Below are 407,680 nucleotides of genomic sequence, written 5' to 3' on the forward strand. Positions count from 1 at the left end.
CAGGTAAATGCAATTTGATTGCATTCATTGCGTCTAGGTAGGGAAAAGAAAAGCAGCTACATGTGTTGGGTGAGATCCAACAGTGCACATTTTTCAGAGAACAGAAACCGTTGGGGGAACAGGTACTCCCTGGAGGGTTTTAGGGGACCCTTCAGAAAAGATTTGAGGTTCACAGGGGGCTGGAGAGAGGAGGAAAGGAAAAAGAAGCGTGCTCATGTAACAGTGGATAGTGCCCAGGTAGTCTGAGGATGCGTTCAGTGGCTGAGCTGATAGCTATTTGTAATGTCTAGCCCTGTAACTGCAATCTTAGGCAGCAATCCTTTGCGTACTTCCCTGGGAATAAGTCTCACTATACACACAAAAAACTTATTTCTGAATAAATATGCACAGGAGCAAACTGTTTAGAATTTAACTGTGTTGGAAGTACTATTGCATTAACTTACTAGGCAATCCTATACATGCCTACTTAAAAATACATCCTATGTAGAGCTTACTCTCAGGAAACTGGGTATAGGGTCACAGCCTTCTAAACATTCCTTCATCCCTAAGATGAAACAGCTTCCATCAAAGAAACAGAGCCTAACTCACGGACTATTCAGTGAGATTAATTAATAGAATTTCACATTTCTATATACTCAGCAGCACTATCTTAATGATCCTTCGGTATGAACTGTATGAGTGAAAACATGTTGGTTCATTCCTGAGTTAAGCCACAGTTCAAACTGAGTTCCATCTATATACCTTCTTAGTTATTTCATACTGAAATATTTTCATTTATTTAAAATATTAAGCAAATTATAGACATAAAAGCAGTCATTTCAGGAAGCCATTTGGCAGTGCTCATTTAGTTATAATAAGCAGTACTAGAAAACAATTCCCTGGGTTTTGTGTATAGAATTTCCCCCATCAATGACTTAGCTGAGCACTATATTCAGAGTTTTCTGAAATTCCTGAGCCATCAAGCTGCTGACTGACTGGAATTATGATCTCAAACAAAACCACTTCTGTAATTTTAGTGATATGAGTTCTGTATTTAGTTATCTTTCACTAAACATTCAACCTTCAGTGCTTTATATTTTTTCTCTGTGATGCTTAATGAAATCTTTTTTAAAAAAACAACAACAACCCCAAACTATGTGTTACATGAACTGAATCACTTTCAGGAGTGTCTTTGCATTTTCTTTGCAACAAAATGATCAAATGTATCTGAGCAAACTAACAATCATGGGTGTAGCCAAGTGCGGCAGCTGCCCCTCCCCCCAATCATGTAAATCAATAAAAATACTTAACTAACTGAAGTTCTTGGGGCCCTCAACATAAAGTCTGCCTCCCTAACATAAATCCTGGCTATGCCCATGGTAACAGTAGCAATGTATGCATACATAGCATATAAACCTTGCAACCAATAATATTCTAGACCCAGGAGGCACTAAATTAGAACCATTGTAGTCCTGTCAAAAATAATTAAATTAAACAGAACTCTGATTCATAGCCATGTAAAGTCTAACATAAAGTTCAACAGATTAGCAGCTTCTATATTTCCACCCCCCCCCTACTCCTATCTTTGCTGTTTAAAAAAAACAAAACAAAATGTCCTTAAGACAATTAAGTTAGAAGTATCATTTGTAAATGCATAAATTCTCAACTTACACTGAGGAGGCCACGGTTTTGGTTTCCATTCTGCTACAGTTCTTTGCTGCATATCACTGATACGTTCGTTGTACCTGGATTTGTCAGACGTAACCGTTCTGTAGGCCTAAAAATAATAATTGCACTTATCTCCATATGCCAAGACTGTGTTCTTTGCTTTTCCTATTAATGTTTATAGTTTGCAAAAATAATACATATCATCAAGGGGGGGAAATGAACCAAATCCCACATAATCTGTAGCTCCACCCACTTCCATTTAGGGAATGCTTGCAATGTCAGAACATGGGACAGAAAAAAACAAACCAATAATCTATACAAAACTGTTCACATAAAGTTCAGGTTGGGGGGGGGGGAAACAATTGTGACATTATTGACCAAGGGACAGGTGGGGGAAATGACTACATAGCATTCCAGATTATAATGTGGAGGTGGACTTCTACCACTTTCTTTGTACTTATAAACATAATCAAGTTGCACCAATCAATGAAGATTGTGTCTTTCTTATATTCCATGTAAGACTCTCAGCTTTTACTAACTCTTCCATAAATGCAATAAATGCAAAACAAAAACACTGTGCTACAAATAATCCAGCATGTCAACTTTTAGATCTTTCTAGTGCTTACTCCAAGGCTAGTTTCTAAAGGGCCTCTTAAGCACATGGAAACACTGTTGTGCGTATATTTAGTTTTGGCATGAATGGGCAGTCTCCAAATAACTCATACTCTGATTTGCTCCTCTCTACTAGATAAAGTGTCCTTTCTTTTTTTTTACTAGTTGGCTTCTTGCACTGCGTTAAAGTCACTTTCCAAGGTCTCCCAAATTCCAGGATTTGCTTTTCAGCCAACATGATATTGGAGGGTTTTTTTGAGTAAAATGTGTAAAGATCGCAGTGAGTATTTTTATATATAGGCTAGCCTTTTTAATGAATAAGGTCAGATTAAACATTAACGATCAAACGTAATTGCTTATAGCCAAAAGCCACTGCAAACCAGGAATAAAATAAGAACAAACACAGATCATAAATAAAGATTAATAAAACATATAAACTCTGTCACCAAAATACAGTATATGAATATATGTATACAAACACAGGAATGTTAATAAATTTCCTTTAATAGGTTAAAATGAGAGATAAAAATATATAAATTAAACTGTAACACCCTATTCTAGCTTTATAAAAATTATATCAAAGTATTTAAGGTTTGATTAAAGCCCTCTTCAGAATACTAAAATCAGATGAAATGCTCTATTAATTAGAGTCAGATTCAAAGTTCTATTAAGAGCGACAACACATTGACCTGGCTTGCATATCACGCTCAGCCAAGCCATGGCTTAGCAAAAATGTATAAGCTCTCAGGCAGCAGCTGCTTGTTTTGCTGCTGCACTCAGCTAAGCGATGGTTTCATATGTTATATGAACCTGGGGCCTCTTGGGCACCTGGGGCAGTGCGCCCAGGAGCGAGGCGAACTACCCATAAGGGTGGGACAGGGGGCGCAGTGCCCATAGGGACGGGATGGGCGGCACCCATAGAGACAGGACGGGACACATGGCGCCCATAGGGATGGGGAGAGTGCCACAGGGCCTCAGCCACCCTACAGCTGGGGGGGGGGGAGGCAGTTGGCAGACAGTGTGGAGTCTGCGGGCGCCAGAGACACGTGGCTTGGGCAAGCTGCAGGCCCCACGGTGAATGCCGCCTGCCATTTTGTCACCCCCCCCCAGTGGTGACACCCGAGGTGCACCTACCGCACCCCCTGGCTATGCCCCTGAACCTGGGCTCATGAGTTAGCTCTGTGGACAAACCATGAACTAGTGGACAATCCTTGCTTTCAGTTCACGGTTAGTCTAGAGAGAGCTAACCCATGGGCCTGAGCTCGTGGCATACTAAACTGAGTCTAACTCCTCTTGTTTCTGAGTTTTATTGGTGTAACTCAGAAGATAAGCCATTTTTGGCTTACAACAAGTGCAGCACAACAGCAGAATGATGGGCGAGGATTGCCTCTCTGAAAGCTTGCACATTTTCACTAAGCCATGGTTACTACATTAAAGGTAAGGTTAAGGCAATGTAAGACTGTTGTTTGTATTTTATTTTCTGTTTGCTTAAACAGGTAGAAATGTTATAGTATAACCTTACAAAAAGTTTTATGGCATATCTTCTACTATTTATTTAGCCAATGTTTGCGATAACATTTTGACGACTAGTGTTATTTTTGTAATAAAACTTATGATAGCAATAAACAATAGTTAAACAAGCACTGCTATTCAAACATATATTACTTAGAATTAAGCTCCATTGATATCATTTCCAAGTTCTGAAAATCAAAGCCAAAATGTGTAGCAACTAATGAAGAGTAGACAAAGACAACTGAATGCTTGATTCAGCTGGTTAATCTCCTAGGTACTAGTTAGAAGAGATGAATAACATATTTACTCTGTGTGTGTGTGTGTGTGTGTGTGTGTGTGTGTGTGTTTAAATATTAAAATATTGCATTCCTGAGTGGTGGGAAGTAGTACAAAGCTCATTTCCTTTGGTTGGAAGAATGTTTTGGTGTCCATTTACTACATTTACATATTGAGAAGGTAGAACAGGTAGGATCAGACAGTAGAAGAAGAAGAGTTTGGATTTGATATCCCGTCTTTCACTCCCTTTAAGGAGTCTCAAAGCGGCTAACATTCTCCTTTCCCTTCCTCCCCCACAACAAACACTCTGTGAGGTGAGTGGGGCTGAGAGACTTCAAAGAAGTGTGACTGGCCCAAGGTCACCCAGCAGCTGCATGTGGAGGAGCGGAGACGCGAACCCAGTTCCCCAGATTACGAGTCTACCGCTCTTAACCACTACACCACACTGGCTCTCAACAGTAGGAACAATTAGTGTAAGCATCAAACTATACATGACAACGAGTTCATGCAGCCTTTTCCCCATGATTTTTTATGTTGGTTTGTTTTGTTACACAATCCATAGCTATGGATGATGCAATCTTAAGTTAAATAGCTGCATGGGACTGGGGAGCATAACTGTTCCCAGCACCAACACACATACTGGTCCCCTGCTTGAGATGCAGGCTCTTTGAATTCATCGTATTGATTGAACAAACTTTACAATTATTATTTCTAATGGCCATCTTTGACACGAAGACTATACTAGAACTGCCACTGACATTTGCTTCCAATTTCCAAGAAAACTTTTCTTGGAAAACTATCCTAAAACCCATCTATTGCTGTGTACAATCACCTTGACATTTAGGATATGTCTAATATTAACTTTAAGTTGTCATCATTGAAATAAGAAGGATTTACTTCTAGTAAATGTGCATAGCCTTGGCCTGTAGTTCTAGTATTTTCTTTCTGGGTAAATCTAGTTTCGCAGTCTGCTTTGACAGGGAAATGTGCATTAATATTACTGCATTATAGCAATAAGCAGAAACAAGTCACCCAACCCCAGTAAAGACTCCAGCTTTATCATCAAAAAGTTTATCATCAAGAAGTTATTTTGGAATGGAGCACTCTCACAATCATTACTTATTTTCCCCCTTAAAATTTAGACATAAATTTAGTCCATAAAATAAGAGGTGAGCGACTTGTTGCCTCTCCCCATTTGTTGTTGAACTCCAGTTCCCATCAATTCCAGCCATCATGGTCAATGATCAGGAATGATAGGAGTTATAGTTCAGCAATATCTGGAAGGCTGTAAATTCCCACCTCTGCCGTAAAATGTTGGATTAAACACTTGACTTTTGCAACACAACCCAATGTACGTCTACCCAAATCCCATTAGTTCAATGAGGATTATTTCTAGGTAAGCAGGTATGTATAGGATTTTGGTCTCAAAGTCAGCAGCTTGCTACCAGAAAACATTGTAAGTGAAGTTCCAACTTAAATTTTGGTTTGACTACATTATCATTTCTCTGTCCTGTTGAGAAGACTGGGAGTTTTTGGACAATGTAAACAGATGTGTAAAGAAAGCACTCACTAAAAAACCTCCTGCTGCAGCAGCACCAGCAACGAGCAGATAATAAATAAAGTTCTCCCCAGAAGATCCAGGAACGCTTCCAGATGACATCTGGCGGAAAGGTGCTTCAAAAACGAAAGGTATAATATTAGTGATAATACTAAAAATACAAAACAAAACAGTAAGCTCAACATGCTGTAATTGAGATAATCTAGAGATCTTTTTAAAGAAATGTATCAGCTACAAATCTCATAATGTAAGATAAAGACAGGATCAATAGTTCTTTCGATCATACAAAGCCACTGTTGCACTTAGCATTTTCATAAGTTATTGGTAATAGATCAAACCGACCTATTAACAGGAGAAGCAGTTGTTAACACTGTCCAGAGCCTTCCCTAGCCCTACCTGGAGACACTCAGATCTTCAGCATGCAAAACATGTACTCTACCACTGAGCTAGTCTTTCCCCATAACATGATGTCCTTTCACATGAGAAGGTGAATCCCAGGAAAAGATTCTGCACCTGATGAATGGCACAGAGTAACCAGGTAATACAAAGTGGAAATATAATTTTGAGACATGCTTAATGTGGACTTGAATATGCTGACCAGAATGAAGTTTAAGCCAGGTGTTCATTTGTTTTTTGAATTGGGCATGATAAATCAGTTGGTTACAGCACGGTGCTGAGAACACCAAGGTTTCAGGTTTGATCCCCGTATGGGATGGCTGCATATTCCTGTGTCGCAGGGGGCTGAACTAGATGATCCTCAGGTTCTCTTCCAATTCTATGATTCTATGATAACACAAATGTTTTAAAAAGGATGGACATGGATTTTTCTCCCTTGCTCCAAAGAGTTTCTCTAATCTAACCATCTTGTCTTGGAATTAATAATGTAAGATACCTGAGTGCCTCATGACACAGTCCCTACCGCAATGCCCCATATAAGCACTCCTGTTTTTTCAATCAATAAATGGTGCAGATGTAAACTACATTGTTTTGGGAGAAATGTGGCATCTTCTTTCAAGACAGAACTTCTACTACTGCATTCCTACATTACACAAGTCACACTATTATATAACTAGGAAAAATGCACAGTCATGTGGAATATGGCCATACACTCCTATTTGATGTCAGTAATGGGGCTACAACCTTCCCCTATCCCACTGCCCAGGCCATTTCTTAACATGTGTATAGCATTTTAAGTATATGCTTGTCAAACCTAATAACAAACAAACAATGGAAGCACCAATCTGACTCTTGCCAATTCACAAAACTTTCAGGGAAGAAATCCTGCTTGGACAAAATATCCTCAAACAGTCATCTGTCCCACTGACACCCTCAGTATTAAAGAGCAGTGTGGCTATCTCACCTGCAGCACCGCTAATCCAAATCCATCCCCTGAGGGCAAAACAGACTACTAGACATAGATATGGGCTAGTATAACCAGTGTACAGTCCTTAACTAGCAGGATCCATCTTTCTAACCTAGAAAGGCCCAGATCGCTCCTCGCGGATAAGAACCTGCACTGTGCAGATAGAGGACGGATTATTTTAGGAGCAGAATCAGCAAGTTCTCGCCAGTTTGTGCTACCTCAGCCACATTCACATGCCCAGTAAGAAGGGAAATCACCAACCCTTTATTAATTTTCCCCGGACTCTCCCTCTCCAACACCCTGCGCCGTTTTCTCTCCCTTTAGCCTGAATTTCTGTCAGCTGCTTACACACTGGCCCGGGGTGATTCTGGTGGTCATCTGGTTGTCATCTTTTCCCCTCCGGTAAACAGTCCCACCCTGTTCTCCACTAGTCAAAATAACTTCGGAGGGGAAACAGAAAAACACAAGAGGCTCTGGTGGCTTTCTTCTCCTCCCACCCCGGGCTTAAAATGCATCTGCTGGTGCTGCTGCTCCGCCGCCAGGAAGAGCCTCCTGGGTCTCGCCGATGCCGAGGGGCTGGGCGAACGCGAAGCGGCTCTCCTGAGTGCCAGGAGCCGCGTCCTCTCGGCTCCCCTCCATTGCCTCAGCGCCGTGACCTTCGCGTCTCCTTTCCCAGGCAGCCAACGCAAACACCGGCGCCCTCAACCTCTGCGCGCCCTCCTCGCCCAGCAGAGCCACGCGGCTCGTCACCAGCCCCAAGCTCCTCGCCTCGGCGTGCTTCTGGGGGGCTTTTTCGACGGCGCAGCCACGCGCGCGACCCCTCCACCCCCCCCCCCAAACTCACCGTGTCCGCGGACGAAGGGGGCAGCCCCTTGCGTGAGGCGGCGGACCAGAGGGCGCCACGCGAAGCTGCAGAGGTGCATGGTGGCGGCGGCGGCAGCAGCAGCGCAGAGTGGGCTGCCGCGCAAGGGTTCGCCTCGTCGCCTGGAGAGCTTCTCCTGTTCGGACAAGAGTGACAGGCGGAGACGCGGGAGAGACGGGGAAGAGCGAGGCGGCGACGAAAGGCGAGACTTCGGCCAATCCAAGCGCCGCGGCTCCGCCCTGCGTGCCTGCGTGCGTGCGCTCAGCTTGCCCTGCGGCTCTCTTCAAAGCGGTAGCCTTTCCGTGCTGGCCTGGCCCCCAGGGCGGTGGGGACCTGCGAGGGGGCGGGAGCCTTCCCCGCTGCCCCCTCACCTTCAGCGGAACAGCCTCGACTAGGACAACGAGAAGGGCCTGCAGAACTGGGGAAGTGGGAGGTGCTGGAATGTGTCTGCAGCAGGAGGCTTTTGCCCGACGGAACGCACACACCACATGCATGCAAACTGCGCGCCCTCCTCGCCCAGCAGAGCCCAGGACGCCAGTGGCGTTACAGTATTTGCAGAATTGGAGCTTAGCTGTGTTTTGTATGTAACCTGGGGGGCATTTAAGACGGATGGGTAAGTGCGGTTTCCCACGCCCACCCCCAAACTGGCTGGAAAAGGGAGCTCTTCCTGCCTGAACAAAGGTGCAGCCCCAGAATTTCTTCCCCTTATTACAAGGAAGTAGCTGCAGGCGCTCACACACCAATATTGGTACCTCAATAAACTGGCAAGACAGGCCAGTGCTGTTTAGCTAGGATCGTGGTAATATAGGTTAATTTGAGGTAGGACCGAGCTCTAACCCATTTGCAAAGCTGAGTGTTGTAATGTAAAGGATTAATAAACAGTAGTGTCTCCAAGCACCATGTTTTCATCACCCCCAATGAGCAATTTGAGCTGCTCCCCCATCTTGGCATTACAAGGGTGGGCGAGGCTAATATAGCACTTTTCCTGTCACTAAAAATAGGGGGAAGCTTGCAACCTTGCTGCAAAGTCCTCTGTGTGACCAGAGTACCTCTGTTCTGTTTTAAAATGCCAATGGCTTATAACAGAATTTCATAGTAAATGAGATTCTTTGTCTCAGGGTCATGGATTCAAGCCCTGGGGTTGGGCAAAATATCCCTGCATTGCAGTGGGTTGGATTAGATGATACTATGAAATGCCACTTATGTGCATGGCCTTAAATTCCAAGCCAACTTTCCCAGGTACACGTGTCTGCCTGCAGCAGCTTTCCTGGACCCCTTCCCCCACTGAAATTGGGCTTGAATGTGTTCTGTTGTTGCCAGTCAGTAGAATGGTGAGTGTAGAACCCACAACCATTTATCCAGTTTCCAGATGAGCTATAAAAGAAACACATTTCACATAATGACATTTTTCATTTAGTTGGCTTTCGTTCCCTCCACTTCTTCAGAGGCTAGTTGTTTTATCTATGTTTTCAGTGGTTCTTATTTTTATCTAAGTGGCCTCAAGTCCCATCAGGGGAAAAATGTGGAGTATAAATAAATTATTTATTTATTATTATTTATAATAATTCTCTTACTTTAATATATGAAAGCATCTCTTATTTATGATTTTTTTCACACTCAAAAATATAGAATTTGAACAGTCATACTACAAGAAGTAGGAAATGGGAAGAGAACAAAAAACATTGCAAAAAATTCTGCTAAATGCCTGTAAAATAACATGTGCCTATAAACCTTCTAGGAAACCTTCAAATGAATCAAAATAGATTCTTAAAAGTATTGAGTTGCCATCCTATGTATGGTAATCTGGGCCTCAATTAACTGAGGATTTAATTTTGCATAAACATGCATAAGATTGTTTTGCATAGCTTCTACAGGATGGCATGACATGTACAAGAAGCCACACACAATGCTGCAGATTAATGAATATAAATGAAGTTACGACTGAATAATGTGACTAAGGCTGCAATCTTATGGTCTCTGGGGAGGTTCTGGTGGACACAGAATGCTGTGGATCCCCGTCTGCTAGAAATGACATGCCTTCAGAACAGAGGGAGTGGGAAAGTATTCCTACCCTAGAGCTGGAATACTTATTTTCTCTCCCCTTGGGATCAATGGGAAGCAAAATATTTTTAAAAATAACCTAACAAAGGACAAATAAAGAAAAGGAAGCATCACATTAGGAAGGGCTGTTAAATAAATTTGGAAATACCAAAGTGAAATCTAGCCAATTTCTTTTAAATCACAATGCCAGTTTGCCTTGCAGTCTTTGAAAATATAGTAGTGTGACACAGCCAATTATCTTCAGCTTGAAAAGAAGAGGTGCAGAAATGTGCTGTAGGTGAATCAACCTTGAAATATAACTTAATTCAAGAATCCACTCTAATTCTAGAAACAACTCTTGAGAATATGAAAGAGTAGTGTGGATGATCCATAAGGGAAATGAATCATCCACTTGCTGTGAAAGTATTACATGTTGAGGAATTATTTAGGAATACCCTCATAAGATTCTTATACATTTTTTAAAGAGGAACAGAGGAGTCCCACTGCGGTTGACAAGAAATGAACAGGGAAACTGTTAAATAATGCAAAGCTGAAGAGTTGAACCAAATTCCAATATATCCCATATATTCTCCTTATGCTCTTTATTACTGCACTGTTACTCCAAGTAAACAATGTAAACACAGCAGCAGCATCTTCTCATATGATCTGCAATTAAGCCATAGCTACAGTGGCAGTAGCCTCAAAGTTTTGATAGTAAATATACAGTGGTACCTCGCAAGATGAATGCCTCGGAAGACGAAAAACTCGCCAGACGAAAGAGTTTTTCGTTTTCTGAGTTGCTTCGCAAGACGGATTTCCCTATGGGCTTGCTTCGCAAGACGAAACGTCTTGCACCTTTTTTTTTTTTAAACCGCCAATGCATTCCTATGGGAAACTGTCAATACACATTGGTGCTTCGCAAGACGAAAAAACTCGTAGAACGAAAAAACTCGCAGAACGAATTAATTTCGTCTTGCGAGGCACCACTGTAATTAGGGTTGCTGTTAATGAACAAAAAATGCTGAGAAGGAATACAAATGCTAATATGCACAAGTGAAGTCAGTAAATCATGTTGCAATCCTACACACCTGTGAGACAAAGTCCTACGGAGTTCAACATACAAGATTGCACTGTCATACGTTATTTTTCTATACAAAATAGGGTCAGAAACTTTTTTTCTGATGGAATATATTTTATTCATAGCCTTTAGAAGCAACCATGTGAAGCATAGAGATTTCAACCACCTTCCATGCTTTCTTTGCTTTATTTCAGGAAAATTAGAATTAGTTTGGAGTTAATCCAACAACCAATGGGTTATCTACTAACACAAAAATATCCTTGTAGACTATGCATTGGCTGTAACAGTTTCTATGGAGACGATCTTCAACCTAGAAAAGAGAGGAGGTAATTAAGTCATACTATAAGACTGTACAAGTGCAGTCTTTACATGGCCCACAGGGTAGTTTCAAAGTCAGGAAACATGACAGTCTTACGGATTTTGATGCAAAATTAGCAATGGGGAAAGTGATTGCCTAACCCTGCCTGAGTACTCTTTGTACTCTTGGTCTGTCTCTTTTGTCACAGAAAACTAATAACTAAGTGCCTAATGTGACTAAGTGACTGATGATAGTTAATCAGATAAACAGTATTTTAATCAATATTTAGTCTGTTAAATAATCACAAGCTGCTAAAGTAGAATGTGATTACTCCAGTTTAAAAGCCAGGAACATACTAATAGGGAAACAATGGACAAAATACCAGGATTAATGAGTTTGCTATAGAAACAGTGCAATGCTGAACTGAGCAGCATGCTATGCCTCCATCCATTCCATGCTGTCAGCAGAGTACAGCACAGGGACAGTGCTATGTGAATGTCCACTGGGCAATCTTTAATGAAAATAGCAGTGTGTTTGAGAATTTGCAGAATGCAAACCGTATCACAAAATCAATCATTTGCATCTCCCAAAGGTGCAGCAATCATCATAGCTGTCCTGCTTTCTGCTCTTTAGTGGGAGATGACAGAAGACAAGGCCAAGAATACATATTTACACATCTATAATTAGCAGCTGCATGGCTGCTAATAATACAATGAAGAAGAGACTCACTTTCTGTTTCTACTGTCCTGTTATTTAAAACAATGGGGAACAGGAGCTCTGAGCAACAATTGAGAATATAATGTAGCCTACATTTGGATATAATGATACACAATTACTTTTTATTGTAAGAATGAGCGCAGGTGAGCCTCAGGCTCATGTGTTCTCCCACAGGCACAGTTGGCAAAATCTAGCTTCGACTTATAGACTAATCATAGGTTAGAAAATCCTGAAACATGGTTAATCTTAACTCTGGTTAATTGAATCAGGCCAGGTTCATACCCCGTGGTTTAAAACTGGTCTGCTTCAACTAACTACAATTTGCCATGGTTTAGACATATCGCTAAGCTGTGATTAACCAAAATCAGAAGTGAAAGCTTCCAAACTCCTCCATCTCACATGACAAAGAAGGGTGAAAGGAAGAGTAGAGGAGCCTGAGGCTTTCCTAGGCTCATTTTCATAATTATAAACCATTAGCATGGTTTACCATTATGTTGGAATGCAGTCATTATAATTTACTGTAAGGACAAAGTCTTGGATGTGGAACTGAAGAGTGTAGGGCAGATGGGGAAGTCAGCCATTAGTTGGCACCATAAGAAGTAACTTGGACAGATCACTTAACTTAAAAACAGCAACACAATAAGCAGACCAAGGCACTTATTTTGAAATATAGCAGAAATGTAATGCTTTTAAAGAAACGAGTCAATTAGGACATTAAAAAACTGAAGAAAACAGCAATAGAGTATTAATGACAAAACTGCAACATTTGTGATCTCTGCTGTTCATTACAGGCAACAATCTTACAAGTTGGATTATTATATAAACAAGAGCAACCATTTCCAGAAAAAAGTGAGGTTTATAGCTTTATTCAGATCTCACCATAATTTTAGCACCTCCATTATGAACCTCTCTCTGCTTTTCGCCTTTCATATTCTGCTTGATGTTCATTATGCTGCTTTAGGAGCTAAAAAATAAATACACATGGTTTAAGAGCATGAGACACGCAGAGTCAAAATGATTATTTTAGTGTGGACAGGCATTAAGTGATCAGTGTTAAGGGCTGATCTGAAACCATTTGATTAATTATACATTCAAAATTAAATTATTATTGCAGGGGTAGGCAACCTTTTTCAGCTGGAAGAATACATTCCTTTGTGGGGAACCTTCTGGAGGCTGAGTGGGAACAGAGTGGGTGTAAATTTTAGTTCCCAATTTTTAAAGCTGTAGCAAGAACAGTTTACTCATTCTTATACTTTAAAATGCTGCTAAATAATGCATTTCCACTCATATAAACACTTACAGTGGTCTAATTTGCACATCATAAAGCTAAACCACACTTTATTAAACTATGGCTTATGATTACTGTGCAAACCTTGCCCAGGTTTAACTATAGTTTGCCAAGAAAACAAGATCTGAAGACATGATTTATTGGTTTATAACACTCATCTTGTTTTAATTATGGCTTGAGATTTCAGCACTATGATTTGCCTGGCCACTCACCAAACAAGAATAGCGGGAAAACAAACCAAACTTTAGAAGAAAAAAGTAATGGTTTGACTGATCATTCATGGAACAACTTGTGGTTAACTTGTGATTTGTTAAACAAACAATGACTTGGTATATGTGCAAACCAAGCCAATCAACAATGTGCCTTGAATGTGGAACTGTAATTTTTCAAATGACTAGTAATTAGTGGACCCAAACTAAGCATAACATATTATCACATTTCCTTTATTGACAAAAGTAACTGACTAAGGAACAGTTACTTTGAAAACACTGCTAATCACATCCACAGTGTAATTCTTACCAGCACCCATATTGCTACTGAGGCACCAAAAGTCAGGCCAACTTTAACCCAGTTCGGTTTGCTTATATCATCAGGCTGTGCCCTGAATGCAGAACGAGATGGTTCTGAAATAAAAGAGTTTAGAAACATGTTAGTTCTGAGACAAAATTTTAGAGGAGAGAGCGAGCAGTTTACTTATGAAAAGGGGTTTCACTGCATTCTGTTGGAATAATTTTTCAGTCAGTCACTGATCACCTTGACTTATAAGAACAGTGGCAGAAACTGTACAAATTGGAAATGTTTATTCCGTATGATGAATTGACATAGCAGTTACTGTATGAATTAGTATTTGTAAAGAATCGCACAGCAATGTGGTAACATTTTGTGTTAAAGGAAAGAATACATAACAGGGTTTTTAGAATGGATTTTGTCTAATGGGGATGGAAGAGATAATAGGAAAGAGTTCTTTTAGCAATATCAGGGCAACGAAAGAGACAGTATTAAGCGTTGATATTTTAATATTCAGTATTTCAGGAGACAACTCTATTTGTTCCCTAACCAGGATCTCTGGCATACATCTTTCTCAGTCCTACTCTTCGAAGGAGACTCTCGGGAGTCGGGAAAAAAGAAAAGAGTAAAATGAAACAACGCGTGCATTGAACCAGCTACTAAAGAAATAACACACTGTACAAGCTTCTTAGAAGGAACTTGTAAGAAACTGAAAATTGGGCAGGGTGTGAAAGTTTACGGAAGGAAAAGGGTAACTGATGTCCATTCAGCTCATCCACAGCAACCCTTCTCCTTCCCGCACAGCGATATCGCCGATGCTGCAAGGCGACGCTCTAGCCCGCTGCTATGGGGCGCCACTAGCAGTTTGGGCACGAAAGGCCCAGGCCATCCAAACTCACAGCAGAGAACGGAGAGTGGGAAACAGATGGGGCAGGAAAAACCAGCAGACCCTGAAGGTTACACGTAGGAGACTCGGATGAAGCGCTCCCACGTTCGTTCAACGAGGGTGGCATTGAGAAAGGGCAGGTGGGGAAATAGTTCATTCCTCTGTCCTGCCCAGGTTAGGAAACGAGCGGGAGGTCCCCTGGGGCCCCGGTGACTCACCTCGGATCGGGTTCCCAGATAACCGCAAAAACCTCCGCGCAACCTGCAAGGGCGCCGCCATGTTGTTTTGCTTCCTCCTCCTCCACGCAGGTTCCCTGAGCAACAGTGCGAACACGCCAATCAAACAGCGCTAGGGGCGGGGCTTCTTAACTGATCCCGGAAGGAGAGAACTCAGGCAGGGAGGGCGCCCCCTCCTGGTCACATGGTCGTAGGTAGTGGCTGCTTCGGAACGCTCTCCCCTATAAACATACAGTATTAAGCCAGACGCTGGCTCAGCAGCTACGAAACTGCCTTTACATCAATCGGTCATGAGAGTTGTGAGGAGATAGTAGAACATAAAAAAACTCCGTGGTTTTGTGTTTCCGTGACTTTAGAACACACACTGCAGAAGCAGCATCCTAACGTTAGAATTTTCATAAATAAAAGTAGATATTATTCTGCCTTTATCATAGCATTCCTTATGTAGGATACATATTGTAATTAACAGCAGGAAGGCTGTGCCAATCGGCCACTTGTGAGAATTTCGACAGAAGCAAAATTGTACAATAGGTTATGAACTTTAATAGGTGATTGTTTCAGAACAAGTGCTGTAGACTATGCAGACAAGTAGTCCATATCTCAAATATACAATACTTCCACTGAAACCCGCTAAAGATGAATGTTTCTGTCAGAAGTTTTGGAAAGTACTGCAACTGACATGAGGGTACTCAACAGCCCACTTTCAGTATTACTGTCTTAGATCTTACTGTTGTGCTTCATACCTTAAGAGTGTAATCCATACAGGTCTACTTAGAAGTGTTATGTTCCATTGAGTTCAATGGGACTTACTATCAGGTAAGCACGTACAGGATTGCAGTCTGAGACAGTCCAACTGCCTGGAGTGCTATTGCTATTTATGCTGTATTATGCACACTTGCCTGACAATAAGCCCCCATTGAACTCGGTGGGAACTCTGACTGAACATGCACAGGGTTGCGCTGCAAGGCTACATGCAATTATATGCACATTTATCCTTGGAAAAAGCCCCACAATAGGACTTACATTGAATAACATTGGCCACACTTAATTTCTAATTAAACAGCAAAGACAGAAAAGCCATTTGTCAGCGTTACATGCAAAGTTTCATGTCTATGAAAAGGCGGTTCCTTACAATCTGAAAATTGTCTGTCATCCTCAGACCAATTTACTGTTTCTTAATAATTGCAATAATGTGCCAAAGGCTAATGAGGCATTGCCATTGTTGCAGGAAGGCAGTATCACAAACTGGTTCTTCCAGTGCGTTGAGTTTAACATTGCAAGAGGTCCATCAAGAAGCGTGTGTAGGTGTGGAAGCAGAACTTGGCTCTTGCAGGGATGACAAAAGAGGAAGTAAGCAGACAGAGGTGAGGAAGAAAAGAAGTGTACAGCAACACATAATTAAGTTATGGAATTCACTGCCACAGGATGTGAAGATGGCTTCAAAAGGGGATTAAACATCAAACGGCTTTTAACATCGACAGCTACACAAAATCTTCAAGTCTTTATACCTCTAAAGGTATACAACTATGGACCTTCCTTGTATTTAGCTACTTGGGGCAACTTTTCTCCAGGATGCAGAACTCATTACTATATTTTCAGAAAATATAAGAGGAGGAGGAATCTGAGGACCTCCAGATGTTGCTGAACTACAATACCCATTACCTCTGACCACTGAACATACTAGTGGGCAGAGTTGGAGTCCGGTAACATCTGAAGGGCCACTTATTCCCCATCCTTGATTATAATGTTTTAAATAATATTCTAGAAGTGTTTACAGTAGAAGTACAGGTCCTTGTGTTTGCTTTTGATGTACCATATGTTTTCAGGACTTCCCAGAAGCATCTGGGCTGGCTACTGGTGGAAACAGGGCAGTGGGCTCTATGGGACTTTGTTCTCCTTGTGTTAAGCATAATTTAATCCTAACATTAAGCTTGCCATTGTGGTTTTCATTTGTGTAGCATATCCTGGATGAACATGAAAATTGGCACTTAGTGCAGAAACAAATATACAGAGTATAGATCATGAATGATATTTATTTCATAGAATCATAGAACCATAGAGTTGTAGAAATGGAAGGGATCCCAAGGGTCATCTAGTCCAACTCAGGAATCTCAATCATAGTGCGATGATGTCAACAACATTACAACACTTGTGACTATTTTGATTTTAATGGGCTGATACACAAAGCCAAGTTACAAGGCACAGCTTTTTGGATACAATATTTCCAAACCACTTCCAAATGTACTTAAAGCCAACACAAACAAAATAAATGAACAGTATACTTGTTTATAAGAATAAATGTAGAGTATTTTTGTTTATAAAGAAACCCTCTTGGGTTACAACCACCACCATGTAACCACCAAAGTAAAACAAATGATAAAAGTTTAAATGACTATACAATTACTGCCACTGTGGATTTTTGGACTAATACTATGCCAGCAGGTATTCGGATTTCTGTAGTGGTGCCCAGAAATCTGCCTCGCGCCACTCTAGAGACCATTCCCTTCGCCCCTCCTGAACAATTCACAGCACTACCCATGTCTATGGAGAAGCTCATGGGGGAGGTACTCTTACAGTAAGTCCCGCCGAGTTCTCAGCTAAGTGGCTGCAGGACACCAGCCCGGGCTGCTGCGCTCCTGCGCTCACCTACCTGCTGAGCTGCACGCGACTGGCAAGCTTAGTAAGCATCCCGCTCACGCGCCCGCCCCCCGCCCCCCAGCCCGCGCAGGCGCACTCCTCCAACAGTTCCCAGCGGGAGGGTGTTCTCATTTCCCAACTTACCTTGTAGCGGCTATTAAGCCTACATAGAGAAAAGAGGGCGAAGACGTGAGGCAGAGGAGGAGGAGGTGGTGGCGGCGGCGGCCGGGGTCGTGGCGCATGCGCGTTGGGCTCGGTGACCCGGCTGGGGAAGCCCTCGGCGGCGGCCATTTTGGCGGCGCCTCCTCTCTCCGGCCTGTTCAGTTAACCACGTGAACCGCCCGCCGCCTCGGGCTCGCTGCGGGGCCAGGGGTAAAGTGGGCGCGGGCACGGCGGCTGCGGAGGCCGCTTGGGAAGGAAGCGCCAGGAGGAGGAGGAGGAGCAGCAGCAACAGGCGACGGCGGTGCTGCTGCTTCTGATAGCCGCGGCGGCCTGGCGGGCAGTCCCTCCCGGGAGGTGGCGGCGGCGGCGGAAGCAGCGGCAGCGATCAAGCCTCGGCAGGAGGAGGGAGCTGGTTCACCGGCCCGGTAGCAGCAAGAAGGGCGGCGGCGGTGGTGGCGGCAGCAGCGGCGGAGACGATGCCGTCCGTGAGCCTCCCGCCGAAGGAGAACGCGCTGTTCAAGCGCATCTTGGTGAGTCGGGGTGGGGGGGACAGGCGGAGAAAGGCCGCCCGGCTCCTTCCCTCACGGGCTTGGGAGGCGGCGGCGGCGGCGCGCTCGCTGCCCCTCGGAAGCGGGCCCCGGCGGCGTTGCCCCAGGCCGCCTGCCTGCCCGCCTCTGGCTTGGCCCCTTGCAAGAGGCCAGGCCCCGGGTGCCCCCCGCGCCGGGCGCCGCTGACAGGTGCCCTCTGGAGCTCGAGGGATTCCTCGTTCCAGAGCCGCCTGTGGAACGCGCCGGGCATCCCCCGCTCCAGGCGCGGCCGGGAAGAGATTGTAGCCTGGCGGGGGCTGGGGGGCGGCGGGGGCGGGGGTCTCGTGCGCAAGCAGGGTGTCCTAAAAATAGCATTTGCGACCGTAGTGGGTGGGGGAGCAAAGGCGCGCGGCTGGGAAGGGGCCTTTATCCAGCGGATTTGCGGGGAAGCTGGAAAGGCAGCGTTGATCATTTAAGTTGGGGAGAGTTTCTCCAACTTGGGACGCGCGCTAAGGTTTTGTTCTGCCCTTGCCCTCCTGAGCGCGCGGTGCTTCTGAAAAGTGATCCGCGCAGCGTCTCTCGGCGATCGACTTCAGATTCCCGGGGAACTGCACGCTCCTTTAAGAGGGTTGAGAATAGACCGGTGACGAACAGGGAGGGAGCAGCAGCTCGTGCGCGCTCTGCTAGTTCATGCCTCCTAATGTAGAATAGGCTTAGGGGACTCAGTTGTGCCACACGCCACTGAAAATAATCCTGTGTGTTTGTGTACTTTAAAAAGTGCAGAGTTAGAATGTGCATGCAACGAAGTAGTGGTAGGCAGAAACAATCCTACTAAGGGCTACTTTGAAGGAAGTCTCATTGCATTCATTTAAGGATACCTCGGATGCTAAGCCAAGTTGTCATAATAATGTAGTCCATACTACAATTCCAAAATAAAATAAAGCTGATTTGTATAGTTCTTTTAGTCTGTTTAATCCTTTTATTAAATCAATAAGTAAGGGGGGGAATACCTCCACCAAGCTTTTTAGATCAGTTACTTTACAACGCAACACTAATGTCTGTTCAGATATAAATTCTATTAAATTCATTGGGGCTTACTCCCAGGCAAGTGAGATTAGGATTATACTCTTAATTGAAACAACTGGTGAAGTGGGCAACTGAAAACATTGTTTATTAAGAAACTGTAGTTAAGGGTGCCCTACATTTTATCTATTAAAACTTAAAAGCAAATGGATTTCTTTCTTGAGAATGTTAATCAACGTGTTGGTTGGTTATCTGGTATGCTTTGCATTCCTAAATTATTTGATTGTCCTCTGTTAATAATACCCTCTGTGGAACAATCTGTGCTCAAGAAACAATTTAGGAAAAAGAAATATTGAATTGTTCCCAAGTAGTTATAAGGCCTTGATATTAAAATGATAATTGTAAATAATACAGGGTGCAATCTAGCCATTGATTAAAGTGTTTTAAGTCCCATTGACTAGGGCAGAATACAGTTGAACACGTGCTAGATTGTGTCCAGAGTATTGTAGCGTTCAAATTGTGTGGTTGCTGAGCCTGCGGATTTGCATGAGTAGCACACTATAGCCTCACTGAAAGTAATTGGGGTACAATTATATTATGGACAACATGAAAACTGATAAGGAAAAGGATTGTGTTATCTATGTGATCTCATAAGTTATGCAGGTGAAAACTTTTATGGAATACCTCTGGTTGCGAATGGGATCCGTTCCGGAGCCCCGCTCGCAACATGAGCAGAACGCAATGCGCGTCTGCGTGGGTCGTGATTCGCCGCTTCTGCACCTGCGTGTGACGTCATTTTGAGCGTCTACCCATGTGTGAGCGGCGAAACCCAGAAGTAACCCTTTCTGGTACTTCTGGGTCACTGCAGGACGCAACCTGAAAAGACGTATCCTGAACCAAACGTAACAAGAGGTATCACAGTACTTAATATGTTTTACGTATACAAAGTAGCATTATTTGTTTTTATCCTACTCTTTGAATTGTTTAGAGTGGCTTAGTTTGAGTGCTTCCAGTGGTTTCTTTTCAGGCACCGATCCAGATCCGCACCTGCTTAATTTCAGTAATGAGGTCAAGTACTCCTGAAGTGTAGAACCTAGACATTACCATGACTAACATGGGGCTTTGAGCCATAGTAAAGCATGGAGTGATTATTGCTTCATTGTTGCAATTGGACGCATGCTTTTGGAACAACCAGTTCAGCATAAGATGAGGAATTTAATTCAATGTTCCTTGCTTGCCCCAGCTTGCTTGTGTACATTTTAACACTGTTATGCAAATGAACAGGTCTGTAAAATGCTTTTATCAAGCACATTTAAGGGACTCACCCAGATTAGTTGTTATCCTCAGAAAGTGCTAAACTTGTCTAGTTTCTTATGCTGAGGTTTTCAGATGCATGGCAAATCAAATAAATGCAGCTATGCAGCTACATCTTTAGAACAGTTGCCACCATTCCAGTTTACAGCCAGCTAATGCCAGTTGCTTTTTCCCATCTAAATTACTGAACCTGTAGCTTTGCTTTCTAGGACTTTCTTTTATCAGTGCAATGTGTAGTTAACAACTGGGATGAAAATGCCTGTGTGCTCAGCTTCAAGAAACTGATGTTAGCCAATCCAAGTGGTCTTCTAGAAAGTGGAGCATGCTGTGCGTGTGGGATGTGTGGCATAGTATGCTTACCCCACCTCCAAACCTTTGGCATACCTAAATATGATCAGCACACACCTCATAGCATGTATGCTTGGTATGTGTAATCTTTACCACTTCATATTTTCATAAGGTAAGCGCTGCATATTTCACATGCATGCGTGTTGAGATGCACTTGCTATTTCCACGAGTAGGCATTAAAGCAAAGGTAAAGTGGTCTAGCGGGGCCCACCGCAGATTACTAACGATTACTAATGGGTTTTGAAAAGTATGCAGGCTATTTACAAAATAAAAAGGGCCATGTTAGCTTTGGAAATTTTATACATGTCCCCATTTGAATGTCACAGTAAGCCATAGTTAGAAATAAACTATGACTTACTGTAAATGTGCAGTGTGTTTAAACATGTTTCTTAAATTGCACCTGCCCAACTCTGCCTTTTGCCAGTTTGGGGGGGGGGGAGGAAGGCATAGCACTACTTTAGTTTCTGTTTCTCAAAACACTCCATGAGAAGAAGCCATGGTTTGGTCTTGGCTTCCTTTTGTAGATTATTTGATGAGAAATAAATCACAAGCTCTTGTTTGCACATAAACCTAAAACAGAGCTGTGGTTTATTGACTTTCAGCTCAGCAAAGGGAGGAGTGAGGCATATGCCAATGGCTCATTCACAGTAAACCAAAGTTTGTTTCAGACTGTGGCTTACCATGATGTGTGAACCAGGCCAATGGTAGAAACATAAGGCAGGTGGGTGACCTTTAATAGGAAAGGCAAATATCCCCCTAGTGTCCTCATAATTTTCTTTTGGTAGGCATATTTTCAATTTTTTAAATCTTAAATGAAAACTCTTGTATTTGGGGTCTCTCTAAACTTACCTGCTTGAATGGTGATCAGTTAATTAGATACTAACTATTCATTTCCCATAGATAAGTAAGGATTATATAGGAATTTCACCTTTGGGTCATCTGTAGTTTAAGAAGCCTTATTGCTTTTAGAGCTCTGTATCATACCATTTATGTATCATTTATTAAACCAAGGCTCAAATCTCAGTTATAATTCCTTGCCATCAGATATCACTTCTAAAGTAATATATCACCAGTTAGCATCCTCTGGAGAATTTCCAGTGTAAGAAGAGACTGTGTGGGCATTGGTAGGGTTGCCTTACACATTCAGAAGCTGAAGAGGCTGTTCTGCAGCTTACAAACTGATTAATAATCTTTAGCAACTTCCGTCTGCCTCCCTAGAGGAGATGGAAGATTCCTGCTTTCTTTCTGCTCTGTTTCCACAAACCATAGTTGAGATTAGCTTTGGTTAAGAGATAAACTAAACTGTGGTTAGTCTAAAGCAGAAGCTTCTAATATCCTTGAAGCTGTTCTGAAGAAAGGGTGGTGGATATGATTTTAAGGCTTCATTGTTAAACTGAACTGTGATTTAGCATTACATGTGAACCTGGCCAATGAAAACTTATTGTGATTGGAAAACTTTGGAAAGAATGATTGAGACACTTGGCCTTCAGAATACAGTATCTCTCTTTTCAGTTTTTCTCTAAAAACTTTGTCATCAAGATACAAAACTACACAAATAAACTCCTGCATAGCTTTCCACTGATTTTGCATAAATCCTTTATCGGTGTCACTGTGGATGCATGATTATATGCCTACTGCAAGAAACATATTGTGTGTCACTATAGATCATGAATTTGCCAATAGGTTCATGGTTAGCATTCTCTACAACTGATCATCTGCATTAACATTTCATTTTTATTGCAAGAAATTATATCTGTACTCTATTACTTGCTTATCCCTGTACCCCTTACGCCAGTAGTCTTCGGTTTTTCAGACCCAACATTCAACATAGGTTCTGCTTCTCATTTTTCTGATAGATGTCCATCTTTCTCTTGGATTTTCTCCTTCTCCCCACTTGTTCTCCCCACTTCTCCATGCTCCCTGTTCTCTCCTTTCTCCTTCTGAGATAATAGCATGCAAAACAAAAAAGGTAGTAGTGCTGCAACTGGTACAACCCACTTCAACTTGGATGTAACCAAATCCTCAAGCCACCAGTTGGTAGATTAATGCTTTAAATAAGTTTAGATTAGCTAGAATCAAACTGGTAAGCAACCAGTATAGTGAGCCTATGCACTGTGGAAATTTGCACTAATTACTAAGTAAACTTCGAATGTCTTGTTTTCAAATATTGCCTGTAGCATCCTTCCTTTCATAATAGCTCTGATAACTAAAACAATTTAGCACAAATAAGCTACAGTCACTTGGTCACTGCATGAAAAAATGTAGAATTTAAAATATGCTTCCCAGTGCATATATGTAAAAGGGAGTGTGGCACAGTGGTGTGTGATGTAGTGGTTAGAGTGTAAAACCATGACACTACCTTGAGCTCCTTGGAGGAAAGGTGAAATACGGTAAAAATGCAATAATTAAATAAATTAAAATGTTTACTCGCATTCAGAGGTAACAATAACCATAGGGAGAATCAGCACTTTTTGTATATTTAGTAGTTTGTTTATTTGCAGAATGGTTTTGAACCCTGGAGTTAGGAGTAAAATGCCCTACATACTATATATATATATATATATATATATATATATATATATGAGCTAGCCATAGACTATGCTGCATAAACCTGGTTGTGCAACATTGTGCTAGTACATTAAATGCCTGGTGGTCTGAATGACTTTTGGAGTTAATTATTGAATTGAAGGGCTATTTATATATATATGGAGAGCAAATTAAGTTGATGACCACAGTTCTCACTAGCCCAAATAAAGGTGACTGTTCCCTTCTCAGTGTTCATATTGCTCCTTGGTATATCTGAAGTGAGTTAAGAAGACAGTAGTCTCAATGTGGTTGTTATCTTGTGTAGACATTTGGAAACATGGGGCTGTTTTTCCAGCTCAGCATGACACTTTAGGACACACCCTGGAGAGTCACTGATAGAATCTGTAGGACAGCTCCCTACTCAACAGAGTAATGAAGCATCTTAACTAGATTCAAGTTATTGCTGTTTTGGCAAAGCAAGATCAGTCATAGGCAAGACATTAAATGTTTATGGATATAATTATTATATAGGTCAAACTTCAATAGGAGTGAAAGTACATGGAATTCAGCCACAGAGTATCTGTATATGCAACCTAAACTGCAGGTTTGGCTTCAGCTGCAGCAACAGTTCACTATTCCATTGATAATAGCCCAGATGACTTGCGCTGCTACAGCCAGAAGTTCTTAATAAGGATGCAGAGAGGTGGTTCAAAGGGTACTCTCTTGGGAAAGTGACCTTCTGAATTCTGATTGTGTAAACAAGTTTATAGCTAAGCTACAGGAGCAGCTAATGGGCTGTTCTTAATTTAGCAATGTGAAGAATAAATGACTTCCCCCAGCAATAAATTCCTTATTAATGACAGCTTATTAGAGAGATGATACTCCATGGGGTGTTATTTTTTTTTTTTTCTGCCCTTATATCTAAAAAGACAAAATTGAGTATGGGAGAAAAATCACAACACACCATTTCCCAAATTTCAAAGGCAGCTTGTGATGGAAGAAACCTACTGTGCCAAACTGTTGAGCATTGAGCACTGTAGATCTTTTATACATTAATTCTAATTAAGTTTTATAATACATAGACAATAATGTTCCTTTTGGGCTGAAGAGCTGTTGATAGTGCCACAGGTGGACTTCAATTGATTCAGAAAATCTGGAGCTTTAGAATGATTTTGAAATAACTTGTGGGTTTCTTAATGAATCTAGTCAGAAATGAATGTTAATGAACATATTTTCCCAAGCATGAGTATGTAGAATAACCTAAGTTCTTGAGTAGCATCCTCCCCAAGAGTAAATTAGTTTTGAGGGTTGTTGTTGTTTTAAAAAAAGAAAGTTGGTTCTTAAGATAAGTTAGTTAACATTCAATATGGCTGCACACTACTTAGCATGCAGCCTTTATGGCTGTTTTATCACTCTTATGTGGACAGTTTTATTTTTACTGTGAAACCTATACAATTGGGATGAGCCATAACTTGGGGCATGTGCTTTGCCATATATAAGTCCCAGTTTTACCCATGCTATCTCCAGAGACTGGCTGAGTTCACACTTTAAACCATAATTTGATGTGATGTGAATTTCAGGCTCACTTGCTTCTACCCTACCCTCCTGTTATATAGCTGAGAGGATAAGCTCAGAAGCTTCATTTCTGCAGAAATGCTGTTTGTCATTCCACCTGAACTGACAAACTGTTGTTAATAGTAACAATGCTTTGTCTGAAACACACTAACTTCAAACTCTGATTTTCTGTGATGTACAAATGTGGCCAAAGAATCTTGAGTACCTGACACTTTGGACTGACATGGGCTCTTCAATTAGATGTTTCTGTGCTGGATGCACTGACCAGTGGTCTTGCTTAAAATGAGATGGCTTCTTATCTGTAAATCAACAGATAGAAATTATAAATGAGAAAATACATGATTTCTTTGCATAATTTGCATTTCAAGAGCAATAGGGAATTTATTTCAACAAGAAATGATTTTTCACTTAACTATATTGTGAACAATGAACAAAAAATTGTACGGAAGGGGTTAAAACTTGCAAAAAGTTGGGGGCCAGGAGGGCAATTAACAACATGAAGTTAGGATTCTGGCGGTGACTCATCCCCCCCCCCCCCCCAATTCCCAGGTTTCTGATTTGGACTTTGAATGGTGAACACTAATTCTCTAGAATATACTTTGCTTATTTTGATTCTCCTTAGTTTTCAGAAAGATGAAATCTTCAATCACATTCTGCAATGAAAGCAAAACTTGTGATGTAACTGTTAAGAACTTTATGATATACCACCTGTGTAATAAATCATTGGGCTTTTAACAGTGAATTGCAATGGGGCAAGTCATTTTCAGGAATAGACTAGGAATAACTTTCTTCTTACTAATATCTATTTATCATTTTGCTGAAGAGTTTGGAAGAATCATGTTCTTTACTCCTGAAATTTGTTTCTCCCAACCTTTAATTGTATACAGAACACTTGTGCTAGGAATTGTTAACACATGCGACGAATGGGATCCCTCATGTTTAAACTTGCCACCCACATATCCCTTCAAAACTAAGTTATATCCAACAAAATATTTCCATGAGTGAACAAGTTTAGCTCACACAAAGCCACTTCCCTCCCTCTCCTGTCCCTGTGAACAACCCCAAATCTGGTTTTCTCAGCCCACTCCCCAAGAGCAAGTTGGCTGGATGTCGAGGTGCACAGGGGATGGAGGGGAAGTTCTGCCGCATGAGCAAAAATTGCTCTGCTCATGCAATGACTTGGTTGGATTCATTCTTGCTTGATAAGGTTAGGGGTTTATGAGTGTAGCTTATTTCTATCACATTTGTTACAGTTGCTTTGGATTTTTTTTTGTCTTTACAGAGGTGTTATGAACATAAACAGTACAGAAATGGTTTGAAATTTTGCAAACAAATTCTTTCCAATCCAAAGTTTGCAGAACATGGAGGTGAGTCTTCAGACTTCTATATAAACAAGTACTGGTTCTGAACGTGTTAAGTTTTAAAATTGGCTTATATTTATAGTTTGCCTCATCCTTATGGTTTGGATTGGATAGCAATATATGTCTACAATTCAATTTGAATTATGAAATTGAATTTTTAAAAAACTTCAGCCTCATGCCAGTCATGAAAACAAAGCCCAAATCAAAAGGCCTTTTGAAAAATGGCCAAAATGATTTTGGCAAGTATACAAAGGTCTGTAATTGAAGGGCAATTATTCTCCTGTGTATCCACATTCACGATATGTTGGAACATTTCTTAGACTTGTAAACTGCTAATAAAAACTTAAAGTGGTAGTAGATGTGATGGTGACAGAACTGCCTTGAAACAGTATTCGGCACTGAAATACAGAAAGTGGAGTGGGTGATTGCATATGGAGAAGAGACAGGCCCTAAACCCTTTTTCAGTCTTGCCTACATCCCCACAATCCCTTCTCCCTGGCTGCTATTCTAAATGAACTCATTTCTGTTTTCAAGGCTTGTGGGGTTGGGGAGGGTGACTTCGGGAAGAGGCGGTATGCTAAGGTAGAACACCCCACTTTCTTAGCTTAGGAACATAGGAAGCTGCCTTATACTGAGTCAGAGACCATTGGTCCATTATGCTCAGTATTGGCAACACTGACTGGTAGTGGCTGTCCAGTTGTATGGGCAGGGGTCTCTTCTGGCCCTAACTGAAGATTCCAGGGATTGAACCTGAGGCCTTCTGCATGCAACAGATCGTGGTTGTACCACTGTGCTTAAAGTCCTTCTGGCTTGAGATTGCCCCACACAATCTTTGTGTGTGTTTGAACACACACAAAGCCAGGAGGGAGGCAGAAGGAACAAAAAGAATGCAGAAATTCTCAGTGCCAGCTTTGAATGTTTATTGTAGCACAACAAGGTTTGGAGTAAGTTCGTTCTTCAGGAGTTATCTTAAACTTATTGAATCAGCTTATACAGATGCTGTTGCCTATCTGGCACTACCTTGTCCTCTCCCCCACTCCCCACACCTATTGTCAGTTCCATGATACAAATTGACCCTTTGCCCCAAGTTGTTATTAGCTGCAGAGAAGAAAATGGGCACTAACTAATTAAGCACAGCAGGTTTAGGGATGGAGGGAATTGTATTGGGAATCTGTGCCAAGGAGCACTAACTTTATTTATTAACTGAATTTACCATCTCATGAAGTAAGTTCTCTTGGTGGCTCACAAAACAGATACAACAATTAAAATGTAATATAGAACAATAAAATTAATTAAAAATTAAAAGCACAATTAAAATACAGATTTAAAAACCTGTGGGTGATATCCAGAGTCACACAAAGAGACTCTGATCAGGCATAGGATTTCTCCTTCCTCTATTATCCACTGTTTCCCAATATCTCCTCTAGATAGTCTCCCAACCTTTCAAAGCTGACTTTGGGGTGTGTGGTTCTGCCTGCGGATGGACACTTTGTTGTTTTCATCCTAAAAAGATTGGACCATAAATAATCTTATCCCGTTCTTCTCTTCCACACAAAACATGCCCCATCCCATATCCCACTGCTTTTAAAAAAAGAAAGGTATGGCATGCCATCCAGTCACAGATCTCTTACGGAGAGATAAATTGGTCCTGAGATCCTGTACATTTGAAACAATTAAGATCCACTGAAACCTGCCAGTCATAGTACATACAGTTACCCTTCTGGGAATCTACTACAAATAAATGTTCAGTCAGTAAGGAATTATTTGTTTGAACAAAAATTAAGGGCATCTTCCAAAGAGAAAAGGGATTTGCTCTTAAAGATGCAGAAGCACTTTCTGTGTAATAGGCTTTCAGATTTATAGAAATGCTGCTTGGAATTTAAAACAAAATCTACTGATAGAAAACTCTGCTACCAGTTTCTCTTTTCATAAAACTTCAAAATACGTATTACTATTACTGTGGCTTGGCACAGCTGGTAATGTTTTTCTTTTCTTTTTCTTTTTAGAAACCCTGGCTATGAAAGGACTAACGCTAAACTGCCTAGGTAAAAAAGAAGAGGCATATGAATTGGTGCGAAGGGGCCTACGAAATGACTTGAAGAGTCATGTCTGTATCCTTTTCAACGTGCACATTAGATTAGCAAACAAAGAAAATGATAAGCCGTAAACAATAAATAGAAAACATTATATATAAACTAGAACATAAAATGTAACCTCTCCCTTCGTATTATGTACCTTCTAAAAGGCATTTATTGAAACTTTTTGAACAGTTATATTACAGCCTTTGGAGCAACCATCCTAGCTTTTGGTCCATAATGTACCTTACTAATTCTATTTACAGACCAGATTCAAGTGAGTGCTTGAACAGCAGAGTCTTAGAAATATTTGGGCCGCATAATTAACTGTATTTAAGTGCTGACTTCTAATACTCTTGAGGAGCCTTACACATATTTCATTGTAAGTATTATGCTAGTTTGTGTTGGTATACTAGTTACAGGTTTCTCTAGCTGAGGGAGAAAAAGCATTTACAGACTTGGAAATAGTTGAATGAGTTGTTTCTCATTTTCAATTGTTGCAAAACGGATGACCTTAACTGAGGTTTTCAGGTTGGCATGTCTATGGCCTCCTCCAACGATCAGACAAGAAATATGATGAAGCCATCAAATGTTATAGAAATGCACTGAAATGGGATAAGGACAATCTCCAAATTTTGAGGGACCTTTCTCTGCTACAAATTCAAATGAGGGATCTTGAAGGCTACAGGGTAAGTCAAAAACAAGCTTCAGGAAGGTTTTACAAGCGCAGTAACTCTAAATAGTTCTTAAACTATGAAAAGTATGAGCGAGCAAAACCTTTTTGCCTTGCTTTCTACCATAATAATTTGGTAGGGATTTTGTTGTTGTTTAGTTGTTTAGTCGTGTCTGACTCTTCGTGACCCCATGGACCAGAGCATGTGGTAGGGATTTAGTTGAGTACAAAATGATTTCACATATAATGCTTTCTTAAGTGATTAGAATAATGCTTGCTGACTTGTAGAAGAACTAGGTTCAGATTATCAAAGACAGAGTCATAAAATTGTAGAGTTGGAAGGGATACTGAGGGTCATTCCATGCAATGCAGGAATGTCAGCTACAGCATCCATGACATATGGCAATCTAACTTCTGCTTAAAAAAACATCCAAAGTAGGAGAGTCTACCACCTCTTGTGGAAGTCTGTTCCACTGTCAGAAAGTTCTTCCTGATGTTTAGTCGGAATCTCCTTTCTTGTAACTTGAAGCCATTGTTTCATGTCCTGTCCTCCTGAGCAGGAGAAAACAAGCTTGCTCCATCTTCATGTGGCAGCCCTTTAGATATTTGAATATGGCTGTCACATTTCCCCTCAATCTTCTCTGATCCAGGCTAAACATATCCAACTTTCTCAACCATTCCTCATAAGGCTTGGTTTCTAGACCCTTGATCATCTTCGTTGCCCTCCTCTGCACACATTCCAGTTTCTCAATATCCTTCTGAAATTGTGTCAGCCAGAACTGGCCAGCTGTGGTCTGGCCAAGGCAGAATAGAGTAATACTATTGCGTCTCTTGATCTGGAAGATCAAGATAGTTACACTGGTTCTGCAGAAAGAATTGTCAACCTTTTCCCTTTATAATGTAATCCTAAAATAGTGATGGCCTTATTTTGTCTGGATTGTTTGATTTCTAAAATGGTTTCTGAGTTACATTTCTGTGTTGTAGTTCAACAGCTGTTCTTCCTAGTGTCTTTCTTCCTAGAAGCCTGAGATGTTAGTGAAGTTGTCAAGTATTAGTATTTTGTTCAAGTTGCAATTAACTCATCTCATTGCTGAGTTCCACACAGATTTAGTCATTATCATCCTTAGCTGTGTTGATGCCATAGTTGATAGTGCTCAGGATTTACTACAAAAAATATACTAGTTCTATATCAGCACCATTCAGGTTTCTTTAAAAACACAGTCTGGAATAGTCACATTGATCAAACTGTTTTTCAGAGATTCTGTACGAAATGTATATGAAGGTTTTTATATGTTGAAACCTTAAATTTTGAACTCTTGTCATTGATTTCTTGATCATTACTGTTGATTTAGTTTTGAATCCAGAAGACTGGAATGTGAAAGCTACCATTTTATTACATTTATGCAGGAAACTAGGTATCAGTTACTTCAACTTAGACCTGCACAGCGAGCATCATGGATTGGCTATGCGATTGCTTATCATCTTCTGGAAGACTATGAAATGGCAGCAAAGATTTTGGAGGAATTTAGGAAGACTCAACAGGTATCATGAAAAAAAACAAAACCAAGTTTGTATATGACTAAAATAATCAGAATCGTAATGGAAGAATAAAATATAATATTTTGTGTGTCTAAGGGGCTAAGTAAAAACATTTACCTATCAGACTCTCCCTATGGAGCTGATGGTTGATGTCATCTATCATCCAAAAGTAGAAAACATGCATGGATTGAGTATTCCCATCTTTCCATAAGTGATCATTTCTTTCAGAACTACCAATGCCAACCATGTGTTTGGCTAGTACATGTGCTATCTTGATTCATCAAAGGGCAATGTTTGGGAGATTGAAGAGCCACATACAGGTGGCATTACCAGTTCAAAATCTCCCTCTTTTTTCTATACACACATGGGTCACACCTGACAATCCAGATGGTCAGCCCTTTTCTCTCATACAGGTCACCCTGATCAGTTTATGTGGGGTTTTGGTTGCAGTGTTAACATTAAAAGGATGAGTACTGAAGTGTTTTCTTACCTATGCAGACATCTCCTGATAAAGTAGACTACGAGTATAGTGAGCTACTCTTGTATCAAAATCAAGTCCTCCGGGAAGCAGGACTATATAAGGAAGCTTTGGACCATCTTAGTACCTATGAAAAGCAAATCTGTGACAAATTAGCAGTTGAAGAAACTAAAGGTAAATGAGCCAATAGGATTCTCTTGTTCCTAAGCCTGTTCTCAACGAGAAATATTAAGTGAATAAGAAATAAGTTGCCTTACAATTACTACATAATTGGCAAGTTCAAAGTGTACTATATATTAATTTGGTAGTGCTATATATTTTTCTACATGTTAAATTAATAATAGAGTTGGTTCTTTTAAAGGCTGTCAACAATCTGGTAAGTGGGTGTGACTTTGTATTGTAACCCGGAAGCAAGAGAAATTGGAGGCAAGCTGGCCTTAAGTCTTGAACTTAATTGAATATATTATACAGTGGTACCTTGGGTTAAGTAGTGGGAGGGACAGGGGTGAAGAGAGAACAGAAATGCTTGCACTGCTGGAATGATTTGCTAGCTCTATATTGAATATCTTCCGTAGAATTCTTGATGAAAGAGCCGAGTCCCAACAACAAAGGGCAGGTGTTCTCATACAAGTGCACTTCTTCTCACAGATAACATACACAAACAATAGCTATATTTTGCAGCAGAGGCCATCCTGCAGATAACCATCTCATCAGGAGGTCCATTCCACATGCTACAGGCATTGAGACTTTCAGTGTGGCAGTGCCTGCTTTTTGGAACTCTCCTATTTGCATATCAGACAGGCGTCTTGTCTGTTTATTTTTTGGTGCCTGCTAAAGACATTGCTCTTTCAACAAGCTTTCTAAAATCTTTATCCCAGCTGGTACCTGTCCTGAATGTGAATTGATTTTCCATATGTGGTGGTGATTTAAACTTTCTATATTTTTTAATGTTTTGCTGTTAACTGGTTTTATATATGTAATGTGTCATTTTATTGTAATTTGCTTTGAGATGCCCCAATGGAAATGACTCATAAATGAAATTTAATAATAATTGGCTTAAACCTTAGCAGGACTATATTATATATTGTTGCTGTTACTTTCATCTCCTCCAGTCCTCAAAAGTACAGAATTCAGCATCTTCATATTCCTTGGTTGTATTTTTATTTCTTTTTAAAGCGTATTTCAGGCCTTTCTTGCTTTGAATAAAAATTTGGAACATATTGGTAGTCTGTGTGCCCTTCACACAAAAGGCTACATTGGTGCAAAATGTGATAGCAAATCTTGGAGGCATGCAGGGGGTGAGGGGGAAAAGGTCTGTTCTGTTTGGACACTCAGAAGTCTGTTAGATATTACCCAGCAACTTTGTGAAGACTCTCTTTTTTTTGTTAGTGACAACTGTTGTATCTTAACAACGCATATGATCTGTAGTAGCTTCAGACAAGTAAATCCCTTGCCTGTGGCAGTATATAGGCTTTGCTTGATAGAAAAGGGCTCTACACAAGTAGGAAATGTTGAAGGTTAGCTCCATGATACTTAGAAAAACATTGTTTCATTGGCACAATATATATAAATATGTATATATTAAATACCCTCTCACGATTGATTTATAACTCTGCATTTTTAACAGGCGAACTTCTGTTACAACTCTGCAGGCTGGAAGAAGCCACTGAGATATATAGAGGATTGCAAGAAAGAAATCCTGAAAACTGGGCTTATTACAAAGGTTTAGAAAAGGCACTCAAACCAGGTAACGATATAGCTTGCACCAAGTTTGGTGCGAACCTGTAAATAACAAAGCCCTTATTTGATTTTTGTATGTGATAGGAGCATATATTTTGTCATAATCCTCAGTTACTTTTCACAGCAAGCTGAATTGCGGTGAATTTACTTTCCTTTTTGAAGAAAACCTGTGTATGATGGCTGAGAAGTGCTCTGTGTGTAAGTGTACACACAAATTAGTGATGGGAGACGAATTCATTTTATGTAGGCTATGCTTCAAGAATTGCAGTGTATTTTGAATTTCAGTAAAAGTGAGTTAATGTACATTTCTTTCTTTATCCATTTATGTCTCACTTTTCTAAGAAGTTCATAGTAGTATAAAACTGAGGTCAACACAACTTTTTCAACATTGCATATTTGAGTTCTTCAGGTGTGATCAGGTTGGTTCTTGTGTATGTTGATGATGAGGGGAACACTTGGAACAATTCAGTCTATGCACAATGTGATGATTGTATTCATAGAATTGTAGAGTTGGAAGGGACTATGAGGGTCATCCAGTCCAACCCCCTGCAATGCAGGAATCTCTTGCCCAGCGTGGGGCTAGAACCCATGACCTTGAGATTAAGAGTCTCATGTTTTACCAACTGAGCTATCCCAGACTCAAAATCCACCACTGCTTTTTAAGCTCATAGATTTGTCATTCTTTGGAAGGGGGTATTCATATGCTGGTGTGTTATGAATTTAAGATCTTTTTCTAAAATTTGCAGTAGCTAGTAGATAGTGGAGGGCAGAGTGACTGGAGCGGATGGTGAACAAGACAGTTCTGCACTTGCTCTCCATCTTGCCCACCCTCCAATCTTGGTAATCAGGAAGGTTTACCTGCTTTACCCTCAAGCATGCCATTGCTGAATGCCAACTCAGTCAAGACGAGGAGTCAGTTGTTACTGGCCCCCTTGTGCAAGAATAGATCAATCACGCTTGTGCCACTGAAACCTGGTTGGATGAAGTAGTGGGGTGTAAATTACTTTTCCCAGATATATTCTCTAGGTTTCAAGACACCAGTGTACGCTTGAGGGACAGCAAGGTTGTTTGATCCTTAATGATTTGCTCCCCTGCTCAGGTACCCTATTGAGCAGGTAGCCAGGATAAAGTTTCTGCAGCTGGTGTTGGGAACTCGAAACATGGCCACTACCAAACACTCTTCCTGCTTCAGCTCTGAGTGTAGTATAAAGGACCCCAAGGCTGATTATTTTCAGAGACTTTAGCATTCACACTGAAGATACATCATTAGGAGGTAGCTCAGGATTTGATGGCCTCCATGACAACTTTGGGCCTCTTTCAATTGTATTTGGACCAGCACACATGGCAAGACACATAGTGGACTGGTTTTCTTTATTGGACTGGGAAAGGGTGATCTGTGGGGTACGGCTTTTGTCTGGATCCCTGCCCATCCTGGCTGTTGAACTCTTGACAGAATGGACCTGTCCATGTGGGCCTTGGAGGTTGTGAATGCCTCCTTGAGGGATGCAATTGTCTCTGCTGCCCTTAAAGCGGGACTTGTTGAGAAGCCTAATTTAGATCTTTTGGCCTGAGAGATCATTGTATTCTTTGGCAAGGCGGCAGAGCAAGTGGTGATGGAATAACTCCAGTCAGAGTTCAACGGTCAGGATGGAAGATCCTATTCAGATCATTTCCAGTCAAACTTCAGGCTTGGTTTTGGAACAGAAGCAGTCTTTTCCCATTGGAAATGTAGGGAGCAAGTGTGATCCTATCAGTTCTTTTGGAACTCCTAAGCACCTTTCAATACCATGCATGTGGATGGACGCTGTTTGTGTCAAGGGACATTATTCCTCAGAATAAGGTTGCACTGTTAATGTACTGTTGATGTACCATTTGTGTCAGAGGAATAACTTGAAGGCAGCACAACCCACAATCCCTGCATGATGGCATGCAAGCCAAAAATTATTTTGGTTTCTTCTTTTCAGTATGCCATCTGTCACTTGTACAATATGTAGTAATGGCTGCCAACTTGGACTGCTTTGAAGGGGGGTTAAGACAAATTCATGTGAGAATGCCCCCCCCCCCCCATACTCTCATGCAGTGTAGGAACCTGTTTTTTAAATATTGCAAGAGTGGTTTACAATTCGGCATGTGAAACCTGTGTAAAGGGGAAAAAATGCTACTACTCAAACACCAGGCGTATGAAAAGGGACGCTCTGGATTTTGTCCATGGAAGTTACCCAAGTGAATGTAGTTTCAGTTACGTTTGGAATCATGAAAATCATTGGCCACCTTAAATCCCAAATGACATGTTTTTGTTCTTTTAGCCAACATGTTAGAACGGTTCAAGATCTACGAAGAAGCCTGGACTAAGTACCCAAGGGGACTAGTTCCAAGAAGACTACCATTGAACTTTTTGTCCGGTGAGTTGCGTTTTGGCAATTAGGAGAATGAGTTGCAAGATTAGAGTGCTTATTTTTCTTGCTGCATCACCTTGTTATTAGCCACCTAGAAATTGCATCAAATTTTTGCTTTCTTTTAGCCAGCTTTAAACATTAGAAAGCATAGTTCCTAATTCCTGGTTACTTGAGCCAGAGCCTGAGCCAGCACTGCCATAAGTCAGGGTGATTTGATTATTTAATTTCTCCACCACTTAATATATTAAAAATATCTCTAAGCGGTGTACAAAAAAATGAAGCAACAACATATAACCCAAAGAAAATATTACAAAAATACGCGGTTACAAAATGTTTACATATAAAAATGTTACATTAATACAGAGTTACCAATATATAGAAATCAATGCCAGCTCATTTTCCTTCTTACACACCGTCCTTCTCGGCCTCTGGGTTCTCACCCAGGGCCTAGCATGATGGGAGTTGTAGTCCAAAACTTCTGGAGCATACCAGGTTGGAGAAGACTGATCTGTTGTTAGAGTCACAGGTGCTTCAATTGGGGCATTGTTGAAGTGATTGGCAGAGTTGTGTTCTGGTTCTCCACCCCATAAAAACGTAGAGGCAAAGAGGGAAGTCCATGCACTGCAGGAGATATTAAACTTCACCCTAATTTAGCCTAAAAGAGAGTGATTAATGTAGCACTTCATTTGACTTAAACTTTTTTTATTTGCCAGCATACAAAGTAACATTTGTGACATTTTTCTTGTAGGTGAAAAATTTACGGAATGTTTGGATAAATTTCTGAGGATGAATTTCAGCAAAGGCTGCCCACCGGTCTTCAATACTTTGAGATCACTATACAAAGATAAAGAAAAGGTCATTATAACATCTGTGTGCTTTGCTTTTTAATGTTCTTTTAGAAAAGTCCATCAGACACTAAGCATGTATCATTATGTTTTCTTATGCTGAACAGGCCTATCTGGAACCTTAAAAACTTCTGTAGAGATTCACAATAATGTCCTTTATGGATGTTAATTTTCATAGAACCAGGTTAAGGATGTAAATTTGTTGGGGATGGAAAAACTCTGGGTGAAGCAAGAACAGATACAACAATTTCGTTCCAGGATCCCTACAATATTCATGGGCTAAAATCTCTTTACTGCCAGTGTGTTTGCAGCTTCCCCAGAGGTCCCCGAATGCATTCCCAGTCTGAGATGTAATCAAGCAGTATATATGTGCATCTGAAATATGAGTACTTGTGAACTGACTGAGCCGCTATGTATAGGGAAGTAGAGTATGAGCTATAAAACAGACCTCTTACATGCTGAAACTTAAATGATGATTATGATGGGCTAGTTTCGCAAAGCTATATGTGTTTTGTAGGACTAGGTAATTTATTCTTGGATTACAAATTAGGCTTCTGTTGAGGGTCTGTGGTAAACTATTGATTAATGTCATACCTTGAAAAGTGCAGTGTAATGTTATATAAAGTAACTGCTGTTAACCTATTGGCTGCAGTTAAACCATTAAGTATTTTCTAGAATTAGGTTCAGGATCTGGAAGCTCCTTTGTCAAATATGGGGCCCTAGTTGTTAGCCTAGTGGCAAGAGAACGATTTAGAAGGATCTAGTCCACTTTGTGGGATGTTTGGCTGCAGCCTAGCCCATCACTTCTTGAGTAGGAAGTAAATCAACCCTCCTGTAAAAGTAGTTACTGACCAGACTCTTATGTGGACAGAACACTTCATTCTTCCAATTCTGATTTATACTTCTACAGTCATACCTCGGGTTGAAGTAGCTTTGAGATAAGTATTTTCGGGTTGCACGCTGCGGTGACCTGGAAGTAACGGAGCGCGTTACTTCCGGGTTTCACCGCTCGTGCATGCGCAGATGGTCAAAATGACGTCACGCGCATGCACAGAAGCGGCGGCACATGCAGACGTGCAGACATGGGTTGCGTTCGCTTCTGGAACGGGGCTGCGGAACAGATCCCGTTTGCATCCAGAGGTACCACTGTATTTATGAAGTAGGACTTCATGGAGATGGGTTTGACTCTGAATTTGCAGTCTGCTGAATTAAACTACTAATAGGTACTTCATTTATTTGTTGTCTTGTGTCTATAGGTGGCAATCATAGAAGAGCTAGTGGTAGGTTATGAAACCTCTCTGAAAAGTTGCAGATTATTTAACCCAAATGGTGAGTGCCACATGTTATATTATTATTCTGTAGCTAGGAATATGCTCCTCAAGAAAACGGTTGGGGTGGAGAATAGGCATCAAACAATCCATGTAGACTGGTTTTCACCTGTACCTCCCATACCTGTTCCTGCCCATAGTTTCCTCTATCACAGGCTTATCTAGTCTTAGGATCAATTGAACTCAGGGTGTGCCATAGCCGACAGCCTTGCATCATACGGGTATAGCCATATTTGGGCAGCCAAGCTCATTCTTCTCCATGCTTAGACGGCAGTGGCTTAAATGAAGGGTTGTATCACTCACATATACTCACATTCAGCACCCTTTCTCCATGCTGCCGTGGTGCAGCTGAGCCGTGGAGCTGCACCTGGTGACTTGGGCCTGCCCTTCATTCCTTTGTTAGAGCTGAAGCTTCAACACAGAGTCCTCAGCCCAGCTCACATTAAGATGTGAAGTGTACTTTGTAGAATACCTGGGTACTTTGTAGAACATCTCTAGTTAAGTTATATAACCTGATATGCGATACTCTTAAAGGGAAAAATGAGAGCATGAGCATGAAATGGAACAGTTTAAACCATCTGTATCTTAATAAGCTTCACAGACCAGTCCACCCCCTTTCTATATAATAGCTTCTCAACAGTCAGTAGCAAATAGCATGCCATTGGGTTTTTCCTTGTGCAGCTTACTATAAAATGGAAAGGGAAAAAAACCCTGTGAAATTTCCTCCAAATAGATGACGGTAAAGAAGAACCTCCAACGACTTTACTCTGGGTCCAGTACTACTTGGCACAACACTATGACAAAATTGGGCAGCCATCCATAGCTCTGGAATATATAAATGCTGCAATAGAAAGCACACCCACCTTGATAGAACTCTTCCTTGTGAAAGCTAAAATCTATAAGGTAATTCTTTTTATTATTGCAGCAGGCTTTTGCCACTTAGCACTACCCTTCTTGATTCTTTTTCATCCTTGTATTTGGAGAATGAACAGATGATTTGGCTGTTGGTCAGGGCTCATAAGAGCATAAAGAACCCTGCTGGATCAGCCCCAAAGCCTCTCTAGTCCAGTTCTAGTCCAACCTGATGCCTCTGGGAAGCCCACAAGCTGGACAATTGGGCAAAATTCCTCTCCTGATTCTGTTTCTCAGCACTTGAAAATCAGGGGCATGTTACCTCTGCTTCTGGAGGTAGTATATAATCATCATAGCAGTGTCTGGCACAGAACTTCAGTATCAGGATATCTGGGTTGTTCCCCCCCCCTTTTTTTTTTTTAAAAAATCCAGTCTCTGCTACCATCCGTACAGCTGCTGCTAGCACCAGTTGTTCTACTCATCATGGTTGTACAGAAGAACTTGGAAATGTGCCTGACAGGGATTGCAAGTCAGAAGAGAACTTGGCTGCTCTTTGTTATAGAGTGGGACTTCAGTGTATCATACAGCATGCTATCTTTCTATTACTCTTTTGCTCTATTGGCCAATGATACCCAGTCTCCTGGTACTTAAGCCATGCATTCAGATACCAGTTTTAGAGGATCTGGATGCATTTCTCAAAAAAAAAAAAAGGGGGGGGGGAGAGAAGGATAACTGGTTATTAAAAAAGAAAGGATGGCTTAGATGATCTAGACCAGGGTTTCCCAAACTTGGGTCTCCAGTTGTTGTTGGACTACAGTTCCCATCATCCCTGACCACTGGTCCTGCTAGCTAGGGATGGTGGGAGTTGTAGTCCAAAAATAGCTGGAGACCAAAGTTTGGGAAGCCCTGATCTCAACCAAGGGTAGCCTGTGTGGTGCCCTCCAGATGTTTTAGAATACAACTGCTGCCGCCTTCAGCCAGCATGGCTGGTTGTGCATGATAATGGTTGAAGTCCAGAGCATCTGGAGGACGCCATGTTGGCTAACCCTGATTTAACCCTGATTGAATTGAACCTGGCAAACTACAGTTTACTGCATTATCCAGCTTACTTTTGTCTTGTCTTCTCAAGCATGCTGGAAACATAAAAGAAGCTGCAAGATGGATGGATGAGGCTCAAGCTCTGGACACAGCGGACAGGTTTATTAACTCCAAATGTGCAAAGTACATGTTGAAAGCCAATTTGATAAAAGAAGCAGAAGAAATGTGTTCCAAATTTACAAGGGTTTGTTTGACTTACTCTACTTTTTAGCTTACTGTGCTCTTCGTAGGCCATTGCTTTGAACAGTACTGCATATTCAGTTATTAAAAAGAGTTTTAGGGGTTACGTGGATGCCAAAGCATAGAATAAAAGTATGTAAGTAAATCAGTGTCTGAATTGGGGGTAACTAGCCCCGTCCAGGTGGTTTAGACTGCAACTCCTGTCAGCCCAAGCTATCATGGCCAACAGTCAAGGCTGATGGGAGTTGTAGTTCACAGCATCCCGAGGTCACCACAGTTGACTACTCCTGGTCTGAAGGAAGCTGTTATTGTCATTGAAGTAAAGCATTTCAGTTTCTAGATGAGGTTTTCCCTTTTATGCACGTTGGCTTTCCTACCTGTCCCCCAGTCACAGCAACAAAGCAGTCAGCATGTATTAGAATGCCCCTTTTGACTTTTTTGCACATTCAAATTTTTGAAACTCACATTTGGACATAGTATTGATGTGCTGTTTCTTGTCTGTTGCACTTGTCTGCAATGTTGGCCTTACTATGTAAGCATGTTTTTCTTGCTGTAAGAAAAACAAAAGTTTTTTAGAAATAACTTTCAGAGTCAAAATATTGCATATCCTTCTTAGTTAACTGTATATGTATAAGCTGAATATTTGTAGCAGCTTGCCTTGTATTTATTTATTTTTTTCATTTTTCCTTTCTAGGAAGGGACTTCAGCAGTGGAAAACTTGAATGAAATGCAGTGCATGTGGTTCCAGACAGAATGTGCCCAAGCTTATAAAGCAATGAATAAATTTGGAGAAGCACTTAAAAAATGCCATGAAATTGAGAGAGTATGTACCTGATGACCAATTTAATATTTCTTAGTGGTCCGTTCTCAGGAATAAAGTCTGACGAATCTCTTAAGTGTATTGTTCTGAACCTCAAGAGTATCTAAACGTGGGCTGTGCTTTATCTCTCATTATACTGCTTAAGGCCATAATTTATAATGTGTTCAATTCAGACATAACACCAAAACATAGTTTGATGATGGAGAAGAATCTGTGGGACCGTACATTCCATTTCCCTATTCCCCTGTCACATTCAGGTTTCCTTCCCCATTTTTTTGGTTTCGCTAACCCTAGCTTACCATGGCATTTGAATTAGCAAAGTACGGTTACCACAGTTTGCAGACCCACTTCAAACCTTGTTTGGAATCAAAGACATCATTTAGATAGCATGGAAAACTACAGAAAAGAAGAGGAGAGCATGTGAGCCTATAGAGAATGTTCCTCATTTGCCAAACTGTTATTCGGAATTGCCTCTGATTTGACACTAGTTTTTGAAATATGTTCCAATGTAAGACTGCTGTATGCAGTGCTTGCATAATGCCATATCTAATTTGGCCTTCAGAGTTGCAAAGGTTCAGTCCTGGCTTGCTACGAGAAAGCCTTTTGAACTAAAGATACCAAGGACTGAATCATGACTTTCTGTCTGGTTGTTGTGCATGATTTATCACTGAATTATGGCCTCTTTATGCTAAATTTTGGGTTCTGCTCAATTGTGTTATCAGCGCTTCTGTTTATGGTTCTGAAGTTTAGTTTTGGAACTTTTCTCGTTGTACTTCCCATGCTTACTAAATAACATGATATTTTGTTAGCATTTTGTAGAAATCACAGATGACCAATTTGACTTCCACACATACTGTATGAGGAAAATCACGCTTCGATCATACGTGGACTTGTTGAAGCTAGAAGATGTACTTCGACAGCACCCATTTTATTTTAAGGCAGCAAGAATTGCCATAGAAATATACTTGAAGCTTCATGATAACCCTCTGACAGATGAGAACAAAGAGCATGAGGCTGACACAGGTAGAAGTTGCTTCTAGTATTTTATGGCTCATTTCTCACGCAATGTTAAACCACACTTTAAAATAAACTATGGTTTAACACACTCAAGCTCCTTGCTCCTTCCCTGCTCCTCACTGTGCCATGTGGGAAAGGAAACAAGCCAGAATCTGGCCGGTCATAATGCTTGTGGTTTGTTTGGAGGAACAAAGATTGGCCTTTGCACATGGTTTGTTGGAGAGAAACAAACCATGAGACCAAGTTTGCACATCGCAAAGCAGTCTTGTTTCCCAGCTTGTTTCCTTCACAGAGCAGTATAGCCAGGAGCAAATGAGGAGTAAAGGGCTTTTGCAAGTTGAATCATAGTTTATTCTAAACTATGCTTTTTGTATATACTGAGCCATATTGTCCTTTTGTGTCATTTCCATTGCCGTGAGACACAAAATTGGTGGGGGGAGTTGTGATGCTGTAAAAGGTGAATGCTGTGCTATGCTTGCTTGTTTTTTGTATTTTTTTAAATAAAATAAACCAGGTCAAAAATTTAAATATATAGTTTACAGTTTAAGGAGTTGCAGTGTTATATATTGGCCATCCAATAACTTTTTAAAAACATCCTAACTATACATTCACATGGACTTCATATTCTGAAAATGTACAAATTAAGGGTTCTGCTTATTTTCTTGATCTTCTGGGATAAGTTACAAAATGTATATTGTGGCAATCCAAGTAGTTCTGGGTGAGGCTGCATTATAGATAAGCCACTATGCCTTTTCTAATGGAAGTCATCCATGTTTGGGCCATGATTTGGAATTTGAGAAGACTTGTTTAGGAAATGGTATTAATAACCTGAGCTGCAAGAATCTAGGGTTTGTTATTTTTAAGGAATCGTTCTATTCATAATCAACAAAGTATTTTTTCTGTATAGCAAATATGTCAGATAAGGAGCTAAAGAAGCTACGTAATAAGCAGAGGAGGGCTCAGAAAAAGGCTCAGTTGGAGGAGGAGAAAAAGAACGCTGAAAAAGAGAAGCAGCAACGAAACCAGAAAAAGAAGAAAGATGACGACGATGAAGAAATTGGAGGACCAAAGGAAGAGCTTATTCCTGAAAAACTAGCAAAGGTATTGAAACTTGGGAATGTAAATTGTGTTTGAGCAACCATTTACACAGAACTATTTAAAAGGACTCCCACACAAAAGCATATCACTCTAAAAGTGACTCTTGCATGCTGACTCAATCACAAGTAGCAGCTTCTGTCAGGGCATTTTCACAGTTGTTGTTCTGTTGCACTGAAGAATGAAACCAGAAACAACTGAATCATTTGTGCTTCTTCAAGTGCTTTGAATATGAACCGCTTCTTGGGGCAGGGTGAGACTCGCTTTGACAAAACCCAAATCACTTTATTCAGCCCCTTCAACTGCGTTAGGGAGTTCCCAAAGGGAGCTGATGTTGGGCTGTGCATGGTGCGCTCCAAGCAGCAGGACTTCAAAGCTCCTTTCAAAGGGTATTGCAGGCAGCAGCTGTCAGCTGATTGGTGTTGTCTGTAAACTCCTTTTTGGCTCAGCTTTGACTTTACCTGCCTCATATATAGCATCATGTAAGTGGGCATGCCTCTGTGAAGATGAGTTTGAGGGCCAAATGTTGTGCTTTATCAGCATTTGAATTGGGTCCATATAAGGACACATACACCTGTTTTATCTGGGATGTATGAATGAAGGCCTTATATATTGCAAGGAACCCAGTATAGAGATAAAGCACATTTGCTCCACCTGTGTAGCCCAGACCTTAGTGACAGGGATATCTAGTACCAGGAGGCCAGATTTTGCTTAAAACCACAAGATTTGTATGCAATGCTTTACTTTTGCCTGTAGAAATGAATAGCAGCCACTTATAAGGGATATGGACTGTATTTGTTGCCAGGAATAAATCTGCTCCTTGCCTCTACTGACATTGGGCACTAAGAATGAAAGAGTTCTAGTTTCTTCATTGGTGTTTGTCAGAAAAAGCAGTGTTTCTGTCTGACAGTTGTTCTTCTGAAAAGTCCTCATGCAACTTTTTCCTGTTTTGTCACCCCAAAAAATGTATGTTTAGGTTGAAGCTCCTTTGGAGGAAGCTATTAAGTTTTTAACTCCGTTGAAGAACTTGGTGAAGAACAAAATAGAAACCCATCTTTTTGCCTTTGAAATTTACTTCAGGAAAGGTAAGTGGAAGGTAGAATGAAGTGGAAATACACCAGTGTACAAAATCAAGACTCATGCAGATGGAGTCTTCCTGTTTTCTTCCATACCAGACTTGGCCTTGAGATGGAGTGTTCAGACACCTTCCCCACTTGGGTATCAATTGTAATGAGTTGCCATTATTTTCTTAGGAGTTCTTTTTATAAACAAATAATCCTCTTGTAAATAAGTTGAGAACCCTGCACAAAAGGAAACCATGTTTCAGAAGATTACAAATTTTTTCTCTTGCAGAATTGTTTTATGCATTGTTTGTGATTGCCAAGAGCTTGAGGACTCCATTGGCCCTAAGGTGGTCTAGATCAACAAATTTTGATTGTCAGAACTGACAGTCTGGAAGAAATGTTGACGTCCGGTATTTAGATTACATTTTAACTCTCTCACTGCTTGGCATTTGGTATGCAAGCTAAAAGGCATTGCTACCTCTTGTAGTATGTCAGGTTTATGAGAAAAAAATAGTAATCTTTGTAAAACCAATAACCTTCCAGTATTAGCCATATAAATAAAAAAAAGAATAGCATAGTTAAAATATTTCACAAAGCTAAGTCTTGATCCAAAGGCCCTGTACACATGGGGACACCCAGCCAGATGGGTAGGGTATAAATAAATAATAATAATAATAATGGAACATCCCCCCCCCCACATAGCTTTCCAGTCCAGCAGCTTCTCACAGTCGCTAAACAAATGCCTTTGGGAAGCCTCCAAGCAGGAGGCTTGGAGCAACAGCAGTATTTGCATTATCAGACCCTGCTTATAATGGTCCCCCAACTTCTAGGAGAAGCCTTTAGAAGGCAGGAGTGCTGTGCTAGAAAAGCTTCAGCTCACTAGCAGAAATGTTTTCCATTTGCACGAGAGGCTCTTTAGGTCCAAGTCAGCTTATTTTGTTTCGTAGTTCCCAGAACTCACTGCATTTAAGTTGAATAAAACTTGTTATATTGGTATATAGGTTGCATGACCATGGCATACCCCTCTGCTGAAAATGTAGAACATATAAACATAATGACCTTCATCTCATTTATTCTAATCATTATAATTTCAAATGTAATTATCTTGATCATAACATCTAAAGTATAATGAGGCTTTCTGTTGTATTTATTTGCTGAGTCTAATTCCCTAGTACATTAGAACATCTTGTAATGTGGTGCCAATTTATTTTGTCTCCTGCAGAAAAATTCCTCCTTATGCTGCAGTCTGTGAAGAGAGCATTTGCTATTGACCCTAGTCATCCATGGCTCCATGAGTGTATGATTCACCTCTTCAGCAGTGGTATGAACCTAGCAATCGTAATTCCAGACACTATTATAGTCAGTCATACCTTACACCTGATAAGGACTATGAGCAGTTTACTCAAATACAAACAGCAAAATTCATTGTATTTTCTTACTTGTTTTGATATTTCTTTAAAAGGAGTGCATGGATCTGTCCAGTTTTTCTCTCTCCTCCCTCGGTTTAATCTTTCAGTTACTGCATAATACTTGCAAGTTTAAAATGCCTGGTTCAGTATGCTCCCTTTTATCATTATGGGCCTCTTCAGAGAAGGGGGGAAATTGCACAATACTAGGGTGTTGTTGTATTTTTAGAATCAATATGTTGACAAAGTACATGAACAGTAAAGAAAAGAATTGCTGGGATTGGGGTGGGGCAGTGTTCTTGGAGATAGACAAACTGCAGGAAAGCTCTGCCCACAGCTCTTTTTGGTTTCTCATTGTAAAGCAGGGTTTATGTACTTCCAAATGATTATCAAATTTCACCCTGGAGAACCAAAACTTGTCAGAATAAACAGCACTGAACTAGACAGACCAGTTCTGTCACTCAGTATAAAGTACAGTGGTACTTTGGTTTCAGAACAACTTAGTTTATGAGCAACTTGGGTTAAGAACGCTGCAAACCTGGAAGTAGGTGTTTTGGTTTGTGAACTTTGCCTTGGAAGCAGAACATGTGTCGCTTCCTGTTGAGTGTGTTCCATTTGTAAATTGAGTCCCCCGCTGCTATGGGAAAGCATGCCTTGGTTTAAGAACGGACTTCCGGAACGGATTAAGTACGTAAACCAAGGTACCACTGTAGTTCATGAGTTTAAATGATTGATTTTTTAAAATAAAGCAAGCATATTGAAGTAAGTGTCTCCCATTCTGCTATAAATTCAGAACTACTATTCATTTAACTCTGACAGGCCATCTTGGGGCTTTAATAGAAGAAGCAACTACAAGTTTTAATAAGTGTATTAAAGCGTAACATATTCTGCAGCAGTTAACTGTGTTTTCTAACATTACAGTTTCTGAAAGCAAAGATCTACCAGAAACAGTCAGAACAGTGTTGAATCAAGAAATGAATCGGCTTTTTGGTGCAACTAATCCAAAGAACTTCAATGAAACTTTCCTTAAACAGAACTATGATTCACTACCACACAGATTATCTGGTATGTAATTTGCTGCATATTCCAAGTTTATCTTGGCAGTTTTTAATTTTGCTGCCTAGTAATGCACCACTCTTGGTCCTACACGTGAGATCTTGTCTACCATACCAATTGCATTCATGCCAGTTTATGGCAAGACGGCTTTCATCAATCCAAAAACATTAGAATGTATTTCTTTCAAAAGTCAGGATACTAGAGACAAAGTACATGTTCAGTTTTATGTGAGGGATCAAATGTTTGAATTCTCTCTCATTTTAAAAATAAACATCCCTGTGCATTTTTTTTCTTTTTAATCAAGTTTAGTCATTTGAAACCCAGTATTACACTGCTGCTTATTTCCATCTTAGAGCTGGGATGTCTTGACTGTTCCATTGCATAATAGATATACAGACTCATAATATTATAATTCTAGTGTTTCAGATTTTTTGAACTAATTCTTCGTAATGAGGTAGCTGAGCAAAGGAGGTGGCATAAACAAATGATTTTCACAGTTGCTGTCACAGGCTCAGCAAAAGTAGCACAAAGATGAGCTAGATGTTAAAGTAATGCTATTAAAATCCTACCTTTAGCAGTTAAACATAACTAGTTAATGAGAGGAGTGTTTTGTAGTAGGCAGTTATCAAAGTAATGGGATATTGGTATTATGATACTAGTTTTACTAAGATAAGTTATATAGTCTTACCCAGTAGCAGGTTGATGATTCTTTCATAACATATGTAAAGGAGGCTTTGAAAGCATTGTACATGGTGGATTCTTAGGCTGTGTAATGGTAACAGTTTACCATTTTTTTAAAAGGCTGCCTGAACCTTTTCTATTACTTGACATTAAGCCCTGGGTAGCAATCTGTGTTTGATGTTATTGCAGTTAGTCCCATTTATAAATTTTCCAAACAACAAGGCAAAATTAGCAACTTTGCTTTTGTTTCTTTGATGGATTAGGTTATCTCTTACTGTCAAGTAAGAAATTGCAGTTAAAATGTAACCTTTCTAGGTTGTGATCTCTCAATTGCTGCATGCACATTTCCATATTTACAAATAGAGGCTTGGATCCTGAATTTCTCTAAACGGACAAATCCAGTTGACAGAAGTGCACCCCATCCATGGAGTCCCTTGTGCTACGAAGACTTAGTGCAAAGTTAGGATGTAGGAAACTGTCATATACTATTGGTCCATCTAAGTGGTTGCTCTGCCATTGAGTTAAAACCCTTCACCTTTGGGATCCTCCAGAACTTCTGCCACTTCAGTCAGTGGGAGTGTCTGCCCAATTGAAAGCCATTTCATTCATAGAACACTTCAGATACAAGTCAGGGTTTATAGAGCAAAGTGAGAGGGAGAGTTAGTAAGCACTTCATTTCCCATTCCATACACCAGACCAGGGTATAAGATTCCTATCTTGATCCTAAGTTCATTGGCCTTGCTGCAATTACCCACATACTCAGGGCTTATTCTACCCATGGGCACATCTAGTTTACAAAATGGAAATGCCCACTTGCAAAAAACAGATTGGCCACATCTGAAAGTAACTTTAAGAGATCGCAGCCTTTTTGTTTCAGTTTTATGATTAACTGAATGACTTCCCCTCTCTCCAAGCTGCCAAAATGGTGTATTATTTGGATTCTACTAGCCAGAAAAGAGCTGTGGAGCTGGCAACTTGCCTTGATGAATCCCTCACAAACAGAAATCTTCAGGTAAATATGTCTGATATACAGAATGATTTGTTATCTTAGCATCAGGTGTACATTTTCCAAATGATACAACAAACCCTTGGTTAAAAGAGCACCGCAGTTAGTGGAACTTGTAATATTTAATAAATCTCTAGGGAGCAGAAAAAGCATCTTTTTCATAGTATTCTAATGTAAGGTAAGAAACATGTAAATATTAAACATTCAAGCAAGAAAATAATCTTTTAAAATAATGCAAACAGAACTAGCAGTAATGTTAATTGATACACAGGATCTTTTAAAATGATTAACACTGTGTTTTCACATTTTAGACTTGTATCGAGGTATTGGAAGCATTGAATGATGGTAGCCTTGGAGACTGTAAAGAAGCAGCTGAAATGTACAGAGCAAATTGTCATAAGCTTTTCCCTTATGCTTTGGCTTTTATGCCCCCTGGATATGAAGAGGATATGAAGATCACAATTAATGGAGATATATCTGCAGAAACTGAAGAACTGGCCAATGAAATATGAACTTTTTTAAAGGAGTGGAATGATTTTGGACCGTATCTGGTGTATAATATTTTTGTCACGCACCTGCTGAATTGTTCTAACCTACACAGAATGGAAGGAGTAAAAATGGTTGCCTTCAAAGTTTTACTTTTTTTATCCTGCTGACGAGTATATAATATAAAGTAACGTATTACTGGATATAGGTGGCTCAGTTAAAAGAAAAACTAAGCACTGCTAAAATTGAAAAGTATCCTTTATCTACATACCCCATTTTAAACTAATTTATATGGAATCTGAAGGCTTAACACCCATTGGAGCAGGTGTGTGGCAGAAATATTACTTTAAATTTGTCTTGTTGAGATGACTATCTCAGACAGCAAAAATGCTGTTTTAGCACTGGATCCTTTTCACTGAGCACAAAGAGTTGTTGGGGCTTTAACATCTGACTGATTTTGATACAGAGACGATTCTACCCTTTGGAAGTATGCAATGTGAATCACTATTTGCAGACAAACCTGCAATACATATATAATGCTGTTGTAGAGACTGGGATTTAAAATATGAAGCAAAATAACGAAACATAAGGTGTTCAATTAGCTTGTTGTGTCTCCGAAATTCACTGCACGTGATCAGTTTGGTGTTCTTGCACCACAGTTTTTAAATGAAGGAACCAGTTAGAACATACTTTGTTTTTATTAAAATTTGAAATGAAATCAACACTGCTGTTCAGGAGATGAGCATGATGACAGCATCATTTGGCTGTACATGTTAAAACTGTAATGCAAGAACCAAATGAAATTATGCACTGTGATGTGGCACCAACTCATTAAAAAGACAGCATGTATTTTTCACGTACAGTGAAAATATAAATGAACATAACTATGGCTTGAAAATTCAAAGAGTGGAACTCCTGACTTCCAATTTGTGACTGATCGAGAGACTAATTGTTTAAAACCTCAGCAGGCCTTGTTCATGTTATGCAGAAAAAAGTGCTGCAGTTTAGATACCTCTGGAACTTTTCCACAGTGTCACAGGTTTGTAATACTTGAAGCCCTACATTTCTAAGAATATATTTCTTGCTCAGTTGTTTCAGGCAAGCCCATGACTTTGTAACTTTTAACGGGCCCGAGATTTTTTTTCAATAACAGACAAGCTTCTTATTCCTGCAGTTACAGATGTAATTTCCTTTGTCAAACATAAGGTACCAAATATAATGCAATAAAATGTTTTGAAAAAGAGCTGTGTGGCTATAGAATTTGCAAACTGCTGTCGGAAGAGATGTAGTGCAAGACCAGTGTAACATGAATTACTTATAATAGCTTTTTGTTAGTGTTGGTGAAATCCCACAATGCATAATGCAGCAGTTCTTGGAGACACTATTTCCCCCTCCTGCCCCTCTTCTCCAATAAAGCTAACCCACAATGGCTGCTGTTGTGAACAGTAATTTGCAACTTGGCAGTAATGGTTCCGCTCCTGGAGTTAATAGTAAATATCTCTGCAAAATACAACATCTTTATGAAGACTACAAATTTAAATGAGAACTTTTATAAGCTATGAAGTTTGGGATAAGAAATCTAAGGCACAGTGTAGAAAATGGTAAAAATAATTTGCAGTATGAGAAACTTGACAGTTGACACTTCATGGTTTTCACTGCTGTACATCTCTTTAGAGAGATCATTACTCTTTCTGTGATAAGAAAAAAATGTTAAAGGAAAGTATTGACTTGTCATTCATCCAGAGCCTTGCCCTTTTGGCATATATACATCTCTGAACAAAAGAAGTTTGTCATAACTTTGTGTTAACTGTACTACAATATTTTCATGGACTAATATTTCCAAGCAAATAATTTTGCTGTCTGCTACTGAGACACTCTGCTACATTACATTCAAACCAAAAGCTGAATATCACGCCTAGTCTGCAAATATTCAGTGTTACCTATCTGGAAACCTTAGTATCCTACGTGCTTGTTTTTCTTCCCCTTAACTTAGCCACTTTATTATCCTGCAACCCTTCAGGAAATACTTGTTTTAGTCATGATGTTCCTTGGAAACTACTCTAGAATTAGCCCTATTGTCTTTCAGGATGCCACATTATTTCTAGAGAACTCTGCTAAGAGGAGATGGGTTTGGGTTAATAATTTACACCTTTCTTTTTCCTCTTCCAGCGATAGTTGGTCAACTAAAACTCTCTTAAGTGCTGAGATCCTACAACACAGATCACTCATTTGTGGCTTTTGTTTTTAGCAAGGATAGCATGTTTCATTATAGTTACAACTGTGTGATCTTGCAGTGACATAAATTTTGGAGGTAGGTATGTAGTGGGCATCATACACACATAAAAACTCACACAGTAATCTGGTCATTACCATTTAAGCAGCACGCATGCATACCTTTTGTAGTGGGTCATTAAAAAATGATCAGTGTAACCTATAGGAAGGCAAAACCAAGGCAGCCCAGAGGCATAATAATCATATGCTGGTGTACTTGGAAACGCATTTCACTGATTTTGGTGGTACTTGCTCCCTTGTAAGCAAGTATAGGGTTGTGTTAGGATTTAAAAAATATATTGTCCACTTAAGCAGGCAGAGGAGCTGAGCAAGGAGTGGTGCTCCATTGCACTTTGCACCCCCTGAGAAGCAAAATTAATTATGCAAAACAAGTGAAGATGGACAAAGTTGCTGGGTTTTTAGAAAAAGGAATATGAGGAGTCTGGAGGAGGGTTTCTGCTGAAAAGCACTGGCTCCAGCAGGAAAGTAGAGAACAATATGTAAATAGAAGCTAATGCTGAAAGGCTCATGTATTGTTCAGGATAGGTGATCTCTGCCATGAGCTGGAACTGCAGGTAAAAAATAGGACACTGTTCCTGCATCTTTGCTAACTCTGTAGAAGGGCGTTTCAGCAGGTTGACCTGAAGTTTCCTTTTTGGCAGCTGCCTACCAATACCGAAATTCACTCTTCTATCTACCCAGCTGTTTAAAGGCGCAAGAGCGCGGTCTACTTTTTCACCCTTTTCCATCTGTTGTGGGAGCAACAGATCTTGACTAGGAAGAGCCCTGTTGGTCCAGTGCCCAACCAGAAGCTGATGTTCATGGCCTTCCCCACAGCTACTGCCAGAAGCGCTGCAAGTTTTAAGGCTTGGTCGGGGGGGGGGTTGCCTTTTCTGGGAACTTCCTGCCCATCAGTCTCGCCGGGTGACTCCCGCTTGTCGTATATTTGTATGGGGACGAGAGAGAGAGCGAGACAGGGGTATGAGACGCTCCTGTACTGAGGAGACTAGCACGAGCTCAGCGCTGGCGAACAATGACAGCCAGATGGCCGCTGCCGCCCCAACCCGCCATTTAAAGACGCGTCCATAACATCCCACTTCTCGCGAGCTTTCGTGTTCCCGTCGTCCCTGTTTCCCTCCGCTGAGGCGAGCGGAAACGCCCCCTGCCATGGCCTCGCCTTCTTCGCCTATCAGGCCCGGCCTATGCCGCGAAAGGGGCGGAGCTGTTCTTCCTACGTGGCTTAACACGCGTGAAGCGACAGCCGCCGCCCTCAGGTGCGGAAGCGAAGCGGCTTGTGAGGGAGGGGGGAAATGAGCGCGCGCGAGCGAGCGACGGGGGCGCGCGGGCCTTTTTCGCCTCCCTGCCTCGACACGAATCCCTCCGCCAGGTTGGGCCTGAGCGACTAAGCCGCGAGTGACTCGACGCAGCGGAAGGCGCCTTCGCGGGCCCGGAGGCGATGGCGGCGGCCGAGGTGGAGTCGTCGCTGGAGCTGAGCCGGTCGAGCAGCTACGCGGGGCTGGGGACGTTGCCCCCCGCGCGCTCCCGCATCTTCAAGATCATCGTCATCGGGGACTCGAACGTGGGGAAAACGTGCCTCACTTTCCGCTTTTGCGCGGGCCGCTTCCCGGAGCGCACCGAGGCCACCATCGGGGTGGATTTCCGAGAACGCGCCGTCGACATCGACGGGGAGCGCATCAAGGTGCGGAAAGCCGAGGTCGCCTCCTCGGGCTGCTTTTCCCCTGCCAGGCTCAGGGGCTGTTCTTCCGGCTGCCTTGCAGCTGGCGCGTAGTAGATGCAAAGTGGCAGGGAGTCCAGGGCTGCTGCTGCTGCACCTTTAACAGGTGTGTGCAGAAAAGGCAGGTGCTTTGCTTCGGCAAGCGACGTCTGCTGAGATTTCCTCTGCTGCAATACTGTTATAGGTGCAGGTGGCGAAAGATTCCTGCATTGCCGCGGGTTGGACTAGATGACCCTCGTGGTCCCTTCCAACTCTATGATCTATGACCTCTTTTACACCAGGCCACCTGGCAGGACAGGAGTGGGCAACTCCAGTCCTGTTGCTCATCCATACTGTGTGGAGTGACACACAGCCAAAAATATGGAGGTCATTTGTTATACAGTGGTATCTCGGGTTAAGTACTTAATTCGTTCCGGAGGTCCATTCTTAACCTGAAACTGTTCTTAACCTGAAGCACCACTTTAGCTAATGGGGCCTCCTGCTGCCGCCGCACCACCGGAGCACAATTTCTGTTCTTATCCTGAAGCAAATTTCTTAACCTGAAGCACTATTTCTGGGCTAGCAGAGTCTGTAACCTGAAGTGTATGTAACCCGAGGTACCACTGTACTTGTATCTCAGCTGCTTCCCCTGAATCAAGATTTGTGTTTGCAACAATCAGAGTGCAGTAACTTGAGGAAGTCCCCCGGTGAGCTTCATCGCTGAGCACGAGGCTTGATGTTATAGTTGCACCTGTAAACATGCTGTTAGTTGCACCTTCTGAGCCCCTTGGTCTAACTAACTGTTGTTCATGTGCTGAGTGCTGAACATGTATTAACATCACACAGTTTTGAAAATGTGCTCATATTTAGTCATCTCATATTTATCCCAGTGTTTAAATAAGCTCACCAAAGTTTGCAAACACATAACACTAGTTTGCTAGTTCCTTTCAGTTCTTCATCCCACCGCTAGCAACATGTGGTTTCTATGCTGGGTGCAGAGAAGTAGAGCTTCCATGCACCCAGCTGCATGGAATTCCTGGTTACCTTTGGGTACCAGCTAGTGCTTAAATGCAAAGTTGTGTCATCCTTATACATATACAGTTATGTTAAGCAATGACACCTGTGCTTTTTAAATGAAATGTAAGCATACTGATTTTAAAATCACGTAGATCCTAATTAAACTTAATACTCATGTTGCAGTGTGAATTTCTTGGCAAGCTCTTAATTCCTGCAATACCTTCATCTACAGTGAAAGACACACAATTACTAATATTTAGTATGTTTTTGAAAAGCTGATGTATAAAAAGGTGTTTGCAGGAAGCTTCACAGCAAAAGTTTTCATTTATGTTTTGTTGCTGTTGCTGAGATATAAAACCACTGAACTCAAAGACCCTCATGAACAGAAATCATAGCAGTATAAAAGTACTGTTGAGTTAAAAGTTGAAATTATGCCTTTCCACCAGCATGAGTGAAATCATTTTTTTTCTTGTTTCTCTCCCTTCTCTCCCCTTCTCGGTACATCTAGATTCAGCTCTGGGATACAGCAGGGCAGGAGCGATTCAGGAAGAGCATGGTACAGCACTATTACAGGAATGTACATGCAGTCGTTTTTGTATATGATATGACAAATATTGCCAGTTTCCATAGTTTGCCACTGTGGATCGAGGAATGCAAACAACACTTGCTCACCAATGATATACCCCGGATTTTGGTTGGAAATAAATGCGATCTGAGAAGTGCAATTCAGGTCCCTACGGACATGGCTCAGAAATTTGCTGACACTCATAGCATGCCACTGTTTGAAACGTCTGCTAAGAACCCTAATGACAATGATCATGTGGAAGCCATATTTATGACCCTGGCTCATAAGCTCAAGAGTCACAAGCCGCTCATGCTTAGTCAGTTACCCGATAACACAATTCACCTAGAACCTGCAGTAAAACCTGCCATGCCATGTTGGTGTTAGCTCACAGTATTTTTGCAGTAATCACTTTGGTCTGTTTGCCAGTGCTTTGAGAGTATGGTGTTGGTAATGTTCCAGTTTAGTAGAAATTACATTGAATCTGCTGGGCACTTTATTGTATGTCCTCACATCTGGATGTGTGCCACTCTTATCTCTGCACTTTGTTAACTGTGTCATCTAAATTACTGAAGATTTATGGAAGTTAGATTTGTGAAGCTTGACTCTGGTCCCATTGAAGTAGCTTAGTTCTGAGATATTGTCTCCACTAAAATAGAAGTGTGTAGGTTAGGTCAAATCACTGATGCCTTTAGCGTTCAATTTGAGCAGATCACGGTTCTATAGAAACCCAAAGAGTAGTATGACATGATAATTTTAAGTGAATCACTTTTAGATAATTTGTTAAATTGATTTGTGAATTGTACTTCTATCACATGTCTTAATCATGCAATGGAATGAAGGCTCGACTTGAGCACAAGTGTTAAGTCACCTCTTGCCTTCATCTCATTACTTTATCTAAACTCTAGGTTAGTTAATTATGAAAGTAAGTGTAGAGCTACGGAGTTTACTTTCTGTGTAAAGTTATGTTTGATGGCCCTCATAGTTTTGTATTCTTCTTTATATGTGAGACAGAAATGACATTGGAAAAATATCCAGGGTTATCTTTTGCACAATAAAATGAAATCATGTGAATCTCATGGAACATTGGAAATTGCATTGAAAACTGAAGCTGTAGTGGATTGTTTATTTCTGATGTAACCACAGGAGATCAGAAAGTATCCACTAATTGTGGTATTGCTCTGGAGGCGAAACCATCAATAGGAACGCCAGATCTTGTAGTTCAGATTCTCCCTAAATATTGTAACACTTTTTAAAAGGCTCTAACGCAATTCTAAAAATGTATCATTTATATTCATAACATTATGATATAACTTAAGGTGTATTGTTTGACTTTCATTATTAGCAGTGGTTATAACCTACACAACATACAAAATGCCAAAACGTGAGACTTGATTGGGGTACTTTTAGTACCCCAATGGAATACTATGAAGCAAATGGCCAAGGTAAAAGTCTTAGGAATGCATGGTTTCTCTTACTAAAAACAAACAGTGAATTAAAATGTAGACTGCAAATAATATAGGGGAAATCATATGCTATTCTGTGTGGTTTGCTCACTATGTTTTGCTTTTGAAATAGCATAAGGTAGGAGCAACTGAACTTCAGAATCTACAATTTGTAAAAAAAAAACAAAAAACTACTTGTGTGCCTTAGCTATGAACACATGGAAGGGGCAGTCTATATCATCCCATTTTATCAAAAATAAATACATAAAATATGAATGAAAGTGGCTGTTTTCCATAAGTAATATTAGCAGCTTCTTTTTAGTAAGTTAAGAGGTCTCTTCAAATCTATTTGCAGCACACAGTGTCTATCTATAAAGTGTTTAGAGCTGAACTTACAAGATTTCTTGCTTGATGGTTTTGTGTAGACATTTCTGCTATAATAACTGCCCTCCACCTCTGGGCAGCTCAAGCTAAAGGGTAAGGGATAGGTGGGCTTTCCTGTGTTCATTGTGTAACGTGCACTACTGGCACAAGCGCCCGATTCAGCCTTCCAGTACTGAGTAATTGGCAAGTGGAGAAATCCTGGTGCCTATCTTCATCTCCTTGCACAAATATAGCTCCAGCCTTGTATATCTATTGTTGCTAATTAGGACCATCACCCATTAAAGAAAGAAATTTGAGCTTTTATTGACTAATAAAATATTAAAGCGACAAATATTGAGGAAGGGATAAAACAGTTCTGTAGAAAATGGCATAATTTGTGTGAATGACAGATAATGGGGATTGATTTTAATTATGTTTAATCTTTGTATTCTTGCTCTTCCCTCCACTTGGAAAGCTCAAGCTGCTAACAGTAACGTGTTGTTAGAATCCTGTTAGCAGTGGCTGCCACCTGGTGTTTCTTAAGTATTAAAAACAAATATTTTACAAATCAATGTTAATCAACTAGGACAGCAGGAGACAACATGGTGCCCTCTAGATGTTGTGGACTACAACTGCCCTCAGTCCTAGTCAGCTTGGCCAGTGAACAGGGATGATGGTACTTGTAGTCCAAAACATCTGGAGGCTACCGCCTTGGCTGTTTCGGAAGTAAGCATTACAAACCTTAGTATAAGTGAACCTTGTGTAGGAGTTGATCTTAACTCTCTTGTTCAGTACCATATTGTAACCTTTTATTTACATGTGTCCTACATTTCACATTTCGTGTTAGCTTGCATATAACTTTTGGTTACATAAAAAGGGAAAGCAATGAAATTCAAGATACCGTTACATATTATTCTAAGAGAATGGAGTATCAGTTAACACTTAAAGAACAATTTACTTAATATTCCAAATCCAATATGCTTATATCTACTGTGTGCTGCTTATTAAATGTCTTACTAAGTTTTAACCTTTACTGTAATGTTATTGAAGGCAGACATATTAGTACAATTACTGTATTTGTAATTGCCAAATACTAGGTGCTATTCTGTTGTACATTAGCATAGTGAAGTATAAAACACTAGCTTTTATGTTTAGGAAAATCTATTGATTGCACCTTAATCAGTAAAATGCAAGGAACACAATCCACTTGCATTGTGGGCCAAATGTGTGAGAGGATTGTGTCAAAGTTTATATAGAATTATTATTATTTTGCTTATAACCAGAAGTGACAGGGTTTTTCTTGTTTAGTTTTTCTACAACACTTGAAAAAGGGAAGTTCTTTTTACTCTGTTTTGTGTCTTTACTTTTGGTTTACGCACTTTCTAGAAACCATTTATTTAATACGAAGACTCTTCAGTGATTTTTACTGAAAAAATGTTCATAAATGTATATTTCTAAAATATTTCTCAAATATAGTTTACACTCCTCTTTAGAGAACTCACCTGTTTACTTCATTTTCTTAATCTATTTAAGTAAAAGATAGCTTTTAATGCAAATGTAATAATAATGTGTGCATTAAATAATATCCTAAAGAAAGTAAAAATAAAACCAGGGTTCTATAATCATAAGGAAGAGGGTGTTGAAGAATAAATCATGTGGCCACAACATATAGGACAACATCCCTGTATTGCTCCCAGGATAGGTCTGATAACTAATGTTGTATTTCACCCATAAATACTGATGAAATGGTTATTTTGAAACTGTTTAAACTGCTATAGTATAGTATAGAATTGTTCTATCTTATTATTGCAAAATAACATTGAGCATTGTCATCTTATCAGCACCAGTTACGTTGACAGTATCTTAAACAGAGTGTTGTTAATTCAAAATGCTTCCCCATTTAATAATGCTTTACCTACAAAATGTCAATTGTTCTTTCTAAAAGCAAAAGGAAAGATTTATTTAAATTACCACAAGTACGTGTCACTGTCTTAAACTAATAAATGCTAGCAAGTAAAATTCTGCTTTTGTCTCATTTTTCCCTTACTGTAATTGCCTGTCAGTTAGAAACATTCACATTGTTATGAGTGTTGTGAAGCTTCCATCTCCTGAAAGATTCTTGCTTGCCTCAGGCAGCTATACCTATGGCTATTTAAAAAGTGTTTTATTTCTGGAGTTATATGTGCATTTGTCTTTAAAAATGAATCTGTGGAAGAGGGCAAGATTGGATATGTTCAATTTGATTTCTTTAGTTTAGGCCAGATGGAGCATATGATATGAAAGCTGATGCCTCTTTAATGAAATACTAATTCCATACAAAACGCAATCCATAAATTCTAACATGGGGCATTGGTGAAATCATTGGAGTAGAGTGCATTGGCTAATATTCACAGTATTTATCGGCCCACTCTTTGCTTTCTGTGCTAGCAGTGAAATCAGTTATCACACGGAATCTTATGATTTCTGCACACCATTCCCATTTGAACAAGCAAATTTGCATTTTGGAAGACTCAGTTGCCCATGACAATTTTTCTGGTTCAAAGGATGCTTCTTATTATTGAAGATTCTTTACACAGCAGGAGTCAAATAAACACCATGGGGCTAAATTAAAATTTATGAAAATAGAATTAAGTTTATTAACTGTACAGAAAATAGGTCACCAGTCTTGAAATTCTGAGGATCTCTTCAGAGTGGTCAGTCATTTCTTAACTTTTAAGAATTGTACAAACGTCTCATCAACATTCTTAAGTTATAAAGAGCTTTAAAAAAACTTATTCTCATAGAATTTATATTTAAGTCATCCTGATATACGGAGGTGGTTTGGGCATATCATCATCAGCTTCCATATCTAAATCTGAAAGTTTTACAGGAGAATTAAAAATTGTATCCACTTGACCTAGAATAGAAAACACACAGAGTGAGCATAAGTAGCTGCAGAAAGCAAACTTTGCCTTGATTACATGTGCTGGTTACATGCAGACTAGACTGTTGTAATACACTGGTTATACATGGGGCTGCCTTTGAAAATGGTCTAGAAACTTCCACTGGTGCAGAAGGTAGCTGCCCAGATTCTTGCAGGGATCGGCATTGGGAATACATAATACTCATATTTTACCAAATGCATTATCTGCCAATTATTCTAGGCCTTCCTCAAGGAACCCCAGCAGCTCTCTTGAGGGTGGAGGTTGGATTACCCTCTGTGTCTGCCAGGGCCCACTTAAGATTCCTACGATTTTACATCAAACTTGCAAATACCACAAACACCTTATTGGCCAAACAAGCCTTTGTATCTCTTCAAAAGAATACCACTTGGCGTCAAAACCTATCTGAGATCCTGGTTAGATACACCCTACCGGAGTTTAACACCCTCAAACTGTGGAGCCCAGACAAAGTTCGGGAATGGATCCTGGAGAGAGACGCTCTGTTGGATATCACAAAAATTCAGAACCCAGGGTCCTCCCACTGGCTTCCCCGACTGAAAACAGTCAAAACCTGTGCCAATTATTTGGCGAATATCACCAATCCCACCCTTCGGAGAGCCTTCACCATGGCCCGTTTTCAAACCATTCCTACGGCCTACCTGACAGGCAGATATGCAAAAATCCCAGCAGAGCAACGTATATGTCTTTGTCATATGAGAACCCAAGAGGATCTCACACATTACATGTTGTATTGTCCCATCTATTCGGCCTTCAGGGATGCGATGTTACAAACTATTCCCAAATCAATAGTCAACTCTGAGGACCAAGTAAAGTTTTTACTGGTGGACGCTGATCCACGGATTTCTCACGTGGTAGCGGTCTTTGTGGTGAAGGCTATGAAAACTAGGGTACGGTTCCTGGACGAAACGGTGAGGTCCCTCCCATTGTTTTCCTAACCTGTTGCTGTATCTTCTTTCCTGAATGGTGGGGGTTTTTGGGTAGTCTCCTTGCTGGGATAGCATGGCATGAATTTTAGCTTACTTTTATAATCTTATTGTTATCTTTTAACAATGTTTTATGGTATTTTGTGTAAAGGCATGGACCTCACAAATTTAATAATAAACAAACAAACAGTACCAGATTATCTGCCAATTCATTTCTGGGCCCCATTTAAAGGACTGGTTTTGACACTTAACCTAGCCCTAGACAATGTAGGGCTTTATTTGAAGGACAGCCTACGCTCTCAGAAATCTGCCCAGGCTTCAGAGGCCTGGCCTTGGTCCACCATCAATATCTATTATTGTGGGCACCAATGACACAGATTTTTCTGTCTTCCTCCCTAGAAATATTACCAGGGTTTCTTTATTGTCTTTTAATTTTTTCTGTTCTAACCCACTATTGATTAAAAGAGCTACGTTGGGTTTTACAGTTCAATATTAATAAGAACAAATTAAACTAAAACCAGCAGTAAAGTAATGTGCTGGATTTTATTTTTAACCACTCCTGCCTAGTTTTTGTAATTGTAGTTAGATTGCTTTTATGGAAATGGCTTTTGATTATTATGATTTTAAATAATATTTATATAGCCCAAATGTCTTCCTTACATATTCATTATTTGACTTACATATTTAGTAAATCTGAAATTAATTTTCAAGTAAAACAGAACACCTACATACCAGATGGAATGCAAACTAATTCTGCAATTTGTAGCTGGTCTTCATTAGATTCTAGCCTTTCCTAAGAATGAGAGCATGAGATTGTTAAATAGGTTCACCTGAGAATAGCACTGATCTTAGAATGTACAGTCTTCGAGACAAACACGATTTCATTTTGTAATTTGGTTAATCAAAAGTAATTGCAATGGTATAATAATGAATAAGACTAAAAATAAAAAGTTCTGCAGTTCAAGAAAAAGAAGCTATTCTTCATATAATGCCCACCACAGTTTACCGTATTCTCCTTTACAAAAGTATTTCTTAATTTTTTTGCAGCTACCATTATCATAATTAAGATATTTATTTCAAACCATTCGCATCTAATAAACCTGATAAGAAGCTGAACAAACATCTCTAAGAGATGCATAAGTATGGCAGTTATCAAACAATGAGAGGTCATCCTTAGAAGTGGTAAATGCTACATAATTGGCAAACCTTAAACACAAGGGGTGGTATTCACTCAGGGCACACTGACTGAAATTAATGGAACTTATTTAGTCATGTTCATTAATTTCAAAGGAACTACTCTGAATTAAACTAAGCTGAATACCACCCATAGAACTGTGAACCTAGTAAAAAACATTTTATGCACACACCTGTCAAGAAAAACATGCAGAAGGGGCAGTTATATACAATTTATACCCCACTCCTTAGGAAGTGCACAGAAGCTTATATAAGGATGGCAGTTATTTACCATCAAAGCACTGATGAGGTTCATAGCTGTTTAGTGTATACAGTGCTATAATAAGAGGCGTCCACAAATCATTTGTTTCCAAATGACAATTCAAAAAATTAATTGTGTGTGCATTTTGGGCTTAACTAGTTGAAGGGGAGGGGGGTGTTAAGGAAATATGGCAACTTCATATCAAACTGTCCAAAAATGTTTTTACAGAATCCGAAAAGGCTTTCCTTCCCAGTACAAAACAAGTAAACCCACCATATTTAATGGCAATGTTGCTACTTACAAGTCCAGTGACACTGTCATAGCATGAACAACATGGAAGACTTCGGCAACTCAAATAAGCAATAATCAGCACAATAAAAGAACTGAAAAGCGATGCAATCAGTAGTGTGATGTTGGCTCCTTCTACAAGTTTACCAAGCACAAATGCCTGCAACACAGAAAATGAGCACACACACACTCTTTATCCAAAAAATGCAATTCAACCTTAGGAGTGGTGTGGGTATTGTTTTTAAAACAGCTGGAAATTCTCTTTTTTATATTTTAATTATTTTACATGAAAAGGAATAACAAGTGAAAAACAACAATAAATAGTAACTGATAAATAGTTGAGCAACCACATATAGGATCTATACATGTATACAAACGGATGGTGTCAACTAATATCCTCAAATTGGGTGGATAAAATGAAAGTAACATATAAAAGGCAGACCAAACCCTGATCTGCCCCCAGTGCCTGTGCCAGTAGGAGGCATCCTTTACTATGGAACTCCAAACAATACCTGCCATAAAAGGCATTTCAGGACCAAGAAGGGGGTGGTTGAGCCATCTAATGATTTTGCCTCTGCTGTGCTGGCCTGGACCTTGTTCAGTAAAGAAACACACAGATTTTCTTGCACCATCTTCTGCCCCAAACTGACGTGAGTGACAGGCCTTTGGGTGTGCTAGTTACTCTGTCACTCCTAAACTGTGTGCAATGTATTCAAAAGGGCAGAAACTGGATAGTTTGATACTTACAACGGCTGGGTGATGATAAGAGGACACATCGTCAAACTCTTCATATTTTTCACCATACTCTAATGTTATAGACGTATAGATGATTACAAGTAGAGTGACGAAGCAGGAAAATACAGAAGCAATTATCATTGCATTCACCTGTACAAAAGGTATGGGGATAGAAAAGACCAGAGTTAAATTTGGGCTTCAAGTCAAAGGATGAAAAATAGCTCCACATATGCCTCTTATGCAATCTTTGTACACTACAGTAATTTATTTTCCAGAGTGTCTTTGGGGGAAACATGCATTCACAATACAATTTCTGAAATGTGGGTATGAATCAGTGAAAATCAAACCTTTCCTAATTAAATACTGCAAATGGAAATCAACATACTTAACTGTATTATATTTCATCCTGTGTTTTTAGGGAGTGTGTGCAGGTGTTTGATGTTTTAATCCTATTCCCACACATGCCTTCTTGGAAGCAAGATCCATTTAAATGTATGGGGCTTTCTTTGAAGCAATAAAGCTGCCAGAAAGAATACATTTGAACAAAAAGTACTGAGCAAAGATATCTGTGGATTTGGGCAATCAACAGAAGGGATGTTACCAAGGCAGCCAAGAAACCAGATAGGTAGAAACCATTCAGATTTTCTAGGGAAACAGCATAGTGGATCAAAATAAGTTAAGTGGGGAATGTTGTGCTGCATTCATTAGAAAGAGATTGGCTAACCCAGCTGCTGGTCTGGTCTGTTCCGCTTCTGAGTGAGCAAAGGACCCCTCCAGGAATCACACAAAATCACACAATTTGACATTAGCATCTAGTCTAGATTTTAGAAGGTGATGGTGATCAGTTGCAGCAGAAAAATGATGGTCAGCTGCCGTGTTTTCCCAGCAGGTTTTAGGCTTAACTAAGACCCATTTCTACTTCAGCCATTACACTCATCACCCAAGGTCAGTTGATGCTCAAAGTATGGATGATGTGCATGGATCTTTTAATCCATGTCTGGGAACTCCCATTATAGGTGTTTAAAAACATACTCAAAAACAACCATTGTGCTTGCTATGTAAAGGGTATTGAAGGCCAAAGCTGGAAAAGGTGGTTAGGAATTTTATTCCCTCCCCTTTAACATAAATAATAATTTTACATATGTATAGATAAAATTTGTGCCGTGTTTTCTAAAACATGTATATTCTTACCTTTCAACTGTAATGTGTTACTGCAATCCAGCCATTTGGAGCAACACAGAGAGAATGACTGATGAATTTAGAGACAGACTGAAGAAATTTTGAACTGCTGTTGAAGTGGTCTTCCTTGAGACCTTTAATCTGTTGTGGATTTTAAACTCTAAACCCCAAAATCATACATGTATGATCACTTTAATTGTAGCCTATGGTGTATATCTCCAAACACTTCCGGGCAGAAGTTAAAGTTTGTTGTTGCTTTTTGCTGGCATCCATCTGTCTCAAGGGACAATGGAGTGTGCCTTCGGGGGGTGAAGTCAAACCATTGTGCAGCACCAAAGTGACCTCCCAGGAGTGCAAGCCTGGGCAGTGTGTATGGGGGTCCTGGGCTACCCATATGATAAGAACCTCCATCTCGGCCTTGTTGATGTGGTCCCAAAGGAAAGTAGAGCCATATGTTTGGCACCAGCTTGGCTGCAGGAGTTGCTGGAAGGAGGCACACAGGGTGCCATCCAACCATCTTAGGGATTCCACTCCAGATTTTTGTAGGGTTTACTCTTTAGCCTTTTCTTTTCCCAAATATACCCTGCAAGGCAGCAGACATTTAGGATCAGAGTTTTCCTTCTCCTAGATGGGCTACCTTCCCACGTTGATGAGCCCCATCTGCCCCTCAGACATGAAGTAAAAGTTATGTAAATAAAAGGTGTATGCATTTATTACTTATAGAAAGTTGGCTGTATGATTTGTCCCCATCCACTTTAAACAAAATACAATAGAAACATACCAAAACAGGATTCTTTCTCAGTGAAGAAAACAAAGCCATAATTCCAGGAATAGCCATAAACTACAAAACAAAAGGTAAAGGGGATTAAGTGGGGGGGGGGGAATGCCCAACTTTAGCATATAAAAAGAAGTGAAAAAACATTAACTTCAGGAAAATGAAAACAAACTTCAGGTTTTATTTTATAGTTTTAACTGATTTTTATTTTTTTGTTACATCCTTGTAAACCACTTAGATATGATTGTAGTTAAGCAGTCTATAAATATAAATACACTGCTTGGCAAGTGGTTTCTAAGACACCAGCTCCTGATCAACAACCAGCAGATCTATAAAGCACAAAGGCTGACAGGGTTTATTCCATAATAAGTAAACATCTTTCCTTTAGGCCCAATTTCAGAGAAGGCCATTTTGACACCAGAGAGGGAACGTAATTGTTCAACTGGCTGTTAAACGTGGGCTCAAGATTCTTGGTCAATTTCACCAGATGCTTTTTCTTATACAGGTGAAAATGTGATTGACACATGAGGATAGTAAAGTAATTGACGGCTGTCAGATCACTAGCCCGCCATGCCACAAGGGCAAGGAGTTGGGTATGTGAAACACACAAAGGAGGCATATTAGATGTGCACCTTTCAAAGTGTAAATCATACTTTCACCCATTGCATTTCTAACATTAGCTTGGGACCCAAGAAAAGAAAAAGTAAAAAAATTCTTACAGCAAAGTGATTGTACCATAGTAAAATGCTGCCACTAAATAATTCGAAATCACTACTAACAGTCCCAGCTGCTTCTTGCTTGTAGCATCACCACCACAGCTCCCATGTACCACCCCAAAATAGTGTTTGTAATTACTACAATCAGCTCGTAGAATCAGAACAGTTCAGCTTCTGCAGTGCAATTTTCTCCCAGAAATCATTCACTTTTCTCAGTCCTGTCCTCCTCTCCTGAGGTAAAGTAGAGATCCTACAAGTATCATTCACTCTCCCAATTAGCCCCACCCACGCAAAAACACCAGCTACACATATGGATTCCCCCTCCTTTCAGCTTCACTGGCTGAATGAAATCTCCATGTTCAAAAGCAATATATTTCTGAATATCAAATGTGGAAAACAAACATGTCCCCCTCGTAAGTTCCTGCAGGCAACAATGTAAGACAGGGCCATCTTGTTATCAGCCCCACAATTATGGAATTTCTTCTAACTCACAATTTGAGTTTTCAGCCCCAGGTGAAGAATCACTTATTTGCCCAGACTTTTGGAGGCATCTACTACATGCTGGCCACATGACCCGGAAGCTGTTTGCTGGCTCCCTCCGCCAATAAAGTGAGATGAGTGTTGCAACCCCAGAGTCGGCCACGACTGGACCTAATGGTCAGGGGTCACTTTACCTTTACTACACTGTTGATTTGGATTTCTGTTGGTTTTAATGTAACCTTGGCATTGAAGAACAGGTGGGAAATAGTTTAAATATATAAACAGAAAAAAACTTCCCATTGGCATTTGACTGGCCGCAGCTGGAAATGGAGCGCTGGAGAAGATGGAGATAAGCAACTAGCCTAAGACCACAAGCCATATGAAGTGCAAACACCATAAATCGATTCCCCCTTCCAGTTAATTTACCTCCAAAAAACATTAAATTCTCCTATGCTTCCCAGGAGAAAGAAAAGTCCTCATTCCTCTCTCACTCAGACCACTCCAGAGCATTCCTTCTGTGAGCCTGATCCTCAGCTCCCCCACTTCCAAATTAAGGAGATGCAAGTCAGATATCAAAGGCAGCTGCAGTCACACTTGCCCTCTAGGCCAGGCTTCCTCAACCTCAGCCCTCCAGATGTTTTTTGGCCTACAACTCCCATGATCCCTAGCCAGTGGTCGGGGATGATGGGAATTGTAGTCTCAAAACATCTGGAGGGCCGAGGTTGAGGAAGACTGCTCTAGGCTCTTACCACAAAACAACTAGGCCAGCACTCAGGGACTGCCCAAGGTGTTTCAGCACCTGAGACGAAATGCCCTGCTGTCACCCCTGCAATGGGGGTGGGACTCTTTAAGGGCTTCTTCTCAGCAACAGGGGTCTCCCAGCAGCTGGGCAAAGCCCCCCCCCCCCACTGTCTAGCAGAGTGGGGAGATCTGCTGGCTTGTGGAATATAGAACCACAAGTTCTCTAGAACAGTGAACAAATTCCCTGTATTATACCAAATTGTACAACCCTCCTTGCTGTACTTCCGACATCTACAGAATACTTTTTTTTATTGCAGCAGGCATTTCAATTGAAGTATGATTTTATAGCTTTATATAGTTTATACATTGTTAATAAAAAGGGTGTGTGTGAGGGGGGTAGAATCTATATAGCTTACCACTCCAGCCCAGATGGGTATCCTAGATTTGCTCAGTGCCGAGTCCCTTCTGAAAGCACCATCGATTAATCCACCGATGATACAAACTGTAGCACAAGCTATCTGGAGGAGCCCCAACAGAACCATACTTTTCTGATTGAAGATGAAATATCTGTAGCGATCCATTTCAGCTAATCCACCAAGTGCCACGTCTGTTCAAACTGGGAAGAAGCACGGAGGTTGTTCCAGAGAAGGCTGCCCTTGTGGCTTTTCCTGAACAGAAGATGCAAGAAAACTCATAAGCACTTCAACAAGCATCATCTGACAAATTGTTCACATGCCATTCCATTAATAGTATGGACAATCTTCCAATATCCAGACGCATTAAGCTTTGGATTCTCTGCATATGGAGAGAGCTGGATATCTTTATCCAGTAAATATGTAATTAGAAAACATATACAAAAACTTAAATGGGCTGGGATGGTGGCATTTTTAAAAAAACAAAGACATCTTTATATCTTTAGGAGATCCCTATATTTGACATCAATATAGAAAACATGGAACTTTCAGGTTTAAAATATACTGATGCAAAATTCAAATAGTTCATTTGTACCCTGTTTCCAAATAACAAAAGACACAAGCAAACAAAATTCCAAATAATACAGATTTCTTCCTTATCTTCACACTTCCATTACATGCAATAGATATCACCAGGAAAATACGTACATTAGACTTTTCAAAAATGAGAGAATCTGCAGACACAAGACTGTCAAGAAGGAAAAGTTCTGTGCTTGCTGTGTGTTTGAGCCTTCCACCACAGTTTTGCTCTAGAGAATGGCTGGAAACAGATTTGCAGCTGAAAGGTCAGAGAGCACTGTGAGTTGGCTGAAGAATCTTGAAGTACAGTCTCTCATGGGAGATTTGATGTAAGATAATGGATAATGCTATGAGAGAGCACCTGTTTGCCTTCATTTCTGCTTTGCGTTTAGCTTTGTAAATAAGCTAAATATTATGAGGGCACCCTCCAGAACTCTCCTGTCCCAACAAACCCAGGCACTGTAGCCGTATCCTTGATACTTTTTTGTGGGATAACCAATCTCATATAACCGGCATGCTTAAGTCTAATTAATGCATGGAGGGCTTAGCTCACCTTGGAAGCGACTAGGTAATCAAACTTTTGTTTCCCTGTAGTATACTTAAGAAGCACACCATGTGAAGAGCTTGCGCTGGTCCCGATCAACCACATGGCTCTTACAAGACACTTATATTCACACATCAATAATTTAGGAACTTTCACCACTGCAACTAACCCAAGTTTTACTGCCTGTGCAACCTTTTCTGAATGCTGTACGGAAAAGCACATGAATCTGACCTTTGGAGAGTTTGTAAGTAAACCATTTTAACTTACCAAACATGTGGTCGTTTTCTATGCTAGGAGAAGAGGGGCATTTTAGAACTCCCAAACTCCTATTTTAAAGGTTTAACAGCCTATATTTCCACGTTTTACTTAGCAGCATATTTTGTTATTTTAAATCTGCTGGGGTTCTCTTACCAAAGAGTATTTGCCCTAAACTTTATCTTGGCATCCAGGAATTCTCCATTCACATACCTATTTTTTCCTTGCACCAACCACTTCTCACCACGCAGCAGTGGTGCAGTTAGATAAAGTCTTGTCCTAAGGGCACCATTGCCACTCTGGGAAGTGGGGTGCCATTATCAATTTTGAGGAATAGTCCTTGATCTAAGGAAAGCAAAGCAGCTGTACTTCTCTTCCTGCTCCCGCCCCATACAAGTGAGCTACTGGCAATGGAAATATCTGTTAGTCTGTTGCAGGAAACACAAGAGCCTTCTGGCACCTTAAGTATTACTTGACGGGACGCGGGTGGCGCTGTGGGTAAAACCTCAGTGCCTAGGACTTGCCGATCTTATGGTCGGCGGTTCGAATCCCTGTGGCGGGGTGAGCTCCCGTCTTTCGGTCCCAGCTCCTGCCCGCCTAGCAGTTCGAAAGCACTCTTAAGTGCAAGTAGATAAATAGGTACCGCTTTATAGCGGGAAGGTAAACAGCGTTTCCGTGTGCTGCGCTGGTGCTGGCTCGCCAGAGCAGCTTCGTCACGCTGGCCACGTGACCCGGAAGTGTCTCCGGACAGCGCTGGCCCCCGGCCTCTTAAGTGAGATGGGCGCACAACCCTAGAGTCGGAGACGACTGGCCCGTACGGGCAGGGGTACCTTTACCTTTTTTAATTGACGAAGAAGACCAATTTCCCCACATGTGGCTTGAATTGAAATAATGGGCTTTTATTCTCCTTCAAGTGTCAATTAAAGCAAACATTATGGCACAACTAACTTGTCATAAGGACTGCTTTGTATCTAACCATTTTATGTATGTTTCCAGCATTAATCTTGTCATAGTGTGTATTTTTTGCCATTTCATTTCCCATTTTAACCTGTCTTACAGTTTTCCCTCCTCCGCCAAGCAAGTATATAAAAATTATACCTATTCCTGCCAATTTAGGAGAACATGCATCTGATGAAGTGGACTCAGGTCTGCAAAAGCTTGGACCATAATATATCCATCCAAGTTGCCACAAGACTTGTTTTGGCACTGGGATGTGAAACTTGCCACAAGAAAGGGCAGCTCCACACTCAAAGGACTGTGTGTTGCATAATGGGAAACACTGTTATTGCTGATCTCTCTTACAGAAAGTTCCCACCACCACCATCAAAAGCTAAGTTTGTGAACAATCCTCCTGTTTTTTGTTTTTAAAGTGTTTAGATATTTCAGAGTCTACAGCTGCAGAGTTATTTGTTATGGAACGTGGGAAGTGGAATAATCTAAGAAAGTTCTGTGTGTGATTGCAAAAGGAGGGGGAAAGTCAGTGGACTTTAAACACTTCATGCAGGAGAAGCAGATGAGAAGAGGGAAGGAGCACTTCAATTTCTGGTGCACAGGAAGGGCAATTTATCAAAGCGGAATTCAACTCGTTTGCTCTCTTTGGAAAGTACCTGGCTGCCTAACCTCAGCGCCCTCCCTCCCTCCCTCAGGCAATGAAGAGGAAGTTGGAGAAAGAGGTGACTTGAGCAGTTTGCACCTCAGGGCAACCACAGAGGAAGGAAAGCAAAACATACGCAATCCCAGAGTAGAAGAGAAAGGCACTTACTTACCTCAGCCAGCTTTACCTCTTCCTTTTTATGAGAGACCCCTAGACAGGTGCGCTGGGGCGGGGATGAGTCACCCAGGGGCTGGCTCTGTCTTGAAAGCCCCATGCAGTTCTCACTGCAGCCTGCCCCACCCCTCTGTTGTCTCAACCAGCCCAACCCTCTGCAGGTGACAACCTTCCTTGTTGCCTCCCCGCTGCATGTTTTAACTCCTCATGTGCTGCCCTGTGGAAGTACTGGCTCCTCAAACAACCTAGGTTGATGGAGGGCACTTGGGAAGTTCCCCAAAGATTGCTTTTAACCTCTCTCTCTCTCTCTCTGTGTTGTTAAGCACACTACCTTGCTGGATAGTAAATTCTTATAATCTTACAATTTTGTGTCAGTTTATATAGACCTGGGTTACCATAGCCACACCCCTTTGCTTCATATTTCAGCCTCATCTCTATCTATAGAAGATAAATGAAAGTGAGATGGGATGGATAATAATAATAATAATAATTTATTATTTATACCCCACTCATCTGGCTGGGTTTCCCCAGCCACTCTGGGTGGCTTCCAACAAAATATTAAAATACTGTATTGCATCAAACATTAAAAGCTTCCCTAAACAGGGCTGCCTTCCAATGTCTTCTAAAAGTCTGGTAGTTGTTGTCCTCTTTGACATCTGGTGGGAGGGTGTTCTACAGGGAGGGCGCCACTACCGAGAAGGCCCTCTGCCTAGTTCCCTGTAACTTGACTTCTCGCAGTGAAGGAACCGCCAGAAGGCCCTCGGCACTGGACCTCAGTGTCCGGGTAGAATGATGGGGGTAGAGATGCTCCTTCAGATATACTGGATGGGCCATATAAATATAATTGGTAAAGAGAGAAGAGCCTGTTCATCTCTGTTACCTGAGAGATTTCTTCAGTAAACAGTTACGTTACTCATGTGCATGCCTTATGGGTCAAGATGAACCAGGAGAGAGGTTTGCTTAACTGTTTCTGTCTCAGTCAATTTGTCTGTTCAAAATCAACCAGAAATAGCCAAGTGCTATTTTGCATGGATTTAAATGAAAGGGTGGGCTGGGGGGAGGGGAGGAGAGAGATTATAATGGCCGCTCACCCTTCTCAGGTGGGTGGCGGTTGCAGACGTGAGTCAAAAAGGAGCAGCTGCTTGAACCATACCAAATCTGCCTTATTTGCAACTAAGTGACTTCACATCAATGGCAATGTTTGTTCTGGTGCATTGAATAAGGATGCTAGTTCAGTATTTAAATATTAAAGACCACTTTTAAAGGAGAAAAGATGGTTCAGAGGCAAATAGCTTCATTCATGTAATGCTTTATTTTCATAACGCAGTTTAAAGCAAGTACATTTTTTGCACCAGAAACATTATCCCTACTTCCTTGTACATGCATTCATCATATTCATAAAAAACCTCATTCATAACACAGAAAGTGCAACTTTCATTCATGTAAACTTTTCTTTACAGTTATCCATAGTTTTAGAAGTCATTTGTAAAATCTATGGATGTCAATAAGGCTCATCGTTCTAGTAACTTATTTTATGTCATCAAGTACTCAGTACGGCATACATGTTAAAATAGTACGGAATTGCCTGTCAATTGTATGCAGGTCTCTTACCACACCACAAAATGTGGTCTCATCTGAGGAGTAAAGAGCTACCACACCAGGCCACACAGAAACATCTGGATCCATAGTTTCAAATAAACCAGGAGCGTTTCTTTTTGCAAGAAGCTTAAAGTGAGTAGCAGCTATTTTGAAAACAACATTTAGTTATAATACAATACAAAAATTTCACACATCATACAGGAATATAGAGAGAATAATTTTTGAAACACATTTCATAAAGCAAAACAGATCCTAATTGAAAACTGTGAGAAGGCAGTCCTCTTTTGCAGGACTGTACAAATTAATGTTCTATTGCAGGTGTGGATCCAATTTGAAAATGCATATTTCAATATGACAGCTAGGCCAAAATGGCAGCTCTCTCATTTCTGTATATAAATATCTATATATCATATATGGGAATTTCTGTAGCTGAGGTCAATATATTAGTATGGAAACGTTAAATGCACAACAATAAACAGAAGTGAATCTACATATTGTACTGTAATGAGTACTATTTCAATATAAACAAGCTACACACTAGCAGAGTTTATATGCACCACTAAGCTGTAATTTGTTTAGCTTAATTGTACTTTGTACCTCTAAACACACTCCAGTCAATAAACCTGAATATGAAATCATGGTTTAGCAAATCTCATCTTGTGCTGACTGATTTTACATGACATCAAAACCCACTATCCTGGTTTAATTATGGTTTGTTTTGGCACATCACCCCACACACTTGCCTTGCCACAAAAGCACAAGACAAGGTCAGCACCAGCAGCCAACTTTTCATCAGCAAGACACAGCCTGATCTGTTGAACAAACCATGGTTAAAATAGACAATGGCTTCACATTATGCGCAAGAACAACCTAAGTTGCTGTTGGCTTCAGTTTACTAAAATGGAAATTTAAAAATTGACAGAGGACAGAGTAATCCAAACCCCCAATCTGTCCTTGCACCTAGCCCTGCCCTACCAGTGGGGGACATTTGCCATAGACAGTAAGGAGTGCTCTGGTGTGCCTGTCCAAGTGGTTGGCAGGCAGTAACTACCTTGAGTGTTATTGCTGTTGACAGTAGACAGAACTCCCCCAAATGGGATGTCTCTGGCAGGGCTGGGCCAGCATAGGATCTGCTGGCTCTGGTGTGGGACCCTGCTGCCTTCATATGATGGTGACAGGCCCAGTCCAGGTATCTTCAGTGCAACAACATGGGAGCAAAAGGGCATTTTCCCCTCTCCTCCCTCCCCACCATATCTTTTGTTTCAGCCAGTTCAAGTGCTGTTAAAGGCGGCATTGGCTGCACTGCTGTATCAAACCCTGTCATTGCTGACTAGCGGGGCAGGATCGCACCCTAAATCATTTAAAGCTGTAACTGGTTGGCGGGTGGGTGTGGTTTTTGAAAATGGCCTCACAGGACAAACCTGGCCTGTTGGCATGAACTTTCCTACCCCTGCTGTAAAAGAACTAGGCAAGCAAAGGCACTGAAGCACTTAAAATTTCAATTCTAGTTACGACATACTGTAAAGAAATACGGCAGGTGCTCTTTTAATATATACATTGAAGAGTTCAAGAATTCTACATTCTGAAATGTTCGCCACGTGTTAGGCTTGTGTTTACCAAGAGAGAAAACAGTATCAAATTCAGTCATTTCCTTTGCAGTTTTCATATTTCAGTCTGGATTGCTTGCAATAGGTTTTCGTTGTGCGTTTTTTCCCCTGGCAAGCACAGTTCAACAGCTTGAGACATGTGTCTAGTTTCTAAAAATTGTGACTTCAGCCCAATAATAGGTTCCAAAAATCACCCCTATTCACTAGCAGAGGGAACATGCAGACTGCAGCTATGTCCTTGCCTCCAGATAAGGCCATCTCAGTAGCAGGTCAGCATGCAGCAATTAAAACATCCTCCCAAATGGAAGAATTTGGGAGTAAACATCTGGATAAATAGTGCTGCCTCATCCACAAAATGACTTGCAGATTATAAAACAAACTGTACTGCAGACTGAAACCTTGTTGGTACTAAAGTTATGTGAATGCCTTATCAATGTCCATACTTTTTACATAAGAATTTTCTTTCTACTGACAACTGTAACACCAATCACATCTTACGAGTGCATGGGATCTTCTTAGAGCATCACACGTATCCCTTCTGATGACTTCAATAATAGTGTGTTACAGCTATAGGACAGCTGCATTGGCATTCACTGTACATATTGCAAAATGTTGAAACCATATGCTACTAATGTCCCTCAGCTAAAGAACTGTTGCTGCTGAATTTGCCTGCTCCTTCATCACCTATGCAAGTTGCTCCACAAGCGAAGGCTGTGCATTCTTGCTACCTGAACACCATCGTCCACAGTAGTTATTACCTGAACATGTACAACGCAATCTACATTCCAAGTAGCTGAAATAACTCCTCTTTGTGGAAGTCCTCAAATTCTGCAAGTTCTTTGGCACTACAAACTGGAAGGACCAACATGCTAAACTATTGTGGATTTTTTTAGGTGAGTGTGGCGTTGACTCTCATGAGAGTTTGCCAAAATTGAATGCTGCTTATTAACTTGCTTTTGTGTCCAAGTTCCTTTAACTTGTTCCTTCCAGCTTACCGTTTTACTTCAATGCATATTTGTGCTCCAGACTTCTTTGAAAAATTTCCCCCACTCCACCATGATTTTTGCAAGTTTTGCCAATAAATGTCTCAAGATGGCACATCAGTATTTTCAAATTCTGAGCTATAATATAACCCACATTATAAGATGTATTATTAGCATTATTTGTAAGGAAGCACAAACTGCCATCATTTGGATCCTGACATAGGATATACAATCATAATATATGGGAATCTACTACTGAAGAGTTAGCAAAAATATCTAAATCACCCCATAACTTTGACATTAAAAACTCACTTTTATGGGAAGAATGAACATACATTTTAACAACAAGAATCTATAGTCTGGTGTCTGCACAGCATTTGAATACCCATAAAACACTGGGAAACTGTCACAAAACTGTCATTCAACATTTAGCCCTATGGCAGCTAACATTGCTAATATTCCAGAGAAATCTCCTGTTCATATACAGGAAGTACAAAGTCGAAAATCCCTTTAAAACTAAGTTCTGAAACTTACATACTCATGTTTCCTGCAGAAAGATTGCATTGAATTTGTACAGAAAAATCTCAAATTCCAAGCCATATGACTGACTTCCAGCAAGGCATATCTCAAGAGAACAAACTAAAATCATGTAATACCACCAAGGAAATATACAGTGGCCTATTACAAGCTTCCCCAAATGTTTTCCACTATAATGGCTGTGCTGGCTGAGGCAGATTAATTTTTTTAACAAAATTTATACACCACTTACCCAAATAAAATTTCTAAGCGATTTATGAAGAGCAATTAAAAAGTAACTATTAGAAAGAAACATTAGAAAGAAATTGAAATTAATGGAAGTTTTATTCCAAAACAACTAAAAGGCACCAAGCTGAGAAGGCTGGCTTATTAAAATGAGCAATTACCTTTTTAATAGTCATAATCATACAAATTACAAACACTGGAAAAGTTAAAGATTTTATCTAAGTTACTGTGTATAATAGTGATTATCCCTACCCACATATTCTATACTTGATCCCAGTTTTCCAAATAGCTTTCAAAAGAAATAGGAATCATTTTAGGGTTCTCATAATTATTCAGTAATGACTTTTCATTAGTTCCTGTCTCTAAGGCATAGTAAATCCTCACCTTCTTACTCCTAATGTGGTCTATCTAGAAGACTTAGATCACACTTGAGTCCCCAGATATTTTGGTCTACAGCTTCCACATCACTGACCATTGGCTAAGCTGCCTGGGTATGATGGGAGCTGTTGCCCAATAGCATCCAAGGACTTACAGTTGAAGAACTCTGGTCTGTATAAGTTGTTCCTTGTGACAATTTCCAGAATAAACTAATTTGGCGTCTTTTGCATTATTTTCCTTGGAAGATTATGCAATCAACAAGTATATTAAACACCAGTAATAAAATATGTTAAAATTGCTCACAAATGAACCTCATGAACCTCAAAATCAAAAGCCAATATGCCTTCTCATACGCAATACTAAAACTTTTGGATCAAAACTGAAGAAAAGACTAGGAGGTTTGCAAGTCTGCCATCTTAGAATCCATGCATTTTCCAAAATGGCTGCATACCTGAAGCCGGCTGTAACACTGTCTACAATCCTGCAGAAGTTGACCTTTTCATTTGCCTTCTCTTTGCCTTCTGGCGCCCCAACAAATATTGTTTCACTTACTGTTGACAATGGATGTTAAATAATAAGAAGGAGAGTTTATAGGAGTCAGGGGTGTCCATATACTTTATTAATATTTGATGATAAAAATGCAAAAGCTTTATTATCACCTTGATGCCTCCTTTATCGTAAAATAAATTCTGCTTAAATTTAAATGTATTTTAAAATGTTCCATCGGCTTGTTTAAACTTCTACACTGTGCTTTTTAAAAAATAAAGTTACTAGTGTAAGTCTTCACTGCCATAAAAATAATGTGCATGCAGCTATGATATATATACCTGTACAGTTAAAAAATAACACAAAAACACAAAAAACAAACCCAACTTCCTGCACATGATTTTATGGCTTGGATATTTCATTGCTTTTAAACTGATAATATCACAGCCCACCCACACCTCCGCATAGCAGTTTTTAAAATTCTGTATGCTCATTTTGGTTTTTGATTAAAAATTATAATGCTGCAGAAATTCTAATGTTCAAAATCTTTAATTTATGCAAGCATGCTCTTCAGACAGTAAGTTAGCTTTTCCAAACAACAGTACTATTGCTTTTAACATAGCTAGGGCAATTTACCATGGATATAAAGATTAAAATATTATTGCACAATTCTACCTTCCTTGTGATAATGACACCCAGTTTTCAATGCTCTATTGCAAGTGGCTTGAGCACATTTTAGTTTTTGGGAGGAGGGGGAGAAAGTTTGCAAAGAAGCATGTAATACTATAATCAGTAGAAGGAGAAAACCTAGTTATTAACCCATTACCAAAGACTGATTTCACCAGATCAGTGACAGGCAATGAAGAATGCACAGACTAAGTTTAGCTTGCCTGGGTATTTCCATTAAAGACTACTTTCCCATCTTATTCAGAATAATCAACACTTTGTACAGTTGCCATATGGTACTAGCTTGGGACCAGGTGACCAGTGAGGAAGTTGGCAAAACATGGACTTTGTACCTAGCTATATACGTACAATAAAAATATAAGAATGTTGTCGTACTGCAGTTTGATTGGTTACAGCCAGGGGCCACTGCAAACCACAGCACGATAGCCATTGCAGCTGCATCAGAGGGTGAGAGGGAGGGAAGCAGAGGTGGAAGCAGGCCGGCTAGCGGGTGGCAAGGCTAGGGGGGCAGCATACAGGCTTCTTTCTCATGTTTATAACCATGGTTATTGGGAAGCAAAGATGATGTTTCCATCTTGTACGTTAATAATATGTTTGGAACAGACAACAGCAGCCGTTAAAAAAATGATTATTGGTGCTTGCTAAAGGACTTTTTATGGGTATAACAAAATATTCTGTACTCTAAGATCCTAAAATAGACGCACACACTATTCCATTAGGAGCAGTAGGAACTATCTAGGCAAAATCTTCTGAATGCAGTAGATGGTGTGCATAGAAATTTCTTGGTAGAAGTCACAGGAGATACCAAGTCACAGTCTGTAAAGCAAAGGGTAGAGTTCACTCAAGTGCTCTCTTCCCCCAATCAATATGTGAAAAATAATAAAAAAATATATAGCAGTGCTACCCTCAAGCACACACAAGGACATAAGTTATCAAGTGACTGTGAGAAAAATGACCATGTTTAACTTTGTTCATGTGAAGCATCACAACATTTAGATTAATTCTATGCCCCCTCACTTTGAACTGACTTTCCTCAAAATGCAGGTAGCTCCTTGTACATATTACACACACAATTTCTGATCACTTGCAGAAGAAAAGTCTGCAGGCAAGAAGAAGATGACTGTGTTCTATATGGAAACCCAGTAAATTGCCTTGGACTTGGTTTTCCAAACCTAGTTCTAGCATATTTTCTCAGTTTCGCTTCTGTGGGCTAACTTCCCACCCCCTAATTCATAAGGTTGATAGAATACGATGCACTTACAAGACAATAGTTGGTATTTCTCTCCCTCTCTTTTAAAAAAGTGAAGAACATGATTCATTGCAGGGGTCTAACAGATGCCCCTCCCAACCCTGGACGTTCAGTGCTACCTTTTTGCAATTTGGTGCATTCGCAAAAACAGTCCACCCAGAAACAAACACACACGCACACACTTTGCTGGCTACATTTTTCTCCTGTGCAGCAGCAGCAGCCTCACCATTGTGATTCGCAAAGGCACAAGGCAGGATTCTTTGAGGGCAGGAGGTCTGGAAAAATGATAAACTAGCCATCTCCCCCCCTGCTCCTTTCTCCATTTACTGCAAAACACAAACAATGAAGATAAAAATGGCTGCTACCATTTTCTTCAACAGTTATTGTAAGTACAAGTCAGTATATGTGCAAGAATCTATTTTTTGTGATTGGATATTGACAAATACCATCAAACTTTACACCTCCAACAAACACAACTATAGTCAAGTTTGGCCACTGTTAAGAGAACACAATGCTGGATGACAGCAAAGCAATTCTTATTAGAAAGTCACCACAACTACAGGAAGACCAGCAAAACAAACAACTTCAGTGTGTCCTGTTTTGGAAAAGTATTGTGCCGATTCCAATACAACAGAGTGAGAATCCAACCCGCATGAAGCGCCAGAGAGTAAACACTTGTCTTGCTCTTCAGATTTAAAAAGGCAAGCATTAATTCAAATAATTATTTTTGTCCTTTCTTTTGTCCTTTCTCTAAGTGCTATTATTGCCAATATTGTCAAACCATGTGTTTTGTGGGGTGGGTTTTCTCTAGAAGTAACATTAATAATTTCGTCATTTTTCTGAATGCAAAGTCAGACTGCGCACAAACCACAGAAAGGGCAAGACCTCTCTGAATAGGATTCTCATATGTATGCATCAATGTATGACTAAGCCTTGCATTTAGACAAAAGGTTAAAGCTAGCGAAGAAGGAAGCTCAACAACAGTTGTCAAGTATCCAAAAGGCTGCCATAAAGCAGAAAAATAACAATTTCACACAAAAATACGTGGGGTTCAACTTGCCGCAGAGCAGGTTCAGCTTGACTTATCAGCCAATATTTCCTATTTCTCAAAACAGGCAGTGGAGCTGGCAAGACAGCTGCAGAATTTACTTCCCTATATGGGTTTTTAAATGCAATGATGAGTATTAGTCAAATGTGGTTTATGTCTACAGAGTCACATTGTTTCAACAAGTATCAGCAGAGTTTTCCAAGGTACTCTAACTCTTTTCACAACTTTGTTGCTGCTTTTTAAAATGAAATGTGAACCAAATGGAGCTTTCCAGAATTATCCCCATCCCTCAGCTTAAGAGACCATGCAGATTCTTTAGCAGAGCTTTCAACAAACTGGTAACCTCAGATGTTGTTGGACCACAACTCCCTTCAGCCCCAGCCAGTCTGGCTAATGGTCAGAAATGATGGGAGTTGCAATCAAAACTATCTGAAGAGCACAGGGCTGGGGAAGGCGGTTCTAGCTCAATATTCACATCTCCTAGAACGGAACTCTTCTCTTTACCAGTAAGAAAGGGCTCGGCTTAAGTGTTAGCACTTTGCGTGAACAGCAAACTGCTTCTGAAGAAGAATTAAAATAAAAATCACAAGCAATATCAAAACTCATGAAGTGAAAATGAGGAAAGATTATTAGCCGGAACACATCCCTATCTTAATAGACCACAGAGTGCATTGTAGTCATGCAGAGTTCAGGAGCACATAACAGAAAACATTTCTTCACTACTAGAATAGTAAATCAGTAGGAATATCCAGGAGGAATCTTTCTAGCATTTCTGCATCTTAACAGACAGCATATGCACTGTGCTCCTAAGCATGTTTATTCAGAAGCAAGTGAGCTCAATGGGGCTCTCTCAAAGTAGTATTTCAAAAGAAACTCCATGCAGGCAAACTCAGGAAGGATATTACAAGTAGACCACGCCTCCTCTCAGATGCAGTAATTTCACTGAAACAAATAGTGGTCTATCAACTTGAATAGTATTTCTCTACTAACAGCAATTGGTGTTGTGCTTAAGTGCTTGTGCATTTGCAAAACAGACTTTTCTTTTTCTGTTTGCACCAATTTGTAGAAGCAGCATTATAACATTTCAGCCTTTTTTCAGTTCACTTCTATAAGTGAGGATCAGTTCAGCCTCAAAAAGCCCAGCTGAGTCAATCAACCCTCATCTGTGTTAGCTATTTGCTATAATTGAGGGAGCTAAAAAATACATTCTATAGAGCAAAAAGTTGGGAGTGCCACCAAAGCTTCCATTCACTGCTCTTTTGCTATGAAATCACATAAACTGCTTTTGATTTACTCATTTAGAAAACAAATCTAAAAAACAGTCAAACTTAGTAAATTGCCCAAAACATTTTGGAGGAAACCATCTTGTTTAGTTTGGTAAGGAAAAACTTACTAGACCCTCTGAGAAAGGTTTCTACCAATGTGCAATTTACTATTCTATTTTATACATTTCATTGCAATTTTGAGGCTTGCCTTTTCTTCTCTTGTATTTGGTGCTTCCCGTTCTTTTTCCCTTTGTTCAGTGTGCAGTAACAAACACACACAAGGAAATTTTCCCATAGGAGAAACTAAAAGTGTAATCCAAAGTATGTCTACTCAAAAGTAAGTTGCACTGAGTACAAGGCTTACTCCCAGATAAATAGTCACAAGACTGCACCCTGACAGCCATTTCCCCCCAAAGGAGTATGTGCACATTTTTCTAGTACAAGCATTTTTAAGCAAGTGATCCATTAACACTGCAGATACTGATAAATCTGTTTTAAAAGGTAAGTGTCAGTATTGCAGCTGACCTGCAGAGCCTTGAAGCACTTTTCTTTAATTATAATATTGTTTCACCGATCACAGTTAAATGCTAGTTAAGAATTGTAAAATGTATTTATTTTCTAATTTCCAAAAAGCTATTTGACATGACATGTTCTACAGCAGAAATTGGGGTTTTTGCTATTAACCTTTAAATTACTCATTTTCTTCCAGTTCTTTGCTTACCTATGTATCAAAATAAATCTACCCTGATGGATTCCCACCTAACCATTTAGAGACAGGAAGGGGGGTGAAAAGGAAAAGGAAAAAAGTTTAGCAAGCAAAAAAACCTCATGGTACAACCTTGATTCACTTATTTTCATGCTGATTATAATCATCAGCATATCTTTATAAATTACTCTTTCACATTTCAAATTTATATTTAAAAAGTCATCTAGAAATTACCCAGGTGCGAACATCATAATTAAAATCATACTAGCTCTGGTTTTCATAGGCACATTTCTTAAAACAGTTTGTCCGCAGAGCCATAAAAACCTACATTGCTGTTTAAACCTCTGTGCAGTCTCCTAAAAGTGTTTGTCTTTTAGCGAAATGACAGTGTTAAGAGAGAGGGAATCTACAAAGGACAGCCTTCTGTGCACCAAAGATAGAAATTGTTCTAAAGCAATATTCTCAAAGGTTTTTTGAGAGCAAAAATTATGCTCCTTTTCTAGAATATTAAAAACAGCACAGTTCTAATACCATCACAAAATGGCATGTGTACAAAATGCAGCTGCACAATAACTACTAGGTATTTTTTTGGGGGGGGGAGGGAGGACTCCAAACACCCTATTCCCCCCCCTTCCTAGAATTTGGCAACTTTGCATATGATACAGAATGGTTGCCAAATAATCACACTGCTTTGTATGGCATATTGAATAGTTCTTTTACAACACTAGCTAAGTTTTTAAAAATTGCTTGAACTTAAAGGTTACAACTTGTTATTAGGGAAAATAAACCCTCTCTGGCACGGAGTGAAGGGTTGCAGGACAGCCATAGACAAATCCCTGGCTGTCCTAGTTTTCAGTATCAGTATCAAGGGTAGTGCATAGATCCATTGTGAGGAGGGAAACTGTACGTTTGTCACTTCTTCTGAGTAGCCTGGAAGGCTTTCAGTTCCACCTGATACCAGCCTGGAGCTTCCGGCCCATTTTGTCCAATGGGATTGTGGTCGTATCCATAAGCCACTGTTAATTCTTCATCCTTCTCAACAGCCCTAATAGTGCGGATACATTTAATCAACCCAAAACGAGGATGAACAAACCTAGAAAGGAAGGAAGCATACACAGTCAGAAAAAGGAAACTCAGCAAGCCCAAACAATGTATTTGTTTTCTTGAAAGCTTTACATATATCCTGTGCGTCTTTTAGATATAGGTGACGCAGCACTGCCATAGAACACTATAGGAGTGTCGCTGACCACTTTTTTCTCTGCAGCAAAATATTCATATCGTAAAACCTTTATTGGCATCACATACAACATCCAAAACAAATCAATACAGAATTGCCACTTCCCCAGTGGCACAAAACATTTGCTAAAAGAAAGGAGGCAGAACAGTCTATCATCACATCTCTTGGTCTCCAGGGAGATCAGACGTCTGCAGTGTATTTTGACGACAAAAAACCAAATAGAGATATTTAGCCAGCAGCAAAATATTGTTAAATAGCAACAACAAAAGTTTTGGAAAAAGTTACAGTTAAGCAGTCCATCCACTGTGAATAACACAGGAGAGTGGATGGGACTAAGAACAGAGGGCAACAGAAACAGCTCTCTTGACTCATAGTAGGGCCACCGCTGAACGCAGAGGCAAAACTATGAAGATACACCTCAGCATCTTCTTCAGTGAAAGATCCTGCCACCCACCTCCCAGCAAAATGTTTGTGGCTGGTGCAGGATTTTCCACTTAGATAAGGGATGCCTAACCTTTTCTGGACAGAGGGTTGTATTCACCTATTATCAACCCTCGAGAGTCACACGTTAATGTGGGCACGAACAAAGCACACAACTGGGCGCAGCTAATGAGTCTGCCTTCCAAAAGGGTCTCCCAACAGCAATCCTACACCATTTAAAATAATTTATTTTCATTCATTAAATTTGGTTAAAAACCATTTAATTTTTTTTAAAAAATGACAAATTTGGTAGGGTTTTTAGGAGGAGGGCCCCCCAAAATCTTCAGGAGTGGGTGGTCAGGGCTAACCACCCCTGACTCAGAGCATGATGGATAAGTGCCATTTTCCAGGAATGCTTCCCTTGCTTTCAACTGTATTTTTCATCAGTTTTTCGCACCCACTTGATTTAGTGCTGTGGTTGCAGTGATCCTTTGATATCATCTGCTATCGCATTGGCAGACACAGTTCTGACACCTGAAAAGCAGCACCTTCGTCAAGCAGAAGTTTAATACTTACGAGTCATAGACACTATTTGGTGTGAAAGAATGATTTGCCTTGTGCCCCAATGAGGCGCAGTATTTGGCTGCGTGGTTGTAGGGTTCCGGTACATCTATGACTGTTTCATCATCAAGGGATATTGTGTTTCCATTCAGAGCCCAGTCCCTGCCATCCACCTAAAACAGACATTGTTGCAGTGTCAACTTTGTGTTTTTGTCAGATACAATGCAGATTTTTCTTGCGTTATATGCTTTAAAGGAGAGAGACCAGTGGTTTTCAATCAGGCTTGCAAGTACAGTCTTGCAAGTACGCTTCGGGTTAAATCTTTTCAGGTTGTGTCCTGCAGCGACCCGGAAGTACCAGAAAGGGTTACTTCCAGGTTTCCCCGCTTGCGCAGACGTGCAAAATGACGTAACGCGCATGCGCAGAAGCTGTGAATTGCGACCCACGCGTGCGCAGACGCAGGTTGTGTTCCTTTCAGGTTGCGAATGGGCCTCTGGAACGGATCCCGTTCCCAACCAGACGTACCATTGTACTCTTATTAGGAAACAAATTTAAGAGAAGGAAAACATGCCACTGCAATAGTCCTGACATAGTAAGTTGCCTTAACTTCTTGCCCTTTCTGCTTCATTCCCTCTACACAATAAAAATCAGTTGTACAGCAGACTTGTGGCACACCTACTGAAATCTCTAATCGAGTGAACAAAATCACCCTTAATTTTCTAAGGCTTGCTGGACTGATATTAAGGAAACTGAGAAGCAAGATACACTTTTAACAAGACAATTCTCTGTGTAGAGAACCTTTGGATGTTCAAATACCTGTGAGATCCCATAATGACTACAGGATCCTTGACCATGCATTATATGAAATCAACACCCTTTTTTTACCCAGTCCTGGTGAATATTGAAGCATTTTTGAAATAACAGGGTGAACAAGCAACAAAAATGTTTCCAAAAAGGCAGTGTTTCAGAAGTAGCAATGAAAAGTTCTCACTTCACTTTACCTCCTGGTGTGTAATTCGTACGCCATTGTAAAAGGACATAACTGTGCCAGCCTCAGCAGATACTTTAGTAAATAACCCTTCTCCTGCGCTGGAAATGAGAGATGCATCTACATATACCCTGATGAAAGGAAAGAGTAAAAAGAAAGTACAGTGTCATTATTACTACTCTGTAATACACTAATATTTTTAGGAAACTATTTTATTAGTTTGTGTAAATTTGAGATCATTAATTTTGCGCCATGGGAAGAAATACTAGCACAGGTGTCAAATGTGACAAAGCCTCTGTGTTTAGAAAAAAGGAAAAGTTTATCAGCGCTTTCTCCAACAAAATGCAGAGTCCCATCAAGTTTCTGTCCCTGCCAAATCCTGATTATATATATTGAAGATCATCTTCTGAACAGCCAAATAAAAGTATTGCAATGTTTTTTTGGGCAGGGGGTGGGTGGAGAAACAGTTATTTGTAGCCACTGAGAGATATATTAAACAAAGAAATACTTTAGTACAGTACCACAGTTTTTCACTACTGTACTTAAAAAATCATTTAAAAATCACTTTTAGAAGAAATATATAAGTTTCCTCCTAATAGTTACAGATTTTTCATACCAATTCATGTTTTTAGGAAAACATTTCAATTCAATTAAGCTCATGCAAATTAATGAGCTAATATGATGTCATTTGCACACAAGTAGTTCTGTTTGCAATTCAAAGGAATAAAATGTTGCTGAATGCTTAAAATGCAAAGCAGAACAACTAAATTGTTTCTTTGCAAATATTTAAGAAAGGGGGCAAAATGATACACATAAATTATTCTACCTCTCCGATTCATAAGGATCAGGAAGAAGTGCATTTGTAGAAATGCAAGATGAAGTAGATTTATCAAAACTGTATACTGGGCCTAAAAACAAAGCAAAACAAAACAAAAAGGTACACAAATTAACGGACAATCAAGATGAAGATGCAGGTCTTTCTCTTATTAAAGTGTTATGCATTCAACACACCATAAGGAAATTAAGTTTTTAAAACAAGACAGCAAAAATATTGTATTTAGGTCTGTCTACTATATAATAAAACAGTGCTTTGCATAATTTTTTTCACCATTTTCATTTCTCTTCGGAACTGCAAGCAGTATTCAGTCACCTTTGTAACAAATATGAGTTCAGGTTTATACATGCTAGAAATAATGTTTCCCAACAGTGCTTTAACATTATATTTTCCCCCTGAATATGTACAACCATGTTAAAAATACATGCACCCTAGGTCAACTATGTGCGGTTAGTGCAAATTGTCACCAACACTTTTCCTCAACAAAATCAAAAGCAGCAGCAATTGATATAGACCTGGGACCCAATTTCATTACCTTTTACCAAAGGAAGTGGAAAGTAAAATGTGTCTCAACTTATATATGGTATTTATACTTTGCATAAAAAGGTAAAGGTACCCCTGCCCGTACGGGCCAGTCTTGACAGACTCTAGGGTTGTGCACTCATCTCACTCTAGAGGCGGGGAGCCAGCGCTGTCCGCAGACACTTCCGGATCATGTGGCCAGTGTGACAAGCTGCATCTGGCGAGCCAGCGCAACATACGGAACGCCGTTTACCTTCCCGCTAGTAAGCGGTCCCTATTTATCTACTTGTACCCGGGGGTGCTTTCGAACTGCTAGGTTGGCAGGTGCTGGGACCGAACAACGGGAGCGCACCCCGCCGCGGGGATTCGAACCGCCGACCTTTCAATCGGCAAGTCCTAGGCGCTGAGGCTTTTACCCACAGCGCCACCCGGGTCCCAATACTTTGCATACCAGGTCCAAATTCAAAATGTAATGTGAAGAGACCCTAAACTACCATTTCTTATATTTCTTCTGGCTCGGAGTGTACAACCAGCTCCAATCCATTTTGTCAACACACCATGGCAGCTCTAATTTTAGTAATTCTATCTTGCAGAGAGGAGGGCATTGGCACAGGAACAAAATTGGAGCAATGTGAAAATAGAAAATTTGAAAGCATTGTTTGCTTGAAGTTATCTCCAAAAAGGTGTGTGGAAGCCATGCTACACAACACCATTTTGCACACCAAGGAGCACTTACTGCCTGGCAGCACTTCAAATTGTGGCTTCCCCTCTTCTACGGATACAAGGGTTGCCAGCTTTGCTTCCAACATTTCACCATCTATGAAGTGTCCATAATAGGCCATCTTCCCATCAGGGTACACATAGGCTATCTTCTCGCCGGTCATCTCTCCCTCTTCATTAACTTCTCCAACCAGGTGTCCACCATCCTGAATGAGAAGCATTAATATTGGTACATTAAATGCTGCACCTTTTTGAGAGGGAAATGTTTGTGCATGCACACATGTTTTTGAAACCTTTCAATAGCAACACAGATATTGCACTGCATCCAACTAACTTTTTCTCAGAGAAGACCCACTGAAATTAATGGACCTAAGCTAATCATGTCAATGAGTGTACTCTGGGTATAATTTAGAAGGATACCACCCAAAAGTAACAACTGTGCTAATCAGAATACATCTATAATATTTTTGTTTCATAGATACCAGCTGCAGCTTGGGTTCTTTAAACCTCACTTCCTGCTACCTCTGATCTTTTGCTACCCTGTACAGATCTCAGTGACTTGCGTTTATTCCAGCAATCCAGTTCTGCTATAACAAAGCCCTGTATAAATCCAGGGTATTTCTACAAAAAAAGGGGGTGGGGGTGGGACTCTTACAAACAAATTGCAGCCAAATTAACCATAAACCAAGTAAAATAACTGAACAGTATTCTTTCGCTCTTCAATCCATAAACAGATAGATGGATAAATAAATAAATAACTTGCAGAGGAAATGTTTTTTTGGGGGTTTTGTGAAGCAAAGATAAAAATCCTAAGAGCCTTGTTAGAGATCCATTAGAGCTTCATCTCTAAGCTTGTGACAGCCTGTTCACTATTTTATTGAGAAGCATAGAACGGACACTTCTCTGAACAGGTTCTTTGCATCTCTAGTCATGCCTAGTAAGATAGATATATATATTTAACTTCCCAAGATTATCCAGTTAAATGCTGATATTTATAAACACACTTTTTACACAGAAGTCACCTTGACCTCCCTCCTTTGGGAGGACAGCAAAAGTATAGATGTTTAAAAGCACACTGAATCTTTTTTTCTGGCTTCCCAGTTCAGAACATTTTGTTACAGCAGACTGATGTCTAAAGCATGTACATAGTTACTATTCAGTATTTATTTAGGCAAAGTGTCACTAGCTTGAGTGGCCTGAATAGAGCTATTCATTTGTGAAAGCCAGAAGCAACCCTGCTATAATGGTTCTAAATTAAAGACAGTAGAGAACTATGTTCAGCAAAGTATTTATGAAGAAAAGCACCTCTCTTAGAATGAAAAGTAAAACCCACAAAGCTCCCCACAGGTTTGACTTAATTCTTTAAAAAGATGCACATGGCTGAGAAAGGCACATGGTGCGTTTTACTCTCATGGACACAGTTTGCACACAGCAGCAACTTGTGGAAGGCAAATGTATCCTACCATGCTGCATAATCTGCATCCAAATTATGAGAAGCCACAACCACCACAAGTGTGAAAAGGATTGCTAGGATTCTGGTAGGCTGCCAAATCACAACCCTTTGCTCTCCTTTGAAGGTGGAAGTTATGCAGCCCAGCTGCCTCTCTCAACAACGCAACAGGATTTGTCTTCCCCATGTGTCAGATATCACTTCATCCCCTACTTGGCTGCCACACCTCCCCATTTAGGTTTATAACTCATTTCCCACCTTGCGTATTTAAAAAAGTCCAACGTACTTACAGGGTAGTATATCCAACAAATCCCACATCGAATATTATCTTTGTATTGCCCTTTGAATATCAGTCGCCCGTCAGCATCATATTCCTGGGCTGGCCCGTTTAGTTCTCCATCTACGTAAGTGCCATGAAGAGCTCCTCCATCTTCATATGTATATACACCCTGGCCTTGCAGAGCATCATCCACATAATAGCCTTCTAATGTGCTGGTAACGAGAAAAGGGTAGGGCACAGGGATCAAGAGTATCTAGGTTATTTTGTGAAATGTTCTCAAAGTAAAAATGTTTCATTACCTTAAGGACACTCTCCCCACAATGCAGAACTGCTTGGGCTTCAACATCAGCCTCAGCCACTTTGCCTTCTGTACCATCATCTCAGGTAAGTGAGCAACAGGACCTTCTTGGTAGTGGCCCAGTGACTCTAGCATTCTGTACCTGCAGAGGTCTGTCAGGCTCCCTCTCTGGTTCATTTTCATCACAAGTTGAAAACATTTCTTTTCTGGGCAGCCTTTAACATCTCGAGTTTTACTGTCACTGGCTTTATATACTTGCAGATCACTGCTCATAATCTCTTTATGGAAGTGTTTAAAATGTGTGTTGCTTTTTAATTTGATTTTTAAAAAATGTTTTACTGGAGGCTAAACCCCTGCTTGCTCTGCTTACCAACCCACCTGCCATTCCCCCCACATTAACACTTTAGCGCTTCTCCCTTCCCACCCCATGCAACTATTAAGCTTGATTTTCCCTCTCCCCAACCCCCTTTCTGGTACCACTTCTCTTTTCTATAGTGCAATCCCACTTTGTCCCCCTGTTTTCACCTTCACCTCCATGCGTATGCCTCCCCCACCTTTTGTGCAACCTCCCTTGCCCACAACCCCCCCCCGATAACCTCATATTATACATCTCCCATACATTGTATTGCTAAGTGCCCTTTTTAGCTTCTGCCCAATTATGAAGTCACTATCCCCTGCATTCTTCAGACTCTTTCATGTCAGTTTTCATATTCAACCCCATTCCGATGCCACCTGCTTCCTCCTTTCTTGCACCCCCATTTTCACCATCACTCCTTTTCTACCTCCATTGCCTCCTTACTTTTCTGAACTGTCCCTTGCACACGGATTACCCCCATTTCCAGACTTCATCCTCTCTCCTGTTTACAGTCTCCCTTGTGTGCACACCCCATGCTATTACTGTATGTTTAAGGTGACTAGAACAAGCCTGTCAGTTATCTTGCTCAGTTAGAGAAGGTTACATCCGTTGATGGATGCTGTACATATAATTACTATACTGGACATGGAGCTTTGTGTTGAAGACAACACATGGTACCAGGAGTGAAATACATTGCGGGAAGGTACTATGGAATGTTTCAGGGCTCTAATGAGGCAGCTGAGGAATGGAAGAGGGAGAAGTTTAGAACAGCCTTTTTTCCTCCCTTTCAGTGTCTCTCCCTTCTTGCTCTACTCAAACAGCATTAGCAGAGAGAACTGCAAGGGTAAGGTATGGTAGGAGACGTATTAACTTTGTCTTATTTTCACAATCATAGTCTAGCGGGGGTGGAAACAAAGTTATAAAAATATTTGACGTATTAAGCAAACAAAAAAAAGCTATACCCAAAGGAATGCCTACCTTCCATCAAAGAAGAAGAACTTTCCACGGCCATTCTTCTCTCCATGCACAAAGTTTCCCTCAAATCTGTCTGTGGAGGAGTATGTGACCGTACAGAACCCGTGCGGCATCCCATCATCATCGAGTGCACCTAATAAAAATTGAAAAGAGGCCAGTGAGACCAAGATAATGATACTGCAAGAGTTCATTCAGATGTACCTTCATGTGGATTGGAGGTGGGGTTTTCTGCTTTAGCACAAGCTCCGACTCCTAACTCAGCATCTGTTCCTCTACTGCTGCACAATCCTGGCTCAGACATCAGCATGGATTACTGCCCTTACCCTCCATGCTTTGGCCAAACTACTCACTTTTAAGAAACCTTGTTTTCAGATAGCCAGCATATTTATTAACTTAATTGTTTCTTTGCCCTTCCCCTTCTTAACTTAAAACACTATTCTGGATGTGGGGGCTGAAGAACAGTTGTGCAATTGCCCTAAGAACTAGCCAGCCAGAGTTCTGCGTAGCTGGGAAGCTTCAAGAACTTATTCACACACTGACACACCAAGTACAGTACAATAGAACCATGTCAAATTCACAAAACAAAATACATGAAGAATGTACATATACAGAAACATAATGCAGTATAAAAATAAATAAGATCAGAGTGCTACAAAGTAGTATAATGCAAAATTCCAAACACCACAATGCATATACAATCATTTGTCCAAGTCCACTCACCTCCATTTCACACAAAATTCACTACCTCAAACATTACCATGTATACAAAAACCACTCATACCCAACAATATCACAACTCACATACAAAGGGTCACTGCCAAGCATATATATAAAATATACTCCTAATGTCTGAAGCACTCATGAACTCATGCCCCACTCCCATGGGACAATCTAATTCTCTTTTCCCATCTCTCACCTGAGAAGGGTCCAGATCTATACCAGAGCAGGTTTTCACCCTGAAGGGTATAGAATCATAACACATGTCTTCTGTTTTGATTTTATATTTGTTGTATCATTGAAAACAAACAAATAAATATTTAAAGAATAACGTGTGGTACTGCACAACCTCAACATCTGATAAAGAACCATCAGCACTGGTAGCATCACCCTCACACTCAAGGTGCCCCTTAACGTCACCATCACCTCATAGAACCATAGAATTCTAGAGCTGGAAGGGACCCTGAGGATAATCTAGTCCAACGCTCTGCAATGCAACTGTCCCATATGGGGATCGAACCTGCAATGTTGGCATTATCAGCACCATGCTCTAACCCACTGAGCTAAGCCACTAGTCCCCAAATTGTTGCAGCCAGCCAGATGCTAGGCTCTCTCCCTCTGCACCAGCAACTTGGCCTGGTTGTATGTGATGAGTCAACTCCCATCATTATTTAGCGTCAGCTACAACTCAAAGTCATGCCTGACATAGTTTCCTTGACTACAGGAAATTCCATAGCCTGTATGGGCCATGCCATCAGTCTGCAGCAGAAGGAAGGGATGTAGGGCTACTATGTCACCCTGGTGAGGGGCCAAATCCATCGCATCTCCCTTCTCTCATCTGGCAACAGCTGCTTCATGAAGCTGCAGCAGGAGACCCATCAGTTCTGCTTAGAGACCAGCTGCCATCCTTTGCACTAGCAAATGCACTACAATGAAGAGTACTACAGCTAGTTTTGCTAAGGAGCTGCTGCAGTGTTTATTAGTTGTCCTTCCCCAGTGCACAGCCTGGTCATACAAAACCAGAAACCCCAACCCCAACCTGCAGCACCACAAAACTTGGGATACATGTGAGGAATGTGCTTTGATCCACATGTATCCTATATGCTTCTCATACTTGAGACAACTGTTCGCTCACGAAATGGTTAACGTTCTTGAGGAGAAGAAATAAGAACCAATCAAGCTTCGAGCATTTTTACATGCGTTCAAATATCTGTCTTCACAGTTTGTGACAGACAGCAAAAGCACAGGCTGTTTTAGAAGACTCTTACAGGGACTCCAGTACTGGTACTTGGCTGATCTGTAGGAATGGGTCACACAAGCCATCCAAGAAAGCATAAATTGTGTAACTGTCAGTCCTCAGGCAAAGCTCACTTGTAACTTTATATCAGTCTGCAGTGGCTGAACCAAACTTGACATTTGTTCCACACAGTCTCGTTCAGACCACTGAATTATTTTTCCATTTTGCTTTTTAGCAGGCTTGGAGTCAGCCTCTTAGGCTGTGTACACATTATCGTTTACTCTGGAACCACTGTGATCTCACCACTGGTGTCTGAACCCATGTGCAGATGGCCACAATCAGTCTCCATCCTATAGTTTATTGAGAAACACTGCTGTATGCTTTATTAATGCTGCAGCTAAGCTGGTGTGTACATCTGAGAAGGAAGATTGCACAGCAAAAGTGGCCATGGCATGGGAGCAAGAAGGGAGAGAGATTGAGAGGGAGGAAAGGAGTGATTCAAAACTTTTAAGTTAATGTGTATATAGCCTTAGTTAAGGAGCAAATTCGAAACCTTGATCAGATTTTGCTTAAAGCCTCTGGAACTCAAGATCATAACAAATACAAGCTGGGTGGGTGAGAACAAAGGGGCCTGCAGGCAATCAAATGACACTTCCATGTCAATGTGTAGAGATTGACGCAAGCTGCACTGATAAACTAGGGATGAGTGAGCCCAAACAGCCATGACTGTCATTCTGCTGTTTTAATCTCATCTCTGCAAATAATGATACTCACTGTTGAACTATACACACACCAGAATGTATTTCCTACCCGAGAAGGAAATAACTGAATTCTGTGTTTGCAGCAAGAGGAAAGTGTGGTGAATTGAACATTCAGAAACATTATTATTTTTCTTCTTATTACAGCCAATGAAAGTCAGTTAATTATGTTTGTTCTCAAAACACACACACACTCCTAAAGTCTTCTGCAGTAGCAGAAGAATCAGAGTACTTAGGACACACTTTGTCATTAATTACACTAGTGTAATGTCCTAAAACCTGTTGCACACCAGCACTACTGCAATGCCATACCACCACCATAGGCAGATATACTGCTGTTCATGTTTAAGGCTGGGGCTCTACAATAGCTCAAAATGGTTTTGAATCATTAGCAATTAAGACGCTCACTTACACACATAAATACATATATAAATTCTCACAAATGGAAGCTTCCCTTTCCCAGCTTAAAACTGCAGCTGCAAAAAAAGAGTGTTTTGAGAGGTGAAATGATGGGGTAGGGTGGGTGGAATGGCAATCTTTAAGAGCTGGATAGGGTCACAGAAAAACCAATTTCTGATATGGGCAACTTAGGGCCACTTGATTTCTGAACTAAAAAGACACAACTGATTTTAAGAGTCTTGGTGATCATAGAATCATAGAGTTGGAAGAGACCACAAGGGCCATCGAGTCTAACCCCCTGCCAAGCAGGAAACACCATCAGAGCACTCCTGACATATGGTTGTCAAGCCTTGTGATGTGACAAAGGCATCATTTCCCATGACTTGCGTAATTATTTTATTTTGGCCTACTATTTAGATTTTTAAAAAATGAACAGAGATTGCATAAGTGTCTATTATACCACTTTTTTGGGGGTGGGATGGGGGGAGCCTGAATCCAGCTTGAATAAGCCAACACTGCATTGACTTGCAGACATAGATATTGTGTGTTTGGGGTAGGGGGATGCACAGGCATGCACACATTTGAAATAATTTATTCTTCTGCCCCACCTGTTGTAAGGCCAGTATCAGGCTTCTCACCAGGACATTTTCAATACACCCAACTGCCCATAAACCCTTCCATATTTCCAACTCTGCTGTCACTTCTGCAGTTTTGTTGCACTTCTGAATCAAACCCTGTTGACTAATAAAGCTCTCCTGGCAAGAATAGGAGACAAAGGGGAGTTGCCAGGGTCCAAACCAAATGGAAATGTTAAGGATTCCCAATTTAGTCAATGACCCCAAGGTTCAGATCTACACTACAGAAAGAATGCTCAAAATATATATATATTATGACATATTTTATATGTAAGTTGTTGAAGCAAGCACCTGATAAGCTACATATTACTATAATACTTGAAATTACAAAATTCCTGTTAGGGAGAAATCATTAAAAAGCCAACTGAAATGTCATCATACTAATAAAAGTATTGTCCTAATAGGGCTTTAGGGATTTTTCTAATGGGCCAATATGGTTACGGTACCTTTACTTTCTGTATTCATGTGTAAGTGCTTGAAACACACATAATTAAATATTTACAAAAGACAACATCTTTCCACAGCTCCAATCACTATGTTTTTAGATTACCAGCACTCAATACAATATCTCACAATTTCTATCCTAAAGTTTGCCACAAGGATCTGGAGTGGAAAAATAATTTCAAATTGCTAAATATTATAAATCAAAATGGAGTTTCAGCTTCAGTGCTGCTCATTTTGCTTTCTGGCCCCTATTTCTTCTACCAAATCCCTCCTATAGGCAGAACCTCTGCCTTAGCTTGCACAGTTGACTGTAACCCAAGTACAATTGTTCAAGCAGCTCTGTTCTGCTTTTATTTGTTAGAGAACAATAGAGCTCATTTTTACAGCGTTTATTTTTTTCATAGGAAAAAAAATGCTTCAAAATACAGCTGCAGTCCCACCCACAAACCGTGCAAAGGCAACCCCCGCATAGGTTTCAATGGAATTTGCACATAACTAGGGGCAGAATTCAATAATGAATTGAGTTACTCCTTGGAATTTAAGTGATCATTTAAATGTAGTCAACACAGGAATTAAGTCAGCGGCAGCCAAGCATACTTCACGCTGGACTAAAGAGAAAATCTCTGGCCGCCAACACCATTATAATTTCCAAATTTAATAGTGCCAGGTTTACAACATAGCTGCTCATTTGCACGCCACGAATGAAGCAGCCCATACAATACACTGCATTGATTCTACATGCCTCACTAGAACTACGTGGATCCTTTCAGGACCAAAATCTATGGACGCAACACAATACTATTTCCAGGAGTAGGATTCAAAGACGAATATCCAAAGTTGAAAAACTATGCCACTGTCCAGAAAGATTAAAGGGGAAAAAACCCCGAACATCTATCTACCCTTTCTAACAATTTCCAAGTGATACACATTTTAATATTTTCCATAGATGTGGATCTATAATATTATTGAATGGCCAAAAAGCAGGAAATTAAGAAACCAGGGCACTGAAGCTAGTCAAGCTTTGCCATTTTAGCCATGCATCTTTTCGCATTTCATAAAGCCCCAGATCAATAAATCAAGCAATGATAGCATCATGAAAAGGCTCCACTTTCATTAAGCCTTTGTGGTTGCTGAAAACATTTTTGACAATGCAAATTGTAATTACATTGCTAGAATGCATTATAGGTGGGCCTGACTTTGAAAGACAGTTTCAGCTGGTGCAGAAAATGCTGCTAGATTATTAATAGGAACCAAACATATATAACGTTGGTTCTGGCATGACTGCACTGGCTTCTGGGCTGAATTCAAGGCTCAGGACCTTGCAGAACATCTCTACCCATATGAGTCTGTCTAGAGGCCTTTCTGCAAGTGTCCCCTTGCAGGAATACAGAAACTGTTAGAGGGTCTTCTCAGTAGTGACTCCCCTGTTTATGCAATGCTCTCCCTAGGAAGGCCCACTTGGAACTAAAATGGTCATATTATCAGAGACAGGCAAAAACTATTACTTACTCCCAGGCATTTTATTGTTGATGTTTTCTCATCTCCTGCAGGGGTGGGGTTGTTTTTCACCCAGTTTGTTGTTTTTAATATTATAGTGGTACAAGTGGCTGAATATCTTAACTTTTTAGATACTTATGTGTCTTTAGAGTAGGCTTGGATTTTATTGCATGTACTTTTCTGTATCCTTTTGTTGCATGGATGCAAGTGGCCTTAAGACCCTTGTGGTGAAACACAATTAATGAATGGTTTAATTATTATCCTTAGAACAGAGAAAGATTGTGCAAGCATTCACATATTTTCAACACTCGGTCAAATTGTGGAAAGACCCCCACTGGCCCCTCAATCACACATTTACCTTGGAGTGGGGAACCTGTAGCCTTCCAAATCTTGAACTACAACTCCCATCATTCCTGTGGGCTGCTGCTTAGGGGAGCTGTTGTCCCACAACATCTGGAAGACTACAGGTCTCCTCCCCATCTCAGAATAAAGAGTCCCAGTGATTCTAATAAAACTTGTAACAACATGAAGACCTGACATGCTCTCTCTGCACCTATCACGCATCTCCTGGAGGAAGAGGAAGAGCACAAGCGCTTGCAGACCGGGATGGGGCAGCTATTTCTGTCTGAGCTTATTTGGGAGGGCAGCTCGCTCCGCGCTTCTTCGCGCGATTGGCTTCCCCCAAAGCTGCAGTCGAGGCCGAGCCACGCGCCTCCGGCCAACTTCCAAGCTCCGGGCTCGCGGCAGCCTGCCTCGCGCGCTTGGTCTCCTCCTCCTCCCCCCGAGGTCTCCCCGCTCCCTCGTGTCCCACGAAGGAGACCAGGAACCAGCCCGCCAAACCAGCGCAACCAAAGCGGGAGAAAGAAGGCGGCGAGAAAGGCACCATATTTGCCCCCACGAAAGGCGGCGGCGGCGGCGGCGGAAAGGGCTCCTCGGAAGCGTCACGACGCGGAGATGCGCGAAGCCCCGGCGCAAAAAGGCGCCTCGGAGCCCCCCGTCCCTGCTCTCCCTTACCCCCGCCCCAAGACGCTGTGCCCGACTCCCCTCAGGCCCAAGGGACGCAGTTACCCTCGACGGTCTCTTCCAGCGTCTCCTCGTCACTGTCCATGGCTCGGCGCGGAGAGACAACTTCCTTGGCTCGGCTGGCCCTGCTCGGGAGCGCGCCCGCCGCGCTCTTGTCGGCGTCCCGGCGCTCGGTCGGAGAGGGCGGCTGGCTGCCGCTGTGTCCCCCCGAGAGCCCACGAAGGCGAGCCAGGGGCCGCCACCCCGCAGCAGAGTGCCTGCGTCGCCGCCCGCTTGCTCGTCTCCCCACGCTCGGCGCTCGGCGCTTTGTTATAGAGCAGCTGATCCGCTGACATCACCCTGGGCTGGGGCTGCTCCCTGACTGACAGCTCCCCGCGCAGCCCCAAAAGCAGGGCCCGCCGCCGCCGCCGGCGCAGCAGCAGCAGGGGGAACAGGCGAGGCGGGCGCACAACGCAGCCGGCCCTCCGCGGCAGCGCGCGCAACCAAACGCTCGCGGAGCACGAGGGTTCGGCCTCGTCGCCACCGCTTAGAGTCTCCCTGGTATCCACGCGCGGGAAGGAAGCTCGGGGCGGGAAAGAAGAGCTGCACTAAGGACTAGGTTGCGCCACGCAGCGCAGCGGGAGGGCGGCGGGCGCGGAAAGGCGTGCGCACACTCCAGCTGCCGCGGCCCGCGAGGAGAAGCGAGCAGAAACACGCCGGAGAGCAGCCAGAAGGAAGCGCCTCATGGGCCCAGGCGCCCATTATTAGAGCCGCTTTCCTGGGACTAAGCCCCACTGGGTAAGCACTCAGTGGTGCTGACTTCTGAGGATTTTATTTTATCAAATTGGCATACCGCCTTTCATCCGCAGGTCTCAGGGCGGTTCACAACATAAAAACGCCACATGATAAAATACATGATAAAAAAAAAGACACACACACACACGCACACACACGCAACATGTCTAGGATTGCACGGTAACTGGCAAGGCAAACGATCGAATTTGGAGGTATATAAATCAATAGCCCCGTAGATTCAACCTCGAAGTGAGAAAGAAGTAATAAACTGGAGCCCGGTTTTCACAGGGTGCTTCTGAATGGAGCCTTGTATAGCAAGCATAAAGGTCAGATTTGCACATTCATTATACTATACCGGATAAGGCTGTTCGTTATATTGTATAAACTGATGGAAGTACCTTTATAATGTATCTAGTGCCAGTGTCACTATGTCTCTCTCTCTCTCTCTGTGTGTGTGCGTGCGTGTATAAACACACACACACATATATAAACACAAGCTAGGATATAGACCTACCAAGAAACAAAACAATATTGAATGAGATTTGAAGGGTGCTTGCATGTCTTCTTGGAGGTCTTCAAGCACAGGCCAGACTAGGTGTCTTAAAAAACAACCAACCAACTACATGAGAAGCTTCTGGCTTTTCACATTGTTTCTGGCTGGGAGTAAAAGGTCTTTAAAGATGTCTTTCTAGGTCATTCCAGCTCTCCTCCTAGCACAGTACTTTGTCTCTTATTGTGGCAAACATTTGATGTTACAGAGGAAATGTATAGCCATTGGATCAATATATGCAGCAAAATCAGTTCATATCTACTTAGAATAAATCCAACTGTGCTCTAGTTAAGTATGTATATGATCATAATCTCAAAGGTTACCTTTCCATTCTCCAGCACTTTGAACCTGAGGTTTTGCACGCTTGAACCCAATGCTCTAGCCTAGTCATTGCCCATTGGGTAAGGAGAAGCTATTTGATAGGAAACTGAGGTTTTGGCAAAAGTCATCAACCAAACAAAAGGATGCTTATCTGGGTTTTAAACAATGCACAACAAAGTATGTTCATGAACCACCACCACCCTATTCCCCTTCTATACTGTTGCATATAGTTTCTATTTTTTTAACTGAAGTATACTCATTAATCTGTGTTTAGTTACACTTTATCCAGAAGCCAATATATGACACATGCTTTAAGGAGAATCCCTCTCCTGTGCCAGTTAGAAATATTACTTCACTTTCCCTTTAGTGGTGCTTTTCCTGGTAGACCTAGTTCCCATCAAAAATAAAACTGAGCAGCAAAGTTGAAGAAGAGCTTAAGCTTCCTAGCTTTATCTGTCCCTGTACAATGCAGCATTGTACCATTGTTGTCAACTAACACAGGATAGGAAGGGCACTTCAGTTCCTAAAAGCAGATATATTCATTACCTACCTCGTTTCTGGGAATTAACATGAGCCACATAAAGGCTGCTGAGAAACACCTCTGTGGCTTACAGCATGTTTATACATCTTCCTGATAATCATCCATTCCCACACTTTTCAGTGCTTTTCCTCTTCACTTTCCAAATTGCAAAAAGTCTTATTCTTTTTTAAAGCTACTTTGTTGCACTCAGACTGGGGTGGGGAACCTCCAACCCACAGGCCGGTTTGGGCCTTAAATGGGTCCCAGTTTGTCTCACAAGTCCATTTCCTTCAAACTACATATACTTTTTCCATACCTAAAGTCATTTATGATGTATGGTGTGGACACAACTGGCATGCAATCAACCCCAGCAGAAAGCAGAGCAGAAGTCACTGCCTGTCAGCTAATGAGCAGTGACTTTGCGACTGCTGGATCAGCTGAACAACCAAGTTCCCCATGGGAAACTCAATTGCACAGCTGATCCTTGCAGGAAAACAGCTTTGCCTGCCCTTGGTTCAGCACTTCCCAAGCTGCTGTTCCCAAGTGTCCAAAAGCCAGTTGGGCCTTTGACAGGTGGGTGGGACAACCCACTTGCCAGTCATCAGCTGGGTTATCCACCCACCTGTCAAAGGTGCCTTGGGGCGTGGGGTGAGGACAGGTGAGGCCGAAAGGTGCCCCACGTCTGCTCTAGGGCAACAGGCCATTTTAATTCACTTTAGTTATGCAAACCTACATTTATGGTATGTGCTTGAATCCCTCCCATAAAGTAGTGACAGTCGGGAGACTGTGTGGCAGTGGCTCAATGCAGAGATTTGTTATGTCAATTGGTCCTACTGTGTGCAGAGAGTTTGCTTGCCAACTTTGTGCAGAACTGCACAGTAGACTTTCCACATGGGGAATTTCCCAATTTGGATGATTTATCAGTACCCTAATCATTGCTTTTCTGCTTTAGGCTAGAAGTGAAAAAGGAGCTCTAATTGCAGATTTCTAAGCCCCTGTAGCCAAATGGGCAGTTGCATTCCTCCCAGCTTCAGAGAAGGGGGGTGATTTGCAGTGAGACCATTGTGTGTGGGGAAAGCTTTAAATACCCCCTCACTGTACTGCGGATAATGATTGCCCAAGCTGCAGGGAGGGGGGCGAGGAGGGAGAAAAACAGATATTACGGCAATACATTTTGGGAAGGGAAGGGTAGAAATAATAGAGTTTACTAGTCCTAGAAAGGAGAGATTACAGAGAAGGAAATGGCTAGAGCACAATAGTGGTTGAGCAATTTATACAGATGATCTACACCTGGGAAAATTACACAGCTGTTCCATTAAGTTTTTCAAAAAAAGCTATGGAGAAGATTGGAAGCAGGATGGGGAAGAAGAGGGAGACATTTTGTTTATTAACTCTCTTCATGTAAGCATAACTACTTCCTCTACAGATATTATACTCATGGATTAGAGGGCTTTCTCTGCTGATTGCAACTTTGCCAACCCCTGGCTAGGATCCTAAATCTCTGGGCCAGATAGTCTTCATTTCCAGCACACTCTGGAGCAGCTGCCTCTCTGGGATGGGAAAGACCCAAGTAAGTGATTCTTTTATAGGTGGAGGCCGTGGAAAGTAGGTTAGAGCATGGTGCTGATAATGCCAAGGTTGCAGGTTTGATCCCCATTTGGGACAGCTACATATTCCTGCTTTGCAGGGGGATGGACTAGATGACCCTGAGGGCCCCTTCCAACTCTACAATTACATAATTCTATGAAAGGGAGAACAAATCTTATTTTGGCTTCTCTTCCAGGCATATTCCTCCCTCTAGGTCTAAGCTCCAGTCCAGAGGTTTCAAGAGCAGCACAGAGATGTTTGCAAAAGAGCTTTCAAACAGGCTTACACTAAGCTTTGTCTGTGTGCACACCTGTTACCCTCAGGAGAAATAGTGCATACAGCCAGTGCTGAATAAAAGCCTGCCCCTGCCTATCGGCTAACATCACCCCCCCCCCCCGACATCAGCTGAGTGGCATGTGGGTGGGTGGTTTTTTTTTAAGGCATTACAGACCAAATGTGACAACCTGTCCAGCCAAGATTGTTTCACAGACTGGTGGTGTAGTACAGAATACATCTGCTGTGAAGATTATATGGGTGAAATGGGAAAAGGCAAGAGATTTAGAAATTAGGTGAAGTGTAGGGCATAGAGGAGAGGAGAGTCAGAAGGCAAAAGAGAGATGGGCAAACTTCTCCCACCATAACAATGAGTTGGCAGGTGCTAATTCTTCATAATACTATGGAGAAATGGTACCTGCCAATGCAATGAATTTGGAGAAAAAAGGAACATGGGAGATAACCGGTACAGATGAATAGAGAGTGATGGCAAACTCACAGTATGACGAAAGCACAGTTTAAGTTCCCACCCTGGCAGCAGACTGTGAGACTTCCCAGGAATTCACCAGAGCCCATTAATTAGGCCTCTTTTGTTCTCATGCCATATGCCTGGAGAGAAAGTCATAACAGAAAAGCATCCCTATAAACAATGGCAGAAATGGGCTAGGAGCTTTATATACGCCTCTTCGCCTCTTCTCCTCTTCCCTTACTTTTCATACTTTGCCAATGCTAAGTTACCTTAAACCTTTAAATAGTTTTAAAAGAGAATGTGTAGCCACTCTGGAAAAGTGGTGATGGCACAGACATTGTCCTAGGCCACCTTTCCCAGAATGAGAATGAGGAGGCAGAGAGGGAGGTGGAGGTTTGCTGCCATTGTGTTAGCAGTAGCATAGCATTGAAACTAAAGGGTGGGGACAGCTGGGGTGTAAGGAAACCAAGTAGAGTCCAGGAAATGCTAAATTGCTGCCCTACTTTAGAGAAACTATTGCATCAGTTTCTCTACCAGGTGGGCTAGTGTTGCCTACATTGAAATAGTTAGTACCTGTTGTTTGTGCTCCTGTATCCACAACCTGAGCCTTCTGTTGCAGTTTCCTTCTTTAAAGAATGTGGCCATTATCTCAGTTCCTCGCAAGCACTTTTAAAAGCCAAACCAATTAATTTTGAAGTCCTGGCATAAAGTCCCAGTTGCTGGGACCCCATTCCTTTTGAAATTAATTAAACTCCTCTTTTAGCAGCTGTGGATCATTTCTAATTCTGCTTCTTCTTTTTGATCAGCCCCTGTTTGTAATAATCCAGTCTATCTCGCAGTCTTTTGTCTAAATAACCTCACACTTGAGAGAAAAATCTAGATCCCAATCTGGGCTTTGAGCAGCTATGCTCAGCTGCTCAACGGGGGGCATCTGGCAAATTGATGAGTGTGGCTCAGCTACTTCAGTGTGTCATTCATCAAACATTCCTGGAAAAACTGTGACCAGCTACAATGGCTGTTTATGGGCAGAGAGTCACTTCTGAGAGATGAACTCTCATTGCTGCTTGGGGAGTTAATAAGCCTCCAACATTCCCATCACACTGATTAACTGCTCACTTTGGGGAGTGGACAGGTCCTTCCATAATGGAAGTTTAGGGGGAAGGTAAGGAAGGTGGTAAGATTTGAGATGGGCTTATCTCCGTTCCTCTTAGTGCTCAGGAAGATTCAGAACCTTCAGTTGCATTTCAGGGTAAAGAGAACCACAAAAACCCTCTAAGAGATTCAGGTTGCAATCCTGTACCCTCTTACTGGGAAAAAGCCCCACTGAACCCCACTGAGTAGACATGTCCATGATTGCACTGTCAGTTACATTTGACTCTTGGTGCAACACTCACCCTGCTGTGGCCAGATGTAACAAAGGACTGGATTATCCAACCATTAATTCCTATGGTAACTTTGCCAACTCTTTAGTATTGCAGAAGCCTTTCTTTCCTGCCTGCTTGCTCCCCATAGGCATCAGACGGGGCATTGTGAGGACAGGATACTGGACTGGATGAGTCTGGTCTGATTCAGCAGGGCTCTTCTTATGTTCAGATCTGGCAGGCTAAGCTTGTCCTGCAGACATGACTTTTTAGACATAGAATCATCATCATCATTATTATTATTATTACAATTGGATTCATTGATTCGGAGTGTCTTTCTCAAAATCCCATTGAGTATAACCCTAGTCTCATGACAATATATTTTATATAAGTTAGTTTCAGAGGTGCCTTTTGGTCCAAAGTTAGCCAGTGTGCTTCTTGGCCAAACGGGTTGTCCATGTCTGTACAGTCCCTTCAGTGCATTGCTTGACCTGCTATGCTAATTGGAACTATGATAGACCCACAGTGAAGTTAAATATTGCATGTTCCTTCAAGAGGACTCATAAAATCCAGTGAATTTAATAAAATCTTTAAAAAGGAAATTATAAAATAAAAAAGCATTTGATTTAACAGAATAGTTAAACCATTTGCAGGTTAACACAAATGGAAGAAGCATGGGAATTCCAAGTTAAGGCATGTTTGCACCATACAAACAGTAAACACTACACTATATATTTTTTTGCATATTGTGCTACTCTACAACTCGTCTGTATGTTGCTATTTATTGTATTGATTATTATATTTCATTGATACTGCCCTGGTTTGTATGTCACAGTGAACCAAAGATCTTTAATACGAGAATCATAGAATTGTAGAGCAGTAAGGGACTCCAACACCCTGAAATGCAGGAATCTCAATTAAAGCATCCAAACATAGATCTATAAAGAGAAAATATATTTGACATGTGAGCATAACATTTGATAGCATATTGCCTGAAAATAATTCTTTCGGTGGAACAACATGCTTGGGCATATTGAGGGGGACGCTACTTTGATGTGAAAGCTGTTTGACTTCAGGTTGTTGGGGGGCAAAGTTCACAAACGGTTTTTGTGTATTTAGAAAGAAATTAGCATGGGAGCATCATGCTTGAAAGTATCCTACAGAAAGGAAGGTTGGCACTGAGCACAGTACTAGGAGTGCCAGGACAGTCTTCTCTTGTTAGGGTTATAGGACTTATTTCAGGGTGCAAAACCCACGAAACATTGGAGGCAGTTTTCAGAAATGTTTTGAGTCTCCATGAATCCAAAGAATAACCACTGCCAACTGTGTGTGATAACTAGATGCTTAACACATGCTGATCCAAGGCATGTGGCATAGAATGAGGAGAAAGGAAGTATTAGTTCTGAGGAGGCTGATTTGATTGTAGATCTCATGATTTGCTAGGCTTGTGACTAAAATGGAAGGAATTATAAACAACTACAGTGGTACCTCGGTTTAAGAACAGTCTTAAAGAACAATAAGCAGCTAGGCTGCTTCTTAAAAAGAGGCAAACGGCATTCAGACAAACTGAAGCACAGTCAGATATAATGGTAAGATTACGTTTGTGCCCTGGACAATGTTGTAAACAATGCATTAATTCCTTATTACAGGCAACAACCACAGTTTTGAGCAGTCATTTTGTGATGATCCTCCATTAAACCCTAGTATACCATAGCAGGAAATATAAACAAAACTTTGTATTTTACAAGGACCATAATCATTCTGGGCAAATCCTAGTCACCACAGTTATAATGGGGTGGGGTGGGTGGTGACTCAGCAACTTCTCAGTTATACTTTCTGGGGAGAGGGCATATTGGTGTCTAACTATGGGGACAGAAAATATTCTTGTCCCTAAAGAATTATAGGGAGGGGGGCAGATTCCCCTTAGTTCTTCTGCCTTTTTCTTTATGAATTTCCCCAACTTCAACTTTCTATTGCTATTTTTCTTTCCCTCTCTCCTTTCCTGTTCTCTTCTGGTTGCAAAAAGGTTCGGGGGTGCAGAGGAGGTAGTTTCCACATGCACAGGTAGCTTCCACAGTGGAGGGGGGGGAGAGCTGAGAATACACCTGGTTCTGGGGAACACCTGCAGAGAATGGAATTCTTAGAGCAGCAGCTCTTTTGAATAATAAAAGTTGCACGTTCACTAAAGTGTGTTCCACACTTTGGTCTCTTGTGACGCTTTTTAAAGTTTTCAGCTGTAAACACTATGATTTCCTTTCCCCAGTCCTTAAACAATGATGTATAATGGCTCCACCTAGAGGCAGCAACTACAGAGTAGCTTCCCATATCACTTGAGCCATTCTTGCCATTATGATGCTCTTAACTGCTCTTTAAGCAGTCTCATTTAAGGGATGCTTCACATTGCACAATTTACTTTATATAAATCAGCCTCCATTTAGAATAAAAACCCAGCTCACTCAAAATAATTCAGGCGTGATCAAATGTTTTGTGGCTTGGTTTGGTTTTTTACCAGGAGGACACTGATAAACAGCTGAGATAAATTTATGTACTAACTTTAAATTTATATCCCACCTACCTTCCATCACAGAACCCACATAAAGTGATTGGAAGAATGTTGAAAGGTAGAGGAATGTGATGGAATTTTGGATGGAGTTAGAGTGACTGTGGAGAATCATAGTTGAAGAGTGGCCACAGAATGAGAATGAGATGTGAGGTTGTTGGCATCTGTCGCAAGACAATGGAGTGCACCTCTAGGGGTGAAAAATGGCTGCATTTCCAGCACTGAAGTGACCTCCCCAGGGTGCAGTCCTAGGCAGTGTGTCGGGGGGTCCTGAGCTGCCCTGACAACAAGATCCCCTTCTTAGCCCCGCTGATGTGGTAGGAAGGAAATCAGAGCAATATGTTTGGCACCAGCTTGGCTGTAGGGGTTGCTGGAAAGAGGCATACAGGGTGCCATCTAACCATTCCGTATTTCTGTACAGTTTACACCTTAGTCTTCTCTCGAAGTTCCCCCGCAAGGCAGTGGAAGTTTAGGATCAGAGTGTTCCTTCTCTTAGGTAGGCTTCCATCCCAAACTGACATGCCCCATCTGCCCCTCACTTCCCTCTACAGCATGTGCAGGAACCCACCGTTGGTTTGTCAGTTCAATCCGCCATAGCATGTGTTCGCTCACCAAGGTTACCCTCACTTGGTTTAGCTGGCAAGTTGAAGTCTTTTCCTGGGGTGTGGCCGCTGTTGCATGCTGACATCTTCTAGGAGCCACAGGTGAGAGCTGAGTGCAGGAGAGGGAATGAAAACATAGTGGCTAGGGGGCATATCTGGAATTTTGAGGAACACCTGTGGGTTCCAGTCACAAAACAGCTGCTGTCAGCGTGTGGAATTACATAATATGGGTGCTGTGGAGAGCATGGGATAATGGCTGCCACAGTTGAAAGAGCAGAACAAGAGACAGGACCACAAAATAGTGGGGGTATTCCCCCCCCCCCCCGCATCAGCTGCCCATCAGTGGGAGAAAGGCACCTACATTAGTCACTGCCACACTCACTGAGAAAAGATCTTCGTACCCCTGCTCTGTTCAGAATAGATGGGAGGCTGGGTGTCCAATTGTGGCATGAAGTGAACAGTGGGCAGGTTTAAGGGTATGTGATTAAGAGGCTGAGCTGAACCAGTGCAAACAGGAACTGAGCAGGAAGGGTTAAAAGTCTCCTGTCCATTGAAATTTTAGGGGATGTTTACTGAGACCTTTAGCAGGTGTCACAGGAGTGCGGGAGGGCACACTGAGGCCCACACATGTCACATTAGTGAACTCTGCATTAGGATAGTAGAACTCTTTATTTTAGTAATCTGTATAAATTGATTACTTGTTCTGAGTGTTGCATTCCCTAAATAAATGTATGTTTATGTTTTAACTGTGTTCTGGTATGGGTAGCTTCTAGGGCCAGTATATCTCACCTCCCATGTCTCGTGTGGGTGTACTCACGCAAGCATGTAGAGGGAGAATCCTACTGCTCTCTGGAGCTCAGTAGGTGGCGGCAGCAATACATTGAGAAGTTTTTTCCTTAGTGGCGCGGTTTCTGTCTCTTTGCCAGATCTGAAAGGCCTTCCTTTTCTTGTCAACAATGCATTCAGTCTCACTGTCATTCTCATCGAACCAGTCCTGGTGTTTCTTTTAGGGGTGAGCAGAGTGGATCCTAAATAGGACTGCTCAGTCATGGATACAGCTGCTTTGCTGCTCAACTGCCTCATTCCTTGAGTCAGAACGACTGACTCTGTATCCACCGCCCATGTGCTGGTTAATGACTAGGGGCTTCCAGATTTCATGGTCCTGCCCCCATTACCATTTGCCGATCGCCATGGGACTTTTTGGGGTTTGGGATGGGTTTTTGGAAGACGCCTATGTGTGAATTTGTTTTATGTGTGTAGATCAGTACACGCTGACCAACACACAGTCTTCGCAGAAAGGCTCTCTTCCGATGGCATGAGTATCCCAACAACAGGTAGATCTGCTGCAGCCTTCATCTGCCTTCACAGCTGTTGTAACATGCCACTTGTTATCTTCCGCCTGTTCTGCCATTGAGGACTTCTTAGATCATTCCTTGTCTAGCTCCTCCCCTTTGACCTTACCGCCTTGGGTGACCCTGCTGGGAGTCCGAGACTCCCAATGGCTTTGCTCACAAGGGTCATAGGAACGTACAAGCCTACTCACAATGATGAGGTGATGGTCCAGTGAGTGAGATCCTGATAACAAGGAGTGCCTGGCACAATACTATTGAAATAGTCTCAATGCTGTAGCATGTGCCACTTTTGAGGGTTAGAAAAATGAAAACAAGAGCACGAGCTGAATAGTACTGGGCTAACCTGATTTTTTTAAATCAGGAGAGTTGAATGGGAGGCAGTGGAAATACATTTTACAGGCCACAGCTAACATGGATAGCAGGGAACAGCTCAGGAACTTCCTGTCAGAGGTTGATAATCTCACCTTAACTATTTACAGAGCTCCACATGAGGTAGATGAAACACTGCTAATGACAGAAAAAGTTTCACGTGCCAAAAAATAAATGCCCCACGAGGGTGTTACTTGCTTCCTTCTTGTCTTTGAATCCGCATGAACAAAACACACAGAGAAACTTTTGGAATGGGGCTACAGGGAAGTATTTCTGAAGTCTGAATATCTTTTCCCTTTCATGCTCTGACAATTATATCCCTCCAGAAACTCGTTCTTCACACATCAGGGAAAGAAATGAATTTAGTTCACAAGGGGGCACAGCCAATTAAGGTAGAACATCTAGGGTAGGTTCGCTGTGATTAATTATAATGTGTAAAGACATAAAATTATGCAAGTCCTGCACTCTTGATTTTTATGCTGTGCCATGCTACAATGAAAGACTGGCTAAGATGCTTGAAAATTAATACAGAGCAGAATGAAGCAGTAATGGTGTATCAAAGTGACTTTAAGGGCATATATCACTGATAGTGTATAATATCCACCCTCTGTGTGCTCCTCAGCTGTGGGTTGTACCATTGGGCTACAGAAGTAGCTTATTTATCTTCAATTTGCGGACAGGTTCCAACTTTTGTCTCTTCTTTGGGCCTGGCAGCCGTCTGTCATATTTAGAAGTCATTTCCCAATACAGCTTTTGCTTTCCTTATGCTCATATTATAGTAGAGAGAGAAAAAAAATCTATATTCCATCATATAATATATGTTCCTCTGCAAAGCCCAGAGTAGAGGCATTCTGGTTGTATTTCAAACAAACCTCTTCGTTCTCAGAACTTGCTAATGGGAGGAAAAGCCCTACCCACCAGCTATGACCAGCTATGCCTAAAAAAATATGATAGCATGTGGATCATTTCAAAGGCTGTGTTGCTGAACTCTAGGAGAAGTGTATATGTCAAATAAACATTTGGGAGAATTCAAAATGCATATAATGCTTGTTGATAACTAAACTTCTAAGCAGTTTACAAGAAATATTGCAATTATCTATCAATAAAAAACGGGTAAAAACAAATAATTAAAAACATTTCAAAACAATCAAAATCAGCAGTAAACTAAAAGGAGATTAAAACACATAAACATGTACATGTCTGGATAGACTTATCTAAGAAAAAAGAAAGGGAAAAAAGTGAAAGTGCCTGCCTGGTGTCAATAGGAAAGAAGTTCCAAACTGTAATTCATGCCACACCAAAATAAAGATTTCTTGCAAATGTGGGGTGATTATTGTGTGGTACCTAAACAAGTGCCAGTTCCACAGAGTGAAGCAGCTGAGTGAGCACATATGAGGTAAGGTGATCTTGCAAGTAAACTGGTCCCAAACTGTTAAACGCTTTATATACTGATAGTTACACCTTGAACTTGGCCTGGTAACAAATTGGCAACTGGTGCAGATCTCTGAGCGGACATATAATATGCTGACAGTGCCTCACTTCAGGCAGTAACCTTGCTGCAGTATTCTCCACTAGTTACAGTTCCCATATAGAGTGCATTCCATTAATTCGGTCTTGAAGTCGCCAATGCCTGAACCACTGCGTTCAAGGTCTCCCAGTCCGGGGTTGGTCATAGCTGTTGTACCAGGTACAGCTAGTAAAATACACTTTTAGCCACGGAGGCCTCCAGTGACTAGGTCCACAAGCACTGCCAGATCATGTACCTGCTCCTTCAAGAGAAGCACAACCCCATTCAGGGCAGGCAGTTGTCTAAGTTCTCAGACATGGGAATCACTTGCCCACAGTGGATTCATCCCACCCGAATTTCAGCTCAGCTTATTTTCCTCATGCATCCCACTATTGCCTCCAGTTACTGGTCCAGTCCTGCACAGCCTCTCCTGAAGAGCTCAGTGTCATCAGCTTCTCAGCCTTTTGGCTAAGAGCAAACATGGCAAATTTGGTCTTACCTCCTGCTGCTGCTTACCACTTGGCAGCCTTCATTCTAGAATTGGCCTTTACAGAAATAATGGTGCGAAATTATATCTGGAAAGATATGTGCAGATTTCATGGTTGGTATTTGGGCACATTTGGAAGCAAAACTAAAGTTCTGGTTAAGCCAAAATCTGGTTTTTAAAATTTATTTAGAAAGCCTACAATTTGATCCTATGCATTTTGCTCTGAAGTAACTTCCGCTGAGTTCAGTAGGACTGAGTTCAAGCAGATCTCCATCTCTATAGAGGGAGCAGAAGATCTGTCCATACAGTGGTACCTTGATTTGCAACCATAATCCGTTCCAGAGGTCCGGTTGTAAACCAAAACAGGTTGTAACCCAAGGCGCGCTTTTGCCAATGGGACTTCCCCCCCCCCAAAAGGGTTGTAATCCAAAAAAAGGGACACACACTTCTGGGTTTGACATGGTTGTAATCCAAAACGGTTGCAAACTAAGGTATCACTGTAATGCCTTCTGGTAGATGTAGATCACTCGTGTGCGGTAATTAATAAAAGAATTCGCTGGATCTCCAGATCCAAAGCATAGGCCTAGACATGCTCTCCAGCAAGAAAGAGACCCCAGCAGAATTTAAAATCACAGAATCAGGCAGCACAATGAAGCGTGGGAATAATAGGCTGTTAAACCTTTTAAATATCCTGTTATTCCACTTACAGCGCTTCCCCCTCTCTGCTCCTGTTTCAGTGAACAGACCACACTGTTAGTAAGTTTATATGCTTTACTTACAAAACTCCGAAGTTTACATTCATGTGTTATTCCATGCAGCAACAAGAAGAACACAGGTAGAAAGTATTGGGTTTATAAAATATGGTGAAATAGCTCTAAGCACGCGGTCAGAGCTTATAGAGAGCAAGCTGAGGCATGTCCTATCTCACTGAATTCACATGGTGAAAGAGAATGAACAAAGAAGGAAACTTAACTTCCTTCCTTCCAGGTGAGGGGCATGAGCTAGCTAGGAATACAATTCTATGATCTTAACCCTTAAGGCATTTAACTAGCCATATGCTTGTTAGTTATATTTGCCTGCAATTTACCACAAATTAGAATATTGGGGAAAATGTGGGAAGGATAGTGCATGCATGTTTCTTAAAACTAGTGCTCTTTTTCTAGAAAAAGAGGTTCCAGTGCTCATGACGAATGCCTCCCTTGTTCTCTTATAATGGCAATGGTGCCCACCTGAGAGTTGCTGGAACTGAGTTCTGGCGAGTTCCAGCTTTGGGGGGGGGGAGTCCTGCTTAAAACAATTTTAAAATTTGCACTAGAATGCCTTTTCCATTAAGTGTTTTGTGAATATTTCAGTATTTCCTATCATCAGCCAAAAGGCATAATAATAAAATAGTGGTGCCAGGAAATGTAACAGTGAAGGTTCACTGGAAGAAGCACAGAGAAAACATAGGAGGGCCACTAGCTGATGACAACATCACGTAGATGCCCCATAGGAAATGAATGAACAAAGTGTGCCTTCACATAGAGTAAGAACACATAGGATTTCAACTAAAGGCCATAAACCAAAGACATTTAGTGTGGGTAAGCCCTGCTGAACTAAACTGGTCTTGCTTAAAAGGAAATGGTTGGTGGAGAAGGACAGAGGAAAACAGCCTGCAAATTCCACTAGAGGGCCTAGCAGATACATGTACTTCTAAATTGCCTTTTGCTTCGCCACTGTTTGCTCTTAAATAGCATGGGAGTAGGAAGCAAAGGGAAATAGCTTATTGTAATTCAATATTATTGCTGACCTTTCATATGTTATTGTACATACTTGTGTTTTTTAAAAAAATCTTTAGGAAAAAAGGAAAAAAGAACCCAAATGAATGAAATAAAATTATATATTGAAGCCAATAATGTTTTGCCAGACAAACAGAGCGGCAGGAAGACAAAATAACAATCACAGTCAGAACTGACCCTCTCATCAGGCAGAGACAACCATTTCAGGCATCAGGTGTTGGGGGGCAGAGGTGGCAGCCCCCATCCCCAACCACCTTCTATAGCTTCTCAGCCATTTCCTTCTGCAGGGGGACAGGGCTCTTTGTCCCACAAGGCCTGCCCTGTGCCCACCTGAACTAGCTTGCTGCCCTCGGAAGTAATGGGGAATGCCACCTTGTTGTTGTGCTGAAGTGAAATTCAGCTGTCAGTTATGTCAACTCCTGTACATGGAATTTGGAGGGCACCATCTTGTCCTTCACCCCAGGCAAGGAAATGCATCCGTTGGCTTTGGCCACTGTATAATTAAAATAATAATTTTAAAGAGAAAGGAACGAAAGTAGCATTAATGAACATTCTTTCTAAGAAAAAATAACTCTGGAGAGGGTAGTAGGACAGTTATTTATTGTGAAAGATGTGTAGTTTGAGGGAACTGAATGGAGAGAAGCTCTGTTTCTGAAGCTGAGTTGGTACTGGAAATGGGATGGACTAGATTCTTTAATTTTGTTGTCAATATATAATTGAACATTCAGTGTAGCTGCAATAATACAGAAGAAATAAACATTGGGAAACGTGACCAGTTCCAGTATAGTTGGTATGTAAAACATATCTATGACCATAGCTAATATAAAGGAAATAAATTGAATAAACTATATAAAAAAAAGATTTCCCATGTATCAAGGTTTAGACTGTAAGCTCCTCGGAATAGGGACCTTGTCTTCTTGCACTCTATAAAGCACCATGCATGCAGGTAGTAGAGAAAAGGGATTTATTTCTTACTAAAAGTGTCCAAGCTCTGGGAATAGCTTCTGGAACACTGGTAGAACAAACAAGGTTGGACAGAAGGAAGTTGGACTTATTCCACTGTGAAATGGTGTGAACAAGGCAGAAGCACACACTTTGGCCAATGATTGGGGTGGGGGGAAATGTCACGTCACATACGCGATGCCATGTGCATCACATTTCTGTGATGTCATATGTGTGTGACATCACACACGTGATGCATGTCATGCGTGCATCATTGGGAGGAGACTGAGCTCCTAGCCCAGCACCTTGCAGCACCAATAGCCGTGGCTCCTCCTCTCTCGTGCTCAGGAGGAGCCTGCCACTGATGCTGCACCACATCTGGCTTGGTGTTTGGCTGAGCCCCCTGCTAAACAATGTTGAGGGGGTGGAAGAAACCTCAGCCCATAGGAGTTGGTGCGTATGCAACAAGGGGAGATTTGAAGGTGGGGAGGAGACTGGTAGGCAGGAAGAAGAAGGCTTAACCTTTTTTCTGCCCAGCACTTTACCTCTGAAACTGGGTTCCAGATGTTTGCATTATAAAGCAGCTGAGAGGGGGAAGCAAAACCAGTAGCCCAGAAATAGTTTTTGCTTGTTCGTTTGTTATATGTAGGTATTTCTATACTGCCCTTCAGTTCCCAGGATGGCTTACAATTCACGGGTGGGAGCTTGTGGCCCTTGAGATGTTGTTGGACTCCCAATTCCCATCATTCACAGCCACCATAACCAAAGGTCAGAGATGATGGGAGTTGAAATCCTGCAACATTGGATGGCAGAAGGCCCCTACCCCCACCCTTGCTTTAGCTAAATGGATGGCCAAGGACATCCTGACCGGCCATTATATTCCAGGCAAAGTTGACTAAAGATCTTGATTAGAATTTTAAGGAATGAGAACTAATGTTGAGAGCTGGGAAGTCAATAGCTTAAATTGTGCCTGATCCCCACAAGTGGGGAGAGTGCTGTTCAGATCATGCCCTGCTTTCCTCCCTGAGCCAGTGTGGTTAAGAGCGGTAGACTCGTAATCTGGTGAACCGGGTTCGCGTCTCCGCTCCTCCACATGCAGCTGCTGGGTGACCTTGGGCCAGTCACACTTCTCTGAAGTCTCTCAGCCCCACTCACCTCACAGAGTGTTTGTTGTGGGGGAGGAAGGGAAAGGAGAATGTTAGCCGCTTTGAGACTCCTTAAAGGGAGTGAAAGGCGGGATATCAAATCCAAACTCTTCTTCTTCTTCTGATTGCAGGTTTCCCATAGGCAACTTGCTTGGCCAGTGTGAAAAAAGGATGCTGGACCTTTGGTTTGACTTAGCAGGGCTCTTTTTATATACTCAGTTTCAGCTTTTCTATGAAACATAGGGGTAATAACACTACAGGCCTGTTGTAAAGATTATTGAGATAACGTACCTGAAGCAATTAATGCACTAGGTATAAATTATAGGCGTTTTTATTCCTGAGCATACTCCTTTTGCAATGCAATATTGTGCATTTTTACTCAGAAATACTCCCCCCCCCCCATATCCCAAGGTGAGAGGGAACATAGGATTGCAACCTCGGAGATCTTTCTTGATTATCCAGTACATTTCACATTAAATGCATAGTTGCATGGAATCCGAACATTTATCATTGCCGAAGTAGTTCTCTTTTAGAGGTAGTGCCTTTTTCTAGCATCAAAACTGCAATTAATCCTCTGTCATTTGGAAAATGAGATTCATTGCTGCTACATGTGCTGTGAATATGGCTGCAGGAGCATTGCAGACATCTAACGGATGGTGCCTGGGAGATCACCTGCAGTGAGCGACACAACTCATCTATGCCAATGACATCTTGTGAATTTTAAAAAACGCACATCCCAGCTGTGATACTACAGCACATTGGGCTATACAGCCTGTGCCTATTTTTAAACAGCTATGATTCCAGCTATTATGTCCTAGGAGTTGCCTCACCACTTCAGGGAACTATGTGAGGTAAGACACAGAGATAACAGCAAGAACTTTTATTGAACTACATAACTGGGAAATGGGCAAAGCAAATCCTTATATACGTTCCTGAAAGCCTGAGCCACTCCCACTCCCATAACCCTGAGCCAATTGGTCTTTTCCTCCAATGCTTTTGCTGTCTGTTTGCTCTCTCCCATGCAGAGACACCACTTGGACTCTCATCCAACCTCACTTATAAATATAAAAGATTTGCAAAAGGCAGCATGATTCTCTCCTGGAGCAAAGCTGTTTCCTCACTCCAAAGAGTGATATATTATACAACTTAATGATGGTTCACATTTCTCAGGTTTAACAACATGTATATGATGATGTGTTTTAAAGATTTTATTAATTTTAAAAATGGTTCTATACAATAGTAAAACAACACCAACAGGAAGAGTGGGTTTTTCCATGGTTGTACCCTGATTATCAGGCAGCATTAGTTGAGTATTTGTCATTTTTCCAGTGCTGCTCAAGACCTCAACAAACAAGTTGGTTTGTTGTGCAAGAGCACCAAATCAGTTTTAATTGCGTGATCTCAAATTGCCAGTATGCATTGAATTCCACCCACAAAATAGTGACAGTCCAAAAGTGCCCAACATCTGTGCTTTTTTCTGATCATCTGGGAAAGAACTTACAGAAAAGTGATATGTAAAGGCACGACTGTCTTAAGCATATGCAACGCCGGGGTGCAAAGATCCACCGGGACCCCCCCCAATTGCCCAGTCCCAGGCACGCAGGAAGGCAGAGCCAGCCGGCCGCCTCACCATCTTGCTGGCTCGGTCACCCCCAAACTCACAGTGCAGTAGCAGAAGAGCCCGCCGTGGCGCTCCGACTGACGGGTGGGCTCTTCCCCGGACTCAACTCTCAGGCCCCGGACTCTCGGCCTGGTGCCCCTGAGAGCCTGCCGCCTGGGTGCCCCACACTCCTATTGCCTATGGGTAAGAAGGCCCTGTGGAGGAAGCCTGTGGAGTTATTTTTTAAAAAGAGAAGAAAACAGGGGAAAGAGTTTGCAGGAGTGGCACTCATTGAAAAACTGGCTTCTTCTTCTTCTTCTTCTTCTTCTTCTTCTTCTTCTTCTTCTTCTTCTTCTTTCAACTTATATACCGCCCTATACCCGAAGGTTCCAGGGCAGTTCACAACAAGACCACAACATATAAAATCAAACCAAAAGCAGTAACCCAATAACCCCCACCCACAAAAACCACATTCTAAAAGCAGAATACTTAACATCCTTTCTGATTTTTTAAATTATTGTTAGCATGCATATTGCTTTCTCTCAGTTGTGGAGAGGCAGGCAGGCTTGTTGGCTGCATCTTTGAAATGAAACAAGTTCAGACCTTGTTTCTCACCTCAGAAGACAAAGCATCCATTTGCTTAGCTTTGGAGTGTGAAAACACAGGTCAAAATGTCTCATTGTTTAACTGCAAAGTGGTGCACATGTCAGTCTTCAGAAGGCGAAAGGCCTAGAAGATCTGCTTCTTTGAAACAGGAAAGGTAGCAGCAACGTGGTGGACAAACCTTTTATAGGACTAATAATATGCACACACCAAGAGGAGCAATTGCCATTGCGATATTGTTTTCCTTGCTTGTGCTTACATCAGCAAGGCATTGCAATAAGCAAATGACTCATCAGAGAAGTGAGAAATAGGTTGCTAGGCAACCCAGCAGCCTGGATGGGAGGCTGGCTCCTATGTCATGAAACTGACATGTCATGAAACTGACATGCTTGATGGTTCTCTAGATTTTAAAAATACAATAATTTTATGAGGCAGCAGAGGCTGGAAGGGTGAGCATCCCTCACAGAGATGGAAGACGTCTGAGGACAGTGGGAGATACCGTACAAAGGAAGATTTGTGTAGAAGGGATGTATACTGATTAGAGAACAGAGTGGTTAACTAGAGAAGAAATATGACAGGACAGAAAAAGGGAAGCACTGCACAATGGAAAGATGTAAATGAAATTAAAAGATTGGTGAAAATCCTAGGATTAATAGTTTAAAATTGGTAATAAGAAGGCTGTGCATTGTGCTGAGGAACATTCTACTCTGAGTTCACAGGCTGGAAAGAAAATATAAACAGAAAACATTAACAAGTACTATTCAAACTATAGGAAGTCACTCACTCGTTAGTTTTTAAGTACCTTTGAATATAGAAGATGTGTTTCTGTGACTGTCCTTCATGATCCCTTCCAACTCTCTTCTTCTTTGGCTATCGCTTGTAGCCGAATAAGATTATCTTCTATGAACACAGTCTTAACGGTGAGTCTGTAACTGACTGTGGAGGCCAATTCTGGATCCACACGTCCTTCCACAGTGGGGACATCGGTTTCCAGATGGGAATTGATTATGGTGAGAGTTTCCTCTTAGCTCGTTTCTCCCTTTTGTCCTGAGTTCAAGCGTCTTCTTAGTCCATGACACCTTTGATAAAGACTGTTCTCCAATTGGAGCATTCATAGGCCAGTGTTTCCCAGTTGTCTGTGTTTATTCCACATTTTTTCCAACTCTATCATTCTATGAACAACATACTTCTATATAATACATATTTACTGACACTCATTATGAGAGCTGAACAATCACCCAAATGTATCATTATATCAGCATGGTTTTCATCATGATTCTGTAACGCTGGAGGTCTTGGCAGCGATGTTTGGTCTTCTCTTGTGCCAGTCAGTTGTACTGACCAGTCTGATTTTATTAGGCAGCTTCCTATGTTCCTAGTTGTTCACCATGGAGAAGCAGAACCCATTGACTAGTGTATCTTGGCAGAGACAAGCAGGAACCTGAGTGTGTCATAACATCGTCCTTAAAATATTTGCATATTTAAATAGAGGAGATAAGTAGACTAGCTGACCCAGAAGTCGATGTTAAGCATCTCCCTCAGCAAAATATTTCTAAAACATGTTAGTACATTGACCATACAAAGAGTAACCTTAAAAATGAAGGCACGCCACTCTTTCCTCCATCAGTTTTCTCCTTTCCCTTTGGACGTTTTCTTTATTTGATCCAGCTGCTGCAACAAACTTACACAGATAACTCTTTCTGGAAGTTGTCCTACATTTGAGGGTCTTTGGAAGTAAGGTTCTTACTGCAGACTACAGAAATTACCTTATCCAAAGCTCCACACTTCTTTTTTATGTTATAGAGGCAAACCCTTCCAGCTTTGTCAGAATAACACCCTCAAAAGCGATTACTTGATTCAACAGAGTTTATATTTAAACCTCTTTTGGCTGTACTTGCCCAGCCCAGCCATCTGCTCTCTTGTTGCAAGAGTTTAGCACCCTGCTGAGATTTGCCTCCTCAACGAGGTCAGCAAAGAGTTACTATAGCTTGGCTGGGATGGAGGAGAAAGAAAGCATCCCAGTGGGCAGAGCCAAAAAACAATGAATGGTAGAGTTGGTGAATGCTATGAAATTCCTGATTTTAGTATATCCCTGAGCAAATTATTGTTGGCACCGAAAGGTGGCATCAGTAATACAGTAGAACCTCTACTTACAACCATAATCTGTTCCGGAGGTCCGGTCATAACTAGAAACGTACATAAGTAGAGGCGCACTTTCCATAGAAAGTAATGGAAAAGTGAATTGATCCATTCTAGACGATGAAAAACACCCCCTAAAACAGCAATTTAACATGGATTTTATTGTCTAACGAGACCATAGATCCATAAAATGAAGGCAATAATCAATGTACAGTATTGTAGATGAAAAAAATAAGCATTTATTTTTTTTCTTACGTGCACTGAGGGTGGGTGGGCTTACCTGGCTACAAGCTGCGGATGGGGTAAGGGTCAGGAAAGAGCTGATTCACTTTGGCCAGGGTCATTTTTTCCCCCTTGCCAGCCAGGTTCTTCTCTGGACTTCGTCAGGTTACCGTATTTTTTGCCCTATAGGACGCACTTTTCCCCCTCCAAAAATGAAGGGGAAATCTGTGTGCGTCCTATGGGGCGAATGCAGGCTTTCGCTGAAGCTTGGAGAGCAAGAGGGGTCGGTGCGCACCGACCCCTCTCGCTCTCCAGGCTTCAGGAAGCTATCAGCAAGCCTGGGGAGCCCGCAGGAGTTCCCGCAGGGCTCCCTAGGCTGCGGATAGCAGCCTGCTTCCCGGAGCGCGGGGCGCGCTGAAAGCAGAGCGCCTGGCATTTCGGGAAGACATCCTCAGCCTGGGGAGCCCTGCAGGAGTTCCCACAAGGCTCCCTAGGCTGCGGATAGCAGCCTGCTGCACGGAGCGCGGGAAGCGCTGAAGAAGAGCGCCCCACACTTCGGGCAGTCATCGGGCAGCCCCACAAGCTCGGGGGACAGTGGGGAGGCGCAGCGCCGCTGCTGGCAAGGCCTCTGTTCGTATCTAGAGGAAAGTTCATAAGTCGAAGCACCTACTGAAGGTCATAACTGGAATCATACGTAAGTAGAGCCGTATGTAAGTAGAGGTTCCACTGTACTCCATTCTTCTGAGAGGTGCAAGCATCTTTCCTTACAGTAGCATAGTTGTTTATTGCGTGGGACACAGGTGGGCAGCTGAGACTCCAGTCCTCTCTCTCTGGCCATTGGGACTCTTCTCCAGGCTATGTTTCTTCCAGAAGCCACACCTCCTTTCCATAGGCCAAGCCCTTCACTGTCTGTGCTCCACTCCCTTCTCAAACACTTTCAACTGGCTTGAATGTGTCCTTAAATTGTGATAACACCTCTTGCTTGCCTGGATGGGAGACAGCAGGGCGTGTGAGAGTGTAAATGTGACTGTAGAAACATCTGATTTTTGCATGGTTGGAGTGCAACCTACTGGGTGAAAGGAAAAAGTTACCCCACCTGCTTTTAGTCTCTGGGCATGCTCACCCCCTTGCATGCAGATCCTGGAAATCTACCCATGAGGGAATGTGGACCTCAAGCTGAAAAAGGTTCCACAGCCCTTGTGCAAGTTCTAGCTGTCTTCCATCAAGACAGTGCTTTTGTTTTTGGGATATTGCATGTTCCTGCTACTAACTGCACATTTGTTGCTGGGAAAATGCCATTCCTATACCCACATGTGTTTTTTGTTATCATGTTTTTATTTTTATTTTTAAGGAGAACAACTATGCAATGGGCTTGAGTTGCTGCTGGGGGAAATTCCACAGAACAAGAAACAATCTCTTTCAGTTTTTTTTTTTAAAGTAGCATGATTAGCTTTCTCTTTACTCAAAATGACATCTGTGCAAAGAGGACAGCTTCCCTTTTAGTAGGAGAGCTAATTACTCTAATTATGCACATTTAAAGCACATGACTTCCCCAAAGAATCCTGGGAACTGTAGCATGTTAATGATGGTGGGAATTGTATCTCAGTGAGGGGAAGACTACAGTTCCCAGTGTTCTTTGAGGGGGCAGTCACGTGCCTTAAATGTGCCTTGAATGTGCTTGAAATGGAGGGTATGGATCTCCCCCGTGTTGCAGAGCCTAGGAGCTGATATATTGTCGCAGAAAGTCTTACCTAGAGACAGCTTTGCCTATTAGGGCTCATATATATTTCATTGCATAGCTCTCATATTAGGTTTTGGGAGCACTTTAAGAATGGCTGATCATTTGTATAACTTTTTCCTTAGGCACATTGTTAGGTTGGGAAGAAAACGTTTGTGTACAGATGTAATATTTATTAGTTCAAAAACCAAAAGAGTGCTGGGAGAAAAATCAAAAGGGTGATGGGAGAAGAGATAATAACATGAAAATCTGCCTCCTTGGAATGCATTGGCACTATTTAACAAAGGGGAGACTTTCCAAGAGCAGTTATAACTTCTCCGTCCAGTGTGCAAAAAGAATGTGGCTTATACATCTGGATGAGGTGACTTTGTTTTTCAATAGTGGGACACTTTGATTGTGTTACTGGAAGTAGGCAGGTTGCTTTTATTGCTTAGTTTATGGAGGAGATCACAGCACATTCCCAAAACTGTGTGTTAAGATAGGTCTTATCGCAAGCATGCTTACTAGGGAGTAAACCGGATGGAGGTTTTCTCAGTACAACTGCTTACTTGAATGTCTAACCTGACCAAAGCTCACTAAACAAACGAGAAGAATCGTACCTGCACATTTTGCCCCATATTTCAGGTTATACAAAGGCTAGAAATGTACATCCAGGATAGCCTGGACGATTTTCATTTATTTTTGGATTAATAAGTGCTCTATGCAGAAAAGGTCACTAAAAGAAGTTTCAACATCTTAGGGGGGGGGGAAATAACTTGTTACACTTGATGGGTACTTGTGATAACTCTTAAGGTTTCCTTGCAACTGCTGTTTAGCAGGTATACCGTAGCGGCTGGTATATGAGCTGTGAACTGGGTAGTTCCTATTTTGATTCTTGCCTTACTCCTCAATTCAGTTGGCAAGCCACTTTCCAATCCACAATATGATTGTACTGACCAACCATAAAGGGAGGCTGTTAGCATTACTTGAAGTACGTCAAAGACTCTACAGTGCAGTATAAATGCTAAGCGTCGCCACTATCGGCATCTAGTTACCTTGGGTTAATGGTCTGAGGAGAAATTTGATTCATTTAAAGGTGATTCTATCAAATTCTCACTTTACAAAGCAATATGCAAACTGAAGCACAGCTGTCATTTGAAATTTGCACCCATCTGAGTTTTGCGATGCAGTTTTCCAGCCAAACAATGTTTACAAAAATGCATATGTTAAGGGCAAAGTGTGCATAAAAATGAAGATGTTAGTGCAGATAACATTCAAAAATGCTCTTTAGTAGCTTAAATTGCATAGCAAAAATGTATATGTTAGTTTAAACTATGTACAAAATTTGCATACTAGGAGAAATTTACTTTGCTGTAGAATTTTCATGATGATTTCATATATCACAGAGTGCTGCAATATGTGGAGGACTGAATTTAAGATTGAAAAATGAGAAATTGAGAGAACCGAAATTGACAGATCCTTCCATCCTTTTCTTGGGTCTGCTGCTGGCCCTGGCCCTGTCTGTGACCCACCTGCCATTCTGATTACCCACAATACCTGTGGCATGATGTCACTTTGGGGCATGTGGAAAATTAAAATCGCAACTCTTACTCCTGGGTCCTAAGGGACCGCCTCTCCTGGTATGCCCCGTGGAGGACCTTAAGGTCCATAAATAACAACACTTTGGAGGTCCCAAGCCTCAAGGAGATTGGATTGGTTTCAACTAGGACCAGGGTCTTTTCAGCACTGGCCCCGACATGGTTAAACACTCTTGTCACAAGAGTCTAGGGCCCTGCAGGATTTGACATCTTTCTGCAGGGCCTGCAAGATGGAGCTGTTCTGCCTGGCCTTCGGCTTAGACTTATGCACACGAAAGCTCATACCAGTAACAAACTTAGTTGGTCTCTATATGGGATTTGGTATATAATTTTTCCCTTGGCTTTTTTGCTGGCCCATGTAGGACCAGCATGGATAGCTTTCTCAGGTGAATATCTGATGTTTCCTCCCTTTATGGTCTTGATTTATGGGCTACTACTAAAACGAGGCTGCATTTTAAGCAAACTGTTTGTTTGTTGTTGTTTGGTTTCCTCCCCCCCCCCCCCCGTTTTATTGTAATTCATATTTGATGTTAGCTGTGCTGAACCCGGCCCTGGCTGGGGAGGGTGGGGCATATTTATTTATTTATTTATTTATTTATTTGCCAACAGTGTTGTGAATGACACTATGTTGGGCGTAATTTAAATGGCAGACTTGCAGCTGCCTATTCCAGATTGGATATCTGTCACTGCTTGCCGCCACTACTACTAGCAGGTAATTTGCTAGACATCCACTTCCAGGGTGCATGGGAGACTCAGAGTTGGTTCTGATTCTAAGTACTTTTAACATACTACCAGCTGCCTGGAAATGTCCAAAACTTTCCAAGCACTATTCAGAAAATAGCTCTGTCGTTAGAGTATGAGACTCTTGATCTCAGGGTCGTGGGTTCGGGCCCTACCTTGGGCAAAAAGATTCCTGAATTGCAGGACTACATGGCCCTTGAGCTCCGTTCCAACTCTACAATCCTATGATTCCATTTTGTGCTTCATTCTTGAAGATATCATGCATACTGATGGGGCTGGCTATCATTTATCTAATAGTAAAGAAAACGCTTCATGTTCAACTTGATTTCATTAACTTAGCTGTTGGTCTGGTCTCTGTCAATTTTAAGCAAACTTTGTTCAAGCAATTTAAATGAAATAATTGAAAATCAATTTCACATAGAGATGTGCCATTGTGTGAATTTGGATTCCTCTGGTTGTTTCGCCATGTTTGTTTTAATAATACAACATCTTTTGGGCAAACACCTTAAATAATTGTGTGGGGGTTTTCTTTAGGCAAATCAGGAAAACCCTGTCTTCCTCTAACTTTCAGCACTATACTAAACTTGTCAGAACAGTATTCGAAGCCTCCATCGCTGGTTCCGCTGGTTCCAATGAGTTTATCGTGGCACATTCAGTTGGAGGAGCATAGGCTTTTAAATTTGTTTGAGGCTACTCATGGCCCATGATCAGCTTATTCGGCTGCTCCCACAAGACACATAGCTACAAAGCACCTATAATATCCTTCCCCACTCAGCATATGTGCTGGGAATGAGCAGTTGGGCAATGTGACCTCTGGAACACCTAGCAATAGACACTATAGTAGGAAGGTGCAGCAAGACAAGCTGCTAGCCTACCAGAACCATCTGCGTGCATTACAAGAAGGGATTAAACCAAGCAGAAAACGCTGGGAGAAGAAAGAAACGAATCACAGCAGTAGGTGGATTTTCAGCAAGTGAGCTCAGCTAAGGAAATGGGCTTTTAAAAATACATTCTGAACAAAAGCCCCAGCGGAGCTGGAAGGGCCAGTGAATGACCATGTAACATTTCTTCCCCACCCCGCAGAGGCCATGACCATTGATGGCTGTCATCAGGTAGAAACTGTTGGTTTGCAGCAGTGAGCAGGCATTTAATATGTCTCCTGATTTCTGGTGTTTCCCCTCCTAAAAGCGTCCATTTACAAGGGTGTAGAGTCATTGCCCCATCTGTTTTCTTCTCTTGCATGTTAACACCTTACCATGTGGCGACAGCTGCCATGTGGAGCAATGAGAAGTGGCATTTGCATCGGAGCTGTAATATTTCCACCAGCCCAAAGAATTATTATTAGCCCATTCATTCAGTTCAGACTTGTCAGGCAGTAGAGGCGGGACTGTACATTTTGGGTTTTGCCACATGGAACTGAGGAGATGCTGTGATAGCTCAACTGAATAATAGTAGCTTGCCTATAATAGTAGCTTGCCACCCGGGTGGCGCTGTGGGTAAAAGCCTCAGCGCCTAGGACTTGCTGATCGAAAGGTCGGCGGTTTGAATCCCTGCGGCGGGGTGCGCTCCCGTCGCTCGGCCCCAGGGCCTGCCAACCTAGCAGTTCGAAAGCACCCCCGGGTGCAAGTAGATAAATAGGGACCACTTACTAGCGGGAAGGTAAACGGCGTTCCGTGTGCTGCGCTGGCTCGCCAGATGCAGCTTGTCATGCTGGCCACGTGACCCGGAAGTGTCTTCGGACAGCGCTGGCCCCCGGCCTCTTAAGTGAGATGGGCGTACAACCCTAGAGTCTGTCAAGACTGGCCCGTACGGGCAGGGGTACCTTTACCTTTAGCTTGCCTATAGAAGGCGGCTGGGAACCTAAAGAGCTGCTCTCAGATTAATGGCAGCGGGTAGATGGACCAATGCTTGACTCTATATAAGGCAACTTCCTGCAGCCAGGGGCGAATTCCTTTTGTGTATTGGTTCATAGCTGTCATCAAACCTTTCCTCATGTGAAGGCCTATTGAGGGAGAAAGTCCCCACCTGCTTGTTTGTAACTAATTATCAGTATCCAGAACCAGTACACCAAACTTTGGGACCTTTCAAAGTCCACTGCTTTTCTCGGTGCAGAACATTTAATTTTCTTTTAGCACAGAGGACATGTGAATCTGGTCTTCCCCTGGCCTTCACTTTATTTATAGCTCCCTTTGCCTTACTCACAGGAAGGCTAAGAATGAAGTACATGACCAGGCCACCAACTGTCTGTGGGTCTCCAGAATGTCCACTAAGGTCATTAATATGCGAAACGTAACTCAGGCTGCTTCTCTGTAACTTCCATGCTTGCAACTAAGGCTATTATTATAGCCAGAAGTCGTTCAGTCGCTTTTTACAGGGCATCTGCACAATGTCATGAGTAATACATCTTTACCCATTCTCCCATTTCTGCTTGTTTTTCAGAGCTCAGGTTTTACAACAAAACACAGTGGAACAACAGCACAATCTTTCCATGTGTGAATGACCCATCACAAAGCTGTGAGCCTGACCATAGGAAGAAGTCATCTTCTGGAGGTGCTCTCACTTTCAAAGGTTAGTCTGATGCAAATGGTGAGAGGGCATTTTTGGTTGTGCCCCCCTCTCTATAGAACACCCTCCCCAGAAAAGTTCAGCTGGTGCCCATGGCTGTGTATTTGAAGAGCCAGGCAAAAAGACTTTATTTGCTCAGTCCTATCCAATATCTCTGGAATTAGTTTGTAATGTTCTGTTGTGTTCTGCTGTTTTAATCATATTTACTCAATGGTTGCAGTGGTTTTAGCGTTTTCTTTTGGTTGCCTTCATTATTGTGAACAGCCCTGGTAAAAGTGAAGGAAGGGCAGATTATAAATTTCTGAAAGAATAAAAATGTGCCCAGCTTGCTTTCCTTAATACTTCTCCTGTAGACAAAACTAATCAGCATTTTACCTTGACTTCCAAATGACTTTGTGCATAGCTGGGTTTTTTCAACCAAAGTAGCCATAACATTATTTTTTTTTTAATCTTCTTTTAAATAGCTGTCCCTGTATTTTTTTATTTAAATAGCCATGGAGAACAATTTTAATTTTGTTCAGTATATATTCCCTGGCTACTTTCTGTTATACGTTTTAACCTGAACTGTTTTAAAGATTGTTTTTGGATTGCTGTAAAGATAAGTTCTTATTGTTTGTTGCTGTAAGTTGTCTCCTGGGTGGGTGAAAACAACTGAATGAAAATAATGAATTGATTTGTTTAAGGTAAATGACAAAGAACACACACAACTAAGTTTAAATAAATAGATTGCGGATGACTTCCTTTTTCTCTTTTTCTTTTAATGGCTTTACTTATTCTTTCCCCTCATCTAAACTCTTTTTTCAGAAATAACTGCAAATCTGGGTCTCCTGTATATGTTTTGATGTCATAAATACCTCCCTGAATATCCAGAATCCATGAAGGAAAGGTAAAGAAGAACACAAGTTCATATTGAAGACTCCAGACTAATGTTTGAAAGATTTGCATTGAATGGGCTGATCCAGTGCGTTTTTTCTGGGGGAACACAGGGGTACACGTACCCCTAAACATTTTGTGAATCTATGTTTGACTTCATTGAGGGGCAGTATTTCAAGATGAGTAGGAAAGTGAGAGTATCCCTAAACATTCTTTTAGCAAAAAAGGACTTGGCTGATCATGAAAAGTGTTGAGATCAAGAGATGTGAAGGGATATTATAATGCCTTTTGGAAACTATTAACTTTTTCAATAGAAGCCTAATGAGAGAGATGAACTAAGGTAGGTAGCCGTGTCGGTCTGACTCAGTCGAAATAAATTAAAAATTAAAAATTAAAAATTGTCCAGTAGCACCTTAGAGACCAACTAAGTTTGTTCTGGGTATAAGCTTTTGTGTGCATGCACACTGCTTCAGATACACTGAAACAGAAGTCACCAGACCTTTATACAGTGGTACCTCGGGTTAAGTACTTAATTCGTTCCGGAGGTCCGTTCTTAACCTGAAACTGTTCTTAACCTGAAGCACCACTTTAGCTAATGGGGCTTCCTGCTGCCGCCACTCCACCGGAGCACAATTTCTGTTCTCAGCCTGAAGCAAATTTCTTAACCAGAGGTACTATTTCTGGGTTAGCGGAGTCTGTAACCTGAAGCGTATGTAACCTGAGGTACCACTGTATATAGTGGGAGGGTGGGGTGGGGTTTTTCTCAGAAGGGTAGTAGGAGATGGGTGATTGACTCAATGGGTATGGTAAACCTGTTGAAGACTGTTAACGACTGCAATTAGTCCTACAGGAAAAATCAAGCGATAGTATACAGGTGACCAAAATGGCAACAGCTGTTCAGCAGTAGAGAAGACTGCCTTGGCAGGTGGGTGGTAGACAGCCATCTACCAGTCAGGGATGATATAGCTGCATTGTGCATTGTACAGGGGGTTGGACTATATAACTTATAAGATCCCTCACAATTCATGGTTTCAGTATTATTGCCTCTGAATCTTTCCCTCTAGTGCAGGCATAGGCAAACTTGGCCCTCCAGGTGTTTTGGGACTACAACTCCCATCATCTCTAGCTAACAGGACCAGTGGCCAGGGATGATGGGACTTGTGGTCCCAAAACATCTGGAGGGCCGAGTTTGCCTGTGCCTGCTCTAGTGTGTTGTACTCAGTTGGGTGAGGCCTTCTGCTTCTCCTGGTGGCCTCCTAGGCTGAGTGCCAAACTATCTGGTTAAAGCTCTAGAACTGGCATTTGCTGGAAGGCAGAACTGGCAACCTAAGGTTAGACTGGTATTTCGGTGGACTCATTACAAAATAGCTTTGTACATCATTGATGAGCAACCTGTACTCCAGAGAACTCTGAAGTTCCTCAGGAGCTGATCAGGAGTCCCTCAGCAAGATATTAATTAATGGGAGGCAATCTCTCTCTGAAAGTCAGCTTGCCAACATATGCAAGAAGGGAAATCTAACACTATCAGATGAAAGGAAAACTATTTATGAAACACAATTCTCAAGTGACTTTTTTCTGTAGCTGCCATATTTATTTTGCCTGCTTGTGGGACATGCAATCCTTTTCTCCTCCTTTCATGACTAACTTTTAGGTCAATTGTTTTTTTATTTGAATTGGATCATTTTTATATTCTTGAAAGGTGCTGCTTGGATTGCAAATTGTTGGTTAGTCGAAACAAACTTTGTAAACTGATCTAAAGATTATTCCTATGTGTAAATAAATTATGTGTGTCTCTTGGGCATCAGATGAATAAGCTATGTGGATCAAATTACAAGCAGGCAAATTTCTTCACTAGCTTTCCCTTGCAATGCAAAATGTACAACATTCCTGAGGTTTTTTGTTTTGTTTCTTAAAAAAACTTTCATCCATGCAGCAAGAGGCTATTTGAAATGCATGTATGTTTTAAGATAGCATAAATACATTTCACTGGCTTCTGAAATGTATATGGTACAGAATAATAATTAAAATAAGTAAGTAAGTAAGAAAGAAAATAATCAATCCAGAAACCAAGGAGACAAAATATAGAATATTTTGATTACTTTATGCTACATGTACAATGCATTTGCTTTGTCTAATATCTTCCAATTTGGCTAATATTTCTGGATTAGTGATCGTTCTTTTGAATGTTCAGTGGCGTTTAAAGCACTGGATTCCTGGGTTATTTGAAATCTCAGGAAGAAAATTGAGGGAGTAAGGCAGTGACCATACTTTTCTTGACAGTGAGTCATAGAATTGTAGTGTTGGAAGGAACCTCTAGGGGCCATCTAGTCCAACCCCCTGCAATGCAGGAATCACAGATAAAGAATCACACACAGCCAGCCAGCCATACGGCAACTTCTTGGTTATTGTGTGAAAAATTTCATAAATGTACCTCTTCAAAAGTTTCTCCAAATGTCAATTAGTTTATAATTAGCTGAAAATGTCAAAATGCTTTATGTAATAATGGGCAATTCTCATTGCTTTGAACTGAGCAGACACTAGATATTCCACCCAAGTTTTTTGGGCTACATTTATGAAACTCCCCCATTTAAATGTCATTTTCCTTCAACGTTAAGCTGATTATCAGCTGGTGAAACAGCACCAGCCATGTAGTTGCTCGGAATGAGAGAACTAATATCTTTGTTAGAAAAAAAAATGAGAAGGAGAACAAAAGCAGGCCTGTGCAGTTAATCACATGCCAATAAATGTTCAATACAAAAATCAAGGCCTGATTTTGTGAACTATTGAGCAGTCTGAACTCCCACTGAACTTGCAGACTGTAAAATTCCATCAAGCTAGATGAATAAAATGAAACTATCTATACCACACACCGTTGGCTAATTTTGCTGTTGCACTGCTGACTGCTTTAAGATTTGTGGTTTTTAAATATATATATAGCAAGTTCTGCAAATATTTTTGTGTCTCAGTCAGATCAGCCTTTCCTAGAGATTTTTGTGTGAAATAAAACTGTGTAAGGAAGAAGCAGAAATAGTGATGACACAGTACTTCTGCCCTTTCGAGTAAAAGTATGGAGCACTTCAGCTGTAGTTGGACTACAAATCCCATAATCCCTTACCATTGGCCATGCTGTCTGGGGCTCATGGGAATTGTAGTGCAACAACAGCTGGAGGGCACCATGCTGGCTATCTCTGACGGAAGACTTGATTTATTATAGGAAGACACTTGTTATGAACTCCTTATGTTGCGAAGTAACTGTCACTGCTGTTAATATTTGAGCAAGCTTACTTACGTTATTAGGGACGCGGGTGGCGCTGTGGGTTAAACCACAGAGCCTAGGACTTGCCGATCAGAAGGTTGGCGGTTCGAATCCCTGCGACGGGGTGAGCTCCCGTTGTTTGGTCCCTGCTCCTGCCAACCTACCAGTTCGAAAGCATGTCAAAGTGCAAGTAGATAAATAGGTACCGCTCCGGCGGGAAGGTAAACGGCGTTTCCGTGTGCTGCTCTGGTTTGCCAGAAGCGGCTTAGTCATGCTGGCTCCCCTGGCCAATAAAGTGAGATGAGCGCTGCAACCCCAGAGTCGGTCACGACTGGACCTAATGGTCAGGGGGTCCCTTTACCTTTACCTTACGTTATTGACTTCTTACCACATCAGGTTAAATGCTTCAAAAATGGAAGCCAAGCTGTGAGTTTGTATGAGGCTATGATCAAAAGTGTTTCTATGGAACATATTCAAATGCATTCCCATCTAGGGACTGTATTTTCTTAGCCGGCGTGGGATGAAGTCTTGTTTGAAAGCTCCACCACATCTTTCTCTCTCTAAATGGGAAGCAGCCCTCTACGGAGTCAGACCATTGGTTCAGCTAGAAGTTCTCCAGGGCTTCAGACAGCACTCTCTTCCAGTTCTACCTGGAGATGCTGGGGATTGAAACTATGACCTTCTGCATACAAACCACAACCTCTGCCAATCAGGCCCTTCCCTAAGGTGTAAAGCTTATGCAAGGAAGAAGCTCTGGGAAAAGAACAGGGACAAACCAGTTGCAATAAAAAGCAATGCTGATGCTGCATGGCATCAGCCTGATCGGTCACCCCATATAAATTGGGGGTGCCTATAAACAAGAAATTACCTGTGTGTGTTTTGAGAGGGTACAGGCTCACTGGAGGATAGTACCATGGGCCTTCTCTTTAAGTCTGAATTGGGTCTTACAGAGTGTGTGTTTTGCAAGCAAAAGATCCTAGCTTCATTCCCTGGTTTCACCAGGCAGGAAAGACTCATGCAACTGTCAGTATAAACAACAGCAGGCTAGATGGACAGATGATCTGCATTGGTATAAAGCCGTTTCTTGTTTATTCTACGGTTTTTTTACAGGAGCAACGTCACCACCTTTTTGTGTCCCTCAAACAGAGTCAGCCAAATCAGGTAAGAGAGAAACTCCTAAAAATTAAACTGATTCAGATAACAATCTTTTATTATTATTTTCTTTAAAATTGGTATGTTATTAGTTCCTTTCTACATTTTTTTCCAGAGCTCTGTACAGTTCTTAAAAGGAAATAAGCAATGTTCAATGTACAAAGTAAAAAACAGTAAACTAGAAAAATCTGGATAAAATGGAGCAAGTTGCTGGCAAGGATACAGTACAAATTAGTAATTAGACATCTGAAGTGCAATACCACTGCAGTGAGGATGAGTTAAAGAATGAAATAAAAATACTCTATTTTAAACAAACATTATATATATATTTATATTTATATAATATTTATTTATATGTATATATTTTACAGATTAGACCCAGTGATATCTGCAGGATTGTAAAAACATATTTACAAATAATTCTTTTTTTAACATTTCATATACATCAGCACCATAGTAAAAAAACAAAACAAAACCCAAGATATTAAAGTTTGACTTTTTATTACTTGGTCCCAGTTCAAAATATTTGGAGGAAGCTTTTCAAAGATAATGGATTTTGAGGCCTCATCAAACACTAGTTCCTGTACTTTTCTGATAAAGCTGAATGTTAAATTTCATTACTCATTAGATTTTGTGCGGTTCAAAACTCCAACTTCTTAGTCTTCTTGTTGTCACCCTTTCCAGCAAAGAGTGACACTGCCCCAGAGGAGTGATGAAGACAGATACTTGGTTCCTATCTTACGCTTTTGCATGCTATTCAGGTTTAAAAGGAGGTGGCGGTATCTCTCACCTCTTCAGCTGATTTCTGTAACCCACAGAACCTTTTTCTTGGTCTTCCAGTCCTCAGCACTAGCTGATATAATGATACCTAATTATGCTCAGAGTATTTGTGGACTAAATCTTCTTGGGATTCTCAGGCCACAATTCTCCACTGGTGCTAAGATGAGTCCTGACTTGGCACATTGTGCACTGAGAACATGGCAAACCACTTCTCTGTTAGCAAGCTTTGCCACATGCCAAGTCCACTGATGTGCAAGCTCATTAGTCAACCTTCATGTTAGCACAAGCAGGAAGTTGCATGAAGTGGTTCTTTTAGCTCACGACATCCAACTTTCAAAGGTGTCAACAATATGTCTCCCACTAATTCCAGTGAGTTAGATGATGAGACAGTATGTGGGAGTTTCAAAATCATGTCACAAACCAGATAAAATAAATGAGGGCCTAAGTACACCTTATATGTAAATATGTGTAACTGAATCGTAATTCTCCCTCTTCCCCATTTTCCAGGAAAGTTAGCTTCTGGAGTTTGTGGTTTTAAGTGAAGTGTGGGTTGTGATTGAACCCTTCTCTGGTTGCTTCTTCTCCACTTTAAAACCATCCCTCCGAGCTGCTTCTATCCTACGGAGTTCCAAATGTGTGATTGCTCTCGCTCCTACTCATCACCCCATCCCCACCCTCTGCTTTAAATAATAATAATAATTTATTACTTATACCCTGCCCGTCTGGCCGGGCCTCCCCAGCCACTCCGTGTGGCTCCCAACAGAATATTAAAAACACAATAAAACATTGAAAACTTCCCTAAACAGGGCTGCCTTCAGATGTCTTCTAAAAGTCAGAGAGTTGTTTATTTCCTTGACATCTGATGGGAGGCCATTCCATAGGGCGGGTGTCACTACCAAAACTGGAGTGTGCTAAAGAACATGGGGGAAACGGTGGCTGGGGAAAGGGACAAGTATTCCATCTCTCTGCTGTTTCTCCACTAAAAAAAATGCTGCCTCTGAATTTGGATTTCCCAGGGATAGGGGAAATACAGAATGCACCACTGGAGTTTGGTTACATATTTGCATGTAATGTATAATCAGGTCCGAAAAAGTGACATGTGTTTAATACCAAGCCTGTATCTAAAACACAGGCAAATGGTATCATATTCAACTCTCACCAACATAAATGACTCCATTGTTTGCAGGTCAGGTCCAGCCACACAAAACTGTGGCTTAGACAGTTCCATTTGAAGATTGATCTTTGGAATGTCACAACTTTATGTACAACTACTTCCAGCAATTACCTGAATGGAAGACCCTTCCTTTCTTATTCTGTTTGTCACCAACTAGTTTAGGCATCATAAAGAGCTTGGTGTTATCATGTTCATAGTAGGAAGGTTGACAAAGAGGACCAGCCAATAGAGAATGTTAAGCATAAACTTGCTTCCAACCTGTCAAAAGACATGTTGACACTGCTCCTAAATAATTTCTATGTAAGACCACCAAGAGAATTACTAGCCCCTCTCCCTTAACTCCCAAAGACATCTGCCTGTCCAACCCAACCCCTCACAGGTAACACCTATTCATCTTGAATTTTCAGGAAAAGAACAAGCTGGACACCACTGTTTGCAAGTTCTTAATACATATAACCTCTCCCTTTTTAATGCCTGCTTTCTTTTGCATCTGTGTCTTTGGTAGCTGCTATCTCAGTGAGCAATATAAGTACTGCAGCCTCAGTGTGTCCTAGAACTCTGTATTTCCCCCCATCCTTAAAAAGTGACTCAAGAGTCACTTGGTTATAGAGGAAACCGGAAACACAGGAATGGCAAACTATGTAGATGGGGACTTTCTCTGCACCCAAAGGAGACTTGATAGCACATTGAATGGACCCTTTCATCTGCGGCCATGTCTAGTCATAACCATAACCAAGCAGCCTCTGCTTGACTCCTGATCAAATCAGACACATAACTACATGGAGAAACTTGTCATTTGCTTAAACCCAGAGTTTAGCACCTGTACTGATCCCGGCCTCTCTTTCTCTTTCGGGTGCCCCTTCTTTTGTCTCGGCACCTGTCTCTGCAATGTCCTGACACTACAGCAGTTCCAGCAGAACTGTGGTGGAAAGTTTATTGTTATGGGGCAGCCAGTGCTTGCCATGTGGAGACTACCAATCTTCTTCCATAGCCCATGGGCAGCAAGTAGCAATTTTTGGAGCCCCCTACCTCTCTCTTTGTCTTATTCCCACCTGCAGCAGGCGGAGTATGGGGTGGAGACTGCTGTGAGGACACCAGCAAGGCCTTCTGTTCAATGCTTTACATTCAATCCATGCCTTCCACAATCAGCCACAGATCAGCTTGCTTTGCACAGCTTTAAAAACAAAACAAAGAAACAAGGATGGACAACATCCTGCTTTCCTTTTTTCTGACCCCACAAAGGTTTGTAACTATACATATCCCCATGTGCTACGGATTTCCAAACAGCTCATCAAGTTCTTGCATCCACTCATCTCCTGGCCCACCTTTAATGATGGAATCTACGAGGTCTGTGCTGTCTGCTATACTTGGAAAGGAACCGCCAGCTCCTTCGTTGCTGTAACTATAAGATATGTCCTGAGTGGGATTCCTCTCATAGATCTGACCTTGGCTGCTCTGAGCAAAGCTACCCCCTGCTATCTGTTGTGCAGGGGACTGGTTAAAACCAGCCATAGTGGGAACTGCTTGGCTTATTGTAGGCATAACCATTGGTCTAGCTTGGTTGTTGGTTCCTTGTTGTCCAGGGAGTGGTTGCAACATTTGCCTTCCCATTGCTGGATTCAGGGTCCGTACTGTTCCACTTGTGTCCATGACAGACTGACTAATGCCTTGTGGGAAGTGTTGCTTAGGCAACCTTGGCTGAGCAGATTGCATTGGGTAAGCTGCACCATTATTGAAAGGTCCAATTTCGCCGCTAGTCCTTCCAGGGATACCTTGCAAGCCTCGTGCCTGCCAGTTCTGTGCTCCTTGCGGGACAGGCCCCATCATGTTTTGAAGTCTGGGAGCTTGTGGTCTGGGTAGAACCTGGCCCACAGGTCCTTTCATCTGCTGGTGTTGTTGAGATATGGCAGAGTTCACCAACATGTTTGGACCAAAGCTACTGACCATGCCAACCCCTTGTGTCGAGGTGGGCTGCCTCGGCCCCTGACTTGGGTTGTGTGCCAGGCTCATGCTACTTTGGTTTGGGTGCTGCAACATTTGGCTCATTCCTGTGTTCATATTGTACATTCCTGGCTGGCCGGCCGCTGGGCTGCTGTAGGGAGCCATCCCCATCTCAGATTGGCCAGCTGCGGCAGACATTGCGCCAGTGTTTTGTGAGGCTCCCATGGTCATCATGCTGGTGTTCTGGGACATCATTCGGGAAGTCCTCATGCTCTGAAGAGCTGCCTGGTTTCTCACTGCTGCTATATCCTGCGGGGAACCTGAAGCAGAAGAAGGAAAAATATTAAAAAGTGAGCTTTGGCATAATAATGTATTGGACGTGTGGACGCAAAGGGATCTTGGCCCCTAGGAGGTACCGTATTTTTCGCACCAAAGGACGCACCGGACAATAGGACTTATTTTAGAGGGGGGAGAACACAAAAAAAATTCTCCCCCTCTCTGCCCAGTGCCCCTTCAGCGAAGCGGCAGGAGGCGCTGCGCAGAGAGAGGGAGAATTTTCCCCCTCTTGTTTTCCTGCTCTAAAACAAGGTGCCGTTTAAGGTGCGTTCAGGCGGCTACCTTGGAAGCCTGGAGAGCGAGAGGGGTCGGTGCACACCGACCCCTCTTGCTCTCCAGGCTTAAGGTTCCTTTCAACCTGCTCTATGGGGCTGGCGGGGGGAAGCCCACCACCAGCCCCAAAGAGCAGGTCAGAGAGCAGTGGAAAGGCGCAGCGGAGAGGCTGCTGCCATAGTCGCACGTCAGTTCTCCAGCTGGGAGAGGGTCGTGGGCTATGGCTTCTTTAGCCCCGCACACGCTCTCCCAGCTGAAGAGGTGACGGGCGGCTATAGAGATTCCTGCTATAGCCGCCCGTCACCTCTCCAGCCGGGAGAGGGTCGTGGGGGGATGCTTTAGCCCCGCGCGCGCTCTTCCGGGTGGAGAGGTGACAGGCGGCTATAGAGGTTCCTGCGCGTCACCTCTCCAGCCGGGAGAGGGTCGCGGGGGGATGCTTTAGCCCCGCACGCGCTCTCCCGGCTGGAGAGGTGACGGGCGGCTATAGAGGTTCCTGCGCGTCACCTCTCCAGCCGGGAGAGGGTCGCGGGGGGATGCTTTAGCCCCGCACGTGCTCTCCCGGCTGGAGAGGTGACGGGCGGCTATAGAGGTTCCTGCGCGTCACCTCTCCAGCCGGGAGAGGATCACGGGGGGATGCTTTAGCCCCGCGCGCGCTCTCCCGGCTGGAGAGGTGACAGGCGGCTATAGAGGTTCCTGCGTGTCACCTCTCCAGCCGGGAGAGGGTCACAGGGGGATGCTTTAGCCCCGTGCGTGCTCTCCCGGCTGGAGAGGTGACAGGCGGCTATAGAGGCTCCTTCCATAGCCGCGCATCACCTCTCCAGCCGGGAGAGGGTTGCGGGGCTATGGCGTCTTCGCTCCATAGGACGCACACACATTTCCCCTTCATTTTTGAAGGGGAAAAAGTGCGTCCTATGGTGCGAAAAATACGGTAGCTCCTATGCTAGGCACTGGGGAACAAAGCAGGAGATGGCTATTGTGCTCATACGCTTCCTGTGAGCTTCCCATAAGCCTTTGGTTGACTGCTGTGGATATCAGGATGCTGGACTAGGAAGGCCTTTTGGTCTGATTCAGGAAGGCTCTTCTTGAGTTGTCTTGCAAAGCTAGTATTATCTCCAGATAGGGGTCTGATTGCAGTTAGCACCCAGCCTGGCAGTGAAACTTCAATGCCGTACACAGTTACCAAGGAGTAATTCCCATTGAAGCCAATGGGAAGTACGTCTGAGTAGACATGTAAAGGATTGTGCTGTCAATGGTAGTGCAAAGAGGTGTCAGTGAGGTCCATAATAATGCAAGCATTAGTTAGAAATCTATTTAGCCATTTAGAATTGAAAACAAACAAACAAACAATGGCCTGACCATTAGTTATCTGAGGCACTCTTTCAAATATTTCCATTATCTTTCAGAACTAAACCCATGAAAATAGAAATGTCAGGCGCAGAGAGGCTAATCAATTTTTTTATAGCTTAGGAGGCATAAGTGAATGGATTTTCTATAGTGTTGTTACTGATTATGTCTATGGAAAGAAGAAAAATTTAGAACAGAGACGGTGTATTAACAAATCAATACTGTAAGCACATTTTGCTCCACCTTTGGACCAATGACGGGAAGCCAGAAAATCCTTTGCCTGTTAAATTCTACACCCTGGCAGATACACCCAAACTAGGTGTCTTCCTGTTGAGGAGGGATGTAGAGGGAGGAGTGGATGGAAAGGATTATTGATTTCTGGAAAGCAAATATGCTCTGGTGTTTATCATCTTTATTTAAAAATAATTAGAGGAATTTTGATTATGCCAAGAGTTCATTGTGGCACCAGCTCAATACAATGCTGAGTACACACTGCTGACAAGAGCATAGCTCTCACCTCAGTAAAAAGATACATGAAACCACTGAGAAAGAATAATATTTCTGTGAAGCGTTACCTGACTGTTAAAAAAAAACCAGGAACCAACTATATCTCAGTGTCTTCCTTTGTTTCATTGACAATATGAAGCACATCCTCCAGCTTAATATAATACAAAATAACAAATCACCATTTTAACCACCAGGAGAGTGTTTTGTTTTACAGACCATGTATTTACCGTATTTTTACCGTATTTACCCTATAGGACGCACTTTTCCCCCTCCAAAAATGAAGGGGAAATGTGTGTGCGTCCTATGGGGCGAATGCAGGCTTTTGCGGAAGCCTGGAGAGCAAGAGGCGTCGGTGCGCACTGACACCTCTTGCTCTCCAGGCTCCAGGAAGCTACCCGCAAGCCTTGCACACCCGGGGGGAGTTCCCCTGGGAGCACAAGGCTTGCGGGCGGCAGCCTGCAGCGCGGAGCACGGGGCGCCCTTCGGAGGACGTCCCGTGCTTCGCGCAGGTGTCCGCAAGCCTTGCGCACCGGAGGGGGGGAACTCCCCCCCGGGAGCGCAAGGCTTGTGGGCGGCAGCCTGCAGCGCGGAGCACGGGGCGCCCTTCGGAGGACGCCCTGTGCTTCGCGCAGGTGTCGGCAAGCCTTGCGCACCTGGGGGAACTCCCCCCAGGAGCGCAAGGCTTGCGGGCGGCAGCCTGCAGCGCGGAGCATGGGCGCCCTTTGGAGGACGCCCCGTGCTTCGCGCAGGTGTCCACAGCCTGCCGCCCGGCGCGTGGAGCGCCCTGAAGCAGAGCGCCCCTCGCGCCGGGCAGACATCGGCCAGCCCCACAAGCTTGGGGGACAGCGGGGAGGTGCAGCGCCGCCATCCCACTGTTCCCGGACCTGGTTTTGGGGGGGGAAATAAAGGAAAAATTTTTTTCCTTTATTTCCCCCCCCAAAAAGTAAGTGCGTCCTATGGAACGAAAAATACGGTAGATTTCTCTCTTAAGGCTGCACCAAGAAAAAAAAGTAAATAAAATGTACCAAGGAAACTGACAAAATATGAAAAAAGTCCTCCTCTCCATCTCTCTCCCCCCCCCCAACACAATATTTATGTGTTTTGAGCAGACAGGGCTCTTCATTGGACAACATTCTAAGATTAAATTTAAAATATGAAAACAATGTGGATTCAACTGTTTGTAGCTCCTTAATATTATCTTTATCCACAGGATGAAAACCCCATGGAAATGAATGGGATGCTCAACACATGGAGGTCTGAGAGGGAAGCATAAGGCCACAAGAAAAGCCAACTGGATCAGGCCAATGACCCATGTAGTCCAGCACAGCGCCCAACCAGATGCCTGTGGAAACCCACAAGCAGGATCAAAGCACCAGAGCACTCTCCTTGCCTGTGGCTTCCAGCAATACTTATTGTATTCAGAAGCATTACTGCCTACAACCATGGGGCAGAACATAGCCATTGTCACTAGTAGCCATTAATAGCTTCTTCCTCCATGAATTTGCCTAAATTCTCTTTTAAAGTCATCTAAGTTGGTGGCTACCAATGCATCACAGCTTTACATATGAACGGGACAGACTCTGACAAATAGAGGATGTGCTGCCCTTACGTAGAGTTTCTGACAATCTCCTCTTGGGTTGCCTGCTCTGGCCTGCCACGTTAATAACTCTGCGTCAATTAGCAGTACAGTAAATAGAATGCATAGCTCATATCTAGCTATGCATTAGCAGGCAGCTTGTGCTCCCCAAATGCCTGCTGGGCTCTCACCTTGGAACTGATTGACCTGCTGCACAGGGTAGGGGTTCCTCTGCTGTTGCTGGAGGTGCTGCCGAGGCAGATGCGACTGCTGTTGCTGCTGTTGCTGCTGCTGCAAATGCTAGAGAGAGGAGCAAGAAGAAGAAAAAGAGGTTGGTGAGCTTGCTGCCCAGCTGATTGTTGTGACTGCAGTCGGCAAGGCAAGCGGCGGAACTGGCGCTTTTCCAGCAAGGTGTTCTTGAACGACAAGTGCTGCGTCGAAGTGGCAGGCAAAGTGAGCAGCGGCCCCGTACAGATCAAGAGCCCTCCGCACACAGCGTTGCTCAGACTCCAGGCATCGGCTGCCTCTCCACAGCAGCTCTCTGCTCTTCACTTGCTGAGAACTTTTCGTACTTCTGCAAGACTCGGGAAAGGAGAGGAGAGGAGGGAACGCTCCCAGCTGAGAATCATGAACCAAACTCTGGGACCATCTAGTATTTCTGGATCTAAGTTAGTTAAGCCTACGGGGCTGGTTCTTATGAGCTGGGGCAGCCCAGTTGCTGCTGCCCTGCAAGTTCCAGCAATGGAGGAACAGAAGAGCCATGTAGGGGAGAGATCTGGGATGGTGTGGGGAGAAGAATGCAACTATCAAAACAACCATGAGTATGGTTTACGCTTTCTCCTTTGGCTTTTCATGGAGCTTCAGTAAGTTAGGAATGGGAGGACTAGGTGAGGTAAATCCATTCATCCTCTAGTCCTGGGGTGGGGAACCTCTGACCCTCCAGATGATGCTGGCCTTCAACCCCCATCAGCCCTGACCACTGGTGAAGCTGGCAGAGGCTCATGGGAGCTGGACTGCAACAACTTCCAGAAGGACACATGTTCCCCACCCAGATGGGATATGTGGCTCTGTCCATTTCACCTCAACCAGTTTTTCCATTCCTAGCTTACTGAACCATCGTGAGAAGAAGCCGTGGGGGAAAGCGGAAGCCATACCAATCCCATTACAACCTCTCCTCCTCTGTGAATATGTTCCATTAGACTTCTCTCAATAAGATGGGCAGGTTCAAGCACTGTCACATCCTTATTTAATGAATAAGAATGATTACATGGTGGGGGCAGGGGAGGTAGGAAGGATGCTGCCCTGAGTGCTGGAAGGAAGACCTGCTCTCTGCTGCAAGGCCCATTTCCACCTGGCCTAGGGGTTGGGGCCGAGACTCCCCTTTAACCACTAGAAGAGGCTCCTGGGACATTGCTGGAGCAACTCTTGGGTGGGGGCCACTGACTAAAACGTTTTAAATGGTTCTAATTTTGGTTCCTCTGTTTCGTTTTTGTCAGGTTGGCGTTGGTTAAATGTTTAGTTGGTGGTTATTTAAATTTGGGTGTAACTGTAAACTGTTTATTATTATTGGTGTTGTTATTATTGGTTTCTATTGATTTACTGGTTTGTTTGTTGCTTGTATAGGATATTTTGTTTTTTAATGTTTGATGTTTTGTTGTGTTTTTATAAATGTTGTAAGCTGCCCAGAGTGGCTGGGGAAACCCAGTCAGACGGGTGGGATATAAATTAAAAAAATAATAATTTATTATTATCTTGCAAGAAACAAACATGCTGGATTCAAGACTCAATCCCTGCAGACCATTGACTAAAAGTCAGAACTACTGCAATGATCCAAATCCTGGCCCAAGCAGCAGCGAAGGCTGACAGAACTGCTGCTGCAGCCACAGCTCATATCTCCCAGGGCAAGCAAATCACCGTGCAAGTCTGCAGCTGATGCCATAAAGTAGCGGCGCTGAAGGTGGCTCAGGTTCAAGTGGATCCTGGGCCATCCCCACAACACCTCATTTTGGGGCTTTCTCTGGGCTTCTGCCAGTGGAGATTCTGCCTGTCCTTCAGTGGCCAAAACAGAGAGTTGAACAGCAGTGGAGCGATGCAGACATCACTCCACGGCCAGAAACCTGGGAGGAAAGACAAAAGCAGGGAGGGGGGTGGATTGCAGCCTAAGTGCCAGCAGTTGAATGTATGGATTTATTCATTCATTTCTCACTTCCTTAATAGGTTGTGCACTCTCCTGCTGTACAACATCGGCTTAGGAGTACAGATAGAAGCAGATTTTGTTGCTGTTGCTTGATTACAAAAAAATGCAGGCAGTGCAGCAGTGTGACTAGCTCTCAAATCCTTGCTGTGAGGCTGTTCTCCATCTATTACTGCGAATGAGGTATCAGGCTACTGAAAAATCATTCACAGTGCCTAAAGAGATACACTTGTGGCACACTTCAGGGATTTGTGTGGAAACCAGGCCCTGATGCGCACTTGATAATACGCCTGAGCTCAGCAGGTGTATAGAGTGGCTTCTTCACAAATGCTGCCTTACTTGTGCAGGGAGTTACACCAGTCACCACTGCACCCGGCATATGAAACATCACTTTGCAGTTCTGTGGGATTTTACTAACTAGCCATATGGCAATTTGATCAGTTAATTAATTAAACGTAGCGCAGAAGATCCCCCAGAACTGCAAGACCAGCGTTTGATGTATTAGCACGCAGTAAACAGAAACAGATGAAAAGCAAATGCTTTCCCACAGGCTTCTTTTTCACTAAGATGCTTTCACTTAATGCAAACTTGGAGTGGAAAAAGGATCCCGTTCCCCCCAAAAGCACTTGTTGACTCTGGGAGGCTTTTTTCACCTTCACCTAGCCAATAGCACAGTTTGCTTACATCTGTGATCAGGATTTGTTTTTATTTAAGTTTAGGTTCTTACATTAGGAGAGTGGCCCGGTTGCTGTTGTTTCTTAATTTCTCTGTGACTGATGCTTAGGGTGTTCTAACAATGGGAGAATGGAGAAGCACAGGACACATTTTGGTGCTTGAAGCGGAACAGCAAGTGCCTCCCTCAGCCAAGATGCAGAATACTCAAGGCTGGCTAAGTAATTTTGGCACCCAAGGCAGAAAAATCCCCCCAAGCACCTCTCCCTGAGAGTAAAGGTGCAATAATTATAAATCAGCAACTAACCATTTGTGTTCTTTTATGACATCCCAAATCAGCTGCCAGAGGCAGCTGCTTCACTCTCCCTAATGGTAGGGCTGGCACAGGGGAATTGACACACCAGCATTAAAATATCAATTGGGAGAACACAGGAATGATATAGGCTATAGAAAGAATACTGGTGTGCTTCTTCCTTTCTCTTAGATCCAATGAGATCCTAACTTTTACTTTGTGGGGACATGTCATAGATGAAGTGACAACCATGCTATTCCCATAAGCTAAGAATGATCTCCCGTAATTGAATCAAACATCTTATAGAAACAGCAGAAAATTATTTTCTAGCTAGCCATAAAATAAGGAAGGGGAATGGAGATTCCTTAGAGGCATACATTCAGTTTTTCTCTGCAACATGCCATTAAAGGACCAAAGCAATTGCCTTCTGTCCCAATTACACCAGTAATTAGCATTATCGTTTATATTGCACCTTAAAGTGTTTAGCAATCCTTATCTTGTTTATCCTCACAATAGCCTTGTGATGGAGATGGAGAGAAAATGGAGAGAGCAAACTAAAAATCAAATGACTCTTCCAGAGCTGCCAGAGAGAGAACGAATCAGTGGTCCACAGAGGGAAGTGAGTTCTCTAGATCTGCCTCCCTAAGCCTGTTACCCTGCAGATGTTTTGGACTAGAAGGGCTGTAGCTGATGGGAGCTGTAGTTCAAAACATCTGGATGGCACCATGTAAGAAGAGGCTGGAGCTCAGAGCAATACGCAAGTTATTGGACTATTGTGGCAGTCAGTCCCTTGCTTCATAATTGATACATGCATGACAAATGAAAGCCTAGATTATGGAAGCTGCAGGGTGCTTGTATGAACCTTATGGATTGCACTGTTTGGTTACAATTGTTGTTGGAAAGACCCAGTTGTGTCTCTGTTCCAGGGCTGGGAATGGCCACTTAAGGCAGGCATAGGCAAACTTGGCCCTCCAGATGTTTTGGGACTACAATTTCCATCATCCCTGACCACTGGTCCTGTTAGCTAGGGATCATGGGAGTTGTAGCCCCAAAAGTTTGGAGGGCCAAGTTTGCCTATGGCTGACTTAAGGTATGGAGTGAAAGGGTGCAGTACCTGTTCTGCCAAGATCTGCTGCTGTTGCCGCTGCTCTCGTAGAAACTGCTGCTTCTGCTGTTCCATCATGTGGAGCTGGGCCCTTTGCTCAATCAGCATCTGCTTCATAAGGGCAGCCTGAGGCTGTCCACCCAAGAAACTGGCATTGACCGAACTTGTGCCCACATTACTGGATCCTGGTGGCACCGAGGACTGCATGGGACCTGTGGACCGAGACAGTCCTACTGCGTGCTGGTCCTGGACAAGGAAACAAACAAAAGCCACGTGAGGAATCATTGGGTATGTGATTAGACTTATCTTCATTTATTCTCAGTATTTATATCCCACCGCTCCATCACATGCCATGGAACATCAAGGTGTCTTACAAACATCGCAATTTAGAAACAAAGCAAAATTTTAAAGGGGGGACTGGTCATTACCAATCAGACGCACCAGAATGAATTAAAATTTCCACGTAGCATCTAAAGGCTACCAGGGAGGGAACCAACTGAGTTTCTAGAGATGAGGGCTTCCAGAGTCTGGGTACCACTACAGAGTAGGCCTTCTCCCACAAATGCCAGCATGGAACAAGGCCTTCTTCAGTGAGCTGAAGAAAAGTCCAGCAGGATCATTGGGGGAAGGCATCCCAGTCCCAAACCATTCATGGTTTTAAAGGTAATAACCTGAATTTTGAACCTGAGTCAGAAACGGGCCAGGAACCAGTCAGTGAAGCTACTAGAAGAACTGAATCGCACAACCCAACAAATCAGCCCCAGTGGAAGCGTTTTGCACCAGCTAAAGTTTCTCAGCACAGTATGTGGGGTGCTGCAAATTGCAGAAGGAGGACTCCGCGCCTGTCTAGATGTTACACTTGCTGCAGGGATCGGCATCCCTATGGTGAGTTTTCCACCACCTGCTGTATTGTTTAGAACAAGTCGCCACATGAGTATTGTGAGTTTTTCTGCTTTTGAACTATATCAGTGGTGTTTCCTGGCAGGAGGGAGAGACTTGTGGTATGATGTCCAACCCACATAGTAAGCTGTTTTCAGTGAGGGTTTGGGAAAACAGTCAAGAGGTTGACATTTGCTATGGCAGGAATGGGGTGAATCTGTCAATTTTTACTTTCTCTTACTTTCTCTTTTTTCTAGAGTTCAGGCCTGCACATTTCTGCATCAGTTTATTTATTGATTTATTTTAAATTCACCAGCATTTTAGTACAAATTTATTCTCATATATACACTTCTGCAAGCCATTTCCCCAAATACAATGCATTTTTGGATGGCATTTCATGAATATCTGCATTTTCATGTACCTCCCCCAATACACAAATTCTTTTACATATTATTTGGTTAGAGAGCAGCACCAGAGAATTCAGGCAAGTGTGAATTCTGAAAGATAGCTGCATTTCATTCCGTGTATTGTTGCAGGAAGTGCGAATTAGGGAATTTCACATTAAAAGCACCAATCGACCTTCATTTCTCCTCCATTCCTCAGTGACTGTAAATACGTATACAGCAGTTTTCAGTTTACAAAGAAATGAAGTTCAAGGAGAGGCATCTTCCAAAAGTACAGGAGGTGGGAGAGGAGGAGGGAAGTGGATGATCAAGGAATTGTTCAGTGCAGAAGCCTAAATCCAGTTTTGTTCTCTCTCTCTTTTTTGCAAGCATTGGGTGCACAGAATGCCACTTTATTGCATTCCTTCTGACACTGTGTGGTATGCAATCAGATCAAGTCTAACAGTAACCCTGGCAGGTTATTAACTCATATCTGAGGAAGTATATAAGAGGTAAAAGATATACGAGGAATGGTACAGAGAGCTGGGGACAAAAACCAGGACCCCTCAAGCCAAGCTCAGTCATTCAAAGCAACGTGAGTTACGGATTCAGCAAAAAGCAAGGAACAAAAGTAGTAATTAGGGCTTACATTTTCTTGCTGGTGAAGCAACTGAACAGGGTCAGGTGGCCCCAGTTCCTCTGCTAACCCATGTAACCTCATTATAACTTCCAGGCAAAGTGAGGTGGATGAAAAGAGATTCAGCACCTGGAGTCCAATGCCAGGGAGTTGGGCTTGAGTGCAGGGCACCACCATGATACTTTTCAGGTTAAAGAGGAGTTAGTAACATCCTTTCATTGCTGCTCGTTGCCCATTAACATGCTTTTATACCCCCCTGCGCCCGCACGATCAGGATGATCAAGAGGAGACCAGTTGAAAGTGGGCTATTTTAAAACTTTAATCTGAGTAGGACTGAATGTAGGAGGAGAGCAAGGCGGTGCAAATTATACTGCAAATTAAAGGACATGTTCTTGTGAATACCGCCCCCCCCCCCCTGCACACCACGTTCCTGCCTGTTTGCCTGCGACGCTGCTGGTCCCTTTGCAGGGCTTGGCCAGAGGACTTAAGAGAGGAGGCCCGGAAAGGATCTCATTAGCAGTTCCGTCAACACAGCGCTGATCGCCTTTCTCTTCCCAGTGTAACCAATGGCGATTGTTATGCAGGAGAGATGCACCAGTAACACCCCAGGGAGGTTAGAACTTAATTATGAGCAGCCCTGGAGAGGGAAATTTAGACAGATGGATATGCATCTTTTTTTTTGGGGGGGGGGGGGGAAGGACCAACCACTTTCTGTTCCTTCCCATCCTCTCCGTTTTTGCCCTGCTAGATCCAAGTGAAAACTTGAGAACCAACTGTTGCAGCTATTAAGGCCCCGAGCAGCCGTGAAATCTACCAAAGCTTAGATTGGACATCTTACATGCTGCACGGGATGTCAGGCTACATCTAACCTCTCCTCCTAAATCCATCCACGTCCTAACACCCCAGGCAGCCTTGGGGTGAGGCGGCAGGTGTGTGAGAATCACTTAGCTGCAGTTCCTCCCGAACACCAGCAGGTGGCGTCCCAAGCCTGGTCCTCCACAGCTCTGTCAACCTGGGTTGGTGACTGATTGCTGCCCTGGGCTCTTGCTCTCCTCTCCCTCTCCCTCTTTCTCCCTCCTCCTTCCCCACCCTCCCCCATGCTTGCAGATGGCTTAATCATGACTACTGTTCCCTCCTCCTCCTCCTCTCCCCATCCCCCTCAGTACTTCTGCGATAATGCTGCTAACGCAGAGCTAGGCAGTCAAGTGTTACAGCACAGAGCAGGTAGCCTGGCAACTGAGAGTATAATACCGAACAGATGGTGTTCGTACACATGATGGACATCACACACGACAGCCTGAGACAATCCAGGAATTCCCTGGTGGTTTGAGGCCCTCTTTATGGAAAGAGCGGGGGGGGGGGGCACACAAAACAAAACACAAGCCTGTTGGCTGCTTTGGGGATATTTCCTACCCTCTCCCACCCAACCTGACACTGAACCACTAAACTGATTTCTTGTTACTCCTGTTTTGCTAACAGCACTAAAGGGACAGCAGTCTGGTAGTGTGCGAGGGGGACGGACGGAGGGTTAAGCTTCGCGTAGCCTGAATTAATCAGGCATTACGCTGGGCCTGAGCGAGGACAGGGTTGCTTGACAAAGGAGCCACCCTTGCTTCTGCTCACAGCCTGCGGTGAAGAGACTGTCTGGGTCAGGGACGTCCCTGCGGCTGGAAGCTATGCAGGAGGTACAACAGGTAGACTCCTGTGAAACACACAAAGGGGCATTTGTAGGCTGTGCCCAGGTGGGAGCCCTGGTTATGCATTTACAGTGCTCTGGGTATGAAGAAAGAGCAGCCACACGGGATCACCTGGGAGATGGGAAGAAAAGGAGCGCCAGCCTCAAATCCTGCCCCTCGTCCTCTTTTTCCAAAACAAAGAAACAAACATCTCTCTCCCTCTCCCACTGGTGAGAGCTGCAGGCACACACTGCAGTGCACTGCTCAGCCTCCAAATTCAATGCAATGCTGAGGGGGCTCCTGACACTTCTTCCAGGGAGCATGCTGCTCTTTACTAATGAGCTCAGGAAGCGGAGACATACCCAGGCTGTCAAATTTCCAAACACTGAACAATGCATAATCTGTGTCTGTGACGGGGCTGGGGAGAGAGAGAGCGCGGCAGAAGCTCCAGGAAAAGAGAGGGCGTTTTTTCTTTCTTTCTTCCTCCGAGGAGCAAGGTGGAAGGAAAGGAAGGGCTGCAAAATGCCATCACAATAGGTTTCTCAGAGAAAGCAAAGCCACCCATACAAACGTGTCCTCGAGAAAGGTGAGCCAGAGTCTGACTGAATAAACAGTGGAATTATTTAACCTTTCAGAGTGCTCTGTTGTCGTCGTCTCGCCGTTCCCCCTTTCCCCCAGCGCTATTCCCCAGACCTGCCCCTCCACTGCAGACAATGATTTATCGGTGAGGAAATAGGATTTCCAGTGCTAAGGTCAGAGCTGGCCGTCAGACGTTACCTTGCTCTCACTGCAAGAAAAACCTTGGGCAAGCTTCCAGAGTTCCTGCAAAGCCAGCCTAGGGATCAGCCAGAGTGATACGTGGCAGCACTGTACACCTCAACCTATCTCAAAGAATACCTTGTCCTGCAGGGGACTCTCAGATTTCATTGCCTTTAATAACCTGCTTGTAGCTGCTATACTTCTGCAGAAGAATGGCAGGGCCTTTCCAGACTGGCGTGTGTTTGTTTTTGCAGCTGTATTCTGATCATATATAACCACCCAGGTAACTTCATGAACACAAATCATAATGAATGCTCAGTAAAAAGGATGTCCCTAAACCACATAGGTACACTTCTAAATCAGGAGTCATCAGGGGACCCCAGCAGTCTCCTGATCAAGAGTTCTCCACTGTCTTAGGTGTCAAATGAAGTGGTGGATGTCTGAGGTCTGAGTTCAAATCCAAGATTTGCTGTGCTCATGCACATGTGCAAATGCCTACATTGCAGATTCATGTAATCTGCGCACAAAGAAACAACAAGCCAACTATCAGACCAAACACAGAATCGCATGGCTTTTGCAGTTACCTTTTGTGCCCTGTTGAACGGTGAAGAGTGGAAGACAAGTAGGGAGAGGGAGGAGGGGGAAGCAAGGGACAGTATCAGAACAGATCAGACTGGGCTGCGCACAGCAACAGCCACGGCAGCTCATTTCTGTGCTCACACATAATTTTTATCATAATAAATTTTAGTTGGAACATTTGCTCCTCTTCAGAGCAGTACAGGCTGAGCTGTGCAAATCGCCATCTCATGTGACGCTTGCAAAGATGTTTCCAGTGCAGAAGCTGTGCTGTGTGCTGCGGGCTAAGCCAAATTCAGCTCAGCGTTGACCTGTGTGTAAACTCAAGAGTATAGACAAGCCCCCCATTGCATTGCATCGCGGATTTACTCTGCAGAATCCAGTAAAGGGAAGGCACACTCCTGCACAGAGGCCTTTACAATCTCCAGATGGGAGCCACATTGCACAAAGTTCTGGGTGGAAGTAGGTGGCAGCTTTCAAGAGAGGAATGCTTAGGGCTCAACTTACAGTTTGACAGCCAAGCAATGCCCAGCTGCCTAGGAAAGGGCAAACCATAAAGCACACAGTTATAAAACAGACACCTGGCTTACTAAGGCTCCTGGAAGCATCCTTGCACATTGCCTTGTAGTGGTTGCATGAAGGTTGGCATGGAAATAGTTTCAGTAAATAGAAATAAAATCAGATTCTGAGTCGCTCTGACCTTGGTCACGATAACAGTCACAAAGGTCCTACAAATATTTCTTGGACTGCTTTCTCCCACATTGGTCTCCCTGCAACTATAGAGATGGCCTTCCCACCACAGAAAGGCCTGCCTGGTCTTCATGTTCCTATTATGTTTATTTAAGGCATTCATCTACCACTTAACCGTCAGCATTTCCAAGAAGTGTACATAAAATAAACTACACAGAATCAAACAATAAAAATAATCACAAAACCAAACAGAAGCCCCTTACACTTGACCTGAAAATGCCTGCTGGAATAAGGAAGTCTTTGTCTTATTTCAGCTGGGAGGAAGTTCCACAGGTTTGGGCCCACAGAACTGAATGACTGACTTCTGGCAGTTGCAAGCCTTGCCTCTGAGCCATTGGGGGACCACCAACACAGGCTCCCCTAAGGATCTGGGTGATCAGGCAGAGATATAAGAGATCCCTTGGTTTCTAATATATCCTTCAGCTAGATGACAGACAAAAACATTCTGGTTTCCCCAGACTTGGAAACTGTTAATGTTCGCATTCAAAACAATACTGACTTCACTGTCTGTTGCAATGGAGTGCTGCTATTTTGTTGTGTTGGTTTGCATGCTTCAGTTTATCATTTTCTACATTTTAATTTCACTTTTATTGTTTCTCACTATTTTGTTTTCTCCACTCTGGGAACATAAACGTATGCTGAAGGTGTAGAATGAAAATTATGCAAATAAACACCCACCCACCCCCTCCTCATGTTGCATCTGGTAGAAATCACACAGCCCAGTAGGATGTGATGCTCAGAAGATGCTTGGAAGTACACCTCACAGTTTAACGAGCAAATGAAGAAAAAGTGCTCTGAAAGGGAACCCAAATCTATGTTCCCCAGTCTTAAGTAATTCTAGTTGTTGCCCAGGAATAATAGTGACAGTTAGGGAGTAATATGGATACCTAGAAAAGCACAGCTGCTAGAGACACTCAAACTGTCAGAGCATGCAAAGAATATTAAGGGAGGAAGCCCACCAAAGATCAAAGAGAGGTCTTGAAAAAGCAGAAACCTGCCTTGTAAGCTCTTTGCTGTCATGAACGGGGAGAGTTCGCATCACCCATGCTGGCATCTTTACAAAAGGTTATAAACTGAGACTATTTAAACGCTAGAGGGAACACGCTCAGAGTCTCCTTTTGAAACCAGCTCAGGTGTCAGGGATGGAGCTGTCTCGTGACAGGTTGCTTTGCCTTGTCTTGAAAATTAATTTCTGCTCTTAGCTGTGGCATCTCCAGCATTGCACTCCCCTGAGCTCCTTTTCACCTTCTCCTCAGTTTCAAAGGGGGGGAGAATTTAATCTTTTTCAACGTAGCGTCTGAGCATCCCCACACTGCAGAATTCATGTGTGTGCCTTATAAATCTCAGCAGCACCCTGAGATGGAGAGCAAATGTATGTGAAGCAGAAGGAAGGGATGTGGAAGGGGGGGGGGGAGAGAGAGTGAAGAATCAGGGAAGAGGAGAAGAAATGGCAGCTGACTTACAACCTTTCTGCACAGCCAGATAAAGCTGCACCTGGTTTTGTGGGTGGGAGACTTTCTGCTGGCTCAGAGAGGAGACAGATAGCAGTAGCAGGGCTGTTGCTGGAGGGCGGGGGGGCGGAGGGGGGGGCGGAGAGGTATCAGCCTCCCATGCCTCCTTCTGCTACAGCTGGAAAACAGCAGCCTGTTGGAGGAGCCAGGAGATTTGGCTGGTCATCCCTGCACATGAAGAGCAAGAACTTCCCCACATCTTTAGCTGCTGCTGGTGGTTGCTTTTGCAGGTCCGGGGCGGGAAGAGCCTATTTATGTGAAGGCCACTGTTGTTGATGGGCCAGCCCAGTGGAGGAGTGTGGTGAGGGCACCCTCTCTGGGCGATTAGTTGCGGGCAAGTTGGTGGGGGGAGAGATATGAGAGTTAACCCGGCTTCCCAGGGGGAGCACTAAGGGGCTGCGTTTGCGGTGAGGGGATGAATGCAGCACATGAATGCATATTCAGTGTGACTGGCAGGTCCTTCCTGATTTTTGCTATTGTTTTGTTTGATTTGTTGCTCCGTTGTATCCTTTGTTTGTGTTGATATGCATAACCATGTCTACTCAGAAGTAAGTCATAGAACTGAAGTGTGGTAAGGGACCTTCAAGGGCCATCTAGCTCAACCCCCTTGCAATGCAGGAATCACAGCTAAGGATTCCCACACAGACAGCCATCCTTACTCTGCTTAAAAGCCTTCAATGAAGTCCAGGCACTGTAAACTGAGCCTGAGTGTTTAAGCTAGCTTTCCTCAACCTGGTGCACATCTGTTGCCGTCCTAAATGGCTGTAAAGTTCCAAACTGAGAAAGGCTGCATTGGTGGACAAGTGCTGCTGTCCACTCACAGTGGCTCCAGGTTCTGTCCTCTCACGGGCATTTGGGTTTTACTTCACGCCTCCTTCCTCCCATTGCCAAACAAGGGGAAACTAAGAAGAGGGATGACTCCTATGGAATGCAGTGGGCTTGCTCCCAGGTAAGGAGAGTTAGAATTGCAAACAGACTGATTACTACATTTATACTTTGCCTTTTCATCCGAGGGGCTCAAGGGGGCATATGTGGTTCGATTACCCCCTACTTTATCCTCACAACAAAGGAGGTGGAAAGGAAAACTTGCAAATTCATGCCTTTCCCCTGCTTTTAAAAGAAATGGTTTTGCTCAGAGTAGACCCATTGAAATTAATGAACCTTTCTAAGTTAGATCCATTATTTTCTGTAGGTCTGCTCCACGTAAGGCTCAGTTAAATACCACCTATTGGTATTTAGCATAGAAGCTAAGAGACCACACTCTGAACAAGAAACTCATTTTGCTGCTTGCAGCGTAAAAAGAAGAATAGGGGATATCGTAAACAACTGACTTATGCTGTGAATTCACTAGGTGGTCTTAAGCAAGCCCCTCTCAGCCTCGTGCCTGTCTCCCATCTGCCACACGAGAAAAAAAATCCTATTGATGTACCATATAGTGTTGTTGTAACAAAGATAATGTATGTGACGCGCAGTGAACTTTGAAACATACCATATAAATGGTACATCCTTGCTTTGTGCAGATAATCCTTGGAGCTCTCCTTGCTGCTGCAGAGATCAATGACACTTCAGAGTAGGTTTTAATCTGAACTTTGTATTTTTAAATGTGCCCTCCCCTTCCCTGGTGCTTCCGTTTCCTTCTTGCGCCGGGGTTTTAAAACAACTGACTGGCTGCCCTCAAAAGAGCAGGGGAACTGTGAGGGATGTGTCACCTGCACAGTGGAGCAAAGCAGCTGTTCCAGATTCCAGGCGGCCTGATTTGGTCAAACACAACCTGCTAATGATCTCTTAGCTGCTTTATGAATTGAGCCCTTATACCCACGCGCCTGCTCTCTCCCTTTCTCTGTGCTGCCTTCTCTTTCCTTGCTTCAGGGAGAAGTGGGGGGGGGGGGGAGGGAAGCATCAGCTGTCTCTGGCAGAGCTTGCCTGCAAAGGCTTTCTCCTGCCACCCCAAATTCCCCACCTACTCCCCTCTTGCTGGCCCAATGAAGCCATCAAGCTAAAGATTGCATAACTGATGAACAGGCCTATCTTGTGTTATACTGGGAGATGGGCCAACTGCCTCCATTTATAGACAAAAGTGCCATCAGTCAGCCAAATGAAGCCCTTTGCGGCAGCCACTACGAAGGAGGAAGAAAAAGAGATGGGGGAGCCAGATCGGGGGACGTGCTGTGTTGTGACGTCACCAGGAGCTTCCTTCCACCACTCCCACCAGTCTCCCCAGTGCACAAATGCCTTCCACAGAAGAAACCTGAAACCAGACTAAACATAGTTCACAAAGCCACTCTTCTCGAACGACTTCTTCTTCTGCCTGCCCCTCAATTCCCCCCTCCCCCTCCCTGTGCCTTGAACTTCACTTAAGTCACACAGTCCTCTATCATATTATATCATCAATCAAGCTAATGCTAATCAGATCAATAAGAATATATTCTGTCCAGTACTTTCCTTTCCTTGCTCGTAGAACTCTAAAGATTTAAAATAAATCAATCCGGCCAATGCTAGACCAAGAAAAAGTAATGCTTAAAACACCCACCCACACCCTGCAGCAAGCTTCAATACCAGCACAATGCACACTTCGTACAGGGTTCACTTATGGCTGATTCACACCTGCATGTTCATCAACTATTGTGTCATCATCGGCTGACAAGTCAGATTGGAAGAGGTGAGCTCCTGTTTAAAATGATTCGTATTCCCCAGTACATATGAACATACATGTCTACTGTAGCATTATTAAACATGGTGAGCATGTATATACGAACTTGCCCAAAGTCATGTCCAGATATAGGAATGTGTTTTTATTTTTTAAACAAACCTTAGAAGAAGACAATCGTGTTGTGGACTGGGTGAACTCCCATAAAAGGATCTGGTATTTACATAACATTTCCAATAGGCAGTTGGACTGAGGTCTGGCAAGCAGTTAGTACTGGATGGGCAAAGAGGAACGCTGGCAACTATACCAGGAACAGCCTGGTTGTTAAAAAGCAAGTGGGCAAGATGGGCATTTGCTGCTTTTACTGATGCTCACCCTAGTTTCTGGCCTGTGGAACCATTAGCATTCCTGCCTGGCTTTGCAAACCCCGCTCAGAGTTAAAACTAATCCTAAGCATAGCATTACCAACTGCTCGACTATTGCAAGATGCTGCCTTTAGCTGTGTACAGGCAATGGCTATTCTGAGACCAGGAGAAAGCACTGTGGAGCTGCCACTGCCTGCACTGCACACAATCACTTTCTGCAAGTTTTGGTAGTGCTTCAAAATGAACTTTGCAATATGCTATACTCTGGGTCTCAGAAATGTGACAACAATTGCTGTCTTGGACAATACGCATGTATGTATTGGGAAAGCTTCATACCATGCTCTTTCACCCAAAGACTCTTACCGTAACTAAAAGGACAATTAAAAAAACCAATTCAAACAACAAGTTAAAACAGTGACACATCAGGCTTATAATCCATGAAATCAATGCAATATACCAGGGCTGTGCAAATAAAAATGCATTACCTGGTGCTGAGAAAACATTAAAGTTGGTTCCAGGCGAGCTGCTCTGGGGACATTCCAGAAATTGGGCACCATCACAGAAAAAGCCTTATGTACCTTTCGGTCTGAGTGTTGAAGGCAGCAATTGCATAGTGGCCATGGAAAATCTCCATTTTCAAGTTGGGAGCAGTTTCGAAGGTGTTTTGTTTGTTAAAATATATATTTTAGTACCTGAAAGGACATGTGCTTATCCACATCAAGGCACACACACACACACACACACACACACACACACAATTTAAAACCCCTTAGAAACTTGATTACTTCAGAAATCAAGTCAAGTAAATGCCGCCATTCCATTCACCTGCATGAAGCTAGGAAATGTAGCTCTGTGGAGAAATGAGGAATGAGGAGTAAACAGGCATCTCCATCCCATCCCTCTGAAGCAAAGCTTCTCCTTTCCTCCAGTTCGTTTGGGTAGTGGTCAAGTTACAAATGCTGGATCAGGACTGGGCCGCCCTGGTGGGAGGAAGGAGACTCCCATTGCTCCATAGAAATAATTATCTATACTCCACCCAAGGACTGAGACAGCTACTGGAGCACAGGAACCAAGGATTATCATGTGCTAAGAGGCTGCTGATTCCAAATGACTGGAGTTTTCGAAAACAAGGTGTTTAGTGCTGATCTGTTCTTGATGACCAAAATGATGGTGAGGTACAGAAATGTATAACTTCTCCACTGCTTAAGACAGGAAAAAAGAATATAGTGATGGGTGCCCAGTGAGAGGCCGCCAGTTTATGCACCCAACAGAATTAAGTGGTAAAGTTCTTTTTCACTTGTATCACTTCAAATTGAAGGTATAGAATCATAGAACTGTAGAGTTGGAAGAGACCCTGAGAATCATCTAGTCCAAGCCCCTGCAATGCTGCCCCATACAGGGATCGAACCTGCAACCTTGGTGATATCAGCACCACGCTCTAGCCAAATGAGCTATCCAGGCCTGTCGGGGACTATTTCACCATCCTGTGATAAAATCTTCCATGATATTTGCCTCTTCATTATTCATACTTGCCAATTGGCTTGTTTCATTAAACAGGATCTTGCCCTGCCACTACATACTTTTTAAGAAGCCATGGACCATCAACCCGATACTGCAGTAAGGGAGATATTGGAATAAGAATGACCCGCTCTAGCCCTGTATACTATATGCAGCTACAAATGAGCACAGATCTGTTATGATGTTATTACTATAACAGAAGGAATAGTTTCTAATGTATGTGTTTAAGCAAAATATTCCTAATATTTCCACATTCTGCACTACTAAAAAACCATCTGCTCCAACTGTGCCTCTGCTTTCTCCCGAAAACATCCCTACTAATTGGTTTCTAATGTTGGCACCCATTTCTTGCTGCAGGGACCCATAAAACAGGCTCCTCTCTGGTTGTTGTTCCATTCACTCAGCGTAGTGAATTATAATTCCTTTCTTGCCTTCTTTAATAAAAAGGGGAGACCAAATTCAGGGACAGTGGATTCACTACTTTGCAGTGCTGAGAGCACTGCTCAGTGTCAGTCGCTTCATCTATTTGCTCTGTCCTTCAGTGCAAGGGAAGAGCTTTAAATCTGCCATGCTCTCATTCTCTGGGCCCCTGGTTACCATGGTCTTGCCATGCAGCATCTCAGGGAACACAATTCTTCTGCCATTTGACATGGGACCACTGCATGCAGCCCATTTGTTTGCTTTAACCTCCCTTTCCCTATGGATACTTTTATATTCATCTTGTGCTCGAATCCTGTGGGCCATTGGCCTGATCTAGTGGGGTCCTCTTTAAGTTCTTACGTTCTGTTCAGAACTGCTGCTGCACATATTGGATATGTACCAACAGTTACATAAGTGCAAAATAGTATAAGCATCTGTTTATATTGGCAGCACATCCCACCAACTTCAGATGCCAGCACAAATGGTTAGGGTCTTACGAGCTCAGTCTCAACAAGTGCAGTCTCTACAGCAGGGGTCAGCAACCTTTTCCAGTCATGAGCCGGTCCACCATCCCTCAGACCATGTGGTGGGCCGGACTATATCTTTTTTGGGGGGAATGAACGAATTCCTATGCCCCACAAATAACCCAGAGATGCATTTTAAATAAAAGCACACACTCTGCTCATGTAAAAACACCAGGCAGTCCCCACAAATAACCCAGAGACGCATTTTAAATAAAAGGACACATTCTACTCATGTAAAACACGCTGATTCCCAGACCGTCCGTGGGACAGATTGAGAAGGTGATTGGGCCACATCCGGCCCATGGGCCTTAGGTTGCCTACCCCTTCTCTACAGGGTAAAACTGACCAGAGTCAGGCTGAGATTACACATACATGCTCATCCCATGACAACTTCCTTAAAAAGCAAGGTTTGGTAGCGCCCCCCCCCTCCAGTGGGCTCTGTCTAACAGCAATGGGTATCTCCAGCAGGTTTACCTGGTGATGGTGGTTGTCGTGGTGGGAAGCCATTTTAATTTCACACAATGCCCCGGAGTAATGCTGCATCTGAGGCATATGTGTGTAATTAAAATGGCAGGTCATTGCAGACCCAGTGACCCACAAATGGGACTTAGGCCCAGCATGTGGTAGGTACTGCCAGGGTGCTGGTGTGCTTGTAGCTTGGTGCTGATGCCATTCCTGAATTCACTGGCACATGTACGGGTGAAAGAGCCACCGCAGATCAAAACTCCGCACAGAGCTTTTATGTCAGCTGATGCCATATTAAAAAAACACACTTTTCAATGGAAGGCTGCTGGCATATCTGGCTGTGAGTCATTAAGTGAGAAGTCACTAAGAGCATGATCCAGCCAAGATAAGTATATTAAGGTTTCATTGATTTCAGTGGGAGAGATTTAGGCACATGCTTAAGTTTCCCATTGAAAATCAATGTGGGGCTTAAAACCTTGGCTGGGTTGCACCCCCCAGGGACAAGAGATCCAGTTATCTACATGCATGTGTGAATCAGCCCTTAGACAGCACTTTCTCCCTGTAATGAACTAATGCAAGAGGGGAAACCCACAGGTTCCAACTAGCATCTCTGAGCCTGTTTACACAGATTAACTTTATGGTGGATTGATTTAAATCACCAAGAAAAAGGGCTGATTTAAGTTTCCAGCTCTGTAGTAACTATTTGCAATTAAATACTTTTCTTTAGTGCCCAGCAGCATAATCCAAATCTTGGACCTGCAGTTCACATGCCTTTGGCAGTACAGGATTTCTACCTGTTTGGGGTATCAACTGAAAACTTAATTATTTCTATTTTGCTTTATTTCATATTTCAACTAAGTTCTACTAAGAGTATGGACCCACTGAAATTAGTGGACATGGCTAAGTTTCGGTCCATTTCAATGGACCTACTCTGAGTAAAACTTAGTGCAATGCTATTCAGAATCTATTCAGGCCTGGGGGCACACTGGGAAATGTAAGAAACTGTTATGGACACCTCAAAATACCCATTTTACAGAATAAAATCTGTAAAAATATCTACCCCCCAAAAAAAACTTAGAGAAGAAAAGCAGCAAAAAAGCAAACAACAACAAAAACCCTCAGTCTTTTATTATTAAATATTGGGACGGGTGCTGTGCTATGGGCTGGATCCAGAGAACACTGTAAACCGAACTCCGCTCATGCAACACAGATTTCACTTCTCACTGCTGCCTCTTGCCCTTCCCTGAAAAGCAGCTCCTAAGTGTCAGAGGACCCCTCCATAATGTTGTAGAGGCTGCACCAAGAAAGGCATCTATTTCTCTCCTTCTCTATATAAAATCTCCCTCAATTTCCTCCCTCACCATCCTCAGATTATCTTGCCCCAAACAAACCATGAGCTGTAAACAAGATTTGCCCTTGGCTTACCACCTGTGATTTGTTTGAGGGAGACAAACCATGAGCCTTGGTTTGCATGGAACGCCAAGGCTAACCATGGTTAGCTCCAGGAAGCATGGCAGCAGCAGGAATGGAGGGTGGGCAGCAAAGTGGCTGCAATTTTCATTCTATGTACCTGCAGGCTAGCTTGCTCATGCATTGCTAGGGTTTGGTTTTTCTGCTCCTCTCCCTGGAGATACTAGGGATTCGACCTGGGACCTTCTGCATGCAAAGCATGTGGTCTACCAAAGCGGCAGGGAGCTTTTATTGCACACACATGCGGTGGAAAAGCCCTGGACTTTACAGCAGAGCAGCAGAATGAAAAACCCAGCAACGCCTACTTAAAAACAACAACCCCAGAACATTGTGAAGAGCAGAGATCGCCAGCCCTGGAGAGTTGACAAATAAAAGAGGAGGATGGGAATAAACTGAAGGCAGTCAAAAGGTTTTAAAAACAAACTCATTAGGAAACAGACAGTAGGAGGGCAAAGGTACAATTAGGAAAAAAATAAAGCTCTGGAAACAGAAGTTCACAGTATTTTCAGCAAGTAGCACACAAGTCTGAACTAGGGCAAAGTTCAAGTAAGACATGACTGAGCTTCTTGGTTGGAGATTTGTATTAGTGATGCTCCTGCCACAGCTAACAAGACTTTTGCTTTCTATGGGACCTGACCCAGGGAAACGATCATCACCCACCATCCCATGGAATTCACTGGGCGTTTGACAGCATTCAGTAGTTTGCATTAACATGACATTTGTTCCAGAGCATGGATGAAATATTTAAGGGCTTGCCATAGTCCAGTTGTACGAATATTGCCATGAACACTCATTTATTGTTCACTGATGACACAAAAGCTCATACCAGTAACAAACTTAGCTGGTCTCTAAGGCTCTACTGGAAGGATTTTTTTTATTTTGTTTTGACAACCAGAGTGTTTTAGATACTTAAATATACATCTCTGATTTATGGATTTCAACCCTGGGGAACTGTTACCTTAATCTAGTTTGTCCTAAAAAGTTCACTCTTGGTGTTAAATTACAAGACACAAACAGTTTCCTAGTCTTTCATAAACTAGGCTGAAAGGGGCCACATATATATGGATTCTGCGGTGATGACATCACAGAATGTAAAATACTGCATCTGATGTGGAAAACATTTTAGCTCCCTCTCTTTCAAGAGACATCTAATCACCATGGATGCGGAGAAAAAGGGGCATTTTTCTTTCTGTTGTAACAAACAGAGCAAATCTGAATAACGATAGCTTCCAGGGTGGGGGCCTGATTATGGGGCTGCCTACCACTTATCTGATTCCCCAGCCCACCTGACTGCTCTTGTGCCAGTGCTGATGTGGAAAGTATCAGGAACCCCTTGGAACAAACTATGAATTAAACATGCAGAAGCTTACTATAATAAAATCCTGCCTGGATCATGCTACACTGAACTGCAGTAGCAGAGAGGTCGTCTCAAGTGTGAATACTTCCCCTATGCCAGAAAACCTGCACATGAACATCTATCATATGACAGAGATGGGCTTTAGCTTAGCATCATTTCTGATGTGCTTCCTTGCCATTCACAGGTAGTTTTGTCCTGGCTCCCACTCGTGAACATGGCACTCAGCTCAGTTATTGCCAAAGGCTTTAGTCCAAAAGTCACTACAATGCTCAACCATAGATCAGGCTACAGAAAACACAGTTCAGAAGTTTGTAGCAGAGTTCTAAGGTACATGGCTAAGCATAAGCTAAGATGCTGTCCCAGCATGTGACACGCCCCCTGAGCTCCCCTTCCAAAAGCAGGTGGTGGTGGGGGGCATTTGCACAGTTGTCATCCCTAGCCATGTAACTGGGCAAGCAAGGCACTCCTGCAAGTAGGCTGGGTCTGCTCACACTGGCACAGTCATCGCCATGTCCTTGCCAGTGGAGGTGGAGACGACATGGCTGGTGAAGTGCATGATCCCCGGGATGGAGAGAGCTTCACTGATGGGAAGCGGCGCTGGAGTAATTTCAGGTGGCTCCGCCACTGCATTGGGGGCATCCAGTGACACTGAGGCAGGACTGTATCCAGACAACCCTGGGCTCAGCATCCAGATCAGTGCCCACTAGACCCCAGGTTCCAACTCCATCCTCTCATCCCAATCGTCCTCCTCCCTCAGACCAGCCCTGCCCGGAAGTCTCCATGGGGGACTCCATGACAATATTTTAATGTGAAGGCATTCGAGCATGCCATGTCTCAGGGGTCTGAGGTGGTACAGTCTGAGAAAAGCTGTACCAGATTTTTAGGGAAGAGCAGAAGCTCCATGGTACAACATCTGCTTTGGATGCAAGAAGGTACTGTGTTCAAACTCCAGGTAGGACTGGCTGGGAGAAAATCCTGTCTGAATGTTGGAGAGCCACTGCCAGCCAGTGCAGACAGTACTGAGCTAGATGGAACAATGGTTTGACTCAGTACTGCATAAAGAGGTTCCCACGATCCTATTTCTACAAGTTCTTATTTGATGAGGCTGTCTAGATAGATGTCTGCAAGAGCTCCTTACCCCACTAGCCACCTTTCCCATGTCACTGTCTCTTCCTTGCCGTAATGCAAATCTCATACTGCAGATACCAGCCTCACCATGGATTTTTGTCAAGAGGCTGAGTGATACTCAGAATGCATTGATGCATAAGGCAATATATACCTGTTATTCACAGATGAAACTCCAGTGAGTGGTTATATTATGTACCTTTTGAAATATGGCATTTCAAGGCAAAAGTCCTTTTTAAAATAAAATAAAAATCTACATGTACCACTCTAAACATCATTGTATCTAAGCTCTGTGTTCCTTTGCAGAAAATGTCAACAACAATAACAAGAGAGGAGGCTTTAAGTCAATATGAAGGGGGATATGTAGCTGAGAAGAAGTATCTTTGAATGTGCAAGCATGGATCCTTGCTATTCATAGAGTTGTTTACCATGGTTTAATTTCAAATATTAAAGCTGGTCACACACAGAAATCAGAATTGTGTAGCATAACAAGTAACTAGTCCTCCTTGCAGATCATCTTCAGAGAAACACTATTAATGATAGCAAGAAATATTTTATTCCAGGTAGCTGTCAAGGAAAGAGAGAATCTGCCCATCTGAGAAATCTGGGCAGCCATCGTCATGTCAGTGGAAGAGAAAAGACTTGACAAAGAGGGCACATTTTTGTGGAGCAATTTGCATGAACAAAATTCGCCATTTTACATGCAGTTCACAAACCAGCAGCAGCAGCGTTAATTGGCAGAGTTGCCACTCACTTGTGGCACTTACTTTGAGCTCTCACTAACATGAATGACTAATATTGAAGAGGCTTCAGATGTTCTGGAATTATTTTAAAAGGGCTTGGGTTCCCCCCACCTCCTTCCATATCATTTCATTATCTTTACACCTTAAATGGCCTTCCATGAAAAATGGAAAGCCTCAGAAGAGTTCAGGTTAACACTATTAGTAGAATAGAAAGCAGGAATGCTTTCGTTAATACAGGGAGAAAATGGATAGCTCTGCAATGACAGCCAATATGATTGTGCCCTGCAGTGCCAATTGGGTGCCAAAACCTACTTTGATAATATAACAATGAATTGCATGCAGACAAGTACACTTTTACAATCCCTGTTACCAATATGACGTTGGTCTTTGCGTGTATCTCAGTTGCTGACACATTTGATCGACTCTGGCTGTCTCCTTCCTGGAATGTATTAGAAGCCCTTTAACTTAACATAGGAAAGATTCCATATCCATCATTCTTCACCCGCAGAGAAAATCACACGTCTTCCATATTACTTCTCCTTAAAACACTCAGGCTACAGCTGTTGTTCTTTCTCTGGAGGGCCATTTGGCTAATCTTTTGGAAATGCCACGGGTTCTCCTCACGTCAAGCTTTGGAATGGGAATACAGTTGAAGTAATTTAACTAGATCTTTGTTTCTGCATTTGTGCAAGAGCTACAACTCACCCCATCCTGGATTCACTTATTGCTAGCTATTTTTGTTACCTTTTTACTTTCCCTTCCTCCAAAGAGCTCCAGGTAGTATATATGGTTCTTCCCAGTGCTCCCCCCCACAAAAAAAACATGTTTGGGGTACTCTCATTTTCCTACTCATGTTGAAATGCTGCCCCTCAGTGAGGTCAAACTTAGATTCACAAAATGTTTAGGGGTATGAGTCCCCCCCCAGAAGAAAAGCACTGGTTCTCCCCACTGCCACATTTCATCCTCGCAACAAACCCGTTTTTGCGGGTTAGGCTGAGAGACAGAGACTGGTTCAAGGCCGCTCACCAGGCTTCATGGCTGAGGGGATTGAAAACTGGGTCTCCCCAGTCTTAGTCAGACATTTGAATACCCATAATTAAAGGAGTATGCATGAGAGAAAGACAATTTCTATATCCATGGGGCCTCCTTTATCGTTATTATTTTTTTTACTGTCATTGTCACCATCATTGTCACCAAACAGCAGTTGTTGCGAGTAGTCAGCTTTATTAAGTCGGTGTAATCTAAGAGTAAATTTCTGAGATATAGAGCAAATACGCTCAGGCATACTGTTACATATAAATATCTACATTTATATATTGCATGCAAAATCTGTAAAAGTCATAGGGTTTAAAATGAGATATCTCTATTTCTTAAAATGGGTTGCTTTTTTGAAAGGCCGCTAGGGACTAGATAAAATTGTACTTGGGGCCACACCCACCCAGTGGGCCTCCGGTTGCCCATGTACAATAATATTCAGTTGCTTGTATGCCAAATTTCTAAATAAGCCGTCTCCAGAGGCAACTTATTGAAAGCACATTGCACAGCTTGCAGAATGCACATTGATGGCATATTGGGAGCCACACCTAACCAAAGCATGAGCAATATTAAAACTATATTTGCATTACAGTTGTACCATAGCTTTAACATATATCAGTATTTAAAAGGCGGGTAGGTGGGGGGACTTTTTAAAAACCAACCACCCTTTGGAGTGGTGCTTTTCAAAAAGCTGCTGGTCCATGTCAAATGGCAAACCACTTTTGAAACTGTGGTGACTTGCCTATGGATGTACATACAGTGGACCAGCCACGTATGTGAGGGTTTGGTTCTGGGGGTCCGGGCAGCAAAAGTAAAATGGCCCCAAAGTCAGGAACCCCTGGAACTGCTCCCTGCTGCAAGGCAGAGAGCTGCTTAACAGGGGCTTCCCAGAGCTCAGTAAGTGAGGCACTGGGCTTGGGGAAGGAGACATGAGGGCTCTGGCAGTGTCCTAGAGCCTTGACAGCTCCTTCCTAAAGCAAGAAAAAACCACTAGGTGTCAGAGAGAGAGAGAGAGAGAGAGAGAGGAAGAAATAAATAAATGGAGAGCAGAGAATGGTGGATTCCCCCTGCTCTCCATTAATTTATTTATTTCCCATCCACTCACGCCAAGGTTGTGATCATATAAGGAAAGCAAGTGCAAGTTGCAGGCCTACAGTACAGTTTGACCAATATTTGATTTCCTTCCATTACATATGAGGACATGATCCCAGGGACACCCTGATCCCCAAAATGTGGGCTGTTACCAGGATCATCACCCTCTGAACCGACACTAGGAATCAAAATAATGTTGGATGTTAAGAGTTCAGCTGTAGTGAAGAGAGATTACTTTCTCTGTCAAAATAAACAAAATTTCCTGATGAATACCACTTTTATTTTAAAAAAGGGAAAGCTTGATTTGCACTGTAAAAAAACGAACAAAAAGAAGTCATGTTGATGCTGTCCTTGTTTACTTGTACTGTTACACTAAGAGGGTATATTTAGCTACAGTGCGCTTTGCAGGCCTACATCTTGCAGCTCAACAGGAAATCTCTGGAGTCAAAGCTAAAGATATCACGGCATGCTCTGAAATTTATGACCGGCTGTAAAGAGTGGGGCTGTAGTGGTCAGAATGCTGGAGCAGGCTCTCTTTCAAAGGAGAGAGGAGGCCAGGCTGAACTCTCCACTGTTCTGAGCTTGTGGCAGGCAAGGGGCACTTGACCAATCAAAAAATAGTAATTGTGGAAGAGCTGCTCTGTTGCTAAAAGGCCTTGAAGTGAGATGCAGACAACCACAAACACCAACCCCCCCCCCCCAAGGGATGAAGTTCAAGGACTGAAGACAAGGCTCTATTCTGCAAGGTCTCTGACGTGTTTGAGGACAGGTTTCCTTGACTTGGTGCAGTCTGGCTGCTTTGGACTACAATTTCCACCAACCTTAGCCAGTAGGGTAAATGGTCAGGCATGTTAGGGGTATCCAAAAATATCTGGAGAACACTAAGTTAGCAAAAGCTGTCATAGGGTAAGGCAAGAGTGGGACATGGGTAAGCATTGCCAGCTGAGCTGTCTTCGTTTAGCCTTAGGAGTCATTCCTTCCGTTGTGTCATTTATTTTCCCCATTTTCCCAATTCCGACATGAGGCAGCCCTCTTCAGAACACATTATCACACACATTGGCACACCCTTAAACACTCTGAAGCCAAAATCTGGGATGCCACCTTCCCAGATGCCATCTTACTGGCAGTGGTGTTGCAATGGTGGGGTGCCATGTCTGTGTGGGGGGGTGACAAGAAGGCACCCCATGGGGGCTCATTGCGCCACCACAGTCGCATGTGGAGGATCCTCCGTTTGCTGCTGCAGATGTGAGCAGAGGATCCTGACACTGTACATACGGTGCTGGAGCGGCAGCACCAGCAAACCGCTATGTACAGCGCATGTGCGGCATCGCTATGTACGGCACATGCGTCATACGTAGCAACACCCTGTCCCGGGTGTCACAACATCTTCGTTCACCTCTGCTTCCTGGTTGTTGTTTTGCGAGAGCATGGCTGCTAGTTTGGTTGATGTGATTTTACACCATGGTCTCCCACCCCCAAGCACTTTTTCTGGGCACTGTGCCCAAAAACACATGTTTTGAAGCACTGTGTGAGATCGTGGCTCTGAAAAAGCACTTTTTGGGGGAGGGGGGGAATCAGACCATGAAATTGCGCGAAATCACGGCAACCAAGATGTCCACCATTCTCTCATGATAAAAAATGGGATGTCCCAGTTTTTCCAGGACACTTGCGGGGTATGCTTTGGGGCATGGGTCACATGCCTCATAAGCAACCAAGAAGAAGCAAAAGTAGGCAAAAACATTAATCAGGAGCTGCGGCAGCTGCTCAGTGCAGGAAAGGAGGAATGAAGGAAGCTTTCCCTCTCTTTCAGGTGAAGTTGGAACTCCAATTTTCTCCTCTTTAAAAAATTGATAAGGCTATGGGAGGCTTCTACAAATACAGGAAGGGACATGTTGCGCCACAGACCTCTCTGACTTACTGCAATGACAGGGGAGAGATATTTTGAATTTCTGCAATATCACTGTGGTGGTTGGAGCTGCACCAGGATAATGAAAACAGAGCAAAATGAATAGCTATTAGATTTGGTCAGTAGGCTTGTGTCTTAATCCTGCTGCAAAAACTGCTTCAAACATTACATTTTTTTTAACGAATAGATGCCAAACATTTCACATAAACCTGTGACGTGCGCATGCATCTAATACATGCCTCCATTGTACAGGTTTCTTGAAGGAAACACCCTGCTGGAAGACGTGTTTGCTGTGCTGCATAATGTGCGAAGTGATTCCTATGGTGCATGGCCATCTGTTTAAGGATCAATACCCAAGAGCAGACCACAACTTATTAATAGAAACATTACCTAAGATTACTAATAATAAAACCACATAAAATGTAATGTCCATTGATTTGCTTGGTGTGCTACAGCAGGGGCCCAAACTTAGGTTCAACTTACTTACATGATCACAGCCTTGTGCACTTTGTCAGAAAATAAATAAATAAATAACGAGAAAGGGGGTAGGAGAGGTTTTTTTTAAGGGGAGGAGCGTAAATCACCAGAAGGCCTCCCAGAGCCCTCCCCACAACCCTTCCAGAGTCTGTAAAGCAAGGTATGTAGCTTTAAGAGCTCTTTCTGTTCTGTGTTTTCCTGCCACAGAAAGTTTTTAAGTCCGCTGCCTTGCTTACTGGGTTCTGGAAGGCCTTGCGAAGCTCTCGAGATCTCGCTCACTCAGAATGCTGGTGTTAGACAAGTAGGGATGGTCACACAAAGTGGGGAGAAGGGGGTGCTTCTAGGGGTCTTCCTGACTTTGCCTTTGCGCACAGACCCCCAGAATGTTAGCCTCTGCCTATAGTACTGAAAGTTTATAAAAAACACACATTTGAGCAAACCCTACCTCAGCAACACTTTACATTGCAGGATTTCCAGGTTTCAAAATATTCAGAACAGGCTTCTTCAGAATGGGACTCTCCTAAGTCTTTATCCATGTCCAGTTCAGCAATCTAAACATTTATTATTATCACACCTCAAGTCTTCTATTAAATAAACCAAAAACGCAGCCACTACCCATAGGCTTATAATCTAAAAGGCACAATAAAAAGGGGGAAAGTGAGGTATGGGGTGAAATATGGGGTGAAGGGAGGTAAATCCAAACACTAATAAGTGCATGTTTGCCTCAGGAGTCTTAATATTTTCAATAGGAATCACTTCTAGGAAAGCATGCCTAGAATTGCAACCTAAGTAGCAATGCCCATTGAACTTAAAGGGATTACTGCCAAGTAAAATGCATAAGATTCCTCAACAATTATTCATAAAATGGGGTTTTAATAACCTCTTTGTTTATAGGAACCTGCACAATCATTTACAGAAGCTGCCCTGGAAAGCCTAAGCAATATGACCAACTGTAGCACAGAGCAATGTAGTTTCAAGACTGCCCATCAGTAACAGACGCTAGCCCTCGATGTCTTTTTCAGACTTCACACTACACTAACTTTTTTCACTGAGACCATGCAAGTACAGTATGTTCAGAATTCTGATTTGCTGTTATTAGCTTCCTACCACCAGAGATTATAACTGTATATCCTACAATGACCTGCAGGTTTGCCCTTGCAAGCCAAGCTTCTCTTCTGCTCGTTTTGGCAGCATCGAAGGTCACAGAATGTCCCTTATTTTGTGGTTCACTAAGGGCAGACTTGAGGGTTTAGAGATATTTTATGCTTTGTTTTGCTTCTTAATAAAATAAACTTCAAATATTTATTCTCCCTTCTTCAAAGAGAGTACAGGATGTTCAGTTAATAGCGGCTTAAGGCATGCGAAGGCTTTCTGGTTGCACATTACCAAGGAAATCTAAACTGAAATTCTGTTAGAATAGAGATTCCAAATCTCCATGATTTTACTTGGTGAAACCTTGTACAGAGATCTATAAAGGTGTGTGTCTAAAGCTGAGACTTCTCACTGTGACAGTTGTAGAGCTGGGTGGTATCAGAAGAAACTAACAGGAAACAAAGTCAACAATGCCTAATAATAAAATCATCTTCAACCTAGATAGATAACTTGGAGAAGATAACTTGGAAAAGAATAGCAACAATATTTAGCATGCATACAACTCTTTTGAGTTCTTAAAGTACACAATGACAGAAATCCTTGGCAGTTTCCCCAACCTGATGCCCTCCAGATGTTTTGACACCAATGCCAATCAGGCCCTGGACAACACGTCCTATGATTATGAATGATGGGAATTGTAGTGCAGGGAGGGGAATCTCAGGTCTTTGATCTGGCCATCCAGACCTCTCTGTCCAGACCTCTTGAGACTCTGCCCAGAGCACACCCAGTCCCCAACCACACACACCAGAGCTTGCTTTGTACCCTCCTTGAGTGCTTTTTGCCTGGGTGGAATATGTCCTTGCACTATGAAAATGATTCTTGCTTGCCTGGATGGAAAAGATGGATGTGTCAGTATGTGTAGAAACAAGCCTATGGTACAAGGGTAAAATAAACATTCATTGCTCTACTTGCTTTTGCTTCTGGCCCTGCCCACCACTGGCATGTGCCCCTGAAAAGCTGCCTAAAAGAGAATGAAGCCCTGAGCCTGAAGATCATTACACACCTAACACCATCTGGAGGGTGCCATGTTGGGAATATCTGGCGCAGTATCAGCATTCCAAGGCCAGTGTTATTCTCCCCATAATGCAGATGGTCAGGTGGAGAGACTTGATTTTTCTGAGGCAGTGCAATAAGTCAATTACTGATGAGATTTGAATTTCTGGCTTTGTTCTGCACAATGTAACAGTACCATGACATACAGCCTAAAAAGAGCCTTGGTCAGGCATAGCACTGCAGCAAACGGAAGTGCAAGATATTCAGCAAAAAAAATGTGTTTCTATCCCACCTGAAAGACGTATATGGGGAAGAGCTGTAGGTCAGTGGTGGAGAATCTTCTCTGCATGCAGAAGGTTGCAGGTTCAATCCTCGACATCTCCAGGTAGGGCCAGTGGCAAAGGAACCATCTCTGGCACCTGGGGCAGGATGCCTTGGGTGGGGCAAACCACCCGGTGGTGCACACATGGCAGCCCATACGGTCATCGTGCGAGCGGCAGCCCGTACGAACACCACGCAATCAGCGCTCATACTAACTGTGTGCACACCCTTGGCCGCTCTAGAGCTTGGGGGGCAGCGGGCCATCTTGCCACCCCCCCTCCGTACGCCCCTGGGTAGGGCTAGGAGAGATCTTTCCCTGAAAACCTGGAGAGCTGCTGCCAGTCAGTGTAAGCAATATTGAGTCAGATGGGCCAGGGATCTGATTCAGTATTAGGCAGTTTCCTATACTCACCCACAAAAGAGAAAACCAGATCATTTTCCTAGGAAGCTTGGAAATGTGGTATTCTGGCCTCACAATGGCCAGAAAATCTGCATATTTTTGATTCTGAGGCAGCCTTTGTTTACTTTCAGAGTTCATGCATGGCAAAGCAACTGAGCAGCAGAAAGGGATCTTGCATGGCTGTTGGGAGCTGACAGCTGTATGTTTGCTCTCTGACAATCTGTTTCTCTTTCATCAGGTGTAATTTGAGTGCTACACACCAACGGGCACATTCAGCTCCTTTCAGTACAGATGGCTTTGCGGTGCCACACTGTAGTTCATTCACTGCCACAAGATTGAAGAAGCACAATTCACCCTCTGCTGCCTGAACACAGATGACTGTATCCTCTTTCAAACTGAGCTGTGAACTCTGGGTGATGTTACAGACTTCCATCTGGCTGCAATTGGACTCTGGGGCTCTTATGGCACCCCCCCCCCAAATTCCCAGCATGTATTTTATGTTTACAACTGAGAAATTTTCAGAAATCTTGGACAGCACCCTCTCCTAAGCCCTGGAAAGTCACATGGATAATTCACCGGGTACGGGAAGCTTTGTGAAGGCATTTCATTCTTAATCATACCCTTCCCATTTCTCTGGCTACTTGGAAGTCATCGCTTATAGGTACAAACAAAGAAGGATTTCATCAATGCATCTCTTCTTTCCCCCACTCATCACCAGGTTTTTAATCAAGTTAAGATGCAATTGATCCATTCTTCCACCATCCATCCCCTCAGAAAATGTTCTCTCCTCCCCACCAAAATTATTAAAATAATCAATTCCCACACAGAACTGGTCATTAAAATTCAGCTTTGAAACAGTGCCAGGTCCTTCACTCAGCCTTCTCCAGCACCAAGGATTCAGGCAGGACGAAGGTGGTTTGCCACCCAATCCAGGGGCCTAAACTGACAGCAGCAGCAGCAGCTGTAGCCATTGCCTCCAGTGGCTTCATAAGCTGCATGTACTGACTGTTGCAGGAGAGATGTTGAGGCTGGGAATGTGAAATAGGGGAATGGGTGCTACAGTTTGGAAATGGGAAGCTGTGCTTAGCGCAGCCCAATCAGCTTGTGAACAAATTAATAAACAGCCTATAGATTTCATAACTAGGTTGCCAACCCACCTGGGAGAAGCCACCATGGGGGGGGGGATCCTTTTACCTGCTCATTTGACCAGAAAACGCCTGGTCAAAGCTGATCCTGTTACATGGAAAGGAGCAGTTACTGAATGTGTGAGCCAGTTTGGTCCTCATGTAATTTTTTTTGTACACATAGGAACTAAGTAAAATGTGTGAGAGCAAAAGGGTAACAAGCTGCTTTTTCCATCTCTCTCCTTTCCCCATGCCCAGAGCCTTCCTTTTGGGACAGGATTCCATCTTCTTTTATGTCTGTCAGGTCCAGCCCTTCCATTAGGAAGATAGAGACAGCTGCCTCGGGCAGCCAGTGCTTGGGGTCAGGGAGCAGCAGCAAGGTATTGAAAGCAAAGCTTGCATCCTGCTCTGCACCCCGGCTGGTTAAAGTACCCCAGCTAATGGTCACACCTTGCAGGCATGATTCTTTTGGAATTCACAGAGGCCAGCCGTGCAGTACTGAGCAAGCTGATGAAACAGTTTAGCATTTGGTGTTAATGAAAAAAGAGAACAAACTGAACTTAGTATTTACAAAGCTGGGAGCATCTCTGACCTGGACATTATGAAATCGAAGGCCCACTCATTTCATTAGCCATGTTTGTTCTCACCCTTAACCGTTGGTTATAATGTTCTAGTACTTTAAATAAATATGAGTGTGTCAGATGGCAAATCCTTCAGTTCTGTCAGGCCAAGGATATTGAAGAGCTCCACAGACAAAACGATGGCACACAAAAAAAGTAACAGCATTTATTTACAGAGAAAAACGCATGCTGTTTTGATTGCATCCTTGCTTGTAGGGGGACCTGCTCCCTTTCTTCCCCCGTGAATGGGTAGAAGATGCGTTATTTTAGGAAATCGATTTAAAGAGAATTGGATGAATGGCCTTGATAACAGCATTAACTGGTAGCAAGCAACAACCAATAACTGTATCAGTTGTACGGAATTAAAATTTGTCATAAAATTAACCCTACCATTAAAAAAATAAATCTCCATATTTATTCTCCCCCACCCCAAATTTCCTACCCAGTGCTATTTTTGGCCTTCTCACGCCTTTCTCATCGCTATGGCTGTTCCTACAAGCAGGATGGTGGGAGGTGAGTGTTCAGGGTGACAGGGCATGCAGTTCTTCCATCTGTTTTGGACACCAGTTGTTACTAGAGCCTATTTATAGTTTCCTTTGCCTCCTCCGGCTGCTTATAATTTGGGTAGGCAGAAGCAGGCAGTGTCCATCCTGTTCTCATTCGATCATTTGACCTATTCAGATCCCCCCTACAGATCTTTATCTGCACTGCTGCGATTCTTCTTCTACCCATTTCTATCTAGATAAATTGGGTTGGAGATCAAAACCCAAAAACTGCCAAAATATTGAGGCATTCCTGTCTCTCTCTGTCTGACTCCTCCTCCTCCTCTGCAGAGCATCAAATTTGTGTTCCGGAACAGGTCATCTGCTGACAAGTGACTTTTCTTGGGCTACTTTTCAATAAGCTGGAAAGGTTACCTTCAGATTCAGTCAGAGCAACCCATGCTTCACATCATGATAGAACATAATGACGACTCATTGAATCATTAAATAAGCACCCACCCAAACCCCTATTTTATACATACATATAAATCAGTTTCCCAAAAGCAGAATTATCTGGATACGGGGGTATCAGATGACATTTAAATAAGCAACAGCATAAATAATCAACAGCATGGAATGATACACTGAAAAATAATTGGCTCCTTGTTTACAGTGTCCCAAATCTGGCTTTATAAAAGAATTTCAAATGGACAACTTTGAGATCAAGATTTGGAAGAAAAATAATTGAGCTTAGCAGCCACTGGAAAAGGTGCTTATATTTCAAGCAGCAATGTTGAGGGAGTTTACCAAAAATGTCAAAAGTGTTCTCGCCCCCCCCCCCCCTTTTGAAAGGCACATTTTGTGAATGTGGTTTGAAGTGGAGAGGCACATTCCATCTATGATTTTGCCTCCTTTTAAAAATGGCTGCGGAGAGGCTTATATATGCTGGGCACTCAATTCTTAAAAGGAAAAGACTCATTAACTTATATTAAAAGGCCTCTTTAGTTAATAAAGAAACAGCAAATAAGTGGCTGTCCTTATTCTCTGTATTCCCAGCGCAAAGATGTTTAATCTTTTTCAGTAATTGTTGTGGGGAGGGAGACTTCTCAGCTGGACCCCATCTTCCCTATGCACCCTGTTCAAATCTCAGGTACTTGAAGCTACCGGAGGTCACTGTTTTCATTATTTTTCATTTAGAAATGTATGTCCTACCTTTCTTTGTATAGATAAAAGGTGGCTATCAATAAAATCAAACATGAGAAACATTGTAAGCCATAAATGACACTGCGACAGCCCAAATAAAGAGTAATACAAAGTAGGGTAACCACAATCAGGTGTCCTGAAACATCTGGCTAAAATAAAAATGCCTTATGCACCTTGCTACAGGCTGGTTTTAACCAATGCATTTTTATCGCTTGATGACTACAACATCTCACCATCACTTGCATGCAGTAATACATCACATGTGCACTTCCATATCATCTCAAACATAATGCTTTCTCAGTGGGGATGGTTCACACATTCAGCTGTTGGGTGCTGAACAACTGAATGGTGCATGTGTGAACCAACAAAAGAAGAGTGTAGGTAGACTCAACAGTAAGTATATTTTCAAACCTTACTGCTAGCTATTGCAGCAAAAAAACACCTTTCTTACATATTGTATTCACCTGCCTCATAGAATGAAACTTTCTTAGGATTCCCCTTCAGTCTTTCTTGACATGCATGTCTTTGACACTAGACATATAGAAAATCTGCTAGGACTACATTCAGCTGTGCCAGAATGTAGGCCTGGAACTAGATGTGTTCTCCCACCAAGGATTCCCAAGCTCATTTACTAGTGGTGTAACTAGAGTAGTTCTCTCCAACGTGGAGCACTCCAGACAGTGCTTGAAACGCCCATTGTTCTAGGCGCATTTTGTGACAGTTTCTGAGCTCTGGGCACAGTACTGTACCTAAGATTTCAGATTAAAACTGCAGAGTGGAAGGAAAGAAGGATCTTTTTCTGCCTCCCCACTTCCAGCCAAGACTGGAGAAGAGACCCTCTTAAGAATAATATTCTTAAGGGGTGGGCAGGGGACTATGTAAAAAATGAACATAATATTCTAGCTGCAGTTCATTCATTTTCAGCTTTGTTATTAAAAAATTGTGCCTGTTAGATTGTGGGTGAACATATCAGACGACACAGCGATTCTTCAAACAGCTCTTTTTTATTCACATGCCAGAACAGAACTGAAGGGTTCAGCCAGCCTGCTTATATAGAGCTCCAGTACAACGTAACTGTAACAACTTTCTGTAACTATCCAATCACTGAACGTCACTTTTGATCCCTTATTTGCATATGTGGACCTGAACTATCTACAGTATCCCCCTGCTGGCCCAGGGTGAGAATTTCAGTACATAACAGTGCCTAGACATTCCGTTGTTGCGCCCATAACCTAGGTTTAAGGTGCTAAATATTTAGCTCCTAGCTTTAATATTTCAGTTTCTAACGCTGACTCCAGATACTCTGAACCACAACTCTCATCAGCCCCAGCCAGCAGGGCCAATGGTCAAGGATGATGGGAGCCATAGTCCAAAACATCTGAAAGGAGCAGACTGGGGAAGTTTGAGCTAGAGGATGGGAAAACTGGAGCAGCTTGTCAAGTGCAGCATGTTCAGAAGACCAGGCTCCTAGTTTGTTAAAAAATCCAATCTGCCCAAATCCAGAAACGTCATACCGCTTGCTAATTATAGGGGATGGATTTGCACAAGCCTGTACCATGCTGTGTTTAAAGAAGACTTTGAGGTCCAAGCACACACAGACCAAAGTAACCCACTAAGCTAAATCCCAAGAGGTTCCCAATTAAAATCTCAAAGTCCCTGACAGATATATGGCAGCCAGCATGGGGACCCCAGTGGATACTGGCAGCAGCAGAGCAGGAGGGGCAGGGCAATGGCAGAGAGTGGGAAGAAAGAGAAAGAAGCAGAAGTTGTGTAGGCCACCCATGACAAAACTGTGCTTAAAATATAATATGAGGGAGGTCTCCAAGCCTTAACCTTAGCGTTGTGTGGGTCCATGGCGTAAGGCAAACTAAAATACACACTGCCCTTTGCTGACGTGCAAATGCTTTCCTTGAGAATATGGTTATTGCCAGACAGATGCTGAGCTTCTTTGGTCTCATCCTATTGCTCAGTTCTCTAAATTAGTATGACTCCTGCCTATGGAGTCAAGCCTTAATTGTTGCCAAACATTCAGAGACAAGAAAGGTGCCTATGGTTCATCATTCATACAAATATTGTTGCTGAGTTGTGAATTGTGAGGCCCATCATCAAACTCCACAAAAGACACGTGGCAGTTTCTTCCAGTGCAGGCTGTTTGTTTAAACTTTCAATTTCCATACTCAAAGCTCAAGGGTGAGAGAGCATAATTTAAAATATAGTCACAATTAGAGTTGGAGATAATAGATTTCCCATTGCGATTCCCTTCATTGTGCTTCAGCTTGAACTGGCTTTGCAAAAGTTGTGCTAACAGCAACAACAACAACAACAACAACAACAAACAACAGCAGCTTTCATTGAAATTTATCCCCTACTCTCATTTTACTTCCTTCCATAATTACTATATTTCAGAAGGAAAACAGCAACCCAAGACAGAGAATCCTTAATTTGTTTCATTCACATATGAAAACCTGCCACCTGCAAGTTTCCTGGCTAATGAATAGATACAGAGTCCTTTCAGGCAGCAATGAGGTGGACCCTGTGGACTTCAGCTCCCATCAGCCCCAGCCAGTCTGACCAGTGGTGGGAGTTTGATGGGAACTGTAGTCCAGCAACTTCTGTAGGACTACATGTTCACCACCCCAACTTAAAAGACATTAAATAGACTAGGAAGGGGGGGGGAGCACCAAAAAAGAATAACCTTCCACACTGCAAAGATAATAAAGGTTATAGGTGGAATTCAATGCAGCACTAAGTAGGTTGGGCACGTGGGCAGCTAGGTCTGCTCATGAAACAAGATTTTATCCAACTCTCTTCCCACTGTGCTTCCCCAAACCTGCTCTGGGTTTCCTCCCAACCTTCTAGAGAAGATTTAGGGGATGCATGTGAAGCGTGAGAAGAGGGGAGGAGTCCCATTGCATGAGTGGACCTTGTTTTGTGTACGCAACAAAGTAGCTGAATTCTACTCAAGAAATAATGAAATGCTCAAGTACTGTATTTAAGTATTTATATACTTTTTAATTAATTTGCTGCTATTAATTGTAAAACCTGAACGGCTCAGTCTTATGGACTGCCGCACCAAAAACAAGAAGGCCACCCAGCTATTAGTGTCACAACAACTTATCCGCAACCATTGACACTGGCAAGAAATCTGAACAGGTTACTGCTACCCAGATGGCAACTGGCATATCACCAGACGTAGAACAAGAAGGTTGTGCAAAGCACAATAATGTTGAGAGGAGCATGGTGAGGGGTGGGGAAGAAATAGAAATGGCTCATGCCTTATTCTAAAGTAATTCCATCCTGTAAAGCAGTACCAGCCAATATTTTTGATATATAGTAGCAGATTGTGAAGGAATCGCAAGTGATGGGCAGCACAGTAGGACAGGTCTGGACCACATACCCCACAGAGGACACTGCTGAAGCCACATCAGCACAAACCAGCTCCCCCCAATAGTCCAGATATTTTGGACTATAACCAGTGGCGGAGGAAGGGGGGGGTGCGGCCCACCCCAGGTGTCATCACTGGGGGTATGTGTGACAAAATGAGTTGTGTTTGTTTTGTTTTTTTATAAAAAAGTGGGCTTACAAAACCTTTCAAGAGTGACGTGGTGGCTTAGGTGCCTGCAGGTTCCGCGCTGCCTGAAATGGCAGCGTGGGACTTGTGTCTGCCTCCTGCCTCTCCCTCAGCTACCCTACAGCTGAGGTGGAGGCGGTAGAGAGGCTCCAAGCATCGGAGAGGCTTGTCTCACTCTCATGGGTGGCTCGCCCCACCCCCACAGGGATGGATCGCTCTGCCCCCGGCTGCAGGACATGCCCCTGCACCAGGCACCCAAGCGGATAGCTACACCGCTGACTTCAATGAGTCCCCATCAGCATCGCCAGTGGTTAGGGAGAATGGGAGGTGGGGGGCACCAAGTTGGTGTAGTCTATCAGTCAGTCTTAGAGCTACTACAGTTGCACATTTCTTCAAGATTGAGGTGCTATCGCTATAGGCCTTGGACACCCAAAGTCAGAGCCGCAATCAACAGAGCATTGTGAAATCAACTATTTGTGGCTTAAAAAAACCAAAACCCTTGGAAACTTGCAACTATTCCCTTGCAAGTGACAAAGAAAGTGTCTTAACTTGTACTCAATTAAAATGTAAGAGGAGAAAAATACATGTTTTGTTTTGTATGCTGCATTATTTAAGGTTTAATAAGATAAAAGGGGAAGTAAGACTTCAACATGGGAACTCCTTAAGATATACTTGCATCCATTCCATATTCTTCCCCTCCTCTCTGTCCTGTTCGGCAGTGAAGTTGTTTTCCCCATGGTTTTGAACAGCCACTGTGAAACTGACAAAGACCTTCACAATGGTATTAACAAAAAATGGCAAGAAGATGAATAAGTCTTGAGTGGAAAATGTCAGAGGATATGACACATGGATAAGTGAAACCTCTACCTCTCTGCCCCCCCCCCATCATTGTGTTTCTTGGAAATGCTCTTTAACTTTTTGCACTGCACTTTACCTTTTTAAAATTAATTCACTGTTTTGTGTTTTTAACAGTTTGGAAGAGGAGAGGGGAACTATATTAAAGGCACTTATTTTGACAATCAGATTGCTTGCCTTTTGTAACGTAATGTCAATAGCAAATGAATTTTCACATATGTCAGAAATTAATTGATGTATTACATCCTGTACCTCAGGTTACAGACGCTTCAGGTTACAGACACTTCAGGTTACAGACTCCGCTAACCAAGAAATAGTACCTCGGGTAAAGAACTTTGCTTCAGGATGAGAACAGAAATCATGCTCCGGCGGTGCAGCGGCAGCATGAGGCCCCATTAGCTAAACTGGTACCTCAGGTTAAGAACAGTTTCAGGTTAAGAACGGACCTCCAGAATGAATTAAGTTCTTAACCCGAGGTACCACTGTAATAGGGAAAGGACAATGAAAAACGGAAGCAAAATAAGATTTAGAATTTTAAACCAGGCTATTTTGTCTCTCGAAGTGTTCTCGAAGCTACAAACATGAGCCTGACCAAACTGCAGGAGGCGGTGGAAGACAGGAGTGCCTGGCGTGCTCTGGTCCAAGAGTTGGACACGACTAAACGACTAAACAACAACATTTTGTCTCTGCTAAGATGAGAAGGAATACTGATAAATTCACTAGAGATTATAAAAAAAAATACTATTTTAGTAAAGGAAGAAAGTACGGTATTTTATATTTCACAATTCAGCTTGAAGACACACATTGTCATCTGTAGGTCAAAAAGGAGCATACAGGTAACTAAGATATTTGCAGGTTACCTTGATCTGATGAGTATTTTTTTCCAGTAAACTGTGAATTTATACTAAACCCTGCAAAACTATTGCTAAGTGGAATACATGATCCAGGATAATCAAAATATGATTACACCCACCATAAACAGAAATAGGAAACAATTTTTTTGGCACCTCTACTAACAGGGATTGGCATCTTCTGCAGACAGGGGTTTGGTATGCAGTGGGCTGAGGTACCAATCTGGTAATATTTTTAAGAAGATTCTCCCATGTTCAAACATTGAAATGGATAATTTCCCCAAATGGTAGAGTGTTGCTGTGAACTCAGCTGGACTCACAAACCTTTCTCCCATGCAAATATGGAACTTTAAATTGCTTTTTAAAAAGTTCTCAAGATCACTGTACATGTCAAAAAGTACATGCCAGTAATTCCTGGAACTGAGTCAACCCACTGACCTGTTTAAGCAAGGAAAAGATGTGATAGGTATCAAGGCAAGAGCAAAATGTTATCTCTGTATGGAATCTGGGATGTGTGCGATGGGTCTCATTCCTTCTGAATGTTAAGGGCACAAACTGGTTTCAGAAGTGCAATGTACCCTAACAGTTAGGAACATAGGAGTAGAGGAAGCTGCCGTATGCAGAGTCAGACCAATGGTCTAATTCAGTATTGGCTACACTGACTGGCAGTGGATATTGAGGCAACATATTTTAATTTTTATTACTTTAAAAACTGCAGTTGGCAAGTACCATCTTAAAAGTGGCATCGGTCCAGTCTCTCTCCTACAAAGGGAATGCCTCTTATCTTCTAAGGCAACCATATAAAAGAGAGAGCCTGCTTTTTTGCTTCAAGACAAGCATTTTAACTCAATGTATTTTGGCCTGCAATATGTACTCATGAGCACATTTTCCTCATACGTAAATATAACCAATTAGTAAATCAACCGGCTAAAAACCCACAAGATTAATCGATTAAGATTTCTTTAATGGGGTTGCAGTTCAAATTATTATTCTTATTATTGGGTGGAACCCAACTGATACCCTTGAACGAACAGGGAGGCTTTTGAACCCAGCTTCTGCTAAAGGAAGAAGGGAGAACATATTCACTGGTTCATCCTCCCCTGCAGCTCAACAACACTTTTCTGAAGGATCCTCAACTCTGGAACCTGTTTTTTGGTGTGCCCTGGGGTGGGGTGGGGGAGGGCAAATGAGCAAAGATCACTGTCCCTCCTCTTCCGTTAGCAGAAGCATCCCCGCTGGATCAAAAGCCCTTTTGTGAGTTCAAAGGCACTAAATTGGATCCCACCCATTATTATGGTTAGCAACAACGTTATGCAACAACACTAAAGGCATTTTATAGGGTAACACAAACAACAGAATAACACTGTAGCAACAATGCCCAGGGATCTTAAATTTATCAGATGCGCATTTTGGGGTGGGTGTAACAGGAGGGAAAGGAAGGTCACAGAGAGGAAGAGTAAAACAAGAAGGAGAAAGGAGGGGATAACAAGGAGCTAGTGTCAGCTTCTGTATGTGCACTTTTAAGTTGGTGATAAAAACTAAGGGGTTATGGAAGTGGTGGAGAACCTACAGCTCTCCACAGCCAACTCCCATTAGCCCCACCCAGAATGGCCAATGGTCAGGACTGAGTCTAATAACATATGGAGGGCCACAAGTTCCCAATAATTGACTTATGCAGGGCAAATTATCCCTCCCCCAACCCCAAAAGTGTTTTAAATATTTTGTTCGGAACCTCCCAGAGTGGAGGGGGCAACCCAGTCAGGTGTCATAACAACCACCACCACAATTCTGTAACTTTCACACTCTCTACTGGTATAACCAGTAAATTGCCATCTACCCCAAAATAGTAACAATCAGGCTGATGACAGGTAACTCCTGGCCCCCTGACCAGATGTCTATAGGTATGCTTTCCTATTTCATCCTAACATGCAGAGTGACTCCTTAGGAGGCTTTGCATTATTTATACAGTAGGTTGTTTTCAGTCTAAACAGCATATCAGGGGGACTAGCGACTGTATTCCTTCTTTTCCGCTTGGGTAGAGGAAACTACATCATCTCTTCCTCGTGGGAATTAATTTGCATTAATTCCCACATGTAAACCTTCCTAGTAGCTGGAAATGGAAAGACACAATATATGATTTCTGCAAAGCCCCAATAAGGAAATATGCAGTTGCTATGCAGAGGGAACAGAAAATGCTTTGCCAGAAACAGCCGCTATCCATCTGCATACCTAACCTTAAAAATGGGCTGCCTCTCTTTCTTCCCCAGAATCAGGCTTGTAATCTTTCCCTAGATGCATATATGTTCTGAACCACCACTGTGCACACTATCCCCCCCTTCCTCTGCTTTCCCTGATCACGCAAACGTATGCCTGTCCCCTAAAATATGCAGTTTGGAAAGGTGCTGGGTGAGATTCCTCTGTTAGAAATCCCAAGCCACCACCCTCAGAGAATTCCCATTCCCAGGGTTTTCTGCAAAGAGGGAATGCTTGTTAAACCAGTTGAAATCAGTAGTGTGAATATATCCCGCCCCCCCCCTTTGAAAATTTCTGGCAGATTGTTTTTAGCAGTGCTTTTCCAGTTTCCACTGTCTAAAGCTGTCCAATAAAAGACGCTGCAAGATTTGCTGGCAGCATTCCAAGCCATCCTGACAGGTCACAAGACACACAGAGTGAGAATTAGGATTGGGCCCTTCAGACCTCTCAGAGGCAGCTGCCCACAGCATTCAGCATTAGCCAGGAGGTTGAGCAGAGGCTCTTACTACCTCCTTCTCTGCCAGCGCAATTTACTTCCACTTACTAAGAATACTTCATCCCTTGACCTTTAACAAATTCCATTGGTGAGCTAGGCTCGTGACTTCCTTTGAATGAAATCATGCTCAAGTCTGAGTCCAAAGCAGTGACAGAAGGAAGTCAAGCTGAGGGTGTTAGTGAAGACGAATCAATATTCCTATCCTTGTTCTCTTGTTCGCCCACCTACCCATGATAATTTAGAAACAATCAGCAACTGGCATCTTCAAATTGCTGCCTTGGTGTGTTCTTATATATTGATCCATGTGTTTTAGGCCAAAATGTATTCATCTCTATTCTTCTTATCTTAATTACCTATAACTCTCTGCCTACAGTGCTTTCAGAGCTTGACAGTTCTTTCATGAAGCACACATGACTTTCAGTGTTCACTCTGTGACAGCAGAACAACTTCGTTCTCTCATTGACTAATACAGATTTCAGTTCACTGTTGAATTCACTGTCCTCTCTTCCCACAGACTTTAGCTGCCCTCTTTTGTGATTACAATGCCTTAGTTTTGCTGGTGGCTGGTCTCTACCACAAAGCAATAGAAAGAGCAAAACTCTCCTTGCTATGAGCAGCACACAGTGTGATTCAGAGCACTGGAAACAAATGCAGAATAATGCAAGATTAATAGAGAAGCTGCAAACTTCTCAACTTGCTCTGGATTAATGAGGCATATCAGTGTGGTCACCTCTAACTGTTTATTGAGCATTTGCCCTGATTTGTTTGTGCAAAGTTCACGGGGAGGTTAGACAACACCAGTAGGTATTTACGGAGCATTCATTTTGATTTGTTTGCAGGGAAGTTGTAAGACGTGTCAAGTAAGTGCTTATCCCATACTTTCCAGTACTTTCCCACATCCCTATCCCTAACACAAAATGTCCAGTTTTGGTGGGGGGAAGTGGGTTTGTTGTGCAAGAGCACCAAATAAACTTTAGCCACACTACCTGAATCTGTTGGTATGAAATTTCAGTGAATTTCACTAAAAATAGTGACACAGATGCCCTTTGCAAAATGTTCTCAAGCTTGACCATAGTCCTTTTCAGAGCTGAATACCCCATGGAAGTTGAAAAAACAAAACAAAAAACAAAGTCTCAACACATCTAAGTATTAATTCTGTTGAATTCTAGTGGTAGAATCTGACAAAGTCATATCCAGTGGTAGACCTACTGAAATCAATAAGCACAACTTAGTTGGATACTGCCCTAACAGTTAACAAGCAGTGCAGTGGCAACATTTAGTGCCCAGCGTTATCAGTAAAGGCAGCAGAATGATGGGTCTGGAGAGTCCTCCCACAGGTTGTCTTGAAAAGGTCATTCAGTCTATTCCATTGGATTAAGGCAGGCCTGATTAAATCAAGACCATCCTTGATAGATGCCTGCCCAAATTATTTTGGAAAGCTCCATTCACTTTCCCTCTACTTTGTTTTCTGGTTCACAATCCCAAGAAGAAGATGCTGTAGGGGCAGAATATTGGGTGCCTTGCAGCTCTACCCTCAAAGTGCATTTTAGCAAACTGCTTTGCAAGCTGTGGTTTTCCCAGAGTTGCAAGTACTGTACTTCATCTAGGCTTGGCAGAATAGGGCAGTTGGCAAAAATGCTGCCAGTATCCACAAAATTCCATGTGTTTGCGCTGAATGAGCATGCCACAGGGTTCAACAACCTCTTACTCCCCTCCCAGATCACAATGCAAGAACATCAACATGAAATTTGTCTTTAGCGGATAGAGGAGGAGCATGGTGGAATGTGACTTACACCCAGGACCGAAGCTGCATTAGGCACTTTTCCAGTTTTCCTCTGACCTAAACTATATGGAATCAGTCCAAGGAGCAACAGCAATCTCAATATATGTTCTTATCATGTTCATTCACACACTTGTGATAATGACCTTTTTCAGCCACCAAGGAACACCCATAGTATACTACTTGTTCATCATTATTGCTTTGGCATCTCAAGGGCCAAATCTGGCCTTTGAGTTATTAGGATCTGCTGGCTTTAGAATGAACAGATGCAAAGGAAGGCAGGGGTTCTGTCCTTTTACAACAGCTGCACAGAAGAGGGAATTTCAGCAAGTAGATTATCTTCCCCAGTATAACAGGTGGTACCTACTGAAATCTGCTCTTTCCCACAACTATTAAAGGTAGAGGCATGGCCTAGGGTTGCTCAACCATGTGCCTGCTTAGCATTATCTGATTTTGCTTGTCTCTCCTTCACCCATGACACCTTCTGCAGCAGAGTGAAGGAGGGAATGGAGACGGAATGTGGGGCATGGCATCTCCACAGCATCTGCCTAATCCGAGACAACAGAAGGAAGAACAGAGTTATTGCTAAGCATCCTAAGTTTTTCATTCCATAATAGTGCATAATGAGTGCAGATGAATTGCCCTGTGGTACCTCTAAAGATCATACCAGGCCAGATCCATAAAGGAAGAAATGGGGGGAGAGAACTGGTCTGCCACGTATAACTGGTTCAATATTCCCAGATTTAAAATATGCAAGATGATCCACACCTTGCGCCACATGAACTGCAATATTTCTGATCTTTAATTTCGTTGAATGACAAGCGAATCTTAAAACATTTGGAATCAGCCAGCACACACATAACAATGGCGATGCTTCTGCCAACACAGCACCCGCAGAAGCCCACCCAGTACATCTACCTTTCAGCGCCTGTGAACATAAGGGAGAAATGACAGCTTGAAGCAAGGAGATGTTGTGAAGAACCTACATGACCCTTCAAATAAATCTCTGGATTCCTGTTTGATCCAATCAATTCTGCTCTCCCAGTGTCAGCTAGTAACGGACATATCTGTCAATACCACAAGTACTGCAGTCACAGGGGCATGCTGCCTTCACAGCTGGAAACTGCGCTCAACGACTGCTTAGAGTTAAGTAAAGGATAACCCTGGATTATGCATTTCACATGGTTAGGGTTAAACTAGGGTCAAGAGCTGGATTAATACCACTATGGTTTTCCAGAAGAGGCTCAGAGCTCAGTCATGTTGCCATTACTGATCTTTGTCAGCACCATTTACTAAAGCATTTCCCCTCAACCTGCTATAAAAAAGAGGCACATCTTAGTTAACAATTTTAATTGGCTCCATTTTGTCAGAGGCTTGTTGCAAACTCATCTGAGTATTATTCCTGCTCGCATTTGAAAGCGTGATAAAGTGGCATTTGAGTAATATGCTTGTTACAGGAGAACGGCCATCATGCTGGATGACATCCATTGGTGCCCTTTGCACTGCTGGAGAATGGTGTCGGAACAGAAACTAGACAATGAACCAGTTGGGTAATCAAAAAAGTCTTTCTCTTTCAGCTGATACTTAGAAGGTTTCGCTTTACTACTTCACTTTCCTTGCAAAATCTGCTAGAGTAATTACCGTATTTTTCGTCCCATAGGACGTGCCGTCCCATAGGATGCACCTAGTTTTTTTTTGGGGGGGGGGGAATAAAGGAAAAACCAAACCAGGTCAGGGAACAGCGGGATGGCGGCGCTGCGCCTCCCTGCTGTCCCCCGAGCTTGTGGGGCTGGCCGATGTCTGCCCGAAGCGTGTGGCGCTCTGCTTCAGCGCGCCCCGCGCTCCGTGCAGCAGGCTGCTATCCGCAGCCTAGGGAGCCCTGCGGGAACTCCTGCGGGCTCCCCAGGCTTGCTGATAGCTTCCTGAAGCCTGGAGAGCAAGAGGGGTCAGTGTGCACCGACCCCTCTCGCTCTCCAAGCTTCAGCGAAAGCCTGTATTCACCCCATAGGACGCACACAGATTTCCCCTTCATTTTTGGAGGGGGAAAAGTGCATCCTATAGGGCGAAAAATATGGTAATGCTCAGATGGGACTATGGATGCCCTGGGTTAAAATAAAATAAAAAATATTGTGCCAACGAAAGCTGAATTCTGTGACATTTATAAATTATGCAAAGTAAGAAAATTTGCATATATCTGTTTGATTTGCATCATTTAATCTGACCTGCCACTCATTTGAATGAACAAAGGGTTATTCACGTCACCAGAACTACCTCCTGACCACCTTGGCTAGGGAATCTCACCTTGGCTAGGTCCTGAGATTTTATTATAGGCATTGCAAATTTAAATCTAGCTCTGCAGCCAGGAGCTTGCATCCTCCACAATGAATGGGTTACTTTGAAAATTGCGGTTATACTCCAAAATCTTAACTGAATTGGTTAGGAATAAAGCATTTCCCATCCTCTCATACAATGGAATGAGTCTTATGGTTGCATTCCTAATTTGGAGGGTTCATGCAAACCACCACAAATTATATCTTAATCAAACCAGGTTGTAAGTCATTAAATCAAGCACTCACTGGGTGGGGGATAGTCAAAGCACAAAGTTTGGAGAATCAGAAAAATCATGCCTGAACAATCTGTTAGGACACTCCCAGACTGCCATTATTTTGGGGGCAGGGTGGGGAGGGGCATGGCAGGGTGTCAACCACATACCGACAAATTCAGATTGGGAGATTAAAGTTCATTTGGAGTTCTTGGGCAACAAACCCATTCTGTGCCCCAAATTGCACTTTTTGCCATAAAGCAAGTGAAGGGGGAATGCCCTGGGAGGTGTGGAGTAAAATTTACTTGACACAACAACACTTAACCCCCCCTTACAAATAAATCAGAATGAATGTTTAATAAATAGCTGATATCTTCAACTCTCCCTGCAAACCAAACAGGATGAATGTTCAGAAGACAGGTTGCCTACAAGCAAGCAAGCTTAGTTTTAAAAGTGTTTAGAAAAGTTTATTAACTTTAAAAAAAATACTCAGAAGTATGCAGAATAATCTACAACTGGATTTTTGCAGAGACATCTTTTGAATAATAATAATAATAATAAATAGCACAAATGAACACCAGTAACAATCCTAAGAAAACCCAAAATGTAACACCAGATATCTTCAATCTCTTTTCTCTGCTCCCTAATGCACTGCTCCATCACCTCTTCTATATTCTTATAAAGAAGTCTGCCGCTTACTGGTTTGCTGCTATTCTCCACCCAAGTTGCTGAGGGATTGTACCAACAAGGGGGACAAGGTATCAACCAGAGCTCTCCATGGTGTCAATCTCTGCTCAAAACAAAGGATCTCTCTTGCTACCTCCCTGAGCAAGCATTAGAGTGTGAAGGACACTCCACTGGTTCCACCTGGGAATTGCAAACTTCGCCTCAGTTGTTCTGCTAGTATCTGGAACTCCTTACACAGAGTTGGAAGCATAAAGTTTGATTCTTTTCTAAAAATAAAGAAATCTCACAATTATATTTCAAAAGCAAACTTCTTATCATCCCTGGAGATGAGAAGTAAACAAGTGGCAAAAAAAACCCCTTGGGGTCAGATTGGATCACTCTATAAACATGCTGACCCAGTGCGCTGCAGCTTCAAACAAGGCAAATTCCATGTTAGGGATCATTAGAAAGGAACTGACAAAGAACTGCCAGCATCACAATGTCTTAAAAAAAATATGTGGTGCGATCATGCTTGAACCCTGTGCACATTTCTGGTTGTCTCAACTCTAAAAGACCATGGTATGGGGAAAGACAATATGGAGAACTTTTTATTCCCCTCTCATAATATTATAACTTGGGGATGTCTAATAAAACTGAACAGTGAGAGATTCAGGAGGGCAAGGGGGGAACTATCTGCTTTCTCCATGCATAATTTTATAACCCACCCCTGATTTATATCCTGGGGTCAACAGAACTTAGCCAGCCTGGGAAGCCAGCCAAAACATGTGCTCAACTCCTGCCCACTCCTGCAGAGGGAAGGGGCAGGGTCCTCTGGCATTATGCTGAGCTCAAGGCCCAATGTTATTGGGGTGGGCATGGCAGAGGGTAAACCCCTGACCACTTCCACAGGAAAGCAGAGGCATGGGAGCCCATCCCCATTGCACGAAGCCTCAACCATTCAGAAATCATCAAGAAGTTTCTTAAGTTTCCAATGCTGCATTCAGACATGGGTGTATATTTGAAGGGGAAAATGGTGCAAGCAGATTTGCACACTATCTGAGACGGAGGGAGAGGAGCTTGTGCAAAGAATTAATGCAGCTGCAATTGCATTGCTTTTTTTCTGTGGGACGCTGGGGTATGCATACCCCTAAACATTTTGTGAATCTAAGTTTGGCCTCATTGGGGGGCGGTATTTCAATATGAGTAGGAAAATGAGAGCACTCCTAAACATTTCTGAAGAAAAAAATGTATGTATGTATGCATGCATGTATGTAAAAAAGCAAATGCTTCCACCTCATTAAAATGTATGAACTTCTCTGTGCTGAATTCCTGCACTGTTCCAGTAAAACCTCGTTTGTTGCGTTAAAAAGGAAGGAAGCAATACAAGCATGCGCACAGACACAGGCCTTAAATATAAATAGGTTTCAATATGTTGAACAGTCACAATGGATTTAGAATCACTATGGTAGGCAGATGGGTCAGTTTTCTACTTTCTGCCCACTCTCTCAGTACAGGGTGAATTCATTGCTGGTTTGGACCTTGATGTACAGGCCGGAGATGCTAAACACATGGGCTTCATTCACCATTTTCTACCCACTTGAAGTCTTTTTGAAAATGTTCCCATGGGTACAAACAAATAGGGACATTTTATCTGAATGAATCTTCTTGCCCAAAGCAAGATGGATCGCCACCAAATAAAGACAGGCAGGGGCTATTTCATGAGAAGAAGGGTGTGAAAAGAGGTCGTACTGAACTTTTACAATTCCTATCCCAGCTCTTTCTCCTCAAGCGTTTCCCCTCAGATTGCTTTTTTACCAAAATGGGATCTGCTGGGGTGTGTGTGTGTGTGGAAAGGCTCAGGGGAAGGTTGGGGGTGAGATACTAGTACAGGCATTAAGGTAAAGGGTAAAGGTAAGGGACCCCTGGATGGTTAAGTCCAGTCAAAGGCAACTATGGGGTTGAAGCACTCACCTCGCTTTCAGGTTGAGGGAGCCGGCGTTTGCTCGCAGACAGCTTTCCAGGTCATGTGGCCAGCATGACTAAACTGCTTCTGGCACAATGGGACACCGTGACAGAAACCAGAGCGGAAGGAAACAGTTTACCTTCCCATCGTGGTGGTACCTATTTATTGCATCCCTAGTACAGGAAGTATTGCCCTTCTTGTCCACCACTTCCCCCCTTTAAAGCACCCCTGGCACATATTCCCTTAACACCAGTTCTGCATGACCTATGTTCTAACATGGGTTATGGTTGAAACTCTTATACACTGATACATTGCAGAGATGTGAAGTCTTTGGCTTGGACCCTCAGTTGATCCTTCACTCACTCACTCACTCACTCACTCAAAGATGGGTCCGTTTTTTACTTTCTGCCCTCTGTCTCCTACAACTGCCCACCACTTGCTATTTCCCATACCATTCCCAAGGGCCACCCAGTTTCCAGAGCAGATTTTGGGATAGGGTGGGGTAACATGAGTCCGCAAAGGGAGGAGGCAGCAGCAGGAAAGGCATCTCCCATGAAAGTGTCCCACTCACTGAAATAAAGGCTGGATCCAAGCCATTGTTTTTAATGCAAGAACTTGTGCAGTCCTGCACAGAAGTGAATTCCAGGCCATCCTAGCTTTCACCGAAGCATTACCTTAAACTATTCATGTTTTGCACAACTGTTCAGAAGTGCTAGAGTAATGCCAATGTGTTCCCCGAAAGTCTAGAAGCAGCCATTCTGAGAAAGTGTGTGTGTGTGTGTGTGTGTGTGTGTGTGTTTGTGTGTAAAAATATCACCCACCGCCTTCACTGGCCACTGCAAAAGGAAAGTAAAGAGGAGTTTTGCTCTTACTGGCTGGTGACTCATAGCCTGATGCTGCTTTGGTTGGAATCCTGTTATTTTATTATCACCATATTTACAACTACCCAGGGAAAGCGCTATCACAGCTTTGTGGCTTTCACAAGCAGCTGTCCTACTGTGCCCCTGCAGCCAGCAAGCCAACGCCAACCCTAAGTGCTAGGCTTTTTACAGCAATTCCACATCTAACCTGAGAGATATGGAGCATGTTGAGTCATGCATTGAGCTAAAGAGATATTAGCTAATTGAAACGGTACCACCTGAGCTCTGAGTGGTAGCCATTATAATTGCTCTCGGCTCTCCCCTCTCCCTTTCTCCCTCATCTGTCTGTTCCATCTTCGGCTCTTTTTTTGTTGTTGCTCTCGGCTCCTCCCAAATCCATATATTTTGCCTCTTTTCACGCCAAAAAAGCACTGTCTGGTTTCTAACAGCTCCTGAACGATTAAAGCCGAACCAACAACAAAGCAAAGGTGTCATGAAGACCTATTATTTGTGCCATGCGTGGTGCTCTTTCCTTCGGTTCACAGCCCCACCTCTATGCAGGTATCTCCCCCTCTCCTTCCTCACAGTGGAATAAGGGGGCTAATGACCTCCACCAGCTGAGCTACCTGAAGTGGTGCACAGCCAGAAAGGGTTATTTCTCTGTCTCTCTCTCTCTCTCTCTTTCTCTCTCTCTCTCCCCTCCCCACCCTCTGCCTAAGAAGCAGTTTTCTCTCACAGAGCAATTACCACGAATGATTTATGTGACCAGTCAAGAAGGCCTGGCAAGGTTCTTATTTCATCTATGAAAGAAAGAAAGGAAGGAAGAAGAAGGGAGGAAAAAGGAACTCTGCTGGAATTTTATCAGGGAGCTCAGATTAAATTGACAGCTGCCTTTGGTTTTGTTCTTGGAAGCCCTTCTCTTTTGGAGGTATGCAGTCTGTTTGGAAATGGGAAAAGAACAAGGAGTTTACTTCTTTTAAAATGAAAACACCCCTTTCCAAAAGAGAGAGAGAAATCTATCCTTCTTCCTTGACTTTTTTCCCCACACGCATTTTAAGGGGAGCTGTTTTTTAAAAAGCCGACAACTGAGAACGATCCTGGAGCCCATCAGCCCGAAAGAACATTTTCTTTCACTCGACTGGAGCCACCAAGGCAACAGCTTTGACTCTCTGGTACCAGTAGTGTCGGTTAAGGGCCGGGGGAAGGAGAATGATGCAGCCTCTGTCTGGGCGAGAGAACAATCCCTGAATTCAGTTTGAAAACGCAACTTCAGACCACCACACAAGGAGAGAGGCAGACAGACTCCGCCACAGAGACAAACAGGAGCAGGAACGCAGAGAGACAGATAGGCTGAACACACACAGCCTCGCTTTGAGGCACTCAAAACCCTGCCTACAGAGATACACAAAGGCAGAAACGGCTAGGCAGAAATCCAAACACAGAGAGGGATAGAGAGAAGTCAGCGTTGTTGTACTAGCCCGAAATGTGCCAACAGGCTTCTCACACACACACAGCCAAAACCTACTTCCAACCTTCCTTACACACACACACACACACACACACACACGGAAAAGGAATCCAAAGCACCATTTATACAGCCAGACACTACAGGTGCTATGCCACCTTTGAGACTTCTTCTGCACTGGGGGCAGGTTTATGCCCTCTAATTTTGATTTTCTTTGGCAACATATGGGGGGTTACAGAATTTCCCAGATTGATCCTACTAGAAATTTATAAATCACTACTGAAGAAAAATATAATGCCACTGCTATTTGCACACCATTAGTGGTCTTTAATTATGCAGCAGTGGCGTAAGGAAGTACCCATTTTTAAAGGATTTGTCTTTTTACTCAGAACTAGGTGTGTGTGTGTGTAAGGGGGTGTCATTCAGTTTGCATTTTCATATGAACCTACTTAATTTGCACTTCCTCAACCGATAGGGCAAATGAAACACAAATTACCCTTCAATACACAAACTTCTCCAAAGTTTTCCAACCAAGAAGTGTGCTTAAAAAACTAAGCACATATTAGTGAAAACAATATACAAAGCTACAATATACAAAGGTACCTCAGGTTAAGTACTTAATTCATTCCGGAGGTCCGTTCTTAACCTGAAAATGTTCTTCACCTGAAGCACCACTTTAGCTAATGGGGCCTCCCGCTGCTACTGCCGCGCGATTTCTGTTCTCATCCTGAAGCAAAGTTCTTAACCCGAGGTAATATTTCTAGGTTCATAATCACTTAAAATAGAAACTGTATTATTGCAATAAGCTATGTGAGTAGGTGATGATCTCCAGCCGCCCCCACAAAAAAAGGTTACAGATAGGGAATGGTAGCTATGGGATAATGCCTTGTCGAAGGTCTATACAGTATAGCTAAGAAAGGTTCATATTCACAACTAATTCAGTAGATCACACTGACTGCCATCAAAGCAGAATTATGATCTCTCTCTCATAATGTCAAAAGATCAGGGTAATCAAATCACGAACCTCCCAGGACCACAGGTACTAAACCTTAACGGGAAGGTTAATTCGTTCCACAATCAACAGCATGTATGACAACAAAATGCTCTATACAGTCATAGCTTCTTGCTGTTGGTCTTCAAGGCTTGGAAAGTATAAATTCCTTAATGCTGGTATCCATATTTAGCAGCTAGCACTGTGTTTTAAGGCAATAGCTGGGGAAAGAAAACCCAACAGGTCAGACATTTGCAATATTTTCAATACTGGAAATATTAGTAATCATTTATGAATCATACTTTTCCTATTCATTGTTCTTATGAAAAGGTTCAAGTATTCTTGTTTTATTGGTAAGGAATTGAAGTTGACAGTGGCAGCCACCTACTAAGTCCATGGTTCAACAGCCAAATAAAACAGGACCCTAACCCAGATTTTAGGAAAACAGGTAACAGCAACGAGCTAAATGTTAGAAACAGATTGTTATTAAATGGATGGTTAGAACAACTCTCATCCTTTGGGAGGGGGCTGTGTTACATTTGTGATCCCCTTCCCCCCTTTCTAATCCTTAAAAAGGAGCGAAGATGTAAGGCCCAGAAAGTGTGAGTCATACAGCAGGAAAATCAGTTGGGGGAGGAGGAGGAGATCTAGATAAAAATAGAGAGACATGTTGATTGCATTGTTACTGCTTCAATTAAACTCAGACGCACCAGCTTGATGAGTCATCAGCAATGACAAGGGGGCACTGAAAACAAGGGACTGAAACATATAACCAGTTGCCAACCCCATTAAATCCAGAGACAGAGGGGGAAGCCAGCAGTAAACTCCCAAGTCAGTAGGCTACAGTCAGATGAGAAAAAGTCAGAGATCCGATGTGATCCCAGAGCCCATGTTTTCAAACAAGGGAAAACAAAGGGGGTGGGGAGAGCAAAGGGTAAGGATGGCACTGAAAGACCTACTGCCTTTCTTTAAGAACAAACATTTTGAGAACCATTGATAAATCACCGATAATGCTTAACACACCAAATGGAATTCAAGGGAATCTAATCATAACCTGTTAAAGAGGTGAAAAGGACAATTAATGAAATCAATGGAGGTTGTGAGTGCACAGCTGGCTTCAGTGTAATGCACCTCTAAGGCCTGAAGGAGAAAGTCCAAGCACAAAGAACAGTTTGCAAGAAATTGGGGTATGAACTACAAATCTGTATTTGGAATTATATACAGTGCAAAGGCCCATGGATTTTTATATTCTTAAAAAGGGCAAAAAGTAGCAAGCGAGGAAGTGCAGTTTAAACATCCATGCAAATATTCCAAAGAATACATTTTGCTGGCACATAACTAAGCATGAAAAACGGAGGCTCAGGTAAGTCTTACCCACAGCAAAATTTGCTAGGTCTCCAAATTCACCAGAGAGTAAAGAAAACCCTGAGGAAGGCAGCATAATCTGCAACCAGAATAACAGATTGAGGCTGCACTGCAGTCCACAAGATTGGTTCTCTTGATATATGGTAGCAGCTTTGTAACAAGATTTAACATAAATAAAAACCTATTTTGTAGGGTACCCCATCTTGAGTCTCAAAGCCCTCCAGCCAGCCCACAAAAACAAACAGCAGAAACCAAAGGATGCTCAGGGTTTAGACCAGCAGAAGAGTAAATAGGTTATTGGACACAATGACTCATAAACAACAACAAACGCGAGTGGTGTAGAATTCGGGAGAAAATTATCTTACAAGCAGACGATGGAGTCTGCTCATTCCATCAAAACCATTGTACAATGCCTGCCAGATGGAGAAACACTGACTGGAATAATGTATGTTTCAAGCCCCCTACAGATATACTAACAGCACAGAGACTTCTACAATTGCAGCAGCATATATTTCAGCTCAGGAATAATTTCTGAATAGGTGTGGCTGGACCTATTAATCATTTCCTGGGGACAGTTGGAGACATTACATAGAGGAGGGGCTGTAGCTTAATGGCAGAGCCCACCCTTGATGTGAAAGAAGGTCACAGGATCAAACCTTGGCATTTTCTGAGGGGAAGTACCACTTTCCGTCGAAAGATTTTGGAAAGCTGCCAGCTAATACTGAGATGGACCAATAGTGACCCGCTTATAAGGCGACTTCCTGTGAAGCAAGGCTCTGGTTGTGAGTGTATACTAGTGAGTACAAATGTACATAATATGAGTTGTGAAGCTGCACTCACCACATCTGGTTCAAAAGCACATTTTTTCTTTCCAGGGCTGAGCTTGGAGGAAAACAGTTCTGCAAGTTTGCAGCAGAAGTGGGCTGTGCACAGTATTGTTTGGATGCAACCAGTGTAGTCACAGGAAACACCTCCTCTCCTCTCTAGAGAAGGTTTTCAACCATGTTAAGATTGTGTTCTGGTTGGTTTTTTATATGAAGGGCTAATACACAGCACTGCCCCAGAGGAGGAAAGCAAGAAAAGACTGCTTCTCTTCCTCCTTGTTCTTGTCACCACTGCTCACTTGTTTGGAGACAGCAGCAACATAAAGGGGAAACAGTAGGGCTAGGGGGCTCTCAGTAAGGGGCCCCTGCGCAGGACAATGCCTGACACCAGAATTAGCAGCAATGCAGTTTAAGTGTTTCATATAAATATAAAGCAAGAAGAACAATTTATGAGATGTATGAATGCTTAAAGGTAAAGGGACCCCTGACCATTAGGTCCAGTTGTGGCTGACTCTGGGGTTGCGGCGCTCATCTCGCTTTATTGGCCGAGGGGGCCGGCGTACAGCTTCCAGGTCATGTGGCTAGCATGACTAAGCCGCTTCTGGCGAACCAGAGCAGCGCACGGAAACGCCGTTTATCTTCCCGCTGGAGTGGTACCTATTTATCTACTTGCACTTTGACGTGTTTTCGAACTGCTAGGTTGGCAGGAGCAGGGACCGAGCAATGGGAGCTCACCCCGTTGTGGGGATTCGAACCGCCGACCTTCTGATCGGCAAGTCCTAGGCTCTGTGGTTTAACCCAGAGAAGCAACCTAAAAGGATGTTTAGCCAGGAATTATAAAGGTCATGCCTTGCCATTTAAACCAGTGATGGGGAACTTGTGGCCCTCTGGGTGTTGTTGAACTACAACTCCCAGCATCCCTGGACTGTTGGCTATCAGGTTAGAATTGATGGGGCCTGGATACTGACAACATCTGCAGGGCCACAGTTTTCCCCCTCTTGATTTTAACTTTGCTTGCAGGCGTACCAAGATAGCACTCCTTTAGTGGGTGAAATTCTGTACAACCCTTGGGACACAGTAATCATTACCTTAGATTTGAAGTTGTTAGGAAAGGAAAAAGACTTGGCAAAGGATGAGAGCAAATGAACTTTGAAAGTCCTCAGACTCACTGTTTGCACATACACGGTTCTGTATCCAAGGTTCACAGTCTTTCTGGTAGCTATTCAACAAAACATTTACTCTGCCAATTGGGACTGCATTCATTAAACCTATGTTTAGTTTGTAAGTATCAGAGCAGGCTGTTCAAATAAATAACCTACCAAATTGTTTCCCTTCCCCCTTTTAATGCTATCTTTTGCTATTTATGATGATGTGAGACTCATTCACACTGAAGGGTGGGAAGATGCTGTGCCACCTGTCAGGAAGAATATTTGGGAAGAGGTCCATATCCTTTGGCCCACTGCATGAGGATCATGCCATATATGGTATAGCGAGGTAATTTAAGTTATTTTGCAGCATTTGCTATGATTCCCAGCCACAATACATTTAAAGCAGTATAGTGTGGCACATCCTCTTACCTGTGGTGGGAACATAGATCCAGGCACTCATTAAAGAGCCTGTTTCCTTAGAGCAGGGAGGACTAGCAATTTGCCAGTGTACAACAGTACAAAGATCTGTACAGCAGCAAGTTTGCAGCAACAATGACCTATCTCCTAAAAACCCAAGCCAAACAGTGAATACAAAACTGATTCATAGTATGTAAGTATCTTAGCAACAAGCCAGGTAAAATGCCTTTGGACCCAACTCTCTGTAAGAAGGTGTGATTTCCCTGCTCATTCTGTGTGACTTTAGGACAAATGGTTTCGAGTGCAAGCCCACCCAACATTAATTAAGATATTGGGTCCATCATGTTCAAGAGTAAAGAGCTGTCCACTCTGCTTAGCAAAAAACCCCCACAGTTTATGATGCCACAATCTAGGGCAAGGAGTGAGAGAGAAATAACCTATCGTAGCAAATGAAAGTTGCAGGACATCCCTACACAGATATATGTGTTTTACCTAAACGTCAAGTACAGTATAGTTTCTCATGGTATGCTCAGCTTGCTTATGGATCCTGAATAACAGGGCCTACTTGCCACTAGTACCTCTTTGGGACATTATACTCTACAAATCCAGGTTCAGACATAATGGATTATGATTATAAATGAGCTTCAGAGCTCTCTCCATGCTCCATGGGCTAATTTGCTCCCTCGGATCATGGTTTCCATAAACCTTTGCTTCCATCCAGAACTGAACCATGGTTTCCAATTTAAAATTTGGAGACATGCTATATTTTCCTACTTTGGATATCAGGGCAGATTATGGCCTGCTCAGATGAGAAAAGGAAGTTGGAATTGCGGTGCATGAGGGCAAGAGAGGAGCGGGAAGCTTGCATGCCCAAACCTCATTCATGACAAAGTATTGGCTATCGTCTTTGTAGTGTGTGCCATTTCAGTCCCAAGTATGACATTCACTTCTCTCTTTTGATGTAACCACAAATTATGTAAACATGCTGGAAGCCACAACCAATCTGACAACTTTGCTAAGGGCGTATGCCATTGTATTCCATGTAAAGTATGAAAATGACAGCACATTGGAAAGGAGATTTTGGGTGAACATATGAATGTGCTAATTCATGTTTCTTCAGGTACAATGAGATATAAATTTAGACTTCATATTTAATATCACAGAAATTTCCTTGGTGAGTTATGTATGACTTACTACCATGTCACATTATGAATTCCTTGCCTTCTTAACAAGCCAGTTCACACATCACCTTTCTGGGCTGTTTATCTGCTCTCTACTAGGCAACAGACCATGGCTACAGATCATGGTTTGTTGGGAGTAAAACAAATAATGACCCCTGGTTTGGATGTCATGCTAATTCAGGGATTATGGCTTGTTCCTTCCGCATGCTAGCTGGGAGGTGCAGTATAGTATAGTAATGGAGGAAACCATTAACTATGGTTTACCGTGACATGAATGGGGCTACTGTAAAACAAGCAGAATAACTGGAGGGTATGAGAATACTGAAGGATGTATGAATGAAGTGAGACACCCCCATTCCAGTCCTCAGTCAGCCCTGTAGGGGTCATCTAATCAAGAACACCCCAATTAGTGAAAGGTGGCCAAGAAGGCATCCCAGAGAAGCCTCTATCCCCAACAGGTACTTCAACATCATTAGCAGTTCACTTTCTTAAACCTTCCGGCAGGCCCCTAGGCTTATCCCCTCATGCAAAGCATCTCAGCCCTCCCCCTTTGTGTCTGCTCATCAAATTAATGAAGCACATCTAGAGTGAAAGGTCTTGGAGTAGAAGAGAGCAGCTTAACAGTGATTCGACACAATCCCCTTTCCTGGCTCTGCCTCCTCCTTCTCTTTGTTATAATATAAAGAAAGCACAACTTCCTCTCTCAAATGAGGTGGGGGAAGGGTAATAAGAGGAAGCCTAGTTATTCCCTGCAGAAGGAGATGTCTGTTTACGTTCTCTGACAGATTATTTGCATATTAAAAATGCCTGGCTCCTTTGCGGCCAAGGTTTTACCAGTGCCACATTTCCAACAGAGCACAGACTATCAACTCTCAACTTCAGGTAGCTTTGACCTTCCTCTTTCAATGCTCCTTTCAGGTCAATGGAGCATGCTTGGAACCCAACCACATGACCCCCCCCCATACCCACACATGCAGAGAGATTCTCAAAGGTCTTTGGTGGGGGTGAGTGCAATCTGTGCTGAAAGGGACGGGTGCCTCTTGTACAGACTGCTTTGACAAAATATAGAAATGGCAACGAAGCCCCATTAGGGATTTTCCATTCACTGATATCTGGAGAGGCAATTTCGACTTTTCAGAAGAAACACATAAACATCTCTTATCACATCACTGACCTAAATATAGACAATTACTTCAAGCCAAGGAGAGACTGGAGGAAAAGTCATACTCCTCAATCTCCAAATGCGGTAGAGCTGCTCAAGCAGAGTGTGGCAAAGAGAGGCAATAGATAACCAGTCATGTGAATGGAGAAAGAGAAATTCACGTTCTAGAATGATTGTTTCTCATGGGCCATTACTCTCCTCCCAAAAAAATAAAATAAATCTATTCTCATTTGCACTAGGAGTCTTGTTCCTAGGTGAAATTAAAATGTTAAATCTGACAAAGTGTATCCTTAGTTCGTATCTGCCACTCCTGGTACAGATTTAGTGCAGGAGTCATATGGAAAAAATGGGGTTGAAATCCACCCCACTGCATAATTTGCTCAGAGGTTGGCCTGCAATTTTGTCCTCATTTATTGTTGCAGAAACTGTATTAAATAATGTCTCAAAAATTCAGCAACTTTCTATGAATAAAAAGCACATGGGACAAAAAAAATCCCAAATAAACCAACTGAATTTGATGTGCTTCTTTTTAACCCCAGGGAATGTTAACTTGGGGGGGGGGGATCTCCTATGTGGTTCTTCAGTAATAAAGTGCTCTCCTTCAGGCAATGCTCATGGCTTTGTTTGGGACAAGTGGGGTCCAGATGCTATGCTAGCTTCCAAGCAGGCAAGTCACTGCTTACTGAGTTGGAAAGAGGGAGGTGGTGGGATGAGGTGATTTGCCCAAGTGATTTGCCCAAGAGCACCCAATGCTTTTCATAGCAGAGCAGACATCTACACCTTGGTTTTCTGCATCCAATCCCAAAATGCACACCATTGCACCACTCTGCCTCTTCTAACAGTAGTGCTGAAGGGAGCATTTTGGCAGATTTAGCTAGTCATGTCACAGTAAATCACCTGCATAATTTCCCTCTTCCTGAGAATTATTCAAAACTATCAACATTGTACCTGATGTTGCTCAGGAATGCTAAGAAACTGTTTCTGAAAGTTCTTTTATTCTAAGCTGTCCACTTCATTGAAGGCTCCACTCCCAGGACATCTTTCGGGAAAATATGGGGAAGGGCTGTAGGTCAGTGGTTGAACACCTGCTTTGCACACAGAAATCTCCAGGTAGTGCTGGGAAAAGACTCCTGGCCTGAGACCATGGACAGTCACTGCCAGTACAGAGCTAGGTGAACCCGTTGTCTGACTTGGTGTCATGTTCCAATGAGATGTGAGCTCACACATTCCTTCCTCCTTCCTATTGCTGCTGAGAGACTTGAAGAATCAAACATGCAATTATTTGAACATGGGGGTCTCCCTAGCCTCAGGAAAATGATATCCGAAGAGGCTCCAAGAATGAGCATCTTTAGCTATTTGTCCTGTTTGGGGAATTCAAAATCTTGCTACTTTTCTTTCAGTGTTGTAAATTAGCGCACAGAAGTCTGTAGAATTTGGGGGAGGAAAGAGTTGCTATTAAGGCCGTCCAACAAAGGGTTGAATCAATGTTTGAAGGAGAGAGGTGAAAGCACACTAGGAAACACGATCCCAAGAATAGTGGCCAATCGTGGCTCCTGGGTGACTGTTTCTCATTTTCTTGCATACCTGTCTATCTCCTTCAAATAATTGCAGAAAAGACACAATTTGCAGACCTGGTGGCAGAGAAAAGGTCTGTCGTTTCTGAAACATGTGAAGTGGCCCATGCTGCATATTTCCAGAACACAATGGACAGAAACTTCTTTTCTTGAAATAAGTTGTCTAGATATACTTGGCCCATCATAAAAATTGTCCATTGTACTGTCTTCCACAATGTCATGTAATTGCTTGCTGTTAAGGGAACAACAAACCACTGCTGAATTAATGTGCCAGAGAACGCTTACTAAAATACAAATTCCCTTGTGTTTCCTAACACAAGGACCAATCCAGGGGTTTTCTTCACAACAATGTTTTCTTGGTTGCTCTGACAAAAGGAGGCAACTTGTATCAAACAGAGGTGAATTGTTTCATTAGCACCTGTTTGCGAATTCTAGGATTTTGGCAAGACAGTTGTTCCTTCGAAAAAGCAGGGAATGCAATATTGCAGGCAGCCTGCATAATAACATTTAACTGAGGTGCTAAAAATGAAGAGCATTAAAATATGTTTGTTTTTAAGGAGACAACAGAAAACAACCACATAAATTACTTTCAAATCTCAGCTGCGCGTTAATCTGAAATTGTCCCAAGGAACTGACTTGTCATGTTTATATTCTGCCTCTCTCTATATAGATTGGACCCAAGTGTGCTACCATCTCGTATAAAAATTCGTAACTTTAAACAAAGAACAGTAAAATTGTACATGATATGAACTTGTACTAACACCCTTTGTTACTCAGAATAAAAGTTTTTGTAAACCTCCTAAAACTGCTCAAAGATCAAGGCTAGTGGGTGGAGCTGCCTCCTGAGGACGTTCCTCCCTCCTGAGGGAGGAGGCTCCACAGCAGAGGTGCTACTACAACAAAGACCCTGCTCTCTGCTAACATACAAGGTCTCACTAGACTATCTGTGGGACAGGACACATTCTGGCTTTGCACATTCATGGCCCAAACTGTTAATGTTTTAAAGCAGGGATAGGTTTAGATGTGGCTCTTCAGGCCTCTCTCGTTGGCCCTTGAAACTTCCCCTCCACCAGCACTTCTCCATGCCCACCTCCTTGCATTTTTGCCTGGCTGGAATGTGTCCTTGAACTGTGACGTGCCTCTTGCTTGCCTGGATACAGAATGGCGAGCTGTTTGTGAAGAAGAAGAAGAGTTTGGATTTGATATCCCGCCTTTCACTCCCTTTAAGGAGTCTCAAAGCGGCTAACATTCTCCTTTCCCTTCCTCCCCCACAACAAACACTCTGTGAGGTGAGTGGGGCTGAGAGACTTCAGAGAAGTGTGACTAGCCCAAGGTCACCCAGCAGCTGCGTGTGGAGGAGCGGAGATGCGAACCCGGTTCCCCAGATTACGTGACTACCGCTCTTAACCACTACACCATACTGTGGTGTATATGTTGCCTCTAACTTTTGTATGGTGGGTATGTAATCTATTGTACAAAGCTAGGATTCAAATACATTGCTCTGTCCACTTTTACCTCTGGTCCCTATCCACCACTGGCACGTGGCCCCTGAAAGCTTGGCTATAAGGCAACGTGGTCCTCAGGTAGAAAAAGGTTCCCCATCTTTGCTTTAAAATAAGCATCTTAAGGTGGGCCTGAAAATCATTTGTAACTAGTGAAGACCTTTCAAAACTAGAGTGATATGATCTGTGTGACCAGCCCCTGAACGTATTGAGCCAGTTGACATTTAAGGCTTAGCCCCATTTGGACAGCATTGCAGTAGAAACTGGCACCTGTGCAAACCTTATGGGTAAAGGGGGAGAACTGGGCTGAGAAGTGAATTGTTTTGAATTCAATCTTCTTAGCAACCACTTAAACTTAAGGGAGTGCCTGAGCACTGGGTTACATTCTGTCGTACACACAACAATTGGTTCCTAATTAATAACTGTTGTACAGTGGTACCTCGGGTTACATACGCTTCAGGTTACAGACTCCGCTAACCCAGAAATAGTGCTTCAGGTTAAGAACTTTGCTTCAGGATAAGAACAGAAATCGTGCTCCGGCGGAGCGGCGGTGGCAAGAGGTCCCATTAGCTAAAGTGGTGCTTCAGGTTAAGAACAGTTTCAGGTTAAGTACAGACCTCCGGAACGAATTAAGTACTTAACCCGAGGTACCACTGTACATAACTCTAATCTACTTATAATCCTTGTCACTTCTTTTCTCCCACTTTCCTCTTTTCCCTTCTTCACATTTTTCTTTTCTTTTGGCCAAAGTAATTGTCCTGTTAGCCATAGGTTTTGCAAAGTTCCATGTTACAGTTATAAAATGGGCAGCGGGGGGGGGGGGGGGGCTTCTTTTCTAATGGACAGTTCTCTCACTGCTTAAAGGATGCTTAAGAGATATGGAGGAAAAATATATGGATTTGGAACTATCACCTGCCTGTACCCCATTGCTAAAAAAACCCAGTGTATACCATCTTGAGAATGACTGGACTAGAACACAAACAGGAATGGAAAACATTACTAGATACCGTAGCTGAACACTGCATTTAGCTCCTTGGAGAAAGGAATACAAATGCAGGAAATAAATAATGATGCTGGGTTCAAGGATCTACAGATCTGCTACCCTCTGCTGTCAAGGAACTCTGGCAGAACACAGCAGCGCCCAGATCTCCACCTGGTCTAGCTCCATTTGGGTACTAGAAGTGTCCACATACAGTCACTCCACTTTAGGTTTTTTTTTTAAATGTTTAATTTGCAAATTTAACAAAAAGAAATAAAAGAAAAATATTTAAAAGGAAAAACAGAATATAATAAAAAAGGAAATAAGAATATTTCCCACTTCCATAGGGAAGTGATTACAAAAAAAGAGAAAGAACCGAGGCAACAAAACTCCAGAAGTAAAATATCACCCTGAATATGCCCTTAGAGTGAACCCAGCAAGGCTTTTCCTGATGAAACGCTGCTTGTAGACTTCACGGGCTCCATAACGACCCTCCCATACAATGAAACTTTCTAGTGAATCAGATGGATAGCAAATTTATAAAGGATGCAAGATGGGGCTGCCATGCCATGTTCAAAACGTATACTCACCACCTTCCCCCCTCCCCTGGTTTGGTGGTTTCTATTTTCTTTAGACAGAAATAAACTGGAACCCAAAATAATAGGAAGCAGACAAAAACAATGGAGTGTAGGAATGTGCACACTGCAAAATGCCCAGGCCCCTGGAGACATTTTGAACAGCTCCAGACCATTCCACAAGGGGAAATGAAGCAAACAATAGGTGGTTCTCATATTGGACCCCCTCACAAGTGATTCTAAAAATCAGCATTTGAATTTCCTATATGGACCAGGGTGGTGATGAAGCTTCCAGCATGAAAAACTTGTAAGGCTAAGCCTTCTCTTGACATGACATGTGAAAATTGTACGAGTAAATCAAGACTGGCCTGTACGGGCAGGGGTACCTTTACCTTTTAAATGTGTAGTGAAGCACCTTGAACCTTTTTAATATACATAGGATGATCTGGCAGAATTTCAAAATATGTTTTGCCCTTGACCAGCATTTCAAGACACACACTGGGACGTAGGACAGTTTCATCCCATTTCTTTTCATTCTATCATTGGGGTTCCCTTTTTGTTTCTGGTTTGTTTCAATTAGTTTTATTTATTTGTTCACCTTTTCCCATACATGCCCTGCTCTTCAACCAGGCTAATGATCGGAAATCATTTAAATCACTTTAAAATGCAGCAGAACATTCACAACAGTGGCAACTGTTAAAACCACTCAAAACCTATGACACTAGGGCTGTGTACACACTTATACATTTAAAACACTCCTCCTCCTGCAAGAATCCTGGAAATCATAGCTTGTAAATGGTGCTGGGAACTGTAGCTCTGTGTGGGGTAAACTACAATCCCATTATGTATGGTGTGTGTACAGCCGCCAATAAAAGGGATATATCTGAACTTATAAAAGGCTTTGGCACCTGGTACCAAAAAGATTACAAAGTTGGCACCAGGCGAGCTTCTCTTGGGAGGGCCTTCCAAACAAGAGAGTGTAATCAAAAGAGGCCTATCTAAGGCCACCCCTTGCTTTACTAGGGTGCAGGGACTTGAAGTGGGGCCTCTGAAGATCGTCTCAGAGTCTAAACAGATTCATATGGTAACAAACAATCTTTGCTATGCATGAGTTTTGGGTTATGTACCAGCTCTAAAAGTTAAGACAAGGACTCTGAACTGTGCCCACCCAGAAATGGGCTAAAAAGCTGTTTCAAGACTAGCAGAGACAGAAATATGTTTGAATTCACCTTAGGAAAGAGATGAATGGAGGACTCTATACTTGATTTCCTTGCCCCTCTCAAAACTACAAAATGTTTTCTCTGTACAAAACAAACACAAAGTTCACTTTAATGACAGGTTACTGAAAATGCAATTATTAATAGTTAAAGGGATTGCTTCTGCTTTCTTTATTCAAGAATGACACTCATATGTAAAACATCAGTAATCGTATACAAACACACACACACACACACACACACACACACACACACACACACACACACACTTGTGCTCTTCTACTTTCTATATTGCAGAAGTATAGAAAGCAGACAGTAGTGACAGAGTAGAAGTCAAACAAGATATGACAGGACCATCATTCATGTATCTGCCCCATCTACATGTAAAATGGGACTGGGCTCAATACCAGTCCATGTGAGGCAGAAATAGAGAAATGTACTAGGAGCAACGGACTGAGGGGAGGGGAAGGAAGAAGATCCGGTGGCTTCTCCTATGTGTTTCTATTGCTATGAAATGAAGATCTCCACCACCTCTTTAGATGCCGGACTTCTGAAAAGAAGCATGTGATTGTCCTGGTCCCTCTAGTTTTCCCCTCAAAGGAATCCCTAGGTAAGTCCCTCCCAGTAACAATCAAAGTGCCCAGAATGTGATTTGTTGCACATGAGATAAAGCCAGATGTTTGGTCTCAGAGAAAGAAAAGGGAGAAATAGGATACCTTTAACTCACTCAATTCATGTTAGCGGAAGTGTATTGAGTATTTGATTTTTAATACAACATTCACTGGGCAGAAAGGGGGGGGAATACCTATCTCTAAGATAAAAATTATTTATTGATACAAAGATTGGGTGCCATCACAACGATCTACCAATAAACTGTAAAATGTGACAGGTTTCAAGCGCAAAGTTGTGAAGAACCTCTGGGTTGTATCCTGCTTTATGCCCAGGATTCTGCCCAGGACTTACCCCAGTATCTGAACTTCACTCCTCCCTCAGAAAACTGTATCTGTATGAACCTATCTCCTAATAAATCTCTCCAGAGGATTCAGGGGATTGCCATGCCCCTTGGACCTTATCATCATTTTGCGCAAACACATAACAGGGCAAGTAAGCTTTGAGGGACGTTTATCTGCCATTACATTCGTACATTGGTTTTCAAACAGCTTAGTTCTCAAACGTTTTGACTCCCGAACGCAGCAAACCCAAAAGTGACTGTTGCGGTTTGCAAACTATTTTTTGAAGCCGAACATCAAATGGGGCTTCCACGGCTTCCAATTGGCTGCAGGAGCTTCTTGCAGCCAATTAGAAGCTGCGCTTTGGTTTCTGAACATTTTTAAAGCTGAAAGGACTTCCAGAATGGATTCCATTCGACTTCCAAGGTACGACTGTACTATACTTGCTCTCCTAATTTCTTTCTGAGGGACCCCAAGTTGGCGTTAATTTCTTGTAAGCAAGTCACATCATAGCGCTGGAATCTCATACAGTCCTATTTACCAGGGATAGCCTCAGTTTTCTGGCCTATGGCCCTAGTAAATGACTCATTTTTTTTAATCCTTTGTGAAGCCTTTAAAACATTTTTCTTTTTACATGTGATGTCCATTGGCCATGATGGCTGAGGCTGATGGGAGTTGTAGGCCAAAATATCTGAAGAGCACCTGCCAGGGGATGGCTGAGGTGCAGCTCTTAGCACCAGAGCTTTGGGAATTATATCTTTAAAGTTGGAGAGTTTATGTATTTGCTCTGCGTGTAAATGTGCATGCATTGACATTAAAGTGCAATGTAGTGTGCAGCCAGCCATTCCTCACACCGGTGACTAAAGACCATTGTGTGTCTCTAGCATATTTAGAATTTAAAAAAGCAACCCAAACCTTCATCTTTAAAACAATTCAGGCCAGGATAATGCAGAGTAAATGGTTATAGGAGGCAGAGTAGAGCCCCCAGCAATGCACAGTGTGCATGTGACCTTGGGCAATGACACTAGGCACGAGAACAGCACTGTTACAGGCATGTTCATATTTTGATCTGTGAGATCCTGAACAATGCGTCGTAAACAGTAACAAAAATGTTCCTCTTGCAACATGCCAAAGAATAACTTCTCTTAATCTTAGGACAATTAAGAGACACTGCTATCCCCACCTGAAACTTAACCACACACACACACACACACACACACACACACACATATTCACAGAAAGGCCTAAGGATATATTGGTACAACAGGTGGCATTTGAGTTTGGATAATGAAGCAATCTTCACGCTCTAGCTTCTGGAGAGAGCTGGGCCCTCAGCCACAAGTCTGCTCTGTATTGATAGAAGGCATTTTCCCGGTGAAAATCTTCAGAGCTGTCACAGTTTTGCCCCCTGTATTGTTTGGTGACATTGAGAAGTCCCTCTTCTGGCTTATACACAGATATTTCAGGAATTAAGGACTTGGAAGTGAGGAGGAAGAACTAAAGAACCAAACAGAGAGGAAGAAAGACTGCTCTGGCCAGGAGAATCCCACCACTTATGTCAAATCACTAGAAATAGGCAATATGTGTAGAGACATATACATAAGAATACATAAGAATAAAATCCTGCTGGATCAGGCCAATGGCCCATCAAGTCTAGCATCCTGTTGTCATAGTGGCCAGCCAGATTCTTGTGGCATTCTCCCTTCCTGTGGTTTCCAGCAACTGGCATTAAAAAGCACTGCTGTCTCTGATCATAGAGGAAGACTAGCCATCACGACTAGTAGCCATCAATAGCTCTCACCTCCATGAATTTGCCTAACCCTCTTTGAAAGCCATCTAGGTTGGTGGCCATCACTGCCTTGCTGTGGGAGCAAGTTTTGTATTTTAACTATTAACACTCCCTCTAGTTTCTCTGATTTCCAATTGTTCTAAGCTACAATGCTCTCAAAACTATAAGCATCGGACTCGATATATATGAACCATCCCACAAATAGGTTTATCCTGGATCATACCTATTTGTCTGCATGTTGTTCGACAGAGTTCCAGTTCAAGTGTAAATACTAATTTGGCAGCAGAACAGGAATATAGCTGTTTTATTTTTCAGTTTCAAAATATTTGTCCAGACATCGTAACAGTCATTTATGATTTTACTCTCATATTAAGCAAGCACCAAGTGCTACTTGAAACTGCAAATTATCTTATAAAGGGTAGGTGTTGTCTTTTTCATGCTTTGAATGACTCCACCGGGTAAATGCTGGCTAGTGCTCTCCTATCATCAGTAGCCTTGCAGCGGAGAGGGGACAGAGAAAAGAGGGGAAAACATAACAGCAGCCACTTCATGTGAGAGTTAAGCCCTTGGCTGTGAAACAGAGAGAAGGGAGAGGCAAAGAGAGGGGGCTGGGAGGAATAGCTTCAAGCAGTCGGCAGGTCACACACACAGAGTGTGCAACAGCAAACTCAGTTTACAAAGAGACATCTGTTCCATTACTTCGATGCATTGTGGCTAATTACATCCTGGCCCGTCTGTGAAATGACAGCCACTTATTCTCCAGTGAACCGTAAAATCTGTACATGTTCAATTTGGGGAGTGGGGAGCCAGAAGAGCATAGGGTAGCAGGGGAACTGGGGGGGAAGAGAAAGGGAAGGGGAAAAGCAAAGAGAGGGGCTCCAAGAAAACATCTGATGCTTCTCCTACCAGTTCAGTGCCAAAGAATCAGCAGCTGGTAAAAGAAAGAGAGCCACCTCTATGCAGAAAAGCCCTGACAAAGGACTGCCATTTTGAAGCAGGTCTCCAGTGTCAGCTTTAGCCTGAGACTTTTTGTTCTGTGCATCTTGAAATAGACACCAGCAGAACCTATGCCAAACATGCATTGATCTGCCGTAAGAGTCCTGCTGCTGTTTTCGTTTTGGCTTTAACCCCGCTCATTTTCAGTTGATTTAAGAGCAGTTAGCTTGCCTCCATGGACCTCTTTAGTGGGAGGAAAACACAGATAAGGAAGTTCACATGCACAGATTTTCCTCTCCCAAATTCTATTTTGTATTCCTTGTTTGAATCACAATTTACAGAGTTGGGTGCTCAATAATTCATACGAACCAGGAGTATACCTACTCTGCATATTTTTGCCCAGCCTGATTCACAACATCTGATCAGTGCACACAAGTCTTGGGGTTACTCTGTTAACTTACCCACTGATACCCAGCACTATTTACAAAAGACATGGGGAACACTGGGGGAGGATGTGTGCCACAATACAGAGCGTTTTCCAAAGCCCTGTGAAACACGATGCCTCATTTCTTTGTTGGTATGCTTTCCTGCATTTCCAATACAGCAGAAAAGTGCTGAAGCAGCACTCTGGTGAGATGATGTTTATTTTTGAACCACTTAAAATGTACTAAGTGCTGCATGGTGGTCAAAAATAACTATCCCTTTCAAAGGGCTCAAAAGTCGAAGATCAGAAAGGAAAGAGGAAAAGGGAAATCTGAATAATATGGAGCCATCTTCCCACTCTCCAGATGGACTACAATGCCCATCATCCAAGATGACACAGCCAATCATCAGGGATAAAGGGAGCTGCAGTCCAGCAGCATCTGCAGGGCAATAGGTTGAGGAAGGCTGGGCTGGGCGATACTGGTTTGGTAAGACGCTTCCTAGGAGCACTATAGAACAACAAAACAAAAAGCTCTTGATTTGGGGATTTTTGACAACAATAACACAATGCAATTGTCGTCAGGTCTCTTAAGCAATGTCTGCAATAAAGGACATGTGCAGACATTGTTTTCTGTTCTACTTCTGTGGCCACACTGTGTGGCAAGCAACTAATCAGTGCACTATGGGAAATCTTTCTTAGTTCTCCCCTGAATTATGGTCTTCAAGACGCTGAGATGCTTGAGAACCCAAAATTATATTATGTGTTTTCATGTTGCTTTGTTGCTGGTAAAACAGAATATACCAGCAATGAGCTCAATAGCTACTTAGGATTTGAATCTTTGGATGGTTCCACACTAGATGTTCAGTGTGGAATTGCCATGCTTTGCTCACTCACTTTTAGCGAGGCATCCACATGACACCATCATCCAGTTGCCACTGCGCATTTTCCATGTGGTTCCTTGCCTTTTCTCAGATTGCTGTAAATCCAACCCTTTTGAAAAACGAGCACAATCTCCACTGATGTAGATGCTTTTAGCATTACCCCTCCACCTATTTAAAAGCAGGGGGTGGAGGCGATTGGGCATGGGCAGTGATGCTGCCAGTGATGGGCAGCACACATTTGCTTAACTTTGGCAGTGAGTGCTAGTTCATTACACAATTTATTTTTTAATTGACTCTTTAATCAGTAGTATTTTTGTAATATAGGTATACTACCATAATGTTAATTATTATTATTTTAAATCCTTTTCAGTCACTACCATTAGCCATGCTGTCTAAACTACAGTGGTTTTTAAAGATTTTTTTAATTAAAACAAAAAAGCATTCGAGTAGTTGCTGTTCTATTCTTTAAGAAGAAAAAAGTCAAATTTTGTGAACTCCCAAGAACAACAATTTGGTACCATCACAGGAAGTTGCCTTATACTTGTCTATCTTGCTCAGTATTCTCTGACTGACTGGCAGCAGGCCTCCCAGGGCTTCAAGGAGGAAGTCTTTCCCATCAGATAGCACTATCAGATCCTTTTAAATGGAAGACACTGGTGCCTGAAGCTGGGGCTTTCTACAGGCAAAACATGTGCTCTATCACTACACTACAGACCCTCATTTTGATGGCCCCATAAAAAGTAAGCAAATTTTTAAAAGTGACAATTTCAGAGCACACACCATCGTGGACATTACAGCTTAAAGGCTATTATGTAACCACAGGTCTTAATTGCTAGGAGGGGTGGGGAAAATGCCAGAAGATTTGCTGTCAGCTACTGGCACACATATTTCATAACAGCAGCATTGGCAAAGGTTTGCATAGCCTCTGTGTCCTCAAATGCCACCCAAAACAGCCTTAGTGGCTTCTTGGAAGCAGGGAGCTTGCCAACAAGTCTTACAGCATTCTTGAAAACAAGACTCGAGGGTACACGGCTGTGCTCTGCTGGTTGCATATGCTAGCTACAAGCTGAAACCATAACTAGCAACATGCTTTTTCGGGGGGAGGAAGGGGGACAGAAAGGGGTGAAGAGGAATTTTGGAGCCAGTTGCAGCAAAGTCACTGGGCAAGGCAGTACTGCTAACACTACCAAACGGTGCTCCAGCCCAAGCAAGTATCCTATTTCCTTACAATTACAGTTCCTGATAATAATAAAAAGTCAGAACCTCAGCACACAGAGTGCAATTCAGTGGAACATCAGTACCACAAAAGCTCCAAAGTCTCACTAGTCAGCTGACCCTTGCAGCCTTGCTCACTCCATGATTTGCTGCTACCAACAATTTAAGTAAATGGGTCGATGAGAAGCACATAAATGATGACTGGGAGATTTCAAAGTGGATAATATCAAATATCTGATGGAGCAATTGGGTGAACTCTTAACACAGCTCATAGTCCTATTAACAGTCCTCTAAGCCCAATATTTTACTTGCAATCTTTACATTGCACAGACCACTGTTAAAGCAAGCAGCTTTCAGTTCTTCCATCCCCACCTCTTAAAGAGGTCTGATGTCATCCACTTGCCTGATAACACCATTTTCTCATCATCCTTTTTGACTCTAGGAGTGCTTCCAGACAGTAGCTTAATACTCCAAAGGCGTGTTGAGATATCAAAATATCAATAAAACTTAACAAAATGAATTTCAACTGGGACAAATGTTGGGTGCTATACATAGGCAGGAAGAACCAGCTGCAGAAATATAAGATGGGGGACATCTAGCTTGCTAGTAGTACATGTGAAAAGAATCTAGGGGCAGTGGTGGAGAAACAGGGGTGTGGGGGGAGCGCACCGCCCCCGGAGGCACGATCCCAGTGGGGTGCCATCATGGTTGCCCCCCCTGCGCTGGGTGCAACACTCCCGCAGGTGGCGCGCCACGCCCCCCAGGACGCGCGCCAGCCCTGCCCCACCTGCTCTCTGCCCCACTGCCGGAGCTTGAAGCTCCGCCACTGTCTAGAGGGCTTAGTAAACCACAAGCTTAACATGAGTCAACAGTGTGATGCAGCAGCAGCAAAGGGCTAATGCTATTCTACGCTGCATCAACAGAAGTCTTGTGTCCTGATCAAGGGAAGTAAAAGCCCCGCTTTGTTCTGTCTTGGCCAGGCCACACCTAGAGCACTGTGTCACTACAATTTTAAAAGGCTATTGACAAGCTGGAGACAACCAATATGATCAAGGGTCTGGAAACCAAGCCATGGGAGAAACGGCTGAGGGAATTGGGAATGTTTAGCCTGGCAAAGAGGAGACTGAGATGTCCATTTTCAAATACCTAAAGGGCTGTCCCATGGAGGATGGCGCACTAGGGCGTGCCATTTTAGGGGTGATTGCTTACATCATGTTTTTAGTTTGCAATTCAGTGCTGGCCTGTTTCTTAAGTTGCTTTTTTCTATATAGGGATTCATCTGTGCGTACGTAGTTTGGCCGGCTCCAGTTAGTGTGCCAATAATGGAAACATCACTCACATTATCCCTGATATAATATAATACACATGCTCATTCGTCCACAAAAAATATTTCCCAGAGTGAAATGCAACGTGGCCCACTCTCAGTTCAGTTGCTGAAATGGTTCTGTGAAGGAGGCTGCTCACACATTACATCAAGCTATCATTCCTTAGAAGCCAAGGATATTAGCAGCTCCTTTTTCTAGAAACCACTGGGCTGAATTTACTGAGGCCTTCAGTAAGCACCCTGGTCCCTTAATATCAGCCCTCCCAACTGGCTGCAATTAGCAGAGCTTGCTCTGGAAAAGCCAAATTAATTAGCTGGCATAGAGAGCTAATCGCCTGTCCACCCATACAAAAGAGATGATCCTTACAGGAGGAAGGGTCGGTGGCAGAAATCACTCTGGAGACAGTCTCTGTGTGCTCTAAGTGCCAGCCTATGAATAAATCTGTCATCAAATCCCTGCCTTGCAACATTAGGAAACACAAATACTCAAATATGCATGTATACTCAAATATATAAACTTTCTCCTTGCCAAATACCAGGTTTGAAATAGATCATTCTCTGCCATTGTTCCCGTTAACTCCTCCATGGCCAAAAACTAACCTTGCTCTGCTGGAGAGTGCATTTTGTTGTTCCCACAGTACATTATTTGTTGAAATAAATATGGAAATAAGGCTGAGCAAGACAGCCAGACTGAAATAAATTCATCACTCACAGGCTCTCAAGGGAAGAAAACTGTGCATTTCCCCCCCTAAATGATTATTTCTAAAGCACTGAAGGAATGGCTATATCACTAATGAGGCCAGGGCTCCATGACTGCTGATTATAAATGACCTAAAAAGAGACAGAGAGGGATGGGGGGAGGGGGGAGGTGTATGGATAACAAGGGGAAGGAGAAGAACCAATTGTTCACCCTCATGATCTAGTAAGATCTTGCCTGATTCCTTAGCAGGATGAGGGTGATTGTGGTTCATCGCAAACGCTGAGCAGTACCAAAGGATGGAGTGCAAGCACTGCCTTAGAAAGGGATGAAAACAAACCATTACACACAAACATTTGTAGTACAGGCAACTCCCCATTTGTGCACATTTGAGGCACGCACAGCCACAGACTCGCATGCAGTTTTTGATACCAGAAGGGGGTGGGATAAGGCAGGGTGGGCTTACACACATCCTGCTGATGCATGTGGTGCCTTGGAATGCAACCCCCCCACAGAAATGGGGAGTTGCCTGTACTCATCTCCAAAATATACAGTGGTACCTCGGGTTACATACGCTTCAGGCTACAGACTCCGCTAACCCAGAAATAGTACCTCGGGTTAAGAACTTTGCTTCAGGATGAGAACAGAAATTGTTCTCTAGCGGCATGGTGGCAGCGGGAGGCCCCATTAGCTAAAGTGGTGCTTCAGGTTAAGAACGGACCTCCAGAACAAATTAAGTACTTAACCCGAGGTACCACTGTTTCCACTTTAGGAATTGCCTTGCAATACATATAGGAAGATTGGGACGCGGGTGGCGCTGTGGGTAAAAGCCTCAGCGCCTAGGGCTTGCCGATCGAAAGGTCGGCGGTTCAAATCTCCGCGGCGGGGTGCACTCCCGTTGCTCGGTCCCAGCGCCTGCCAACCTAGCAGTTCGAAAGCACCCCGGGTGCAAGTAGATAAATAGGGACCACTTACTGGCGGGAAGGTAAACGGCGTTTCCGTGTGCTGCGCTGGCTCACCAGATGCGGCTTTGTCACACTGGCCACGTGACCCGGAAGTGTCTCCGGACAGCGCTGCCCCCCAGCCTCTTGAGTGAGATGGGCACACAACCCTAGAGTCTGTCAAGACTGGCCCGTACGGGCAGGGGTACCTTTACCTTTACCTTTACCTTTACATATAGGAAGATCCATTCTATGGGATGGGCATTGGAAGCTGTTTAAGATGCCACTGAAATCAACTGGAGTGGGGGAGGAAAAAGGGTTGGAGGCGAAGCGGAGGTCACCTCACTTATTCATAAGAACCTTCATGTAGCTTCCTTCACTCACAAATTCCCATGGAAACAGAAATCCGCTGCAAATTACTAAACCCTGCTTGTAAAAATAATTCACCACATTCTCTGTTTACTCCAAGCTGCACTGCACAGATCTGTTTACTTGCAAAGCAGAATTTCTACCTGAACAGGACAGGAAAAGATGGGAAAAAGCAAGCAACAGGGAGCCGTGAGTGTGATAGCAGACTAGCAAACAGCGGTTAAGAGAACAAACAGAAACTTTGTCAAACAGCCGACAAGGCAGCATTTTCACATGCTGCTGTTAAGACAGCTTCACTTGTGAGCAGGGCATCTACCACCAATGCAGGATTCTCAGCATCAATGCAAACTGATTTAAGCATCACTTGTGAACAGTGGCCTTTGTTCCCCCAAGGAGCTTCCCGTCACAATTAACTAAGGCTGGAGCTGCACCCAACATTAAAAGTGTGTTTGCTGCCAAGAGTGGCAACTCTGCATGTAATTATAATCTCTGTAACATTTGGAACAAATTAGTCTTGCTCTGATGTCAAAGCATTGGATATTTCCCTACTCTACACTCATCTTATCAATAGTCACCAACGGGTGGGGATTGGGTAGGGCAGGCTGGCAACTGAAACAGACAATACATTGCATCACATATTAAGCTTCCCTGTGCATTATATAGGTGCAGGGGTGTTAAAAAGGGTTGCTCTTTTCAGTGGCAGCCTCAAGGAATCTGCTAGGTACCCAAATCACCACACCCTACAGAAGGTTTGACATTAAAAAGCAATGCAACAAGAACAAAAAGCTTCAGTGTTGAGATAGTGGCATTATAATTCACAGTCTTGCAGTACAAGTGGGGAACTTCAACAAACACAGTGTGGAGTGGTGCTGCCTGTGGCTGGAGCCCTGCCCTCTTCTAGGATACTCCATTCACCCTTGTTTTCTGCCTCCACTTTCAGCAGTTAATCAGAATTCTGTGGCGGCTGGGTATGCTCACTTCCCACTGGGATGTTTTCAGGCAGGCTCTCCCCTGATACTTTTCCTCCCTTAAGACTTCTGTTTTGTACAAAGTTTCCCCAAGCCGACTGACACTTCCTTTTTGTGCATGAACGGTGCTGTTCTGAGTAGAAAAGGACCAACACTTGGAACATCATGATTGCTATTAGTATACAGAAGTGGGATCTGCAAAACAATATTGCTCTGGCTCTGTATTTCAACCAGCCAGCCATGTCTTTCTTCAAAATATTCCATTCCATTCCGTTCACCAACCCATGTGGTATTCTGTTCCTCCTCCTCCAGTCTGCATTCTGTAGCACTGAACATGCTCATTGGTCTGCTTTCTGGAATGTTTGCCTATTTGCATTCCCCCTCTAAATACTTTGTCCTAATTCTGTAAATTTTGGGGCTTGCCCATGCCTGCTAATACCTTGCTTTTGTGCATGGATGGTGCTGTTTCGGCTACATAACCAATGGCACTCACCACCAAACATCAGAAATGGAGTGAACAATAGCAATGTGCTTGTAACAGCAAGAGGTTTGGTGAAGGTGGGGGTCTCCATTGGACAAAAAACACAAGGCCGTTCAATTATGATGAAGATGTAGTCATGAAATTTTTATTATTTTGTGTTTTATTTATTTATTTATTTATAAGAATGTTTATACGCCTCTGTCAGGGAACTGCCATCAGTGCCAGAGGGAGAGAGCAAAATCCAGAGGGATTCCGGAGAGCGTCCCGGGATTGGGAGAGGCAGCCCATCTTCTGGGGAAGAGAATCAGCGTAGCACCAGTGGAGAAGGGGGGCAGATGGGGGAAGCAGTGAGGCGGTCCCATGACTCCTTGCCAGGGACCAGTGGGGAGAGTAGAGGTCCTCCGCTGCCTACGCCCTCCTTGCGCAGAAGGCTTTCACGCAGAGAGAGTAGGAGAAGACTAGGCGTCAAAGAGCTTCTTTGCTGGAAGAAGTTTAAGAAACGCCCACTGACGGATTCTGCAAGCGATTGAGACAGCCACGGGTGAGTGGCTGTCCAGACAGAAAAGGTTCACTCGGGCAACCCAGCCAGGTGTTTGCACCGGCTTACGCACGAGCAACCCCTAGAACCATTACAGCCTCCATTCTGGTTCTAAAATTAAAACTACCCTATGCATCTAACAGTGTAAAACAAAAATGAAATAAATCTAAATTAAAGTTTAAAACACATAACAGCAGATATGCAACCAAACACTTTTTTTAAAAAAAGGGAATCAGAACAATGGCCTGATGAAATTAAAAACAAAACAAAACAAAACATTTCCAAAAGCCAAATAGCCAAGCAAATCTTCTGGGCCGGAGAGTTCTAAAATTTGGATGCTGCAATTGAGAAGCAGCCCCACCAGTCATGCCTCAGATGGGGTGGAACAGGAGTTGTCAACCTGGTCCCTACCACCCACTAGTGGGCGTTTCGGGGTTCTAGGTGGGCGGTAGAGGGTTCTACAGCACAAGCTGAATCCCATTGAGCACTGGTGGGCTTGATTTTACCATCAAGAAAGATGCATTAGTGGGCGGTAGGTATAAAAAGGTTGACTATGCCTGGGATGGAACATGCAAGAGGACCTCGTCTGCTGACTTTAGTGGATGGATGCAATTATATGAGAGGAGACATCCTTTCAAGTGTCTTGGTCCCAAGCCATTTATGGCTTTAAAGGTAATAGTCAGTTTAAATGATATAAAAAAGGAATCACATACTCCCTAACCTGGCACTGGTCAAAATCCTTGTTGCAGTGTTTTGCATTAGATTTTCAATTAAATATGGATTTTCAATTTGAACCTCTCAATTTCATGTGCTTTAAAGGGGGTGGGGTATGAGCGTAGGCTTGCACAGAAACAGACAAAGGCTCTGTGACATATTTTAGATGGATTACAGTCATGCATCAGCGCAAGTGGTTCCCTAATGCTCATTGAAGACTGTCCCCTCTCTCTGCCCTATTGAATCTAGCCATATCCTCTCTAAACAACCTCGTGGGATTCCAAAAAGGCAGTTTCTTGTCTGTCAAACCTGCTCCACTTGTCATCTGATTTATGGTTACAGAATGGTAAACAAAAAGACCTAAGGCTCAGTGACAGGGTTCTTAATTCAGAGCATGTTGCATTTCAGTTTATTGTATGCTCAATTTCAGTTAATCAGATCAGCTGCTAACAAAAATGGTAACTGTAATCTCAGTTATGTGTTCTGGATTATATCTGCCAAATCATTAGAGAGGTGATTGCTGGTGAGTTTGTATCCTTCACAATCTCCTACCAGGACCAGTTAAACAGTGGTAGTGATATCCACAGATATTCATGGGGAACACTGAATTAATTAAATGAGTATTTTTTTAAAAAAACAGACAAAATGGGAGACAGGATCTCTTGCTTTAATAAAAATATTAATATATTTCTAGGAAAGATTGCATAGAGTTAAAAGAGTGGTAAATTTTTGATAGAGACAAATTACCCACAATGAAGACATAATTTATTATCCATCATTACATGACAGTTTTAAAAATCAACCGCAAAAAATCTATTTGTAGTACTGCGTTTCAAAATAATTGCTAGAGGAGAATGGAAATTTCTCCTTCACTCTATTTGAAAGTGGGGGGGGGGGAGCACTTTCATTTTTTAAGAAAATGTCCAAATAGCTGAATTTTTTTATCTACTATACTAGAAATATACTCCTGATTTAGTTAAGCCTCGCCAAAAGATGCAGTTTTGTTATTTTATTTTTAATACTCCGACCAATTGATGGTCTTTGGAGCAAGTTATATTCAGCCAACATTTCTGACAGTGATGTAATTTGGACACAATCCTGCCAAATCAAACTGGTGTGTTTTTTTAAAAAATAATAATTTATGATTGTTAAACCCAGGAAAACATTGTGCCATGTCCTATAGCCACCACCACACCTTTAGGACTATTCATGCTTCTCTGTAATTATGCTATATAAATGGTACCTCTGAACAATATCGAATTTGGTGTTGAAAGTTATTATCTCAGCCCTGATTGTTTTGGGAAGCAACTGGTGCCCCAATTCAGCAAGCATTACCAAGACATGGAAGCAGGCACATGATCAGATATGGATGCACACCTGAATTTGTAATGATAATGTGCAACTGGACATGAAGTATCCAATGCACCCAGCTTGCTCTGCGGCATCAGGATGTGCATTCACATCCGCCTCGCAATACAGATAGGAATGTGCATTGCCATTGTCACTCCTTTGGGCTAAGAATCATGTGTGAATGATTCTGACTGGATCAGGGCTTGGAAATCTACTTCCAAAACAGCCAAGGCAGAAAAGGAAGGTATAAGAATGTGCTGTTATTGCCACACTGCTGACACACACACACACAAACATATCAGAGAAGGAAAACAGAAGGGAAAATGAGATTATTATTATTTTTAAATCAGCCAATATATCTGAGTTGGATTTTCTTTTTCCTTTAGCAATTGCCATTCTCGGGCGCTATGGTGAAATGGAAATGTTACAGCAAGCTAACTAGGTATCAAAAGCACCTCGGTGACTCATTCTGACACCCTGGTCTGTCTCAATAGCTTTTCAGGGGGACAGAGATATAAAAGACGTGTGGCCGGGGTAGAGGCAGGGTGGGGGATGTGAGGGAACGAGAGGTTGAAATTGGTGCACTCAGCTATGTCAATTCCCCTCCTCCTAGCTTAGAGCAGTGAGCATAAAGACCAGATGCTCTATCGGTATCATTTCTGAAGTACTCTAATGAATCTGACCCCAGGCTGCAGCTTTAAAAGAGTGCAGTGGCGTGTCAATGTAAACAGCTAAAACTAGTGTCGTGTCAAGTGGTAACAAGGCCACTGCCATTTTTACAAGCACTGTGCACTTAGCAGATAAAAGAGAGCAACCTATCACTGCTCTTCCACAAGCCTCCACTTATCAACAACAAGAAACAATGCCTTGCAAGATCACTGTTACTTGGTCCCCGTAATAGAAAGTCCTATTTCTTACATGCTGCCTTCATAATATTCATAACCACCAACGTATGGGATTTCATAGCCCTAAAAAAGAACAGGTATTATTATTCTGTAGAAACTGCTAATAACTTTCTGCATTAAAAATAAAATGAATGGTATTTGTGCAGTGTTAAATGGGAGAGCTAACAGTGAGCAAAGTCTTTTTTTGAGGGGGGACACCCTCAATAAGTAGGCTTTATTTGTCCAATGCCAAGCAGATGCTTGCCATCTCTGTCAGGCATCTCAATGGCACTGCAAACATGCAAGCAGAGAAAGGTATCAAACTGCATTGTTTAAGGCACCTGTTCAAAAAAACAAAACAGAAAGGGCAAATTGTCCATTTCCTTAGAGAATTCTGCATGCACACACCAATGTACATTCAACCCCTCCCCCCATCCTGAGAACTGTAGTTTACCGCTCACAGAACTGTGACTCCCAATACCCTTAACAAACTACAGCCCCAAGGATACTTGGTGGTGTGTGCTTTCAATTTATGGTGTGTACACAGTCCCTGCGTCCTGTGACATGTAAAACTGGATATGCTTAGCTGTCTTGGATGCTTAGCTGCCCCTGCTGCTGCTGCTTCTTTTTTGGTAGGGTAATTGCTTAATAGGGACGCGGGTGGCGCTGTGGGTAAAAGCCTCAGCGCCTAGGGCTTGCCGATCGAAAGGTCGGTGGTTCGAATCCCCGCGACGGGGTGCGCTCCCACTGTTCGGTCCCAGCGCCTGCCAACCTAGCAGTTCGAAAGCACTCCCAGGTGCAATTAGATAAATAGGGACCGCTTACCAGCGGGAAGGTAAACGGCGTTTCCGTGTGCAGCTCTGGCTCGCCAGAGCAGCGATGTCACGCTGGCCATGTGACCCGGAAGTGTCTCTGGACAGCGCTGGCCCCCAGCCTCTTGAGTGCGATGGGCGCACAACCCTAGAATCTGTCAAGACTGGCCCGTACGGGCAGGGGTACCTTTACCTTTACCTTTAATTGCTTAATTATTGATTAATTTCACCACCGCTTCATCTCATAGGGGACCCTTAAAAAAAAATAACAGCCCACCTTCCACATACTAAATTAGCACTCAGAATGGCAAACACAATTCAAAATATAATAAAACAAATGTATAACGTCAAAACGTAAGAACAAGAACTGAGACTGAGAGTAGTAGGTTAGCATTGGGGATGCAGGAGAAGAGAACACTCCAGAGGGGTGGCCTTGGCAGGTCCTCCAGAAAGCCAAGGTTAATCTGTCAAAAGTCCTCTTAAGGCCACTTTGGGATCAAAGTAGTAATCTATAAGCATGTCCTTATCAGGATACAATAGAACAGGCGAGGAATCCCCCTGTAGCTGCTACTTCTGCAGCTCTCTGCACTCTTGGGTGGTTATCGAAGCACAAAACTGGAAAGTCTTGACTTGGCCTGGAAAACACTGGCAATGTCCCCCCAAGATGACAATGGGAAACTAGCCGGGTTCTCTGCACGGTCTGCATCAAACCTTAGTTGCTGCTGTCAGCTGTGTAAATGGTTGGGGGCCTGGAAGAGTCATGCTTTTGGTACTTGGGTCTTGAAACAGCACATCCTGTCCCTTACAAATGATGTGGACTCAGGATCTGCACACAAGTGATTTGAAAATCCTCATCTTACTCATAATTCTGTATAGTTAAAAGGAATCGCATTGGCAGAAACAATTAAGAAACAACAGGAAAATCCATTTTTAAACAAATTTAGGCATCGAAATTCAGAACCCGGTATCATAATAGAAAATTCAGATAAACCTGACATTTAGAAGACATCTGAAGGCAGCCCTGTTTAGGGAAGTTTTTAATGTGTAACATTTTAATGTATTTTTAATCTTTGTTGGAAGCCACCCAGAGTGGTTGGGAAAACCCAGCCAGATGGGCAGGGTACAAATAATAAATTATTATTATTATTACCTATTCTTTCAATGTATAAATGCACTAAAATGCAAGAAAATTTGGAAGTTCATGAAAAGAAATACCTTTCTGGACCCCTTAGGTTTCAATGGCTGAGGACTTGTGTTTGGTGCAACTTTGGATGTTCAGATAAGTGGGGAAAATATGTAATGCAAGTGAGCTCACACTTCCTGTTTTTGTGATTCTGTATAGGGCTTTGGACATGGCTGGGAGCTGCATATGTTTTTTCAGCATCTGGATTTCACTCATTTCCCTATGGACAAGATGCTCCAGTCTGCACTTTGGGTGTTACACAGAAACATCAAAACAGGAAGTGCAAGCTCATTCATGCTTCCTGTTTCACCTGTTTGTCAAACATCCAAAGCCATTTATGAGGTTCCATCACTGTCATCACAGCCGCAGAGAGTCAAAGCACAGTGTTATACAGATGTATAATTAATACAGTAAGCCTCTCCTTTATTAAAAACACACCAGTTTCCAATATTTCTAAGGCAGCTACACAATGGAGGAATAAACCCTCCCCCTCCCCCAGTCTGCTTAGTATGGACACTCTGGGGCATGTTCACCTCATCAAGTAACTCCCATTAGCTTTAATAACAATTACATGCATGCATAAAGAGCTGCATATACTCCTTGTTAAGCATCTCTGAGTGACACTTCCACTGATACAAAAGAGCAGGTTAGCCTATTTGGAGCCATTATTGCCCTATTTGGTTAAAAATTCATGTGCAAAAGGTGTGTCCAATTAGACACACAGATGACACCTTCTGTTATCAAAACAGCAACCATCCAGAAGTGGCTCTACACACAAAAAGAAATAACTAATAATTAATAGTTCATATTGTAAAATAATCCTAAATGTGATGTGGTAATTTCACACTGCACTTTGAAACATTTGTTAGTCTTTTATAACACTACGCGCTGCATAAGCTACCAACCCACCTATCTTTTAATCTGTTGAACCCCATCTGTTACTTGCTCTTACCATAACTTTTAGCCTCAGCTGATAACTACTTTTCCAAGGTGGCAATGATGACAAGTCCCACCAAAACAGTCACTGCTTTCTCTCCTTCCAGAAAGGCCCACTATTTGTTTATTATTGACCTCTAAGATTTGCCTTCAGCTTCTCAGCAGGGAGTTTTTGCTTCCTCGATTGAAATGTTCACATCTATCAGTATCCATTCCACCAGGCTATGGAAGAGATGGGGCTTCAAGGCTGGAGAATGACAACTTTTGTCACCTCCACTCCTTGAACACATCCCAGGTAATACTTACAAGAACCCTGTAACTAAGTAGCAGTACTCCCCCCCAACACCTCTCTTTAATCCTGTTTTTCAGATTGTAAACCGAAAGGAAGAAATTGTCTTATTTTGGATATTTGTAAACCACCCCCAGGGAGCCTTTTTTGCAGCCAAAGAGCAAAATATATATGCTTGAAATAAGTAAAACATAAATATAGAACGAGCTTTGTTGGATCAGACTGAGGCTTCAAATTCTCCAGCATTCTGTTCCTAGAAGAGGCTAGCCAGCTGCCTCTGAGAAGCTCAAAAGCAGGAGAAGATGGCAACAGCCACCCTCATTTGTCCTCTGCAACCAATATTCAGAGGTTCCTGCAGCACTATTCATGTGTTCAAAGGAATGTGTGAGTGCAGACCTAAACCGGGGAGGGAGAGTGAACACCTACACACCAGCCTTGGCTCCGAATGCTCCAGCCCATGCTCCACCACCAACCTCCACACATTGAATGAGGATGTCTGAAGGGGGCTCAGCTGTACATGCTTACAAGCGTCCTCGTAACGAAACCTTGATAATGCAGTGTAATGGTTCTAGGGGTTGCTCGTGCGTAAGTTGCCGCCACTCCTGGCTAGGTTACCTGGTTGAACCCTTTCTGTCTGGGCAGCCTCAAGTTTCGTGGCTGCCTCAGTCACTGGCAGAATCCATCAGTGGGTGTTTCTTGAACCTCTTCCAGCATAAAAGCTGTTTGACGCCCAGTCTTCTCCTAGTCTCCCTGCACGGAAGTCTTCTGCGCAGAGAGGGTGTGGGCAGCGGAGTACTCGTACTCTCTCCGCTGGTGTCCGGTGAGGAGTCCTGGAGCCACCTCTCCGATTCCCCCATCTGCCCCCCTTCTCCCCAGGCGTTACGCTGATTTCCTTCCCCAGCGGATGGGCTGCCTCTCTCCCTACTGGGACCCTCTCTGGCATCCCTCTGGAGCCTTCTCTCCGCCTCCAGCTCCGGTGGCAGTTCCCTGACATGCAGGCTTCCCAATTGTAGGGTCCACCCATGAGGCAAGGTGAGAAGACTGCTTTGGGCAGCAGCACCCACAGAAGCAGTAGATCCAGCTTCCAAGGAATGCATTGCTGCTGCTGCTGCTGCTGCTGCTGCAGACACTGGCCTGCTCCTTGGAAGCTGGCTCTGTCGCTTCCTTGGCAGGCCCCCTGACAAGGCCACCTCTACAGTGGCCACTTAAATAATAGGAAGTACTGCTGGTTTCTTCCCACCCCTACAAAATAAATGGTGGTAGCTGCCCTCAGAGGTCTCTTGGACTCTATACCCACCTAGGGTGATTCAGACCAGGGCCCTTTTGCCTCTGAGATTGCCTTTGATTTCCACTGCAACCATCAGGTAAGGTTTAATTGATTCCCCCCTTGTTCCTGATAGAGATCTTTACCCACCCCTTCTTCCCTAGCAGGGAGATGCCATTTTGTTGTTTGCCTCAGGTGTCAAAGTGTCCTGTGCGGACCCTGAAACAGACACATTTTAAAGCACCCACCAGACTGTCCCACTCAGTGCAGTGAGCCTGAGGGCAGTCTGGGTGCATATCTGGTCCTCACATGTTCTTCTGAACACATGAACAGAGCTTGTCTCTGAACATCATTACATACCAAATTCTCAAGAACTACATTTGGTTTTTAAATAACAATTAAGTGGAGTACTGGGATCTAGCATTTTAATTTTGTGCATATAATGGGAATTCTGCTTTTAAAACCATTCTCCAATGTCACGACATAGTTTGAAGGCATCCAGATTTGAGGTTTCAGAACAGGTCTGTCCTTCAATGAAATATACCAGGAAAGATGGAAATCACAGGAAGAGTCATGACATCTAATCTTATTTCCTCTTCAGCCATTAATCATGCACAATTTCCAACAGCCATTTAGGAAGGTGAAATGCTGAAATGATCTCTGCAGAGACAGAGGAATATGATTCTTTGTTCCTGGTGCTATGGCAATCGTTGGAAAAATGCTGAAATTATAAGCTTTCCGATGCTTGCATCAGGAGCGAAATAAATTCCTTAGTAGGTATTACTGTATTATGTTTTAAATGCTTTTCTCTGCATAGGTATTAATATCCATGCTGGATAAAATAATACACAAAGTACTCTTAAGGAAGGGGCATGTTTACGAACTAGGCAAGTCCAGGGTGAAACACTAGGTGCTCATAGCAATACAAAGAGATAATCGTGCCTCCTTTTCAAAGTGACAAAATTATTTGTGTGGAAGAAGAGAAGGAGTTTGGATTTGATATCCCGCTTTATCACTACCCGAAGGAGTCTCAAAGTGCCTAACATTTTCCTTTCCCTTCCTCCCCCACAACAAACACTCTGTGAAGTGAGTGGGGCTGAGTATGACTAGCCCAAGGTCACCCAGCAGCTGCATGTGGAGGAGCCCTCTAGACTTCCTTTTAATTGTGTGATCATGATGGTTTGTGCTAACAATGGTATCAGGGTGGTTATAAGCAATTCCACTTTTAATGCTGTTTGTGCCTGCAAATATTTTGAAGCAGACTTTGTTTACAATCAGTGTAGGTCTCATTGCTTCCTGTTGAAAACCTGTAACTTTTCACATGACAAATGTTCAAGGATGTGTGTCCCATTTTTGTTGTTTACAGTGCAGGAGTGTCCCTCCAGATAGCAACAATGTGGTGATACTGGGGAAGCATTGTAGAGCATCTAATAGAGGAATTATGTGTGGACAGTCCGGTATAAATCCACCACTGACAAACTATTATACAGGGTGAGTCCTTTAAAAGAGGCCTCGTAGGATACAGAGTACACATGTTCCACGGGGCCTCTTTTAAAAGACTCACCCTGTAGCATCCATGACAAGTTGCAGAATACAACTTTAGGTACCTTCAAACAGGACAGGATGCTTTTTGCATTCCCACATGCAGAACATAAATTTGACTGCAAAATCACTCTGTAGAAGACAGCATGGGTTCTAGCTCCATCAAACTCTTCCGAGGACTCTAACAGAAGTAATACCCAGAGAGCAGTTAAGTTTCTTCCCTTATTCAAATCAACTTGCATAGACCCCTTGTCTTCCTCCTCACTTTAGACTCATTTATCAGAGCACTATAAATCCAAGAGGAATGGGTGCCTTGGATCAACTCCTTTGCAGAGTTACTGACTTCGTGATAGGGCAGGAACAGCCTTCTCTGCTCAACACTTGAACACTTGAGAAGACCTGAACATCAGTTTTCTCTGGAAGTACCAGTCATTCAACTTCTCTTTATTCTCTACACCACTCTTTTGCAACAGTGGGTTATTGGAAGTTTTGGACCACTACTACCATTTCCCCAGACCACTGCACTAAGCTGGCTGGGGATGATGGAAGTTGTAGTCCCACAGTATATATGGGGACTCAAGGTTCAGGAATTCTGCTCCACACTGAATCTTTACAATCCTTCAAGAACTGGAGATGTCACAAAATAGGGTGAATTGCACTTTTGCTGTAGAGATAAGAGCCTATATTGAACCAGGTTTGTTATGTGGTTGTGTGGGGTTCTGTTAAGTTTCCCCAGTGTTCTAGCCCTCTTATTCCTATCTAGGTAGCGCATCCACTGAAATATTCAGATGGGCACACACAAACGGCTTTAAGTATCGTATGTTAAATTGCTCTAATGTTTCAGCTCTAGAGAGAAGGATGCAGATTGAAAATTCTGAGTGAGAAGTCCTTTGAGTAGGATAGAACTCTCCCATCTCTTTCTCCTTGGCCAGCCACATTCCTCACCCTCATTCTTTTAAAAGGTGGACACATTCTTGAAAAGGTCAGGAGGACAAATTTGTTTGCTCTTTCCATGCAAAGCGTGTGTTCTGCCACAGATACGAGGGGCAGCCATAGATCAGTAGCAGAGCACATTCTTTGCACATAGAAGGTGCCAGATTCAATTCCCAGTATCTTCCTTTAAAGCCTGTGGCTCCCTCCAGATGTTGTTGAACTACAACTCCATGATCCTTGTTGCCCATGTTGGCTGGGTATGATGAGAGTTGGGAGTCCACCAAGATCTGGAGGGCCACAAGCTCCCCATCCCTGGTTTAAAGGAAATTGAATAACAGGCCTGTGAAAGACCTCTGTGTGGAGAAGACAATACTGGACAGGGTGGATCATTGGCCTGTTTCAGTGTAAGGCTCCTCCATATGCTTTTCATTTCTTTCATGGGTGCTTCAAGTCCCAAGTCATGTTACAACAATATCCTGCCCATTGTTGGGCAGTCCTTTAAGAAAAATCACAGTTGATTATACTCAAGAGACCCCCTTGACAACTCTCTATAAATTTTCTCTTAAAATCTGTCCAGATATATTTGGTTAGAGAAAATGACAGTGGAAAGGGTGTGCCTCTGCCTCTTCCAGTTAGTTCTTCAAACAGGGAACTTAAAAAAAAACACCTAAGAAATGAGCAAAAGCCAGCTTTCATACTGCCAAGTTCTGAACAGTTAACTTGCTATTTAAAAATTCACTTCTTGAAAGCCTGGTGATGCGTATTAATGGGCTGGCATAGATGGAAAAGTGACAGATATTAATTCATGCAGGCATTCCAACAGCTGCTGAAGCTGCAGTTCAGTTTTTTGAAAACTGAACTGCAAAAAGGGAGTAGCTATTTGCGAGATCTTATTATGGGTGGATCGATCTGCTCAGTCTCGCACCATCAAAGTGGTTTCACGGACTTGGTTAAAGCTGTTCCTAGTTTAGATAAACTGGGACATTTTTTTTAATGTGAATCCTGTTAGCTTGTATTGGCTTCTCCTCCTCATTTTCTGGGGTTTGCATTTCTGCACAGGTTAGTATAAACATGATAGAAGCAGTTAGCATCTATTGACCTTGCAAACTCACTGTTAATAACCATATTTGATTACTGGATGATATTTGTGGAATGATGGCTATGGTACAGGTCAAAGGAACCATAACTCTCTATTGAAGGATGTGAAAGGATTTGCCAGCAGATTTTACTAGGTGGGCTGGAAACCTTTACTGGACTTTGTGCAGGACCATTCTGTGTGATTTAGAGCAGTATTCTGCAGCCTTTTAACTTTCATGAGGAACCTTTTTACATGAACAACTTGAAAAGTGGGAACTAGTCCTTCAAGTGGGGGCAGAACCACCATAACATCATGCCTCCCAGCCCATAGATGTGATCCAGCAAGATACCATGGCTGAAGATATCAAAAGCTGCTGAGAAATCAAGAAGGATCAGCAAGAATACAACCCCTCTATCCTTTTCTCGACAGAAGTCATCCGTCAATGAAACCAATACCATTTCAGTGCCCAAACCAGACCTGAACCTGGACTGAAATGGTTCCAGATGTTGTAGGACTACAACTCCCATCAGTCTGAGCCAGCAGGTGCAATGGTCAGGGATGATGGGAATTGTAGTCCAGTAACATGGGGGGGGATCAAATTGGCTATCCCTTGTCCAGATAAATTGCTTCCCCCAAGCACTCCTGGAGCTGCCCAGCCACAAGTCTAGGAGAAGACAGAAAGCCATTCCTGTTGCAAGAGAGAGGAATTTAATTCTGACCGTTAACGTATCTGGGCAATATTGCTTAGGGGAACAAACACACATCAGAGTTTAAGAGGCAGGATAAGCACATGGCACTGGTGGATTGCAAACATGGTTAAGGAATCCTGCCTAGACAGGAAATAGAGCATTTTCAAAATTGATGCCAAAGAACCATATTTGAATTTCCCAAGTTTGTAAATCAAATCAAAGAGACACATTGATTGGAGCACACATCTAGTTTAAAAATGACCCACTTTTTTATACCACATTGACAATATTTAGAAGAGATATATTGCAGACTGAAAGACATTTTGACCTTCACTTATGAAAATGCCCTTAAAGCACTTTCCTGCAATATGATTCTATAATTCTATTCTCTGCCTTACAAAGGTTTGTAAAAGTAATTTAAAACTGGAAGCAGAAAAATGCCTTAGTCTAAAGTGAATTTACTAGTAAGATTCTAAACCATGTGTTGACTTTGCAGCCTGATCCTGTACGTGGATTTTATCTGCTACCATGCAAATTGCAGGTTTTGACATGACACCATGCTGTATTTTGTAAGTGAGGAAGCGATCTCTCTTTCTAGCACACTGGACATATAACACCACTCACTGCAAAGAATAGAATAATAGAACTGTAGGTTGGAAGGGGTGCCGAGGGTCATCTAGTCCAACCCCATGCAGTGCAGGAAGAAAAGCACGTGGGGTTGTGACGCTGCTTCTGACACCTGGACCTATAAATGACTGACTGGGCCAATAAATGACCACAAGCGACAAGGAATTCCATGCAGGTTGGTAAGTATTTTTTGATGGCAAACTTCTGTGGGCTACTGGAGTCCATTGTTATTCAGTAAACCGATCTGCAGAAAAGGATAAACACTTTATGCAGTAGCCCTAATTGCGATGTCTGTACGAATTCCAGGGTTGTAGCCTAGGAAAAACTCTTGCTCTTGCTCCTGCTCCTACAAGCCACTGCCTCGTGCTTCTCTCTGTCTCATAGGATTGCATGTTCAAGCCCCACTTGATCTAAGAGAACATTCCTTCTATCCATTATCTCTATGATTATAACACATTTGTGAATGCTGCAAGGACACCGTGACCTTTTCCAAATCTCACAGAATACAAATACAAGGGGAGACAATCAGCCACATCAATGGGTGATTAGATGTCCAACTCCCATATGGTTAGAATGGAAATTCAGAGTCTTTTGTCTATTTCTTTTGTAAACATTCAGGCCTGGAAAATGTATACAGACACAGTGCATCAGCAGGTGGCCTGGGTCGGAGGAGTCCAGCTCAGATTTACTGTACTGTCTTTGCCCAAGATATAATGGAGACAAATATATGGAAGGACTCAAAAGAGATTGCTGATAAAAGAATGGCGCTGAAAAAGGGGGGAAAGAATAAGATTCCAGTCACACAAAAATGTAAGCGGCTATTCATCACTGTTGTAAATGAATTGTACACCAAACTGGAATATATTTCATAAAGCAAAAAAAAGCGATGCTTTGGTAGAACAGCCTTCTCTGAATGTTTTGTTCATTTGCTTACTTTGAAAGAGGCTGCAGACGGCTCAGATCTTAGCTGTTTGATCCGTTTTTCTCCAAGCATGTGTGCTTAGTAAATTACATATTGTAAGCAACCCCAGGGTGCACAGTCCCATCCTAGTTAATACGTTTTTTTGCATTTTGACAGGGAGCTCAACAGCATGAAATAATCCAAAAGAAGCCCCCAATTGCTAAGTTTTTAAGCCATTAGTTGCTGATGATTTTCAACAAATACAGCACTTCTGTCCTGCTTAATGATTGAATTTTAAATATTAATGATAGATGGATGGCTTTGTGTGCAGAGATGACAACATCTACTTCTGCTTCTCGCTAAGGCACTGCTAAAAATGCGAGAGGAATTGGGAAAATGGGGCCATTTACTGGTTTAAAGCATGTTAATCAACTTTGAAATGATCATGGCCTTTCATGTATCTAGAATACCATAAAGCATCTCAGATCATAGAAAAAGGCAAGTGAGCGTGGTGGGGATTTGTCCATAATGCACAAAGCAATTATTTTAGATCAAACCCACTGTTTCGCTTGCAGAATGCAAGCATTACAAATAAATGAGAACAGCCCACATTAAAATAAGCCACATTTTGTGCAAAACTACCAGGAAACTCTGCGTGAGGCCTCCTGAAATGGACAAGCTAAGCAAGAGGCCTGGTATGATATAGCAGCCAAGATCCTGAGGACCAAAATACAGTACATGTTACAGGTTTATTTTTTAAAAAAAGAGCTTTCTCCTTCTTCTAGGTTCTCATATCTAAGCAGCCGGCCCTTGGGAATGGTGCCAGTCTACTCCTCTATGCAAAAGAGCTCCCAGAACAGCCACCCTCCCCACCACCCTCATATTTGAGGTTCCTCAAAAGGGGCTCTATGCACACATGATGTACAACCATAGAGGTCCTCCACTTAAGAGGGAGTCCACACTGGAAGGTAAGGGAGAAACAGATATTCAAAAGTGTCACCAGTTTCTCCTCTTCCCTCCTGTCCCATGCAGTGTCTTCTCTCTGTTCTCTTTGTAGAACCATGATTGAGTGTGCTGGTTGTGGAAAGGTGCACCCAGCAACAAGCACATCAGTGGCAGGATTATTGGTGGCCCCATGACTCCTCTCACCTGTCCTTTCAATGTGTGGGTGTGACTGTACCCCCTACGCCAAGGGAAGCCAATGTTCTTACTTCCAAATTTGTCAACTACAACTCCCACTGGCTGGGGCTGATGAGCGCTGTAGTCCATAACATGTGGAGGACACACACCAGGTTGGCTGTTGCTGCCCTAAACATATCTTCCACTAATTAATAAGCAACCAGCAAGCTTTATTTTGGGCATCTTGGTGTATCCTGAGGAAACTTTGCACAGGCATATTTTGTTTTGTGTGTTGCAGGAAACAGGTAAGGGGGTCAGTGTCTCTGCTTTTAAGTACCACGTCCATATACTAAACCAGTGAAAAGTATGAGCTTTTTGTTAGTGCTGTAAATGGGGTGTGTGTGTGTGTGTGTGTGTGTGTGTGTGTGTCCCCACCTCCAAGAAAGTAAATAAGTCCAAAATAGGCATGCAAAGACTAACCGTGGCCTAAGTGCCCAAGTCTTTATGGCAATGAACAAGATAATAAAACCATCTCTATGCGAAACATGCTATAAAGCTATTAATGATTATGCTCCCACATATCGTGCCAAGGGACTTATTGACAGCAGCACTCACTGCTTTGAAAAAGGTGAATATAATGATCTAGCTGGAGCCAAGATGACACTGGTGCTTCCTGAGAAACGGGTGGGTAGATTAGGGCTATCTTCACATTAGAAAGACAGGCTGACCCTCGTTTGAGGATGTGCGAGGGCTTTGTCGAGTGTGTGGCAGAGGCAGGGGGCAGAGGATTGTCCCAGGAGAAGGGGCCAGCACCACTGTCTCCAAGAACCAGAAGAGGCCTGAAGAGCAGTGGTGGCTTCCGTGTAGGAGAAGCCTCAGGTTGCATGCATGCACTCCATCAGATGCAGGCACATAAGCTGGGGTGTGGGTGTGTGGGTGTCATGGTCCCACTGTTGCTGTAACTTCTCTGTGGGCATGGACTTGGGAACAGCTGCCTAGAAGCGTGTGTGCATGTGTATCTGGGGCATTGTAGGAGTTTTTGTGAGTGTGTGCTTTTGACAATAAAGAATTGCTATCAGACATGCACCTTCTTTGGCTGGGGGATGCTCAGGACAGGATGACTGACATAACTCTGTGTTTAAAGCTAAGGAGGTCCAGGGCTGCCTAATACCTAGACAAGAAACCATCTTGGATCTCCTGGTAGGAAAAGTGGGATATTAATGTAACTAACATATTTATAAAATAAAATAAAAAATTCTGTGAATAAAAACAACCTTACCTAGCATCGGGAGAAAATTCCAATTTTGAGCTGCCAGTTCCCAGCAACTGCCCACTGAAGGTATGTGTGGCTGGAAGCTTGCCACTGAATTCATTGTTCAAAGCAACCATATAAATGCTGGAGCAAAGAAATGAGTGATTTCCTAAATGCACGGAATGCATGAAAGTTTGATGTGCTGATGTGCTTTAGAGGCTGCTATAAAGACTGGATTCAATGCAACCGTGTACATATTGCTTTCTGGTGTCTGTTAAAAATGGAAATGAAAAACTTTATGGAACTCTACAGTGTCTGATATGCAATGAAGGCAGTAAGGAATACCAGAATACAGAGCAGTGTCTGGTTTTTGAGGCAGTATTTTGCATGTGGTCTCACTCAGTCTTAAAGGGCCTTCGAGACATGACACTGATCTCCTATGCCATGGTAATTAAAAGTACCATTGCCACTATATCCCTACATGAACTTAACACACTTTGATGCCTGTATTGTTCTCACTGAGACAGACACTTTAAGAGGCAAACACATTCATGGTTACAGCAAGTCCAAAACAGCTCTTATAGGAGAGGTGCTGTCAGAATTCAGCCCTGCCCATACCTCAAATCTGACTTTTCCTCAAGAGAGGAGCAAGGGCTGCTGCCAGAGACATTGAAGAGCTGTTGGACCTGGATATGCCTGACCCAGGTCAGCATCCCTGGGTTCCTGGCTTGCTTGTCGATCCCGCTTCAACTCCTGCAGGGTCACAGGAGCAGAAGAGATGGCTGAGCCTGGCAGGAGCTGCTGTGGAAGTGCTGTGTGAGCTACATGTGAAGCTACTTGAGTGGAGGGGGACCTGTCCACATCAGGGCATGGCTAAGAGTCAGGAAGGAAGCCTCCATCTTCCATATAAGCTCCCAGTCCAAGTTGCTTCAATGCTGATGCAGCAGCCCTCTTCCAATTGCCAAGTTCCAGCCTTCCTGACCCAGAGAAATGGACAGATGCACAGCTACAAGAATGATATGGGGATGTTGGGGATGCATTGCCAGGATTGTTATTGTAAATTAAAAGCAAAGCACAGGGCAAAGCAGAGACAAAACCATGACATCACAGAAACTGGGTTGGATTCAGACTTCCATTCAGCAGAGTGTGAGTAGGAAGCAGGAGAGGAGGTAATTTCCCCATATTATTAACCCTGCGACCTCTGAAAAGCTGCTGTGGTGGGTTGGGGAGCTCTCTGGAGCAGTGTGGGATGTGGTGCTGGGGCTTGTAGGCGAAAGGGAAATCAGCCAAAACCTCCTGCTTGTCCCCTTCCTCCAGTGGGGAGCATCTGCTAGGTCCCAGTTCCCTCCAGAAACAGAAGGAGCCCTTGCAGAGGAGCAAGTCTGGATCCAATCCACTGCAAATGACACAGCAAAAGAAGCCAAAGCAAACAGGTAATGCAAATACCTGTGACATTAAACACCCAAGCAACCACTATGGAGATCTGCCGGGCTGTCAATTGGGAAGAAGCAGAGGTTTAAACAATATGCTAACACCATATTTTTGAATAATCAAAAATAAGAACCCCGTGCAGAGGTTTCATCTGTATATAGGTGGGAGAGGGAGACAGAAGACAGATGGTCACACCTGCTTGCCCCTGTCCATTTGAGATTCTATCTGCACATGTGCTTGTCCATATGTCCATAGGCTCTGACACTGAAATAAGCACCCTGCAAAAATGCAGAGTACAGATCACCTGCACTGCTGGGATTTCAAATGTGCATAAGCTGGTGCAATCCTCCCCTACATATGTGTATGCAAAATAAATGTTTGCACAGAAATACTGTCTGCTGTGGTCCAGTGGGATTTGATTGGACTTCTGTCACCCAGATGTATAGGGAAATATTCTGGTTGCAGCAGCATACAGACACCCGGGGGGGGGGGGAGACTAGCAGAGCTTTTGTTTCCGGAGAACAAGAGCAGAGAGCCCTTCCTCTCTTTTCATAGGCTGTGTTCTTTTAGCAGTATATCTTGACAATCTAGCCCTGGGTGACTGTGTTCCTCCTTGTCTCCCTCTCTGCAGTCACCACTGGGGCTGTGTTGTGGCTCTTCTTGAGCCTTTTCATGGCTTCATTAGCATCAAAATCATACGCTGACAATGCATCTGCCAGGCAGACCCTTTCTAGCCAAAACAACCTCTCTCAAGCTGTGACTGCGTCTGCAGGTGACACCTGTGTCCCTTTTGAAAGCAACCTTGGGGGGAATAAATCCAACCCTTTATGTAATCATAGCAATCTTTTTTTAAAAGGTGAAGGATTTAGTGTTTATCTAAATACCAGGAAATGTAATCCCTATACTCTCCGGAGTTAGTAGTTGAGATCGCACAATGGACACCCTTGAAGTGCCGCAACAGGATGCCAGCCAAAAGAAGGGCTTCTCTAAAATAAAATAAAGCGAGAGCTCACAGCCACTTTGCTCCTCCATGATCCTTTTTGCTCCTGAGCTAAGCCAGGGTTCAGTTTAGCACCCCCCCCTATCCAGGACTCGTGGTTCTTGGCAGCAGCTCTTGGTTAGTAAGCTGAGCCATGAGTTCCAGTTCAGGAAAACACTAAGCCAGGGTTTCCCCAACTTTGGTCTCTAGATGTTTTGGACTACAATTCCCATCATCCCAGACCTCTGGCCCTACTAGCTAGGGATGATGGGAGTTGTAGTCCAAAAACAGCTGGAGATCGAAGTTTGGGAAGCCCAGCACTAAGCCAAGCCTTGGCTTAGCTTTGTGAAGTGTGACAGCAAAAAGGAATGGAAAGGAGCAGAGTGGTGCAAAGTCCTCTCTGACAGTCTGCATGTTTGCACCGTCTCTTTAAGCCAGGGGTGGGGAATCAGTGGCCCCCTAGATATTGCTGAGCTCCAACTACTATCAGTCCCAGCCAACATGGTCAGTAGTCAGGGATGGCACAGGTTATAGCATCTGTAAGGGCAGAGGCTCCCCATCCACTGAGCTATAGCCCTTCCCCCTTTGAGGCTCACAATAGCCCGGCTGGATGAGGCGCACAGGCAGAGAGTGGCCAATGAGCTTCACAGTTGAGAAGAGATCTGACCAGCATTTCCCCCATCCAGTCACTGCTGCCTCTCAGATAAAAGCACCACACTGTGCAGGAGAAGGGATTGGCGGATTGTGAGAAGCAAGCGCAGGCATGGCTTTCCTGTCTGCGAAAGCTTGATGGACACATTCTAATTCAATCCCCAGAAGAGTTACAAAATGAAATGGGACACATAGACCATTAAAAGTATTTTGAGGCATTTGAAAGCTTTTCTTTACTTTTCTGCCTGAAGGGTTAGATAGTGTAGAGTAGGAAATACTCTGAGTTTTAGCTTGAAATCCAAGCACACTCTTTAGAAGTTTTTTTTTTAAAAGCAGTGGAACTTACTTACAAAAAAGTATGTTTAGAGTCAAAACTATGGAGTATATGTAGGAGAGAGTGTTTTTAGACTGAGTATCAGTTGCTGGAAAGTGCAGAAGGGGAGAGAGCTCTTGTGCTCAGATTCTCTTGCAGGTTTCCCACAGCCAGATACGGTTGACCATTGTGAGAACAGGATGCTCTACTAGATGGGCCACTGGCCTGATCCAGCAGGCTCTTTTTATGTTTTTATGGCTGCCATCATGCATACAAAACAGCAACATGCATAAGAAGTAGGGGTGGCTTGCAAGAGTACAACCTATCTTGACAGAGAGGAAGAGAAATCTATGGAGGCAAAGAAGTCCCATAAGAATGGCACGGAATATCGATAAACTGAGATGGCAAAAATCTGACAAACAGGTGGTAGGAGAAATAAAATGGTATACCTGAAAAGAGAGGAGTGAGAAGGAGAAGACATAATCTTATTGTTTGGGTAGGTCATTTCCTGGGTCTCACTGTGAAGGTATTTTAAAATGTCCCCAGGGGTGAAAGAGACTGTTGCCCATAAAAAACAATGAAGCTATCCAAGATTTAAATGTAGCAGAATTGGCCACCTGGATGCATGCACACACGCAGGGGCAACGGCGGAGAAAAGAGGTCCTGTTCTTCCTAACTCATTTCTTATTTTAGTGCTAACGCAAACCCCAAATAAGAGTCCATTCTTCCTAGATTTATAGTGGACCCTAGAGTTACATTACCTTCGGGTAACGTAACATTCGGGTTGCGAATGCGGCATACCCAGAAGTGTATACTTCCGGGTTTTGCCATGCTTTGCACATGCGCAGAAGCGCTCTATCATGCCACGCACGTGAGCAGAAGCGGTGCCTCATTTGCAGACTTTTTGGGGTACGTAAGGACCCTCCAGAACAAATTAAGTTCGTATCCAGTGGGTCCACTGCATTCAGAAAAGTATACAGTGGTATCTCGGGTTACAAACTTAATTCATTTTGGAGGTCCGTTCTTAACCCGAAACTGTTCTTAACCTGAGGCGCGCTTTTGCTAATGGGCCCTCCCGCTAATGGGCCACCACCACATGCTTTCTGTTCTCATCCTGGGGCAAAGTTTGCAACCCGAGGTACTACTTCCGGGTTAGCAGAGTTTGTAACCGGAAGTGTTTGTAACCCAAAGCGTTTGTGACCTGAGGTACCACTGCATACCGCCCTGTCACAAAGCATCAGGGTGGTGTATGGCAACATAAAAACATTTAAAAGCAATACAAAATTGCATGTTGTAGGGCTGTGCTGAAAGAACATAAAGTTGTAGCAGCCCTGCAATGTAGTCCATTATTAATAATGCAGGTTGTAGGTGGGACTGAGAGTGGTTTGGAGTCCTTCCCCATATCTTTTAGGTTACAGAAATCTACTTAAATTGCCTCCTCGGTGCAAACAGCCAAGACACAGAAGCCTCGTGTCATATTGACTTGCATGCAAACTGGTTGCAATTTTTAAAAGTTCCAAATTTTTTAAAAATGTTTTTTTAAATGCATATGATGAATAACCCAAGATAGAATAGGGACTCCTTCTTTTGAGCATTACTTTTGTTTTTTCAACCCTCTTAGCTACAGACATAGGTAACCCATTAGGGATATACAGTAGCATTTCATTGCAGAACTTGCTACATTTCAGAAATGCATGCTTAAAGTAGTCTTAAGGCAGTGCTTGAATAGGCTGCAGAATGCTCCTGCACTAAGAGGTCTAGTATTGAGTCTTATTTATTTTATCCACTCAGAAATTCATAGCTAAACCCTCCTTTTGTCATAGTAGAGCATCCTTGTGTTATTTCATTGAACGCTACCAAAGGAAGCAATCCACAAGGGGATATGTGATAGCTTCATTGTATCTGCTTCAGAGAGAAAAGTATGATCAACCAGAACTAACATCTTACCGAAAGAATAATAATACAAAAGCCAGCTAAGAGGCATGTATGTGGTGCCGATCAGTGTGTGTCTCCTCGGTCCTGCTGAATTCAATGGGGTTTGCTCCCAGGTTAGTGGGGTGAGAATTGCAGCTTTAAGAGTCCTCAGCACAGTTAACATACATTATCATTGCAATCCTTGGAGAAATCCTGTAAGGTACGGTAGGTCACAGAAGTTAACTGGCCAGAATGGAAGTTCACACAGGAAAGTGTATTTTGGGGAGGAAGCCATTATGCATTGAATTTCCTTTTTCTGCACAACATTTAAAACAAGGAATGCTTCTAATCCAGAAGGGAATGCTCAAGAAAGAGTTTTAGGAAATAGCTGTTACATTGGGTAGTCCTCCAAACCATCGCCAATACATTCAGCAGACCATGGGCTTGCGAGGCCTACTTCATATTTTTTTTGCTGGAACCCTGAGGTCCATCAATCAGAGCAAACTAGTGGCTCAGATGGGTGAGCATACAGTAAGAATTAAGGAACTGGGCGAGGGGCCCCTCTGAGCACAAGCTGAGAATTAAGGGATGGATGTTTGTGGCTATGTCTCCAAGCATGGGAACAGATTGATAATGGGGTAGGAAAGCTAAAAATAATGCTAATATATTTCACATCTGGCAACCAATGTGCCCCTTTGGTTTCAGACAGTACATGGGTAGAAGAGCCCAAAAAGCCCGGGACACAAATTATCATGGCCCTCTAGTGACTATAGTGGCTCATTAATCAGAAGTAATGTATTTAGCATTAACTCTGGAAGTGTTACTTGATTTTGACCAAACTAAGTCTCCTAGGAGGTTTTTGCTCTGCAAAGAAACAAACAAACACAGAGACATCACATTTGTGAGGGAAGACATGCATGTAGAAAACCAAAGAATAATATAAAGAAATAATGGAGCAGGAGAAGAATGGGGAAAAATAGGGAATAAGAAAGGGAGAAGCAAGGGTACAATAAATTAAATACTGACTTACGGTTGTTACAGCAGTAAAAAGTTGCCGCTTGAGGAAAAATAGTTAATTTGACAGAACATATAGCTATAATTCTCAGAAGAATATCCAACAGTCTCAGGAACTAAAAAACCCCAACTCCAGGCAAAGCTAAATATAAAAAATTAATTATGAAGGCAAATTCCTTCAAGGAAGTTTTTCTTTATGCCCGTAGGCAATATAATGTCACCCAAAAAAGGAAGTTTGACTTTTTGGTTTCTTGTCTTTTAAAATAAAACCAAATTCCTTCCAATCTTTCCAAAATGGAACAAGAAAAAATAAAATCAATTCACATTCCTTAAAACTAAAAAAAAGAAGAAGTGTGGATGAGCCCTTACCTAGCAAGCAAGTAAACATAAGTGAATACCTTGAGACTTAGCTCTGAGTAAACCTGCACCTCATCTCTAATTTCAATCTGGACTGAACAAAGCTCATCAAGAAGCTACATAGACTGACCACAGAAGAGATCACACAGCCAGGGAATCATGACATGGAGCAAGGTTTCCAGTTGCTAACACTGAATGACTTGCTAGCTGACAACAAAGAGTGTAAATTCTTCAGCACACTGAAGGAGTTTTCCAGGTTTTAGCTGGATTTCCAAAAATACAGGAGACTTGAAAGTCTGGGAAACACAGTTCCTCAAGAATTGTGGGGCTGGATGCATTCCATCACAGACTATGCCTCATGCTAAACAGGATTCCTCCCTTACACACTGATCATGCATGCTGATGGCTTAATATTCAGGGCCAGCACATCTCACAAACATTACTAGACATTACTGTGGGGCTAGGACTGCTGTCAGCTGCAGATGGAAACAAGTCCAAGTGTTAATTTCAATTAAATGAAATCACTGTCTTTTTGAAGAACTGATTATGAATGGGGATGCTGCACTTAGCACAACAAAGCACAAAGCTATAACAGGAATATGGCAAAACCGCAAGACACATTGGATTTTGTCAGGGTTTGCATATCCAGCTCTGAAACTTGGGCAACTCATCTAAGAAAACCCCTCCATAATTATAGAAAATAGATACAGATGCCAGTGCCTGAAATGAGAGTTGACAGGGTTAAACTTGTGTTTGTGTTTGTGCTGGTACTGCTGTTCTTGGTCCACAGATGCTTCAAATGGAACGTGGAAGGTGAGACTTAGGGTGGCAGCACAGATACATTTGGAAATAAAGTATGCTTGTATTCAATGCATCTTGCATGTAACATAAACACAAATGGCAAAGAGTTTCCAAGTTTCATGCATCAGAATCTAATACCACTTGATGGCTTTATCTGTGGAATTATGTGGTAACTCTCCCCATATGAACCAACCCGTAGCCTGAACTCAGGCCCTTCTTCATGGCAACACAAGAGCGGACCTTTCCTGAAGTGGCTCTCCATTTGTGGAACGCTCTCCTCAGGGAGGCTCACCTAGCACCTTCATTATATATCTTTAGGCGCAAAGTAAAAACTTTTCTCTATAACCAGGCCTTCGGCCTTTTAGCTATCTGTTGACTTTTTAAAGTGGGTGGCTTGTTTTTAATGTTTCTCTTTCATTTTAATGCATCTACATTATTGCCTGTCTGTCCATCTGCTTGTTTGTTTGTAAGTTGCTTTAGGTTGCCCTGTGCAGGATAAAGTGACTAACAAATTCTAACAACAGTGATGTCCCTAAGACAGTTGGGTGGTACCTTGTCTGCCTACTTCTGGCAACTCCTGCAGCCAAGCTGATGCCAAACAAATTGCTCTGCTTTCCACGTAAGTGAGGCTGAGACAGGGGTCTCATCTGGGCAGCCCAGGACCTGCATACAGACTGCCCAGGCCTGTACCCCGGGGAGGTCCCTTTGGTGCTGCTAATGCATGGTTGGCCTTCACCCCCCGAGGCCAACTCCACTGTCTCTCAAGACAGATGGATGCCAACAATAGTTTCAACTTATACCTGTGTCCAGTGTTGTCATATATATGTTGTTGTTTTCTTTTATTGCTCACCAGGGTTGTAGGAAATGTATCTAAAACTGGGCAAGACTGATGGTCAAACTACATGTTACACTGCAACCATGTATAATGTTTGTTCAAAGGTCCTTGTACCACTGCAACCCACCATTAGGAAATTAGGGAGGAGAGAGCACCTTGAGGTTGAAAAGGGGGAGGGTGAAGTGGGTGTGTAACTTTTCCTCTCCAATTGCTCTCCCCCTGAACACCTCTCCACAACTGCTTTCACCCAGTGCCATTTTTCTAGAAAAAGAGGTGCTAGAACTCACCATGAACTTCTCCCTTGTTCTCTTATAATGGCAATGGGGACCACCCAAGAGGTGTCAGAACTCAGTTCCCGTGAGTTCCTGCTGAAAAGAAGCCCCCCTGCTTTTACCTCCACCGGTATTCTAGATCTAGATCTGACCTCTCAAACACATCTGGAACAACACAGGAAGGAGAGGATTTTATTGGAAATGCACCTGGCAAGAGAAGGCTAAGCATGTTCTCATCAGAAAACACCAGCAAACTATTTTTGCAGCTTTCCCAGCGGAAATATGGCAAATGATTTCCTTAGTGTCTTCAGCAGAAGGCAGCAGTGAGCAACTCAGTGATTTATTTGCCTTTGTCTTTCAGGACCAGTTCACAAACTCACCCAACTGGAGTTCCTGTCAATGAGGTGGAGAAGTGTGCTAACAGCCCTAGCACTGCATATAGAAGGTACTATTTCCTTAATCCTTCCGGCATTTAGCAAAGGTGGTACTTTTACAGCAGGCCTTTGGGGGGCCTTATGACTGTTCTCAGTAACTATTTTATGGCTGTTGAAACTTGATTGCTGCTAGTTCGCTGTGGATTTTATCTTGCTGTTACTTTATTTTTGTTTAAAATTTATATTGGAGTTTAATGGACCAGTGCTTGCTGCTTTGTGGATTTTCAGGTGGAAAGCAAGTTAAAAGCAAGTTAAAATAACATGTGATGCAGAGATCTAGTCCTGATTCACACAAGAAAATTTAGACAAGAATGGGAGTTCATACATATTGAGACTAAGTGCCTAATGCCCACATCACAACTACTTTAAATGCCCAGTGACAGAAAGGATTCTTTCTTCCACTCCATAGGAATAATTTCCAGCTGCGTAGTGAACCAACCCTTTCCTCTTTTACTTCCCAACTAGTAAAAAAAAGAAGGTAGGCAATTCAAACACCAGCTAGCATTTAAGGGCATTTTATCTTAGTGCATGCATTTCTAAGTGCTTTTGTCCTAAAATGTGTTTTCTCTCTTTTTTGTGTGCATTTTGGTATGTTTCCAGCTGAGATTCTTTTGCAAAGTTTGGAGAAGTGTGAACTTGGAAGAATAATTTTCTTTCTGATCTTTGTATTAGCTCAGGTACAAATTGGGTCAATTTGCTTAAAAATATGGACCAAATTAAACTGGCTTTCCTCTCTAGGTCCAACAACATCTGGAGGGCCACAAATCCCCCAGCCCTGCTGCAAGGACTGTTCTTCAGTCACCACCCTTCGCTCACTGCGGGGAGGTGATGGCGTTCCTCCCCCCCCCACACACATCCTCTTCACATCCTCTTAACCCCTTTTTACCAATGCCTACCACCAATGCTGAAGAGTTGTGACGAGTTGCTACGAGGTAGGCGAAAAACCAAATGGCTAAAAATTGCCAATTGGGAAAAATTCCTACTATGCCCCTTGCGGCGACAGACCGAAGTCCATAGCAAAGTCAGAGACCTACCTAAAGCCTACCTAAAGGGAGGGAGGGAGGGAAAACGTGGAGGCTAGCCGGCGAAAAGAAGGCGAGCCCCCTCTGCGCCGGCCCTAAATAGGGCAGGCCACGTCCCCCTAGCCAGCCGATTGGCTGGCTGGGGGGGGGCAGACACGGCCATGAGTGTGCCTCTTTTGGAGGCTTCCTCCATGTTTCTCCAAAGTTGGCTATCCACGTTTACCATGGAAGCTCTGGTCCCCAGTCACAGTCAGACAAGCCTAAGAAGCTTGCAAATGGGAAAGGAATCCACAGAATCTTGCAATCAACAAGAAACCCTTGAAATTTGGCAGGCTGGCAGTAGAGAGGAACTTGGAACTATACACAAGGATGTCTTGTTATGCACTTCTGTTTATTTATTTGCTTATATGCATTTATAGCCAGCCATTCCTTCATGCTGTCCAAACCCAGGACTGTGGTCTCCTCCTTAACCATCATCTGCAGCCAAGAACAAACCTTGGTTACAGACAGTGATTAAGGATGAAAGAGCTTAACCACAATCCTGGGTTCAGAAGACATGCTAAGCTGCTGCGCTGCACTGAGCTAAAAGGACCAGGGAGGCTACAGTGTCCTCCCTAGGCATTAGCACATTTGTTACATGAGAATACGACCAATAGGTAAGGAGCACAGAGGTGCAGCATCATTGGCACCTGACAGATCAGTTCCAAAGTCATCACCAAAAAGAGCAACAAATAACAACCTAGTTCCATAAGCTCACTGAAATAGGCCATGTCAACATGAATGTCAGATTCATTACAAGAGCAGTTTGAGGACCAACAGAAAGAAGGATGCACTGACAACCGCCATGCAGAAAACTGAAGCTAACAATAAGACATCTCAAAAGGCAGTGTATGTACAAGAAGGCTGATGTGAGTAACGTGAGGCATTTCATGCGTGTGAAAACATCACTAGGCATAAAAGCAGCCTAGTGGTCACCTTGCAGATCAAGTTCATCTGGAGGCATATATATACACTTATTTCTCTGCCTGCCAAAAAGTTATGGGAAGTTGGGTGTTCTTCTGTGAATTATACTAGAAAATCTTGATGACGGGGAAAGAATCTGGTTGTAGATCAAACATAGGAGTCACAGTGGGCGATAACTAATACAGCCTACACACATAACGTCTAGTATACATGAACTCAGATTGCATTGTCAATGATCAAATTTTCTCTAGGTTATTGACTCTGCATGCAGCTAACATTCAAACATTATAGCTTCAAAATGACATCCAAGAATGTCAGAGATGGGACTGGCATGCTGCGTGGGCAGGGAGGGTCCGTGACCCCATGCTGCCCCCTTTTTAAAAAAATTGTGACACAACGAAACAATTGCTCGTGATACTAGATCTCAAGGTCATCCAAAGGAATTGTTTAGCAACATGTTAAGGATAGAGAAAAGGAAATATGTATTCACACAATGCCTAATTAATTGATGGAATTCACTGCAACAGGATATGATTAAGTTGGACGACTTTTAAAAAGTCTGGAATCATAGTAAACCAACTGAAATTTTAATAACTATATATTTGAGGTAGTGTTTTCAGAACGGTAAAGAAAAGAATTTCTCTCTCAGTCCTGGGAATAAAATTAATGCACTTGTCAGTTGGAAATAAGAGAAAATATCTGTGTGTAAGTCCCCATTTCGTGTCCAAATATGCAGAACAAAGACACTAAATCAGCTACAAATATTTGAGATGTAGAACAAAAACACTATAAAAACAGAATCTCAAGGGGATTCTTGTTATTTCTCCTACTCTCTCACATACCTCTAATTTCAAACAAGGCAGCTGCATTTTCTGTAGTCTTTATAGTGGCAGCATCCTCATAGCCACATGGGGGTAGATTCATGGTTTTATTATATTTCTCTTCACCCATAGAGAATTCTATTTTGCTCCTGCCTCTCTTCTTCTCATACTCACCGACTCCTGACAGCATTCTCTATTCCAAATGTTTGATTTTCTCTTAGGCACACAAGATCTCTTCCACTGCACCCATTTTTCTTCCACAGTTACACGTTTATATTGAAGAAATCAAACATTTTACCATTTTCTCTCTCTCTCAAAAAGAGACACGCTTAATGACTTCTAAGCAGACATCTTTCTTGTAGTTATTTTAGGATTAAAAAAGAACCTAACATATGGTGTCACAGAAAACCCATCGGTATTTATCGCCAGCAACTTTGCCACTCACAAATCAGGCTGCCCAGAAATGTAAATACTCTGCCTGTGTGAACAAGGTTTCTCTTATACAAATCTCTTACAACAGCTTCACTTTTTCAGCTGTGTCCTATGTCTCAAGGTCATCCAGAGCCCCACTAACACAGCAGTCATAACGTGTGACACTACTTTGGATTTGTGGGCTTGGGCACCAGAAGAAACTGAGTACAGTGGTATCTCGGGTTACAAACACCCTGAGTTACAAACACTTTGGGTTACAGACTCCGCTAACCCGGAAGTAGTACCTCGGGTTGCGAACTTTGCTTCAGGATGAGAACAGAAATCGTGGTGTGGTGGTGCCGCGGCAGCGGGAGGCCCCATTAGCTAAAGTGGTGCTTCAGGTTAAGAACAGTTTCAGGTTAAGAACAGACCTCCGGAACGCATTAAGTTCTTAACCAGAGGTACCACTGTACCATGCACCTTCTACACCCCTGCCCCAAAGTATGCATATCCACCAGTGGTCCTGATTTTATAAGTGTGTTCAGAAACCAGCAGTTCTCTCCCCCTGCTGTGTCAGAAGCCGCTTGCACAATTGCACTGAATTGTCACCTAATGCCCTTGCTTAGTAGTCCAGCTCTGAATTTTCTATGCAAAAAGATACAAACCAACTAGGACTGAATTCTCACATTGTTCCCACTAGCTGGCCTGGTCCATCTCTTTTATTGTTAAGCTTCATTTTACCATTAGGCCCCAGATTTGCTTTACTGCACCCATCCACCATATTGCTATCCTTCTGCTTCTTCAGATGAAACTAAAACTCACAATCCTGGAACCCTGTGACTTCTCAGTGGTGTCTGTAAGCTCTCCTTCTCCCCTCCCCAATTTTTTTTTGACACATCACAACAAATCCAATGGGTTGCTTATCACTACAGTAATGCAACTGCACGTACTAGTAGGGGGAAGGGGGGAGCAAAAAACTCTGACCTCACAGTTCCAGAGGAGGGATGTCTGTACATGTTTGCTGCTAAAATACTGTGGGCCAAGTCTCAATTGAAACAAAATGGGACTTGGTTGTTTTTGGGAACATACCCCCCTAAGCCGGGTATGTCCAAAGTCCATTCTGGGTGCCTAATGTGGCCTGCCAGTTGGTTTAATCCGGCCCCTGTGGCAGTTTATTTCCTTAACAACTTCAATCCTAAAAATTAGTTCTTCTACAACTTCAATCCTAAAAAAAAGTGACCAACTTTGGTTGGCCCTTCGGTCGGCCCTCACGGCCCTTCACTTCATCAAATCTGGCCCTCTTTGAAAAAAGTTTGGACACCACTGCCCTAAGCCAAAGGGAGCAGAGAAAATGGAGAAAGAGACTGTGCACGCTGTATGTCCAGCACGTAAGAGGAAAAGGGAGATCTTGATGGATATACACTCCACTTCCACACCCTTTTGCAGCTCAGGTGTAAGACAGCAGGAAATCTCCATCACTTTACTGAAGAAGATGCACACCTATGATCCAAAACTGTTAATTATACAGAGGTATATAGTCACAGGGGATGCAGGTGGCGCTGTGGGTTAAAGCCTCAGCACCTAGGACTTGCCGATCGCATGGTCGGCGGTTCGAATCCCCGCGGCAGGGTGCGCTCCCGCTGTTCGGTCCCAGCGCCTGCCAACCTAGCAGTTCAAAAGCACTCCCGGGTGCAAGTAGATAAATAGGGACCGCTTACCAGCAGGAAGGTAAACGGCGTTCCGTGTGCGGCTCTGGCTCGCCAGAGCAGCGATGTCACGCTGGCCACGTGACCCGGAAGTGTCTCCAGACAGCGCTGGCCCCCGGCCTATAGAGTGAGATGGGCGCACAACCCTAGAGTCTGGCAAGACTGGCCTGAACGGGCAGGGGTACCTTTACCTTTATATAGTCACAGAAGTTAATGCCTATGGTGTGGCTGCAGTGCAATACTAATAGTAAAGACCTTGTTAACAGACCATTCATAACACAAGGAGGGCATAGACACAGCAGCATTGCTTGGTCACATGCATGAGTCAATATACACAGAGCTCTTTAAGAGCGTTGACTGTCTTGTGTACACCAAGCAGGACTTGCTTTCAATGGTGCCCCCTGATACCCAGCACCTCTGCTGAAAAAAAACACAGGCACAGGACCTGTCTAGTGTTCATTATAACACAACTGGGATTAGCATAAAACACTGCACTTGAAGCATTAGAGTCTGTATTTTCTATGGATTATGTTCTTTACAGCACTGGTGGCAGAGGTTTGGCAATGCAAATAATACTTATTGCAGGCTTTCAGCTGAGAAATGAGTCATGACCACTGCACTCCAGAGAAACAATATTCAGTAGGAGATTAGACAACTTCTACCACCTTTTGTGCATGAAGGAATAATGCACCCTTTTTCTTTTTTTTTAGTTTCTCTCACTAGACCACCAATTTAACACCCTGCCAACTGTCCAATTACTCCTATTCACGGTGAGTTAAATGGGTTTCTCTCCAGCCATACACACCTTTCTTTTCTTTTAGTATAATTAATGAAGCTCATCAAAGCCGAGAAAACAAGCCAGAGCACCAGCTACTCACTGACATGTTAACATGAAGGTTGTGTGCTACTGATCTCTCTGCAGGGTGTTCATGTTGCTAACATGGCATACAAAACAGTGCCAAGTGCCATATGCATAAGTGCCATAAGGTGTTCTGATAAGCTATCAACATAGATGGGACTGGAACTCTAGCATGTCCCATATAAGATTGCTACTATCTGACCAGTATATAATCACAGCATTGTTTCTGGGGCTTTACTTCATTCTGGCTCCATTCATTTTTAAAAAATCCCATTACTCTGACAATAGTCATAGTGGCATTGGCGTGTGTCCCTTTAGGCATGCCCACTAAGGATTCTCATTCTCTCTCTCTCTCTCTCTCTCTCTCTCCCTCCCTCCCTCCCTACTTTAGTATCATAGATGTGCAGGGCACAACAAAGAATCAGAGAATGAAGGTTTCAATAATGCACACAGTGTGGGGTCTTGCACATTTCTTTGTGGACTGTGTGCCCTGCACAATACCACAGAAGCAGCGCAGGCTGTGTTGTTGGTAGGAACAATTATGCAATTTTCAATCAGCCAAATGAAGAGCAACAGGTTTTTGACACATAAAGAGAGGCTCCCTTCCTTCCCCGCAAACAACTGCACAGCTAAGCAACTATTGATTCTAGATCAGGCATAGTGGTAAAGAATGAACTCTCTTGCATTGCTCTGTAGCAGCCTTCTCCAATCCTCCAAATGTTTTGGGCTACAACTCCTGGCTGTGCTGGCTGGGGCTAATGGGGGCTGCTGCCCCCCAAAAAATCTGGAGGGCACCAGTTTGGGGAAGGCTTCTCTGTAGGAATAATGGCCTCTATGTAGCTTTTAATCTGGCAGCTCTAAAATACATACAGCACTAGTTTATTGTGAGAGTACAGGTTAGAAGAAATGTACAGTAAAGCACAATAAAATATATTAACCATGCAGTGATATGCCCCCATTTTGGAGACAGTTTCAAAAAGAAGAAAGGAGGGTATTTTTTCCTCTTTTCCTATTATTGTTTCTATAAAGGACAGAATAAAAGTAAGGTAAGAGATTCTAGCCATCCTTGATTCTCTTTGTTTCCTGATGTAGGGAGAAGAGGACAGAAAGTGCTTTGTGACTTTAGCTCTATGTTATCAGCAGATCTTTTCCCATCATTGTGAGGAACAATTATTCCTGACTGCATAGGGAGGTCAATCAACAAAAAAATTTCAGGAAAACAGTAAGAGAAAGAAGGGGAAATACATTCCAGATGGAAGACTACTGTTTTACCTTTCCCACCTAAGCCAATCTTTTCTCTTGTGTGCCTCTAAATTGGCCCACTGGGACTGGAAAGATCTTTCAATATGGAAACATTAGGGTTCTATTTCTGCTCAGGTCATTTGAAGGTGAGCTAAATGAGATATTGGGGCAGAGGGTTATGAGGTACAAGTATGGTTTCTTTCTTGAGCTTGTATCAACATTTTACCTTGAAATCAAGGGTTGTTTTTTAAATACCATCTTTTAACTTGTCAGGAACACGAAGCTTGCCCTGTTTGGCCATACTCAGAAAAATAAAAAAGGTTTTAAGTCAGGGTGGGGAATATCAGTCCCAGGGACCTAATGTGCCCCCCTCCAAGCTCTTTATCTGCCTCTCAGCACTCTCCTTCCTTCCTTGGCCACGTCCTTCACCAGGCCTGCTCTGAGCACTCCCCAAGTGCTTTTGCCTGGCTGGAATGTGTCCTTGATCTGTGTTCGTGCTCCTTGCTTGCTTGGCTGGAGAGAGGAGTGTAGTGGGTATACACACTTCTGTGTGGTTGGAATGTGGCCTAGTGTACACAGGTAGAAGTCACATCCATTGCTCTGCCCACTTTCTTCTCCAGCCCTGCCCACTGCCGGCATACAGGCCTTGTAACATTGCTATCAGGCTGAAAAAAAGAGGTTCTCTACCCACAGAGATGATTGGAAGATTTGGGGGCAGACAAATGAAAATGCTCCAAATCTTCGGCACAGAGTTCAACTATGGAATTTTCTTCCACAATATGCATTAATGGCCACCAATTTGGATGACTTTAAAAGAGGATTTGGCAAAAAACCATGGGGGATAAGGCTATCAGCTATGGCTATGGCTATGCTCTATGTCCACTACCAGAAACACCAATGTGCATCTGAATGCTAGCTGCTGAGAATCACAAGCGAGAAGAGTGCTGTTGCCCTTAGGTGCCGCTTGTGGGCTTCCCGTAGTCACTGGGCTGGACACTTTGAGAACTGGATGCTGATGTTGGCGGGCCATTGGTCTGATCAAACTGCACCCCTCTTATGTTCTTATTTCACAGATGAGACTACAGTATTCTACAATGGAGCAAATAACTACAATGTGGGGGTAGGTGCTTCTTCACTTTCACAGCTGTGGTCTCTAAGGTGATGGACTGCACAATGAACAATGACGTGGAGGAGGACTTGTACATGGATGAGGACAGGAGCACCAATAGCCTCACAATCCACCTTGTACAGACAGCAACTAGTGGCTTTTCTTTTGGAATCTGCCATGAGCAGAGGATGGCGGTTGTCCTTTATGGGCAAATAAGGTGGACAGGTAAAGGAGATGACAAGAGCTCCTGCTTTTAATAGTTGTGGAGAGAGGAAATTTCAGCAGGTGTAGCTTGTAGCTCAAGCTAAATATTAATCCAAATATTAAAGGTGCAGGAGCCCTTCGCCCTTTTTCATTTGGCCACACTACTGGCACCTAGTAAACACATGACATTGCACATCATTGCCCCATGGACACATGAATTGCCAGCCTTTGCCTCACAGCTAGCTCAGGAAAATTATTTACTGTTCTGATATTGTAAAAGTGGTTTGTGCTAGCATTAACAAGAGGCCATCCATTAGCAAGTCCATAGCAACTTTCCACTCCTGAGAGATCGCTCATATCCTTAGAACCCTCTTTCCCTCCAAAGCAAAGGCAAACAAGTCAAACATGACTCACCCCACAACTACAAGGAAATGCCACACTGATCGACCAACTAATGATCAGTGTGGCATTTTCCTGCTCTTTAAGATGTAGCAGCCATTTTGTTCTTTACCACAGCCCATGACGCCCATTTTGTCTTTTACCGTTTCACCTCAGCAGCCATTTTGTGTCACGCTATACATCCACGGCAGCCATGTTTGTGGCTGGCACCCACAGCACACTCTCAAATTCCAAAAGTACCTAGTGACCCTTGACTTAAGCACACATACTCCCTCTTGGATTTTGCAACAAAATAATGAATTAAGTCATTAAAAGAGCGTTATCTGCTCACACTTACCTGACCGAGGGAGGGAAGTGTTCCATAAGCCATCGTCTGGTTCATCATTCCTTTCTGCTTCATGATAAGCATGCGCTTCTGCTCCTCACTCAAGTGCGTCATTTGAGCCTGCATCTGTGGTTGTTGGGGCTGCTGCTGCTGCTGCTGCATGTATGGCATCATGGGATTCTTGCTGGGATTGGCCATCGGTGGAGTCATTCTTTGACTCAAGTCAGCATTGAAATGAGTCAGAGGTTTAGTGTTGCCATACGAAAGCATATTGGTTTGTTTGCTCAAGGAGTTTGTACCCAGATTATTTGGCTGCTGACTGATCATATTCATGTGGTTTTGAGGGAGGTAGTTATTCATCGTAGTCTTTTGTGGGTTGCTTGCCGTAGGAGGCACTACAGGATTTTGGTTGTTAAAGGCTTGGGGATATATCATTGGGCTATTTGGTTTGTCTGTACTGAAGGGTCCTCCATAAGGACTAGATGGAGGCCCCACTGGAGACCAACTAGATGCTTGATTTGGATGTTGCTGCTGCTGCTGCTGCTGTTGCTTTTGCTGCATGAGCTTAGCTCGTTGCTGCTGCTGTGCTGCCATCTGTTTAAGCTGTTCAGCTGGAGATAAGTCAGTGCTGGACACAGCCACTTGGCCAGGCCCCGGGGCAGCTGTTGCCACTGTTGTTGGATTAATGAGATAACCATTACCCGGCCTTGACTGAGTTTGGCTTGGGGTATGTGCTTGGTTAGGAGTCTGGGGTGACTGAACCACACAATTTGCTGGTGAGCTGTCAGAGAGTGGAGCTGGGGGCGCACTAGAGACAGAAGGTATGCTAGATGCTGTAGGGACATTTGAAAATGGAGGACCTGAAGAAGAAGGCCTTACCTGGGGAGACCCAAGAGGAACATGGGCAAATGGAGAGTGCGATGGGTCACTTTTAACACTCGCACTCTCTTGAATCTCAGTGGCTGGTCTGGGAAATTCAGGCTCCTTTTTCTCTTCGAAGTCTTCATTGAACAAATCTTGTATGTCATCCTCTGGAACAGTGTTAGCCAGCTCATCTATTAACTCCTGCCACTCTTGATCATTCAGGTTAATGTCTGAAAAAAGTTTATTCTGATTTGAAAGTGATGTGTCAGAATTGTCCATGCAGCTAGGATCATCCAAGGGCTCTTGTTTTAGCTCCTTGCTGTTGTTGCTGTTGTTGTGCAGGATGTTAAAACTATCCTCAAGCTCTGTGCATCCATTGATTGGGAGTTTTATCTCTGGAAGTCCACCGTTTTTACCCAGGTCATCCAGACCACCAGCATGAGTTCCACTGTTCTGCAGGGGCAGTGATGGCTTTATGTCAAGCTGGTGAAGAGGGGAAATAGAAGGCAAAGGCAAATTATTGGGCAAGCTGTTGATTCCCTCAATCCCAGGTACATCCTTCCGTATCCGCTTGCTGGTTGGGGAGAAGCTACTGTCACAGGCTCCATTCTGCTGTTCGCCATTGAGGGGTGAGCGTGCTCCTTCCAACTTTCTCTTCACCGTCTCTTGAAGCTTGAAGAAACAGAACAAAATCATTAATTAGACTCTTGCACACACTTCTGCCCTTCATAAACAAAAAAAAACACTCTATGCAATAAACTATACTCACAGAAAATTTATTATAATTCATAACCTGTATACTTTCTCTCTGTGCCTCATTGGCACACAACACTCGCCCATCAAGTGCTGAGTGATATAGCCATTGTTCACCATGGGGTACACAATTCATATTTTTCCTGTTTCTGGCCAAAGAGCCATTTTCAATGTTCATACTGTTCCAAAAGGAGGGGAAAATCTGTATCACTAGAGATGTTAATGGGGCAAAAGAAATGTAGCGTATGCAATGGAAAACAAAAACAGCTCTTTCATACATCTTGCTTCAGTCATCAGTACTGGAGATGTTTGTTTCATGGTGCTCACAGAGTCCTCCCTGTTCTACAGACCTACTTCAATACTTAAGCTACAGGTGGAGCCTGCAAGGTTTCAGCATTATAGCATTCTCAGCATTTGCACCTGCGTAGCATGCTGGATAGATGTTCTGCCGGTGATAAGGAGCCATGTGGGAGAAAGAAGGGAGCAAACAGGGCAAAAAGGGTATAGCAGTTGGGGGTAGGGGGCATAGAAAGTGTGTTTCTACACCCTCCTTGAGTGATTTTGCTTGACTGGAATTGTGTCCCTGAACTGCAGTAGCCTTTCCTACTTTCATTGATGGAGAAAGGTGTGTATAGAAACCTCTGAATTGTGCATGGCTTGAATGCAGCCTGTTACATAAAGCTAAGAGTTGCATTTGTTTCTCCCCCCAATTTTTACATTTGGCCACGCCCATCACTGGTAAGCGGCTCAGGAACCTTTTCCATGAGAGAATATTGGCCCCTTCAGCTGCAAAGGTTCCACATCCTGGACTCTATAATCAGTGATGCTAACATAAATTCTCAGTTTTGATAACTGACATGTGTATGGACTGCTACTGCCTTCCAGTGGATTCTTATATTTATAATCTAGCGGTTGTATTGAACATTGCAGCTTTGCTGGTACAACAGACTTCCATGCATGCAATGGACCTCCCCTGTCCCTTTCAGCCTCCAAAGGTTTTTTTTCATTCAAAGTTTTTGATATTTCTACTATAAAATAATTCCCCTCCCCATTTCCCAGTTACAGAGTTACAGAAGGAAGGGGGGAAGGGGATTTTTAAAAATAATTTAAAAAACCAAACACAGTGTAGATGGGTGGGCGGCACAAAAGAAAGGGATCTGCTTTCTGCACAAAGTTCTAAGAAATTCTGCCAGATGTTGTGAAATGCACCATCCTTTCCTCTTTTTATGTAAAGCATTTGTCATGAGCTAGGCTTGCCATGCATCAGGAAAATTGCTGAAACGTCCTGGTTTTGGGGTGTAAAAATGGCGTCAGAGGGATTTTTGCCGCAGGTGGCTAACATAATATTTAAATAATAAAAATTAATAATATACCATGAATTTGGCTCAGCTTTCCTTTACCCACCTTGTTTTCTATAGCAACATATACCAGCCTTTATATACTTGGTGGCAAAGCAAAGGCAGGCCTCATCTCAATCACCCTCTTGGAAGTGGCACCCAATAAATGTCCTGTATTTGCAGAACCCAATCGGTTCTGCAAATCCCGCTTCTCAGCTTGCAGCCATTTTGAAATAAGGACCTACATTTTGCCGTCCTTCTCTTGCCTGGGGTAGATAAGGAAGTTTATTGCCACTGTTGCCTTAATTGTGAGATACCACTATCTCAACTCACTGGTTTTCCTGCACTGTTTAGTGTCATTCTACTGAGAGTTACATTCACAAGACAAGGCTCAGGCACCACTTCAATCCCACTTAAGCCCTTTTACTACCACTAAAGTGATGGCACTGGGATGAAAAACAACTCTTCTAATGTGGGAGGAAGATGCTTCAAAAAGCCTGTCACTTCAGTCTGTCTTCTTAACTCTCTTTAAACACATTGGACAACGTTTTAAGACAAAGCTGGAGAAATGACTTGTAGTTGCAGTCTCTTCCAAATAAGTTTCATGCCTCAGATACTGCTGGCTACTTGTTCTACAAAGCATGTTCATACACTCCAGTAATAAAATTCTTCTGTTTCTCTGTGAGGAAAAGTGGATTCTATCTGATCTGCTTCCCTTTTCTCCTGCTCTTTTGATGTGCTGAGCTTGGCTACTGCCCTTCCCTTTCCTGTTTCTTTAGTTTTGTGCCTGTTGCTTTTCCTTACAAGGGTGTATTATAATCCTTTAGCAACGAGATATGTTAAAGGCGATAGTCAGTTTGGTGCTTTTCTACACATTACCAAGAATGAGGTGGTAGAGTGACATGGCAGAATGATGGACGGTACCACTTCAGACTGCAGGTAAAAAACTTTTTTTAAAAATGTGCTTAAACAAACACTTGCCTCTAGTAAAAAAATAAAAAATAAAATTAACCTACGCAGCTCCCTGCTGTACTGATCTGATAGCTCTTTTTCTTTCCTTTTACATGGGGGAACATTCAAAAATATGACTCTCCCACTTGCAGTCTGAAGCGGCACAGCTCCAAATTCTGTTGCTCCACTTTGCTACCTCAAACTACTCTTGGATCTGGCAATGTCAAATTGCCTTTTATATTTAGTTTTGCAATTTATGTAATAGGTTGCTATGCAAAATCAATAAACAAAATTAAGCAAACATTCCTTAGCCTGAGGTATTTGGCCCTGTATGCCTACACTGCTTCCATAGGCAAATAACTGTCATTCCCTCCTTCCCTGGTGTTTTTCTCAAATCAGCAACTTCTTCCTGTGGACAAAGTATGCATTCCTAACACCAGAAACCCTTTTTATTACATACATACTTTACATCAGTTAGGTTATGTACAAATAGTGGAGCATCGTCAAAGGTAATTCAGCAAGCAATTGAGACAGTTGCTTGCTGCCTCCTTACAGGTAAAGTAAGTATAGTCAGCCTCCTTACAGGTAAAGAGGTGCAGCCGACAACCCCAGTTCAAATCTAGCCTGGGACAGTTGCGTGAAATGAAATGCAGGTGGAATGAGGTTGACGGAGTTGCTGCTTTCTTCCCAAGGGAGTGACGCATCCTTCGGGCATGGGTTACATTTATTGTTTCTTCCCCTGTCAAATGGATGGTGCATAATGAAGTCTGATGCTATTGTGTGCTTCCCACACCCCTCTGTAGACCCTTGACTCAGTAACCTAGCAGGTTGCCTGCCACTTAAAACCTAAATATCCCCTGAGCACTTCAGCATTGAAAATGAATTGGGGGATATGATCACTTCTCATCTGAACAAGTGGGTGTGAAGTCAAGGATTAAACTGTGGTCAATTACATTACCACACTTTAAGGAAATAAGATGGCCAGGCTGCTGATCTCAAAGGTCTCCAATAAATTCCCCCAAAATCCCACTACAGCTTCACTGCATGTCCCTTTACCACATGCCCAGAGGCCATATGTGACCCATCAGGTCTTCCTAACTGGTCCTTCTTCAAGCTGGTCCTGCTCCATGCCCTCCTTGGGTGCTTTTGCCTGGCTGGAATGTGCCCTAGCACTCTGATAATGCTGCTTGCTTTCCTCAGCAGAGGTAGGGGTGTGTGTGTGGCTTTGGCATGGCTGGATTATAACCTACTGTATAAAGGTAAGAATCCATCTCTTTTTTACAAGTGCCTTTGGCCGCTAGCCTGCAGCCCCTGCCCCCTAAAGCAAGGGTCAGCAAGGTTTACCTCGCCTGGGCTGGTTCACTCTAGTGGAGATCCCTCCATGGGCCGGACAATTTCCGGCGCTGCAGAAACGAGTCCCTGTGCCATGCTGCGTCAATTTAGCACAGCACACAAGGACCCGCCGAGTGGGCAGCTCGGTTCGTGGCTCGTGGGCCAGTTAAACGACCCCCATGGGCCACTTGTGGCCCATGGACCTTAGGTTGCCAACCCCTGTCCCAAAGACTATCCATCACAGAATCTGGCCAATGGGCTGGAAAATGTTCCCCAACCTTTCTGAAAACAGCTACTACTCCAAATGCACTTCACGCTGCAGAATCTGTAGTTGTTGAGCTTTTTTCAGGGGGAGGACCTTCTCTTCTACGCCCACTTACCCCACTGCTGCAAGGAAATATCAGCTGCCGCCTTACGCAACCAACCTCTGCCCAATTGCCGGGCCACCCACTGCCTCTGTCATGCAGCCCCAAGCAGCATGCTAGGGAATGGCACCACAACACTAAAAAGGTGCCAGAACACACCAAAGAGGTGCCGGAACTCAGTTCCGGTGAGTTCTGACTAGAGAAAGCCCTACCACACTCCCACCAAACTGTTGAAAATAAATGTGTGTGAGGTGGGTGGGTGTATTTTCCCCTCCCTGAAATGAACCAGTGGCTCCATTTGTGTGTCACGGTAAACCACAGCTAATGGTTTACCATAAAAACACAGTTTGGCTTTCACTTTGCTCCTTAGTGCAAGCAGGAACAACACACAATCCCTAGCTTTGTGCTACATCTAAACCAGGGATCTGAAGCCAAGGTTGTTTCTTTGCCTCCCCACTGTGATTTCTTTGGAGTGAAACAAAGCACGTCCCTCAATCTGGACATAACACTAAGCCAATGTTGTGACTTGTTGCTCCCATTCACGCTAGGGGAGGAGTGAAACAGGTACAATCTCCAGGTTCACAGTAAACTATTCAAACTATGGTTTACCATGACATATAAACATAGACAAATTCTTGCTTGTGCATGTCATCCGATGCTGCACAAATCAAGTTACTTAAAACTGGTATAAAGGATGAGCATGGCGGTAAGACTTTAGCTTTGTTCACAGGCAACGGATAGAGTTGCAGGAATTGCAAAATCTCATGGGAATTGGGGTGCCTTAATTTAATGAACATCCATTAGTTTCTATGGATATATTACATGTGGAAATAACTGACATCCATTGTTCCCTGGAATAGCATTACAAAAATAAAATAAAATAGGGGCAAAGTATATTTACTCCCAAAGCAGTAGACTTTGGTGGACATGAGTGAGTATTGGGTTATTTATAAGCCATTTATAAGAGGAGGAACCTGGTTCTGGGCTAGGAGACCACTAAACTTTATGGAGCTATTTATTAATAGTTTAAAAAGTATATCTACATATTACAACACACATACACACCCACACGTGGTCTAGCTCATCTTGGAATTTTCAGCAGGACTATAGTGGCCACACCATGGAGTATGCACTACATAAACAAGGGAGCACTTAAGGCTGTCGACAGAGCTTTCATCTGCTGCAAAAAGCTGCTCCACTTCATCCCACTAGCAGCAAGTCATTTTTCAGAAGAAATTAGACCAAGGTGCTGTTGTTATAGCAACAGTCAGAGCCACTTACACAGCTCCCTCCCCACCCCCCCACCCCCGATCTCATTCTGACTTCAGTGGGCAGCTATTTCAATTATGTATAGGGAGTGACCAGGGCTGCTGCTGTTTAGCGCTTTTATTGCTCCTTCAAAACAAGCTCAGAGGCTGAATTCTCTTTCGGCTTCACATCTGACCATAAAAGTCAAACAGACTTCATAGCATTTTGTGCCATTTCCGCCCACTCTAAGCTCAGTGGTCAGCAAGACCATAGACAGGGAGGCTCCAATTGTTATCACAGAGACTTTAATCTACTGGGCATATAATGGGCATGCTTCCACCAACTTTGCTGTCTTTAAACCACTTCAGGTTCTTCCAGCTGAAAAAAAATCGCAAACAAGTGCTGACAGGGGACCAATAACACAACAGAACATCCATTACTTCACAGTACCAAGGAGCCCATGAATCTGCAGAACTGGAGCTCCCAGGAATCTTCTATAATGGGATTTTTGGTTTGACAACCTGGACAAGGACAGAAATAATCGAGTGCACCGAGATTATGGCATTGTATGTGGTGGTGTTAAAAGGTGCATAGGATTGATCACCGGTGTGCCTGTATCTTATATGTGAATAAATAAACACGTCCATAAATGCTTCCACTAAGACACAGGTTTGAAGAAAGAACAAAGGGTGCTACATTCTTCATCATCCCTTGATTCAAATCTCTATTAAAATTGATGTTTCTTATTCTCTGTGTCATTTCAGTTGAGCTACGCTGTCATTTGTGCTCAAATGAACTTACATTCCTGCAGCGATGATTGAGTATTAGGATCACAGAATTGTGAGTCTGGAATGTGTATTGAGGTCAAATACTTCAACCTCTTCACAGGGGAAATATCCTCCATCTAACACACTCCAAAGAGATTAGCAGGCAGCGTCCAGATTATACTTCTCCACAATCAGAAATAAGGAGCAAGGAAGGTGTCTGGACTTTGGGTTGTCTTAACTAACTCCACATTTCACGTAGTCAATGAAACGCGATTTGTCCTTAACAAAGGATGAGAAATGCACTGCCGAATGTCAGATTACTGGGCCAGCTTTTGACTTTTCTCAGTCATAATCACATGAATGTGTGATAAAGGGGAAGGGGATGAACTACCCAATTCATATGCTAAACATTTCTTATGTCATATTTTAAAAATGCTTCAGCAAAGCAGAAATTGGCTGCATAAACCTACCTCTAAAATAACCACAATGTTCCTTAGACTCCATGCCTACAATTGGAAGCAAAAAGCAAGTGACCACAAGGGTAGTAAATTATTTCAGATATTCATGTGCCACCTTTTAGGACAAAGCCCTCTCTAGAGTTTACCTAAATAAGATTTACAACCACAATAAGTCACAATGAACGAAGTGTGACAAACACATCAATGAAATCCCTTTAAAGTCAGAATAAAATCATTCAGAAATGGCTTCACAAAGTCTTCAAGGTTTGCATGAAGATTTCCCAAGAGGGAGATGGGTAGAGTTTTCACAAAAGAGGGTTCCAAAGATATGGGGTCACCCATGAAAAGTCCTTCTCCATGGTATCTCCCCATCTTATTTCTGTTTGTAGTGGGCCAGAGAGTAAGCCCCCTGAAGTCAATAGAAGGTCTTGGGTGGGTTCATTTTGGTGAACGCAGTCCTTCAAATAATTTGGTCCCAGACCATTTAGGGTTTTAAAAGTAAACACCAGCACTTTGAACTGAGCCTGGAAATGAACTGATAACCAAAGAGGCTGATGAAATTTGTGCTATATTTGACGACCCTCTGGCCCTATTAGTAGATGCATTTTTACCAGCTGTAGCTTTCAAAGGATCTTTAAAATGTAGCCCCATGTATATTGTAGCATAAAGTCAAAAGTACCAAACATACTTAGCATTACATTAGCATCCATACAAGTGGGAGCTCCACATAATGTTGCACTATGGATGCTCCCTGCCCTCTTCCAGAACGCTCCATTTTACCCCTCTGTTCCTCAAGTGCTTTTATATGGCTGGAACTTCCTTGAACTGCAATAATGCCTCTTGCTTGCCTGGATGAAGGCATGTAGTGCTTGGGGTGCAGAAACCTATCACTTTTGCATGGTTGAAATGTTGCAGCTGAGACTTATTATGATATGGGTGTGAATTCTGTGGACAATATTTGACTATATATACGTCAGCATCCCATAACAGTCCTGGTGTTTTCCATCAGTAGTATTTTCATTTCTTCATTTTTGGTCTACTTAACATGCGGGAAAGCAGCAAACATTAATGTAAACACACAAAATAATAGGTTCTGAAGCAGAGACCAAGAATACAGAGTCCCTTGGGAATGTTTGCAGCAATTACAGGCACAGGTCTAATTAATTTTTTCAATACTAAATTATCTGCAAACTCAACTGGACCCCAGTGTAATGATTATGTCAGGGAAGAAATTTTGTCATTGGTCTCAGAGAGCTCTGCCCACTTCCTGTCTTTGACTTCAGACTGAAATGCTGCCTTGCTCTTTATTTACACTCAGTTTCCATAGTCACGTCACTTAAAGAAGCAATTTCCCTGCTCATCCTATTAAAATATACTTCTGTTCACAGAGGTGTCTTTATTATGGATGCCCAAAGTTTATATCTAGAATATTTAGATAGTGATTATTTCACAAAAATAGAGGGGACTTGGCGGTTTATGATCCTCTCTACAATTCCTTGGCAGTAAATTCCATTTACAATAACAATACTTACTTTTAACTAAATGGGTTTCAAGATTACAAGGTAAACTTTGCATACTTTGAACAGCTGCTGGATTTATATATATGCCGCATAATTAAGTGGCTCTTTATTATGTGAGAGCTCAAGTTGTACATGGACTTCACTTTGCCCCAGTGAAGAGTTGCCCCTGTAGTTCATATGAACGTATGAGACTCCCAAGAGACCCCTAGAAGCAGGGTACAGAGTCTCCTATCACTGCCCAGGGCAGCCCACCCATGCTATGCCATTGCCTAGAAGATATTTAGGGGTTGCAGGGGAAGGTTAGGGGGAGAACATTCCATTGTGCAGGCAGAAATCCTTGCGCTGACAAAACGTTCACATAGCGCTACATTGGATTCTCCCTGAGTATCTCCCTGAGTATCATATTTTTCACACCTAAAAAATGTTACGCAGCAACCTTGAGGGAACACATGCAGATCGTACACCAAAAAGCAGCAAAAAGGGGCAGGAGGGTCTGCTTATTGACTGGGAAATTAACCATAGAGGCCCTTAGAAAGAGGCTAACAGCTAACATGCTGGCCACTGTGGAAGTGAACAGCAGCAGTTGGTAGGGTGAGGTCAGTGTGGTGCATAACACAGGCAGTGCCAATCCAGTGCTCTTGCTGGTGCAATTGCACCATGCAGACCTTACTACCTCCTCACTGCTCCCCCTCTCCATCCTGGCTTGCAGGAGTGACACAAGTGACCAGAGGTCAGGTGAATGCCACTGCCTACCTGACCATTTGCTACAGGAAGGGAAATAATTTCTAATTCTTTTGAACAATAAAAAAGAACCAGTGTTAACAAAAGAAAGTCTGAATCAACAGCAATGGAAAATGTTTTGTTGTTTAAACAAACCCCCAAAACTGGATTGGCTGAAGGGAACCTAAAACCCTCCATGTTGTTGGATTACAACTACCATCAACTCTGAATGTTGGCCATGCTCTTTGGAGCTGATGGGAGTTGGAATCCAACAACATCTGAAGATTAACCACTGCTGCCCTGAACTCTCGTGCATTTGAAGCTTCAAGGTATCTCCTTATAATTAATGAATCTAAGAATATCCCTGCTTACCTACAGCATGCATGTCTCCAAATTATACCAGTGACTAATACACATCTAGCTTGTCTGCACGTCATATAGAAACTACTGCATCTGATATTTACTTTGAGAAGAAAGTATTTTAAAACTGAAGCAAATGGATAAAAACGGACATAAAAGAGCCTTTAGGTTTATTACTAGTTGCTATCATAAATGACACCCTCTTTTTATTTCTTTTATTGGTTACAGGTGATCCCAGTGCAGGGTGCAAAATTTAAAGCAAAACAATTGAATAAAGCACAGTTAAGAATACACATCAACCCATTTGAACCACCTGGAGAATTTGCACAATAATATCCCTCGTTTATAGAAGCTAGTTCTATATCCAGTACTCTGTACATATTCAAGAGGCTAATGAAGTTTTACATCCCATCCCATAACAGCTTTGTGCTTTTTGACAATCTTAAGTGTGTTTTCTATTTTTTTGTTTTTATTTTGCTTAAAAAGAGCAAAACAATAACGACACCACAATGGTGTTTTCTATAGCTAGATCTTCACTGGGTAAACAAGATCCAAGGCAAAGTCACTGTGAGAGTTCAGCAGCTTACCACTAAAAGCTCCTAAAAGTACAGAGCTTTGTATGTTGTTTTCAGGTGTGTTGCGGAAATGTACCACAGCACATCCACAAAGTGGGCTCCTGTTAATCCTTACTCTCATTAATGGACTTTCATTGGTATCTTTCCATCCTGTTGTGGTAAAAAAAAAAAAAAATGCATACTGCTCGGAATAGGTTTTGTCTGTCCAGAGACAAAAGATTTTAGGATTATATTTATGTTGGCAATTAGGTCTTTTTCACTCAAAAACTCTTGCTGCATGCAACAGCCACGTTACTCCCCTCTCCCACATCACATCTTGACCACTATCTAAATTAGCTTCTTCAGCGGTTTGGAAGCACCTCAAAACACCTGTGTAAACTGAAAATCTACCTACAGAAGTACACCCACATTCCCAAGGTAGAAGCCCTACATTAGCTTTCCGTATTCTCTCATGTCATAAAGGAGAGCAGCAGTGAGTCTCATCCCTTTCCCAGGTCACAGTTCCCATTGCCCTTCATGATTTGGAGCACAAATTGTAGTCCAACTGGAAGGTGCCAAGTTGGTGATGGTTGCTGTAACTCATGGAGGGCAATGGGGACTGCAACACAGAGGCAGAGCTGGTGAGGCCTTTGGAATGCCTAAACCAGGCATAGGCAAACGCTGGCCCTCCAGATGTTTGGGACTACAATTCCCATCATCCCTAGCTAACAGGACCAGTGGTCAGGGATGATGGGAATTGTAGTCCCAAACATCTGGAGGGCCAGAGTTTGCCTATGCCTGGCCTAAACAGAGCTAGAATTCTATACAACTGCCACGAGCACCTATTGGCTCGGACCTGTAACATCACTTTTTTGGCCCAAACACATACTGCTTTGGAAAAGCTTTGAAATCATTTTTTGAAGATATGTACTTTAGTATGTGTGGTACACAGAAGTACACCGCTTGTTCGCAAGTTAGTTTCTCTCTTTCCTCTTTACCTTTGAGGGAGGGAAACACGCTTCGTCATCACAAACCAGAGTTATCTTTGTCTACTGCTGTAAGGGACAGTGATTAATAGAAGATCAGTCTGTTCAAAGTAGCAAAGACATGTGCGCTTTTCAACAGCTTCCTTTCTTACAGAGATGGCCAGTCATATGGAGACAAACACTGCAATTCCCTGTGCACAGGTGGCAATTCCATGCATTTAAGAGCCCCCTTCCATGAGTGGTCTTCAGATCATGGCTTGAGTAATGTTTTGATTGAATAACTGCAAAGGAGCTGCATCTCTGCAGAACTAAGTAATGCCTGAGCAGGGTTTAAGACTGTAATTATGACCACAGCATCTGCCATTCCGGAAATCTTTCTTATTTTCTTTCAGGGCTAAAGAAGAAAAGAATGAATGGTGTAATACCCAAGCTTTGGTCGGTGGTTTTAGGGGCAAAGTATGTTTTTATCATTGATTTTCCATTGCTATTGTGAACGCCTTCATGTTTCTGCCTTCTGTGCAGTGTGCAGCTTAGTTTACTTGCTTGAATAATCTGTAACAATTTGCTCTACAGAGAGGTCTTACCAGTGAGCACCTGCTCTCTGCTTCTGGAAACTCTCTATAGCATAAGTGGATCTGTGGATAATTCTGCCGGCGACTGAGGACTGGACTTGACGGTCTGCTAATTTCATGTATTCTATAGGAGGTGGGGGAAATACTTTGTCCTTAGAACCATTTTTAAAACCAGGGGTTAGCTCCCCTCATGGAAAAGGCACTTTACATACACCCAAAAGAAGCTCTGCCATTAGTGCCAGATTTTGTTGGAAAAAAGATACCAATTCTAGTCTCTTTCATTCAAGACAGCCACAGGTGTCACTTGGTTGCCAAATGCCCAGTGGAGTAGCGTGGGTTGTCAGCACCCGGGGCAAGGCAAGTAATTTGCGCCCCCTAACCCGTGGATTTGCGCCCCCTAACCCTAACCCCCAGATGTTGCGCCCAGTGCGGCTGGCCCCCCTGCACCCCCCACGCTACGCCACTGCAAATGCCTGCCTGAGGCTCTTCTGACTTTTGCTTCGTTAAGACGAAAAAATGGTCAAAGGCCTGGAAACGATGCCTTATGAGGAACGGCTAAGGGAGCTGGGCATGTTTAGCCTGGAGAAGAGGAGGTTAAGGGGGGGATATGATAGCCATGTTCAAATATATAAAAGGATGTCACATAGAGGAGGGAGAAAGGTTGTTTTCTGCTGCTCCAGAGAAGCGGACACGGAGCAATGGATCCAAACTACAAGAAAGAAGATTCCACCTAAACATTAGGAAGAACTTCCTGACAGTAAGAGCTGTTCGACAGTGGAATTTGCTGCCAAGGAGTGTGGTGGAGTCTCCTTCTTTGGAGGTCTTTAAGCAGAGGCTTGACAACCATATGTCAGGAGTGCTCTGATGGTGTTTCCTGCTTGGCAGGGGGTTGGACTCGATGGCCCTTGTGGTCTCTTCCAACTCTATGATTCTATGATTCTATGATTCTAAGACATGGGCAGCAGGCTTCATAGAGCTTTTGCAGCACATATATTAGGTTTGGTTCCCTCCTCCCCAACTTCTTGTATTGTTTTTAAGTTTTAAGGTTATCATATCATTACTGAGGGCTCATCCACATTTACATTTCTCCCACTGCTTCCCCCAGGGGAAACCTGCTCCTTACCTTGAAATTGGAGGAAATGTCAATTGGGTTTTTCACAGATTGACATTTGTTTCAATACAGCTGTAAAGAGTGGATTTTCCTGAGGAAGTGAAACAGAAAACCACTCGAACCTGTTTCTAGAAAGCACAGGACAAGTGGAAAACCAGTCGGATCCATGCTTTTTCTATTCACAAGACAAGTGAAGTGGGGACAAGCCTTGAATTTGCTGCTGTTGCTCTGAGGATGATTTCAATGTTTTGTAAATATGCTTTTAAAAAAATTATGTAAGCCATTTTGTGGAAAGTCTTACACCCTTGCACTTTAGCAGAATCCAGAGACGGCTTTCAAAAATTCCACAGTATTTGATTTATGAGATTCCTCCAATGGAGGCCTGAAAACACTCCAAAGTGCTAATTTGTTTCAGCAGTAGCTTGCATTCATGGAAAGGGAATCAAGCCCATAAGACTACTACTGAAATTAGGACAATGAGAGCAGCATCTGCAGTTGCTAACATCGAAACTATTGTGACTGTTGAATGCAAACAACTTATTTTGTGCTACAAAGGCCACTGGCTGCTTGGTCTTCCAAGTGCCGTTTTAGAGCAAGCCCCAGTGAAGCAAATAAGCTGACAAAGCATGTCGAGGATCACAGCCGACAGGCTTTGAAAGAGATGGGGATGCCAAGAGGAAGGGCTTATGTTTGACATTTTTTCCTGAGGGTATAACAGAAGCTGTGTGCTCCGAGGAGGATAGCTTCAAGAACATGGACCAGAAGGTCAAACTACACCACAGGGGGGGAAAGGCATAAACACAGGAGTGGAAGAGACAAGCATATGGAACATCTCATCTGGTATACTGCCACACCACATAACAATAGATCTGGGTCTAAGTATTCCATATGTACTGGAGGGAAAGGACAGCATGACTGCACCATCATCAAATATATACCGTAATAGCTTAAATCTCAAGATCATAGAATCGGTTCCTTTAAGGTGGAAGGTTATGAGCCACAGTTCTAAATTTCTTACAGTGCCTCCCTTTATCCCTCATTTTATCATCACAACAACACTGTGAAGTTGGTTAGACTCAGACATAACAAGTTGGCCAAGGTCGTAACTTTTTATTATGGGAGAGGTCTCCCTGCAACTCTGGAAAAGTGGCCTGTCTTGCCTTTAGAGCAGCAATTTTAAGGAGGAAAGTTTGTGGGGATGAGAAGTTACATTATTTGGGAGAGCAAAATCTTATCTGACTGCCTGGTTTAGATAATTACTTGAACTGTGTAACATTTTATGCATTTTAGTTTGTTTTGTAATAGCTTTAGCTGCACAAATAAATAATATTTGTATTTGTGTGGCACAGCAGGTCACTACACCTCATTCTTTTCACACATGCATGCTTCTATTCCCCCATGAAAACAGCAGGGCTGGTATACCACCCCAAATTTCAGCATTTTATGCCCACAGTTAAGGTTAAGGGGTCCGCAAAGGCATTTTTTTTTTCTGGAATCAAAAATCGCAGAAAGGAGCACTAAGCATGCACTATATTCCATCAGTTTTCTAAAGTGGTTTCTACATTGTATAGAAGCTCAAACATAATGTGGAAATTAACAGTTAGGGAAACATGTGAATGTAGCCCCAGATAGCACTATTGCACACCACCACAGAACATTGCATTTACTGGTTTGCAGAAGGAGCGAAGCAGAATGTCGTCCCTTTCTTATTCAGTATTGTACTGGCTTTGCAGTATATTCAGAGAATCCAAATTATACAATTGATGTGGCACCACAAGTTGACAAACTTCTAACGCAGGAACCTGGAGCCCTGAATACGGAGCCAAGTTAGCATTGCTAATGTAAATTTTAATTTTTCTCATTCAAACATTTGACCTCTTTCCACTAGCATCAAGGATGCACACCTCTTATCAACTATTGCGAAGTCTAATATCCTTACTTTTCTTTAGAACAAAAGCTAAAAACACATTTTGCTGACAAAGGGAAATGCAAAAGAAATGTTAATAAAAACACTACCCTAGCAGAATTTCCATAACCTAGAAAAATGAGTTTGCCCACTGGAGGGCTCTAATATTGTTTCAACTACCATAGAAACACATCAAAATGTTGAAACGGAAATTATTTCAATGTATGGGAGTAGAGCATTCAAATATGTACAATATACCAAACTCCATGGATATGCATACATTTAATGGAGGTCAGAAGTAATCTAACTGTGTTTTGCACTTCTAATACAAAAGAATGGTTTCTCTCTTTCTTCCAGTTCTTATGAATAACTTAATTAAGCATCCACCTGTTAACTTTTCTTTTGCACATTATCATAGAATGTTCACACCAGTGTAACAGAAACTAAAATAAATTATTTGTAATATTTATGCAGCAGTACACAATTTTAACTTTGGGCTTAGGTCTGCTGTTTCATTTTTCAGAGGTGCCAGGTGTTCATGAACCTGGTGGCCCATCTCGGTTTATATGGCTGACAGAGTTGCTCAAGACTGGCTTGTGAACCACATGGCTAGACTTCCCCCTGCAATGAGCACATGCAGGAAAATATCTGCCTTTCCCCAGGACACTTTCCTAAACCCCTAAAGCACCCTTTCTCAACCTGTGGGTCCCCAGATGTTGTTGAACTACAATTCCCATCACCCCTAGCTAGCAAGGCCAGAGTTCAGGGATGATGGGAGTTGTAGTCCAACAACATCTGGGGACCCACAGGTTGAGAACCACTGCAAGAATACAATACACTCACAAATAAAACCAGCACTACCTTTAGATCACAAAATGGGCTCCTCAATCAAACTTGCATGTGAATAATCATAATCACAGCATTCCATTCCAGGTACATGAAACCAGTTGAAAGGCCTAAATTCAGGAATATAGGAAGCTGCCTTATACCAAGTGCGGTCCATTTATCCATTCAGCTCAATATTGTCTACTTCAGTGTTTCCCAAACTTGGACTGTTTTTGGACTACAGTTCCCATCATCACTGACCACTGGTCTTGCTAGCTAGGGATGATAGGAGCTATAAACCAAAAACAGCTGGAGACCCAAGTTTGGGAAACACTGGTCTACACTGGCCGTGGCTCTCCAGGGTTTCAGACAGGGATCTGTGTGGAGATGCTGCCAGGGAACTTTTGCATGCAAAGCAAATGCTCAACCACAGAGCTAAGGCCCTTTCCCCTGTTCATGCAACTTCTTCCTTAACAGCCACCTTAAGAAGCAAGGGTGGACTAAGCGAGTAAACACTCCAACCCTCACCCCTTGACATGGTCTGTCCACAAGTTTTGTTGTTGTTCCAGCATTTTCTGAGGGAGACAGAGGTACAGCTCCCAGAGGCTTCCAGGGTGGCCCCCGGCTTATTCCAAACAGCATATAGCATCAGGATACAATTATTCAAATAATTCCTGTGCCTTAAGGCTTGACAGGAAACGCTTTCCTCTCCCAGTACCATGCAATTGCTGTCCCCAAATCTTGCCACTGGTGTCTCAATAACAGCATGAAATGTAACCTAGGGCAAAGTAATACCTTCTCTGGCAGAAAAGGCCTGTTTCATCCTCCATTTGCTAGGACAGGGAGTGGACTCGGGTGAAACGAGTGGGATACAAGTTCACAAATTTGTGAAAGAAGGATCTTAACATGTCAGGACTTTGCTGCAGGAAAGTGCCCTTGCCTGTTCGTTTTTCAGAGTGTCACATGAGCGTTCATGCAGTTCAGTGGATAAGTGTCGATTCCTTTACAATACAGAGTGTGCTGATTATTTTCAATAGAACCATTTAAAAGTATTTTAAACAGTTCCAGAAACTGCACCAGGCATGATGCAGCAGAGTGAAATTCACACTTCTCTGAACTTTGCAATACAGTTCCTCAGTGGATCCTAAAGGGTATTCTGCAGCTTCGGATGGTGCCTCCCATTGGCTCAACGGGCAGGGTCTAAACCAGGGGTCAGCAAACTTTTTCAGCAGGGGGCCGGTCCACTGTCCCTCAGACCTTGGGGGGGGGGCGGACTATATTTTTTTGGGGGGAGATGACCGAATTCCTATGCCCCACAAATAACCCAAAGATGCATTTTAAATAAAAGAACACACTCTACTCATGTAAAAACATGCTGATTCCTGGACCATCTGTGGTCCGGATTTAGAAGGCGACTGGGCCAGATCTGGCCCCCAGGCCTTAGTTTGCCTACCCCTGGTCTAAACCTTCTGACCACCTCCCCCAGGGCAAAGGTCCATCCTGTCTGTCCAGATCAACCTTGCCTCTTGTTACCTTTCAAGCCTCACCTTTCCCCACTTTTCTTCCAAAAGGCAGTCAAGGAGGGACAATCTGGAAGGAACAGGATGGCTCTTGCTCCTGGGTGAGATGGTCTGAATGTTTAGAACTTGCCTGTTGAGCAAGTGGGAGGTGCCATCCCCAGCTGCAATATGGCCTCCAGCAAGCGCTAAGAATAGGAATTCATGGTAAGTGTTTCCACTTATTCTATAACCAAAAAATGCATATTTTAGTGAAAAAGGCATTTTATTAGGGAAAATTGCTTGCAAAAACATGAACATTAGTCAAAACTGCATACAAAAATAGAGAACTAAAACGCTAATGAATTTTCATGAGGATTTAAAAAAATAAGAATTTGCAAGTTGCTGCAGAAATCATAAAAGCATAGAATTGTAAGTTGGATAAATAAGGAAGTGGGAGAACCATCCATAATTTCAACAGTTCTGAAGTTATCATTGGCCATATATACCCTTTACTAAATGCAATGCAGCTTACTTTAAGAATATACAAAATGTGAAATCTCCCTTACATTCAGTATCTGGCATTCTCATACATTAAAATAAATTTCACTTGTGTATATGGCCTTAAACTGCCTTCCTATTTTTTTCAGGACTGGGGGAAGGGGAGAGGAAGAGAAATTTCACAACAAACCAAATTTTATAACCTTCCTGAAAGATTAAAGGAAATTTATTAGAAAGTTGGACGTGCTAGTTGGTGCTGCTTTGAGAAACACAACATGACATTCTTCAGGGTTTTCCTTTTAATTTAAAGTTCTATATCAGGCTGATATAGGAAACATTATGGCCTTTTGGCTTCTTGCCTGAGCAAATAATTATTTCTGCTGCTTAGGAAAAACACCTCCTCTCGCTCCACTTGGTAGCAAAGGGAGATATCAAGGATCTCACTTAAAAACATCCAGGCTGCTCTTTTGGAGCCCTTCATCCAGTACATGCTAACGCCGTTCTGCTGGGAGATTGCTATTCTAACATAATGAGATATTAATGAGCTTTGCACATGTTCCAACCCGCAACAGCCTCCCCCCCCCTCTTTCCCACAAAACTAGAGATTCTTGTCCTGTTTTTTCTGACACTGCAGTTGTGCTTCTCTCCCCTTTCTCTCCCCATCCCCGTTCTCCGCCCTCCCTGCCTCCCAGCACTGCTGCACAGTTTGCCTTAAGCTGCCAGCACTAAACAGCACCAAATGGGCTGGCACCGTCTTGTTTCCTGGCCTAATGGATGCTTGTTTAAACACTGGGGCTGTTTGCATTGCTGCAGCTCACTGCATGTTAAACACAGTCCTCTGAAACCCTACGCCAATCCAATAAAGGTATCAGCAGTACAGCGTGGGGAGGCAATTACTATAAGGTCCCAAGCGAGCCTTCTAAGCTCTAGGAAGGAAAATTTGATCGAACAACTAAAAGGAAAATCTGATTCGGCTCAGCATCACGTGGAAGACGCAAGGCTTAACTGCAGCCAGGTCTGTGGAGGGCAGAGAGAAATCAATGGAAGAGCTAGTGAGAGCAAATGCACATTGTTAAGAGGGGCTTTAAGCATTTGCCTGTTAGAAATGCCATCTGCTGCATATACCAAGAGATCGGCTCCCTTCTCTCTCTTCCCTTTGAAATCCTAAAAGATGCGGAGGCTTTTATTTTTTTAAATTTTATACCGTGCAGCTTCCCCTGCAGGCCTCTCATCAATCTTTAAAACAATTCTCTTCTGATAAAGGTCCCTTTTCCAGTGCAATATCATTGTAATATCAAAGGGGTGAGGTAAAGAGATGAAAACCAGAATGACAAAGGGCTCGTTATAGATATAGATATATATATATCTATATCTCCACCGGCCTATTTTTCAAAGACTTTCACCCTAATGATAGTCAATATTTGAAGGAATCAGCTCTCCACCTTTGCAGGGCCAGAAATCCAGAAAGGGGGAGAAAAAGCTGCATATCAATTCGTTTTAGCTGAGAAACAAAGACATTTCCAATGCGGGAGGGGGGACCCCACTTCCTCTGTTTGAAATAGATAATGGAAAAGTGCGGAAACTGTTGCTTCTTAGTTCCGACTTACTTTAACAGCTTCTAAACCAGGGCTTGCTCCAAAGGGCACCTTTGCTGATGAGATGGAAAGTTTCCCCAAGTGCCTGTCATGGATACATTCATTATGAAGGATTTAGGAGCATAAGACATGCCACACAGAACCAAACCAACAGTCCATCTAATTTGATTTCCTGCCTCCAGCAATAGATCCCTCCACCAATACTGGCAAGGAAAAGGCAAAATCCCCTCGCCTGCTTCAAATGCAGCCAGCTGGTTTTTACTGTCTTGGTTGATTTCTGCTTTCAAACTGCAGTAGTGATTAGTGGATGTGCCTCATCTGGCAATGGCAGTTCATTTTTGCCCTGGGAAATTGGCAGACCTTTGTGCTGACCAGCAACACCCTGGCTAGCGGGTTCAAACTTTGACTTAAACCAAGTGAAGTACCTCTCACAGCATCGTAAATCCAGTGTGATCCAGAGCAGAGGATGGTGCCAAGTTAACTATTGAACTCAAGCATGGGGCAGCTTTCTGGAATGCAGGAAGCAGCCCTTTCTGAAAATATTGCTAAGAAGTGCATATATTTTGAGGAGTCTGAATCCCTGGTAAAGTAACAGGAAAAAGCCTGCCTGAAAGTCATACCTAACTTCATATCTTAGGCTCACTCAACTTCTAAAGTTTAGCACTTAAAAAAGAGGATTAAAATAATATACAATGGAACATGATGTTCTTGGCTTGCTACTGCTGCAAAGTAGATGGAGAAGCGGCTGAGATGTATTGGAGAGAGAAAATCTATCTGTGTCCCACAAGCAAAGTATACAGCAGATGGGACAGAACAAACTTCTGCTTAAGTACTAACAAGAGGAGAAAGACAAGAAAACAAAATGAAATATCAATGTCAGATCAAAGCAAAGGCCTGGAACACAGAGGCCCAACTCTGCAAGGGGTTAGATTTTCCAACACAGATTTGCTTGTCCATCCATGCTGGTGAAAGTGTGCTGAATTTCCCCACACACATCATGCATTTTAATATAAAGGCTGGGGAAATAGGGGACTTGTTAAGCATTAACACATTAACCACTCAATGCATTGGTGATCTGTAGCAGTAATCCTTGGCAGGCAACTCTGATTAGGGAAGGTGCTCCCTTGAGCTACAGTCTCATGGCCAGAGTGATTTCTTAAGGAATAGCTCATCTTCCCTGCTTTCCCTTCATGATTCTCACTGTGTACATGGGAAATAAACATTTTCCTATTTTACAACATGTATACATCATGAAATATGCACATGAACAGGTGTAATTTCCAAGGAATAAAAGTATCATATGGATGTTTGAAGTCAAGTAAGGCGGATGATATTTTCCCAGCTATTTAATTTTGCTGATTTGGTACTTTTTGAGCAAAAAGTAATACAGTAAATTAGCTTTACTCCTTTGCCTGTGAAAAGGTATGGATAATGAAAGGAAATCATGAGATGTTCCTGATAGCTATTAGCTTTCTGATCTGCATTCACTGCATGTGTTCGTGTGTGTTTAACGTCTGTTTGCCAAGTTGGGTTATGCAAAAGTCATGCCAAAGGCATTTAAAAGAAGATGGGAAACATTGCTTGTCTTGCCACTTTTACAGGTGTGTATAACACACCAGCATGTGGGTGAGACAAGCACATACATTGTTAAAAGAGTCTGAGACATTTGGAAACACATAAATGGCCTGACTTCCACTGAAACTGCCCTTGGCAGACCCACCTCTGTTGATGCAGGTCTGTTCTAATCATGTATAAGATATGTGTGGCAGGGCAGAAGGAGAGTATCCAAGTTGAAAGTGCAAAGTGGGTGTGCTCATGGTGATTCTTGAATCTTCCTCCCTTTCACAGCTTAATGCCTTTGAAGTCTGTCGTGCAAGTTAAAAAAAATATTCAGACCCAGCCAGGTTACAAGAGAGACGAGCCCAGCTGGGAGAACATCACCTTGAGGACTACACTGAACAGAGAAATGCCCCTCTCACTTTTTAAAATTGCCCCCCGTCCAACCTCACACTTAATATGTGATTGGGCAGACTTCTGTTTGAAGAAATGTGTCTGCTGCCATCATACCTGGTTTGGCTCTAAATAGTTTCTCATTTGCTACTATGTTGAAGACCTGATTTGTGGTTGTATGTGTTTATGTCTACATGAAGCACTATGAAGGCTTTAACAGGGTTCCTGCGCCATTAATTAAAATTTCCTGTTGAAAGGGCTTGCCCATTTTACTGCTTCCATTGGAAGAAGCACATCTACATCTAACCATGTCACTTCTGTCAGAACCTGTCCAGAAAGAGTACAAACACTAGGAGGAAAACTTTGTCCTATCAATGCTCTAATCAGAAGTTAGGAAAAACGTAGACTCAAAAAGATGAGGAACAGAGTTAAAGAAGAGGAGGTGCTAGGAGAAAACACCCTCTTGTCTCCTGGGCTGCCTCTTTATGACACAGTGGGACAGCTAATCAGCAAACGCTCAAGGCCAAGGAAGAAAAAATGTGGACACTCCTTTAATTTAAGCAAGAGACTAGAGTATCATTAGCTAAGACACCAAACCAGAGCCCTAAAGACTCAGCATCTGGACTCCAGCAACTTCTATTCTTCATTTCAGGTTTCCTCCAATTTTGCAGATGCTTTGAATTCAGTGGGTTCTCTCTCTCTCTCTCCCTCCCTCCCTCCCTCCCACGCAATATGAGACATATGCACAAATACATGAGTCTCCTGCGAGACTGGGGCTGTGCCAAGTAAGGAAGGTCCCAGGAGCAGCAACGTGTGGGCTTTTTGCCAAGCTATTCTGATGGTTGAGACTGTCATGATCCCATCAGGACAGCCCATGCCTGCTAAATATTTGCCTAATCCAACATGGCCACTGATACTTTGGGTCTTATAATAATAAATATTATTATAACAGGCAGCTCTTGACACTCAGTGCTATTCAGCTTCCTGAGGTCAGCCTCAGATTTTGTTTGAAAACAAGGAGTTCAGGCATGTGTGTTGTCGGGTGCTCAGAGAAAGAGAGAGAGAGAAAGAGAGAAATGGATCACCCGAGTCCCTTTCCCCACAGAGGCTTACAATTCCTGTCCCTGCTGGAAATACTTTTGCAAGAAAACAAACAAACATTGGGTTCCCACAGCTCCTTCTCACAGAAAGACAGCACATCACTCACAGATCCTTCTGCTCCCTGTTCTTCCTCCAGAGATTCATATGTTCCTCAAGTAGTAGTGGACACTTCAGTAATATCTTTTCCCCCCCTTGTCATCCAAACACTGCTATAACATTACACAGCCAAATAGCAAATAAAGTAAAAATGGACTAGGCAGAGAGAGAATAACCCTTCAGACCAAACTTTATAAGAATCAGAGAAATCAGAGAACCGAATGATGTGTTGTAGTCTACTCCCAACCACTATACTCAACCGAAGAGTGGAAAGTTCATTTCATAAAAAAAGGAAATAGTTGTCAGTTGAAGTTCAACACGTCAAAAAAGGAACTAAGTCCACTTCACATTCGCCCCTTCACAGAACAAACCAGTTCAGTCCATGGTTCAATTCAAGTTCATTCAAATGTTCCCCAACAATTCCCCCCCTCCCAGCATTTGGAACATTATTATTATTCATATATTTGATTTATTAACCACCTTCAAAACCACCATCTCAAAGCAACTTCTATATAAGATCATTAAAAACACAAAAATGACAAATACATTTAAAACAAGACAAAAAAACCTAACCAATAGACATTCATGGTAAAGACTCATTTATCCAGCTGGGAAAGCCTGTCAGAACAAAAAGGTCTTCAGGTGTTTCCAGAATATTCAGGCCATAGCTGTCAACCTTCCCATTTTTTGTGGGAAATTCCCTTATTCCAGCGCCAGTTCCCGCTGCTTCCCACTGCTATCCTGGATTGTAGACTGTCCCCGGGACAGGTGAGGCTGCTGATACCTTATTTTCAACAGCTATTGACAGCTATGATTCAGACAGAAGGCACCTGTCTTATCTTGATAGGAGTAGCTGCACTAAAAGGGGGTGTCTTCACACACTACAAAATGTCACATGTCATGGCTGTATTCCATGTGCGCCTAAAAGGTGCAACACTCTCAGATGCTGGTGGTGGTTGCTCGTGAGTAACCAGCAGGACTCCAACCTGTCTTTTACAGGTTTTATTGTGCAAACTATTTACAGTGCAGATCCACAAAGTTCATGTCCGTCTTAGTCACTTGCAGAATCCGGGAGTGGCCCCTTCCGGCTTCTCCCCCAACATAGGAACTTTGGCACCCCAAGCCTCCTCCTCCCCTCCTTGCATTTCACCCATCTGCGCAAGCTGGGTGATGGAAGTGGCGTGCGTCCCTCCTGGCCGGCCTGGCGAGGTGAGGAGCTGGGGCTCTCAGCAGCACCCTCAAGCCCTTTCCTCGCTTGGCTGGCCCCTTCCCTCTCTTCTCCACTGGAGGTGTGGCTTTTCCCACCGCTGGAAGAGGAGCTGCTCCTCAGGAGTTTCAGAGGCTCTCTGTATCCCAACGGTCCCCCTGCCTCCTTGCCCTGTTCCGATGGCAGTCCCCTGACAAACACTTTCCCCCCTCTTTTTAAATGTAACATATATGCTACTATAAGGTCTCCACAACACATGTATAAACAGTGTACGTTTTGGAGGCAGGTATTGTGACGTGTGAAGCAGCTCTGATTTTCAAACTTCTGAGAATTTCTCTCCAGACACACTTTTCAGCATCAACCATCTGATGTATAAGAGAGCTACCATTATGCAACTTAACCAATGCTTAGAGAAGCATCTCTTGGCTTTGCTAAGTACTTAAGGCCCAAGGCTGTACATTAATGTGAACATCTGTTTGATTTTCATTATTAATCATGCGTTTTCACTTATGTCCATTCTCCTCAACAAGCCATTGCCCTTCCCTACACAGCACATCACTATTCACAGCCATATGAACCAAAGCAAGTCAAGCCCTTTTCTCCAAACAAAGCCCTATGAATACTCAGGAGTTTATTAGCAATGACTCCAAGCAAGGGGATGCTTTAACAAAGCAAATGCACAGAAGGAAGCAACCGTACAACGTTCACTGGAAGAAAAATGTTTTGCCCCTTATTAACGCCATCTTGCTTTATTTGCACCAATAGGAGGGAAACTTTTCCAGCCCAGGGGCCAGATTCCCCCAGGGGCAACCTCCCAAGGGCCACATACCACAGCAATGGACAGAGCCAGAGGCAAAAGTGGGTGAAATGATGGATAGGACTCTTATCTCTGTAGGTCATATTCCAAGTCACACACAACCAAAGGTTTCTAAATCCAGTCAAGCAAGCAGCAGCATCACATCCCAATGTCTTATTTTTGCCAGCAAACACAGAGAATTGGTGAAGGGAGAGCTCCAAGGGCCAGAGGGCTGCATTTTTCTCTGGGCCTGAGGTTCCAGACTCCTGACTTACCCCAAGGAAGGCCTTCTGTATTCCTGGGCAGGGTGGGGGACCACTCTATCTTTGTGAGATAGGCCAAAGGTTTATTTTACCACTCAAACCACATTCAGAGCATTTGAACTCAGGTCTAGCTGGGGTGACAAGACTGTGTGTAATACCAGGCGGGTGCAGGATATGTGCATGTTATTATGTTAAAAGGGCAGCATGTGGAACATGTGCCAGAGATACCTGGACTCAACCATGACCTACAGTAAACCGTAAGTACAGACACAGCCTTTAGATAGTGGGCCAAATGGCATGACTGATTCAGAATGATAAAGCTTGCACGTGAAGACATGCTTTTACTCAAGAACTAGTTTTCTAAGCTTGTCCAAAGCAAATGTGCTTTTGACAACATGTCAATGCTTTAGCATAAAGTAAAATCCAATTATTTAACACAGGTGAATAGCTTCATGTTAAGCTCACATACTCTTCATTGTACAGTAGAGGGTGGATCAAATGGTTTTGAGCCACATTTGTTAGCTACATCTTATCAAAGGTATATTAATTCCAAGATGCATGTACATGTATATATCTATATCTATATCTATATCTATATCTATATATCTATATCATCTATATCCTACTACCTTTAAAATCATTTTTCATGTCCGGGTGGCTTAGAATCTGCACTTCTTTTTTGTCACCTATTCCCAAGCTCCATGCAAGCAAAATACGTACAGCTGAAACATAAATTCTGTTTCAAAATATGGTCCGTACCCAGAAAACAGAAAACAAATATTTTAAATAGGAGCAGTCCAATAATACTCTACTAAAACAATGTTCACACCCCCCAGCAAGCTAAGATGGCCACTTTATTATTAGTATTATTGCATTACAGATTTTAGCCGTTCTTAATAGCCCATGTGTCAGGCCATGGCCTCCTCTGCATTTAAAACACATTATAAATTATTGTTTGCAGCTCAAATTTTATTCTGCAGGGACTGTGGCAAATGCCACTTATGCAGCTCTTCTGCCCATAAGGTAAACAGACTGGATAAGATCGCTGCACCATGCTAATGGGAGTAATCTTCCAATCCCATAGGGCCAGTTTAAATGGTTTACCTTAGACATGTGAATTTATGTTGTTCTATTATGAGAACTTTGGGGGGGAAGAGGGGAGTTTTCACCAGGTGACAGACTGCCTTACCACATAATATATCATTAAAAAGGAAAACATCTGGCTGCTTTTTTATGCCAATAACCAGGAAAATTAGTGAGAGAATAAGTTTAAAATCTATACTGTGGGAAGTATTATTGCTCCTATTTTGACATCCTACCTAATTTTCTATTGTCCTTGACTAACATAAGCTCACGCTGAATTTTGTCATTCATGTGTGTGTGTGTGTGTGTGGTTTAAAAAAAAATAAAATAGATATAATTTTGATTTAGTTGGATTGCTCTTTAAGGCATTGACTCTCCTATGGATATCACAATAATAAGCTGCAGCGAGCCCCCAGGCTTGCATGTCCACAGTTTCTCCTGCATAGCCAAGAGGGAAACTTCAGAAGCTTATACTTTTGCTTTTATTTCCAGGTGGTTAGCATCATGAAGCTGCTCATGAAACCTGCCTATGTAAGCTAACCATGTTTAGTGCAAACTGTGGGCAGCCCTGTTGAGTGCGCAAGCAGACCGGGGCTTCTTCATGGCTCTGTCTCAGTTCTGGAACTGCCTCCCTCTAAATGCAAGGAGGGTCTTGACCTGGATGGGCTTCTGACACATGGTGAACGCTTCCTTACTCTCCCAAGCTTGCGGAGGCCACATTTAGTTCAACTTAACTTTCTTCTACTTTCTAGCCCTCCTGTTAGACTGTTATGATTCCATTGCTCATTTAATTGTACTTTAATCAGTTTCCATAATTCACATTGGAATGTATGGTTTTGACACAAACCACTCTTTGATATAAACTATCTTTTTTTAAAAAAAATGAAAAACAGTATGCAATAATACAAAATAAATGAATAAACAAATCATGCACACCCCTCGGTTTGGACAAAAGGGAAAGCTATTGTTTATTGCTTCGGACAAAGCAGAAAACCACGGTTTATGTAACTGAAAGTAACTTTTCTGCCATGCTCTTTGAGACTGTGTGTGGGGAGGAGACGGGGGGGGGGAGAGAAATGCATGCAAACCTGAGGCTTACAGTAGTTCGTGTGCATCACAATAAACATGTCTGTTTCTCAGTAAAGGTTAAAAAAAGGGGGGGTAAAGGACCCCTGGACGGTTAAGTCCAGTCAAAGGTGACTATGTGGTTGCGGCACTCATCTCACTTTTATCAGTAACACCCTCCCACCTTTCATGTGTCCCTTAAAAGGAAAACATTTGCTAAAGATACACGCATGCACACATTCAACAACAATATAGCATTTATACAGAGAAACAAATACAGGCTGCCATTGGTAAAGAGAACATGAATCACTCCCTAAATGTGACTAGATTCCCTGTTCTTGATGATGCCCATATTAACATAAAGCAGGGGTCAGCAACCTTTTTCAGCCATGGGCCAGTCCACCGTCCCTCAGACCATGTGGTGGGTCGGACTATATTTTGGAAAAAGAAATGAATGAATTGCTATGCCCCACAAATAACCCAGAGATGCATTTTAAATAAAAGCACACATTCTACTCATGTAAAAACACACTGATTCCAGGACCGTCCGCGGGCCAGATTGAGAAGGCGATTGGGCCGGATCTGGCCCCTGGGCCTTAGTTTGCCTACCCCTCCCTGCCCTAGTGCCTCAGTCCAGAAAAGCCTGTATGATATAAAAGGATAGTTGTGGCCAAACCACAGGGGGAGCCAAAGCAGAGCAGACTTGCAGCTAGCTAATCTTCCTCACATTCAAGGAGGCTTCCTCCGAAAGGCTTGTGACTAAAATTCAGGGTAGATAACAGAAGTTATCAGAGCACTACAGCCAGAGAACTAAATTTCAAACTAGCACTTTAAACCAACATTACCAGTTTACACACACAATGTTTATTTCAGTGAGCGGAAGGCTGGGAGAAGACTGTAAAACCACAAGGCTGCTATCATTGGCCCTTGAAGGAATCCTTTTTCAAATTGCACAAAATCCATGTGTGTCGGAGCTTTGCTGCTGTTACAAAACCATTGCAAAAATAGCAGCCAAATTCTGCTAAACAAAGTGAGAGAGAGAGAGAGAGAGAGAGAGAGAGAACCTTTACAAAAGCAAAGTTTATAGCATGCTATAATTAAGCTCACATCCTGATAGAGGGAGCATGAAGTTTTATTCTAAATATAGCAGAAGTCCTCTTTATTGCACAAGTCTCCCCTCCTCCCTCTTTTAAAGTGAAATGTAAAAAATGAGTCACTGATATTGTCAGTGGCCTCCTTACCATTTAGATTTACAAAACAAATCAAGAAAAACACTAACTAAAACAGAAGGCTTTTGTTTCCTCTCTTTTCTTTTTAGCAAAGTGTTACTTTGAGTTTTTTAAAGGGATAGGCAGATAAGAGATTATGCAGCAGCAGTGCTCAGTGGATCAAACCCCATATATAAATAGCTGAGAATAAATAAATACTATTAATAAATAATAATAAATGTTATCCAATGCACACAACTAATATTGTGCTATAATACTGACACTTTTAGCAACTGCTTTGTTTGCTGTAATATACTATCTATGTGGATGCTCAGATGTTCACCATTAATACAGGAAAAATCTTCCATGTGGATTTCCTAAGACTGAAACTTGTCAAAAGGATGAGCTGCTCTGTGATGATCTGGAAACGTTTTCTAGAAAGGTGGCTATTGCTAATGCACTAGTGGGCTCAAAGCACAGAAAATGGAAGTGACAAAAGAGAGCAGCCTGTTATTGCTGCAAAAGTGCAAGGTTCTTGTGAACCACAAGGGTGGGCCCTGCAAGAAGACGCTTGCTGCACTGAGAAAGGCATGGAGCGATGCCTAGCTGGTTGCTAGACGATGTACAGAGCATTCAACTCACTGCTGACAGTAGCAACACTCGCAAAATGTACAAAGGCACGAAGACAACCTTTGGACCAACAGTCAGGAAAAACTGCACTGCTGTAATCTTTGACGGGAGAGATAATCACAGACCGCAGCAAGCAGATGGCGTGATGGGGCAGGACAGAATCCCAACAGAAGTGCTAAAAGCCAGCTTCAATTCCCCTCTCATGACACACCTCCACGGCTTTCTCTTGCCGTTTTGAAAAAAAGGATCTGTGCCACAAGACATGCGTCTCCCCAGCATTGTGACCCTCAAAGAACAAAGACGACTGCCATGATTGTAACAACTGCCCATGAAGGTCTCAACAGATTACAGTCACTCACTGACAGGGTCTATCCCGCGCCTGAGCTTCAGAACTCAAGAGGTCAACAGTCAACATGATTTTCTCACTGCACCAGCTACAGAAGAAATGTCAACAGCCTAGACACCCCTTGTACATTGTCTTCATAAACCGGATGAAGACCTTTGACCTTCTCGGCCAAAAAGGACTCTTTACACTGCTCAACCAGATAGAGTGCCCACCTAAGCTCCACAAGATGATTGTGTCCTTCCATGAGAACATGCACTGTACTGTCCATTCTTGGATGCCTTCCCTAGAAAGAGTGGTGTGAAACAGGGCTGAGTTCTCGCCCCAACTCTCTTTGGCATATTTGTCTCCATGTCACTCTCCTAAGCCTTTAGCTCGACTGTTTTATTATTATTATTATTATTATTATTATTATTATTATTATTATTATATACTGCCCATCTGAGTGGATTACCCCAGCCACTCTGGGTGGCTTCCAGCAAAACGTTCAAGCATGAAAGACCATGTGCACTTCCATTTAAGGAACAGCAGGGGTCTGTTCAAGCTGGCCTATCTTCACACACAATAGTGCAGTGGGTTCTTATCAATTCCAAAATATAAGGTTCCAGTCAAATGAGAGATCACATTGCGCCAGGTATTCTAGAACAATCTCGTTTCTGTGGAGAAAGGCAGAGTAATTCGTGAAGTGAGGCTACTGTGCAACCTGAACAAAAGGCAAGTCTCAACTGGCATAAGTATTGTGTCATCTTCACTAGATTCTAGTTTGTGCCTGAGTTAAGTTCAAAGTGTTGGTGTTGGGCTTTAAAGCCACAAATGGCCTAGGATTAGGGCAGGGGTCGGCAAAGTTTTTGTGGCTTGGGCAGGTTCACAGTCCTGCAGACACCGCAGTGGGCCAGTGTGTGTGTGCAGGCAGGCATGAACGCTATTTTTGGTGCTCCTTCCAGTGCGGAGGAGGCATGTACAGCTTCCCATTGACTGCAGGAGCTTCCTGCAGCCAGTGGGAAGCCAGCCAGCGTCGCAGAAGGCGGTCCCCACTCTGCTCCATGCTGGTTTAACGCGGCACACGGGAGCTGACTGAGCAGCGGCGGGGGTCCATGGACCTTAGGTTGCCGACCCCTGAATTAGGGTCATAGCAACCCCATATATTTAAAGCACTCTTATAGCACTTTAACAGTCATAGCTTACCCCCAAAGAATCCTGGGAACTGTAGCTTGTTAAGGATGCTGAGAGTTGATAGGAGACCCCTCACAACACCCTTAAACTATCAGACCACTGCACTATTCTGGGTCAAAATCAAAGTATCCCAGATTTTGCATAGCTTCACCCAAATTTATTTGCCAACAAGGAGTGGCAAAATCAGCAGAAAGCAATAAATGCTAATCATTCGTTTTTTCTCCAGTCCCCGCCCTTTGGAAACAGTAACCCAGTCAGGAAAGCAGCAGCCATATTTCAGAAGGCATCTCAAAATTGTCAATTTCATCTCTGCGATAGTGGCATGCATAGCATAAGGTCCAAGGCATGGCATAAAACAATTCACAAACCACTTTTATGAAGGTTGCTGGTTCTTGTACTGCTGAGAATGCCAGATTCCATTAAAGTAGGCTTCCAAGCCTCATGACTGCTGTGAAATACTTTTCTTTTTCTTTCTGAAACATCAATAGCAAAATACTGGATCATAGAATTCTTGAGTTGGGCGGGACCTTAAGGATCCTCAGTTTAATCCAACCCCCCACAGTGATGCAATATGCAGCTGTCCCATACAGGGATGGAACCTGCAACCTTGGTGTTATCAGCACCAGGTTCTAACCAACTAAGCTAACCAGGCTCTAGTGTAATAAGAATAAAATAAATAAAGCAACCCATCATTTTTAGTGCATTCATCAACATACCTAGCAAATCAAATTCTTCATGTTTGAAGGTTATAGTTTTAGTGTATGAATGCTGCATGCCCTGCCCAATGCCTGCAGTGTGACTATATTAGCCACATCTTACTAATGTATTCATACTATCTGTAGCCTTCTTGTTCGTAACATATGTTCCGATTTGGCTGTCAATCACAACAGAAATATAAAGAAGAAAGATATATGTGCGGGTAATTCAAGAGGCTCAAAATGTATCTTGCTTAATGCTGCTCCTCTGCCCTCCAGTTTCTTAGATTCCAATTAACACTTCTAGTAAAGAAAAGCAAACTACAAACTTCTGTATTATACTGTCAACGCCACTCCCCCCCCGCCCCCCGCATCTAGTATTTTCCAGAAGTCTTCACAAAAAAGCCGGGATAGCATGAATATGTCACAATGAGAAAGTTTACCATTTCTCTCCCCGCCCCCACCCGCAGGCAATATTCTTTGTGGTTTCTCCAGTACTGTGAATGCATACCTCTGGTGTTTACCATCAGCAATTTTCAACATGCTGACATGGCTAAAAGTGACCACAGAGCCGACGCAAGCAAGCTAGAAGGAGAAACACAAGCGGAAACACTATGATCTTTCGACTCAAACTTTGCACTTTTTCGACAGGAACTTAACAAGGTGGCCTGGTTATCATGGGAGAGGATTCGATTAGTGCAACTTGGAGTAGGCTCTCTCTCTCTCTCTCTCTCTCTCTCTCCTCGCCTTCTTTTTCATTAACCGACAGAGCTTTGTTCCTGATGTTGCTATTTTTGTGGCTGACGCATGCAAAGCTGTTGGAGGAGGGAGCCATTCCCACTACAAAGGTTAAATTTCTTTCCCTGCTGTTGGGGCTCGCAGAAGGGATTTCTTCTCCTTTCCCAACAGTCTACCTTCTCATGCTTTAGATCAGGTGGTTCATCCTGGCACTGTCCTGTTCCTCCCCCAAATTGTTTAAAAACAGTATCTTAAAGTCACCTGAAAACTGCTTGTAAACAGAAAGAGCAATTAAGGCTGCAATCCTATACCCACTTACTCCCCAGCAAGCCCTTCCGAAATCAGCGAGACTTTGTTTTAAATAGACATATATAGGATTGCTTTGAATATTTCAGAAATATTGATCAGAAATCATTATTTTCTGATTTGTAGTTTAAATGTATAGAGCTGGGTGATGTTTATAAAACCTATTCCTTCAACAAAAGTCCCCCCCTCTAAATGTAACTAGTAATTTAAGTATTAAAAGTTTGTGCAAGGCATATGAGAAAGAAATCCATAACCAACTCATTTTGGTTTCTGTTTTTCAAAGACTCAAAAGTTTCAAACACTCAAAAGGCAGTCATTATCATTTACTAAGGCATACAGTACAAGAGAATGTCCATTTTACAAAATGGAAAGTGTTACCCTTTTGCCTTGTTTTCATTATCAGTTTACATACATGAGGGATTTCATGTATGGTTGCGAGTGGTTGAGGACCCATTACTGTACTATTTCTGCAGGAGGGGCCCAACAGGGGCCCTGTCTCCAGTATCCCAGAGCCCCACAATCAGCATGGAAAGAGAGTTCCTTAGCCACTGAGAGGAAGTATTCTCACCCTTTGCTCTAAAAGAAACCAATCAGAATGAAAGGAGGGGAGTCAGCCACTGAGGATCGGCTCCTAGGGTCACTCTGGAAAAGCAGGAATACCACCCAGGAGAAGTTGCTCTGTATGTTCCAAAGCTAAACATTTAGGAAGCACAAGTCACTTCAGTTTCAAGAGAATGGTGTACAAGTTCTGCTACGTACAATAGAACAAGGAAAGCACAACTTAAGCAACACTGGAAAAGATACTGGAGCACTCCAAATCATTTGCCCATGTGTATGCACAGAAAATAGTAAATCTAGCTGAAAGGCAAAACATGAACATCTGCAGTGATGGATGCATTACATATATTATTATTATTATTATTATTATTATTATTATTATTATTATTATTATTATGCTATTGTATAGTCTCATAAAAGTGTGTCTTCTTAGAAGCGTGTGTGGCTGTGGGCATCATAAAGGGACCCTGCAACTTCTGGATTTGCCACTACATTACTGCCTGTGACGTTCCAGATGCTGCAGACTATGATACCCATCATCCTTGACCACTGGCTCATGCTGGATGGGGCTGGTGGGAGTTGGAGCCCAACAACATATGAGGGTGACATGTTCCCCATCCCTCATTTATGTCCCCCCCCCACAAATATGGCCATGCGTTTTTCATCTTCTACCAGGAGCCACAAGAGACAGTAGCCCTTTCCTCTGAGGGGCTCTGCTATCCTGATTGTCAGATTTCTTGTATGTAAAATTTACTGCAAGCTATCCCAAGAGCTCAGTTCAAAGGTGGGGCATAAACGTCTCCAAATGAATAAATGTGCTGCTTTATTCTGAGAACAGATCCTATTATGTTAAGGGCATATGACTAGGGTTACCAGATGTCCCCGTTTCCCAGGGACAGTCCCCAGATTTACAATTAAGTCCCCGGACAAATTCCATCCCTGGAATGTCTCTGGATTCCATCTAATGTCCCTGGGAAATGCAGCAGTGGCAGTCTCAGCAGCCCGGAGCAGTTGGCTCTGGCTGGCTTCAGGAGCTGCTCGGAAGCCCCCATATGATGGTGGGGCAGGGGCTCTAAGATGCAGCTTCCGGGCTGCCTCCACCTTCCTTGACCCCAGCAACTAAGTTGTGAAGGGAGGCTTCATGCTGCCTATCGGAGCAGCTTCCCAACTCCTACTTGCGTGCAAGCAGGAGTGGGGTGGGGATCTCTCAGCTGTGAATAGAGGCTTCACGCTGTCTATCAGAGCTTGTGTGCAAGCAGGAGGGGGCAGGGATCTCTCAGTTAGGTAACAGTTAGGCAATCCCAGCTGAGGGATTCCTGCCCCCTCCTGCTTGCACGCAAGTAGGAGTTGGGATGGGGCTGCTCCTCAACGTGTAGCATTTACTTACTTACTTACTTACTTACTGTCCCCCAAGAATCCTAAGAACTGCAGTTTTTAAGGGCACTTTGACTTGCAGTTCTGTAATGTGAAACTACCATTCTGAGGACTCTTTGGGGGAAGTCATGCATTGGGTGCGCTTTAAATGTATGGTGTGGATCTGCCCTTAAGCTCTCTGTGCAAAGAAGAAGCAAAAACAACAGAGACCCTTGGGACCTTCAAGGCTGATGCATTTATTGAGGCATCTGTAGGCAACAGTCCCCAAATACATCATAAGATACCCAACTCCTTTCTAGAACCAGATTCACCTGTGTTAATATGGCATGCTTTGCTGCATGATCCTACAGAAGTAATTCACACCAATTTAGATGGGATTTATGCCCAAGTAAGTGGTAATAGCAATGCAACCATATTTTTTACTATAGTTGCCAGGGTTTAGGAGCACAAAGCAGATTGCCAACAAAATAACCCCAATATGCTTCCGAACAGATAAAAACAGTTACTGGCAATATCCAAATATCACCAGCCAAATTTAAAAACAAGCATGAATGGCAGGATTATACGTCCTGATAGACTTGCTATAAGAGAAACATGTTTTGCAGGCTACTGGAATTATACAACAAGGCTGCCTAATATTAATAGGCAGGTGCTGTCACACTGAAACTCTGACTCCTCTCAAATGTTTGTTTTACAGTTTAACAATCACTGCTTTACAATGCATGCTTCAGGGTATGATTGTATGTTGGCTGCATGCTGCACTTAAAATGATCACCCATGTTATCTTTGCAGGAAGGTGAACTTCATATGGCTCCTAATGATGCTTCAGTTGGGGCTGGGCTATTTGGCTCTCACATTATGGTGATGATATTTATTAGCATAGAAATGAGGATCTGGCTAACTCCCTACTCTGGAAACTATGTTAATAGGCCATCCCAAGACGTTTTACTACTAAAGCAGAATACTGCCCCATTCCACCCCACCCCCACAGTCCCTTGCTTTTCTCTGCATGGTACAGACCTCTTTATCAGATCTCCACAATAAACACTGGTGTGTGTGTGTATACTTTCTCACTATGGTGTGGGGCATCTAACTTGCAATAGTGATTGTGAATACGGCTGATGGTTGGATATGCAGTATTGGTGGATAGAAACCACTGCATAATTGGCAGTAGATTTTTATGTGGTGAAGCGTCCTGAAATCTACAGGTATAGGGTGGTATACAAATTTAATAAACAATATATTATTTATTTACTTAGATTTAGATGGACAGCTTACGAATATTTAAAGCTCCATAAACTCCATAAAAGCAGCATCCAATAAACAGATCAGCAAAGGTTAAAATGACCGGGAGTGACTCTCTAGGGTCTTAGGCAAAGAATCTTTCCCTGCTATCTCACCCTTTTACTGTAGATGCCCATGATTGAACCTGAGACCTTCTGCACACAAAGCATGCCTACTGCTACTGCAGTTGTAATATTGGCGAAATGGTGGAAATGAACCGATAGTAGGCACAACAAACATCTTTCCCTTCGTCCGGGAGAAATCTTGCAGGGAAACAAGCTAACATTCAGCCAAGCGTTGTTCTTATCCAGAGACCATTTAGCACTTCTACCCAGGCCCTTATTAGCTTTGGCCAAGGGATCACCTCCATCCTTATTTTGCACCACAACTTCTGAAATCAGTCCAGGACACTCTCTTAATAAAACCTTCGGAGGGCCAAACTGGAATATCTTGCTGCCAGGCGCTAGAATAGCTCCAGAGCTCTCGCTCCTGAACCAATGCTGCACCTCCCAGCATACTCCATGCTTGATAGTTTGTGAGAGGCTGAAAATAGTAACCTCTTCTCAGAGACAATGATAATCCAGTGCTTATTAGAGGAGCTTCTAGTAGTCATACAACTTCACAAATTTCAAAGGTACACAATCTCTGATGTTTCATCAAGTAGGTAAGGTGTGTTGTTGCTTTTAAACATCCTTTCTTTCACAACTACAATTTAAATTCCCCCCAAATTTAAGACAAATAAGGGCAATGCAATAATGATAGAGTCACGAAAGATAATGATTTGCATCTCTGTGAGTGGCACAGAAAATCATTAATTAGGCATTCAGAGTGTAAGTATATATGTATAAATTAGCATCTATTCATCATTGAAACTGCAATAGATTTTTCATAACGGAATATTAACTATGTGAAGAGATTACCAAGGTTTCTGGATGAAGGCATCAGGCAACTGCAACACAAAAGTAATGGGAAATTTAAAAATGTAAATACTGAAATGTCATACCTAAGTGGCTGTCATAACACCATAGTTTAATACCATTTGCTACAGCCTTGCTTGTTGGAAGAGGTTGCTCCTTTTCTCTCTCTTTTGTATCTCCTGATAAGCATAAGAAATATCAGACATTCATGCCTGCTCATTAAGGAGCAGAACAAATCACAATTAGTATTTTAACTTGATAGAGAATACTCAGTCTCTCAGGCCTTTACGTACTTGTCTGAAAGCAAGGCAGATCTGGAAAGTGGGGAATTCAAAGAGACCGCTGGGCTGCAAACCAGAATGAGTACCGTGCGGCATGTTTTATTTATTTATTTAGCCCTAGAAATCCAATCTTGATAATTCAACTGTCACATTGCAACGGCATCAGGTACACAGAGGACAGAACAATCTATCAATTGCAGGAGGAGACAGAATGGGACAGATCAATGTTGTGTTGAAAAGCAACTCATAGAGTGGCCAATTTCAAGAACGTAAAAAAGATCTTCACAAGAAAATAAGGCAAGCTGGAGACTAATCAAATCCTAGTTACTTCTTCAGTAATCATAAGTTTCAAGAATAACTGAGAACTATACTTGACTCTTGGTCCTTCCTAATTAATAACATATAGGCACATTCGGTAACCTAATCTATTCACAATGGAGACAACGGGGATGTGGATTTATTCTGCTTTCACTCACACGCTGTCACCAATATCAAGGAACAGAGGAAATACCTGGGCTACTTTTTCTCTAGGATGCTCTAGTTAGGAACATCTGGACAGAATCTCACACTTTGCCTAAAACCAAACCAGGGACACATGGGATCCCTCATCATAAGATCCCACAGTGCACAAGTAATAAAATAATCCCACGAGGATTGGCAGAGTCAGTCAGCTTCCACACATGCTAAGTGCATGGAGAAATGAGCTGTAGAGAAAATGTAGTGCAAACAGTCGAACTGTCCTTATGGACTGCCTGCCTGTGCATTAGGAGATACTAAGGTGTGGCTAATCTAACCATAAATATCCCAGGTACTACCTCAGAGCATTGTTAGCCATCAATCAACCTTCTAATGCCACTGTATGGTTTATCAATCTGGTCCAAAAAGTATTTAACCCCAATTTTATACATATATGTATGTATGTACAGTCATACCTCAGGTTGAAGTAGCTTTGGGATAAGTATTTTTGGGTTGTGTGCTGCAGCAACCCAGAAGTAACGGAGCGCGTTATTTCCGGGTTTCACCGCTCGCGCATGCGCAGACGGTCAAAATGACGTCACGCACATGTGCAGAAGCGGCAAATCGGGACACGCGCAGACGCGGGTTGTTTTCGCTTCTGGATGCAAACGGGGCTCCGGAACGGATACCGTTCACATCCAAAGGTACCACTGTAATAACATGTAACCCTGTGTGGCTATTTCTCCCCAAAAATTCCTGTGCTGAAGAGCAAAATGATTAACATTTTGTGCAAGCTATTGTCTTTCTTTAAAGTTGGATAATTTAATGGCCTCTGTGTTCTGACATTTTTTCATATTTCATAAGCATTCAGTAGTAGCAGAACTTTTTGTTCTTCAGCTGGCCAATTTTATATTATATGTTTAACTGCAAGAGTTGCTGGACTTTTTTGTTGCATACATTTGGGCATTTGAGGTTTTAAAAAGAAGTCTCTGTGAATTGGGCATTTACCGTATGAACAACCCACACCTAACACCAGCATAGAAAATGGCTTGCCCTGGGTACATTCTGATGCAAACTTGCCTTTCCTGAGAAAATATAATAAGGAATAGAAACAGTTATGTTTAAAATAAGGGCAACTTAACCTTGTGTACAGAATGAGCAGGGCTCTTCAAAGACTGTGCCACTGAAGGCTAAGAAAAAAATAAAGATTTATGGAAATGTACAAAACATGTGAAGAATAATAGCTCCCTTGTTGGGACAGAAATCAGCAACAGGAATGTTGAAATAATGTGATCAACAAAACAGAGCTGGCAATTTCAGCGATTGTTAGCATATATCAGCTTTACATAGAAAAATACCAATATTTATTCCAGAAACAGGAACAGAATCTAGCTGCTGCTAACGCTTAGGGAGCAAACAACCACACTTGTCCAGCAGTTGTGGTAACAGTAGGGTCTGTTCATGCACCAAAAGTGGTTGCATGGGTGTGCAGCATGAACCTGAAGGTATAATTACTCTAAAATGCAGCATTTTAGTGATGAATCCTGAAAAGGCACCTGCTGGCTGCATAGCTGATGGCCCAGAAACTCCTGTCTGGTTTGTCACTTTTTCTACTCCTGTGGATCTGTGCAAATGGGAGGGAAGGTAGCTTGAGAGGCAGCTAGGAACCCAGGTAACCAATGTGGAGACATCCAGTCCTGGGTCAGGCATCTCTGGATATGATAGTGCTGTGGTGGTGGTCTTCTCCCTGTGTTCCTCTTCCTCCTCTGAGATAGCAGGCCACAGGTCTGAGTAGATCTGGACACAGAGATGTATCTGAAGTATTTTCCACCACCTGCCCTCTGCTCTTTTTAACTAGAGATGTCAAGGATTGAACCTGGTGCCTTCCACATGCAACGCAAAAGCTGAGCTATGGTCCCTCCTGTGATCTTATGATGGTCAGGAACTACAGTGAAGGAGGAGTGGATCCTCTTGCCATTTAGGGCTCATCCCCTTTAAAGTGCCATATCCAAGTACTTCCCCCGCCCCCGGCGCTTTCACCATGAAAACCTGCTCTTTAGTGCTTTATATGAACAAACGGCAATTCAGGTTTTCCATGGATCGCTTGGACAAGCACAGAAATGTGCTAGAGATGTGGCACAAAAGGGAGTCTGGATGAGCCCTTAGCAAAAGGAGGAAAATTTCCCCCACAGATCTCACTCAGCATGCTTATGCCATGGCAGTTAGAGCTGTGGATGTGATTTTGCTGCAAGTCTCATGGATTTCAGTGGAGCTCACTTCCAAAAAACATGTGCTTGGATGAACCTGCGATATAATAAAGTGTAAGAAGGCACCATTCTGTAGTATCATTGTCGAGATTTAATGAGCAAGGTTAATTGGGAACTGATACGCCCCAACAGGAGAAAAGCTTTGTGAAAGTTCTTCAAGGGTATTTTTTTTTTTTATTTGAGGAAAGGTAATTATAATATAAAAGAATTGCACAAAGAGGATGTTCTTTAAATTCCTATGGTGGTGGTGGGGGGTGCATCTGAATGAGCTGCTGCATCTATCCTGAGTGGATGGGAGAGAAAGAGAACAGGAGGCCAAGGATGATTGTGTCACAAGAATATGCTCTATGTCTTCTGTAGCTGGTAATGGCTTGATCAAATAGCCATTAAACCCCTGAGGAAAAAAATGCCTTCAAAGATGAAATGGGGTTCTTTGATAGAAGCTTTGATCAGGATGGAGAGAGTTTAGATATTCAAGGACAAATCCTGCTTTTCAGCAGTGGTGTAAGGAACATAATGTCAAGTCTGCCTGGAGAAAAGAAATAGTGGTTTGGTGGGGTGCAGTTGTTTCTCAAAGGCATTTGAATCTGGACACAAGTGCAACCCAGTGCCCCCCATATTATTATTGTATTTGAAGGTGGTGTGCACACACTCCTCCGTGCTATTTACTACCCTGTGAGGTAGTTTAGGCTGAGAGATAGTGACTAGCCCAAAGTCACCCAGTGAGCTTCATGGCCCAATGGGGATCTGAACCCTGCTCTCCCAGGCCTGGTCCAACACTCTTACCACTACACCAAACAAATATTTTGCATTGGGGTTACCTAATGGAAACAAGGTTGCCCCACAAGATTGTCGTTGGGCTTTCTGACAACCATCCTCCCCTTTAGAGCCACATTTAATTTTCAGTAATTCTGGTGAGACAGCCAACATTTTTTGTTCCAAGTTGTAATTATGCCTAAACCTCTTCCATTTTGTTTCATGGGGGACTAATGGGAGTTGAAATTGTGCAATGAAATATGTAACATCAAGTGGAAGACACAAATCTCACCCTTGTGATTAGTAGGGGTGGGCAATGCTAACAGGACTAAGGGTCCTGGCGTCAAGATTTGCCGATCTTAAAAATATCCCTGAATATTGCTTGGCCTAGAGGATGTTGCTTTGATGAGAAAACCTTCAAGGCCCAGCCGGCTATCACAAGTCCTCCTTTGTGAGCTTCAGAACTTCTTCTGAACTGTTCCAACCACAGAAAAAGGAGTTACACAACCTGGTCTTAATTGAAATATTTGGTGCCTGCTGATATGTTCAAACACATCCACCAGATCTTGATTATTCACTGGCAATTAAAGCTATTAAGTCAGCAGACAGACAGCAGGTTATTTCATTGTGATTTGACAAAGCCAGCCGTCTTGCTCTCCCCTTCTATATGACAGCACTATAATTAGTGGTAATCAAATATGATTTGGACTAGGTGTTGCACGTCTGCTTTCTTAGCCAGAAAGGTATCCTGCCGGTTGCATAATCTGGAAACGCACAATTCTCTGGACTGAAAAGTAGCACAATGAAAACATGAAGACTCAGGGGGAGGGGGAGGCTGACGTTTTTTCCCTTCCTCGCTGTGAGTTTACCAGGCAGGTTGCATCTTGCATGTTAGACGATTCAGAATTAACCATAAGTTTAATTTCGGTAAGTTATATTTAAGGAAAAACAATTAAGTTAAATTACAAAAGTCTGATCAAATAATATTGTGAAATGTGCTAATAAGTATAATTATTCTCCACACAGATATTCTCCGCTTGAGAAGCGCCTGTAACCTCCATTAACATTAATGGGAGCTCTGCTCGTGCATCAGGCACAGACTAGAACCTAATAGGGCATTACAGCTTCAAAGTGCTGTACAAACATTAACTAATTACTTCTCATAACCATATTGGATGGTAGGTGAGGAAGGATTAATAAAACTTGATTCCAGGTGGTATTGGAAACGTACTCTTCAAGAAAACCAAGGATTCACTGTGCTACCACTGCAGCCAGAGCGAGATGTACTTTACAGGGTGAAAGTGAAAAACATCAAGGCACGTTGAATGAAAATAATGGTGTTCCTGCCCTGGCTAAGTGGGACCTTTCATGTCCCAAAGCAGAGCCTTCTGTCATTCTGAATGTTTAAGGCTAAATCCAGCATAGCTTAGTGGTAGACTATCTGCTTTGCATGCAGGACGTCTCAGTTTCAAATCCCAGCATCTCCAGGTATATGGTGGTGGTGGTGTTTTTTGGGGGGTTGTTAGTGGTTAGGTTTTTGGGGTTGTTAGTGGTTAAGATCAAACCTATCCATTCTTAAGGAAATCAGCCCTGAGTGCTCACTGGAAGGACAGATCCTGAAGCTGAGGCTCCAATACTTTGGCCACCTCATGAGAAGAGAAGACTCCCTGGAAAAGACCCTGGTGTTGGGAAAGATTGAGGGCACAAGAAGAAGGGGACGACAGAGGACAAGATGGTTGGACAGTGTTCTCGAAGCTACCAGCATGAGTCTGACCAAACTGCGGGAGGCAGTGGAAGACAGGAGTGCCTGGCGTGCTCTGGTCCATGGGGTCATGAAGAGTCGGACATGACTAAACGACTAAACAACAACAGCAAGTGGTTAAGTTACTCAAAGGTCTCTGATCAACTTGGATTAAAAACAACACAGATTCATAATACCTGTTTTTTTGTTGTTAAAAGGGCAGGGTTGGAAAATGCTCCAGTCTGAAATCCTGGACAGTTGCTACCAGTCAGTGTAGACAATACTAAGCTAAACGGACCAGGGACCAGACTCAGTGTAAGACAGCATCATGTTTCAGCAGAAAACACACAGTCCAACTCAAACCCAATGTATTCTGATAAATTAGCTCAAGATTTCTGCCTCTCTCTCTCTCTCTCTCTGTGTGTGTGTGTGTGTGTGTGTGTGTGTGTTTTGACCAGAACAGTATTCAAAAGTTAGAGCACAACATTTTCAAAACTAGACATCAACTGTAGCAAGTAGTATTAGGAAATAGTAGATTCATAACCTTCTGATGCTAGTGACAAAATAATTCATTGGCTTCCAGTCTGTTTCTATATGCAATTTGAAATGCAATTATCACCTTTAAAATCGTAAATGACTTGGGTAGAATACACTTGTGTATTTGGATGATTATAGCATTGCTATTGTTCATAACAATGTTTACTTGGAAGTAATCATCAATGTTTTTAAGATCCCCGTGACATGTGAGTGCAATTTTTATTCCCTATTATTATGCATGTATGTTAATGCCCAAAAACCTGTGTGTTAAATGTAATTTATACATAGTGGTGTTAACTTAATGCTATTTGTCTGAAATATTCAGGATATATTATGTCTTCCTCCTGGCAAAGATTTCTTCAAGTTCAAGATGTCTTAACACATTAAAGAGTATTAGAAAAGCATTTCAATTAGTTGGCAACCTGATCTTTTTAGAGACGTACCTTATTGTCTCATGCCCTGATTTTTTTCTCTCCCCCCCCCCCATCATCCTAATACTTTAGTCTTAGAGCAGGCAGATAACACATTTGTGAAAACAAAACAGCCTGAACTCAAATCAAGAGTGAAATTAAATGCTGGCAGCCTTAACTGCCAAGGTCTACTAAGGTGGCAACCTCAGGGAAGGATTGAAAATGTCATCTTTTATGATGTTCAAGTAGCCAACATACTCCATTCTAAGCACTTGTTTACCACAGCAAGTTTCATGATCAAATTACCTATTATAGCAGGCTCTGATCCCTTGGTGTGAGGGATGAATTCAGACAACAGTTTTCCCCCCACCAAGAAGCATTGATTTTGGCAGTAGTGAAAATGAAGGTGGCACTAGATTGCCTACAGGGGTCCAGTGAATGGAGGGCTTTGTAGCAATCAAGCATGAAGGGAGGAAAGCTGCACTAATTCACCTTGTCAAAAAGTAGGCAGCCTTTGCAAAAGTTGACCAAGTTTGTCCTAGATCTCCTTTTCTAATCGCTTTTACAGAAATCCAACAGAACTACTTACATACCATTCAGAACAATAATCAAAACATAAGCTGTTAAATGGACAAGCATACAGCAGGGTGAACTGTGGGCCATGTGATCTGTTTAAAACAAAACCCTGATGAGAAACACACAAAACGCATCTGAAGGAAAATGTGTAGCTTTCAAGCTGGTACTTGCCCATTCTGCTTTTTGTAAATATTATGTCATAATGTGACAAGCAAAGACTTCAAATCTGGGAGCAAGGGTCTTTTGATTGTGCTGCACTAATACCGTGGTATTTCAGTTGACCTGTACGACATAACAATCAACTTAAAACAGTCCACTGGTAGTAGTAAAAATTCCTGTTCGTTTTCTAATGGAAATAATTCCTGTCCTTTTTCTAGTGACGATGGGAATTTGTCTGTTTCAGGTTAGGATGTTTTGGAGGAGAGACAGCTAAAACTAAAACAGTGGTTCTTTTAACGTTCACAAACCAAAGCTAATTTGATTCATGGAAGACTTCTGCAACGTTGCAAAGGGTTTGTCTGAAGAGTTTCCTGCAGACTGAGAAGGCTACTATTGTGTTTTTTTGTCACCATAAAGGCTAAGCAGTAATTAGCACAAACATGCTTAAGTGATTCATCCCATCACTATTTCTGCATCCAGCCTAGTTGTGCATAATTTAATACAAAACTACTCTTATTTCACCCTAAATGAATGGAAGATCACTAAGAGTCAGCATTTCCATGCCTGCATGCTTCCCTGAACAAAATCACCTAACTTCCACCCATCCTCACAATATTGCATCAAGGAATTAGAACTGCTGGAAGCATTTGAACTGTAGAAGCTCATCACAGCTAGTACTGTATCTAGAGTCTTCTCCATCTTCCAGCACAAGGCCTTTCAAAATTAGCCTGAATGAGACTTCCAGTCCCCAACAAACAGAGCCCCCCTAAGAAAGTTGAATTGGCTGCCATCACTCAATTGTGGCAAAGGGCCAGCTACAAGAACACACACATATTGGCACATGCCTTCTTTTCAGATGCCCAATGGAATGCCACCTGGGAAGGGGGGAAAAGACACTCTTGCAACAGTAGGAAATATGTCTACCCACTACTCTTACTTAATCCAAATAGGGGGGGTTGCCTCTATTATACTGTCTGTTTGGTCCAGGCATTATGAAAAAAGTGAGCTGAGAGCATAGGAGCCAACTCCTAGGGGCTGAGGGGTCTTCAGCCCCCCCAATAAAATATTTGAGGGGGCTGCCCCCAAAGCTGATAAGCATTGCCATTCCAATGGTGTGCATGCATCGCATCATATGATCAATTATAAGTTGTGCAGCTTAACACACACACACACCATATTTTATTCAAGTTGGCACCCCTGGCTGAGAGGAAATAGAGACTAACAACTACTCTTGGCTCTAGCCATGTCTGCTCATGCACCTTCAAAATCTTGTCCCTGGCACATTTCTCTGAATAGTGCTAAATGAATGCAATATGCAACTTTTATCACCCCCTCATTCCTATTCTTTCCAAGGATGCTATGGAGATGAATTGAGAAAAGTACAAGGCAACAAAAAGCAAAAATGTATTCGTGTGCAATTCTTAGCACACGGGTCCATCAGGAAAATGCCTAGGTGTTAGTAACGGAGAACTGAAATTGGGAGATCTAAGGCTGCATTAAAGAAGAGGGTGAATCTAAAATATTGTTTATAGTTTGCAATATTTACAAATGATCAGGTTTTAAAATAATAAATTGAGCCCAGTACTGCCTAGCTCATATCAAAAAATATACTTCTGAATGAAAAACCAGGGCTATTTCCTCTATCAGAGATTATGCTATGAAGTCATAAAATTGCATAGAAATTGTATCAGGGTATTTTTATTTGTGTGTGTTTTTTAATTAATGAAACTCTTAAACTACATACAAACAGAAAAAGCTCTGAGAGAACACAATACTGACTCCGGAGTACTACAAAAGCAAATATACCGGTACCCTTTTTCCAGGATCTGAAGTAGGGTATTGTGGGAGCGTGCATGCACACGCACGTGCACACACACACACACACACAGATTTTCATAGCCATAGCCATAGTGTTGCAAACACACTGCTCCACAAGCAACTTTGCAGCTTATTTTAACAACTGGAGACGCATGCAGAGCAGTGCTTTAAAAAATGAAACTCCTGCAACTGTTGAACAAAGCTGTTCAGAATAGAACTGTTCTTCAGTTAAAGAGTTGAATCTGAGTTGATTTATAGAACAAAACTAGTTTTAAAAGTTTAATTGACCCTCAGGATTTTTCAAGGAAAAGAAGTTTGAGAACTGCTGCCACAGAGCAACATGTCATCCTATCTGTGATTTGGCTTGTTCCATTTTGACCACTGGCACTGTTATGATTCAGACTTCTTATTTTAAGTTTTGAGGGAGTAAAGTATCAGGTTCTCAGGTGTTTTCTAGCAATCAGGATCAATCTGTTGGAATACATCTGTACCAAGCTTCCACTTTCTATCTACTGTGGAAGTACCTTAACAGTTTTGATATCAGTGTGTCAACTGGGAACTAAGCAGAGATAAAACTGAGATACAAATACAAATATTAACATCAAATTCCTTGGTGATTATGAAGGAGACGGAAGTAAACCAGTAATGCTAAAATGCTGCTATAGAAACAAAAGTATTCAAATTCCAAGAGAAAATTCATAGAACACCCTGGAGATGTGAAAGATGGATACTGCCGAAAGATGTTTTGTTCTTCCTTGAAATGAGAGAATATTGCAAAGAAACTAGCAAGAAAACATGGGGCTTGGTTCCAGTATATTATTTAACTGTAACACAAATTCCCAGGGCCAGCCCAAGGTATTTTGGCATCTGAGGTGAACCACAAAATGGTGTGTGTGTCCCTACACTCCCCACCAGGGAAGATAGATGGGGTGAGTGAAGAGCCAAATCAACCTTACTTGGCAGCTGAAGTGGGAGTCAAAGGCTGCTGGGGGGGGGGGAGGACCCTGTTCTAAATCATGCTGGGCAGGTGCAGAACCCAGGACACCTGAGGGGGCAGCACCTGCCATTTCCTACCTGATGGCCGGAGAGTAGCATTATACCTTCTATTCACCAAGAGGCCATTATAGATGTAGCATGGCGGAGGGAGGGGGGCTGTTGAGGAGATGGCAGATGCAGCCGCCAAAGATGCGCCTGACAATGTTGGAAATATTGTCCATTTGAATCCTGCTGCCTGAGGCAGTCACCTTGCCTTGCCTCGTGGGAGGGCCGGCCCCATGAAAATTAGAGGTAAATTTTGCTCTGAAAATGTGCTTAGGAAATGGGGAGGTAAGAAAAGAGAAGAGAAGGGAAAGTGTCATAAGAAACAGGATTTCTATTCTGAGGAAATCATGCACTTACAAACAGCTTTCCTTCCCCCACCACCTTAGTTAACTTAGCCAGCGTAGTGCCATTAAGGCCAGTTAGCAGATCTTTAGCAGTCACCACACCTGCTTATTACAGTACACTGAATGTGAGTCAGAGCTGGAAAACTTACAGCTGAAAGGGTAGGAGGTGGAGCAGTGTGTAAAATATGTCTGGCAAAGTAATGTGATCAGCCTGAGCAATGCCGCCTGCATCTAGACATTGCTAGTATCTTTTTGTCACTAATATCAGCTAAAACAATAAACCAAAGGATAAACAATGGCTTCTCCACCTCCCCATGTCCTCTTCCACAAATTATAGTAATTGATTTAGTCAAAGCAGGGATAGAAAGTTGGGATAGATTACTTTCAATACAGCTTGGCAAAATTGTACTCACCCACTCAATAAGTATATTCCACCACTAGCACAACTGCCACCCATGGATGATCAGAGCTGTATCTCACCCACCCCCAGAACAATGATTCGGATGCTTTTGTTAAAATAAACAGGGCAATATGAGAACATAGGAAGGTGCCTTATAATGAGTCAGGCAATTGATCCATCTAGCTCAATGCCATCTGCACTGAATAACACTATCTCTTCAGGGTTTCCCAGCCCTACCTGGAGATGTCAGAATTGAACCCAAGACCTTCTCTGTGCAAAGCATGTTCTCAACCAAGTGCATGATATGACACATTTGGCTACAAATCACTTGTCCCTCAGACAAGTCACTTCCCAACTCTACAAACAAAAGTATTAATTTATGCAACAACTTTGCAAAACATGGAAGAATACAAAATGCAACAATCCTCTGGTCACTTCTGAAAGAACACAAGTGAAGGAAGCCAAGCTTTTATGCCTATTTTCCACAACATGAATTAACATCACCATCTTTAGGCAAAGGAAGCCTCAAAGTAACTAGAAATGTGTCTGGGAGGACACACCTTCTTGATATATTGCATTAGCCTAGCAACAAGAGCACAAGAACAAAATAATTCTGGGTGTCCATCAAGCTGTGTTGGTAAATATGTGTGTTACTAAGGCAAAGCTGCTCCATCACTTTTGCCTTCGGTTGTGACCTACAAAACAAATGAAAGAAGGCAAGAAGAAGGCCTGACCATTTTCCTCTATACTATAGGCAAGAATTTCAGACAACACTCAACTGCAAGCAACACCATATTCACTGCTGAATCTGTGGCAGAGTGGAGGGTGGTCTGCATATAGGATGGAGCTGCATTTCCTTGATAGGCCTACTGTAGGAGGACTGCTGAAGAGGGAATGCCGTTTGTTTGGTTGACTTTCAGTTGTCCTTGAAACAAGCATTTAGGTGCTGATTAAGTACTTTCCTACCTGCCTGCTATATCTTACCCCATCTTACTATTTTGTTTGCATAATAATCTTATCATGGGAGGGTTCTTGTATGCATGTTTTGTGGTTTGGAACACTGTGTTAGGCAATAAAGATATGTCAGCCTACCATCAATTAAATGGCTTTTCCCAGAAGTAGTTATCCAAACTTGGATCTTACAGTCCAGGAATTCTCCAGAGAGGGCCTTTTTGGAGATAGTGGCCTAATTATGGAACGCCATTCCCAAGGAAGGTCACCTGGCACCCACATTTTAAAACTTTCAGTACCAATAGAATACATTTTTATTCACGTTGGGGGTTTTTTTTGCCCTTGAAATGGATTATTTCTGCTGGGTTTTAACTGCTGCTATGCTGGTTGTAGTGGTTTTAAACCAGTCAAATGGTTTTTAACACTTTGATTCTTTTAAATTAATGGTTTAATTGTTTGTTGACCTCTACAGGAACTGTCCAGAGAACTGTGGTGATTGGGTGGTCAGCAAATGTTCTACATTTAAAAAACAGTTTGGGTTGTGATTGTTGTTTTTGGTCTTTCCCAAATATGGTTATAGTCCAACCAACTTGTGTCTGCCTTGTGCCCTCTCTTCAGCTGCCTTTTCCTACACAAACGTCTTTTTTGTTTTTACAGGGGCCAATCAGCTTTAACTGACCAGCACCTGGATCGTAAAATGTCTCTGAAGGAGTGGGGGGGGACGACTGAGGAGAAAAGGCAAAACAAGATGAAGTCAGAAAGCAACCCAAAACCAGAGGGACTTTTTGTTGGGAGACTGGTGGGGGAAGGGAGGAGACCATTCAAAACAGTGGTGTCTCCATGGCAATATCCTCAGGAGCTAAAGAATGCACACTAGGCCAAAGCCTCTCTTTGGCGCAGAATCCACAAAGTGCATCTCCCAATAAACAGTACAAAGAAGAGGAGGGGAGAAGGCGAGCCCAGAGAGCTGCTGAAAAGAGGCTGAGCTGGAGACCCGGGAGCTGAGTCAGCCGCAGACAGCAGGCTCTGAGCTCTTTAGCTGAGTAAATGAGAGGCTGCGGGAGGGTTCTCCCTGGGCCCTGGCGTGATTGATTCCGCTAATGACAGGGCTTTGTGACTTTTCACTAGCTAGTAATAGCTGCCTGAATGGGCAGAGGAAGGAGCTTGCTGCGCGAATAAATGAGTAATGATCTGCAAAGCCCTCTCCCCTCCCCCTGCTTGATGCAGGACAATGCCAGCTCTGGTCTTCCTCTGCTCAGGACTCTTTTTACACATCCATGCCATCATGATGAGTGGGAAGAAGAAGAAGAAGAAGAAAAAGCTGTGTGTTTAAAGACAGCCCTTTCCTGCAGGAATCAACCTGCTCCCTCTGGTATCCATTAACGTGCTCAGTGCAAAAGAAGCACAACAGATAGAGGCCCCAGTTGGCTTTCGGTGACCCTTTCCAGGCATGGAGAATTTTGCCAAGCTTGGCAACCAATAAGTTGTCAAAAGTCTTTAGGTTTCTTGACTTTTTCTGCAGTCCAGAGTTGGACGGATTGTTTTCATGGTCCTTCTAACTGTGTGGCTCCCACTTTTTATTTTATGCATATGCTTTGTGTCCTTAAAAGATTTGTGTGCTTTCCTGTTTACAAAGCACACAATATGCTCTTCCATAAACGAATAACAATAAGCAAACAAACAAACCTCTATATTTTTTGCTAGATGTACTTTTGGAAGTTGATCTGTAATAGTAAAGTTCTCCACATATACCGTTAGTGGCTGCAACTAAATGCCAGCTTCCCTAAACAGTGGATCTTATACCAGCACCTGTTAGCATAAACAGAAAATAAATGGCACTGCTGCCATGTGCTGCTGATGTGCTAAAGCTGCATATGATTGGATCACCACATAGGGAGAGTTCAAATGCAATTCTCTTTGTCACTAGATCATCACCAGCACTGGTAATGGCTTTTTGGTGGCAACCAAAGATTGGTGTATATTTAAGGTCATTCAGTCCCACAGCTACTCTCTGAAAGAAGCCTCCATGGTTCCTATTTTAAAGGTGGGGACTGAGGCCAAGGGGGAAACTGACTTGCCATCAGTTACTCAGTGTATTTAAATTATTTGAATTTAATCAGAAAACCCTGTTAGTCCACAAATCTCTTGGGAATATATCAAACTCTCACATTGCAAGGGTACACAGGTTATCAAATTCTGATGGGTATGAATTCAATTCTTTTCAGAGCAAAGCTTTGAAAATATTCTCTACAAAAGATAAGCATTGGTTGATAAAGATAGTAGGCCTCTGGAGCAGAAGTGTGGGATCTGCAGCTCTCCAGACACTGCTGACCACCAACTTCCATCGTTCTTGACCATTTGAAGGACCACAACTTGCTCATTCCTGCTCTAGAAATTAGACTGATGATTGTTAAATACTAAATTTCTAAGATGTTATATGAAACTGAGAAAAACTATTTTAAATAATAATGATGATGAGAAAACATTTTTATACCATCCTTTCTCGAAATTGTTTTCAGGGTAGGTTATAGTGTTTAGAAAGCATACAAATACACCAAACTACAAAACTCAGAACCTGTAATGAAGCTAGTTTAACAACTTTTTCTTCCATCTGTTTCCAATGGCAAGAGCTAGAGAGAAATAATACCAAAAAACAACCTTACAAATTTGTAAATTAGAAAGGGTCAATCCACCATGGCCAACTGATTTCTATAAAGAGCCACCCCTAATAAAAACACTGAGTAATGACTACCACTTGGTTCTTCTTGTTTACAAATATAGATAAATAAGGATTAGAACAGAAAAAGAAATTATGGCAAATACTAATATCTTGGTGCTAGCTATTTGTGTTAATCACTCAAAAATTCTTTGTAGACTAGTGCTGCAGGTCTTTGTAGCAAAATGGGGGAGAGTAACTGAGGTTTCCCCCCTTAAGTTATTCAAATTAAATATAGATTCCCAAGTGCCTGCAACGTTTGTTTATTGGATAAACTTTATCCCAAGGGAATTAAAAGGGAAACTGCAATGTCTGCTAAATATAGGCTAGTAAACTGATGTTAATTACCTCAGATTTGGAGTAATTGGCCTTATAGCCAGATATTGATCCCAAACTGTCAAGCTTGTTCATGAGCAGTATAGTATAGCAGAAAGAAAATTCTCATGACATACAAGACCAAGATCCATGTGAATACCAAGCATGTGCCCAGTGTCAATACTATAAAAATCCTTAATAACAAGGTTGCTCCCAAGGGAAATGGTTGAAGTGAGACAGGAGATGAGAAGTCTTATCTTGTGATCTTATAGAGATCATACAGGCAAGGCAGCAAATTAGAAACTATAGTAGGAGTTGTGCAGCTTGCTGCGACAAAAAAATTAGGTCCAAATCCTATACACACACACACTTTTATGGTCCACCATTCTATGCAGTCAAAGGCTTTTTCTAGAGCTACCAAACCTATAGTTGATGTTTCAAGACCTTGACCATGTGGATTAGATTACAGTGTCTGTTAGTCATCACCCAGGCATAAAACTGGAGTTACTGACAATATAACTGCAAATTGTAACACTCTGTTGCTAGGCTAATATGGAGAAGACTCTGGGAGGTAGAAGAAATCAGTGTGCCTTTTTAGAGGGCAAACACCTGATTGGGTGTGGAAATCCCAAATTAAAAATGAATACTGGTGGGAAGTTGTCCCCACACCCCTTCAGTCTCAGGTCACTTTCAGTTAAAAAGAAATTATATCACTGAAATGACATTTATACTGAACCAAAAAGTATATGGAAAGAACTGAGTGCACTCTCACATTTAACTCTCCTTCTTCCTGCATTGCTATGCGGGCTTCAAAGCCAAAACTCTACAGATTTTTTCCAACTTAGATCTTATTCAATTCTCCAAGCTTGAATAACCTTAACATACCTAAGATTTTGCAGGTGCCTAGCATCTTGATCATAATAAAGCTGCATGGGATACCGCAATGGTTCTGGAATCCTCCATAGGATATGTGATGCATGAGCCATGACACTGGGACACTGGCAAGTACATATGACTGAGAACAGCTTCACAATTTATGGGACAGGCAGAACATATCCACATCTTTAAAGCATCCATGTATGCATTAAGGTACCTGGTCTAATCAATAAAGCCCCGTTTAGTTTACTGTGGTTTTCCTCTCACAGATTTAAAATTCCCAGCACTCTTAAACTACAGTTCCCAGGATTATTTGGGGGAAGTCATGTGCTTCCCCCAAAATGTGATCCACCTGGAGTAGGAACCAGCAAGCCACTCCAGCATCCCTGCCAAGAAAATTCCATGGACAAAGACAACAGGCATATAAAAGTTATGACACTGGAAGATGAGCCCCTCAGGTCAGAAGGCGTCCAACATGCTACTGGGGAAGAGCGGAGGACAAGTACAAGTCAGAGCCAGAGCTGATGAAGCAGCTGGGCCAAAGCCGAAAGCTTGCTCAGTTGTGGATATGCCTGGAAGCAAAAGGAATGTCCAATGCTGTAAAGAAAAATATTACATAGGAACCTGGAATGTAGAAGCTAGATATGGTCAAAAATGAGATGGCAAGAATAAATATTGACATCCTGGGCATCAGTGAACTAAAATGGACGGGAATGGGCGAATTCAGTTCGGATGACCATCACATCTACTACTGTGGGCAAGAATCCCGTAAAAGAAATGGAGTGGCCCTCATAGTCAACAAAAGAGTGGCAAAAGCTGTACTGGGATGCAATCTCAAAAATGACAGAATGATCTCGATACGAATCCAAGGCAGACCTTTTAACATCACAGTAATCCAAGCTTATGCACCAACTACTGGTGCTGAAGAAACTGAAATTCGCAATTCTATGAAGACTTACAACACCTTCTAGAAATGACACCAAAGAAGGATGTTCTTCTCATTATAGGGGATTGGAATGCTAAAGTAGGGAGTCAAGAGATAAAAGTTTGGCCTTGGAGTTCAAAATGAAGCAGGGCAAAAAGGCTCATAGAGTTCTGCCAAGAGAACAAGCAGGTCATCACAAACACTCTTTTCCAACAACACAAGAGGCGACTCTACACATGGACATCACCAGATGGGCAGCATCGAAATCAGATTGATTATATTCTCTGCAGCCAAAGATGGAGAAGCTCTATACAGTCAGCAAAAACAAGACCTGGAGCTGACTGTGGCTCAGATCATCAGCTTCTTATAGCAAAATTCAAGCTTAAACTGAAGAAAGTAGGAAAAACCACTGGGACAGTAAGATACAATCTGAATCACATCCCTTATGAATACACAGTGGAAGTGAGGAACAGGTTTAAGGATTTAGATTTGGTGGACAGAGTGCCTGAAGAACTATGGATGGAGGCTCGCAACATTATACAGGAGGCAGCAACGAAAACCACCCCAATGAAAAGGAAATGCAAGAAAGCAAAGCGGCTGTCCAACGAGGCCTTATAAATAGTGGGAGAGAGAAGACAAGCAAAATGCGAGGGAGATAGTGAAAGATACAGGAGATTGAATGTAGATTTAGTCTACATCCCAATCCCAAAGAAGGGCAGTGCCAAAGAATGCTCCAACTACCGCACAATTGCACTCATTTCGCACGCTAGCAAGGTTATGCTTAAAATTCTACAAGGCAGGCTTAAGCAGTATGTGGACTGAGAACTCCCAAAAGTGCAAGCTGGATTTCAAAGGGGCAGAGGAACCAGAGGCCAAATTGCTAACATGTGCTGGATTAAACACAAAGTGGCCATTTGCGATCTGCCTAGTGAGATTAAATACCAACTAGCTGAAAGATAAAGAGAGCAATAATATGCAACCTTGCTAAACTGTGTGCCACTTTCTGTAAGCTCACCCTAACTACTTTGCTATGCACAATAATCAATGGCTAGTAATGATACTGACCAAATGCACTTAACATTTCTGCCAGAGATTTGCAGCATGTATCGGAAGGATGATGGGCCTTCCCAGCTTGCTTTACGGTGGCTTGTGGAGGTTGATCCAGCAGCTAAGGAATAAACTTGATCTCTGACTCATCCTCTTTAGTGACTAACTTTTATTTCGGAAAAGGTTGCAGCTGCTAAATCAGAGGAGGCCAGGATAGTTAGCTTCTTCTGCAATAAGCCACAACACCACTCTCTCTGTGTGTAAATGCTCAGTGCCAAATTGGAAAAAGTGCTGGATCCCAGTAGTATGCTGGAAAATAATGTGGGGTCTTTTTAAATAACTTGACCTCCCCAAGCTTCAGAGTATAGTACAATGACCCCATGCTGCCAGTGAATATTGGCAGCATAGTCATGAGTCCTCATTCTCCTTACATAAAATTCAGAGTTAGGAAGAGGGAAGCTAGTGTCTACAGCACCAAGGACACTAAACAGGGCCCTCACTTCCACAAAAGACATTGGGAGTGTAAGTAAAACAAAGAAATCCAATCCAATCAGATGATAAACAATGCTATTTCACAGAAGCTGTACATCAGGTTTGGGGAACATTTAGCCCTCCAGATGTTGTTGAACTCAACTCATATTAGCCCTAGCAAGCATGGCCAATGAATGGCCTTACTAAATAGTCTCCACAGAGACATAATAATTTGGGCAGTGGAATTACTGACCTTGTTTCACCATTGTGTGGAAGTCTAAACTTACTGATACAGAATCAAGGCATGATTATAATGTCTAGAGTTGAGCATGATCTCCAGTTGGCACTTTGATCTCTTAAGTAAGTGCAAACTTTTAAAATTATGTTTTTAAAAAATCAAGGAAAGCAATTAGCCTACACTTGAAGACTGAAAACAGAACACTGGAAGCTACTTTTCCTACAAAATTAAGTGATAGCATATGCACTGAGCAACTTGCTGTGCTTCCCAAGGGAGCTCTTCCCCATATGTTAGCTGGTTCTTTAGAGAACATGCTCAAAACACTGCTTGCTTCCAGAGAAACTTGTCACTGCTGCTACCTTACAATTTGCTCTTGTTTTTCTTAGCTGCTCAAATTCTTGGGCTGTTTTGAGGCAAAGAATGATAACTATAGTGATTTATCTTTTTTAGTTGCGAAACTCTTAAATAAAGTGCAACGTGGCTGCTATTTTCATCACCCGCCTTTCCTTTTCTCCTGCCTACTCCATATTGCCCATCCACCAAACAACAGGCAAGTCCAGAAATCTGATTAGCTGCTATAAACAGACATTCAAGCTCAGAGCTGCAGATTTGGTTATAGAAACAATAGAAGTGTTAACTCACAGTGGCATGCAACTGATTAACAAAGCCTTAGCTAAAGTTTTCAGCTAGATATGGAGACAGAATTTACGGTTGCAAAAATATGTCGCTAGTTATTTCATGCTTATTAGCCATTTGTTTACATGGAATCTTTTCAAAATTTTGACTCACTGATTAGGATAAAATGTTCACCTACTGGAGATGTAAAGCTGCCAATTTAGAAAAGCCAAAGGACATAGTCCCTGGAATCCATCAAATGTAATTCGTAATAGTCTGAAAGCTTTTGAAATTGCATTAATTCATTTACCATAATATTTTAAACCTCGTCCGGTCCAGCCTTACCTTGTCTTTGTAAATTCCTGGTATTCCATGGAGAATAATTGTGGCCAAGAGTAAATTTTGACAAAGGAAATGCTTTAGGCTTTTGCTTTTTGAGTTCTGTAAAAGTTTGTGGAATTGTATCTTTAGCTGTGAGCCCAGATAACAATGGTGTTTAAAGCCCCTTGTATATGATAATGTATTTTCCTTGAATGCTCTTACGGGTGGATAATGCAAAAACAGTCAAGATGTTTGTAACAGTTCTTGTTATTGTACATTGCAAAATGAAATAGAAACATTTTTAAAAGACCCCTGCATATTTATTTATATTATGATCCTGACATTCATGCTTGTTTCTTAGTTACAACTTAAACCACAACCACTGTGGTTTTGGACCCCAAAGAAACTCAACTCCAGTTTGTTTTTAAAAGCACAATTCTAATAATATGTTCAAATAGCAATAAGTTTTTAGCTTCACTTATTTTCAAGCTATTTTATTCAGTGCTTTAGTCATAACTACCATTTAAAATTATTATAATTGAAAGAGATTAGGTAGCAATTTGTTTCACTCACTTTACTCTTTTGTTAGCGTGTATCTCTGAAAGAACAATGATAAGAAAATAAAAATTGAAGGACTACAAATTGCCTTTTAAAGGTTTATCTAGATATCACACTGAATATGAACACAACCATTAGAAGCATCTCTTGCACAAGTTGCCAGGCTTAATATTAAAAGAAGAGCTCCCAGCCCTTAAATGTGCTTCTATAAAGTCATCTTCTGAGCATGCAAAGTGTTAAGAAAATGCCTTCAAGCTTGCACAGAAGCTTCCCATTGCCAATAAGTAACCGCAAATCACCCATCTGCCTGTAGGGGGAATATCTATGTACCGGGACACAACTGACATCTTTGTAGCACACATCACTGAAATCAATGGGAGTTTTGCAAAAGCCGTTACCATTTTAAGCAGGAAAACTCCAAGAAATCAGTGTAAGTTGCTGCCAGTTGGCCAAAGGTACCCTAGCAACTAGTTAATTACAGCAAGAAATTTCAGAGGCAACAACCTACTTCCTCTTTTCTTGATTGTTAATCCACTATGGCAGGGATGTGTAACAGGTCAATTGGGATCGACCAGGAGGTTTAGGTAGATTGCGGTAGATGGCTGGCTCCTCCATCCGGCCCCGCCCCCTCATCCCACCTTCCAAATCACTATCATTAGCAATCTCTTGGTGAGCTCATTTTTCTATTTATTTGATCTTAACCCCTTAATTGCTATTTCCTCTCTTAAAAAAGCTCAAGCACTTTGACCTGAACCCTCCCAAAAAATGGGTAGAACACGATTTTAATTGAGCGAGTAGATTGCAGTCTATTGGAAGTTGGACGTCCCTGCACTATGGGAACTGAAGCTCTGGAAAGGGAATAGGGGCATCCTCACAACTCTCAACACCCTTGTCAGACCACAGTTCCCAGGACCGTTGAAGTGGTATTAAAGTGCTTTATAAGTAAGGTGCAGATGTGGCTATGATATATTACGCACTTGCTCTCTCTTTCCTAACGCCACAACTTTCCTGAACCGTAAGGCCCAATGGAGGGCTCATGGGAGTGGTTGGATGCAGGGATACCAAAGAAGAACATCAAAAACCTTAGAACAGCCAGCTCTAGTGCTTTATTAAGAAGGTGTAGACTTACAGCACAGCAGCCTGCCAGGTCTCCTTGCCTTTGCAGACATGGGACGGACATCGCAGCAAGGAGATGGCTTGTCTGCCTCCAAGCAAACGTGCATATATTGTTTATACGCAAAGTAGCATACTACATTTCACCTGACTAGATGAGGGCACAGGTGGCAAATACCCAAACTTTACAAATAGCTCCCTTTTCTGGGCTCAGAGCCCAGCACCCCAAGCCTACAGATAAGAACAACATCAAAGCAAACCAATTAGCTTATATCAAAGCAAGTGAATATAAACATATAGAAGATCATTGCTACAACATTACCAATTAATTGCGGGGCTATCTTGACTACCAAGATGGTGTTAGCAAAGCTTCCAGAATAGTTCACCTTGGGTTCAACACTTGGGTCTTTCTTTCTTTCTCCCCCACTTCCCACCCTCCTCATCCTCTTTCAATGGGCATACAAAAGTAAAAGAATACCGTATATCAGATATCTCTGGGGGCAACATGAAATCAGGCCATGGGCAGCATGTGGCCCCCAAGGCCACAGACGGTTCCACACCTGCTTGACCATTTTCCGATTCCCCTCACCCAAACCATATTCCTTCTGCAGCCTCTGTGAGGCATTGTGAACTTTTGTGGCAGGGGATGTCAATGTCCTTTGTTAATACCGTATTTTTCGCCCTATAGGACGCACCGTCCCATAAGGCGCACCTAGTTTTTTGGGGGGGAAATAAAGGAAAAAAATTATTTCCCCCCCAGGTGCGGGGTTGGGGAAGCCCGAGCTTCCCCCGACCCCAGCCCCCAAACAGGCAGCTCTCTGCAAGCCGTGGGAGCCCAGTGCTGGCTCCCGCTGCTAGCGGAGAGGTCCGCGAAGCCTGGGCGCGCTGAGCTCAGCGCGCGCAGGCTTCGGCATGCAGGCACCTCTCCGCCAGCAGCGGGAGCGCTCCTGCTGTTTGCGGAGAGGTCCGCGAAGCCTGCATTCGCCCCATAGGACGCACCCAGATTTCCCCTTCATTTTTGGAGGGGAAAAAGTGCGTCCTATAGGGCGAAAAATACGGTAATTTCTCTGGAAAGGAGGTCCTTGGCAAACCCAGTTCTGAATATATCTTGCGAGTGCCCAGTTCAAACTTAAGTAACATAGAGCTGACTGTTTTGAAATGCTTGAGAATGGATTGGAAACAAATGAGTTTTGAAAGTTTGGGGGACTCTGCATGGTATCCCAAATCTAAAAATAGTACCTCGACACCAAGTCAAAGAAAGGCAAAGGAAATATTAATTAGTAGTGCATCTACAATCCTCTTCAGGCATTCAGTTTGACCATATGAAGGAACAAACATAAATGCTGCATGTGTGGGGCACACTCCTCTGCCAGCGCATGATCCATGTTCATATGAAGGCCTTACTGCAGTCCCCTTCAGAATGATGTTGATCATGCATTAACTAAGAAGTGTGCTTGGCCTGTGCAATATCACAAGGTGGAGGAACCTGCCCCACGCATTTGCCCCTTTGTGCATTCAAACTGAATGCCTAAATGCAGCTAATGACTTGCTACAAATGCAACACAATTTTACCCATGGAAGTAAATTCCACTCATTTCAACTGCACTTATTCCAAGTACGCATGCGTAGGACTGCAGCCTTAGCCACACAGTAATAATTGGCATACTCAAGATATCGATATTTCAGTCCCTCTAGCATGCCATAAAAATGTAGTGTTCTTCTTCTTCTTCACTATTTAATGTTCAGGATTCTGCATTCAGGCAACCAGCTCTCACTACACTTTGCCTTTGGAAATAGAATGGGAGCACAGAGGCAGACAATCTGTCCCAAACAGGAAATGCCTCAATGTTCTCTAGGCAAAAGGCATGTGGCAGGAGAAATGGCAAGCTCTAAGAATATCCATCACTTCCTTTGCGTGGGCAGAGACAGAAGTCAGCACAGGAAGTTGGTTGGCTATAGGACAAATAACAAGATGAAGCAGGTGAAGCATTTCTCTGCCTAAATTTCAAAACTGAGTTAAGTGCATCCCTTCTGATATCTTACATTGAAATAGACAGAACTTTGACTCCCAACAGTCACCAGTGCATATGAATATTTTTGAACTCTTTGCAAGTGTTGGATTTTCCATTATCAGAACTGTTATCAGAGAATGCAAGCAAGTAAGCAGCAGGGACAGTGGCTATTCCTCCTCCTCAATTATGGCAGCTCCATGGTGAACCCTCCTGAAAAGCAGCTGGCCCAAAATATTGGTTCTCTAACCAGAGGGGTCCTAAAATTGTGGCTTGCTGTAAAACAAAACAATTTACAGTCACATATTGTGAATGTTTTTGTCCACAGAGTTTTGTCCAGTGAGAGCTGGACCATAAAGAAGGCTGATCGCCGAAGAATTGATGCTTTTGAATTATGGTGCTGGAGGAGACTCTTGAGAGTCCCATGGACTGCAAGAAGATCAAACCTATCCATTCTGAAGGAAATCAGCCCTGAGTGCTCACTGGAAGGACAGATCCTGAAGCTGAGAATCCAATACTTTGGCCGCCTCATGAGAAGAGAAGACTCCCTGGAAAAGACCCTGATGTTGGGAAGGATTGAGGGCACAAGGAGAAGGGGACGGCAGAGGACGAGATGGTGGGCAGCTACGAACATGAGTTTGACCAAGCTGCAGGAGGCAGTGGAAGACAGGAGTGCCTGGCTTGCTCTGGTCCATGGGGTCATGAAGAGTTGGACACGACTAAACAACTAAACAACAACAACAACATTGTGAATGTATACCTAAGGTTTCTTGAACTAGTGAACCAGACTATATACTCCACTCCCTCCCAGACACCCAACAGTTTCCCAGGTTCCCATAGAATGTCTGAGGTAACACCAGAAGAAAAGCAGTGTTTGCTTAAATAAGCATGCAAAGCAGCAAGAGAGATTCCTGTACCAACCTGCTTGTGGGCTTTGGTGCAATCCAGCCAATCAGGAATTGCTAGTTAATTGACAGAACTCACAGAATGGGGAGGAGGAGGGGCCAATTCTAAAACCAAAGGCCAATTCTAATAACAAGTAACGTGCTTCCTTCTGTGAAACCTCTTAAGTTCTACAGTACCTTTTCAATTTACATGGCAAACCCTTAAGATGATGTGCATATTTTGGTATCTCCACATCTTAGGGCAGGAGGTTGTTTAACTGGCCCACAAGCCGTCCCCTAACCGAGCCGCTCGCTTTCGCAGCGCCAGAAATTGCGTCTGCGCAGACACAGGTGCCAGAAATCATGGGTGGGTGCGCTCATGCACACACCCGATCCGGCCCACGGAGGGATCTCCACTGGAGTAAACTGGCCCAGGAAAGGTAAATCTTGCCGACCCCTGTCTTAGGGGGTGCTTCCACCCATGGGAGCTTCCCGATCTTCAAGAAGTAGTTGGTGAGCCTCTACTTAAATTGCAGTTTCTGAGACCTGTACATCTGGAGAGTACCATATTTCTTCTTAGCAAGGTAGTTGCCCCAAAGCTACAGATGACCTTTCAAAAATAAGGCTGTTTATACTCTGGGGTGAAAGTATTTAGCATGGCAGACTTAAACAATCTTGCCGTGATTTTACAGTTCTGTCACTGTGTTTTAGATATGCAGATGTAGTTACAATAATTGTTTTATAGCTGATTCTGTTATTTATTTATTTATTTATTTGCATTTTATACTTGAAATGTTTTGTTGTTGGTTACTTGAAATGGTACAAGCTTGAAAAAGTATGTTATTATAATTATACTTTGAAAACCCAGATTGTTGGCTTCAGAGATGGGTCAGTCCTGATTTATAGGAGCACCACTGTTGGGTGTATATCTTTCAGTAAACTAAAGGGAATGGTTCTTCCTTCAAAATTATATGAAACGGATGCAGGAAAAAGATTTTGCATTCTCAATAGGCAGGGCTGGCACAGTCAGCAGAAGAAGCTTTAGGAAGTAAGGGGTTTTTACTTCCACCCCTGGCCTTGGTAGCTTGCTGAATATCTTGCAACTATGAACATACATTCCAGCAAGTTTGAGTTTTACTACATAGAAATGTTGTCTTTTGATCTTATGGCAGAAGTTGATTCAGCCACTGAAATTACCTTTTTAATTGAATCCCATTCATTCCAGAAATAGTTTTAACAGGACACAGTTGTTTCTTATCCAGCTCTACATACATTTCCTACTCTGTCAATTCTTTGATTGTTCAGTTCTTGTTTCACTTAGAAATGGGGAGTAAGGTTTGTCACAGATGGCCACAGCATAACAAACACCTGAGGGCAAAATCTCAAACCTATGTGGTCAGAGAGTGCAGCAGATTCAACATCTTTCTTGTTAAAATCCATCTTTCGCAAACAATGTGAACTATGTGGTATTTTTGAAATATCTACTGCTTCCAGACAGATGCTGAGACATTCGGGCTTGGCCTGCAAACCCCTGCAGGAGGGCTGAAGAATTTCTGATGGGAAGCCAGGCCTAATAGACCTTGCCATAGCTACAATTCTGCCTGTGGTCCCGACTTAACATTATAGGGAGACATGTGGCAAGTACCAACCCCATCTCCCTAGTACATCTCTGTGTCATGACGGCATTCCTTCACCCCCTGATCTGCTTCATTGGCTGTCACTTGTGAGAAGTGTGGAATGTTAAGGAGCAAACTATCACTTCAGACATATGGCCCATCTACTCAGAACAGCAATGACTGTCCAGAGTCCCAGGATACAGGTTTGTAACATCACTGGCTACCTGTTTGTTTTAACTGGAATGCCCGTGATCCAATCCTGAGTCTTCTGTGTGCAAAACATAAGCTCTAGTAGTGAGCTGCAGTGGCATGCAGTCTGTGGACTAGGGGGACTAGGCTAGGAAGCTTCTGCCCGGTATAGGGAGGGAAGTGTGATGCTCCGACAGGTCCAAGAGCCCTCCCACTACCTTCCCCATGCCCACCTGGCTTTGGGAAGGAGGCAAGAGGGCTCCAGAGTCCTGTCAGAGGCCTGGCGCCCAAAGTCCAGGAAGCTTCTGCCCAGCTTGGGGAGGAAGGCACAATGCTCACAAGTGTGACATCCCCATCGCCCTCGCAAACTAGGTCTGGCCCTAACTGTTCCGCTACAAAAAATTCACTGCACACCACTGGTAAGTTTTGGCCCTCACCACACAATGCCATTGCAATATTTATGGTCTTCAGCTCCATAAAGAGATATGGAGAAAAACACAGGCCAGCAGCATCCATAGGTCTGCCTGTAATACAGTGTTTGGGTCTCAGACTTCCATCCTGATCCTAAACGTATTTACTAAGCAGTCTCATGACTTCAACAGGACTCAGTTCTCCATATGCCTGCTTAGGTCTGCAGCATTGTACCTTCGCTCAGGCTCTTGTGGGCTGCACAGTATTTAAAATAATTTCACAATTGTTCCAATGTTTCTGAAGATATATTTACATACAAGATTTCTGTAGATAAAATTTTGCACCCTGCAGTGTAGTTTCTCATAGCTCAGTGTTGAGCAAATGACAAAAAACAAGTCACTTCAGTGGCATCTGTTGTCTGGCATCTGTTGTCATTTAACGAATTTTGGAAACCTTAACTTTCTGCCTACCACCTACGACACACACACACTCTTGTGCATTTAGATACCACAAACCTGTGTGTTTCACAGTATGCCATACAAATTTAGCTTCCATATGTTCAGAGTTCCCAAGCACACTATAATCTACCAAGAGTTATACCAGTAGCAGCAAAGCCAGCATTCTACCAACCAAAATCAGAAGTATTCAGGTATGAATTTTAGATAAACATCAATAAGGAGCACACACTGTAAGATAACAGTTATGTTGTATGTTAGATCAGGATGGCTGGAGTGCTGCAAGACTACTTCAACACAGAACTCATGGGCAGCACACTGCCTTGTTGTGGGGGTGGGGGCAAGGGGAAGGCACTGGTTTTGGGGAAGGAGGTAGGAAGGCTTTAGCAAGGTCCTAAAGCCCTCCCACCTCCTTCCCAAAGCCCAGTCCCTCACTTACCCAGCTCTGGGAAGGCAGTGCAAAGGAAGGGCATCAAATGTTTTTGAGGACCACCATAAAAGGCCTTGAGGGCTGCACCTCGGGCCATGCATTGGACTACGCTGTGTAAGATCACAAGAGCATGTAACCTCTCTCAACAGTCGTTGGGTCCATCAGCAGAGCCCTACACTGATTTTTGCTCACTATGGTAATCAAAGCAAGCTCGGTTTCATTTAGGTCTATGCTCCAAGATGAAAATAAGAAATGACTCAAAGACACTCTAGATATGAAATGGGTTCCTGTTTGAATACTTACAAATAGACTGAATAAGATTCATTGGCGAAAAGCGTGTAGAGTCCCAGTTCTGGTATTTCTTTTACCTAATCCCCTGGTGATTGTATACATAAATAGCATGCTACTAAACCCAGGTCACTTTAAAAAGATGAAGAAAGCCCCCCAGCCAAAAGAAGAAGAACTCTTTATTGCACTGGCTGGTTGTTCCTGGAGTTCCTCTAGATAAGACCACCTGCCTGTCCTTCCAGCAGTCCTCTACGCTGCTTTCATCTGTGTTGAAAGGAAACTAGCAAGACACACCTGTTCTGTGCCTGGGGGGAAGCACCCAAACAGCTTTGCATTTTGATAGAGCACCCTATATCAATTCTCTCTACCTTTGCAAGAGAAGAATCCTGCCGCATCTTGAGAAGCCTGTGACACCACACCAATTTTAGAGTAACTTTTCTACTGGCTTTGAAGTTCCATATAATTATGCAGACATGTGACAGTCATGTAACAGTCACATCACACTTCTGAATTTATCATAGGTCCCCATTTGTTATGATGTCTACATCCCATATGGCAAATTCACTCCAAATATGGTGGTTGCCAGCTTCACTAGTCAACAAAGACCTCACCAACAAGAAAAGAGATTTCACCAACCAGAAAAGCTGAAAGACTAACAGTACAAGCCTAACTATGTCTACTCAGGAGCAAGTTTTGTTAAATTCTGTGGGGCTTGCTCCTAACTAAGTAGGATTAGATTTGCATAATTACAGGTGTATGATTATGTGTGGGTCTAGCCCCACCTACTACTAGAATGCAGCCCCCTGCATCTTTCTTAATTTAGGGTGGAATCTTGTTGTTGTTGTTTAGTCGTTTAGTCGTGTCCGACTCTTCGTGACCCCAAAATGCTGTGAAAATGCTTTTTTAAATAAACATTTTGAAAAATACAGTATATTGAATTTGCCACCTAGTGTAACATTTGTAAATTGCACTTTACAACACATTTAAAACATTTTATTTGCAGCTGCATAGATGAGTCGCAGCCAGATGGGTGGGGTATAAATAATAATTTTATATATTTATTATTTATTATTATTATTATTAGCTCCCAGCCCCAGCCCAAAAATATTATTCACTATTGATTTATAAAATTTGCAGATGGCTTATCTATTTCTATAACATCTTACAACAACAACAAATCCAAAAATTTAAAAAAAACACAAGTCATCTCAATTAAAATCACAGTAACAAAATTTGTTAAAATTAACTAAAATACAAAGAACATTGGTGAAGACATAAAACCAGCAGCTTCATTGCCCTGAAGGAAGTGCAAGGTTTTCATCTGGTGTCAGAATGCCAATAATGTGGGTGCCAAATTTCAGGGAAATGGGAGTTTCAGTGCTCCCTCACAGAAAAAGCCCACCTACACATTCTCTTGAAACAAACTGTCCTCATCAGAGGAACATACAGGAGAGCCTCTCTGAACAATCTCAGCTCAGGGGCGGGGAGACGCCTCTTTGGAGACAGACCCTTTTGCAATACTTGTGCATATTATCTAAAAAGGAGGAGAAGGAAGGGGTATATTTGTTTTCCTTTAGCACAACTGGTGGTTTTTCAATATGCAAATGAGTGCAATCTAATCAATTGCTTAATCAGTTCATTGACAAGAGCATGTGATTCACAAGCTAAAGTTTCTTTAATCAGATTCCTTTTAATCAGGTGACAATGATGGGGAAAGGGTTGCTTCATAATGTTCTCTAGGTAGTCAGGTACATGTTAAAAGGCAAAGGGGAAAGACCAGTTAAAAAGAAGATGGTGACCTTCATGAAACCTCTAAGAAAACATGGTTAGGATGTAAACAGAGGTACAATGCAAAGGGTTTTACTTCCAACTAAAGTTGCCACCTTTTTTCTTTTTACATGTTAAAAATGCACAAGAGACATACATTCTCTGCATTGGGCACTTGGCCACCAACACATACGCTTGTTTGCTGAAATTCAGTCGTGAGCTATTCTCCCCACCTGGGCATTTGAACCTGGGAGCCCATGCACCCAATTTGAAAATCATACCCCAGACTGCAATCCAGGTGCCATGATTACAAGAGGTGCCAGGTTCAAAGCCCCAGACTAGTTCTGTCTAGGTGGAGAGAACTAGCCATACCATTTGTGGGCCGGGGGGGCGGGGGGAAAACAGCTCAATGGAAGAAGGCATGCTTTGCAACCAGAACGTTCCAGGTTCAGTCCCTGTCATCTCCAGGAAGAAGGATCAAAGGGCAAGAGATACAACTGATCTATCTCTACCAAGAGTCTAGGGAGCCCTTTATAGCCACAGCAGACAATAGCAGTCTAGCCTAGACAGAAAAATAGCCTGGGCCGTCACATGGTAGCTTCTTATGGCTTATGCACAGGTGCAAAGACGTAGCTTATGGCCCGTGTGTATACTCACTGCCTTGATATTTTACAGGAGTTGGCAATATATGAATACTTTTATAAATAAATAAAAATAAATCATGAGCTTTCTTTTCATCTCTCATCTAACCTGTATCAGTTCAACAGGAAAGTAAAAGCAAGCCTTTCCGTTTTCAGTTATAGCTTCGTTTATCCATCATTTCCCCCCTAATTTCTTCCCATATTGCTGGGTAATTTCAAGACACTTAACCCAGTTCCACACACCCCAGCCCTCCACACACACACCCTCAAGACTTTGCTTACAGCAGGCAGAATGTGCATTTGCCTGGCAGAATGACATAAATATCCAACCAACCAGCAAATAAACACTGGCACACTCCTAGCTACAATTTCCCCATGCATAGCTTTTGAACAAACAAAGCAAGAGCTGGCCACAAGACAAAGGAAGAATTTGTTCTATTCAGTGAATTTTCTGCTCTGTAATATGGAAGCTGATAGGAAGCAACCGGCTTTTCACTTCAGCGTCTTGTTCTTCCCCCCGCCCCCATTATGATTATCATTATTGTTTTACTGGATCCTTGTCCAGCAAAATGTAATGCCTGCTCCCAGGTGCTTCTTTGCTGACGGTGATTAATGAGCGCAACCCCACAGCCAGCAAAAAATAAAAATAAAAACATTAAAAAGCAGTACACTCTTCTTAGCAGAAAACAGAAACAAAGCAAAACTTATTCAACTGGGCAAAGGCAGCTTGTAACATTGTCATCACAGGAGTTCTCAGGAGGTTCCAAGATCCACCAAAGCTACTGGACACCTGGCACCATATGCAGAGCAAACCTGGGTTTGCCAAGCATACGCTCAACAGGAAACTGTGGTCAGAGGTGCAAGTCTAGCTACAAAGCTCTCCCTGGGAGAAAAGCAGACATCAGCACCAACTTCCCAGCACTGATGGAAGTGTGTAGCAAAACCACCCACAATTTTAGATTTCCCAGGGTGCCCTGATATAGCACTGTGGGAAATTCAATATGGCAGTGCCTCACAGATGCCCAATGCAAAGGGGGAAAGCAGAACCAGGGGAACGGGCAGGTGGGCAAATTGACTCTTAATCCAGCATACGCCCCAACACCCGTGGGCTCAAAAGATGCTGGATGCCAACACTGAACCTACAGCCTGGGCTCCAGTGAGCCTACCTCATCTGCATGGCACGTTTTCATTGCAGTCACTTGTTGCATTTGTACTTTAATATGCTACGTGCAAACCGGCCACTACTCAAAATTGGAAGCATCTCCACTTAGCACTTCAATTCCCCACAAATATACTGGCTTAGTAATGTTGAGAGTTGTTCCCTTCAAATGCAACAATCAGACATGGAATTGCACACCCTAAAAATTCCAATTGGGGGTAGTTGTTCTATATCTGGGGTTATCCCGCGCTGTTCAGGGGACTTGACATCTTTCCGCAGGGCCTGTAAGACAGAGCTGTTCCACCAGGCCTTTGGTCAGGGCGCAGCCTGACCCCCTCCTCTGGCAATCTGCACAGGGTCCTGCTTGCTGGTTGCCATTAATTTGTTTCTGATTGATTTTATGGTGAAAAGTTTTTAGAATGTCGGATTGTTTTTATTGTTGTTAGCCGCCCTGAGCCCGGCTTTGGCTGGGGAGGGCGGGGTATAAATAAAATTTATTATTATTATTATTATTATTCAGATTGGCTCCTGACAAGTACATGATGTCTGTGACAAAAATGTCTCTCACCAAATGTAAACAAACTGTGAAAAAGACTATGAATTGAAAGTGGAGACAATAGATGTACCGTTCCCTGTTTATCAGGCTTGAAAATGAAGGTGGTCTGTGTGCCCTCCAAATACTATGGAGATACATCCTGGGATAATGTCCAAGGTCTGATTTCTGCAGCCCTACTTAAGAATGTTTCAAGAACTCCAATCAATACAACAAACAGTGTCAGAGTTATTTAGCTGGCATGTGAAACTTCTACACGAACACACCCTTTAATTAAAAAGTTTAAATAATGTTGAAAATCACAGACCTCATGTGTGCTCTTACATTCCCCTTAGGGCAAGGAAGATTTTTTAAAAGGAAGCAAGGCAAATAGAGCACATTATTTTGTTGCTAGGTTATAGAACATCTCACATAAAACATCCAAATGATGCAGCAAGATAAAATCTGGCATGCAACAAACTTGCTCATCTTAACATCTATATCTTGGCTTCTTCAACAATAGGGATGATTGATGTCTGCTTTTTACCGATAGTGTAACTAACTTCTTGTCATTTGTGCATGGGGTCTGAATATGACTGGGGGAAAGGAGATGTGAACCCATTGCCTCCTTTAACTCTTATCTCATGGGCCTGAACTGTCTCCAGCTGTCTCCTGCCTGCCAAGTGCGCTGAACACCCAAGGCATGGAGCAATTTGAAAGGGAGAGGAAGGTGATAGATTGCATTTCTTTGTGCTTCTTCCCCACCCTAAAAAGGTCCATAATTGGGATAGGAGCACCATCAGCGTTTATTGTTCTTGAACCCTCAATGAACTGAAAAGGATTAACTGATAAGAATTGCAATGAGAATGGCACCCAGTCTCAGCCAAAAGGAGTCCCCCTTATTAGACCACACCAACCCAATATGGCCAGCATTTGAGCATCCCAATGTATGTACTCATTTAATAAGAGTCTACAGCCACAAAGTAGCCAACTAGGCCAAATGACAAACCAGCACTTTTGACTCCAACAATGTTATACTTTGTGCACGTTCAACTGTATTGTGCATCAAAGTTCAACCAATGGTATATTAAAACAGGGCCTATTTCAAAGCCCAACCCTCGCCTAACTTAAGAAATGTTAAGCTCCATCCTGGGAATTGATGCACATGTCTGTCATGATTTTTAACTAGGCTGTCATGACTTTTCAGTGTCAGAGCTGAAATTCCATAGAAAAGCTGTGGCAGAATCTTTCCATAGCTGTAGTATGACTGCTGGCTGTATTGACCTATATAGCATCTGATACGGATGCAGGAAGGGGAGAGGGTGCTGGGCCATTTGAACCAAAAATGTGGAATTATTTATAGCTTGTTTTCATTATTATGTTCCAAGGCGGTGCAAAATGCATTAGAAATACATCACTTGCTGTTATTCTTTCCACCAAAATTAAACAAACGGCTTTCCTGCACTCATTGACCTCTATGAAGGGGGTAAGGATATTACCCTGTCATTATCAATATTTACATTTTAATATTTGTAATTGCAAGGATTCAACCATTTGGTATGGCAGCACCTACTCTTTGGAACTCCCTGCCCATTTTTAGTAGGCAGGCACCTTAATGTTTTTGGCTCTTGCTCAATTTTCTTTCAAGCAAGCCTACCCAGACATGCAATGTGTAACATGCATTTTTATTGCATATACTTGTTTTAAAACTGCTGGCATTATTTATATTTTGATGCGAATGTGTTTTTCATATTTGCTTTTTTTAATGTATATTTTAGATTTTTCTGTGTAAACCCCTTGGGGTTGTTGTCATCAATTAAGCAGTATACAAAATGTGTGCAATAAATTGTAAAGTTCAAAATCTGTACATCTCATTACTCCAAAAAATCACTTCTGTCTTTGGCAGGGCTGCATTTTGGAATTGTCAGTAGATTCCAACAGGCATCACTACATCGATTTATCTTTTTAAAAACAGGAAGAGTAAAATGCATGAGAAATTGATTTTTAAAATAAATAAAAAAAATTGATACACAAATCAGCATCCATGGTGGTAGAGTGGAAGTGAGCTTAAATCTCTTTCACCATTGTAAGTTGTTAATTTATATCCACCCAAATAATCTGTTTAATTTAATGCCATAACATCTGGAAAGGCTGCTCATCACTTCGGTCAAAATGAGCACCAGCTTTGCATGGCAGGAGTTCTTATGTTGAAACCACCAGTTCATCTCCAGGTAAAAAGATCTCTGGTTTCAAGGCTCAGAACAAATCTTTGGCTGAGATTTCAGTGGGCCACTTGCAGCTGCACCAGACCCTAATAGGCTGAGTGGAGCAATGGCCTAAGTCAGCTAGCTTCCCCCAACCAGGTGCCCTCCAAATGTTTTGGACCACCAGCTCCCCTTATCCCTGACCACTGGTCACGCTGGCTTGCCTGAGGCTGATAGGACTTGAATTCCAAAGCCTCTGGAGGGCATTGGGTAGTCTAAGCCAAATTATATGTACTACAGTAAAAATCCCAAGGCAAGATTAATTTTATGGTGGTACCCTGACTAAATGCTGATGTTGTGGCTTCTAAGTTTGTCCACAACTGTTCTCTGCCATCAACCTTTGAATATGAGGCCTCCAGTTAACGATGCATTTCCAAACCTAAAATTCTAGTTACTCCTGCCTGTTTGTTTGTTTGTTTGTTTCAAACCCTGCCCCCCCCCCCCCACCAGAGCACTTGCAAATTGCTGGCAGTCTCAGTTGACCACTTAATAAAAAAACCTATTCTACAAATCAAAGCTTATTAAAATAGAAGGCTTTCTTTAGCACCAGCAGCATTCTGAAAATCAGTGCCACATTATGAAAATCACAGGCTGTTGGATAGGCTTTAAAGGAAGGTGCTTTTAACTGATCCTTTTTTTGGGTGGGGGGAGGATTAGTAGACTGCTCCTGTGCCATATTATGAAATCACAGGCCTTTGACCAGGGTCTTGGTAGCCTCCTTAGCAATCTGGTCCTGGACAAAACAGCTTTGATCTCCATCGTGAGGTGGGGAAATACAACCGTGGATATTTTTGACTGTTTTGCAACTTTGGTGGGAACCATTTGAATGGAGCTAGCAAACCACCAGTGGTCTAAGGACCAGAACCTCTGGTTTAAGAAGTTTCCATGTAGGAGAGGTTTTTCATTTGCTTGTTCGTTAACTTCAGCACATCAGTGCATTTGGGTGTAGGTAAGAACAAGGACTGCCTTGTTTATTCAGTGTTAAGTATTAACAGGGCCCACACCATTTCATCCACAACAGGATTTTATCTTGCAAGAAGTGTGTACACGAGTGGTCTTATGCTAACAAAGGCTCTGCATTTGAGAAAAGAAACTCACTGAAGTTTGGTTATCTTTAAAAAAACATGTGTTCCAGGTTGTTGTTTTTAAAAGGCCACATTTTGAAACAAAGTATTACTGTCTATGCACAGAAAATTCAGCCATTGCAAGATGTCTATGTAAAATATAGGTGAAAGTATTTTCTTTTACACAGATGACTACCAGATTTGTCATAAATAAAGCCTTTTGATAAGCAAATGAAACCATCCTCTCTTTGAGATCCATTCTTTGGTGTGCATTTTTCCTCCAGTTTCTTATATAGCATAGAAATGTAAATTTTGTTATCTCTAGATGTAGAGAGAGAAAGCTGCCGAAAGTTTATTAGAGTGCATTGCCCGGATTTTAAGCAAACCATATCTTATACACACAGTAATGAGTTTTGTTTTAACTGCTTTTGGCAATTCAATTTCAGTGTCCAGTAAAGCAATTACCAGCTATTCCAACAGAATGAGAAAGCATAACATGACACAGTAAGCATCTTTGTCATTATGTTTTAGAAAGGCTTGCTCTTAAAACCAGGTGATTGAAAACAAGTGTGGCTGCATATTTGAGGATACAACTGAATATCCTGACTGCTACATATCTGAGGATAGGACTGAGGGCAGGAACAGCTATAATGTTTTGCATTTAAGAAGCTACACTCATCTCACTCAGCAGTTTATAAATTTGCCCCAAACTGAAATCTCATGTGTGTTAACACCAAAACACTTCATTAATAAATCAGTTTAATTGCTTCAAAATGCAACAGACAAAAGGTGCCCCCAATTAATCAGTAACATATTTAAATAATACTTATTTAAAAATAAGTACTTACACTAACAAGTGAAAATCACAAGTGCTATATTAGCATTTCCTCTTGTGTGAGAGTGAAAGGGAAATGCCTCTTCTTAGATAAAGCCCATAAGGACGCATGCATGCATCATCTTAAAAATACAGAGAACCTGTTTCTCACTTCAAAACAGTTGTTTTCAGCAATATGCTAATTTATGCAAATATATTTATTAACACACTGGTTGACTGATCAGGTAAAACTTGTATGAGTAATTGACTGTGATTTCTTTAATCATATGGCAGTCCCCTGTCTCTCTCCCCCCCCCCCCCCCCCCGTTCAGGGAAGTTTTTAATGTGTGACATTTTTGTGTATTTTTGGTCTTTGTTGGAAGCCGCCCACAGTGGGCGGGGTACAAATAATAAATTTATTATTATTATTATTATCATCATCATCATCATCATCATCATCATCATTATTCTTATTAAAGCTACATTTTATGCAACTTTTCATAGTTGGGATTGTTGGACTTTTATGGGGGGGATGTTTTTAGCTCTCATGGTTGCAGAGAAGGGTTTGACAATACCTTGGCATTAGGTGTCAAAAGCTCAGAAAATGGGGGGAAAGAAAGGGGAAAAGCATCGGCTGCCATCACTGCTCTAAAGAAGTCCATGCATTCTGCTGCCTTGCCATACAAGACGGTGGCAGAAAGAGTGTGCAGAGGGAGGAATGACTGTATGTGGCACACGGAAAGAGCTGCAAAAGCTTGAGGGCAATGTGCCCAGCTGCAAAGGACTCCATGGCACTGACCTGAGTCATCAGGTCACCTTAGTCACTGCAATTACTGTAGGTAGGATGCCACTTTAGCAAATGGGGGAAAAGGCCCTTCTTATGGTCACAACACCTGAAACTAAATAATACTGCTAGCTCAGTATTCCTGCTACTTGTTCTTGACAGCACTTGCAAGGCTTACAGTGCCCATGCCAGAACAGCAGACATAAATCAGAAATATAGGAGAGCCACACAGTATCTCAGCAGATAGTTACAGATACGGTGGTGTTTGGGCAAAGGGGTCGGACAGTAAAACTAAAACGTGTACCAAAAGGAACTGTAAATTGAAAGAGGAAGAGCACCCATTATTAGATTAGTTATCCTAAACCATTTACAAACAGTGCATCTATCTATCACTTCAATTATGTTTGTAAACAAGACTGGAAGCAAGATGCCCATAATTATGACCAAAATGTTTTGGGTTTTGGGTATTTTTATTTTTTTAACATTAGCCAAGCAATTGTGTGCATTTAGCTTTGTGAAATGCAATAAGCAACCTGGCAATTTATTATTTTCTGTAAATTGAAGACAGATTAATCAATCTAGCTACTTTCTTTTGTCACCGATTGCATTTTTAACCCAGAATCTCTGTTTATTTTGATAACACAAAATGATACAAGGCCCTGAATTAATTTCTGTCTGCTCACTTGTAATATCCAATCTTCTACAATAGTCAGGTTAAGGGAAGAAAAGCACAGTTAAATCTTAAAAAATGCATCTGACTCCTGATTGTTAGTTTATTTTTATATATTTATACACTGGTTTTCTATTCACTTCCATTCATATTTATTTTCTATTTCTGTTCAAAGTGGTCAATCGCTACATCAGAAAAGTATATGAATCCTTTATCAAACCAGTAAGAATCATAATTTTAAAATGTAGAAAACTAGCACAACAACACATTCGTAAGTAACACCAATATATCGGCTAAAAGATCCAGTTAGTCATCAGAAGTCAAAAGGCCAATTGAAACAGATGGGTCTTAAACACCTGCTAAATAGCAGAAGACCCTGGTGGCTACTCCCAGGAAGAGTGTACAAAAACACAGATATTATTACAGAAGGTGCCCTTTCTCCTTTGCAAACAATAAAATAAAATGCTAGAATCATAATAGTTAGTATCGCAGGAAAGGCAACAGTCCTGAACCAGATGTACTTAGAAACAAATCTTAAAATCAATGCTTTACCTCTGAGTAAACATCGCTAAGGCCAGGTTGCAAACAGACTCTTGTCTGAAGACAGTGTCAACACTTTTAAATATTCTGACACAGTGTATGAAACTGCAGCGATCACTCTGCTTCCTGTGCCCTTCAGTACCAGTTCCCCTAATCTACACCGTCCCATCCCACACAGTTTTTAATACACTCAGCATTTCTCAAAACAGGGGTGGGTAATCAATTACTATCCAGTTGTTGCTGGACTACAATTCCCATCGTCCCTAACAAATAGCATGCTGGCTGGGCTGATGGGAGTTGTAGTTCAATTGGCATCAGAAGGATAAGTTCCACACCCTTGCTTTACACCCGTATCTGCATATCTGCCAACTGCATATGATGAAGTAGGTGATAGTCTACAGAAACCAATGCCGCAAGATACAACAACACCATTCCCCCTGGTACTTGTAGACTTCTGATTTCGCCCCACTGCATTTGGGCTAAAGGAGCTGCCCGGTGAGAGGCACATTGGCTTCTGCTAAGCTCAATCATATTTGCATTAGGAACGTGAAAGCCCTTTAGAACTTGAATGGAGAACCTCAGGCCTGGAGCCTGAATGCAGCCCTCCAGGCCACGCTGTCTGGTCCTTTGGATGCTTTTCAGATCATAGAATTGTAGAGCTGAAAGGTACCCGGAGGATCTAGCCCAGGGGTGCCCAAACTTTTTCCAAAGAGGGCCAGATTTGAAGTGAACATACGTGAGGGCCAACCAAAGTTGTTGAGCTTTTTTAAGGATTAGACCCCAGGACATATACTGCCGGATTAAATCTTAAATCGACCGGCAGGCCTGATTAGGCCCCAAGAATGCACTTCAGACATGCCTGATCTACTCCAACCCCTTGCAGGAATATGCAGCTTTTCCTATGTGGGGATTGAACCTGCAACCTGGGCGTTATCAGCACCACACTCTAACTAACTGAGCTATCCAGGCTCTCTTCCCTTTCCCTGGCTCTGCTCCACACCCTTCCTCAAGTGGAAAATGTCCTTGAACAATGAAACTGTTGTTTGCTTGCCTGATGGAGGATGGAGAGGCTTTGAGCCCTCTGACTTTTGAAGAGCCACGTCCACTACTCCACTCACTTTTGCCTCTGGCCCTGCCCAACCTTTGCAACCACTGGAAGGTTGTGCAGAAGTGTATGGAGCCCTCTGATTGAAAAAGTTTCCCTGTACCTGTTTTGGAAGAAGCTAGAGAGACAACAATGCTGGGCGAGGCAATTAAGTTAACTAGATGGGGATTTTTTTTTTGTAAATTCATAATTATTACAAGTTAACATCCATACGGTGTAGCAAAATATGTCGAGTATCTTGAATAATTTTTTGGGGGGGTGCGTGTGTGAAAAAATTAATAAAATAGTTACAGGATAGAATTTTAGCATTGTACCCACAGTTTCCATCCCAGCAAAATTATGATACTGCAGATAATATCTTTTAATAAAATGGCCTCTGCAAAAGACAGGCCATGACTGGGGAATGCAAGGGAAATGTTTTCATTAAAATGATAATGGAACTGTGAAGTTTAGCACCACACATTTTCCCACCGAAGTAGAAAGGCAAAAGCCTTGGTGCAGCTCCTTTCACAACCTCTGAGAAACAGGGCAATTATCGGAAAATGAACTGAACTGAACTTAGAAGCACAAAACAAAGCCCAATTGTGCAAAGAGATGAGACCTGCTACTTTTCTTTGTACCAATGTAATGCTATGACAATTTGGTGCTCTTGGTACCACAAGCTTTATACACTACTGTGGTCTGCTTTGAACTCTGGGAAAACAACAAAGCCCTAAAACTTAGGCTCCATCTGCACTATAGATTTAAAGCAGTATCATGTCACTTTAAACAGTCATGGCTTCTGCCAAAGAATCCTGGGAACTGTAGTTTCTTAAGGGTGCTGAGAGTTCCTGGGAGACCCCATCCCCCTTACAGAGATACAATTCCCAGAGTGGTTTAACAACCAATCCCTCATCACAAGGAATTGTAGCTCTTTGAGGAGAATAAGGGGGTAAATGATATTTGAGAGAGGAGGAAGAGAAAATGCTCTTGTCGTTTTCCCACAGGTTTCCCTTCTAGTGAGTATACTTGTGTTTAGAGCAGGTGTTGTGAGCCTTTGGCCTGCCAGATGTTGCTGAACTACAGCTTCCATCATCCACAGCCATTGGCCATTCTTGCTGGGACTGATGGGAGTTGCAGTTCGGAAACTTCCAGAGGGCCAGAAGTGTCCCCACATCTATTTTAGGCAGGGCCGGATTTAGGTTTGATAAGGCCCTAAACTACTGACAGTAATGGGGCCCTTTATATGTCCAGCTGTCCTTTGTCAACAACAAATTATCACGGTTTTTTGTGTTGAATATATGCTAGATGGTAATTTATGGACCTAATAGGTATCTAAAGCCATTTGCAACTGTTGCTGTATGTAGGTTTTATTTTGTTTTTTATCTTATATTTTGGAAATGTACATCCACTTGTTTTCTTCCTTTAAATTTTTTTGGGGCCCCCAAGAGAGTGGGGCCCTAAGCTATAGCTTGTTTAGCTTGTACGTAAATCCAGCACTAAGTTTAGGGGAAATGTAATGTGGCAGGCAGCCATTGGGACGGGGGCAGATGTCAGGTGCTAGACCCTGGCTTCAGGTTTTGGGAGACCTTTGGGCAAGATGCTTTAGGTGCCCCCACCCACAGTGGGTCCTCCTAATCCCACCTGGTATCACCACCCATTCATTTACTCTCTCCACTAGGGCCCCCTTTCACACCATTGTCCCCAAGGACAGAACATAAGACAAGGCTCCTTCTCCTTACTGCTGTTCCTGAATGTCTGCTCAGAGAGGGCAGATGAACAAGCAGCAACAGGAAGGACAAGATGCCTCCTTACTTCCTCAGCGGCATCAACAAGGGCTATAGAAGTCAGGGACTTGTGTGATGCTACTTCTTCCTATCAGTATTCATAGCAAGGTCACAACTCAGACACTGGGAATCCCTGAGCCTTGTCCATTTATAGGCCTATTATCACCACCAATAAGACATTCAGAACTGTCGGTTTCAACCCCCTGCCGATATCTAAGCTTGCCTAGGGCTGCATGCAGATAGGCAGAATTGGAAAGTCTTCCATTTATTTTACTTACAGTTTTATGAATGCACACTAACTAAAAAAGCTTGCAGCTGACTGATTTTGCAATATACAAGTGTTGTGACAAGCGTACCACACCCAGACAAGCCAGCCAGGCAAGAAAGCTGGGATTAAGATAATTTGTGCCATACGGGTTGTGCTGCCCACTCTCTGGCACAATTCAACAGTTTACTGGGAGAGCCACAGTTGAAGTTGGAAGGTATGAACCATTCAAAATACTGTCTCTACTTGGGGGCGGGGGGGGCGGGCGATTCACAATCATTATTCCGGATGTACTTGACATGATTGCATCTGTATTTGTCTTTATGGGACATTTCAGGTTTTCTTCCTAAATCTGGTCTCTAATTTTAAAACACCCATCTCGACTACAACTTCCATCATCCCTGACCAATTTGTGACTGGGCTGATGGAAGTTGCAGTCCAAAACATCTATAGGGCACCAGGTTGCGGGGAGCGGATACAATAGCTACAAACAAACCCTCACAGAGTAATGTATAAAACATTGTTAAAAAATTACCACATATAGAATCTTAATAGTGCCGTCCACTACAATCTGGGTAGCAGTGTTCTTTAGGGAGACCGGAATATTTAGGATCTGCTCCACCTAGTGAGATTCAGGCGATGCCAGGCTATGTTTTTCAGACAATTCTCTCACAGCTTAGCAAAATCTCAGCTGGCACTGTCACTGGATATAATTTGATAAGGATCCTTTGTCTCTGCCTGCAGTCTCCGGGTATATAGCACACTTTGCTGTGATAATTGGTTTGGCTGTCCATTCCACCCATCAGGTGATAGAAAACTATCAATCAGGCTAAATGCAATGTGAGAGAAGTCTCTTTAGCCAATTAGCTGGTAATGAGAACATTAGCCACAATATCTTCAGCAGAGGGCACCTTAGCAATTGTTCTATCTAGGTGATTAATAGTGATCATATGATACTACAGGAATTTTATGCTGTTATATTAAAAAAAAATCCAAAAAGAATTATCCACTTCACACTCTTAAATATTTTAAAAGCCACTGATGATCTTATGTTCGTCCCTGCTTATTTCTGTGTCTTGGAGATTAGTACTCTTTGTACCAAAACAGCATTCCAATTATATTAGAATTTTCCTAGATGAGAGGAGTTACATAATATCAACTCATGTCCCATAATTTTTAGGAATTATGTGATTTTTCTAAGAAAAGCAATGGTAGTAGAGGCCAAATCAGTAACACAAAAACAGAGGCAACATTGCTATTTGAATGCAACCACACAGAGGTAGCTTCATGTGCCAAGCTATTTATGTAAAGTGGCTCCGTGCATAATTTTTCACCCAGCAAATAATGCAGTGCTTGGAATGAAATAGTTTGGTTTACCAAAGTTCACTGAATTAGTACAACAATCTCTGAATTACACCTGAAAGTAAGTCCCCATAGTTGCCGAGTGAGCTGAATGTGCATTAAGTTCATTTTGGGGTTGCGTTGTTGTTGTTGTTTTTACTCTTTGGACACTTCAGGCCTTTAGGCTTAAAGATCATAATTGTTGGGGAAATCGTAGACTCACAGAACCGTAGAGCTGAAAGGGACCCAAAAGGCCATATACTCCCATACCCTGCATTACAGGAATGTCAGCTTCAGCTGCCTAAAGCCTGCAGGGTCCAGGCAGCTGGCATGAACAGCACTGGGCAATTCATATTCCACCATGTGTGTGTGCTTTGATGTTTTCTTACTCTTAAGTACCGGTATATTCTGTACTTGTAATGTTCTGAATGCTGAAAACAAAATTCTGAGGATCATTTGGGTGAACTGGAATTAACTGCGAACTTCAACGTGAACCAAACTAGTTCTGCAAATGAATGAATGTGAAGTGGAATTAGTTTATTTTTGGAAATGTTGAACTTGAACTAAATGAGCTTTCTGAGCTGTAACATTATCCCAAGAGAAAACAAAAAAATGAGTGCATAAGTGTGTCAATGTGAGGAAAAATCAACAGAAACATGAAAGGAATCATTTCCCCACAATGAAACACTTTTCACTTGAACCTGCCTCCATGCCAGCCAGCCAGCCTTATACGTATTTAACAACTCACCTGGTAACTATTGGTGACCAGGAATTCTGTGCAGGTTAGTGAACAGGCTGGTAGAAGAGAGACAGATTGCTCCTCTCTCCTCTACCAGCCTCTTTGACTTCTATCTAGTTCACAAGGAAGTTAAGTCTCCTCTTCCACAACCATCACAGAAACACAGTGGGCTTGTGTTGTGGAAACAGATTGCTCCTTCCTTTTCCACCAGCCCACTTCTTAGCTAGCTATTTATTTATTTATTTATTTATTTCTAAGCTCTTAACAGGCCTGCATTTTCAGGCTCTTAACAGGCCTGCAAAGGAGGTGGCAAGTATGGGAATGAAGGCCAGTGGACTTTTGTGTGTGTTGGAGCTGGGGCTTTTCACAGCAGAAAATGCCTCTTGCCTTGCAAGCAGGCACCACTGATTTAGTCCCAGGTAATTTCTGCTGTATTCATGGGGACTCATACCTGAGTAAATATGCTTTGAATTGGGTTGTGAAGTGCCTTGCTTCTACCCAAAGTCAATGTCATATTCCTGAGTGCAATTTTAGCCTCTGAAAACTGAACCCTAAATGCTATGAAGCGTGACAGCTTGGAGCTTCTTCCTGTCCTGTGCTTGGTTACATTTTGCCTCCCACAACAGGTCTGTGTGGGTGTTATGTGCATGTGTATAAGCAACATGCAGGATTTAGCAGTACAGATCACAGAAGCACACTTTCGGAACAGGAAATGCAAAGTAGATAATTGCCAGAGTGATTGATACAAAGATACATATTTTACTGCCTTAACTTTACCATTTTTGTACTTTTAGGGTAACATGTATCGTGCACACACACACAAAATTTCAGGTGCTATCAGGAGCTTTCAGTTGATGATTGGAATGTGTCAGGGATTCTGCTGGCATACCTGCCACCCTACTACCCATCCGTCTCCCTGCCTGACCTGGTCTCAGGTGTGGTATTAGTGAATGCTTAGGCAATGAAGCAACAGGCCCTGCCAGCAATTCATTTTTCTGTGTGGCAAAGATCTTCTCTGGCTGCAAGAGCGAAGCTCTCAACAGCTCTCAACTGCAAGCATGTGGAGAGGGGTGAGGGTCAGGTAACCACTTCAAGTGCAATCTGGCCATCTCTGCCTATAGGGAATGTGAAGAAGGGGGAGTTTCTTTCCTTCTTGGGATTCCAGACAGAGGGAGGCCAGCACTGATGCACTCTGTATGTCCCCACTCACCACTAATTACAGAGGTGTAATTAGTAATAATATAGTAACTCCAAGTGTTCATGACAAAACTGATTCTGCCATGGGTCAGCATGCCCTGTCTACTGCTGAATGGACCTTAGAGAGGAAGGCAGAGAACTGTGGCGGGCTCAGCTTTCTTCACCTGCAAGTCCCTTCTGCAGTAAACAAATCGGACCATCCCGTCGTATACTGTGACCAGATGAATAAACAAACATGGCTTCCACAATTACGGAGTTGCACAAGGCCTCATCTGAACCAGGAATGTCTCTTAGGAGATATCCAAGCTTCCTGAATCATCTTATGGTCCCTGAAATAGGGAGCTTTACCTGAAATTCAGATGAGCACCATTTTAGCCCTAGTTTGGAATTCCTATCATTTCCCTGTAACACCTTAAGATACCTTAATTGAATTACATACGGTCCAATTTTCTTAATACAGAGACAGGCTCTGAGTGATCTGTGCTAGAGGAGAGAGGTGAGGCAAAAGAGATTAGTGAGTGGAGTGATGATTGGAAGTGGCAGGGTAATCAATAGGCCCTGGTTCAGAGGGTGAACTGACAAAATTCAGCTGCACTCTGAATGCTATACATTCACTGGCATAAACTCTCCAAGTGAGATTGGGATGTAGGAGGAATGCTACCAAGTCAGATGATTAAAACCCATTTTTCTTCTCTAACTGTCCTTTAAAAATATTATTCCATTTCTCCACCCCACCTCTTATTCAGCCCCTCTTATATTTGAAACATGCAATGAATTTCAGATGAAATGTATTAAAAAGCGCTTAGATGCCATGGTGATAGGCACATTATAAATACCATAGAATAGAGGAGATGAGATAGACAGATTTAAGCACACAGTGAATTCCACATGAAAGATATTAAAATAAAGCTAAAAGGTAAAAAAAATAAATCCATTTATAGGAATATTTTGCAATATCCTCAGCCATTCAGTTAAAGGCATTGGTTCCAGAGAGATCAGTGCAAGCTCCTGCCAGTGGCTTCAACTTAACATCTCTGGACAGCTTCTGCAGTCACTCCCCATACAACATTTCTAGTGCATTTGCTGGAGTCTAGCAAAGAAAAGCAGTGGCTCAAAGATCCGAATGTTAACGGGGAAGTTTCATATTATTTAATGCAAAGGGGAAAGCTCATAGTCTTCCAAAGCAAACAGGAAATTTTCTCTCTCTCTCATATCTCTCACCCACTGATATTAATATAAGAGGCAGACAAGCCACTATCGTCATGGTAGCAAATGTGGAGAGTGACATCAGGTTGGGAAAGTTTCATCGGGGGCAGGGGGCAGAAATGGGTGGGTATGACATATACTGGTAGACATATACTAGATTTAAATAGACAATTGATTCCTCTAGTAATAATTGGTGGAAAGGAGCTAGTCGAGGACCTGCGTAGTACTAAGTATTTGACATACAGCTCAGAAATCCTTTGTTTAGTTATGTGCTCACTGGAAAGGTTCAGCAAGTCAGTTTCTTTCTGTCTGCTTGGGCCTTGTTCCTCATTTGTAACAATGACACCCACCAAACTGCAGGAGCTAAGTACAGTGGTGCCTCGCAAGACGAAAAGAATCCGTTCCGCGAGTCTTTTTGTCTTGCAGTTTTTTCGTCTTGCGAAGCAAGCCCATTAGCGGAGTAGCGCTATTAGCAGTTTAAGGGCTAAAAACGGCTTTTTAAGGCTTAAGGGATTAGCGGTTTTGCTGCTAAAATGCTTTTAGCAGCTTAGCGCTTCAGAAAAAGGGGTTTTGGAGTGGAAAACCCCCCCGAAAATTTTCGTCAATTTTCGTCTTGCGAAGCAACCCCATAGGGAAATTCGTCTTGCGAAGCGCCTCTGCAAACGGAAAACCCTTTTGTCTTGCGGGTTTTCCGTCTTGCGAGGCATTCGTCTTGCGGTGCACCACTGTATATGGCACTGACTCTCTGGCAAGTGTGTTTAGGACTGCAGGTGGGCAAAACAATCCTAGCAAGAGGGTGCAGAAGGTGAAGAGTACATCACTTATGTTGTGACGTGTGGTCTGTTGCTTGGCTTGCTTTCTTGCAATATATGCACTGTACTAGGTGGTGTCCTGCTTTTTGACTGTGACATAGCTGGATCTGGGTTGTATTGGGTCAGTGATGGCCTGGCATCATGGGTGCATAGTATTGCTTGGTGGCAGGCGGCTTGCAAACACATGCAACAGGGGAACACATCAGTTTGGTAGTGTTTTCTGTGGTCTCCTGTGCGCTCTAGATGCACCAGGATCTACCACTTGGTCTGCCAGGTTCCACTGGCACAAACAGCTTGCCTTGGGGGATGGGCAGACCCTGCTTTCTTGGAAGCATAAGATGGCTAACAGGTGTAGTGTTGCAACAATATTACTAAAAATGTTACAGATCTCTACTCAGTTCTTTTATTTTTACAACAGGAGAAAACACAATGGTGGCATTGTGCTGCGCTAAGCACATTTTTTTGTTTACCAACAGAAGACCCGTTTGCTTGAAAAGGATAGTGTTGTGTCCCTGGCACAGCAGCAGCTGTGAAACATCTAAACATAACTACATGAAAGAGTCTATGTTGTCCAAACTGCAGATTGAATCTGTTGAGGTCCAGAGAATCACTTATTAAGTGATCATGTATGACCTTTCATGAAGTCATCATGTCATGTTGACCATCAGCTCAAATTTCAGAGTTCAGTGCTGACGTCCACCCCTCCTTTTGTTTTTGTAATACAGTGGTACCTTGGGATGCGAACAGGATCCGTTGTGGAGCCCCGTTCGCATCCTGAATAGAATGTAAGTCGCAACTGCGTGTCTGCACATGAGCGGGTCGCGTTTCGCCGCTTCCGCGCATGTGCATGACATCATTTTGACCATCTGCGCATGCTCGAGCGGCAAAACCCAGAAGTAATGCACTCCGTTACTTCCAGGTTGCCATGGAGCACAACCCAAAAATACTTATCCTGAAGTATATTTATCCCAAGGTATGACTGTACTAGAAAGTTGTGTGGTTGTTGTTTTTCTCCCACAGTAGCACAAATGAACACTGTGGCAAGTGAGTGAGGAAACGCAGGTGAAGACTTGACACACTGGTCTCCTGACTCTTTTTTCCTGTTTCTTATGTGCAAGTAGGGTGTTGCTGCTGGACTGACCTAAACAGAAATAGATTCAAAACAGTATCACTATATGGATTTTAAATCAAAGGATTGTGCCATATAGTACATTTTTTCATATATGAAATCAACACTGCACACCCATGTGTGGTGCATGATATATCTTGCTTGAGCTCTTAAATGTTATAGCTATTATTAACTATAGTGTAGCCATGTTATCTTTATATATTTGAGTGCAAAGCTGAAGAAGTTGCAGATTGAGCTTGGGAGACCTGATTATCTTTTGTTTTCTAAACGTGAGCTGTTTAGTTTCTAAATCCTGTCTGTATGTATTGGTGTGTGACTATTGTTTGTACTTTACATTTAATATGGAGAAGAGAAAGTGGAAATATTACAATTCTTTTACTAGAAGGGGCATGGATCTAGTGTGAATTCCAGAAGTATGAACTCAAGTGATAGCATTTAACTTATGGTGATTCCACAAAACTATACCAATCACATAAGGTGGTATTTTAAGATTTCAGAGGTTTATATACTACTTTGTGTGACATATACATAAGGCCCCTGGATAGAAATTCAACTTTTGCAGCTAAGACATCAAGGGGAACATCTGATTGTAAGAAGTGGACAGAACTGTCCGCTTTGTTTTGCTGGTGTGGAGACTGTCAAGGGAGCATGACAAGGTGCTATGTTTTGGAAGGTAAGATTTATTTTTGTTCATAGAAAGGCTGAAGTTTAAAGGCCTTCGTTGCCTTATTTTATCTCTGTTTCTATTTATTAATCTCTACGTGGTGTTAAAAAGAACTTTTATAGGAGTATGAAGCTTGGAACACCTGCCAAAGAGTTCTAATATAGCCCACACATGAGCAGCTTTTTACTGTATGTTAGTGCCACACTTTATAAAGCAGCATTTGATTTTTACATTACACACTGTAATGAAAAGTTTACCAAACCTTATTTTTAACTACCTCATAACCCCGGCTGTTTCTAGACATGTTGCAGTAAGATAGCTAATTCTTACGCCCTGAAAAAAAGCAAATTCCGTACATATTTTTGTAATTCATGAATTGTGGTGCTGACATTTACCCTTCACAATGAAAGGTGTGTGGGGAGGGGATATGAATAATCAAGAACATACACATGCACTAAATATATATGCTGGGGGTGGGTAGTTGCTTGGAAATGCAGGGAACACATCAAGTGCTTATCTCAAGTGCTTATCTGGTCAAGAAGGGTCCCTAAACCCAGCTTATAACAATGGCAAAGCAAAGAAACAATATGACAGCCTTAATCAGAACATTGAATTTAGAGCACATGGGAGAAGTAATGTACTCCTCTCTCTATTCTGTACATGCAAAGCAGCAGTATATCCACCCCTCTTCACATGGGAAAATGCTGTCTATTTCCAAAGAATCAATGGCTATTAGGAGTTCCCGCACCCATCTTCTCTCTCCTGCCTAACCAGCCTCCCTCAAAAAGGATGGGGGGGGAGAGAACAGACAGCTCCTCTTTCTTCAGCTTTTAACAGCTTTGGGAGGTCAGGATGCTATTGGTTCAGCTTTGTGTGCGATATGGAGCTGTTCACTTAGCAACAGCAAGCAGAAGAAGCAGACAGCCACACCACCTGGTTCAGTGAGCGTCTGAGTGGTTTAAAAGATTTGCTCTTCTACCGCACAGAAACAACTCGGCTCCGAGAAGCATTCAGCATCTCCTGGGGCATCAGGGAGGGATGTGGTGTCCAGCACCTTGAGTTAGAGAGAGAAAGGAGCCTTGACACAGCACAATTCACTGTTAATAACAGGAGGCCTTAAAGCTGACGGAAAGAAACTTGGTAGAGCACATTTTAACATAGGATGCAAAAGCACAATCTCTTGGCCCAAAAAGAGAAAATCAAGAGGAACAGATGTATTAAGAGAAAAAGATGTGGACAAAATTATTACTAACGGTTTTCATAAACCACTAGCAGTTTGTTTCAATGTTCCTTGTCCAAAGCAGCTTTTCTCCAGGAAACTACATGGAAAGTTCATCAGACTTCAAATTCTACATTCCAAGCCATCTCTCTTATCACATTATATATTAGTCCCTTATTTTCTGGATTGTTTTGTTTTATCAGAGAAAGGCGAACTCTGAAATGCACTAGGAAAAATAACCCGATCACAAAGAGATTCCCTCATCTAAATCTAACTTTCAAAATGACACCACCATCCTCATCTACACATCAGTTCTCATAAACGAATAATCTCTTTACCTAACAGTTAACCCCACACAGTCCAATACATGGGGTGACTTAGAATCTGTTTGCACCTGCTGTTCTTCAACATGCTTCAGCTCATCATGATCCTCTCCCCTGTGAAAAAAGGCACTAACTTTTCCACAATATTCCTTCAGATGTCTATTCAGGTGTAGCAGAAATGTACACCCTCATCCTTTATGGTAAATCTATTTTTTTTAAAGAAAAAAGTGACAGGAGGCGGCACTTTAGGAAAAGAGATTATATATGGACAGCAAAACAAAACAAGAAAGAAGTTGAACAAGGACACAGTGGTAGTCTGGTCCAGAGCTACCCACAGCCAGATCTACACTAGTCTTTGTCAGCGACTGCCAGAAGCCACCATATCATGAGCAGTCCCAGTGACTGGCTCCCTAAGGGATGCCTTTTATAAACCATGTTAACATGGATACTTGAAGGGTCCCTTCTAGTATCCAGCTCCTAACCTGCCAAGGGCTTTAAATTAGGGACAGTGACACTCCAGATGTTGTTAGAGGAAGGGTAGTAGCTCATCAGCAGAGAACCTGCTTTTTATGCAGAAGGGTCCCGGTTCAAACCCCAGCATCTCCAGGTATGGCTGAAAGAGGGCCCCGCCTGAAATTATTGAGAGTCGCTGCAAGTCAACGTAGATAACATTGTGCTAGATGGACCAACGGTCTGACTCAGTATAAGGAAGCTTTCTGTCACCCTATGCTAGATTCCCATCAGCCTCAACCAGCATGGTCAATGGGCAGGGATGATGGGACTTGTGATCCAGGAACATCTGAAGGACCACAAGTTCCCCATCCTTGCCTTAAAGGCTAAACAAACCAGTAGCCCAGACTATTTCTGGTTCAGCTTATACAGTGGTACTTCAGGTTACATACACTTCAGGCTACAGACTCCGCTAACCCAGAAATAGTGCTTCAGGTTAAGAACTTTGCTTCAGGATGAGAAAAGAAATTGTGCTCCGGCAGTGCGGTGGCAGCAGGAGGCCCCATTAGCTGAAGTGGTGCTTCAGGTTAAGAACAGTTTCAGGTTAAGAACAGACCTTCAGAACGAATTAAGTACTTAACCCGAGGTACCACTGTACTATACATGTAAGCAATTGCTCATGTAAGCAATAAGTCCTCTTTATTAATTCTGATTTGACCACAATTAAATATATTGATGATATCATGCTACAGATGTTTCTACCATTTTCAGTATGTTTGCTAAACCAAGAAGACTCTGCTTGGCTATTAGTAACCTGGAAGTCCTCCTCCACCCACTCCAAGTAAGAATCCACCAACGGTGTGTTATTTTATCCTTTTAACCCTCCTTGAGAAAGTATTTTGTTAGATTTTCCTCACATTCAAAAATACAATAGACATACTATGAAGGAGAGGAAACAGTACTTCCTCAGATAAATCATATGCAATTATATATTCAGTAGGAAAAGTAAACCCTGTAATTTTCTAAAGACAGAGAGATGTGGTGCTTGCTGAAACTCTTTTATTGAGGCTCAGCAATGCCTTCCACAACAGGCACAGTGTTTGAATTATAAGAAAGCTGTAAAGACTTCCTCCAAGGGTTAACCCACTTAGGAGGCCACACTTACATGGAGCCAAAGCCATGTGGTCTGTAGTATGTGGGAGCTCAAGAAGTAAGTGTGTGGTTTGTGGTAGCTCAGAAAATGTGGACACAAGTATGCAATAACCACTTGGCCTGAACAAGAGGTCTCCACCTGCACCCATTCTTGCTTTCCAGAGAGGACCTTGCCCCACCTCTCACTAGACAGGATCCAAGGCGTGTGAGACAACAGCATCTTATAGCAAATACCATAAAGGACAATGTGTGTGATGCATGTATGACAAGCATCTGCCTGGTCCCTGGCTCAATCCCTGGCATCTCCAGGTAAGGCTGGAGATGTAGAAATACTTCTGCCAAAACCTTGGAGAACCACTGCCAGTCAGTGTAAACAACGCTGAGCTAGATGGGCCAATGGTCTGATTTGGAATGAAGCAGCTCTCTATGTTCCTATGAACACTGTGGCCAGCTGGCTAGTTTTAGCATCATCTAGACTAGTTGGAGTCTTGCCTTCATTTAGAAGCCTGCAGTCATTGCTACCCAATGGGGAAACGTTAAATTTGGATAAGCAGTTCCAGCCCATCTCTCTGCAAAAGAAGAGCTGGCAAGTAAAGATAAAGTAATGACTCAGGAAAACTGAGAGTTCTCTTCTTCTTTTATCTTTAAGTCAAGGGAAGACAACATTGTATTCTGTTCACCAAGGTCTTTTCCCAGAAAGAAAAGCTTCTTTTAAAAAGCCAGCCTGCAAATGAGCTGCCTTGTGGAAGCAGCCTGGCCAGGCATCCATGACGCTTCTGGCCAAGCTGCAAAATGCTTCCAGTGCTCTGGCAAGCAAGAAACCTGGCAGCACACAGACTGCTGCTCTGCAAAACCCCCATTCCCACATTTTTCAAGTAGGTAAGAAATAGCAGGAATTCTTTTGAAGCAGCAAAAGACCCCCACTGTTTCTTCTCTGTATCTTGCACAAATGAGGTATGACCCTGAGTCTCTCCCAAGCCTCCTGTGCATAACAGAGGACGCAAGTGAGCAAGCTGGTGATGACCACAGATGATGGCTGACTAGGAACATACAGTAAGCCAGCATTCGTGGATCCTGCAGCATGGTGATGTTGTGGATGATCACAGGCTGCATGCCTTGCACCCGCTATGCCTGCATAAGTCTTGGATATATGAGGGTGCCAAAATAGCATTTTTTTAAAAAAGGAAAAGGTGAATTCCTGTAACCAAATAATGCCTTTTGCCCTTCGACGTGACACCTAGCTCACAGGTTTTAAAAAACAAAGCGTCGCAAAGTGTTGAATTGGAAATTATCCTGGGACATTTTCTTGCATTATCTGAAACACTGTACACTACATTCATGAGAAACAAAAATGTAACCTTTTTATTGGTGGCACAATTTGGCAGGCACAGACGCAGTTGTTTCCCAAGTGGGACGAGATTGCGTTAAGCTATCAAGAAGAAAAGTAGAAGGTAACGTTGCCAGCTTTAAAAGAGAGAGAAGACATATATATTTCACCTTGGTTCTCTCCCACCCCTGAAGCTATGTATCTTTGGTTTTTTACTTCAACAACAACCGGGCAACACATCTAGCAGCAGGATGTTGTACTAAAAACAAGATAAGTCTCTGCTTTTTTCCCTGCCGTTCTTTACAGATGACAGCTCAGTACATGCCCCTGCAATGTTAGTAATATGACACTCCCATCTGCATGAGCTCAACAAGCCAACCAGCCCCAGGCTACATCTTTTTCTGCAGCAGCACAATTTCACACCCTTGCTCAGAAGCTCCAAAGAAAAGGAGTTAAGTGGATCCTCCCATCATAAATAATCAGAGTTCTAAGCAACTGCTGCTCCTTCTCAGTACATACAGCTAGGATTTAAAAAAACAAAAAATCATGGTAAAAAAGCAGCCACGTGTTTTTTCCTTACCTTTAAAATGGGGTTCTTTTTGGCACCAATCCACAAAGCAATCATCTGCTATCAGGCATATATTTGTAAACAAAGCACCATAATGCAACTTTGTCATTTTACAATTTGTCAGAAATAAAATAGCTTGCTATGCACTCCTATTTGGAAAAAGAAACAACTGATGAGTAACTATTTGGGAAAACTGAAACAGTGTTTTTGCTTAGTACTAAAAGAGCTGCAAAGTAAAAAGTTACAAGGTTGATTCAGAACCTTCCTATTGAAAAGTGCCCCACCCATTAATCCACCAGCAGATCTTTGAAAATATATTATTTTAAATACAAATACTGCAAATGGCAAGCTGGATTTTAAAGGGGCAGTTCCAGCCTTTGAGTGAGAGAAGAGGAACTGGATATCATTGCTAACAACACTGGACTGAAGGTAGTGCAAAAGTATCACTTAGAAGAACATGTATTCTTAGCATATGGTGCGGGGGGGGGAGCATGGGGATGTAATTATATGGACACTTACCTGGAAGCAAGCCCCCACTGAACACAGTGGGATTTACTTCAGAGTAAGCATGCATAGGCATGTGTTGTAAGAATCACTATTGCAATCTATTAAAAGCTGCTAGAAAGCATTTGGTGTAATAGCTGTTTCATGTCACACCAGTGGTAACAGAACAGAAGCTGAGAAAGCGTGACTGCTAGTGTCAAGCGGGCGGGAAACACAGAGAACCCAAATGCTTCAGTTTCTTTTTTAAAGCTTCAACAGCATGATCGTGCTTATCACCTTGGCAATAGAATCCCACAAGGTAGAAGAAGAATGGCAAAAGGCTCCAGGAGTGGCAGAGTGAATCCAGTCCTGCAGATAGGCCCATTAAGACACACCAGTTGGAAGTTATCAAATCAGATCAACACAATTGTGGAATGCCATTCAAGGCTTTATAAATCAGCATGAAGAGATTACAGCTGATGCCCTCCTAAACAAATAATATTGAGGCTTCACCTGTTCCACATAGATTCTTACAGCTTTATGTTTTCTTGAGTTAGCTCATGCACAACAAACGGAAAGGAATTAATAATAATAAAAAGCCAGCATAGCACCCAAGAACAATGACTCAAGATCTGTTGCGTATTGTTTGGAGAACTGTTTAATGGAAAAGCTGAAGGCCAACGAAGTAGCTGCCTCTTAAGTGTCCAGGCTTTTGCTCTCCCTTAGTGGACTTTGCAGGTTACAGACCGCTACGTGGCCTTCCTTTCTCACAGTTACATTGAACTGTTTGGCTCTGGACCTAGGACAGGAACAAGCACTGCCAGCTGGGCCATCTGTCTCGTATTGCTTAGCTGCACCTTCAGGACTCAAACAATATTTCCAGGCAGCTCATGATGACAAAGGCTAGGAACTCCTGTGAGTGAGTTCTGATAGCATCTGCCATAATGCTCTCCTTCTCTATAAACAAAGTTCTGTTAGCACGTAACTTTATAGCAGCACATGTATCTGTGTGTGAACTCTAGTGCACAAACAAAACAATCACAATGGTGTGTTGGCTACAACTGGAGGTTTTAATGTGGAAGGAACAGAGGTAAGGTACTTTTACAAACCACTATTCCCAACCTAAATTACTTTACAGAGGTGTTGTAAGGCTGTCCTAGACACTGTGCTGAGCTTTATGGAACACAAAGAAAATAAGTAACTGGAAGATAAATGCATACTCACATACTATATATCTGCATGCCTCCATGTCTTTTAATTAAGATAAGGGTAAGGCAAAACAGCCCTTCCAATGATTTCACAGCCCTCTTTGTTGAGCACAAAAAGGAAATTCCACTTTTGGTTACTTGAAGGTTTTGCAAACAGTGGCTAATGCGTCTAGAAATGGGGTGGTAGAGGGAGAAGTACAGAACTATGGAACTACCTACATCAACTGAGCAGCTGCAATAGCAGATGCAGTTCATTTTGTCCCTCAGTATGCATTCAAGCACGGAATGCGCACACCATTGGCCACTCTACAGCTGGAGGGAGGCAGGGGCCATCTTGTCACCACCCCCCCAGAGTGGCACCTGGGACGCCCCCCACCTCCGCCCCCCACTTTGTACGCCCCTGCCTAGGAGTTGCAGTTCATGGCCAAAGTCCAATATGTTCTAGAGTGCAGTGACTGACCACTTAAAACTCTAAGCCCCCCCCCCCGAGCATTATGGAACAGGCAGATGCACAAGCTACAGACCTCAAATAAGCTGCCACTGTTAATGTTCCAGGCAAAAGCAGCCATTAAATAGCCTCCAATCTCAGGATGATTCAAATTATTTTCCTGCAGCCATATCTGATAGTCTATTTTTGCCTTATGCCATTTATCTAATGATAATGTGGAGAAAAGCAATTCTTATGTTAATGCATGATTCGGGGAGTCTGAATCCTCTTAACAAGATGCAGCAACCAAGCCAGACATGTCCCAAGGAATGTCTTTGCTTGGTCCTTTACACTTCACTTGAAATCAGGATACGGCACTGAGACTTGGCAAGATGTAGAAAGAATAAGCTTCCAGTGTGATTGCTGCATGGAAGAGCCCAGAAGCATTGTAGCTTGACGTTATTTATCCAACCTGACTTGCTATGAAAATGCAGCTGAATCAAGCAGTTGACATAAAGGACACTGTTATTTATAATAACCTGTGTAGAAGAAAGTTAGTAAGAAAATCATGCAAGACTTAAGGGGAGAATATAATGTCGTGTGAGCAAAAGCAGGGCCACCGAATGATAAAGCTTTAAAGGGTGACGTATGAAACCTGCCCCATGTAACAGATCCCTTCAGCAGCATGTAAGTGAATCATTAGAGATACCCATCTGAATGCACTAATCACTGAGGGTCAAGAAACAAAGACAGCTTAACCACAAATCTGAGATGAAGGAAAAGAAGTGAGAACCAGGAAGAAAATTTGAACCAAGAGCAAGAGGGCAATAAATGACCAAAATTAAAAGAAGATTGATGGCGTCACAAGAAACCGTAATGTGTTCTCGAGAATTATGGCGAACTATGTGCCAAATGGAACAATTTAAGGAACAGAGAGACATAACTGAAGTGCTACTGTCGTGCCTCGAAAGTCAAAATTTATGGGCAGCCCAAACATCAGGGAAAGATGCTCTGGCTATTATAAATCACTGCCTCTGGGCCAGCAAAGAATTGTGGATTTCAGTGAACTAAGACATGCTTAGGGTTACACCCTGAGCAAGAGCGAGCCAGTGCGATTCCACTGATGAAGCTTTACTGACTTTTTATGGTATCTTTATACTTGAGCTTTAGTATTGACACACAAAATACGTTTTGCATCACTTAGTAAAGACACATGCTTCTGTGATCTCAAAGAAAATGGGAGCCACAAGCACTCCACAGAAGGACTTAATAAACTTGTTGTATTCAAGGCAGGTTGAACAGAACAAACATAATCCAAAATAATGAATGAGTCCTAGTAAAATGTATTTTTTGTAGGATAGGCCACTGATACCTCTATGCACATAAAGAAGGTGTTGACATCTCAATACGTATGTAACAAAAGTCTGTAAACCAGGCTCAACCAGGTCTTGATGCAAGTTTCTATTAGCAACTTGGTCACTGAAAAAAATATTCACACCTGTTTGAGAACTTTGTGCTTTCTAACCCAAAAAGGCTGAACACTTGAGAGCTGAATATTTCACATATTTTGCAGAGGCAAACCCAGTTTAGACACTAACAGCACAATCCTGCGCATGCCTACTCAGTAGTAAATCCCACTGGGTAATGAAGCCTACTCTCAGGTAAATAGTATTGAAAGGCTTACCTGGCAGAAAGTCCCATTGAACAAAGTGTGGCTTACTCCTAAGTAGACATGCCCAGGATTGTCTACTATAATCAGGAAGATACAGACCATCAGGGCTCGCTGATCATACCCATATGATAAACTTTTTCACAAAATCATGTTTGATGTATTAATATTTTACATTTTTAAGTACACACTGTGATTAAAGCATCCCAGGTGGACATCTAAAAATGTAGTTCAAAGAGAATGGGGCAGAGTGCAGACACTATCTGTAGAGCAGGAGAGATGATGTCATCTGTACTTGTTGCTTGCAGGGTGAGGGGCTTTTAAGTTTATTGTGATTACCTGCTCAAATTCAAAAAGTGTGGAGACAGAGGAAGAAAAAGTCAAGCCGGAAACTCAGCATAGGACAATGCATGTCTGGTTATCTTATCTATACAAATCGGAGAGAACAAGCAGAGATTCCAGCTTAACAACAAGGCTTGGGGAAAATGAGAGTAGAGCTCTTTCAGTCTGGAGCCATTTTTGCAGATACAATTATAACATTTAACAGCACGTACAAAACGAGACATAGAAATAAAATAATCTCTAGAGGGAAACAAGAAAGTGAGGAAAACAAACAAATAAACAAATCCCACATTTGCTTTTCCAGACCCTACCAGCAGAGTTTTCAGAAACTCAGCTTGGGAAAAACTGCATCTGAGAAGTATGACACTTCCACAAAGCAGTTTACTCTGGACTCTCTGCAAAACTTCCATGAATGAATAGTACTGTTCATGCATGGAAGTTTTGCAGAGAGAGTCCACCTGCTGTCCTTTTCACAATGCCATCCCCTATTACTCTCTCATTTAATATGGAGTTACTGTTTTCACAGAAAGTCTGTTAAATAGAAAATAAGCCCAGGCACCCACCCATACAACCCACAGAGTCTGCGTACAAGCATAACCTTAAAGCACATTCGAATCACATCCCCCTACCCAAGAATTCTGGGCACTGTAGTTTTCTAAGGGTTGCTAGGAATTGTAACTCTGAGGGGAAAACTACAATGCCCAGAATTCCTTGAGGGTAAGAATGTGCTTCAAATAGGTGCAGTGTGTACACAGCTCCACCCCACACACTCATGCACAGACAGATGCATACACACAATTACACACACCAGAGAAAGAAAAGAATATGACATCACTGTAACTACTACCTTTGCAGTTCAGATTTGACTATCTTTACATGAAAGGTAGGTCCCAAATAAACACATTTAGGCCACCAGCTTTGCGGGGGGTGGGGCGGTTGGAAGGGAAGAATGTATTTATGGGGATGATGACTGTGGGGGCATCAGGCCCCTGCAGAGCTTGTTGGAGGCAGCTGGTCCCTGGTGGGGCCCCACAACCAGCTTAACCCTTCAAGGCCTGCGGCAAGTGTACCTGTCTGACCTCTCCACTCTGCACAAGCTGGGGGGTGGCTAGCTGTTTTAAGTGGGGTTTTTTAGAAGTAATAAAATAAAATGTTGGTACTCATATATTGATGAAAGTGCCATGAGTGAATTTACACAATGACTGCCATTGGCAGGAAAGAAAGAGGAAGGAAGGAAGGAAGGAAGGAAGGAAGGAAGGAAGGAAAGGAGTCCCTTCTGGTGAGTCCTGCTCGCCATCATGAGATACTCCCACACTTCAAAATTTACCCCGGCGCCAATGAAAGAAGTAATGTGAGCATTGCCCCCCCCCCCCAACGTCCTGTAGGAATCTAGTTCAACCGTGTCAGGCTATCACTTCAAAATAGTTTTCAGTATCATGTTTATCTTTTGAATTATGTAAGCATTCATTCTGCACTGTGCTTGTTTCTGGGCAATACCTCTCTCGACCTGCTCTGACTGTAATACTTCTATAGAGTATATAGGGTTTGGTACTGAATATTATTGATACTGGATGATATAGTTTGATTGTACTGTTTAATTAAAAAACTGATTCCCTTTCTAGAATGTGATTTCCCCCCCACCTCTTGTTCACAAAGGTAAGCTTTCAATAACTCACCTTTGAACTGAAGAATGAGGGCAGGCCACTTAGGAGTCGCTAGCACAATTAAAAGCAAAGATTGCTGATGGAAATGCATTGTGTTCTAAGTAAGATGCTGTTCAGCACAAGGCTCAAGGTCTTCCATTTACAGTAAGGTAAAGGTAAAGGTACCCCTGCCCGTACGGGCCAGTCATGTCCGACTCTAGGGTTGTGCGGCCATCTCACTTAAGAGGCCGGGGCTAGCGCTGTCCGGAGACACTTCCGGGTCACGTGGCCAGCATGACGAAGCTGCTCTGGCGAGCCAGCACCAGCGCAGCACACGGAAACGCCGTTTACCTTCCCGCTATAAAGTGGTACCTATTTATCTACTTGCACTTAGGGGTGCTTTCGAACTGCTAGGTGGGCAGGAGCTGGGACCGAAAGACGGGAGCTCACCCCGCCGCGGGGATTCGAACCACCGACCATGTGATCGGCAAGTCCTAGGCACTGAGGTTTTACCCACAGCGCCACCCGCGTCCCAGTCCATTTACAGTAGCAAGTGTTTATTTAGAAGGTGATATTTTATTTATTTATTTTATTTTATTATTTGCTTCACACTTCTGGAACTTAATATCTGGACAATTTCCCATCACTGTCATTCTCTAACCATTTGTTTATCCTTGATCCATCACATGGAGATTACAGAATTTAGGCCTTAGGTCCCTCTTGTGTATTAAAATGTGCGGTCTACAAATGCTGTTTTTTAAATAAAAATATATATTTATATTTGTTATTTATTTGATTTATATATTGCCTTTCATCTAAAGATCCCAGGGCAGCTTGCAAGAGATAAATTACTTTTTAAAGGATCTTAAATCCAGCACAAAAACTGGAATTCCAATGTTATTCACCAATCAAAATCTTTATCAAAACAATTATTTCACTGGCCATTCTCTGTTTCACTAAACCATTTTCTGTTTAACAAAACATATTTGGGTGATGGTCTGCCTCAATAATACGTTCCTTAGTTCTGTTTAAAAAAAAAAGTGGTATCAAGTGTTGTTGAATTATCATTTTTATTTATTTATGTTTTAGCTTGCAGTTTTTAAGTTCTGGATTTTGTACTATTTTTGATGTGTTTGTTTTGATTGTATAGGGATAAATCAGGAAGAAAAGAGGTAGATGCAAGGAAGGGGAGCAAATGACAGATGTGATTAAATGAAGTTCTGCACATGACAGAACCCTCACTTCAGCTGAGGGTCAAGAGGACTAAAGGTTTAAAATGTGTGTTTAGAATCACAGAGTTGGAAGGGACCCCAAGGGTCATCCAGTCCAACCCCCTGCAATGCAGGAATCTTTTGCCCAATGTGGGGCTTGAACCCACAACCCAGAGATTAAGAGACTCATGCTCTACTGACCGAGGTATCCCAAAAGGATAAGAAAGGAAGGAAGGAAGGAAGGAAGGAAGGAAGGAAGGAAGGTGGATCTATCATCATAAAATGTGTTCTGCAGTCGCATTCTATCCACAAGGAGCAGCAAGAGAGAATGGTTTGATTCACTGAAGGCTAAACTTTGCTAAACTTTTCCAGTCCAATTTAACTCTTACTCAAAACACGCATTTTTGAAAATGCTAACAAATAAATGGATGCCATGATATATACTTCTAGCAGATGCAAAGTTATGCATAACTTTTTATTTTATTTTTTGCATTCTGCACTGCAGACGGGAGTCGAAAACTGTAATGACTTCTATAGCAAAGTTACACCAACATAAAACTGGGAACAGCACGCGGGTCTTGAATATGTACATCCACAGATAGATTTATAGTTAAGCATTTATAAGTACCTTGCCAGTTGACAATTATATACAAACATGCCTTCATATGCATACATTTATAAAGAAGATTTATCTGTTTATATAGCCACCGAACTGGGGATGCAATCAGAGAACTGTAAATAGTCTTTGCCAAGCCGGAGATGATCAACACACACAGGAACTGTTAACTCCTCTGAATGTGATGATTGTGAACTTTAAGCCCCCTGGCATCCGAGATGCCTTTTGTCTGAATTACCAGCACAGCTCTGTCTTACCTAGCCATGCTGCAGTCTCAACCACACTTCAGGAGTTTTGTTTGGGTTAATAACATCTGGAGCATTGCTCTATCAGAACACCTCACATACCATCGGTGACTAATCAAAGCCTACAATCAGACCCATATAAATCTCAGAGAACAAGGTTCCTACTTCAACAAATTCTTCACCCTTTTGCATACAGTCCACTTACATATCCCTCTGGTTATGTAAACTTTGGAATACGTAAGCGACAAACCTGGAAGTGAAGTATATTTCCAGGATTTTGCCGCATGCACAGAAGCGGTCTCTCCGGTTGCGAAAATGTCGGGATCCGGCCAGACCTCCAGAACGGATCCTGTCCACAACCGGAGGTACCACTGTATTTTGTGTTACAATAGATTGAAAAGCTACAAAACTAAGGCAAAGGGTTTAACAAAGGGGCTTGGTGCAAGCAAACCTTGGAGCATTTGTGCTAGCATAAGAGGTCCAGTTCTCTTATGTTTTCTTATTGCAAGGGAGCCTGTGCAGGAGAGATCCAATTGAACGCTGAAATTTTAATAAAGGAAAGGAAAGCAACACCCCCTCTTGTTAAACAGCATCAAGTGACACAACCTGGTTCCCTTTGCATAACTTAGAGCACAATATTTAGCTCTGGAAAATTCAATCACTGGAATGACTGGTGACACTTAGAGGACCTAAAAAATAACCAGGGGACCTTGGGGAAAAGATCAGAAATGTTTGCAAAATGCAAACAGAAACACCATCTCTGTTTTCTCTCCCTGGTTTGAGCCAAGGAAAGGGAGAAAACACAGATATGAAGATCTTGGGCTAGGCTGGGAATGCGAGGTAGACCTTGAGAAGCTGGAAGGGAGCCATGTGACTCCTGCAGCAAAATACTGCTGTGAAAGTGATAGGAAAGTGTGGGTTCCCCCACAACAGGAGTGCTTATCTTGAGTCTGCACAATAGCACAGTTGTCAAAACGGTGCAGATGTTGCAGAGAAACACTGTGCATCAAGGCTTTTTCAAAGACTTTCCAATATAGCTTCCAGTTAAAAACCATCGCAGTATGGCACTGCAAAAGCATTATGGACAAGAGGCATATGTCTCTCCCCCTCCAACATCCCCTGTACTGTTTTGTCTGAGGGCAAAAAGCACACAAGCAAGGCCCCTCTGCAGTCATAAGCACAGGACTTGGCTTACACTGGCTGGATACCTGCACAATTGAGAGCGAGAGACTCGTGCGCCTCTTCCACAACACTGTCTATCTATGTAAGATTTATTACATGTCCTTCACTACAAGGTTCCAGGGCAGGTTATACCAATATAATAAGATACATGCAGGTCCCATTTTCAAAATGCTTGTTGTGCGAAAATTCACTTATCTTAACACTAGTACCCAAACCTCAATATACACACTGCAGATTCTGAACAACTTGCATTTGCCCACTTCCTTACTTCTTTATGGTTTGCTGGTTGGTGGTGGCCATTGGGGGGCAGAAACCATGCAGGGAGAGAGATCAGACAAATCAGGTTGTTGTTTTTTTTGCTGGTTGGCTGCAGCCAGTTCAGGAAGAAAGTATGGAGGAAGTGGAAGGAGATTGGACAAATCACAGGACAAATCACAGATTAGAAACATTCTCATAGGAAATAATTGAAATTGTCAGCTTCTTATGCGATCACTTGCCTAATGAACGAATTCTAGGGAATGCATCATGTTCAAAAAGCGGAGCAATTATAAAAACAAGTAAAATTGTTCCAAACGAAACAGAACAGTACAGAGTGAAACAAAAGAAGTTGGGCCCCACAAAATACCTTAGCTGTTAAGTCATGGTAAAGAGTTGCATCTTCAGCGTGCAGTGGAAGCTATACAACCAAGATACTAGATACACCTGTGTTGGAAGGAAGTTCCACAACTTAGGGGCCACCACAGAGAAAGCCCTTTTCTGGGCCACCATACCCTGCACAGCCAAGGATAGTGGAATTACCAAGAGGCTCACTCTGCCCACATGAGAGGGTTGGAGTGTCACCTCAACTAAGCACATGAACAAGTTAGGTGGTGGAGTCGCTTATGCAAGTCACCCTTCACACATGACATAATGGGAACAACAGAGGGCTGTTGTTTGGAGGACAAAGACTGTAAATCTATACAGCAGCATGTACAAAGTGCTAAATAACAATGCTACAGGTTTATGTGGCACAACAGTAATCAAGTCATTAAAGACAATTGTATATTGGCCTGTCATCCAGAGTAAAAAGCTTTTGGCATGTAGTTCTTGAATTCTCCCCCCCCCCCTTGTGTCCTCTCATTGGAGAAATGTCACTCTCAGATCTCGGTTACAAGAATGCATCTGTTTCCTTTAAAAGAAGGAAATGGAAAGAAACAAGAAAAAACAAAAACAGAATAGATCTCAATTCCCCAAATAGCTAGAAAGCCCACAATTGCACCTGCAATTCCATTAAAAAATTTAACTGTAAAAATCGCACTGTTTCCCCCCCTTAAAAACCCCGGCTATAGTATTTAAAAACAACTACAGCAAAGCAGCTCTCATGTGCCAATCCCTTGCATTCAAAATGTCTTCTCTAAGTGATTATGTGCAGCAAAGCCATCCATATTTCTGCTAGAACAAAAAAAAAATCTGCATGACCTGCCAGTTAGGCCAATTGGTGACAAGGTGTCTGGTTTTTAAATCCAAAGCTATTTTGACACTGTCAGAGCTTCCAAGACAACAGAGAAAGTCCCACAGTTCAGTGAGTTAACCTGATCAAAGGCACACACCCCACCAAGCACTGCTAAAGTCAGCGCAACCTCTTTTCATTTCAGTAGGGCCCATGTCAGTACTCTGCACAGCCCAAATTGGAAGGTATGGGTGTTGCACAACTATGATACTTCATGGAGTGTACCCTCCAGGCGCTATTTCAAGCACAAGCCAAATTAGATGTTTTAGTTAGCACAGAAGTCATGATTGTGCAGAAAGATTACCCTGCTTTGGCATGCCCTGCTTGGCCGGCAAAGTATTTTTCACCAAGAGCAAGCTAACACGTGGGCAACTTAATGCTAACCAGGGCTTCAGCTATTGCAATACAAGCCTCTGCTCTGAAACATACTAGAGAAGCATGCTATGGAAGGCAAAGGAGACAACTCTGCATACGTACATGCCTGTGTGTGCGTTCGCCCACCCACTTGCCTTCTTGAGACCCTTAAACTCACTTCTACAGCTTGCTCCCACTTAATCCCATCTTCACCCGACAAAGCCTCTAATACAGTGCTCTTATGCCACCATAGGACCATTTCTCCAATGAAGCAGCACCAACGGCAGCTTCCTTTAAATAGGTAGGGAAGAGATGAAATGAGGCAGCTACCATCCAGCACTGTAATAATAGAACTAAGTGCATTCTTTTCCCCAGGAAGTCTGCACTCAAGCCTACACTCTGTTACCAATGCAGGGCCAAAATGAAGACCTAGCTCTTAGGGACAGTGCTGACAGCACTTGCTACCTAAAATATCTAGGCTAGTCCAAGGGGAAATTACACATTTAAAGTGGTACAACATCTTTAGTTCGCATTTTTATATGCTAACTTTTCAGTGCATGGCAGACTCTACCCTGGGATTAGAGTAACCTAACCAAGTTGGCAGATCCCACTCTAAGCCCTGTTCATGTAACAATAAATATGTCAGAACCAGTTAAGAACTTGAGCTAAGGCAATGTAAGCCATTTTCCATATTTCCTAATGTCTGGGTCTTTCTTGGTTCATTTTCAGCATCTTCTCAAGAGGGAGGGATATATAGAATAATGGGAAGCGAGACACAGGACAAGACGACGGAAATACCACCTAAAGATTTCCAGGGAGATGTATACCAAAGCTTAGGAGCTGCTCCAAAATCTTATCCTGAGACAGATGGCTTGGAGTGTCATAGAAAGGGTTTCATTCTTCTATGGTCATGTAAATAGCATGCTATTAAGCAAGGCAGTGACTACCAGCAAAACGTAGCAGGACATCTCTACAAAGCATGAGAGAGAATCAACAGTTGTGGAGAAGCAAATGAGAAGCTTTGTTACAATTAAGGTCCTTGCTGCTCACAGCCATGATGGTTTAGATGCCAGCGCCAGCCCTGCCATTAGGCAGAGTGAGGCAGCTGCCTCAGACAGGAAATTCTGGCAGTAGGGAGTAGGTGTGAGGTGTTCAGAGGACAGAGCCGTGTGTGCCACATGGCCTGCCCTAAGCCATTTAAATGAGCCTTCTGCCATTCAGTGTGATGGAGGACGCTGCCCTATTGCCAGCATTGAGGTAAAATTCAGTTGCTATTTTGCTTCTCTCCTTTATAAAGCAATTGGGAGGGGGAGTCAACTTGTATTTAATAAAACGTCTGATAAAAACCAACCCATTTTCAATAATGCAGTTCCAACTGTGGAAGTGACACCAAAAGTCAGAATGTGGGTGGGCAGGGACAGGCAGGGAACCAGTGCAAAATGGAGTAACTTGTTAATAAGCACAATAGAGTCATATTTCCACCTTCAAAAGTGTTGTGTTGATGGAACCTTGCCCATCATCTGACGATTAGGATATATTGGTATGCAACCTTATGTCAGACTACTGGTCCAGCTAAGCCCAAGTACTATGTACACCAGGGATTCCCAGTCTGCTGCCATTCAGTTATTGCTAGACTGTAATTCCCATTACAGTGGGACACGGGTGGCACTGTGGGTAAAACCTCAGCGCCTAGGACTTGCAGATCGCATGGTCGGCGGTTCGAATCCCCGTGGCGGGATGCCCTCCCGTTGCTCGGTCCCAGCGCCTGCCAACCTAGCAGTTCAAAAGCACCCTCGGGTGCAAGTAGATAAATAGGGACCGCTTACCAGCGGGAAGGTAAACGGCATTCCGTGTGCTGCGCTGGCTCGCCAGATGCAGCTTGTCACGCTGGCCACGTGACCCGGAAGTGTCTGCGGACAGCGCTGGCTCCCGGCCTATAGAGTGAGATGAGCGCACAACCCTAGAGTCTGGCAAGACTGGCCTGTACGGGCAGGGGTACCTTTACCATTACCTTTAATTCCCATTACCTGATCACAGGCCAGTAGTAGGCACCACATAGGCTGCCCTTAGACTACAACTTTGCTGACAGGAGTGGTAATCCAAAAGGGCACCAAGTTGGAGAAGGACTACTTTGGTATATCAGCATCTCTCCAGGGTTCCAGGAAAGGGGCCCTTCTATGCCCATGATCCAGAATCCTTTACTTGCAGGTGCCAGAAAAAGAACCTGGCATTTATTTGCATGCAATCTTTGACAAACCTTCTCTATTGTTCAAAGCTGTGAATATTATGCATCCATAATTTACAATGACGTTTAACAGCACACACAGATCATTACATTTTTGTTGCGAAATAAGGACTTTTCAATATGATTTTTTATTTGTCTCAGTCTTTCCTTGCATGCAATGCAGGAAGCAATATATGCATATTTTCAAAATGTTATTTAACTGTAAACAGAAAGCAAAGCACTTAAGCTTCACATTTAAAAAGAAAAGCCTGATGTTTAAAAGTGGACTGTCATCAGGGCACTTAACACTGACCTTCCTGTGTCCACACCTACTGCACTCACTGTTTTCAAGAGATCACTTATCCAAGCTACTGTTCACTGCAGCAATCTGGACTTTTGGGAGAATATTCAAACATCAACCTAATGCAATCCTCCTGAGGGGTGTGTGTGTGAAATAAAACTTTGTATCTACAAATAAACTACTCATTTTCACTTTTTTTAATCTAAAGAGTATTTATTTTATTCTTCATTGCCTCCAAGAAATAACACTGGGGGGAAACTTAGAGAGGGGTACATACAGCGACTGTGGTAAAGCAGAAGTGAATATTGTGAATGAGGGACAAAAGTAGAACTGTCTAAGTCGGCAGTTCGCAACCTGTGGGTCCCCAGATGTTGTTGGACTACAACTCCCATCATCCCTGAGCTCTGGCCTTGCTAGCTAGGGGTGATGGGAGTTGTAGTCCAACAACATCTGGGGACCCACAGGTTGAGAAAGGCTGGTCTAAGCAAAGACAATTAAACTAAAATACCAGCAGAAGGCATATCCTTACTTCTTTGAGTTTTAAACTGAGAAAGCCCCTTGTAATTCTTGTCTCAAAAACAGACTAACAAGAATGAACAGGAAGACTACAATACAACAACTTTCACTACAGAACACTGTACACACCTGTTGCCAAAACCCTTCCCTCAAAACCCCCTTAAACTATGGTGTCTTATTTGCTTGCTTGCTTGCTGAGCTTGCCTATGGAGAGGGACATAAGATATTTTCCTTTATCCAGTCTTTATTGTATGTCTGGTATGTCTGAGTATCAGCACAATAAACAAGGCAGCTGAGGTGAGCCAAGTCATCAATGAAATCAAATTACTGGCTAATAACATATGTAATAATTGAAGGCTTGTTAGGATTCATTCTCTTCAGATGCTCTTCATACATTTTACAGGCACCTTCCATGCATTCATTCACAGACTCATAATCAGCCTAAGTCCTGCCTTCTGGTCATTTGGTAGATGAACAAGCAAAATTGTGTGAGACACAGCGAGTCATTCCGTTTGGCTCAGGAATGAAGCACAAAACTCAACGACTTTTCTACCACAATGCACCGCGACCATCGGAAAGCACTACTATAAACGACTCATTTTAAAGCAATGCTAGTTGAAACTGAAGTATGTTGATTCTCTGACCTCACTGAACAAGTTTGTTATGAGGTTTAAAGCACCACAGAAGAACCTGTAATCACACAGCATTCTTGTCCTCACTCAGGGTTTCTCCTGCTACAAGCACCTAGGGTAGGAACAACCTGAAGTCAAACAAGAGGATGATGGGCAAAACCAAACACCTGATGAAGTACTTTCATCAGGCCCTCTGACTGGACCACTTGAGCATCCTTATGTATATCAACTTGACAATCACTTCCTAATTCTTCTGATTAAGAGGGCTTTTAAAAAAAAATCATCACTCATATAGCATTTTTAATGTGCTACGGGCTTTAGCATCCTTGTTTCATTCATCCCACAACCACAGTGGGAGAAGAATGATGCTCATTAAGCAAGGGAACCAGCTATAGAGGGCAGAATGTGCTTCAGCCCTCTCAATATTTTGAGGCAGGGTGTTGAGACCCCACCCAGTATTGAGGGAACTCCCATCCCCTGCTGCCCCTGGGCAAACACCAGCACGCTAGGCAGAAGGCTTGGAGAGCAATTTTCACCCTCCGCACCCCATGCCACGATCGCCTGAGTGTCTCGGAAGGTGTCCGTGCATCCTGGCAGGCGTGGCCCGATAGGGAGTGGAATGCTGCATGTGTGATGCCATGCACGCACAATAGCCCCCCAGTGTTGGGCCCAACTCTGTGTGCCTGCCAGTAAGTCAATGTCAGAGGTGCAATTTGGATTCAGCTTTCCCAGGTGTGTGTCCATCTGTCCACTTGTGGTTTCAAGGCAGCAGCAACAGCAACAATCTGTAGGGCAATGTATCTTCCCCACAATGCCTTCCACCCTATAAATCCAGTTGCTCTTCAGGACTAAACATAGATGATGGCGACATCAGCAAAACAAGATGGCACCTTAACCTGTTGCTCTTTAACATTTGGAAATAAGGCACATTGTTGATGTCTAAACACAACACAGCACTCGAATTTCTACTGCCCCAGATAATTTGCAATGCTTAAGACACTTTCCAGCTTCCTCACTTATTTCAGTGGAGAAGTTGCACAGCTCTAGGAACGCAAAGCTGCAACACAGAAGCTCCACAGAAGTGGAGCTCTGTTTCACTGCAAATGTGTTTATAACTGTAGTTTAACTCAAATATATGCCAGTAAGACTCTAGATGTGCAATGTATCTATGAATTACCTATTTCATTCCCTGCAGTTAATGCAATTGTTTTTTGTTGTCCTACCTTTGCCACGTAATTGGTAAGGAATAATAGTATTACAGGTCACCCCAATGTCTGCCAAGTGGGAACAAGATTCCAGGGTCTTTGCACTCCACCAGGGTTTGTGTTCCTTTGGAATGAGGCATGGCAGAGACTGCAGTGTTTTTAATATGGTTTGTTTACACATATTTACACCTGAGTTTAGGTGGAGGGAGTGTAGACCACAGGGCCATAGTATGGGGGGCTGTAACCCTGAGCGTGAACCAGTGTAGGCAGACAGGGGGCTCAGCCTAGTCCCACATGGCTCTGGTGGGGTCGTTCTAGTGTCATTGGCTAGGCTGGCACACCCCCCCACCCGCCTAGCGCATGCCTGCCCCAGGCACCAGCACCCAATGCTATGCAACTGGTAGAACATTATATCCCAATAGTGTCTTTTGTGGCTCTCCTCATAGCTTCAGCCTGCTTGAGTCCAGTCTCTCAGTGCTGCCTCTCCCAACCAGCCCCACATGATGTCCTGCCCCTCCCTTCTTCTCAAAAACCCTTGCTCCAAAAGCAACTCAATCCTGGTGTAAAAGGGCATCATTTTTCCTGTGGTGACATCATGCCCCTCTGTAACCCTGGCAACTTTCCCCTCCCAACTCTGCTATTGTCTTTTGCTAACTAACACACAGCTAGGGGAGGAACTCCACCCTGCTCCTTGTCTGACATTGAATGTGCCACCTTTTCTCAGGGTAATGACTGCCATCACCCGTCTTTGTTCTTTCATGGCACCTGTCAGCTGATCTCCTGAACAGGAGAACAGGCTCAGCCTGTATTCTTACACTGCACATGCCATGTTCCCTTAATACTCCAAATATTAATTTCAGCCTATCATTTGCTAAATCAAGAATTTTGGGGCATCTGGGCCCTCTCTTACACATTCATAACAATAATTTCATCTTCCTGGGGGCTCATATCAAAGTAACTCCAGTAGCAGACACTTGGGTCAATATAAAAAGTCTTTATTTTCATACACAACCTTTTCAGGATTCCTTGACTCTATCCACCTGATAGTGACAGAGTACACATGACTCTGTATTTTATTTATTTAGGCAGAAATTGCATTTTCATTTCCCTTCCTTTCAATCTTTTAATTAAATCTTTCAGGAAACAAAAACAAAAAGTTGTGGATGTCTGCATTTCCACCCTCGAACGAGCATCTTAGGTTCCAGGACACAGAGTGCATTGCACATTCTGATCAGGCCATTTCCATTGTACTTAGGAGTGGGGAGTTTAAAATTCATGAATGTTGCAAGGGCACGGACAGTGCGTCCACATTGTACAGCCTTTAACATGTGCGGAACTCTGTGATCATAGCAGCATGTGAGGTGGCAGTTTAATGATCTGCAGCTATAGCATTTATTCAAAGCTTTATGGGGGAGGCATAATTATGTAATAAAAATCCTGTTTCCCTAGTATTCTCCCCCTTCCAAATGAATAATATATTCTGCTGCAGTGGGACTTTTTAGGATTGCCACTGGCTAACCCCCTTTGCATTATGCTTGCTGTCAACTTGCTTCAGCAGGAGAAAGCCACAGATCACACCTCCTGTGCAAGCAGCTGTTTAACCTGTGTGTGTGTGTTCACCTTTAACATTGAGTTTATTTTTGATATACAAGTTTTCTGATATACCAGATTTGCACAAAAGACGCCCACACAGGCCCACACACGTGTGTGATTCCAGTCCAAGAAACCTGAGGTCAGTAACATTTAAGCATGGTGACTGTTTTGAAGATATTGCAGCAGGTAAATAAAGGAGCAAGCCCCCTACCATCAAAATAAATAAATACTTATTATAATACACATCATGCACAACCTCAATTAAAGTACACATGTACTTAGCTTTAACGCCATAGATCCAGCTAGTACAAGACTGAAGGAGGGAGTTAAATGGTCTGCCCAGGGCTGTTCAGTGTTTAGCACAGCAATTATGTTAACTTGGGAAAATTTTGTGAAATCAGGATCTTTATGGGAAGGATGTGCAGGGGAAAATAAAATGCCGAGAGAAGGTAATGCAACAGACAGCGGACAAAAATGGGGGAAACATTTCATGCTAAGAAATAGAAAATTAGAAAGCTGATGCTTGTGAATGGCCCCCCACCCCCACCCTGCGCCACTCCGGCCGCATGCTTTAAGGTTGCATGGAGCCAAAGGAATGTATCTCTAGGAAGACAAGGAGGAAAACTGGATAGAACAAGTTTTGGGCAGTGTTGCAGCTTGTGGAGGGTGGGGAGCAGCAGTTTCAGTTACAAATTCAAGCAGCAGCAGCAGCAGCAAACCCATTGCTTTTACTCTGTGTGGCAAAAAGGCTCAGTGTGGAGGAGTTAAGTAGAGGCTGAGGGCTACTGAGGAAACCACAACAGCAAGCAATATTTTTAGTTTCTCAGCAGATGCATTGAAGGATTGTACATTCATGTTTACACGGAACAGGATAACTTGCCAAACTTTTGGCATGGCCAAAAGAGGCTGACATGGAAGGCAGATCAAGCTAAAACCTGAAGCGCACATTAATTGCAGTAACTGCTGAAACTGCAGCTGGTGGAATTTCTACATTCCTTGTAGGCTCTTAAGCAACTGTATGACTATAAGCCTCCTGGAATTAACTCACATGGTGCATTAAAATAAATCCCCAATGGATTTTTGGAAAGGATGGAAAACACTACCTCCTATGATCTCATCTGTCTACAAACCCAACACTCCATCTCGAGCACAACAGCACTGAGATTGAGGCGACAGCATCTGTAGAATGACAGCGACCCATTTCCAATGTCATGTTCTAATCCATTTGGAACATCTTGCAGGCTCAACGGATCTCATCCTGTGTTTCTAGTTCCATGAAACCAAGTTTGCTGTGATGTCAGAACTGGGCTAACTATAGTTAGCACTAACCTCTAAATCATAATTTAAAGCAGGGCTACAAAGCATGCTTTGAATCAGGAATAGTGCCTGATTCCTGATGGTACAGCATGTAGAACTGGACGGGGGGGGGGGCTGTATATAAGAGGGAAGGTATTAGCCAACTGTTTGCTTCCAACAGAGCATGGGTATGCAAACGTGGGTGGCGCTGTGGGTTAAACCACAGAGCCTAGGACTGGCGATCAGAAGGTCGGTGGTTCGAATCCCCACGACGGGGTGAGCTCCCGTTGCTCAGTCCCTGCTCCTGCCAACCTAGCAGTTCGAAAGCATGTCAAAGTGCAAGTAGATCAATAGGTGCCGCTCCGGCGGGAAGGTAAACAGCGTTTCCATACACTGCTCTGGTTCACGAGAAGTGGCTTAGTCATGCTGGCCACATGACCCGGAAGCTGTACCCCGGCTCCCTCGGCCAATAAAGCGAGATGAGCGCCGCAACCCCAGAGTCGGCCATGACTGGACCAAATGATCAGGGGTCCCTTTACCTTATGCAAACTAAGGCCCGTGAATCGCCTTCTAAATCTGGCCCCTGGACAGTCCGGGAATCATCATGTTTTACATGAGTAGAATGTGTCCTTTTATTTAAAATGTATCTCTGGGTTATTTGTGGGGCATAGGAATTCGTTCATCCCCCCCCCCCAAATATAGTCCAGCCCCCCCACAAGGTCTGAGGGACAGTGGACCAGCCCCCTGCTGAAAAGGTTTGCTGACCCCTGCAACAGAGCCTCTGAACTGAGTCTACAGCCAGGGCAGGGCTGATAATCTCCTCTATGTCCAGAAGAGGTAGGGCCTGAACATAAACTTGACAGAAACAGAGAAAACAAAAGCGAAAGCAAAGTTTTGCAAAGGGGAATATTTATGTAAAGCAACATAGTTTGTTCTCATGGCTTCTGTGAATCAAGTTACCCCATCATACTGTTAGTTAAGACAGTAATTTAACATCTAGAGTCATTTTCATTATAGTTCTCTGAGCTGCTAAGAACTGGACTGGACAATTTATCCAAACATATAATTTGGATACCAGTATACACCAAGCAAAAGAGGGAGAGAGATAGAGAGAAGCAGTTGCCTTCTTTCCCTTCAACTATTTGACACTGTGTGTCAAAGCTATGGTTGCATCACTTCAGCTGTCCTGTGTATATTCCTTACTAATGGGTTTAACAGCTAAGAAACTAGTCCTTCTGCAAATATAAATGCAAGGCTATGCCTTAAAGCCTATCACTTTTATGTCGATCAGTATCTAACTTTTTATAAGTGACTTGGCAACTGTCTATTATGAGCAGTCGCTAAACATGCTTTTCAGCATGTAAGGTGCTTTCTGACATATACTAAAGCATCCTCATCACTCATCTACTTGACTCAAGGTGGGTGTTTCTGGGTGTGTAAACATGCCAGCCTTCCCAAACCTGGTGCTCTCCAGGAAGTTTTGGACTACAACATCCATCAATCTCAGCCAACACAACTCTAGTCCAAAACATCTGTACGATGCCAGGTTGAGAAAAGCTGATCAATGGACTCACTAGTTTCCAGGGCAGTAAGAGGCCACATGGTTACACGGGGACTCCATTGATGCTTGACAGGAAGTTACCAGAGTAGCTTCTGCTTTCAATAACACTGGCTTAACTCTAAAATAAAATCCAGCAATGCCGGGGGTAAATTTAAAATTAGTGATGAAAATGTCTTAGTACCACTGCTTCCTTCAGGTGACTTCATGCACCATTTTCACAATGTGCATCTAAATATGAAATGTCATAAGAAAAGCAATACCACTTTGAAATACAATATGAGTGAAGAGGCATATAAATGCTTCAAATGCCCCCCTGGGGGGACATTTAGTTCTGTCCAGTCCCAACATACATATGATGTTGAATTTTCAATTAATTTTCCTTGTTTCATCCTGAGTCAAAGGCTGAAATATCTGACAAAGCTTATCCCCAGCCCCTCCAAAAATCTGCTTCAGCTTTGTATTATCTTAATCTATCAACTTATCTTAACCTATCAACTTAACTATTCCATCAAATCCAAAACACATTACATTGAAGTAACTCTAATTGAGTTTAGTGAAATACACACCTTTGGAAATGTCTAAGTCTGCAGCCTATAAAGGTAAAGGTAAAGGGACCCCTGACCATTAGGTCCAGTTGCAGACGACTCTGGGGTTGCGACGCTCATCTCGCTTTACTGGCCAAGGGAGCTGCCGTACAGCTTCCGGGTCATGTGGCCAGCATGACTTCTGGTGAAGCCACTTCTGGTGAAACCACTTCTGGTGAAACCAGAGCAGCACACAGAAACACCATTTACCTTCCCGCCAGAGCAGCACCTATTTATCTACTTGCACTTTGATGTGCTTTCGAACTGCTAGGTTGGCAGGAGCAGGGACCAAGCAATGGGAGCTCACCCCGTCGTGGGGATTTGAACCGCCAACCTTCTGACTGGCAAGCCCTAGGCTCTGTGGTTTAACCCACAGCACCACCCGCATCCCTGCAGCCTATACCCATTCCTAATTTCAGTGCTTTTCAGAATACTTTTAGCCAACACTAGGAAACATGTTTGTGTGCTTATATACAGTGGTGCCCCGCAAGACGAATGCCTCGCAAGACGGAAAACCCGCTAGATGAAAGGGTTTTCCGTTTTGGAGGTGCTTCGCAGGACGAATTTCTCTATGGGCTTGCTTCGCAAGACGAAAATGTCTTGCGATTCCTGGGGGTTTTTTCCGCTCCCCACCCGCTTTTTCTAAGGCACTAAGCTGCTAATAGCCTTTTAGCAGCTAATCCGCTAATCCCTTAAGCCTTTAATAGCCGCTAATAGCCGCTAAACCGCTAATAGCGCTAATCCGCAGATGTGCTTGCTTCGCAAGACGAAAAAACCGCAAGACGAAGAGACTCACGGAACGGATTCTTTTCGTCTTGCGAGGCACCACTGTACAATGAACTTTAACTATTGGGAAGACTCCAGATTCTCCAGGGTGAAAGAAGTAACTGAACACACACAGCCACACACACATACACCTACAAATCTAAACACTGACTTCATAATATTGAGGGATTCAGCTAAGCAGCTCCTTTTCCAAGGGCAAAACTGCAGCTTTCAAATTCAGTGCACAAAATACCACACTTCCCTACTTATCCCATTCTGTGTACGTTAAAAACAAATCAACTGCCTTTAAAGGTAGGCAGATGTGGCACTGGGAGGAGAGGGAAATGAGGAAAGGCGAGTATGTCAATAATTGTTCTGTCTGGAAATGGTTAAGTAGACAGCAAACACTAGCCCATCTTATTTCATTCCAGTTTATTATTATTATTTTTTTGCAAGCTCGAAGTCAAGGCACCACTTCATGAGACCCAAACACTGAGGTACAGAAGCTGGAGCAGGAAGAATCTATGAACTCCCCACTCCCCGACTTGATAACTGAAGTGTATCATCACTGAATGTTCTTCTGTAATGGAGCCAAAATATGGCTACTTCCATTTTCCACACCCAAACAGGCTTCTGTCTGCAGAGGAACTGAACATTCCACTCCAAACATTTCTCCAAATCAAACAGAACCATTAAATGTGAAAAGTGAGATCAATGGCAATGGTGCAAGCCCAGCTAACTTACACAATTTCTTTTGTTTTTTAAAGACACAGTGTAACTGTCTAACACAATTTGCTGGATGAAGATGCAAAACAAAATGGAAAGCTACAGAATATATTGATTTCTTGGGTTGCATTGGCCAGGTCCACGCATCACAGCAAGTCATACATTATGTCTTACTGGGCATGAGCAAAATCTTGCCTGCTTCAATCTTCCCCAATTGTACAGGGAGGAACTGCTGGCTACACAGAGAGTCTTAACCATACCTAGACAGTAGGCTATGCTGTGAAATTATTATTGACTATTATGCTGTAAATGTTTATGTGCATGGTCATCTAAACCTATTTCTAAAACATTCTGTGCTATTCAGAGAATCCAAATCTGATTGAGAAATGGTATACAGACAGAAAGCGAGTCTATAAAATATTTTTGTAGAGCATTAGGATTTGCTGAAGACCCAAATGTCAATGTGGTTCACCAATTTCCTTTGGTCCTTTAAGATGTGGCTTCATTTTAGAAGAGTATTTTTAATGTTTACAGGGTTATTTCATTTTGGGGGTAATATTTTCCCTTCTTCCTTTTAATAGACAATGCAGACAGCAGAGATCAACTATCCCAGCTTGTATCTAAGCGCTAGCCTGGTAGCCACACGGGAAAAGAAGCTGCATAAGAACATCCTGTTCTCAGTGGCCAGACAGAGGCCAGGAGGCGAGTGAAACAGAACCTCTCTCCATTGGCAATTCCCAGAAACTGGTATTCAAAGCATACAGATTTCAACAATGGAGGCAAAACACAGCCATCATGCAGGTGGATGCATTAAATTCCATGTAGGCAATCGAAGGGATTGGCAGAAGAGGGATGCACTACTCAGCCCCACCTCTGTGCCCAGGAGACTTTCAGAGCAGACTGAATTCCCACCTCTCTTCTGCCAAACTCTAGCAGACTTGTCTGACTGCATTCATTTATATTGCAGGCTAGTGACTTTTGTGAGCTCATTTACAAAAATGTGCACTATTTTATTTTTTTACTATTAATATCCAGATTTGGTTAAATTGTGTAAAATGGTTGCCTCTTTGTTTCCTGAGCCAAATTCAGTGTTAGGGACTTCTACAGACCAAGATAGATTAGGAGTCAAATACTCAAAGGAACACCTCACCCTTTACCAGCCTCACCATGACTTGAAATCTTCTAAGGGAGCTGACTCTTTTCCACATCTCATTGTTAGCGAAAGTGCATTATGTGGTGATACAAGAGAAGGCCTTCTTGGTGGTGGTGCCCTCCCATTAGCAGTATGCCAGGTGCTGACATTGCTATCACTTGGGCACCTGGTCAAGACTTGTCTATTGGTGCAGGCATTTTTAAGAGCTTTACTCTTTGACCAGCTCTGCTGCAGTGTGTTTTGTTTTTAGCAGATTCTATTCTGATTGTTTTATTGTTATGTTTATATCATGTATTGCACACCCTGCTCTGGGATCTCTATAAATGAAGGGCAGGCCATAAATATTTTAAGGAACAACATAAATAAAATATTGTTGTGGCTCTTTGACTAAACCTCTCCCCCCACCCCTGCCCCAATCCACTGTAGCAATGAATCCCACAGATCACGCAGCCTCTCCCCTCAAATTTTATATATAAACTTTTTTTCCCTTTCAGGTTACTGGATCAACTAGATAAACTTCTTCTTGTCTCAGTGCAAGTGCTATGAATTATCACGCCCTAATGTTTTGTTTTATGCTGCACCCAATCAATTTTCTGACTGCTCCGTTCCACACAGCAATTCTAGCCCTCTAATCCTGCCGACTCCTAAATGGCTCTTCTTCCTGAACTTCACAGCCACTGTGGCGTTAAATGCACAGCCAGAATCTGGGTCTACGTTTCCTCCCCAAAGGCTAGCGTTTAATAATTAATACAATGGCCTCCGATTCCACATTCTGAATTGAACATATGGGAAGCCTCATTCAGACCTCCTCACAAGTTTTAATTTTCCTCAGCATAAAGTATTCCCTGTGCATACAGAGCTCCTAAATAAGAAGAGCCATTGTTTATTTGTTTGTTTAAAACATTTTACCTTGCTCTTTAGCCAAGAAAGGCTCCTGGAGTGGATTACAATATCCATAATAAGACAGCCCTTTCATTCATGACACAAAAGGAAAAAAGGATGGCGATAGGGGAGACACACCAGCTCAACCACCAGCTCTAAGTTACAGTTTCAGAACCCTTCTCCCCAACATCCAGAGCATTCAAACATGCAGTTGTCTCCTACATTCTGAAACCGTCATTGCATCAGCATAAAAATTACCGGTTTTATTTCCTGAAGCATTCTCCGAGTTGGTTGCTTTACTCAGTTTACAAATAAGAGCAAATCTTTATGGCATCATGGTCACTACTAAGCAGTGATTTAGCAGTACCAGAGAGTGCTAAATACGGTGGTGACTAAACAAAATTTTAAAAAATTATTTCCAGTAGCACCCTAGAGACCAACTAAGTTTGTTACTGGTAGGGAGGAAGGCAGGGAGACTAACAGTAGGGGGAGCCAAAATCAATGACAGGCCGAGCCAACTAATTCTGCTTTTGTTGCCATACTTTTTCATATTGAGTTCAACATGGGCAACGCTCAGGTTACATTCACACCATACTTTCTAAGTGCTATGATTCTACTAAACAGTAATGGCTTCCCCCAGAGAATTCTGGGAGCTCTCGTTAGTTAAGGCACTCTATTCCCCTTCCAGAGCTACAATTCTCTAGTGATTTAACAATCCCTCTTCATAGGGAACTCTGGGAATTGAAGTTCTGTGAGAAGAACAGGGGTCTTCTACCAACTCTCAATGCTCTTAACAAACTACAGCTCCCAGAAATCTTTGGGGGGAAACCACAACTATTTGAAGTGGCATCATACTACTTTAAATCTATGAATGTGGTCTTAGATTAAAGAGGATAGTCAGTGCCACCCCATGAACTGATAGTAAGGCAGGCAGATGGGGGCTCACTGGGGGCAGACGGAGTTTGGTGGGGCTGGGCCTCATTTATCCTAATGGACCAGACTCCGCTGCAGATAAAAGAAGTCTAAGCAGAGTGTGGTTTTATTAAAACAACTCTGGCATCAGGACTCAAAGCAAGGCCTACCAAAACCTTTCATGGCTGTCAGGCAGGAAGTGAGAACTTGAGTCCTAAGCAAAACCTGGGCTTGGAATGGCTCCAGTTTCTGGTGTGCTAGACTGGCTAGAACAGGGCTCATCAACCTTTTTCAGCTGTGTGCCGGTCCACTATCCCTCAGACCTTGTGGGGGCCCGGACTATTTTTTTTTTTTAAAGAACAAATTCCTATGCCCCACAAATAACCCAGAGATGCATTTTAAATAAAAACACACATTATACTCATGTAAAAACACGCTGATTCCCAGACCGTCCACGGGCCGGATTGAGAAGGCAATTGGGCCAGATCCGGCCCCCAGGCCTTAGTTTGCCTACCCCTGGGCTAGAAGAACATGGACTGGGCTCTATGCATATTGTGGAGATGATAAGAGAGTTTGCCATTGAGGCAGACAAACCCCAATGTGGGCAAGAGTTCAGGGAATGTTGGGAAGGGAATGTGTGTAATCTTCAGGCCCCCAGGAAATTGCAGAGAAGCAGAGTATGGTTTTATTAAAATAACTTTAGAAACAAGTACTCAGAGCAGGGGTTTAGTTCAAGGGTCTTGTTCCCTTCTAAGTAAAATTCCAGTGGGGCACATGGCTATGGTAGGCATGGATGCTCTTACTGGTTTTTTAAAAAAGCTCCCAAGACTCTTTTTGGTTAAAGAGTGGGGCATAAGTACTTTTAAAGCAAACACAAACATCCTGCTGCAGGCCCCAACACAAATGGAATGGCCAGGGGTGGGGAAAATGGGGCCACGCCTGCAATCTGCATCGCCCAAAACTGTTCATTTAAAACACCACGGCAAGATTCCATTTTAACTTGCTACTACCAGTGTTCCTTCAGCTGAACAGTCATTCAAAACATACAGCCTTAGGGAGATGTCTAATGTTACTCATACTCTGAGTATATCCACCGAAACCAAGAAAATCCACTGCTTTCAGTGGGCCTACTCCAAATATGACTTAAGTGGACGTCACCTTTAGTTTCTGTGTTAATTACCAACTTTCTCCATCTACTTCCCTTCTGCCCACCCAGAAGCACTGCAATGTGTTTTAAAGACATGAAAATACCTAATTAAAAAAAAAGAAAAATATGATAAACAAGTATAAGACTTAAGAATAAAACAAGGGAAAGCAAAAGCCCTTTTCCCAACCCTACTCCATGCTAAAGCTGAACCAGAGGAGAAACTATGTGAGCCCCGTTAACCAAATAATTAAAAAAAAGCCCTCCAATTAAAGTGTTACAGTTCCTTTAAATCCCAGAACAAACGGTGCTGCTGCTCATGATCCTGGAGGATGCAGCGCAATAATTGTCACTTAGCCACTTAACTCCCTGCTGCATGGCTCAGTCACTCATTGTGGTTTATCTCTCAGCCAATTACTGCTGTCATTTGCATTTCAATGTGTACCATCAGGAGCCAGGGCAGAGGCAACAGCAGAACAGGAAATGGAAGCGCAGCAACTGGTTATTTGGGTTTGATTCAGACAACAATTTTGTGATTGGGGGACAGAGGTTTGCTCTCTAGAAATGAATTTGCCTTTGTTGTGCCTCCAGCTTCCTTTCAGGCAGTCTCTGGGGTTGATGGACAAAACGGCAGTCAAATTTGTGGCGGAATGAAGCAATACAGGTTAAGTTTAGCTGTAAACCTGCTGAAGCCAATGGAAAATCATCTAAGGCTACAAATCCAAGGCACATTTTCATGGTAGTAAAACCCACTGAACTCAGTGGGATTTACTTCCAAGTAGGCATGCATAAGATTGCCCTGGAAGACTGAAGTAGTTGAAAACTGTTCTCAAATAAAAATAAAATGATGGACTGCATATTCACATTACATTATGCTCATATCTTCCTTACAATGAGCTCAGGGTAGTGTACAAGACAATGTCGTGTCTCAACAACCCCCATGAAATATGTTGGGCTGAGAGGGAGTGACCTGCCATGGTCACTCAATGAATTTCATGGCCAAGTGTCTCCTCTGTCCAAGTCCAAAACACTAACTTCTACACAGGCTCATGCTTATTTATTTCATAAAATTTATACAGTATGCTGCTTGGTTATAGGAAACCCCACAAACTTGGGGAGCAATTTATGATAGGACAGTGCTTTCATTCCTCTTTGTGTATTGTCATTCAACATTTAAATTGGCTCCCACCATACATGAATATAGTATAAATAGCCCCCTTTTTTTTTAGTTACATAAGCCTATTTCTCTTTTTATTTAAGTAATTTAAATGTAAGATTTTGTTTGCTTTGTACTTTTAAATGTGCAAGCTGAAATTCACGCTAGCCCACTAGGCACAAATATAACCTAGAACACTGCTCTTAAAGCTTCTGCATTCACAAGGTAGCACACAGCTAAAATTTACTGCCAAATTCCAGACATCTCTGTAAACAGCCCAGATGATTCACAATATTTAGTGTTTAGGGACCAGATTCTTCTTTTACCTAGTTGACAGAAGGAACATTAATCTTCTCCTGCATCTATCAGCAAGCTCACAATGACATTCCATCACGATGTGGTCTAGCAGCAGCAAACCAAAGGGAAGGGAGGCACCTACCTATACTAGTGGCATGTCAATGTATTTTTCTCTGTTACAAAAAACAAACAAATTGGCTATCCAATTTCTGCAGTCAACATGACCCAGATGCTATACAGAACCATCCAATTTAATGGGATCAGGTCCATTTCTTTGGCTTGGTTCATTAACGATTAGGACAATTCATTCCGAGATACAGGTATTATTAAGCACAAGTGGAATGTTTGCAAAACACTGATGAAGAGCAAAATAAAATGCTACCCTTCCCTACAGAAAATACGACTGGAAACTGGTCTTGCATCAGCTTGATGCAATCGCACAAAAGTGTTACGCTCAACTGACTGTGCAGATACAAAATCCAACCAAAAAAATCTCTAAAAGAAAAATCTGATAGAAAAATGTGGATGACTACAGTTCCCTTCCTTGTGCCACATCCACTTGTTCTAAATAAGAAAGAAAAAAAGGAAGCTGTCTTATACTAGGTCACACAATTTGTCCACCTAGCTCAGTGGGTAGAGCGTGAGACTTTGAATCTCAGGGTTGTGGGTTCAAGTCCCATGTCGGGCAAAAGATTCCTACACTACAGGGGGGCTGGACTAGATAACCTTTGTGGTCCCTTCCAGCTGTGACTGACAGCAGTTTCCCCGGGCATTAGGGAGTGTCTCTCATCACTTGTTACCTGGACATTTTAAACTGGAAATACCAGGGATTGAACCTGCATGCAAAGTGTGTACTATTCCATTGAGGGATCCCACCCAATTAACCATGACACCCTGACACAAAGTGTCCAGAAATAATAACGCCTAAAAAAGCAAGCAGGTCATGTGTGAAAATCGGTTAACTGAAGGCCAATACAAAACAGCAATCTTTTCCTGCAGCTTTTTATTAAAATTGGAAAACGTAGATTCAAACCATCAGCTCCCCTCCCCCCGCAACCAAGTATATTGTTTTAGAGAGTCATGAAGACCCAGGCAAAACTCTGGATTGCCCACAGGCGAAGTTACAGAGTCACTCAGTCACATCTCTCCAGACCACCCTGTTTCTATTTTAGTCCTACCTCTTAGAGAGTGTCACAGTTAACAGGAAAAAAGGTCATGTGCAAATCTTGTTCAAGCATAGAATCTATGAATTCATGGTCCTAGACTCCCGTCCCAAGGTAACATACCCAATGGGCTGTTCCACCAGGAATACCAAAAGCAGAAATAGAAGCTTTATGCTTTTTAAAGGATATAATATAAAGAGCCCTACTAGATCACTCTAAAGGCCAATTTAGTCCAGCATCCCATAGCCCACAGTGGGCAGCCAGATGTCTATGGGAAGCCCACAATGATGGCTCTGCTCAAAAGTCCTAGAACTGTATTGTGAACCTGCTTAAGTTTCTAATGGTCTTCAAAGACAGCCCCACATACAGGGTGTTGCAGTAACACAGCCTTGACATGACCACAGTCAGACCCGCCTTCGCTAAAAAAACAGGCACAGCTGACTCACCAGCCCAAACTGGGTAAAAGCACTCCTGGCCACCAGTTGTTGGTGACCCCCCCCCCCACCTTTTCCAAAATCTGGGGCCAGCAAGCAGCTGGTTCTCAAGTCCAGAATCTAACAACACAGTGCACTGTCATCGCTGGCACTGTTTGCAAAAAGCAGGCTGCCTCCATCAGGCAGAAGGGAAATGCCGAGTGCTTGAGGTGTAAGAATAGGTGAACTTGCTTCTACAAGTTTTGTATGTGCACATCTAATTGCTTCTCTCTCTGAGTAGCATATGTTTGTCTGTGGTAGGGCGTGAGAGGGTAGAGCAGTGCAAACACTAGAAAATTATTACTTGCTTTCAGGCCTAGTACTATTCAAAAATAGCAATATTCAGGGCACTTTCCATTAGAAATGGCTCCAAGACCCACAACTCTCTAGCCTGGACTTTACCATGCTGCCCTGACTATTCCAGCTGAAGGAGAATGGCAACATCTAGCAATTGTTAGCTACAGCTGCTTCCATAATATTCGCAACTGCAAATTACTAATGCTTCCAAGTAGGACACAGAGCCTGTGTATCCAGATCGGCCGGTCTCTCTAAAAGAAACACACCAAAAACCTGAAAAACAAACTTCCCAATTTCACTTCTAACCTGACCTCAGCTACTCTGAAATGCACAGCTAGATGAGGCAGAAACGTGACCTACTAAGTGAGGAGCACAAAGAAAAAAGACCTAAGCAGCTTGAACAAGAGCCTGGAATGAAGATGGGAGGGAGAAAGAATGCAGGAATCATGCTAGGTGAATTTGCTGACCTTCAGAGGTTATGACAGTAACAGAGTGACATAACATGGGCTGCAGCCAAAAACAGCACAGGCAGCCTTGAGAATACTCCAAGCAATCATGCTGTTTTTGTTAATACGCCTCAGTCCAAACTGGTCACACTGCTTCGCTTTCCCCAGAACACATAAAGCAGAGCAGAGGCAGCACAAAGGGCACCATACCAAGCTAGCTTCTGTTTAAGCATATAGAACACGTCACAGACACACTTACGGGCATGATTCATACATGAATATGCCGGAATAACCACTGTGGATTTAGGTCTATAAGGCTAAGCTGGGGCGCTGGGTTCCTAATGCAGCAAAACGGAAAATGGCAGCAAGAAAATGGCCTGCCACGTAACTCACTGGCTTAATCATCTGGAGCTGTTCACTCTGCTGGTGGTTGTTTTGTGGGGCACATGTACCACTTCCTCTTGATTGTGCGGGTTGCTGTGGTGGGAGGGAGAGAAAATGGTGGGTGGATTGTCCTACTTTGTAGGGAGTACAATTAGTTCAGTAGTGTGTTTAGGTATGGGAAATGAAGGTTTAAATGCCCCACTTGGTTATGACACTTAATGGTTGTCCTGAGGCAAATCACCACAGCCTATGTTACAGAGCTGTTGTGAGGATACTAGGAAGAATAAAAATGGCCATTCTTGCCCTCTCAATGCCCCCTCAAGAAATGAGAGGGTTGCCAACCCATGGCGCCCACAGATGCCTACAGTGAAAACCCCAGGCAGTGGGCCCAGACTCTTTAAAAAAAAAGAATGAAAATTCAAGGTATGTCTCTAGCATTCCTGAAAGAAAATTATGAAGCAAAGTGTGCAGGTTCTGATTGATCTAAGTGATTTCTGTGAAATGAGTCAAGTTAGCTACTCCCACCTGCCAGTGTTTTCAGCCAATGAGTGATTGATAAATGTTGTTTAGACACCAAGCTACAGGAATCACTGTGGTCCCAATGGGATATAAATGCAATAAATAAGCTTCCCACTTAGCTGCTTAAGCAAGCTGGAGGGGCCAGCCAAGTGGAGATGTCAGTCACCATCCTGGCATCTAGGGATCTCCACATGGTCACAACTGGACGCACACCAGTCACAAAACCCGTGTGATGTCTGGCTCGTTTCTAGCACTGTCTGAAGCCCGCCACACATACCCTCTTCCTTGTCACAACAGAATAGAGATAAGAGGGGCAATTGTGTGAGCCCCCTACAATATGATAGATAGGATAATATTTTATATTCACAAAGTATGGTTGTGGAACAGGCAAGTACAAGTTTGCAGTCTGCACAGCTGTCTTCACTATCTCCCAGTCAGCTTGGAGTATTATATCATTGTTTTGTTTCATGCTGAATGTTGTTTTGCTGAATGATCACTGGCTCTTGGGATCTAAGCCCTGCTCTTACCTAGGAATGTCATGCTGATAGCGAAGAGCAGTATGCCAAAGGATACAGTCACAAGGAGGCATCTTTGGCAGAGGAAAGACTGCAGGAGTAGTCCCTTTCATACAAAATGAACTGGAGCTGGCAAGATCACACTGAACTCTGCTCTGCCTCCGAGACCATGAAATAAGTAGATGTTAACAATGGAGTTCAGCTGAACATACAAGAGGTGACCAAATTAAATATATATGCCCTTAAAACTAGAAACTTGCATCCGGTGGCTCAACTCTATCTGGCAATTCTGCAGAAAGAGGGGGCTTGTCAGGTGGAAAGTGTCAATAAGCCATTTTATCACAGATGCAACCCAGCTAACCTGCACTATGGGGAGCATACACTAAGCATAGTGAAGGGCTTGGAACTTTTTATAGATATTTGGTTAAAATGTGTTGCTACAGACATCTTCCCCAATCTGGAGCCCTCATATGTTGTTGGACTATTTTTAGGAAATAAAAAATAATTTCTCAAGCTGAAGAGCGATACAAGTATTTCACTGACCCAGAACCCGCACTATTCTCGCTACAGCAGTGGTGGAAAGCCTGTGGCCCTCAACATACTGTTGTGCCACCTCCCACCAGCCCCAGGCAGCATGGCCAACAGTCAAGGATGAGTTGCAGTCTAACCCCAGTGTTAGAGAAATAGTATGTATGTGTTATAAAACCTCGGGGTCCTCTGCCAATATTGAGGTGTTGCATCAATGGGAAAGAAACTGCTTTTTTGTTTAATGGAATTCTCTCACCAAGGCTATCGAGAGAAGAATTCTGATAAACTCCTGTGACGCTATATTTTAAGTTTTGGAAACAGAACTTGCTCCCTCCACAAGTCAATTAATTTTATGTTACGTTTGGTAATTTGGAGCAAATAAGTGTCCCATATGATGTAGTGACTAAAGACCTGCATCCAAAAATCTAACTGGCTATTAAAACCAATGTGCAAAATTCAATGACCTACCATCCAATATTTGGGAAGTCTACTAACCCTTTACGCTCCCTGACTCACAATTTTCCACTCACCTTGCTTTTCCAATATCTTCTCTCTCATCCCTAGTAAAGTTGAGCTGATTTTTTTCAGAAGACTTTCTTCTGCGATTTTTCTTTCTCTCACTGCTTACCCCCCCCCCCCAAATGATCTATTTGCAGAACTTTCTCTCGGGGGCATTGTGGAGAATGCAAAATGGCGTCCAGGCTGCTAACACAGTTACTGCCACTGCCATTTGCAGTGGCAGCAAAATAACAAAACTTTAGGAAAAAATAAACTGCGCTACTACCACTGCTAGTTCCACATCCAGAGAAACTAGGTAAAATGTTCTGCTGCCCACAAACAGGATGGACAGTTACAAGAGGCCATTTGCATACAGCTGTAACCTTTAAGCCTTTCCGAGGTTCTCTCCTTCCAGCCTTCACTATCCCTCTGTAACCCAGAGCTAACAGGCAATCAGTTATTAACATGCTACAGTGGTACCTCAGGTTAAGAACTTTATTTGTTCTGGAGGTCCGTTCTTAACCTGAGGTACCACTTTAGCTAATGGGGCCTCCAGCTGCCGCCACACCACCGCTGCACGATTTCTGTTCTCATCCTGAAGCAAAGTTCTTAACCCGAGGTACTATTTCTGGGTTAGCGGAGTCTGTAGCCTGAAGCGTCTGTAACCCAAGGTACAACTGTATATACAAAAGTTCTACATACACTTTGTTCCTATAAAGCACCATGCATGGATAAAGTGTCAGGTATAGATACGGAAAACTTGATTTAAAAAATAAATAAATGACATGGTGATAAACCTTACAATTAAATATTTGTAAACAAGCTAGAAAGAGGAAAGCAAGGAAATATGGAGAGAGCATCCACAGTCATGTACTTGAATCAATTTCTAGTGTGGCAGGAAACCACTCACATGCAAATACAGATGACTCTTCCAAGGGAGACATGCATCCTGATGGTAGCTGACTTTATTGTAACAGGAAGCCTCCCCCTTCCCATTATGCACTATTGGATTGTCTGAGGCAGACACTAACAGCAGCTTTTGCTCTCCTGCAAGGAGCTACAGGCAGCCAATTACAGGAACACAATATGTACAGTTGATGCAATGAAAAAAAATTGGAGGACGCATCAACCTCTGGCAAAAACACAAATATTTTCAGTCAAATATTGAAAAAAACCAAGACCTTACCCAAAATAATAAAAGCATGCAAGGTGTCTTCCCCCCCCCCCCCACAGCCTAAGATACGGGTTTTAAACAAAATAATTCCAATATTGGCTTTTTAAAATGGCTTGTTAACAATTGTGCTGCAACTGCATCTGTCATTACAAAAGCTCTTTACCAGTGTTAATGTTTAACTGAATGTTTACCAATTAATTAGCACTTATAAGCTAACATTGTGTACAAAAAAAAAAAAAAGCAGAGGGCAGTGCAAATTTAGCTCCTTTCCTTTCCATTCTCTGTAGCTATTTTGTTTTTATGGGTAAAAATGTTTATGAGACACAGACCACCTTACACTTTCCTAGCAGCCTACAAACACAGAATAGGTCCTACCTGACAAAGCACTACAAGAGAAAACTAACAAAAGGCTAAGCTGGAAGCGTGATCTGCAGACGGTAGAGGCCGACCCCAGCAACGCAAATGCACAAAACTGTGGAGGTCTGTGATTATGCTGTGAACTGCAACCTTGGCTGGGAAGCTGTATCACTTTGAAATATGTTATTGGTATTGTCCATCTCCTCCCCCCACCCCACTCTGCATGAGCACAGATGGTCAAACCTTACAACTAACCCTGTGCCATGGATAATGAGGTAATAACTTTGTTCAGGCAACAGCCCCTCTGGTTCCTACAGCCATTAACATCCAAAGAGCATCGATCTGCCACATGCCAGAAACAGAATGTGTCTTTACCAGCTAAACCATCCTGTGGTAAGAAAATGGTTCTAAGGGCTGAATAACTGTGCCATTTTAACTGCTTAGAAGCTGAGCATATAGATCTCTGCATCACAATGACACAAGCCGTCTTACCTTTGAAATACAAAAAGCACAAATATATGCACCTAAACTCAAGCATGAGAATCACAGTCTACAAATGCAACAAAGAGTTTTCCCATTGCCAATATGCCTCACAAGGGGTACTTGAAAACAAAACCAGAAAACATCACACTTGAAAAGAGCCACGACAGAAACAAGAAGAAAATGAACCCCCGGCCTACCTGGCAGAAAGTCAGTATGTCAAATCCAAAGTCTAACATTTGAGAGTCAGTCCACACAAGCAAAGTCCAAAGGTCAGGAAATGCAGTCGAGGGTCACTCAAAGTAGCCAAGGCTGAAGTCCGCCAGTCAGAATACAGTCCAGAGTCAAACCCAAAGGACAGTCCTTTAGAAGTCTAGGAACGTAGATGCCAATGTCCCTCAACATGGGCAGTTGAGCAGACACAGCACCTCAGCTCTGCTTTCTTTCTGTACTCTGCATTCTGATTGCAGCACCTGGGCTTGACGAGGCATATGATCCTCACCTGCTCCAAGCCTACTCCAGCTGAGGAATCACACCCTTCCTCCCAGAGCTAGTGAGTCCCACCTGGCCAGCCAGGAAGCTGGGCTGTGGGCCCTTGCCTGCTACAGCTCCACTCCCACCGTTCGCTATACCTCAGAGCCTGCTGTGCTGGGTCCTGCTGCTCTGGTTTCTGTGCACTGACCTTCATCCCCCTCCCCATGCTCTATCACCCTGCAAGTACTTCCTTCCCCACACCCTGCTTGACCCAGTGTGTCCCAGTTCCAGCAACTTCCCTCCCCAGGATTCTCTTCCTCCTCTCAGTCATCCTGCCAGTTCTTGGCAGATGGTTGGAAAGCGAGGAACCAAGAGGCCCCTGGGTGATGTGAGAATAGGCTAAGGAAGGAAGGGAATCATGAGAGGAGGCCAGAGAGAAAGCAGGTGACGGCTCTTTCCCTGCTTCTGTGAAGTCACAGAACGTTCCAGGGAAGAAGCCTGACACAGAACTCAGACCACAAAAGGAGCACTGTGAACTCTCTGTTTGCAGGATACTCTCATCTTGTGGTACTAAACATCAGTCGGCGCAGGATGTCAGGGCAGAACTCCAGGATCCCTCTCAGCGGAAAGAGCAGGTGGGTGGGGGTGTCCCTAAACACAGCAGGGCTGGCTTACCACATGTTGACGTAATTGAAGTAATGTGCAACATCTAAAGAGGGGTCTGCCTTAAGACCAGTGAGTGCAGACTAAATTTATCTAATTGCACCACTGACTAAATTTAAGGGGACAGGGAGTAACTTGAAAGCAAGAAAGTGCAACCCACTAGCGAGATGTGCATTTGTAGAAAGATGAAGGGCTGAATTTAAAGAATACCCTTCTGCACATTTCTTTTGGCACGCTTCCAGAAGCAATTCTGCAATTACCACTTCTTCCCAATCAGTTGATGGGAGAACAGGAACAATTTCCTGAGCTCCCTAAAAATGCAGTGCAAGGCATGATGAGAACAGACCTTCCCAAACTGGACAGTTTAACCTGGCTGAGGAAATGCTCATTTTAGCTTTGAGGGTTAAGCAGAGGTGGCTTTTCTTCTTCTTCAGAGCCTATTAGACCCACTAGAAAAGGGTATTCAGGGTGGGGGTGGCCAAAGGGTATATACCCAGGGAGGGTCAGTCTAACAGTATAATATGTTTCCTACACTAGGCTACAGTTATGGTTACATCTATCATTAGTTTTATAAATCGTAATACAGTAGTTCACAAAACGTCAGGGTTGAAACAAGTGAACCAAGAAGCCTCAATTTTAGCAAAATTAGAGAAGTCTGTACCAAATCATTTAGTGAAAATCTCGGAAATGCACGATGGAGATGGAACACTTATGACGACTAAAGCTACCTAATATTCTTATTATGAGCCTTTGTCAAGAAAAGTAAAACTGTTAACAGGTCCACAAGCACAACTTAGGGTTCATTAGAAGATCTTAAGAGGCAAGTTAGTAATCCTTACCTCACAGGGTACATAAAGATTGGTCTATAGGTAGACTCTTTGTCACCAAATTTGATAGTTAACCTATATTAGCTATTGTGAGAATCAGGGGGTGGTATTTGTGGGGAAACATGAAAGCCAGTTGTGCAAGTAAGGGTGTAAGCAGGCTGTCCTAGCCTCCCACTTCCATTGCTGTATTTACGTAGGAAAACTAGGGCAGGATAAAACAAAAATTACAGTTCAAGTGGAAGTTTCATGTCCTTGGTCTAAGGAATGGCAGATCAAAGGAAGAGAACAGAATGAATCCAAATTATGTTTTAAGGTTCAAAAGGAGAACCCAAAGGGGTACCAGCCGGAAACAAAAACTACGGAGCAGTCACAATGCCTCCAGTACCAATCAATAGGGAAACAGTGGAATATGAAGGAACTGATCACACTTTCACTGTCTGAAACAACCACCTCAGTATTTCAAAATTATAGACTGGTCGAGGAGGTCTTCTATGTATTTTGGAAAGTTGCCTGTTCTCTATGCATTTGGACATCTCTAAAAACACTGTAACTAAATTTTGCATGATGTTTCCTGAGATAAAGGAAGTTTCATCTGTGTTTGGATATGATTAGACACCATTTTGAATCAAGGTGGCAGACTGAACCTTTCAAAACTGCACTTTTTTGGTTTCTTGGAATTCCCAAGCAACACAGGGCATAAGGCTGCTAGTAAGCTATAAAGGTGCCTTAAATGAGTAGTACTGCATTATTTTATAATAAGTTGAGTCCATGATCACTGATCTGTGTAAGCTGCTTCACACAACTAGCACAGCATTATGAGCATAACTCTGAGAGCTACCACCAGAAGAAAGGACCTTCCAGGCAAATGTTTGATAACAAAACATTACCCTTTAGCTGACTGAACTGGTACGGATGAGTAATGGCAAAATGCTGTACTTGGACTGGGTGTGTGTGAAAGGGGTAGTTTCTACTCAGCCACTGTCTCTCTCGCTCAGATAAGCAAACTAAAATGGGGATTACAACCATTTACCTCAAGACTGTTGTGAGGAGGAATGTTATAATTGCTGTACAACACTTTGTAGGCTAAAAAGTGCCTTTATAAGATTACTGCTAATGAGTAACTAAAAGTATTGCTTTTAAGAAACATTTAAGAATCCTAACTGAGGTTATGCACCTAGTACGAGTCTCTGAAATTTAATTTTTAATCATCTATATTCAACCTGGTTCCCTCCCAATCCCTGCCAGTTATGTCTTAGCAGGGTCTCCATGCCCAGGTCTACCTACAACCATCTAGTGTTCATCAGAACTATATTTTAAAAAACTGCCGTGAACCTTTGAGGGTGGGTGAATTGATAGTGCTGGCAGCTGGAATGTATTTTCCTATGTTGCCTTCCATATAATTGTATCATCCAAACTTTTAGAAAGGGTCTAATAATTACACATATACACGATGCATATATTTGGGAATGTCTTATACCCACTTTTTAAAAGCCATTTCTGCCCTTATGAAGAAAGATCTCTCTTAAGAACTATTTCTAAGCCACCTAAAGCTTGCGCGCGCGCTCTCTCTCTCTTACACACACACACACACACACACACACACACACACTTTTCTTAAGAGAGGCTAGCTTTCTTCCACCTGATCCGACAAACACTGCTGGCAATCCCCCCCTCCCCTCAATGCCTCTAACATATTTTCACTTAGCACCAGTTTGATGTATAAGATCTGACAGCCAGGCAGTTATAGGCCACCTGCATCACTGTCGCCATGACAACAGTGAAAGACAATCCATGATCCCATGCCCTGGTCACACGTTTCAATACAGCTTATCTGTCCAAAGCCACTGAGTCTAATGGAAGAGAGTAATTACAATCTTCCACTCATTGTCAAAATTCTCGCCATATAATTCTCTTCAAAATTATTTTATTCCTCTCATACGGCTGCTTTACACACACACAACCCTAAAAGAAATCCTCAGTGGGAGTGGTAAGGGATGGGGGAGGAGGAAGGAAAGGGAAAGTGGCAACTATAAATTGAAGCAGAATATTAGTGAACTGTCCCTTTACTGTGGTAAAGAACTGAGCTGAAATAGAAAGTGGTACTGGCCACCAGAAAGGATCAATCATGTTTTTACTTACCTACTCCTGTTCACACACCATCCCTTTGTACTATTTTGATTTCAAAAGAAAAGGGATTCCTGGTGAACTTCCTGTCATTGCAAACTGAGCAGCCACAATCCCAGAAGGCAAAGCAACAGTGAGTAAACAGGCTGGTCTGTCCAAACACTCTGACCATTAGCAAAGGGGTCCAGAATCTGAGCGCCTGCGATTCTGCTGTGAGCCATGAAATCTCATTTTGAAGAATTATTCATTTCTAAGGTGGCTCCTGTGTGTTACAATAAAGCTCTTGAATGTGGAAGACCCAGATTCAGATCCCTACTCAGCCATGAAACTCATTGGGCAGCCTTAGGCCAGCCACTGGGCTGGTTCCAATGTTACACCAAATCATGGCTGGATGCCACATAAATGAATAAGCTACAAGGACCCTCATTCTCACACTTTCCGCTCCTCACTGCATGCTCTGAAATTCCCTCTTCTTTCTTGGTTTGAGGAAAAACATAGTTTGTCATTTTATTCATGCCAACACACTATGGGTTATGCTCACCAGAATGCAAACCAGAATTAACCTGTATTTGCTTCTAATTTCCAGTTATGTTTTGCCTCAAACCAAGAAGGAAGGTGAGGGGGAAATGATGGTGTGTAAGGAGAAGGATCCTTCACACAGAACCAAACAATGGTTTGGCATTATTATTGAACTAGTCTGCTATTCCTAAGCTGGCTCACGGAGCTGCTGGGAAGGAAACATCAAAATAGAATACACTATCACCGACACAGAACTTTAACAGAATCTTGGGTACAGAGCAGGATTTCCCCATCCTATCACAATGTCACCAATTCATCCTCACTACTTACATATAAGTTAAGTGTTTCCACTGAGCAGCGCTGGCCAACCCATGAGGCGGACAAACAGCCATCTTGGGTGGCAGAACCTCAAGGGGCAGTGTCCTCTGGGTACCCCATATGCCCCTGCCGCCACTACTGGGGTTGTGTGGCAGCTTCCCGTCAGTGGCGTAGCGTGGGTTGTCAGCACCCGGGGCAAGGCAAGTAATTTGTGCCCCCGCCCCCCCGCTGCACTGTCCCTCCCCCAGATAGTCCCTCGCTCTCTCTCCGCACCGCACGCCTGGCACCCTCCCCTCCACAGTGGGCGGCGACCCGGCGGCTCGGATCGGATTCGCACAGCCAGCACTGCAGTGAGAGAGAGTGAGTGAGCCAGGTAGGGGCAGAGAGCTGCGAGTGCGAGCGCCCCCCCCCCAGATGTTGCGTCCGGTGCAGCTGGTCCCCCCTGCACCCCCCACGCTACGCCACTGCTTCCCGTGCAACTTTGGAAAGCAAGGCTGGGGGGGGCAGGGGGAGGCAATTTCCCATTTTACCTCAGCCAGCAAAACGGGATGGGCCACACCTGCCACTGAGACAAAGGTAATGGCCTCCAATCAACAAGACTAGGGGCCTTAATGTACCAATCTAAAGCCTCCTACTGAGTATTGGATCATCTACCGGTATATCAGGCACGTCCAACAGGTAGATCGTGATCTACCGGTAGATCACTGAACGTCTGTGGTAGATCACTGGTTGCCCCCAAAGAAGCTCTACAACTTTGTCTCCCCTAAAAAAAGCTCAACATTTTTGCCCTGCACCCCCCAAAAACGGGGCTTTCCTCCTCCCTAAAGAAAGCCCAACAACTTTGACCTGAACACCAAAAAACAGGGCTTTCCTAAAAAAAATTCAACTTTGACCTGAACGCCAATCATTGCCAGTTTTTAACTCTGTGAGTAGATCGCAGTCTCTTGGGAGTTGGCCACGCCTGACCTATATTATTATTTGTCACAGGAATAAAATATATCTAGATCACAGTAAAAAGGCTAGGCATAGCTGTTCCCTCCCAGTGGTGTTCTGGTTGGTTTACTTCCTCATGTGTAGCTGAATAGCTACCATTCAGTCTTATGGAGAAAAGCACAGTTTTGGGCCTGGGGATACAATTGTGGTGTGAGCACCTCCCACCCCTAATCTGGAAGGCCCAGCCTCCCCTGGTGGACCCTCTGGGGAAAGATGCAAATGCATTTCTGTGCCTGGGATCCCTGCAATATATGAACCTTCTTATCTCCTTGTCTCACCCTATAAATAAATTTCAGAAACTTCACTAGTTGGGGAACTGGACTGGATTGTGAGAAAATGTTTATGTGGATAAGATGTTTGGACAGGGAGAAGGAACAGTTCACTGACATTTTACCTGGCAAACCCTCTCAATAGTAATAATAATTTGTTTATATGCTGCCCATCTGTCTGGGTTGCCCCAGTCTCAAGCAACACCCATGCTTATAGAGAATAAAACAAAAACAATTGTACACTTAGATACATTAGGCACCCGCACACAAGGTTCTCTTTCAATCCCAATTAATTGTTAAGTTGGGCTATGTTGTGATGTGTGACTCGTGCCCAATACCTTAATGCATCAGAAACAAAGGTCCACCTGAGGCCTCAATCAGCATAAGCGAGAAGCGATTGCTCTGCTGTTGACAGTATTACTTCCCCCTTCCCTCCTCCTGCGCCAAACAGCACAACATCATTTATCTGTCAAAATTCCCATGCCCAAATTCCTTCATCCACAGTGAGCTACGTGACTCGAATCCATAAAACGTCTCCTTTACATGCGATGTAAAAGGAGTGCAGGAATGAGAGAACATTTTCTCCGAAAACATTTCACAGGTAGCGAAGTAACCTCAGGACGCAAAGGTCCTTATTTCTGCAGCGTGGTGTTTATTATATTGTAATCTATCATATAGGAAAGATTATATAATGACAACCATCACGCTGCCGAATTATTAGATTTGCAAATATTTGCAATATAACAACAAAAGCCTTCATTAGGGTTCAGCCCCATTGACTCAGTAATGCTGCAAGCATTCGCAAGGGAATAAGGGACAACAGAGCTAACTGAAGTGGTGGGTAGGCAGACAAAATGAGCTAAATGAGAATTTGACAAGGACATCACATTCTGATGAACTATGGAAGAAGATTTATGGCAAGGGCTTGCTCATGCAAAATGATATGCCAGGCTTGCAGATAATGTACCCATGCGGCATGAGATGAACTGAACTGTGGCTCTGGAAACCATTCTAATGGAGGTTTGCATGATCAAGCCGTTAACCCACAGGGCTTACTTGGGTAAGAGACACCCTAGATCAGGGCGGCCCAACACACAGTCCAAGGACCATATGCGGCCCTAAGGCCATTTTTGGTGGCCCTCAGCAACATTTGATTTCACCGCTGCCGCTGCCACCCCACCGCCCTCGTGCTGCCTTCCTAAAGCCAAGTAAGCAAGGCGATGGGCTTTGGAAAGGAGGCATGAGGGCTCTGACAGGGTCGTAGAGGCTCCTTCCCAAAGCCTAGTTAGCACTTGTCCAGCTTTGGGAAGAAGATATGAGGTCTCTAGGACTATACGACAGCCTAGCACCTCCTTCCCAAAGCCCAGTGACTCACTCATTCAGCTTTGGGAAGGCAGCAAGACGGCTGCAAGGAAGCACCACATTTTTGGCCTCACTCCCCCCGCATGACATGGTAGTGTGTGACCCACAGGTTCCATGTTGATGTGCTATTGCAGCCCACTTGAGATGAAAAGTTGGACCACCCTGCCCTGGGTAATCAGGAGCCCTTCTTACATAGTACAGTTTGAGACAGAACATAAAACACTGCAAGCATATCACCTGTGTGTAGCCTGAGCTAATGAGTCTAGATGTGCCTAGAACCCTCTGATTCATAAAAAAAAGGACAGAGTTTAACATCTCAGGTCTAAACACTCTTCTGTGCAAGTAAACTCAATGTGGGCCCATATATACATTTTTTAGTTGCTGGTACAGTTCTCCCCATTGTGAAGCCCCATTCCACGTGGTTATATCAGCATGCTTCTTCAAAAGATGTGTGTCTTGCTGTTCTTGCCTCACCTGGTGTCATGAGTCTATGATCTTTAGAGGAAAAGATTGGGGATTCAAAGTGGGAGATAGAATTGCCCTCAGGGCAACTGAACCAGAGACTCTGATGCAAGGGCAGCCCATAGTGTCAGAGCCTCTCTGGCCTTTCTGGTTGTGTTGCCCTTCTCTGACCTTGAAGACTACAGCACAGAAACCCTATAGAATCAGAGTCTCTTTGGCTTCATTGGAGTCAGTCAACAACTGCTAACATGAAGAAGAAGAAGAAGAGTTTGGATTTGATACCCCGCCTTTCACTCCCCTTCAGGAGTCTCAAAGCGACTAACATTCTCCTTTCCCTTCCTCCCCCACAACAAACACTCTGTGAGGTGAGTGGGGCTGAGAGACTTCAAAGAAGTGTGACTGGCCCAAGGTCACCCAGCAGCTGCATGTGGAGGAGCGGAGACACAAACCCGGTTCCCCAGATTACGAGACTATCACTCTTAACCACTACACCACACTGGCTCATAGACTGGACTCCTTTAAATTAAGAGCTCCTCTCACAGAAAACAGAGCTAGCTACTGAGACAGAGCTGCAGCTCCTATTCAAGGTAGTCTGATGATGGCGGCTGCTGAAACAACATCCCAGGTCCGCTCTTCTGGGGTGAGATCTAACAAAGTTTCTGTGTCCTCTCATCCTTCAGAGTCTTGGAGGACTCCCTGTAGCAGACTTTGGAGGCATGCAGGAAGATGGATTGGGGGTTGGTTAACAGAAGGGAAACCAGAAGACTCAATGCACAAATTTATTTCCATTGTGTAAGAAGACAAACATTACTGGATGTCATTGGGGTCTCCAGCCTAAGCCCTACATGGAGCTGTCCAGGGTGACACTGAAACGTTGTCTTGCCTTGTCTCCATACTGCTGAGGCCATTGCTCAAAACATATACAGTGGTACCTCTGGTTACATACTTAATTCGTTCCAGAGGTCTGTTCTTAAAAATGGGGCCTCCCGCTGCCGCCGTGCCACCACCACACGATTTCTGTTCTCATCCTGAGGTAAAGTTCTTAACCTGAGGTACTACTTCCGGGTTAGTGAAGTCTGTAACTGGAAGTGTTTGTAACCCGAAGTATCACTGTACCTTGTTCCTCCTAAAATCTGAGATATCCAAAAACATGCTGAGCAAAGAATTGGGTTTGATGCTCTGTGTAGCTTGTTTCAACTCATGGCTAGCAAGAGCATGATAAATTATGCAAAATCAAGGAATATATGTGCATGTTTTAATTTTGAGGTAACCCAAAAGCAATTTGGTTCCCCTCTCTGTCCCTTTCCCATTATGTGCTGTGTTTTTTGTTTTAGATTGTAATCCTGAAGGCGGGGACTGCCTTGTTTAAAGTGACTGTATGTTAGCCACTCTGGGAGCTTTTATGGCTGAAGATAGGGGTGCAAATGCTCTAAATAAATAAATAAATTTCAATGGAATGTAGTCCAATCCACACATTTAAAAGCCTAGTTAGCACTTGTCCAGCTTTGGGAAGAAGATATGAGGTCTCTAGGACTATACGACAGCCTAGCACCTCCTTCCCAAAGCCCAGTGACTCACTCATTCAGCTTTGGGAAGGCAGCAAGACGGCTGCAAGGAAGCACCACATTTTTGGCCTCACTCCCCCCGCATGACATGGTAGTGTGTGACCCACAGGTTCCATGTTGATGTGCTATTGCAGCCCACTTGAGATGAAAAGTTGGACCACCCTGCCCTGGGTAATCAGGAGCCCTTCTTACATAGTACAGTTTGAGACAGAACATAAAACACTGCAAGCATATCACCTGTGTGTAGCCTGAGCTAATGAGTCTAGATGTGCCTAGAACCCTCTGATTCATAAAAAAAAGGACAGAGTTTAACATCTCAGGTCTAAACACTCTTCTGTGCAAGTAAACTCAATGTGGGCCCATATATACATTTTTTAGTTGCTGGTACAGTTCTCCCCATTGTGAAGCCCCATTCCACGTGGTTATATCAGCATGCTTCTTCAAAAGATGTGTGTCTTGCTGTTCTTGCCTCACCTGGTGTCATGAGTCTATGATCTTTAGAGGAAAAGATTGGGGATTCAAAGTGGGAGATAGAATTGCCCTCAGGGCAACTGAACCAGAGACTCTGATGCAAGGGCAGCCCATAGTGTCAGAGCCTCTCTGGCCTTTCTGGTTGTGTTGCCCTTCTCTGACCTTGAAGACTACAGCACAGAAACCCTATAGAATCAGAGTCTCTTTGGCTTCATTGGAGTCAGTCAACAACTGCTAACATGAAGAAGAAGAAGAAGAGTTTGGATTTGATACCCCGCCTTTCACTCCCCTTCAGGAGTCTCAAAGCGACTAACATTCTCCTTTCCCTTCCTCCCCCACAACAAACACTCTGTGAGGTGAGTGGGGCTGAGAGACTTCAAAGAAGTGTGACTGGCCCAAGGTCACCCAGCAGCTGCATGTGGAGGAGCGGAGACACAAACCCGGTTCCCCAGATTACGAGACTATCACTCTTAACCACTACACCACACTGGCTCATAGACTGGACTCCTTTAAATTAAGAGCTCCTCTCACAGAAAACAGAGCTAGCTACTGAGACAGAGCTGCAGCTCCTATTCAAGGTAGTCTGATGATGGCGGCTGCTGAAACAACATCCCAGGTCCGCTCTTCTGGGGTGAGATCTAACAAAGTTTCTGTGTCCTCTCATCCTTCAGAGTCTTGGAGGACTCCCTGTAGCAGACTTTGGAGGCATGCAGGAAGATGGATTGGGGGTTGGTTAACAGAAGGGAAACCAGAAGACTCAATGCACAAATTTATTTCCATTGTGTAAGAAGACAAACATTACTGGATGTCATTGGGGTCTCCAGCCTAAGCCCTACATGGAGCTGTCCAGGGTGACACTGAAACGTTGTCTTGCCTTGTCTCCATACTGCTGAGGCCATTGCTCAAAACATATACAGTGGTACCTCTGGTTACATACTTAATTCGTTCCAGAGGTCTGTTCTTAAAAATGGGGCCTCCCGCTGCCGCCGTGCCACCACCACACGATTTCTGTTCTCATCCTGAGGTAAAGTTCTTAACCTGAGGTACTACTTCCGGGTTAGTGAAGTCTGTAACTGGAAGTGTTTGTAACCCGAAGTATCACTGTACCTTGTTCCTCCTAAAATCTGAGATATCCAAAAACATGCTGAGCAAAGAATTGGGTTTGATGCTCTGTGTAGCTTGTTTCAACTCATGGCTAGCAAGAGCATGATAAATTATGCAAAATCAAGGAATATATGTGCATGTTTTAATTTTGAGGTAACCCAAAAGCAATTTGGTTCCCCTCTCTGTCCCTTTCCCATTATGTGCTGTGTTTTTTGTTTTAGATTGTAATCCTGAAGGCGGGGACTGCCTTGTTTAAAGTGACTGTATGTTAGCCACTCTGGGAGCTTTTATGGCTGAAGATAGGGGTGCAAATGCTCTAAATAAATAAATAAATTTCAATGGAATGTAGTCCAATCCACACATTTAGAAAAACCAGGAGGCATGGCTTTCCAAGGAGTGTAGTTTTCAGAATGCAGAGGAAGGACTGAATATATTGCCATGTTAAAAAAACATACTCCAGCTTCTGGTAAGTGGAATGCAGGTCAGTGGAGGCCAAACAGAAGTCTTCTCCAAAGTGCTACTTTCTTTGCACAGAGAAGTTTTGTGGTTTTGTGTGTGTTTATTGGGGAGGGTATTCAAACATGTAGCACAAATTCATCAAGCCCTACAAGGGCTGTACAAGAGAGTTTTCCTGTGTGGCAGACCAGCTCTTAATTACAAGTATCGCAGATAAGCAACAGGTGAAGAAAGCAAGCAAAGCCCTATTCATAAACTAGTTAGCCAAAGAACAAAGGTAAATTCATCCACTGGGAAATACAGTATTTGTAATAATTTGATCTTCCAAAATGTTTTTAAAAGTAGAATGCTAGCCTCGTTAAGCTACTGCAAATTAAACATAATTTTCTTGTGTACATTGCGAATACCTATAAAAAAACATAATCTGTGAAACACACCTTAGTTTTCATTATTCATCTTGTTTATAACACTGAAATTACAGGGATGGAAATGAAACAGTTCTAATTTAAGTTATTCACTTCAGGAGATGGGCTAGCCTGTCACCAATAACTCACTAACAAAGCATGCAATATACTTGCTCTATTCATATTCATTTGCATGTGATGAGGTGAGTGAGGGGGAGACATGAGGGAGGGGTCTAGATTATGCCTGGTGTGGAGAAAGTGGACAGGTGTCAGTTTCTCTCCATCTCCCTAAACACTTGAACTCAGGACCAGTGGTCAGGGATAATGGGAGTTGTAGTCCAACAACGGCCGGAGACCCAAGTTTGAGAAACACTGTATTAAACAATTATCCTCACTGTAAATAGTCCCTGTCCAACATGTGAGAATTATACCAACATATCTGAGCCAGTGTTAGAAATTAGTCGGGTACCAGATGCATTTTACTACTCGTGTGGGTCCAATTGCAACCATGTGGAGACCTCTGGATGCTAGTTTGGCGACTAACATTTCCATCTGGCTGGCCTGCCTTTTTCTCAGTTAATCCCCACAACCAGTGGCGTAGCGTGGGGGGTGCAGGGGGGGCCGGCCGAACCGGGCGCAACATCTGGGGGGGGGGGGCGCGCTCGCACTCACAGCTCTCTGCCCCTACCTGGCTCACTCACTCTCTCTCACTGCAGTGCTGGCTGTGCGAATCCGATCCGAGCCGCCGGGTCGCCGCCCACTGTGGAGGGGAGGGTGCCAGGCGTGCGGTGCGGTGCGGTGTGGAGAGAGAGCGAGGGACTACCTGGGGGAGGGACAGTGCAGTGGGGGGGGCCAAATTACTTGCCTTGCCCCGGGTTAGGGGGCGCAAATTACTTGCCTTGCCCCGGGTGCTGACAACCCACGCTACGCCACTGCCCACAACAACTCTTGTGGGGTAGGTTAAGAGTGGCTCAAGATCACCTAGTGAGCTTCATGACTGAGTGGGGAATCAGACCTGGATCTCCCAGGTCCTAGTCCCATATCCTAACTGCTACACCACATTGGCTTCCTAGAGCACTTCTGCTATGGGGCAACTCTATAAATTAAGGAAGTAAATAAATATGGGGAAAGCAAAATGTCACTTGGAGAAGGATCTGAAATATTTTCCTTGAAGTTTCAATTTGTTTTATCCTGGATTGTAATGTGTTAATGTGCTGTAAACCACTTTGAGATTTTTTTCTTTATAATATAAAGCAATATAGAAAAGAAATGAATAAAAGTAATAATAAGCCCCACTGCAAAAAAGGCACCTAGACATTCCATTGTGGTGACCGTAAGCCAGGTTTAATGTGCCTTTTGTCAATTAGCTTATACAGTGGTACCTCTGGTTACATACTTAATTCGTTCCGGAGGTCCGTTCTTAACCTGAAACTGTTCTTAACCTGAGGTACCACTTTAGCTAATGGGGCCTCCCGCTGCTGCTGCCATGCCACCACCGCACAATTTCTGTTCTCATCCTGAAGCAAAGTTCTTAACCCGAGGTACTATTTCTGGGTTAGCGGAGTCTGCAACCTGAAGCGTATGTAACCTGAAGTACCACTGTACTGTATATTGCTCATTCCACATGCCTACATTTCAAATTGCTAGCTCATAATATTTCTCTGCAAGAACTGTATTAGAGCAAACAGCCAAACAGATCAGATAGGCTTTACGTTTGGTTAGGGAAGGGCACATATGTTCATGATTCTGCACTCTCGTTTACTGTCTAAAGGTCAGCTGGAAAGGAACAACTGGAGAAGGAATTCTGGCAGCAGTAACACTAACTTCTGATGTCAGAACACAGAGCTTAGTCACATGGTAGAGGAAAGAGTAAATAAGGAAAACAAGGGTCATTAGTTATAGCTGGCATTGTAAAAATAGCACTTCTGGAAGCCACTGCTCAACCATCTCCAGAGTTAACTTGTCCACACATCTTTTGAGAACATGTAAAGAAAACACAAAAATCAACAACTAGAGTTGTGAACAACCTAGGAAACAGCTGTAATGTGTTCTGCAGTGAGATAACTGTAAAGAACAATGCAGGAAAGCAGTAAGCCGTTTGTTACTGCTGTGCCAATTAGGTGAAATTTCATGGGGAAAACAGAAAGCAACAGCAGAAGAATCCAAAAGTACTTCTTAAAAACAAACAAAATCTTTTATTAATGCAGGATGCCTTGCTTTGGAATAAAAGGTGGCGGTTGTTTTGAATCCAGTTTCAATCCACAAAAAAGGAGTACACCATTACAATTTCATTTTTCTTTAGATGTGTACAATGTAAGTGATCACTGACCTACAGTAAATGGTGTTGTTGGGTTGTTGTTTTTAAGCTCTTTTGAGACAATAGACATGGTGATATGATCAAACTGTCCTAACTGCACTACTGAAGCTGCAAAATGTACAGAGCAGACAGAAAACCCAGTCTGTTTTAGCCTGCTCATATGGGACTTGGTGTCTTAGAAACAGTTATTTTTAAGACAGCAACATAGTATTTCATTTCAGGGAACTTAACCATTAAGGATCCACCAAAAACTTTTCTTATGAAAAGACACATAAAAAGAGGCATGGTGATGTTTTTTTTTCCCCTCTTCCTTTTTAAAGCAGTAAGGAGGAGACTTTGCCAATTGCAAAAGCAGAAGTGTGTGCCCTTTGGCTGCTGTTTACAGATAGTGTGTTCGCCTCCAAGCCTCAGATACTGTGACTCATAACTTTAAATCAAAATGCGGTCTCCCTGCAGAACAAGCAAGAAAACCCATTCACTGCCAGTACACTCTACAAAAAGAGAAGCACTATGTTCTTCCTGAAGCGCTACTTGTGCCCTCCTATCAGCCAAGAATCAATTTGTTTCTAAGTAGTTCAGAAAAAGAGGCGAAAAGATTAACTGAACCATTTATTGGCTCTAACTGTAGGGTGAGATATCCTTACTCTAGAGTCCTTGAACATTTCCACTGACTTTTGGCCCTTCGTTTGAAGTGAAAATGGAATTTAGTACAATGAAATATATCCAAATTATCATACAGTGAGCTAGCTACATTTCAAAATACCATTTTTTAAAAATTCTGATCAAAATTCCTACAACAAAGGGATTTTGAAGAAACAAAATGTAGCAGCTCTAATATATAATTATTGCTTTAAAAGAACTGCAAATTGTATTCAGATTTTTTCACATTGCAACCTCAGTTCTTGATTAGCTATGTAGAAGAAATGCCTACATCACAGAGCTGCTAATGAATAATGAGCTTATTAAATTACAAGCTGTTATATAAATAACTCAATTTTTAGAAAGTTCTTCCGTGCAAGGTGAACTCTCATACTAATGGACAAACAAACCAAATATTTTACCAATCTCCACCGGCTTCCTTCAAACCCAAAACACCACACCCCCTTCTCAAGCATGTACTTAATTATTTCTAGTGAGTTCAAATAATTTGTTTAAAGTTATGGGCCTCTTCTTGAGTCTAATAAGCAGGCAATTCTTTATGGTAAAGCAGGTGGCATTACTCCATCATTCCCACTGTCACCATAGAGAGTGCATTGCTATGAACTGTGCCCATAGACAGTAATAATAAAGCATGTTATCACACTCCTTCAAAATCAGGACAGAGGACATTTCCCCCAAATGTAATTCTTCCTTGCAGATTCTAGACACAGAGAGCCCGTCTGTCCAGAGAGGAATGAGAGCACCATTAGTGGTGCAAGAGAGACCTTGGTACTGTTTAAAAAAGAAAGAAAAGAGATCTGAAGCAAGTCAAACTGCTTCTCAGCCTTCAAGGAAGGTGTGATGTGCCAAGGCATTAATGAAAAGGAGCAGGCTCTTTCAAAGTCACTGTTCTTGGACAAAAATGGATTTCTAATAGAGAAAATTGTTGAGTGGTCATGGAACAGGGCCTCACTCAAGGTTATCACTTCTCCAGGCTGAAATGATGTTGCATCCTATCACAAATACGGTACCTACCTCCACAGCTCTAACAACATATTGCATTTGTATTTGTTCAGTTCTTCAGACATGCAAGAAGAAAGATTCTTGAAATTACCATGTAGTGTTAGTACTGCAGAATATTTTTATCTTGTCACCACAGTTTATTATATCTTCCATTCACAACATTCTCCAGTGTCATACTTAAGTTGGAGTGGCTGTAATAGCAGCTTAGTTGTGTGAAGATTTAAACATGCACATTCATTTCATGCACAAAAATGGTCCCTCTGAAGCCAGCTACATCTGGAATGCATACAGTTGGCCTCTCATGACCTGAATCAGGCTGCTTCATTCATGAATAACTTAAGTCTACTCACAGTCTAAAAATGTATGCACTTGTTTCATACTTTCTAAGTTGCAGAGTTATATGAAAAGGGTCCCCTTAGTAAAACCCACATACTGCCCCTTACCCCAGGCAATAATGAATGACTACCCCCATTTGTTAACTTTCAGCAAGCAGGTGTTTAACTTTCTCATGGTGGGGGGGAAATGAGGGTAATTTGCCTGACATTAAAAAAAAAAACTTGCTGGCAATATTGCACACTCACTACATTATTCCACTAAAGTTAACAGTTGCCAAAAACTGTAATCAGTAAGATTTAGCAGACATCTTACACTGTGGGGAAAAAAAGTTCCAAAATTTACATAGGTGATGCAGGGAAAATCCACAAAACTGAATGTGCAGGGATCTATTTCCAGCTTTCATTGATTTCCTGCCATATCCATGCAGATTTGTAATTCCACATATTGTTTCCACAGTCTTCCTCAGATATATCCCCCTGTGGTGGTGGGGGGGGGGTGATGGTAAGTTATTTTAGAACCAAGGCAGCTTCAGTTCCTTGAAAGCAAAACAATGTTCTAGATTCCTTAAATAGTAAGGAAATCTTATGCAAGTTTCTTGGAAATGGTGATGCATCGTTGTTTTGTAGACATCACATATTTATTTCTAAAAATATAACACATTTCACCTCCCAGGCAAAGGACCTTACCAAACTTAATTGCTGAAAAGAAACAGTCTGGGTGAAACCCCACTATAAAAATTCATATGCAAAGTTTAGTTTAGCTTCTTTCATGTGCAAGAAGCATGGTGGAATTGACACTGAAAACAAATTAGCTAACTTCTGTGCTGATGTTGAAGAAGTAATATGATAGGACTGCTTGCTGTTTAATGCCTGTTTTTAATCTGAGAATCCCCACCCCAACCCTTCACCTCAGTGGTGTGGAACCTCTTTCCTGTCTCGGGTGTCATCTACTGGGGCAGGGGGCTAAAGCAAGTGTGGTGGTTCCAGAGTCAAAAGTGGGTGGAGTGCAGCCCATTCTCCTTCTCTTCCCCTTCCCCTGTCCCAAGAAGGTTGCTGGGAATGGGACAGAATGCTCTTGCCAGGTCTCAACTGATCACTTGCAGATGACTTTCATTTCCTCCTGCTTTGATCCATCCGTTTCACCACCACCCCTCTCCATTTTCCCACTCCTGCCCTTCTCTCTTCCTTCCTTCTCTCTTGCTTTCCTTACCTGCCCTTCATCATAAGGTCCCAGGACAGGTTACAACAATATAAAAATGCAGTATTAAAGTCAGTTAAGACCATTTACATGAGCACAAGCCTTAAAAGGGTATCGGGTGTCAAAGGCCAGGGTAAAGAGGCGAGTCTTCAGCAAACAATGAAAGCTATGCAAGGAAATCATCATACACACCTCTGTGAGGAGGGAACTACACACCCTAGGGACTGTCACAGAGAATGCCCTCTCCCAAACCACTCCAGGTTGCCTTCCCAAGTGCTTTTTCTCCCAATGGGAGAATGTGGGTTTAAAAAAACAACAATCCACACAACAACAACTCTATACTGGACATTGGAGAAGAGCAGCTGTGTGCAGGGGAAAGGTAAGGCACCCCCCCCCCACTGCTCCTCGGATACTAACCACCACCTCAGAAGTGGCTTTAGTCATCTAAGTGGGTGCTGATCTACTGTTAACCAAGCATGAACCTTGGCTTCAAGGTCTTCGCTCTGAATGCCTCCCGTTTCCTTCTCTGTGGCAATATCAGGGTATGTGGCATGTGGCCAAACAACTAATCCGGGAATCGAGGCTTGCTCATTAGGTTTTGCAGGCCTCTGACCGAACGTAACATAATGTTCCGAGGTTATGCAATAGAAAGCAGCAAATCACACAGCAGTTGAATGAATAATGCTAATGAAAACTTCTGTTAAATATTATGGAGGGGGGAGAATCTGTCCTGCTGCCTTTCCAGTTCTGCCTTCCATTTAGATCTCTAGCAATATGGTAGACACTAGTTTTGTCCAAGTGAAAAACAACCTGATTCTACTGAGGTACAAACTAGTGTATAGATTTCAAATAGAATTGACAATATCTTAACAGCTTCAGAGTGCTATGAAGAGATACGTTCTGATCATATCTGAGACTGCTTCCAAGTTGTTGTTTCTCAAAAAGTCAGGTTTGCCAGTTATTCCTTGTTGATTTCATGGTATTCCTCTCCCCCTCTACTTTTGTACTGATAGCACTAAAGGTTGTACCAAACTTTTGCTGTTTTGTTGTCATGTTCACAAATCTAATTCCGTGGGGGGCATTTATCTGAACAAGTAGTTACCAAATTTTCTTATCCAAAACAGAAAAAAGTACATTTGTTCGATAGCAATTATCTTCAGGCTGAGACTGTATTTTTATATAATAAATAACAAGGAGGAGGAATGTTTTTTGTAACGATGAACACACTAAATGAATCATGAGTACCTGTCAGGCAGGTTGTATAAGTAAGGTGGAAGAAGACTAGGGAACTTTAATAAATAAGCACTCTTTTAGGCCTGCATCTGTTCTGCTGTTCTTACTAACTGAGTGCATGTGTGTGCGTATGGGCCTGCAGGAGAGATCAAAGTGAGAGCTCCAATGAAAGAGAGAGAGAAATAATCCTTAGCGCAGATGAATAATAGCATATTAGACAATATGTGCCCATGAACGAGTAACTAAGATATCAGAATATGCTCAAGACAATAACACAAAGTATACGAAACACATCTCAAATAACACTGCCATTGTCATTGTTATTTGCTCTGGGGAAAAAATGGTGGTCATACAATACTTTCTATTTCAAGTTGCAGAAATTGTCTAATGGGGCCTAGATGCAAAACCGAAGTAGGAAAGTATTGTGTGAGCTTATCCTTGGAAGGTCAAGGCACGGACATTTGTTTTATTATTTGATAGTCATGTTTAAGGATCCTTCTACTGCACACCTTTAATTGGATCTACATTTCACTACCAGCTGGTTTTCATAATCAGCCACTGTGACCTAGTCATTAAATCAGGACGGCACAAGACATTTCGGCACTTGAGGTGAAACACAAAATTGCACCCCCTCCTCCCCACAAGGGAAGAAAGGGTGATCTACATCAGGAACAAGGATGGAATAAAGATCTACATTGGGATCTGCTGCCCCTGTGGATCATGATGCCTGAGGTGGTTACCTCACTTCACCCTGCCCTTGGAGGGCCAGCCACAAAATGCAATCAACCATCTCTTAGCCTAACCTCCCTCACAGTACTATGAAAATTAAATGCAGTGGAGGGAGAACCATGTCTGTCATCTTGAGTTTCTTGGAGGAAAGGTGGGATAGAAACTTAATAATTAATAAAGTACACTATTAGCCTGACATGTATAAGTTGACAATCCCAGAAAAAAACCCCAATCCCTGAACATCTGAAAACATCAATGTATGTTGAGAATCATTATTCTACATACTAATTTGCCGCAATATTTGCTGGCATATGTCTGAAAAATTGGGGGAGGCAAGCATCTCTCTCTCTCGTCACAAAATTCAGTTGGAATTGTCATCATTCACAAGTCACTGTCGAAATCCTAGAGAAATCCCTTTCATACGTATTGCAATCACTCATGTTCCTTGAGCACCCCACTCTGAGATACAAGGGACACCATGGCGTAATTCATATATAACAACATTCCAGAGTTGTTATATTGTTATAAGAGCAGGCAAGTGCAACCCTCAAGCTTGCACACAAGGAGAAGGAATTAGAAGTGTTAGCTTCTAGTATACAACAAGCCACTATTTGCCAGATTTGATAGAAAGGGCAAACTATGATTTACCACAAATTAGAAGGGTAGTCTTCCAATCTCTTCTCCTGGCACATGAAAAACACAGCACACTGAGGCTCACCAAGGCTCTCAGGAGAACAAAGTTTTCCAGTACATCTGAACTAAGTCAATGTAACTTAAAAAGAATCTTTCCCCATTGACATCTATATGCTTTGATCAAGCCACCCAATATTGTGTGATTACTGAATAAATGTATATAAGTGTATATTTCTGTGGAACTGAACTACGTTCATTTCCAGTTCTCATTCCCTAGGGAAACCTAACCCAATCCAATCCTACAACAGCTGCACCATCCACTTCCAAAATTCGGAGTAGCACTTTTACAGTTTAAAGCCCCCATAAAAGGCTGTGATGTTTGAATTGCATTTGCCATTTTACTGCCCATTCACTCAGTTTGGAGATATCATTTGCCACTCTTCACAATCCTTTTTTGTTTTAATGATGCTGAACTATTTAGTATCTTCAGCCACCTTGGCCACCTTAACCACCTTAACAGTTCTGATCGACAAGAGAACATCTCCTCTTATCCCATGACTGCTAAGCTTTCTCAGGAGTCTTTGGTGAAGTACCTGGTCAAAAGCTTTTTGAAAGTTTTGAGTACCCTTTGTGAACTGCACCATCTATATGCTTGTTGACAGTCTCAAAGAACTCTAGCCAACCCAATGCCTAGTGATATTCAGTTGAAGGGTGGTATACAAATTTAATAAATAATAATAATTTTGACTTGTGATTATAAGCAAATATTATTTGATGCTAGAACCTGTCGAACAAGTTCTGCAGTTTGTGAAGTTAGATGCAATGAAAATGAAAGAGCATATATACAAGAGTTGCTAGGAATAACATAACAACACAGGAAACCTAATGAGCACAATAGTAGTAGAAAAGTGCAAGAAACTGGAAGGTGAAATGGATTTCAAATTTAAAGCAGCTAGACAAACCATGTAACAGAAAACTCAACCAATCGTTTTATTTGCATGCTACCTTTGCAAAGTTAAAACAATGCTCAAGGTGGCTTACAGCATATAAAAAAATTACATAACCACAAACAAAGCAAAAGTAGTGATAAACAATATTAAAAAGTACACAAACTAAAAATTGCCACATAAATCGTAAGATCCAAAATACAGTGGTACCTCGGGTTAAGTACTTAATTCGTTCCAGAAGTCCATTCTTAACCTGAAACTGTTCTTAACCTGAAGCACCACTTTAGCTAATGGGGCCTCCCGCTGCCACTGTGCCGCCGGAGCACGATTTCTGTTGTCATCCTGAAGCAAAGTTCTTAACCCGAGGTACTATTTCTGGGTTAGTGGAGTCTGTAACGTGAAGCGTATGTAACCTGAAGCGTATGTAACCTGAGGTACCACTGTACAAAGATGCTGTTAACAGCCCCCCCTAAACAATACCCCAGTTCAAGATTCTGTTCAGCAGTCTCAGCTGTTGTAGCTGGAGTCAGTCTGGCCCCCACCCTCCCAGGCCAGCTGGAAAAAGGCCTAAAAGGCAGGGCACAGGTCTTCCAGGACTCACAGTCAAAACCATGCCAATCATCCCAACCAATCCACAGAAGAGAACTATTGGCGGTCTATCTACATTTCCTACCTGGATTTACTTATTACTTTACCGAGAACCTTGCTGAACTGCTGGACCACACCAGACGGTTCCCTGCTATTAAAATGGCTCTCCTGACAGCACTTTCCCTCCCAGTTACAACATGCTGAACTGAACAATCCTTCAGCACTTTGCACAGGCATGGCTAAATTCAACAATGCATGAAAAGCAATTGTCTGGCTTGTTTGTTGAACATCCAGAGAGCAATGCTGAGGACCCATCCCAAGGAGAAATTTATAGAAGCAGTTATTGACTGCTTTGGCCAAGAGCCTCAGAGTCTTCCATTTTTGTTTCACTGGCGATCCGCTTTGCAGTATATTTTTCTTTATGTTACGTGTGGACAGGAATTAGCAGCAGCAGCAGCAGCAGCAGCAACAGCCTGGCTACTTTCAGATCTTATATCTGGCACTCACCACAGCCAAGGGAGATTCTGTGTAAAAGGTGAAAAATTCAGCCTTAGGGGTTTTTAATTTGTTTTTCAGAGTCTTAAAGTATTGTTGTTCAATGGACAAATTATAGCTCTATGTCTTTCTGGTGCCTTACTCTGTTATTGTTCAGTGGACAAATAGAGCAATTTGTTAGAACTTAGTTCAGAAATATATAATCCCATACACTATAGTAAATCACTATTGTTTCTTGTTGCTGCTCTTCAGCACCATGTAATAGTGTGTGGAGTGTGGAGAGGTAAGTCAAATACCTGTACTTAAAAGTCATGGATCTCTCTGCCCGTCCCCACGAATTATTTCTGCAGACACCCAAGCCTCCTGTTGATTAGATATAGCTAAGTCTCTCTCTTTTGCCTTCTAAGCATAAAACTAACTAGGCCCACTGCTGGCTCTTCATTCCCCTCTCTGTTTTTACTGCCAACTCCAACCACTGATTTTTCATCAAAATTGGCCAAATCTGCATCTTCTGCTAAACTGTTCATGCCCTAGTTATTTTTTCCTTGGACCACTGCCACTCTGGCCTTCCTTCCTGTTCTCTCTCACCTCTTCAGTCAACTCAGAATATTCCTGCTAAAATAATCTCTCTTCTCAACACATCGCCCTTCTCTGCCTCTACGTTGGCCCCCAGTTGCCTTTTACAATGACTTTAGCCTCATCCTTGTGTCTAGTTTTTCCTTCATCCCATCCTCCTTTTCTCTGCATATTCCATGCTGTGATCTTCCTGGCTGCAGGCAAAAACCTACCTTCTTTCGGAAGCATAAATGCTGCTGTAAGTACTTCCAATGAAGACTCCATAGCTACCATAATTCTAGCCTCTTATAAAACAAATCAGGAATCCAAGAGTGTTGCTTCAGCACACTGCTTCTCACTATCAAGCAGAAACACCACCAAAGGATACCTTAGCACCAAAGGCTACAATCTTCTGCACAATTAGCCAGAAAGAAGCCCAACTGGTTACTTCTGAGTAAATATGTATTGCATCTGGTTCAAAGGCAACAGCCCTATGCACAGTGACCTGAAAGGAAGAGCCACAAAACTCAGGATCAAACTAGATGCAAGAGTACAGAATCATAAACTGCAGAGTTGGAAGGGATCCTGAGGGCCACAGAGTTCATCTGCCTGACCCATTAGTTCAAATTCATATTTGCTGTACTAATGTAACTAAACAGTGATGTTCAATTTTGGCAACAAATGAGGAGTAGTGCAGAGGTTCCCCCCTATTTGGGGCTTAACTCCTACAGACTCCCTCCCAGAACACTTTGCTTTCACCTAGCTGGGCTTATTTCTGGTACTGAAAGGTCATACCATGGCCCAGCTGTGGAAAAGTAAGACAGACAGAAAGAGGGAGTCCCTTGCAAGCCTTTGCAGTTAAATCTGCACCCACCCCATGTTTCTACATATATACACCAGATGTGAGGCGGAACTCACGGATAACCACATCCCCCTTGACTCTCAGCGGGAGTTACTTCTGAGTAAGCAGGCATATGATGAGGCTGTCAGTATAAGATGTCAAGGATACAGTTACAGGAAAAGTCTTTTAGAATTTGACAAGTTACAAACCAGTACAGAAGAGCAGAACTGTAATAGGCCATCACATGGGCATGGCTTAACAACATTAAATAATTTTTAAGATGGTTTCTAATACTGAAGCACATTTGCCAAATATCTAAGATGCATTCAGCAAGTTAAAAATTATACACTCAACACAGTAGGAAGTGAGAAAGCAGATTAGCTAAGAATGGGAATGAGTAAATGTTTCTTGGAACTAGTCTGATGATGAGCAAAGGAACATTTTGGAGGAATTGCAAGTTTTCCATCAATAACTTTTAAACAAAACTAACTAGCGCAGTATTAAAACACTTCTAGTTATGTAACAGAGAAATTAAAACTGGCTTTCACAATGACTAGGCTGGAAAATGGATAATACTTAATAAAAAAATGCATGTTTTTATTGTACAATTCTTATTGTGTTTCCTAACTTCATTATTTGCTGCTATAGCCAAATGAAGAAAATGTTTGGTGATGTTATTATTAATAAACAAATCAAAGATTTAGCAAAATGATACATCCCCTATCAAGTGCTCATACCCAAACCTCACAGAACTGGGATTAAATGGTTATAAATTTCTCTGGGGAAGGCTATTCTATAATGGTATTTTGAATTTTTACCTGTGGTTATTTTTGGGAGGGGTCTTTAATAAGATGGACCATTGGCCTCGCTTCAATTCAGACAAAAGCTCACACACAAGGACTTGAGAGCTAGCCCCTTTGAACACATAGGAATTTACTTCCAAGTAGATATGCAGTTTCTGCTGTCAAGTGACTTCCAGTTCAATCCTATGCATTATTTCTGTCTCCACCTTACAAACAAGATGTGTCAAAGGGATGCAATGCACAGTAAATATGACAACAGAAAATGACAAACATCTGATGATGTTTATTCTGAAATTAAACTGTTTGACTGTTAGTGGAACATATACGTTGAAAAATGTGTTCTTCATGCTGCTAAAGGTGGGTGTGAGCACAAACTAAGCGGAAAGGTGAGAAATCAGCTTCCCCCTGGAAGCTTGAGAAAGTTTCCCACCCCCCTCTCCAAATCACCATTCCTGGTGGAGATCTTGTAAATTGAAGGAAAGTATGGAATGACTCACAGTTGCACGTCACTTTGGGTTGCCCTGACAAATTTAATGAATAAATATTAAATAACAATAAATGCAGCTGCCCCCAGGAAAAGCAAATCCATCACCATATGCTTAGACTCCTTTGGGCTGTTGGAAGCCTTAGGTACATCTAGTTAGACCAAGGCACAGATTCCCATCCTTAATTTAGAAGATTAGGCTTGCCAAGATGCACTGAGCATGCATGGAGCATGCAGGTCCCTGGGTGTGGAAATGAGGCTGTACTGACTTTCTATGAGAGATCATCAACTTTTAAGTTTGAGGTGCATGCCTTTGAGGAAAACATCTACAGTGGTACCTACGGTTACATATGCTTCAGGTTACATACGCTTCAGGTTACAGACTCCGCTAACCCAGAAATAGTACCTCGGGTTAAGAACTTTGCTTCAGGATGAGAACAGAAATGGCGCAGCAGCTGCGCAGCGGCAGCAGGAGTCCCTATTAAGCTAAAGTGGTGCTTCAGGTTAAGAACAGTTTCAGGTTAAGAACAGACCTCCAGAACAAATTAAGTACTTAACCCAAGGTACCACTATATTTATAAAAAGATGATCAGCTGTTCAGTAAAGCACACATTATGGAGTACAGGATACATTGAGAAACACGAAGTGTAGAAGGACAGTTTAGGCCTCCACAGATTAAACAAACAAACAAAATACAGCTCAGTAAAGGCAACTTATTGTTCTCTCTATTGAGGGTTAGGAAAAGAGAGGAATCAGACACGTGGGGCTGCAGTGTTCTCTGAAGACAGAGCACCACCAGCACCTCACATTTTCCCCAGCACTTGTCAGTCAGTACAACAATTGGGAAGGTCTGTATTCATCACAGATCATGTTTCACTGATTGGAAGGAGGACACAGTTCTCATTATGAAGTCTCACAAACTGGATTCAAAGACACCGCAAAAAGCTTCACACCTATCCTGGCAACTTCCTTCTCTTCTTTAGGGAGCTCCCTTACATGCTGTTGAAAAACCACAATTCGCTCTTAATCTTTCTACAAATCGTAACTATATTGCTGGTGAAACCCTTTCTCTATAAGCACATTGTTGATGAAACTCTCTCCCTTATTTAAAATGGCTGTTAATAACATTGCATTCTAATTTTTTAAACAGCAAAGCACACACTGATCTGGTATGCTCCAATGATACTGGAAGCCGAATTCAAATATCCCTAGCTCTGGATTTCATACTACAAGTAATTTTAACCGAGAGAGTTTCAAAGATACTCACTGCAATCCTATCCATGTATATTCAAACACAAGACCCAATGAGTCCAATAGATACTACTTCCAAGTGTGTATGTATAGGACTGCAGATTTAAATAAGACATTATTAATTATTATTTTAAAAGGATGTGCTATAAGCTAATATTTCCTGGATTTTGCTACTTACCTGTAACTGCAACAAATCCAAAACTTTTTTTAAAAAGGTATTTTGGACCCCAAAAGCAAAGCAAGGTTTATTAACTGTCAAGTGAAGAATATGATCGAATTATTAGGGTGTTAATACAAGTCATATTGAGGGAAATCAGTGGTTTCTTATCAAAACAGATGTTACAACATCCACTTTATTGTTATTACTGGAGGGAAAGGAGCCATTCCAGGGGGAAAATCTAGACCTGTCCAGCACATCAAAAAACAAACCACCCTCTTCTACCCATGGCAAAGAGATTCTCCAACTACAAGCCTTTCCCAAATCCCATCTGCAAGCTAGAGACAGAGAAGGAAACTATTGTTTCACTAGTGAGTCAGTACCGCAGCTCAAGGGGGGGGGGGTTGGAACGCGAAGAAGGCTTTTGTTTGTTTGCTTGCATGAACTCCCTGCCCAAGTCCTCCCGAGTGCGCCACTGTGTCGCAAGCGCAAGCTCCATTAGGGAGCAAAGAGCGTGAAACAGCTTGAGGACTGAACCCAAATCCTATTAGAGGGCCGGGAAGGGCCAAGCAGACGGGCAGCCGAACAGCGCCTCGTCGGCTTCCTGTTTGCGAGTCAGGTGCCTCCCTTTGTGCTTTGCTCTGACTCGTCTGTCTCTCGGCTTTCTCCCTGTGTGTGTGCGCGTCCACAGACCGGCTCGCGCTCCAGGTCGGGCGGGAGGAAGGCGGCGGCGGCGGCGGCAGCGTGAGGGGGGGGGCGGTTATTCCTGTGTGGCGAGGCTGAGCGCTTTATCTGCCTATCTCAAACCCCCCCCCCTCCTCCTCCCGGCTGCACTGGAGAAATGCCCCGCTGTCTCCAACAAGGGGCGTTCCCTCGCCGGCTGCCTTTTCCCTGGAAAAGCAGGGAGGCGGCGGCGGCAGCAGCAGCTTCCTTCTCCAACCCCCCTCCACCCTTGGAGGGAGGGAGGGGGGGAGTGGTGGTTTCTCCACGCCTGAGGAGGAAGGCGGCACGCCGCGCAGCAGCGTTCGCTTTCAGGAGGGCGCACTTTGGGCTGCGTTTAAGCTCTTCCCCGCCCCCCACGGCTGAGCGCTCGATAGAGCAGACAAAGCGCCGCGGCAGGCGGGGGGGGGGGGGAGGGAGGAGAAGGTGTAGCGGACTCCGCCTGCGGGTCGCGGCTGAGCCGGCCTTTCGCGCGCCGGTGGGAGGGGCCGAGGCGGCCCCGGTGAACTGAGGAGGCGCGCGCACACACACACGGACGCCGGGGGTGGGGAAGAAGAGTCCCACATCAATAAATGGCCCTTCTCTCGACAGGGGAGGAGCCGGCAGCGGCGGCGGCTGTCTCCCGCAAAGTCCGCGCCCGTTCCTTTCTCTCCCTCCGCCCCGCCAGCCTCCGCCTCCTGCGCCGCACCACTCGCCCCAGCTCCTCCTGGGCTGCCACTGCGGCTGACCCCGCCGTCAGTCCGCGCCCTCCAGGCCTCCCACCCAACTTCCAGCCGGGGGAGGGGAGGGGAGGGCGGCTTTGTCAGGCAGACGCCAGCTGGTGGGGTGGCTTGCCGAAAAGCTGGGCGGCGGGGAGGTTCCGGCTCGCTCCTAGCTTAGGGCGGCCATAAGGGCAGCAGGAAGGCAAAGGGACCTTGCAGCCGCTTCTCTCCAGCTCAGCTAGAGCAGCAGACCTTTATTAAAACCTGAACCTTGCGAGCGGTTGCCTAAATCTAAGCTCCACGTCTTACTTGGGCGAACATTCGCCGCGCGACCTTGTTCATGTTTACTCGAAAGTAGGCAATCACTTTTTTTAAAGGGGGGAGTCACAACTCAGTCCGTGTGCTTCAATCCTTAACGCGTTTACCTGGGAGTAAGTCCCACTGAGGGCAGTTGGACTTATTTTTGAACACACCTGCGTAAAATCGTTCCTGTTTGAGGCTGGGGATTAAGAGGGAGCTTCCTTTTAATATGCATACTGTATACATATTTAAAAAGAACACCGTATTTTAGTAATTGATTGACTAGGGCGCAGTAGAAAAGCCTTAGAGCCGCAACCCTGGTTTAGAAGAGCAGCTGCAACGCAATAAGCAAACAAATCCGAAAGAGCGACAGCAGCCCAAGTAAAATAATAATAAAATAGGAATGCCCTCGCCCTGCCCTCCAGCTGCCCCTGAGACCATCTGCCTGGATTTCGGCAAGCAGCTCCCATCGACACAATCACTGCGCCACCAAAGGCAGAATATTTCACAGCTCTCCATAAACTCGATTAGCTTTACTCGGCTACACCTACTGGAAACCAGGCACGCTGGAAGCAGGGACTGACAACAGATCTGTTAAAACAAAACAAAAAAACCCTGACCGCTTCTCTGCTCCCTTCACTAAAGCTGTCGGAGGGTAGTCGGGAAGGTAGAATGGGTGTGGGAAAGGGATTTCCTAATCGATTTGATCAGAGCAGCTCACAGCAGACGATTCTTCCCGGACGATTTTCAAGGGGAGGGGCGCTTTTAATAGGGACACGTACTGACTATTTTGTTTTAAGACAAGATCTGTGACCCGGCGAGTTCTTGTTTAATTTCTTTTAACCATCTGGGTGAGTGTGAAACGCCACTTCCTACTAGTAGTTCTTACGCCACCGGCAGGCTAGCTCCCGCCCCTTTGCTGTTCTCTTCTAAGCCTCTTAAAAGGCCAAGGAAACTTTAGAATTACGAAAAGGAAAGGAAGAAAAAAAAGGCAAGAAAGAAATGCAGCCCAGGCGGCCGCTGAGTGGCTGGGGCGAGTTTGGAGAGACTTGATTGGCCCGCTGCACGCCGCGCACACTCACGCGCCGCCGCCAGCCGAGGAGGAACCTGCCCAACTTTTCCTCCCGAGGGCTGTCACTCCCGCTCCGCAAAGCCAGCCCACAAAGCTCCCCCTCCGCTGGATTTAAAGAGGCAGCGAGCATCCTTGCAGACACGCACCCACGCTGGCCGGAGAGATATACACGCGCAGGCACACGCACGTGCTTCCCCCCTGGTCTTCCCGGCGCTACTCGACAACTGCCTACACAACAAGGGGGACCCTCCAAGCGCGTCGGTTCTCCTGTGTACGTTTTTACGCCGCTCTTCCAATGGCACGTGAAACAGCCAAATGCACAATTCATTTGTTTCATTGTTTTGCGCCGTGATCGATGCAATGATACCTGTGAGCGACTGGGGGAAGTGGGGGGGGGGTGAGAGTGTGTGACGCCGGCAGGTGAAGAATCATTACCTGAGTGATCGATCCAAGTGGCAAGCGAGAGAGAGAGAGACAGAGAGCGAGGGAGCGTGTGCGCGCGGCTTAGCCACCCCCACCAATGCAGAGGCTTCGACAACTCCTCTTCAAATAGTCCATTTTGCTTCCTGGATTCCCATATTAGTTATAGGACCAAAGTTTCCTCTCTCCGCCCATTCCCTGGCTTCAGCCAAGCATCCCTCGCTTTCTCTCGCTCTTTCTCTCTCTTCCCCCACCCTCCTCCCCAACCTCCTACATCCGCTCCGGCGAGAAGGGAGAACTCCAAATGAGAAAGCGCCAGCCCACAAGTGCTCCGCAGCCGCCCTCCAGCCCCCTCTCGCCCGCCCCCTTACCATGATCAGCGTGTGGTTCCTCTGCTCGGCCGTGGCACACTCGGCATCTTGTTGCTGCTTGCTGCTCGGGTGCTGCTGCTGCTGCTGCTTGCTGCCGCCGCCGCCGCCTCCGGCCCCCGATTTCTTGGCCCTTTGCTCCAGGGTCCTCTGGTAGAGGCTCACCGTGTCCCTTCGCTCCAGCTCCAGCTGCTCGGCCTGGGCTTGCTGGTACCTGTTCTCGCAGTTGACGTGGTGCCTCCTGCAGCCCTCGATGCGCTGCCTCAGCCTCTCCACCACGGTGCTGTGCTTGGGAACGCCGCTGCTCCCGTTAGTGCCGCCGCCGCCGCCGCTATGAGTAGCGCTGTTACCGGGAGGAGGGCCGTGGGGAGCGTTGTTCACGCCGATCCCGGCCCCGCCGAGGCTGCTGCTCAGGTTATTGTTGAGGCAAAGGCTGCCGCCGTTCGCGGCAGCGGCGGGGGTTGCAAAATCCCCCATCCTCTTCTCCGCGCACACTATTTTGGAAGAACTTTTCCCCCCTTTGAGAAGCGGGCGCCACACGCCAGGCACAAACGCGGGGGTCCTCCGGGGGAAGATACTCTTTAACGGACCATGGGGGAGGGAGGCAGCAGATCCCCAGCGAAATGTTTTGGGGTTGTTTGGTTTAAAACAAAATACCCCCCAAAAAATTTAAAAGCTTCTCTCCCTTCCTTGTCGATCCTCTCCGGCAGGAAGAAAGCTTCCCCCCGCCCCCCACAAAAAAGAAAGAAATTGCCTAAAGAAAATGTTAAAAGCCGAGACCCAGGAGGCGGTGCTGCGAGGTTATCGCCAGACACAATCAACAAACACAGGAGGAATCCCAACAAACTGATCGGTAGCTTGTTCGGTGGCAAACTCCAGGGAAGGAAGATCAGATCAGTCCACCTTTGAAATAATCCATCATTTCCAAAACAAATCCCAGACCGAAAACCTCCTTGGTCTCCCCCATGTATGAAAACGGAGGAAGAGAGAGACACGCACCCACATGCGTGCAAAACAGGCAGGAATCTCTCTCCACGCTCCACACTTCTACACACACACAACACACACTCGCACAAGACACCTACGGACATACACACCGGGCAGACAACGCGCACACAGGCACCCCAACATCGCACCCCGCGCCACCGGGCGGCAGGCAGCGCCGCTTAATTGTGTTTTCTCTCTCCCGGGGAGTAGGGGGAAAGAAAAAAAAAAGTTTGGGTGTTTATGCCGCACCGTGTTCTCAAAAGTACTTTGGCTGCTCAGTTGTATTTTTCAACAGGAACCTAAAAGGGAAAAGGGAAAAAAAAAAAAAACACAGCAAAAGCAAATCCTCCAGCTGGGGGGAAGTCAACACGTGAACAATCCGGGGCGATCTGCAAAAGTAGCTCGCTGAAGTATTTGCAGAACGTACGCCGAGCTGCTACACACGCAGACTGCTCTGCTCTGCTCTGCTTGCTGCTTCTCCTCCTGCCACCATCACAATGATCAAGTGCTGTCCTCCTCCACCTCCTCCTCCTCCTCCATGCCAGCGGAGTGATACCAGGACAAGAGCGCTCAATAAACAGAGCAGCAGCAGCAGCCGCCGCTCCAGCTCCTCCAGGCCGTGAGGCAGACCCGGGGACAAGGTGCAAAATCCGGCCCGGACCTTTCGCCAGCAGGAACGGACACGGCGATTCCCCGCCTAATTCCCCCTCCGGCTCCTAGCCACGCTGCTTGTTACCTTGGGCGGAAAATCAGGGACTGCCAGGACCGAGCGAGAGCGATCCGAGGGGGAAGCTGGAGAGGCAGGCAGTCAACTTTTGACCTGGTCGCGTGGTGCGTGTGTGTGTGTGTAATACGCCTGCCCTGTGTGTCCGGTTTCCTTTTTCGGCGCGAGCTGAAGCTCTGTATCATGCTGGCCTAAATTGTTACATATTGCATGGTATAGAACCTGTGCATGATGATGACCACAGCAAGGGAACGGAAGCCTCCTAACTCTCCTTGCCTGACGTTTACCACGTGGAAAAGTCAAGGGGAAGAAAAGAGGCTGGTGTTAAAATTAACCCTGATACGCCTCCCGTTACCCTCAATTCAAATATCCGAGGGGTGTTTTTTTTTGGGGGGGGGCGGGATGCGGTAGAAGCACAGTCCTTGACTCACTCACTGGAGAGTAAATCTCATTAATTTGTTTCCGACTCAACTTATTTACAAGTTGAATTTAAAACAATCCCAGCCCTGGATAGAATGTAGGTGACAGATACAGTATCTTCTACTGAGTTACACGAACTTGCTATTATTGTTACATCGATAGGCATACCATATACTGTTTGTGTACACACAAACACACACACCCCCCATTTCCGGCCACAGAACACTTTTGGAGGTAGGTTAAGTTCACCTATCGCAGTGCTACAATTCCCAGCACCCTTAACAAACTATAGTTCCCGTGGTTCTTTGCAAGGGGAGGTGTGTGTTAAATGAATAGTGTGGACACAGCCGTAGAGTGACAAGCCCAAGGTACTTTACTGCCTTTAAAAGGGAGACAGCAAGAGTGAGATCCATCCATTATGCAAGGGAACCTACAATCTAAATCAGAGCGAAGAGGGAATTAAAGTGCTCCCTAATCTCTCAAGAACGACTATAGGTACCGTAACAAACACAGTGCATGAAGTTGGCTGGTGTTTGACTGTTCACTGGTTGGACCGCTGATTAAAAGTAGTTAAGAAAAACAGGTGCATTGTTCGCTTTATTTACTAGGAACTGACAGCTCTTTAGGAGGCAAAACACAAAATATGTCATTCACCTTTTCCACTCGTATTGGTTACTTAATTCAAAAAGAGAATGATTCAAATAAGGGCTGATGGGCAGCATCCAAAAACAGGCCAGAACTTTCTATTTTTAACAAGAAAACAATGTGAGGCTCAACATTTTTTCCAAGAGAATAGTGGGTATTTCCATGCAGAGCTGCTGAGAATTGCCATGATGAAAATAACTGAGGAAGTTGGCTATTTAGCCCATCTCATAGGTAGTCACATTAAAATGCAACATGATAACATTGCACTCAACAGTAGTTGCAATCCAGGGGAGGGTTTCAGGTGCCTTAAGGCTGTCATCTTAAACAGGCACTAGGGAATGATTCTTACGGAGCTCTGTGGCACTTACTTATGAGTAGACATGCTTTGGTCCAGCACACCATCTGCTGAACCCTGTGGCAATCAAAAACTGTATGTTAGTTGGACTACACCAGAGTAAGATGTACAAATATACTTTTTCTGTTGCCTAATAATCCAAATCGTATTGATTAATTATAATATCTATATCCCACCTTTCTTTAAAAAAATAATATTAGGCTGCTAACAATAATTATTTGCATGTGTATGCATGCACATTAGGAAATGCAATTAAAACTGAAAACCACATGCAAAAACACAGCCTAGGGAGTGCATTCCAACTATAGGGTTGGGTCCTTCTAAACACACTTGTTTTCAACAGACAGTAAAAACTAGACAGTGATGTAAGTCAAACAGGCCTCCCTAGGCTAGAAGTGAGCCACCACTGAAAAGGCCCTGCCTCATATTAATTGTTGGGGGGGTATGGTATGGAGCAAGACTTAAAATATTGATCTGAGTGTGCTGGGTGAGAGAATACTTAGTGGATTCCATGTGGCATGGTGGCTAGAGGATCAAACTAGGCCTAGGGAAACCTAGGTGCAAATCCCTGCAAATGTCTCTCTTGGTTGTTGTGAGGATTAAATGGGGCAAAACATGTATGACATCCTCAGCTCCTTGGAAGACAGAGAGGAAATAAATGCGAAAGGAAAGTCTCTTCCATTTTCAACTGAATGGCTAAAACAATGCTCCAAACCATTTTAAAATGAACAACATAGATTCATTTAGTGTTGAAGAACAAAAGCCCCAAATCCAGAATGTAGCTGAAAGTGAATATTATTTTGTTATCATATTATCCAATTATTGAATCGGTTTTAGTCATTTTGTCTAGAATTGCAGACAGACAAAACACGAGCTTTGAAACCCCTGTCTCATGCTTGGAAAAGACTTGACCTTCTTTAGCAATGGCAACATTAGTTTAAAAGTATTAATTTTCCTCCATATTATTTCCCACAGAAACTGCACTTCAAAATACAGAATCATTCTTAAAGAGAGACTAAAGACTGTTGTGATTTACCCCAGCCAGCAGCGACTACTTTCCTGTATTATGTCACAAACCTAACCCCAATCCATCCTGCTGGAGTGGGTTCAGAATCAGTGGACAGACTCTGGCCTCTGCCCATTGGAGGGGGCCTCTGACATTGGTGGTGTCTTTTTGGCTATATAAGGACCCACACTTGGAGAATGAGTTTGCTATTAGTATATAGGATTTCTTTCCTTAGGTTAAGGAATCAGCAGAGTAGCTATATTTCATTCACTTCCCGAGAACAGCAATTCCTGTGTGTCAATTCTGAAACAAGATACAATATTTAAAATGAACCTCTGCCTTGCAGGTCTTCGACAGAACCAGATAGCAACACCACATATTTGCTGTCCAGAGTGCTGGTGGTGTGTAACAACTATATGAAAGCAATAAACAACAAGTGGCAAACTATAAAGGCAAGTAAGCTGGTAATGTTATCTAGAAGACCCTTTATAAATCCTCTACGCCATTTCACATTCAAGATTTTGCCCCTTTGTGGTTTGCCTTTCATTGTCTGCTGCTTATGAGCTGGTGCAGCCACTGTTGTCAGACTTTTAGGAGTATTTTGAAGACAGGGCCCTGCCCAAACTGTTTATGATCCAAGGTGTTCCTGAAAAGATTTATGTGGGTACTCCCTAACCCTAACCCTTCCTCTGTAATCCTATTGATTTTAGGACACAAAGGATTTCAGGAGTCAAGTTAAGGCCCACTGTGAATGTTTTTATTGCACAGCTAATTGGATGATGACATTAATTTAATAAGACTTTTAGCAAAATTACAGTTAAGTAGGCCAGAGACCAGGTGTGAATAGGTTTCACTTAGCCTTTGACAAGTATTTTGTGCACTTCAATCGCAGTGCCCCCTAGAGCTGACTAGCTAGTTTGTGGGGGAAAATCTGCAGAAATTAATATTGATTACACACTGACTGTCACAAAGCCTGACAATGCAACAGTGGTTGTTGTAACATGCGGCGACGAAAAGAATACATTCGCTTTACTCAGGGTGTTGCAGCAATTTGCTCCTGGTGTGTAATAGGACATTATTTATTTCCATAATTCAAAGAAAGAAAGAAATACCATTGGAAGGAAAGGGGTTTGAGGCAAGAAATTATTCGTTTTATGCATTCGAATAAGCGTAACTCCAGTGCAAATATGTAATGTTGGTAATTTGTGTGTGTTTTTCTATTTCTGGTTAGTACTGCAGGTCAGAAGCAACATAAGATTCTGGGTTATTCATTTTGTTTCAGTATGTGTGGTTGCAATGCAGCCTAATGTCTGTATATAATGCAGTAACATCTATACAATGTTATTGGGAGGAATGGAGATGTGAGACTCACCCATACTCTTTCCTTTCCTTTCTCTGGCAGGTCTTTAGCCACTAGCTGGCCACCAGCAGGTCTTCTCATGGTGGCTGCCACATATCTTTTCCTCCTCTGGTGCTTTTGAATGGTTTTAAGTTGTTTTGGTTCAGCACTGTTTTGATATAACAACTTATTTAATTGCTTTTTATTAATATATACAACTGATCGGTGGTTTTGTTTTGTTTTAAAGCTCTCTTTTTTAGCGTGTGAGCCACCTTGGGTCCTGCCCTGGGGGAAAAGGTGGGACATGAATAGTAAAATAAGTCTGAAATAAGCCATTTAATGAGTGGATTTCTGAGATGTGGCACCACAACTTAAAGCAGGAATGGAGAAACCTTAGATGAATTTGTGCTGTTCCGCAGCTGAATTGTGACACTATCTAGCCATGTCACATGTTTGAGAAGTGTCACTGGTTCACACTACAACTAGTGAAAAACCAAGGTCAGCAGCAATTAAGATATTGTTGTGAGTTTGTGGGGGGTGGGGGAAGTAGGCTGTATGCTGAGACTCTTCTAATCCCTGGATCCAGGAAGTTAAAATATAAAGGTGTGAATTCCTGGTGAGGTGATAGCCTAGGTAATTAAAGGAAGTGGATCTGTGCCAGGTGGTAAATGGGTAGGGCCCCCTCCCTCAACTCACTGGTAGTTAGAAAGATGAAGGCCAGAGTGGAGAGTTGAATGATGTGAGCTAGAAGCTGGAAGCAAGGCAGCTGACCAGGAATGTAGAGTGTCAGAGCTATGCCTGATTTCTGCTAGAATCCAAGATTATGGTTTTGGGAGAAGCAGAATGCTTTTGGCGTGTTGATGCTGTGAACCCCTCCATCATAGCCTCAGGTTGTATATCTATGCAAATAAACTGTATATCACAAAGACACTACAGTCTCCATGTATCCTATTCCAAAGGAAACACTGAGTAACAGCATAAAAAGTAAAGGTACCCCTGCCCGTACGGGCCAGTCTTGACAGACTCTAGGGTTGTGCGCTCATCTCACTCTAGAGGCCGGGAGCCAGTGCTGTCCGCAGACACTTCCGGGTCACGTGGCCAGCGTGACAAGCTGCATCTGGTGAGCCAGCGCAGCACACGGAATGCCGTTTACCTTCCCGCTGGTAAGCGGTCCCTATTTATCTACTTGCACCCGGAGGTGCTCTCGAACTGCTAGGTTGGCAGGTGCTGGGACCGAGCGACGGGAGCGTACCCTGCCACGGGTATTCGAACCGCCGACCTTTCGATCGGCAAGTCCTAGGCGCTGAGGCTTTAAACCACAGCGCCACCCGCGTCCCGAGTAACAGCATGGCATGCAGCAATAACAAACAGCTAAAGCATGGCATCTCTAGTGGTGGTGTAACATGGAAATAACCACCATAGATGGCAATCAGTGGAGTCCTTCAAGCAACAGCAACAACTACAGCCTACAGAGATTTAAGGCTACAATCAGATACCTACTCACTTGGCTGTTAGCTCCATGCTGAGTGATCAGCATGCATAGAACGGGATTCTCAGGCCAGAGCCAGGATGACTCCTCTTTTTGATGAAGACCCTGGTCACATGAAGTCCAAGGAATTTATATGGCCTCCTGACTGAGTCACCTCCGGCATTTTCACAGAGCCATTGTCAGGACCGTCTTCAGCAGATAACCCATGGACAAGGTTAGTGGCTTACCTGTGGCAGCACCTTTATTGGTGGAGGGGCCAAATTAAGAAAATGTATCAATAATTGTAAATGCTGAGATGAGTGGAAAGTAAAGCTGAAAACAAATGGAATAGCATATCAGCATTTTATTGATAAATTAGTTGAGAGACCATGAAATATCGGGGCGGGGGGCAGTCTTCAGCTCTTCCCTTCCTTAGTCATCTCACCCCACCCTCAATACATCACTTCTCCCTCCTGGAAAGTCTGCCTGAATACTGGGTTGGGAAAAGAGATGACACATTCCTGACACACTGTTGCCCACCCTACGTCCTAAATCCAGCTGTCTGTCTTCTGTTTCTTTGACACACTGGGACATACAAAAAAGAGAGAGAGAGAGAGGTTTACAGTGTAAGAAACTAGCTACTGCACATATAAATGCTATTGGTTACAGAATATGCATGCATGTATATGAAATACCTACCTATACAGAAAGTCTTCTAAAGCAAAGTTGTTGCAAACACCTAAATGTAGACACTAACACACATTCCAGTTTCATATGTGATATACAATAGGCTTGCTGATGTTAGCATTTGGAAACTAATGGTGCTAAAGCTGACAGAGCACTAATTACTAGTTGTACTAGGTGATTGCCTTTTCAAGGATGTGTTCAGTGAGGTACAATTTTGAAACATTAGAGAGTACAGGCCAGCATTGGAAAAAAGACATATGATGTAAAAATAACTACATAAGCTCTCAGTGTGGTTGTCATAAATGAAATCTGCCTGATTAAGAAAGTTCTGTTTTAATGCTGAAATGTGAAAAGGGCCAGTCGAGGAAAAGGCATTTAGAGTACTACCAAAAAGCACCACCACTCCTCTGACAGCACCTAAGTGTATTTCAGTGAAAAGGAGATAGAGGCGGGGGAACTAATCACCATTTAATCACTTGCATGAGAGTTAATTTGTTAGATGTTTGTTGCCAAAGTGGTAAAACAATGTGTATAAGTCAATGTGCAGCTAATGTGGGATGGCATAAAGCTGGTATTTATTAACTGTCCTAAAATACCTTCTAAAGCAGAGATGGGGAACCTGTGGCTCTCTGTTATTGGACCAAAACTCTCATCATCCCTGTCCATTGGCCATGCTGGCTGGGGTTTATGAGAGTTGGAGTCCAGCAACATCTGGAGGACCACAGGCTTCCCAACTTTGTTCTAAAATGTTACCAAGTTAGTTTCCAGTCACATTAAGAAGCCCATCTGACTAGAGCTGGTAACACAGAGGCCCGTGAGCTAGACATTCCTCAGGTCAAACCTTTCCTCATCTTCAAATCCACTGAGGCTGCAATTCTAATCCTATAGAGGAGGCTCCATTGAACACAGTGGAACTTCCTTCTTAGTAATCGTGGATTGCAGGGCGGCCCCACCATTAGGCAGAGTAAGGTGGCTGCCTCAGGCAGATGAATTTGGGTGGCATAAAAGGACAGCAAATTGTGATTTAATGTTATTATTATTATTATTATTATTATTATTATTATTATTGCTGCTGCTGCTGCTACTCCTAGGCTGGGGAGAGGCAAATGTGGGATTTTCTGACCCAGGTGCTAAAATAATTTGGTCAGACTTGG

The 407,680-nt window shown here is 42.9% G+C and overlaps 7 protein-coding genes, 4 long non-coding RNA genes and 1 pseudogene across 21 annotated transcripts in view; 5 read left to right on the forward strand and 7 right to left on the reverse strand.

Annotated features, from left to right (window-relative positions):
• MGARP (mitochondria localized glutamic acid rich protein) overlaps positions 1–8,207 on the reverse strand; it is an 11,064-nt gene extending 2,857 nt beyond the window's left edge. The window contains exons 1-3 of the mRNA XM_083457646.1: positions 7,813–8,207; positions 5,618–5,721; positions 1,651–1,756 (exon numbers count right to left, since the gene is read on the reverse strand). Of these exons, the coding sequence (XP_083313772.1) occupies positions 1,651–1,756; positions 5,618–5,721; positions 7,813–7,891 (289 nt within the window). The 5' untranslated portion in view covers positions 7,892–8,207. The remainder of the gene's footprint in view (positions 1–1,650; positions 1,757–5,617; positions 5,722–7,812) is intronic.
• A 2,834-nt stretch (positions 8,208–11,041) lies between these two features.
• On the reverse strand, positions 11,042–17,792 carry NDUFC1 (NADH:ubiquinone oxidoreductase subunit C1). 3 transcript variants are annotated; one of them, XM_083457681.1, is made up of 5 exons: positions 17,662–17,792; positions 14,863–15,101; positions 13,771–13,874; positions 12,843–12,927; positions 11,042–11,258 (listed from the first exon to the last, which is right to left on the reverse strand). In XM_083457681.1, exons 2-4 carry the CDS (start codon positions 14,921–14,923, stop codon positions 12,862–12,864), a joined length of 231 nt encoding a protein of 76 aa, XP_083313807.1. In that variant the 5' UTR covers positions 14,924–15,101; positions 17,662–17,792; the 3' UTR covers positions 11,042–11,258; positions 12,843–12,861. The 3 variants fall into 3 exon arrangements, with proteins under 3 accessions (XP_083313807.1, XP_083313806.1, XP_083313808.1); XM_083457680.1 differs by having other exon boundaries at positions 14,863–14,957; positions 17,662–17,774; XM_083457682.1 differs by lacking the exon at positions 17,662–17,792 and adding an exon at positions 17,531–17,592.
• Positions 17,793–17,887: 95 nt separating this feature from the next.
• NAA15 (N-alpha-acetyltransferase 15, NatA auxiliary subunit) lies at positions 17,888–49,429 on the forward strand. Its single transcript, XM_083457258.1, has 20 exons — positions 17,888–18,209; positions 26,275–26,359; positions 28,360–28,464; positions 28,960–29,117; positions 30,509–30,643; positions 31,139–31,292; positions 32,746–32,865; positions 35,165–35,260; positions 36,003–36,109; positions 37,356–37,428; positions 38,161–38,330; positions 39,409–39,561; positions 40,252–40,380; positions 41,187–41,400; positions 42,302–42,495; positions 43,466–43,574; positions 44,776–44,874; positions 45,881–46,024; positions 47,611–47,708; positions 48,014–49,429. The coding sequence occupies exons 1-20, from the start codon at positions 18,156–18,158 to the stop codon at positions 48,212–48,214; spliced, it is 2,598 nt and encodes an 865-aa protein (XP_083313384.1). The 5' UTR covers positions 17,888–18,155; the 3' UTR covers positions 48,215–49,429.
• A 586-nt stretch (positions 49,430–50,015) lies between these two features.
• On the forward strand, positions 50,016–57,579 carry RAB33B (RAB33B, member RAS oncogene family). Its single transcript, XM_083457610.1, has 2 exons — positions 50,016–52,158; positions 53,699–57,579. The coding sequence occupies exons 1-2, from the start codon at positions 51,916–51,918 to the stop codon at positions 54,137–54,139; spliced, it is 684 nt and encodes a 227-aa protein (XP_083313736.1). The 5' UTR covers positions 50,016–51,915; the 3' UTR covers positions 54,140–57,579.
• Positions 57,580–58,166: 587 nt separating this feature from the next.
• LOC310685361 (uncharacterized protein) lies at positions 58,167–70,304 on the reverse strand. 3 transcript variants are annotated; one of them, XM_083457613.1, is made up of 7 exons: positions 70,214–70,304; positions 66,191–66,442; positions 63,844–63,903; positions 61,896–62,033; positions 61,162–61,308; positions 60,158–60,218; positions 58,167–58,456 (listed from the first exon to the last, which is right to left on the reverse strand). In XM_083457613.1, exons 2-7 carry the CDS (start codon positions 66,353–66,355, stop codon positions 58,353–58,355), a joined length of 675 nt encoding a protein of 224 aa, XP_083313739.1. In that variant the 5' UTR covers positions 66,356–66,442; positions 70,214–70,304; the 3' UTR covers positions 58,167–58,352. The 3 variants fall into 3 exon arrangements, with proteins under 3 accessions (XP_083313739.1, XP_083313737.1, XP_083313738.1); XM_083457611.1 differs by lacking the exon at positions 70,214–70,304 and adding an exon at positions 69,332–69,488; XM_083457612.1 differs by lacking the exon at positions 70,214–70,304 and adding an exon at positions 69,328–69,474.
• A 7,942-nt stretch (positions 70,305–78,246) lies between these two features.
• On the reverse strand, positions 78,247–95,845 carry SETD7 (SET domain containing 7, histone lysine methyltransferase). Of its 2 annotated transcripts, none has more exons than XR_014515145.1 (8): positions 95,500–95,752; positions 88,748–88,877; positions 87,127–87,328; positions 85,109–85,592; positions 84,136–84,736; positions 83,323–83,440; positions 82,337–82,494; positions 78,247–81,196 (listed from the first exon to the last, which is right to left on the reverse strand). XR_014515145.1 is itself a non-coding variant. In XM_083457502.1 (8 exons), exons 1-8 carry the CDS (start codon positions 95,537–95,539, stop codon positions 81,016–81,018), a joined length of 1,101 nt encoding a protein of 366 aa, XP_083313628.1. In that variant the 5' UTR covers positions 95,540–95,845; the 3' UTR covers positions 78,247–81,015. The 2 variants fall into 2 exon arrangements, 1 of the variants encoding a protein (XP_083313628.1); XM_083457502.1 differs by having other exon boundaries at positions 84,136–84,217; positions 85,403–85,592; positions 95,500–95,845.
• Positions 95,846–95,954: 109 nt separating this feature from the next.
• Positions 95,955–128,539, forward strand: LOC310685424. Its single transcript, XR_014515238.1, has 4 exons — positions 95,955–96,231; positions 123,111–123,239; positions 124,041–124,122; positions 128,476–128,539. It is a non-coding gene; the product is annotated as an uncharacterized lncRNA (long non-coding RNA).
• Positions 128,540–130,613: 2,074 nt separating this feature from the next.
• Positions 130,614–401,622, reverse strand: MAML3 (mastermind like transcriptional coactivator 3). 4 transcript variants are annotated; one of them, XM_083457104.1, is made up of 6 exons: positions 369,276–370,145; positions 365,014–365,097; positions 244,718–246,241; positions 140,721–140,957; positions 136,640–136,748; positions 130,614–132,732 (listed from the first exon to the last, which is right to left on the reverse strand). In XM_083457104.1, exons 1-6 carry the CDS (start codon positions 369,312–369,314, stop codon positions 131,741–131,743), a joined length of 2,985 nt encoding a protein of 994 aa, XP_083313230.1. In that variant the 5' UTR covers positions 369,315–370,145; the 3' UTR covers positions 130,614–131,740. The 4 variants fall into 4 exon arrangements, with proteins under 4 accessions (XP_083313230.1, XP_083313229.1, XP_083313231.1 ...); XM_083457103.1 differs by lacking the exons at positions 365,014–365,097; positions 369,276–370,145 and adding an exon at positions 398,899–401,622; XM_083457105.1 differs by lacking the exon at positions 365,014–365,097 and having other exon boundaries at positions 369,276–370,142.
• On the reverse strand, positions 199,773–205,841 carry LOC310685148. Its single transcript, XR_014515100.1, has 2 exons — positions 200,947–205,841; positions 199,773–200,846 (listed from the first exon to the last, which is right to left on the reverse strand). It is a non-coding gene; the product is annotated as an uncharacterized lncRNA (long non-coding RNA).
• LOC310685465 lies at positions 227,014–243,822 on the forward strand. The gene is made up of 3 exons (XR_014515297.1): positions 227,014–236,442; positions 236,821–240,399; positions 240,770–243,822. It is a non-coding gene; the product is annotated as an uncharacterized lncRNA (long non-coding RNA).
• On the reverse strand, positions 348,060–348,835 carry LOC310657469 (enhancer of rudimentary homolog; annotated as a pseudogene). The gene has a single exon. The product of its transcript is annotated as an enhancer of rudimentary homolog (transcript).
• On the forward strand, positions 400,641–406,188 carry LOC310685440. Of its 2 annotated transcripts, XR_014515259.1 has the most exons (3): positions 400,641–400,713; positions 403,379–405,355; positions 405,712–406,188. It is a non-coding gene; the product is annotated as an uncharacterized lncRNA (long non-coding RNA). The 2 variants fall into 2 exon arrangements; XR_014515260.1 differs by lacking the exon at positions 400,641–400,713 and having other exon boundaries at positions 403,190–405,355.
• The last annotated feature ends 1,492 nt before the right edge of the window (positions 406,189–407,680 follow it).

Source organism: Podarcis tiliguerta, assembly GCF_965153285.1.
Source record: "Podarcis tiliguerta genome assembly, chromosome: 9".
Taxonomy (NCBI): Eukaryota; Metazoa; Chordata; class Lepidosauria; order Squamata; family Lacertidae; genus Podarcis; species Podarcis tiliguerta.

Coding starts and splice junctions, on each gene's coding strand:
- SETD7 (XM_083457502.1), bottom strand. CDS start 95,539: ATGGACAGTGACGAGGAGACGCTGGAAGAGACCGTCGAGG. Junction 87,329..88,747: donor TTCTTCTTCTTTGATGGAAG/GTAGGCATTCCT, acceptor TCTCGTTACCAG/CACATTAGAAGGCTATTATG. Junction 82,495..83,322: donor TACGAATTACACACCAGGAG/GTAAAGTGAAGT, acceptor TGTCTGTTTTAG/GTGGATGGCAGGGACTGGGC.
- NAA15 (XM_083457258.1), top strand. CDS start 18,156: ATGCCGTCCGTGAGCCTCCCGCCGAAGGAGAACGCGCTGTTCAAGCGC. Junction 26,360..28,359: donor AAAGTTTGCAGAACATGGAG/GTGAGTCTTCAG, acceptor TTTTCTTTTTAG/AAACCCTGGCTATGAAAGGA. Junction 40,381..41,186: donor AATGCCATGAAATTGAGAGA/GTATGTACCTGA, acceptor ATATTTTGTTAG/CATTTTGTAGAAATCACAGA.
- LOC310685361 (XM_083457613.1), bottom strand. CDS start 66,355: ATGGATCGCTACAGATATTTCATCTTCAATCAGAAAAGTATGGTTCTG. Junction 63,904..66,190: donor TACCCATCTGGGCTGGAGTG/GTAAGCTATATA, acceptor TTTGTTTTGTAG/TTTATGGCTATTCCTGGAAT. Junction 58,457..60,157: donor ATTAGTTTGCATTCCATCTG/GTATGTAGGTGT, acceptor TTTCTATTCTAG/GTCAAGTGGATACAATTTTT.
- RAB33B (XM_083457610.1), top strand. CDS start 51,916: ATGGCGGCGGCCGAGGTGGAGTCGTCGCTGGAGCTGAGCCGGTCGAGC. Junction 52,159..53,698: donor TCGACGGGGAGCGCATCAAG/GTGCGGAAAGCC, acceptor CGGTACATCTAG/ATTCAGCTCTGGGATACAGC.
- NDUFC1 (XM_083457680.1), bottom strand. CDS start 17,759: ATGCGCCACGACCCCGGCCGCCGCCGCCACCACCTCCTCCTCCTCTGC. Junction 14,958..17,661: donor GGCTTAATAGCCGCTACAAG/GTAAGTTGGGAA, acceptor ACTGTTGCTCAG/GGAACCTGCGTGGAGGAGGA. Junction 13,875..14,862: donor ATCTGGGAACCCGATCCGAG/GTGAGTCACCGG, acceptor CTTTTATTTCAG/AACCATCTCGTTCTGCATTC.
- MAML3 (XM_083457103.1), bottom strand. CDS start 399,372: ATGGGGGATTTTGCAACCCCCGCCGCTGCCGCGAACGGCGGCAGCCTT. Junction 246,242..398,898: donor GGAACCACACGCTGATCATG/GTAAGGGGGCGG, acceptor TGTTTCTTCAAG/CTTCAAGAGACGGTGAAGAG. Junction 140,958..244,717: donor CACTTCCCTCCCTCGGTCAG/GTAAGTGTGAGC, acceptor TTCCTTGTCCAG/GACCAGCACGCAGTAGGACT.